At 39.0% G+C, this 576,716-nt stretch overlaps 1 protein-coding gene across 1 annotated transcript; it reads right to left on the bottom strand.

Annotated features, from left to right (window-relative positions):
• Positions 1 to 492,974: 492,974 nt before the first annotated feature.
• Positions 492,975 to 501,068, bottom strand: LOC144340965 (syncytin-1-like). Its single transcript, XM_078002596.1, has 2 exons — positions 500,619 to 501,068; positions 492,975 to 495,242 (listed from the first exon to the last, which is right to left on the bottom strand). The coding sequence occupies exons 1-2, from the start codon at positions 500,823 to 500,825 to the stop codon at positions 493,518 to 493,520; spliced, it is 1,932 nt and encodes a 643-aa protein (XP_077858722.1). The 5' UTR covers positions 500,826 to 501,068; the 3' UTR covers positions 492,975 to 493,517.
• Between the last annotated feature and the right edge of the window lie 75,648 nt (positions 501,069 to 576,716).

The raw sequence follows: 576,716 nt of genomic DNA, 5'->3' as shown, positions 1-576,716 counted from the left end.
GATATCAGTGAGAATAGCTACTATTTTGGAGGCTTATATCACATGATAGGCACACACTTGCCATTTTGTCTAGATTGCCTTACTTTTCATGAAGACCCTAAGGAGTATTTTTTTCCATTCTATAGATAATGAAACAGAACTATAGGAATTGATGTGGTAACAGGGGTAGGATGCACCTCTTGCTAAGTATAACCCAAAGCCTGTGCTTTCTGTGTATTATATAAAGTATAAAATTAAGCTTAGGATTCACTTTTGTGTTCCTTATACCTAACACAATATTTCAGTTTGTTGGTGCTTCATAAATATTTGTTGAATAAGTGCTCAGTGATTGAAAAGTGTACAATTAATTAATTCATTCCTTCTTTATTCAATAAATATTTATCTGGCACTGGTTGTGTGCTGGGTGCTAGGTGCTTTGGCTTAGAAACTAGGGGTACAAAATGAAACAGATGCCTTCACTGCCTGTAAGGAGCTCATGGTCTGAGGCAAAGGGCAAGGGGTTTTTGTTATTGAGAGCTTATCAGTTCTGATGATACCAATTCAGATACAACTCTTTAATGAAAATTATAATTTTCAGTAGGCTGGTGATGATTATTATTTTATTATGTATTCCCTTTTCATCCCTGATCTTAGAGTTAACATGACACTTCCCAGACTTAACGTGCACATGACCCACCTGGGGATCTTGGTAAAATCCAGTCCCTGATTCACCTGGTCTAGAGTAGGGACCAGAAGACTGCAATTCCCAGGTGATGCTCAGGAGCTTTGGGGCTCAAATAAATCTTTAAGAATTAAAATGATAAAATGTCACCTTCTCTATTGTGCAAATTCCACCATTCTCTCTTCTTTTGCTGCAGAAGATGGAAATACAATACTTGTGATAGAACCCCTAACTGAAATATTATGACTTCATTGTATTCTTAGGCTGAGCTAAGAAACAAACAACATTAGAAATTTAAGGGCCACTTCTCTGTTCAGTTTGGCTAGGCTATAAGTTTGGCATGTCACTGTTAGAGTCTTTCTCCAACGTGTGGCATATCAAAGCTTTGTTTTTCCTCACATCCCTGTTTGCCTTCTTCACACCTGCCTTTACCGTCTTCAGAAGAGGTCAGTGGCTCTGACAGATGTGGATTAGAATAACTCAATTAGGATCAATAGGCCTGCGTCATGTTCAACATCTGGCTGATACCCATTTTCAGAATAAATATATCATTTTATTTTTGGTAAAAATGCTTTTCAGATGAAAATGAAAATTACAATGGGAAATTGTGGCTGGCAAGGGAAAAGAACCATTTTGGGTAATATCTCTCATAATTGGAGTAATTTTGACAAACTCAGACATTGTAGAATTCCCACACATCCTCTCCCCCAACCAACTCCCTACTCCCAACGGGTCAGAGGGGGGTGCTTTCTAGCAGGCAAAAGTGTACGCTATTCTTCCTTCTCTGGTCCACAGAAATGATGTTAAGATTCATGGCAGTCAACCTTACTGTTCCAAACAAACATGTTTTATTCTAATGACCAATTAGAAGGTTTATGGTTTAAGCCAGGAACAGGGTAGAGCTGAGGCCAGGGAGTTGGGCATCGTATTCAATCATAACTTTGTTTTTGATTTCTACATTGACATAAAATGTGTACTATATTCTTTGGGAACAATTTGATCAATAACTTAGGCTAAAAATAGAGCAGATTTCTTTTAGTCACCTGTTCATATTAGGAGCAGTTACAAAAATGGTTTTTCCTTTTAAAATATTGGGTTACCCTGTGATCTCTGACATTATGGATGCTTGGTGCTCTTATAGCAGGGGAGGGCTTTTTGTGATGTGGGTGTGCATTTGTGTACATGTGTACATGTGTGAAGATGTGGACCTGCCAACCGCCCCCCCCCACCCATGCTAGTCTGATGGGTTCATATTACTAAAGCAGCCCCTTCAGTGGTCTTGGGTCTCAAGGGTGCTGGCATGGAGACTTATCTTATGGAGCCAAGTATCCCTGGTAGAGTTGTTTGTTCCTACAAGAGGAGGGGTGATGTGAGCAAGTGCTTTAGAACCAGACAGACCTTAGTTTGGATCCCAACTCTGCTGCTGCTGTGTTATGTGGACAGCACTAGGGTGAGGCAAGGGGGACTTGTAGGATGTACATTTTAAGGTGGTCACACTCAGGTGACAACCTTGCACTCGCACAACCCTGAGTGTGCATATCTCCTTTAATTTTGCACTCAGGTGCCTTGCTTTCCTACCCTAGTCTGGCCCTGGTGTGTGACCTTGGACGAGTCTCTGTTTCTATTTCCTCATAAGTAAAATGGGTACAATAAGAATCATCTCATGGGATTGCCATGAAGCTTGAATAAAAAAAAATCTATAAATTTATTGACAAATTGTCTGGTTCTATGACCAAAAAATGGTAGCTATGATTGAGTTTTTTTTGGAGACAGAGTCTCACTCTGTCACCCAGGCTGGAATGCAGTGGCGCGATCTAGGCTTACTGCAGCCTCCACCTCTGGGTTCAAGCAATTTTCGTGCCTCAGCTTCCCAAGTAGCTGGGACTACAGATGTGTGCCACCATGCCTGGCTAATTTTTGTATTTTTAGTAGAGATGGGATTTCATCATGTTGGCCAGGCTGGTCTTGAACTCCTGACCACAGGTGATCTGCCCACCTCGTCCTCCCAAAGTGCTGGGATTACAAGCCACCACTCCCAACCCAATTGATTTTAATTAATCTTTTGCTGGGCATCTTGACTAATCCCCTTTAGGATACCTAAAGTTAATTCCCTTTATCCTAAGGAGGAAAAACAGAATTGAGGAATATTTAGAAGTGCCTCGTTTAGGATATTTTTTTTTCTTTTGAGTTATTATTTTTTTATTTTAGGAAATAATTTATCTAAAAGCTAGTGGTACACATTTCAACTACTCACAGTTCAAGCATGAAGTGTTGCACCAGTAACACCAGGAATGAAATGTGTGTGTATATAGTTACAGGCAAGGCAGGTCTGGAGGCTCCCCTGAGAGCGAGCACTTCATTTTCAGGAGGTCAGGAGACCGAAAGTCTCACCCGGAGAGTGAAGCACCCCGTGACTTAGGCTGGATGCATAAAGTGCCTGCTCTCCCCTTGGTCCAGGATGGAGCCAGAATGCACTGCCAGCTCCGACTGATGGTGCCTCATCACTGTGATCACTCACTTAGCACACACTCACAGCAGCTTAAATTTCTGCTTGAACAGCCATGCACTTTTTTTCTTCCTGCCTAGTTTTTCTTTTGTTTTGCTTTTGGTGGGAAGCTGACCAAGGCATTCATGGTGGGGATGAAGAGGGAAATCTGTTAGAATACTGGTATGGTAAGATGAGAAGCTCTGAGGGGCTTAGGTCTCCCAATTGATATTCTTGCCATGTTGCTCTGAAGAAAATAAAGCCTCATGATTTTTTAAACTCCCATTTTTTTTTCCACAAAGTTAACTAGATAAAGACCAGTTAGTACTGATTCCACTAGATACCCTTTTCCCTCTTTTACGTTTTGCTTCAAACTTGGTTGCTAAGGGACAATGACAATGATTGAGTTATAGTCTTTACTTCTATTCCATCTGAATGTTCTGTGGCCATCATTGTAGGGGTTCTCTATTTCAGTTTCTTGATCTTTAAAATAGATAACCTAAATTCTGGATTATACTTTTGTAGGATGAACAAATTCTGAAGCCACTCTGTGTGTGTGTGTGTGTGTATGTGCACATGTGTTCATGTGTGTGTGTGTGGGTGTGTGTCTGTAGGGAATGTCTCCTAGAGTTGTAGGCTATCATAAGCCTATGTTTATTGATTGACTTACAAGCTATACATTCAATTCTAGGCTAATTATCATTTAATATGAGTCAAGACAATTTCGCTCCTCTCTAGTCCTGTTTCTATGACAGACATTGCTAATCAATGGCTGCATTTTTTGTTAAACCTGGATTCTTGCATTCTGGAGCTCTATACAGCACCTACCAATTGATCAGACTTGTTTTACAGAATGGAACTTCTTTGCTACTCTGAGCCTAGCAGGTATGAAAATGGGAAGGAGAAAACTTTCTTGGCCTGGAGAAACCTAGCAGCTAGTTTGATAGGTGAGACCTATGTAATACCATTTAAGTGGAAGTCAAAGAAATGCATAACAAACATACAAAGACATGGGAGATCATGGGGGCAGAAACTAAGATCCCAATAGAAATTCAGAGAAAGCCCATCTGACCTGGAGGATGTCACTTAGGTGGCTAGCTTCACTGGAATCATTCAGGTGGTGTTGGGGGGCAAGTGAAGGAGAGGCAGAGATGAACTCCCAGACAGGGAGAGCTGTGGCAGGAAAGAGCCCATAGTGGGGATCAGTGTGAGGTTGACAATGGTCATTAATTGTTGTTAAGGTAAAAATACATGTTACTTAATTAAAAAATATGTAAGTTAGATTAATCTATTCTGATTAAATGTGACTAAAAAGACTATGCTAGATCTATCTACTTTAAATGCTTATTTAATTGTAACCTACAAGTAAATTTATTCTCAACACTATTAAGAGCCTTTAGTCAATTATACAGATGACTATATATATCCATTATATAAAGTAACTTATAATTATCAGATACTGTCCTGGGCAATTTGCATATGCCATTTAATTGATTGATTTATTCATCAGCTATTTGACTACCTAATATATGCCCTGTGCCAGAGGCAGGGTCCAAGTAGGAAAGAAATAGACCTTCTCTAAGACTGTCTCAGACTAGAAGGCAGAAAGTCTCATAAGCAAACTATCTGTAACACCTATATTACACTTGTACGTAAGTAGAATGTCAGAAATACGAAGGGTGCACTAGGGAAAAAATCTTTCATGTCCCTACCAGTTTTATGGAGTAAATGTTGCTATCTCCATCTTACAGATGAGGACTAGGCTCGGAGAGTTGGGAACTAGTCAAGAACTCAAGTTAATCAGTCACGGCTGGGAACGAACCCTTCACCTAATGCTTTTTCCTAAAAGTGGATCGCTTGGATTCAGGCCTAGCTTTGTTACGAGCAAGAGCGGGAGCATATCGTTTCACCTCTCTGGGCCTCAGTTTCCCCTTTTGTTAAGGTAAGAAGCTGAGATGTGATACTATCTAAAGTTCCTTTCCTCTATAATATGGGATAACTCACCTGTAGTCCAGATTTGATCTCAGTTTAGCACCACTTTTGGAAACTTATGGGTTGCTCCTCATACTGTACAGACAATTTCTCTCTGCTCAAACACCTGATAGATATTTCTCAGAACAGGAGATAGTTGCCTTTGGTGAAGGCTCCAATCCAGGACCATTCATTTTTTAGCCTGGCTTTATTGATGTGTAAATTGGAATTAAAAAGGCCTGCTTGTAGGGCTGGGAAATAAAAGAGAAGTAGTTTAAACTGTTTATGAGCTATAGCTTTATGATGTCTTTTCCACATTCTCTCCTTTTTTGGCTGGAGATTTTCCCTAATTGGGGACATTTGTTTTAGAATTTGGCATCTCTGAGCCTTGAGAAATGGAGCTTCTTTATTAAAGAGCGGTGTATGCCACAGGCATCTCAGGCCAAATGGTTTAGACTTCTCTCTCAGGATTCAGGTTGTAATTAAGGGTGTAGATTAATTGTAACAAGGTGTCAGAAAATGGTTCGTAAATAAATATGACAAACTGAACTCAACACATTGAATTTATAAAAAGTTTAAGTCAGATCCCTGAACGAACATGGATCCTTCTATGTTCCAGCTGAAAGCTAAACTTGTGCAAAACTTTGCATGAAGGCAGTCCCAACTGGCAGGAACTTGAAACATAACCCAATATGCTGCCCTAATGGAGAAATAGAACAGACTGCTTATGGGGGTCATTTGTAAAAAGAATATATAATCATTTTCTAATCTCTCTGATACATATTTCTACAAATAACACTGGGGACAAGTGAAAACTTTTGTGGTTCATAAGAATCAACTCCATGAAACATGAGTTTCAGACTGGGCTGGCCTACGCATGTCTGAATCCCTGCAGAATCTTTGAAAATAAGCACAGGCTTCCCCAGAGATATCAGAGGTCTCTTATCTGTCCTGTGTTTTATGCGCCTTCTTTTCTCCATCCCTCACAGCAGACAAAGACAACCAAAGAAAATCGAGCCAATTCAACATTTGCTACATTTATTCTTTCTCTCTAATTCAAATATAGTATTCAAACAGAATGTTCCCTCTCTCTTTCTTTTTTGGCTTGGCCAGCATGAAAATGCTAACTCATTTTAAAGGGAAAGTAGGCAGTCATAAATGGCAGTGTGGTGTTGTGGAAAGAATAAGAATGGCTTTGGATTTGTGCCTGGCCTAAAACGTTGGCTGCTCTTTCTACCAGTTGAGGGAAGCTTTGGCATGCTACTGAACATCTCTATGCCTCCATTTCCATCTCTGCAAAATGGGAAGGATAAAAACTAGCTGGTAGGTTTGTTGTAAGAATTAAATGATATCATAAGTTTTATATTAATGAAAAATGTCTCCCCCAATCCTGAAGGTTTGGATGGTTACATACAGTAAAACCACGGTGGCAAGAGAAGCAAGAGACAGAAATGCAAGGAAATGGGAAGGGATTGTATCCCTTCTGGACTGAAATATTCAATTGCTAGGTGAGACTCTCCTGAGCTCCCTTCCTTGCAACTGGCTATGTTTGAGGTTGTGGCTGCCTCATTAACCTGGTCCCCAGGGTGAACTCTGATTAGCAGAGCCCCTTGCTGACCTTGATGGACATGTAGTGTGATAAAAAAATAGATCTCTGCTGCTTTTTTTTTTTTTTTTTTTTTTGAGATGGAGTCTCGCTCTATAGCTCAGGCTGGAGTACAGTGGCACAATCTTGGCTCACTGCAACCTCCGCCTTCCAGGTTTGAGTGATTCCCCTGCCTCAGCCTCCCCAGTAGCTGGGACTACAGGCACACACCATCATGCCCAGCTAACTTTTATGTTTTTAGTAGAGGCAGGATTTCACCATGTTGGCCAGGCTGGTCTTGAACTCCTGACCTTGTGATCCACCCGCCTTGGCCTCCCAAAGTGCTGGGATTATAGGTGTGAGCCACTGTGCCCGGCCAAATGTCTGCTGCTTTAAACCACTAATATTTGGATGTTGCTTGTTATCACAGAAGAACCTAGCCTATCCTCACTGATATAGTTAATCTTCAGATTGCTGAATTTCTCTTTTTTGAAATTCATAGTATCTTTATGGTAGGCCATGTTCATCATCTTTCAAGTTTCTGCTCATAAATTCTGCATGAACTATTTGGAATGATAGAGTGATTTGGCAGTGACATGTCCAAGAGAACTCTTCTCAACTGCAAAAACTTTTTAATTATTTGAAGTAAGCAACACTGAGTTTTTTGGCCAGTATGTGCTCCTGGAAGGCCAGTCAAGGTTCTCTGAAAAGACATTTTATTCTGACTTTGTGTGTTAAGGTCTCTTTGCTTTGTATATCTGGTCTTAATTCTCCTTTGAAATGTAGATTTGGTATTTACCCAATTAATGACTTTGTTTGAATTTTTATAGGCATCTCAAACTTACCTTGGCTAACGCGCTGCTGATTGTTTCTGAAGTTGTACACCACCTACTCTGCACTTGCTCTCTGCTAAAGTTCAAATGAAATTTCAATTCCTTACTTGGCCTACAAGACCATGACTGTCTCTGATTCCTCCATCCTCAATCTCCTCCTTGTACACTAGGATTTAGTCATATTGACTTTGCTTCTGATTCTTTTTTTTTTTTTGAAACCTGTGTTTTATTTTATTTTTATTATTTTTTTTTCAATTTTACTTTAAGTTCTGGGATACATGTACTGAATGTGCAGGTTTTTATATAGGTATACATGTGCCATGGTGGTTTGCTGCACCCATCAACCCATCATCTAAGATTTAAGACCTGCATGTATTAGGTATTTGTCCTAATGCTCTCCCTCCCTTTGCCCCCAACTCCATAACAGGTCCCAGTGTATGATGTTCCCCTCCCTGTGTCCATGTGTTCTCATTGTTCAACTCCCATTTATGAGTGAGAACATGCAGTGTTTGGTTTTCTGTTTCTGTGTTAGTTTACTGAGAAGGATGGGTTCCAGCTTATTCATGTCCCTGCAAAGGGCATGAACTCATTCTTTTTTATGGCTGCATAGTATTCCATAGTGTATATGATTCTTAAACACAGACATGTCATTGCAATCTCTGGTTGTCTGCACATTCTGGTTCCTCTGCTTGGCTCCCCAGATCTCCCCATGGAAATCTTCTTTTCATCACTAAGCTACCCCTTAGGGAGCCTCCTTGACTGCTTAAGCTGAGGCATTGCTTTCCCTATTCCTACAGATAAATTCTCTACCACATTATACCACATCTTCTTCACAGCACCAGCATTTTTCAGTACTGGAATATCCTACATATTTGTGTAAGTTTTTGCAGTCTGCCTCCTCATCTTTCCTTAGAATGTAAGTTCACTGAGGGCAGGGACCCTGTTGTTTTCACTTCCGTATCTAGAAGTGAAAGGTCTAGAAGAGCACTTTCCTAAAACATAGAAGATGTTAATAAATACTGGTGACATAGGCTTGGTTAGGCACAGGAGTGTAGTTATGCATGTCTCATGAATATTAATGCTTCTTTCCCCCATTACAGTTTTGAGGGCAAGGAATATCTATTGTCTGAAATATAGCAAGTGTTTAGTGAATTCAATTAACGACATTCATTAAAGGAATGCCTATTAGGAGGTATTGGGAGCTAAGGCATTGGACACAGAATTAGTCTTATCTCTGCTTGACCCCCAAAACTCTCAGGATCCAATAATATCTACTCATAGTTTTCAATTATTGTATACATTTTATGTATCAGGCACTGCAAAATGCAGTATACACTGCATTGTCCCATTTTACCCTCACGCCTACCCTATGATGCTCTATGGGATGTGTTTCCAAATATATCCTGGCCTTTTCTCCATTGAACATGGAATCATGGCACTTCCTGATCCCCTTATTGGTGGGTGGGGCTTTGTGACTAGTTCTGGCCATGAACTATGAGCCAAAGTGGCAGTGGGGCACTTGATTGCCACCTAGAGGCCTTCTAGAACTCATGTTCCCTTTGTCACAGCCACCAGAAATTTATGAGCCCTACCAGCCTGAGCTCCTGTTGATACGAGGAACAGAGCTCCCTAGCGGACCCATGGTGGACATCAGTATGATTAAGAAACACTTCCATTGATATTTCAGGACATGGAGAGTTGGGGATGATTTGTTATTGCAGCATAACATGGTACACCCTGACTGATTTTATACATGAGATACTTTATGCTTAGAGACGTGACTTGCCCAGAGTCACTCTACTAGCATGTGGGCCACCAGGACAAGAATATTTTTTATTGTTTACATGGTCACTGTATTTTTGACAAGTACATAATGTAGCTGGTACAAATTTTACTAATTGGTTTTGTAAGGAATATTATATTTTTAACTTCACTAAATCAATCTTAACCTGACTTCAACCTCCCATCTCACATACTCGAGGGAAATTCAGGTTCACTGAGGAAATTCAATGTTACTCTGATTATTGGGCCTCTGCTTTCCCTTCCCTGGAATTTCATCTCTGGAAGGCATAGTTTTGAGAGACCTACTTGATGTCATGATTATCCCCAATGGGCTGCATGGTCCCTGAACGCCTGGAGACATTACTGGTTCAGTGCCACACTTAGGCATAGGAATGAGCTCAGTCCTGAATACCCCTGGGTCCAGAGACTACATCTCTCAAAGGTCCCGAAACCTCCCTTAGGACTGCAAAGGAGGGGGCTTTACATTCCCATTACTCTTCAGATCTCAGTGTTCTTCCCTCCTCCTTCCCTCTCTTCCTTCCTCTGTTCCTTCCCCCAATCTTTGTTGAGTACCTACTGTAAGCCAGGCACCACCCTTCAGGTTGAGGATAGAGAAGGGGGAAAAATAGAAATTCCCACCCTGGTGATGCTCAGTGGCAAGAAGTCAGAGAGACAGATAATAAATAAAACAAATAAGTGAATTGTATCAAATTTTGAAAGAGTTTGATGATACAGAGAAGCAAAGTAGGGAAGAGGGATGAGGGTGTTAGGAGGCAGTCAGGGTGGGCCTCACATTTTGCCCAAATGCAGAGAGCAGGTGATAAAGCCCACTGGGGGCTGTCTGGAAGCAGAGACTTTTAGGCAGAGGGAAAGGGACCTGCAGAAGCCAAGGGACTGAAATAGCCGGCAGGTGTGCCTGGGAAGAGCGAGGGGCCTGGCTGGGAGCGAGATGAGGGCCCCAGGGCAGATCAAACCCCACCTTTTATATGGAGGGAAGTGGAAGCCACAAAAGGATTCTGCACTGAGGTGTGATGTGATTTGATTTCCATTTTAAAAGGTGGGTCGGGGTATACAGGGCAAGAGCAGAAATAGGGAGACCACTTAGGTGGCTTTTCCAATAATTTCTTTCTAGTACTGGCCCACTTCCTCCTCTGTCCCCTTCAAAGGCCCCCTGCTCTCCTCCCCACTCCCATCCTGGAAAGTTGGCTGCCCTGTCTAAAGTGAAGATTTTCGCAGAAACCAGAAGGGACCTCAGCACCTGCAAGCACCTTCTAAATTAAGTCTGGCCCCTGAGGTTAGTGGACACAAAGTTTAACTGACGTTGGAGAGAGAGGGAAAAGTGCAAAGACCAAAACACAAAGAGACCTCACTTTTTCTGAATATTTCAAGCAGAAGCAACAAAATGCTAATCGTCTCAATAAATATTCTGCCCCACAGATGTTGAGTGTTAACAGGAGCTCAAAGTTGGTACAGGTACCTGAAAAGGCAGAAAGAACTCAGGAAGAAAAAAAATCATGAAAGAGAGTATGCGTGTGTGTGTGTGTGTGTGTGTGTGTGTGTGTGTGTGTAGGTGTGTAGGGGGAGCCTCTTAAGGAAATTAAGGTAGAGTCCCAAAGGTAAGGCATTTCAGATAGTGCTTTCAGGTGAAATGCAGAAGGACCAGTAATAGTTGCACTTCAGATAAGCAGCAAATGATTTTTAAAATGAATTTGTTTCAAGTATTTCATGGAATGTATACTGAAAATTATTTATTGTTTTCTGAAATTCAAATTTGCATTTTTATCTGCTAAATCTTTCAACTCTAATCTCACATGATGTTGAGTGCCAGCCGTGGTTGAAGACTACAGCCTGATTCCCCAAAAATGTATGTCCTCTACATAAAGAAAAGGAGGCTGAGGAGAGTGGAATTCTTGGTAGAGGAATGACCTCTGAACAATGGCAGGGCTTGAAATAGCCTGGCCCATTTTGAGGTGAGAGAAGAAGAAAATCATGTTAATTGCATGAAGGCACTTCACCAAGTGCCTTTGTGTAAAATGTACTTCAGGTCCGTTGTTTTCTCCTTTCTTACTTTCCCTCCATCTAGGAGAAACATATATTCGTTAATGACCAGTGCTAATATGACCAGTGCTAACATCAACCATAACATGGTTTATTTGTCTGTACATTGCATTTTCAATTTAATTTGATAGTTGGGATATGGTTACTTCATGAAAAAAAAAATCCCACTGTTTTCTCTTGGGTCCTCAGATGGTGTGTATTAAATTAAACATTCACCTAAGCGTTGTTGACACAAGGGGGAAGTTTCTGACTCAAAGGACCCCAAACCGGGAAAAGGAGACCTCACATGAATGCGGTATCTCTCTCCTTGTTACACAGGCAGGGTCTCCTGTGGCCATTTATTGTTGATGGGTGAACACAGCCATACTTGAGGCTGGTAACTATCATCTACCTACTGGGAAGGCCATTCATAATGCACGTATTTCAGATGTTTCCTGCATAGAGCATTTATCCTTTTAATACTTGACCTATAGCACACATGTGTGATGACTCTCATCTATAATGTGTTCTGGCTTCATGGACTTCTCTTTGCTCCAGTGGAAGCTATTTTAAGGGACTTTTCTTGGACTCATGAAAATGCTCAGTTTAAAGGAGAGTCCCTGAAGTGTCTGTCTCCTTAAATTTTCCATACTACAAGGAAATTGGATGTTGCACATCATCCAGTTTCTTCAGCTTTGGCTGGGTAAGCATTTATTGAATGCCTTCCAGGTGTTAGCCCCTGGGCTTGGGAGACAGGATGGGGAAATGGGAAGGCCTCTAGTTATTTCACAGATCGTGATTAGAATTCAGGTTTCAAAGACATTTCTCTCTGATACTGGCTAGTTTCGATTATAAACTAAGATGTCAGTCCTAATCCTAATAATGCAAATACTAATACTAAGCCAATACTTATACCGACACCAGCACTAATACTTGTACTAATACTGATACAGATACTGATAGCAATAGAATTGCCAATAGCAATTCCAATAGCAACACCCATTCAAATACTGTGTATTAGTCAGGGTTCTCCAGAGAAGCAGAACCCATAGCATATATATAGAGAAAAATATATATAGAGAGAAAAATATTTAAGAAATTGGCTCACACAATTATGGAGACTGGAAAGTCCAAACTCTTCATGGAAGGCCAGCGGGCTTGAGAGTGAGGGAAGAGCTATATGCAGTTCATGTCTGAAGGCTATCTGCTGACCATAGTCCTCTTATTAGAGGCAGATCAGTCTTCTGTTCTATTTAGGACTCCAACTGATTGATTGAGGCCCACCTACATAATAGAGGCAGTCTGTTTTACTCAAAGTCTACTGATTTAAATGTTAATTTAACCCCAATTACCCTCTCAGAAACATCCAGAATAATGTTTGATCACATACCTGGACATTGCAACCCAGCCAAACTAACACATAAAATTAACCTTCACACACTGCTACTGACACTGACTTAAAAATAGTGTATTAATGCTGTATCAGTCAGGGTTCCACTAGAGGAACATAACCAGTAGGAGATATGTATATAGATGTATATATTATTTATTACATATAGACACTATATATATGTGTGTATATATATAAAAACACACACACATCTATATGTTGAGAGAAAAAGATTTCTTGCAAAACAAATGGCTTGCAGTCATTGCGTGGGCTGGCTAGCCAAGTCTGAAATCCAATGTGGCTCTCGGGGTGACACAGGAGATAGCACTCCAGTCCAAAAGTGGAATTGTTTTTCCAAGAAATCTCACCTCTGCTCTTAAGACCTTTCCACCAACTAATCAAGCCCACCCAGACTTATGTCTAAGATAATCGTTACTTAAAGCCAACTTTATAGATTATATAAAGATTATATAGATTATAGAGATTAATCATATGTACAAAATACATTAGCAGCAACACCTTGCTTAGTGTCTGATGACCAAGTGGGTGCTTTACCTTAGCCTAGTTGGCATGTAAAATTGACTGTCACAAACGTATACAGTCGGCCCTCTGTATCTGTGGGTTTTATATCTATGGATTCAACCCACCACAGATTAAAAATATTATTAAAAAATTGAGCCTGTACTGAACAATGGCAGAGTTTTTTTCTCGTCATTATTCTCTAAACCATATAGTATAACTATTTACATAGCATTTGCATTGTATTATGTTACAAATATTCAAGAAATGATTTAAAGTATATAGGAGGATGTGCTTAGGTTATGTGAAAATACTACATCATTTTATGTAGAGGACTTGAGCATCTGTAGATTTTGGTATCCATGGGAGGTACTAAAACCAATCCCCCATGGATATTGAGGGACAACTGTCTAAAGTAGTAAGCACAGTACTTGGCATATATATGTGCCAGTCATTTCTAGTGAGAATAGTGAGAGATACAAAGGCAGACTGTGTATGAACCTTGATTTTAAGAAGCTTATGATAGAGTAAAGAAGATATGATTAGACACAAGTATGTACATGACTAGTCTATAAATAAACCAACAGCTTACACTTACTGAACTTTAGGATGCACTAGTCACTGTGTGAAGAGCCTCACATAAATTTTTGTTTAATTTTTTTTTTTTTTTTTGAGACAGAGTTTTACTCTGTCGACAAGGCTGGAGTGCAGTGGCAGAATCTTGGCTCACTGCAGCCTCAACCTCCTGGGCCCAGGTGATCCTTCTGCCTCAGCCCCCTGAGTAGCAGGGACTACAGGTGTGTGCCACCATGCCTGGCTAATTTTTGGATTTTTGTAGGAACGGAGTGTCACTATGTTGCCCAGGCTGGTGTCACACTTCTGAGCTCAAACAATCTGCCCGTCTCAGCCTCCCAAAGTGTTGGGATTACAGATGCGAGCCACTGCACCCGGCAAATTTTGTTTATTTTTTATACCACGCTATGAGATACATGCTATTTGTATTTTTCAGTGGAGGGAACTGAGGCTTGGGAAATTTAAGATATTTGCTTAAGATCATGTAGCTAACAAGTCCCAGAGTGAGGACACTCCTGGAACAATCCAGCTGTCTTAGCCGAGATAGAAAGAGCCGCCTTTGGCGGCAAGGAAGCAGAAGAAATGCTCAGGGGAAAGTCAGAGATGGGGACAGTCTTGGGGGAGGTGGCAGTGAGCCAGGCCTTATGATTGGGGGAGGACTTGAGCAGCTAGAACTGAAATGAAGGGCTGAGGAAGGGCAAGGGGCTCTCTCAGGAGGAGGGCAAAGACCTGCAGAGAGGACATATATGTGAGAAGTGGGGGCCGTTGCCCAGTGGCATTGTCCTTCATCAAGGGGATGTAAGAGATGAGACAGGATGCATGGAGACAGCAAATTCGGTGAAATCTGTCAAATTCATGACATTTTTGTTTTTGAGTAGATTTCCCAGGGAAACCACTAAGGAACTGAAACTGGTACTTCAGTTATCAATGGGGCCACTGTGGAAGCACGTGTAGACCCAGGAACCCAGGAGGTTGAAGCCATTCGTGGTATGGTTAATTAATGTTAATGGTAACAGTGAGAAGAGAAGGAAGAGAAGATGAGGGTGAAGAAGGAGAGAGAACTCTGAGAAGGTCACTTTTGCAGAGCCTGTAATTTCTGTGGCTCATTTGTAGGAAAGTGAGCTTGCATGACATGCTCATGTAACGTGTAACATTTCAGGACACGTTCTCATTGTTTTCTTAAGTTCCTAAGCCCTAAGAAAAATCACAGAAAAATGGAGGATTTGAGTATCTGAAAGCTGTTAGTTCAATTTGGCCGAGGCAGCTTTTTGGGTGCAAAATTTATAAAATGCCTTGAAAGTATTTTCCACGGCACATTCGGTGACTTCACTCAAGTCCTGCTTAAATGGTCTATTTTGGTTTGAGTTCATAAAGCCCCTCTCTGCCCCCCTCCTTTCCCTGCTCAGGTTCACGTCCAGATAAAACAGCTAACTCAAATATGGTGTAAAAATACAAGTCCCTTTTAGCCTGGCCTTTCATGCTGCGCCCCAAAGTGTGCCTGGGTGTTGAAAGTGAAAAGGGGTGGGGCTGGGGGAAGGTGTTTTTCCAGCTCAAGTTATGAGAGCGGGCACTTTCTTGAGCTTGTAGCGAGAGCAATCGCACCATTGCTGCAGTGGAAGGCATTCAGGATGATGCCTGCGTGCAGTGGTCGGTTGAGAGCTGGAAAACCTGCCAAAGTCAGCAGCTGGAGTAAGTAGAGTAAATCAAGTTAAGAGGCAATGGGACAAGATTTTGGAAAAGGAAAGAATACATGGGTCAAACCATTAACCAGACCTGCAGGGTTAAGATGATGAGATATAAATTGACTGGTATTTCCTGGGTTTAGGAAAGGAAGTCTGGATGGGATTTATATCTGGTCCTCTGGCCCCTGAAGCTCTCTGGTGCCTCACTTCCCCACCCGCCTGCCTGCCTGCCCACTGGGCCTCAGGTGTGGGGCAATTAGAGCAGGACAGGGCGCAAGCCAGAAAGCTCTGGGTTTTGCAGCTATAAATACATTTATCCAACCCGTCATACTCAATTAGTCCTGGAGTGCCCATAATGCAATGCTCCTCATGCAGGCTGCACTGAGGACTCCATGGGGCTCTCAGACCTCTCCTTTCTGATACTTTTAAACCTTTGCTCTTCACATTCTGACAAAAATCTGTGGAACATGGCTCTGCCCCTGTTGGAACCCTGACAGCCAGAAATAATGGCAACGTGGGGCTTTGTGAAAAGGGATTGTGGCTTCAGGCAAGCATGGAGGTTGGTTTGGTCACAGAAGGACACTTCTTCTCTTACCTGGTTTTGCTGACTCAGATACTGACAGAAGAACTGTGCTATAGTCCATGTTGTCCTGAAGGGTGACAAAGCATTTTTTTACTCATGTGTTTTTTAATTTTTTTTTTTTAACTTTCCAACTGTCTTGTGACAGCAGTAGCAGTGCTTCATCTTGCAGATGAGGAAATTGAAGCTTAGAGTGCTTAAGTGGCTTGCCCATGGCCACACGAGCCAAATGCAGCAAAGCGTGGATTATGAGGTTGATATCATTATCCCCATTTTACAGATAAGTAAACTGAGGCTCAGAGATGCTATAAAAGTAATTCAAGGGAAAATGGAGAGTGAATGTCAGAGCTAAGTCTTAAACACAGGTCTGACTCCATGGCTCAGTGAACTCCACCAGCTCTCAAGTCCTGTCCTCCCCAGTGCTGTCCCCCTACAAAATGCCTGACAAAGAATCAGGAAGTGGGGAACATGATTGCTGCTTCCCTTACCCACCCCACACACATAGAACTGCTTTATGCTTTGCTTCTCATGATCATTCTATTATGTATCCATGCATTGATTAATTCACTCCCTCAGTCATCACCAAGTGCTCATTGTGTCAGGACCTGAACTGGGTGCTGGGGACCCACCTGTCAATAAACTCCAAACCTAGAAGTCAGCCTTGATCCTTGTTTTTCCTTATTCTCAATATCTCCACACCTGTTCCATTTCTGATCCTGTCAGTACAACCTCCAGCCTAGAAGCCATTCCTTTCTCTCCTCTCCAAAGCTACCGTCCTATCCCAAGACCTCATCATTTTAGCAATAGCCTCCTAACTGATCTTTTCCTATGTCCACTAATCCACTCCCCACACAGCAGCCAGAGGGGTTTTCCAAAAGCTAGATAGGGGCACTTTACTCCTGTGCTTCAAATTACCCAATGGCTCTTCATTGCACTTGGGAAAAAACAACAAACAAACTCCTTACCACAATGGGTAAGACCTTTCGTAATCTGCCCCATTCCCATATATCTCTGATCTCATCTCCTACCAGTCTGTTCATGGTCTCCCTCCTGAGCTCATCACACTAGCATTGCATCTGTTACCGCTTTGCCTTGGCCATCCCCCTGCCTGGAAGACTCTTTACTGCAATGTCTTATCATTTGTGTCTCAGGTCTAGTGTAGACTCTAGAAGTGTTTCTTGGCATCCTACCTAAATGAGCTGCTCCATCTTTTGCATTCCTCTATTTTTGATTCTCTGGTGTCATTTATCACTCTCTAGTACCATTTGCAATTTGTTTATTTACTTTTTCTGCCCATTAGAATGTAATTCCATGGGGACAAGGGCTGAGTCTTCACTGCTGTGTTCTCGACACTTAAAACAATATTCGTATGTAGTAGACAGTAAATATTTGTTGAACAAATAAGATGCATAGTTATGATCCCTGCCTTTGTAGAGTTTACAGTCTGGTTGGAAAGATGAAAACATTCAAGTACAGTATTTGTTCATATTACCAGATGCTTGCTAACTCATTTCAGAGTCTTTCTCTAATTCTGACTGCTGTTGTCAGCAGCTGTGCTTTATCTCCGTTTTTTCATGCTGGCTGCAAGTGCCCTTTGTTCACATTTCAGGAGAAGGGAATCAGAGCATAGCTACTCAACAGATTTTTTGATTGGCCAGTCACTGTGAAAAACTTCTGCAGATAATAAAAACTTGAACATCCCTGTTCTATGGAACTTAAAGACCCAAATCTTCATGACCTTTATGAGCTTGCACCTAAAAGTCCTAATTCTGCTGTTTGTAGTCTTCTAGAATATGTCTGAAGCCCTGTCTCCATGCAACCTTTGAACTAATGTATGTTCATTTTTGAAATTTTGTAAAAGAGTCAAGTATAAAGAAGAAAATAAAATTACCTTTACCCCCATCTGCCAGAGATAAAGGATATTAATGGTCTGTATCCTTCCTATATAAATCCATCTGTCTCTATCTGTCCATCTAGAATTTTTCACAAACTTGGGGTCATGAGGTGTTTACAAAGTGGTATGTTTGCAGAACAGGAGAATCAAAAGGAGAGACTGGAAAGAGATAAGGGCTGTGAGCAGGCAGGCCAGTCTCATGTAGGGCCCTGTAAGCCACAGGTGAGAAGGTAGGCTTTGATTCTAAGTGCAATGGGGAGCCATTGGAGAAGTTAAAGGAAGGGAATACCACAATGAAATTCATGTTTTGTGCAGCCCATTCCCAGTGTCTCCCCACAGTGGAGGCAGGAGGTTAGTTAGGGTCAGTCACAGTTGTCAGGGTGAGAGATGAGGGGATGATCAATTGGGAGGTGGATGGAAGTGGCAAAACGTAGGGGATTTGCTACTGAATTGGCTATTGGGATATAAAAGAAAAGAAGAAAATCTTTATTGGCTTTCATTTCATGATGCTCTAGGTATTCTAACTATTTTAAGAATTGCGTCTGATTAAAGACACATTCAAAGATATTAGAAAAGATTTGCAAACGTAACAGACAAGGCTAGAACCTGACCTGCAATAGTATGATATATTGCCATGATTAACTACTTTCATAAGAAAAGATGATGACGATTTGATCACTTCATTTTAAGAAGGGGGAGGTGCGTAGGTGTCAGTAAGGGTCCTTCTGTCCAAATAAGCATTATTAACTTCAATTATAGCAGGCTTTGGAGAACTGTGCAGGTCTTTTAGTGTGTTTCAAAGTATTTCATTTAGACATGTTAGAAAAACATACATCTCTATTCATAGTAATAGTTACTGTTCTGATTTATAAGTTCTGTTCCACTGTAAATCATTCAAAACTCAAAAATTAAATTTTATGGCATAACACTTCGATGGCTGTAGGCCTGAGCAAAGGGCAGGAGGAATGCAATTTTTCTTACTGCCAATTATGATTGGACTTCTTTTCGTTATGTCTTTAAGAAAAAATAGAGCAGATGGTTTAAGTGCCATGTATAAGAGAGGCACACTAATGCTCTGTTAAGAAAAACATTCAAAACTTGACTTTTAGAAAATGGTATGCTTTTCATCATTGGCTCAATCTTATTTAGTTTTAGAATTATGTATCCTAAGCATACTAAAAATTTAATATAAATTCCCATGTCTAAAGTATAGATGGATGTCTGTGGGGCTTGGCCATTTAATTGCTTTGGGTGCAAACATGAATTATTCAGTTATACCTACACGAGCGGGAGTGGGTCTTTATACAAACGTGCCCTCTCTTTCCTGACATTGCACAATTCTTTCTTCATACATATTTTTCCCTCCCTTACAGGAGGATGGGATTAGTTGGGCTTCCTCATTTGAGGGTCGGAAGGAAGCCACATTTATTGAATGACTACTGTGCTCTAGGCCTGTGCAGGCTCCTTTATATGCCCTCTCATTGAATCCTCTTTACAATCCTGGAGTTGAGCCTAAGAGTCCTAGTTTTACAGATGGTAAAACAGAGTTAAAAATGTTCAAAGACTTGTTTGCTTACTTACAAGGGGCCATGGTCTGAATATTCGTGTCCCTTCAAAATTCATGTGTTGAAATCCCAACCCACAAGGAAGGGGCACTTTTGGGAGGTGAATCATGTGGGTGGAGATTTCATGCATGGCATTAGTGCCCTCAGAGGAGAGACCATAGAGAGCTCCCCTGCCCTTCTGCCATGTGATGACACAGTGAGAAGGCACCTTCTATGAGGAACAGACCCTTAACAGACACTGAATCACTCCTGCTGGCACCTGGGTCTTGAACTTCCCAGCCTCCTCAGCTGTGAGAAATAATTTTCTGTTGTTTATGGTATTTTGTTATAGCAGCCTGAATGGGTGGAGACACGGATTCTGAATTAGAGACGCAGGATTTGAACTCAGACCCACTGGGTACCATCCTGTGCTATTTCCTCTTCACCATGGTAGAAATGAAACATGGTCCCTTATGGCCATTGTTCTCATTTTCAGCTGAAGCCACCACCATGTTCCTGCCTATTGGCCTGACACATAATACTTGGGGATTCTTTCCTTAGAGGAGATTTGGTGTTGTAATTTGCTATCCAAGTTGTTAGGGGTAAAATAAAGGAAAACTGGAAAGAAGTAATTTAATCAGCATTTACTGGGCAAGTTCTGGACACCATGCTCTTTGCTGGGGGAAGTGTTTCCAGGGGTTGCTAAAATGGGTTCTGTGAAGTCCCTGCTTGGAAGACACACTAGTCAGAGGGAGCACTAACTGCAAAGAAAATGCAGTGATTTTGGAATAGAGGCTGAGAGCAGGGAGAAGATAGCAGACTATTTTGCTTAGGCTTGGGGAAGGAGGGCTTCATGGAGGAGGTGGCGTTTGGACTGGACTTTGAAGATAAGTAACAGAGAAGGAGAGCAAGGAGGAAGGGAGTTTAGGTTCAGGGACCAGCCTGAGGTTTGCTTGCCCCTGAGTGATTGAGGGTGTGTGTGTTTACTTGTTCTCTTATCTCTTGCCTCTTGCTTAGGGAGAAGATTCTGTCAGGTTCTTGTCTAAGAACAGAGGCAGGTCAGAGCCTGGAGACTGGGTCTGGGATTCTGTCCTGAGGAGACACAGGTTTCCAGAGAAGCAGGTTCACCTTAGGAACATTGAGGTCAGTTACAAGGAGAGACTGATGCCCAGCTGCTGTGCTGAGCTGGATGGCCAATGAGCCCTGTCAGTTTACCAAACTCTGGCCATGTATAGATCATTTATTATAGCTTGGAACTACTGTTAGCTTGGAACTACTGTCTTATATGAGAATAGATTTATATAAGTTTACATTTCATGTTGAGATGAGTAAAAATATTTTGCATCCCAATAATCATCATCACAATCACAAAACTCTCTCTCTCTCTCTCTCTCTCTCTGTGTGTGTGTGTGTGTGTGTGTGTGTGCATGTGTGTGTGTGTGTGTGTGTATTTAGAGACAGGGTCTCACTCTGTCACCCAGGTTGGAGTACAGTGTTGCTATCATAGCTCATGATGGGCTCAAACTCCTGGTTTCAAGCAATCCTCCAGCCTTGTCTTCCCAAAGCACTAGGATTATAGATGCGTGAGCCTCTGAACCCAGCCAAACAATACATTCTTTAGATTATAAGGCAATGAACACTTTGCATATCCTATGGTATACATCAGTCAAGTGCATATTTATCACGACTTTTTCAAGACATCCACATATCCCTTTATTTACAACCTTCTTTCTTCAAGAAAGGATTTGCAAAGATTAGACAGTATTTCTAGAGATAACAAAACTTAAAATGAATTGGAAAATTTAGGCAAAAGGAAAATAAAAGTCGGAAAGGGAGATGGTACCAGAAATGGTGTTGGTACAGAAAAGATATGCCATAATATCCCGTGCTTTTGTGAGAGAGAGGGTTACAAATTTGATTCTAAAATTTTGGCAGCTGGTGATACCATTTCATTAGATTGGTTATTTAATATGACACCATTCTCAACAAGAATATTATTTTCCATGTACATATGTCACCTCCCATCCTTGATTGAGAACCCCCTGAGGGCAGGTCCCGGGGTACATTCATCTTTGTACCCAATGCCTTATATGTTAAAATGATTGAAAGAAATGAATGACTAGATGAATAAATAGGTGATTTGGACAACACAATTAATATTGTTCCCATTTTACAGATGAATAAGAAGGGGTGGATCCAGGTCAGAAGCAATGCCGTTTGACGCCCAGTTCAATGCTTTAGCTTCTGAATCCGTGATCCTTTTTGTCCTCATTCAGCCTTTGCAAATTCTGCAAATGTTGAGGAATGAGGTGTTACTCAGACAAGGCTGAGCTGTTTGTTGCACACGTCTACATTTGGCTGAAATGTGTATCATGGGACACAAGCTCTTTGATATTTTCATTTTCTTTTCTTTTCTTAAAGTGGGGAATTTAGTTTCTCCCAGCCTTTGTTCTTTTTCCATAATCATGCATTGCCGAATAGCTTTTCTTTAATGACCATCACACCAAATAGCAAATATTAAAGAGGGAATATCAATGATTTTGTGAATCATGTGGTGTTTATGTAGAAAGTCTTCCAGAACACAGTCTTCCAGAATGCACAGAGTTCTGCAAACTATTAAGGCTCTCTAGTGTAGTTATTATCTTTCAAGTCAGTCTTTGCAGCCTACTTTGACTTCAGTGACTATAAACACTCTTACACAATAGGTACCTTAAGGCAACAGCTTGTACCAGCCCAAGTATTGCAAATGCTCTCAGTCTCATGTTCGGTTCTTCCAAGAAAAATCTGGATTCTGGGCTGATGGATCAAAAGTTATTTTCCGTGAGCAGAAAACACAGTGGAACTTTTAACCTTTGCTTTATACATTCCAAGCAAGGAGAATATCCATCTTTTTGTATTCTTAATGCAAAGGAAGTATTTATTTTATGGGGACTATTAAAATGGGTTTCCTATGCAATGTGCTTTCTAGAACAGACCATGTATATTACATAAAACAGACATACTCCCATCCCAGGAGAATATCTGGTCTTCTCACCCCTCTGAGCTTTGATCTCGACAGAGTGATGCTTTTGCCTCTAGCTGGAAGATTCATAAATCTGAAGGGAGGAAGAGGCTGACTTCTTGGCTCTTCTCTCTCTTAGAGACTCACGCTCAATTTATCAAAGGCTCCTTCCACGAACACGCCTGTAACACCTCAACATCCTTGTAAGGATTCTGTGAGCTTTTCCCCTCTGCCCTTTCGGGTTTTAAAGACTGACACAGCTTCTGGTATGAAGGGGATTTGTGAGGTTAATGGGATACTACTAGGAGGTTTAAGTTTTTGTCTGAGTGTGTGTTGAATGGCGACTTAAGAGGAATGTGTACTTTTGTTGCAAGAAGATTCTTTAAGCTGAGATGGGCTATAATAAGGGCATAGGCTTGTGTTTTCTGCAATAAGAGGATCTCTTTCAGGCAGTTGTCCTAGGGCAATTAGCCCTATTCTAAGTTACTCATAAAATTCTTTTTTAAATTTATTACTCATAAAATTTTGACTCTGGAATTTTATCTTTCAATTTTAAATGTCTCTTACAAAGCCCACTGAAGTTCAGAACCCTGGGATTTATAACGAACAAACCTATTTTCTCTGAACTTCCATTTTTCCAAGGAGATCAATAACTCTCCCAAGTCAGACATTGTGCAGAAACATTCTGATTTCTCTCTTTTCCTCATTTTGCTGAACTTCCTCTTCTCCTAGGCCTTAAGGTTCATCTGCCCCAGTTTGCCTGACTTTAGCATCTCCCTGAGACTACACCAGGGTGTTTTGGGTTTTGTGAAAGGTTGGTGTGGCAGAAAGAGTTTTGAAGCCAGGTAATTTTGGTCATAGTTCTGGCTTAGTCATTTCCTAGCTCTGTAGTTTTGAACAAGTTACTTAATTCTCTAGTTTTAAAAAAATTCTGTTGAGAATTAATAACCCTGGCTTTGCTGGGTTGCTGTGTAGATGAAATGAGATAGCACGTGAAGAGGCCAACACACTGTAGGCACTCAGTGAAGGTCACTTTTTTCCTTCATTGAAGGAAGGGTTAGAAAAAGAGGAAGGGGGTGGTCAGATTTGTGTTTAGAGCCATCACTCTGACTGTGCCATCACGTGTGCATTGGAGGGGTGTATGAGTCATCTGATGCTGTGTAACAAATTACCCTTCAGTGGTTTAAAACATATACGCATTAGCTGACAGTTTCTGTGGGTCAGGAATCCGGGAATGACTTAGCTAAGTCCTCAGGGTTTCTCATGAGGCTGCAATCAAAGGGAAAGTTCAAGTGGGGAAGAACCGAACCCACTTCCTGGCTTGGGTAGTTGTTGGTGGGATTCGATTCTTTGAAGATTGCTGGATTTCAGACTTTAGTTCTTTTTTGGCTTTCAGCTGAAAGCCACTCTCAGTTTCTTGCCACGTGGGCCTCTCCATAGGGCAGCTCAAACACTGCAGTTTGTTTCGTCAAAACCAGCAAGGGGAAGAGTCTATCAGTAAGACAAAAGTCAGAATCTCATGTACCCTATTCGTGGAAGCAATACTCCATCACATTTGCTATGCTCTATTGGTTAGAAGCAAGTCACTGAAGGATATGAGTTTACACAAGGAGAGGTGATGTCACCAGGAGGTGGGGATCATTGGGGGCCATCTGAGAGCTTGTCTGTTACTGAGAGTGTAAATGAGAGACAGAGATGCCCAAGTTAGAAGACTGTGGAGCCTCCCAGGGAGGCAATGGCAGTCAGAACAAGGGTGGTGACAGTCCGAGTAGAGAGAGAGAGGCACATATGTGTCATGCATTTAGGAGACAGATGAGATGGGAATGATAAAGTGAGGATAAAGGTAGCTCCCGGGTTGCTGGCTTACTCATCTGTGGGTGAAAGGTGGTGAGAATCTCTAAAGGGGAACTAAGAAGGTTGAGAAGTACTTGGGAGGGGCAAAATGATGAGTTTAGTTTTAGTCCTATGTTTTAGAGACTACAGCTGTCATGTTTGTGGCAGGTCTGGAAAGCCTGGCACTCACTCCTGTTCTAATGAAATTTTATGCAGAATCCCAGAGTATAAAACAATAAAGAGTGGAGTTGTTCTGGTTGACCCTAGGATGGAGATCTGCGGGGTAAAGCCAGCTGAGGCCCCCTTCACCTCTGCAGCAGTTCCTTTGGAATCATATTGGTTTTGGATTTAAATATACTGACTTGGGGTTTTAGCTACTCCATATATCCTTTTAAAATCAATATGGTATAAACCGTTTAAAAACAGTACAAAAGCAAGTAAGGGTACTGAAAATTCATAAGCTTTTGTGCAAACTGCAAGTGTTGAGAATCTGTGTGTACACAACAGACTTTTCCCTTCTCTAGGCAGAGCCCAGTGGCAAATAAGGCTCCATGTATGTGACTTCAGATGTCTCTATCTCTCCTTTTCTCCTGTGATCCTAAGGAGACCATAGTTTTCTAGAAAGGAGATTTGGAATCATTGCTTCTACCCACTAGAATCTGTGATCTGCCTACCCAGATTTTTTTTTCTTTTTCTTTTTTTTTTTTTTTTTGAGATGGAGTCTTCCTCTGTTGCCCAGGCTGGAGTGTAGTGGCGCGATCTCGGCTGACTACAATCTCCGCCTCCCAGGTTCACCCGTTCTCCTGCCCCAGCCTCCCGAGTAGCGGGGACTACAGGTGCCTGCCACCATGCCTGGCTAATTTTTTGTATATTTTAGTAGACACAGGGTTTCACTGCATTAGCAGAACAGTCTCCATCTCTTGATCTCGTGGTCTGCCCACCTCGGCCTTCCAAAGTGCTGTGATTACAGGGGTGAGCGACCGCGCTCGGCCCTTCTTTTTCTTTTTACCAATTCCCTATCTAAGCTTTGTCTTTTTGCACACAGTTGATCCATATAAGCAAACAGCCATGGTTTTTAAGTGGTTGACACAAGTATGAGACTGTTATTAAACTGTGAAACACTCCCTGCATTGAGAGAAATGCCTCAAAGGGTACAAAGAATCACCTTAGGGAGTTAGAATGTGGTTTTTAGGGACCTGAGCATGAACTCTGGTTGCAATAAGTCATAGCTTGTTTTACTAGTCCCAGTTCAACTGAAGAAGTGGAACTGGTAGGATATTAAGAGAATTTATTGTAAGGAATTTACTTACCTGATTGTGGGAGATGCTAGGCAAGTCTGAAATCCATAGGGTAGGCCATAAGGAAGGGTGTAGGCACCTTGCAGGCAGGAGCTGAAACTGCAGTCCACAAGCAGAATTTCTTCTTTGCCTGGGCTCTGCTCTTGGGGCCTTTCAACCGATGGAATTAGCCTACCCTGACTATTTAGGACAATCTTTACTCAAAGGCAACTGAAACAGGAACTAGTCGCATCCACAAAATAATTTCACAGTAACACCTAGATAGGTGTTTTACAGAATAACCAAGAACCATAGCCTAGATACATTGACCCATCAAAGGACTGTCATGCTGGGTAAATTTGGGGAAGCCTCTAGTTCTTTATCTAGAAAGGTGGAAGTGAGAATACCTACCTTGCAGAGTTACCAAGGATTAATTGAGATAACTTGCTTCTCTTTCCACTCCTTCTGCCCTTCTTGCCTTACTTCAGGCTTTGCTATGAAGACAAACCTGCCCGTCTCTACCGAATTGTGATGTCTTAGTGATGCTGAACTTTTCGTGATAAAGAAAGTGGAATTCGCGTTTGTGCTGACAATGTCCATTTTGCTAGGTACTAACATCCAAATAATTCCAAATTCTCAGTCTGTGTGGGTACAAAGGTTGCTTAAAATCTCTTTAAGTAATGAATTTCACCAAAGTTCTGTAAGTTTACTGACATAGACTGTCACATGCATATACATATGTCGTTATCAGTGATTCATGTTATTTCAGGGAACATGGGACAGTGTTTCTGATGATCAGAATCCCACACAGACAGTGGACCTAGGAAGAAGCCCAGGCCGGGGATGAAAGTTGAGAGCAGAGGAAGCTATGGATTCCATAATTTTTTCAGGATTATAAAAATGATGAAGGGCGCCAGGTGTGGGGATCAGATGTGGCCTGTCACTTCTCCCCTATGGGCTGTAATTTCCCCTTCTGCAAAAATGAGCACGTTGGCTGAAGTGACCATATACTTTGCTGTCTTATCTAGTGTACTTATGATGGTGAAAGAGGGCATTGTTAATGATCATTCCAGGACATTCGCTCTAAACTGGCTCTATCCAGGTTGCACTGGGTCCTGTGGTCACCCTCACATTGAATAAGTTCCATGAGCCCATAAATCTCTAGGGAAGATGAACATTTAGTAAGCCCCTTCCATATTCCAGCCCCTTACTTACCATATAGTTTACATACCCACCAAACATTAAAATGATCTATTTGAGGTTTGCCTTTCCCACTGGCCTCGGCACCCCTCAACATCAGGGCCATATCATGCTCTGTACAGTGCTTGGCATAGGAGAGTTTTCCATCCATGCGTGCTAAGACCCCTTACTTCTCACATAACCCTGTGGTTTAGGTAGTCATATTTCCTCCCCACGGTTGGGGAAAGGGAGGCGTGCAGGGATTTCCATCCTAGGGAGGGCAAGCCTGTGGCATGTGCCAGGCTGCCAGTCAGAGCTGTGGTTCTCTGGGCTCCAGGCCTGGGCTTCTCCCACAGGCACATGTTAGCTCTGATTGATATTAAAGGTCGGGCAAGGTCCTTTATAGGCCACGGGAAGTGAAGCTTAGTTCTTGCCAGGGGAGTTATTATGGCTGGTATCACAGGATTTACAGGCCCCTGGAACCATGTCATGGGGCTTTTGCGTTTAAATGGAGGCAATTCATAGGATCCAGAAGACCTGTAATGTTTATAAGAATCGCACAGTTAATTCTCAGGTGCCTCAATTCAAGCCTTCGTTTCTCGGCTGTTGTAAGATCCAGGCTGTCAAAGTGAGTATCATGCTCTAATTTCTGCGAGAGACCAGAGAACTAAATACAATCTCAACACTGAGCTAACAACACAATTCTCCAGACTACTCTGAAAACATGAAAAATGACCTTTATTCCTATTGTTATCCTAGCTCTTACAGTAAACCAAAGCTTACTGCCAAGACATGGAACTTGAGAAATTACAGTAAATAATGTATTTTTGGAAGACAAATGAAATATCAAGTGTTTAGTAGGAAACAGCCTGGAATTGTGTAGCTGACTATTAACTTTATGTTTATAATGGCTTAAATCTCTGTGTGTGTGTCTCTGTGTGAGAGTGTATATATGTGTGTATGTGAGTGTGTGTATGGGTGATGTATGTATGTGCATATGTGTGTGAGTGTGCATGTGTGTATTTGTGGGGTATGTATGTGTTTACATATGTGTGTATGTGTGTGAGTGTGTTTGTGCATGTGTGAATGTGTATGTGCATATATGTGTATGTATGTGTGTGTGTCTACTTTCACTAGAGACATCAGGGAAGCCCTCTCTGAGAAGCTTACGCTTTGTATGAGGGGGACAGCCTTGCAAAGACAGAGGGTTTATTAGGTTCAAAGCCCTCAAGCTGGAAACAAGTGTGCCATGCACAGGAATATACTGAAGGGCAGTGGAGCTAGAACAGAGTGTTCCAGGTGCGGTGGAGGAAGATGAGATCAGAGGAGTTGCAGGCTTAGATCACACAGGATCCTGTAAGGAGTTTGAGTTTTGACTAAGGCTTATGAGACACCTTTGGAGGATTGGAGGATTTTGAGCAGGAAGATAACATATTCTGACTTATACTTAAAACATACCACTTTGGCTTCTATAGGAAGGCTAGAGAGAAAGCAAGAAGGCCAGTTAGGAGACTGCTGCTGGAGGCAAGGAGGGATTTGTGTAGGAGGGAGTGCTGAAGACAGTGGGAAGGGCCTACACTTGCTTTCTACTTTGGAGGTCAATAACTATGCTGATGAATCGAATGTGAGGGGTGAGAGAAAGAGAAGAATAAGAGATCATGCCTAGGTTTTGGTCAGTAGAGCAAGGTAGTCAATGCTACCCTTGGCAAATATGGAGAACACTAGAAGCAGAACTAGTTTCTGGCTGGAGGGTGATGGAAATCAAGAATTCTTTAGCCATGTTAACTTTGAGAAGCACCTTCCCTTCTATTCCCTGCCCTCCCTCCCTAACCTGATTTTCCTCTTTTTTCTTTTTCTTCTTCTATTTCTTCCCTGAAGGCCTACCCACTATTTTGGATGCCAGAGGAGAAAGTGACAGAATGGAATTGTTGCTTTCAAGTAACTGATAAACTAATGGGAGTGGCAGATGCATAAATAGTGTGGGGTATTGAGGTAAGTGTTCTAATGAAGGTTAACTCAATTACCATAAACAGAGAGGGAAGGAAGTAGCTAGCTCTGGTATCTTCAAGGAATCACATAAAAAACATAACATTTCTTGAGTTGTCTGAGCTCTCCTATCTTGTATTAAAATTCTTATTCCATTCTCTTAACGCTTAACTTTTAACCTGGCATCTGCTCATTGATTCTTTGGTTATATTCACTCTTATATTTCCTGGATTGAGATTCTGGCTCCCCTCCTGGCTAAGTTTCAATCTATTCACTTCAGAGTAACAGCCAGCTGAACCTGACCTCTGGTTCCCATCTTCAAGCATATGTTCCTGCAAGTGGACCCTCATGGTCCTGACCTCATGGGCAGGGTTTAGGGAAAGCTTTATGGAGAAGGTGAGTCTTGAAGAAAGCGTAGGAGTAAGCTAGGCAAACAAGGCAAAGTCCTCATGGCTGCCTGGCTCCACCTCTGGGTGTAAAAAAGCACAACACCTTTCTCCTTCAGTACACCGCTTCTCTCTGCCAGTTGCCACTCGGGAGAATAAATGATTAAAGTTGTTTAGTAAGAAGGCAACATGGTCTAATCAGCTAGGTTTTAGGCTGAGTATGACAAGGTGATAACAAAGGTGCTTAGGATATTTCCTGCTTTTGAGGAACTCAACATTCAGTGGAGGGAACAGCCAGGTAGATTGTTGATCCTGTGACCTGTGATACTTGTTGCAGTCAATCTCTTTCTATCTCTCTTTTCTCTCTCTCTCTCTCTCTCTCTCTCTCTCTCTCTCTCTCTCTCTGTGTGTGTGTGTGTGTGTGTGTATTTATTACGGGAATTGGCTGACATGATTATGAAGGCTAAGTAATTCCATGATCTGCTATTTGCAAGCTGGAGACCCAGGAAAGCCAGTGGTGTCACTGAGTCTAAGTCAGAAGGCCTGAGAACCAAGAGTGGGGCAGATGAGAGGATAGGGAGGTGCTGATGTAAGTTCTGGCATCTGAAGGTTCAAGAACCAGGAGCTGTGAAGTGTGAGGACAGGAGAAGGTGGACGTCCTAGCTCAAGAAGAGGAAGCGAATTTATCCATTTGCTGACTTTCTGTTCTATCCTGCTCTCAACAGATCAGACGATGCCCACACACATTGCTCAGCGCAGATTTTCTTTAGTAAGTCCACTGATTCTGTGCTGATCTTTTCCAGAAGCACCCTCACAGACACACCCCAAAAATAATCTTTTAGCAGCTACCTGGGTATCCCTTAACCCATTTGAGGTGACACATGAAACTAACCATCACACTTGGGGGCACTGGGGAGGAAGTACTAAATCTCCCGGGGAAATCTGAGGAAGGTGCCAAAGAGGAGAAAATAATTAGTTTGGACAATGAAGGATGGAGATGAGAGAAAAGGATGCATTCCAGTCAGAGGAAACAGCAGGTGCAAGGACATAGAGCTAGGAGAGGTGTGCATTCAAGGCCTGGTGAGGGCTGGGTATGGTGGCTCATGCCTGTAATTCCAACACTTTGGGAGGCTGAGGTGGTTGGATTGCTTGAGTCCAGGAGTTTGAGACCAGTTTGGGCAACATGGTGAAACCCCATCTCTACTAAAAATACAAAAAACTAGTGAGGCATGATGGAGTGCCCTTATAATCCCAGCTATCCAGGAGACTGTGGTCGGAGGATGGCTTGAGCCCAGGAGGAAGAGGATGCAGTGAGCCGAGACTGCACCACTGCACTGCAGACTCCAGCCTGGACAATAGAACCAGACCATGTCTATAAAAAGGACTGGTGAGAAGCTGAGTACTGAGGGACTGTTGGGGTTGGAAAGGGGAATGTAGATAGAAGGTAGATTGGAATCAAATTGTGTAGAAACCTTAGTGCCATACTTGAGAAAGAGGTCTGAGTCATCTGTACAAAATGATGAGCCTGATAAACCTCTAAGGCAGCTGTGGGTGTTAGTGTCCCTGACACCTCCTGTGTTGAACTCCTCAGATAGGGGGCAGGCAGAGGCTATTCTCCTACCACCTGGGGACTTGTGTTGAGATGTAGCACTGTTTGTTTAATGAATGAATGAATCTACCAATTGATCATTCAACTCTGTGAAAATAAAATTTTGTTTTCCTTGATTTAGAGCTTCATCGTGCCTTGTATTCTATGGATTTGTTCCAAGCATGTGTAGTTTTTCTGTTGTGGAAAGTTATCAACTCCTCCCTCCCGCGTTCTTCCCTTTCCTCCTTCTATTTTTTCCTTCTATCTTTTGTTTTTCCACACACTTTAATCAAGCACCCATTAAGCATAGTTTCAAGGCTATCGAAGGACACATGATACAATGAGGTCAGTGTATCAGGTTTATCATCTGGCTTCGTATTCCTGCTCCTTTACCTTGTAAGCTGTCACTTAATCCTTTATAATCTTTACTGCTCTGAATTCTATCCTGTGGGTGATAATATTTTATTTTAGGATTTGTTGGGGAAACTGAGCCTTAGAGATATTTAATGAGCACTGATTAAATTGGTTAAATAATAATGAAATGTTTTTAGGCCAGTAGTTTTAAATGGTGTAAATTGAACAGATTTTCTTAAGGATTAATTCTATGCAGGGTATTCTATATGTGGTAAAATGTCAAGTTGAGGTATTTGAATGATAACTCAATTAAATTATATAATAAATGAAAAGAACCTGGAATAATGCTTGGCACATAGTCCGTGCTGATCACATTTTAACTTTTATTACATGATTATCCACAGTAGTAAGTTCACTTGTTCTTGCTCTAATGAAAATTGTGAGTTAGGTGAATTACCTCTCAAAGAATTTTTCCCTCCAAAAATGTGCATTCCATAAATTGGTCTTATTTGATCTTTAAGTCAACTAAATGTGTGTGTGTGTGTGTGTGTGTGTGTACATATGTGTGTATATCTTTAAGTCAACTAAATTTGTGTGTGTTTGTGTTTGTGTGTATGTGGGTGTGTGTGAAACCATGTCAAAAAAGAATGGGAGACAATAGGAGGAGAGCTATATGCTGATTTTTCAGCAGTAGCCACTTTTGTTCCCCTCCCATCATGGATAGAATATATTTCTTAGACATTTTGATGCTGAACTTGGTCATGTGGCATATTTTGGCCAGCTGAATGTCAGAGGATGGAAAATGAGCAGAGACCTAAGCGTGCTTGTGTAAACCGGCTTGGCTTTCATTTCCAATGATCACCCTGAGAAGACCATGCTCCAGGAGAATGAGAGACATGTGGGGTAGGCCTGAATCTTACCCGTGGCCTGAAGGAGGGTTGCCCCAGCTGACCTGTGGACCCCTGAGCATGAGAATACATGTTTGTTAGTGGTAACCACTTACATTTCGGCTGTCTTGCTATGCTGCATTACTGAAGAAAATAATGCATTAGGTGACTAATGTGCTGCACCTGCATCTTTCTTATCTGGTGATTGGGACTCTGCATCTCCGTGTTCTCAGACAACCCTACATCACACCATGTCTGTAGCTTGAGCTTTGTGGACCAACTTTTATGTGACTTCATACTAACCTAAACAAAATCAGCTCTTCAGTTTTATAGGTAGAAGGTATCATAAAGTCATTTAGTCCAACTTTAATAGATGAAGAAGGCAAGAGAAAAGGCAATTCGGTAAAGTCTTGCTGTTCTTAGAGGCTCAGAGAGGATCCAGGCATTCTGAACGCCCTTCTGGGTGTCTTTTCATTTTGCCAAATGACTTTTGGTTTCATGAATGGGGTGTTTCCAGATGCTGCAAATCTACTTTTAGCATTGGAAGAAGAGTCGATAAGCAGACGAGGTGAGAAAGTGAAAGCCCCAGGGAATTGTGCTGATCAAAGTTGAAAGTGATGGGTTGGTCAGGCATTTGCTGAAGCTGGAAATAAAGACTCTTCTGAAGTGTACAATCATTGGACTTGTTCAAAGAGTTTCTCCGGGAAGAAAAAGATGAAATTAAGCCGTGGAAATTTTTGGCCAAGTCATGAAAACACATTTTCCAAAAGAGCTGTTAATTTGATGGTGGAATGAGTCACGGCCCATGGGCAGGTCTGAAAGTCCCATCAACTTAATTACTGAAAACTTAACTGGACAATAAAAAATGTATGGTTAAGGCAACCATCCCTGAAGGGCTAGGCCAAAGAGACACTGTGTCCCCATTTGAACTTTTCCTTTGTATTTTCAGGCCAAATTGACATGGAAAATTACCTGATACTTCAGATCATGAGAGTAGCAGGGCCAGATTATTTCAGGATGGGTGGTGTTTCCCATTTCACTTGTCTTCAGGGTCAAATTCAATGAATGGTGACCAGACTTTCAATGTTGCTATGATGGCAGGTCTGGCACTAACTAGTTGAGAGCTGGAAAATAAAGTTTCTCATGAAACTGAAACCTTGAATTTCCCAAGCTATCGAAAGTTATGGTACCATTTAATAACAATGGCAACCGAGTGGAACTTGCTAAATAGAAGTGGCCAAGAGTGGTATTTAAAATCTGGTTTTATAAGCATTTTTCTTTAAATGTATAGTGGTCCTTCTACTACCTCCTCCTTCATTATTTGGTTAAAAAGAAAAAATGAGGCGTGGTTCTCACATCTTGACACACTATAAAAGACCTGGTGGCTCAGCTCAATTCTAATTCCTTGGGGAAGCCCTTCCCACATCCTTGGTTCAGGGAAGGTAGGATGCTGGCAGCAATGAATTCCTCTCTCTCTCTCTCTCTTTTTTTTTTTTTGTTTCTTTTTTTCTTTTTCTTTTTTTTTTTTTTTTTGAGATGGAGTCTCACTCTGTCACCCAGGCTGGAGTACAGTGGTATGATCTCAGCTCACTGAAACCTCTGCCTCCGTGGTTCAAGTGATCCTTCTGCCTCAGCCTCCTGAGTAGCTGGGATTACAAGCACCCGCCACCATGCCTAGCTACTTTTTCTATTTTTAGTAGATATGGAGTTTCTCCATGTTGGCCAGGTTGTTCTTGAACTCCTGACCTTAGGTGATCTGCCCACCTCAAAGTGCTGGGATTACAGGTGTGAGCCACCGCACCTGGCCCAGTGAATTCCTTTCTTTCAGGGTATTCATTTCAGTCTATAATTGTGTATTCATTCACATGATTATTCCATTAATGTCTGTCATCCTCAGTCTATAAGCTTCTTACTTAGTAGAAGGCTCAATAGGCATCTTTAATTCCAAGGGAAAATGAACTCTCTCAGTTTTCATTTATAATTTCCTTTGCTTAGGCTGAGCGTGGTCTCTCATACCTGTAATCCCAGCACTTTGAGAGGCTGAAGTGGGAGGTTGGCTTGAGTCCAGGAATTCGAGATCAGCCTGGGCAACATCATGAGACCCTATCTCGACAATAAAGAAATAAATAAACAAACAAATAAATACATAAATGAAAAATTAGGCAAGTGTGGTGGCATATGCCTGCAGTCCCAGCTACTTGGGAAACTAAGGCAGGAGGATTGCTTGAGCCTAGGAGTCTGAGGCTGCACCACTGTACTCCAGCTGGGGTGACAGAGTGAGAACTTTTTTCAAAATAAATGATGCAATAAATTTAAAAATAAAAAATACTTTCTTTTTTTTTTATTATCGGGCATCTATCTATACCACTTCTTGTGTATCTTCTGACATAGACTCTTCAAAGGCTAGTAGTTGTCCTCAGGCTGAGTTCAAACTGCTACATGTGGCCCTGAAGACTTCCTATGCCATGAGCTCTTGCGACCATCTAGATTCTTCCCTTTCCCTCTACTTCCTACCAGGAACTCAACCTTCCAGCAGCCACTGAATATCTTCCATTTCTCCAAAGGAAGGCAGTGACTACATTCTATCTCTTCCTTCTACCTCTATCTTGCCCGTGTTTCTATCCATTTCTATTAGCTTCCTATGGCCACATTAACAAATTATCACAAACTTCATGCTCAAAACAACATAAGTTCATTCTTTCACTGTTCTGGAACCCAGAAGTCTGAAATCAAGGTCTCCACAGGACCGTATTTCCTCTGGAGGCTCTAGGAAATAATTGGTTGCTTGCTTTTCCTGCTTCTGGAGCTGTTGGCATTCCTTGGCTCCTGGCCACATCCCTCTGCTATATTTTCACATTGCCTTCTCCTCTGTGTGCCTTCTCCTTTGTCGATCTAGTTTACAAGGATACTTGTCGTCTGATAAGAGCCCACCTGGAAGTCCAAGATAATCTTCTCATCTCAAGATCTTTAATTACATCTGCAAATACCTCTTTTCTATATGTGGTAATCATTTGTAGGTTCCAGGGATTTGGGTGAGGGCATACCTTTTTTTTGGGGAAGGGGCACCATTGATCTCACTACAGGCTTTGATGTATTTTCTTATGAATCTAAATGACTTATTTTTTTCTCTGTAATGGTTAATTACCCTTTGTCATATTTGATTAAAAACATTTTTGGCAACTGGTGGTTTGTCTTTTAATTCCCTTATGTTATATTGACTTGTGGTCCTGTAGAGTTCATTCCTGACTAGGTTATTCTTGAGGTACACTACAATGCCCAACATTAATTAAGAAGAATCCCAAACCTTATGCACGTCTCTAGAAAAGTTAAAGGAGATCCTGTTCCTAATGTTCACAACATGTTTCCTATTTTCTTTTTACATCTTTCCAGTTTTCTCATGCCCTACAGTACTCAAAGGCTTCATTCTCCAAAAATTCTCCTCTCTCATCAAAGTGTCTTTCTTCCCAATTTAGAAATAATAGAAAACTTTGCATAGGAGCTGGAATTCACTTGATATAAAGACTTGTTAATTTTGTTAGGTATGATAACATGGAGATTATATTATATCCTTATCAGGAGAGATGCACACTCAAGTATTTGCAGATAGAATGACATGATTTCTGGAATTTGCTTTTACATGCTCCATCCACGAAAGAAGTGGTGGTAGGAATTACATAAAATAATATCCATACAATGTAGATAAATGTAGTTAGTGATGGATCCATGGGGGATCCATTATACTCTTCTCTCTACTCTTGAATATGTTTGAAGATATCCCTTTCTCCTGCCAACCAGTCCCCAGATTTTACTCTGCAGATTATCCTCATGTCTCCCTAACTCCTCACCCTCTGGTCTCATTCTTCTCTATCCACTTACTCATTTTGTACCCTAAAGCCTTGGAGCAAGCAAAGCTGAACCCATTACTTCTTAGGAGGAGGTAGAGAAGAGAGGACAAAATCAAAACACAATTGCCCACAGTCTCTTTGGCAGCCATGGGGAAGTCCATGAACATTCCCATATTAATAATTTTTTTATATTACAATAAAAATTTTTAAGCTTCATCTAGTCAAATCTGTAGATCATGCCTTTTGCATCTTCACTGATTACTTCAAAGCTTGAAAGGTTGCATTTAGTTCAGATGATATGGTCTTGCACTCATTGATATCTTTCTTTGATGTTTTAAAGACATTTATTCAAATCAACAGAAATTATTTGAGGACCTGCTGTATTGTGGGTGCCATAATGAGAACGAGGGATATATAAATAAAGCCACAGGCCCAGACATTAAGGATGTCAATGTAGAAGGGAAGATAGACAAGAAACAAATATGTGGCATATAACACAGTAAGTAGAAATGTGTAAGTATGTATATACCTCAAAACTAGCAAGAAGGAGGAAAGCATCTATACCTTTAAATGTTTAAAGCTGGCATTTGAGGCCCTGCAATTAGTTCTCTACATGATTTATGTTCATTGCTCGTAACAACCTTTCAAGACAGATGTTATTACTATGCAGAAGAGGAAACTGAGGCTCAGGAAAGTTAAGACCTTGTCCAAGATCACAGTTAGTAAGTGGTAGATCTGAGGTCCTTTTCGTAGTTTTCTTTTTTGAGTACTTGAGTTTTCAAACATTTGCCTTTGTTGATACTAACTTTTAAAAAGTATGCTGGGCATGGTAGCTCATACCTCTAATCCCAGCGCTTTGAGAAGCTGAGGCTGGTGCAACCCTTGAGTACAGGGATCCAAGACCAGGCTGGGCAAAATGGTGAACTGTCTCTACAAAAAAAAAAAAAAAAAAAAGAAAAGAAAAAATTAACATGGCATAGTCCCAGCTACTTGAGAGACTGAGGTGGGAGGATCCTTGTGCGTGGGAGGTTGAGGGTGCAGGCTCACTGCATCACCAAATGGGAGAAAATTTTTGCAATCTATCCATCTAATAAAGGGCTAATATCCAGAATCTACAAGGAGCTTAAACAAATTTACAAGAAAAAAACAACCCCATCAAAAAGTGGGCAAAGGATATGAACAGACACTTCTCAAAAGAAGACACTTATGTGGTCAACAAACATATGACAAAATGCTCATCAACACTGGTCATTAGAGAAATGCAAATCAAAACGACAATGAGATACCATCTCACGCCTGTTAGAATGGTGATCACTAAAAAGTCAGGAAACAACAGATGCTGGAGAGGATGTGGAGAAATTGGAACACTTACACTGTTGATGGGAGTGTAAATTAGTTCAACCATTGTGGAAGAATGTGGCAATTCCTCAAGGATCTAGAACCAGAAATAACATTTGACCCAGCAATCCCATTACTGGGTATATACCCAAAGGGTTATAAATTATTCTACACTAAGGACACATGCACACATATGTTTATGGCAGCACTGTTCACAATAGCAAAGACTTGTAGCCAACCCAAATGCCCATCAATGATAGACTGGATAAAGAAACTGTGGTGTATATACACTATGGAATGCTGTGCAGCAATAAAAAAGGATGAGGTGATGTCCTTTGCCGGGACATGGATGAAGCTGGAAACTATCATTCTCAACAAACACAGGAACAGAAAACCAAACAGTGCATGTCCTCACTCATTAGTGGGAGTTGAACAATGAGAACACATGGACAAAGGGAGGGGAACATCACATACTGGGGCCTGCTGAGGGGTGGGGGCTGGGGAGGTATGGCATTCGGAGAAATACATAATGTAGATGACGGGTTGATGGATGCAGCAAACCACCATGGCATCTGTATACCTATGTAACAAACCTGCACATTCTGCACATGTGTCCTGGAACTTAAAGTATAATAATAATAATAACAATAATAACAATAAAAGACCAAGGAGACAGTATTTCTGGGATGAAAATGGGGACTTCCAAAGAAGTCATCCATCACAGTAAATTCCACATGGACCAAATATTCATCAATTTATAATACCATGAAAATACTTGAAAGAAATACAGGTAATTCTCCAACTTCTAGATGCATACTACCTTTCTAAGCAAACGACACAAAACAAAACCCAACAAACAATGGGAGGAACTGCAAATGTAAAAGAATATGCTAATTTACCAACATAGTGAAAATTTCTACATGTCAAAAACATATGCCAAATTAAAATGCAAATGAGAGTGGGAAAAGATTTTCAATACAATTACGAAGTTTTGATACCCTTAATAAAGAGTTGGTATTGCTCTCCAGTATACCTAGCTCCTCACATTAACAGGGGCTAAACAAAGAATTAATTAGACAATACCCTTCTCCCACTACATTCAACAGGTTCACCAAGAGCAGTGGGAAGAAAAGGCAAATTATTAAAAGTTGGTGGCAAAATACCTGTCAGAGAAGAAAGCTGTCTTGTGTTTAGAAAAATCATTCATAGGTCCTTTAATTCTGACAAGCTCTATTTTGTTTTTTCTTTATATTTTTACATAATTGGTATAATCTCTATAACAAAATCTAATATTTTACAAACCAAAAGAAATTAAACAGTTGTTCTGAAAGATTCTCTGACGACCTGATGCTGCCCACCCACATGTGTCTGTGCTTGATGTCACCCTCCTAACTGTTTTCTCCATCTGTGCCTCCTTATCAAATCCTTCCAGGAGAAAATCCGGATTGGTCTGTGTGATAACACATTTATTATATATTATTAGATTGGTGCAAAAGTAATTGCAGGTTTTGCCATGACTTTCAATAGCAAAAACCACAATACCTATGCACCAGCCTAATATTTTTGAAGAGTCTGTGAATGAACTGGGCTCAGCTGGGCAGTTCTTCTGTTTCACGTGATATTGCCTAAAGTCGAAGACATCTGGAAGCTAATCCAAAGATGGAACCTGCAGGATGGCTCATTCTGTCCCTGACAGCTGGGCTGGCTGTTGGCTGTGAGTTCAGCTGATGTGCCTGGTCTTCACCATATGGGCCTCTCTATGAAATTGCTTAGGCCTTCTCACATAGTGGTGGTGGGATAAAAACAAGGAGCCTTCCAAATACATAAACAAAAATGTTGTAAGTCTCTTAGTGCTTAGACTTGCATGTTACTGTATTAGTCTGGGCTCTCCAGAGAAACAGAACCAATAGAGAGAGTGTGTGTGTGTGTGTGTGCATGTGCACACGTGTGTGTATGTGCGTGTGTTGTGTATGTGTGTGTGTATACATATAAAGAAATTTATTAGAAAGAATTTGCTCATGTGATTACAGAGGCTGGTAAGTCCCAAGACCTGTAGGCTGGAGAACCAAGAGAGCCACCAGTGTCTTTCCAGTCCAAAGGCCAACAGGCTGGACACCAGGGAAGGGCTAATGTTTCAGTTAAAGTTCCAACTCAGAATAAAACCAATGTCCCAGCTCAAGGAGTCAGGGATGAGAAATTCCCTCTTACAAGAAGATCAATCAGCCTTTTTGTTTAATTCAGGTCTTCAATGGATTGGATGAGACCAGCCCACATTAGGGATGGTAATCTGCTTTACTCAGTCTACTGATTCAAATGTCAGTCTCATCCAAAAACTCCTTCATGGCACACCCAGAGTAACATTTGACCAAATGTCTGGACATCCTGTGGGGCAATGGTTAACATAAAGTTAACCATTGTGGTTATGTAGGTCACTTCTGTCACAGGCTATCAGTCATAGCCTATGAGAAGCCCAAATTCGAAGGGAATGGAAACAGACTCTACTTCGTCAGAGTCTGTGTACTTTACCACAGAAAGGCAATGAAATATGCATAAAGTGTGGATGGCTGGATCTTACCTCATACCTACTAATTTAGAATCGAGAAGATGAGGCCAAGGAATCTGCATTTTTACAAAGCTTCCTTGAATATTATTGTGTCAATCATAGTTAAAGGGCTCATGTCCTGGGCAATGGGAAACAATCTGCCTAAGGATTTGAATTCTTCTTCAATCCACATTTTTCTTTAGGATTTAGACTTGTGTATCCGGCTGTACTGTCTCTGCCTTTATCTTTATCTCTGCTTTTCTTACCCCGTGTCAGTATTGTCATCTCAACAAGAATCCACTTCATTACACAAAAGCATGGCACTTTCTCTTATTTATTGTTTGGCCATTTTCTCTTCAACCTTGAGAGGTTTAAAATAAACTTAACTCTTAGAATATTTTATAGGAAAGTTGCAAAAATAGTATACAGTATGCCCATTTACTCCTCACCTGTTTTTCTCTATCTGTAGCATGTTAGCATGGTCCATCTCTCAAGACTGATATAGTAATATAATTACTATAGCATATAGTAATTATAAACTCCAAATAAAGTCTGTAGTTTAGCGAATATATTATAGTATAATATACGTGAATTATACTATTCTATTCACTAAAATATACACATATATTATATCATACGCATACAATACATTATATTATACTATTCACCAAACTATAGATTTTATTTGGAGTGAACTAGTTTTTCCATAGTGTCTCTTTTCATATTACAGGATCAAATCTAGGAAATAAATGTATTTAGTCATTAAGTCTCCTTAATCGCCTCTGATCTATGGCAGTCTCTCACTTTCCTTGCTTTTTCATGATCATGACAGTTTTGAAGATAACTGGTCAAGTGTTTTGCAGAATGCTCCTCAGTTGGGGTTTGTCTAATTTTTTTTGCATGATTAGATTGGGCTTTTGTGATTGGGAAGAAGAATTCTACAGAGGTGAAGTGCCCTTCTAATCTAATCATATCATATCATATATCATATCATATCATATCATGTATAATATCATATCATATCATGTTATATGATATCAAGAAGTACATGAGGTCAAAATAACTTATCACTAGTGATAGTAACATTCACTACTTGGTTAAGGAGGTGCCTGCTGGTTTCCTCCACTAACCGTGAAGTTACAACTTATCTCTTTCTATATTCCATTCCTTGGAACTGAGTCACTAAATCCAGCCACACTCAAGGGGAGGGTAACTAAACTTACCTCATGGAAAAAAAGAGTATTTACATGTATTATTGAGAATTACTCTCTAAGGAGAATTTGAAATAACATTTATTTTGTCATTTAGATCCAGGAATTTTCAAAGTAGGGATATTGAAATGGATAATTATAAGTGTTGCTAAGGACAAACTGAAGTCCACTTCCTCCAACCTGTGCAATAATTATGTGCCTTTTTTCTTTACCTAGGCCTATAGCATAGGAGCTATCTCTAGGATCTATCAAAATATCCCTTGCTGGCTTGATAAAGATTATTTCTTGAATTCTAAGGGTCCCCAAGCAAGCTGCCTAAACCAGACTTTTACCAAGTGAAAAAGACCATGCCACAAAAAGTACAATTGCCAGCGTTTCCATGGAAATTGGAATACAAAGGGGCGGTTTGCCTGGAGAGGTCTGTTTATTTTATTTTATTTTTTTTTAAACTATCAAGAATAACCCTTTGAGATGTGACATTCTGTTTTCACAAGCGCACTCAAGGTGTCAGACAGAGCCCAATTTTATATTCCTTGAAAACAGAGCGTACTGTAGTGTTTGTCGGACTTTTCAACATGTCACTTTCAACCAATTTCATGTACAAATGGGTTACAGTCCCATGAAAATATTCAGAAAAAGAGGAAACTGTTTCAAAAGGGAGTATTAAGTATTATTACATCGAAAGCCATTCAGAGTGGAAAACCTTCCTACCCAACTTCCAGCCTTTCTGAGGACGAGGGAACCAGAATATTTGCATAAAATGGCAGAGTCCCTCTTTACCATCCAATGGTCTGAGGGGAACCGCTCATGCAATTGGCCATTCTTCTCCCCTCCTTCAAGATCGTGCTTGCTTCGGTGATGTGATCTTGGAGACGCTGTCAAAGGCACACTTGTCTGCTTCCCTCTTGTAGTATGTGTTTCAGTTCTCTCTCCAATATGGCTCCGGGAGGCACCGGCTTGCCCCAGACCAGATCTTCGCACCTGGAGAGAATTTATTACCTGAGATTTATTGAGCACGTTGGATTACAGGGTATTCCAGGAGTCATTTCCATCTTTGAAATAACATATTCATTTAGAGTACCGGGGGCTTGCTTCTTAGATCTGTCATTTTAAAATATGTTTCCTCTCGCACCGATGCAGCTTTGATGCAACCACGTCTAAGCAGCAGGCTTTCAAGGCAGTATCAAGACAAGAAGGGGGATAATTTAAGGTGACAGGGCCAATTTTAAAACAGAGGCCCAGTGTTTCTTATTTTGAGGACTGGGCTCAAACTGAGGTACTTTGTGGCCTCTAGAGCTTCTTAGAGAGTTTCTCAGGTTTTACTCTCTACTCCCAGGAAAATGAGGCTTTCTACCAACAGCAAAGATGGAATCTTTGCCCCGATTAGATTTCACAGACTTCAAATTTAGGATACTGTGTGAATTAGGGGAGGTTTTTGTTGACTCCCCTGACTTTATTTTTCCCTCTTGGCAGACTCGTTGCATTGTAAATATTTTGCACACATGTATTCTGAAGTACACATATAATTTGTGCTTCAAAATGAATGTGTCCAGCATTTATCTTACTGACTTATTTACTGAAGTGAGAATCAGAAATGGAATCACCACGGCCAACTCTTGGAGGAATCATGACCCAGATGGAGGAGTCACTCTTTTCCTCCTTTGGACAATTCCTTTTTTCCTACCATCCAGGCACATCTGTTGTGGTACCTAAAGTAGTGGCCCCCCGAAAAGCTATGTTCAAATCTTAGCCCCTAGTACCTGCCAATATGACCTTGTTTGAAAAAAGCGTCTTTGCAGATGTAATTAAGGATCTCAAGATACGATTATTGTGGATTAACTGAGTAGAATATAAATCCAGAGACATGTGTCTTTATAAGACACAGAAGAGGAGAAGACATAGATACAGAGGAGAAGGCAAAGTGAAGAACCATGGGAAGATGGAAGCATGGACTGAATTTGTGCTTCCACAAGCTAAGGAACACCTGATAGCCCCAGAAGCAAGAAGAGACAAGGAAGAATCCCTCTCTCAGGATCTCCAGAAGGAACCAATCCTGCCAACGTCTCCATTTCAGACACCTGCTTTCAGAACAGGTGGGGGGAATGAGTTCCTGTTGTTTTCAGCCACTAAGTTATGGTAATTTGTTCTGGCTGCCGCGGGAACTTAGGACACCTGTGCTCTCAGAATCACTCTTATCACTATTGACTCTTGGGAAACCTGTTTTATTTGTTTACTTTGCACTTACCATAGACTAGGCTCTGGGAGCATACCTACCAATACAGGATGTCAGGGAATTTGAGGGGCTCATACTCTGGGAATGAAGGAAAAGAGAAATGGGCCTATAATAGCCTTAATTAGCTGCATCAGACACCTGCCGATGCCTAAGCTAACCTGTGCCTTCACACCTCTGTGCCTTTCCTATGGAAGGATTTCTCAGCCTTGGCACTACTGATGTTTGGGAAAGATAAATTTTTTGTCTTGGGACTGTTCTGTGCATTGTAGGACACTTAGCGGCATCCATGGCCTTTACCCACTAGGCACCAGTAGCAAGTCTATTCTTCTCTGTTGTGACCATCAAAAATGTATTCAGACCTTGTCAAATATGTATCACCTGGGGGACCAAGGCTGCCCGTGGTTGAGAACCACTGACCAATGACATTTCTCTAGCTGGAATTCCCTCTCACCATTGACCAGCTGGCAAGCTCTTGAAGCCTTTCTTGATTCTCAAAGCTTGGTGCCTCTTCTTCATTCCTGTGGCACTTTGTGAGTGTCAACTTGATTGGATTGAAGGATGCAAAGTATTGATCCTGGATGTCCCTGGAAGGGTGTTGCCAAAGGAGATTAACATTTGAGTCAGTGGACTGGGGAAGGCAGAGCCACCCTTAATCTGGTGGGTGCCGTTTAATCAGCTGCCAGCAAATATAAAGCAGGCAGAGAAAACGTGAAAAGGCCTAGCCTCCCAGCCTACGTTTTTCTCCCATGCTGGATGCTTCCTGCCTTCTAACATTGGACTCCAAGTTCTTCAGTGTTGAGACTCAGACTGGTTCTCCTTGCTCCTCAAGCTTGCAGGCAGCCTATTGTGGGACCCTGTGATCATGTAAGTTAATACTTAATAAACTTTCATATACATATATATATATATATATATATATATCCTATTAGTTCCGTCTCTCTAGAGAATCCTGACTAATACAGCAATGATGTTACTTTCTACATCTTTTTGTCTGCACCTCTGCCTTCCAGCAGAACTAGAACTTTTGCAAAAAGAGAAGTGCATCTTTGCATCTCTGTTTTCCCCTACACTTAATGTTTGTTGTGATAAGTATGAAAGACCTACCAGAATCACACTGTGAGGCCCAAAAGGAGACAGATGTTCAAGACCCAGCTACTGAGCACTTCATTACTAGAAAGGGCTTTGTCTCCACACCTCAGTGTAGCCTCCTGAGGCACTGGACTGGGTCTTATGTGGACCACAAAGGCTTCCTTTGTGCCCCTGGCCTGAGGCCAGCAATTTGAGCAGCTTGGGCAGTTTGTGAGATCCCTTTTCCCCAAGCCAGCATTCTCCAAGCTTGTTCTGTGGCTCAGTAGCCCCTTGAGATGGTCCTTGAAAAAAAGGATGTTCATGGTTGTAGACATTTAAAAGAACTTGCTTCCTAGATTTCCCCTCAGAAATTTACACTGCATATTAGTAAAGAGTAAAGATTAAGATATTTGTTTCACATTACTTAGATCAATTTTCTAAACTTATTGGACCATGAAACCTAAAGTACCTAAGAAATTTGTATGTCATAATATAAATCTTAGGAAATGTTAACTTATATCCACACCCTAATCTGATCTGTCAAAAACAGCAATCATGCACTGACCCACATTGTTCTTAGATTTAAACTAACATCTAGAAATCAAGAGATTTTACATAAAAAATGTGTTCTGAGGCTTTAAATTCTTTTCCTATTTGGTATGAATTGGCTGGAACTGAGTGGTATCTGCTAAGTTGAAATGAGAAAAGTGTTCTCCAGGTCTTCCACATCCCCACCATTCCCTTTTATTTATCTCCTGACAGGTGCCTCTTATTACATACTATACTCCCATTTTTTTTTGCTGTAAGTAGAGGAGTACTGCTGTCTTGGCAATGGAGATAGAGGCTTGGAGGCTGTGTTTCAAGAAACAATGAGAGCAGGCATTTGAGTTTCTGATACCTGGGCAACATCACTGTTTACACTGGGATTTGCATGCTTTCTGAAGAGAAAGATAAAATGGGAAAAAAGCTCCAGGCGAAGCTCATCAAGGGAAATAAAAGACCCCTTTACTCCACGGCCTGAAGCTGCACATCTCAGCTTTCAGAATTCCCACCAGAAGTGGGCTGCTCTTCCACTCTCTTGGAGGAGACTCTTTGTAGAGCCTCCCCTAAATAGGGAATCCCTATTCCCCAAAGTGAGGAATCTTTGGGGCTGATATAATTACATGGCTGGATATAAGGAGGGGGCCTTCCTTCTTGCTGGATTGGATGGTGCAGGCACAAATCAAGAGATTGGAAACTGTAGAGTGTGTTGAGCACATTTGTGGCACAACCCATGGAGAAGCTCTGATCAGTTTGTAAATTTGCTTAACTGTAGTAATCATTTTACTCCATATATGTGTATGAAAACATCATGTTGTACACCATAAATATATGCAATAATAAAATAAAGACAAATTGTTACATGGGTCTAGGGGAGTTGAGATAAGGATTTGGCAATAAACACACGAAAGAGCAATGGGAGACACAGTTCATAACGTTCCACGGGATTGGAAAGATGTTAGCAGATTCTCAGTCAGTTACCCCTTTCTGATACCTAAAACTTACAGATTCATTCACATTAAGGTGCAGTGACAATTAGAGAACTACAAAGACTTAAGCCTAAGAAAATGTCTCTAATGGAGGAGTAGCAGGCACCGGAAAGAGAGAAAGAGTGTTGGGGGGCGAGTTGGGTGGGGGGGAACCTTGAATGTAGACTCACCTTTTGTGTTCCTCTGGCCTGACTGAGGGAGTAGGTGACACAGATTCTGTGTTTTCAGGCCAGCTGGGCATCTGGCCTTGGGAATCAAGGACAATGATAATGCATTCTTCCTAATTTCACCTTCGGGAAATTGTTCACTTTCCCATGAAAGAGTTAATGTGGCTCCTCAATGCAACCATGCAATTAAAACGTCATTCAGACACTTGGCTCCAGGTTTTAAAGGGCCTCCAATAAGACCTTGTGGGCCCTTTAGGGAATGAGATAGCATTGTTATTGGTGTGAAAGGAGGGTGAGGGAGCACAGGGTCATGGTCTACCCAGGGAAGATAAATCTTTCCGTGCTGAGCAGAGGCCTGGCCATTTCCCTGTGATGTGGACTTTATATACAGGATCTGACTGGAGATTCATTAAACCGTTCCCATTTTAGCCACCCATGCCCATGAAGGCAGATCTGTGCAATCTCATATTCCAGGAAGTCAATGTAACATCGCAGGCCAGTGGAACTGACTGGTCTGACAGGAACACACAAACAACCAGGACAGGGCTGCACCCCGCATCCCTCTGCTGTGTTTATTTAGGAGTGGAGCTCCATTAAGTGCTCTGTGATGGCCTTCTGATAACACCCCCACCTTTGGAGGGCCAGCCAGAACTGGCTGTCTGCCCTCAAATGTGACAGCTGACATTTTTGGATACACTTAAAGATGGGTTTGTTCACCACAGTGCAGAGGACAGAAACCACACGTTCTGAAGTTATAGCCCCTCTAGCTCACTATTAGGGTGTTCGGTTTATGTGGCAGGTCTCTTTCTCCTGTGAGAATATTATAAAACTTGATGCTAAGGACTGGGGATTGAAGGGAGCAGGGTTTTGGCAAACATTTATTGAATGTGTAATAAAAAATCACATGATAAAATGCATGGACTTTATTAATAGTGTAAACTTCAAGGGATGTGGAGGTAAGGCAGAGACCCCAAATTCTTACCATCTTAAACTTTGATTCTTAGGAACCAAGTATCTGAAGCTTTGAAGAGTGAATTGTGGTTTTAAAGGCCTTCTTCCTAAGTTGTATTCCTGTTGGTTCCCTCCGAGCTTCCCAATACTTTCCCCACCCTAATGTCATCATCGTGCCTTTATTCATCTTCCCAGTCTCCTATCCTGCTATCTTTTTTTTTTTTCCATTAATTTACCTAATATTACCTGTGTACCTGCCCTGGTAAAAGGGATACTACAGTAAACAACCCAGAAAATTCCTTGCTTTTGTGGAGTTGAAATTCTGAGGCAGGGCAGGAAGAGAGACAGGTCATGTATAAATAGTCAATGAAGATGAGTTTTGAGAGTGATGAATGCTGTGGAGAAAATGAAACAGTGATATGAAAGGGAGTAGTGGTAGAGAGGATGCCTGATTTAAGTTGGGTGGTCAGGGAAGGCCTCTCTGAGGAGGTGACACTGAGCTGAGATGGGAATGGTAAGAGGGAGCCATGTGGCTTGGAGGTAGATGATCCATTTGGAGAGGAGCGAGTACCTCAGGCAGGAAAGGGCTTAGATTGGTTGAGAAACACTGGAGGCGTGGAAGTCAGGGAAGGTGTGAGCCTAGGGGGCATGGAGGAGGTAAAGTCAAGGAACTAGGCAGAGCCAAGGGTGCTCAGGGCTGGAAAAGTCTTGGTTAAGGGATTGAATTTTATTCAAAACACAAAGGGAAGCCATTTAACAGGTATGATCAGATGCACATCAAATCAATACTGTGTCTCCGATCTTTTTAGGGCCCAGTTCAAATGTAGCCTGAGCTGTGAAACATTTGTAGGCAAACTGAACAACTCTTGGAATGACTGTTGCCTGGTTGGAGGACCTGGTCTTCCCATCCCACTGCCTGTGAGCTCTGGCAGGGTGGGGATCATGCCCTGATTAGCTCTGGTGCTCAGCAGTGCTTTGCACATATTGCCCAGTCAATAAGTGTCTACTACATTGACCTTAATTACAAGCTCCTGGAGGTTAGTAGCGTTTGCCCAATTTATTTTGTAAAATTCCAAAGGGCCCTTAAGAAAAGTCCTTTGATGGTGAATTGGGCTCTTGAAGCAGCGTTATTAATGGATCTTCACACAGGTGGCTGCTACCAAATCGGGAGCTAATTAGGGTTAACTCAACCAAAAGAATTTATTCAAATTACTTCCCTTGGTCAATTAGTTTCCTGCGGATGATTTTAGCATGTTTCTTAAATGTGTCAGTGTTCAGGCAATGAATTCAAGATTAAAAGCCCAGACTCCGTGTTGTAGGTCCCAGAAATAACGTACATTTTAATGGCTGCTTCCCCAACTTCAAAATTAAACATATTGCATTCTTGGGAGTACGATTTCAGCTTCTTTACATTTATGACACAAATGGAGCCATTCGCCCTCACTTCAGTCTATAAAGGCAAGACTCATTAGAAGGAGGAAATTTCCTTTATCATGAGTAGGCCACGCTCACATGATAAAAAATGTCTCCACTTCTCCCACCTCCTCCTTCAAACTTCAATTCTCATTTTAAGCAGTTCCCACATAGACTATTTATCTTCCACATTTTCCCAACTCTCAATGGCACCATTATATCCTTTATTTGGAATCATAAAACTTTGAGAATAAAAAAGAAGCAAATTAATCCTCCCAGGAGGGAAAAGGAAGACGGGTCCTGCCAGCTTTTAAATTGTAGGACTGGACTGGCCTGGAAACACAGTTTTCTTTTTCAACAACTTAGCTGGTGGGGGGAAATGAATGGTTATGACAGTGAATCCTGAAATAAAATGCGGAATTATGCAAACGTGTTAAAAACTGACATCTTGAAATAAAAACTGTTGAAAGCCTGAGGAATAAACAATGCGGGCTGGAAAGGGAACCTTTCGAAGCTACAAATGGGATACTCTGCTTTTATTATTCACAGTGGAAAAATAACCTCCATCATGATGTGAAAACCACAATTTCCTTGATTTGTGGATCATGCCAGATTAAAAAGCATTCAGGGAAGAAGTGCGGCTGGGAGAGTTGAACGCTGTCCGAAGAGGCAGGGACTGAGTGTCCAGGATCCTGTCGTGGACGCTGGCTTGCTCCATCCAATTGCATAAGTCACTTAACCTCCTGATGACTTCTTTCCCATCATCAGGCTGGAATTAAGGAGTTGGCCTTTCCTCTGGGGCCCGGGATCTGGATTTCCTAACTGCCAATTGGATAACATGTTTTGCCTTGCAATTTGCTCTAAGGAGTCTCAAGGTTGTTGTGAAAACAAACGATAAAAGTCAGTTAACAAGCCGGCTGCCACCAGAACAGCCAATGAGAAAACGCAAGGCCACGGAGTGCCTCAAAGTGAATCTCCAGGTTCCGGGTTCTGGAAATAGATTCTACAACTAGTAAAGCCTTTATTTTATTTTATTTTTTAAAATTACTTTTTAAATTGGGTCATACAGTCCCTGGATAATTGGTGAATATTGTGTTCTCATAAAGTAAAATGAAAATCATTGAGGTGAGAAACAGTATACATGCACAATAGTAAAGTCTGATGGATCTTGGGGATAATCTGGTCGAGCACTTTCACTTTGCAGGGGAGGAAATTGTAGATGCAGAAAGTTGAAATGACCTACCCAAGCTTCTGGAGCTATAGGTCCAGTGGATGCTGTCAGCTTTGAAACATAATTGTGACTGTGATTTAATTGCTCCAGTAAGTTGACGGAGAATCTTCCAAGAAGACTGATAATCCTAGAATTTTTGAAGAACAGTCAATTTGATAGTGAGCCAGAGAGATCCCTATACAATATTGGATAATGTCTTTCATTATGAAAGAAGTGTTTAAATCTTAAAGGAAGCGTCTTTTAGAAAAGCGAAGAAGGCATAGATGTTGACTGCAATGTTTAAATTGCAATAATGTTTAAGTTTAATCTAAATTTTTCCATTCTTTCCTTCCTCCCTTCTTCCCTCCCTTTCCTCCCTCCCTCCTTCCTTCTTTCCTCTTTTTCTTTCTTTCTTCCCATGTTTGTTTTTTAATTTGAAGGAAAGTTCTGGAGAGAAATTAGAGTAAATCTAGGCCATGGTGACCTAGCATTGAGAGAAAACTGAGAAAGTGAAGAGAGTCACATGGTGGAGAGGAAAAAGCTCCCTGTGATTTACTTTGACTTGCTAATTTTCAGAAGGAAATTAATAAAATTGATTCCAGCAAAAACTCTAAGTGGACAAATAGAAGAAAAACAGATTGAGAATTGTGAATATTTAGGGCAGAGAGAAAGTTCTTAGGGAAATCTTTCCCTTAGGGAGAAATAAATATTTAGGAGAAATCACTAACTCTAAGGGTCGTTAAAGCAAAGATCACTCATAGGATGGGAGCAAACCCCCCACCAACTATTAATTCCAATTCCTAGACTTGGTGGCAGTGACATGATTAGTTATTGTGGGTTCTGGAAGAAAGCAGGACCTTTGGCAATAAAGCCTTGGAAATATGTATTTTTAAGTACTATAAAAGATGTGAAAAGCAACTTTTCTTTTCATCCTGGGGACTAGAAATAATACACCTGCAAGGACAGATGGATGGCATAATGTTGACATTCAATGGGGCATTAAACATTTTGCACCACGTTTATGGGGTTTTCCTGTCATTAATTCTAGGTAAAATAAACTTCTAAAAAACGTTTTGTTGTGTTTTTGGATCGCGTTTATTTTCCACCAACTTGCTTTTCTTTGCCTTTTCTCCTGCCAGCTTTTTGTGTCCATTATGTTTTCTTGTGTCCATCATGCTCTTGGCTAATTTCCTAGCTGGCCTCCCTCAAGCTATGAGGCCTTTCTTTTTCCTTCCCCTCTTCCCCTGGCGTCCTTTCTTTCAGTCCTGCGGCACGTGTTCAGGCCTATGGCAGGGTCAGATGTGGTTGGTTCCGCTGGCTGGAGTCACTGTGGTTTGCCTGTGGCGCCCTGGGATTGGCAGGGTCTTGGAAAGACTGTCCAGGGCCTGCAAAGATTGAGGCCACCTGAATCTCTGTTATGAGGGCATCCATTCTATAATTGATTGTGATGGCAAGGCCTTGCCTTTCTTCCTAGTTGAATGTGTGGACATCCGCCTTCATCTTTTCTGCCTCCTTTTAAAAAGTCTGTTTTCTCATAAGCAGCACACACATTTTTCTTTTTAAATCGGGTCAAATTTACAGCTAAGGGTTTTGGAAAGAGCGAAGGAATGGGAATCAGAATACCTGTGTCCTTGTTGTTCTGCCACTCACAGAGTGCCTATGGGACATCGGTGAAGCCACTGAACCCTCTGATGTTCAGTTTTTGGAATGCGATTTTCTCCTGAGACATATAACATAACCAAACTCTCCCTTGGCCTCCAAGCATGATAGAATAGGGAAGTAAGAGAGTGCAGCAAGAATGGAGCTGAGCAGAACACAGTCATGATTAAATGGAATTGAAACTCCAAGGGGAAAAATGTACCCTGATGGTCTAAGGCCAGTGGCTTATAAAGTATGGTTCAGGGACTAGCTCTATGGGGCTCCTTGGAGCTTTTGTGAAACATCTATCTATTCACTCAATGACTATGGGATACTTACTATGTGCCAGGCTCTGTCCTAGGTGCTTGGCACATAGCAGTAAACAGAAAAGACACATCCCTGGTGTCATGGAACATGAAGATTAATATTAATAAGTAAAGAGCCTTTCATATAATTAATATTTTAGGGAGTGGTAGTGCTAAGAAAAAAGTCAAGCATGATAAAGGGAGTAAGACGCGATTGCTTTATACAATGTGGTTGGAGAAGGTCTCCCTTAGGAGGTGGCAGTGGGACAGAGAACCAAATGAAGAGGAGAGAACTTTGTTACTGTCTAGGGAAGGAGCATTCCGGGTTGGGAGAACAGCTAGTGCAAAGGCCTTGAGGTCGCAGGTAACTCTGAGGAATAGCAAACAAGACCAGTGTGGCTGGTGCAGAGAGGGTGGGACTCTGGGGCTCTACTACCACATCTGTGACTGTGTCCCCAGGCTTAGAGTTGGGCTAGAGTCTGGAAGCTGAAGAGGTACCCCAGTTATTTCTCCTGCACATTTAATACTTGACCCTAAAGCCTGGTGACTGGGTGAGGGTTGGTGGATCTTCTAACTCTGGATCCTCTGAGTCCCTTAGGCCAGTCATTGGGCGTTCTATTGAAGATGGATCATCTATGATCTTAATAGTCTGTGTTAGCTTCACTGGTATCTTGTTTTGGTGTTTGGGGAACAATCTTCCCCTCAATTACAGAGAATTTACCATCATCACTGTTGGTTGTCACTATGGACACTGGGCCGTTTCCTCGGTTTCAGGTCTCTTCAAATCAGCATTGGGGCAATAAAGATGTGTTCCCTTTTCACACCCAGTGCAGATGCTTGCACTGAATTTAAGGAACACTCAAGTAGTCACTTGGACACTGAAATCCACTGAGAAATATGTGTCAAGGTTACTTAACTGAACTGATCCAACCAATCCTATATAATTGTGGATGTTTCTGGCTTGTGATGGTGGCTAACTGAATGGTGCCTATTGAACTGGGAAGTAGGTTGAGCAGCTCCATGACTTTCTCCACTTCACAAATGACTCTGTGGGTGTGGTATTTTATCCTCATATCTTTGTTAAGACCTTTTCCAGCCCCAGGAAAAGATCACTTTTAATTCCTGGACCCAAATAACCAGGCCTTAGGGAAAAAGTATTGTTTGTTGCATTAAGAACATTAAAGATTAGAATTCAATAGGCCCCTCACTGGCTGGTTAAAGATAGGGTCATCTTAGCCACCCTTCACAAAGACAAACTTCTGGAAAAGAGGTGTCCACTTTCATCTGAGTGGTCTTGTTCTCATGGACCCCCATGATAGAGGCCAGACTGCTTAGTGAACAAACAAATGTCTCGTGACTTCTCATGCAGAAAATGTTTCCCAGATGCACAGCCATCCCTCTGCTCCCTGAGGTTGCTTTTGCAGCTGTGATGTCAGCTGTGGGCTTTGATTCACAAGGCTTCTCGGCCAGGAGTCTCACCTCTCTGCTGTCAGCAAACCCCATGGTCCTTCAGGCCCAGCTCAGGCCCAGCTCAACCCTTCTACCTTCCATGAAGATGCCTCAGATATTTCCCTTCCCTGCCTCTTTGGAAGCCCTGGAGCAGTCCCTGGCTGCATCCACCACTTTGAACTCACAATATGGTCCTTTACATGTTCCCTCTCCCTCTCTTGGGTGGAAGTATCTTATAGTGGGAATTCCAAGTTTGTCTTGCATGACCAACCATCAGACCTTTTCCCTAGTCATCATTTCTTGAAGCTGTGTCATTTTCTTTTGGGTGTTCCCAATGCCAGCATGGTGACACATCATAGGTGATCCTCAAGTATATGCTGCCAACATGAGTATAATGAGCTAAATGAATTTAGGTCTAGCACAGACGGTATGTCCAGCACAGGGTTTATCACTGTTATGAAGAGCTAGTACAAAGAAACCAAAATGCTATCAGCATATCAAGAGGTGCATATTTAAAAAATAAGGTGACGTAATTCAAAGCCATTAGATTAGTAAGCAATCTGTAGCTTTACTAGCTAAAATAAAGTAAAATGAACATGCCCTTTGCTTGAAATTATACATGCAATGCTGGCAGCAGCATACACTGTTGCTCGTGATTGCATGTTGGTAGTGTGTATTATGTCATAAAACATTCACATGCTTTGACACAATCTTGCATCTGGGAATTTAAAACAATTAAAAAATAAGGATTAAAAACTACAGATTTTTTTAATGGCTCTGCTTTTTATAATCATAAAAACGAAGCTGCAAACTCCATATCCAATAACAAAGTGTCAGATAAAATCTGATGCATATATGTTCGGTGGAATACTATACAGCCCTTACGAAAAGCATTTATGGGGCCAGGCACAGTGGCTCACACTTGTAATTCCAGCACTTTGGGAGGCTGAGGCAGGAGAGTTGTTTAAGGCCAAGAGTTTGACACCAGCCTGGGCAACATAGCAAGATCCTATGCCTAAAAATTTTTTTTAAAAGATTAGCTGGCATGGTAGCACATGCCTGTAGTCCTAGCTACTCAGGATGTTGAGGCAGGAGGATTGCTTGAGCCTGGAGTTCCAGACTGCAGTGAGCTGTGATTGTGTCACTGCCGTCCAGCAGCCTGGGCAACAGAATGAGATCCTGTCTTAAAAAAAGCATTTATGGAGGTTTTGTATAAATTGAACTGTAGTTTTAAATATAATGTCTAAAGATAAATCAGCAGAATATTTTCATTATTCAGTATCTATACTGACTAGAGGAAGGAGGGCTGAGTTAGAATTAGAAGAGCCAAATTCAATGGTTGAGGCCATTTTTTTGGCTTGTATTTTTTACCCTTCCTTATCCTTGTATTTTTCATCTACAAAATGGGCAAGAAGATTTTTATGTCCTAGGATGAGATATGTGTGCAAAATCCAGGGTCTGAGCATGAAGGACATTCTCAATGAATGGAGATATTATTATTACCAAAGTTTACTACATGGATAATCAGTCCAGGAGCCAAAACTCTGACAAATAGCTCAGGATGAATGGAAGAAAATGGGCTTTGATGTCTCTCGCAACTGCTGTGGGAATTTTAGGAGGAACAATTTGCCAAGAAGATGGGGCAGGATATGGGAGGATTTGGGAGGATGGGGAGTGGTGTGCAGAGAAAGTTGTAGGAAGGAGGGTTGGCCCAGCTCGGGGAATGAGGCAGGAATCTGCATGGGTTGTGGGGAAAGGAATGGGCTGGCTTAGTTAGTGGAGAGGGATGTTTATGTTAGAGAGTGGTGCAATAGTTGAGGTGGGCAAGATTCTAAAGTTCTTTGTCTGCATCCATATTTTAAAGGAAACATCCTCAAGTGAAGATGAATATTTATGTGGTAAGGTAATTCTTGGAAGAAGGCAGAAGCCTCTGAAGCTTACTGATGGAATGGAGGGAGTCAACAAACTCAGACCTAATTCTTTGCATCCCTTTGTATCCCAACACCTTGTCGGGAAATAATCCAGTGTCAATCATTTGCATGTTAGTGTGAATTCAAATCTACTCATTCCTATTTTCAATAATCATCAAAAACTCATTAAAGATTTATTTGAAGTATTTGCATTTTGAATCTCATTGTTTACTATAGAATGAAATACATTATTTTATGTGACAGGAATTCCAAGCAATAGGGACTGTGGAAAGAGGCGCACATTTAGTGCTAACATTGGATATGTAAATTGTCAATAACTCTGTCTACATATAATCCCACCCCAACATAAATTTATCAGTTTTCTTAGTTGCTAATTAATTTATTCGATCATCTATTCATCCATCCATCCATCCATCCATCCATCCACTTATTCAGCAATATTTTACAAGCATGCACCTTGTGCAATGGTAGGCAGTGGGAATATAGAAATGACTGTGATGTAGTCTCTGTTCTTGAGGGTCTCAGTGGAAAATTATGCTTGAAAAAAGACCTCTTGGAATGCTTTGCAAGATATTTTCTGTGTGGAATTAACGAGATGAAAGAAAGTGAAACAATAAGAGTATTCATGGGCATCTCTTGTCTAGAGTTTTTGAGCGCAATGGATAGCCATGAGCCAGCTTGCAGAGTCCTCCAAGTCGGATATTGTGTGTAAGGCTCCTCCACATTTGGTCCCCAATCCATTCCTAGCCTCACCTCCTGCCCCTCCTCACCACTGTGTAATTCCCATTCAGGTTTTCCTGAACCAGCTTTTGCTCCTAAGCATGCTGGCATTTTCTCCTCTGTGCTTTTGTGAACATGCTACCTACGTATTCTCAGTCTGGAAAATTCCTCTTCAATCTCTCCTCATCTTACTTCTCCTTCCCAATTCCATTATCATCCCATTTTCTCTCAGAAGCCTTCCTGGTCCTTCCCAGGTAGAACAAGCCATTATCTCATATGCATTCAAGAGCACTTTAGAGGTTCCCGTGACCATGGCATAAAATAGCAGACTTGGGGTGAAATGGGAAGCATGTGTGATTCCAAGGGTGACAGAGTTGACCCTGCATCCTTGCTCCAACCTCACAGACTGCTTGACCTAGGTCTGGTTATCCTTTGTCTCTAAATTCTTGCCTTTCTGGTCTGTAGAGTAGGTAACCAGTAATCCCCCACTGAGTTACTGTGGGGATAACGGAGGTGTTGTGAAGAGAGAAGCAGACCTCTGCCTTGCCCATGTGAGTGCTCTTGCTCACCTGGCTCTCCCATTGTTAGTCTTGGTGTCTCTGTTTCCATTATGGTGCTGCAACTGCCTGGAGGACAGAGACCACTGATGACCACGTTTGCATTTCTGTTGGCATCCAGCACATACTTGCTTCTGAGAAGCAATACAGCATTGTGGCCAGGATCAGGGATGCTGACACTAGACCACCTGGGCGATGCCTGATGCTACCATTTCCTAACTTTCTGGACTTGGGAAATTATTTGCTCTCTCTGTGACTCAGTCTTCTTGTCTGTCAAATGGGGATAATAATAGTTCCTGCCTCATCAAGATGTTATGAGGTTTACATAAGAGCTTGGCCATGGTAAGCCCTCATTAAGGCTGGCTATTATTAGTAGGTGCTCAAGAACTGTTTATTGAAAGGCCAATGAATAGATTTTAGTGTGTGATAGTTTCAGGAAGTCTGGCTAACATGAAGGTGTTTATTTGGTTCGGAATGCCTGTTTCTTGACCTACGTATAATTAGTTTCTATTACTAGGTTATTATTAAGTTGAGAGGAATTACTTTCCTGTGATGGTCAATGTCCTAAAATACTGCATATTAAATGCTACTGATGCTTCTAACATCAAAGTCAAAATTATTTTGTGGGTTTTAGTAATATGGATGAGTTCTAAGGTGAATAGTTGGTTAAAAGTAGAGGTTTTCCTATAAAGCAGTGACCAGAAATATCTGGCCGTGGTCTCTGGGGAATGTTTGAAAACATTCTTTTCAAGTCTTAATTCTTCTATTCTAAAAGAATTTATGCTGCTGGTCTTTTGTGGGGGAAATTCAACTCTATGGTTAAACCCCTGAGAAAGAGGCCTGTCTTATTTTCTTGTATCCTGTTTAACTTCCAGAACAATTCTGGGCCTATTGCCTTGACCAATAAAGACCTGTACATTAACTGTTTAAAAAAGTGAAGTGTTTTCATCTTCCTAACCTAAAACTCACCCTCTGAAATTTTCATGTGATCATCTCTGGACCATAAAGAAAGCATTATCAATAATTTATTTATGCTTTTTATTTTTGATTATGAGATTTTAAAAAATGTGAAACTTTTTTTTTTTTTTTTTTTTTTTTTTAATAAGAGAATTGCTTAGGGAGACCTGTGGCTGGGTACCATCTCTGCTTTCAGTGAGCTCAGTGACCCTAGTCACACCCTTGATTGCTCTGAACTTCCACTTCCTCGGCTGAATGTGAAGCAGTTAGGGATTCATCGTGATAATAACGGGCACCGTTTTGAACTCTCGCCATGTGATGGCGCTGTGCTAAGTCAGAAGCACCCTTGCATTAGGAGCACTCTTGCATTTACTTTCCATAGCCATCCCCAACAGTAGCTTCGTTTACCCTCCTTGTGTTACAAGTGGGGAATACGAGTCTATGGGAGTGCAGACATTTGCCAAAGGTGTAAATAACAGGCTCAGGATTGGAGCCCAAGCTTGTTTATATTTCATGAACCTATGAATAATCATTGATTGGTGACAAAGAGCCTTAACATGAATGGGGTTTTTCAGGAAGGATTAAGAGGTGAGTTTCCTAGTATATTAAAAAAGTACCTCCGCCCCTCCCTCACTTCCCGCCCTTCCTCCTTTCCTCTTCTCCTTTCTTTTTCCCTCCCAGAACTTTTTCAAATCCTCTCTGGCTTCTCTATCTTACCGAGTGGTGAGGTTCTCTGGTTACTGTCCGACTATGGTACCCTGTGCTTCTCCTTCGATGTATTTATACTTGTACTTCAATAATTAATTCTTCACCTAGTTGTTTAATGTTTGTCACTGGCTAAACTGTAAGCCCTGCAATCACAGGGCTATCTCTATATATTCAGCCTGAATAGAGTTCTCGTAGTCCAGCAAACTAGCCCCACAAAAAGTGTTTGTTAAAAGAATGAAAGAATGAGTACCTACTTTGTATCCCATAGCAGGGGAGGTCAGAATAAGGGAAGAGGAGTAAATGATGAAAGATAGTAACATTTCCATGCAGCACCAGGGCTTCCTAATTATATACTTTCCGTGCAGTGGGTGGTAGTAAGACAGTAAGCATGCTTCATTGAACTCCAAAGACTATTCTGCAGGAGTGTTCTAAAAGACACACTCTGCATTGGACGGGAGGTCATGTTTGATGAATGTTAAGGTCCCTTACAATGTGAATATTTGTTCATTAGTTTATTTGCTTATTCATTCAGTGACTCTGTTAGGCAATCATTACTGCCACAAGCATTTACTGAACACTGTCCTAGTTGCTGGTGGCATAATTGTGAATAAGAGCTGATCATCTAGTAGAAAAAAATACTAACTGCCATGTACCAAGTACCTCTCATGACTCAGACAGTGTTGATGCATTATCACTGGTCTTCACAATGATCCTGTAGGTTTTTATAATGTTGCTGTGAATGAGAAAACAGACTCAGGGAGGTTAAATGACCTGGATAAGATCACGCAACTAGAAGGTAGCAGAGCTAGGGCTTAATGATTTTAGAATTCCATGCAAATAAAACAAAGTGCAACTACAGAGTGGGCAGCATGTTTCTGAAACTTTGAGAGTTAATAAAGAAACCCGTTCAGGTATCTGTGCAAAATCTGCCTTTTAAGGTGCTGCACTGATGCACAGAACCCAACTTCTACACTTAAGGAGGCATCTCTGTAGATGGGAAGAAATGTGGACATGCTATAGTTGGGATGCGTCCCTCAGATGGCTTCATGGAGAGGTCACACAGACATACCCTGTTAGGAAGCAGAAGAATCTCCACAGATGGGTGGGGATTAAGGAGAGAGAGCTTTCCAGGCAAAGAAAAATAAACATATAAACCTTTTATTTTGAAGAAGAAAGGGTTCTATGTTGCTTTCTGATGCTATACTGAACATTCTCCGTATCTTTCCTCATCCCCACTTTAGTGACAATATTGAATGATAATATTCCCTCTGGCTGCACACGAAGAACATTTTAGAAGAGAGTAAAGTGCATTTAGACAACTGTTACCTATCATGATTGAAAACTGTATAAAAAAAATAGCCAGCAATTAGAGAATTTTTTCACCATCAAAGCCCAAATAGGGTTGTGTGGCAGCCTACGCATGGGTTGAGTGTAAGGAGCTCTGGGTTCTGGTACCAATGTGTCCTACCTGTGGGATCTGGGTGTCTTAGTTTGTTTAAGCTGCTATAACAAAATACCATGAATTGAGTGGCTTATAAACATCAGACATGTATTTCTTGGTGTCTGGATGCTGGGAAGTCCAAGATTAAGATGCAAGGAGGCTCTGTGTCTGGTGAGGGCCAGTTTCCTGGTTTATGGATAGCACCCTGTCACTGCAGTGGCAGAAGGGGCAAGGCAGTGCTCTGGGACCTCATTTGTAAAGACATTAAGCCCATTCATGTAGGCCGAGCCCTCATGACTTAATCATTTCCTGAAGATCCCACCTTCTAATACCATCACCTTGGGGGGCAGGTTTTGAACATACCAATTTTGGGGGAGCACAAACATTCAGGCCATAGCACTTTTTCACGTTCCATAATTTTTCTGTGTCTTTGCTCCTTATTCCCAAAGTAAATGGGCTGGGGTGGACCAAATCAGAGGATTTCGACTATGCTCTGAGAAGCTATAGCAATTCTGGGAAAATGCTTTGTGGAGCAATGTGAAGTCTGAGGGGGATGCCGAGGTGGAGAAGATCTGTTTCCCCCGTGCCTGCTTTAATCCAAATAGTTCTGCTCTTGTGTGCCTTCTCCATTGGCATCCTGCTTAAGATTTTATTTGAACAAAGGTTCCTCTTCTTTAAAAGGGATGCACTGGACTCCAGGCACTATGGTACCTCCAAGACTCCTTGCACTAACTCCGTGTTTGGCTAAGGCTTTTGCACTGCCCTTTACTTTACAGTCACTTCAGTGATTTTAGAGACGTGAAGGCCTGCTCACAAAGTGCTGAGAACTGGGATTTTGCTTTGGGTCAGGAATCCTGGTGCTATCAGTGTGGGCTGGGGTTGGAGCCACAGGGCCTTCCAGAGAGTGTGACTTTCTGGAAAGATGTGGAGGAAATTTAGCAAGTCATTAAGGAAACGACTGGTGAGCAGTTCATGATCTGTGGCCAGCATTGGCTTATTTGCATGACGGATGGTTGAAACAGGATCCTACCTGTAGCTTCTCCTCCAAAGGCTCCAAGCCAGCCCCTCTGCAGTCTGTTGTGACTCAAAAGCTTCAAGTTCTCCATGCATCCCAAATTGCTGGGACAACTACACATCGGGTGGGCCAGAGACTGAGGGCATCAAAGAGAAAAGGATAGACCCAAAGAAAGATGTCCTTTGTGGTTTTTCTGTCTGACAGATGGGAAGTCTGGAAAGTGCTGTGCTAAACTCCATGTAAAGCAGAATCACTGAATATAGCTCAGTGGTTGGGCTGTGTGACTCTAGACAAACTACTAAACTCTTCTGAGATTCCAATTCCTCATTATAAAACAAGGATAATTGTTGTAGGCACTTCACAAGATGGTTTCAAATTTTACATGATAGAACACTGATATGGCACTTAGCACAGAGCCTGCTATAAAGAAAAGCAGTTTTTCTTTTCCTCCATTATTTGATTCTCTGGGACTTCACTCTTTATTCGATTAAAATGGTGATAAAATAAAGACAATAAGTGAAGGTGTCACTGGCTTTTGTGCCTGAGGGACAGTGGCTATATGTGAGTGTATGTGCATGCTGGTGCATGTCCTGTGTGCTCAGATATTATTACATAGGAATCATAGAAATAGATATGTTTGAATTTAGGCTATATAGGGTTGTGTGTTTTCCAACTAGGACAAAGAGATAAGAAAATCCTTTCAGTCAGGACACACCAAGCACTGCTCACTTATTTATTTAAGGAATCCTTGCATGTCTTCTCCACGTCAGCCCTCAGGCCAATGGCTGAGGATGCACACAAGTTTCATAACTTAGTGGAGATGACTGGAACAACTGGATGAATGCTCATCCACTCCTTCATTCAACAAACACGTATTCAATGTCTATTTTATGTCTGGGATTGTTCTAGATGTTGCTAGAGATTGAAAGAAAAAAAAAGATTGGGTCTTTGCCCTCGAGAAACTTATATTCTGCCAAGAGGAGGAGTAATTTGTAGCAGCAATAGTTATAGCACTACGAGCAGCTCATGGAGAGCTCTCCTGATTCAGGCTTTATGCTTGTTTGACCCATTTGGTCCTCACAAGTGGTCCTTCTGCATAAAAAGGCTGTTTCCAAGGCTGACTTGACAGCTGTAATGTCAGAAATACAAAAGACTAGTAAATTTCAAATGAGACTAACTCTCATTCAAATTTTGTTTTAAATACATGAAACAAAGTCGAATTCAGCAGGCCCACTAGTCACCCATGTTTCTTATCTGACTTCATTTCCAGTTCCATAAAATGGAGAAGACTGTCCTCAAATATATAGATGAAGAACCTGAAGTTCACAGGGATTTTATGTCACTTGCCCCAAAGTAGCACTGAGCTTTCTTGGCAGAGCTGAGGATCGAGGCAGGGGGCACAGGCCGCAGCAATTTAGGGGCTTCCAGGAGGAGCCTGGCCTCTTACAGCCTCACTTAGAGAAAATGATACTCCCTGACCGATCGTATTCTTGTTTTCCCACTTCTATTCTGCATCTCTTTAGAGTCATCTCTCTTTGGTGGCCAATAACCCTTTTTTCTGGTGACTGTTTCCGTTTCGATCTCCTCTATCCCAGCTGCCTTCTCGGCTATGGCTCAATAGATCATTTCTCTCCCAGCCTTATCCATTTAGATAGAGTCTTTCTATCCCACTGTGTCTATTTTTTATTTTCCAAAAGCTCTACGTGCTAGAATTTTAATACTGGAGCCTGTTTCCCGGTTGGGTCTTGTCTCGGCTAGCCAATGATATCATGTTTCTTTTAAACACATGGCTGGTGGTTTCATTCTCTTCCACATTTGGATGCTGTTTATGGCTTCTGTGAGGGAAAGGTTAATTTCCCTTCTTGGTGTCTGATTTTCTTCAAAGACATAAATAGTTGGCTTGGTTTAGTAGGAGTCAGATGTCTTTGTGTTGACCTAAGCTCTCAGAGCCTCTGAATAATGCTCAATAGTGCTTGACCAATAATTTGGTAAGCATGTTTTGCAGCGATGGCTCATATTTATTTTGGCATTCAGGTCCTATTGTGCCTACCTCTGTCAAAATCTTTTGTGTCTGCTCTCTTCTTCCCATCCCCACAATTCCTTTCCCCATTCAGGATTCTGTGCCTCTCTCAGGCAATCACTGTGGCCTTCTAAATGATCTAGCTGCAATTCTTTCCCTGTGTCCCTCCATCTCACCCATTTATGCAAGGTGAATCTTCTCAAAGCGCAACTCTGATCCTATTACATATCTGCTCAGAAACCACTCATGACTTCCCATTCCTTACAACATAAAGTCCAAATTTTTATATAGGTCCTCAGTTCAACCTTGAGCTTTCTGTGAGGCCTTGTTAGTCTCTAAGTCAAGCAGAATATCTGGGAACTTCATCAAGTCCTCTAAGAAGTAGTTTCCTTAACTGGTAGTTTCTTGCCAATATGGTTATGGTATTCTCTCTGCCTAGGATATTTTTCGTCTTTTCCTACATCTGTCCAGAGCCTTGGTGTCCTTCAAGACTCTACTCAATCCCATCCCCTCCCTCTGGTGCACACCCATCTTCCCCAGGCCGCCCCCACATATCTGTGTTGTTTTGTTTGTGGCTGCAGTGATGTTTACCAGCTAACTGGTTTCTGATCATTTCATCCATGAGCCACAAAATCTACCAAATATATTATCTCTTCAGTAGGTCTGACTGTCAAAGTTGACTTCAGATTATAAACTGGCTATTTTATACTTAAAGCTGACACAAACTTTTCCACCTAGACCCTTATAGGCTGGAGACCAGTAAAAGATTGTGGTAGGTGAGGTAGGTATCTCAGCAAAGCTTTACTTCCTCTGGCCTGAGCCTGATCAAGGGATGCCTGTGCAAGCACATAAGGCTCAGACCCTCACACACCTCCACCAGCTCATCCAAACTCTGGCTGCACTCACAGTCTGAGGCTGGACTACCCTACAGGCTGAACTGGGTATTTGGAAACACAGTTTCAGGCCGAGCGTGGTGGCTCATGCCTGTAATCCCAGCACTTTGGGAGGCTGAGGTGGGCAGATCACCAGAGCTCAGGAGTTCAAGACCAGCCTGACCAACATGGAGAAACTCCGTCTCTGCTAAACATACAAAATTAGCCAGGCATAGTGGTGCATGCCTGTAATCCCAGCTACTTGGGAGGCTGAGGCAGGAGAATCGCTTGAACCCAGGAGGCAGAGGTTGTGGTGAGCCGAGGTCATGCCATTGCACTCTAGCCTGGGCAACAAGAGCGAAACTCTGTCTCGAAAAAAAAGAAAAAGAAAAAGAAAACAATTTCTGTCCCATGGGGCTTTTCTGAATTCACTGGCAGCCTCTTTGGCTCTTTCACATTATTGCCATGAAGCTGTGTCCTGGGCATGCTCCTTCCCTCATTGCACCTGGTGTCCATCTCCACATCCCTCCGCTCCCCAAGTGCTGCCACCATGCTGGGGGCCTTCCGTGTTTACACGTGTGAGCTGTTGCACTCCTTGTTCTCTCGTTTCCTTGCTCTTCTCACCTCTAGTGGCTTCCCCTCCAAGCCACTTCATTCACCCACTTTGGTGGCTACACCCTGGACTTGGTCATATTCTGGAACTTGTCCACCTTGGAAGTCATAAAATTCACACCTCCCACTCTCTGACCACAACCTTCCTCTCCTTCCAACTCCTTTCCTTGCTTACTCCCAATTTTCTGGTTCTTCAGTTGGAACCTCAGGTTCCTGGACCTTCTTCCTTGTCCTACACTATCTGCTGCTCTTGTCTTTACTGTAGTCCCTGTTTACACAGATCCCATTGTTTGTCATTTCAGCAATTCTCTTCACTTTAATGCCATGGCTCTGCAGTCTTCCTGTCACACGTATATCACAAACTAACCACAGGCAATTCCAATCATCTGTTTTATCTGCATCCCTAGCTAGGATGTTGAATTCTATCAAGGGAAAATCTATTCCAGCGTACAGGTCTAGATCACTATAAATTAATGCATTTAAATTAAGGCACCTCAAGAGATTCCTCGATGCTGCCCAGAAACTAAATGCTGCTTCACTTTTCAGGTTTCTTGTCTGTTCCCCAGTAGATATTTCTAACATTCTTCTCTCTTTTAAAACCTCCACCTCTACCTGTAGTCATGCTTATCACATAAAAAAAATCATCTCCATTTTCTGTTATGAATCCTATAAACTGGCACGCATCTTTGCCTTTCTTTTCCTCTTTAAAATGTTCTCATCCAGCTTTTCTGACCCTCTCATGACCTTTCTGTTTCATGTATTTCTTCTATGATGCTTTTGTTGACAACCCATTTACTTGACTGGTGCTTCCTATCAGCATGTAAAAATATTCATTTATTTCCCATTATTTAAAAAGACAACAATTTTTTTTTATAATTTCTTAACTCGATGTGTCCCTCTACCTACCACCCTCATCCCATCTGTCAAGGATGTGGAATCAGACCCTGGAGGAACTGGAGGAAGTTCCATTTGAATTGAGCATGTGATGCTGGGGTGGAGGATGGAGAATGATGCTTAGTAATTATCAGTTAAACTGCATTAAATGAACAGAGGTTTATAAGGGGCCAATATTTTGTTGAGTAAATATACCAAATATTTGGTAGCTACTCAGAAATATGACAGCATCATTGCTTTCAAAGAACAGATCATCTAGTTGGAGAAAGGAGTTATCAGCCCTTGAAAAGGTGACAACACAGGGGAGATGCTAACTGTCCTGACTCAATCTTGAATATGTGTCCTGGATCTGATCCTTTCTTACTACCTCTCACTCACTATGATGGTTTAATTCAGTATCTTCCTTCCCTGCGTTATTTTATTAGTTCCGCTGGTTGATTTCCCTGCTGATATTCTTTCCTCACTTTGCGAATTTGGCTTTTAAAATACAATCATGTGTCACTTAACCACTGAGATACCTTCTGAGAAATGTGTCATTAGGTGATTTCATTATTATTCAAACATCACAGAGTGTACTTACACACACCTAGATGGTATAGTGATATGGTTTGGCTGTGTCCCCACCCAAATCTCATCTTGAACTGTAGTCCCCATAATCCCCATGTGTCATGAGAGGGACCCAGTGGGAAGTAATTGAATCATGGGGGCAGTTACCCCCATCCTGTTCTCATGATAGTGAGTGAATTCTCCTGAGATCTGATGATTTTATAATGGACTTTTCCCACTTTGGCTAGGCACTTATCTCTCCTGCCACCATGTAAAGAAGGACGTGTTTGTGTTCCCTTCCACCATGTCTGTAAGTTTCCCGAGGCCTCCCCAGCCATGTGGAACTGAGGTCAATTAAACCTCTTTTGTTTATAAATTACCCAGTCTTGGGTATTTCTTCATAGCAATGTGAGAACAGACTAATATATATAGCCTACCACACACCTAGGCTACAAATCTGCACAGCTTGTGATTTTTGTATCTTAATATATCTAAATATAGAAACAGTACAGTAAAAATATGGTATAAAGGATTTTGAATCCTAGTGGATGCTGGGCTTAATAACTGGGTGATGGGAGGACCTGTGTAGCAAACAACCATGGCACACATTTACCTACTTAACAAACTTGCATATCCTGCTCATGTACCCCAAACTTAAAAGTTGGAAAAAAATTGTTTGAGGGAATTTTCATTACCAAAATAGCAAAGTAGATATGAATACAGTCAAAGAAACATTTTGTTTTACAGTTGTTTACATTGTTTAGCAATGACTACTTTATATATGTTTGTATATATACACGTGTGTGTGTGTGTGTGTGTGTATATATATATATATAGAGAGAGAGAGAGAGAGAGAGAGAGAGACACGGAGTCTTGCTCTGTCGCCCAGGCTGGAGTGCAGTGGCATGATCTCAGTTCACTGCAAGCTCTGCCTCCTGGGTTCACGCCATTCTCCTGCCTCGTCCGTCTGAGTAGCTGGGACTACAGGCGCATGTCACCATGCCCGGCTAATTTTTTGTACTTTTTTCAGTAGAGACGAGGTGTCACCATGTTAGCCAGGATGGTCTCGATCTCCTGACCTTGTGATCCGCCCGCCTCAGCCTCCCAAAGTGCTGGTATTACAGGCATAAGCCACCGCGCCTGGCCTATTTTTATGTAATTCAAAGTGTTACAATATAAGAAAAAATAAGTTAGTTAAAATATCTGCCAAATTATCTATGTGATACTGTAATTTTTATTATTTTCTTTTATAAACGAGTCATTCATTACATTATTCTAAAATTGTTAATTTTGTTAACAAATTTAATTTTACTGTATAAATTATAAATGTCAATTAGACTAACACCCCCCCCCCCAAAAAAAAAAAAATAAAGAGAGCTATGTACATGATGAACAACTGTAAAACCAAAGGGTTAAACTTAAGGGTGATGTTAATTCTGTGTTAAATCAACTTTGAAAATTTTATGTCTTCAAATTATTGAGAGGAATGCCATTTAGTAAAATCTTACAAAAAAGAACAAATTTAAAATAAAAATTTAAAAGATATACCTATTCAGGACATTTACCATGAATTAAGCTTATAGGGCTAGAAGTTGCACTGAATGAGTCAGTGAGTGAGTGGTGAGTGAATGTGAAGGCCTAGGATTTTACTATACACTACTGTAGACTTTATAAATACTGACACTTAGCCTATGCTACATTTATTAAAAATATTTTCTGGCCAGACATGCTCATGCCTGTAATCCCAGCACTTTGGGAGCCCGAGGCAGGCAGATCACTTGAGGTGAAGAGGTTCAGACCAGCCTGGCCAATATGGTGAAATCCCATCTCTACTAAAAATAGAAAAATTAGCTGGGCATGGTGGTGCACGCCTGTAATGCTGGCTACTCAGGAGGCTGAGGCAGGATAATTGCTTCAACCTGGGAAGTGGAGGTTCAAGCTAGAGTGCAGTAAGCCAAGTTCACGCTGCTGCATTCAACCTGGGCAACAGAGTGAGACTCTGTCTCAAAATTTTTTTTGTTTTTTAATTTCTTCAATAACAAATTAATCTTAGCTTATTGTAACTTGTTGCTGTATAAACTTTTAATTTCTTAAAAAAACTTTTTGACACTTTTGTAATAACACTTAGCTTATAACAGAAAAACATTGCACAGCTGTACAAAAATTTTTACTTTTTATTTCCTTATTAAATAAACTTTTTTGTTTTTTTAACTTTTTAAAATTACTTTAAAAAAATTTTTTGGTTAAAAAGTAAGACACTAGTACTCACATTAGCTTAGGCCTACATAGGGTCAAGATCATTCATATCACTGTATTCCACTCCACATCTTGTCCCACTAGAAGGTCTTTGGGGTAGCAACATTCATGGAAGTGTCATCTCCTATGATAACAAGGCCTTCTTCTGGAGTACCTCCTCCAGGACCTGTCTAAGGCTGTTTTACAGATAACTTTTTTTTTTTTTTTGAAAGTAGAAGGAGTATATTTTAAAGTAACAAGAAAAACTGTAATATAGTAAATACAGAAACCAGAAACTTGATTGCTTATTATTCAAGAATTATGTACTGTACATATTTTTAAATTTTTTTTTAATTTTTCCAAGACAGAGTTTTACTCTTATCACCAAGGCTGGAGTGCAGTGGCGTGATCTCGGCTCACTGCAGCCTCTGCCTCCTGGGTTCAAGTGATTCTCCTGCCTCAGCCTCCAGAGTAGCTGGGATTATAAGCACCTGCCATCATACCCAGCTAATTTTTATTTGTATTTTTAGAAGAGACAGAGTTTTGCTATGTTGGTCAGGCTGGTCTTGAACTCCTGACCTCAGGCGATCCACCCACCTCAGCCTCCCAAAGGGCTAGGATTACAGGCATGAGCCACTGCACCCGGCCCATATTTGTATGTGCTATACTTTTATGTGACTGGCAGCACCGTAGGTTTTTTTTATACCAGCATCACCAAATACACCCAGGTGATGACATTACAAGAGCTATAATGTCACTAGTCAATAGGAATTTTTCAATTCCGTTATAAACTTTTCAGACCATGATATATGTGCTCCATCATTTTCCAAAACATTGTTACACAGTGCATGACTGTATATCAGGTCCTGACTTCAATCTGCTCTGATATGGTTTGGCTCTGTGTCCCTGCCCAAATCTCATCTTGTAGCTCCCATAATTCCCACATGTTATGGGAGGGACCCGCTGGGAGATAATTGAATCATGGGGGCGAGTCTTTCCGTTGCTGTTTTTGTGATAGAAACTGGGTCTCATGAGATATGATGGTTTTAAAAATGGGAGTTCCTCTGCACAAGCTCTCTCTTTGTCTGCTACCATCCACGTAAGATGTGACTTGCTCCTCCTTGCCTTTTGCCATGATTGTGAGGTCTCCCCAGCCACATGGAACTGTGAGTCCAATTAAATCTCTCTTTTGTAAATTTCTGAGTCTCAGGTATGTCTTTATCAATAGCATGAAATGGACTAATACAGTAAATTGGTACCAGTAAAAGATACCTGAAAATGTGGAAGCGACATTGGGACTGGGTAACAGACAGATGTTGGAACAGCTTGGAGGGCACAGAAGAAGACAGGAAAATGTGGGAAAGTTTGGAACTCCATAGAGACTTGTTGAATGGCTTTGACCAAAATGCTGATAATGATATGGACAATGAAATCCAGGCTGAGGTACTCTGATGGAGATGAGGAACTTGTTGGGAACTGGAGCAAAGGTGACTCTTGTCATGTGTTAGCAAAGAGACTGGAGGCATTTTGCCCCTGCCTTAGAGATTTGTGGAACTTTGAACTTGAAAGAGATGATTTAGGGAATCTGGTGGAAGAAATTTCTAAGCAGCAAAGCATTCAAGAGGTGACTTGGGTGCTGTTGAAGGCATTCGGTTTTAAAAAGGAAACAGAGCATAAAAGTTCAGGAAATTTGCAGCCTGCTGATGCAGAAGAGAAAAATGCATTTTTTTTTTTTGAGAAAATTCAAGCCAACTGCATAAATTTGCATAAGTAGCAAGGAGCCTAATGTGGATCCCCAAGACCATGAGAAAAATGTCTCTAGGCCACGTCAGAGACCTTGATGGCAGCCCCTCCCATCACAGATCCGGAGACCCAGGAGTAAAAAGTGGTTTTGTGGGCTGCGCCCGGGGTTCCTGTGCTGTGTGCAGCCTAAGGACTTGGTGACCTGTGTCCCAGCCACTCAGGCCATGGCTGAAAGGGGCCAACGTAGAGCTCAGGCTGTTACTTTAGAGGGTGGAAGCCCCAAGTCTTGGCAGATTCCACATGATGTTGAGCCTGCAAGTGTGCAGAACTCAAAAATTGAGGTTTTGGGAACCTCCTCCCAGATTTCAGAAGATGTATGGAAATGCCTGGATGGCCAGGCAGAATTTTGCTGTAGGGGGCGGGTACTCATGGAGAACCTCTGCTAGGGCAGTGCAGAAGGGAAATGTGGGGTTGGACCCCCCACACAGAGTCCCTACTGGGGCACTGCCAAGTAGAAATGTGAGAAGAGGGCCACCGTCCTCCAGACCCCAGAATAGTAGATCCACCAACAGTTTGCACCATGTAACTGGAAAAGTCCCAGACAATGCCAGCCCAGGAAAGCAGCCAGGAGGGCGAGTATACCCTGCAAAGCCACAGGGGCAGAGGTGCCCGAGAACATGGAAACCCACCTCCTGCATCAGCGTGACCCAGATGTGAGACATAGAGTCAAATGAGATCATCTCGGAGCTTTAAGATTTGACTGCCCTACTGGATTTCAGACTTGCATGGGGCCTGCAGCCCCTTTGTTTTGGCCAATTTCTCCCATTTGGAATGACTGCATTTACCCACTGTCTGTACCCTATTGTGTCTAGGAAGTAACTAACTTGCTTTTGATTTTATAGGCTCATAGGTGGAAAGGACTTGCCTTGTCTCGGATGAGCCTTTGAACGGTGGACTTTTGAGTTAATGCTGAAATGAATTGAGACTTTAGGGGACTGTTAGGAAGGCATGATTGGTTTTGGAATGTGAAGACATAAGATTTGGGAGGGGCCAGGGGCTGAAGGATATGGTTTGGCTCTGTGTGAGATGTGACTTGCTCCCCATTGCCTTCTGGCATGACTGTGAAGCCTCTCCAGCCACATGGAACTGTGAGTCCAACTGAAGCTCTTTGTTTTGTAAATTACCCAGTCTCAGGTCTGTCTTTATGAGCAGCGTGAAAATGGACTAATACATGCCCCAAACACCCCCCATGGATACCAGTCTTTGTCACAGTACAAGTCAAATCCTAGCTGTGATCTGCACCCAGCACTGACCTTCTGGCATCTGCTGGCCTCTATCTTACTCACTTTGCTCCAGCCCCACAGACCTCCCTGCTGCTTCTTCAATGCACCGAGCAGCCTCCTGCCTCAGGGACTTTGTACTCACTACCATTTCTACCTGGCAGGCTATTTCTCTAAATATCTCCTTGGCTGCCCTTTGATTTCTTTTAGGTCTCTGCTCAGATGTCACCACATCCAGGAGTCCTTCCCTGATAACACTACGTAGAAAATGATGCCCTACTCTCCCCTTATCCCTCATTGCCTAACCTTCTTTTATTTCTCCTCTAGCACTTATCACCATCCAGCAAGTGATTATTTTTTTCATTTATATGTTTTCTTGTCTTCCCATTATAACAGAAACTTCACGAGGGCAGGGTCTTGGTCTGGTTTGTTCCTTAATGCATCTCCAGACCCTCACACATAATAATCACCCAATAAATGGTGAGTAAATCAATAATGGATGACAAAAAAGAACCTAGCTCCAACCTGCTCTGTGTGTGTACTCATTAATTCGGCAGATATTTATCAAGCAACTACTGTGTTAGTTGATACTTGCTAAATAATGTCTTTGAGGAGCTATGCAATGAGTAAGCCACAGAAACAATCTGAGTGTTTCACTGACAACCAAAGCAGACTAAGATGATGCAGATGTCTTTGGTTCAAAATCCTTGGCTTGCTGTCCTCATTCCAGATCCCAAACCCCAGGGCTGGTTAAAGCTAAATCACTTACAAGCGGCAGATTGTGGAGTGAGCATTCACGTCCTCCTGATCTACTTGGTGCAAACAGAGGCTGGAAAGGACGTTAAAACAACCTAGACCGAGGCCCTCATTTTACAAATGGGGAAACTGAGGTTCAAGAGGGAGGAAGGTGCCTCAAATGAGCAAGAATCCCTGGGTTCTGGCTTGCAGGCTGGGTGGGGGTCTTTCCACTGCACCACACTGCCTCTCCTTGCCACTCCCTCCCTTGCTCCTCTCCTTACAATGTCCTCCTTTTCTTCTTGACAGTCAGTACCTTGTTAGGGATCCGGGCAACGTGAGCTATGAAAAGCAACTTTATAGCTCTGTGCTGTTATGATCATATTTTGGGGGGCGGGGTGGCGAGAGCAGGCAGGCAGGAGCCAAGGCGGCTTGCCTGCATGACTGCTCTGTATTTTAATGGGATCCCTGCTGGTCACACCCTCTCCCAGGCTCCCACACCCCAAGGGCCACATCGCGGTCACTGAGCAGTCAGGGAAATGAAAACAGTAATCTTAGAGTCTAGAGCGGAGCAGAAGGCAAGACCCTCCCCACTGCCCCCACCCAGAGGCTCAGACAAGGCAGCAAAGGAGAGGAAGAAAGAGAGCAAGAGCAGCAGGGACCGTCCGAAAGGAGAGAGAGAGAAATTTGTTTTTTCTCAGAAGCCCGCAATAAAAGCCTGTCACCCACACAAGGGTAGTGGTAGCTGCTGGTCTGTGGCTAAGTGGTAACACAAATAGGAGACGAATGAAAAGGAACCTACTCTGTGACAAGCTTCACTCAGATACTTATAAAATGTTTATCCTCAAAACTGCTAGAGGTAGGGCTTAAGAAAGCTGCGTTACAGGAAGAAATTGATGATCATTCAGGGAAAAAATACCATTATAGAGCCTGAATCAATACTATTGTAGCACTTATTGAACACCAAGTGTCAGCCACTGTGCTCATGCCTTACACACACATCGAATTTCACCCTTTCGTGCCATAAGGGAAAAGTACTGTTATTAGCCCCGTATTATGAATGAGGATATAAAAGCTCAGACAAGTTAATAGTTTGCCTCAAGTCACACAGATAGGAAAGGCTGGCACCAGAAGTTCAATCTGATGATGTGACTTTGGATGCCATTCTACGTTCTGTAGCAATATTGCTATATTCCAGGCACTGGGAATAAAGGATGGACAGTAAACAAGACTAACACAGCTCCTGTCCTTCAAGATGAAAAACTCTGCTAAAATAACGAGCTTCTAGGTGGCAAAACTGAGGCTTCATTTTAAAATGAAGACAGCTTGACTCCCATGTTTGTGTGTTCCCCATTTTGCTGGGATACTTCAACCCTGCGCAACACAGACCTGCTTGTGCACCACTGGACCGGAAGCCACCCATACGGTCCAGTCACACACTGAACCCCAGACACTCCCCATCATGTCTCTACGCTTGCATACTCTCTTCCCTCTGCCTGACAGAGCCTCCCATCCTTCCCATCCCACCTCCTGCTGGCAATGTTCCAGGATCACCAGAACCCTGGGTGATCGTCCCAAGACTAGCTTGACCCTAGCTAGGAACACGGCCAAGGCATTCTTTCAGAGAGTGGGAGAGGCAGAGTATTTGGGTACATCTGCTGGCAGATCCGTAGATGTGATGATGAGTGTGTGTGGAAGTGCTTTTTTGATTGTTTCTATTTTCTCAGTGAAATAAGGTGTAAGTATATCATTTGAGCATAATGAGAGAGATGGAAGGTTTGGGGTTTTCAGAAGGGAGAAGCAGGCATGGTAGGCTGTTTAGGACAGTAGAAGAATGGACACCAGAGAGAAATGTCATAGGTGTGCCAGGAGCATCACAGACATGCTTGGGAATGGCTGTCATACACTTCGAGTGGGACCCATCGCCATGGTTTGTGTTTTTCCCTGGTCACCTTCAACTTCCCAGGTGCAAGGCAGAATTCAGTCTAACTGGGGCTTGGGTTTTTCCAGGTGACTATAACAGAGGTCAGGAGAGCAAAGAGGCTGAAGACTTCTGACTTAGCCTATGGACCTTAAGTTAGGCTAGAAGGCTAGATGGGAACTGAGGAAACTGCAAAGAATCACTGGCGAATGGACACTTGAGACAGTGAGGTGAGCCATGGGGAGGCAGAAGGCAGGAGGAAATTGAGACTAGAAAGGGGCTACGGCAATTGGTCAGGATAGGGTCTCAAGTGCGACCCTGGAGGGATGTCTGAGGTAGATGGAAGATAAGATCTTGGAGGAGAAGAGACTAGGGAACAGAGAGACATTATTAGAAGGATTATTTGTGGGGATAACTGACAAGAATTATGACAGTAATGCTGGGAAAAGAAACAGCAAGCCAGAAGCCAATCTCATGAAGAAATGGTTGGGAAGGGGAAAGAGTAGTCCCAGGGGTCTCCAAATGGTGGGATGGGGGTGGTGTGTGCTGATGATGTACCTTTCCAGGCAATGGTGGGGTATGGGGGAAGACAAAGAGACAATGATTTGAAGTAGCAATAAGGAACAACTAGGACACCTACTCCTCTTTTAACCCTAGAGGGTTCAGTAGAGAAACAGCCACCCTTGAGCAGACTGCAGGGGAAGCAATGCAATGTCCTTAGGGAAGAGTCAGGCCTTAGTTAGAGCAAAAGATGTATGGAATGTTCAGAGAAGAAGCACAATTATAGGGGATCCTGCTGATGACAGACTGTGGCTTGTGTTGGGCTTTGTAGACCTAAATTCTAGTACAGTGTCTGACCTGGGCTGGCACTCAAATTATGGTGGAAGGAAGAATGGGGAGGATTATAGACTGCTTGAGCTTTTCTGAGCTTCATATCTTCAACCTCCGGGTCATCACTTACTGGATGGATGAGGGAATAAATGAATAAATGGAGGCCTATGAGCTGGCTCAGGTGGAGCTAAAGACATGTGATAGTCTGTCTGCTTCTACTTAAGGTGGGCTTGTCAAACACAATTTTTCGTACCTGACTTGTTCAAGGTTCTTTATATTCTAGCCCATTCCAACCTATCCTTTCTTGTTTCCTATCATTTCCAAATTCAGATTATCTACCAGACAGTTTGGGTTCCTTGCTGTCCCATTAAAACACCATACTCATTCCTGACTCTCAGCCTTAGCTTAGGAATTTCCTTCTGCTAGAGTAGCCTATTGTAGTCTCGTTTTCCCAGCCAGCTCTTTCCTGTCCTTCAAGGCCATGGCAAGTCAAACTCACCCATGAAACCTTCCTTGATGTGAAAACCTGCCCTTCTCAGATTTTCTGCAGCTCTTATAAGATGTACCACATACTACAGAGTGAGCTATGTCTTGTCTTTTGTTAATTGTTATTTTAGAAAGAAGATTAACCATGCTTTTCCAGGTAAACATTGTGTTTCTTAAGGGAGGGAGTATGTCTTCTACTTTGGACACTTCCTTTCTTGCAGTCTCTTTCCCTTTGCCAAGCTCAGCATTCTGCAGACTCTCTTAACTGTGGGTTGTTTGAGCAGCTTCTATTAGCTCCATCTTCATCCTCTGATTAACCTAAGGCTACTGATTTCCTCTTTGCCTTGGCTTCCTTACCACTACAGTGTGCCGGTTCTCCTTCTGCCTTTTGTTGGCTGGCTGGTCTGCCTTCTTGAATATAGGATTTACATAGTTTAGTTCAGGATCCTTTTCTTTTCTTGCTTTGTACCTTCCCCAGAATGTCATAGCCATTCAGAAATCTTGACCAGTTACCTTTATGCAGCAACTTCAGAAACTGTCTTTCGACAGACCAGAGTTACTTCTGTAATTATGAACTAAATGAACATTTCTCCATGGATGGCCTGGGTGATTCCTCCAATTCAACATACTTAAAATCAAACTCTCTATAATATTCATATATTTATATATAAATTTAAATTTACAGGTAACTTAAATTTATATAAATATATATCATTTTATTTTAAGCATGTATGTACATATATTAATATACACTATTTTATATATAATATAATATAAATTTATATTATATTATAGTTATATTAGAATATAAATTTAATATATGTATATATAAATGTATACAAATATAAATATGTCCATATACATATGTCTATATATACACATATATAGACATATATGCATATACTTTTGTATATATACATGTATATATTTTTGGTATTAGTTCTTTATCCCAAGGCTTTTATTTCTATTAAAGATGCTGGCCTGCTTAGAACACTGGAAACCTCTTAGCTTTCTTGTGGCCTATGGGGCAAAATTTACATTCTTTGTCAAGATGCATAAGAATCGTCATGATTTGGTCCCCATTTGTCTCACCAGCTTCACTTTCCTGACTTCACAACTTAGCATCCAACTACACTTGAACTTCTCCAAGTTTCCCAAATATGACATTCAAGTTCATGGCTTCATGTTCTTGTACATGCTGTTCCTTATGCCCAGATGATGTTCCTTCCATCTCCACCTAGGGAAACGTTTACTTTCAGCTCCAACGTTGCCTTACCTCTGGGGGACTAGGTCCTGGTTTCCAGAATTTCACACTGCCACATTCACAGTTGCTTTGTGTGCTGTTATTCGGCTACATGGAATATGAGCTCTTTGTTTATATCCTGTAGCATAGTGTCTGGCAATAATAAGTGCTCATTAAATGTACTTTGAATAAATGAGCAAATGAATACAGTTGACCCTTGAACAACACTGGGGTTAGTGGCACTAACCACCTCCCACGTGGTTAAAAATTCATGTGTAACTTTTTACTCCCTAAAAAATTAACTACTATAATAGTAGCCTACTGTTGACTGGAAGCCTTATGGATAACATAAACCACTGATTAACACATACTTTGTACGTTATATGTGTTATATACTGTATTATTACAATAAAGTAAGCTAGATAAAATGCTATTAAGGAAAGCATAAAGAAAATAACATACATTTATAATACTGTACTGTATTTATTGATATCATAAAGTTTATGTCTCTGTTTACAAGATGAATCATCTGTCTGGAATGGCAGGCAACCATAGCTACAGACCTCAATCTATGGTATATATCAAGCAATTCAAATTTTTCTTGTAATGTCATGACTTTTCTCTGATTTTTGGTAGCACTTCCAGCATCCCTAGTAGCACTTAGTATGTGTCCTGTGGTGTTTTTCAGGGTTTATGGTATTGCACTAAATACGATGAAAAATACGTGGGAACTGAGCTTCACATTTTACTGCCATATGCAACTTACTGGAGAGATGAACTGCTCACATGGAGGTGATTAGTGTCACACGGGGTTTCAAGTGGGTACTTAAACACCTGAGCTCATCACAATAGCAACAGGAGGTGGCTGCAAAATTATCACTGTAGTACAATATGGACTACAGTTAATTCTATGCAGTTATGTTTTAATACTGCATCTTTACATTTGCTTACATTTCTCTTGACTGCAAATAGTACCATATACTGTCTCTGCATGTGTAAATTTTAATAAATTTTGACTTTTGATAATAGATTTGTGTATATTTTCAGGTAGTAAATGATAAACTAGTGTCTACATATATTTTATACATTCATGATATACTTAATTTTTCTTATTTTTTCTACACTTCTAGGCTGTGGTTTATCTGTGACTTAAAAAATTGTGGCAAATCTCCAAAATAGTTTTCAACATACTTATTGAAAAAAATCCGCATATAAATGGAACATGCAGTTCAAACCCATGTTGTTCAATGTACATTGTACATTATTCCAGCCCCCAGTCTTCAAACTCCAGGTTCAGATTAGACTTTCTCCTATCCTTTTCCTCCTGTTGCCTCTGGCTCTTTGATTTTAAATCATACTGAAAATTCTCCCTCCAGTTTCTTGTCTTCATGTCTAGACAATTATAATGAAAACAAAATATCCATATCTCTGCTTCCGCTTCCCATTCTGCTTTCTTTTTCTGTGCACAGCAGATTCCTGAGATAGTCCAGCTTTGCTAAGGCCACTCACTGCTAAACACAGAATCCACCTGTAGCTCCCCTTGTCTCACAGAACAAATTCCCAAGTCCTGCCTTTAAGATGTTCTATGATTTGGAAGCTAACTGCTCCTCTAGCACCGTAGAACTCTTGAATAAGACTTGTGTCTCAAAAACACTTCCTTTACGCTACAGCAATTGTTTTGTAATCTACATATTTATTGGGCATATACCATTGGAGATTTTGCCATGGTTTTTTTCTTAATCTTAAAAACAACATTTTGAATTGGATACTATTCTCCCTGATGTTTTACATGAGGAATCTAATTCTCAGATAATTTAAGTAACTTGTCCAAGATTGTACCCACTTGAAGGATTTTACGGTTCCTGACTGGCACCCTTTTGGAGAGGTTAATTTTTCTTATGTATATGTCTTACTCATCCACCTCGAGTTCTTTGAGTATAAGCGTCATTATTAACTAACTCAGTCCCACTGATTTATGGAAGAAAGATTAGGCACTCATGGCTGATGTACTGTGAGGAGCTAGTAGGCCAGCCTCCGGGGGCATTAGCTAACCATGAGTTCAAAATGAACATCCTTAAGGCTGTCTTTACAATTTTATACAAAATTAAATGATATGCAAAATTAAATGATAAGAAGAGATCTCAGGCCTGGCGAGGTGGCTCACGCCTGTAATCCCAGCACTTTGGGAGGCCAAGGCGGGTGGATCATCTGCGGTTAGGAGTTCAAGACCAGCCTGACCAACATGACGAAAACCTGTCTCTACTAAAAATACAAAATTAGCTGGGTATGGTGACGCACGCCTGTAATCCCCGCTACTAGGGATGCTGAGGCAGGAGAATTGCTTGAACCCGGGAGGCGGAGGTTGCAGTGAGCCAAGATCGCGCCATTGCACTCCAGCCTGGGCGACATGAGCGAAACTCATTCTCAAAAAAGAGATTGAAATAATTGTGGCAGCTAAATGAAAATTGCTGGGCTGCCTTGTTCACCATCATTAATTACTCATCATTTCCCACGATCTGGGCTTTTGTATACTTTCTCAGGTGGTGCAACCTGATGACTTATCCACCTGATTATCCCTCTGAACATTTGAGATTTATTAGGTGCCGGCCAGTCTTTCAGCTACAGTTTAATTGTGTTAACTGCAAATGCAATTAATTGTGTCACCTTTGGGGAAGAATTTCACAGCTACCTTTGGGGGAGGGTGGTAAGCTCCTTATTAAAGTAGTATGTGTTGAAACTCTCATGAGAAAACCCAGATTCTATGATTTTTGTGAGGCTTGACTATGTCCATCTTTTTTTTTAAATTTATTTTTTATGGCTCTTTATCAAGGCAACTGGTAGCTGCTTGCTTGCTACAATTCAATTTTGGGAATATTAGCGAGTTGCAAGTCATGTTACTTTCTGTAATAATGGCTGTCAAAACTAATACCCATTGCCTCCCACAAAACACAGTGGTACCTGTTCTCCTGACGTGATTTGCTCATGCTTAGAACTCTTCATCTTCTCTTGCATCCAGGATCCTTGCCTGATCCTGGTCTCCTCAGGAAGGTTTCAAATGCCCTTTCCTGCTTCCAGCCTTAGCTTGACTCCCGCCTGTAGTCACTCCTGGTCAGCACATAATAAATCACTTTAACCTGTTTCTAAAACAAGGTCAGATTGTGCTGTAACTTTTAAAAAGGCATTTAAAAATCTCGATTTAGGTGCAATTCTCATGGTAGACTTTATGGCCAGAAAAAGGACAGTGAGAGGATTTCTGGGGGAAGATGTGTGTTTATTGCGAGAAACGAGTATGCAGGGAAGGGAGGGGAGGGAATATCCTCTTGCTTGGCTGAAGAATCTTTGCAATGTTTGAGTGGGCCTCCACGCCATAAACATTGAGGGCATTTAACATATCAAACGCAAATAAAAATGACACGCAGATGGCTCACTTCTGAGGCAGCCTTGTGCAGTTTTGGGAATCCTCCATCACTGCGGTTTTCCGAAATATTGTAAGTATATATTCCTGCTTAAGCTCGCTGTTTTCCTCTCCATGCATTGCCTTTCAGCCAGAAACTGTCCAGGCCGGCCTGAAGACTCAGGTCCTATCAGCGAAATCAAAGGCCAGCCCCCAGCTCAAGAGTCATTTAGGATTTTCTGTGGTGCAATTAAGCGTGTGCAGCGCCCCACAGCCACCGAGGCGCTGTTTATTCAGCGAAAGTGCTCTGTAATTTATTTAAAATAATCCATCTTTCACAAATAAAGGGGCCATTGATGGTCCCCCAACTGCAGACCTCTGCTGAAAGGCCCCCTCTTGATGGTCTGTTTTGCTGGTCACAGCTAAATACCTGACAAAAGTGATTCAGGCTTTTTAAAATTTTTGCCTTTCTCTTAAGTCTCACTTTTTTTTTTTAAATGAGATTTTACTAAACCTGCTTGTTTTCTTTTACACCAGTAATCAGATGAGGCTCTCTTTCCTCCCCCACACACCCACCTTTTTTTTTTTTTTTTCTTTTTAAAATTAAAAAAAAAAAAAACCAGATTGGCTATTAAAAATGATTAATGCCAGCCAATTTGATAATCGCTGAGCGGGAGGTGCCAGCCATTTTGGGATTTAATGCAGCCTCGGAACCAGCTTCTTTATAGCCCTTGGCTAATGAGGAATCACATTAGGCTTTTTACTGTATATGAATTGATTAGCTGAAAATGAGATTACATCCATGGTGCAACCCTGGTGACAAAGAGCTCTTTCTTTTCAAACACTTTCCAGTGCCAGGTCACTGCTTGAATTTTAAAATGTTCTCTTTCCCTGGTTTTCTAGAAAAATGTTGGATGAGCTCAGGTGTGGCTTCCACAGAACTGGGGTTATCTATGAAGATCTGCAAAACAAACAAACAAAAATACGATGTTGACAAGGACTCGCACTCGGAGCTGTGGATTTGACAGGTTGAGGAAGGAGGCAGAGGGGGAAAGAACGTGGGCTTTGGAGTGAAACTCGCCTCAGTGGGAAGCTGGTCTCTGCCACTCCCTGGCTCTGATGTGGGACCCACCATGTAACCTCTGGGAGCTGAACTCTCCTCATCAGTACAATGGGGATAACACATATTTTATGAGATTATTAGGATTAAATAAAATAATATGTGTAAAACATTTAGCACAAGGCCTGGTACACAGAAAGTCCTTAAAGGACTGACTTTCCTCTTTCCCCCTTCTCCCTCTTCCCTTATCCAACATCGTCCCTTCTCTCCTCCCTCCCTTCTCCCCTCCCTCCCTTCTCCCCTCCCTCCCTCCCTTCTCCCCTCCCTCCCTCCCTCTGTCCCTCCCTCCCTCCCTCCCTTCCTTCCTTCTTTCCCTCCCTCCCTCCCATCAAAATTGATATGAAGTATTCATCTGTGAATGCTTATTTGTGGTGATATTTTATATATTTCATCTTTGAAACTGTACTTTTCTTTTGATTTTTTTCAACCATTTAAAAATATGAAGAGCATTCTTTGCTGTCTTATTTTGAGCTACTACAACAGAATACCATAAGCTGAGTAGCTTAAGCACAGATATTTGTTTCACACAGCTCTGGAGGCTGAGAAACCCAATATCAGGGTACCAGCATGGTCAGGTTCTGGTAGAGTCCTACTTCCTGGCTTACAGATGGCCATCTTCTCTTATTCTCACATGGCAGGGAGAAGAGAGAGGGATAGCAAGCTCTCTGGTGTCTCTTCTCTTAATGGCACTCATCCCATTCACATGATGATATATGGTTTGGCTGTGTCCCCACTCAAATCTCACCTTGAATTGTAATAATCCCCATATGTCATGGGAGGGACCTGGTGGGAGGTAACTGAGTCATGAGGAAGGGATTTTTCCATGCTGTTCTCATGACAGTGAAAAAGTCTCGTGAGATCTGATGGTTTTATAAAGGGCAGTTCCCCTGCACATGCTCTCTTACCTGCCACCATGTAAGATGTGCCTTTCTCCTCCTTTGCCTTCCACCATGATTGTGAGGCCTCCCCACCCATGTGGAACGGGGAGTCCATTAAACTTCTTTTTCTTTATAAATTACCCAGTCTCAGGTATGTCTTTATTAGCAGTGTGAGAACTGACTAATACACAAGGTCTCCACCCTCATGACCTAATCAATTCTGAAAGGCCCACCTCCTAATCCTATCACACTGGGGGTTATGGTTCCCACATATGAATTTTGGGGGTACACAAATATTAAGTTCATAGCATTAGCTAATGGGCCATACTATTAAATTAACTTTAGCCTGAAGTTGCCTCCTTATATATTTGAAGTTTGGCCTTGTATTAGTCCATATTCACACTGCTATACAGATACTACCTGAGACTGGGTCATTTATAAAGGGAAGAGGTTTAACTGACTCAAAGTTCCACATGGCTGGGGAGGCCTCAGGAAACTTACAATCATGGCAGAAGGTGAAGGGGAAGCAAGCATGTCTTACCACGGCAGAACAGGAGAGAGAAGCACAAACAAGGAACTTTCAAACACATAAAACTATCAGATCTCACGAGCAGTCTCTCACTCTCATGAGAACAGCATGGGGGAAACTGCCCCCATGATCCAATCACCTCCCTTTCTAGATACATGAGGATTACACGTCCTCCCTCAACACGTGGGGATTACAGTTGGAGATGAGATTTGGTTGGGGACACAGAGCCAATCCATATCATTTTGCCCCTGGCCCCTCCCAAATATCACGTCTTTTCATATTTCAAAACACAATCAGGCATTCCCAATTGTCCCCCAAAGTCTTAACTCATTTCAGCGTTAACTGAAAAGTCCAAGTCCAAGGTCTCATCTGAGGCAAGGCAAGTCCCTTCCATTTATGTGCCTGTAAAATAAAAAACAAGTTAGTTCCATTTAAGATACAATGTGGGTACAGGCACTGGGGTCAATTTTAGTGCTTAATCCCAAATTGAGCAAAATGTTATCCCTCAAACAAGAATTACATTTTTTCTCATACAATGATACAAAAACATGTTCAATTATTATTGTTTTGAATTTCATCCACAGATGACTTGTGAAACACTTTTTCTCGCTTGTGATAAATGAACCTACATAATATCTTTGATTTTATCCCATAGCTGGCAAAGCCTAAATATTTACTCTTTGACCTTTTACAGAAAGAGTTGGTTGCCCCTACTACAGGGAAGTCTCCTGTCTGATTAGCAGATGACATTTCCTTTTGGGGGAATTAGTTATTAGTATGTGTGTTGAGGGCAGGGAACAGTGGATTGTGGGGTTTTAAACTCAAATACAAAGCTGAAAAGACATATTTGTATGCTGAGCATATTGCTGGTCTCTATCATTTCTTTATGCTACCCCTGTTCTGTAAATATAAATCAAAAGTGCTTCTAGCTGTACTTAGCAGGAGGCAGAAATAGTGACTGAAACAGGGGGAGGAAATACAATCTGAGGAAACAAATAATTGTGCCCTAGTTGATTCCATGGCTCTTCCTTCCCGGAGATAACATTTATGGAGAATTTATAAGGTGCTTACAGTATAGACAGGGTACATACATTTCCCACTGGAATGTAAAGTCTCCTGTTTTCTGCTATATTCTTGGACACTGGAGTAGTGCCTGACACTTTAGCAAATATGTGATAAAACATATGTTAAGTTTCCTCATTTATTTCCACCTGTTTCCCTTCCTTCTCCCGTTTTCCAGGTTGGAACACCAAAGCTGAGTCTTGCTTTCCCAGAGAAGGGGAGGAGTGAGTATTGGGGTCTCTTGTGCTCCTATGAAGGAGGCAGCATCATTTGTCTTTCAGCTCTGTTCAGCGATGGAGCTGGGCTAACAATCAAATCTCCTTAAGCACTTAAGCGAAAAAGAATTCACTTCAGCAGAGATAGGTGGGCCTGGCCGGAGCTGGTAACTTTAACATTTTTCCAGTGACATCTTTACCACCATCTTCTGTCTCCCCACTTCCAGTGCTGCCTTTTTGGAAGCGAAGCCTCACCACTTTCTCAGGTTCTGGCCTCAGAAAATATCTTGGAATGAGAAGCTAGAAGGAGTTTGCAGTTTTAGCTCTGACACTTCCTATCTGAGAGCCCTTGGACCACTCCCTCCACCTGAGGTCAGCCTTTGTTCTATTTCCAAAAATTGCAATAATAATCTCTATCTTGACTCCTCACATGCTTTCAAGCTGGGCCTTGTGAGGTAGTCAGATAACAGAGGGAGATGGTTATTTTAGTTCGTTCTGTGTTGCTATAACATAATACCACAGGCTGAGTAATTTATAATAAAAAGAACTATATTTCTCATGATCCTAGAGGCTGGAAAGTCCAAGGTCAAGGGGCCTGCATCTGGTGAGGGCCTTCTTGCAGCATCATCCCACATTGGGAGGCTTAGGGTGAGAAAGTGCACATGGCAGAGGAAAAGGAATCTTCTCATCAGGAACCCAGTGTTGATAACTAACCTACTTCTTTAATAAAAACATTAATTCAGCCATGAGGGCAGAGCTCCTGTGACCTAAGCACTGGGTGAAGGCCCTACCTGTCGACACTGTTGCATTGTGGATTAAGTTTCCAACACATGAAATCTGGGGGACATACCCAAACCATAACAATGTTCTTTATTAAGTAGCACTGTGCACACGTACATACAGTGATACATAGGCAAATACATACACAGACTCACACAGACATACAGATGTAGACACAAATACACACAGACAAACATACACACAGACACACACAGAGACATATCCAAACTCAGAGACACAGATACACAGAAACACACAGACACATACACAGACAAACACAGATGCATACACAGACACACACAAACTCATACACAAATACAAACATACAGACACAACAGAGACATACACAAACTCACATACAAGCATACATGTACACAAACACATAGAGACATACACAAACACACATAGGCACAGACACACACAGATAAACAGAGGCAAACACAAACACACACATACAAACACACACAGACACACAGACATACACAAACTCACATGCAGGCACAGACACACCCTCAAACACACACTCAGATATAAATAGGCAAACACACAAAAACAGACACACACACAAAAACACACAGACACAAGCATACAGATGATGTGCCGGCTTTCTTTTCAGGAATTCTGGCCCTTCCAATTTCCCCACAAAGGTGGTGAAGTGGACAACAATAAGACCTACGCTAAGATGGTGAGCAGCACTCTGAGCACCTTTTATGTGCCTGAGCCTTCACACATGGTACCGATGGTCCTCACCCTAATCCCACGAGGAAGGTGTCATGAGCCACGTCACAGTTGAGGATGCTGGGATGCTGAATGTTCAGCAACCTGCCTGGGCCACAGAGCCCAACAGGACTTGTTGATTTTTTGTAGGATTTCTCATATCTCTCTTTCAATTCTGCTCTAATCTTAGTTATTTCTTGCCTTCTGCTAGCTTCTGGATTAGTTTGCTTTTACCCCTCTAGCTCTTTTACTTGTGCTGTTATGGTGTCGATTTGAGATCTTCTAGCTTTCTGATGTGGACACTTAGTTCTACACATTTTCCGTTTAACACCGATTTAGCCACGTCCCTGAGATTCTGGTACATTGTCTCTTTGTTCTCACTGGTTTCAAAGAACTTCTTGATTTCTGCCTTAATTTCATTATTTACCCAGGAGTCAATCAGTAACAGATTGTTCAATTTCCATGTAGTTGTACAGTTTTGAGTGAGTTTCTTAATCCTGAGTTTTAATTTGATTGCTCTGTGGTCTGAGAAACTGTTTGTTATGATTTCAGTTCTTTTGCATTTTCTGAGGAGTGTTTTACCTCCAGTTCCTGGGGGAGTCAGGATCTGGACCCAGATCTCTCTGACCTTGAAGCTGACATTCTTCTCTGGCCATCATACCACACTGCCTTTCTGGTTTAATCCTAGTGCTGTTTTACTCCTTTTGGTTCCTGCTCTGACACCCAGGCTGTCAAGAGGACCCAGCCCCAGGAAACTGCAGCCGTTCAGCAGCCATGTCCAACAGGATCTGGCTCAAGACAGCTGATTAATCTGAGATATGAGTAGCTACGGATGGACTCTTCTCCCCACATTGTCAGATAAGAATTATCAGGTTTGGGTGTTGAAATACAAACGTTCAGATTACACTATTCAGGACAGCACCTTACCATATTTGATATCTTTCTTTTTTCTTGCAATTAATTTATGTTTCATCCAATCTTGTACACTTTTTAAACTTCTCTATGAACCTGTGTTTCTTCATTGCAAAATACACATATACAAGCACACACACACACACATACACAGGGACATAAACACAAACTCACACACAGGCACATAAACACCAGACAATAATACCTGCAAAGGCCACAGGTGGGTGTAAATGTCTCATGCAGCAACATGTGTGAGGGAGCTGAGCAGTTAGCAAATGCTCAAAAAGTCCTAATGCGAGGAAGCCACCCACAGAGGCTTAACTGTCAGCTGTTTCTACTCATCTGACCTCTAAAGAAAATACCATTCTTCCTCTCCTGGGGATCTCTTTGGATTCCTTCCTCCCTGACTCCATCTGCCTCAACATTTCTCTCTTTCTTACTAGAGGAGTAACTTCCTATCTTATCTTTCTATTTGCAGGTGGAATACACTCTATTTCTATGACTCTCCACTCTAGAACTTTTAGTTTTCTATTCGAAGACTCTCAGTCTGATAATAAAACCTTCTTTCCCCATACTTGCTTTCAGCCTTCCTAAACATGTAGACCCTTGACCAAGCGGAAACTAGCCCTACGGAGGCGTCATAACAGAGTGGTTAGCCCTCCTGGCTCTCAGGTTGACTCTTTTTAATTTTTTTATTATACTTTAAGTTCTAGGGTACATGTGCATAACGTGCAGGTTTGTTACATATGTATACTTGTGCCATGTTGGCATGCTGCACCCATCAACTCGTCAGCACCCATCAACTCGTCATTTACATCAGGTATAACTCCCAATGCAATCCCTCCCCCCACCCCCCTCCCCATGATAGGCCCCGGTGTGTGATGTTCCCCTTCCCGAGTCCAAGTGATCTCATTGTTCAGTTCCCACCTATGAGTGAGAACATGCGGTGTTTGGTTTTCTGTTCTTGTGATAGTTTGCTAAGAATGATGGTTTCCAGCTGTATCCATGTCCCTACGAAGGACACAAACTCATCCTTTTTTATGGCTGCATAGTATTCCATGGTGTATATGTGCCACATTTTCTTAATCCAGTCTGTCACTGATGGACATTTGGGTTGATTCCAAGTCTTTGCTATTGTGAATAGTGCTGCAATAAACATACGTGTGCATGTGTCTTTATAGCAGCATGATTTATAATCCTTTGGGTATATACCCAGTAATGGGATGGCTGGGCCATATGGTACTTCTAGTTCTAGATCCTTGAGGAATCGCCACACTGTCTTCCACAATGGTTGAATTAGTTTACAGTCCCACCAACAATGTAAAAGTGTTCCTATTTCTCCACATCCTCTCCAGCACCTGTTGTTTCCTGACTTTTTAATGATTGCCATTCTAACTGGTGTGAGATGGTATCTCATTGTGGTTTTGATTTGCATTTCTCTGATGGCCAGTGATGATGAGCATTTTTTTCATGTGTCTGTTGGCTGTATGAATGTCTTCTTTTGAGAAGTGTCTGTTCATATCCTTTGCCCACTTTTAGATGGGGTTGTTTGTTTTTTTTCTTGTAAATTTGATTGAGTTCTTTGTAGGTTCAGGATATTAGCCCTTTGTCAGATGAGTAGATTGCAAAAATTTTCTCCCATTCTGTAGGTAGCCTGTTCACTCTGATGGTAGTTTCATCAAGCTACCAATGAGTTTCTTCACAGAATTGGAAAAAAAACTGCTTTAAAGTTCATATGGAACCAAAAAAGAGCCCACATTTCCAAGACAATCCTAAGTCAAAAGAACAAAGCTGGAGGCATCACGCTACCTGACTTCAAACTATACTACAAGGCTACAGTAACCAAAACAGCATGGTACTGGTACCAAAACAGAGATATAGACCAATGGAACAGAACAGAGTCCTCAGAAATAATACCACACATCTACAGCCATATGATCTTTGATAAACCTGAGAAAAACAAGAAATGGGGAAAGGATTCCCTATTTAATAAATGGTGCTGGGAAAATTGGCTAGCCATAAGTAGAAAGCTGAAACTGGATCCTTTCCTTACTCCTTATATGAAAATTAATTCAAGATGGATTAGAGACTTAAATGTTAGACCTAATACCATAAAAACCCTAGAAGAAAACCTAGGTAATACCATTCAGGACATAGGCATGGGCAAGGACTTCATGTCTAAACCACCAAAAGCAACGGCAACAAAAGCCAAAATTGACAAATGGGATCTAATTAAACTAAAGAGCTTCTGCACAGCAGGTTGACTCTTGAGGTTCGAAGCTTTAGCTATCCTATTTCACATGTTTGAGATCAGCTTTCCTATATGGTCAGTGGGGCTGATAATTATACAGCCCTCATTGGGTTGTTGTGAGAATAAATGAGAAAATAATTTAGCAAACGTTTGAATACAGTGTTTGGCACAGAGACAGCCTTCACTAAATTGGTGGATATTATTATAATTGCCTTGTTATGATTCAGTTGCTGTACTTCAGGTTGAGGGCCCTGGTTTTCTAGAAGGAAACTTGAAACCATGAAGGTGGCCTTGGGAACCTGAGGGTCTGGTAAGTGAATATTGAATGTAAGAGCAAGGGATTGGGTATGGGATAGGACAGATGCTTTCCCCAAATTTATTTCTATGTTTTATTTCACTTTTTTGCCACTTTTCTGACTAGGAATTTTCCCCAAATTTATTTATTTCTTGACATTCTACTCTGTGTCAGGCGTGGTGCTAGGTGTTGAAAGTACACATCAAATACAGCTCCTGGCCTCAAGGAGAGGTGTTTATAGTACTCCCTGAAGGTAGTTTGTATTTCTATGGGGTCAGTGGTGATATCCCCTTTATCATTTCTTATGTGTGTATTTGATTATTCTCTCTCTTCTTTATTAGTCTAGCTAGGTGTCTATTTTTATTGTTTATTTCAAAAAACCAACTCCTGGATTTGTTGATTTTTTGGAGGGTTTTTCATATCTCTCTCTCTTTCAATTCTGCTCTAATCTTAGTTATTTCTTATCTTCTGCTAGCTTTTGGATTAGTTTGCTTTTACCCCTCTAGCTCTTTTACTTGTGCTGTTATGGTGATGATTTGAGATCTTCTAGCTTTCTGATGTGGACACTTAGTTCTAAACATTTTCCTTTTGACACTGATTTAGCCATGTCCCAGAGATTCTGGTACATTGTCTCTTTGTTCTCACTGGTTTCAAAGAACTTCTTGATTTCTGCCTTAATTTCATTATTTACCCAGAAGTCAACCAAGAACAGGTTGTTCAATTTCCATGTAGTTGTACAGTTTTGAGTGAGTTTCTTAATCCTGAGTTTTAATTTGATTGCTCTGTGGTCTGAGAAACTGTTTGTTATGATTTCAGTTCTTTTGCATTTTCTGAGGAGTGTTTTACCTCCAGTTATGTGGTCAATTTTAGAATAAGTACCATGCAGCACTGAGAAGAATGTATATTCTGTTGATTTGGGGTACAGAGTTCTGTAGATGTCTACTAGGTCCACTTGGTCCAGAGCTGAGTTCAAGTCCTCAATATCCTTGTTAATTTTCTGCCTCATTGATCTGTCTAATATTGACAGTGAGGTGATAAAGTCTCCCGCTATTATTGTGTGGGAGTCAAAGTTTCTTTGTAGGTCTCAAAGAACTTGTTTCATGAATCAGGGTGCTCCTGTATTGGGTGCATATATATTTAGAATAGTTATCTGTTCTTGTTGAATTATTCTCTTTACCATTATGTAATGCCATTCTGTGTCTTTTTTTATCTTTGTTGGTTTAAAGTCTGTTTTATCAGAGACTAGGATTGCAACGCCTGCTTTTTTTTTTTTTTTTTTCCTTCCATTTGTTTGGTAAATTTTCTTCCATCCCTTTATGTTGAGCCTGTGTGTGTCTTTGCACGTAACATGGGTCTCCTGAATACAATACACCAATGGGTCTTGATTCCTTATCCAATTTGGCAGTCTATGTTTTTTAACTGGGGCATTTAGCCCATTTACACTTAAAGTTAGTATTGTTATGCTTGAATTTGATCCTATCATCATGATGCTGTTTGTTTATTTTGTACATTAGTTGATGCAGTTTCTTTGTGGTATCATTGACCTTTATATTTTGTGTTTTTGCAGTGGCTGGTACCAGTTTTTCCTTTCCATATTTAGTTCTTGCAGGAGCTCTTGCAGTGTAGGCCTGGTGGTAACAAAATCTTTCAGCATTTGCTTGTCTGGAAAGGATTTTATTTCTCCTTTGTGTATGAAGCTTAGTTTGGCTGAATATGAAATTCTGGGTTGAAAATTCTTTTCTTTAAGAAGGTTGAATACTGGCCCCCAATCTTTTTGGCTTGTAGAGTTTCTGCTGAGAGGTCTGCTGTTAGTCTGATGGTCTTCCCTTTCCAGATGACCTGGCCTTTCTCTCTGGCTGCCCTTAATAGATTTTCCTTCATTTCGACCTTGGAGAATCTGATGATTACGTATCTTGGGGTTGATCTTCTCATGGAGTATCTTAATTGTCTTCTCCATATTTCTTGAATTTGCATGTTGACCTGCCTTGCTAGGTTGGGGACGTTCTCCTGGATAATATCCTGAAGTGTGTTTTGCAGCTCGTTTCCATTCTCCCCCCATCTCCTTCTGGTACTCCAATCCACTGTAGGTTCTTTCTTTTTATGAAGTCTCATATTTCTTGGAGGCCTTGTTCATTCCTTTTTAATCTTTTTTCTCTATTTTTATCTACATGTCTTATTTTAGTAAGGTGGTCTTCAAACTCTGATATCCTTTCTTCCACTTGGTTGATTTGGCTGTTGATACTTGTGTATGCCTCACAAAGTTCTCATGCTGTGTTTTTCAGCTCCATCAGGTCATTTATGTTCCTCTCTAAACTGGTTATTCTAGTTAGCAGTTCCTTAACCTTTTATCAAAGTTCTTAGCTTCTTTGCATTGGGCTAGAACATGCTTCTTTAGCTCAGCATAGTTTTTTATTACCCATCTTCTGAAGCCTACTTCTGTCGATTTGTCCATCTGATCCTCCATTCAGTTCTGTGCCCTTGATGGAGAGATGTTGCGATCATTTGGAGGAGAAGAGGCACTCTGGCCTTTTGGGTTTTCAGCATATTTTCATTTATTCTTTCTTATCTTCATGAGTTTGTCTAGTTTTGGTCTTTGAGGCTTCTGTGGGGGCCTTTTTGTTCTTGTTGTTGATGCTGGTTTTGCTGCTTTCTGCTTGTTTGTTTTTCTTTCAATAGTCAATCCCTCTTCTGTACGGCTGCTGCAGTTTGCTGGGGGTCAGTTCAGGCCCTATTCATCTGATTCACTCCCATGCCTGGAGATGTCACTCAAGGAGACTGGAAAGCACCAAAAATGCATGCCTCTTCTTTCTTCTGGGACCTCTGACCTCTAGGGGCACCATCCTGATGCCAGTAGGATTGCTCCTGTATAGGGTGTCTGACAACCTCTGTTGCAGGGTCTCACCCAGTTGGGTGGCATGGGGAGCAGGTCCTGTTTAACAAACCACTTTGTCTCTTGGTGGAGATTGTGTGTTTCACTGGGGGGAACCCACTTGCCTGGGCTGCCCGGATTCCTCAGAACTACCTGGAGAAGAGGCTAAGTTTGCTGGTTGGCAGAGATTGAGGCCCCCCTCCCACTAGGGGTTCAGGCCCAGGGAGGTCCGAATTCTGTCCCTGAGCTTCTGGAGTTATTGGAGATTTTGTGGGGAAGCCCTGCCCACTGAGGAAGGATGGGTCAGAGTTAGGCCTGAAAAGGCACTCTGGCCACAGACTGCCACAGCCGGTGTGTTGGGCTGTGGGGACAAGTCTTGGGACCAAGCCATCCCACCTCTCTGGCTCCAGCAGGGAAAAAGTGCAGCCTGAAGCTATAGAAATGGGTGCTATCTTTTCCCAGCCCAGACAGCTTAGCGTGTTAGGCAGTTGCCAATCCCAGTGCTGGCTGCTACCCCTCCCCCAAGGAGCTCAAATGGCTTAGACAGCAGGCAGTGGCAGCCTGTGCTGGTCGCACCCTGCCCCGCCACCTCCTCCCCAGGAGTTCCCTAGCCTTAAGCAGATTCCAGCTGAGAGGCTTTAAGAGTCTACACATTCTGGGGTTGGGAGGATAGGCCCTAGTGGCGTGGGTTCAGAAGTGGGATCTTCCCATCTGTGGGTTGCACAATTCCATGGAAAACGTACCTTAGCGTGCTCGCTCACCGCCTCCTTTGGCTGGGGGGAGAGGGTTCCTCTTCCTGTGTGGCTCTCAAGTAGACTGCTGCACCACACTGCTCCTCCTCCTCTCCCTGGGTCATGCAAGCCTTCTATTCAATTTTGATGAGATAACCTAGATACCTTGGTTGCCGGTGAAGTATTCACTTGCTTATTATGATTGTTTTTCGATGGGAGCCTCGGAAACCCTCTGCTTCTTCTAGTCGGCTCTCTTGGCCCTGCCCCTGTAGTAAACTTTTCATTTTTCATTTTTTAAATTTATTTTTTATTATACTTTAAGTTGTAGGGTACATGTGCACAACATGCAAGTTTGTTACTTATGTATACATGTGCCATGTTGGTGTGCTGCACCCATTATGAGATCACTTGTAGTAAACTTTTAAGAAGCATTGTTGATATTCATATTTTTACCATCAGGCTACCTCCATTTCAATTCTGGCTGGGGCCAGCTGTGTGGCTATAGGAAATAAGTTATCCTTCACTGTTCTCAGTTTCCTCTCTCTTAAGTTTTTTGTGAATGTGACAACTAGGTAAGCACCCGGTAAGTATTCCATGGCAATCTTCTGCTGTGGTCTTTCTGTCTTGTTCCATAAAAGCATTTAGTTCATGTCTCTATCTCGGGGTTACTAGAAAATTTGAATTTGCTGTGTAGAAATTGCTTTTAGAATCAGTTTTATTCTGCACTTCTATTCCAGAAAGGGAGATACCTTAGCTCATTTCATAAGGTTCTTTTCTTTTTTTTTTTTTTCCTATCCTTACTTGTTTCACTTACAAACAATTCATTATTGAAGGGCCATAAATTGTTGAGAAAAAGCTTGGACTCTCAGTCGGTCAATGTTGATCTTGATTTTCTTCTCTACCTCACATGGAATGGGGAGTTTTGGAAAGTTACTTGTCTCTCTGACTCTCAGTTTCCTCATCTATAACATAGGGATGATGAGACGAAGTAACGTATAGGGACCTTCCTCCCGAGAACTTGCCTCAGAGTTATATGAATGAATACTTACTTCCTTATTTGAATAGACATCTTCAGCTGTCTATTTCTATCACCTTCTTTTCCTCCACATATAGTACCATAATTCTTGTAAGCATTTGTGAATTCTGCTAGTTAATTAGTTTCATACAGTGTTGCTGGGTGGCTTAATACCCTTTCCTAGCACTCCTGAGAATATATGAAATACAAGACATGCATTCTTACCATAAAGTTATATTGAGGAATTTAATGAACAGAAAATGCCAGATACTTTCCGTATCAAAATTAAGTATGTAGCTTGAATACAGACACAATTCCTGGGCAACCGTGTTCTGTCAAACCTGTTTTCTCTGCCTGCCCAAGACTCTTGGAAGCGTGAGATGTTTCCTGACGTTGGCTTGGTGGTTTGCATGTTATCAGAGAATGCTGCTGAATGGAGGGACTTTGATCTGTCCAGAGCACATATTAATAGTAGATTAAGCTATGTCCCATTAGCCATTATCTAGGCATAGGGTCTTATTTTGAATGAAGGGAGGCTGGTGGTGAAAAAAGTCTTGCGTGTTGGGAAAAAAAAATGCAGGAGTGCCTTGAACTCATCACATGGTCTCGACCTCTGTGGGGATACAGTTCTACTTTCTGCAGAGGCTGTGATAATGAGTAAATCCACGTAAAGTACTCAGAGCACTCCTGTGCATAGCAAGCCCTTGGCATGAATCCATTACTCTTATGCTCACTCTCATCATTAGCATTACCATCAGAATGGTCTCATCTCTCTCCCCTGTGCATACTCATTGCAGGGAATCTCAGAGAAAGATGGAAAAACTCTTCCTGGAGTCACCGTCTAGGGGCTCCTACCAGATCATCTCCTGGGGATGTGGATAACATTTGCTAAGGGGTGCCATCTTCTGGGAATTTGTACCCTTTGCCATTGGCTTAGGCTGTTCAGTTGGCCTTAGCCAACTGGTAGTTCCAGGCTAACTTCTTGCTGATTTTATGGATGGGGAGAGCAAGAAGGAGACCTTAATTAGCTTTTGAGGAGAAGTCACCAATTTAAACCTTTCCCATTCCTTTCTTTGTTTAAGGGTTATTGTCAATCTCTGTTGGGTTCTCTGTTCTCCAGTTAGTTTGCCAAAATTTCTTAGGCTACTCAGGTTTCTTTCTTTCTTTCTTTCTTTCTTTCTTTCTTTCTCTCTCTCTCTCTTTCTCTCTTTCTCTCTTTCTTTCTTTCTTTCTTTCTTTCTTTCTTTCTTTCTTTCTTTCTTTCTTTCTTTCTTTCTGTCTGTCTGTCTGTCTTTCTCTCTCTCTCTCTCTCTCTCTCACAATAATCCAAAAAGCAATTATTGAGTGTCTGTTGTATACTAGACATTGATATGGAATATATCAGTGAACAAAAAATACACAAGTCTTCATCCTGATGAGTCTTGCATTCTAACGCTGTGGCGTGTCAGGAATGGGGTGGGGACTGACAAACATAAATACAAATATAATCATGCTACATCAGATAGCTATGAATGCCACAGTAAAAATAAAAACAAACTGGGTACAATCTGTTAGGTGTGCCAAAGATTGGGGGAGCTGTCATTTAGAAAAAATTGACTTTTCTGAGGGCAGTTTTAGTTTTATAGAAAACTGAGCAGAGTATGAGAGCTTCCATATATCTCTTCTTCCCCTAAACAGTTTTTCCTATTATTCACATCTTGCATTAGTGTGGTACACATGTTACAACTAATGAATCAATATTGATACATTATTATTAATTAAAGCCCATAATTTAAGTTAGGTTTCATTGTGTACAGTTCTATGGGTGATAAGTAGTGTTTTGTTTTGTTTTCAGACTGAGTCTCTCTCTGTCGCCCCAGGCTGGAGTGTAGTGGTGCGATCTTGGCTCACTGCAACCTCTGCCCCCATGGGTTCAAGCAGTTCTCCTGCCTCAGCCTCCTGAGTAGCTGGGACTACAGGCACGCAGCACCACTCCCAGCTAATTTTTGTATTTTTAGTAAAGATGGGGTTTCACCATGTTGGCCAGGATGGTCTCTATCTCTTCACCTCATGATCCGCCCTCCTTGGATTACAGGTGTGAGCCACCGTGCCTGACCAATCAGTAGTTTTTTAAAGGGTGATGTAACAGACATCTCCTGTGCCTTCTGGCATTATCTCAACTCCCCTTTCTATTCCACCTTAATTGAGCTGCAGCTTGTCTGCCTGCTGCCTGAGGTACCTGCCAAGCACCACTCAGACATTCTGATGAAGGCATGTGCAAACCTGGATGTGCAAGGGGGTTAACTTCTAGCATTTCACAGGGAAACTCTCCACCGATGGAGGGTAAAAGTTGGTGGATAACAGTCCCCTCTTCTGTCCCTTGGGTGGCAACTCTGAGGTGCATTCTACTCAGCTGCTCAGAGGGACCTAGCAGAGTCCATCCAGGTGCTTTTATCTCTGTTGCTCTCCTTACAGCCCCACTAGCCAGACACATTCCTTGTGATCACTTATCCAAATAAACTGCCTCCAAGGAAGCCCTTGTTTCAGGTTCTGCTTTCCGGAGGACCTGTGCCAAGTCAGTTCCATTTCTGATCTATGAAACGGGTGCGATGATTACACTTTGCTCGCAGGACAAAGCATTGTTCGTATAGGTAAATTTAGAACAGTGCCAGGCTCATAGTAAGCCTTCACTGAATATTAGTTATCACGATGGGAATCCATTATATCTGGATATGTTTGTTGTTTGTGGAGCCTGTCCATACACATTATTTTTAGCATCATATTAATCCTGTGAAATATATAATGATAATTATCCCTATTTACAGATGACGAAACTGAAAATCACCATAGGGAAATGACTTGGTCAAGGTTATGTGATTGAGAAGCAGAACAGCCAGGCTTGGTAGATGTCTCAAACCATAGGACACGTGAGCCGAAAGGGAGCAGATGTTTTCACTGGACACATGATGACACAGAGGCCAACTGATTTCTCAGGGTCACACAGCTCTTCAGCAAATATTCTGAGGCTGAGATCCTAGGCCTTCAGGCTTCTAGTACAGAGCTTTGTTAGGGTGGGAAATTAACAGAGATAGAGCATACCGTCTCTGGGTTTCAGTTGAATGCACAGATCAGAGATAACAATTCTGCTCTCCTGGCCTCCTGCCTCAGTTTACATTTTTTCCTTGTTATTCTTGCTAAGCAATGTATTCAAACTTTTATAAAAGGAAAAGAAATACCTGCTTTTAAAGAGCAGTTTCCAATGATTTATTTAGGAGGAAATCTGCTTATGAACCAGGATATTGGAAGATTGAATAATTCGAACGATGTTTGTTTTTCTATCCTGAATTTAGCTCTTGTGAAGATTTCTGCGTCAATAGCTCAGGAGATTGAAATATTATTTTCTTTTCTTTACATTCCCCAGCGAAGGTCGCAGGGACTGACCTTCCATCACCCTGAGATGCCACAGCATGACTTGAAGGTGACCCAGACTGACCACATCTCGGGGTTTTTTGAGCCATTCAGTTTCCATATTCGTTTAGTCACTGGGCTTTTTATGTGTGATTTTTGGTGACCATGAAATTGAGAGATGAAGAGGCTTGCCTGCTGCCAAAAGCTGTGTGGCAAAGGCTCCGTGTGAGTTCCTCTCGGTTTGCCAGCGCGCTTTCTTCCTGACTTTGGGCTTTCCTCCCGCTCTTGTCCTCGGCCTTCCCAAGAAGCACCAGCAATGCTCAACAAGGCCTATTGATGTGCAAGGTCCAAGAGTCATGGGTTTTAGCAATTAGGCAGAACAACTGTCCCCTCATGTGACCAGAAGTGTGTGTTCGAGTTGTTTTTTTAAAATCACCCTTTTATTTTAAAATACAGAAATAAGACAGAAAGAGTTAATAGTATGACCTCCACAAATCATTTCTTAATTTTTATAATGTAATGGCAAGTAACCTTTATGTGAGGCTTACATGGAGCAGGCCCTCTTCTAAGCACTTTGTATATAGCATATCATTTAGTCTTCACTACAGCCCTATGAGGCAGTATCTATCATCATCCTCAAAGTCTTCCTCATTATCGTTGTTGTTGTTTAACAAAGAAATAAACCAATACACTGAAGCACATAAAGGTGAACTGACAAACCTAAGGTCACACTCTAATAAGTAAATGGTTGGGATTTGAACAGTCTGACTCCACAGCCCATACTCTAAACCATTATCTAAAAAAATTAGAAGGGAAAGGAATCATCACAGCCAACCCTCTTGTTTACTCGTGGAAATTTACTCATGTAGCACAGACAGGGGAGTTAACGCTTCTAAAAATCACACAGCGTGTTAATGGCTGCTCGATTCCAGTCCAAAGTTATTTTGCCTTCTGCAGAGTGAATCTCTATCTGTGAAGATTAGGGAGGAAGCCTAATGCATTAGACACTGAGATTGAAGCAGCTATTAAATGACTTTTTATTTGCGGTAGGGTAAGCAGCCTGAATAGAAAGGCAAGAAGGAGGTGGTGGCGCAAGTAGGGAGTGTGTGTGTGGGGGAAGGAGGATACTGAATTTAGAAATTGTGTTGCATTAGGCTCTGGCCATGTTCCAAATATTTTTATTCGTTATTATTATTTTTATGGGAAAAGGAACCTGCAACGGTTTAGGCTCGGCTATGTGCCTTCAGGCGTTGGTTTGTCAAATTTGGATCCAATGCCAGGTCAGCACAGTGGGTGTTCATGGGTGGTGTGTTTATGTGTGTGTGTCCATGTGCTCAGGTGTTTGCATGTGCCTTTCTCCGTGTGTGTCCGTGGTGTTGGCATGAAAAGCAGCAGTCCATCCTAGGACTTACTCGCTATTTCTTACCTCCAGCCCACCTCCCTAATGTGTCAAGAATTATAAATTAATCACCTGGCTGGTTTGCACTGAACTTACTAGTGTTTATGAAAGGGAATTCATTGGATATGCCTGTTAATGGAACACGTGTAATAATACTAAAGCCTGTGATTAAAAAGAAATTTAAGACCCATGAGTTTTTAATAGAAAAACATGTCATTTGAGTGTTTATTTGCTGGTGTAAAATGGGTGATTTTTAAGGGGGGGGGAGATTGCCTATTTTAATTTTTGGAGGACCATGTTATTCACACAGAAAATTGGCAATGCTCATGTAGAAATCCTTTTAGATTGTGTTTAGTAGAGGACTCTTTCGGTAAAGTAGAACATGTTTATTGCTTCATGCTTCAGTGGAAAATAAATTGCAGAATAGTTCTGCTCATGGGTTTTATTCATTCATTCACCCACAATTTATTTCTTACCTATCACTTATCATCACTTATCAAGCACAGGGCTATGGTGTGATTGATTGAGAGATGAATATACTTGGTCCTTGAATACACGTGGTCCTCAGATGGCCCACAGTTTGATGAAGGGCAGACAGATGATAAAATGATTTCAATGCTTGCTCTGAGGGAGGTGTGAAAAGGGCAGTGTGAAAGTTAGAGGCTTCCTAGAGAAGGCAGAATTTAAACTGAGCCTTATCCAGTTAATCAAAACAGGGGAGACCATTCTGAAATGAAAAAATTGCATTGCAAATTTATGGGGTCTTGCGAGCAAAATGTGCTTGGAGGGAGCTATAACTTGTTTCTACACTCAGAGAATAAGTGCTGGTTACCTAAAAAGTAATTATTGCTCGAATTCACTCACTCATTCCCTTATTCATTCAGTTGCATGAAGATGCAGTTGTCATTCATGTGTGTGTGTTTGTAGACCCACATGCAAATATATAATATTCCTTGGTGAAATGTGGTACCTTGATTTTCTTACATTTTAATGAGATTTGATCATCCACATTATCTTATAGTGAGGTGTAGAAAGTTCTGCATGTAAAATGAAGCTAGTTGATTTTGGCTTTTCAGAAGTTTGCCTGTGGGTTTTTAAGAAATCATTTTATTTTCCAGAGAAAGTTAGCATAATTTCTCCACAAATCCTATTTATCTTTGAAATGGCAAAGAGAACAAACTGCTTTGGATTTCATGGTACTGGAAGATATTGCAAAATCTCTACATATTTTTGGGACATCTGAGTACAGGTTTAGAAGCTTGAGATGTCTTTAAGAGAAAAGTTCTTTTAGTTTCACTTTTTATTTTTAGCTTTGCTAGTAGATTTTGGAAAAGTGGAAATAAGGCCCTGCGTTTTTGGACCTTTTAAAATTCAAGCAAATAAGGCATCATTAATTGTTCATTCACTACATGTTGATTGAGACTTAAGAGAGGGCATGGGTTGAAGTCAACCCAATCTCTGCGCTCACAAAGCTCACGATCTGTTGAGGGAAAAGAACAAACAGCAGGACTGGCAGAGATAGTGGAAGTTGTCGTGAAAAAAAATCTTGTAAAAGAAGAGAGATGAACCAAGTCTTAAAGAACTGGAAGGGCAGAAGCTAGGAGTGACATTCCAGGCAGAGGAATAATCATGGCCCAAGACAGAGAGGAAAGACTGGGACACCATCTGATTTTTGAAGGGTGCGTGACCTGTTAGAAAGAGATGCTAAGTTTTTACTTTGAGACCGCTTGACTTTTCTGCTTCCCAGTTGTAGAAATGGTAGATAAAATATAATAAATGGGAAGAAACCCACAGTGATTCAAAAATAGAATAAATATTTCTGTGGTTCAGAAAATAGAAAGAAATATGAAGCTGAGAGGATCAGGGTGCCCTGGTGGTCTCTGAATTCCCAAAAAGGCAGGAGAGCTTGGAGTCAGACCCTGGTGGGTAACTGGGACTAAATCACCAGAATGGTCCAAGAGCACAGCTCCTCAACAGTGCTGGGTTGTGGTTCTTCCTGCTGATGGAACTGCTGCCTTTTAGTTTGCATGAAGCTATACACCTTTCAATTATGGGCCAAGCACATCTCCTGGCTCAGTGACTGTATCTGTGAGTGTTTCTGGAGGCACAGGTTCCTAGCTCCCATTTAAGAATAGTTCTGGGCGGAGGCTCCCAAGATCCCAAATGAAAGCAGACAAAGCTGGACATGGAGGGATAAATGAAAATGCAGCAGAAGCCTTCCCTCCCACAGAGAGAAACAACACCACCTCCCATCCAAAATACACCTATAAACAAAAGTTACAAAACACAGAAAAAAAAATAAAGGCAGTCAATAAAATTCATGGTTGGGTGTGTCATGGCAAATGAAATAAAAATAATAAAACTGTCTGAAAAAAATTCAAAAATTAAATGGGGGATAATCAAGAATCTGTAAAGAAATATATCATGAACCAAAACAGGCTACTAGTTAAACAAGAATGTGCATATATTTTAAAAATTGAAAAGTTAAATTGGAAATTAAAGATTTAATCATAGAAATAAAAACAAGTAATTGATGGAATACACTCTAAACTGAATAAGGCAGAAATAGTTAATAAATTGGAAGATAATACTAATTTACATAAATACAGAAAGAGCTATAAAAATAAAAATTATGAAAATGGTAGAAAAGAGGTTTTTGAAAGTACAATGGCTGTAAATTTCAGAGTTGAAGATAGGAGAACTGAGTCAAGTAAATAAAAAGAAAGCTAACCATCATAGCAAACCATCATAGTAAAATGGTAGAATATTAAGTCTAAAAATTAAAATAAAAGTCCCTAAAGCTGAAAGAGAGAAGAGGTAGATTAACAACAAAGTTATTACAAAAATACAATAATTTCTCCTTATCAGAACAGATGCTAGAAGGCAGTAGGGCAATGTCTTTAAAATAATACAAGAAAATAAAATAACTGTCAATTTATAATTTTATAGCCAGGTAAATTATCATTTGAGAGAGGGTGAACTAAAGAAAATTTTAGACACGCAAATATTAAGGGAATTTGCCTTCCACAGCTCTCACTAAAAAAGCTAATGAGGAATGTACTCAAAAAAGAAGAAAAGTAAACACGGTAAGAAGAAATAGTTAAAGTAAAAATAGTGAGCACAGAAGTGAACAGAATATCTTGGTCTTATTAAAGAGGAAAAACCATTGAGAAAAGAGAAATACAAAACTAAATCTCAAGGTAACAACAAAAACGAAGACACTGGGCTTTAAATGGGTAGTTGAAACCTGGTAAATTTCTTGACTTGTTTGGAGGGGGCTAAAAGTAATAATTTTAGATTTGTTAGAAAATTATAAAGTTTAATGTTAGGCACTAAAATTGAAACACAGTTTAAGATTGCGAGCAAATAATTAGGGTGAGGGAGGAGTATAAAGGGGACTTCAATTCTATATGTAATGCTTTACTTTTTTTACAATAGCCCATGAAATATGTTCAATCTGGGTGATGGGTACAAAGGTGTAATTATTTTCTGTATTTTTACATTTGTTTAAATATTTCATACAGAGTATTTCATTGGTGTGAGGACCATGTGGCAAATGTCTCTTTACACTGTTCCCTAGCTGGCTGTGATTTTTAAGCCATGGGGGAATGTCTGTAGAATCCTTCATCTATGCCAGTCTTTCTCATTCACTTGTCTGTTAGGTCTCAGTCACCTAAAAGTGAAAAAAAAAAATTAAAAAATGTTATTTTCATGCATCAAATTGACCAATTTCTAGATAAGACCTTACTTTCTATAAGCAATTAAAGAAGACCTTATATACTAAATATTGTCCTCAATGTCTATCATTTTTAATGGCCGATAAACTCCATGAAGGTTGAGACTCTGCCAGGTTTGCTCAAATTTGTATTATCAGAGCTGGTGACCTGGCACGAATACTGGTTTAATGAATATATGGACAAAAGGAAGAACTGCTGGATTTACCTAATAACCAGTTCTCCACAATGCCCAACTCTTCCATGACTTTGTGCCTTTTCACCAGCTATTCTTTCTACCATCTAGAAATGACTTTTACCTCCTAGTTCACTAGGAAAGTTTCCCTTCCTATTATTTCTGTTTCTAGTAGACTAGAAGCTCTATTAAGGCAGAAATCTTGTCTTTCTCCAGTGCTGAATGTTGATCACCTGTTGCATATGTAGAATAAACGTTTCCTTATTTATGAGCCCAGAGTAGACATCACCTCTTCTTAAAGCCTTTCTTGACACAGTTTCCTTTGCCTCCATGCCTTCTATGCCAGATGGAGTTAATGTGACAAATTTTAAAATGATATATACCTAGTATATATTCCCATGACTGCAATTAGTAGATTGTAGTTTAAGTAATTGTCTCCCTCATTGGATATTAATTCTTCAAGTACCAGTTTTATATATTTTTATGTCCATAGTCCTATATTGCTTGTCCAGTGTGCAGGATAGAGCAAGCCTTCTAAATTTACTAGCTGAATTGAATTATATCCATTTACAAGCAGTGGTCTACACATTCCCTGAAATACTCAAAATCCACCTGATGGCGCTTCCTCTCTCCAAGAGATGGCAAAGGGATCCTAGCACACAGTTAACTCATTTGCTGCATCTGAGGGAGCCTGGAATTAGTCGTTTAAGATAGATGCCTAGGAAAGGTTAAGATAATGTGAAAAGTGGGGAGGACAATTGGTAATTAACCTCATCTTATCTACTCAGGTCAGTGGCCAAGGAGTCACTAAGGATCCACACAAGCCCTCCTGCAGGGAGGACTCTTTTGCTCTCTCAGTCCCCTACTGCTGCCATCTGTTGATAATTACTGTCCAGTCTCTGCTGAGAATGTGTGATATTTAATATTTCCTCACCACTTGAATAAACATGTGGCAATAACAGCAAGGCACTTGGCCACAGGGGTAGAAAGATGTATTTGCCTGAAAGAGTCAGTGTACACCTTGGACCAGGCAAACAACTGCCTTCTCTTTGCGAAGTTACAAGAAGTCCCCATGTTTGAGAACCTGGAGAATAGGTACATTGAATTAAGTAGTATTTTTGGAAGAAAACTCTTAAAATCCAAAATATCAAGAAGATTGGAAAACAAAACAGAACAGCCTCCTTTTACAACTAATGTGATTTTTCTCTTAATGAGCAATCCTGAAGTTTTCCCAGGTAACTTTTCCGCATTTTAGAGAAAGTTGGGATTCTTGCCACACAGCTAAGAAAGAAGAAAAGCATTTTGCATACTTGAAAAAAAAAGTTATTCTAATAAAAAAGACTTTATCCCACCCAGTCCTTTTGGAGGTTTGGAGAGAAGAAGTTTCTAGTTTCATTTGCAGGCAGGAAAGTTCAACTTCCTGTTTCAAAATAACAAGAGGATTCAACAGGGATAAACTGTGTCCTGCTTTGCTCAAGCAATGACCTCTACATTACTGATGTCATTAGAAACAGACTGATTGGGTTCATTAAGCATTTGGATCTGAGACAGAGTAGGTGGGGCCACCAATGGCATGTAGATAGATACACGCAGTCCATTGGTCCATTGGCCATCTTCAGTGAGGTGGCAGCTGGATTTGTGGCGTGAGGCAGGAGTAGGCATTGTTGCTAGCTCTAAAAGAGAAAATAAATCATTCCCTGATCTTGTTTCTCCTTATCATTCATTTCCATTTGAGAGCAACCAATACTTGTCATGAATGTTTTTTTCCTCCTCAACATTTATTATGAAAATTTGCAGACATGCAGAAAAGTTGAATGAATTTTAGAGTGAACACAACACCAATATACCTACCACCTAGATTCTATCATGAAAATTTTACTCTACTTGGCTGTATCATGTCTATCAATCTATCCCCCTTATAGCCTTTAATCAATCCACATTATTTTTGATGCATTTTAAAATATATTGCAGACAGTCATGAATGCCTTTACCATCTACTATCATCCAAAATAAAACCTGTTATTTTACACTCTCTTTTCTTTATTGCAAAGGTCTGCCCTGGGGATTATAGCAGGAATTGTTATTCTTTACCTTACCATCTCCCAAATGACCACTCCATAAAAGTTACTGGCCGTTTGGGAGATAAGGTAAGAAATAATTAAGACAAATATATACACAATTACACATTATGATCAGAATCATGAAAGAAAAAGCAGAATAAAATGGGATTTTCAAGATGGTCTTTTTCCCTTCAATCCACCATCTTCTACAGTGCCACCAAAACGAAATCTTGGAGTACAGCTTGGATCATGCCACTGATTTACGTGTCTGGCAGGATAAACCCAAAGGCTATTTCCATTCCATAAGTATTTATTGGCTCCTTATAATATGCTGAGTGCATTATGGTAGATGTTGCACATGTTAGAATAAGCACATTATGGTCCCTACCCTTGAAAAATCAGGTTAAGGAAACAGATAATTTCAGTATGATGCTTAAAATGCTATCCTAGCATAAAGGAGGAGTGGCACAAGCTATAAATCATTCAGAATTTACTAAAGCATACATTGTAAAGTCAAGTGGATAGTGATGAGTCTTGAAGGCTGGCTCACAGAGGGATAGAATAATGGGTAAAGAGGGTAGATACTTTGCTATAGGGAAGGAGGAACCACTGAAGCAGTTGGAAATATAAGGCAAAGGATGGGTTGGAGGGTGGTAGGAGTGGGCAACATTTTAGTAAGGAAAAGAAGTTAGGGGCGCTGGAGTAATACAGATAAAATGAGCTGAAGTCACTGGTTGTAAAAATGAAGAAGGGACTAGTTTAGAGTAGGCTTAGAGGGTAAAGTCAGAAGCTTTTAAAAATGGAATGGCTGAGCTCAGAGCTGAGGCAAAGGGGAAGGCCAAGAACGAATCCCGATTTTCTGACTTGGGTGGTTGAGTGAATGGTGCATCCAATGATTGGGATTGAAAATATTAAGAAAGAGAAAAATATCAATTTAGTTTTGAAGGTTAAATTTAAAGTACCTGGAAGCCATCCAAGTGGAGATGCCTACAACATGGTGGCTATGTGAATTTGAAGCTCAAGAAAAAATTGAGGCATCTAAGTGAATTCTGAATAAAAGCATAAAAGCGGATGGAGCACCTCAGAGTCATCTCACATAAGAGGTGAGAAATTTCTAATAATTTTGTACAAACTTTCAATGATCATTGATGAGGGGTCCTGGAAGTGGAGTGTTACACACATCTGGCCTACCATTATAGTTAGTCAGAAGAAAATAACAATTTCAAATTCTTTTATTTTACTGAGTGGACTTGTTTAGAATCCAGCTCTACTGATTTTCATTTTAGTTATTTTCCCTTTGCATTCATCTCCACTCCATTCTCAATGGTACACTGCCCATCCATTTCTCCTTCCAGTCATTCATTCGTAACCTTAACAAGCATGTATTAGGTACCTCCCACATGCCAGGCAGGACTAGGTGTTGACTCTGGAAGTATTGGCAATGGAACCTTCCATATACACATTTTTTAAGAACCTCAACTTCACTCACTTCCAATTGTCTTCACTTCCTGAAAGAGGGATTGTGTTTCGACTTAGAGGAAGACCTGAAGGGTGGGAAAGCTGGAATGACACCTCTCAAGGGCCTTGGGGCTTGAATGACACGGTGTTGAGGTGATGTGGAAAATGATCCCTCTCTGAGACAGCATGCACTACTTCAGCTTACGCAAACTATAAAGAACTCCCTGTCTGTAATCGCGAAAGGAAAATTCATGTTTCCTATGGCCTTTAACTGCTAATCTTTACTGGTTACAAGAGGGTATTCCAGGCCGTGGAGTGCTTAATAAATATTATATTATTTGCTAATGGCAATGCTATTTGGGGGTGATATTTCCTTCTGAATGTGCTAGCCTGGTTTAACAAATCTGCTGTGTGTAGTTTTACCTTTCATTGTGTTGGTTGAGATGTCTCAGGGGCACCTTCAGCAGGGGCTGAGAAACAGCTCAGAAATGCAGAAGTAAATGAATCTGCTGGATGCGTTAATAGTTTTTGTCTGTGCTGACTTCCCCTCTGTTGAAGGAATGTAACAAATACCGAGGGGCTCTGCTATGTTAAGTAAATGTTTGTGTGCATTCTCACTGTGAAGATGTGTAATGCTTGGAGGGCCTGCAGAGTATTTCTCTGTGCACTTATTTTGTTTTTATACACTTTTGTATGCAACTATGGTCAGTCCTGACCTAACTCATCCATTATCTAAACTCAGCTTTTTAGAAATGCTTTATTTAACCTGGGTGCGGTGGCTCACGCCTGTAATCCCAGCACTTTGGGAGGTCGAGGCAGGTATATCACTTGAGGTCAGGATTTCAAGACCAGCCTGGCCAACATGGTGAAACCCCATCTTTACTAAAAATAAAACAATTAGCCTAGCATGGTGGCGCACTCCTGTAGTCGCAGCTACTTGGGAGGCTGAGGCAGGAGAATTGCTTGAACCTGGGAGGCAGAGGTTGCGGAGGTTTTGGTGAGTTGGGATGGCGCCACTGCACTCCAGCCTGGGCAACAGAGCTAAACTGTCTCAATAAAAAAAAGAAAGAAATAATTTATTTGAACAAACGACAAATGACACGGGTACCCATTTCTAATTTCCCTTTGCTCTCAAAAGAACTGAATGCCACTCCTGGGTAATTGTTACCGGTGATGTGCTAGAATTTAAGAGCATGGTATATGGTGAACCCAAACAGACTGGATTTCAAATTCAGTGTCTTCCAGTAGCGTTTCTCTCTCAACCTCGGTTTCCGTGCATGACACTTGGGGTTTGTTATATGAAGAAAAAATGAGATAACTGCCAGCACCTGGTGTAAATGCTTAGCACTTAATTAAATCCTTCCTCCTTTACTTTCTCCCTTCTTTCCTTCTCTCTTTTTTCCCTTTCAATGTATGTTGAATCTTTATTTTTCTTTTTGGTCATTTTTATGAGCTTTTAAATGCATGTACAAGGACATTCATCTTAAAACAAAAACAGAAAAACTGTTTTTGACACCCTGTCTTACTGCTGCTATTGCGTTTTGCTTTTGCTATGATAGTCACATTTCTTAAAAAGTTATCCATATTTGGTGTCTGTAATTCCTAATTTCCCATGCATTCTTTAGCCTTCCGCAGCTTGCCTTCAGTCCTTATTATTTCACTGAAAATGCTCTCATCAAGGTGGGAATATTCTCCTAGTGAAAATATTTCCTGTAAATCTATTAACTACCATGTTGCCCTTACTGAGGCACCTTTGACTTGATAGTATTTTTTACTTCTTTATGGTTTTGTATTGCTAGTTCAGTTGTTGGGAGGAAACTTATTTTTTTTTGCTGGATATTCTGCATGTAATGTGGGTAAACTCTCTTGTCTTCGATGGGCCACTAGTTATTGTTCTGGAATATGAACCTGTGGGAGTATCAGAATCATGGTGAATGGGAAATAAATAAGCCTGCTTCAACACTCACCTGCACTTTTTATGAAAAATAAGAATAGCATATTAAAGGATCTAAGCACTAATCATATAACATTAGTGCAAACAATAGATTTAAGTAGGACACCAAATTAAAATCAAAATATAAAGGGAAACACACTTTTGTAGAATAATGAGTTGTTTTCACTGATCCTTTAGCATTCTCTATCATTGTTTAGTCTAGCTCAGGTTTTCAGGTTGACTTAATTAATTATTTACTATGAATGTTTCCTTCAACTATCACAGACTATTTATACTTCTTAGTGAAAAGCTCTGCTTGGATATATAAACATGTGCCCCTTTATAGGCAAGACTCTTTTGAGTGTACAGCAGAAGGTCATGAGGAGAAATTGTCTGTGAACTCATCTGGTTGACTCTCCAGTTAATCTAGGCTGTTTATTTCAGCTCTCTTTGGATCTAGCAAACGTAAGAGCTCTAACTGCTTCCTTACAGCATTTGGAGGAAGGCTCTCAGTTTTCCTTCAAACTGAGGTTCTTACTTGTTTTTATTTTTAACTAGTTTTTGTCTTTATGACAGTTATGTGGCCAATACCATTTGAAGATGGAAGTAGCTCGATAGGACGAGAACAATATATTATCTCTCCCTCACCCCGCCCACTGCCCATGTTTACTGGACTCCTCCGAAAGCAGTAGCTGTCATTACTTTGGTTGTTCCTTTCGACATTTGCCTGCATATATTGAGTTAACATGTTTACCCTGCTGTTTCTGGACTTGTCAGTTTCAGGCATTACTGACTGATTTCCTTCTATGGAAAATGAAGAATTAGCTGTCTTTTATCACATCCTTGGCCAACATGTATAGGGCTCACCAACCCCTAACCCCAACTTATTGTTAGATTAGGTAGTACTCTATGAAATTCTCATTGCTCTTAGTCAAAATTGTTTGAATGTTAGCAATTTTATAATGTATAGTTATGCCATAATTTTTGTTAAAATAATTCAGTATTTATAGTTGCTGAGCTATGTAGCAGATTATCAATACTATCTCTCTATTGCAGAACTTTTAATTTTGTTTGGTTGGATGTTTGGTTTTTAATTTTTTAATCATTTTTAAAATGTAAACTTCTTTTTATAGATTAAGGGGGTACAGGGCAGTTTTGTTACATGGATATATTGCATAGTGATGAAGTCAAAGCTTTTAGTGTACCCATCGCTCAAATAGTGTACATTATACTCAATAGGTAATTTCTCATCCCTCACCCCCCTCTCACCCTGTCACCTTTCAGGGTCTCTGACATCTATTCCATTATATGTCCATGTGTGCAATTGTATAGCTCCCACTTATAAATGAGAACATGTAGTATTTGACTTTCTGTTTCAAGTTGTTTCACTTAGGATAGTGGCCTCCACTTTCATTTTTGTTTCACAAAAGACATGATTTCATTCTTTTATATGGCTGAGTAGTATTCCATGGTGTGTGTGTGTACATATATATATACACATACATAAAGAAAATACAGTGTGTATATATGTGTGTATATATATCCATATATGTGTATGTATATCCATATATGTGTGTGTGTATACAAACACAAACACGCACTGCATTTTCTTTATCCAGTCATTCATTGATGGACACTTAGGTTGATTGAATAACATTGCTATTGTGAATAGTGCTCCCATACAAGTACAGGTTTCTTTTTAGTGTAAAAATTTTATATAATAATTTCATATAATAATTTCTTGTCTTTGGGTAGATACTCAGTAGTGCGATTGCTGGGTTGAATAGTATTCTAATTTTTTAGGTCTCTGAGAAATCTCCACATTCTTTTCCACAGAGCTTCTACTAATTTACATTCCCACCGACAGTTTATAAGTGCTCCCTTTCTCCGCATTCTCACCAATATATGTGGTTTTGTTCCTTTCCCAAAATAGCCATTCTGACTGGTGCAAAATAGTATCTCACTGAGGTTTTAATTAGCGTTTCTCTGATGGTTAGTGATGTTAAGCACTTTTTCATATGTTTGTTGGCTGCTCATATGTCTTCTTTGGAAAAATGTCTGTTCAAGTTCTTTGCCCACTTTTTAATGGGGTTACTTGGTTTCTTGTTGAGTTGTGTGAGTTCCTTGGAGATTCTGAATGTGAATCCTTCATCAGATGCATAGTTTGAAAATATTTTTCGCATTCTGTAGGTTGTCTGTTTACTCTGTTGATTATTCTTTTGCTATGCAGAAACTTTTTAGTTTAATTATGTCTCATTAACCTATTTTTGTTTTCGTTGCATTTTCTTTTCTGGTCTTAGTCATAAATTCTTTTTCTAGGCCAATGTCCAAAAAAATTTTTCCTAGGTTTACATCTAGGATTTTTGTAGTTTCAGGTTGTATATTTAAGTTTTTAAGCCATCTCGAGTTAGTTTTTGTATACAGTGAGAGGTAGAGATCCAGTTTCATTCTTCCACATGTGGCTATCAAACTTTCCCAGCAGAATTTATTTATTTATTTATTTATTTATTTATTTATTCATTCATTCATTCATTCATTCATTCATTCATTCATTTATTTCAACGGACTCTCACTCTGTCGCCCAGGCCAGAGTGCAGTGGTGGGGTCTTGGCTCACTGCAAGCTCCACCTCTCGGGTTCACACCATTCTCCTGCCTCAGCCTCCTGAGTAGCTGGGACTACAGGCGCCCACCACCACGCCCAGCTAATTTTTTGTATTTTTAGTAGAGACGGGGTTTCACCATGTTCGCCAGGATGGTCTCGATTTCCTGACCTCGTGATCCACCCTCCTCGGCCTCCCAAAGTGCTGGGATTACAGGCATGAGCCACCGCACCTGGCACCCAGCAGCATTTATTAAATAGGATGGCCTGTCCCCCGTGTATGTCTTTGTTGAGTTTTTGGAAGATAAGTTAGTTGTACATATGGGGCTTTGTTTCTTGATTATCTATTCTGTACAACTGATCTAGATGTCTATTTTTATACCAAAACCATGGTGTTTAGGTTTGTAGTATAATTTGTAGCCAGGTAATGTGATGCCTCCTGCTTTGTTCCTTTTATTTAGAATTGCTTTAGCTATTCAGGCTCTTTTTTTGGTTCCGTGTGAATTTTAGGATTGAGTTTTGTAATCTGTGAAGAATGACATTAGTAATTTGATGGGAAGAACCCTGAACCTATAGATTACTTTGGGTAGTAAGGTCATTTTAACAATATTGATTCTTCCAATCCATGAGTGTGGGATGTTTTTTCCATTTGTTTGTGTTATCTATGATCATCAGTGTTTTGCAGTTCTCCTTGTAGAGATCTTTCACCTCCTTATTTAAATGAATTCCTAGCTATTTTATTTATTTTTTGTAGGTATTGTAAATGAGATTGAGTTCTAGATTTGATTCTTAGCTTGATTATTATTAGTACAAAGACAGGCTACTGATTTTCGTATGTCGATTTTGTGTCCTGAAACTTTGCTGAAGTCATTTATTAAATCCAGAAGTCTTTTGGAGTCTTTAGGGCTTCTAGGTATAAGATTATATTCTCAGCAAACAATAATTTGATTTTATCTTTTCTAATTTGAATGCCTTCTGTTTTTTTCTCTTGTGTATTTGCTCTAGCTGGAACTTCCAGTACTATGTTGAATAGGAGTAATGAAAGTCGGAGTCCCTGTCTTGTTCCAGTTCTTAGGAGGAACACTTTCAACTTTTTCCCATTTATTATGATGTTGGCTGTAGGTTTATTGCATTAGGTCGGTGCAAAAGTAATTGCAGTTTTTGCCATTGAAAGTAATGGCAAAAGTAGTATTCGTTTCATGCATCTGGATGCTCTAGTGTTAGTGCATATATATTTAGACTTGGTATATCTTGTTGTTGAATTGATCCCATTATTATTATGTATAACCGTTTTCACTTTGTTTTTACTGTTGTTGATTTAAAGTCTGTTTTTATCTGATATTAATATAGCTACTCCTGTTAACTTTTGGTTTTCATTTGCAAGGAATCTTTTTCCACCCCTTTACTTTGAGTCTGTGTCAGTCTGGGGGATTTCTTATAAGCAGCATATGGTTGGATCCTCTTTTTAAAATCCATTCTACCAATCTATGTATTTTAGGTTGAGTATTTAATCCATTTATGTTCAAATGGACTTACCCACATCTTTATGGATAAATATATAGATTCAGTTAACATTATGACAGGAACAAAACCTCACATAATATCGAAATGTTGTCATGTTAATTGTTATCTATGTGCTTTGTAGCCTCAATTATGTAAGTGCTATATAAAACCTGTTAGTTATATACTTTCATGCATTTGTATGGTTTTAAAATATACTTTGTTACTAAAATTTTTATGAGTTATCTCCCAATTTGCTGAAATATCCTCTCAATACAAACAAATCTAGAATTGTATTTTTATTGCCTTGGAGCCATCTTTCTTGGAGCCTTCTGATTTGATCTAGAAGACTAGTTATTCTTTAGAATGGAGGCTGGGATCCCCCTAAATCATCATTCTAGGGATACTCTTGTCTCTTGTGTGGGAATCTGTTTTCTAGATTCTATTGCTTTTGCATTATTGGTCCATTCTTCTTGGTGGAGCCCCCACTCTTCTAGTTTTCTAACAAAGGGAGAACATGAGGGTTTTTTTGTGACCTGACATGTCATTATTCCCTGTTCACACTGAGTTGATATTTCACTAGCTTAGTTGGTGTATTAGTCAGGGTTCTCCAGAGAAACTGAACTAATAGTATTTATTTATTTATTCATACATTCATTCATTCATTTATTTATAGGAATTGGCTCACACAGTTATATAGTTTGGCAAGTTCCAAGTTCTGCACGTTGAGTTGGCAAACTGGAGAGCCAGAAAAGCCAAAGGTTTGCCTCCTGTTTGAGTGTGAATGCCTAAAAACCAAGAGAGTCTATGGTGTAGTTCTCATTCAAAAGTCTGCAGGCTTAAGGCCCATGAAGAACCAATGGTCCTTTTCAGATCTGAGGCCAGAAAAACTCCAATGTCTCCAATGTTAACAACTCAAAAGCAGTTAGGCAGAGTATTTTGTCTTACTTAGATTAACAGTCAGCCTTTTTGTTCTATTCAGGCCTTCAAGTGAGTAGTCGAGGTGCACCCACATTTGCGAGGGCAATCCACTTTACTCAGTCTACTGATTCAAATGTTAATCTCATTCAGAAACACCTCCAAAACATACCCAGAATAATGTTTGATCAAACATCTGGGCACTCTGTGACCTAATCAAGTCAACACATAAAATTAATAGTCACTAATAAACTAAGACAGAAAATTTCTAAAGGAAAGTTAGAAATAACTTTCCCTGAGTAATTCGAAGGCATTTCTTCATTGTCTTTCAGCTTTGAGAGTCCCACTTGAGAAGTCTGATGCCTAGTTCATACTTGGGTGCAATTTTAGGCATATGACTGGAATGTTTGGCCCTGGGCCTCATTGTCAGGTGCTGTAGCTAGAATAAATTGTAAGAGGATCCCTGATATGAGTATCTTTAGGTTGTCTTTCTTCAAATGGCCAGATTTCCTGGGGAATGATTTCCTAGTGTATTGGTTTGTACAGACTTGGCAATCAAGGAGATATAAACATTTAGAACATGATATTTACTTCAACTTCTTGTATTTAGCACACCAGACATAGGCTTTATTCAGTGTCCTCCAGTCCATACATCCTCTTTTCTACCTTTCTTAGACAGTACATCTGCATTTGCAGCAAGAGTTGGAGTGATGGACAGAATATGGATATCTAATGACTTTGTAAAGAGATCATCTACCTGCGTACCCATTTTCATCTCCACATTTATGCCCATCTCCGTGAGGTCCTGAGGATGCTAATGCCTGAACCTTAGGGAGGTACCATAGTACAAGTTGGAAGGCTCTTATCTCTTTGGTGCCTTCCAGGTCAGTTAGACTTGTCTTTCTGCTTCCTAGCTTTAAATATTCTGTTGTTGTTACTGTCTCCTTTTCAGTTATTTTTGTACTTAGTGTTTGCTCTGGTTTAATATGTCCCCTAAAATTTATGTGTTAGAAACTTAATCTCCATTATAACAGTTTTAAGAGGTGAGGTGGGGCCTTTAAGAGGCAATTAGACCATGAGATTGCTGCCCTCATGAATGGGTTAATAATGTTATTGAGAAAGTTGGTTAGTTTTTGCAGGAGTGGGTTCCTAGTAAAAAAATGAACTTGGCCTGATCTTCTCTCTTGGTTTAAACTGCTCACTTGCACCTTCTGCTGTCTGCCATGGGATAATGCAGCAAGAAGGCCCTCATCGGATGCTGACATCATGCTTTTGAACTTCTCAGTCTCCAGAACTGTGAGAAATGTTTTTCTTCTTTATAAATTACCCAGTGTGTAGTATTATAGTAGCAAAAAATAGACTAAGATAGAAAATTGATATTGAGAGGGGGTTGTTGCTACAATAAATACCTGAAAATGTGGATGCAGTTTTGGAATTGGGTAAAGGGCAGAAGCTGAAAGAATTTGGAGGAGCAAACAAGTAGAAGCCTGTCCATGAACAGAGCATTAAGGGTGATTCTGCTGAGGGCTCAGAAGAAGAGTGCTGTGAAGAACATGTAAATCTTCTTAGAGATTACCCAAGTTGCTATGACCAAAATGTTGGTAGAAATATGGGTAGTAAAGGTCATCCTGATGAAACCTCAGATGGATGTGAAGAACAAGGTCTTGAAAATTAGATTGACAGTCATCCTTATTATAAAGTGGCAAATACCTTGGCTCAATTGTGTTCACATCCTAGGGTTTCATGAAATACAGAACTTGAAAGCATTGAAATATGATACATGGTGGCAAAAATATCTAAGTAGCAAGGCATTCAAACTGCTGCATGGCTACTTTTAACCATGTACAGTGAGATGCAAGAGAAAAGGAAAGACTTAAAGATATAATTTACAATTAAAAGAAAAGCAAAGTGGAAAAAAATGCAGCCTGGTCACATTAAAAAAAAAAAAAGTAAAAGTGTGTTTGAGAGAGAATATTATGAGTGTAACCAAGTGACCATTTGATAGAAATTATGATGAATGGGAGGGGTCCAGATGTTATTCATCAAAACAATGAGGAAAATTCCCAAAGGTATTTCAGAGAGCCTTGAGGTCACCATGGTCAGCACAGGCCTAGAGCTCTAGGAGGGCAGAATGGTTTCAGGGGATGGGCCCAGAGTGTCATCCATGGGCCCACTGCCCAGGTCTGCCTCAGGACTCTGCTCCCCGTATTCTAGTGCAGCATGCCTCAGCTGCCCCAGCTATGGCTCAAGCAATCCCAAGTGCCACTCAACCTACCATTTCGAAAGTACACTTGATAAACATTGGTAGCATCTATGTCGTGCTAATTCTGCAGGCATGCAGAATGCCAAGTTGTGGGGCATGGCTTCATCCACCTGGAAGCCCAGGGAGAAACCTGGCATAGAGGTAAAGTTGACTTAGAGCCCTCACTAGGGTAATGCCTAGCAGGGCTGTGGAAGAGGGGTCCACCCCCAAGAGTAGCTCGGATTATGGGTATACACTATCAGGCCCAGATAACTTTTTTTCTATTTTTAGTAGAGACAGGGTTTCGCCATGTTGGCCAGTTGGTCTCAAACTCCTGATTGCAGCTGCTCTGCCTGCCTTGGGTTCCCAAAGTGCTGGCATTACAGATGTGAGCCACCATACCCGGCCTCATGTGCTTACTTCTGTTTTCTGCCATAGGACGGCAAAGCAAAAGACCCTCACCAGATGCCAGCAACATGCTCTTGGACTTCCCAGCCTCTAGAACTGTGTTTCATGCCTTGAAACATTCCTTTACCAGTATTTCAGTGAGGTCTTCAGATGGAGAGATGCTAATTTATTTGCTCAGTCTGTATCTTCATTTGAAAGCTAGAGCTTGCTTCTTTCCTTACTTTGGCCAGTGAATGGGAAGTGGGATAAAATTACATGGTAGTGTGATGTTGCTAAAATTTAGAGTTACTGTCTTCTAATCAAAATGAATAATTTGTGCTTTTTATCACCTATTTAAATAACCCCATCATTTGAACTGGATATTTATTAGAAAAAACATGTAGGTTTCCTTATTAAATAATGAACTCTCAAAAAATTTCCTAAAAATTCATCATGAACAAAACCTGGTTATCTGGCTATATTCTCAAGCATTTTGTGATCTGCCATGACAAATTGGTCTGTAAAGTAAAAAGAAGTTAGGAATCAATATAATAATATAAGTGGTTTTATTAATTTCTGCATTACTACATTCAACATACCAAAATATAAACAAAATGTCCTTTGTGAAACCATGTGATAACCTTCTCAGATTCTGATTCACTCACCAGCCTGGAAGAAAGGATACTTCATAATGATTAAACACTTGTTTAGTGTATATTTGTGATTTTTACCTCTTTGGAACTCTTTAAGTTAAAACTGTGTCATCTCTCAGAAATGAGTAAAGTATGGCCCAATCTAGAAGTAATGGGATTTTTAGTGACGATTCTTATTATGATTACGTTCATCTGCATGTGACAAATAACCTCAAATTTCCTAAATGTGGTGATTGTATTGCGATAGACCAGACTTTCTTATTTAGGTAAACAAAATGTCTGGTCCAGGACTCATGATGCCATAATTATCTGGCACCAGGATCCTCCCGTCTTACCTCTTCATCATCCTTAGAATGCCACCTTACTGTCCAAGATGACAAGAACAGCTCCAGGCACTATTTCTTTATTCCAGACAACCAGTAAAGAGAAAGGGAAAAAGAAAGGGCTACCTCTTCATGTTGGGGACACTTCCAAGAAGCTGCGCATATTGGGGATACTTTTATTCATTGGTTAATACTTGTTCACATGGTCATACTTAAACTTGCAAGGATTGGTGGAAAATGCATCTATTTCAGCCATGCACTGAGTAACTCTCAGAGTTTGTATTTATAAGGAAGAAAAAAAGAAGAGATATTAGGAGATAAAGAGCAGTCTTTTTCACAGGGGCACTTATATATACCCAGCTTGTGAGTCCACATTTGTTGTAATCTACCAAACACAGGGATGACAAAGAGGTGGTGGCAAGTGACCTGAGTGATGGACATCATGTCAATGGCAGAATAATAATCAGATATTATTTGTTTCATGGCTACAAATCATATGCTGATATCCAGCCTGGAAGTGAATAAATACTATTAAAAATTAATCATTTTAGTTATAAGATATCTCAAACACAGAGAAGACTAAAATCTATCATCTGATACCACTCAGTTTTATTAGATGTTGCCACATTTGCCTCAGATATGTCTTTTGTCTTCATAGGAAATGGAAGTACCATCACCTTATCTGTCCCTTTTCCTTTTCAAGTGTTGAATCTTTACCAGTGGCGAGGGCTAGTCACACTGAAATAGAGTTTATCTCACTCTCAGTACCTTGTAGGTACCATATGGTGACTGGGAGTAGTTTGGCTAATAGGGGACCAAAAAACAACATTTTATCAAGTGTGATTACTGATCTTAAAAAGACATAATCCAGTTAATGAAGTTTAGTTCTATTAAAAATATCTTTTTCAGATTAAAAAACTAGAATACTGTATACACACATAGTTGAAGAATATGACCTATAAAGAAAAATAAACACTGGTTTTTAAATATATTTTATATATATACATTAAGTAATCTACTTGACTACATATTTTACTTTTCTAAATCACTGCATGTTGGATTTAATATTTTCTGTTTAAAAATAATAATAACAGATCTTACAGTTCTAAGTGGCACAGTTTCACCCACCTGACTTAGGTCAGATTCTGTAGGAAATAGACACTGAGACTCTGTGGTTTGCATGCAGGCACTTCCTTGGGAAGTGTGAGGGGGTGGGGGAGGAAGAATTGAGCAGAAAGGAAAATTAGGCTGAAATGCAGCTGCGAAAAAGTTCTCAGCTCATCTCACAGTGGCTCTGGAGTTGGGATGCTGAGATGAGTTGTTCCCTTGAGGCCACTGTACCCTGGAAGAGGCCAGTGATGAGACATTGGAAGAGAGCTGTCCCTGGGGAGGGGGTGTACCCTTGGTGGAGGGGGCTCTCTTCCACAAAGGCTGCGGGATCTCAGAGTCAATACTTCTCCAACCTGAGGGCAGCGTCTAGCAGCACATGGCCCTCTCCACTTCTGAGTGTGGAGCATTCCCAGTTCATATGCTTCAACCAACAAGGCTCTTCTTATATTCTGTTGTAATGGCCAATTGTAAGTCAGCCCACTAACTCCAAAAAGACTGATCATTTCATTTTCATTGAGTACATGTCAGTTTAATGTTGTTTAAACTTCTTTGAATAGAAGTTTATCTATTTTTTGAATAGAACTTTATCTATTTTTAATTCCAATTAAAATCCTGGGGCCCTGCAAAATATGTCACCAGCCCTGAGTGGAGATAGGCTTGGCCAGAAGGAAGAACGCTTTCTTTACTTCAGATGGAAAAGAACAAGGGATTGGTGGATATGAGTTCAGACGATGAGCAGTGCATACCTGCCAGCCTCTTTAAAATAAAAGATATTTTTAATTCCAATCAAAAATAGATAAAAGAGATGAACTATTTATGACTAATTTTAAAACATTTTTATTATTTGGTAGGAAACACTATTGTTTCTGGAATTCCTGAAACATCTTTAAAGGGGCAAGATTTTGAGACTCTGGTGTATTAGAAAGAACCCACTGTTGGAATCAGATGTACCTGAATTTGAGTCTAGACTTCCATAGTTACTAGCTGTGTGACTTAGGCAAGTCACACAACCTCTCTGCGCTTCAATTTTCGAAGCATAAAAACATCACTTCTTCCAAGTTTCCTTTGGACTCTGAGACCCCCTGATTTATGAGGAAATGTAGCCAGTGCCACCAGTAGAGTGAATCTAAAAACCATAGTAGGCCTGACCAATTTCCTGGCCGTCTGTCAATAGAATTAACTTATCATCGAAGTTTCCTTCATGAAGAAACTCTCACACTAGTGGTGCCCTTGGGAGGCTGTAGAACGTGACTTCATGTCCGGACTGCCTTATGGCCAAGTCTGCCTTAGTAGAGACTTAATTCTTTGGCTCAGCCTGAAGTAAAGAGCAAGAGGGAGACCTGAGAGGAGCACGAACAGGTGCCAGCAGCAGGAGGTGCAAGTTCAGAACCTGGGTCAGGACCACATTGCAAGCACAGGGATTTGTGTAATTGAGCTGCCATTTGCCCAGCACACACCCACCCTGGTTTCCTCTCTAGAGTGGCCCCCATGCTCCATTGATGTGGTAGCATAGGAGACTTTAATTAAGACAGAGGGGCTGCCCACAGGGTTGGAGTCTGTTCAGCTTCTGAGCTCAGTAAGCATGACTCATCCCCCCATGGAGTTGGGGATCGTCACTTTGAGACTTGAGTCCTTGCCATTAGGTTTCCTCACACATATACTCGCCTTTTTTTCTTTCCATTTCTAATTGAGAGAAGATATGCTTTATTTGAAGTGGGAATTCCCCTGTGTCCATGAATGTCCTCCACTCCTGAAAATTATTGCAAAGGGAATAATAATTCAAATAGTGCAGACAGAAGGCAGTTTAGTGATCTCATAGAGGAGTCCACCAGGCAAAGCAGGGGCAGGGGAATTAGGAGAACTTGGCTGCAGAACGCCAGTTGCTGAATGGTGCAAGCTTTCTTCTCCACGCTTAAAGCGAGGAGACTGTCCCACACACTCTCTCTCCTGGGGCTCTGGGGTAGGCACATGGCATGTTAGACATAAAAGGGATCTCAGCCCATGGAAATTCAAGATCAATCTGTCAACAAATCAAGGGGATATGTATTGAACATCTGATAAATGAATGAGGGAAAACCAATACACATTATGATTCATTATTTTAAAATATCCTTTCCAACATTCAGCAGGGAAAAGAAAAGAATTTGGCTATTTTAAAAACTAGCAAAGTTGAGAATGTAAAATTGGTTGGAAATGTGCTTTTGTGTAGTGTAGTCAAGCGAGATCTTACACCTTGGTTTTTTGTTTGTTGTTTGTTTTCCTGAAGTAGCATTTTAATTTATTTATTCAGGTATTTATAGAACACTTACTATGAGTAGCGAGTGGGTTGGTTGCAGTGGCTTCATCAGCACCATCCTGATCTCTTACCTCTAAACCCCACTGACCTGCAGGGCCCTGCTGGCATCAAACTCCCTTGCCTCAGTGTTTGTCCAAGCTTTGTACCACAAAGACAAGATAGAGGCTGGCAGCTATGCACTGCTCATCCTGTGAACTCATATCCACCAATCCCTTGATCTTTTCCATCTGAAGTAAAGTGTTCTTCCTTCAGGCCAAGCCTAACTCTACTCAGGACTGGTGACATATTTTGCAGGGCCCCAGGAGAAACTAAAGTGCCAATAGAAGAAGTCAATCTTTCTCCTATGGCCTGGTGCCAAAATCCACAATGGACAGGAGACTCTCTAGTGACTGCAACCTGCATGGTGGAATGCACTTGGTACCTAGGTTGAGGATGAGTGAGAAGCCTTCAGTGCATTACCCGCTGAGCCCCTGTGCTGCCATGCCCTGCCCCAAGATGCTGTAGGGCAGACACCCAACCCTGAACTTTTCCATGATCAGGTCCCCAGTGAGACAAGAGGGTGATAGCAAACAGGGCTTTCCTCTATCAACACAAGCTTGCCCCTGCCTTGTCAGAGGGTGAAAGTGGTTGTCGAATGGGTAGGGAACACCAGGAGAGCTCTAGGACCCTGGTAGGTAGCTAAGAACCAAGGAGTGAGGAGGTGGGACCACTTATTTGCCAATGCTCCTTGTCCCCAACCCATGTTCCATTGCCCCATTGGACTTTACTTGCAAGAGCAAAAATCAAAGATAGAATTATTAAATATTTTGAGACAGTAATCACAAATCTTTAAACCAAGTACATAGCTCTTCTGAGCAAAGGTCTCTATGAGACTGTGTGAGTCGCATGCCCATGAAGCCAGTTCTGACCGTACCTCTCCTCTGGAAACTATCCACTCGCATATTCCTCAAGGGGTCGCTGTGTCCACAATACCCTCCCTTTCTTGTACCTCACTTCATTGCTCTCCACTGATTCTTCATCCGCAGGATACATGGTAACATTCTCCCTTTTCTTTAGCCTCCCGTCCACTTTTCTCTCCATTTCCTTTTTGATGTTGCTCTGCCTCTCTTTGTAGACTTTTTGAAAGAGGAGTCAGCATTTAGTGAGTGCTCTGCTGCATGTCTCATTCACCCTTAGTTGCTTCCAATGAGACAGACCCATCCCTTACTCCACTAAGGAGCCCCTTGCAAAGATCATCGTCAAACTCCTTATCATGGTCATCTCTCTTCATCTCTCTTCTGTTTCCTTCTCCTCAGTTTACTCTTTAGATTTTCATCTCCTGAGAATTTTCTCACTTTCTGAACTCCATTCTGTTGATTCTATCTACACATTTGGCTGTAATAGCAATGCTAAATTTTCATTTCTCACTTGGCCATCAACATCAGGCTCAAATATTCAACTATCTAGGAATACCTTCATGTCAAAGAGTCACCTTAAATGCTAGATGTTCGAAGTAGAATTCATCAATTTCCCCCAAGTTTGTTTTCACTTTTTAAAAATCATTTGCTCTTTGTGATTCCTTTACAAATCAGGTTGCTTAATTTACTACTATTTTTGTTAATAATAGTGTTAGCAAACATTTACTGAATATTGATTGTACTCTGCACTGTTATAGAATATTTGCCTTATTTAACAAACTTCTTTGTAAGCATTTACCATGAAACAGATATTGTCCTAAGCACTTAATATTCATTAACATTAAATTCATAGAATTTCTACAATAATTCTATGTGATTATTTCAATATGTAATCAAAACAACCTTATGGGATAGATATTATATTATATGTCTTTTACAGATAAGGAAACTGAAGCACAGTAATGATAAGAAATGTATCCAAGGTCACATAGCAAAAAGTGCTGTTGGAGTTGAACCTATGTTCTTCTGTTTCCATATCTCTGAGTCTTTTCTTAAGTATATGAAGTGTATTAGATAGTTTGTTCTCTTATTACTTATATCCAATCAGTTACCAAATCCAGGAAATCCTACTTTATAAATATCTCTTAAAGCTGCCATTTTTCTCTCCCTCCCTTTGCTACAGTTGACATTGAAGACTTCACTGTTTACCTGGTATTCTTCACTTGTTTTCTACTGATTAGTTTACCTTTGAAAAACTAAGGTCAAAATGTCAATGCTTGGTGAATAGATGGCTGCTTGGGGCTTTGGAAATCAGTGTAGCATCCCTGGTGTTCATGATTCTGGTTTACTAGTTCAAAACCGCTGATTCTGAGATCGAGTCCAAATGTCTTGTTATTGTATATGATATGGTTTGACTCTGTGTCCCCACTCAGATGTCGTGTCAAATTGTAGCCCCCACTGTTGGAGGAGGGGCCTGGTTAGAGGTGAATCCTGGATTGAATTGAATTGAATCCTGGAAGTGGACTTCCCCCTTGCTGTTCTTGTGATAGTGAGTTCTCATAAGGTCTGGTTGTTTAAAAGTGTTTGGCACCTTCCCCCTCACTCCCTTCCTCCTGCTTCAGCTGTGTAGGACGTGCTGGCTTCCCCTCACCTTCTTCTACTTCTACCTTCTACCATGATTGTAAGTTTTCTGAAGCCTCCTCAGCCATGCTTCCTGTATAACCTGTAGAACTGTGTGGCAATTTCTTTATAAATTACCTAGTCTCAGGTAGTTCTTTAGAGCGATGTGAGATGGAACTAATATAGCATATATAAGGTTATTGATCATCTGGCTTCCATCTCTGGTTTACTTTTACCTCTTCTCATTCCTCCAGGGTGGGTGATTTGGGAGCTAAGAAATCAGAAGAAAATTTTATTATACTCAGCCCATATTCAAAGTCAAGTAGGGAAAATAAGGGTCAAAAATACAAATAACTAGCATACAAAGAAGAAAGTACTTAGTTTTGTAGAAGACATATTGGCAAAGAATACTAATAGAATCCAGAGGCAGAAGTCAATTTTTTATTGTTTGAATTGGGAAGGATCATAGAACTCTTCATCAAGAAGGTGGTATTTGGGCTTAAGATTGAAGCATGGGTATACCCTGTAACTATCAAAATTTTGGATATTTGGGGGAAGACATTTAGGCGAAAAAAAGATGCTGAAAAGTATGGAGATATGTGGAAAACACCAAACAGCTCACTTTGACTTTCCTTGGGCTACAGGATCAGCAGTGGGAATGTCAGCTTCAGTCAGTTCATGGAATACCTCGAATGTTGGTTTCAAGTGTGGGATTCATTTCATAAACAATGGGGAACAAAGTCTGGATTTTAAAACAGCAAGAAATTGGTGCAAATAGATGGAAATAAATCTTTTCACTGGAAAAATACTATTTTGATGAGCGTGCTGCGATGGCTACTTGGAGCCCCGCCTTCTCCCACACAGTCCTAATGATTCCTGAGGCCTGACTGCAACACGGGCTCTGAGACTGGACAGTACCCAGACTGGACAGTCAGCACATTGGTATTGTATCCCCTCTTGCTCCTGTTGGCTTCAGGGGAGAATCCTTGCCTAAATTAGGCCAATCACAGCTGAAGTCTACATTCTGGGATCTTTAGGCTCTCAGGGAAGCACTTTTAATTTATTTTTTCTGATGAACTTGGCATGATATTGTGGGCCTGGAGGCTCCATGTTGTGCTCAAAATGAAGCCAGCTGAGTAGAAGGCAGGGCTGCGATGGAGAGAAATGTGTCCTGTGTGTCACTGTTTCAGCCTACATCCAGCTGTGCCCAAGTCCCTGCACCTTTCTCTTAGGAAAGCAGTATGTACCCATATGTTTAGACAAATTTGAGTTGGCATTTCTGCCCCTTACATTCAAAAGAGGCTTATTCAATGCTGGGCACAGTGGTTCACACCTGTAATCCGAGCACTTTGGGAGGCAGAGGCAGGGGGATCACCTGAGTCTGGGAGTTCGATATCAGCCTGGACAACATGGTGAAACCCCATCTCTACCAAAAAATACAAAAATTAGCTGGTGTGGTGGTGGACGCTTGTATTTCCAGCTACTTGGGAGGCTGAGGTGGGAGGATTGCTTGAGTCCAGCAGGTCAAGTCTGCAGTGACTCCAGATCATGCCACTGCATTCCAGCCTGGGTGACAGAGCAAGACTCTGTCTCAATTTAAAGAAAAAACACACAAAAAGAGGCTTAATTGACATAAACTATCCAAGCCCTATTGGGGCACACATCTCTTGGGTCTAAAACAGAGGTGTGTGAAGGAAAGAAAGGCATTTTAGGCAAAAACCAAGGTTGTCTTTTAAGGAAGTATAGGAACCACTGATTTTTAAAGTTTTATTTATCTTTAAATAACTGAGAGAAAAAACTCTCAGTAGGACAGTCAGCATTCTCAGCAGGCACTTAACAAAGCTGAATAGGAAGAGACATCAACAATTCTCAGGCCAAGTTTGAGGCTTTGTGACTCCTGAGGTACCACACTGAGAAAGAGGTTAAGGTCTTATATGAAAGCTCTTTGTATAAATTAGATCAGCAGCAGTTTGTAAAAGTCGAAGGACACACAAGAAGCAATTCAAATACTACTCATCTCTTCAGCAAACATGTTTAGATGTGGTCCCTGTTTTTACTTTATTTTATCATTTTGTTTTATTTTAGTTTGTTTTGATTTAGGGAGTAACACGTACAAGGTTTGTTACATGAGTATGTTGCATAAGGGTCCGGGTTCTTAAGGACTTTCCATCTAATGGAGACAGAGTCAAGCAGGTAATTTCAGTGTTGGGGGAAGATGCAATGACAGAGCACCCCAAGTGGTAGAACTCCCAAAGAGGAGTGACATGGTTTAGCTGTGTCCCCACCCAAATCTCATCTTGAATTGTAGCTCCCATTATTCCCATGTGTTGTGAGAGGGACCCGGGGGGAGACAATTGAATCATGAAGGCGGTTTCCCCCACACTGTTCTCATGGTAGTGAATAACTCACAAGATGAGATCTGATGGTTTTATAAAGAGAAACCCCTTTCCTTTCACTTGGCTCACATTCTTTCTTTGCCTGATGCCATGTAAGACACGCCTTTTGCCTTCTGCCATGACTGTGAGGCCTCCCAGCTATGTGGAACTCTGAGTTAATTAAACCTCTTTTCTTTACAAATTACCCAGTCTTGGATACGTCTTTATCAGTCACATGAAAACGGACTAATACAGAGGACAAGTAGTTTTTGGTGATATGAGATATTCAAGGCAGGGGGAGAAAAGGCCCAACAGGGGCCAAGGACGCTGGCCTGGTCATGAAACTGCAGATAAGCTAGGGGCAGCAATGTTGAGGATAGAAAGAGGAGGGTTACGGGTCAGCAGGAGCTGGAAGGTGAAGGAGTTCGAATGTCAGGAAAAGCATCTGCAGCTTGGTTCTTGGGATATTGTGCAAATTTATCTATTGGCAGCTAGTAATTTTATAGTACTTCAATATCTTCTATTAGGTTGGTGAAAAAGTGATTGAAGTTTTTGGCATAAAAAGCAATGGCAAAAACTGCAATTAGTTTTGTACCAATCTAATAATAATGCTATATTACATTTATTCAGGGATTCATAACAGTGAATCTTTGAACCAATAAAAAGTTGGAAATAAAATCCAAGACTGGCGTTAAGTGGGCACCATGACTTTATCTTATTTAAAAGAAGAAGTAAAAAAAATTGAAAATAGCATCTCTGGGTCTTGTGGACCAGTACAAAGTTTCCTTTCGATGCATGTATTTTGAGCTTAAATATACTCCAAATGCTGAATATGGTCATGACCTGTAGCTCCCAAAGTGAGAAAAACTCCTTCAGAGGAAAATTCTCAAACACAGGCTGAAAACTTTTCATCTTTTTCATTCTAATCTTCAACATAATATAACCCCATCCCCACTGCTGGGGAGGAGCCTCCGTTACATGTGGCAGGGAGTTTGTAGGGCTGAGTGGAAGGTACTCTTAAGCTGTCCTACAGGCTGTCTCCACAAATGCCAGCAAAGGGCAGTGAACCCAGACTTCCAGAAAGATGATCTTTGGGAGCCTCCAGTGCTTCTCTATATGCCCACTGCACACAGTTAACCCACCATTGTAAGTATGAGGAACATGTGTCCTGAGGTTATTATTCTGCTTTTAAGGTTTGTAGGTGGAAGACATTCAAGGGAAGACAAGTCTATTTGCATAACTAAGTGGGGCTGTATCAAATGGTTTTTTAAATCCCAGAGCATAGAGGGAATTTGCCTCAAAAATGAAGTTGGGTTTGTAGTTCTAAGAGGGAAGGAAATTATTTACAATTTATTTGAGATGAGGTCTCCCTATGTTGCTCAGGCTGGATTTGAACTCCTAAGCTCAAACAATGTTTATGCCTCAGCCTCCCAAGTAGCTAGGATGTTTGCAACTTGCAAATGACAGATTTCCCAGAAAAAAGATTACTACAACATTTGAGAGTCCTTCTGGCATTGTTTGGATCTGTGTCCCATCCAAATCTCATGTTCAGTTGTAATCCCCAATGTTAGAAGTGGAGCCTGGTGGGAGGTCATTGGATCATATGGGTGGATTTCTTATGAATGGTTTAGCACCATCCCCTTGGTACAGTTCTTGCAATAGTGAGTTCTTGTAAGATCTGGTCATTTAAAGGTGTGTAACACCTTTCCCTTTGCTCTCTTGTTCCTGCTCTGGCCAAGTGATGTGCCTGCTCCCCCTTCACCTTCTGCTTTGATTATAAGTTTCCTGAGGCCTCCCCAGAAGCCAAGCAGATACCAGCATCATGCTTCCTGTACAGCCTGCAGAATTTTAAGCTAATTAAACCTATTTTCTTATAAATTCCCCAGTCTCATGTATTTCTTTGTAGCAATGCAAGTTCAGGCTAATATATTTTCTCACCTACAGCCCATTTATAACATACACACATATAAAAACATGGTTTACATGTGACATCTTATGTTTTTCCCTCTTTTAGAATTTTAGCTGTTTGCTGTAGAAGCTCCATTTGGGGGTCTTTGCTCTGCCATTTCTATGGTATGAATATTTATCTCCTCCAAAGTCATATGTTGAAACCTAATCCCCATTGCAATAGTATTGAGAGGTGGGGCCCTTAGAAGGTGATTAGATCAAAAGAGTGGAGTCCCCATCAATGGGATTAGTGCCCTTTTAAAGGAGGCCTGAGGGAGCACGTTTGCCCCTTCTACCCTGTGACGATTCAGCTAGAAATTGCCATCTGGGAGGAACAGGCCCTTACCAGACACCGAATCTGCTGGAACCTTGATATGGAACTTCCCAGCTTCCAGGGCTGTGAGCAATATATTTCTGTTGCTTATAAATTACATAATTTACAGGATTTCACTGTAGCAACCTGAATGGACTAAGACAGCCCATGCAACTGGCAAGTAACACAAAGTCTTTGAGACTCAATTTTTTCCATCTGGAAAATAGGCATATATGATACTTCCCTTGTGTCAAAATAGTTATGAAATCACATGTAGAGGTTGTTTGTAAAGTGGATAAACAGTGAAAGTAACATTATTAGTTCCTTAGGGCTGCTGTAGCAGAGTACCTTAAGCTGGTGGCTTAAAACAACAGACATTCATTCTCTCACAGGTCTGCAGGCCAGAAGTCTAAACCAAGGAGCCAGCATGACCTTGCTTCTTTCCTCAACTCTTCCGGTTTTTGGTGGCTGGGCATTCTTTAGCTTGTGGCAGCATAATGCTCATTTCTGCCTCCGTCTTCACTTGGTCACCCTCCCTGCATGTGCCCCTGTCTCTTCATATAGCATTCTTTTGACCAGGATACCTGTCATGTTGGATTAGGCACCCACCATACTCCAATATGATCTCATCTTACCTTAACTAATTACATCTGAAGTGACTCTATTTCTTAATAAAGTCACATTCTGAGGTCCTGGAGGTTAAGATATCAACATACTGTTTTTGGGAGGACACAGTTCAAGCCATAATGCATTGTAAAAATTAAAATAATCTTGATAAAAAATACACGTTATTTAATTTCTACAACTTCCATTTATTTATACAATGGATATAATAATGCTTGCTTTGCTAACAACATGTATTAAAGATCAAACTGAATAGGAGGTCATCAGGAACTCCAGTACACTTTGCAAATAATGCAAATATATTTATCGTGATTATGAACATGATGCCTTTCTTTTCTTCACAAGTGCTGGGCTGTGCACTCTCAGAGACACTGAGCTTTCCATTCGAGATGTGAAAGGTACTTGCCAGGGATCACAGTATACATCAAGGCTGTTTTCTCCAAAGTGCCTTGGCAGCTCCACGTTTCTCAACTCCATGTTTTCCAAGCCGGGAGGTACTAATGAGCTGTGAAACAACACGAGATTTCATGCAGAATGGAAGAGCATATTGGAGGAACAGCAGAGAGGGGAGCAGAGGGACCAGAGCTTTCCTTAGTGGGCCTGAGAGCCAGGGCCCATGACAAAGTGCAGCATTCGCTGGGCTCCCTTCCCACTCTAACTCCTGGTCTCATGGTTGGAGCACTTTGGTCAGCCAGTCTTTGTTCTGGTCCCTGGGAGAGTCAGGCCTTTGGACAGTCAAATTAGAGGTGCTTTAGGGTATCTGCTCAGGGATCCACAACAGAATAGCCTTCCTGACTGTACCTGCAGTAAGCTCTGCCTCATTGCTGTTGGTAGGCAGAGTGCTTTGCAGGCTCTCAGTAAACAGGCCTCCTGCACTTAGAGCCCTCTTGCTATACTTCTTTCCAAAACTTCCTCCTCTGTTAGCCTGGCTGTGGTGCCTGAGTTCCACCATTACTCACACTCGAGTTAAAGCTTCAAGCTCCCATGTCAAACAGCAAGACAGAATATGACATATCAGTGACTGAGTCCATCCCTTGCTCACTTCGGCTGCTGGATCAGGCAGCATTTGTATGATGCCACAAGCTTTGTCGAAATTTTTCCAAGAGCAGTAACTAAGATGCTCTCCAGGGGAAAAGATTATCTGACAGCACATGGAATTGGGTGGGAAAACAGCTTCAGATCTTGGCTGTTTCACTTACTGAATCATCTTGGCCCCTACCTTGGCTTCCTTGTCATAAAATAGAGATGTCCTGACTTCAGTGGTGCTCAGCAAGTAATGAAAGGAGAAAAGGAGATAAAACACAGGTACTACAAGGTGTTTGTATGATGTCTGGCACACGCACACACATGCGCGCACACACATGAATTTAATAATTTAGTAGCCGACGGAACTATGTTTGAAAAGCAATATGTTAGTAATTTTTAATAAGAACAAAACAGAAGTGTGTCTTGTTGTCCTGAATTATTTTCCCCATTTCTAACTCCCTTTATTCCTCACCTTTGCAGATCATCACTCTGCTATTAGCTGACCCTCTTCTCTTATGCAAATTTGCTGTCTGGTGAAACTGGGTTTTCAATTGGCTTAATACAAGGTAGACTGTTCTGTGGCCAGAGTTGCTCAGAGATGGAGTGGGCTGCCTCACAAGATACCCACTATTATAAGAGGGGTGTAAGCAAGAGCCGGGATAACCACTTGTCAGAAATGTCCATTTTATTTATTTTTTCTTATTTTTATTTCCATAGGTTATTGGGGAACAAGTTGTGTTTGGTTACATGAGTAAGCTCTTTAGTGGTGATTTGTGAGGTTTTGGTGCACCCATCACCCGAGCAGTATACACTGCACCCTATTTGTAAGCTTTTTATCCCTCACCCCCTTCCCACCCTTTCCCCCTGAGTCCCCAGAATCCGTTGTGTCATTCTTTTTTTTTTTTTTTTTTTTTTTTTTTTTTTTTTTTTGAGACGGAGTCTTGCTCTGTAGCCCGGGCTGGAGTGCAGTGGCCGGATCTCAGCTCACTGCAAGCTCCGCCTCCCGGGTTGACGCCATTCTCCTGCCTCAGCCTCCGGAGTAGCTGGGACTACAGGCGCCCGCCACCTCGCCTGGCTAGTTTTTTGTATTTTTTTAGTAGAGACGGGGTTTCACGGTGTTAGCCAGGATGGTCTCGATCTCCTGACCTCGTGATCCGCCCGTCTCGGCCTCCCAAAGTGCTGGGATTACAGGCTTGAGCCACCGCGCCCGGCCGTTGTGTCATTCTTATGCCTTTGCGTCCTCATAGCTTAGCTCCCACTTATGAGTAAGAACATACGATGTTTGGTTTTCCAATCCTGTGTTACTTCACTTAGAATCATAGTCTTCAGTCTCATCCAGGTCACCGTGAATGCCATTAATTAATCCTTTCTACGGCTGAGTAGTAGTCCATCATATATATATGAGATATAATGAGATATCTCATATATATATATTTCTTTATCCGCTCATTGATTGATGAGCATTTGGGTTGGTTCCACCTGTTTGCAACTTCAAATTGTGCTGCTATAAACATGCATGTGCAAGTATGTTTTTCATATAATGACTTCTTTCTCTCTGGGTAGATACCTACTAGTGGAATTGCTGGATCAAATGGTAGTTCTACTTTTAGTTCTTTAAGACATTTCCGCACTGTTTTCCATAGTTGTTGTACTAGTTTACGTTTCCACCAGCAGTGTAGAAGTGTTCCCTTTTCACCACATCCATGCCAACATCTACTATTTTTTGATTTTTTAATTATGACCATCCTTGCAGGAGTAAGGTGGTATCACACTGTGGTTTTGATTTGTGTTTTCCTGGTCATTAGTGATGTTGAGCATTTTTTTCATATGTTTCTTGGTCATTTATATATCTGCTTTTGAGAATTGTCTATTCATGTCATTAGTCCATTTTTTGATGGGCTTTTTTTTTTTCTTGTTGATTTGAGTAATGTCCATTTAAAGTTATTTATTTGACAAATATTTATTGTATACTAACTGTATACCAGGACTTGTATTTAGCACTGTGGGGAAAAATAAAGAAGACCTGTAGATCTAAAATTCTGGCTAAAGTTTTAGACTGGGATTTTAGCTAGTGCCCTGGACAGAGCATGCTTTTTTCTCAAAGCTGAGCCTCTTTTATGCTTTTATTTTTTCCCATTTTACTTTGCTAACAACTTAGTGCAGGCATCATTCCTTCTAGAAAGTCTTATCTAAATTGCAGTCTATAGTCCTTGATGTACTGTGGATATTTTGTGATCCAGTGGGATAGTCTTTTATTATGCTTAGTATCCCAGCAGCTAGCATGCAGGGTCAATGTACAACTAGTATGTTTAGATTGAATGTGAAATGAGATTACACCTGGTCAGACAATGGCCAGATTAGGGAGGTCATATTCTTTTATCCCTATGGCATCCCACTTTTCTTCTTTCTTTTTTCTCCTCTAAATAATTTTTGAAATAAAAATATCCATACATGTTTCTTAAAGATTTTAAATATCCCAATAAAGAACAGGTCAAGAAAATGAAAATCTATTTGCAATCCCACCACCCAAACAGACTGATTAACATATCCTTCTCTCTATATTTTTAAGCATGCCTTTTAAAAGCTATTATGTATTCATGTGTTGCTATGTGCTGTAATAGAGTAGCACCAAGATATAAACAGGTTAACCAATAGAATTTACACTTCCCTCAAATAAAGTTCAAATGGGTAACAGTGATTGTAGGACGTCTCTCCTCTCAGCAATAGTTCATAGACCCCGAATTTTGCCACCTTGTGACTCTGGCATCTTTAATCCAGGGCTTCCAAGATTGTTGGTGTAGGGAAAAGGGCTGGGGGATCTTCAAGGAACATTTTATGGGTAGAGCTGGAAGTAGCCACAGCGCTTTCTTTCATAGTCCACTGCCTAGAACTTAGTAGTAAGTTAGTTGCACATTAAGTAATAAGTTGGTAACATGATCACCACTAACTCCCAGAGAGACTGAGCCACACAGGGTGACTGAGAGCAAAGAAGAAAAAGGACATAGGTTTGATGAACTTCTTGCAGCCCTTCCACAATGTAAAATAATTCTCTGTGTATATTATTTATAGGTTATGTTTTTTATTAAAATTATCACAGGCTTTTGTCCATATTAATACATAATTATTGTAAACAGCAGATGAGATTTGGGTCCTAATGTTACAAAGGCGGACTGAGTGGTGTAATAACTTCCCTGAGACTCTTCAGCCAATGCCCGGCAGAGCTGTTCCTCAGCCCTTCATCCCCTGACTTCTTTTGCAGTGCTTTGTGACAACCGGCGTTCGGAACTGCAAAGAGAAGAAAAAAAAAACACACAAAAATGCTGTCATGACAGAAACCAGGGAAATAATCTAGAGAGCATCTTAAAACTTGATTAAGAGAGACCACTGCTCAGATATTTCAAAATGAAAAAAGATAAACAAAAAACTCTCAACGAAAACGCAGTATGGATGAGGCTTGGTGGGTTGCAAGTGTTTAGAGAGCTCATCACTTAAAGTAAGTGGTTGGTTTGGCCCATGGCCATTGTTCTTTGAGTTAGCTTTGACCTTTAACAACTTAGTTGACTGATTGGCTAGCATGCCAGGCCATTTAACCCAAGCCTGAGATTTACAAGAGAAGACAACTAACCTCTCCTGTTTGTGAATACCAACATTGACTCTTGGAACCAAGAAAATGTTTTGTCAGGCTATTTCTTTTTCTCACAATATCCCATTGAGGGTCCTGGGTTCCTGAGGTGTGAAAATAACTGGGAAAATTCAGAATTCAGCTAATACCTATGTGCCGAATTCTGAGCACACATTAGGCTTGTAGAAGCCAAGAACGTGTTTATCAACGCACCGAGCAAAGTTTCAAGCTTCTTGTGTAATGACCTCTCGATGTGATATATGTATGTTGAGTGCCCTACTGTGACTAAGAGCTATCTAAAAAAGAAAAAAAATATAGCCACCTCCTGAAGCATGTATAAATTGCTTTTTTAGACCCTATAAAATTTTAGCTAGCACCAAACATAGAACTTCATTCATCATCCTACAAGTGAGGACTGCCAAGGGAAGCCAGCTCTTCCTGAGCCGAAAGTGGCAACGCTCCAGGATTGGCAGAAATCAAATGAATCATTTCCTGCTTTTAGTTTTAGATAAATAACCAGAAAAGATTGTCTAGATTATGATCCAAAAGACATTTTTCATAACTCTGAAGACCCAGAATCCTTAAGAACTACGTGTGGAAACCCCCTATTTCTAATTATTTTATCGTACAGTACTGAAGCGATGGTAGGTAAATCCACAAAATTCAAACTAAAATTTTAATACAGTGAAGACTTACGAAACTGAGGGTGGTAAGTGTATTGAGCCTGTCTTTTTATTTTTTGTATTTTGATGCTGTGACATCTGAGGCTCACTGACACTGGAGGGACTGCTCCTCCCAGGGTTAGCTAATTCCTAGAGATGGTAAACAACATGCCTGGGAGCCTGTTCTTAAAACACAAACCAACCAATCTGGAGTTCACATCCCCAACCACCTCTTTTATCCAGCTGTCACACTCTGGGCCACTATTGACCTGCCCTCATCACCCCAGGGCTAGGTACCAGACAACTAGGGACATCCTCTATACCCCAGACCCTCTGAAATTATTCCAAATAGCCAATTCTAATCCTGCTTTCCCTCCCTAACTCATTTCTTCCTGCAGAAACCACAGTAAAGGTTCTTGTCCACATTTCCCTCTACTCGCTCAGTATCCTGACCCATACTGGTGCCTTCCCATGTGGCTCCCTCGTGCTACGACGTGCTCCTTCCTCTTGGGATCTATGAGCACAACACACTCTCTTTTCAATGGCAGCTGTCTCCTTAACTGTTGGCCTTGTCATCCCTGAATAATTAATAAGACCTACATTTTAAAAGGGTGAAATGAAAGAGCATGAAAATAAGAACTGAGGGCATGGCTTCTAGTTCTGATTATGTCATTGCTTTCCTGGAAGACCTTGAGCAAATTTCCTAATTTCTTTGGGTCTCAATTTCCTTGTCTCTGAAGTGAGGCAACTGAATTTCTCTAGATGAATCCTAAAATGTCTTTAAATGTTCAAATTCTATGAGTTTAGTCTTTTAGCAGGTAGATAGGCTGTTTATGATAGAGACTTCCAAACAATGTGGTATTTTCCTGAAGCATTTACTGAGTACCTGCTATTTGACAGGCATTGAGCTAGGCACTAGGCATCCAGCTAGGCACTAGGCATCCAAAGATGGCTAAGAACAATTTCCTGCTTTCAATTTTCCTGGTTTTCAAAAGTTCATGTTTTCAAATGCATAATGCTATTTTCACATCTATTGTGTTGCTTGGAGACATTAGCAAAACATGTCTGCTAGCTTTCCTGAGAAGGCCTGCCATGCAGGCAGTGAAGCACTCGTGTTAAAGACAGTGAAAAGCACTCGTGTTAAAAAATTAAATATAAGCTGAGGAAATATAAAATTGACATTAAATACACAGAGTAATGTATACAAATATCATGATGAAATGCCTCCCAAATTCCCTTTCCCATTGCATATGTGCAGACATTTATAAACTGCATAGTTAAGCAAGAAAAAAGGATGTCATCTGGCCCCAGAAGTGGCATGTTGCTTAGGCTATTCCCAAACTTCTATTTGATATTAGAACTTCCTTAATTATTGATTCTTTGTAATTGTACTTATTGCTCAAGCACTCTAGGTTCCTTGAGAAAATGCTTTTCATACCATAACACCTTCTATTTTATTGCATCTACAAAAGTGTCAAATGCTCTCTTAACACTTTAGTAGAAGAAATCTTCCAGAATTTCTAGCTTTAATTTTTATTTTTTTGGTGAGAAGAGGACAAATTCCATTCTGAATTCTACTTTTCAGAGTCTTTGTTCATGACTTTTCCTCCCCCAATTTTATATTTTCTTTACTTTTTTGCAGCCTCCCCACTGGCATTAGCCACAGTTAAAACTTTCTACTGTTGTCTCACTGGAATTTTGCTGTTCCCCCTTTTCAGGTATACTTTCCTATGTTTGCAGCAGGGATCATATTTTCAAAAAAATATTAAAACAAGCTATTTTTCCTTCCCCATAAACTATGTTGCCTAGCAGTTTCCTCTGCTCAATGAATCAATGCCATTCATTGCTTTCAAGAGATTGTGGCTACCAACCAGAACAAAGAGTTCATTGCTCAATTTTGAGTTTCATATTAGATTTTTAAAAGTGTATAGTGAGATAATAGTCTTGACAGTCTACTTTTCATAAAGAGAGATTATTTTTCTTAAATTTCCCAACTTTATGTATAAAAGAGGCTGAATTTTCAAGCTATATTTGCCTTTATACATTGTGTAGGGATGATAAGAAGGAATATGTATGTTTATTTCAAATAGGAAAGGAAGAACCATGCTAACATGGGGAAGAGAGCCAGGAGATGGGGATGAAGACGCTGCCTAGGACTTCCTAAAGAAACACTCACTCCTTGAATTTCTGATCAAGTTGGGTAACATGTTAGACATATTATGGATAGGCTGAGAGAGAAGCTGAAAGGAAAACAGCTTGCCTCAATTTCTTTTTGAAATTTTAGAAGGAGAATGACTGAGTGTCCAAAATGCATAAAAGGAGACAGTAGTCAAGTAAAAGTGGGGTTTGGTTGAGGCTAAAAAGGGGATCTACAAGATCACCTCCAATTTTCCTTAAAGGCGGTGGGTGACATGGAAGGAATCTCCTAGTTTGGAGGTAACCCTGTTTGGGACAAGGAAGGTAGTGAGAAGTGAGAGACTGGAGTCCGTGTTCAAGAAGCATGGGGCAAGAGCCCTCTGTAGAGGAGGCTACAGGATGGAAAAGTCCAAAGTATCCAGCCAGATGAACAATGCAGAGATGTCAGAGAATTCATAAAGGAAGCAAGAGCAGAGACGGAGGGCCCACCCATCAGGGGAAGATGGCTGAGCTTCTGGGAGAAGTCATTGCAAGGAATAGCAGGTACTTCCCATGCAGAAACTTTCAGAGAGCAGAGGACAAGGCTTAGAATTTATAGTAGCCTAGACCAGGAAGCATGAGCTACCCTTAGGCCAGAAGTTAGTGGGAACCAGCAAAGAAGCTAACACACATCCCAGACCCCCACTCCTGTTTCCATACTGCGATAAGTTTTCCCCTATTGTCCAGCTATGTAGAGAGATGGAAATGGGAGGGCTCTGGGGTGAAGTACTAAAAACTGAACATTTACCTTGAAAAGTCCAAATCTGCCTAAGTGATGATTGTCTTACATTCATTAATTGGTTATCACTTGTAGCACACTTTTTAAAAAATCTTGTGCAGTCATGCCTTGGAGATATTTCAGGTTTGGCTCTAGACCACTGCAATAAAGTGAGTATCTCAGTGAAACAAGTCACACACATTTTTGATTCCTCAGTGCACATAAAAGTTATGTTTACACTATACTGTAGTGTATTAAGTGTGCAATAACATAAAACCTTAAAAACAATTTACATGAGTAGATTGCAAAAATTTTCTCCCATTCTATAGGTTGCCTGTTCACTCTGATGGTAGTTTCTTTTACTGTGCAGAGGCTCTTTAGTTTAATTAGATCCCATTTGTCAATTTTGGTTTTTGTTGCCATTGCTTTTGGTGTTTTAGACATAAAGTCCATGCCCATGCCTATGTCCTGAATGGTATTGCCTAGATTTTCTTCTAGGGTTTTTATGGTTTTAGGTCTAACATTTCCAGAACCTACAAAGAACTCAAACAAATTTACAAGAAAAAAACAAACCACCCCATCAAAAAGTAGCCAAAAGATATGAACAGACTCTTCTCAAAAGAAGACATTTATGCAGCCGATAGACGCATGAAAAAATGCTCATCATTACTAGCCATCAGAGAAATGCAAATCAAAACCACAATGAGATTCCTTCTCACACCATTTAGAATGGCGATCATTAAAAAGTCAGGAAACAACAGGCGCTGGAGAAGATGTGGAGAAATAGGAACACTTTTACATTGTTGGTGGGACTGTAAACTAATTCAACCATTGTGGAAGACAGTGTGGCAATTCCTCAAGGATCTAGAGCTAGAAATGCTGTTTGACCCAGCCATCCCATTACTGGGTATATACACAAAGGATTATAAACCATCCTGCTATAAAGACACATGCACGCGTGTGTTTATTGCAGCACTATTCACAATAGCAAAGACTTGGAACCAACCCAAATGTCCATCAGTGACAGACTGGATTAAGAAAATGTGGCACATATATACCATGGAATACTATGCAGCCATAAAAAAGGATGAGTTCATGTCCTTTGTAGGGACATGGATGAAGCTGGAAACCATCATTCTCAGCAAACTATCACAAGAACAGAAAACCAAACACCGCATGTTCTCACTCATAGGTGGGAATTGAACAATGAGAACACTTGGACACAGGAAGGGAAACATCCCATACTGGGGCCTGTTGTGGGGTGTGGGGAGTGGGAAGGGATAGCATTAGGAGATATACCTAATGTAAATGATGAGTTAATGGGTGCAGCACACCAACATGGCACATGTGCACATTGTGCACATGTACCCTAGAACATAAAGTGTATAATTTAAAAAGATCAATAGATTTTAATGTAAAAAAATTTACATATGGTAATTTAAAAATACATCATTCCAAAAAAATTGCTGACACCGAGACAGGAAGTGAGCACATGCTGCTAGTAAAATGGTGTTGATAGGCTTGTTTGATGCAGCATTGCCATTAACCTTCCATTTTTAAACAATGCAGTATCTATGCAAAGTATAATAAAATGGGGTATGTATGTGTTTAGTGAAAGAGATAAGGGTCTTAACATACACATGAAAATCTGCATGTGTATTAAAATACACATCTATACAACACATAAATGTAATGAGACCTTATGATCCATGAGCATCATTGCACAGCCATGAAAGCTGTCTGCATGCCTAGTTCTAGGTTACAGAGCTAGTTCACAGTGACTCTAAGACTAGACTCAGATGACGAGGCAGGAAACAGGGGGCTGGGAATCTTGCTATGGCGTCAGTCTCATCTGAAATAGTGTACATGGTCATTTTGGTTGTGGCAGGTTTTCTATCATTCTCATAAGATTTTATGAATTCTTACAGTGTTTTGTAGTATTTTTTTTCCTAGTTTTACTCCTTAGATAATTCTAGACATACCTAAAATGAAAACACTTTATTATGATGGTAGTACTCAAAGTGTAGTCCCCAGACCAGCAGAATTGGCATCACCTGCATATATGTTAGAAATTAAAATGATCAGACTCCACCTCAGAACTACTGAACCAGAAACTGTGGGGGTGATGGGTCCCAGAAATTTATTTTAGCAAGGCCTCCAGGTGATTCTGATGTACAATGAAATGTGAAAATCTGCTGTGCTAGCATATTGCAATTAGCAATGTATCCAGAAATTTATCTATTTTTTCTTACTAAGGGCTCGTAAGTAAAACTTATATGAATACTTTTAAAACAGAGATATGGCTACCTGTTAAATTCCATAGCTAAAAGAGCATTTCTGTCTTTATCTCTTTCCTCAATACCCAGTGGAAACAATAAAAGAAGGTAAAACGGAGAGAAATAATAGAAATGTAGGTGGAAGCATATATACTAAGTGCTGGAAAATGTGAATTGGGTCAAGAGAGGTATTGAGCTAAGACATATTTGATCTCATACTTTGAGTAAGACACAGACTTCCCTAAAGGTTAGTGTCAAAGTCTTGGAAAATCTAGTCAATAACTTCTCCTGAGTGCTATAAGTCTTGGATAAAGAAGGTCCCTGTTTGACACTGATGTGATAATGGAATGAAACTGACAAAAGTCAATGAACTCATTAGTGAGAAGAGAGAGAGAGACAGGAAACAAATTGAATAAATAGATATTAGAAATAGAGAGATGTGGTGAAGAAAAACCAAGGAAGAGAGATAGAAAGTCTTAGGATTGAGAAGTTACCAAATTTTACATGGGTGATCAGTGATATCCTCACTAAAGAGGTTTTATTTGAATGAAGACTGAAAGAAGGTGAAGAAATGAGCCACACAGACACTGACTGCTGATATGCAATGAGCATATCAGCAAGAATGAACAGCTGATGCAAATGGCCTGTGGTCAGAGTACACCTGGTGCATTTCAGATGCTCAAGGAAGGGCAGTGGTACCAGCTGGGTAAGTGAGAAAGACAGAGTTTCAAAAAGTCATAGAAATAAAAGGCAAGGTGCTGTAGGTCCTGCAGCACACTGTAAGGACTTTGGCATGTATTGGATAACAGAAGAAGCCACAGAGCTTTGAGCAGAGGGGGACATGATGTAGCTACTGAGTTGAGAAGAATCTGTGTAGATGAATTTGGTGGCCTTTGCAACAATTCACGTGAGATATAATGTGTCAGTGGTGGAGGTGAATACTCAATTTTTCCTCACAGTAGGACTATTCAGTTTACACGTTTTCACCATAGAAGCTCTTCAAAAAGAATCTCATTTTTTCCATGGCTCATTTTCTTAGGTATATAACAACTCTTGCTTAAAAAAACAAGCTAAATAAACATGCTGTAAATAGTTATACTGCAATGTTACACTTTTATGCAAATATATGTTCCATAGTTTACTCAGTCTAACAGCTTCTAATCAGAGAATGTCATATGAGAAAATTAGAATTGCACTGCCTGTTTGCAGGGACCAAAAATATTTTGTGAGTGAAATGAAGAGGTTGGTATCTTTTAGGCTTCTTAGTCTCTTGTGTGCACACTTTATGTGCAAGTGTTTCTAAGAAACTTCAAATTTATCCTTAATTTGCTCTGAAAATGTTCCCTCATTCTAGGTTTATTATTTTTTTATTTAAAAAAAAATGGAGATGGGGTCTCACTGTGCTGCCCAGGCTGGTCTTAAACTCCTGGACTCAAGTGATCCTCCTGGGTTGGCCTCCCAAAGTGCTGAGATCACAGGCATGAGCTACCATGCCTAGCCTATAAGTTTATTTTCAAGAGCAGCTTAAGTTCAAGAGCACCGAAATGTTGAAACATTAAAGTACATGAAGAAAATATGCCAAAAGAGGAACAGACTTCCTAAAGAATGACACCCTCGCCTTCACATGCTGCCACCACACTGTCCAGATTTCTCTTCCTTTTTTGGGGGAATTCAATAAATTATGTCTGTGTCTTGGGTGTGTTAGCAGTTTGTATTAGCAGATAGTGACTGATAAGGTTTGGTTCTGTGTCCCCACCCAAATCTCATCTCAAATTGTAATCCCCACATATCAAGGGAGGGACCTGGTGGGAGATGATTGAATCACAGGTGTGGTTTCCCCCATGGTGTTCTTGTGATAGTGAGGAAGTTCCCATGAGATATGATAGTTTAAAAGTGGCAGTTTCCCCTGTGCTCTCTCTCTCTTTCCTGCCACCTTGTGAAGGACATGCCTTGCTTCCCTTTCACCTTCTGCTGTGATTGTAAGTTCCCTGAGGCCTCCCCAGCCATGCAGAACTGTGAATCAATTAAACCTCTATCCTTTATAAATTACCCAGTCTCAGCAAAGTTCTTTATAGCAGTGTGAAAACAGTCTAATATAGTAAATGGGTACTGCGAGTGGGGTGTTATAAAGATAACCTGAAAATGTAAAAGTGACTTTGGAACTGGGTACCCGGCAGAGGTTGGAACAGTTTGGAGGGCTCAGAAGACAGCAAGATGTGGGAAAGTTTGGAACTTCCTAAAGGCTTGTTAAATGATTTTGACCAAAATGTTGATCATGATATAGACAATGAAGTCCAGTCTGAGGTGGTCACAGACAGAGATGAGGAACTTCTTAGGAACTGGAGTAAAGGTCACTCATGCTATGCTCTGACATAGAGATTGGTGGCATTTTGCACCTGCCCTAGAGATCTGTGGAATTTTGAACTTGAAAAAAATGGTTTAGAGTATCTGGTGGAAGAAATTTCTAAGCAGCAAAGCATTGAAGAGCTGGCTTATTCTCAAAGTGTTCAGTCATATGCATTCACAAAGAGATTATCTGAAACTGGAACTTTTATTTAAAAGGGAAGTAGAGGATAAAAGTTTGGAAAATTTGCAGCCTGACCATGAAGTGGAAAAGAAAAACGAATTCGGCCGGGCACGATGGCTCATGCCTGTAATCCCATCACTTTGGGAGGCTGAGGTGGGTGGATCATGAGGTCAGGAGATCGAGACCATCCTGGCTAACACGGTGAACTCTGTCTTTATTAAAAATACAAAAAATTAGCTGGGCGAGGTGGCGGGTGCCTGTAGTCCCAGCTACTCGGGAGGCTGAGGCAGAAGAATAGCGTGAGCCCGGGAGGCGGAGCTTACAGTGAGCTGAGATCACGCCACTGTACTCCAACCCAGGTGACAGAGTGAGACTCTGTCTAAAAAAAGAAAAGAAAAGAAAAACCAATTTTCTGGGGAAAAATTCAAACCTGCTACAGAAATTTACATAAGTAATGAGGAGCTGAATGTGAATAGCCAAAATGATGGGGAAACTGAGTCCAGGTCATTTCAGAGATCTTTTGGCAGCTCCTTTCATCATAGGCCCAGAGGCCTAGGAGGAAAACATGGTTTCCTGAGCCAGGCCCAGGGCCCTGCTGCTCTGTGCAGCCAGCCTCAGGACTTGGTACCCTGTTTCCTAGCCACTCTAGCTCCAGTCATGGTAAAAGGGGCAAAGGTAGAGCTCAGGCTATGGCTTCAGAGGGTGCAAGCCACAAGTCTTGGCAGCTTCCATGGAGTGTTGGGTCTGCAGGTGTGCAGAAGACAAGAGTTGAGCTTTGGGAACCTCCACCTAGATTTCAGAGGATATATGGAAACACCTGGATGTCCAAGCAGAAGGCTGCTGCATGGGTAGAGTCCTCATGGAGAAACTCTAGCAGGGCAACACAGAGGGGAAATGTGGGGTTGGTGCTCCACACAGAGTCCTCACTGAGGCACTGCCTAGTGGAGCTCTGGGAAGAGGGCCACCATCCTCCAGACCCCAGAATGGTAGATCTACTGACAGCCTGCACTGTGCAAGGCATTGTGCCCCCACCCAAATTTCATCTCAATTTGCAATCCCTATATGTTGAGTGATGGACCCGGTGGGAGGTGATTGCCTCATGGGCCGATTTCCCCCACACTCTTCTAGTGATAGTGAGGGAGTTCTCATGAGATCTGATGGCCTGCCCCCTTGTGAAGAATTTGCCTTGCTTGCCCCTCACCTTCTGCCATGATTGTAAGTTTCCTAAAGCCTTCCCGGCCATGCAGAACTGTGAGTGGATTAAACTTCTCTTCTTTATAAATTACCCAGTCTCAGCTAGTTCTTTATAGCAGTGTAAAAATAGGCTAAAAAGTGACTATATGTCAAATGGGCTAAAAAGTGACTATATGTCAAAACTCACAACAAAGTACAGCAAAAAGCGTGAATTTTATTGTATATGAATTATTTAAAAGAGATTATGTGAATGGTAGGTATATATATATATATATATATATATATATATATATATATATATAGTTGGAAGAGAAGACCTGGAGACAGAGAAAATTGATAATCCTAAGGGGATTTGTTCTAAAGGTGAGCAGAGATACAGAGTCAAAGCTGGAAAATAAACTAGATTTTGTTTTTTTTAATTAGATAAAGGAAGGCTATGGAAGAATTCCAGGGTGATGGGAATTATCTAATATAGTGGAGAGAGTGATGATGTGGGGGAGAGAAGGAAGAATTGCTAGAGAAATGGAATGTCCTTCAGTATGCTGGAGGGGGTGTAGTCCAGGGCCCAGGAGGAGGCTGGCCTTAGAGAAGAGCACAGCTAGTTCAACCATAAAAATAAGTGCTGGTGGTTGGGTAGAGGTAGGGGGTTGGGGGAGCATGTATAGGTTCTCTTCTGACTGATTTTATTTTCTCAGTGAAACAAAGCCAGAAAGAGGAAGCCAGAAGGTGTTGAGCTGTAAGGAGAAAAGAGAAGGTAGAAAACAGTTGTCTTGAAGGGTGTGAGATGGATAGCAGCAAATGTAGTGTGATCCTAAGATACTGGAAATATGAAAGTGCATTCAGAGAACATGAATCTATGGTTTTCTTCAGCTTCAGAGAAAAAAGTACCTTGAATTGGTTTTGTCCTGAGAGTACAGCAGCTGGTGAGATTGGCAAGATGGGGAGGGTCACTTTGAGAAGGTGATTATAATAACTCGGCTGGCCTCATTAGTTCCAACTGGAAAAATCCCTTGCTGTGGACTGAACTGTGTTCCCTAAATTAATATTAAACCCCTAATCCTCAGTGTGATAATATTTGAAGATGAGGCCTTTGGAGGGAATTAGGATTACGTTAGGTCATGGAGGTGGGGTCGTCCTGAAGGAATTAGTGCATTTATAGGAAGAGACAGCAGAGAACTTGCTCTGGCACACTGAGTAAAGGCCATGTGAGGACATGGTGAGAAGCCATGTGGATAACCCTTACCAGAAACCAAGTCTGGCAGGATTTTGATCTTGGACTTCCCAGTCACCAGAACAGTGGAGAAAATAAATGTTTCTTGTTTAAGCTACTCAGGCTATAATAGTTTGTTATAGCTGCGCAAGATGATAGAGACATCCCCCTCTTATTTACCAAACATGTTGAATAAACTCCCTCTCATGACATCTGTATTTTCTCGCTCCTTTGCTTGAGAATACTTCTAATGGAGTATCTGCATCTTTAAGTGTGTGCTCAAATGTTACATTTTCAATTAGGTCTTTGCTAGTCACCTACTGAAAGTTTCAGTCCCTTCACTGTATAACACCCCTGTATTCTCCGCCTCCCTTACCTGCCTTGTTTTCATTATACCATGTAAACTTTTTAATGTTCTGTATACGTTACTTATTTAATTTGTGTCTCTTTCCCCATTCGATTGTAAACCTTACGAGGGCAGAGATTTTTGTCTTTAGCTCACTGCTATGTTTCTAATGCCTCTTAAAGACCTTGGAGCATAACAGGAACTCAGTAAATATTTGTTGAGTCAATGAATGAAGTCAGAACATTTTTACTATTTGACATTATGTCTGAATTAGAAATCAACATTCAAACATTTCGCACTGTTGTCAATGCCTCCGTTGAATTTCGGTTTCTCCACTTGGGTCCTGAAGTTTCCCTTGACTTTGCGGCTAAGTCTTCTAGGTATGATTTTAGATCCAGCCCACCTAATTTCTTAAGGCTGTATATTAGGACAGTATAATATGTGGTTCCTGTACAGAGCTCTCATTAGAGAGAGTATCCAGGGTTCAGTTGATTCCAGTTCCATTTTAATCTGTGGTTCTTTCTTGCAATTCCAAACATGAGGTTGACTTTGGAACATCGTCTTTCTTGAGTTCCCACAATATTTGCTCTAGACTAATGAAAAAATGAATGATCATAAATATAATTACTCTGAAGGCCTGAGGATATTTTTGGTACACTTGGAAGGAAGATGGATTTTAAAGAAAAGCAATTGGCTGCAGAAGACTTTAGGTATTTTTCTCTGTTGAAATTTAGGGGTACCAAAAATAAGTAGCACTTCTTATCCCCATTTGGGTTCTGAACAAATGGAGAATAAAAAAATAAGGAATATGACTCCTGTGGGCCAAAATATCATTTTAATTAAAGCTAAAGATGAGGAGATGGCTCAGGGTGAGGGCCAAAGGGTCCTGTGTCCAGGACAAGGTAGATGCTACTACTCTGCCACTGCTGTGGGCAGAGCTGGTTTTGACTCAGTCAGCAGGGGTAGTACTGTCTCCACAACAGACGACATTGGCTCCTCACAGTCAGCCTGCTCCAAAGAGGGAAAATTGGGAAGGCCAGAACTATAGTCAAGGAGCTCACAAGATGTTTTTTCTTGTGAAGAGAGTATTTCTCAAACTTATCTGTTCATGGAATCTTTATCATGTAGGGGTTTGTGGGACTAAGAGTCACTTTGAGAAATGCTGGCATCAATAATTGAGATGCCTTTCACTTCTAATATTTCACAAAATTACACAAGTATCAGTTCTCTTTGTGAAGTTCTATTGGTACCTTTCATTGGCATACATTTAATAAACCCCTACAATATGCCAGTCAATGTGCAAGACATTGAATGGCTAAGAACAGACAAGAGAGACAAAGATAAGTAAGATAAGTCCTTGTTTTCAAAGAACCTGTAGGTATGATGGCTACATGCATTTTTACGACCACTTGTGGTTGTAGTTAGAAAACGTGTTACAACAGCATATTGTGAAGGATGCATTGGAACACTAGGTCATTGGCTAGGTGACCTGAACAAGGGGTTTTGAGTTTGTTTCTTGATGTGGTTTTAATTCGAAGAATGGAAAGTGACAGAAAAAAAAAAAAATCCCAGTTATTTAGCTGTACCAGTGAGTTGAATTTTATTTACTTCAGATTTTTACCAGATTAAAATGTAAGTAAATGGAAACACCAAGTCACATCAGGCCAAACCTTTTGTAACCTGTGGGCCTCAGTCATGTAGAGTCAACAAAAGGTTGTGAGTTCAAAACTCATCGTCACAAATAAGTGGCTGCATGGACTTAGCAAACCATTCACCCTTTCCAAAAACTGTTTGTCCATTGGCAAGATGACACTATGACGAGACCTTTCTTACCTTCCAGCACCCTGAAGGGCAGATGGAAGAAGGGATGTGAAATTCATCTGCAACTGTGTTAGTTATACGCTAAACTAATATAATTACATCATTATATGCTTATGAAGTTTTCTGGAACTATCTGAAAAGTAGCCACAGTCTAATTTAATATCCTTGATTCTGAATTTTAATACAACATGGAAATATACAGATAATATTCACATCAACCAGTTTCATTTTCTGTCCTAAATCTCGGGGTAAGGTCTATGATTTTTAAGAAGATGCTTTTAATATGTGAATTATTTAAAAAGCATAGAGACGGTTGCACTAACATCCTATGAGAAAAATCTTTGTTTTATAATCAATTTCACAAAGTCAATCCTTTAAATGTATTAATACTAAAAAATAAACCAACAACAACTGAAAAAGGCATCTGGAAAGAGAGGTATTGTACCTGTAATATCAGTATGAAGGTATTTTTATGGTTAGGTTAAAAAAACCTCTTAAATTAGGGGTTGTAATGGAAAGTTTGACAGGCTCATAGAAGGCAGTTCAAAAATATATTCTTAACACTTAACACGTACTGTACATGAAGTGTATTTTTAACATGCTATAGGTTTATTACAGATTAAATACTTAAATATAAAAAAAACAGTCCAAATGTTTCTTCAATATTTGCTTAATACAGTCAGAACACATTGGGAATTGTGAGCGTGAAGAGTACACGTTAAGTGTTTAACTAACATCAAATGCAATAAAATGTTTCATTTGAAATGTTAAGCAGGCGATAAAAATGTCATGTGAGATGACACAGCACAGTTTCACACAAAATTCTCTCTAATTAAGGTGAAACTGTGGAAAGACTCTTGATTGGCTCAAAATTGTGATCTTGTGAATACTCTTGTCTGATTGGTACCTGGATCCATTTTCCCTCCAAGCTGCCTGTTTTTAAGTGCATCTAAAATGGAGCTTTTCTTTAAGATGTCACCTCCTCTTTGAAGCCCTTCCTGATTGCTTTCAGAAAAGTTTAGGAGCACCTCTTTTCTGCACCTTGTGCCAACCTCCATGCCATTATATGCCATTTATTTTATCATATTGTTAGACGTCATCAGTGTTTTGGCAACCCCTTTGTTACTACTGTGTGACCTTGGGCAAGTTACTTATTAACCCGGGTGGATCACCTGAGGTCAGGAGTTCAAGACCAGTCTGGCCAACATGGTGAAACCCCATCTCTACTAAAAATACAAAAATTAGCTGGGTGTGGTGGCACATGTCTGTAATCCCAGCTACTTGGGAGACTGGGGCAGGAGAACTGCTTGAGCTCAGAAGGCGGAGGTTGCAGTGAGCCAAGATCGCACCACTATACTCCAGCCTGGGTGACAGAGTCAGACTCTGTCTAAAAAAAAAATTATGATGTATTCTGGATGTGTGAGGTAAATATTTAAGAAGCATTTGAGGTTTTTTCCCTCGTTTTGAAGTACTTACAATACAATAAACATGTAACATATTAAAATACTTCTCATGTATATGTTAAGCATTTGTTTTTTAACTGTTTGGGATTTTCTGTTTAAAAGTTCAGTTTATATCCCCCACAGGACCATCATTTTCAGCATATATTCTGCCCATTACCACTGTTGGCCTGTGGTAGGGGCTTATAATTGTTTATCAAATAGTGAATGAATTAATGTAGACACCCTACCAGATGACCAGATAAATGTTTGACTTATCCATCTGATGAGGTTGTTTCTCTTTCTCTTTTGAATAGTTTCTAGAGCTTCAGAAATTCCTGATTAAATGTCATTAATTAAGAAAACCACTTCTAAATCACAAAAGTCTTGCCTTTTGAACTGGAAAAACACCTTGCAATTAATTTGTCCATAAACTATTATCTCAAACAAGGAAAAAGGAAATGAGCTTTGGCACCTTCTGCAAACATTAGAAAAGCACTTTCTAATTCTGTGAGTGTGGTTAGATATGTAAACGCTCCATGCTTAGTTTCTGTATCTGCACAATGGGAATAATAAAACATCTACTGCACAGGCTAAATGCATTAACATTTGGAAAGTTCTTGAAACAGTGCCGGGCACATAGTGCATTCTCAATAAATGTAAGTTATTCTTACCATATTATTATCATATTTTAACATGATAATCATCATTATATAAGGTATATTTATGATAAAATACATAAATATATCATTACATAGTGTTGCCACAATTATTTAGCATCCTGAAGATATTCCATGTCATTTTTGCCCCTGTCTATTTTCATTTTTGTTTTTTATTTCTATCTTTGTCAGTAAACCTGGAAGAAGAGGGATTATGTGCTTTAGTTCCATTGTCTCTTCTCAAAGTTCCTGCCCATGATTCTGACTGGCATAGGTTTTTGAAATATGATCTACTTTCCCATATCCCACTTGCCCCTCTGCACCCCACCCTCCGACAAATATTGCCACAGAGCAAGGATGGAACTCTGCTACAAATAAAAGCAGACATTACCAAGCAGTCAGAATGTCAGTGTCTTAGATGAAAAAAAGCTTATTAAGACAACTGATCAAAAATCTTCCTCCTCCTTTTTAAAAGAAAATATTGGTGGCTTTAAAACAAACGTGAAACTAGTAATTGAATCCAGCTGGCTCAGCTGCAAACAAAAGTCCGTCTCCTAGAGTCGGTGTGGCTCAGGGCACTTGGAAATTAATGGTGTGAAATTAATTTGAAGTTGCAGCAATTTTGTGCACAAGTGCTTTTAATTCTAAGCTCAAATTTGAAGATTGTTGGGTTGCCTCTGACCTCAGTTTTTAATCTGTGAGTCATTGATAGGCCCATTATTACATTTAGAAAATTTTCAGGATTTATCCTCGTTCTTGATAAGTTATCACAATTTATAATAGAATCCTTTCTTTTCTCAAAATCCTGTGTTACTATTTAACTTTAGAAAGATTTTCTATGCCTTTATTTCTTTACCCTAAACATGGGAGTGACTTCTAGAATTGTGGGCAAGAAGTCACAGTTTCTGAAATCCAGCTAATAATTCCTCAGAATGCCGTGCTTTTAAGGCAAGTGCAGAGAAGGAAGTATATTTCTTGAATTTTAGGTACTTTCCCTAATATACACTTGACAAAACTTAGGAACGAGCATTGGGAACTGTGGAACACTATACACATGTAACAGATTTTTAAAAATAACAGCTTTATTGAGATATAATCACATACCATAAAATTCACCCGTTTAAAGGTATACAATTTAGTGGTTTTTAGTACATTCATAGAGTACTGCAACCATCACCATTATCTAATTTCAGAACATTTTCATCACTCCCAAAAGAAACATGATACCCATTAGCAATCACTCCCTATTTCCTCCTTTCCCAACTTCTGGCAACCACTAATCTATTTTCCATTTCTATAGATTTCCTATGAATTTATATAGATTCTGGACATTTTGTATGAATAGAATCATATGATATGTGGGCTTTGTGCCTGGCTTCTTTTACTTAGCATGTTTCATTCATCCAAGTTGTAGTGTGTGTCAGTAACTCAATTATTCAATATTATTTCTCAACAATATTCTATTGTATGTCTATAACACATTTTCTTTATCCATTTATCAGTTGAGGGACATTTGGGTTGTTTCCATTTTATTTTTTAGCTATTGTGAATAGTGCTGCTATAAATATTTATATACAGGTTTTCGTGTGGATATATGTTTTTATTTCTCTTAGGTAATTACTAAGGAGTAGCATTGCTAGGTCATACGTTAATTCTATGTTTAATGTTTTAAGGAAATGCCAAACTTGTTTTCCAAAATGGGCTCACAAGTCACAGATTTTAATTCTTCTTTGTCTTCTTATTACTGCTGCAAGTTATGGGACAAACAGGAAGAATGGAGATATGACTCTGAGTTTGCTGGATAGATGGTTTCATTGTGGCATAGTTCATTAATGCAGTGAGTAACATAAGAGGAAGAACTGGTTTCAAAAAATGAGTGGGGTATTTGGTTTTGGAAGGCATGAAGTTATAGTTGGGTTCTTGAGGAGCCTCAGGTAGGATTTTTTCTTTTTCTTTCCTTTTTTTTTTTTTTTTTGTTTGAGATGGAGTCTTGCTCTGTCACCCAGGCTGGAGTGCAATGGCATGATCTTGGCTCACTGCAACCTCCACCTCCTGGGTTCAAGTGATTCTCCTGCCTCAGCCTTTAGAGTAGCTGGTACTACAGACACGTGCCACCATGCCTGGTCAATTTTTGTATTTTTAGTAGAGATGGGGTTTCACCATGTTGGCAGGTTGATACTGAACTTTTGACCTCAAGTGATCTGCCCGCCTCGGCCCCCCAAAGTGCTGGTATTATAGGAGTGAACCACCCTGTCTGGCCTAGGTAGAGGATTTTAGGAGTTAGTTGAACATTTGGGATTGGAATTTAGGAAAATAATGTAATCTGGAGATTGGATTATAAATATAATCCAATCATTATCTGATGTTTCTTTCTTAAATCACATTTGCTTTTCCAAATTCCTTCTTCTGTCTCCTCACACCTCTATTTATATTCTTCCTTTTTGAAGTTCATTCTTTCAATCAAGTTTCTCTAGCAATATACTTTCTTCTTGGCTCATTAATAAATCATATTCTTTTTTTAAAATAACTGAGTACTGGTATGTTGATTTGTAGCTTTTGGTAGGAAAAATCTGGATGATAGGATAATAAACCAGGAAGATTCTGTGGCATGTGGGAAGACAGGAGACATCAGTAGCACCTGACTTCTTCAGGTAGAATGAGCTCATTACCACTTTTAAAAAATTGATAGCTTTTTGTTTGTTTGTTGAAAATTATTAAGACTGACAACATGACAGATGCTTGAAAACTATCCCCCATTTCAGCCTCATGATAGCTATGACATGTAGGTATTTTTATGCATTTTATAGCAGTGTTTTGGGTCTTTTTTTGTCCACTCATATATCCCAAGTGATTATAACAATGCCTGGCACATAGCAAGTGCTAAAAAAAGTTTTGTTGGAAGAGATACAGCTCCAAGAGGTAAACTTACTTGTTTGCATCAAACTCCTACGTGGTAGAGAAGAAACCCAGCACTAGGTCATGCTAATTTTAAACTCCTGGCCGGGTGCAGTGGCTCATACCTGTAATCCCAGCACTTTGGGAGGCTGAGGCAGGAGGATCATGAGGTCAGGAGATGGAGACCATCCTGGCTAACATGGTGAAACCCCGTCTCTACTAAAAATACAAAAAATTAGCCGGGCTTGGTGGTGGGCACTTGTAATCCCAGCTATTCGGGAGGCTGAGGCAGGAGAATGGCATGAATCTGGGAGGCAGAGCTTGCAGTGAGTCGAGATTGTGTCACTGCACTCCAGACTGGGCAACAGAGTGAGACTCCATCTCAAAAAAAAAAAAAAATTCAAACTCTGTATGTGTTGCTCTATTCCACATTACCTCCAGCTTCCTTATCACTCTAATGAGGGGAATATACCAGATCAGAGCTTCTGATGTTCAATCTGCACAACTTGATTCATCTCTGGGTTCATCGAGGCTTTGCTCCAATAAGTTGAGAAATGCTGAGTGATTCAAAACTGATCAGTTTCTTTACTTTAGGGCTCCTTAAATTCTCTCATATGTTAAAGTCCATTGTGAATCATTGAGGGGAACAAGGAGTATATTTTTCTATAGGTTTCTCCCATATCCTCTATCCTTGTGCACGTGTGCGTGTGTTTGTGTGCGTGCATGTGTACCTGTAGTGTTTTTTAAACATCTCCAAGGAATGCAGTTTTAGAGTAGATGGTCTGAATTTCTTGAGTTCGTTTTTGATTGATTTTCTTCTAGTCCTATAGTTTGTTGACTTGAATTGTGGCAAGAGAACAAATTAAGGTGAAATCTTATTACAGCAAATATGGTTGTAAAAATATTACTATAACAATAATATTTTAAAGACCTGGCCATAAGCCTATAGTAATAGAGGCTTGCTGATTTCTTTAGAATGGAAATCACTGCTCCAAATAATTGAGTATAATAAATGATTTTCTTCTGCTTCATTTTTACAATAGAGATGGAAAAAAAGTCCCTAGAACCTTACTATGTGTTATTTACCCTCCCAACAAATATTCATTGACTGCCTCCCAAGCACTGCAGTTCTCCAAGGGGAATACCAAGGCATTCCTGGCCGGGGATTCCAGATCTTCAGGTATTCATAATGTGTTGAGGTAGTGAGACAAATGTAGAATCATTGAGTTAGTGGCAGAGCAAGGAATATATTCTCCTTTGTACCAGACACACTGTACAACGTTAAGAAATTATTGAAGACAACAAATGAAAAGATACAACAAGATTGTTTAGACTTCAAGGGGAAATAGACTAGGTTATAAGCTTTCTGAGGGCAGCACTGATATGTTGTGTCATGTCTGAGCTTGGCCTGGAGTCTGCAAAGAGTGGGTTGGAGGGAGACAGCACTGTATAGATGACCACCTGCTAGCTGTGTACTTCCTCTTTTCACTGTGCAGGGCTCTTCACAGCTGAGTCTGCTGATGGGCCTCACTGAAGATCCAGTCCTGCTTCAGCTTCTGATCAAACACCTCAATTTCTGCTCTTCTCCTGGGCTCTGAGACTTGAGGAAAGTGAAGTGTATGGGCTCAGCATTCCAATACAACAGGGCATCAATCCTGATGCCACAACTTTTTCTTTCAGCCTCCCTAAACTTCTCTTTCTTTTACTGTGAAATATATGTTAACACACTTTAAATTTTTATGGCAATGATTAAACAAGATGATGCATGGAAAGCCTGCAGTCCAGTGCCTGTCCATGAGTGACAGTAGATTTTGCTATGAGGTTATGTCTTTAGACTCAACCATGGGTGCTGGACTCCTCTCTGCCCAGTCTCCTTTCCTGTCTACCTGCTATGGCAGAGCAGGAGTCTGAGCACTGGCACCTCAGAATCACAGCCCTTCTTTTTCCCTGTTGGTTGAGTCATTTTGGCAAGCCAGACTTATGCCTGTCTTTCCTTGTTTAGTTTCTTTGCAGCTACCCTGCTAGGAACTTAGCCCATCCAAACTAGAGTTCTCTGCAAGTGTGTGTGTGGGGTATTATTTATATTAGGCAGGACTCTTCGTTGCAAGCAATGGACACCACTCAAATTAGCTTAAAAAGATAGTAGTTATAGGCCAGGCATGGTGACTCTTGCCTGTAATCCCAGCATTTTGAGAGGCTGAGGAGGGCAGATCACCTGAGGTTAGGAGTTCCTGGCCAACATGATGAAACCCTGTCTCTATGAAAAATACGAAAATTAGCCGGGCGTGGTGGCAGGCACATGTAATCCCAGCTACTCGGGGGGCTGAGGCAGGAGAATTGCTTGAACCCAGGAGGCAGAGATAGCAAGGTTGCAGTGAGCAAAGACTGTGCCATTGCACTCTAGCCCGGGCAACAAGAGCGAAACTCCATCACACACACACACAAACACAAAAAGGAAAAAAGAAAATAGTAGTCATAGTAACAATGCTGCTGTTGTTGATACTAACAGGAAAAAGTGTAGACTCATGAAAATGGGAAATCATGGCTACATTGAGGGTTGAAAATAGACTGGAAGACTGCTGTTATCCACTTCGTAGCTCTGCTTTGTTCTGTGTTGGCTTTCTGCTTTGAGCCGCTCTTTCCCTCATGACAGCAAAGATCATTTGTAATAGCTCCAAGCTTATAACATTTGTAATAGCTCCAAGCTTATAACATTTCAACTAGTAATAATCCTAGGGAAAAGAATATAGCTGTCTCTTCTCCATCACCTATATCAATCCCCGAAAACTAACTCTAATTGGCTCAACTTGGGTCCCTGTTTCATTAGATTATCAAGCCTGTCCAGGACCCACCATGCATAAGAAACACTGCCATGAAAGTGGGTCTCCATATGAATTCATCAGTACAATGTGCTAAGTCTGTTCTGAGGCACTGGGGTGCAACGTGGCACAGGGGACACTTGGGGGTTCTCAGCATGGGGGATCTTTTCCCTTCCAAGTGGATCCCTGCTGCCAGTGGGAAACTTGAAGGCAAAGCAGGCTTTACAGAGGACAAAGGGAATTTGCCCCGAGGTGGAAGGCCCAGTGGGACTTTGTGGCAAAAGGAGACAACAAATGAAACAAATAAGAGGTTGTATATGGGGAACTGAGGACATGATGCTGGAGGGAAGGGCAGGTTGATTTTTGTTTTATTGTGAAGACTTGAATGCCCCACAAAGGAGTCATGGGATCATAGAACGTCGGAGCTGTGAAGACTTTTAGATATCATACAGAGGAAGAAACTAAGGTGCAAAAAGGTGCAATGACTTACTCAGGACCCACTGGGCTAAGAAGGAAGAAACCAAATCAGAATTCTTATCTCTTCCAGCATGTGCAGCTCTCTTTGTGCCGTATGATGCTGCGTTGGGTCTCTTGGCAAAGGTTTATGCAAACCTTAGTGGGCCTGGTGAAATACCGTTGGTTTTTTGCTCCTTTTGCATTAATCCTCTCTCTATGTGGCCAGCTCCAGAAAGAATGGGTGGATTTGGTAGAAACAAATAACTCAGGAGTGAAGGGTGTAGATGTCACCAAGAAGCTGACCGGGACACCAAGGATGCAGTGAGGCTGGACCACCATCTCTTGGCTCCTTCTACAGGTCTCCCATCTGGCAAACCTCCTTATTGCCCCTCCCATTGAGGCACATTTTCTCCAAGCTCCTCTAAGGGAGTCAGAAAGAAACAGCATGCACTTTTGATAGTCCTGGTCTTGTTCCAAATGAGAATGCCTGCTGTAGAGAAATGCAGATGCCTTCTCTGTCTATTTGTGCCAAAAAGGTACTCTCCACCTACAAAATTACAGAATTACTAGTTCTTGAAAATGCACGACTTCTACCCCTTCCACTGAAATTTAATCCAACTCAATTAAAACATCGTGGCAGCTTCTACAAGGGTACAGATGCCCTGGAAAATCATTTTGGGGGTGTTTTCCCTGGCTGTGAATGGTTCCTCAATGTGGAGGCGACCACCCATGTGCTTAAAAATGAAAACAGTCCTGATGGTAATGGAGCAATTCAATAAAGTTAACTTGCATTTACAGAGCAAACTTCTTTTTAAAGTTAAATTTGGGTTGGGTTGATCATGAACAGAATATAGCCTGCGCTTTGTCTCTGCTATAAGCTCTCATTTTCTCTTTGCTCACTCTTCTTTCCGTGATGACTGTCTTCCTCTGTTTGTTTCTGTTTCTCTTTTGTTCCTTAAGGTCTATGTGCAGGTGACTCACAAAGAAGTCACAATGACTGATGCTGTAGAAATTATCCATCCAGCCAGTGTTTCAAAGGGGCAATAGGCAGTACTGGTGACCTCACATTGACATCTACCCCAAGACCCATTGAATTAAGGCTCTATCTTTTTATTTTTATTTTTTAATTAATTTATTATTATTATACTTTAAGTTGTAGGGTACATGTGCATAACGTGCAGGTTTGTTACATATGTATACTTGTGCCATGTTGCTGTGCTGCACCCATCAACTCGTCATTTACATCAGGTATAACTCCCAATGCAATCCCTCCCCCCTCCCCCCTCCCCATGATAGGCCCCGGTGTGTGATGTTCCCCTTCCTGAGTCCGAGTGATCTCATTGTTCAGTTCCCACCTATGAGTGAGAACATGCGGTGTTTGGTTTTCTGTTCTTGTGATAGTTTGCTAAGAATGATGGATTCCAGCTGCATCCAAGTCCCTACAAAGGACTCAAACTCATCCTTTTTGATGGCTGCATAGTATTCCATGGTGTATATGTGCCACATTTTCTTAATCCAATCTGTCACTGATGGACATTTGGGTTGATTCCAAGTCTTTGCTATTGTGAATAGTGCTGCAATAAACATACGTGTGCATGTGTCTTTATAGCAGCATAATTTATAATCCTTTGGGTATATACCCAGTAATGGGATGGCTGGGTCATATGGTACATCTAGTTCTAGATCCTTGAGGAATCGCCATACTGTTTTCCATAATGGTTGAACTAGTTTACAATCCCACCAACAGTGTAAAAGTGTTCCTATTTCTCCACATCCTCTCCAGCACCTGTTGTTTCCTGACTTTTTAATGATTGCCATTCTAACTGGTGTGAGATGGTATCTCATTGTGGTTTTGATTTGCATTTCTCTGATGGCCAGTGATGATGAGCATTTTTTCATGTGTCTGTTGGCTGTATGAATGTCTTCTTTTGAGAAATGTCTGTTCATATCCTTTGCCCACTTTTTGATGGGGTTGTTTGTTTTTTTCTTGTAAATTTGTTTGAGTTCTTTGTAGGTTCTGGATATTAGCCCTTTGTCCGATGAGTAGATTGCAAAAATTTTCTCCCATTCTGTAGGTTGCCTGTTCACTCTGATGGTAGTTTCTTTTGCTGTGCAGAAGCTCTTTAGTTTAATGAGATCCCATTTGTCAATTTTGGCTTTTGCTGCCGTTGCTTTTGGTGTTTTAGACATGAAGACTTTGCCCATGCCTATGTCCTGAATGGTACTACCTAGGTTTTCCTCTAGGATTTTTATGGTATTAGGTCTAACATTTAAGTCTCTAATCCATCTTGAATTAATTTTCGTACAAGGAGTAAGGAAAGGATCCAGTTTCAGCTTTCTACTTATGGCTATCCAATTTTCCCAGCACCATTTATTAAATAGGGAATCCTTTCCCCATTTCTTGTTTCTCTCAGGTTTGTCAAAGATCAGATGGCTGTAGATGTGTGGTATTATTTCTGAGGACTCTGTTCTGTTCCATTGGTCTATATCTCTGTTTTGGTACCAGTACCATGCTGTTTTGGTTACTGTAGCCTTGTAGTATAGTTTGAAGTCAGGTAGCGTGATGCCTCCAGCTTTGTTCTTTTGACTTAGGATTGTCTTGGCGATGCGGGCTCTTTTTTGGTTCCATATGAACTTTAAAGCAGTTTTTTCCAATTCTGTGAAGAAACTCATTGGTAGCTTGATGGGGATGGCATTGAATCTGTAAATTACCTTGGGCAGTATGGCCATTTTCACGATATTGATTCTTCCTATCCATGAGCATGGTATGTTCTTCCATTTGTTTGTGTCCTCTTTGATTTCACTGAGCAGTGGTTTGTAGTTCTCCTTGAAGAGGTCCTTTACATCCCTTGTAAGTTGGATTCCTAGGTATTTGATTCTCTTTGAAGCAATTGTGAATGGAAGTTCATTCCTGATTTGGCTCTCTGTTTGTCTGTTACTGGTGTATAAGAATGCTTGTGATTTTTGCACATTAATTTTGTATCCTGAGACTTTGCTGAAGTTGCTTATCAGCTTAAGGAGATTTTGGGCTGAGACAATGGGGTTTTCTAAATATACAATCATGTCATCTGCAAACAGGGACAATTTGACTTCTTCTTTTCCTAACTGAATACCCTTGATTTCTTTCTCTTGCCTAATTGCCCTAGCCAGAACTTCCAACACTATGTTGAATAGGAGTGGTGAGAGAGGGCATCCCTGTCTTGTGCCAGTTTTCAAAGGGAATTTTTCCAGTTTTTGCCCATTCAGTATGATATTGGCTGTGGGTTTGTCATAAATAGCTGTTATTATTTTGAGGTACGTTCCATCAATACCGAATTTATTGAGCGTTTTTAGCATGAAGGGCTGTTGAATTTTGTCAAAAGCCTTTTCTGCATCAATTGAGATAATCATGTGGTTCTTGTCTTTGGTTCTGTTTATATGCTGGATTATGTTTATTGATTTGCGAATGTTGAACCAGCCTTGCATCCCAGGGATGAAGCCCACTTGATCATGGTGGATAAGCTTTTTGATGTGTTGCTGAATCTGGTTTGCCAGTATTTTATTGAGGATATTTGCATCGATGTTCATCAGGGATATTGGTCTAAAATTCTCTTTTTTTGTTGTGTCTCTGCCAGGCTTTGGTATCAGGATGATGTTGGCCTCATAAAATGAGTTAGGGAGGATTCCCTCTTTTTCTATTGATTGGAATAGTTTCAGAAGGAATGGTACCAACTCCTCCTTGTACCTCTGGTAGAATTCAGCTGTGAATCCATCTGGTCCTGGACTTTTTTTGGTTGGTAGGCTATTAATTGTTGCCTCAATTTCAGAGCCTGCTATTGGTCTATTCAGGGATTCAACTTCTTCCTGGTTTAGTCTTGGAAGAGTGTAAGTGTCCAGGAAATTATCCATTTCTTCTAGATTTTCCAGTTTATTTGCGTAGAGGTGTTTATAGTATTCTCTGATGGTAGTTTGTATTTCTGTGGGGTCGGTGGTGATATCCCCTTTATCATTTTTAATTGCATCGATTTGATTCTTCTCTCTTTTCTTCTTTATTAGTCTGGCTAGTGGTCTGTCAATTTTGTTGATCTTTTCAAAAAACCAACTCCTGGATTCATTGATTTTTTGGAGAGTTTTTTGTGTCTCTATCTCCTTCAGTTCTGCTCTGATCTTATTTATTTCTTGCCTTCTGCTAGCTTTCGAATGTGTTTGCTCTTGCTTCTCTAGTTCTTTTAATTGCGATGTTAGAGTGTCAATTTTAGATCTTTCCTGCTTTCTCTTGTGGGCATTTAGTGCTATAAATTTCCCTCTACACACTGCTTTAAATGTGTCCCAGAGATTCTGGTATGTTGTATCTTTGTTCTCATTGGTTTCAAAGAACATCTTTATTTCTGCCTTCATTTCGTTATGTACTCAGTAGTCATTCAGGAGCAGGTTGTTCAGTTTCCATGTAGTTGAGCGGTTTTGATTGAGTTTCTTAGTCCTGAGTTCTAGTTTGATTGCACTGTGGTCTGAGAGACAGTTTGTTATAATTTCTGTTCTTGTACATTTGCTGAGGAGTGCTTTACTTCCAATTACGTGGTCGATTTTGGAGTAAGTATGATGTGGTGCTGAGAAGAATGTATATTCTGTTGATTTGGGGTGGAGAGTTCTATAGATGTTTATTAGGTCTGCTTGCTGCAGAGATGAGTTCAATTCCTGGATATCCTTGTTAACTTTCCGTCTCGTTGATCTGTCTAATGTTGACAGTGGAGTGTTGAAGTCTCCCATTATTATTGTATGGGAGTCTAAGTCTCCTTGTAAGTCTCTAAGGACTTGCTTTATGAATCTGGGTGCTCCTGTATTGGGTGCATATATATTTAGGATAGTTAGCTCTTCCTGTTGAATTGATCCCTTTACCATTATGTAATGGCCTTCTTTGTCTCTTTTAATCTTTGATGGTTTAAAGTCTGTTTTATCAGAGACTAGTATTGCAACCCCTGCTTTTTTTTGTTCTCCATTTGCTTGGTAAATCTTCCTCCATCCCTTTATTTTGAGCCTATGTATGTCTCTGCGTGTGAGATGCGTCTCCTGAATACAGCAGACTGATGGGTCTTGACTCTTTATCCAGTTTGCCAATCTGTGTCTTTTAATTGGAGCATTTAGTCCATTTACATTTAAGGTTAAGATTGTTATGTGTGAACTTGATCCTGCCATTATGATATTAACTGGTTATTTTGCTCGTTAGTTGATGCAGTTTCTTCCTAGCCTCAATGGTCTTTACATTTTGGCATGCTTTTGCAATGGCTGGTACCGGTTGTTCCTTTCCATGTTTAGTGCTTCCTTCAGGGTCTCTTGTAAGGCAGGCCTAGTGGTGACAAAATCTCTAAGCATTTGCTTATCTGTAAAGGATTTTATTTCTCCTTCACTTATGAAACTTAGTTTGGCTGGATATGAAATTCTGGGTTTAAAATTCTTTTCTTTAAGAATGTTGAATATTGGCCCCCACTCTCTTCTGGCTTGGAGAGATTCTGCCGAGAGATCTGCTGTTAGTCTGATGGGCTTCCCTTTGTGGGTAACCCGACCTTTCTCTCTGGCTGCCCTTAAGATTTTTTCCTTCATTTCAACTTTGGTGAATCTGGCAATTATGTGTCTTGGAGTTGCTCTTCTCGAGGAGTATCTTTGTGGCGTTCTCTGTATTTCCTGGATTTGAATGTTGGCCTGCCCTACTAGGTTGGGGAAGTTCTCCTGGATGATATCCTGAAGAGTGTTTTCCAACTTGGTTCCATTTTCCCCCTCACTTTCAGGCACCCCAATCAGACGTAGATTTGGTCTTTTTACATAATCCCATACTTCTTGCAGGCTTTGTTCATTTCTTTTTCTTCTTTTTTCTTTTGGTTTCTCTTCTCGCTTCATTTCATTCATTTGATCCTCAATCGCTGATACTCTTTCTTCCAGTTGATCAAGTCGGTTACTGAAGCTTGTGCATTTGTCACATATTTCTCGTGTCATGGCTTTCATCTCTTTCATTTCGTTTAGGACCTTCTCTGCATTAATTACTCTAGCCATCAATTCTTCCACTTTTTTTTCAAGATTTTTAGTTTCTTTGTGCTGGGTACGTAATTCCTCCTTTAGCTCTGAGAAATTTGATGGACTGAAGCCTTCTTCTCTCATCTCGTCAAAGTCATTCTCCGTCCAGCTTTGATCCATTGCTGGCGATGAGCTGCGCTCCTTTGCCAGGGGAGATGCACTCTTATTTTTTGAATTTCCAGCTTTTCTGCCCTGCTTTTTCCCCATCTTTGTGGTTTTATCTGCCTCTGGTCTTTGATGATGGTGATGTACTGATGGGGTTTTGGTGTAGGTGTCCTTCCTGTTTGATAGTTTTCCTTCTAACAGTCAGGACCCTCAGCTGTAGGTCTGTTGGAGATTGCTTGAGGTCCACTCCAGACCCTGTTTGCCTGGGTATCAGCAGCAGAGGCTGCAGAAGATAGAATATTTCTGAACAGCGAGTGTACCTGTCTGATTCTTGCTTTGGAAGCTTCCTCTCAGGGGTGTACTCCTCCCTGTGAGGTGTGGGGTGTCAGACTGCCCCTAGTGGGGGATGTCTCCCAGTTAGGCTACTCAGGGGTCAGGGACCCACTTGAGCAGGGAGTCTGTCCCTTCTCAGATCTCAACCTCCGTGTTGGGAGATCCACTGCTCTCTTCAAAGCTGTCAGACAGAGTCGTTTGCGTCTGCAGAGGTGTCTGCTGCGTTTGTTTAGTTTACTGTGCCCTGTCCCCAGAGGTGGAGTCTACAGAGACAGGCAGGTTTCCTTGATCTGCTGTGAGCTCCACCCAGTAGGAGCTTCCCAGCAGCTTTGTTTACCTACTTAAGCCTCAGCAATGGCGGGCGCCCCTCCCCCAGCCTCGCTGCTGCCTTGCCGGTAGATCACAGACTGCTGTGCTAGCAATGAGGGAGGCTCCCTGGGTGTGGGACCCTCCCGGCCAGGTGTGGGATATGATCTCCTGGTGTGCCTGTTTGCTTAAAGCGCAGTATTGGGGTGGGAGTTACCCGATTTTCCAGGTGTTGTGTGTCTCAGTTCCCCTGGCTAGGAAAAGGGACTCCCTTCCCCCTTGCGCTTCCCAGGTGAGGCAATGCCTCGCCCTGCTTCAGCTCTCGCTGGTCGGGCTGCAGCAGCTGACCAGCACCGATTGTCCGGCACTCCCCAGTGAGATGAACCCAGTACCTCAGTTGAAAATGCAGAAATCACCGGTCTTCTGTGTCGCTGGCGCTGGGAGTTGGAGACTGGAGCTGCTCCTATTCGGCCATCTTGCTCTGCCCTCCAAGGCTCTATCTTTTTAATAGGCTGAACTACTTATCACAGATCACAGTGCCAATCCTTAACTGGGAATTTTGGATCCCTACACTGACCCTCACCCATCTAATTTCTGGTGTGCCACCACTTTAATCAAACCTGGACTTTCCTGCTTTTGCCCTAGAATCAGAGCCTAAGTAACTCCGTAGTCTCCTCCCCACCTGTTAAAATCCTTCCCACTGGCCATGACTATGTATCTTCACCCTTTTCCCTTCCTGGAGCCCTTTGTGAAGTTTCTATAATTTCTCACCATCTATTACCTACTGCCCCATACTGCTGTACTTGTTTTACTGTTTGAGAGTGTATCTTGCTTTCAGCTGGGTACAAGATCTTTGAGTTAGGAATAGTTTATTATATGGCCTGATATTCTTCTCCCTTATGTTTTCTGCACAGTAAGTGATGAATAGCCATTTGTTGATTCCTTGATTTTTTATAAACTAAAACTATCTTCTCAGTAAGCAAAGCTTTTTGGAAGTAGATTTAGACACACACGAGGTTCTGAGATTTCATTAAAAACTCACAAGACCAAAACCCAGTGGGAGGGACACAGTAAGGGCATGGGGCCTGGAGTCTGCAGGTTGGGACTTGTAGCTGGGCTCTGACATAAATTAGCCATGAGATGCTGGTGAATGCACTGCTCTTTGAACCTATTTGCTCATCTATAAAATGAGATAAGAACCACAACAAAAAATGCCTACCCCCGATTGATGGTGAGTATATAATAAAAGCATAAAACAGTGCTCTCAAGAAAGCATGGGGTCTGGAGTTCACTTCCTAAGATCATCTCTGCCACTTTCTAGCTGTGTGATCTTGGGTAAATTACTTAACCTCTCTGTGTCACAGTGCCTTTATTTGCACAATACCTTCCCCTCAAGATTTTTATCAGTATTGAATGACAATAATTAATAAAGTAATTAGAATGTTGCTTGGCATATTGCTTATTAAATAAATAGATATCTAATAAAAATAAAACGTAGAGCTGAGCACACAGTTTACTACTCAGTTACTGTTGGACTCTGCTACTTCTATAAGGAAAGCTGCTGCTGCTGCTACCGCTACACACAAGTGTTTGGCAGACAGAATCCTTTGCCTGCTGACTTTGGTCTTGGTAGTGGAAACTAAAATTATACTGTAATTCAACTCCAGCCCAGTCAGCTATAGTCCCAACTTAGTACGACTTGCACAAGCATCCAGAGAAAGACTTGTCTGTTTGTCCCACCAGAACAGATATGCTGGCCTCTGTCCCATAGTAGATTCTGGAGGGGCTCTGTCTTGGTTCTAGCCTGGGAGTTATCCCACTCATGCAAAGAACTGTTGCGTGACTCCTCATCTGTGCCACCATGACAGCCTAGCCAGCTTCCATCTCATATTAGCTCCTAAAGGGGTTCTGAAGCTTAACTTCAGATCTGCTTTGGTGCAGCCTGTGAGCAATCCCAGTGGCAGGGGGAACTGCTGGGCAATATGTCCATCTCTACCAACTTGATAGGCTTGTAGCTTCCATACCACAATGGATGCTGAAGGGGCCCTGTTTCTCTGCTGCAGACCCAGAGTTACCAACACTGTGCAGAGAACTCCTGGGAAATGCACTCACACAGGCTTGCTGGCCTCCATCCCACAGAAGTTCCTGAAGGGCCCCTGAATCTCAGCTCTACTCCTATTTAGCTGTGGTCTATGAACAGTCCTGCTGACATAGGAAACTACTGGGAGTCTTGTCTGCTAGCACTACAGTTGGGATTGACAGTATTGGTCCCATAGCAGGTTCACAGTTAGTCCTCAAGCTCAGTTTCAGTCCCTTCCGTCTGTGATCTTGGAACCATTCTGCCCAGCTTAGGTCCCACTGGAAGATGCACCCATGAGTCTCTATGGCAGGCTTTCAAGATTCTTTACCTCAGTGTATCCTTAAATGGCTCTGGATCTTGGTCTCACCTGTTCTCAGTGATGGCCAGAGAGCTGTTCTGCCTGACTGCAGGTCTGGGAAGAGGCATATTCTGCAGGCTGATGCCCTGATCTCAGTTCCACTGTGGATCTTAAAAGAGCCCTATAAATTGGCTGTAGCCATTCTGAAACAGTCTGAGAGTGGTCCTTCTCAAACAGGAACTTACTGGGAGACATGAATGTTTGTGATCCAGGAGTCAAGCTTGAAGATCTTGGTCTCAGTTGTGGACCTGAAACAATCTAGTATCTCAGTTCCAGTCCATCTCAGCCACAGACCAGGCAGTACGGGCAGCCCAGGGATCCATTCTGTGATCCAATAGGAACACCCTCAGAGACCCTGAGGAAGCTACATCTATCATTGCACTTGGTAACAGGCCTACTGCCTGTGAACTCTGAAGCAGACACTCATCATAGCCCCACAGACCAAAATCCTGGAGACAGTCAAGTCCTCCTAGGTCCCAGAGAGGCTCCATACCCACTAGTGCCCCTGAAATAGGCCAAAAAAATGTGACCTCCACTTCAGACAAAGCATCAACTGTATGACGTGGATCCAACCCCATTCAACTGCAATTTCAGAGGCAATCCCATTATCCCAGAGACCTAACAGGAAAATACTTCACCTTGCTGAAACCAGTCTGTAATGACTAAAAGAGGGGTTTGCTTCTTCAAATTCATGAACACCAATGCAAGAGTATGTGGATAGCAAAGAATCAAGCAAACATGACATCATCAGATGGACCTTATAAAGCCCCAATTGTCAACTTGAAAGCAGACATGAAAAGATACTAATTGCCTACAAAAAATTCAAAATAATCATCTTAATGAAGTTCAATGAGGTGCAATAAAATACGGGTAGAAAACTAAATAAACTCAGAAACACAATGCATTAACAAAATGAGAAGTTTAATAAGGAAATAGGAGCAATAAAAACAAACCAAACAAATCTTAAAGCTGAAGATTATCATGACAGAACTGAAAAATTAAAAAATTTCAACAGCAGACTTGATCATGCAGAAAAAATAATTAGTGAACTTGAAGACAAGTCATTTGAAATTACCCAATTAGAGGGACAAAAAGAAAACAAGATTGAAAAAGAATGAAAAAAGCGTCAGAGACATCATAAAACATATGAATACCTGACTTACAGGAGTACCTGAAAGAGAAGAGGGGAAGAAAGCTTATTCAAAAAAGTATTGTCTGAAACTCAAATCTTGGGAGGGATGTGAAAATTCAGATTCAGGATTCCAAGCAACAAAATTCAAAAAAGAATACTCTGAGAGACCTTAAAATCACATTTTCAAAAGTCAAAGACAAAGAGATAATCTGAAAAGAAGCACAAGGAAAGAAACTTATCATATGTAAAGAACCTCTCATAGGGCTATCAGTGGACTCCTGAACAGAAACTTTGCAAGCCAGAAAGGAGTTGGATGAGACATGTAGAATGCTAAAAAAATTTGTTAACTAAATAAATTTTATTTTATTATTTATTTATTTATCAAATGTTATTTATTCAATAAAGCTGCCCTACAGAAATGAAGAATTAAAGACATTCCAAGATAAACAATAGCTAAGGGAGTTCATTACCATGGTACCAGTCTTACAAGAAATGCTAAAGGATGAAACAAAAGGATGGCACACAACAGTATAAAAACATATAAAACTATAAAACTCATTGCTTAAGGAAAATATATAGTCAAATTCTGAATAATACTGTAAAGATGGTGTGTAAATCTTTCTTAAGTCAAGCTGATGAGTTAAAAGACAAATATGTTAAGTATAGCTATAAACAATTGGTTAATGCATACACAGTAAAAACAGATGTAAAGCATAACATCAATAACATAAAATATAGGGGCAGAGAGAAGGAAAAGTTTAGAGTCTTTGTATGCAACTGAAGTTAAGGCACTATCAGCTTATGTATAGCCTTATGGTAACAACAAACAAAAAAACTTTTAGCAGATACACAAAAGGTAAAGAAAAAGAAATCAAAGCATATCACTACAAAATAATGCAGCAAGTCACAAAGAAAGACAATAAAATTAGAAGACAGGAACAAAATAACTACAAAACAGTCATTAAAAATTAACGAAATGCTGGCAGTATGTTCTTATGTATCAATCATTACTTTAAGTGTAAATGGATTTAGATCAAAAGAAACAGAATGACTGGATGAATTTTTTTTTTAAAGTTACAAACAAGATCCGACTCTATGCTGCCTACCAGAGCCTTACTTTAGCCTGAGAAACACAGACTGAGATTAAATTGTTGGAAAAAGATATTTCAAGCAAATGGTAACCAAAGAGAGCAGGACTGGCTAAACTTCCATCAGATAAAATAGTCTTAGCTCGAAATGTAAAAAATGACAAGGAAGATTATTATATTATGATAAAGGAAACAGTTCATTGAAAAGATATACATTATTAAATATATTGTCTCAATATTGGAGCATATAAATACACAAAGCAAAAGTTAATAGTTCTAAATGGTGAGATAGACTGTAATGCAATAAAAGTAGGGAAACTTTAATATTCCACATACGTTCAACAATGGGCAGATTATCCAGACAGAAAATCAGTAGGGAGACAGTGGATTTGAACAACATTTTTGGCATGTAACTCTAATAGACATATATTGAACATTCCATTCAACAGCTGCAGAATGTACGTTCTTCTCAAGCACACAAGGAACCTTTTCAGGATAGATAATATGTTAGGCCACAAAACAAGTTTTAAACCATTTAAGAAGAATGAAAGCATATTCAGTGTATTCTCTGATCAAAATGGAATGAAACTAGAAATTAATAAAAAGAAATTTCAGAAAATTCACAAATAAATGGATATTAAATAATATGCTTCTGAACAATGGATCAAATAACAAAAGAGAAATTTTAAAAATATAATACCTGAGACAAATGAAAATGCAAACACAACATTGAGATGAAGCAAAACCAGTTTTCAAAAGGTGCCTTTTAAGCAATTCTAAAAGGAAAGTTGATAGCAACATACACCTACATCAAAAAAGGAGATCTCAGATAACCAACTTAATGTTACACCTCAAGGAACTACAAAAAGAACAAACTAAACTCAAAATCAGCAGAAAGAAGGAAATAATAAAGATCAGAGCAGAAATAAATAAAATAGAAACTAGAAAGACAATAGAAATGATTGATGAAGCTAAGTATTTTTTTAAGAAAAAATTGACAAACTTTTAGCCAGACTAACGAAGAAAATGAGAGAAGCCTCAAATAAATAAAATGTAAAACAAAAGAGGATTACAACTGATACCATAGAAATACAAAGGATCATGAGAGACTAATATGAATAATTATATGCTAAAAATTGGATTACATAGCAAAGTAATTTATGGAAACATACAGCCAACCAAGACAGAATCAAGAAAAAATAGAAATTTCGAACAGACCAATAATGGGTGAGGAGATTAACCAGTAATAAAAAAATATCTTAAAGAAAAGCCCAGGACTAGATGGCTTCACAGTGGAATTGTACTATATATATATTTATATATATATACACACACATCATATATATAACTAATATATATAAATATATATATAACTAATAAGAATTATTGTCGAATCTGACAATTATGTGTCTTGGAGTTGCTCTTCTTGAGGAGTATAAATCATGCTGCTATAAAGACACATGCACACGTATGTTCATTGCGGCACTATTCACAATAGCAAAGACTTGGAATCAACTCAAATGTCCATCAGTGACAGACTGGATTAAGAAAATGTGGCACATATACACCATGGAATACTATGCAGCCATCAAAAAGGATGAGTTTGTGTCCTTTGTAGGGACATGGATGCAGCTGGAAACCATCATTCTCAGCAAACTATCACAAGAACAGAAAACCAAACACCGCATGTTCTCACTCATAGGTGGGAACTGAACAATGAGATCACTTGGACTCGGGAAGGGGAACATCACACACCGAGGCCTATTATGGGGAGGGGGGAGGGGGCAGGGATTGCATTGGGAGTTATACCTAATGTAAATGACGAATTGATGGGTGCTGACGAGTTGATGGGTGCAGCACACCAACATGGCACAAGTATACATATGTAACAAACCTGCATGTTATGCACATGTACCCTAGAACTTAAAGTATTAAAAAAAAAAAAGAATTATTGTCAAACTCTTCCAAAAAATTGAAGAAGAAAAAATACTTCCAAGTTAATTTTACAAGGCAGCATTACCCTGACAACTGATTACCCTGATAAGCCAGCCACAGACACTAGAATAAGAGAAAATTATCCCGAATAATATCCCTGAAGAATGTAGATGCAAAAGTACTAACTAGCAAATGGAATCCAACAGCACATCAAAAAGATAATACACCATAATCAAGTGAGATATATCCCAGTTATGCAAGGATGGTTCAACATACAAAAAGCAATGTGACACCATATTTACAGAAATAAGAACAAAAATCATGTGGTCATCTAAATAGATGCAGAAAAATCATTTGACAAAATTTAACATCCTTTCGTGATAAAAACTCCCAACAAATTAGCCATAGAAAGACTGTACATACCTTGACACAATAAAGGCCACCTATGAAAAGTTCACTAACATTACATTCAACAATGAAATACTGAAAGCTTTTTCTCTAAGATTAGACACCCGACAAGAATACTCACTGTCACCTCTTCTATTCATCATAGTAGTAGCAGTTCTAGAAGAGCAATTAAATAAGAAAGTAAACGCATCCAAGTAAATAAAGGAAGAGTAAAATTTTCTGTTTGTTATGACATGTTCTTATATATATAGAAAACCCTAAAAATTCCAACCAAAAACTGTTAGAACTGATAAACAAATTCAATTTGTAGGGTACAAAATAAACATGAAAAAATCAATAGCATTTCTTTACACTAATAATTAACTCTCTGAAAAAAGAAATTAAGAAATGAACCTCATTCACAATAGCATCAAAAATTAAAATAAAATTCTTAGGAGTAAATTTGACCAAGGAAATGAAAAATCCATTTACTGAAAACTGTAAAACATGGATAAAATAAATTTTAGATGACAGAAATAAATGGAAAAGTATCCCATTATTATAGATTGGAAGAATTAATTATGTTAAAATGTTCATACTACTCAACATGATCTACAATCCCTGTTAGAATGCCAATGTCATGTTTCATGAAACTAAACAAACAAACAAACAGAAAACCAAACCAAACAAAAAAACTTTAGTATTCATATGTAATCACAAAAGACCCCAAATAGCCAAAGGAATCTTGAGCAGAAAGAAGAAAGCTGAAAGCATCATGCTACCTTACTTCAAAATCAACTAAAAAACCATAGTAATCAAAACAGCACGCTGCTGGCATGAAAACAGACACATTGACCAGTGGAACAGAATACAGAGCCGAGAAATAAACCCACACATTGATGGTCAATTAATTTTTGACTAAAGTGCCAGGAACACATAATAGAAAAAGGATAGTCTCTTCAATAAAGGGTGGTGGGAAAACTGGATGTCCTGCAGAAAAATGAAATTAGACTCTTTATTTCACACCACATACAAGAATCAACTAAAAATGGATTAAAGACTTAAATGGAAGACTCAGAATTGTAAACTACAGGAAGAAAACATAGAGGAAATGCTCCACAACCTTGGTCTGGTCAAAGATTTTTGGATATGACCCCAAAAGCACAGGCAACAAAAGCAAAAATAAACAAGATTGCATCAAAGTAAAAAGCTTTTGCAAGGCATAGGAAAAATAGAGTGAAGAGACAGCCCATAGATTGGGAGAAAATAGTTTCAAACCACACATCTGGTAGGGGGCTAATATCCAAAATATATTAAAAAACTCAATAACCGTAAAACAACCCAATTAAAAAGCAGACAAAGGACCTGAAAGATGCTACTCAAGACATACAGATGGCCAATAGATACATTAAAAAGGGCTCATCATTACTAATCATCAAGGAAATGCACATTAAAGCTACTATGGAATATCTCTTCATCACACCAGTTGGAAATGCTGTTATCAAAAGGAAAAATGGTAACAAGTGTTGGCAAGGGTATGGAGAAAAGGGAACACTTGTGTACTATTGGTGAGAATGTAAATCAATGTAGCCAGTATGGAAAACAGTAGAGAAGTTCTTCAGAAAACTAAAAGTAAAATTATCATACGATCCAGTGATCCTACTGCTGGATATATGTCCAAAGGAATTAAAATCAGTGTTGCAAAGATAAACCTGCACTTCCATATTCATTGTAGCATTATTCACAATCGCTACAATATGGAAGCAACCTAAATGTCCATCAACCAATAATGGGATAAAGAAAATGCATATATACACAATAGAGTACTATTACCTACACAATGGAAACCTTAAAAAAGTGGAAAATCGTTTAATTTGTGACAACATGGATGAATCTGGAGGACATTATACTAAGTGAAATAAGCCAGACACAGAAAAAGAAACACTTATTGAATGACTACATTATGTCAGATGCTACAGGGCACTAGAGATGCACCAGTGAATACCACAGTTCAACATTCCACATTCTAGCCTAGCCAGTCAATAACCCTGAAAGATATGCATCTGATCATTTGTCAGCAGGAGAGAAAGAAAGCAAGGCACAGTAACAGGAGAGTCAGGAGAGCCCACAGTGAGCCGGTAACACTGAAATGACTTGAAGTGGTGAGGGAGTGAGCCATGGTCTTTCTGGTGGAAGAGCCATAAGTAAGTGCAAGTGCAAAGGCTCTGAGGCAAGAGCTTGCCTAGTGTGTCTGGGGATCAGCAGAGATTCCAGCTTGGCTGAACAGAAGGCTTGATGGTGGGGATGGAAAGAGGTTAGGTGAGAGAAGGGAGAGTGTTGAAAGGCGCACTTTGTCAACCACTGAAAGAGCTTTGACTTGTATTAAGACCATGATGGAAGGCATTGAGAGAGTTGTTAGAAGAAGCATGGATTTAACAGAATCTCTTTGGCTGCAGGGTTGAGCACTGACTATGATGGAAGCAAGGGTGGAGGCAGGCAGAAAGATTAAGCTTTGCTTTTGCATTTATCCTATTGCAGATGATGATAGCTTGGATGAGAATGGAAGAGATGCAGGTTACATAAAAGAGGCTGATTCTGGGAATTTTCTTGCAGTGTGCCCTAGAGCTTTGTCCTTGTCCTTGTCCTTGTCCTCACTAACACTGACATTAGCAGCAGAAAGTCTGTGAACGCATAGGTTCACATGACCTCTGGAGGACATGGTATAAGTTGGAAGTCTGGATGACAGAACAGGGATCTGCTATTTTTAAATCAAGCTGGAGCAGTGGACTCAGGATAGATTATTCTGTAGCAAATTCTTGGCGTCCCCAAATCAACCACATAGATAGATAGATTATGATATCAAATTGGCACTCTGACAAATTTATATTAGCAGTAAGCTCAGTAGCTATGATGTTCCTCTCAAGAAGTGAATGCTGGCAGGGTGCAGTGGCTCATGCTTATAATCCCAGCACTTTGGGAGGCGGAGGTAGGTGGATCACTTGAGGTCAGGAGTTTGAGACCAGCCTGGCCAACATGGTAAAACTCCATCTCTACTAAAAATACAAAAATTAGCCAGGTGTGCTGGCATGTGCCTGTGGTCCCAGCTACTCAGGAGGCTGAGGCAGGAGAATTGTTTGAACCTGGGAGACAGGTTGCGGTGAGCAGAGATTGTGCTACTGCACTCCAGCCTGGGACACAGAGAGAGATTCCATCTCAAAAAAAAAAAAAAAAAAAAAGAAGAAGTGAATGCTGTATTAATATAGTACTTAAGAAAAGGGAGGAGAAAGCTCATTTTTTTCTCTACTCTAATTAAACCATGTTTCATATATGGATATTGTAATGATTTTCATATTCTCAAAAGGATAGGCAAACTGAACAGAAATAAGACAAACAGAGTGATTATAATTGTCATATTATAATTTTAATAACTATGTAACATAAAATATGATTCAAAGAATTAGAAAAAGAGATCTGAAAAAGAGAAGAATTTTGCAGGGTTGGGGAGACTAATAAATAGTTTTAAATAATTAGCTGTTCTGCCTCTGGGGTAGCCATTCTTTTATTCGTTTACTTTCTTAATAAACTTGATTTCACTTAAAAAATTGATGGCTGCCATGGCTAGCAGAGAATACTTGGATTTTCCTGTGAGATTCCAGCATGGACATATTAGCAGAAGCCACAAATACATAGGTTTCAATTTTATGTAAAAAGAAGTCCACCATCCAGAGTACTTCAAAGATGAAATGATTTAATGTAAACAGTTGTGCGTTATCTATCACTGGAGGTGCTCAAGGTTAGGCTGTAACCTTAGATGATCCTGCAGAAATCTCCCATCCTAAAGATCCTATTTTTCTATGCTTCTACTTTGTTGGAACTACAGCACTTGTGTCTTATTTTCTGAGTTGGATTGTAAATTCCATAAAGGCAGAATACATTATTCTTCTTTGTTTTTTTTCCACAACACCCAGAACAATGTTTTACTTATTTTTGGTGCTAAAAGAATTCTTGGAGAAAGAACAAGCACGTGGTTTGTGAAACTGTTATAGATTTGATTTCAACACTGTTTTAGACACACACTGGATTTGTCAAGAGGTAGTATAGGGATATACTACTTCTAGTTTTGACTGACATATCCCAGGAAGAGGAAACAGGGTTCATTTTTAATTTTAATCTCATAGTTGAATTTTTAAGCCTCTATTTGCTTTCCTTTTGACCACAGCCCTGCTTTGGGAGGGTGTGCCCAAGCAGGGAGCCAGATAGCCAAGGAGCCAGTGTGAGGGTGTGGTAGTCTCACCAAGGCAGCCAGGAGCTGGGGGTAGCCAGGAACAGTGCTCAAGCTACAGTTCTCAGGGCCTGCAGAGGGTCAGAACTGCATGTATCAAGTCGAGGGCCCAATTTATGAAGCTAGAGTAGGGCCCTGGCTGGAAGATAGGTCTGAGTGTGACATGCCAGGTGGACCTTGCTCAGAAAAAGACCAAGCTAAAGTAAGGGATCTGCAATTGCTGCAAACAGCTGTCAGTGGTGTATGGGGAATCAGATTAATTTATGGCATGAGACATCCTTAATAGGAGCACTTTGCCTAGTCAGCCTATGACAATGGACCTGGAGTGAACTTGTGGTGCTCAGAATGGGGGCATAAGCTTTGTTCTGTTTTCTCTCCATCTTGCTGTGTCTTCCAGGAAGCAACAAAAGAGGACCAATTCTGCAACTGTCCTTAGAGAGAGGACAGATGTGATGCCATATCCAAGATCCAAAATAATGTCCTTTTGTGTTTCCTTCTTCTTTTGTTCATGAGCATGATGACAATCAGGGAAAATGGGAAGATGGTCTTCTCGGTTCTATCTTGCCAGGGCTTATATCCAAGCTTGCACACTCACCACACTCACCACAGTCCAGGCATCTGCTGTTCATTAGAATTATTTAAATTAGCATCTCCGAAGTTGTGAGGCCATGTCTTCTCAGCCCCCATGGGGTACCTGGAAAAGAACCATTTCTGGGTCAGTGTTATTGATGAGGCTGGGGCTTGAGGGTCGCAGCCAGGTGTCCAGAGCCTCGTTATCACCACAGACCGTGTCTGCCATTGGGGAATGCTCTGTTTATTTTTCACTGAGTGGGTTTGAATGATTCCCTTCCACTGTTGTGCCATTTCCCGTAAGTTAAATGATGGACTCTGAGAAGGCCTACTATTCATCCAACATCTGTTTCTCTGATTTTCTAGGCTCCTTGTTGTTTTGAAGTGCTCAAAATCAGTGCTTTAAGTGCATGTGGGCATAATATTTAGTGTATTAATACACACTAGAGACAGTCCTGCCTTCTAGAAAGCCAGGTACTACAGGGTCATAAAAGTCATTTGATACCTTGTAAAGCCCAAGAAACCTCGCCAATGCCCAGGCCCCGTTTCTTGATGTAGTCAGGTGATAACACGTGTACACTTGTACAGCCTTCTCCAGCAAGTGCCAAAAGTTCATGCTAAGTACTACATAAATTGTCACCTAATTAAGTACTGTTATGGTTTGGATAGGGGGAAGTGTAAACTTGATTCTCCTTGGAGAGCAATATGCAGAAATATGATGTGGAATTAATTGTATGGGTCCAGGTCAAAGAGCAAAGTACAAGTGGAATTGCCTTTGCAAAGGGAGAATTTGTAAAAGCTTTTTGTTGGCATCTCAATAATTTCATTTTTTATTATTTGATCCCTGCCAACCTGCAACCCTTCCCGGTCTTTAAATCTCTTCTGTGTCTTTCCAAACTACTTTGTATAGCATTTTGCATACTAAATAATGTCAATTGTCTGGCAGAGGCTAAGCCATTGTGTATGGTTCTCTCTCGCCATGAAATTTTCTTAGTTCCTCAAATGTAATTTAATGCCTTGAAATTCAAAGTCTTTGCTTTTGCACATTTTCTTCTCTCAAATGGAAACCTCATTTTCTTCTTCTCTGGCTGGCATTTGGGGACATTCTTAATGTTCAATTCAAAGGTCTTTTTACCTGCAGATTATTTCCTTCTTAGCTTGAGGTCTGAGGCAACATTTTTGCATTTCCAAAACACAATGTGTTCCTTCTGATCTATCATTTCTATAAGTTCAACGTAGTACATATTACAATTTATCATATATTATTATATGCTCCCTGATTTGCTTGTTAACCCCTTTATGTAATATACTGTTTGGGAGAAAAGATTTTGTGTTCCTGGCACTAAATATGCTAATTGTCACACAGTGATACTAGTAAATATTTGTGAAATGAATAAACTAATGCGTGAATAAATGAAGTTATATCCAGGGACCGTGCTGAGTAGAGATAAGATTCATTTTCCCAGTCTGAATCTTTCTATGAACAGAATTCATCTGGTTGTGTTGAGGTACTTTTCTCATTTTCAAATTCAGCTCCATTAGAAAAAGTTATATGTGGAGGAAGGAACGATGGGAAAAAAGAGAAACAATTATATGTATACATGTCAGTCTGACTCACCTTATTTGCTATGATGCCCTCAGGGACAGTGGTGGAAATATTTCACTTAACTTGGCAGGGCAAGAAGAATGAGTTTGGAGAACACATCAAACATCAACAGCTCAGCTAAGGGAGCTGGAGTCTTTATTTCTAGTCCAAGAACTGAATATGTTCTCATGGTGGGAAGAACAGAGTGTAATAATTTTTTGTGAAACTCAGCTGGCAACGCTCACAAGAAAACGCCTTGCTCAGGTTTGAATGGCGTGAGCTCAGGAAAGGCCCTATGAGGCTGAGTCTGTTTTAAATATCTCTCTACTTGAATCATCTTGGTACCAGATTTTTCAAACTCATGGTGCCTTGGATAGCTTCCTCTCTCTGGAATTAAGTGTGTATATTGGCCAGGGCAGGCGAGGCAATGGCAATCCTGGCTTAGCTGATTCCTGGAGGAATGTTATAGTTAATTGGGTAACAAAGTTGAAAGAAATGACTCAGAAGAACAAGACATTGCCTTCGAATAAGTTACCTTCCAATAACATTACCTTCATTTACCTGGAAGCCATCTTTCAAGTTCTCGAAATAAGCTTAGGTTGAGATGTACAGTCCAGAAGAAATCCTACAGCCTATTATAGAAAAACAAAATCCGGAGGGGAGTGTTAGGATTTAAGAGATGGGAAAGAGCCATAAATACTGCCTTGTTCCCCTGCTCTGACTTCCTTATCCGGGCTGAGAAATAAGACAAAAGAGTAAAGCAAATAGAGCCAGAACACTACCTTTTGATTGACAGTGACAAGAATGGAGGACATGGCTTAGTGAGACAGAAAGTCATAGACAATGCATAGGATTTCAAATATTGGGGTGAAGAGTGACCAAGGAAAACAAGTATACCCTAAGGGCAACTTGCTCCCAAGAGGGAGGGAGAAGTAAGAACTGATATAGGCACGCCTCCCTTTATTTTCCATAAAATTGATGCATTAGACATGTTACACATGTCTTTCCTCTTCTGCTGAGGTGTAGTGTGTAAGGGGACAGTGAGGCCAAGAAGATTCTGTTGATAAGTCTCCTTTCAAGTGGAAGGAAAGATCAGAAATGGGGCAAAGCCTCCTCTACCTACCCCATCACAGGGTCAACACCCACCATGTGTCCCATATATTGCTGACATGAGCCGATGTGGCCGTCACTAAAACCCTATGTGCTAGGTACTGTTCATATCCTCAGACTCGGTTACACATCTGGATCCAGATTGTCTAGGTTTGTAATCTGACTTCCTTATTTGCTAGCCTTGTGACTATTGCAAATGACACAACTCCCTGTGACTGAGATTCTTAAAGGACAAAATGGAGACAATAGAAGTGCTTCTCTCACAGTTGTCATGGAGATTAATTAATTAGGGCACATAATCTAGAACTATAGTGTATGTCATACTGAATTTAACAAGCAGTGTGTGTGATATTATTATTTTCATAGATTAAAAAGCAAAACTAAAACCACAGAGAGGTCGAGTAATTTATTCACAGTGCCATGGATAACACAGGACATTTGAGAGGTTATTTGAATTTGGGTCTGTCTGGTCCTGGTGCCTATGCTTTATGTTGCTTCATTATACGTCTCTCAAATGGTTGTGAGCATGTGAGGTAAGAGTGAAGTCCACATGAGATAGATATGCTAACACTTAAACTGATTAAATTGATCCTCCGCCCACACCCATAGGGATCAATGCCACCTTCTTTAACTGCAAGGCAGGTACTGGAGTCCCATAAATACACATATTATATTATTTTAATTACTCTTTCTATATGTCATCTGAGCAGAAAAAATTCCAGGAGCCAGAGTGCCTAACAGGCCTTTGTGGGGCTCTTCAATTAAGAGTTATCAAATGTACTCTTCCCTTTTTTGGACCCATCTATGTCTTCAAATAATTGCCCTTAATCTTTTTGTGTCCTGGATCCATAGGAAATATGTTAGTAGCTATGGCTCTTCTTCTACACACACATCAGAAGGTGCATACATATTGGGAAGAATTCAAGAACCCCCAGGGTTAATAACCATGTTCTTTTCTTCTTCTCTGCCCTTTGTTCTCTCCTCAATTAACCCAAATATCTAAACTCTCATGTCCCATCAGCTCAGGTTCTCCAAGGAATCCTCTCCCATCCTTCAGGCCACTGTGGTCTCCTCCATCTCTGTTTTCTGGAAGCTCATGAAGTGTGTGGTACAGGATCTGGCCATTGTCTTGTCTTGTTGTTCAAGCTGCCATGTTTTGTTTACCCATTTCTCTTTATAGGCAGTTTTAGAATTTCTTTCTCTGCTAAGCCAAATAATAAGTGCCACAAACATAATAGGCACTGAAAATGTGAACGTGGAATGAACAAGTGAAAGTATTAGAAACTGACCAGGTGCTGTGGCCCACACTTGTAATCCCAACACTTTGGGAGGCCAAGGCGGGAGGATCACCTGAGATCAGGAGTTCGAGACCAGCCTGGCCAGCATGGTGAAGCCTGTCTCTACTAAAAATACAAAATTAGCCAGGCATGGTGGCGACGCCTGTAATCCTAGCTACTTGTTTGGCTGAGGCAGACGAATCACTTGAACCTGGGAGGCAGAGGTTGCAGTGAGCTGAGATCATGCCATTGCCCTCTAGCATGGGCGACAAGAATGAAACCTGGGCTCAAAAAAAAAAAAAAAAAAAAAAAAAAGAAAGAAAGTATTATGAAGTGATTTAATGAGAAAGGTGGGATGTATAACATATTAGTGCATGGTGTTTTGTGTTCTTTCCTTTCTTGGGGACTATATTAATATTCGTATCTCTTGCCCCTGTATCTGTGAATCTATCAAACTTTATATCAACCTGCTTCTCTCCCTTGAATAGCTCTAGGATTTACCAGCTCATGCGGATAAGTGACGTCACATTAACATTGATAAACATATTTCATTGGCTTAAAGTTCCAACTTCATACCTTCATAACTGTAGATCCCTACTACGGAGCCTCTAAATTACTTGCAGCAGTCACAATAGGTAATGAAATGTGTGCTCAGAAACACAGCTCATAATGATCCTTGTCTCCATGCTCTTTTTTGGGGTCTGATGAGGGACACACCACACCACTGTTTTGCTGTGAGTGTGTTGATGAGACTGCACTAGGCTAGGTGCCCTACTTACTCCACTGCGTGGTACTTCTCTGCTGGTGGCCACTCTCCAAGGCGAGAATGAACTTGCCCCAACTCTGTGTCGTGCTTCAATACCCGAACCCTAGAATAGCATCTTAGGATCTCAGAGAATCTCTCTAAACCACCTCTTCTTCTTCTTCTCTCTCTCTCTTTCTCTCTCTCTCTCTCTCTCTTTTAATATAGAACATGCCACAAACTGGCACGTCATCGTGGAAATAGTGTATGGTGGGCCATGCTATTCCTCTTTGGATAGAATTTGCACAGAGGCCATGCTATTGTTCTCTAGATCACTCCAGTTTTAGCATATGTGCTACTGAAGTGTGCATCCCCAAAATCACTTCTTAGCCTTCTGGCTCTAGCTGAATTTTATATAGATGTTATGATTTGGTTTCCAGGGTTGATTGAAAAACAGATGACTTCCCATTCTCATCCTACTTCCCATCTCTCCTTCAGGTGCCCATGGTCAATGTTCTTTCCTTCTCCCTCAGAAAAACATAAGCAATGATAGCAGCTAATGTTTAGTGAATGTTGAGTATAGCCAGGTTTTTTTTTTCTGTATTTTCATGTATTAAAGTGTATTATCCTCACAACTTTGTGAAGTAATATTATTTTTCCTTGTTTTACAAGGAAGATAAGTGAGGCATAGAAATGTTAGGAAGCTTGCCTGAAGACTCATAGCTAGTAAGCTGTGGAGTTGAAATATCAACCTAGACAATTTGGCAGGTTGCAAGGTGTTAACTACTGGTTATATTATCTCTCATAGATAACTAACTTGAGACTTGCTAGCACATTCCTGGGTCCCAAGTGTACATCTCCAGTTCATGTTTTGTTCTCCATTCCATGTCCAATCTCCTACTGCTATTTCCAGATCCAGATTTCATTCTTGTCTCTAGACTTTCTGGCCTCTCTACCAGATTTGACTGCTTCCTTCTTGGTGCCACCGTCACTCCTGTCAATCATTTCAGTTATAACACTTTTTATTACTGGGTGTATTTTTTTTATTAATAAGATGCCATATTTCATTGATGTATACTTTACATTCAATGAAATATAAAGATCTTAGGTATACAGTTTAATCACCTTTGATAAATGCAATCATCCATATAATCCACATCCCTATAAGATACAGAATTCCATCACCCCAGGAAGTTTCCTCATGCCACTTCCAGCCAACTTCCACACATCCTTCTCTCTTAAACCAGCCGGTGCTCTGATTTCTTTCACCATATGTTTAGTTTTGCCTAGAACTTCATATAAATGAAATCATATAGTATATACCCTTCCATGATTATTTTTATTTCACTCAGCACACTATATTTGAGATTCATTCATATTGTTGCATGTATCAGTAGTGTATTTCTTTTTTACTACATGAAGTAGTATTCCATTATATGCATATATCAGAATTTATTTATTCAATGAATATCATGAATTTTATGTATCTGTTGGGACATTTGAGTTTTTTTTAAGTTTTTGGCTTTTATGAATAAAGAGTTCAGAATAGTTGTCGGAAAATATTTTCGTGGACATAGAACTTAAGTTTTTATTTCCCTTAGGAAAATGCAGAGAAGTGAAATTCATGGATTATAGGGTAGAGTATATATTTAATTTTCTAAGAACCTGTCAAATCATTTTCCAAAGTGGTTTTACTATTTTACATGCCCACCAACCATGTGTGATAGTTCCAGTTGCTTTTCATCTTCATCAACTCTTGTTATTTTCAGTTTAAAATATTTTAGCCATTTTAGTAGGTGTGCAGTGGATATCACCATGTGGTTTTAATTTGAATGTTCCTGATGACCAATGATGTTGAGCACTTTGTTACAGGCTTTTAACCATTCACATATTTTCCTCTGTGGGATGTCTGCTCCAGTATTTCACTTTTCCCCTTTCTCTGCACTGCCATTTTTACGTAGTTTGTTTGACTTTTTATTTTTGAGTTGTAGGTGTTCTTTACATATTCTGGATACAGTCCTTTGTCATATTTATCCTACAAATGTTTTTATTCCACTGGGTGCCTTGCCTAGTCATTTCTATTTTTTCTTGGTGGATAAAAGTTTAAATTTTGATCAAGTCCAATTTATCAGTTCTTTTCCTTTTTTGACTAATACTTTCAAGGTTCTGCCCAGAAAATCTTGCCTATACCAAGGTCATGAAGATATTCTCTTATACTTTATAATCTCTCTCCTACTTTTAGGTCTATAATCTATTTTGTGTGTGTAGTTTGAAGTAAGGGTTTATTTTATATATAGATAGATATATATTTTATAATATATACGATATATATTTTATAATACATATCAATCTTTACCTTATGAATATTCAGTTGTTTCAACACAATTTATTGAAAAAACTTTCTTTCCTCATTAAATCACTTTGAATATTTCATCAAAAATCAATTGACTGTAAGAGTGGAAGTATATCACTTACCTTATTCCCATTCTTAGGGGAAAAGCTTTATATTGATTGGATTTTGAATGTTAAATCTAAATGAACCTTGATTGCACTCTTGATCATGATGCATTGTCCTTCTAATATATGACTTTTGAATTGCTTATTTTATTTGTTTATGTGGGGTGAGAAGTAGGAGAAGTCTAAGCATGAATAAGGATTGAACTGTTGAACAGTGTCTTGGCCAGATACTTTCAGTAACTGAATGAAGGTTGTTTTATGGCTTAATATAACTGGAGGACTACAAGAAAAAAATAAAAAGTTATGTTCCTTGACAGCTTTTCATCTTCTTCTCCTGAATACATTTGAAAAGGGCAATAAAAGGTGAAAGTGTAATGTTTTTAAAAAATCATATCCAATGAGTTTGTGCTTATCTAATTGACTGGCTGCACTTTGAAAATACTCTTTAATCACTAACAGCAATTTCATAGATTTACTATCCAATTCTCAGACCAGATAAATTCTGTTCAAAATCATCTAAAGATCAACACAAATTTGAAGCCTGTTGCACTTAGGAAGTCAAACATTTTACAATCTATTTGCCAATGTTGTCCCATGACTCAAGCCTGGATATCAAGGAACCTGGGTGTCAAGGAATCACTTTCTCTGCTCCAAGATCTTTGGTCAGAGATCTTGAGAAGACTTATTATATTGGTTTGGTGGGGGGTTCACCTGTATGACTTGGAAGTTTCCTTTTGATGTTGAAATATTTTATTCCACAAAGGTAGGGATGGGAAATGGAAGCAGGAACTAAAGAGCCCACTAATGATGATGGACAGGTAGGCATGAAGGCTACACTAGAAGCTATTTTCGGTGACTTCTGTTGCACAAACTGCCTCTCTTAGCTATTTCTTGGGTAAATCTCTCCAGTTCCACCTGGAAAGGCAAACAGCATTAAAACTAAAGAAAGTTCCATAGCTGACTCTATGGGCATCAGAATTATCACCCAACAAAATTGCTATCTGTAGCCAAAGGACACCTTGTCATAATGTGGAGCAAGTGTGGCCAAAGCTGTTCTGGGGAAAAAGAGAAGTCTGTCTAGACAGATTGGAACAGCTGGTGTGCCTAATTAAACAGTCCCTCTTCACACAGCCAGTGCTGTGTGAACAGTTTGCTTGTTTATTAATTACTTGTGGAACACACCTTTAAAGAAGTGCCATGCACTTTATCCCCTTCCATGGATTCATGGAAACTGGGGGCTCAAAAGGGCTGTGGAAATCAAATAATCCAGTCCTGTAAGTCTCCAGAAGAAAAACTGAAGATAAAAGAGATAAATTAACAAGGCTGAGTGATGAATTCATGGCAATGACAGCACTGGAATCCAGGTTTCTGACATTCGGTCCAGAGCTCTTTCCACCATGCCAGTCTGCTTGCTATGTAGACAGACAATGTGACCACTCCTAGAGATGCTTTTGTGCAGGCTCTTTATTGCAATTTATTCCCCCCACTGTACTATCTTATTTATTAATATTCTCTCATTCTCCAATTCTCAGAGTAGAGATCAATATTAACTAGAGATCAACACAAATTTAAAGCCCATTGCACTTAAGAAGTAAGAGACTTTATATCTATTCGCTAGGGATGCTGATAAATCTGGTTTATGCCTTTGGGCTGTTTCTCTGCCTGTCTGCTTTAAACAGTTAAATGCACGTGAATGGCATAAAACGTAGGCTTAGATTCCACTAGAAGCAAACCCTGAGATGAGGATTTGGATGCAAATAGTTTATTTTAGAGGTGATCATGGGAAAAATGTGTCTTAATTCATTTGTGCTACTATAACAAAATACCTGAGGCTAGGTATTTTATGAATAATACAAATTTGTTTCTCAAATTTTTGGAGGCCAAGTTCGAGATCAAGGTGCTGACATATTTGGCATCTGGTGAGGGCCCTCTTGCTCTGTCCTTACATGGAGAAAGGCAGAAGGGCAAAGAGGGCCTATGCTAGTTCTCCCCAGCTCTTTTATAAGGCATTAATTCATTCATGAAGTTCCTCATAATTTAATCACTTCCTAAAGACCTCTTAATAGCACCTCTTAATATCCCCAAAATGGGGATTAAATTTCAACATGAATTTTGGAGGGAACTTATTTAAACCATAGCAACAGGCATGGGAGTGGGAAAGAGAAAGGAAAGACACGGAAACCAAGAAAAGGTATGCAGTTGAAAAGGTGACTGCTATGGGCAACCAAGGTTCAATCCCTTTGGGAAACTCTAGAAAGACACATTGACTACACTATAGGGCTGCCCATTAGAAGAGTGAGAAAATCAGGGTACTTATTCTCAACTCCCACTTTCCATTGGCTGAGAGCTACTCTCAGGGGACATTAACACTGTCTTCCTGTCTGCCGTGCTTGGGCCAAGTTCTCAGGCAGTCTCCAGAGTTTGTAGTAGTCTCTATGGATGTACCCTGGAACAGGATAGGGTTGAGGTACAGAGAGCATCTGCTATAGTGTTTCTATCAATCAGTCCTTCCCACCTTGCCATAAACTAGACTGAATGCTTTCACCAATGATATCTAATTGATGATAGAGTAGTAAGGAAAATAATATATTTTTTTGAAGGTGGCAGGAGTTGTGATGAAAGGTTTGGGTAAACAGAATGCTGCCTGGAGAATAGCAGGTGCACGTGGTTTGAGATGAGTTTGCAATGCTGTGCTCTGGATATTTCACCTGTTGATAGTTGCTTCCCACATCTTAATGAATTCCAGCCAGCAATGGGCAGTCAGCAGCCTCACTTCTAGCCTCCTCTCTACTTCTCCCACTCCCAGTTTCACACAAAAATGGGGGATTTAGGAAGTAAAAGACACCAGAAAACTTAGTTCAATTTAAATGATTTCAATCTAATGTAATTCCAGCCAACCATTTCCATTCTATTTCATGTGATTTCATTCGATAAAATTAAAAAATTATTGATTACCTTTTATGTGCTCAATAAATGTGCCTTCTATGACTTTTCTTGGAGTAAATCACCTTGGGGTAGCTTTGTTAAAAGACTGGGGCATCTTGGGTCTCTCAGCTGATTTCAGTCTTCAAATATGTTCCCAGCCTGTTCATCAATCAGGATTGCTTAGGAGAAAGCAAATTGAACTTGAAATCAACTTTAGTCTTGAGGCACTACTCAGTGCCTATTTAGTAAGTCAGTCATTGGGTAAGTCAGTCTGCATTGCTGAGCCCTTTTTTTTTTTTTTTCCGAAAAATGGGATAGTCCCTTCTACTACATATGCCTCTCTGTATCCTGTGAAGGATAAATAAAATAATAGATAAGAAAGCATTTTTTTTGTAGCATATAAAGCCCTCATACTTATTCTAAAAACATTTACTTAGTGTCTACCATACGCCAGTCACTTGTATATGGTATATTACATATGGTATATGTGACAGTTGCTGAATATATGGTGATACACTGATATTTACCATCATGGGAATTACAGTCTAGAGATATTAATTATTATTGCTATGTTTACAACACAGTGGGGAAGACACAAAATTCTGTAACTTATTATCTCTGTTTTTATGGAGTTTAAAATCTAGGAAAGTAGAGGGAAAATTAATGAAGAATAACAAGGCTGTATACATGGGTCTAGTATAGTGCTGAGGCACATAGAGAAAGAATTATGTGAATGTTGGTAGGATTTCAATAAAATAAACTGGTAAAAATCCTATGTAGAATAGCAGACACTGTTGGAGCTCCACTCAGGTCTCCTTGGTTTCCTGTTACTGGCTCTCTATTCCTTTCTCTCAGCTTCAATGCTGTTTTGCCTATAAAGCCAGCACCTGTGTCTCTTCTTTGGCGGCCTAGCCTTGGCTCTACCCACACTTGTGGACAGCTGCAAGTACCTGGGAGTTTACATCCCTGGGGCAGCCCTCAGTCAATGACTGATTAGTATGGGTGTAATTTGGAGGGATAATTTATACTTAAGAGCTCCCCAGTGGGATTAAGCTGAAGTTACCCTCTCTGATACTTTGCCTGAAATCACACTCTTGCTTGACTTCTCCTGTCGGTCATGCTCACCACTCTTCCCTGGTTTCTCTCGGGTGTAGTTTCTTTATAAATTGATTTCCCACAAATTCTTGTCTCAGATTCTGCATCTGAGAAATGCCATCTAAGACACACAGGATTTTAGGTGGAATTAACAGCTTGGGGCAGACTGTGAGTTTGGAAAAGTGGAAGCAGCGATTGGGGACAGCAAATTTCATGGTTTATGGCTTGTGGGTAGAAGTTATAAATTTGACATTGAAACATGTCAAATTCATTCATTCAAGAAACATTGATTGGGCAACTCCTGTGTGCCAAGCATTGGTTTCAGTCTTTGAGACATGTAAGTATGGAAAAAAATAAAATAAAATTCCTGCCCTGATGGAGCTTCTATTCTAATTGGAACAAAAGAAGACAGCGAATAAATATAGTGTGTTTTATATGCAATGTGTTAAAAGATAAGGACAGCATGGGTAATATGGAGAATCACTGGTTTTATAGAACTTTGGGGAAAATTTTGTCAATGAGTAAGTTGTGATCTTGACTTTTCAATTGTACTTTATCAATGATTTTATTTCAATAGCTAGACTTCTAAGGTATGACTTGTGATGTGCTTTGGCTGTGTCCCCACCCAAATCTCATCTTGAACTGTAGCTCCCATAATCCCCATGTGTCATGGGAGGAACCTGGTGAGAGGTAATTGAATCATGGAGGTGGGTTTCTGCTGTACTGTTCTTGTGATAGTGAATACATCTCACAAGATCTGACAGTTTTATAAGGCAGTTCCCCTGAACACACTCTGTTGCCCGCCACCATGTAAGATGTGCTTTTGCTCCTCTTTCACCTTCTGCCATGATTGTGAAGCCTTGGCCTCCTCAGCCATGGTGGAACTGTGAGTCCATTAAACCTCTTTTTCTTTACCAATTACCCAGTCTCAGGTATTTCTTCATAGCAGTATGAAAATGGATTAATACACCTTAGCAATTACTTATGGAGAAACTATCTTAAAGTTGGGAGGAAGACTATTGTCTTATTTATGTGTTGTTGTACAACAAATAATCCCTGAACTTAGCAGCTTCAAAGAACAGTTATCATTTCATGGTTTCTGTGGATGAGTAAATTTGGAGGAGTATTAGCTACATTCTGTGGCTCAAGGTCTCTCATGGGTTGTAGTCCCATGACTGGGGCTGGGGCTGGAGCTGGGGCTGGGGCTGGACCTGCAGTCTTCTGACTGAGTTGTTGGAGTTGGGGAGAATCTGTTTCCAAGTTCACTCACTTACTGCCTGTTGGTAGTCCTCACTGGCTGTTGGCCAGAGAGATCAGTTTTTTGTCCTGTGGCTCTAGCCATAGAAGCAACTCACAAAATGGCAGCTTGTATCTTCAAAGTGAGTGTTCCAGAAAGAGAGAAGGGAAATGAAGGGAAGAGGATAGGAGGGGAAGGGAGAGAGGAGGGGAGGGGAGGGGAGGTGAGGGAAACAGATGGAAGTTACAGTTTTTTGTACCTAATCTATGAATGACATCCTATCACATTTGCTTTATGCTATTCAGTACAGGCAAATAACTAGGCACAGCCACTCACAAAGGATTACCCAAAAAGGTGAATGCCAGGAGGCAGACATCCCTGGGGGCCATATTATAGCCCACCTACCACAACGATGCTTTGTTTATATTTGGAGCATTATAACACTCACTGGCTCCTTGCTTTCTGAGAAATGGGTACATCATGTCAGGGAATCTCCAACATATCACTTGGTGGAAACTTGACACAGAAGATGCATGGCAAATTATCACAATTCAAATTATCTGTCTTATAACATAATATGAAATTCCAGAAAATCTATTTTATTCTCTAAATATGTATTATACAGATAGACCTTTGCATGTGTTAAGAATGAAAAGTTGAATGGTTAATATAGAAGTTTAAAAATTATAGTAACGTTACCTTGGGGAATTCTTCAGTGTGGACTGAAATTGGTGCTACTTCTGAAAAATCAGAGAATAACAAAGTTTAGACTAAAAGTCGGCACATTATTTCTTTTTTTTTTTTATTTTTTTATTTTTTTTATTTTTTAATTTATTTATTATTATTATACTTTAAGTTGTAGGGTACATGTGCATAACGTGCAGGTTTGTTACATATGTATACTTGTGCCATGTTGCTGTGCTGCACCCATCAACTTGTCATTTACATCAGGTATAACTCCCAATGCAATCCCTCCCCCCTCCCCCCTCCCCCATATTGCTGTTCTTTGGGATCTTATGCCCCAATGTTTTGATGAGGTCAGTGTTTCAATGAGGCCATCTTCCGTGCCTCCTCTGGATTGTTCATTTTGATAACAAACTTGGTGTGAGCTTTAGCCTCACGATTGGCATTTGTTCCATATATTAGGTAGTTTTAAAAAGGTGGATTTGGGTAATTTCTATGAAATTCTTATTTATAATGAAAATTATTGTAAAAGCTAAGGATTTAAAAAGAAGGCATTGAGAATCAATGGTTTCTGAACCCCCACAATCTTGCTTTGAGACTTATAAAAGCTTAATAATAAACAACACATTTTCCTGAGCTTCACATCCTGGCTTGAGTTATGAGTTTTGGCTTGTCATTGGCAGGGGCCCTTGCAATGATCGTGTGTCACAGCTTGTTGCTCTAGAACACTTGGCTTATTGCTATTATCACAGTACACTGCAAGTACTAATTCAAACATGTCCTTCCCAGGGAAGCCCTCATAGGTTTCCCACAGATGAAATCAGTCCCCATTAATTTCTGTGTCACCTTAGTTCCTAGTAGAGTGGCTGCATTACAATAGCTCAACAAATACATTTAACGAAATACGAAACAGACACGTCAAAAAGAGACCCAGGAGATCACTAGGTAGGTGTGCTTGGTTACCACACAGAATTCATCTGGTAGGGAAAAAGGGAACAGGGAGAAATCCCAGAAAGAAAAAACAGAACGGGATTTATGTCTCAGCATCCCCCTGCCTTCTCTTTCCCATTGATCAAAGTTCATCCCAAAGGGTAGCTAACTCTTTCTCCCTCTTCCATGTTGAGTCATCTGGACTGCTGGTGGCTGATCAGATCTCATGTCCTCATTGTAGAATTTTATCAGACTCCAGAAGTGGAGGCATAACTGGCCCATCAGGATCTCTGCCTAAGAGAGAGGAAGAAGGGGGTGATGGAAGAAATCTGAGAAAGTGTAAGTAGTGTATATTTCATGCAACATTTCTTTTCCCTAAAATCTTATTTAGCCACAGTGTAAGTGGGATTTTCTCTCAACCTTTCCCCAGGACCTTTTCCAATGTGCCCACTGGTCTCTTTGGATCTCTCTCTGTTCCTGCCATTCAGCAGCCTAGTACCACTCCATTACCTGTCTCGTGAATAGCAATTACCCGCTTCTCTGAGGTTTAGGGATTTGGAAACTTCTTTGCTGTACAGGGTCTCCCCGTCCCAGATAGGTGATTAGGGTCTTTTTCCTAAATAAACCTTTTGTCTTTAAGAAAAATTAAGAAATGTTGACCATGAAGAAAATATACTTATCCCTACCTCGTCACCCAGATGACCTGTCCTGGGCTGGTTACTTTTACTTTGTAAATTTCCTTCCCTTCCCCACATATCCACAGATAGAAATAACTTTAAACTGTGGAGCAGCTTTGAGGCACAGATTTTGGAAGTAGGAATTAAGACTGGGAGTTATTTTTCAATCTAACCTTCCTCTTAATGAACACACATTTGGAACTAGTGGCCAGTTGAGAGGTTGTGTAAACGAATGTGGAACATCAGGGTAGGCAAGGAAAACATGGCAACATGAAGCAGAAAGGCAGGGAACATTTCTGAGGGGAGAATGTAAATCAAGGGCTTCTTTTTTTCCTGTGAGAAGAGGCCACCCGGATGGACAGAGTGCCTACACCGGTCGTGATGTTGTGAGAAATAACAATGGAGGCTGCAGGATGTTTTAAGACAAACACCATCTTAAACAGGGGGAAGTCTGCCTCCGAGCCCATCCTCACACCCTGCCGTCTCCTACTGCCTGCCCCTCACTGTCCTCTTCCTTTCTCCCTACACTTGCCCCTTGCTGGTTTCTTCACATGATCTGCATTGAGCCTGGATGGCCCCCAAACACCTGGCTGAACAATAAACACGAATGACTGTGGTGGTCCTGTCAGCCCCAGCTCTTTGTAAAATAACTGCTGATCTACAGCCCTGACTGGAATTGATTTCCCAGACTATTCTACGTCTTTTCATTGACAGGCATTGAAATCTGCCTAACACTCTCCTCCTCCTCATGATTGTAAGATCTTAAGTAGCCAAGAGTTGTGAGGAACACATCTCAACATTGCCCCTGGAGTCAGTTACAAATCAAACACTGTGCTTACAAACTCTTACATTTTGAAAAGAACACTTTGCAGTGATTAAATATTTATGCATGGCACACACTTGTAACCTTGATGATTTATTTAGACTTTATAACTTGTAGTAAAATATAAATTCTTTCCCAGCATGACACACACACACACACACACACACACACACACACACACACACAAACACACACACACATGTATACATATATATATAATATATTTATATATAATCTCTTTCCCCTGCATATGGGACATCCAGCATACTGGATGAAAAAAATACATCTGTTTTCTTGTGTGTGTGTGTGTTTTTTCTTTTAGTGGTCTCTATAAATCTAGGGGAGCTCCTTCTTGGACTACTAGCCTCTTTCAATAGAAGCATGTTTTCACTAGGATTTCCACATTCATAATTATTCCTCTCATTTCTCTGCCGTGAGAAGACAAGCTGGTATTTCATTGCTTTGGGGAAGTTAATAATATGGTAGGCAAAACATCAGGAAAAATTATAATGAATGAAGCTATACAAATCGGAGGGAAACACATGTCGCTGTTCTCAAATGTTCCTGTCGTAAATCCTGGAAATTTCACTATAGTCACAAGCAAATAACTCCTTAACACATAAACACTCAATTAATTAAATGTAATATGCCATATAAGTTTGAATGAGTTCTAAATAGAAAAATGGTCAAATAATAGTACTGGAGACCACTGACTAATAGGTGTTCATCTCAGCCATCCAAAATTTCTCAACTGGTCTCAGACTAAAATGAGCCCCATCCGTGGCCCTCTTTAAAATAACTACATGTTCTATATATAAAACTCATATTAACTCCTTATTTAGTACATAGTGATTGAGCCTCACACCCAGACTTTTTAAAAAAATCTTGTCTTAAATTTCTATCTCTTGGGATGTCTCTAGAGCAGTTGTTTGAAGAGCTCTGTTTTCTCCATTATTTTCAATTGATGGAAGCCTGGGTTTTACTATCCTCCTGCCCCTCTTAAGTTTCTTGAACCATTTTTATATGGTACTTAAGGGGACACATCTCACCTGACTGATATTTTGTAATCCCTAAATAGCTACTCCTCAAATATGACTCTGAAAATACTTCTAATAGATGTGCAAATATTTTGAGAAGTGAAAAGCCTTTTCCAACAGGAGGTTGGGTCGAAGAGCCAACTTGAGTTCTTACGTGTATAGGTTTTTATATCACCCCATGCCTTTCTCTGTTGCTATACTCACTGTATTTTATTGAAGGTAACTGAGATTGTATCTTTTCCATTTGGGGGATCTTAGTGGCTAACACTAAGATCTTTAGAATGGTGTTCAGTATTTGTTTCCTGCATATACTCACTCAATCAGTCAGTCAGTCACTCAGCAAACCTCTATGGAACACCTATTCCATGCCTGGTGCTGGGCCAGATATTGGAAAGCTACAATAAACCAGACACAAAAGGGTCCTTTGGAACTTAGGGTTCACTATGTTTTTATATGTTTAGGAAACTAAAGTGAAATAATTTTATAAAAGGAAAGGACTTTGGAGATTTGCTCTTCAACTCTTTCATTGCATAACAGAAATACTTAAACCTGAGTAAGAATACGTCTTATTTTTCATTTCAGAGATGACTAAACCTAGAATTCAGTTATATTTCAATGTTTTTTTCCCAAGCCATGTGGCCTCTACTTACTATCTTTTGATAGTGACAAAACAATGTAACTGTCTTGGAACAGATGGGAGAAAAAAGAAATGAAATCAGTCCTCATTAATTTCTGTGTGCCTTTACTTCCTAGTAGAGTGTCTGCTCTTTTAGGAAGAGTTGTTAAGCCACTTTTCTTTTTATAGAAACTGGAAAAATCAGACTCATTTTTTACAGAGGCATTGACTAAACCTTAAATTTTTTAACTTTTAAAATGAATTATAGAAGTGATAGCTCTTCATATTAAGCTTAATGCATAATATGGTATAGAATTTGGGAAAATATAAAATATTTTTTGTGAGATAAAGGAGGATTTGTATGATATACTTTTGCTGCATTTACCAACCCCCTGCCCAAATCTCAAATGTCATAAGATAATCATTTATTTCCAATGTGTCGACATCTGTGGGTCAGCTGCCATTCAGAACCCAGGATGAAGAATCAATTCTTATCAGGGACCTGCTTTTTCTGTGGGAAAAAAAAGTGTAAAAGAGAGCCTGTAGAAATATATGCGGTGGTTTTTAAATATTCTTAGACATAATAAGTATCAAGTCAATTTACAAGTAACATGGCTGAACCCAGCATCAGCGGGTTTGGGGAAATCTACCCTTCCACAGGAGACACTGTATTATGTTCTCAGGTGGCGATGCCTAATTCACCTACAAGAATGGACAGAAACTTTGATTTGTTAGGACAGTAGGAAGAACATTATATTGTTAGGAAGAGCAATAAAATCTACCCCACAAAGGCGATATTTGTGAGCTGGAGTGATGTGACTTTTCACTTGCCCTTTCCCTACCCTGAATAGCCTCAGCCCCTCTTCTAGCTGGTGAACTCCTACTGATCTTTAGGACAAATATGGTTGTCTGAGGAAACAGCATTAGTCTCTCATTCCTTGGGGTGCTTGGGTCCTGACGTTTCTTGTGAATATATTCACATTTTGTCCAGAGGACATAATGTATTGTCCAGAGGGGCTCTGTTTTATTGTTTCCCAAGAGCTTGGCACTGTCTCAAATATAGTATGTGGTCTCCTGTATTAGGCCATTCTTGCATTGCTGTAAGAAAATACCTGAGACTGGGTAATTTATAAAATAAAAGACTCACAGTTCTGCAGGCTGTACAGGAAACACAACACCAGCATCTGCTTTTGAGGAGGCCTCAGGAAGCTTACAGTCATGGCGGAAGGCAAAGCTGGGGCAGGCACATCACATGGCATACGCAGGATCAAAAGACAGAAAGCTGGCGGGTGAGGGGACACACACACACTTTTAAATGACCAGATCTCATGAGAACTCACTATCAGGAAGAGAGCACCAAGCCATGAGGGTCTTCTCCCATGATCCAAACAACCTCCTACCAGGACCTATCTCCAGCACTGGCAATCATAATTCAACATGAGATTTAGGTGGGGACAAATATCCAAACTATATCAGCTCCCTAGACATTCTCTCTCTCTCTCTCTCTCTCTCTCTCTCTCTCTTTTCTTCGTTTAACTTTTAAGTTTAGGTGTACAAGTGCAGGTTTGTTACATAGATAAACTTGTATCGTGGGCATTTGTCATACAGATTATTTCATCACCCAGGTAATAATCTTAGTATCTATTAGTTATTTTTCCTGATCTTCTCCTTCCTTTCATACTCCATCCTCTGAAAGGCCCGTGTGTGTGTTGTTCCCCTTTATGTGTCCATGTGTTCTCATCATTTAGCTTCTACTTATAAGTGAGAACATGCGATAATTTGGTTTTCTATTCTTGCATTAGTTTGTTGAGGATAATGGCCTCTAGCTCCATCCATGTCCCTCCAAAGAAATGACCTCATTCTTTCCTATGGCTGCATAGTACTCCATGGTGTTATGTTCCACATTTTCTTTATCCAGTCTGTCATTGATGAACATTTAGGATGACTCCATGTCTTTTCTGTTGTGAATCATGCTGCAATAAACATTGGTTTGCATGTGTCTTTATAAGAGAATGATTTATATTCCTTTGGGTATATGCCCAGTAATGGGATTACTGAGATAAATGTTATTACTGTCTTTAGGTCTTTGAGGAATTGCCAGACTGTCTTCCACAATGGCTGAACTAATTTACATTCCTTCCAACAGTGTGTAAGACTTGCTTTTTCTCCGCAACCTAATCAGCATCTGTTATTTTTTGATTTTTTAGTAATAGTAATGCTGACTGGTATTAGATGGTATTTTGTGGTTTCGATTTGCATTTCTCTAATGATCAGTGACGTTGAGCTTTTTTTCATATAGTTGTTGGCTGCATATATGTCTTCTTTTGAAAAGTGTCTCTTTATGTCCTTTGACCACTCTTGTATGGGGTTGTTTGCTTTTTACTTGTAAATTTGTTTAAGTAGAGTATAGCTGAATATTTGTAATTAGGAAATGGCTTTAAAGTAACCATATTGTGGTTTAGGGAATAGAAACAATGAGTACAGGTGATTTTAGAAACAAAGACTTGTATTTTATAGTTCTCTGTGCTAGAAAAGTTTTCTTTGCGACCGTCTTTTTGTAATTCCTCTAAGAACATAAGCACTACAGAAGGATAATTTTTTTCTTCAGATATATTTCTATGGTGTCAAGTTAATAACCAAATAACCTGAAGTACTCAAAGAAAAATCACCTCCAAAGTACTTATCATGCAATCGTGTACATAATAGGTCCTTCATAGATTTTTAAAACTAGTTTGCATCTGATAAAGAAAGAGAAGCCAGGATTTTAGTAATACATTTAGTGGTAGGGATTGAAACACTTTTTGGCAGGAGGAGGTAAGAAATTATAGGCATTTCTGAGGCCACTTCTTCCTGAAAAATGAGAAAGAAGAAAAAGGAGGAGGAGAAGGAGAAGGAGAAAGAAAGAATGTATTGCATGGGAAAGGTCTGAAAGTTTAGTAATTAACAGATCAGTAAGATGTATTGTAGATATCAAGCCTATTCTGAGCACCCGAGTGACTGAATTTGAAAACATGGGTTTTCAGGGATCCATCTTCCTGATTTTCTAACATCTAGGGAGTTATTCCAGGGTTCTTCAACAAGCACAATGCTGCAAGCTTGGTCTATTATTGCCCCCATGCTCTGTTTACTGAATTCTTCATCTCAACTCCTGCTGAAATTCCTTCTAGGCCAACCTCTATGGGCAAATATTTTTCCTCATGTCATAAGTGATTTGCAGTTTAAAGTGATACTGTCTTAGGAGGAAGAAAGCAAGCAAACAAGAAAAAGTAAAGAAGTGAAGAGATGGGAAGGAGAGAACTTACTAGGTGAGAGAAGAAGGGAAGAGGGATACATGATGAAGATGCCGATTTTGAATTCAGTGAATGAAGTTCTAAATCATGATATATGTGTGTATCTACTGTGTATGGAGGGGAGAGGAGAGGGAGAGAGAGAGACAAAGGTATGGGGGGAGACAGTGATGTGAGAGAATGTAACCAGCTCTCCTGGAAATTTACCCTTTCTCAGATGTTAGGACAATGAAAAACAAAACTTCCATTTATCAAAAGACTTCCTGCATTCAAGTAATTTTCTAAATGTTTTACATCAATTACCTTATTGAATTTATATTTCTGATGTAGGTATTACAATTCTCTCCTAGAAGTGAAGAAACTGTGGCTCAGGAAGTGTGAATGACCGGGTTGGGAGGGCAGTGAATGAGCCCATAGATATTTTTCCCATCACCTTGGGGCTTAACCTCAATTAAATAATGGCTTAATTAAATAGACATGATATACATTATTTAAATAAGTGTACAAACCGGAAAAGCAGGGAAGAGACCTGAAGAGTGTGATATTTTTCTGCTGTCTGGATTCACATCTACTCGACACTCTTCCCTTAATTGACTTTGCACCACACAGAGTGACCTTTGCAACTTGCACGGCCAGGCAACCTTTATCAATTGGCCAATGGGAGGACCTTTCAGGAAGCTGAACAACAGGGAAAGGGACAATGCCAGGGTCTTTCTGCCTGCCTCTTTTTGCTTCAAGAAGCCTCTTTGGCCATAGTCACAGTTTCATCTGTTGTTCCAACTCCTGCTGGGCAGTCCCTCACTTTAGAGTAGCTGTAGGTCCTGAGCTCTGATCACGCCTCCACCATTTGATGTTCTGTCCACAGCAGGGATACTGGCTTTCTGCTGTTGCTAACCTCTGGGTGGTCTCACCGTCTCCTGTTTGCCCTTTCAGCCCTCCCAGTGCTGTTGTAACTAGTTCCCATATTAAATTACCACTAGTGTACTCTCTGGTGTGGCTTCCATTTTCTGAGAATGATACACCATCTGAATGAAATGTCCTAATGGAAGACACCAGACAAGATAGGGGCAGGTCAGAAAGGCCTTTGTAATAAAGGTGACTAGAAACTATCCTTTGAGAGACCAGCATTGACCACACAAAGAAAAAAAGGGCATGCTAAAGAAAACTAATAGTAAGTGTATTTTGCCTTTCCTTTAGTGCTCATTGGTTAGAATTGCTTAGATAAGAATGCTGGATCCAGGCAGTGAATGTACATGCATATGATGTATGTCCAATTATAGTTTGTATGTATTCTAGGTATGGTGAGAGAGCCAAAATTTCAGGGAAACAGGGAAAGGTGGACTCAAGAGAGGATAAATAAATGTGTCTAATTGGAGCAAAGAGAACAGCCAGAAACAGAAAAGGCATATGAATTTTAAAAAGGCTTTTGAAGAGCAGAGCCAATACTATTCTGTTTGTATTGCTCTATTATTGCTTTTAGAGGGTTCATGCATCTACTGTCATATATAACATGTTTGTTCCTTTATTTATTCTTTTATTTAGCCAACATTTGCTGAGTCCCGGTGCTATGTCAGGATCTGTGCTAGGCCTGGGGTACCCAGAGACAAAGGAGACTCAGGCCCTGCTTTTCAGTTCTTGGAGCCTAGTGGGAGAGATAGAAAAATGAAGAGGAAAATGAGAAACAGCACATCATGATGCCGTAGCATGAACATGCTGTCAAAAGGGGTAGACCTGGCGCTTCCTGGGCAGTTTTAAGAAGCACGCAGATGGAATTGGCAAGACTTGGTGACCAGTTTGGAGTTAATGAATAAGGATGAATTAGAATTAACATTTCAGAGTTTCAGGGTTTGCCATGTGTCAGGAAGATAGTGGCATGTGACAATCCTATGATAGCTATTGGATCATTGAGCAACTGAGGCAAGGCTAGAATTCAAACCAAGAGACAAAGCATCAACCACTAGTCTTTTTAGAAAACATTTTTTGTCTTGTTTTCATCTTCTAGATTATTTGGAGTGGGAAAGGGACGGAGACCCAAGGCTATTGGCTCTTGAAAAAAAAAATACATATTCTATTTGTAAAGGGCAAGAGCTTTAGTGTCTTATCTAGTTGGGGTTAAAGTCCAGTTCACCCACTTAATTATTATGTGGCCTCAAGTAAATTGCTCCTTAGCTCCAACTACCTGGCCTGTGAAGGGCAGTATCACTGGGGCAGATGACAGCTCTCCAAATGCTGACGTTTGGATCGCTGAGATGTTGGAATGGAAAAGGCCTAGTCACCTATCTGGCACATAGAAGAAGCTCCCAAAATATTGATTTCCATTTCATACACTCTTTTTTCTTAAAATCTCTGATGTAAGGTTCAGTATCTTATAATGTCAAACACAAAATTATCTTCGTTTTCTTGAAGATGCACAACTATTCTTATAAATAGGCTGATTAGGGAGAATTGCAATGAAAAATTTTATATTATGAATGAAAAAAAAAAACAACAAAGGCCTTCGGGTATGTCCCAGATAACTAGGCATAACAAGAAATTTTAAAGACTAAAATTAATGTTAAAAAATGCTCAATAGGCCCCTTAAATATTTGGAGTTATTTTCAGGTATTTGAGGTTCTTCCGTGTATGGAATATACACTGTTTTTGTAATGCTGGTAATTTAGTGACAGATGCTGTTGAGGTTCAATGTAATGGAGTATGTAAAAATGAGGAAGCAATTAAGGAATTTTTAGTTCCCTCTGAGGCTTGCAAAAATTGCTAAAATATAGCTATCCAAAACAACATACTTTTTTTTTTTTTTTATCAAAGCCAAATTTGAATGTTATTTAATGCTCAACCTTTGGCCAGGAATAGATGTCAAATTTTTCTTTTTATTGTTATTTTTAATTTAAACAAATGTTGCCTTGGATTGCTTTCCCTTTAGCAGAATGTTTGTGAGTCTCAAAGGAAACTCCTAGAATGCTTTTTTTCTTGGTTTAACATTTACAAAGCATACTGGATCTCTGGCTGAACGGAATGGTGCAAATACCAAATGCATGGCCTAGCAAATGACTTGGTCATTTCCCACTTTCTTTCCCTTCATGTTTCTGCCATTTGGAATCCCACCCACCTTTTAAAGCCCAGCTCAGAAGCTTTGTAGTGGAAAGAGCCTAGACTTTGCTGCCAGGGGAAAAAAATTGTAAAGGTGATGTTCTTGGGCTCCAAACTCAGGCAAGTACTCCATTCAAATCCCTTGGACTGGTGGCTTAAACTTGCCAAGACTCACTCTTCCCTTCCATTGAATGGAAGTCCTAGTACTTCACAGCGTTGCTGAAAGGAGACCATAGGTTAACAGTCAGCTGTTACTACACTGCCCAACATTCATGGCACTTTCTTCTGGTAACAGCAGTCCAAATGCTCTATTCCCATAGTGAGATGTTGATCAGTGGTCATGTGATCAAGGAAAGGTCAATCAGAGGCCCTTTCCCTGGAATTTGAGCCTTGGGGGAGGAGCACCAAGGTGGGGAGCACGTGGAGCATATCACTATCAGTGCGTGTAGCCTTCAGTCACTAGTAATCACTGCTTGGGTTTTCAGAAACTGCCTTGGGTCTTGCTCTTTGAAAACTGGTTCTTCAGTTTTCTCTTCAATTTGGTGAGCTGCTCCTTGTAATCCCAGTAATTTTTTTCTTAAATTATGCATAATTGATTTATGTTGCTTATAATGAAAGAACTGCCAATAAATATCAGAAATATTAGACCCTTCATCAATTTCTTACCAACACAAACTCTATGTGTTCTTCTCCAAAGTCAGAGGTCTGTTTCCTTCCCCAAGGTCAGATAGCATTGTTTATACCACTGTGTGATGGTTAACATTAGGTGTCAACTTGATTGGATTGAAAGATGCCTAGACAGTTGACAAAGTATCGTTTCTGGGTGTGTCTGTGATGGTGTTGCCAGAGGAGATTGAAATTTGAGTCAGTGGACTGGGAGACAAAGACCTAGCCTCAGTGTGGGTGAGCTCCATTCAATTGGCTGCCAGCGTGGCTGAAACAAAGCGGGTGGAAGAAGGCAGAATAAGCTTGCTTGCTGAGTCTTCTGGCTTTCATCTTCCTCCTGTGTTGTATGCTTCCTGCCCTTGGACATCAGACTCCAGGTTCTTCAGCCTTTGGACTCTTGAACTTACACTGGTGGGTTGCCGGGGGGCTATCGGGCCTCTGGCAATTGACTGAAGGCTGCATTCACTGTCAGTTTCCCTGCTTTTGAGGCTTTTGGACTTAGACTGAACCACTACTGGCTTTCTACCTTCTCACTTTACAGATGGCCTATTGTGGGACTTCACCTTGTGATCGTGTGAGTTGATTCTCCTTAATAAACTACCTTTCATATATACATATATCCTATTAGTTCTGTCCCTCTGGAGAACACTGACTAATACAGACTGTTAATGATTTATAGCCCTTTGTGCCTTGTAGGGGCATTCACCTGAGACCCTGGTTCCTCCAAAGACCCTATTCCTTGTGGGGAGGGAGTCACGCACCTCCTCAAGGCTCTGTGCCTAGTGGAACCTTTGTCTTGCTGCCTTGCTCATCCACAGAGGTGTGTGGCCCTTCAGGAGACCACACTTCTTTAAGGACTATTTCTCAAACAGAATGGCATCCAAGCCCAATGTCTTTGGGAAATTTTGCTTTCTGCTGACACTCAGGCTGGGAAATCTTATGATTAAGGCAAATCAAATCAAAACAAAATGAAACATTTTGAAATCAGGGTTTTCTAAATAATTTTGACAGTAGACACTAACCTCTACATTTAGTATTTGTTGGCGCAGGGGTATGATTGAGAAGTAGGGAGAGTAGGTTGACTGAGAACACAGCTACAGCAATGGCATTTTGTGGCCTTTTGGAACCTAAGATTTTCTTAGCCAGTGTTTTGGATCACCCCATTTTTCTCAGTAGCATCCAATTTGATTCATTACCATTTCATTCAAGTATCTATTCAACAAATATTTATTGAGGATCACTTTATTCAACAACTATTTTGTACTAGGCCTGCACTTGGGTCCTGGGATGCAAGGAATTATAAAATGCAGCTTCTGCTCTCTAGCAGCTTACACAGGGGTAAGCCTGAGACACAGGTGTGATTGCCACCAAGTCAGGCAAAGCTGCAACACAGCAGACATGGGGCGACATGGGGGCACAGGAGAAGAGCTGTTCCACTTGAGTAGCCATGGTTGGGAGAAAGTGTTCTGAACAACACTGCCCCTGAGCTCATTCTTGAGGGATAAATAGGAGTTATTTGTCTTTAGAAATAATAGTGTCAGAGTTTGGCTAACATTACAAAGTGTTTACACTGGGAGAGGCCCTTTATGTGTGTTTTTAAATTTAATCCTAGATCAGGCACGGTGGCTCACACCTGTAATCCCAGCACTTTGGGAGGCCAAGGTAGGTGAATCATCTGAGGTTAGGAGTTGAAGACCAGCCTAACCAACATGGAGAAACCCCGTCTCTACTAAAAATACAAAAATTAGTCTGGCATGGTGGCACATGCCTGTGGTCCCAGCTACTTGGGAGACTGAGGCAGGAGACTCGCTTGAGCCTGGGAGACGGAGTATGTAGTGAGCTGAGATCGCCCCACTACACACCAGCCTGGGAGACAGGGTGAGGCTCCATCTCAAAAAATAAATAAATAAATAAATAAAAATAAAATAAAATAAATAAACTTATATAAAAAAATTAATCCTCACAGTGACCTCACAATAGGTACTGTTGGTATTCTCATGTCACTCCTGTGGAAACTGAGGTGCAAGGTGAAATTCATATCTGAGTTGCATTCCCCCAGGCCCAAGAAAAAGTTAAAGATGGCTCCCTTTGAAGTTATAGTGCATTCGACATCAAGAAGCTCAACTCTTAAGTTATGTGACTTAAAAAGAAATCCACATATTCTCTGTTCCTCTCCAATGTCTTAGGTTTCTAGCATTCATAATGTTAGTCTTGGATTGTAATTACCAAGATAAATGATGAACATATTTTTTAAAAATATATTCCCTGGCTGAGCAACCTGACAGGCTGCTTTGGTCTATTTCCATGTGTCCTCAATGAGGTACGCTGGCAAGAACCTCTGATGAAACTTTCATCTCTCTTGATCCTGATCATGATTTTCTGCAAAATGCCTCTACAAAATCCCACATTTTCCATATCTTCCTGGGGCCAAAGCGGTACAAGTCTAAAACCTGGATCAGCATTTTCTCAGATACATTACCTTCTCTTTACCCTTGATTTCTACCTTACCGTGATCACTTCTTCTGCACACACACACACACACACACATATATATATGCATCCCCAGGATGGTAGTGTACCTGGAAAGTCACAAGGGAAGTCAAGTTTAACGTCTAGTAGTAATACATTCTTAAACGTCAGGTAATGTTTATCCATTCTACCCACTGAGCGACCCGAAAAAACATGTTACCTATAAATATTTCATGTGACAAAGACTGGTGTTAAAACAGAATACTCCTGCCCTTTCTCAGGTTCCTTCATGAACCCTTTCCTAGGCCATAGGGAGCACAGTCGACAGGAAAGGATACAAGAATCCCCAACGCAGTCCTTACATGCCTGCCTAAAGTGCCCTGTGATCTGAGACACATCCCTTAATCCTTCTGTTTAATCAGTTCCTTCAACTTTAAAAGAGCCCTTGTTCGACCTTTTCATAAGTTGTAGCATTAAAATGCAAATTCCCGGCCTGGCGTGGTGGCTAATGCCTGTAATCCCAGCACTTTGGGTGGCTGAGGCAGGTGGATCACCTGAGGTCAGGAGTTTGAGACCAGCCTGGCCTACATGAAGAAACCCCCTCTCTACTAAAAATACAAAAATTAGCCATGTGTGGTGGCACATGCCGGTAATCCCAGCTACTTGGGAGGCTGAGGCAGGAGAATTGCTTGAACCAGGGAGGCGGAGGTTGCAGTGAGTCAGGATGTCACCATTGCACCCCAGCCTGGTCAACGAGAGCGAAAGTCTGTCTCAAACAAACAAACAAACAAAACTGCAAATTCTCTTGGGAAATGTTACATACTATACTTTAAAAATCACACTTTACTATGAGCAAGTAATCATCTAAGTTTAAGAGGTTTTGCTTATCAAAAAGTGAAATTCTCATCTTAACTGTGTTCTATCAATAGCTCAGGAAAAAAGAATTCATTTTAAATGGTGCAGCAAAAACAGTTGTTTTATACACATGTCAACCTTCATTTATGAAAAAGCAGATACGCCTAAAAATGCCAAGTAAATAATAAAATAGAGAAACATGTTGGTTTAACCTCCTCCTTAAGGTAACTGTATAACCCTTGCCTCCATCCTTTCTGATTTGTTTAGTGTTTACATAGTCAGTGTGCATAGATTTCAAATGTGTTCTTGACTTTACATAGTATGTGGGAAAGTGGCCTGGGTGGGTTATATGTTTTCTTCCTGAGTGCCTGGATTAATTGGCTAGCCTGACTGCCTAGGAAAATGCCTGCTTCATTAAGGATGGTGACGTGCCTCATTGCAAAGCATTGTAGGTCAGTCAAATGGCATATAAATGCAACATTTTGTCCAATGGGCTAGATTTCTAATGCAATTGTCTGCTTTTTACCCAGAGTCATCGAACTGGAGTCTACATTGGTGTTCCTCCAAGAACAATTTCCTTTTGGAACAACTTCTTTTTAATAGCAGATTGAATAATAATGTTTGCTGTTGGTTAAACTACATCTTCCCAAAACTCATTGGTTGAAGTGCATCTCCCCATTCCTCAGAATGTGCCATTATTTAGAATAGGATCTTTGCAGAAGTAATCAAATTAAAAAGAGGTCATTAGGGTGGGCCATAATCCAACATGACTATTGTCCTTATAAAAAGAGAAAATTTAGACACAGAGAAACACATGAAGGGAAGGCAACATAAAGACAAATAGGGAGAAGATGGCAATCTACAAGCCAAGAGGAGAGTCCAGAAACAGATCTTTCCCTCCCAGCCTTCAGAAGGAATCAACCCTGCTGACATGTTGACTTTGGACCTCTAGCCTCTAGAACTGTGAGATGATAAATTTCTGCTCTTTAATCACCCAGTTCGTGGTGCTTTGTTACAGCAGCCATAGCAAACTAATACAGTATAAATAGCATTATAACTAATATTGACGGTCAGTTCTAGCTAATGTGTATTGAGTGACCACAACATTTCAGGTCCACTACATACGTCATTGTCACTGTGTTACCTAGTCAATGAAAGTCTCCGTCAGAACGTGGCTATAGAGGTAAATTCTGGGTAATAAAAAGAGTCTACCTTTTTGGATGATGGGGAGGAAAAAACATTCATAGTAGAGGGAATGGTAAATTCAGAGGCTTGGAAGGGGTATTAACAGAAAGGCCAGTGTGGTTTGATTAATCTGACTGAGGAAGAGAAGGATATCAGTTGTCTAGGTAAGAGATAAACTCTTTCAAAATCATGTAGGGCCCACTCCAGGTATGCTAAAACATACATGGCTTAGCTCACTGGTATCAGCTGACATATGGAAGATGCCTTTCTAGAGTATGTTTTTCATATCAACACATTTCTACAAAGCATTGGGTTTAAATTGGGAGAAAGACATTCACTTAAAGGGAAACCCTTTACATCCAATACCTCAAGCTTTTTTTTTTTTTTTTCTCAAGCCCTGTGACAAATTAGGGGGAAGTCAAGAAAAGGGTCCAGAGGAATGGGATGATTCTTCTTTCAAATGAGAAAATCAAGGCCCAGATAATTTAGACACACTGTAGGGAGAGACTGAGTCAACCCTGGAGCCCGTAAGTCCTGAAATCCATATGACGGTCTTTCCTGCTTTTATAGCTAAGAACAACACTAAGGATTTAGCAGCAAGTGACCTGCATCAAAAATGTCCAGCTATTGAAATCCTATTTATTCTTCAAGGCCCCAGCACTATGCTACTTCATCCAGGAAAGCTTCCTGTTTTTCTACTAAATCCAGTATCTCCTTCCTCCAAAATCTACCTCCCTAGGAGGTATGTCTTATTTCTCTCATAAGACAGTAAACTTCACTCATGTAATATCCTTCCATAGGGCACGTCTGCCTTGCATAGAGTATATAGCCAATGAATTAATTAGTATGGAAGGATTGAATAAAAACATTAAACAGACCAGCAATTTCTCTTCTCCTTTTTGGGTCCATTTCCACACCCAAGAGGAAAGGAAACATATATCTGCACACAGACTTGAGTGTTCATAGCAATTTTAGCCCTTAAACTAGAAGCAATGCAATGCCCATTGGTAAGTGGACAGACAAATGTGTTATTGCCATGTAATGGAATAAAAAGGAATGAACTACTGATGCACATCATATTGTGGATGAAACTCAAAAGCATTATGTTAAATGAAAGAAGCCAGACATGAGAGACTACGTATTATAGGATTCCATTCATATAAAATGTCTGGAAAAGGAAAATTTATAGAGACATAAAGTAGACTAGTTTTTGCCTGGGGCTAGGGCTGGGTTGGGGATCATTGTAGATGGGTGTGAAAGATCTTATTGGGGATGAAGATGTCCTAAAGCTGATTTATGATAATGGCTGCACCACTTCATAAATTAACTAAAAATTATTAAATTGTACATATGAATTGTGGGATTTTATGATATGTGAAATATGCCTCAATACAGCTGTTAAAAAAACAATAAAAATAGCATTCAAGTAGATTAAGAGATAGGATGAAGGTGAAGATGGAAGAGAACATAACTATCCTCCCTCCCCAAATCATATAAAGATCCCAACACAGGCCAGGTGTGGTGGCTCACGCCTGTAAATCCAGCACTTTGGGAGGCTGAGGTGGGCGGATCACGAGGTCAGGAGATCAAGACCAGCCTGGCTAACACAGTGAAACCCTGTCTCTACTAAAAAAAACCCAAAAAATTAGCTGGGAGAGGTGGCAGTTGCTTATAGTCCCAGCTACTTGGGAGGCTGAGGAAGGAGAATGGCGTGAACCCAGGAGGCAGAGGTTGAAGTGAGTGGAGATCGTGCCACTGTGCTCCAGCCTGGGCGACAGAGCAAGACTCCGTCTCAAAAAAAAAAAAAAAAAAAAAAAAGATCCCAACACAATATCCCAATATCCTAGAGTTTAAAAATTATAGAATAGTCTTGTATTTCATATACTATCAGTTTCTAAAATCAGTTTTATAAAAGTGAGTCTATTTTCTATTTTGTCTGTAGTGCGATAATATTCATATTTCCTTCTCTTAATACAAAAAGTAAAGACTTGACACGCCACCTTCATGTGATCTATAGTCTTCTCCCAGGGTAATTTTTTTTTTTTAAACTTGAAGGTAAAATCAATGAGTCCTGATAGTACTTAAAAGAGATTAATTCTACCAATAAGAAGGCCCACTGGAGAAGATGGTATTGGAGCTGGCATCCTTGCTCTGAATTTATTCATTGAATGCTTTTATGATGAGGTCTGTACGTGGTATACCTTTTCTAGAAATAACTCATTAAGGCTTTCGCGTAATGGTTGGTGAGGTAGTTTTGCAAAAGAAAACATAATTAGTCATGCAATCTCATCTTTCAGCCTGAATGACAGGACAATTTCCTAAAAAACAAGGCCACTCAAATAGCATTCCGTGCACTCTTTTCTAGTGGAAAGAAAATTTGATCTTTCCACTCTAGTGCGTTTTGACAATCAAAGTCAGAATTCTCTTAGATTTCAAGAATTGCCCCCCAAATCTATAAACTTTCTATCATGTTAGATTTTGAGCTATTTAAAAAAGGAAATGCTTTCAGCTAACTGCAAAAAACAAACAAACAAACCCAAACTGTTCACTACTATCAGTTAGAAGAAGTTAACTATTCTTGAGAGTATCACAGTACTCTGTGCTGTGTTTACCCGCTGACTTCCCTGTGATATTGAAGTAATGCTTCAAGCAAGTTTCTGAGTCTCTGGCACACTTTGCCCCAGCCACGTTTACTTTTAATGTTGAGAAAGAGTCCAGTGATCAAAAGCATTTTCTGATTTTGTCTTTTTTCTGCAGTGTTTATGACATCATAGCACCAACTATTTAAAAAATAGTTTAAAAATCTTTCTTATAATTTGAAATTTAAATATTACATATATATTTCTACTTATTGAATGGGCTGGGAATTGTGGCATATGGATTATGAGACAACCAGAATGCAACCTCTTGTTAAAGTAAGCTAAATATGGCCTGAGCAGCACTCCATACTTCTGTATTTGAGTACTTGTGAACGAATTGTAACCTAACTTAATAGGAAGACAGGATTGAAAACCTAACTTAGGAGTGTGTGCCTGTAACAATAGCTGAGTCTTGGCCAATCCCAGAAGCCATACTTCAGGCATTCATACACTGCTAAATGTCCAAGCTGCGTTCAATAGGGCGAATGCCAACCTGTAAACAATCCAGCTGTTTCTGTACCTCACTTCTGATTTCTGTATGCCACTTCCCTTTTTCGTCTATAAATTTGTTATGACTATGAGGCATCCCTGGAGTCTCTCTGAATATGCTGTGATTCTGGGGGCTGCCCAATTCGTGACTCGCTCATTGCTCAATTAAACTTTTTAAAATTTAATTCGGCTGACGTTTTTCTTTTAACATTATAGTAATAACATGTGTAAGTTGTGGAAGGCAGGAGCCGTTTTTAAAGCTGGGTTTTGGATATCTAAACCTAACTCTTTCATTTCAGAAAGAAAACTTGAGGCCTGGAGAAGTTGACTGCTTCCCTAAGGTCATATACATTGTATTAGCAGCAAAGCCAGCACTGGTGTGAAATTCTCTAGACTTTCAGTTCAGTGTTCTTTCCACCACATCAAGCATCCTGCACCTCTACTCCTTCTTCTTAGCAGTCTTCCCTCAGTAGACACATCAATACCTTCTAATAACATCTGTATCCATTTGCCCATTGATTTGTCCATGTATTTATTCAATAAGGATGTCTTCAATGATGGCTATGAGACAGATGTGGTATTAGGGTCTACTGATAGACACTTTAAAGTAATAGTAAAGGCACACATTTGTCCCTTGCCAAATAGCTTTCCATAGAGTCATTTTAACTGTTTATTTTGTGTATGAATCTCAAGGATGGTTCATTGAACTCAGTACATTGCTCGATCATGATGAAAGAATGTCTAATGCTCTTTAAGGAAAACTTAGAGAAATTATATAGGTCATGCATTAATTTTTTTTGTGCCAAATATTGTCCCAGTGTTGGGTAAGTTCCTATTTGAAACACTCCTGTCAAAAAACACTTTTTAATTATAGCTTTTATGAGAGAGTAACATGGCTGGAATGGAGGCAAGTGCCTAAAGGAGGAGCCTGTAAGAGTGGTCACATGGAGCACTACTGATTCTGAACATATTGATGACTAGGGTCAGGACTTACTCGTCTTTCAGTCCTCTATACTTACCAAAGTGACAAGGATCTACAAAAGTTTGTTGAGTTGAATAGAATCCAGAATCCAGAGAAGAAAAGATGATTTCTACAAGAGATTCCTTGACATTGGTGCTCAGTAAAAAAACCTGTGATTTCAGAGTTAACAAGGCCAGAATTGGCACAAAGAAAATATTTGTGGGAGTGGACTTACACAGATGTTTTTTCAATTTAAGCTTTAATTTTAGATATAGAGGGAACACATGTAGGATTGTTACATAGTATATTGGACCCAGGTAATGAGCATAATATCCAATAGGTAATTTTTCAGCTCATGCCCCCTCTTCTGGTAGTCCCCAATATCTGTTGTTCCCACGTTTAAGTCTGTGTATGTTCAATGCTTAGCTCCCACTTATAAGTGAGAACGTGCAGTATTTGATTTTCTGTTCATGTGTTAATTCACGTAGTATTATGTCCTCTAGCTCCCTCCATGTTGCTGCAAAGGACACGATTTTATTCTTTTTAATGGCTTCATAGTATTCCATGGTATATCTGCACCACATTTTCTTTATTCAATCCACCATTGGTGGGCAACTAGGTTGATTCCATGTCTTTGCTATTGTGAATAGTGCAGTGATGAATATACAAATGAGTGTTTCTTTTTGATATAATCTATTTTCCTCTGGGATATACCTAGTAAAGGGATTGCTGGAAAAATAAACCAACGACAAAAACAGATGCTTCTAAAAAGAAGACACCCAAGCAGCCAACAAACATATGAAAAAATGCTTAATATCACTGATTATCAGACAAATGCAAATCAAACTGCAGTGAGATACCACCTGACACCAGGCAGAATGGCTATGATTAAAAAGTCAAAAAACAACAGATGCTGGCAAGACTGCGGAGAAAAGGGAAGGCTTATATGCTGTTGGTGAGAATGTGAATTAGTTCAACTACTATGGAAAGCAGTTTGGAGATTTCTCAAAAATTTGCGTGATTTTTTAATATTATTGTTATACTTTAAGTTCTAGGATACATGTGAGAATGTGTAGGTTCGTTACATATGTATACACGTGCCATGGTGGTTTGCTGCACCCATCAACCTGTCATCTACATTAGGTATTTCTCCTAATGTTATCCCTCCCCTAGCCCCCCACCCCACTCCCTGACAGACCTCAGTGTGTGATGTTCCCCTCCCTGTGTCCATGTGTTCTCATTGTTCAACTCTCACTTATGAGTGAGAACATGAGGTGTTTGGGTTTCTGTTCCTGTGTTAGTTTGCTGAGAATGATGGTTTCCAGCTTCATCCATGTCCCTGCAAATGACATGAACTCATCCTTTTTTACGGCTGCATAGTATTCCATGCTGTATACGTGCCACATTTTCTTAACCCAGTCTATCATTGATGGGCATTTGGGTTGGCTCCAAGTCTTTGCTATTGTGAATAGTGCCACAATAAACATACGTGTGCAGGGGTCTTTATAGCAGCAGGATTTATAATCCTTTGAGTATATACCCAGTAATGGGATGGCTGGGTCAAATGGTATTTCTAGTTCTATATTCTTGAGGAATCGCCACACTGTCCTCCACAATGGTTGAACTAGTTTACAGTCCCACTAACAGTGTAAAAGTGTTCCTATTTCTCCACATCCTCTTCAGCACCTGTTGTTTCCTGACTTTTTAATGATCACCATTCTAACTGGTATGAGATGGTATCTCATTGTGGTTTTGATTTGCATTTCTCTGATGGCCAGTGATGATGAGCATTTTTTCATGTGTCTGTTGGCTGCGTAAATGTCTTCCTTTAAGAAGTGTCTGTTCATATCCTTTGCCCACTTTTTGATGGGATTGTTTGATTTTTTCTTGTAAATTTGTTTAAGTTCTTTGTAGATTCTGGATATTAGCCCTTTGTCAGATGGGTAGATTGCAAAAGTTTTCTGCCATTCTGTAGGTTGCCTATCTGCTCTGATGGTAGTTTCTTTTGCCGTGCAGAAGCTCTTTAGTTTAATTAGATCCCATTTGTCATTTTTGGCTTTTGTTGCCATTGCTTTTGGTGTTTTAGACATGAAGTCCTTGCCCATGCATATGTCCTGAATGGTATTGCCTAGGTTTTCTTCTAGAGGTTTTATGGTTTTAGGTCTAACATTTAAGTCTTTAATCCATCTTGAATTAATTTTTGTATAAGGTGTAAGGAAGGGATCCAGTTTCAGCTTTCTACATGTGGCTAACCAGTTTTCCCGGCACCATTTATTAAATAGGAAATCCTTTCCCCATTTCTTGTTTTTGTCAGGTTTGTCAAAGATCAGATGGTTGTAGATGTGTGGTGTTATTTCTGAGGCCTCTGTTCTGTTTCATTGGCCTATATATCTGTTTTGGTACCAGTACCACACTGTTTTGGTTACTGTAATCTTATAGTATAGTTTGAAGTCAGGTAGCGTGATGCCTCCAGCTTTGTTCTTTTGGATTAGGATTGTCTTGACAATGAGGGCTCTTTTTTGGTTCCATATGAACTTTAAAGTAGTTTTTTCCAATTCTGTGAAGAAAATCATTGCTAGCTTGATGGGGATGACATTGAATCTACAAATTACTTTGGGCAGTATGGCCATTTTTTACGATATTGATTCTTCCTATCCACGAGCATGGAATGTTCTTCCATTTGTTTGTGTCCTCTTTTATTTCACTGAGCAGTGGTTTGTAGTTCTCCTTGAAGAGGTCCTTTACATCCCTTGTAAGTTGGATTCCTAGGTATTTCATTCTCTTTGAAGCAATTGTGAATGGAAGTTCATTCATGATTTGGCTTTCTGTTTGTCTGTTACTGGTGTATAAGAATGCTTGTGATTTTTGCACATTGATTTTGTATCCTGAGACTTTGCTGAAGTTGCTTATCAGCCTGAGGAGATTTTGGGCTGAGATAATGGGGTTTTCTAAATATACAATCATATCATCTGCAAACAGGGACAATTTGACTTCCTCTTTTCCTAATTGAATACCCTTTATTTCTTTCTCCTGTCTGATTTCCCTGGCCAAAACTTCCAACACTATGTTGAATAGGAGTGGTGAGAGAGGGTATCCCTGTCTTGTGCCAGTTTTCAAAGGGAACGCTTCCAGTTTTTGCCCATTCAGTATGATATTGGCTGTGGGTTTGTCATAAATAGCTCTTATTATTTTGAGATACGCCCAATCAATACCTAATTTATTGAGAGTTTTTAGCATGAAGGGCTGTTGAATTTTGTTGAAGGCTTTTTCTGCCTCTATTGAGGTAGTCATGTGGTTTTTGTCTTTGGTTCTGTTTATATGAGGGATTACGTTTATTGATTTGCGTATGTTGAACCAGCCTTGCATCCCAGGGATGAAGCCCACATGATCATGGTGGATAAGGTTTTTGATGTGCTGCTGGATTTGGTTTGCCAGTATTTTACTGAGGATTTTTGCATCGACGTTCATCAGGCATATTGGTCTAAAATTCTCTTTTTTTGTTGTGTCTCTGCCAGGCTTTGGTATCAGGGTGATGCTAGCTTCATAAAATGAGTTAGGGAGGATTCCCTCTTTTTCTATCAATTGGGATAGTTTCAGAAGGAATGGTACCAACTCCTCCTTGTACCTTGGTAGAATTCGACTGTGAATCCCCCTGTTCCTGGACTTTTTTTGGCTAGTAGGCTATTAATTAATTCCTCAATTTCAGAGCCTGTTATTGGTCTCTTCAGGGATTCAACTTCTTCGTGGCTTAGTATTGGGAGGATGTATGTGTCCAGGAATTTATCCATTTCTTCTAGATTTTCTAGTTTATTTGCATAGAGGTATTTATAGTATTCTCTGATGGCAGCTTGTATTTCTGTGAGATCAGTGGTGATAACCCCTTTATCATTTTTTACTGCACCTATTTGATTCTTCTCTCTTTTCTTCTTTATTACTCTTGTTATCAGTCTATCAATTTTGTTGATCTTTTCAAAAAACCAGCTCCTGGATTCATTGATTTTTTGAAGGGTTTTTTGTGTCTCTATCTCCTTCAGTTCGGCTCTGATCTTAGCTATTTCTTGCCTTCTGCTACCTTTTGAATGTGTTTGATCTTGCTTCTCTAGTTCTTTTAATGTAATGTTAGGGTGTCAATTTTAGATCTTTCCTGCTTTCTTTTGTGGGCATTTAGTGCTATAAATTTCCCTCTACACACTGCTTTAAATCCCAGAGATTCTTGTGTGTTGTGTCTTTGTTCTCATTGGTTTCAAAGAATATCTTTATTTCTGCTTTCATTTTGTTATGCATCCAGTAGTCATTCAGGAGCAGGTTGTTCAGTTTCCATGTAGTTGAACAGTTTTGAGTGAGTTTCTTAATCCTGAGTTCTAGTTTGATTGCACTGTGGTCTGAGAGACAGTTTGTTATAATTTCTGTTCTTGTACATTTGCTGAGGAGTGCTTTACTTCCAACTATGTGGTCAATTTTGGAACAAGTGCAATGTGGTGCTGAGAAGAATGTATATTCTGTTGATTTGGGGTGGAGAGTTTCATAAATGTCTATTAGGTCTGCTTGGTGCAGAGCCGAGTTCAATTCCTGGATATCCTTGTTAACTTTCTGTCTCATTAATCTGTGTAATGTTGACAGTGGGGTGTTAAAGTCTCCCATTATTACTCTGTGGGAGTCTAAGTCTCTTTGTAGGTCTCTAAGGACTTGCTTTATGAATCTGGGTGCTCCTGTATTGGGTGCATATATATTTAGGATAGTTAGCTCTTCTTGTTGAATTGATCCCTTTACCATTATGTAATGCCCTTCTTTGTCTTTTTGATCTTTGTTGGTTTAAAGTCTGTTTTATCAGAGACTAGGATTACAACCTCTGCTTTTTTTATTTTCCATTTGCTTGGTAGATCTTCCTCATTCCTTTATTTTGAGCCTATGTGTGTCTCTGCATGTGAGATGGGTCTCCTGAATACAGCACACTGATGGGTCTTGAGTCTTTATCCAATTTACTTGTCTGTGTCTTTTAATTGGAGCATTTAGCCCATTTACAATTGAAGTTAATATTGTTATGTGTGAATTTGATCCTGTCATTATGATGTTAGCTGGTTATTTTGCTCGTTAGTTGATGCAGTTTCTTCCTAGCATCGATGGTCTTTACAATTTGGCATGTTTTTGCAATGGCTGGTACCAGTTGTTCCTTTCCACGTTTAGTGCTTCCTTCAGGAGCTCTTGTAAGGCAGGCCTGGTGGTGACAAAATCTCTCAGCATTTGCTTGTCTGTAAAGGATTTTATTTTTAAAGCTTAGTTTGGCTGGATATGAAATTCTGGGTTGAAAATTCTTTTCTTTAAGAATGTTGAATATTGGCCCCCACTCTCTGGCTTGTAGTTTCTGCAGAGAGATCCGCTGTTAGTCTGATGCGCTTCACTTTGTGGGTAACCCGACCTTTCTCTGTGGCTGCCCTTAACATTTTTGCCTTCATTTCAACTTTGGTGAATCTGACAATTATGTATCTTGGAGTTGCTTTTCTCGAGGAGTATCTTTGTGGCGTTCTCTGTATTTCCTGAATTTGTATGTTGGCCTTCCTTGCTGGGTTGGGAAAGTTCTCCTGGATAATATCCTGCAGAGTGTTTTCCAACTTGTTTCCATTCTCCCTATCACATTCAGTATACCAATCAGATGTAGATTTGGTCTTTTCACATAGTCCCACATTTCTTGGAGGCTTTGTTCGTTTCTTTTTACTCTTTTTTCTCTAAACTTCTCTTCTTGCTTCATTTCATTCATTTGATCTTCAATCACTGATATCCTTTCTTCCACTTGATCGAATTGGCTAGTGAAGCTTGCGTAGTCTTTGCATAGATTTTTTTAAAAGCATGGTAGAGTTGTCTCTTTACAGAATGACTCATTTTAAGAAATTTAGTTTACATGTTCAATCTATTTAAAGTACCTGTAATTTTCTATAGTCACTGGAACAAATTTTATAAAACTAATTGATGTTCATAGCAGAAAATATTTGTATTCATTTGCATAACAGATATTTTTAAATGCATTTTATGGGCCACCATGCTACAATATATGTACAGAATTGAGTGAGAAAGCAAATGTGTTTCCTCTGCATCTTGTTCCTACCTTATGAAGTTTGGTGGAAGAGGCTAACTTTGAGATAACCACACAAATAAATGGAACATTGCAACTGTGGTACATTTCCTAAGGAGAGTTTCGGTTGCTCTGGATCTCTGAAAGGTACAAGGTGCTATAAGAGCTGATGATGAAGGATTTGACCTGGTGAGGGATGTCAGAAGTGTTGTCCCTGAAGCAGAGATAACTGAGATGAGAAGCAGGAGTTCACATCAATTGCAAAGGTTCTGTACTGAATAGGCAGGTGATCTTAAGCATGAAGAAGAGAATGACATGAAAGGAATCCTAAAGAGTTGCAGGACTTTTTATTAAAAAGAATTGTGGGAAGACATTAGAGGATTTTGATCATGAGCATGAAATAATTAAAATTAGCTGCTTCCAGGTCAAGCACAATGGTTTATGCCTGAACTTTGGGAGGCCAAGGCATGAGGATCTTTTGAGCCCAGGAGTTTGATACTAGCCTAGGCAACATAGGGAGACCTTGTCTCTATTAAAAATTAATAACAACAACAAACATAACTGGGAATGGTGTCATGCAACTGTTGTCCCAGCTACTCTGGAGGCTGAGGTGGGAGAACCACTTGAGCCCAGGAGGTCCAGGCTGCAGTGAGCCATGATCATGCCACTGCACTCCAGCCTGGGCAACAGAGTGAAATTCTGTCTCAAAAATAAACAAATACACAAAATTTACAAAACTTTTAAAATTACAAAAATAAAATTGGCTGCCTCTGAAAGAATAGATTGCAGAAGAGCAACAGTGGGTGTGAATAGGTCACTTAAGAACTTTTGTTGTATTTTAGGCAAGAGATCATGGTAGCTTGGTCTTAAAGGTGGTAGATATAGGGGAGAGTGAAGAGTGAAGAACTATTTAAGAGTGACTACAATAGGGACAATGATAGTGGGATTTGACAGGTGATAGAGAGGGAGGGGTCTAAGAGAAACACTAGGTATCTGGCTTACGTTCCTCGGTGAGTTATAGTATTATTTACTGCAACCATGAGCACTGGGAAATGATGACTTTGAGCCAAAGAGTTGGCTCAAAGGCAGTGGGACATAGGAGACTATAGATATAGATTGTCTCTCTTTCCAAGGTGGGCAATGTGCTGCTGATGGACTCTGAGATCTATATCTTACACTACTTGCCCAGCAGAGAGAGTATCCTTGATGTTTCTGGTCCCAAGACCAAAACCCCTGGTGAAAATTCTTGTTGAACTCATTTGCATCACGTGCCTGTACTTGATCAAAACAGTTTTAGTAGGAAGTAGGTGTAGATAGGGTGGTGGAATAACTTGTAACTTCCATGACAGCGACATAGCTTTTGGAAAGTGGCAATTATCAAAAGGAGAGGAAGGAGGAAGACAGATAATATTATAAAATTGCACTGTAGTGGTGCTATGCTGATTAAATGTATGAAATTAACTTTGTGGTAGTCTACATTTCCTGTATTTAGATACTTCCGAGAGCTCTGAGATATGGGAAATGGGAGAACACAATATTGAAAAGTGGTAAAGGCAGCCTAGGAAAATATACAAAGGAATGCTCTACCATGAGTATTATATTACATGATATTATCATTATATATTTATGTACCAGTCTATTTTAACAGGCTACAAAATTCCTAAAGGCTTGGATCATTCCTTATTTATTCCTGTGCTTCACTGAGTAGAAAATAGCAGCCATTTTGAGCCCTATCCATGCTCATTCTCCAATGACTTAGTTGTTGAATTATTACATTCATAAATGCACATTTTAAAAAACTGACAATAGTGTGACTTTGAACTAGCTCCTTAACCTTCCTAGACCTGAGTTTTACATCTGTATAATGAGCTTCTTGGTATCTATTCTATGTTATAGTTCTAAAATTCTGTTTGTTCTATTAAAACATGTTTTTGTGGAATTCTAAACTTTTAATTATCTGCACAGATAATTGTCCAAGTAGTTGATAATTTCAAATTCTGTTAGTTTTCTAGTCTCCTATGTATTGTAAACTGAAGTACTGGAGAAAGCACATGGGCTTTTCATCAGATGCCTGTAAGTTCAACTCACAGCTTCTCTGCTCACCAGCTCTGTGCCTCTGGGTAATTTATTTAACATTTATAAACCTTAGTGTATATTTTTCATTTCCAAAATAAGAATAATAATGTCTAAATTCCAAGTCTTTTGTGGTTATTGGAGGGAATGGATTTACAGGCACAGAAGCAGAGAAGGCTCCTAACACCTGTGGGTTATTGTTTTTCTTACCTTTACGCCTTGGTGCAAGTGCACATAGGGTTTGGGTTGTCGTAATAAGAACATATTTGCTTATCAGCTTTTCTTAAGTTAATTATGCTTCATGTTTTTACCTGCTCTGTGTGGTTTTGGATATTTCCAAAAAATTCTTAATCAGTGTTTCCACAGAATAGCAGTATTCTACAGATTTATTTGATAATGTCAAATAAAACTGATCTTTTCCCAATGATCAGGAAAATATTATGATTTCCTCCCACCCATTTTATTGACTTGTGATTGACAAAAAAAGTACGTACTTAAGATATTTTATGTCATGACATTTTTATACATTGTTAAATAACTACTATAATCAATCTAATTAACATATCCATCACCTCATGTAGTTACATTTCTTGTGTGTGTGGTGAAAACACTTGATATCTACTCCTTTGCAAATTTCAAGTATATAAAATATTTTTATTGACTGTAGTCACCATGTACATTAGGTCTCCAGGACTTATTCTTCTTATAACCAAAAGTTTGCACCCTTTGACTAACATCTCCCTTCCTTTGCTGCCCTTCGTCTCCCAGTAACTACCACTATACTCTTGGTTAAGATAAGTTCAACTATTTTTTAGGTTTTGTATAAATGTGATCATGCAGTATTTGGCCTTCTGTGTCTGGCTTATTTCATTTAGCATAATGGCCTCCAAGTTCATCCACACTTTTGCAAATGGCAAGATTTTCTTTCTTTTTTTTAAAGGTTGAATAGTATTTAATTGTGAATTTTTACCGCATTTTCTTTATTCATTCATCCCCTGATGGACACTGAGGTGATTTCCATATGTTGCCTATTGTGAATAATACTGCAGTAAACATGGGATTAGATATCTGTTTGACACATTGATTTTATTTCCTTTTCATATAGACTAGTTGTAGTTGAACTGCTGGATTATATGGTATTTTTAGTGTTTTTGTTTGTTTGTTTGTTTTTTGAACTCTCCATGCTGTTTTCTATAAAGGCTGTACCTATTTACATTTCCACCAGGAGTGGACAAGGGTTCCCTTTTCTCCACATTCTCACTGACAATTGTTATCCCTTGACTTTTCGATAATGTCCATTCTAACAGATTTGAGGTGATACCTCATTTTGATTTAATTTACATTTCCCTAATAGTGAGGTTGAAGATTTTTTCCTATGCCTATTATCCATTTGTATGTTGTCTTTGGAGAAATGTCTATTCAGGTCTCTTGCCCATTTTCTAATTGGGTTAATTTGTTGGTTGTGTTGCTTTTGCTGTTGAGTTGTAGGAATTTTTTATTTATTTTGGATATTAAACCTTTATCAGACATATGGTTTGCAAATATTTTTTTCCATTCTGTAAACTGTGTTATAATTTTGTTTATTGTTTCCTTTGCTATGCAGAAACCTTTTAGTTTGATGTACTCTTAGTTGTTTATTTTGCTTTTGTTGCCTGTGCTTTACTTATTTTCTTCTAGGCATTTTATGGTTCCAGGTCTTGTGATTAGCCTTTAATCTCTTTTGAGTTGATTTTTGTGTATGGGGTAAGATTAGGTCTAATTTTATTTTCCTGCATGGATCTCCAGTTTCCCTACATCATTTATTAATGGGACTATCTTTTCCTCAACAAATTCTTGGTACATTTGTTGAAAATTACTTGACCATATATGTACAGTTTTATTTCTGGGCTCTCTATTCTATTCATGTCCACTGCTCTGTATGTCTGACTTTATGCCAGGACTGTAGTGTTTTGATTTCTATAATTTTGTGATATAATTTGGTATCAGGAAGTGTGATGCTTAGAGATTTTTTTTTTTTTTTTTTTTGCTCAAGGTTGCTTTGGCTGTTTGGAGTCTTTTGTGGTTCTGTACAAAGTTTAGGATTATTTTTTCTATTTCTTTGACAAATATCATTGGGATTTTGATAGAGATTTATGGAATCTGTAGATGACTTTAGGTTGTATGAAAATTTTAACAACATTAATTCTTCCAATCAATGAATGTCAAATGTTTTTTGTGTCTTCTTTATTTCATTATTATCTTGTAATTTTTGGTTTACAGATCTTTCATATCTTTTGTTAAATTTATTCATATTTTATTATTTTTGATGCTATTTTAAATGAGATAGTTTTCTTAATTTCCTTTTTGGCCTGTTTATTGTTAGCCTATACAAATACAACAGATTTTTGTGTGTTGATTTTGTATACCAAAACTTTACTGAGTTTGCTTATTAGTTTAAACCGTATTTAAATACTTTGTTTAAATAAAGGATTTTGGTTTAAATTAAGGATTTTCTATACATAAAATTATGTCATCTGCAAAGAGAGACAATTTTCCTTCTCCCTTTCTGATTTGGATGACATTTAATTCTTTTTTTTTTTTTTTTTTTTTGCCTAACTTGTCTGGCTAGGACTTCCAGTACTATATTAAATAAAAGTGGTGAGAGTGGGCATCCTTATCTTGTTCCTGGTCTTAAAGAAAGAAGCCATCAGCTTTCCATCATTGAGATTAATGTTAGCCATGGGCTTGTCATACATGGCTTTTATTGTGTTGAGGTTCATTTCTTCTATATATATATATTTTTAGAATTTTTGTCATGAAAGGATGTTAAATTTTGTCAATTTTTTGTATCTATTGAGATGATCATATGATTTTTATCCTTTATTTTGTTAATATGTTGTATTATATTTATTGATTTGTAAACGTTGAGCCATCTTTGTATCCCAGCAAAAATTCCACTTATTATGGTGTATAATCCTTTTAATGTGCTATTGAATTTGATTTGCTAGTATTTTGTTGAGAATTTTTACATCTGTCTTCATCAGGGATATTGGCCTGTAATTCCATTTTCATGTATCATCCTTGTCTGGTGGTTTTGGATCAGTGTGTTGTACTGGCTTTGTCAAATGAGTTTGGAAGTGTTTCTTCCTCTTCATTTTTTTGGAGGAGTTAAAGAATGATTGATACAAATTATTCTTTACCTGTTTGGTAGAATTTTTCAGTGAAGTCATCTGGTACTGGAACTTTCTTTATTGGGATATTTTGGATTCCTGATTGAATCTCCTTATTCATTACTGATCTGTTCCAATTGTTTATTTGTTCATAATTTAGTCTTCAGAGGTTTTCTGTTGTATGTATCTATTTCTTCTAGGTTATCCAACTAATTCGTGTCTAACTGTTCATAGTAGTCTCTCATAATCCTTTGTACTTCTGTGACATCAGTTGCAATGCCTCCTCTTTCATTTCTGATTTTATTTGGGTCTCCTCTCTTTTTTTAGAGTAGCTAAAGACTTGTCAATTTTGTTTCTTTTCAGAAAACCAACTTGGTTTTAATGATCTTTTTTAATTTTTTTAGACACTTTTATTTATTTTTGCTACGATCTTTATAACTTTATTATTTCCTTCCTTCTATTAAGATTCAGCTTAATTTGGTCTTCTTTTCCTAGTTCTTTGAGGTATAAAGATAGCTTGCTTATTTGGGATATTTGTTTTTAAAAACTGTAGATATTTATTGTTAAAACTTCTTGTAACTGTTTTTGCTGCATCTTATGAGTTTTGGTATGTTGCATTATCATTTTTATTTGTCTAAAGCTTTTTTATTTCCCTTTGATTTTATTGTTTGACCCATTGATTGTTTGGAAAGGTGTTGTTTATTTTTCATGCATTTGTGAATTTTTGAGTTTTCCCCTTGTTACTGATTTCTACTTTCATACCACTGTGGTCAGAAAAGATGCTTGATATAGTAATAATCTTTTAAAATTTATTAATGCTTGTTTTGTGGCCAAACATATGCTCTATTCTGGAGAATGTTTTGTGTATGTTTGAGAAAAATGTGCAGTTTGCTGTTCTCAGATTGAATGTTCTATGTGTATTGCTTAGGTCCGTTTGGTCAGTAGGTTTTTCAATTCCACGGATTCTTTTTGATACTCTGTCTGAATGATCTATTCATTGCTGAAAATGTAGTATTGAAGTCCCTACTATCATTGTATTGTTGTATATTGCTCTCTTCTGATCTGTTGATGCTTCCTTTACATTTATATTAAGTGCTCTGATGTTGGGTGAATAGAAATACAATTGTTATAGCCTCTTGATTAATTGGCCCCTTTATCATTACATAATAAACTTCTTTTTTAGTCATTACAGCTTTTGACTTAAAGTCTATTTTATGTAATATGAGCACAGTTATTGCTGTTATCTTTTGGTTTTTATTTTAGTGATACATCTTTTTCCATTCCTCCACTTTGAGTTAATGTGTGTCCTCATGCAGGCAGAATGAAGTTGGGTCTTGTTTATTTCTTGTATTCATTCAGCCACTCTATGTCTTTTGTTTAATAATTTAGTCTGCTTGCATTTAAAGGAACTATTGATAGGCAAGGACTTATTATTGCCATTCTGTTAATGTATTCTGTCACTGTTTTGTAGATCCTTTGTTTCTTTCTTCCTTACTGTTGTCTTTTGTGATTTGATAATTTTCTGTAGTGACATGTTTTGATTTCTTTATCTTTTGTTTATCTATAATAAACTTTTGCTTTATGGTGATCATGAGGTTTACATAAAATATTTTACAGACATAACAGTCTATTTAAAGCTGATAACAACTTTAGCTCTGATTACATACAAAAACTGCACTTCAACTACTTGCTCCTCCTTTCCAGCATTTTACATTTTTGATGTCACTGATGTGAGGCAGTGGGAGCTGGCAGCACGGGCTGCAGTTAACTGCATGCATGCCCATGGCTGTGGGGTCAGCTATGGGTGTACATGCAGCAGTGGGTGTTGGAGCCAGTGGCAGGGGTTTGAGCCATCTGCAAGCATGTCCACAATGACTGAGCTCACTCCTGGGGTGGGGCCATCATTTTTGGTGACAACTAGGATGACTCTAGTAGGAGGAGGGAGAGTGGGTGGTGACTCAGGCAACTGGAGTCTGTGAAGATGAAAAACTGTGGGACTCTTAGCAGTGAGATTGTGGGGAGTCCATGGCAAGTGTGCTGGCTGCTGGTTTCCTCAGTGAGAATGCTGCTAGGGTCCTCTGTGGAGCAGGCTACTGGGGTCCATGGCTGAAAACACTGTGGGATCATCAACAGTGAAAGCCGTAGGGGGTCCACTGTGGTTGCACAGACTGTTGGGGACAGAAAAGGTTTCAGGGGTCCTCTGTAGAGCAGGTCATTGGAGACCACTATGGTTTCCACCACTGGTTAATAGTGACGGCTGCCTCCCTTCTTCTTTGTTCCAACCTTTCTCCAGACACCTCAGCTACACCATTAGTCTTGGTGTTCTGCGTGACATGAAACAGAAGGGGAACCTTGGGCAGTTCCTGAAAGGCTGGGGAAACTGATTGTTCACCCTGCTCTCCTTCTCCCTGCCAGGAGAAATCAAGGGCAGGGGAGTTCTCTCTTACTGCTGAGCAGCTCTGACCTGGGAGACTGAATGATGCAGGCAAAACTAAACTTTACTTTCTATCATTTTTTTGCGTGGTTACCCTGGGGTGTTTGGCTCTATTGTGTTACTACAGCTTCTTAACTGGGTTCCTGAGATCTTCCTTATGGCTGTCAAAGGCTGGGATCTCCTGCTCAACCACTGATATGGTTTGGCTGTGTCCCAAACCAAAATCTCATCTTGAATTATAATCCCCATAATCCCCACATGTCAAGGGAGAGACCAGGTGGAGGTAATTGAATCATGGAGGCGGTTTGCCCCATGCTGTTCTCGTGATAGTGAGTTCTCAGGAGATGTGAAAAGTGATAGCTCCTCCTGCGTTCATTATCCTTCCTGCCACTTTGTGAAGAAGGTGCCTTGCTTCCCCTTCACCTTCCACCATGATTGTAAGTTTCCTGAGGCCTCCCAGCTATGATGAACTGTGAGTCAATTAAACCTCTTTCCTTTATAAATTACACAGTCTCAGGCCGTTCTTTATAGTGGTGTGAAAATGGACTGATACACCTATCTTGCCCAAATAAAGATTTTTTAAAAAAATTTCAAGTTCTTATGTTATGTATTTTTCTTTAAAAAATTTGGGACCTCAGGCTGGGCACGGTGGCTCACAACTCTAATCCCAGCACCTTTGAGAGGCCAAGGTGGGTGGATCACGAGGTCAGAAGTTCAAGACCAGCCTGGCCAAGATGGCAAAACGCCATCTCTACTAAAAATACAAAAATTAGCTGGGCTTGGTGGTGGGCGCCTGTAATCCTTGCTACTCAGGAGGCTGAGGCAGAGAATTGCTTGAACCCAGGAGGCGGAAGTTGCAGTGAGCCAAGATTGCGCCACTGCACTCCAGCCTTTGTGACAGAGTGAGACTGTGTCTCAATAATAATAATAATAATAATAATAAGGACTTCTTAAAACAGCCAATCAAGGCTAACTGAAAGTCTTGTTTTTGTGGGTCTGTGTTTTATTCTATAAGACATTTCTGAGTGCCTGCAACATAGCAACACTGTGATATTTGACTGCAGATACAAGCATGCATAAGACTTGACTTCTTTCTTTAGGGATACCATAACTGAGTGTACGGTGGAGACATGACTAGAGAAGACTTTTCTGAAGTGACAGGGAACCCGTGTTGAGTTTTGAAGGTATGTCTAAGTTAGATGGATGAAGATGTGGGTGCAGAACATGCCAGGAAAGGGGCAAGCAAGAGAAAGGTGGGGAAGTATGAGTCGCCCTCTCCAGTCATAGTAGTAGCTTTAGGTTATAAACATATAGTACTTTGCTGCCAATAAAATGAAGATATTATTAGCATTCAGGGCAGATAAAATAGACAATGCTATTCCTAAAGGGGACCAAGTGAGAACCACAGGTTAAATCATATCACTCCTGGGTGGGTTTACGAAAATCTCATTTGTGATGTGCCTGATACTTTGGCATCTTCTTTCGAAGCTGAAGTTTTCTGCAGTATCAGAGCACTGCTTTGATGCAACATGATGTAATCTGATGTATTATCCTTGGCTTTTTGTGTGCCTTTGGTTACTGTGAGCATTCATAAGTTAATACGAAGACTTATATGATCTTCACTCTCTTCAATAATTTGAAAAGAGATAAAACATATGGAAACTCATGATAATGGCAGTGCCAGAATCAAATTGAAAACACAAAGGGAAGCTAGACAAGAACATATTTCAGAAAAAGTATAGACATTAAAGTTATAAAAAATATATTGATAATCTCTTTGTGTCAGACTATCATTTGATTGTCATCTTAACTCTGTGTGGTGAGTACCTGTATTCTTTCCCCTTTCGATAGGAAAAACTGAGACACCGACAGGTTAAGTAATTTGTCCTATGTGTCGTAGAACGTGAGTGTTGGAGCTAGGATTTGAACCCAGGAAGTCATGTTCCAGAGCCTATGTTCTTAATCGCTATTTCTATACATTCTCACTTTATTTGAGGTTAATAACACTTTGTGCTTTCATTAATTAATTGATTAATGTGATCATCAGCTCAGCATTCCCTGAACACCATTCATGTGTCAGTTACTGAGCTATAGGTTGGACCAGGGGCAAGTCATGCTGTCTGTTCTCAAGGAGCTCATTCTAGCTAGGCATGTAAGAAAATGTTTACAAGATATTTTTTACCCATACTATGTTACATGAGCTGCACAGGTGGTCAGACGGTGGTATCGATTTCCTGTTTGGTATTATTTCTTTTTTTTTTTTTTCCTTTTAACTGAATTTATTTATTTTTTATTTTTTTATTATACTTTAAGTTTTAGGGTACATGTGCACAACATGCAGATTTGTTACATATGTATACATGTGCCATGTTGGTGTGCTGCACCATTATGGTGCATTAACTTGTCATTTACATTAGGTTTTTGGTATTATTTCTAAGGGAGGAAGCTAAGGCTGAAAGAAGCCATATGACTTAGAAGATTTTCCAGCAGTTAGTGTCAGGGTTAAAATCTAGCTTTTCTAATCAGGAGTCAATGTTGTTGAACATTTCCAACAAATTAAATGTTACTTGTGAGTCATCATTGAATTACTGGGTGATCTTGAATAAGTAACATCTTTTGGGGGATCTCCATTTTCCCTTCTATAAAATAAGAGGCTTAATGACATGATTTGAGTTTTTCTCTGTTTTAATTTACTACAATTATAGTTATAGACCTACTCATAATTCAGGATGGTCTTATTGATGATGATTTAATGTGTGGTTTTGTTTTGATATGTTACATGACTAGCTTGGCAATTCAGTGTAAGAAAAGAATGAAAAATAGCTCTCTGTTTACAAGGATCTGAGTGTTATGGGACTGAGAGGTGCAGAATATCTAACTGTACCTTGAGTCCAGGTTTGAACCTATATTTGAATATTTTTATAAATCAAAGTCCTGGTGATGTGCTAGGGAACTTCTAGGTGAGATGGCCAGAAATTTTCATAAATGAGGGACTGAGGTATCTTCAAGGGAAGGAAATGTTCTTCCCATAGAAAATTTTGGCTCGATAACAAACCCACAGCAATCAGAGTCTAATGAAGTTCTGCAGATCAGTCTGTTTATGGCCTATTTCTGAATCTTAGGGAAATGGAAGCTGCTCATAAGAAATTAAAAGAACCTTTTCATCCCATCTGTAACTAAAACCCTGAGACACTGGAGAACAAGGCAACTCTGCTTTAGAACCTGCTATTAGAGGGTAACATAAATGTGAGGAGAATTCTGGTTGTTACATTAGCAGAGGACATTGTACCATGTCTAAAAATAATCTCCAAAAAGATATGTCTAAGTTCTAATTCCTGGAACCTGTGAATGTTGCCTTATTTGGACAAAGGTTCTTGCAAATGTAACTATGTTAAGGATCTTGAAATCAAGACATCATCCTGAATTATCAGGATTGTCCCCAAATCCAAAGACGAAGTTTTTTACAAAAACACATATAAAGGAGAAGGCAATGTGAGGATGAGGACAGAGACAGAAGGCAAGGAAGTGGAGGAATTCCAGTAGTTACTAGAGCTGAAAAGGCAAGGAAGGATTCTTCTCTAGAACCCCCAGAAGGAGCACAGCCCCAAGGGCACTTTGATTTTGGACTACCCTCGACTTCTACCCTCCAAAATTGTGAGAACTTAAATTCTGGTTGTTTTAAGCCACCAAATTTATGGTCATGTTTTTACAGCAGCCATAGGAAGTTAATATAGACATCAAGGCCGTGGGCAAACGTGGTGCCCAGTAGATATGGGAGAGACCCAGTAGAAGTGAAAGTGGTGCTCACTTGAGGAGGCTATGGTCACCAAAACGATGACTTTTCTAGTGAATATTTCATGGCAATTATAAATGGAAACTACTTATTTGTAGCCCAAGCACAACCTAATGGGGAGGTCGGAGGGACCTCTGTTCAAGTGAGGACTGTGAATGTTTCCCCAATTAGACCAAGGGATTGACGAAGGCTAGAAATCTGGGGAAAACCTTTTTAGAACACAAAGCAAAGCGAACTCTGAAGTGTGGTCTCATAGAAAGGTACAGGTCATGAACACAAAAGACTCTTTGTAGGAGACAACCCCCACATCCTTAATATTAATATTGTATTGCAATATTTAATCTCTTACTGGCACATAATTCTTTGAAGGTGAACTTGCTCTACTCCATCTGGTATTATATCACCTAGTACATGTTTTCCAGGTTCTCTGTAGTTGGAGAAGAGAGAGATGAAGGAAGCATGTAGACTCTCAACTTCCTTTAACTGAAAGTAATACACATCACCTCTGATTAGGGTCCATTGACCAGAGCCAGTCAAATGGCGCCAAGAGAACTGCAAGGGATGCTCGGAGATGCTGGAGAAACCATGTATATTTGGTAGGATTAATGGTCTTTGCCACATACAGGCATGAATTGTTGATCTTGATTGATTTAATTTTCCACAATAAGACCTGGGCTGCTGTTGGGCACACAATGATTACTTCTTGACCTAATTGGTTCAAGCGTAAAATTGCGCAACTTTATATTAAATTTAGGCCTGGCACAGTGGCTCACCCCTCTAACCCCAACATTCTGGGAGGCTGAGGTAGGAGGATTTCTTGAAGCCAGGAGGTCAAGAGCAGCCCGGGCAACCTTGTGAGAACTTGTCCCTACAAAGAAAAAGAGAAGTTGAACTCATGGTGTATCTAAAAGGCTGACATGAGGCTTTTAATTTTCTTAAATTCAACTTAAGAAAATAATCATTGAATAATTTTGATAAAAATAAATAAGATGAGAAAAATTCCACTGGTCTTAATGAAATTAGAGGAGTTACTGGAGTCTGTAAAGATGTCATTTTAGAAGTTTCAATCACCTTTCATAGATGAGGCCATTTAAAAAGATAGCATTATTAAGGGTTGTAAGAACAGTGACGCAAGAAAAAGTATGGCTTGCTCTTTAGTGAAGCACATGCCACACAGTAGGCTCAGCGCTGTGGAAACCAAAAAATGCAGATTTGCTGTCTATCACAAAGATAAAGGAGGGAGAAGTGACTATTTTCTGTGTTGTCTACTATTGGAAAGCACTGTTGCTGGGTGCTTTGTATTTAATTATCCTGTTTTGTGATCACACCAATCCTGTTTGGTAGGCATCATTCTCCCTAAGATACAACTGAAGAAACTGAGACACAGTGGTTATAAATAGCTAGTAAATAGAAGACCAAGTCCTCAGACCTCATCTCTCTACATTTGATTTTCTAATGTTTTCCTCCAATAGCTCGTTGCCTCTCTAGTTAGAAAACCAGTCTCTCGCACTTCATTGGAAGTGGGTGCTGTTGGGAGAGTGGGGTTGCTATTGTTTCGGCACTTTGTGATGGCAAAAATGAATCTCAGATCATAAACTGCAGAAAAACCTGAACCCCTCCCCCCTTGGAGGGTCTTTTACAAATAAGCTATTTGTTTTTGTCAAGGACAGGTTTTGGTTTCATGGGATACGACTTTGTTTTCAACGACTCATTAAAGAAAGATGACTTACTGCCCTGTTTTCTAAATCTAGTCACAGACCACAATCACTTGCAGGAAATGGAATGTTTACTTGAGTTTATTATACAAGGCTCTGGATATGAGCTGTGGGATTTTTACACCTCATAGCAACGGTATTACAATTTATTTACAACTTCATGTTGGCAGCTGCACAAACTCTTATGAAAAAGGACAATCACACCTTGGGGACCAGTAATTATAGGCAAAGGTATAAATTGGGCAAACCAGCATAAGCATTTGGCACTTAAGTTGAAGAGAATAGAAATGGCTCTGGAAATTGGACAGAAAGTCAGTCTCTTGTTCGTTATGAGGCCATGAACTAATTAAAGTGAACTTGTCAGAATAGACAGATGAATAGATTGAATTGGATTTTGGCACTGACTGGTCTCACACTCATGAAAACCAAGTTGTTTTAGTGATGTCATCATTTGGAACTTCTAACTATGATATCACTTTTGACAGAATTAATGTGGAATTAATACCATATGTACAAGCATTAATAGGAATTCACTTTGAACACTGAGTGGTTATTTGAGGTTGATTTCCAAAGGGAAACTTTGAGACAGGTCTTCCTTGCATCCCCGGTTATCAGATATCAAACCAAGCTTTGATGTAGATTTCAATATGTTTATTAGAATTCCTCTAAGACAAATCCATATATATATTTCTAAAAGATATTTTATAGAAACATGGGTTAAAACATGTTTTATTTGTAATAATATTAAGCCTAGGGACGAAGGGATTTAAAATGAAATTCACAGTTAACTTAAAAGGAATTGCCCAGAGGGTTTTTTTTTTTTTTCAATGAAACATTTGGATTTTAGGTAAACTTAAACCTCAGGCATGAGATGCTGTTCTTCATCAAGGTGGTGGTTGCGATTTCTAGTTTTCCAGAGCAAGTGGACTCACTCTCTCCCTTTTCTCACACTTGCAAACACTGTCTGGGTAACATCTTTTTGTATCCATTATGACTGGGTTCTTTTAAATTTGGGGAGTGGTGTAGGGTATAGCCATTCTTTTTCAGCAAGAAAATAGTCATTTAATGCCTTCTATGTTATGGTAACTATTTATATATCTTCACATTCCTTACAATTAATTCCTTGCATTTGTAGAACTGGAAATCTTGAAAGTGTTATTGCATTCATTGCTGTATAACAACCTTAATTAACAAGTAAGCAAAGGAAGGTTTAGTAAGCTCAAAATGGCACCCTAATAAATGGTGGAGGTAGAATTAGGCCAGGTGAGACGGGCGGATCACGAGGTCAGGAGATCGAGACCATCCTGGCTAACATGGTGAAACCCCGTCTCTACTAAAAAATACAAAAAACTAGCCGGGCGAGGTGGCGGGCGTCTGTAGTCCCAGCTACTTGGGAGGCTGAGGCAGGAGAATGGCTAAACCCGGGAGGCGGAGCTTGCAGTGAGCTGAGATCTGGCCACTGCACTCCAGCCTGGGCAACAGAGCGAGACTCCGTCTCCAAAAAAAAAAAAAAAAAAAAAAAAGAAAAAGATAATAATAATAATAATAATACAACTAATTTAGCAGAATTTTCTGTGGGTCACTCTTTATAGTTTATATCAGTAATACAACAACCTACAGTGAAATAAACTTAGGGTCTGATAAATTCTGAGAATTGAGGGCATATCAGCTCAACTCCTAAAGCCATGCTTTTTCTAATAGGATCCTGTGACTATCGAGGGCTTTTTCTGTGTTCCAGGTAAGGAACAGACGTATCAGATGCAGAAGAAGCAAGTAAGTCTTGTGTTTATGACAGGAGAACAACACAGTGGACTGGGAACTCTTGGTTCCAGTTCTGGTGTGCCCATATGCTAACTGTTTGAACTTGGCAAATCCCGCAGCCTCTTCTGTGGTGTTCCTCATCTGAGAAAGCAATGCCTGTTCACAGGGGCTCCTGTGAAAACCTGAACCAATGTCAGTAAGTGCTATGAAATACAATTTAAATATCTGTCATTATTATTGAAGTGTTATGTTGTTTCTTACTGGGCAAGCCAGTAGTCTTTCTTGGCATAAATGAGCATCCCATAAAGTAGACATGGTTTCTGAGGAAGTTCAGCTACGCAGTACAAAATCATTATGAGGGTCCCCCTTACTCCTCATAAAAATTAGAAAGAAAGTGGAAAATGGAAACTACATAGCCCAGCACCATGAACTTTGGAGTAAGTCTGTTCCACTAAATTCTCCAATCACTAGCTGTGGCTCCTTAGGCAAGAAAATCAGATTTTCTAATGATGAGTTTTTACAAGTGTGGAATACCTCACTCTTTGGGTTATTATATTAGTCTGCTAGATGTGTCATAAGAAAGTACCATCAACTCGGTGGCTTAAATAAAGACAATGTATTGTCTCACAGTTTTGGAAGTTGGAGATCTAAGGTCAGATTGTCAGCAGGGTTGCTTCCTTCATGGGCTATGAGGGAGAATTTGCTCCATGCCTTTCTCCTAGATTTGGTGGTTGCTGGCAATTTCTGGCATTCTTTGGCTTGTAGAAGCGTCACCTGGATCTCTGTCTTCACTGTCACATGACGTTCTTCCTGTAGGCATGTCTGTCCAAATTTCCCTTTTTTAAAGGACACCAGTCATATTGGATTAACGTCCACCCTAATGCCCTAATCTTAACCTAATTACATCTACAAGGATTCTGTATCCAAATAAGGTCACCTTCTGAGGTACTGAGCTTCAATATATGAATTTTTAGAAGAAACAATTCAACCCACAATAGTTGTTTGTGGATAAAAGATGAGGTAATGCACACAAATGTCTTCTGCTCTTGACTTATAGCTGGAGCTCTGTGCTGTTGGGGCTTTGCTCCTGTTGGTTTGGAATTAGGTGAAGAATTTAAAATGTGGAATTGATCTCTTTATGGCTCTCCACAGAAGACAAGGACTGGGAGCACAGAGTTTGTAGTCATTAATTACTGTTTTCTCGCAGTTCCCTTGGACTTTTCCCTCAGTTTGTGAGCTTTTGAGGGAAGTCCAGCCCTTCAGACAGACTAATATGTCCCGCCTAGCCACCTGCTTTGGATTCAAGTCTTTTTTTTTTTTTTTTTCCAGAAAATTCCCAGGGGTTTTGTAACATATGTATAAAATGTTCCAGGCTACCTTTTCATCATTTCTATTAAAATAAAAATATCTATACAAAAAGTTTTCCCTGATGCTTTTTATACAAAGGGCATATTAGTGCTTCATTAGAAAGAACACATTAAAATTTACAAAGGAATTAACAAATAAATACAAATAATAACCACAGAAATAACTATTTATTGGACATCTAATCTCATCTAGGCATACAAATATATTGTCATTCACACAACAGCCATAGAAGGAGATGCAATTGTTTTTATCTTAACAGATGAGGGAACTGAGACTTACAGTGAATATCCCTTCGAAGGTCAATGGCTGGCAGATACCTAAAGCAAATCTTGCCATGTATTATGCTTGCTTAGTCTATGCCCATTCCACAATTCAACAACAGAAAGGGTGGTGTGAGTGTTCACTGGGTGACAGAATATCCTGTTTCCTGGGACCATGTCTACTACCATTGTCATCTAGAGTCTCTGAATCTCAATTTTCTCATCAGGAAATGGAAACAATAGTGCCATTTGCATGGAAGGCTTTTATAGGGATCAGATGTTCAGTTGTAGGAATTTATGAGACAGAATTTATCTCATGCCTGAGGCTCAACACATTTTATTGAAGACATAAGACAATGAACAAATGAATGAATGAGTGAATAAGAAAATGCGTGGAAAGGCTGTGGAGGACCAAACATGAGTTTATGAGCCAACATCAGGGAACACGATTGCGTATAACAGCCAGAATTAATTTTCTGTTATTCTTGAAGATATTTAAAAGGCAGAACCTATTACCAAAGAAACCAATTCCAGTTTTGAAACTCTTCTTGCGCATTTGCTGGAGGTGAAGCAATGTGCTGAAATGTTGCGTAGGGTCTTATTGATCCCCACAATGACTCTATGAGGCAGACATTATCCCTCGGTTCCCACCTTCTGCATCACCAATCTAGAGATGAGGCACAGGGAAGTAAAGTGATTTGCCTAAGCTACCTGTGTTGTACACATCATAGAGCCAAACTCTGAACCAAAGCAGCCTGGCTCCAGGGACTGCTCTCAGCCAACATGTTTACAGCCTATCTAGTGGAAACATCAGTGTACTTGAGATCAGAAGATAAGGCTTAGACTCTCTGATTTGCTTCTTAATAGTTTGTGCAGCACTGGACAAGGTGCTTCAGCTTCCTGGGTCTTAGTTCCTTCTATATAAAAGGAAGATTACATATTCTCTGCTTCTTAGGGCTTAGGTGAAGATCAAATGATTTAATTCCTATGAAATGTTTAGAGCATTTTCTAGCACAGAGCATGTGCTCAATAAATGTCAACCATCAGAGTGATTATTATGTTGAGTTATGCGAGGGAGTTAAAGTGACAATATGGCATTAGATAAAGTCCTTTAGTCCCACTCTCTGTTATAAAACTAAGAATTTTTAGGAATACCCAAACATTTTAGAACCAGGACAGGCTGCTTGACTCAAAATCTTAGAGCTCAGTACCTGAAAACAATATTCTACAAAGAAACAAAGCTGCAGATTTTCCTGGTAAATCACTTAAGCTTTCCTATAGAAACATATTTTCAAATCTTTATATGGAATTAGGCTAACTTATTCTCTTTTAATAATTTTATTTGCTAATTTTGCAAAGATGCATATTCATTAACATTTACTACATTCCAGACACTTTTCAAAGGACCATGCATGTATTATCTATTTAAATCTTAAAGCAAGCCTATGAAGTAATATTATCATATTCTCTATTGTATGGATGAAGAAACTAAGGTACAGTTGGTCTGAATAACTTGCCAAAGTCACTCAGCTGATAAGTGGGAGAGCTAGGATTTGATTCCCCAAAGTCTGACCCCAAAACCCATTCATACACCTACTCTAACTGTTTCTGTAACACTGTGATTCATATTTATCCAAATGAAGATAACAGACATGCTTTTCTTTTATATAAAATCAAAATTAAGTCCATTTTTTATGGCTGGATAAATCAAGTTTTTAGTGGACTGGACACACTTTCCCCATAGTGTCTAGTCTAAAGAATCTCATAATTTGTGATATTCTCCATATAGTAGCCTGAATGATACCCCACTCCCCCTCACATACACGTAAAGATGTTTACATCTTGCTGTCATAATCCCCAGAATCTGTGGATGTTACTTTGTGTGTCAAAAGGGACTTGGCAGATATTAAGTTAAGGACATTGAGATGAGATGATAGTTCTAAATTATTCAGGCATTCACAATGTCATCACAAGGATTATAATAGGAAGGAGGCAGGAAAGCCAGAAAAAGAGCTGTGAGGACAGAAACTTTGGAGATGGAGGAATGAATGAAGGAGATACAAGTGAAGGGATTGCAGGAGCCCTCAAGAAGCTGGGAAAGTCAAGGAAGGAGGTTCCCCTTGAGTCCCCAGTAGGAAATCAATTTTGTTGACTTATTTTGGACTTTAGACCTCCGCAACAGTACATTTTTTAAAAAAATGCACTGTTTTAAACTTGCAAATTTGTAGTAATTTGTTGCAGCAGCGATGGGAAACGAATGTACTCCCATATGACACTGTCAGTGGTTTCAGCACAAACTGTATAGATTATCCTCTTCCTCAGCACCCCATAGGTTTTCCCTTTGCTCAAAAATAAAGGAGAGTGACCCCCCAATTCCACTCCTAGGTTTATGGGAAAAAGAGATAAAAACATATACTCTCACAAAAACTTGCACACAAGTGTTTATACCAGCATTATTAATAATTACTCAAATGTGAAACAACCCACATGTACCACAACTGATGAATGGATAAGCAAAATACGTTTTATACATATGATGAGACATTAGTTAGGAATAAAAAGGAATGGAGTACTGATAAATGCGAAAAGATGGAAGAATCTTGAAAACATTATACCGAGTGAAGGAAGCCAGTCACACAAGACCACAACTGTACAATTCCATTGACAAGAAACATCCAGGATGGGCAAATCTATAGAGACACAAAGTATATTAGTGGTTTCTAGGAGCTGGGGTCAGGGAGGGAATAACTGCTAGTAGGTGTGAAGTTTCTTTTGGGAGTTATAAAAATGTTCTAAACTTAGCTTTGATGATGGGTGTACAACTCTGAATATACTAAAAATCACTGAATTTTATACTTTAAAAGGATGATTTTTACAGAATGTGAATTAAATCTCAATAAAGATTCTAAGAAAAAAGATGAGAAGGGAGGCAGATATGTATACTGTAAGCAGTAGGTACTCCCATGTTTTATTTGATTGGTGTGTTACTCAGAGTACACTGGAGAAACAGAACCAGTAGGAAATGTGTGTGTATGTGTGTGTGTGTGTGTGTTTGTGTTTGTGCATATTTATATATATGTGTGTATATGCATGTGTGTGATATGTGTGTGTGCATGTGTGTGTATTATATAGATGTACAAAATGAGATTATTATAGGGTATTTGGTCATAGCATTATAGAAGCTGGGAAGTTCCATGATCTGCCAGATACATGCTGGAGATTTAGGAAAGTCGGTGGTATAGTTTGAAGATCTGAAAGCCAGAGAGTTGGTATAGTTGCCAATCTGTGTTTGACGTCCTGAGGACCAGGAGCAAGGTAGAAAGCAAATTCAACCTAGCTCTGCCTTTTTGTATAGTTGGGCCCCCAGCAAATTGGATGGTATCTGCTCAGATTGGTTAGAGAGGATCTTCTTTAGTACTTAGTCTTCAAATGTGAATATCTTCCAGAAACTCCCACATAGATAAAACCAGAAATAATGTTTACCTAGATATCTGGGCATCTTATGATCCAGTTAAGTTGAAACATAAAATTACCCATCACAGTTAGCCTCATATCATCTTCTTTGCACTTGTTTTTACTTACTTTGCTCTTTTAATAGAGAAACCACCCAGTTAGGGAATAATGAGTGGGATCCAGGAAAAGAAAATCATTAGCTGAATTAGACATGTTTCTAATTCAGCTTAGTTTCTTCATCCATACAATACTTTAAAAGGATCATAGCATTATGGAAGCTGGGAAGTTCCATGATCTGCCAAATACATGCTGGAGATGTACTTTGCTCTTTTAATAGAGAAACCACCCAGTTAGGGAATAATGAGTGGGATCCAGGAAAAGAAAATCATTAGCTGAATTAGACATGTTTCTGATTCAGTCTTAGTTTCTTCATCCATACAATAGAGAATATGATAATATTACTTCATAGGCTTGCTTTAAGATTTAAATAGATAATACATGCATGGTGCTTAAAAAAGTGTCTGGAATGTAGTAAATGTTAATGAATATGCATCTTTGCAAAATTAGCAAATAAAATTATTAAAAGAGAATAAGTTAGCCTAATAAACTGTGAGGCAGTTTATCTGTGAATCTCATTTAATCTTTAGAAGAACTTTTGAAAGACGTTAGTGTCATGCCCATTGTACAGATAAGAGACTGAAGACCTAAGTGCTACCCAAAGGAATGCAGGGAAAGTGATGAAGTCAAGATATGAACCCACGTTTTGCAACTTCCTAAGCCCTTGCTAATAGAATTAGCATTCATTTTCCTTTTCCTTCACTGAATTGCTCTTAAGAAACAATATTAGAAATAGCATGTATTAAAGGAATTATTTAGGAGAAGAAAAATGACCTAGGAAAAACCATGATATGTTGGGGTGGGCAGTGGGTAGAATCTATCTAAGGATCTCTGGTTGGGTTCTATGTCTATCTGAATGTCTTACACACGCCTCAGTCTTATGTATCTCAGCAACAGAAGAAGATAATATTACCTAGCACTTAGGGTTATTGTGAGAGTTAAATTATGATTCATAGAAAGCATTTATGCTAGTACTTGACACGTAATATACATTGCAGAGGTAGTAACTCATGTTACTATATTATCTCAATCTTACTCTATATGTCACCCAGGAGAGTTGATTTTTGCCTTAAAAAAGTATTGTATATTTTAAAATAGCTAGAAGAGATGCTGTTGAATGTTCTCATCACAAAGAAATGATAAATGCATGAAGTGATAGACATGCAAAACACACTCATTTGTTCCTTGTACACACATGTAAGTATCAAAACATCAAATTGTTCCCCATAAATATGTATGATTACAATGTTTCAGTTAAAAATTAATTAATTTTTAAAAGGATGAGATATAACAATAATACCAGTCGTGTCTTGCTTATAGACGATATGAAGAAGCCACCTCCAAAGGGAGATGGTCTTGCTTCGCTCTCCTAGTGTCCACGATGGGGAAACCCAGCCTTGCAGGTAGCACACATAACTCCCTCTCTCAGCCTCCAACTCCAACTCAACTCCCAGGGATTTTATTTTGTTTTGTTTTTTGTTTATTTTGTTTTGTTTTTGAGACAGAGTCTCACTCTGTTGCCCAGGCTGGAGTGCAGTGGCACTCACTGCAAGCTCCGCCTCCTGGGTTCACTCCATTCTCCTGCCTCAGCCTCCCGAGTAGCTGGGATTACAGGTGCCTGCCACCACACCTGGCTAATTTTTTTGTATTTTTTTTTAGTAGAGACGAAGTTTCACCATGTTAACCAGGATGGTCTCGATCTTCTGACCTCATGATCCACCCACCTTGGCTTCCCAAAGTTCTGGGATTACAGGCTTGAGCCACTGTGCCCAGCCTCAGCTCACAGGTTTTATCATTGCCATCTTGTGGCATTGTATCTATGTCAATGTAACTTTTTTTTTGTAATGTTTGTCTTTCTTATGTATTATAATCTTAATGAAATGATATCTCATATTCCTTTTCATATGCGGAATTGAAAACTATGTTGCCTTGAATTCATTCATTCATAAATCATTTAATTCATTCATAAAGCATTACACATCAGAAACTGTGCTCAACAGTAGGCAGGAAGAAAGAGATCCGATGTGTACATCTGTTGTCATAAATTTTACGGTATTGATACTCATTGAAAAATTGAAAGAATAAATGAAAGTAATGAAAATTGTCTAGAGAACCGAAAGAAGCCATATACCTAATTTTTATTATCTCATGACTGTGATAAACTGTGGATTGAGTTTGGACAATAGAAAGTATTAACAAATATTTGTTCCTTTCCCTAGCAAAGAGCAGAGCTGTTTAGGCAAGTGATTTCCTGAAGCACATGACCCTGGAGAGCTCAGTGATGTAGTTTAAAAAAAGACCATTTGTACTGTGATCTGACCACAAGGATGCAACCCTATCCCTTAGTTAACAACCTGTAACATGGGGTCTTAATTCTCTCTGCCATTACATAGCTGTATAAAGTCTTAATTAAAGTAGAATATTAAATGAACTAAATTTAGCTTCTAATACCAGCTGTTTCACTAACCATCTTTCCTGTCTTCAGTTTCCCCATCTGTAACATAAACAGATAGGAATTAATGATTTCTAAGGATTCATTTCAAGGTAACATTTTTTGCTTTGCTATACGTCTAGTGTCTAGAGGATTCTTCTGAGAATTTTCAGATATCAAGAATTAATATCATAGTAGTTGATATTAATTTGTAAAGTGTTGAAATTACTAAGACTGTCTGGAGACGAGAGAAAGGCTAGGTGAAAGTAAACAATCTTTTAGTAAAGTAGCATAACAGTCCAATTTTTCTTACCCCCAGATCCATGTTATGTAACTTTAGAGTGTGTCCTACTTTCTAACTCAGGTCTTGCTTTGGGACAATGTGATATTGTTGAGTGTGATATAAGCAGAGACTTAAAGACTCTTGCACAATTGAAATTGATGATCTTGCCCTCTACCAAGATCATCCAATACTGTTCTTGGCAGTTCTGACAAGAACTATACAAATAAATGCCAGTTTCAGAGTGAAAAGATGACGTCTTATTCACATTCAGATTGCCTCCAAGTAGGTCTAGGATACATGTAAACCATATAATCCAAGATTTTACACACCTGAGAGGAAAAATATTTTTGCTGGCCCCAGTTAACCTTCTTTCACACATTCTACAATATGTGGTATTTTAATCAATGTCAACCTGCTGCCCTTTCAGAGCAGAGGCTTTGAAAATGCTTAAGATCTTTTTCTTTCAGTTGTCCCATTAGCATTTCACTCTACCATAAAGATAAATGCTCCTTTCTTCACTGTATGCCACGTAATAAATTAAACAAAAATTAAAGAAGGTCTTGAAAATTTACACATGCACTTAATGCATGAGTCTCCAAAAAACAAGGAAGAAAATTTTGCCATTGAAAAAAAGTTATGTCAATACTATGCATGAATATAAACTTGGCTATGAAAAGAATAGGAAAGATGACAGTAAGAATAGAAAAAATACATTATGTGGTTGGCAGGGCTTGGGGAAAAGAAAGGGAGAGTAGAAAAGAGGGCGTCTGATTTGTAAAGAAAGACCCTGACCTTCCCTCCATGCAAAGCCCTGCTAAGGAGCTTTTTTTCCCTCCATGCAAAGCCCTGCTAAGGAGCTTTTTTTTTTTAAGGAGCCTTTGCCCCCAACTCTACCCTTTACCCTTTCCCACAAGATGTGGTAGTTATTACTCAGCCCTCCCACTCAGCCACTTCCCAGTGGGAGGAAACCTATCCCTCCTTATCACCCTGGTGAGTGCTAGAGGATGGGCACTTTTATTTTAAATCATCAAATCAAAATGAGACTTGTTATAGCCCTCTCTTCTAGACAATAAGCTATTTTGCTCTTAAATCTACCTTTCTGAGAGAAACCACCCTTAAAGATGTCAGGGTGCATTAACCTTTCTGAAGGAGGGAATGATAGATGGAGTGACATCACAGAGAAGGTTGGAAGGGTGAGAATTGGAGTAGAGAAGATAGGGTTAGTGTTGGTACAAAGGAGGGACATTTGTTTATCTAAGATAGGAGGGAAGATGGAGGAAAAATGGAGATATAGAACAATGAGGCAGAGAGACAAGCTAGGTATTACATTTTGTGTAATTATTTTGGTTGGACTAAACAAATGATAAAATACTGTACATAGGTTCAGATTTGTATCAGCTGCTAAAATAATGCTGTGTAACAAATCACCCCAAAACTCAGTGGTATAAAACAATAAATATGTATTTCTAGCACATCAGCAGGGATCAGATCATCTAGGCTGGGCTTGGCAGGTCTTGGCTGGGCTCACTCATGTGTCTGCAGTGTGGCTGAGTTTGCTCGTGTGTCTGTGGGTTGACTCTGCTCCACATGTCCCACATTCTCTTCTGAGGCTCCTGGGATAACTTGGACATGTCTTTTGTGTGGTTTTGGTAGAGGGCAAGACAACTCTAATCATGGAAGAGTTTTTGAATCTCTACTTGTATCACGTTCACCAACATCACGTTGTCCCCAAGCAAGACTTGAGTCAGAGTGGGACAGACTATAAAGTTACATGGCATAGGTCTGGGAGTGGGAAGAATTGGGACCATTATGCTACTCTTCCAAAAGAGTGTTTACTTTTATGTAGCCACTGCCTTTATCTCCAAAAAGTCTTAGTAATTTCGACACACAAAAAATTAGCAATGCAACTACTGTGATATTAATTTTTAGGACATGAAAATTCTCAGAATAATCCTCTAGCTACTAATCATATGGAAAAGTAAAAAATGTTATATTTAAAGGGGTGCTTTGAGATAATTTATTCCTATTTGTTTGTGTTACAGAAAGGGAAATGAGTACAGGAGAGATGTTTAGTGATAAAAACCGGTATTAGAAGTTGAATTCCAATCCATAGAATTTATGCAGCTATGTAACGGCAGAGCAAATTAAGACCCCATTTTACAGATTGTTAACTAAGAGATGAAGTTACATCCTTGTGGTCGGACAGCAATTCAGGGCCTCTCTGTTTTAGTTGGCCAATTGTACATTCCATTCTCCCACTCTCATCATAGAGTACCCAGCTAATTTTGAAAGAGGAAGAAGTGACTGTTCACTTGGAAGCCACAATGCTGTGAAACTGAGGTGTGATATAGAACTTACAAATTAGATATTAACTCGTAATGTGATCTGGCCGTGAGGAAAGCCGACCCGGCTGGGGTTGGCCTGTGCAAGGAGTGAAGCTGCAGGAAGGGGAATAATCCCCCTTTATACGACACTGGTGAGACCGCACCTGGAAAACAGGCCCCTGTTCCAAGCCTCGGTACCCAGGCCATGTGGACAGGGAGGAGGAAACTGTATGATTCATTCGTAGCTGGAGGAAATGACCTACGGGGGAGAGATTAAAGAGCTTAATGAGCTTGCTTTCCTCCCCTCTAAAGGGACCCCTGACAACTGAGAGGTGCCTTGGCTGGCCCACTATATTGAGTTCTCTGGGTCCTTGAAGTAGGAGGCCCTACAATATCTGACTCTGTTGTTCCAGGTCCATCTCATGTCCACTGCCCCCTCCACATTAGGTTACCTTCACCTCTGTGGGCTCTTTTCTTCTCAGATTTTTAAATAAGTCTCTTCCACCTTTGAGTTTCTGTACCTGTACCTCCTTTTGCTTGGCAGCTGCTTCCTGCTTGCACTTTTAGATGACAGCCTGAATGTCACTTCCGTGATGAGTATTCCCCTAATTCCCTGGTGGTGCTGGGGACTCCTGTTACCTGTTCTCTTAACACCTGCATATCTCTTGTCTAACCTTCAGTAGCTTGCCCAGTGTCTCGTTCTGTGGCATCAGAAGTTGTCTCTATTTTGTTCACTGCTGTATTATATCCTGGCACATTACAGGAGTCAACAAATTCAGCCAAGGGGAAGAAAAACAACCAACAGTTGTGCCTGGTAACAGTGTGGCAGGCCTCAGGTTTGTGCTATTCTTGTGCCACCTGCCAGGGATGCTCTGCTTCTTTTCTGGTCTTGTCTAGAGGCAGCAAGAAGGGTGCTGGACTAGAATGCATACAATGTGGATTTTAGTCCAACTTCCCTGCGTATTAGCCACATGATTAGAAAGAAATCACTGACCTTTGAGCCTCCATCTCTTAGTCTGTAAAATGGAGATATGCATGCTTTTCCTGTGGGGATGCTGTGAGGATTAAATGAAAGTCCCTTCTGAACCATTGCATGTTCACAAACCCAAGGCCGATCAGCTCTTCAGTCTGACCTTTGCTCTTTACGAATCATGTTATTCAATTTTTCTAAACGTTTTTCTTCTCTTTTGGGATATAAAATAATCATTTCTGTCCCGTTTCCAGAGCTGCAGGGATATAGGGGAGATGGAAGATGGTGGTAAAGGTATAGTTAGCATGGTCAGAGGTAGTCACACCCTCCCCACAAGCTCTGTGCCTAACTCTCTTATATGCTCTGGAAGGCTGTTACAAAGACCTGTGCACGACGACAAGCTCAGGTGACTTGAAATCCTCAAGGAAGTCTGGGCTGGAATCACAGACACTGCCCCTGTGGGCATTAGCCCAGTGCACCCCTGTTAGTATCCTCAGAAAGAGTTAGGCCTTTTTCCTCTTATTGGACTGATATGACTGCTGAGGTACAGAGATCCCCAGGTGCTTGTATATGTTGTTAATTAAACTTGATTCTCTTCAACGGAGTACATAGGGTGTAAGAGGGTCTTGGAGTCAGCCGCTTTCATCATTTGTGCAGCTGCTAATTACTCACATGCCTGGTAACTGTCTCCATCCCTGCCACCACCATGGCAGTGCCTTGCACATAGTAACTGTCATCTGTATTTGGCAAGAAGAAAGAAATAATTGCCATTTAAAAAACTGATTCTAGTCTCTTTCTGTCCCTTAGGGAGTGTTTGAATTAATTTATGCTCATGCATATGATTATTTTATTTAGGCAAACACATTGATGGGTGGGTCTGGCTCAGGAAAAGACCTGCAGACTGTCCTGTATCCAGGGAGGTGGCTGAGAGCAAAGACTTTGAATCACAACACTGGGGATTAATTGCTGGTGCCACCCTGAGCAGCAAGGCACTTTCTTCATCTGCAGTCACCTTATCTATAATATAGAAGTGGGAATTGTGCCTACCTCTGTGGGTTCTTGTGAGAATCATATAGAGTTAATATCTAAAGAGTGTAGAATAGGGCTTGGCATGCAGTGATTGAACCGTAGATGTTAACTATTATTATTGTCATTATAGCCAATCCTCGTTATTCATGGATTCCATATTTATGAATTCACCTGTGCTATACTTTTGTTTGTGTTACTCCTCCATATCTTGTGTTGAAATTTGATACCCAGTGTTGCAGGTGAGACCTAATTGGATGTGTTTGGGTCATGGGGTGGATCCCTCATGAATGGCTTGAGAGCTGTCTTTGCAGAAATGAGTGAGTTCTTAGACTATTTGTTCCTGTGAGGGCTGAATGATTAAAAGAGCCTAGCACCTCCCTCCTTTCTCTCTCTCTCTCTCTCTCTTTCTCTCTCTCTTGCTTCCTCTCTCACCACGTAATCTCTGCATATGCTGGCTCTCTTTTGCCTTCTGCCATGAATGGAAGCAGGCAGTCAAGCAGACGCTTGTGACATGCTTCTTGTACAGCCCAAAAAATCATGAGCCAATTAACCTATTTTCTTTATAAATTTCTCAGTCTCAGGTATTCCTTTATAGCAACACAAATGAACTAAGATAGGAAATTGGTACTGAGGAATGAAGTGTTGCTATAAGGATACCTGAAAATACAGAAGTAGCTTTGGAACTGGGTAATGGTCAGAGGTTGAAAGAATTTGGAGGGCAAAGAGAGGATAGGAAGATGAAGTAAAGTCTGGAACTTATTAGAGACTGCTTAAGTAGTTGTGACCAAAATGTTGATAGAAATATTGACAGTAAAGACCATGCTGACAAGGTCTCAGATGAAAATGACAAACTGATTGTAAACTGGAGCAAAGGTCATCCTTCTTTACTCCCTAGTAAAGAGCGTGGCTACATTCTGTCCATGCCTTAGGGCTTTATGGAAGGCTGAAGGGTGATGACCTAGGGTATCTGGTGGAAGAAATTAATAAGCAGCAAAATGCTCAAGAAGTGGCATGGCTGCTTCTGATAGCCTACAATCAGATATGGCAGCAAAGGAATGACCTAAAGATGAAATTAATAATTAAAAAGGAGCAGAGTATAGAAATATGAAAAATTTTCTATAGCCTGTCCATATGATAGAGAAGGAAAGGGTTTTGAGGAGAGGAAAAAAAGGTTGCTGCTGAGAAACCACTTGCTAAAGAGATTAGCATGACTAAAAGGGAGCCAAGTGCTAATAGTCAGGACAATGGGGAAAAGGCCCTGAAAGTGTTTCCAAAATCTTCAAGACTGCCCTTCCCTTCACAGGCCCAGAGGCCTAGGAGCACACAATGGTTTGGGGGACACATCTAGGGCACTTCTGCCCTGTGCCATCTGGGAATGATGCTCCCCACATCCTAGCCACTTCAGCTCCAACTGTGGCTGAAAGGGCCCCAGGTACTGCTCTGTCTCCAAATGGTGCAAGTGGTAAGCCTTGGCAGCTTCTATATGGTGTTAAGTCTGCAGGCGCACAGAATACAAAAGTCATGGAGGTTTTTCAGTTTCCACTTGGATTTCAGAGGATATACTGGAAAGCCTGAGAACCCAGGCAAAAGTCTGCAACAGATGTGGAGCTACCACAATCAGGGCAGTGTCTAGTGGAGTCATAGGAGCAAGACTGCTACCTCAAGACCTCAGTATTATAGAGCCACCAGTAGCATGAAACTACAGCCTGACAAAGCCTCTGTCATTTGACTCCAACCTGTGAGAGTAGCTATGTGGTCTGTGCCTAGGAAAACCAGGAGGCTGGGGCTGCTCAAGGCCTTGGGAACTCACCTTTCACATCAGTGTGCCCAGAATGTGGAGCCCAGAGTTAAGAAAGATGATTTTGGAGCTTTAAGATGTAACGTATGTCTTGCTGGATTTCAGACTTGTTGTGGGGACTGCTACCCCTTTCTTTTGGCCAGGAGTGAAGTATAACATTCCCACTTCAAATGTAATTATACCCTATGAAATGGGAATGTTTTCCCAATTTCAGAGGTTGGAAGCATTTGGAGGGCTCAGAAGAAGATAGTAAATCTCCATTTCAAATGGTAATGTTTACCTAATTCCTGTACAATCCTTATATCTTGGAATTATATAACTTCTTTTTAAAATTTTATAGTCTCATAGCTGGAAGAAACTTGCCTTGAGTCTCAGATGAGACTTTGGACTTTTAAGTTGGTACTGGAACAAGTTAAGACTTGGAGGACTGTTGCGAAGGGATGGTTGTATTTTGCATGTAAGAAGGACATGAGATTTAGGGGGCTAGGGGAAGAATGCCACAGTGGTTTTCATAAGAGCTGGTTGTTTAAAAGAGTCTCTCCCCTTACACACTCCTCTCTCACCTTGTGATCTCTGCTCATGCTTGGTCCCCTTTGCCTCTGCCATGAGTGGAAGCAGCCTGAGGGCCTCAACAGAAGCTGAAAGTCTCACCTACTTGTGAAAATTTATCATAATCTTCAAATTGATACTCATGGCACTTTCGTAGTCATTTGTGGACATGTGCAGAGGGGTGAAAAATAGGAGTTGCCTGACACACACATTTCCAGCTGAAATCAAACAGAGTAAGGATACTTGTGAACAAGTATCCTTTCATGGTCTATTGAATGCTATGTTTTTGCATTTTTGTGCCTTTTTGTTACTTTAGCTATTTAAATGGCTCTGAAGTGTTGTGCTGAAGTGCACCTAGCGTTTCCAAAGACAAGAGGACTGTAATGTGCCTCACAAAGAAAACACAGTCATGGTGTCATTTAACAATAGGGATATATTCTGAGGCACACATTGTGAAACAATTTTGTTGTTGTGTGAACATTACAGAGTATGCTTACATAAAACTAGATGGTATAGCCTACTGAACAACTAGGCTACATGGTCTAGCCTGTTTTCCCTAGGCTACAAACTTGGACCGTACTTTACTGTATTAAATACTGCAGGATACTCCAAAATAATGGTAAGTATCTGTGTATCCAAACACACAAATAATACAGTAAAAATATGGTATTATAATTTTACCAGACCATTGAAATATGGTATTATAATTTTACCAGACCATTGCTGTATATGCAGTCCATCATTGACTGAAATGTTGTTGTACAATGCATAACTGTACACGTTGTAGCTAAGCTTTTTTCTAGCATGAGTTACAGTGCTGTGAGCCATGAGTTCAATGTTAATCAATCAACAATAGAAAACAAATAACTTGTCCTTAAACGATATAAAACAAAGTTGAGTGTTGATCAGTTGATGAAAATGTTGTAACCAGAGGCTTGAAGAAAACAAATCCCATAGTTTCTCTAAAAGCATTGGTTCAATATTTGCTAATTCAGCCTTTGTAATGACTTTATAGAACCCAACAACCACAAACATTGGGAATCAACAGTACTTTGATGTCTGTCCTCTCACGAAAATGATTTTGTGGTTGAGGTTTAGAGAATGAGAAAGATGTAAGAGTGGTATCTTTCTCTCTCTCTCTCTCTCTCTCTCTCTCTCTCTCTCTCTCTCTCTCTCACTCACTCTTTTTGAGATGGAGTCATGTTCTGTCACTGAGGCTGGAGTGCATTGGCACAATGCAGGCTCACTGCAACCTCCACCTCCCAGGTTCAAGCAATTCTTGTGCCTCAGCCTCTCGAGTAGCTGGGACTATAGGCGCCTGCCACCACGCCCAACTAATTATTGTAGTTTTAGTAGAGATGTGGTTTTACCACGTTGGTCAGGCTGATCACGAACTCCTGACCTCAAGTGATCTGCCTGCCTCAGCCTCCCAAAGTGCTGGGATTACAGGCGTGAGCCACTGCACCCAGTCAAGAGTGATCTCTCAATCTCTCTCTCTCTCTCTCTTTCTCTGGTGTGTGTGTGTGTGTGTGTGTGTGTGTGTGTGTGTGTGTGTGTGTGTGTGTGTCTGTCTGCATTCTGAGAACCAATGGGAGGCAGAAACCCACAGAAGTCTTCAGAATATAAAAATTCTTCCTGCCTGTAAATGACACATATCTGAAGGGGAGAAGTATCATTATCTTGGTAAGATAGAGATCAGTGAGTTCTGACCAGCAGCTGTTCCTTCTGGCCCCTATCTGTGGTCAGAAATCAGCCCATTTCTCCTGAAAATAAGTGTATCACATAGGTTTGCAGTTCACCCAGTACTGATGTTATGCTGCTTTCCTAATGTTTATATAGTCTGATCCACACTCATGACTTGTGTTGGAGGTCTAGGGAAAATGAAAGCAAATTTTGCCTACACACTCTTAAATTGGCTTTTGCACCTAAGAGGTAAAATTATTGCATTCATGCCAATTCTTCATCACTTTCCAATTGGATGACATAACTCCCTTTACTTAAACTAAAGAACAGCTCTATGTCTTGTTTTTGTTCAACATCCCAGTGTGGGGTTGTTCTGAAGACAGTGGTGAGTCTCTAGAAATTTCTGTCTAGGGACTGTGATGTGGGATACAGATTCTAACATGAATGGCGGTACTTTAAAAGAAAGTGTGACATGAGAAACTGATATGGCCTGGGGTCATTCCTATCGGACCTGTTTTATTGGAGCCATCTTGGTTACTACATATGCCATTTTGTGTAATATGTATGATTATGGTTTTTGGATTTTAGTCCAGCCACAGAAATACAAACGCTGGGCTCCTAAATTAATCTTAGTTCCCAATTCCCCTCTACGATCTTTCCTTTGTCTTCCATTGTGTGCCCATCCCAGCTTATACTTCATTCATTCCCTCTCACCTCTGTTGAGCATTTACCACCTAAACTGCTAGGTTCTGAAGGGACAAAGTCTTGTCTTTTGGAGACAGTTTTATTCAGTATGATTATTTTCTCTTGACTCCATTAGAAATTTCTTTTATTTTTTCCTGCATTATGTATTCCTCCCCTTCTATCTCATGTAACAACCATTTTCCAAGTGTTGGAGAGAGGAAGGTTAGAGAATTAAATATAATGGGACTGGGGAGAGAAGGATTAGATTAAAAGTCAATGACAGTTTTGGTCAAGTAATTCATAATCTAGTGAGTTTGCATATTATTCCCCCAGACTATACTTTAGTGCTTTATTCTTCTTACATTTGCATCTTTGTGTATGAGCATCACCTGAATTTTTGTCATTCTTTCTCATCTCCTTTCCCTCTACTGTCTGCTTAGGCAATTTAATTCCACTTCCATGGTTTATATTATCAGCCTTTTAATCACTATCCAAAATACTCCTTTAATCCTGACCTCTCTGTCTTTGCCAAGGTCTGGACCTGTGTTTCCATCTCTCTGTTGTGCATTTTCCCTTGGATAAGACCACTGAATTCTCACATGCTGTACTGCTTATGAAGACAGGGATTGGGAATGAGCCTATTAATTGAATGACAAACCACGTTCTTGATACATTACTTCAAGGACTCAAGGAAACTTACCAATCCAAAAACTCCGCATTGTTTTTTTTTTAAATAAATATTTCAGTAACGTAAGCACTTGAGAAGACACTGGAAAACATTAAGTAAAATGAGATATTTATGATGACCAATGGAAAAATTGCTCATGCTTTGGTTTTTATTAAACATAATTGCTCTAAGTCAAAGAAGTGGATACAGTTGAGAACAAACAATAAAAAATTGGAACACAAAGTTCCTTTCAAAATAGAAATGCAAATTTTAATGTGAGTACACTGAAGTCTTCCATTGTGTATGAAGTATATTTCTATAATCCTACTATCAGCGAGCTTATAGTAAATGCTTCTGTTTGTTCTAAAGATTTCAAGTAGGCTTACACCTGTAATCCCAGTACTTTGGGAGGCCAAGGTGGGCGTATCATCTGAGGTCAGGAGTTTGAGACCAGCCTGGCCAACATGGTGAAACCCCATCTTTACTAAAAAATACAAAAATTAGCAGGGCGTGGTGTCAGGTGCCTGTAATTCCAGCTACTCAGGAAGTTGAAAGAGGAGAATCACTTGAACCTCGCAGGCAGAGGTTGCAGTGATCTAGGATCACACCATTGCACTCCAGCCTGGGTGACAAAAGCGAAACCCTGTCTCAAAAAAAAAAAAAAAAAAAAAAAAACAGATTTCGAGTAAATGATTCAACATTTGAAAAGTTTAAACTAAAATCTTTACCCCCCCGCTTATACACATCTGTTTTGCCTCCTCTTTTTAGAGTATTAATTGATGGCACTATAAAAATAATATATGCACATTCTTTGAATAATTGAAAGTCAGTAGTAAGTAAAAAATTAACATTTCTTCATTCCCTATTTATACTCTCCTTTGTGAGTCCCATTTCTTAGTAGGATTACATATGCTTTTATTTCTACTAATGGTTGCTAAGATAATATTAAACAGTATATTATTGCATATTTCTTGAAGTATCTGTTGACTCTTTGCTTTGACAAATAGGACTGGGTTCACATACAGTACTTCCCGGTTTTGTTAAATAGTATATTTAAAATTGTGTTTCTTGTTTCATCAAATGTATAGAGTATATCTTGATTCCTCATTACTTCTAATAGGGAATTTAGGGCCATAGCACTACTACTGACCTCTCTTCTCCTTTGTATTTCCCAAGTTGTTTCAGCTATACAATTATTTATCCTGTATCAGAGTCTTAATATTTAAATTCTGTTTTGTGATTATATTTGTTTTATTTTTTGCTTTTTAGAAAAATGATGCTAAAAGTTTGAAAGTAAACAGTCTTTATAATATTATGATGTTGTCAATGTAATAATTATAAAGATGCTTTAGGAGCAAGTGGTAGGTTTGTAATCACAGTGAAAGAAATATAATCCTATGTTCTTTAGGATTGACAGAGAATGTTTCCAATGTTAATAAATTTAAATGGATTCTCCTTTCTTCTAATTGCTCAATATCATATCACATTTTAGTTCGCTTTCTACTTGAACAATGATGTTCTTATACATCCTTTAATTTTTCTTGTTGATTCTGATTGCTATTTTTCACTTGCTGACAAAAGAAGTACACACTTTTTCTACCAAGTCCATAGGATTTCCTGACTTTTCAATTCTATTATTAAATATTTAATAGTCTTATTCCTTCTTAGAGATTAAACCTTTAGAGTGCCCCAAATTACATTCAAATTTGGATTTAGTGTTTTATGAGCCTGCTGCAGAGCTATTTTTCCAGAATTTCTTCCCATTTAATTCTTTATTAATCAGCCTAGTTTAAATGTTGTAGCATCTCCAAATTTCAGATGCTTAATTTTTTAAGAAGTCTGCTTTTTTTTTTCACTCCTATCCCAATCCACCTAGAACCAGAAGGGAGTTTCACTCCATTGAGACACTCCGAAGCGGAGATTTCCATCAGGTGAGTGAGCTATCTTCTAAGTCTGCCTTCTCCTCTGCAATCAGCCAGTGAAAAAGAGAGACAATGCAGAAAGCACATATGCTCTTAATTTTCTTGGGCCAGAAGTGGCACTCGTGACTTCTGATCATATTCCATTGTCAAGAGCAGTCACATGGTCTACCTTGTTGGAGAGATGACAGAAAACGGATCCACTGTTTGCCTCAAAAGAGATAAAGACCACAGGCTGTACTCATACTCCTGAGTTAGTCCCATGGGTTGCTCTTTTTGTATTTTCTTTGGTTGTGTTGGAGTACATTATTAAGAATTTTTTTTCCTCAGAAGGCTGCATGAAGACAAATGGCCTGAGTCCTTTCCTGTCTGGGAACTCTTACACTTAGTATTGTGTCTGGGTGTGGAAATATGGGTTAAAGAGAATATTTTCCTTAAAATGTTATAGTTATTGCCCTGCTGTCTTGCAGAATTTCCTTCATATTCTGTTCTCTTCTCTAAAACTCCTTTGGCTAGATGATGACTCTGAAACTGGCCCAATCATTCATAGAACTAATATTTACATTTTTTGAATACACATACAAATTGAAACTCCTGGTTTTAAAACTTGAAACCCATTTTTGTCTCATCTGAGTTCCTTCCTCAGGAAACTAACCCTCAAGAAAGCAACGGAAACTCTGCAGATCACCACATCCAGACATTGAGATGCTAGACCCTTCATCCATCATGATTGCTTCGTTACCCCTCTTCAATTCTTATTTTCCTGCCTTCTCTGCTATGCCCCCTTAGTTTTTTGTCAGTTGGGGACATGGATTTGAGACTTTTTCTCTCATTCTCTTCAGCTGCAGCACCCGATTTAAGCCTTCTTCCCTGGCAATACTCAATGTCTCGGTGATTGGCTTTCTGTGTAGTGAGCAGCAGGACCTAGACAAAATCCCTGACATTTTGGTAACAATCCTTCTGGAATGATCCTTTAAAACTTTACTTTTATATTTTCTTTTTCTCTGTCTTATGTTCTGTGGTATTTTTCTCAGGCCATGCTACCAATTTTTAAAGAAATTTCAGCTATCATATTTTTAATTTCCATTAATACGTTCTTGTGTCCTAGTCCTTTTATATCAACCCATTAATATTATTTTATTGATTTAATCTGTTCCAAAAGTCTCTGAGAAGTCTTATTAAAATAGTTTTGAGAGAACCAGGCACAATGGCTCACACTTGTATTCACAGCACTTTGGGAGGTCGAAGTGGGCAGATCACTTGTGTCAGGAGTTGGAGATCAGCCTGGCCAACATGGTGAAACTATCTCTACTAAAATCACAGAAATTTGCTGGGCCTGGTGGCATGCACCTATAATCCCAGCTACTCAGGAGGCTGAGAACAAGAATTGCTTGAACTCAGGAGGCAGAGATTGTGCCACTGCACTCTAGCCTAGGTGACGGAGTGAGACTCAGAAAAAAAAAAAAAAAAGTTTTGGGAGATCTCATATTCTGTAGATTATCTGTGTATTCCAGTATCAGGCGTTTTGTGTGTGCGTGTCTATATTGATTTTTCTATCCTGTCCTCTTTTTCTATCAAATGTTGGGAGACAGATGATTAAAAGAAGTAACTTAAATGAACTTTCTTTATGGTTTAAGTCTGCTCTTCTGATATCTTAAATGTTCCTTATACAATTCTTATACATATAAGGGAGACATTTTTCAGTACTAAGGCTTTTTGTACAGTATAGACCTAGTGATGTAAGAAAAAATATGTTTGGTGTTTGCCCCAGGTTCTTGCTGAAGAGCTCTTAAAACTGGGATAAGAACCTAAATCAGTGGCAAATACTGCTAAGCCATCATTATGCACTAAGTAGTTATTAGTCATCTCTTCGTTTTAAACAGAAAGCTCAAGGGTCTGAAGTCCAAAGCTTAGACTCCATTAAAATGTCTTGTGAGACCGAATCCGTAACTTGTGGGGTCTGTGTTAACTTTGGGTAGTTAGTGTCAGAATTGCATTTTTTGACACAATACCCAACTGGTGTGGGAGAATTGAATTGGTTGGAGCTGGAAAAAGAAAACACAGTTATATAAAGCAGAAAGTTAGCCTGAGCTCTTCTCTGAATATTCTGTGAAAATAACAAAGGATCCTTAACTTTTCCCTAAAACATCTATCCTTGTCCCCAAAAGCAAAGTTCATCTTATTTGGTGTCAGTGGTAGGCAGAATAATGGTCTTCCAAAGATGGTTGCTTTCTAATCTCTTGTGAATATGTCATGTTCCACGGGGCAAGGTGGAAATTAAGTGAGCAGATAGAAGTGAGATTGCTAATCTGCTGACCTTGAGATAGTGAGATTTTCCTGGGGTATCCTGGTGGGCCCATTATAATCATAAGCATCCCTACATGTGAAAGAGGAAGGTAGGAAAGTTAGTGTTAATGCCTGTGTTAGTCTGTAGATATACCTGAGACTGGGCTATTTACAAAAGAAAGAGGTTTAATGGACTTACAGTTTCATGTGACTGGGGAAGCCACACAATCATGGTGGAAGGAAAGGAGGAACAAGTCGTGTCTTACATGGATGGCAATAGGCGAAGAGAGAGCCTGTGCAGTGAAACTCCCATTTTTAAAACCATCAGATCTCATGAGACTTATTCACTATCATGAGAACATTGTGGGAAAGACCCACACCCATGATTTAATTATCTCCCACTGGTTCCTTCCCATAACACATGGGAATTATGGGACCTACAAGATGAGATTTGGGTGGGGGCACAGAGCCAAACCATATTTGAAATTGCTACACTGTTGGCTTTGAAGATTTAAGAAGGCACCATGAGGCAAGAAATGAGGGTGGTTTCTGCAAGCTGAGAAAAATTAGAAAACTGGCATTCCCTTAAAGCTTCCAGAAGAAATACATTCTTGTTGATACTTTAACTTTAGCTTATTGAGGCCTATTTCAGACTTACGATCTCCAAAACTGTAAAATACATTCTTGTAGTTTTAAAGTCCTTAAGTTCATGGTAATTTCTTATAGCAGCAGTAGAAAACTAATATAGTCTTCTATCAGTATTTCACCCAGTTGAGTATTCGCTACGTAGTTTTAAAAAAATCTCCTTTCTTGGATGCTATGCTCCCATGTCTTTCTGTTTTCTTGCCTCATTTCTAATTCATCCTTCTTTGTTTTTGAAATTTCCTTCTCATAACCTGTAAAAGTTGAAGAGTTTCATAATTGGGATAGAGGCACTTTTGTATCTTTCTTTCTATGTACTCTTCCTAGATGATTTCATTGGTACCCTTGGTTTTAAGTATAATGTATTATGAGTTGAGCCCTCATCTGTACATTTATGGAATTGTGTATCCAATTGCTTACCTGATATCCTCACTTGGGTGTTTCACAGTTCTCCTAAATTTGACATTTGGATATTGGACATACGTATTTATTTTGAATCTTTTGATTCCTGCCTCAGTTAGTGTCTCACTTCATTTAGTGTTGCTCTAAAGGAATACCTGAGGCTGAGTAATTTATAAGAAAAAAGAGGTTTATTTGGCTTATGGTGCTGCAGACTGTACAAGAACCATGGCACCCACATCTCTTTCTGGTGAGGCCTCTGCTTGCACTGATGGCAGAAGTTGAAGGGGAGACTTTGTGTGCAGATATAATGTTGTGGGGGAGGAAGCAAGAGAGCAAATGGGGAGATGCCAGGCTCTTTTTAACCACCAGCTATTGTAGGAACTAATAGAGCAATAATTCATTCATTAATGCAAGGATGGCATCACGCCATTCATTTGAAATTTGCCCCAGTGGCCCACACATCTCCCACTGGACCCACCTCCCAACACTGCTACATTGGGGATTAAATTTCAACATGATATTTGGAATGATCAAATATCCAAACCACAGAAGTCAGCTATGGCCATGATAAGGCTTCATGATAAACTGCCCCCAAATTTAGTAACAGTACACATTTATTCTGACATGCACAGGTCTGTAGAGGCTGAGTCATTGTGATTCCAGCTACAGACCAATAGTCGAACTCACCTGTCCTCCAAGAAGTTTTCTTTTCCCAGGAAATGCCTTTACCAATTACCTTGTTGCTCAAGCTGGAAATGAGGACATTGATCTTCATTTGTCCTTCTCTCTCTATCTTGGCATCCATTTGCTCTGTAAGTCCTTTATTTTTGCCTCCAAAATACATCTCAAATCTGCCTGCTTATCCTGCTCTCTCCACTTTACTATATCCAAGCTACTGTAATATTTTCTTCTGGAGTACAGTTATCTTCACTCATTCTGTTTTCATCAATAAATATTTATTGATAGAGTGTCTTTTCAGTGCCACATAGAGTACTTTTCTTGTTGATCCTAAGTAAGGCTTTGCCTTTATTCACTATCAGAATGTGCTAATTTCTTGGGACATCTTTGTTTTAAGAACCACAGAGATATTTTGAATAAAACTGATGCAACTCTTTGCCTTCATGGAGCTTATAATCTAGGCAAGGGAGCAAAATATTTTACCTATGTTTCTTGTTTCCTCTTGTGCCTTCCACCATTCTATCTACCTCACTGAAGCCAGAGTAATTTTCATAGTGAGAGAAGAGTGTTGCTTAGACTCTTTAATGGCTTCATAGTGCGAGTGAATCAAAGTCCAGATCCCTTTTCTGGACCTACCAAACCCCATGTGATCTCCGCTCAAGCAGCTCTCACCTGATCTCAGCCCCTTTCCATCTCACATACTGTGCCCCAGCTACAATGAGCTCCTTTTCAACTTCTAGAATCCATCAAGCTCCCATCTAGCCTAGAGGGTAGCACATGCTAGTTTCCAGCTTAGAATACTGTGTTCCTGGGTCTTTCCAGATCTCTGCTTAAAGATTATCTTTTTGGTGGCTTTTCTAATGACCTTAATTAAGACTCAGACTTCTCATTTCTTAGAGTGCTTTGTTCACTAACCTTACAGTGCATGTATGTGTGCATGCGTGTGTGTGTATATATATACACACACACATATATATACATATGTATATGTACACATACATATACTTACCTATTTAATTTAGTGTGCTTCTGCCAGTTATATTCTGCATAGGGTCTATGCTTGTTTTACCCACCCCTGTATACTTAATTCCTAGTACCGTGTCTGGCATAAAGCAGGCACACAAAGCATGCTTGTAGATTAAATATACTCGGGAATGGTGGTGTTTCAGCTGTTGGTGCAAAGTAGAATGGGAAGATGTAAATATCATGGAACTGGACCTAAAGTCCCAGTGGTGCCGTCTTAGCAACTCTCAGAACCACGGAATACAGGCTTACTAGTAAGCTTGGCCTCATTAAAAGAAATTATTTTGTAATTAGGCAAAAATAGGGTTGGGCAGGGTGAATGACTTGTTTAGGGTAATACAGGAAAATCGCTGTGGAGCTGGGTGAGAGCCAGCAGCCCAGGCCCATCCGCTGGAAGCCAGGTCCTCACATGTAGTTCACAATATAGGCCCCGTGGGATAGCTCAGCATCCCAACCCTGCTGTGACCCACTCACCCACGAGGGGGGTGGAAAGCGGAAGGCTCACACCGAGCTTGAGGGTTTCCAGGCCACTTTGCTTATGATTTGGCTTATGGTTCCTGCTTCTCTTCTTTAATGCTCCTTGGGCTCCTGACCTTAAATCAAGCTCTCAGGCTTTTCTTCTGCTCAGAATGAGCTGGTGACTTTTAATTGTATTTTTCCACTCGAGGTCTTTGAAATCTGCATTGCTTTGCATTTGTGGGTTTAGCGTGACCTTTAATGTTCTCTTGGCAGATTTCTGTTATTGGAAGGGATGGGATTTTTGATTTGTTAGAAAGAATGGAGTCTAAGCTTTGGACTTCAGACCCTTAAGCTTTCTGTTTAAAACGAGGAGATGACTAATAACTATTTAGTGTGTAATGATGGCTTAGCAGTATTTGCCACTGATTTAGGTTCTCTGGCTCCATTGCCTAGAATATTTTTCTGACTTAAACGTTTCTCAGTTCTTTAGCCAGCAGCTGTCCACATTTTTTAAATCCCCAAACCTCCAGAAATTATGATTTCACATTTCTAATAGGCCCCTTTCACTTTTCAATCAAAAAGGCCTCTTGTACCTTGTAGTGTGTGTCCCAAAGTGAATTCAATACAAATCACAAGTGGAGAACACAAACAAAAGATAAAGCCTAAATCTTCCCTAGTGGGGCTCACACCCAGCACCACTATCCTTTACTCTTGGCTATGCCTGAAGTAGGTGTGTGAAAGAAATAAGGGGTAAGCACAGAGGAAAAAAAAAAAAAAAAAACGCAAGAAGCCTCAGCTCTCAATGGAGTAGGAATGTGTGATTAAATCTTCCTCACCTTCATCAGCTGCAGGAGTCTCTTTCCCAGTGACAGAGGAGAGAAGCCCACATAAGAACTCAAAGGCAATTATTCCCTTAGGATAGTATTTCAAATTAATGCCTTAGAATAGCAATTATTAGTTGTTGAGACATCCAGGAAATATGAATTGATTTGTGGCTGTAAAGACAAGAGAGATAGTCCCTGGTCTCAGTGGCACATGGATGTGTGTGTGTGTGCGTGTGTATGTATTTTAAGTTTATAGTATGAAAAGGCAGGCAGGAGTGAAAAAAACACTGGAAGTTTAGAATCCTGAGGTTATAATAATAGTAATCACAACAATAAATAATTCCATAATATGTGCCATGCACACTGAGGTTTCCATGTGATAGAAACTATGCTAATTGCTTTACAACACTTAATTCTCTTTACAAGCAGAAGAGGTAGGCACTTCTAGGACCTCTATAACACAGATATGAAAATGAAAATCAGCAAGATTTTTCATTTGCTTGTGACCACAAAGCCCAAAATTGATAGATTTTAATCCAAATCTCTCTGAACTTCCATTCTATGCTTTTAACCACAATATTGGTAGAAATTCTGGAGGGGTAGAGGTTGGGATTTCCAGTGACTGTTCTAACTTCATAACTCTATGACTTGGTAATATACAGAACTCTATCAGTGGAGACCCTGAGAGATGACACAGGTTCTGGGCATCAGGTCTGCAAGGTGGGGAAAATAGAGCTCTGAGCTTGGGGTTAGAGGGCTGTGGTTTTGGTCCTCACTCTACTTTGTGGCTGTAAGACCTTGATTTATTCTTTAAAGTGATAGTTGTCACACCAACTTTGACTACTCTTGAGCAATGGGGAAATGGGAAAATGAGCTAATGGGTATGAAAATATTTTGAAAGTGTACTGAGTTTGCAGTTGTAAGGAAAGACCATTATTACACTCATCTAAGACAATGTTAGATGTGGCTTCTAGTTCCATGGACAAATAAAATTATAAAGTAATAACAGCTGCCATCCATCCACTGCATATTGTGTGTCAGGAAACTGACCTGGTACACAATGTTTTAATTTAATCTTGGAAGGCAATTCTTCAAGCTACATATCATTACACCCATTATAGAGAAACACACAAGCTCACTGAGGCCGAGTGACTAGGCTGTTAGAATGAGGCAGTAGATAAGTTGCGATTCAAATTCAGGTCAGCCTGATTAACGCAGTCACTGATCTACTATGTGGCTTTTCTTGGCCAGATTCGTTTTATCTTCTTTTTTAAGTTTCCTTTTTTGGTTGGTCAAATTAGTTTTAAAGATACACTGAATGATAAAACTGGAATCTATCTTAGAGATTGTTAAGTCTGTCAAAACACCCACTAAAATTTCTTGAAAAGCAAATTAAAGGGCCAATGCTTGCCTTTAGTGTATGACTCATGGATCTTCTGGTTTCAAGTAGTAGAATCCCAATAGAAGCTGGCTTTACTAGACATGAAGAAGTCACTTCAGGCCTGGCTGAATCAAAGGACTCAGTCCATATCATCAGGGTTCATGCCTTCCTTTGTGTTGGCTTGTTTTCATGTTCCATGTGATGGCTCCTAGCCGTTCTAGGTTTACATCATCCTTGCTATGGGTAGTACCAAGAGAAGTGTCTCTCCAACCTTGAGCTAATTCTTACCAGCCTCAGATGGGTCATGCCCCCATCACTGAGCCAGTCACTATATTCAGAGGAAAGACCATATGGTTGATTGAGGCTTGACTACCCTATCCACTCCAAAACTATGTGTACCACGTGTAAAGGAGAAATTCTTCCCCAAAGTAAAGTTGGACTGCTGTTTCTGGAGGAAGTGGGTGTGAATGGTGGATGAACAAAAACAACAGATGGTCCCCCATGCCTGTGAAGGTACAAATTTATGTGAGGATGTCATTCAAGTTACTTCCTTGCTTGGCCTCCATCTTGAAATTTCCTCTTGACATCTCAGAGGCGGAGTCCATGGCTCTTATTTTGGCATAGTGCTTGCTACTTGATGCCTCCTTACTCACACACAGTATAGTATCTGCAAATGTTGATATGCCAAGCATAAGAAAGATTCCTGTAGATGGACTAGTGGGAAGGCAAGGCCGACATGGTAGAGTAGGAGAAACATTAAGCATCATACATTCCTAGCTGGTATTGTTGAGCAATGACAGTTACTCATACAGGTGACATAGAAATTGAGGAAGAGTGAAGATAATCTTTCTGTTCACTCTACTGAATATCTCCAGGTAAAAAGCACTGATCCTATTTTCTCTGTTAGAAATCCTTATTCAAGTGAAGCTTTAGAGATATTAAGTTGGAAGAGCCCTATAGATAGACCTAGCTTAACTCACTGTTTGGATTTTTGACCAAACTGAGTGATATAGTTTGGCTGTGTCCCCACCCAAATCTCATCTTGAATTGTGACTCCCACAGTTTCCACATGTGACATGGGGAACCCATGGGAGGTAATTGAATCATAGGGTCGGGTCTTTTCTGTGCTGTTCTCCTCATAGTGAATAAGTCCTATGAGATCTGATGGTTTTAAAAATTGAAGTTTCCCTGCACAAGCTCTCTCTCTTTGCCTGCCGCTATCCGCATAAGATGTGACTTGCTCGTGGCTTTCTGCCATGATTGCTCCCCAACCATGTGGAACTGTAAATCCATTAAGCCTTTTTTCCTGTATATATTACCCAGTCTTGGGTATGTCTTTATTAGCAGCATGAAAACGGACTAATACACTGATACTGAGTGAACTCAAGTGGCTTCCCTAACATCACACAACTAGTGAAAAACACAGCTCAGCTAAGAACCAAAAGCTCTTGACTTGATACTCACTGAAGGATGACTGGCTAATGCTGGTCCTCTGTAGCACATCATATATGAATAAGTGAGAAACTGTACCCAGCAAGGATAGCAGTGTCCACTGAGGACTCACATGTTCTTTCTTTCTTGGCCTTGAATGTTCCCATAAACATTTCAGTGTTGGAGAAATGGTTACAGACTCAGACCTCAATGTTTGTGCTGCTGTTCTGCCTTAGATTAAGTTAAATATTGTTTGTAGATGATACAGATAAATTGGCTCAACTGTGAGCCTGTGTAGATGGTTAAAAGGATGCTGTTTATTTCTCTAAGGAGGTTGCCCAGTTGGGTAAGAGGGCTGTTGGATTATTGCCTTATTTTACACACAGTCTTCCTATTTATTTCAGGACTTCACTTCAGAGAATGCACTTAACTAGTCTGCCTGGTTGTCATCTGTCATGCTTCTATTGGATTCAGGTGCCCCAATTCCAATGACTTTGTCATCTTCCTCCCTCCTGACCACTGCCTGCCAGTGCCAAGGATGGTGCCAGCAATCTGTGGCTGTTCCATCAATGGAAACTAAATTTAGTATATATAAAAGTATGATTGATTAATTAGAAAATTAGAAGCAGTTCTCAGGCTTCAAGTGTCTGAAAGTGTAATAGATGAGTGACGGGGAACAGTTGGTCCCTGTGTTCATTCAGGCAAAGAAAACAATAAAAAGAGATTTATATAAAGCAGTTGGAATGTGGATCAGCCATTAGGAAGGATATACTGGCAATGATTATGAAACTCGTTGAAAAACTTTCGGTTGCTGTAAGGAGACCAGATTTAAGAATCTGCTCTGCCTATATTAACAGTATAGCATTTGGAAAAATCACTGACTACTTCATCTTCTCCTCTGTAGAGTGGTTTGAGATGGAGACTAAACTAATGAGGCTGTTACAGCAATCAAAATCAGATGATATATGAAGATTCCCATCCAGGGTTCATACCCAGTAGTTGCTTTATGTGTTAGCTCCTGCCTTTTTCTTTCCTTTTTAATTGTTAATATTTAACACTTTTTATCCAAATAAAATAGGCATTTAAATAAGAAAGTAAAAGATTATGAAGGCTTGGAAGAAGGCGGTATAAATGAAAAGGGAGATGATGACAAGGATTGAAAAACACTAAGAAAGTTGGGTTGACCAGATTTGGGGTGTGAAGGAATGTGGAAGTTAAGGGAGAAGAAATGTCAGTGTCATTCCTAAAGATGATGCACTGGCTGGAGGGATGGTGTGTGACACTATCCAGGTGGACTGACAAAGTAATAATCATACAGTCAAAGAAAGGATCTACCTTCTCATGCATGATATCAAATCATCTTAGAGTCACTTTTGCATACTGAGGAGCCTAAACCAGAAGTGAAAAGGTTTTATTCCCCACCCCCCAACCCCTCAACCCAAATTCAGTGATGCTCTACTGCAGTGTTTTCCATTCCTGGCTGTGATTCTTCAATGTACAGCTTCTGGGCTGTGCCCCCAGAGATTCTGATTCAGTGGTTTCGTGTGTGTTCTTGACATCTACATTTATACACAAGGTGATAGGAGTGCACAGCTATGACTGAAGAACAGAAACAGGAGATACAGAGTTCACTGTCAATGTTCTAACAACCCAAGCCATGTTTTCAAAGCCTATTCCCTATAAAACACTCTAGGGTATTCTAAAAAAGTATATTCCCCTAATTTGCATCTGTCTTTTTGATTACTGTGTGACTGACTTAAACGACTTTTCATTTTTTCTTTCCCCAGTCTCTGGGCCTGGATTCTCTTGGTCCTTCTGGGTTAGAGCATCACCGGTGGGGAGCAAAGGAGATTGCTCATTTATCGATTTCTTTAGGACTGGCACAGAAGCCAGGGGCATCTATTTTGGCCATCTCTGTACCCGAGAGCAGGTGAATACCCACAATTATACTTTTATTAAAGCACTTACAAATTTCTGTTCTGTTCACAAAATAGGTATTATTGTGCCTATTTTATGGATGTGAAAACTGAGCCTAAGAGAGTTCAGTAGTTGTCCCAAGGTAATCCAACAATGAAATCAGAGGCCATATTTACATCTGAGCTTCCTTCCTTCCTCCTCTCCTCTTCATTTCCCTTCACTTCCCTTCCCTTTCTTCTCTTCCTTTCCTCTTCTTGCCACATCGTCCGTCTGCTTCTTGCACCACATTAGAAGATTTTTGAGGAGAGGGCTCATATATTCAGTTATGTTTTCCTTTCATACCTACACCATATTTTGCACATAGTAGATATTTATCAAATGTATGGTAAATAAGGAAATAACTTATTTTCTTTTCTTAATGATCACATTGAATATTTACTAACTAAAGTGAAACTCCCAAGAGCACAAGGATGTTCTTGTATCCTTCTTGGTTTTACCAGGGTGTGTACTTGAAAAATTGTACAATTAATATCAAATGTTCAGAAATACTTGTGAGATGAATATAAAATGAATATCTGGCACAAAAAAAGAAATATCAGGTCCTATTCCCCATTAAAGCCTTACTCCAATAAGCTATTGGCTTAACCCAACTTAGACCCTACTAAGTACGGTCTGGGATCCATGCCTGCCTGAGTGCTGGCAATTGCCAAGACTCTCATGGTTTCCTTTTGTGCTCAGAAGCTAACAGAAATTGTAATTATAGAAGACATCCCCTGTTCAAAGGCTGTCTGCATCACAGCCAAGGATTGCTCTCTCCTGAATCTACTCTGTCTACACAAAGTCTTGATCTCTCCTCTGGCCCCAGGGTGCATGCTTTGTGCCTGCAAGGAAAAGGGTGGACCATGACAGGAGACTGAGTCTTGCTCTCTGCCCAGGGCACAGCATGGAGCTTATGATATGGACTTAGCTAAAGTCCATGCCAGCCTCAGTGGCATTATTCTGGGTACAGACCTTGAGTTACCACTTTCATAGCCACACCATCCCAGCTCATTGTGCAAAGGTTGCTTGTGAAAAATAATTCAATATTAAGCACACGGGTCTATCTCAACTGTAGTTCTACCAATCTTAGTAAGGCACTTCCATCAATAAAATGTGACCCAACTATGATCTTCAAAACACTTTAGGCATTAATACTCTTTTAGAATGGACCTAGCCCTTGAGACTTTCTTAGGTGGACTCCATCTTTCTCATTAGCTTTCATCATGTATAATATATATGCAAATACCTTTGCCATAGTCTACCAAGAGTTACTCAGGTCCCTTATCTTAGACCCTAAAAACAATGAGTTATAAATGGACAAAGGAGTACAACGATATTTTGCAAAATGATGGATTTCTATTATCATTAGTATTTTGATAAAATAGATAATATTTTATTTGTGTGTTTTGTGTGTATGTATGTATTTCTTTCTTTTTAGAGATGATGCCTTGCTACATTGTCCAGGCTGCACTTCAACTTCTGGGCTCAAGCAATTCTCCTGCCTTAGCCCCCTGTGCAGCTAGTACTACAGGCACGAGCAACCATGCCTGGGTAAAGTATATAATACTAAATATGCATTTCAAGAGCAAATATTGAATGTGCACTCCGGAATTATATTATTTGAGATTGAATCCTTAGTCTGCCATATGTTAGCTTAGTATTTCTCAACCTCAGCAGGATTGACATTTTGGGACACTTAGTTCTATGTTGTGGGGGAGAGGGGCCTGTCTTACATACTGTAGGATATATGGTAGGATCCTGGGTTTCTACCTTCTAAATGAGAATAGCACCTGCCCAGTTACAACAATTCACAATGTCTTCAGACATTACTAAATAGCTCCTGGCTTGGAGTGGTGGGAGGTGGGGGTTGGTGGGTGGAAAGGGTACGATTGCCCTGATTAGAGAGCTGCTGCATGAGGTGATGACTTTGGGAATGTTTAGATCTTTCTGGGATGCTATTCTTTTTACCTGTAAATTGTGTATAATAAAACCCAACTTACACTATTGGATGTAAGCACAGAAATTCATTAGCATACATAGAAATTCATTAGTATAGGAAAGAGCACAACAAATATTACTTATTTATCAGACATTTACTATTGTTTTATGAAAGATACATACTATAGCTAAGTAATAGAGGTCTATGTGTGTATGTAGCTGAAACTGAAATAAAGCCACCTTAAGTAGTTTTTCCTAAATTTATGTAGGAAGTTTGAATCACAGTCAGCTTTTGAACAATCAAATCTAGATTTTCAGCAGGAAACAAAGCCATAAAGTGGATGTGACTTTCACTGCAAAAAGTTTCTTTTGCCTCTGAAAGCACCTCTCAGAAAGGACCCAGTGGGAGTGAAAGGATGATGTTGACCATAACCCTGTTGCTTTGATTTGGGGAAAACTCATAAAACATGAATTTCCTGGTTTTGGTAGTCCCTCAGTACCCAATAATTTAGAAACTGTTCCTTTTTCCCCAAAGAGTAAGTGGTGCACTTGTATTTAAGAAAAAAAAAAAAAGAAGAAGAAGAAGAAGAAAGAAAAAAGAATTCAAATCTCAGAGGCAAATTTAGTTCAGTGGTGAAACCTTAGAAGACATAATATTGTTTTTCTTAAGAGCATGCAGTGAGAAAATAATTACTTTCTGTTTAAGAATCAATGACTATTAATTAATACATTAGCCTTACCCTTGATTGATTATAATAGTATTACATTTGTTTTTTATTGTTATTAATGCCATCATAAAGATCAGGCCGGGGAAACAGAAAAATAATTTCCAGAGGGTTATTCTTTAGTCTTATAGGGAGAATAATTTACTTCGGTGATCCAGATGATTGCTAGTGTGTCATCAGGGTCTATCTGTGAGACATAAAGTAGGGTAAAGCTGAAAATAAAGTCTTACCTCCGGCTTGTGGTAGCTAGACAAAACCAGAGAATCCAGAAATCTGCAAGAAACAAGTGCTGGTTGAATGACAGACACTGGTGAGGGCCGAACAGTAACCTTGAACAAAGTTGCAGCAAGGCATGCTTCATTTCAATTAAAAGGTTTCATTAATTTCCATTGTTCAACAATGGTAGAGTAGCCAACACTGCTTGTTTACCCAGGACTCGGGGCATCCCCAGGATGTGGGATTTTCAGCTTTAAAACCAGAAAAGTTCTGGGGATATCAGGCCGCATTGGCTACTGTAACAACAGATGGAGCAAGCTTTTAAAATAGTGAGTGCGCCCTCACTAGAGGTGTTCAAGCAGAGGCTGACTGATCAGTTCTCAGGGATGTGTCAGAGAAGTCTTTGTTTCAATGAAGGAGAGTGAGCTCAACAACTTCTGCAGGCACCATCCAAGTCTGAGACACTGAGAGCGCCTACAAAGAAAACCAATCCGTGCTAGATCCAGCCTCATTGCTAAATCCTCTGGATTAATAAATCCTTCATATTTAGAACTCAAGCGAATTGAGTTTTCCAAGAACTTAATACCTTCCAGTATTAATCCCTTGGAGAAATTTCTGCAAAAAATCATCAATCATGAAAATATTTTATACAGAGGCAGACATTCATAATATTACAATGAGAAAAGCAAAGGATTTGGAATCAAAAGACTCATGCTTTAATTCTAAGTCTAGCACTCACTATATTTGGACAATTTGTTTAATTTCCCTGATCATTGATCTTCTCACCTCTGAAATGAAGATATTAATGTTTACCCTGCCTGTCTCTTGGGGCTGTGGGAAGGACCATACAAACTAGTGTATGTCAAAGCATTGTGAACTGCAAAGCACACTCATGTTAATTGCAGATTTTTGTTGACACCATTCTGCCTATCATCCTAAGATGTTGACAAAGCTTGTATTGTGCTCATAAGCCAAACTGGTGGATACAAGTTGTATTACTTAAAATAGGCTAAATTATGACAACAAAATAATGACATAATATATAACAGATCAATCCCAATGCAGGTATTTCTGGTTGGCATTAATTATTTATTGCAGTAATTCATAGGCCCAAGGATTGTCTATGAAATACTGTGTCTTTGAAACTTTCTAGTTTTTGGCTCTGACATTCCCTACAGTTTCACTGCTCTCATCACTGCTGGTAGGACAGTGAAAAGACAATATCGAAATGGAATGCTTCTCAAAAGCTAGACATATAAATGATCCCCATAAGTTCACTGACATCTGTTGGCTAGAATTCAGCCATCTCGCTAAACCATACAAGGGAAGAATCTGTCCTAATATGTGTTCAGAACTTTTGGAAGGACCATAGGAAGGGGGACACATCAAACTATTTTGAGTTGTAATGGTCATGCACATAGGCTTTAGGTTCATTCATTGTGACTCTTCCTACTATCCTGGGAAGCTGAATATAGCTTTTAATTTTAATGAACAGTCATCAGTTTCTGCTTTAAAATTTCCATGGCTATACCACATTTGCAGCTATTGCTTAACAAGTTCTCACGTTTAGATTTAGTTCCTGGTAACAATGTAGGCCCATACACGAACATACTATAAGCAACTGGGAAACGCCTAGATGAATCTGAGAATAAATATTAATTTCTAGATCTCTGATGTCTTTCAATTAATTAGTTCTGCATTTACAGAGTACCTACCATGTGGCAGGCATGTTGCCAGTATTGGATACCCCAAAGTGGGGAAACCGTGGTACCTGGTCTCAAGAAGCTCACAGTCATTGTTTCATTTACTTTGCTTTCCCCAGGGAAAAATTTTTCTTTCTCCCATATTGCCCGCTATGCATAAATATTTAAACTTTTCACTTAAAATTGGGGAAGAAGGGTTTAACTTCGTCTTACAAAACCAGCCCATGTTTCTCTTCCATCATATTTCTTGGTCTTTCTCTACCCAATGAATATCCGTTGCTTGAAGAAAAAAAAGTTTCCGCCCGGCGTGGTGGCTCACGCCTGTAATCCCAGCACTTCGGGAGGCTGAGGTGGGTGGATCACGAGGTCAGCAGATCGAGACCGTCCTGGCTAACATGGTGAAACTCCGTCTCTACTAAAAATACAAAAAAATTAGCCGGGCGTGGTGACAGGCGCCTGTGTCCCAGCTACTCGGGAGGCTGAGGAAGGAGAATGGGGTGAACTCGGGAGGCGGAGCTTGCAGTGAGCCGAGATTGCGCCACTGCATTTCAGCCTGGGCGACCAAAAAAAAAAAAAAGTTTCAATTCAGTGACAGGTACAAAGCACTATGTGTAAGAAATGCTCAGGGGATAGCAATCGTGACTTAGGGTGTAAGGCTTCTTTCTACCTTCCAGTATCAATTAGGATGCTTAGTTTACCACTAAAGAAAACTTTTTCTTAACTTACCCAGGAAGTAAGCAAAAACTGATATTTTCTCTAAAGAGGAGCCCAAAGTAGGACTTGGGCAATTCAGTGATGCAACTTTGACATCAAGGATGGAAGATGTTTGTGTCAACATTGTCACCCCATATGTTCCTTGTGAGTCACAGATGACTTCTTTAACTCGAGGTGTCTAGACAGAATACCTAAGATAAGAAGAAAGGCCATCTCATCACAGCTGCGCCATTATCGGAGCAGGAAAATTCTCTACAGAAGCCCCCTTTCACATTTCTTCTTTGGCCACAATGGCATCATATTCCTAATCAATATTGCAAGGGCGATGGAATTCCTATGACTGGTCTGGTTAAATGCAAGGCTGGATGGAGGAGAGTGTATTTTCCAGACAAAACATTTCTCTTAACAAGAAAAAATGATGATATGCACCTTTGGTTTAGAAAATAGCACTGTTGGTTATACCATCAATACCCAGTTTCATCCTTGAGGGTCTCATTACCTACTCTGGCTTTATTTTCTACTCCTTTCCTGTATTGTGATTTGGCGATTCTCTCATATCTCTTTTTCACACTATTTACCTTCTATCTCCTTGCTGTACTTCCTGCCTTGAACTCTTTAGACTGGGCTGTCTCACTTTACTGGTACATAAAAGGAAGCCACAGAAAGTGTTCACAGACTGCACATCCCATACTCTGCTGAGACAGACATGATTGTGGGATTTGTGAAGAATACTGAGTCACGTGGATGTGAAAGGTGATAGAACGTTGCCTTCAATAAAACAAGCTCAGAGTTCTGCGGGTAGAATTCCTCATTCAGGAGCTTTAACATCTCCCTTTTGACATGCTCCACCACAGAATACTCATAAAATGGAATCTTAATTCTACAGTTGAGAGTTGGTGTTTTTCCTGGAAGTTCCACAGCATTGCAGCAAGGGCCTCCATAGAAATAGGTGGATTTGAGCAGGAGGCCTAGAGCATTCCCCACGCATTCAATCCTGTCTGATGTTTCACCCAGAATATCTCTGCTTTATCTGTCGTATATATATATGTCTAATTATATGTATATAATTAGACTACCACTTAGTACTTCTTTTGAACAAAAAATGACTCTTAAAGACAACCATTTAGGAGTTCCTCATTCCTTTTGGCCTAAACCTGTTTGTTCTATATCTTATTTTCTCACTCCCAAACTCTTGTCTCCATAGGCTACCTTTGATCTTACTTTCAGACAGACTCTTAACAATTTAATACATGTTCTGATTCTGCCCCTTGGCTCTTCACATAGGCTTTCTCTTAGTAGGCCATCATCCTCCTCTCCCTACCACCTCCCAAAGGCCAAATGTCTTCTGTTATCTATAATAACCTATAGAGGCTGGGCATGGTGGCTTATACCTATAATCCCAACAGTTTGGGAGGCCAGGATGGGTGGATCACTTGAGATCAGGAGTTCGAGACCAGCCTGACCAACATGGCAAAACCCTGTCTATGTTAAAAATACAAAAAAAAAAAAAAAAAAAAAGCCAGGCATGGTGGTGCACGCCTGTGGTCCCAGCTACTGGGGAGGCTGAGGCATGAGAATCGCTTGAACCTGGGAGGCAGAGGTTGCAGAGAGATCGCACCACTGCACGCCAGACTGGGCTACAGAGTAAGACCGTCAAAAAACAAACAAACAAACAAAGAAAACAAACAAAAAAACCCTACAGCTTTGATTTTCAGCTTACCTCTTTTTTTCCACACCTTAGCTAGTTCCTGGTGACAACTGTTCCACTGTCCTCTGTAGCATGGAGGAAGGATTTGAACCCTGACAGAGAATTTTTCTAGATTGATTCTTGAAGCTCCCTTGAAAACAATTCTGAGGCTCCCTTAAATTTTTTGTGAACAGCCCACAGCAATTCTTCTTTCCATCTCAGTTGTGATTCTCCCTCTGCCTTAAGCTGTCTTTTATTGAGAGAACTTTTACTTTAAAAAACCTATACTTACGTTTCAAAGGCCGAATACAGTTTTTTTACTGACTGAAATCTCTACTATGTCTACTTTTGGCTCTTTAAATATGGTAAATATCTTGCTTCCAGAATCTGTGGAATTTTTGTCTCTTGAGACATGTGAAATTGAACTGGACTTGGTCCTCAAAAAGATGATTGTTGTGTTGGTAAGAGGATGGAAGGGATGACCTGGAAGGTCTACTCCAGCTCTGATTCTGATGATGTGATTCTAACCAGATGGGGCCAATGGCATATTAGACATCTATTGATGCTACCTCTGTGCTTTTCATCCTGGGTTTATTCTTCTGGTTACTGTATATTTTTCTTGGCCAGCCTCTCCATTTGTGATGCACAGCATGTGCGTCACAAAAGCTCTTTATGTCCCACATGGAACAGGCTGCAAGGATCTTGTGAAGGAACTGAGCAAATCAGATGTCTGCATCTACATTTTCATTTTCTTATGGAAACCCTGCGATCCTTCACAGATTGTGGCTTTTAGTGTATATTATTTATTTGAATACGGCCAAAGACATGACTTCTTAATGTTATGGTGTCATGTCTGTGTCTGAATAAAAATAATAAACCATAACACAATATCATACCATGTATGGTTTTTCCTTAATAAGAGCACAGGGTAGTTATTAAACAGTAATTTAAAGACAGTTGGACAGTCATTAGATAAATATAACTTGTTTGGAGACCAGATCTTTTATGACTTTAGCAATTATATTTTAGGCATTACGTATTCTTGGAAAAGCGTATACTTCTATATGGTTTTTTAAAAATTCATCTGCTCATGTTACAAGGGGAAAAATGTGAAAAAGAAGATGAAATCTATTGGTGATAATAGCTGAGGGATTTTTTCGTAGCATATTGTGTAGGTCATAACTACATATCATTGTGTTTCATCATGGACCCAGCCATAAACAAAACATGAAGGCTGGCTCTAGAGGTGAAAGCATTTGTGCTTATAGAGAATGGTGCCAGTTAACATGGGACATGGCTTATGGTAAGAAAAATCTTATCTTTCCTATTTATTTTCCATGTTGAAAAGCAACCCATGGCACTCGTCTGGCCATCTTCTTGTGCTAGAACTTCCTGCCTCACCATTTCATATAGGATAAAATTAAAATTTCTTACACTAATGCATCATGTTTTCCTTCATTTTACCTCAATTTTTTTTCTAATCTCATTATATCTTGATATTTCTCCCTAAACGGTAAGCTAAGAAACCTAAAACTGTTTGCCATTCCAAAACATTTTCTAGCACTGGTCTACCTTTTTTTCTTCTTTGGTTTCTTACCCCAGTCATCTGCTTTTAGGGAACTCCTGTTCATTCTTTGAAACATAACTTAAATGCCCTTCTGTTTCATTCAAAACATTCATCAGACATCTTGTATGTGCCAGATGCTAGGGATGTGCCTGCCCTCATAGAGCTAGTTTAATCAGGTAGAAAATAGAGGAGACGTAATAAGCAACTGCAGCGCAGCATGCACTTTGTGATGAGTTATCTATACTGCTCTGAGATGGCATAAGAGTGTAACATGGTTTTATAAAATTCTCTCTTGATTTAGTTTTGAAGTCCCAGCTGGAGGCTGGTCAGTTTCTTTTTTTGAACAGTTAATTAACTCCATACCCCCAACCACTTCCTTATCAGTCTTTCACATGCCTGAACACTATCCACCAGCCTAATCACCCCAGGGTCAGGTACCAGACAATCAGGGATGATCCTGTGCCTCAGAGCCTGCTGAAGATATTCAGACTCACTAATTCTGAGCCCACGTACTCTGTATTGCCTGTTTCTTCCCATGGAAAGCACCATAAAGGTACTTGCCCGTGATTTTCCTTTCTCCCTCTGCTTTGACTCTGAGTGGCATGTAATACTCTTACCCAAATCCTGTAATGTACGCAGGAAAAGAGTACTTAAGAGATCGCAACCTTCTTTTTAAATTTATCATCACTGGCCTGAATCCTTGTTTCATTTGTCTTGTCTTGTCTGCCATATTACAAACTCCTTTGGGCAGAGACTTTATTATTTATCTTTATGCTCTGAGACCTCACAGAGCCTGGCATACAGTAGGTGTTCAATAAATATCAAATAGTAATAAGGTAATAGAGTAAGCAAATAAACAAACGAATACTACAAAGTGGCACAATTGTTTTGGTCTTGTCTTTTTGAGAGTTGTCGTATATCCAATTCTGCACCATGCTGATTTTGTCAATTACATGAAATTTAATTTAATACACTCTTTTTTCTTCAAGTTTAAATTATTTCCATACGACCAGTAATAATTTTGTAAGAATAATGCCCAAATATTCTGACTTTTCCTCTCTATTCTGAAAGCGAAAATTATCAGTGAATGAGTTAAGAATTCATTGCATGCTTTTCTCTTAAATGAATGAGATTTCTAGCAGATGTTTGGACTGTTAACAGTTTTTGCCATGACCCTATCAAACCTGACTGCAAGAAGCCTCCGAGAAATTTCTCACCCATTTCTTTTCTCTGGCTGGGGGCTGCAGTATGCTCTCACAGTTTTTCACTTCACTCTGGTTTGTATCTTTCCAACATAATTTTATGTCCAACAATGAAATGAACTTCCTTGGAAGTGCTGATGTCTATTGCTGGATGTCTGAAGTAGCAGTGGTTCACTTCTATCAGGATATCTTTCATTAGCAGGAAGATTAAAATAATACTTAAATTTTTTTTTTCTATATATAAAACGTAAGCAATTCTTCACACTTTGAGGGAGGATGAACTCTTCTCAAAATGTTGTTAGTCAGAAGCTGAGGAAGACCCCATACTGGCATTCAGGAAAATATTTAAATGGTTCCCTTCTAGTTATTTTAGCAATAATGGAATTCAGCTCAGGAAGTTTATGTTAAATGTAATCTCACTGGAGTTTTCAGCGAGCTTTTCACCTTGCCTGATGGATGATAAAGAGTCAAGGCCTCTTTGAGCTAAACTGTACTCTTTTTTTATTACCCTCTCCTCTATTCTGACTAAAGAGCACATTTGATGTAAATGGAGAGTTTCATTTAAGACAGATCACAATCTAATTTGAATTCTTCTTATCAGATTGGACTGCTCAAAAATGGTGCAGCAGAAGATTCAAACTTTGCTTGCTCACAAGGTTAATATTTACAAATATTGACTTCTGTTGAGCCCTTCGGAACTTAGAAAAAATAGTCTCTTGATTTCTCAGTGATAACACAGGAGGGTTTTTTTTTGTTTTTTGTTTTTTGTTTTTTTTAGTTGGGCAGTGCACAATTTTGTATTTTTACTTTGAAAGCTGGTTTGCAAGGAGGTACATAAATATTATTTATCAAATTACTGGCATTTTTTGCAAAGCAACTTATGTTTTTATAATGACACCAGATTAAGAAGAGTGAAAGAATTGAGCTGCAAAAATAAGCTTTGCACTCCCAATCTTATGTTAGAATAATAAATTCAGTTCAGCCATAACTTACTGAATATGTCTAATATTTCTGAAAATGTCTAAGATATTACTGGATATGTCATAGAAGAAATATGGAGAAATGGAAACTACAATGATCTGTGTGATTCTAGGTAAATCTTATAATCTTGCTGTTCCTTCTTTATTTTCTGTCAGATTCAGAGAACAATTTCTGCCTTGTTAGTTCTATAAAGTTAATGTAAAGATCACATATGACAGTGAATGTGGAAGTGACATGCTGTTTGATAAATAATTTGGGCTTATTCACTCTGAAGTTGAGAGAGAAAGAGAGAGACTTGGGAAGCAGGATCTGATTCGAAGTGATATTTCTACTCAAATTGGCTAGTCAACAATAAGGTATCTTTCATTTGATAATCAGCCTCAGGGAATGTGCAAATCCATACCATTGCTTGGGCCTTTTCTTTTCCATTTCCTATTTAAGAAATTTCCAGCTTGGGTCACATTATTTTGGGGAAGTTAACTAATCAAGTAAACTTATTTAAGCTGAAGTGTTAATGCATGGTGGCTACTGACTGCTATGCATTTTCATCTGTACACGGGGATGGCAAAGCTTCAGAAAAGCGATACACACACACACGCATACACATACATCCATAGATGTCCATACATATGCACATATTTAATTTAATTCATAGATATTGAAAAATAAAATTCTTATATTAAAATCATATGGACAAATTTTAAATTATGTCCATCATTTAAAAAACAAATTCACACGAAATTTTAAGATTTAAAAAAAAGTTTAAATGAATTCCATGCTTTTTGTAGGATGCTATGGTTATGTTTCCACAACTTCCAAGGGCACAAGTAACTTTTTTCTGTCATTAGAGTTGAACGAAAACGGTTTACAAATACTGGCTTAAGAATTAACTCCTTAAAAACAATCTATTTATAGAGGGGGAATCCTGGAAGCCTCGTCTTCATAAGTGAGGACTCATACAAAGTTTAGTGGCAAGATGCAGGTATTTTAGAGTATGCCTACAACTTACAGAGAAACAGAGATGCATTAACAGACACTGAGAACTCAAAAGAGAAATGGGGAGAGGGAGCTAGGAGAGAGAACTTTCAGGTTCATTCAAACCATGTTAATCTGGAAAATCATTTGACTAGTTTTGTTTTGTTTTGGTTTTGGTTTTGATTTTTTGCCTAGACTTTCTAGAATGAGATTAACCAACACTGAGCTCTTTCCAGAGCAGATTTCATAATTTTCATATAGGAGAGGCTTCGTGAGATAAATCTGTTGAAAGGGGTGCTTTAAGCTGAGGTTACATGCTGTGAATATATGTCTACTGTTCATAAAATGAAATGGAGAGATGAAAGGATGTAGGTGAAGGGAGATGATGGTGAGGATATTTAAAGTCTTTTAGCGCTTTGTCTCTCTTGGGGCTATTTTGAAGCTCTTGTATATTTTGACACTTTGGATATCTCTGGAAGGTAGAATAGTGAGGTGGAGGATTCAGACCTCGCTGGCTCACAAAAACCACCTGGTGTGATTGTTAAAATTTCACAAACTTAACCCAGACTTTTCCGGATGAGATCTCTTAGACAGAGGCCTGCAAATGTATATTTTTATCAAGTGCTTCAGGTGATTTTGTGAATCAGAAATACATAGGAAATACTGCTTTAGTAGAAAAAGACAGAGGTTTGGAGCCAGACAGACCAAATAAAAATCTCAGCCACTTAGTAGCTACGTGGCTTTAACTAAAGCAGTTTATATTTCTCTAGAATGAAAATCATAAATCCCTTTCTTATAGGATTGATTTAAGTCATAGAAAAGCATCCTGCGGACAACCCATGACATAAAGTAGACATTCAATACACATTTGTTTTCCTTTCACTCTACCAGGAACCTGGTGTTTGTTTTCTGTTTTCTTTTCTGTGCTAGCTGCTTAGCACCACTCCACAACTCATGGGAAGACCCTGCCCTTTCTCTTCAGTGAACATGGATGAAGTTCAGGCAGCATCAGCATGCACAGTAAGTGAAACAGAGATTACCTGAGTTCAGTAGAATTTTATCTTAGGCAAATGTCTACACTTACTTTGTGTTTTGTATACTATGTTTGCTGGGGTTGTTTTGACAATTAGAAAATATTTTAGTATTAAAATCTCAAATAGATCTCCCCAAATAAAACAAATTTTAAAACCTCAACCCAAAGGATAAACCTCTACCCATGCCAACCACACCTTATTTCCTCATTATTTTACAAAAGATTCAAACTTAAAGATGATAAATAATGGCCACTAGAAAGAAATGCAGCAAGAGGGATGAATATTTACATAGTAATAAAATAAAGTGGATATCATTGTTTGATTGACAAGGTGATTTTTTTCAATGGAAAGATCAGTTGTGCGTTCAACACACACTTCATGAACACCTATTGAATATCACTGTGTAGCAGGCACTGCTGAATGCTTGGAATAGACACGGTTTCTCACTTCAAGGATTTTACAAATGTAAAGGTAAATGTATGATAGGAATATATTATATTGGTGATGTGAGTAGTTTTAACAAGTCTTTATTTCCATAGGTTCATACTAACTCAAGAGTTTAGATTCCAGATAACTTTTGGAATCTAAAGCCTTTTGCATAGATATGCTGCCATTATAATCAACATCCTTTGCGTTCCTCTCAATTAAACCAAGTTATATCCACATTATTAGTGTTCTGCAAAAAAATGCATAAAAGTTCTCAACTCACTTTGCCAATACATTTTACATAGCAGCCGCTGTTATTAACTCACTACTTTCTGCCAGCCCTTATTAAATACTTGTTCATAAATAGATTGCAAAGGTCTTCTATACCCCAAGGTAAAAGAGGGAATTAACATTTATTGAACATCAACTAGGTGCCAAGTTTGTTACACTTATTTTCCATCCTCAAGGCTACAGCAAGTTGTCTTCTAAGGACTTCGGAACAAGGAACACAAGATTACCTTCTGAAGGGTCAACTACAAAGTCAGCACATGATGGAGGAAATTAGCCCTAAAAGAACCAGGCTAAAATAACAGAGTGGAAATGCCTCAGGAGGTTATTCAATCTTGAGGTAGCTCTGGACCTAACAAAGACTAGGCTACACCTGCCCAATAAGGTTGAATCACAGGCGATGATACTAATAAACTCCAAGAGAGAAAACATACCATCTGAGGTTGGTCTGAATATGTGTAGTTAGTACATTCAAGAGAATGTAGATAAGGACCTGGTCAATTTGTTCTAGCACTGCCTGGAAGACAGGGAATCTTGGTCAACAGAGGTTGGGTAGGTCATTCTTAAATTGCCAAAGTCACCCCCATTTTATAAACAGAAAATATCTTAGAGGATACCTTTTCCCAAGATTATTACATTTCTATAATTCTGACTTTCCACTCACCTAAGTAAAATTCTGATTAGGACTTAGCTTTGTAAGGAAAGTGATGGCTGAAAGTAGGCATTCATCATGAAGATTTCAAATAATTGAATGCCTGGAATACATTTTTTTTTCCTGATTAAAGTTTTACACTTACATCTACCCCTTAGAATCTAGATAAGATTGTTTCAGCCTCCCATATCATGCTTCATTTAAAGTTTAATGCTGTTTCTAATATTTCCATGAGTTCATGCTGAGGCAGAGAGGGCAGGTTTACATTCATAGGATTACCTGTGGTTCTAATTTGCTAAATTTCCCCACTTTGGATCTTCTAGTTGTTCCTTTACATCTTCTCAGCCATTGATCCAGGAAAATCAACCTCTTTTCTTCATAAACACACAAAAATTATCCAATATATATAAGGCAAGAGTAGCCATGTGATCTTCCCTGAAGTTTTGAGATAGTGGGACTTTAGGGCGGAGCAAATAACATTAAACTGAGCCTTAGGTATCCTTGTTTCCTTTCATTATCCTAGTGGTATCTTCTTTGAAATCCACTTCCCCCATTCTTTACTCCTTCAGTCTTAGACCTGCCCACATACCTACCTGGAGAAACACACACACCAGCACACACACACACAGGCACACACACTTTCCCATTTTCTTGAGAAGATATTTTAGCTTTCTCCAGCACCTACCTAGAACCCAACTGAAGTTTTGAAATATCTACCAATGAGGATATTTTCAAAATAGGTCCTCTTTTACAGCACAGTTTTGAGATATGGGTCAAGATCAGATTTCCAGTTACAGTAGCATTCTGTTGTCTGCCTCCATCTTCTGTATGTTTTGGTGTGTTTTTCATAAAGTGATCACCTCTGGGGCTGTCATAGACTAGATCACTTGGCTTTCAGAGCAGGGGCCTAGATCCAGGATTTGAGGTCCAACTCACCCTTGGCTAGACTGTCTGCCATTCACAGTATAGGCTCTCTTCTCTCTGTCATAGTTCCTTATACTTATATGTTCAATTATCTCTAAGGATCTGGTTTCCAAGGCAAGTAGCTTAGATAATGTCTTTGAATAATTATAGCTTCTCTAACATCTACAAATTCTAGAAATTATTACTATTCTCAGGTTACAGCTGATTGAACTGAGGCTTAATGGAGTTTAGGTACTTGTCCAAAGCGGCACAGCATGTCGCAAAGCTGGAATTTATCTTCAGGTCTAGCTCCATCCTTGTGATCTTTCTGCAGCACCTATGAAGCTTACATTTTACTGAGATCCTGTTTCTGTGTCTAGTGGTGCAAATATTCCTTAAAGTACAAATGATTTTTTTACAAAGTCCCTTCTATAACTCTGCTAAGATATTACTCTAATGTGGGATCTTAAAAATTGTTCTTCAAAAGTTCAGAGACATCCTTTGTCAAAAGGACTAGCAAAACTACCTCCACTTGTCTATTTCACTTCCAAGACACATAATGCAAATGTACCAAGCCCAGTTGTCCCATTTTCCTAGAGCAGGCATGAGGTCAGCTACATGTGGTTATTTGGAGTTAACGTGTGACAAAGTAGAACATCATATTTGTAGCAGAACAATTTGAGAAAAATGAACTGAAACTAGGAAGTAGGATGCATAGAAGATCTTTGGCAGCATTGATTTATAATGATTTGAACTGCTATATTCAATCATATCTATGGCTATGGTTCCAAATGCAAATTTCTTGATAAATACTCAAACTACATTTGGGGAGAGGAATAATAGCACATTTTTAGGGATGTGGTCTGTATTCACTGCCCCTCTAGAGAGTCAGCTCTTTCTAGTATAAGCTTGGAACAGAGTCCAGGGTCAATAAATATTTGAAGAATGAGACTTCAGTTGGAAATTTTGGCGGAAGGCTTCTACATTGTAGGAAAGGTAGGAATGGAAATCCTACCCTCATTCTATAGAGTATAGAGAGGCTATCAATAAACCATCTTTATTTTATTCCTTAATACTTAAGCTGGAATGGGTTTCTACAAAGTCATTGCTTACTGCACCTTGCCTCTGTAATTCATGACGTTCTGACGTAGGTCTTAAAGGAGCCTGAGTTATCATTTAGGATGAACAGAAGAAAAGCAGAACATTAATGGCAAAATAGATGGCAAGGTCAGAAAAAAATTTGGCTGTAGGAGGGGAAGAGTCTTTTGAAGAGCAGTGAAGAGCTCGATGAGGCAAAAGGAGTATATGGATGACAAAGTGGTGGGAGAGAGTGAGGAAAAGAGAAAAGATTGGAAGAATCTTGCCAATCTGATTGACAAGAATCAGACCACAGAGGTACTCAGTGTTATGTTTAAGAGCCTGGCCTTATCCTATAGATAACACCTACTGGTCAACTATTAATTCCTATTAATAGAACTTCCCTTCTAATCACTGAGGCAGAAAAACAAATAATCAGCAAAGATCAGGTGGGGAAATAAAAATAAAAAAGGTTGAGGTAGAAAGAACAAAATTATTACAGTCAGAGAGACCTGGTTCAGATCCCAGGTGTGAGCTTAGACAAAGCATCAGTTTCTTCTAATAACAACAACAACAACAATTCCAGTGTTATTTGTAAGAAATAAATGATAGATACCCAAGTCCTTGTTTATTGCCTGGCAAGTAACAGTTGCCCCCGAATTACATCCACTGAAGGATCTATATGGTGGTGGAGCCAAGGGTAAGAATGACATGCATGCAGGCTAGATAATTGCTTTTATTGTGACAACAACAATTACCTTAGTAATAATACTAGATAAATATGTATTGAACACCTGATGCATGCCAGGTACTGTTCTAAGCACGTTACATGCATTGACCCATTTCACTTTCATGACAGTTCTATGCAGTATACATTATAATCATCATTCTTTTGCAGATGGGAAAACTGCAGCAAGGTGAGGTTAGGGAACTTGGCCAGTATCAGACACCTAGCAAATGGCAGAGCCAGGATTTAGGGCACCCTGCCTTCATACGTACACTCCTAGTCACTACCTCATACCATTTTATGTTTGGATAGTGCCTTCTAGCAAAATACGTGACACAAAGAAATTACTCTGTTAATATTTATTTAACATGTGGATCCAGGATCTATGTTGAAGGTAATCTTTTGAGATAAGCACAAATTGCTTCATTTTATAACTGGGTACACTGAGGCTCAGTTTGCCTAAATAATTCAGAAAGGCCACAGATACAGTAATTTGTGGAGCTGTGCCAGGAAATCAGGTTTCCTCAACTCCAGTCCAGAGCTACCTCCCTTGCTTGGGATGGGAGAGCACCTGAAAAATATTTCTCATCATCAGAAACAATCATTTGGGACACTTGAGATTTTGTAAGGTACTGCCTTCACTTATAATTGGAAAAAAGGTAAGATAACATTAGTTATTAATACTACTACTTTTATTACATGTGAGTGGCACTTTACAGTTCACAAGATGTTTTGCAAACATTTTCATTTAATCTTTGTCATTGCCTGCACTGACCCTGGACTTTAACACTGGGTTGATTCTTTGAGAAACATACCTCTGTAAACAAACATCCATTACAAACAAATATTCAATGCTACTAAATGTCTGCAGTTCGAGGCAATAACTTTGTTCCTTTCTTCTCTTTCCCAACTCCTCACATCACCTGTGGTTTGATTTTTAACTTCTTAGTGCTTACTTTTATTCCATCTCCATCCCATCCAAAAATACCTCTTTTCCTGACTCAGTGCTTAGCATTTGGACCTCCACTCTCCTGCCCGGGTTCTAGTTGAATCTGTACTTTGTGCCTCAGAAGCTCACATATGAAAAGAATAAAGTCCCTGATTCAGGCACCATCTGTCCCAAGGCTGGTGATCAGTCAGGCCAGCCTCAGCCCCAGTCGAGGACCAGCTTGTGGGGTGAAAATTCATGCATTCACAGATGAAGAAACAGGCTCAGCAAGGTCATACAACTTGCTTGAGATTGTAGCTGTCCTTGTTGGTTCTCTCTCGAAATCCGGTTTTGTTGTTGTTGTTGTTTTTATTATTCTTTATTATATGACTTGTGATTTTTTAGCTGGGCACCTGCCTGAAATAAGACCCAGCCTCCCTTGAAGTTAGTTGTGGTCACATGGCTAAGTTCTAAGGCCTATTTTGTTAAGTGGCAGGTGGATGTGGTGACACAGAGAACAGCTGCCCTGCACACTCTTCTTCCTTTCTGAGGGTTAGAATGTGGACAGGGTGGCCTGGAGTCCAAGCAACTATCTTAAGACATGAGGTGGAGGCTGCATGTTGAGGATCAGTATAATAGTGGTGCAAATATTCTATGAATTAAAAATACAAATGCTCTTTCACAAAATCCCTTCCGCATCTCTGCTAAGATATTATCTAAGAAAATGTGAGAAGCTGGATCTCTTATGATCGTTCAGTCACCTTACATTGGACAGCTTACTTCTGGACTCTGTTATATGAGAAATAAAGAGACTTCTATTTCATCTGAGCCACTATTATTTTAGATTTATTTTTTGTCTCTCAGAGTTGACCTAAATCCTAACTGATTTGAGACCACACAACTAGTTAACAGTAGAGCTGCACGTAAGGTCAGTTCTTTTGATTCCAAATTCAGTTGTTTTTATTTTACCCTATGGAAACTGGAACCGTCATCCACCTCACTTTCAGGGGTTCCTGCAAAGATGAAATAAGGAAACAGGTAAGAGAGCTCTTTGTAAACGGTAAGGCCTCATTTATATGCGAGCAGAGGCAACATTTTGCATTTGTGGAGAACCGTGGAAAAATACTTAATGTCTCAGCTTGCTTGTTGGTTGAACAGGTAGGGAAAAAAAAAATTAAAAAGCAAAAAGCCATGTTGTGCTGGAGACCTGGATTCCAAATGAACCGGAAACTCTTTCGGCTGATTCTTGGGCAAAAGATGCCTTTCAAGTGGGGAAGGATGAGTTACTCCTGAGCATCCAGGACCTCTCTGACTAGCTGTGGTTTAATGCTGCCCAAACTTTTGTGTAAATACACCTACAGCTTAAGTAAAATAGGAAGGATTGGGAATCTGAATTGCCCTGGTTGGGATATTCTCTGTGTCCAACATCTGCTCACGAAGGAAATTGTATTAGTAATAAGTCAAATTCCTAGTGTTGGAATTTGAGTTGCTTCAGTAGTGAGTGGCCAGGTTTGCAGAGGCTTGTTTGCTTTATGAAGAGTATTGAGGCAGCCTTTGCTGGCCAGAAGTCTCTCACCAAAGACCGATTTTCACACAGGGCTTTTCATAGTTTTTGCCTTGAGCCAGGTTCAAATACCAAGTAGTCTCTTGGGGATGTTTTTGCAAGTTTGCTCTTTTTCCTTTTGCAATTGGCAAAGGGCAACAAAAGCCAATGCTTAGAAGGTATGCATATGCCCCGCACACTTTGTTGGGTTCCTTTGAAAGGTGTTGGGTTGCATCTCAAAGCAAACCACTGTTTTGGAATATGCTGAAGTTGTTTTCAGTCTTCATTGCATAATTCAGGACTGGTAGTATCCCAGTGTGAAAAGATAGGGCAAAATACAGTCATGACACAAGAGATAGGTCAAGGAAGACAGGGACATAAAAATGAGGTGAAGAAATCATGGTGATAATAATATGTAACATTCACTAAGTATATTTATGCACCAGGCACTGTGCTAGCACTTTACGTGTGCTGTAGTAATTAATCCTCCTAATGATGCCACATGCCAGAATGATATTTAAAATATTTAAGAGTAAGTAGAACATAGATAGCATCAATGGGTGAAAATAAATGTTGCCTTAGTGCTGGGTCTGGGTCCTGGAAGTTCCGTGCCACGGCAGATACTAGCCCTATTGTGTCTGGACTGTGGAGGAGAGAATTGGGGTGAGAAGGAGAGTATGCTTACTGGGCCAATCTTCTTTCTTTGCTCCCCTCCCTGCTCCTCTTATCCTGTCTGTTCTTTTTTCTCTACTTCCCGTTGCCTTCTAATCAAGCATTCTGGAGAGTGAGAGTATAGTTCTCCCACACATGGACTATACTAGCAGGGACTTCCAGCTATGATCTTGAAATAAACAATCTGAGCCTAACTTAAAGCAAGCTGGATTCAAAGAGCAGGGGAAGGGAGCATAAAAGGATTATCAATGATTTTCAGATCAACAGCTCTCAAACTGTTTGATATCAAGATTCCTTTTAATTTTAAAAAATATTGAGGACCTCAAAAAGATGTTTTTTTATCTTTATTTGCTATATAAAGTGAGAGTTTTTGAAAGCTTATTAATACATTCAAAACCAACAAGTATGATCATAGTTCTATTAAAAATCATCGTTTTATATTTTTGCAAGCCTTTTACTTTATTGTTTTTCATTGCAAACATTTGTAATGCTTGATTTCATAGAAGACAGCTCCTCTCCTATCTGCTGCTTCATTCAGTCAGTGTAATAAATTGTTTTGGTTGAAATATATGTAGAAAATTCAATCTCTGTCCCACAAACACACACACATAGTTGAACTTAAAATCAGCTTTTCAAAAAATTGTTGATGTTCTTTTGTACTATATCAAACTTGCCAAGGATCATTTGTAAAAGATGAGTGTGTAATCTTAAATGATATTGATAAACTTTTGATTTTCTATTATACTAAAAGCCATCATTTATCTTGACTTTTGAATGGGTCTTTTACCCATATTTGATTTTTTAATATTGTTCAATACTTGAAAATTTGGTTATTTGAATTATTTAGATTTTCTAAATTAACACTAAGATTTATATTTGTTAATATCATCACCAACCTCATCAGAAAAGTCTGTAAGTATTTAGAAGCTGTCAATCTCATGGTGGAGGATACAGGGTTTCCAAAATTCTAATTTTGACTGGAAAGCTTGAATTTTATTATTGACAACAAATAGTGTCATTTGTTTACCTTGACTTGATAGCTTCACTTCATTCACTTGCAGGAAAATGTTTGCCAAATACCCAAGTTTGATTAAATATAGTTTGTCAGTTTTCATTTGGAATAGAAATGGCATTCTGTGAAAAACAAAAACAAAACCAAAAAAGCAGTAGCTCAGCTTGCAACTCAAATAACTGCACCAGTGTTTGTCCTGGAGACAATCATCAGACTTTCTGTAGCCAAAGTGTTTTATGCATACTTCACATTTTACCACACAAAATATTAAAACATGGCTAATAATCAAAAATTGAGATTTAATAAAATTAATGTTTTAGTGTTTTTTCTAGGTTATTCTTAAGTGACACTGGCTTCTTTTCCTCTTTTAAAATTTCTTGCAAATATATAATGGTGAAAAATTGCTACTCAGCTATGTAATAAAGATATTCACTCAATTTTATTTTTTATTTTATTTTATTTTATTTTATGTTGTTTTATTTTATTTTGAGACAGAGTCTCACTCTGTCACCCAGGCTGGAGTGCAGTGGCTTGATCTCGGCTCACTGCAACCTCTGTCACCCGGCTCAAGTGATTCTCCTGCCTCAGCCTCCTGAATAACTGGAATTACAGGCGCACGCCACCATGCCTGACTAATTTTTGTATTTTTAGTACAGGCGGGGTTTCACCATGTTGGCCAGGCTAGTATGAAACCCCTGACCTCAGGTGATCCGCCTGCCTTGGCATTCCAAAGGTCTGGGATTACAGGTGTGAGCTACCACTCCCGGACTAAAGTAGTTTTCATATTTGCAGCTACATTTTTAATTTCACAAGTTACTGTAACTTGTGAAAGTGATAGTGCTATGATTTATTTTACTGACTTTTCATTCAGCAGGCATTTGTAAATGTCGACTCTACATAGTTTTATTAAGCTCTTAGTTATTGGGTGTCCTCCTTTAGCCAATGCAATATATAATTTATCCTGTAAGATGCTTCAATAGCTTTGTTTGTTTGTTTGTCTGTTTCTGAGATGAGGTCTTGCTGTGTGGCCAGACTGGTCTCGATCTCCTGGGCTTAAGTGAATCCTCCCAAGTAGAGTAGGTGGGACCACAGGCACACATTACTGCACCTGGCTCGGCTGTTTCATGTTAGTTTGAAAAACTGTAACAGACAGTTGTTGTCATAAGGAGCTCATCGTGCATTCATTGAAAATATTTGGTTTTCTTAAATTCTGAATGATTGATCTCTAAATGGCACCTCAATTTAACTGGCACCATAATACTATTTAAAAAGTATGTGTTGCATAAGACACAATAAAGTAAAATACTTTTTGTGATAATATCACTTTTTATTTTAGTTTTTTAAACTTTTTTTTATATTATAGTTTTCTCAGTTTCTTTGGTGTAGATTCCTCTCTTGCATTGGTCAGAGAACTCTGAAAAATCATTTTATTTTTTTTTCAGAATGTTTAGATGTGGATTGAAATAGTCTTCTAATCTCCCTTTTTAAGCAAAGGATCTATCTTCAAATACAAGTGTAAGTAAGTACACAACTGTGTACTATTTCTTGTGTTTTACATAATCATAAGAAAAATTTTGGAATTTTCAGCAAATGATTTTTTTTGACAATAGTGAGGTTACAATGATTTTAGCAGTTACAACCAAGTACAGCTAATAGGAGCACAGTAGAGGTTCTAGGAATAAATCTAGTTATCTCTGAAAGTATACAAATTCTGTAGCACTACATCAGAAAATTCTAGAAAATATAATACACAAATGCACATTCCATTAGTCCTCAGAGTGATGACATTATTACATATTATGAAGAATTTGAAAAGGATCACTGTATAGTTGCCCAGAAGTGAGAATAAAAAGGTCAAATAACTTAATAGTACTACAAAAATAGTTTTGGCCTTACAGGTCTCCTGAAAGGGTGTTACAGAACATGTGATTACATTTTGTTTGAAACTATTACTAGCATTTAAGGTTGAAGTATTTTTATAGATGGAAAGAAACATAATATATGAATTGATCAGTGCTATTAATTGCATTTTATCCCTCTCCAAAAGATATACTGAATTCCTACCCCTAGTACCCCAGAATGCAGCCTTATTTGGAAATAGAGTCATTGCTGATATAATTAGTTAAGAGGAAGTCATACTAGAATAGGGTGAGCCTACTCTGATATGTTTGGTATCCTTAGATGAAGAGGAGAAAATCATACTATAAAAAGATTGCCATGTGACAACGGAGACAGAGATTGCAGGGTTTTAGCTGCAAGCCAAAGAATGCCAAAGATGGCCAGCCATCACCAGATACTAGGAGAGTGGCATGTAACAGACTCCTCAGAACTCTCAGTAGGAACTAACCGACTCTGCCAACCTGGTATTCAGCCTCTGGTCTCCAGAACTTCAAGACAATGAACCTCTGTTGTTTTAAGCCAATGAGTTGCTGGTGCTTTGTTGTAACAACACTAGGAAACTAATACAATTAGAACACAATTAGCTTGCCCTAAAGAGCCATAGGTGAGATAGACATTCAGGGTCTGGAAGTCCATCCTCGTTACCCAGCAGCTCTTGGGCTTCCACCACCAGATGTTACCATTGCCAGGGCCCTGGGAATTGTTTCACTCTTTGGAGTCCTGAGGCTGTTTAAAAGGAAAAACAGCCCTCCCTTGCTCACAGAAACCTAAATTAGTTTACTGATGTTCTCTTGATGGCTGCCTGGATAGAATGGGACCAACACATAGGGTCTGAAGCATGTTTTCTCTGTAGCCTAGCTTCAAAGTGGATATTCTGAATAATGCTTAAGGCAGGAAGAAAAAAATAGCATTCACTTTCATCCTTGTGCTGAGACCTTCATCCTGAACTCATATGTTTGCCTCAGGATATCTCTTTTTATATTCTCCCTAGAAATCTTCCATATTTTGTCACATTCAGTTTGACATTTTGGGATTTGGTTTTCTCCCCTGTGTCTAACATTCATTGATGATATCAAAATCAATCTATCAATTTACCAATCACTAAAGGGACCGGCGAAGGCAAATGTCCCTTAGGAAAAGTGGGCTGCAGATTATCACCAGCTGGCTGTGTTTAATAGATAGGGAGACTCAAGTGACAGAGAAAGACGTTTACATTGATTAATACTGGAACACAAAGAGAAAATAAATACTATCCAGAAAAGCACCTATTGCTTTAACCGGCAGCCCCTCCTCCTTCCCATAAAACAACCTCCTTTCTATTGAAACTGTCTTCAACATGAGACCTCCCAATGACTTTAGTTTCAGAGGTTAGGAGCTCTCCCCTGCAACAAAACACAGCCTCATGCCTTTCTTTTTCCTCCTTTTTTTTTTTTTTTTTTTTTAACTAATTCATGGTCACTACATGTGGGTTACCCTGGTATTACTCTTTCAGTACAGACACAAACTATTTTGCCACAATTAATGTTTTGGTCAACAATGTGCAGACTTAAAGCCCTGAGTTATATGACTAGGCAAATAAAACCAGACCGCAGAATTTGGTCTACCCTGGTTGGCTATGATTCACCCATATGGGCAAGCCAGCAGCAGGCTTGCTGCTATCCAACAACCCTAGGAAAATCAGACTGTCATATTATACTTCTTTGTCCCTTTATACAGATGCAGAGTCAGTCTGTTGAAATTGTGGAGCTCAAATATTTAACTTGTGTAATGCAGTGGAACAATTTCAACAGGTAGAGATTAGTCAAGTATCCACACTGAAAAACATTCACACATCACTTAGAGAAGTGTGAGGTTCTGGCCATTATTGCAGGAAGGGAGCAGCTTGGGAATCCATGATATTTACGGATTCCAAAAAATTAGTTATAATAGGTCTCTCTTTTTTTGAGAGGCTCAAACTGAAAACTGAAAATTATTGATTTTGTGAATAAATATATTTTCTTAAATGATTTAGAAAGCTCTGTTTATTCATTTACCGACAGTGTTTAGAATATATAGTAGCCAGTATGTCTGCAGATATATTTATGTTGGACTGTTTGGCTTGGTTTCACCTCTGTAATAATTTATAACAGTTTCAATGTAAACCCACCACTGAACAGGTCAAGAAGGTCCTGGATTTTAACCATCGTCGTTGTAGATAAACCCCCAGCACTCTTCCCACCACAGAGTTCCAGCTCATCCCTCACTATCAGGCCTGTGAAAAGTCTTCACTTAGGAAAGTTTAAATGTTAAGGAATTTTAATTCATTTTCTTGTTTCACATCTTTGTGTTCCCTTTTAAAAGCAGGTTATATTTAGTTTTAAGAAATAGATCTTTGGAGACCCTACTGAATTAAAAATTTTATTTTCTCATAATTTTTAAATTGATGAAAAAGACTAATCTTTATGCATTTACTTGTGCTGCATTTGCGTAATTGACAGATACTGGCCTTAAAAAATAAGAAAATAACTGACTTTCAGACATTCTCTTAGTATGTATCATATTCAATCAGCTGACAAGACACACCAGTGTTTGGACTGTAGTTTTGCTATGATTATTTTTTCTGGATTTTCTACATATTAGATTTATATATACTTCTAGATATAATGTTGACAGACTCGTACTGTCAAAACATCCTTATTGTTAATGTCTTATATTTCAGTTATGAAATCAGTAAAACTCCTTTAATAAAATTTAAAAAATGTTTGTTTTAACTACCCATATAATATATGTATTATTTTGGCAAGTAGAAGAAATAGTATCTTTCCCAAGGAAGAAAATCGAACTTTTAAAATAGTTTACAATATGCATTTGAGACAGAATGAACATTTTTGAGGGAGATTAAACTGATAAGACAGGAACACTTAGCAGTGAGCAAAATGTATAGAGTCCTAGATCTTATGGTGAATAATCCTTATAAAAGATGTTTCATAATTAGGAACTAGTGTGTTGACAAACTGGTTGTCACACTCTGTTTAGTAACATTTATTGTTCCTACATTTGTTCATCTACTTATTCAAAAAATATTTATTAAGCACCTATTCTAAATTCTGGCAGTATTTTCTTCTTGCATGATTTTGGAAAGTAGGTGTTGTTACCTCAGGTTTGTTTGTTCATTTGTTTTTGATAGAGTCTTGCTCTGTTGCCCAGGCTGGAGTGCAATGGTGCAATCTCAGCTCACTGCAACCTCCGCCTCCCAGGTTCAAGTGATTCTCCTGCCTCAGCCTCCTGAGTAGCTAGGATTACAGGGGTGTACCACCACGCCTGGCTAACTTTTGTATTTTTAGTAGAGATGGGGTTTCACTATATGTTGGCCAGGCTGGTCTCGAACTGCTGACCTCAAATGATCCACCCGCCTCATCCTCCCAAAGTGCTGGGATTACAGGTATGAGCCACCGCACCCAGCCTCCTCGGTTTTACAGATGATGAAAGTGAACATCTGAGAGATTACTTAAGTTGCTCGATATTCACACAGCTAGGACACAGCAGAATCGAGACTTGAACAAGTACAGGCAATTACAGTCTGTCTGTTTCCAGAACAACGTTGAGTGGTTGTAAAGCTGGGTTCGAAATTAAACAGATCAGTACATGAATCCTGGTGAGTCTACTCACCAACAGTGTGACCTTGGTCCAAGCTGTTCAACCACTCAAGACTAGTTTTCTCCTGTTTACATTTGCATTCATTTGTTCCCCAATCAGCTGGTTAAGACTCAAAAAGCTAAGCTGAGTGTGGTTGCTGACGCCTGTAATTCCAGCACTTTGGAAGGTCAAGGTAGGCAGATCACTTGAGGTCAGGAGTTCAAGACTGGCCTGGACATGGTGAAACTCTGTCTCTACTAAAAATATAAAAATTAGCTAAGTATGGTAGTGGGCACCTGTAATCCCAGCTACTTGGGAGGCTGAGGCAGAAGAATCGTTTGAACTGGGGAGGTGGAGCTTGCAGTGAGCCGAGATTGCACCACTGCACTCCAGCCTGGGCGACAGAGCGAGACTCCATCTCAAAAAAAAACAAAAACAAAAAACAAAACTCCAAAAAGCTTTACTCTGAGTATGGGGCTGTATCTAGGCGCCTTTAACTCTGGGCATTAAACTTAAGAGGCAAAAGGAAGTTCATGATTACTGACTGATTCACCAGGATAAGATATTCCTTAAGAATCTAAAAATTAAAAAACAAACACAAACTATAACATTAAAATTAGATTATAATATTTCATAAAATTAACTAAAAAGAAAAACATAATAATAATAATCTAATTTTCCACTTTTTTCCACTATCAAACCCTAATATTTTCCCACTACCCTCTCTATATATGTAGATGCCTGTGTGTGTGTGTGCGTGTATTTACACAAGGAGAATCACATTACAATTTTATAAAAACTGTGATATAGATGTAATATTTCCAAATGCATAATTTTAATGGCTATACAATATTGGATATATGGATGGAGCATTCCTCATTTAATGACTATCAAATTGATAAACCTTTAACTGCAAGAAACATTCTTATATATTTTCTTACTTGCATGTTAAGCATCACAGGAATAAATCTTGGAAATGAGATGTCTGAATCAATGTGTATGCGTCATTGAACTATTAATGCAAAATGCACTCTAGAAAAATTATGTGAATGTATACTAAGTATCCATTTTCTATTAACACTAAGTTTCTGTACCTTTAAAAACCTTTTGCCAGTATAATATGGGAAAAATTATAACTTAAAAAAAAAACTATTTACTTAGCACAATGAGAATGAATATCTTTTAAAAACATGCTTTTTATCTTAGAACAATTTTAGATTTATAGAAAAACTTTGAAAATAGAGAATTCCCAGACACTTATTTCTCCTATTATTAACATCTGACATTAGTGTGGCACAGTTGCTAAAACTAATGAACCACCACTGAAACATTATTATTAACTAAAGCCCGTGCTTTTTTCAGATGTTCTTAGTTTTCACCTAGGGCCCATTTTCTGTCCAGGACACCATATTACTCTCTGTAGTCATGTCTCCTTAGGGTCCTCCTCATCTTAAGGGTTTCTCAGACTTTTGTTGTTTTTGATGACCCTGACACTTTTGAGGCATATTTGTCGGATGTTTGCAGAATATCTCTTCATTGAGATTTGCCTGGTATTTTTCTTATTACATTGGGATTATTTGCACAATAAGAGAGGTGAAGTGCTATTTTCATCGGAGTATATCCAGGGCACATGCTGTCAACATGACTTATAAATGCTGGTGTTAACCATGTTCGCCTGGGAGAGGTAATGTTAGTCAGTTTCTGCACTATAAAGTTACTCTGTTTTTCTCCATTTCCGTAGGGTACTCACTGGGACGAATTCACTACGATAGCCCCCCACTTAGGGAGAGAGAAGTTACCCTTCATCTACCTAAGAACTAGGTATCTACATAAATTATTTGGAGTTCTTCTGAAAGAGGGACTTGTCTATTATACATTTATTTATTCATTCATTCATTTATATATTTATATCAGTATGGCCTCATGTATATTTATTCTATACTTTGTGTTATCCTCTGATTCTATTTTATTTAATATTTTGCTCAAATTGTTTCCACTTGACTATTGGGAGCTCCTTCAGTTGACTCTTATGTCATGTTAATATGCCCTCACCTACCTACCTTCCTTCCTTCCTTCCTTCTTCCCTCCCTCCCTCCCTGCTTCCCTCCCTAACTCCCTCCCTTCCTCCCTTCCTTCCTTCCTTCCTTCCTTCCTTCCTTCCTTCCTTCCTTCCTTCCTTCCTTCCTTCCTCCCTCCCTCCCTCCCTCCCTCCCTCCCTGCTTCCCTCCCTAACTCCCTTCCTTCCTTCCTTCCTTCCTTCCTTCCTTCCTTCCTTCCTTCCTTCCTCCCTCCCTCCCTCCCTCCCTCCCTCCCTAACTCCCTTCTCTCTTTCCTTCCTTCCTTCCTTCTCAGCATTTGTTTTTATTTGCTGACACTACAAAGTGCTCCAGGCTCTTCTTTCATTATATCCTGCCCAGAATGAACATATTTTAATATGTAACTCTTGTATTACTGTTTTTCTGAGAGTTTTTTCATTTTTTATTTGCTTATTTTTTCATTAAGATATTTGTCTACTTATTGATTGGTTTTAAAGATTTTTAAAAACACCTTTAAGGCAATTAAATGGCCTTAAATGAAAAGCTGGAATATAGTTGTTAAACTCCCACACTGGGATAGTTATAATAGTGGTAGTTGTGAGTGGATGGGTAAGGGAGAGGGGAGAGAGAAAGAGAAATGTTCTTTCTTAAACTATTCATCTTTAGGTAATTTCCTGCTTTTATCATGCCCTTATCATCTAATACAATTAATTATTTGTTTCCTACATTTATGGAGTATTGCTCTTTCTGTTGCAATGTTAAAAATATACTTTTATTTATTTCCTCCTGGTATAATGGAAAGGGCCCTGCATTCACAGCCATCACTTATTGGAACATCTATTTTTTGCTAAATAGAATGCTGGGCCTTTTATATATATTATTAGTAAATGTCACAAGAACTCTGAAAGGTATGTGTACAATTAGTTTTGCCATACAAATAAGAAAATACAGTCTTCAAGAGGATGCATTGCACAAGGTCAAACTTTTACAATATTGCAGATTTGGGATATAAACCAATTCCCTGACTGCACTAACTATGCTCTTTGTTCTTTTCCATGCTGACTAATTATCAGAAGATATATATATTTATATATATTTTTTTTCTTTTTTACAAATTCCCGCTCTGTTGCCCAGGCTGGAGTGCAGTGGCATGATCTTGGCTCACTGCAACCTCCACCTGCTGGGTTCAAGTGATTCTCCTGCCTCAGCCTCCTGAGTAGCCGGGATTACAGGTGCGTGCCACGATACCCAGCTAATTTTTATATTTTTTAGTAAAGACGGGATTTCACCATGTTGGTCAGGCTGGTTTCGAACTCCTGACCTTGTGGTCTGCCTGCCTCAGCCTCCCAAAGTGTTGGGATTACAGGCATAAGCCACCATCCCAGCCTATATTTTTTTAATTTTAGTAAGAAACATTCAATCTGCTTCAACATCAGGAATTCATTTGTCATTGTTAGTTTCTTCATTATAAAATGAACTACTAGAAATAACACAGAATATAATGTTTGTCATTGAAATGTGATGTTAGGTAATTGGGTAAACTGGCCATACAGTTTACACATACTGTTGTTTCTGTATCTGGTGCTGGGACTGAATTCAGCAGGGCAGAAAGGAAAGAGGATCTGTGGACCCAGCTATTGCTCCATGGTAACAAGGGAAGCAAGCAAACTAGTGACAACTGACACAATGGCACCTGGTGGCCTGCCCTGACCAGCAATCCCATTACTGGGTATATCCCCAAAGGATTATAAACCATTCTACTATAATGACACATGCCCACGTATGTTTATTGCAGCACTATTTACAATAGCAAAGACTTGGAACCAACCCAAATGCTTATCTTTGATAGGCTGGATTAAGAAAACGTGGCACATATATACCAGGGAATACTATGCAGCCATAGAAAAGAATGAGTTCATGTCCTTTGCAGGGACATGGATGAAGCTGGAAACCATTATCCTCAGCAAACTAACACAGGAACAGAAAACCGAACACCACTTGTTCTCACTCGTAAGTAGGAGTTGAACAATGAGAATACATGGACAGAGGGAGGACATCACACACTAGTGCCTGCCGGCAGGTGGAGGGCAAGGAGAGGTGGAGCATTAGGACAAATACCTAATGCATGTGGGGCTTAAAAGCTAGATGACAGATTGATAGGTGCAGCAAACCACCATGGACATGTGTACCTATGTAACAAACCTGCACATTCAGCACATGTATCCCAGAACTTAAAATAAAATAAAAAATATGGCTGAAGCTTTACTTTTGCCTTCAAACTTGGCTGAAAATTCTGTCATGGCCCACCCTAATCCAGACCCTCAAAAGTGAGGCGATTCTGTGAAACAGAGCTCCTGCTTAGCTGAGTTGACACAATACAAATTCACGATTTTTTTGCATTATTTGAAGTAGAAACTGTGGGACAATTGCTCACTATCCATCTTCTCTTTTGTTGATAGGAATGGACCCCTGCTTTTCATTCAGAGTAATAATGTTTATATCTAAAATCAAATAAAAACAAAACAAAACAAATAAAACACCATACTCCTTTGCGGGAGGCCCCGATTGGCAACGGTAATTTGTGGTAATGGCAGTGAGTTCTGGTCAATGAAATGTAACCAGAAATCACTTTGTAAAACTTATACAGAGCTTAGGCTCATATGGTCCATGCCTTTTGTCCTTTGCCCCTCTTATTTCTTTTTGAAAGCCTGATGCGATGTTGGAGGCAAAGCAGTCATTTTCAGCCCTTTTGCAACCTCAGTGAGATAAGCATGAAAACAAAAGCCACACACAGAATGATGAAGCAGAATGGCCATGGACCATATGTCCTTGATGAAATAACAAAGCCACTGAATCAGCCATCAAGCACGGTATACCTACCTTCTTGATTTATGCAAAAATTAAAACTTCTATTTGGCTAAGTGAATGTAGTTTTTTTTTTTTTTCTGAAAAATGCCACTGATCATATACTTAATTGACACACCAGAACTATTAATAATATGGCATGAGTTAATAAATAATATTTGGACTTTGGTGGGCTATACAGCATTTGTTTTATTGAGAAATGCTGGAAGGGAGCATTCTACATGCAAAGCAATTTATCTAGTTCAAACTAAAAGAGAAAGTAGTGTGATGTAGTTGGAATACTATAGTAGGAGAAACGATTAGATAACTTTTTATTTATTAGAATGGGGAAATCAGGCATTTTAAGTCTGCATAGATTACCTTTGGCGATCAGGTGTTAATCACAAACATTCATAAGAATATGAGAGAAATAAGGGATATTATCTCTTTAGCTCTTCCGTTACTCTGGGCTCTGTGTTTGCAGACTGGAATATATGAAATATATGAAGAACTGAAATAGCACATCCATATTATTTGATTCATGCCCTGCATCCACGTCGCCTTACTTTTCTTTGTTTACTTAATGTTTATTCTTTGCAAAACGTTTGATTTCATCGGGCAGGTTTGTCACTGTCCTATACAATTGCTTTTGTTGGAATGAGATTAGCACCAAGTCATTTCAGATATGTCTGACCTCTGTTTTGTCCATCCCTACCTAGTTAAATTTAGTTCACTTATGGCTTCAATTACTTGTGGACAGGGAAGCAAAATTGTTTTCTTTCAGAAGTGTCATAAGCCTTAAAATTTGTTAAAGAGTTAATTAAGTCTATTTTCTTTGAAAAAAAAAAAGGCAGTCTTAATTGTGGTAATCTCCTGAGCCCCATAAGATTTGCCTATAGTGGGTCAAGTACAAGGATATTGTAAAGCAAAAGTGGAGAGTCAGTAGAGAGAGAGAGAGAGTGAGCACATGTTCAGAGCAGGTGGATGACTGAGAGAACAATAGCTAAGAGGACGCAAGAAGTGATGGGATCAACCTCTCTAATGAGCGAGGTGGCTGGAGCTCACATCTTGTTGAGAGTGCAGATGGTGTGGAAGCCAGTCTCTGAGATGGCCCAAATGATTTCCACATCTCAGTACTAATGCCCTAGTGTAGCCCCCATTGAAATTACATGAATGTCAATCTGTGTGACCAGTAGTATGTGGTAGAAGTTGTAGTATATTATTTCCATGATTAGTTTATAAAATACGGTAGCATCCCTCTTAGGTATACTCTCTCTGTCATCACTTTGTTAGGACAGGCATGCTAGTGCTTCTTCCTCTTCTTATAAGGACACTAGTCATACTGGTTTAGGCTTTACTTTTATAGCCCAGTTCAACCTCAGTTACATTTTTAAAGGCTGTATCTCAAAATATATTCATGTTGGAAGTTAGGGCTTCAGTATAAGTTTTTTGAGGGGACACAATTCAGTCCATAACACTTTGGGGACATCCAGCTACCATTTCATGAGAATACTCAGACAACCTAGGGAGAGGCCTACATTGTGAAAACCAGAGGTCAGCCACATGAGAGAGCTTGGAAGCTCCCTCTGCCCTGCCAACGCTTCACCTAACTGCAGTCCCAGTTGATAGTCTGACTGCAACGCCATGGTAGACCCTGTCTATCCATGTTCAATACGATCCAGCTAAGCCAGTCCTGGATTTCTGTCCTTGAAACCCTATGTGATGAATGCTTATTGTTTTAATCTTCTAAGTTTTGGGGTAATTTGTTGCATTGAAACAGATAACCAATACCAATGGGTATGGGGAAAAGTAGATACATAGATGAGATTAATATTGGTTAACTAATGCTAATTGGTCCCAGATTTTCCATAAATAAGAGGATAGTGATTTTAGCAGAAGGATTAGACCTGAATGATGAGTTTGGAGTTAGCATAATGAAAAAGAGCAGCAAAACAGAAGAGTAGAAAAAGATCCCCGTGGGTCCAGCTGATGTTGCCGACCATACTTCTGAGGTGTCCAGCCACCTACACGTAGAGTCGGGGTTTTGCACCTTAGATGTGGTAGAAGGCAGAGAATACAAGGGGATTGAGGATATTGATGAACAAGAACTACAATCCACCATGGATACTCAGCTAAACTTTTGCTGAAGATTCCTCCACAGTTGGCCATGTACACATCTTGTGCATGCCTGCTTCACTTTGACACACGGGTATGGGCTCACCTAGATACTTGCCTCCTCTTGAGGATAGAATCTTACTTTTTTGTTCTGGTCTCTGTCATCCTGGGCTTATCACTGCTTCCTGAACTTATCACTGCTTCCTGAACTCCCATTCTAACAGCACTCTCAACAATCCTGTGAGGTCTGAAGTCATGGACTGTTTTCGTAAGCTGAAGCTCAGGAAGACTAAGTGATTAATCCAGACTCCCACAGCTAGCCAGTGGCAGAGCCAGGCCCAAGACTTGGAACTTCTGGCTCCTTGTCTTATACCATGGTTTTAAAATTCCTTGTTTAGATTTTATTTATTCTCACTATAGAAGACCAGACCCAACAGGTACATTGGGAGCAGGCCACTGAAAGATGAGCAAATTGAGCTGCTTTTAGGATTTGTGCATCCTAATATCATAAAATATTTTTCTAACATTTTGGGTTTGGCATAGCACATTGTGCCAACATTCCTTTCCTTTCATTTTTAAACCCACATGTATTTTCAGGGAAATTAATCTCATATGTTTCTGATTCATTTACTGTATAACTCATCAAAATATTGTTTTATAACAGTTCTTGGCAGTTCATGAAACCATTTAAAATATAGACTTTTCCCCTCTTGCTACCATAGAAGCCATGTTTTACCAAGAGTACAGGACAAATTAACTCTGAAGGGTTTTCTGGATAACCTTTACATGAACACTTAAAGACTCCATCAGGTTTTCTGTGACCATCTAGAATGCAAGTCAACAAATATCCATTGAACATGCACTATGTATATGTCAAATGTGTTGGGATCTAGAGGTATAAAGATAAACAAAAGGTGGCCCTGGGTTTTCAACGCCTGCAGTGATGGAGTTAGAGAATGGTGACAGTCAAAATATTTGTTAAGCACTTTAAATGTTCTTGCTACTGGGGTAAACCCTTTAAAAACATCTCATGCAATCCTCTCAACCACTATATGTATTGCTGTCCCTATTTTACATATAAGGAAACTGACACTTGGGGAGTTTATCAAGTCAAATCCTACAGTTGGTTGACAGTGGAACCAGGATACAATCTCTGGCAGTTTGGTTGTAGAGTTCAGTCTTAAGCTGTAATATAGTTTAAGAAAGGAAGACCAGAGAGGCTGAGCTTCATGCCTAATTTGTTGGAGTTAGAGATGGAACTTCAGTGAGTTTCATTACCATTAATGACATATAATTTACTTCTCTTTAAACTTTAATTTTGACCACAAGCTTATTTCCTTCTGAGTTCTGTGTTTGTATTGGAGGGATTCTTAGGTAAAGATCAAGATCATGCAACAAGAAGTCCTGCTCATGCCTTGTGCATGGCTTAGCTGACATGTCAGCTCTATAATCATGTGAGTAAATCATCCTTCTCATGTAATGAGGCCCTCTAAGAAAAACTCTGTTATGTGCACACTTTACAGAACAATCACAATGTGTTCTCTCTAAATTAATTTCTGTATAAAAACATCATTATTTATATTGATATTATACTAAGAAGATTTTGAACGTTTTCATGTGTTTTGAATATTTCTATATGCCAGACATTGCTAAATGCTTTCTTTAAATTACTCAGTTTTATCCTCACAAGAGCCCCCATGAGGTACATAATGTTAGTCCCTCATTTTTCAGAGGAACTGAGGGACAGAGCAGTGAAGTAACCATTAAGAAGCAGTAGTCTGTCATATTCGGTGGCATGGGATTTGCAAGTGAACTAATGATAAAACATGATTAGGAATAATCTGGCTAGTTATGGTATGGAATTATGCATCTTTAATATATTGGAGCTTTATGAAATTATAAGATATTTGAGATTAAAAAGACCTACCTTAGGGAGCTGATCCTTCCCAATGGCCAATCTGAGAACTAGTAGTATAAAATAAAAAGAATTGTATATATATGTGTGTGTGTGTGTATGTATATATGTATGTATAACTTACTAAAATTTATAAGATTTATATATATGTGTGTATACATGTATGTGTGTGTATATATATAGTCTGATCATCAATAATAATTAAATAAACACTAATCCAAGATCTAGTACATTAACAAAGCCTTTCCATGCACCTGTGGGTCCCTGTCCTGACTCAACTCCATGGTAACCAAGACCAGGTAATCACTGTGTTTATCCTTGTTCTTCCTTTTTTATAAAATAATCTAATGCCATATATATATATTATAAACAATGTGTTGTCTAATGTCACTTATTTTTGAGTTTTTTTAAAATGGTAGATATTCTGTATATTCTTCAGTGACTTCTTTACTCAAGATTATATTTTCAAGAATAAACTATGTTTTGTGCAAAGAGTTATATTTCAGCCATTTCCACTGTCTTATAATATTTTAATTAGAGAATATATATTACATATATATATATAATTTGCCATCTTTATTATTAGTAATGGTCATTATGGTCATTAGGATTATCTCTTTTCTTTGTATTTTGTTATCAACTTTAAAAAATATGCTAATTATTGTAAAAGAGTTTGTTACTTGAGGGCAAGAGTTTCTCTTAGTAATACGATTTATATCTGCTGCTTATGCAAATGTCCACAAATGTAAAATAATGCTATTTTTCAAACTAAACTTGTTATTTTAATTTACACTCCCAGTAGAAGAGTATAAAGGTTTCTTAATTCTGTAGCTATGTGAACTATTATTTACTTTTTGTCAATTTGTTGCTGTATGGTCTTAATTTTTATTTCCTTCTGATACTATTGAAGTTGGACATCTTTTCAATCTTATTGGGCATTTCTGTTTTAGTCAAGATCTAATGAAAAATACACAACTGACTTCAAGTATTTAAGCAGAGGATATTATTGTAGAGCATTGGTTACATAGGCAATGGAGTTGCCAAGAGTTGAACAACAGATTCACAGCATCATAAAGCACTGTCACCCCTAGGCTGCCTGGCAAACAAAGGCAGGAAGTCTTGTCATCAGCACCAATGACCTGGGGCCTCTTCAGCTGGCTTGAGAATATCTGGCTTAATGTTGAGTCTTGGGTTCAGCTCTTTCATCTGTCCTAAGGACAGAAGAAACCTAAGGGACAGTGGAAAAAGTGTTGAGTTCAATAGTTTGGAGGTCTAGTGAGGGTAGAGAACTGATAGGAGAGTCACTAGAGCAAGGACACCCAAGAATGGAAATGGGGATCAGAAAATTCAATATTTAAATGAAAGATTTTGAATGAAGTGCAGGTCCTGGTGACAACACTGTGCTTATGACCCATGGAAGTGAATTTGTAAAGTCAAGTGGAAAGAAAAGTCATTGGAGATTAGGAAAGTGACTAACGGAGAGGTGAACAGGGCCACTGTGTTGTACAACTCTAGGGGGAGCCCTTCACATAGTCAGCCTGACCCTGTTTAGGCTAAGACACAAAGTACCTCTCCCACATACACACGAGTATGTGAAAGTAGAAATGTTTCCTTTTTTTGTCTTGTTCAACACTGTATCCCTAGCAACTAGAACATGGTCTATCAACAGGTACTCAATGAACTTTTGTAGGATGACTGAATTAAGGCTGATGTCAGTGGCAATGAGAGCAAGATAATTAAATTCACAGCTAAAAGCTTTAATAAATGAAGGAAGTTGACTTGGAGGTCAGTAGATGACAGCAACAAATTGGCAGTGATGGAGATAAAACAGAATGGCCTGACCTTTATAAGCAATGGGAGTTCCTTTGCTTTTGGTGTGTGTGAGGTGGATAATGATCTAGAAGGTGTAATGACAAGCCAGCCCTCTCCTAAGACACATGAGATGTGAGATAAAAGATGGTTCACTTGAAAACACTATAGGACAAATGAACTCAGAAGGAGTCAGGTAGATTTTTAGATAAGATGGTAGAGTAAATCTTCTGGGAGGAGACCAAGAATCAAGTAGAATTTGCTAATTATAGACAGGTAGTTCCAAGGCACCATGGACAGCAATAGGAGGGTGGATATGTTGGTCAGAGTCTGGAGAGAAAAACAAATTTGACTCAGGTGGTTCAATTTAGAGATTTTTTTTTTTTTAATGATGGAAGACCATTTAGCCACGTGTAGGCAGGGTTAAGGAAATCGGCAAGAAAAGTGAAGGCATCCTGAGACTAGCAATGATTGACAGCCATTACTATCCCTGAGTCTGAAGTGGCAAGGACAGGAAACTGTGAAAAGCCTACTGAGAGCTGGAATCATAGAGGAAGAAATGCCTAAGGGAACAGAGGTATAGAGCCACTGCCTGGACCACATCAGAGAGCCAGGGAGGAAACAGTGGAGAATAAGGCCCCCCTCCATTCTCTCTACCTAACCCATGATTTCCTGCTTGGATCTTTCAATAGCTGTACTCACCTGCAAATTAGAGGGCAGGGAGCCTGGAAACTGCCATTCATAGGAGTTTGCTTCTAGGGCAAAAGTAGGGCAGATAAGGTCAAAGCATGCATTTGGGGTGGTGGTGGTGGGAGAATATAGACTAGCCAGCAGAGGGAAAAGGAGGAGGACTGAGTAAGAGGAATGATAAATAAAGAACACTAGAGATCAGAGTCTGACTGGTAATAAGGGGCTGAGTTAAAGTTGAGTGGGGAATGAGATGGTTTGGAGTATGCACTAAATATCCCAGAGAGGGTGCAAGCACTTGCCCTCCTTGCTTTAATAAAATCTAGCTCACTCTGAGGAGTCTACCTTTTACTTTATGTCTTTGTGATGTGTTCACTAGGAGCTCTTGCTTTCTTAAGTAATCATTAGACACATGTGCTATAGTGGAGGCTTTGGAGCTGGGACATGATCATGTTCTACCATTCCTGGACGAGAACAGAAATGGATAAGGGCAGGGCCATGCTGATTAGAGACAGATGTTCCAAATTGCTCCAATTGCTTCCCAATTGTACCTCCAGGGTGCTACAGAAACCCTGCAATATACTTCCACCTGGAAATAACACAAGCCATTTGGCCCAGCTAAGCATGATCACTTCATAAGTCTTTTCCGTGTCAAAGACTTTCTTTTGTTCACCATCACAATGCCTTCTTCAATCTATCATCCCCTCCTAAGTAAAATGTGTCATTTAATATGCCCCAGATTACCACCTATTTCATGCAGATTTCCTGTTAAAATTGCCAGATAGAAATGGACCTGTGTTGGGTTGCTTTTAATTAGGATCTTGTCTTTAATTAATTAAATTGAAAATTAAGTAATTGATTATTGGAGATCCTATAATGAGAAGAACACACTATAGAATGTAGAAGACTCAAGTTCTGCTCTAGAAAGCTAGGGATCTGTGTATGTGTCTACACAATGACCTTTGTGTAAAAGAGATTATTACCTTGGCAAGAAGAGAAATGTCAAGGCACTTAAGATGATGGTGTCATTGGGGAAAGGGTGTAACATTTAATATTATTCACTGATAGATTCCATTCCAAAGGCTTACACTTGAACTTGGAGTTTCCTCATCTGTAAGAGGAAAATAATACTACCTGTAATGCTTAGGACTATAGTTCCACTTTCTCTAAGCAGCCCTACCTCATTAAGGGACATTTGGTAATACGTTAGGTGTTTTTGGTTTTTATCAATGATGAGGGATGATGCTGGCATTAAGTGTTTGGGGAAAGCATTAGGCCACATCCCTCAATGTGAGTATGGTCCTGTCCATTGAAGGATTGTTTCATCAAAAATGCTAATAATACTCCCATTGTGAGGCACTACATCAATTACATACAAGCAAGAGGTTTTTCTGTCTCCTGGTTCTGTGTTTTTCAGCCAGCAGTTGCTTCTCCCCATTCATGATCTATGCTCCCACCCTCACTTCTCCTATGGGTCCCTGGTCACTTTTCTGCTGGCTGTAGTTCCTATTGATGGTGTGAGGGATATAGTCTGACCTTTGGAGTTGGATCTATTTGAGTAAAATTTCCAATTCTGCTACTCCTTGGCTGTATGCTTTTGACAAAATCTATCTAACTGTTCTTAGTGTTAAAACACTTCTTCAAACAAGATATTTAAGTGCATCTTCTTAGTCTTGTATCCCTTTGGGGCTCTAGCAGAGTATGTGCAAATTTAAAATAATTTCTGACTCACAGAGGTCTTATGAAAATTAAAGAGATGATATCTGCAAAGAGCTTTATATAGAATATGATACATAGAAGGCACTGAATAAATGGTAACTGTTGTTTCCTGTCTGCAGAGTGAATGTATCTGGTATTTCATGCCACGGTGAGAAACTCAACAGTTAGGCTCCAGAATATCTACTAGATCCTAGCAACAATTTGAAAAATTTTGGTAGCCAAAGGAGGCAAATATAAGTTAAATTTTATAAATCTGAATAATGAAATCATTTTAGAGGCGGCTGAAGGTTAAGAGGCTGAATTGAGAGGAAATGTTATTCTATCTGAATGCATTCACCTAATCATGCACATTTTAGGATAATGCCAGGTTGTATTCTCCTGAATAGAGGATTTTATGTCTAATATCCACCACTTGCTTACAGAGAATGGTATCCTATGTAATAGTTCCACTATGCTATCTGACCCTCGCTGAAAGCTCTAAAGATGGAGCATTAAGGCTTTATTTTGAACTTGCTAGTTCGAGAAAACTTTGCCAAGCTCAAAATGTTGTTGTAGCATATTTGAGTGTGGATTTTAACAACGTACAACTCTTTGGAAATAATTGACGAGCACTAAAACATTCACTCTTCAAGTTAGACTTTTGTCATTCTTGAAGCAGGAAATGGTTCTCTGCAAATATTTAGAAATGCTGTGGAAACTCTGAAGTTCACAGCCATGGCAACCCTCAGGATTGCAGGCTGTAAAAGGCATCATGCCTTCCTTAACATAATTATTTAATTTCCAAATATTTGTCACAAGTGAAAATATGGGGGCTGTCTTAGAAGAGGCAAGCTCTTCCAGTCCATTTTCAGAAGGCCCTGGTTGGCCTCTGACCCCCGCAGTCCTATAAACAGCAGCAGAAATTCCCTTTCCACTTAAACTGCATCTGCTAGGCAAGGTTTCAATAAAGCAGCAATTCATGAAAAGGCTTCCCCCTTACTGCAAGTGTCAAAGTTCTCCTTGTTTAAGCTAACTGTTGGCAAAATGTGCCTGTCCTCAGCTGTGAACTTTGCCTCATTGCTTCATTGACAAAAATAGACTTCACATCCAATTGTAGTACGTACGAAAGCTCTACATGTATATGAAGATGATGTGAACTGGAATAGAATGAAAAATAGTATACATTTTATAGGTTCCTGAAATGAATCTGGTCACATATAATCAATTTTATCTGAAAGTCCTTGAAAAGTTGTATTTGCCTCTATTTACTTGAGTAAATACACAAAGATGAATATACCAAAAAAATGCCAAAAAAAAAAAAAGTGTACAAACAAAAGGCATTTGTCTTGGAATCAGGAATTTTGGTTTTAACATCCACCTTTGCTTCTTTGTTGGCTAGCATTTTATTGATAAACTGCATAGGTTAAGGATAACTTCTCTTTTTTTCTTTTTCACTGTGTCATTGAAGAGACAGACAGTAGAGCCATTTAAGTTGGAGAAGACAGAGGGGGCAGAAAACAATACAGGTGAGAAAGAACTCATTTTATGAGAAAGCTAATTATTTTAATTTATAATTATACTAAGCTTCAGGTCCCTATGGAGTGTTTTTGAGGAAGTTGGATATGGTCATGTGACTTTCAAACAGGAAATAAAGTTTGGGTATTATTAACATTTAGATGAGAGTTGAGGTCTGGGTATCGACGTAGTCACTGAGGTTGGGTTCTTTTTTACTGAGAAGAAAAAAGGGCTAAGGCTAGCACCTTAGCTTAAGAAGTGATGAAAGCAGAAAAGCCAGTCAGGAAGGCTTACCAAGACCAGGTTCCCTGATGGGTGGAGAACTGGGAAAGCCTTGTCAAGGGAGACATCCAAGGAGGAATGAATTATGCCTGTTGGATGCATCTGAGGAGTTCAGTGAGGTGGGCAGTTCAGTGAGCAGTTTTAGTGAGGGTGGAAACTAGGCTGCAGTAGGGTGAGGAATGTAGTCACTTAGCCCAGAGAGAAGAAGGATTATGGCTTCCTTCAAACAGTTGATAACTTCTTGTGGAAACTAGCTCTCATCTCTTTACCTTTACAAGACAAAATAACGAGCAATGCAAGGTCCGTTTGGGTTATATTTAAGTAGATATGCCTAGCAGTTAAAATTACTAAAGAAGTAAAGTAGCAGCCTTAGAAATTGGTAAGATCCCATCACGGGGGTCATTTTGGGAGAAAACCAACAGACAAACGGAACATAGAGATGGTTCATTGCATTCTACCTCTCTGATTCTGTGAGTCTATCCTTAAACCATCGAAGAGCAGGGGTGGTACCAGCCTGTTCACTGTCCTTGCACCCTTAGGTAGCCAGCGGCTTATACCCTTGTCCATCCTTCCCAGGCGACAGAGGCCTGTAAGATTGATTATTATCTTTTCCTGTAATGTCCAATATCAGTGGGACAGAGTTCACTGGGAAGGCCTTGTGGTGAGCTGTTGAGTGTTGAGCTCAGACATGAGAAAGCCCAGGACTGTCTCAAACTTTGCCAGGACTCACCAGGGGATCGTCCGAGCATCTCTAACCTCATTTTGCTGCTGCTTTGGGAGAAGACCCTTGGCATTTATGTATGTCTGTGCTGCTTCACTAGTTGATTAAAAGAAAAATAAACACCACTGGGTTGGAGGTCCGCCTTTTACTTGGGACAAGACTACATATAGCTTCTGGGTTTTTCAGTGGGTCTTTCAGAGGTGGCTAATCATTGTGCAGAGATTTTTCAGGTTGTGAGAGCTTCTCTTAGTAGGTATTGCAAACATACAAATTAGATATTCTGACAGCAAAAAAGAAAAAAAAAAGTCTAAAAACTCCAATTCAAAGGACGAAAGAAGCAGAAGCTCATGCAGAAAAAAAGTGGAGAGACAGCCAAAATAAGAACTTAAGGGACTATGAGCACCAAAAAATCATGAAGTTCCATTTCCCCTTCCTTTGTATGAAACTCATAAACAATCCAAAGACATACAATGATTTTAAGAACATCAGATAAAGTTTTTATTTTTATAATGATAATGATTCTTATATTTTTAAAAAAATATTCAAAATCTTTAAATAATGGTATTCATGCAAGGTTTGCTTGTACCTACTGTTGAAACTATCCATGTGTCTATGTACACATAGCACATGCTTGTAAGTTTGGAGACTAAAAATGTAACAGCAGCTTTAATAACAAGGAATTATATATCTTTCACAATTAATTAATTGATCTAAACTTAGGTACTTGAAGTTTAGATGGAGGGCTATAGATGTGAAAGACAGTTAACATCACTGCCTCCAAAGACTTCCCATCATTTTCTCTTTAAGTGACTTTATTTTTTGTAGTATACAACATATAAGCATATAAGAAAAGATTTCCACTTATTCCTTCCTTGAGTTGCTGTGAGTCTTATTCTTTTGAAATAATTTTAAAATATTAAATTTAGGAGACTGCAATTATATTTCTGATAGCTATTTCAAATAAAGTCAACTCATTAGTGTACAAAAAAATCTGGTAAGTAAAGAGTTTCAGAAAATAACTTATTTAATGTAGAAAAATTTTGATGTTTATGTGGGAAAAATACTCAATTTTCCATAAGTCTCCAAGTTTGCCAATACTATCAAAGCTCATAATGTCAACCAAGACATTCAGCAAAAATTGGCTGGGTGCAGTGGCTCATACCTGTAATCCCGGCACTTTAGGAGGCTGAAGCAGGCAGATCATTTGAGGTCAAGAGTTCGAGACCAGCCTGGCCAAAATAGCAAAACCCCATCTCTACTAAAAACATAAAAATTAGCCGGCCCTGGTAGCACATGCTTGTAATCCTAGCTACTAGAGAGGTTGAGGCAGGAGAATTGCTTGAACACAGGGGGCGGAGGTTGCAGTGAGCCAAGATCATGCCACTACACTCCAGCCTGGGTGACAGAGCAAGACTCCATCTCAGGGGAAAAAAAAAAAGAAAAGACATTTAGCAAAAATAAATAGATAAATGGAAAAATGTATATGTACATATTTATACTTATGTATATTTATGTACTTGTATGTGTACAGGAATAAACTTTTTGGAGAACAATGAACCTTACATAAACTGTGGACATCAGTTAATCATTCTAATACCTTTTGCTATGAACAGAATGTTGTTACCACCCCAAAATTTATATGTTGAAGTCCTAATCTCCAAAGTATTTGAAGATGAGGACATTGAAAATAATTAGATCATGAGAGTGAAGCCTTTATGAATGGGATCAGTAAACTTATGAGAAGAGACATGACATAGATAATCTCCTCAGCCATGTGAAGACACAGCATGAAGACAACTGTCTTCAAACCAGAAAGATAACCTTCACCAGGCATTTAATCTGCTGGCATCTTGGACTTGCACTTCTCAGTCTCCAGAACTGTGAAAAATGAATGTTGCTTAAGCCAGCTAGTTTATGCTATTTGTAATAGCAGCATGAGCAGACTAAGACAATAATTGGTACTGAGAGTAGAGGTGCTACTATAACAAACATTTAAAAATGTAGAAGTAGCTTAGGAACTAGGTAAAGGGTAGAGTCTTGAATTGCATGCTATAAAAAGCTGTACTCCCAGCTACTCGGGAGGCTGAGGCAGGAGAATGGTGTGAACCCGGGAGGCGGGGCTTGCAGTGAGCTGAGATCCGGCCACTGCATTCCAGCCTGGGCAACAGAGCTAGACTCCGTCTCAAAAAAAAAAAAAAAAAAAAAAAAGCTGATATTGCCAATTTGAGTGAGGGCTCAGTAAAGAAAGAGGAAAGCTGTAGAGAAAGTTTCACATAAATAACCATGTCTAGAATGTTGGCAGAAATATTGATAGTAAGGACCATTCTGGTGAGGTGTTAGGTGGAAATGCAGAATGAATTACTGGACAATAGAGAAAAGTGATCCTTGTTGTAAGGTGGTAAAGAAATTGGCTAAATTATGTTGATGTTCTAGTGTTTTGTGGAAGGTAGAAGTTGTAAGCGATGAAATTGGACATTTAGCTGAGGAGCTTTTCGAGTGTAGTGTTGAAGGAGCTGCTTGGGCCCTTGTGACTCCTCATAGTAAAATGAGAAGAGATAAATAAATTGAGGACAAAATTGTTATGCAAAAATATTCCAAAACTGAAAGATTTAGAAACTTCTTAGCTTGTCTATATTATACAAAAATGAGAAAGTATGTTTGGAAGAGAACACCAAGGACATGGTGGGTCAACCATTTGATAAGGAGATTGTGTGGGTGTGATCAAAGCACTAGTCAGTCACCCGAGCAGAACACTGCCATTTTAAATGAAAGAGAACTGAGATGAGACAGGATGGAGGAAGAGAATCAGACATCTTCAATTTTTACAGGAAGGGACTATAGAGTTATTTGACCCTGAATGTGCACTGTTCTTCAAAACAAAAGACAAACAGCCATCAAGGTGATTAATAAATCATCAGTGTTACCTCCTTGATTTCAAAAGAGAAAACCATCGTCTTGATTTCAGCAGGCCAGACAGCCTCCACAAAAAGCCTTGAAGTGAGGCCACCCGGAGTCATGAGTGTGGGACACCCCATCCCTCACTGGGCAAAGCCCTGGGGATCAGACTCCTACCTCCAGAGATGTAGAGCAGAACCTCTGCCACAGTGGGTCTGAAAGGCAGAAAACAGAGCCAAGAAAAATTTGTTCTTCAGCCTTAAAATACAATGTTTGCCATGCTAGGTTGTGAACTAGCTTGAGACCTCTTTCCTATTTATCTTTCTTTCCTATTTATCATTTTTGAAATGGGGATGTATATCCTACACTTGCCCTGCCATTGTATTCTGGAAACACATAACTGGTTTGGTTTTATAGGTTCACAAATGGAGAAGAATTTTATCTCAGGGTGAATCAAACCTGAAGTGTTACCCTTATCTGATTTAGATGATATTTACATGAGATTGTGGACTTCAGACCAGAATTGATGCTAAGATGAGTTAAGACTCTTGGGGCTGTTGAGATTGAATGAATGTATTTTGCATGTAAGAAAAAGACAAATGTTGGGTGGACCTGGGACAGAATGCTATGGATTAAATGTTTGTGTCCCTCTCCAATTCATATGTTAAAGTCCTGATCTCCATTGTGATGGTATTTGGAGGTGAGTCCTTTGGGAGCAAGCTAATCAGATCATGAGGGTAGAACTCTCATAAATGGGATTAATGCCCTTGTAAGAAGAGACATAAGAGAGATGCTGTCTCTCTCAGTCACGTGAGGATACAGCAAGAAGGCAACCATCTTCACAAAATGAGGAGGGCCTTCCCAACACATTGAATTTGCAGGCACATTGATTTTGTATTTCCCAGCCTTCAGAACTGGGATAAATCAATTCAACCAATATTAAAACAGAAGATATTCAAGAGAACTTTACTCAGTAAGATGTAGAAGACCATTGTGCTATAAGCTGTGAGACACCAGGGACTAATTCTGCTTTGTTGCTCTTTGCATCCCTGTCTTTGAGCAGAGCTGGCATGTAGCTATCACTCAATAAACATTTGTTGAATAACTATGTTGATTAATTGGTTACTTATGCCAGTTTTACAAGAATTGGGTGGAGTTGTGTGGTAAATCCTCATTAGTTACCGAGTATCTGAAAGTAAGGTGCTAAGAAGTAGGGCAAGGACTAGAATTACAGTGATCCTGGCAGCCAAAACCCAGAGGCTCAGAAACTAGCAAGGGTGAAGAGGCATTGTCACATGGAAACAAAAGGAAATACGTATTTTTGTGCGTCTAGTATTTGAGTCGTTTGGAAAGCTATGGTATGGACGACACAGCCTGGTAATCTGATCACCAACCACCCTTTTAGCGTCATATCCAAGTATCTTACAAACTACTGTTGTGAGCTGCTAGAAATGTTTGTAGGAATGTAGGTTTCAGACTGATCATTGTGGTGCTAGAAATAGTGGAGAAGTGAAGAAAGCATTGACAGAACATAAAGGAACTTGGCTTCTGAACACCTGTGTGTGCTATCATTCTTCCTAGGCTGGCAGGGGGCTTGGATTTATGCTGGCTATGCGGTTGAGACATCTCTTTCTATCATGACGGGTGCAAATATTAAAGCTAGAAGCATCATCTCTACCAAAAGCTCATGGGATCTTAAATAAACACAGGAAAGTGTCAAGTTTGTGAAGAGTGATATTGGTACTGAAAAACAAAGACAACATTAAGGGAGAGCTAACTATCCCTTCACCTTTCTAATCCCTTTGTTGGGAACACTATTCCTTCACTACTCTGCTTGGTGAGTTACTCTTGAAGATGCTGCTCACATGTCCTACATGGAGTTTACCCCGGTTCCTCAGTTCAAACTAATTTCTTTTTCCTCTCCATTTTGGAGAGAGGTTTATATTTTCTTTTAGCAAAACAATTAGGGAAGTTTCTGATATGGCATCTATCATACAAATATTTTATGTGCTGTCAAAGTCACATGTTACATAAAGAAGCCATCCAGTCAACCCTGGTGAATTTACAAGTAAGTGGATCACAATACTGTTGTCTTGGTCATCCAGACATTTATAATCATTTTTGATGTTTTCTTTCTCAACTGTATGACTCATATTTGATGAACTGAATCAAATTGGAACCAAAGTTGTGTGTATACTTAATAACAGTGATACATACAGTCCTTTATGATCTGCTGCTAGGAGGTGTGTCAGGTTGCATCTCAAGAATTTATCATTCAACATTGATTTAAACAGGTACTTAATGAGCACCTACTATGTGCTGGACATAAATCATGAAGAGAACACAGTATAATTACTGGCCTTGAGTGTTTAAAAAATTTAGGAATAAATGATTCTTTTTGGAATATATCAAAAAGAAATGCTAGCGGGGGTGTTTAACTTTGAGGAACAGTGGTATTTTTAATGGATATAATTTGAAAATGTAAATGTTAGACTGGTGGTAAAAAGAAATTCTATTATTTAGTAACTCTATGAGAAAAGTCTTGAATACCATAAAAATCAGGAAATAAGCAGAAGATAGAAATAAATTCGATTTGGTTCTACCATTAAAACAAAGCATGGATGCCCTTGAGTCTTCCACATCTCTCCACCTAACACCCTACTGAGTTTTAACTTATATTTCTTGAATTCTCTAGGGCATTGACAGGAAATAATATATATTTTCAGAAATGTTTCTCAAGTGCAGATGAATAAATTTTTTTAAAGTTTAATCATGCTTGCCATCATTTAGAAACTCATGCTTGGCTTTCAGAAGACAAGCAAAGAATAACACAAGACAACTCAAGATGACAGAGTAAAAAGTGATCCGACCTGATTGCTTGACCAGTGGTTAAATTCAGCCTAATAGCCACATATTAGGAAATACTTAAGCGCTTTCTTTTCACTTCCCTTTTCTCTATTTCATGTAGACTCAACAGCCCCAGTTGATAGCGTCATGGAGGTGCTGACAGGCGCCCAGCGGTGGTGTGGTGTGATTAATTCAATGTGCTGCTGCAATTAACCCATCAAAGTCATTGGGAGATCAGTGTTTCTCCCGCTGTCACAAGGCAAAAATGAGCTGGCTTGTCAGTCCTTCTCTGGCTAGGGCCCACTATAGGTGTGGGGATGTTACAAAGCAAACGGTCACTGTGTCTGTAAGCAATGAGGGTAAACAGGCCCCTCAAACAGGTCTCTGCTTGTGAAATTGAGTGCATGTTAAGCTAAGCTGCCCTGTACTTGACTTGGAGCAAAGCTCCCTTTCCTGTGTACATTCATTTTATTTTATGGTGATGTAAAAACAACTCTGTGGTGCTGGCTGCAGTGGGAAAATCAACAACAACGCTATAGAGCAGCCCACAACCAAAAACAGCTGAAGAAAAGAGAAAACACCAGGAGAAAACCATGGAAGCAGATCTTCCAATCACCTCCGCAAGCAATGGCCATGTCAACATTGAGAAAAATTGATTCTGACAGAGAGGAAAGTAGTAATTGGAAAGAAACTTGTTTGAATAACAGCTTAAATGTTTCTTTCCTTGCTCTCCAGATTACGTGCACTGTAAAGCCAGATTTCTTTCTCCTGGTTAGTTCACAGAGGACATTCTGTATCCAGGGGGCTTGTGAAAAGAAAGAAAGAAAAAAAAAAAACTTGTGAATTTGCCGCTTTCTGGATGACTGTTGGGTTTGGATTTCAGGCTGACATAGATAATTTATTGATGCTTAATCCCAAATCTTATCTGTTGCAAACATCCCTTTTAGGCTATTTTTAAGATATTGAGAGGCTGGATAGTATCCAGGTCATAGTGTTTCATTCACTCAACTGACTAACAAAACTAAAGTTAGAGCTTTTTCACAATCTGGCTCCTTTACGTCAGTATCCAGTTACAGTGAGGGGACTATCATTGCAGTTTTCCAGGTGGTATTAGTCAGGATTTTTTTAGAGAAATGTAAGCAATAGGAGATAGCTAGCTAGCTAGCTAGCTAGCTATCTATCTATCTTATCTATCTATTTAGATTTATTATAAGGTATTAGCTCACACAAATATGGAGGTTGAGAAGTCTTCTATTCTGCCATGTACAAACTGGAGATCCAGGGATACCAGTGGTACAATTCAAAGGCCTGAGAGCTGGAAAGACAATGGTGAAGATTCTAGTCCGAGTTAGGCCCATGAACCAGGGAATGTCAAAAGCAGGAAAAGATCGATGTCTTAGCTCAAGCTATCAGGCAGAGGCGGGACAAATACAACCTTTCTCTGCCTTTTCATTCTATTTGTGTCCTTAGTAAATCAGATTCTGCCCATTCTAGTTGGGAAGGGCCATCTGCTTTACTCTGTCCACGAAATAAAATGCTAATCTCTTCTGGAGAACATCCTCACTAACACCCAGAAATAATGTTTAACTAGATATATGGGCACCCTGTGGCCCAGTTCACATATAAACATCACTATCACACAGGTGAAAGTCCGAATTTCACAGTGAAGCATGTTGGCCCTTTATGATCTGCCTTGTTGGCTACTACTGTAGTTTCTCCACTCTGTGCCTCTACTTTGCCAAACATCTGTAGGACTTACATGATCTGGCCACTTCTCCTCTCTTTGATCATCTCTCTTTGATCATCTCTCTCTCCACCTTACCCCCACTTACGATCTCTAGCCATGTGGGCCTTTGACCTAGGTCTTGAGTCTTCCAGGTCAGTTCCAGTCTCTGAATCAGTTTTCTCTCACTGCTCCCTTTGGCCCAAGTGTTCAGCCCCCTTGTCTTCACATGGCCAAACCCTTCCTAACATTTGATTTGGCTATCATGGCCAAAAGACCCGTTCTATGATGATGCTCCCGTCTCCCAAATAAAATAGTTCTGCTGGAACTATACCATTTAGCTCATTTTATTTTTTATATTGCATACTTGATTTCTAAAAATACCTTTATCATTCATTTGTTTATTATCTATGCTGCCCCTCCTCCACAGCCACATGAAGTCTTCACGTCAGCGGAGACTTTCATCTATTATTGACTCTTGTATTGCATGCATGCTGGGAGCTCAGTAGACATGTAAATAACAGGTTCTCCAGACAAAATGGGCTTTTCCATGCTTCCTCTCCTTTGTCAAGTCGGTGTTTCTCCCTCCACGTAGTCAACTTGCTCAGTGAGCCCTTTATCCTGCTTCAAAGAGCCAGCTCACATGTTCTCTTTCACTGGAGCCTTTCTTCACGTGGTGGAGCAAGGTGTTTCTTCACATTTGCCTGATTCATCATAGCAATTAGTATGTTGCATTCCATGTGTTTATGGATATAGCTTGGCTTGGAAATGTATGTTTTTTGAAGTCAGGAATTGTGTCTGTTTCTATAAATTAACAAGGCTAGTGCGGTGAATATATATAGAAGATGTTTAAAAATGTTTGCTGAGTAAATTCATAGTCATTGCCTCAGCTGACAAGACTTCAAAACTATGGCATCTTTTTGAGGCTCTCTTTTTGTTCAGAGAGTCCATGATTTTGGTTTTTTTCTCATGTTCTCTCTATCAGATGTATTCCCGTCATTTAAAGCAAAAGCATAGTTTGGAAGCCCATAAACTGGCCAAGTATAATAGTTTCCGAACTCATTTTTTTGGTCTAATTTTCCCTTTCCTCTAGTATCCTAAGTAAGAAAAATTCTCAATTTCTTATCACTTGTGCTATCCTTTAATTCTCAAATAAGGGAGAAGAAATTCTTAATCTGATTGGTTAAATTAGCAAAAACTCGTTTAGCTTTCCTCTAATACATCTCAATGTTCTCTGCCACTCTGTCTTACTCTCTGTCTCTGCTTCTCTGAAATGGAGAAGTGGCAGAATGAATGGACTCTGGAACTTCCAATAATTCTTCTCCCCTTGCTGTAGGACAAAGTAAGATCCCAAGGGTTAGCTGTGATGGGGGCTAGGTGAGCAGAAGTTTGGCTTTAGACTTGAGCTTCAGCTTCAGGTGCCTAAAGAATTTTCAGCAGAGCTCTGTAATGGGTTATCAGTTGCTGATTTCCCTATTAATAAAGTAGTGTTTGAAATCTATATTTCTATTACCCTCGTATGTATAATAAGTGACTTTTGTATATTCTTCATATATTTTTGAAGGAAAGAACTCCTGCTATATTCATCTTTATTTCTAGCAGATTACACACTAGGCCATTAACATGTTTATTGAATTTGACCAAAGGAGAAGAGCTAAGTGACTTTTTCCCTATCTTAGGAGCACAATGATGGGCTCCTATCTTAGGAGCACAATGATAGATGCTTAGTATCTGTTGAGTGAATGGATGGATTGATCAATACCTTCTGATTCTTCCTGAATTGCTAAATTAACTCTATTTCCATCACTGCTTCCCTGATCAGTCTGTTCTGGAGAACTGTGGTCTCTGCAGATACACTCTTTAAAACTACCAGACAGGCCCAAGTGCTTGCCTGTGAGGATTGAGTATCCACTTGAATCTTATCATTTTACTGAAAATCTGTAACATCTTCTCTCTGGCTCATCAGAAACGGAAGACATCTGACTTCACATCTAGCAGCTGATAATTTGAGGATGGTTTTTAAATTTATATGAGAACCAGACAAAGCAACATTCAAAACTTCTTTTTAAGGGTGGATGATTAATGGTCAAAAATTAGGAAAAACTCGTTACTAACAAGTTGGACTAAGCAAAATCACTTCTGACATATCCAAGACATCCTAGCCAGCAGGAGTGATATTCGAGGAGATGAGTGATTTCAACACCAAACGACATCATTTTTGGCATGTTGTGGTAATGTCCAAAAGACATCATTCTTGCCTTTTAAAATATCTTGGTAAGAAATAAAAATGCAAGATGACTGAGGTGATTTTTCTACATGTACATATCTGAGCAAGTGGGAAGAACAAAAACACTCTTTGGGCAATCTTGCCTGCCTGTTAGAAATTAGTTCAAATTATGTTTTGATATACTCTCTGCTCCAATCAAAGTGCTTTTAGACATGGTACTTTGAAACTAAAATGAAAATACAACCAAGTTTGCTTTGGATTCTTCAATGTGCAAGGTATTTTTACATTTATTATCTCACCACGTTCTCATAGGCACACTGTGATTTCAGAGGAGCAAAGGGACATCCCTAATATCACATAGCTAAACAGTGAGTGACAAAATTAGGACTTGAATGCAGATTTCTTTTGTTTTTGCCCCAAATCCAGTGCTCTTGGAACAATAAGTCATTGCCTTAGAGATCATTCTTGCCAATTCTCCTTTTTATAGAAAAAAAATTAAGGTTCAAAGAGGACAAATGCCTTCCTGATGCTCTCACAAGTGGTATGCATATTGATTCCATAGAGATTCAGTTTGCAAACCTCAAAGAAGGGTTCAATTCCTGTTTACCAAATACTTGTATACGGGCTCCTCTTATAAAGTTTCAGCATTCCTATAAAAATGCAGAATTTGCAAAGAAACAAACAAACAAAAGCACCAGAAAGTGTGATTCATTTGTCTTGGAATATCAACAGAATACTTCCTGAGTCTATGGGACAAACAGTAATATGAAATGTTTTTGTTACCTGGTACATCAAAAATGACTTATTTGATTCTGCATACTGTTATCATAAACATTATACACTAATCTTAGTTTGCAGGGCTTTCATAACAAAATATCACAGACTGGATGTCGTAAACAATAGGAATTTATTTTCTCACACTTCTGGAAGCTAGAAGTTCCAGATCAAGATGAGTTTTTTTTTTTTTTTCTGAAGGCTGTGAAGGAAATTTCTGTTCTAAGCCTCTCTCCTTGGCTTGTTGAGAGCCATCTTCTCTGTCTTCACATAATTATTCCACTGTGTATGTCTGTGTTTACATTTCCTTTCCTTAAAAAGACAGCGCTCATATTGGATTAGGATCCACCCTTATGACCTCATTTTAGTTTAATTATCAGTTTAAAGACCCTCTCTCCAAATATGGTCATATTATGAAATGCTAGGGGATAGGACTACAATATATAAAGTCAGTGCAATAGCACAATTTTCTCCATAACATACACATAGATGCACACAGTTAAACCTCAGTAGAGAGCTGTTTTCAGAGCTAGTTATTTAGAAAGCATAACTTTGAGGGGTAGAGTTGGGGATGGTTAATGGGTAAAAAAGAATAGTTAGAAAGAATGAATAAGACCTAGTACTTGATAGCACAACAGGGTGACTATAGTCAGTAATAACTTAATTATTTATCTTAAAATAACTAAAATAATATAATTGGTTTGTTTGTAACACAAAAGATAAATGCTTAAGAGGATGGATACTCCATTTCCACGATGTGATTATTACGCATTGCATACCTGCATCAAAATGTCTCATGTGTCTCATAAATATATACACCTACTATTTACCCACAAAAATTGAAAGTTAAAAAATAGAAAGTATAACTTTGATTTTCCCAAGCACAATACGTACTATTGGAAATCTTTGAGCTCTTGGTCCTGATTCTTTTCATGAGTCAAGATTTTGCAAGGAAAAGAAGTAGAAGTAGAACAAAAAGGAAAACATATAAGAAATTGTAGATTTCATCTTATACATACCAGGTGGTCAAGAAGAGACCTGGGTGTGGAATTATGCAGCCTGGGCTGGTGTTGAGCTCTATTACTTGGCAGCTAGATCCTGAGCACCCTGCAAGCTTGCCATTTTTTCTTTCTTCTGGAAAATAATATCTTGACATAACATGGCCATTGTAAGAATTAAGTGAGTACACTTTGTATACACTATAGAGAAGTTAGAATTTTAAAGATGGGCAACTTTTCTTAGTGGCAAACTTAAAGCACAAACATAGTATTTTAAAGAAATGAAAGCAAACCTGCTCAGTTCAAAGAGGCAGCGAAGAGTGTACCTGGAAAACGGTGCTGAAATCACTCACCAAGCCCCCACCTCTACTAACTGAAGTGTTTTAGGATCTTTGGGGCTATACTGAGCATATTTTTAAAATAATTACTTTAGGGTCCTTGACAAGTGCTAGTTATATTTTATTGTGATTTTTTGTTTCTGTTTCATTTATATTTTTCACCACTCTTCTCCCTTATTATTACTTTTTATTGTTTCTTGGGCCACCTGAGGTAGAATCGCTTATTGTTTTCAGTTTTTAAATGTGAGGAAGCTAAAATCCTGAGTGGTTAAGTAACTGCCTGATATCCTGTTGCCTGGCATTTCTTAAAATGATCTATAGTGGGATAATTTTTTTTTAATTTTCAATTTTCATGAACTGATGCATTTGTAAAACACAGTAAACATGAATTACTACACAAAGAAGGCCTATAAAAAACAAGCCCAATTTTTTATTAGCTTCAACAGACAGAAAATAATTCTGTTGAATTTCTATAAAGGTTTCTATAAGTCTACTCTCATTGCATATGGTTAAACTGTATGTGACCCATGGTTTGAGTAGCACTGCTGCAAAAAAAATTAAAATTAAAATTAAAAAATAAATAAATACATAAATAAATAAACTTGATATGCCTGTGCTCAAATACATGTTTTGTATTTGGGTCAGTATTCTTCTACTTTACGCCATCGCCTTTTCAATCTAAATGTTCTGAGCCCCAATTTATATATTTATGAAATGCACATATTAACTCAACTCTTGTGTACCTCACAGGATTTTAAAGAAATTTGGAAGATATACAGTGGAACTTTGAAAGCTTTAAAGAACAAAAGCATATTAATAGTTTTGGACTGAAAATTTTGTCTTGAAACTGATATAAGCTGATATAAGCGATGTTACTAAAGAACACTTAGACTTTACACACTACACTGTCCTGGTGAAGTTATCTCAACTAAACTATTTGCAATATACACCCCTTGTGAGAGATATAATTGATTATCTATATGTTGAGTTTTTAGCTACATATAGGATGATCTATGTCCAGTTTGCCTGGGGAATTCCTGGTCTATGTCTGTTGTCTCAGCTAATTATTGTGCATCTTTTTCCTCTTAAAACTCTTAGTTTGGGCAAAGAAATTATATGGTCATCCAGTCAGATGACAGATGCTGCAAAATTTTATGTTATTAATAATAGAACGGGTGTTTTGATGGTTTTTAGCCATTGATTTTAGAAGTAATCAGATGCCTACAATAATTTCCTTACTGAAATAGTATCAGGTTGAAAACAAACAAACAAAAATTGAACTATGCTTTATGAAATTAAAGCCAGATTTTAAAAATAAATATTTAGACAAAGGAGATTAATAAAGAAAGAGGATAGAGAAAGAGACTAAGACTTCAAAAAAGTAAAGAGGTAAAATCTCAAAGAACTTGTGATGAGTGAATTGCCTTTGGTCAGTTCAAAAATCTGCGTTTGGTTGTTTTGATCTATTTTCTTCTATTTCATTTCCACTTAATATTCAGGTGAACCCAACTTGTCTCAGCTTAAAAAAAGGAAGAAAAATATATTTCAGGGCCCTCACATGCTTGAAAAGAAGGTGAAAAGGGAGGGCTGGTACCCACCAGGGGAACCAGGTGATGTCCCGTCGTGCAGAGGGAATTCAGGGAGAAGACTCCTAGGAGAAAGCTAACCTGAGTAGGGTGAGTCAATGCTTCCACTAACCTGGGGGCTCTGGCATTTACCGTCTCTTGCCAGATGATGTAATGACCTCTGAATTGTCTCCTGGCTTCTTCCATTCTTCTCCCTTTGAATCTATCTGCTACAAAATCATCACATGGATCTATCAGGTTATGTCAATCTTCTACTTAAAGCCTGTCAATGACTCCCACATTTTCCTAAGATTTATCCAAATATCTTAACACGCTAAATTAGTCCATCCCAAATTTGGTCAATTCCTTTGTTTCCAGCCTTAAGAGCTCTTCCTTTTCTGATTTCCTCTTCACATTTTATCAATAACTATGCAAAATCTCCATGTAAACAGATCAAAAGCAGTCAAATATTAGCATCTCATATGGTTCAACCTATTAGAAAAACAGATGGCTTTGAAATTTTTCGAAATGGCCATTGATGTGTCACCTGCCCCTGTCACTTGCATCTATTCATGTGGTTCTTTCAGAATTCATTCACCCCATAAATATTTATTAGGTGCCTCATGTGTGACAGGGTCTCTTCTAAGAGTTGGGAAGGCGGTGACAAATATGATACATGGAGTCCCTGAGATTTTACATTCCTGTGGGTGAGTAGTCAATAAACACATGAGTATATATGTACCATAATATCAGATAGGTGATAAGAGCTACTAAGAGAAATGGAGGAGGGTGAGGCGATGGAGGCTGATGGAAAGGGAAGAACAAGTTGTAGTTCTGTGCCTGGAATACCCTTTCTTCCACCTTAATTCCTCAGCTTTGTTAGATCTTCAACATTTCTGCTGAGGCCTCACCTTTTTCATGGGCAGAGCACCCCTGCCCCACCCTGACACACCCAGACATAGTAGATCCTTCCTTTGGAGGCTAATGTCATGATGCCCTCTAGTTTTTATGTATGGATTTGGATTTAGACATATGCTGTGTCTAAAAGTCTCAATTTATTCTTCTGTACAATTAAGATAATAGAACTCATTTTGCTTCATGAGGTTTCTGTGAGCTTCAAATGAATGAAAGCACTTTGAAAATTACAAATATCATTGCTAATTTTAAAGTATTATACAAATTTCATCAGCTATTAGTATCATCATCTTGCTACAATGATCAACTGATGATGGTTTCAAGAGCAGCAAGGTCATCTGAGCTATCAAGATGCTTTTAACTAAATGATCCAGTCATTCATTCCAAAAGTATTGTGCATGTGCTATGTGGCAGTTTGTGTTCTATGTATCGGACACAAAAGCACATTTCCTTCATGAAGTTCACTTACAGTTTATTTGGATAAAAAACAGTTTTAAAATATACAGACTATTATAGTAGACATTGCTAAATGCTATGCATGATATTTTCGAAACTCAATTTGGCTTTCTCTAAGCCTTCCTCTCACATTAGTAATAATATGTAAGTTTTTTCCTCCAATTAAATCTATATGGAACCATCAAGTATTAAATTATATGGCCTCAGGAGATATAAACATAAGTAGTTTAAGACCAAAAAAAAAAAAAAAAAACCAGAGTAAAAAATAACAAAGAATATTCCCAATGGTAGTGTCAACTTTTCTACAAAGCTAATTAATCACTGCATATGAATTTGGCTGGAACAGGGGACAGACTGATGCTGACTGAAAAGTCACAACCTTAAAAATCCCAAGCAGATAACATAATTTATTGGTGATAATCACAACACATTCATAATTAGTAAATCTTTCAAAGTACATAGCAATTGAAAGAAAGGAAAACAAAATAAACATCTAATTTGCATACTGAAAATCCTTGTTATCTGAACATATTATTACATGTTTAATAGGGTTTTCTGAATTAGATAATATACTACAAAATGTTTTCCACGTGGAGATTTTTATTTTCTATTTCAAAAAAAATTGGGGAAGAAATGTCTATCAAATTTTATTGCTCAAACTCTAGCTTCATTTTTATATCGTGCACAAAATTTCATCCAAGGGACTGACCCTTTTATTCCAAAATATTAAGAGGATAAAAATGATAAATAAAATGGAAATATGTATGGTTATCATCAATAGTATTCTTCAGTACTAATTTATTTTTCTTCAATACTCCAATCCAGTTAAGTATTAATAAAACTTACCCAATAACGTCTGTCAGTGACTGGTTTTGACAAGAGACCAGCATTCCATTGCTGTATTTGACACTTCTAAAAAATCTACTAAATAAATGAGATGTTTATTTCCAGGATCCATGGAAACATGTCAATATAGTCAATTCTATGTTTAGTATATATCTGATTTTTCATGACATAGGGTCAAAAACAAATGATTTAAAATTAGAAGATGAGCTGTGAGTCTGTGATATTTTACATTCAATACTTGTAAAACAAAGATTATGAAGATGATAATCATAGCCATTTACACTTTGCCTACTTGAAAAAGGTGTTCATTTCTTATTAAATAAGACATCGTTGCCACTGATAAATATGAGTGACACTCTTATCATATGTCAGCACTTGTGATGATAATTCAAAGATAAAATTCAATAGCTGAACTCAACAAATTTACAGACAGGTAAGAAAGATTGCTAAAGAGAATAATGGAAGAGTTTAATGAGAACTACAAGAGAGGTCCTAAAGCAGCCCAGTGAGGAGAAAACTTAAAAATCAGATTCAAGGATTGAGGGATCATGGACATTTTAATAAAGAAAGTAACAATGATTTACCATAAGCTTTAGATTTTCCGCTGATCACCAGGTTGTTTACTTGATTTATTAGTTCGTTTTTAAGTTGCTGATAAAGACATACTTGAGACTGAGTAATTTATGAAGAAAAAGAAGTTTAATGGACTCACAGTTCCATGTGGCTGGGGAGGCCTCATAATCATGGTGAAAGGTGAAAGGCACATCTTACATGGCAGCAGACAAGAGAGAGTGAGAATCAAGTGAAAGGAGTTTCCCCTTATAAAACCATCAGATCTCCTGAGACTTATTCACTATCATGAGAACAGTATGGGGGAACCGCCCCCATGAATCAATTAACTCCCACTGGGTCACTCCCACAACACATGGGAATTCTGGGAGCTACAATTCAAGATGAGATTTGGGTGTGGACACGGCCAAACCATATCACTTGACATCTCCACTTCATAAACTAATGAACAACTCAAACTTAACATAAGGAAAAGAGACACCTAATTACCAGCCAGACTTCCCTCTCCTATTAAATAAAACCTACATTTTTTCAATTACTCAGCCAAAAATATAGATGTTGTTTCAAAACTTTATTATATTTTATATGAGATTCAACATCATACAATAACTCTACTACATATTCTCATTTTGATCACTCCTTAGTGTCCCAAAGCTACAACCCTAGAGCAGGCCATTTTTCTCTCAATTACCTGAAAGATTTTGGGAAGCAGTCTCCTTATTACCACTCTCCAACCGTCCTTCCTCTACGTCAAACTACCTTTTATAAAGGGTAAGTTGGATCACCTTGCTCCCCAGCTTATAACTCTAATCATCCCATTTTATGTTAAGAAAAATAAACAACAACAACAAAAATCACCAATGCAACCTGTTCAGCTTAAGCCCCTGCTCATCTCCTCTGGGAATACTTGTCTGAACATCATCAAGAGAACTCAGTTAAGTCCCACCCCATTCCCCAGTCTGTGTTCCCATGATGTGCCATGCACATCACACCCATTGCACTTCCCACACTGTACTGCAATGATCTGTGCATGTTCCTAAAAGGCTGAGAGCTCCTTGTGTGTCTAACATGCTGGGAGATTTATGAGGGCAGATGTCAGGTTATTCCTTTATGTTCCTAGTACCAGCATAATTTATGAAACCTATGATGATGATTATTTCTGCACTTATATGTTTGTGAGAGTTTTAACTTATCTCTAGCTAGTCATGATTTCCTTGAATAAAACTCAACAGCTCCCTGAATCTCTGTAAAAACATGGGAGTAAAATTTTTCATCTGACAAGAAGTTATTGTGATGGCTAATTTTATGTGTCAACTTGACTGGGCCATGGGATGCCCAGACAGCTGATTAGACATTATTTCTGGGTGAGGACGTTTCCAGAAGATATTAGCATTTCAATTAGTAAACTGAGTAAAGCAAGTGGTTTTCCCCAGTGTGAGTGGACATCATTGAATCCATTGAGAGACTGACTAGAACAACAAGGTGTAGGAAGGCTGAATTAAATCTACCTGACTGATTCAGCTGATCAATTCGGGGCACTGATCTTTTGTCCTCGGTGCTTCTGATTCTCAGGCCCTCAGACATGGACTGGAATCTACCCCATTGACTATCCAGCTTTCAGGGTTTTGAACTACACCATCAGCTTTCTGAGTGTCTAGCTTACAACTGGCAGATATTCAGTCACCGTAATGCAATTTTCAGCCTCCATAATTATGATGTGAGCCAATGCCTCATAATAAGTCTCTTTATAACTGATCCATATTGTTATAAAAAGATCTTTTCCACTGGCTAAGTGCTCATACTTTACCCGTTTTGCTTGTTTGTCTCCACTCTAGAAGAAGAAAAATCCTAAACGTCCTGCTTTTCTTGCAGCTAAGAGCAGCCATAACACACAAGTCTAGTCAAAATGAAAGTGATAGTCTGCTGAGGGTGTGTATGATGTCAGTTTCTATTCCCTAGGAAGGTCCCAGAGATAATAAGGAACCTCTGGGACCTTCTTTATATGTATGAAGTAAACAGTAATTTGATGAGTACTGATTCTGAGTTCAAAGTGTTCTGTAAATTATTTGAAGGAAGATGCTATGGCAGATTAAACTAGAAAAATACTGATCAAAGTGCCAGGATACAAGCTGGGCTGTGAGGGATATGTCAGAAGATAGGAGGATGGCAGGCATTTTTAAGTCTTAAATTTTTGTTTTTACCTCTGTGATGAGATTGGAGCCATTTCAAATGGGAGTAATGCTTAATCAAAAACAAAACAAAACAAGAAAAACAAACAGATGGCAATAATTAAAAATTAACGATTGAGAACACATACAAAATATTAATTATGACATGGGCTACTACTACACAAAGCTTCTCTGTTGTAAGCTCTCTCTGGCTTCTGACTTTTTTTTTTTTTGAGATGGAGTCTCGCTCTGTCGCCCAGGCTGGAGTGCAGAAGTGTGATCTCGGCTCACTGCAAGCTCCGCCTCCCAGGTTTATGCCATTCTCTTGCCTCAGCCTCCCCAGTAGCTGGGACTACAGGCACCCGCCACCATGTCTGGCTTTTTTTTTTTTTTTTTTTTTTTGTATTTTTAGTAGAGATGGGGTTTCATCGTGTTAGCCAGGATGGTCTTGATCTCCTGACCTCATGATCCGCCTGCCTCGGCCTCTCAAAGTGCTGGGATTACAGGCATGAGCCACCGCGCCCGGCCGGTTTCTGACTTTTTGAATTTTTTTTTCAGACACTGCCTCAGTTTTTGTTTCCACAGAAGCAGAGCTTGATCCAGGGACTTAGGTATGGGTGGTTTATTTGGGAAATCATTACATGAAGCATGGGTGAGAGCCTGAGGACAATGAGACCGGAAGGAGGAAAAGCCAATAGGAGTGGCATTGCTGCTGTACACAGTGGGGGCTTGGTTCTACTGGGACCTCTGAAGAACCAATGCGTCCCAGAATTTCTGCCAGAATAATGGGAAATGGGAGGCATTTATCCACTGGCTCCTATACTGTGTTGATTGAGGTGTTCTCTGGGGTATGAATAAATCTTCCCTCTGGGCTACCCTTGTACATGGGGCTTATTGACTCTTTCAGCCTCAGAAAGGGCCCTTTTCTAAGGCAGATAGCGGCAAGACTGGCTTGAGAGGTGAGGCTTTGTTGTAATCTGAGTGTGAGCTCGCATAGAGCTGTCCATCACGGTGGTGAATGCAGAGGCTGGCCAAGAGGGGTGTGCTGAGGGGCACTGAGAGCATCTGCTACTGGCAGCAATCCCTACCCTTTGAAAGTCACCAAGTGCCTTTTCCTCAGTTCTGGCCTCTGCCACTCCCAAACTCATGGGTGGTTCAGAAAAACACATTGCCTTTTCCAGCCATGGCCTCATGAATTTCCAAAATTACTTCCTCCTGACCTTGAACCTCTCTGCAGGACAGACTCAGTCAGTAGTTGAATGTCACCAGTTCTGAACACTGAGACCCTACGGCCCTCAAAAGTAGAAGATGAGCTACTAAAGCAAGCTGGGGCTTGGAGCCTTCCCTCTGCCTCACTTCTTGTCCTGGAGAGCTCTGGCTTTTACCCTAAGTGTCATTTACCTAGAACTGCCTATGTCACCGATGCCAGGTGAAATGATTCATAGACGTGGCCTTATTTTTCCTCATATCAGACATTATGAGATGGTCATCGTGCTCCCCATTTTATAGCCAGAGAAACTGAATCCAAGAAGGAAACCATACTGAGTTAGTAGGTAGCAGATTGAAAGTTTGAACCCAGTTCATGAAAACTGCACAAATCGCCATCTCAGCAATACCACCATGACTGTTCGTTTGCACTCTTCAACTCCCAATCTTGCCCCACGCTGCCTTCACACCTTCAGACTGTGCTCTGCTGTTAAAGTTGAGGGCTTGTTATGCTTCGTTCATTGAGGTCCATTAGCGTCCTGCTCCTTATTTTCCCCCAGGAGGCCCCTACCCTGTGACGGATGTATATCTGCTCTCTGCCTCGAATGCCCCCAATTAGAGTGACTTCATGGCTTCTCCTAGCAGTCTGTTCCATTGCCTAACTGCTCCCAGTGGTCTAACATTTTCCCTGATATTTAGCTTTGATATTCCTCACTGCAGCTTACAGCTTGTTAATTCTCATTCTGTCCTTGTTGATTAATAAGAAGACTGATCCCTGCCCTTCTCACAATATCTTTTTATGAATGTGTCGGCAGAATGATGGCTCCCTTCAGCAGCCCCTCCTTAAGCTTGAGCTGCTCCAGCTCTATTAACCTCCCCACAGAGGTCTCACTCTCCAAGCCTGGGACTATTTGTGTCCCTCTCCTCTCAACTGTGTCAATTAGCCTATGTCCTTGGATAATTTATAGTGTCCAGAAGGGAGCCCAGTGTTGGAGAGACAGCCAACTCCAGGCAGAGACACGCATGATGCTGTTGAAATTCACTTACTCCTTTTGCAAAGTGATATCTTAATTATTTTTTCCCTGAGGCAGACAGCCAAGATTTCTCCTTCTCAATGATCTTTTTATGAACTTGGACTAACAGAGTGTGGAAGCTGATTGGGTCTCCCTGGATCATCTCCTTTATTTGGAAGTGAGTAAATGGAGGCATAGAGGGAGTGAGACAGTGTCCAAGGCTCCTCAGTGGCTCAGTGATCCAGAGAGAATGAGGACCAGCTCTGCAGTTTTCCAGGTCAGTATCCCTTTCATTGTATCCATGAGACTGGGCTCGTGAAAGCATGATACAACTCATTCTACCAAAAGAAATAGAGCCCAGGAGTGTGGTGTTATTGCAGGTAATGGAGCAAAGAGGTGTATGGAGAAGAGCAGTATACAAGATCTGATGTTAAATAAGGTGTAGGAACTGATAAGGAACCAGAGGATTTGGCAATGGAGGATCACATGATAATTTAGGGAACACATTTTGTGAAAAAATGCAGGGATGAATGAATGATTTGGCATACTAAGGAGTGGAATACTGAGGAAGAGGCAAGCAAGCTTTTGACAGGCTTCTCTGAGAAAACATTTTAAGATAATGGTGTAGTATAATCTAATAGTTAAGAAAACAAGGTTTGGATTAGACAGATTTGATTCCATAATCAAATCCTAATCCTTTGGATTAGATAGATTTGACTCCATAATCTACCATCTACTAGCTGCATATCTTTGGTCAATTTACCTAACCTCTCAGAGTCTATTTTCTCTTCTGTAAAACAATAATAGCATAATAAAAGTAAACATCCTATATTTACTTTAAAAAATATATTATTTACATATAATATATAACATACCATATGTCTGTATGTGACACATTTATTATGTTACATATAATATCTGATACTACATATAATATATTATTATTGTTTTGTTATACATAATATATTATAGTACATATATTTATAATATAAACTAATGACAATTGAAAATAATAATGAGATCTACTTACCGGGGCTGATGTGATAGTTATATGTGATAATAACTCCAAAAAATGCTTAATATTATATATGTGGTTCATAGTAAATGCATAACAAATATATTAGCTACAGCCATTAGCATTCATTGCCTTTACTGTCATCATCATCATCAACATCATCATCATCATTTTCATCACCATTATTCCAGTACAGTCTAACTAACACCTTGACCTCTTTTCTAAAGTCATCTTTCTGACCACCTGCCTTCTCACTCCTAGCAAGTAATTCTTCCTCCCTCCCTTATTTCACAGAAAGAACAGATCATTAGATATGAAATACTTCACTTTGCTCTTCTTACTACTGACAAATTTACCAAGTCTCCTGCATCCTTCTACCTTCATTTCTCTTCTTATAGGAATAGCTGTTTTCTTTTTAGTTTTTTCTAAGATTTAATGTTTGACACTGCCGCTGGCTCAATGCTTTTTCTATGACACTTCATTGCCCTATTATAATGTCCATCTTCAGGATATTATATTGCTGCAAGCTGGCCTTCCCTCCAGACTACATTCCTAAAAATGGACCGCTTTTTTTTTTTTTTCCAAATCATCTTTTACAATGCAGATAGGCTGAGGATTTCCTGAGTCAACGAATCCTGTTTCCTTTTTGCTAAACAGTTTTTTCTTCAATTTATGTCCTTTTTCTTGCATTTTCTCTTGCATTTCACTATAAGCAACAAGAAGAAATCAGTCTATGTCTTCAATACTTTGGTTGGAAACCTTCTCAGCTAAATATCCGAGTTGATCAGTTTATCACTTACAAGTTCTGCTTTCCACTCAATTGTAGAACACAATTCAGCTAAGGTTTTGGCCTGTATAAACAAAGATTGGTTGTTTTCCAGTTTCCAATAACATGTTGCTTATTTCCTTCTTGAGCGTTCAACCTTTATGTCTTCACTGTTCATATTTCTACCAACAGTGTGTTTAAGGCTATCTAGGGTTTCATTTTTCCTTAAACTGCATCTCAAAATTTATATAGCCTCTAGCCATTTCTAATTCTAAAGCTAATTCTGCATGTTTAGGTATTTATTATAGCAGCATCCGCTTTGCTATCACCAATATCTGCATTAGTTTTCTGTGGCCATTTTGACAAATTACCACCAACTTGGTGACTTAAAATGACAAAAATTAATTCTTTTACTATTCTGGAGATTAGAAATATAAAATCAGTATCACTGGGCCAAAATCAAAGTGTCAGCAGGGCTGCACTTCCTCTAAAGACAGTAGGAAAGAATCAGTTACGTCTCTCTTTTACCTTCTGGTGGCTGCCTACATACCTTGGCTTGTGGCCACATCAGTCTGTTTCCATGATCACATTTTCCTCTTCTGTGTGTGTCACATATTTCTGCCTTCCTCTTAAAAGGATGCTGGTGATTATACTCATAGTCCACCCAGATAATTCAGGATGATATTTCCATCTCAAGACTCTTAACTGTCATGTTTGTGAAGTTACTTTTTCCATATCAGGTAGCATTTAAAGTCTCCAGGGATTTGGACCTGATATCTTTGGGATCATTATTTCACCTACTATACAATCTGATCAATTTCTAAAAACAACAACAACAAAAAAAGTAACTATTTCTGAAGTTATCTTCATCTCACAGTATTTTTTTTTAAGTTTAGATAAAAATATCTACGGCATTAAGACAGTTATTAGCATGAGCACATAAAATTGCTCAACACTGTGGTAGACATTGGATATGCATAATCTTGTTTGATTTTTAAAATGAACTTCTTGGTCAGTATTTTTATACCCATTTTATAGTTAAAGGAAAAGATCGATGATCTGCGTAACTAATACATGGTCTACTAGAAGTTAAATTGGAGTTTGTCTGATTTTAAAACCTGAGTTCCCCCTAGGCCTAGACTACTCTGCTCTACGCACTTTGGTATTAGGGCCTTTTGGAGGCTTGAGGTATGTCATCCACAAAGCAAACAAAGAAGGCTTAGAAGCGTAAGTCTCAAGAATGATGTACATTTTTTATTCAGTTTCTTTCAACAATGGTGCTGCTGTCACTCATCCTTGGCAGTCCATCATACATGTGTGTGGCCATGGGTGTACTTTCAGCTGACCACATTGGTCACCAGGCTGTGACCACACAATTCACAAATGGAGTTAGAAGCTCAAAGAAGTCTTCATACATACAGGGCCTTCTCAGAAATAGTCTCAGTGACCACACCCCATCTATCTTCTTGGGTTTAATGGGCTGAGTTTAGGGAATATCTTGGTGTGGATATAGCCTTCCATTCCTGCGTAATTACCCAGTTTTTTTTTTTATTCCAGTTGTCCTGAAAAACATGTCATGGTCTTGCTGTGGGAAAAGGAAATATGTTCGTGTTTACATAAAATAGGAGTAGGAAATGCTATCTAAAGCTGCCAAGAAAGGTAGAGATGAAACTTTAGAGAATGCACATGAAGCAGATGATGGGTAGGTTTCAGGAGGAAATGGTAATTATGTGTGACCTCTAAATGTAAGTAATATTTGGCTGCATGAGGATTGTAAGATATGGGAAAAAGCCTTTTGGTTAGGCTCAAAGACAAGAATGCCTAGTGTCTTGAAGAAAATAATAGATTATTCATTTGACTAGAGCACAGTGAAAAGAATGGAAGAAGAGAGGGTTAAGGTTAGATGCATAGGCTCAGGATTGTCAGATTGTCTTTTGGATTTCAGATTTAATTCTGTTTGAAATACAAATTCGGGACAGAGTAGTCACATCATCAAGAATATTCATAGTGCACCAATAATCTGACAATTGGTGAAATGGATAAGACAGAAAGAGACTACAGGCAAGAGAAAAGGGTAGGAGGGCAATGTTCAGGCAGGAAGTAATGATAACTTAAACTAGGGCAGTAGCAGAGAGGGAAAGGAAAGAAAAGAAGATCAAGCATATTGTGTAAGTAAAACCCACAGACTGCATCAATTAATGGATAGTGTTGGCTAAGAAAAGGTACTCAAATTCAGAGTTTTAGCTTACTTGACTGAGGTACAGACTTACTAGCTAGGGTTATTTACAAATGATAGAAACATACACTGGTTCACTTTAACAAAATGTCTTTTTTAAGTGATTTTTAAGGAAAGATGTGGAAGTCACTCAAAGATTGAAAGGACATTAAAATGAGGCCTCCAAAAAGGACAGAAATAAGAAAACTCCAGGAATTAAAGCATAGTCTACCAAGACTTTACCCTTCAGGGTTAATCAGATTGAACCATTTAGTCTACTTAGTCTAAAGATTGAAATTCCACAGAATAAGGGAAGAGAAAAAGAGAGGGAGAGAGAGAGACAGAGAGAGAAAGAGATAAGAGAAGGGAAGGACCAGGAAGTCCCATTGGTTGGTTGCATGCCTACTCCCTGGCTGGGGGGCAGGATGGCTTGATTGTTAGGCCATTAAGATTGTATCTGATAGGTGAGAGATAATTTCCCCAAAGAAACTTGCTAGAAAGTGGGAAGGATTCCGACTAAGTGAAAACCAAGGATATCCACCTCTAAGGGCTAAGAAAAATATAGAGATTTCCAGCTTCAGAGTCAGAGCTTGCTCTGTGGAATATAAACTCTTTCACCTGCCTATTGAGTAACCCTGTGACAATCACTTAAGCTCTCCTAGTGAAGACCACCAAAGCAAATGCACATAATAATGAAGGTATTGTGATTTATCTCCTGTTTGATTTTAAGGGAAATATTTGGTTAGAGTTAATTATATAAAGGAAAAATTCTTCTATTCCTAGTTTACTAAAAGTTTGTTTTCTGGGTCATGAAATTTTGTTAAATATATACCTGATAATAGTGTATATATATATATATATATATATATATTTTTTTTACTATACTGTGTGCTAAATATGCTAGAATTTTATAGAGGATGTTGGAATCACAATTCTTAAGTGATAGATAGTGAACTTTTCTTTTATTATAGGCTCACTTTGTTAGGTTTCTACATCATGGTTATACTTATGTATCTTCTAGAATTTAGAGATGTTCCTCTTTGTATTCTCTGAACCAGTTTAAATGATGTATGAATAATCTATAACTTTAACTTGAAACAGTGTAGTCCTAAAATTATGTGAAATTAGAGTCTTTGGGGAAGTAATCTATTTTTTTGCCTTTTAACAAATTCCATAGTTATTGATCACTATAGGCTGTCTAAATTTTCATGTTTTGTTAATTTAGATTTTTTTCAGGGAAAGCATACATTTCTTCAAGGTGCACAAAACTTTTTGCATAGTTGTTTAGACAGAAAGGAGAAAGAACATTTGACAAGGTATTTGAGAATGTATAGAATTAAGGGAGGGAGTGTCAAATTTGTATATATTTAATGAGGTTGGGAAGATCACAAATAAAAAGGCAGGTAGAGGAGGGTGATAGGGTTGAGGAGGAGGCTCCAGAATTTGGAGTTGAAGCACTAAACCAGATAGCTTGCTTGGAATAAACAAAACTAAAGATAAAGTCAAAGTCATAGTCAGAAAGAAACACTAAGAATAGAGCCAAGAAATTGGAGACTGAATATCATCCTTAAATGCAGCTGAGTAGATCAGAAGCCAGGAAAGTAAAACTAAGTCTGGGTGTGATGAGTGGAATTACAGGTGGTCAAGAACCAAGATTATGGGAGAATTCTTGAGGAATATTTCAATGTCCTGTGGTTCTATGGCTTAGAGATATAAACGCAGAATGATGCATTTATTCATGACTCTTTGGGTTTTAAAAAACACAAGTCTGCCAACTTACTCAAAGAAAATGAACTAGTTCATGTGACTCAAAGCTACTTAAGGGTTAAAGCTATCTGTGGGAAAACTCTTTTCTCTTCATCTGTTGTGTCCACTTTCCATTGTGTTGTTTTCAATCTCAGGCAGGCCATCTTTTTGTCGTATTAAAAATGGCTCTGGCGGCCGGGAGTGGTGGCTCACGCCTGTAATCCCAGCACTTTGGGAGGCCAAGGCGGGTAGATCACGAGGTCAGGAGATCGAGACCATCCTGCCTACCACGGTGAAACCCCATTTGTACTAAAAATACAAAAAATTAGCCAGGTGTGGTGGCGGGCGCCTGTAGTCCCAGCTACTCGGGAGGCTGAGGCAGGAGAATGGTGTGAACCTGGGAGGCGGAGCTTGCAATGAGCTGAGATCGCACCACTGCACTCCAGCCTGGGTGACAGAGCGAGACTCTGTCTCAAAAAAAAAAAAAAAAAAAAAAAAAAATGGCTCTGGCAGTTCCAGGCTTTCTCATTCCATCATTTCTGTGTAATCTCAGAGGTTACAACCACGTCCTTTCCAGACCGTTGCACAAAATTCTCAGGGAAGATTTTGGCTCTGCTTTGGTCAGGTTATTATGCTGTGGCCAGGGAAATGGATATATACTCACTGGCCAGGCCTGGTGCACCTGGACAACACTGAAGTGGGGAGGACTAACTAGGAGAATTAATAGTAGGAGAAGTCCATCTCCCAAATAGATGAGTAGACTTCCCCCCAAATTATATGCGCGTGTGTGTGTGTGTGTGCGCGCGTGCATGCGCACACGTGTGTGTTTGTATATACAGAGCTTGCTGATTCCAAGCAACTATATATATACATGTAGGTTGCTGATTCCAACTGTATAGATACACACACACACATATATATACACACACACACATACACACACAAACACACATACACACACACAGATATAGTCGTTCCTTGGTATCCATGGAGGATTGGTTCCAGGGTCCCCTGGAGATATCAAAATCTGAATGGTCAATCTCTTATATTAAATGGAGTATGTGCATATAAACTACACACACCTTCTCATATACTTTAAATCTTCTCCATAGATTACTTATAACAACTAATGCAATGTCTACACATGACTTCATCAGCATGGACTAAACATAGTTCTTGGTGCATGGCAAATTCAACTTGTACTTTGTGGAACTTGGTATAATATTATTATCCAAATATTTTTGATCCTCAGTTGGTTTAATCTATTGATGTGGGACTAACAAATACGGAGGGCTTGCTGTATGTACGTGTGTGTGTGTGCGTGTGTGTGTGTGTGTATGATGAAGGAATGGATAGAATAGATAAAACACAAAGCACCAGGGAAGTTTTATAAATTAATAGCTAAGGGTTTGACTGGACGAAGGATCCATGAATATGTAGTAGAAGTAGATTAAAACTGATGTATGGTAACACGTATGGTAGCCAGATTTGTGTATCATTCATCTCATTTTCTAGCAAAAAACAAAACAAAACAAAACAAACAAAAATAATTTAACGAGTTATTTCTTGCTCCTGACAAACATGGGACACTAAAAGTGGCAGCTTTGGTCAAGGATTTAGAAGATTTTTATCCACAGATCTGTTCTCTCATGAATTAGCTGCGTGACTTAGGATAAGTCATTAACCTCTCTGTGCCTCAGAAGGATGATTATTCCATATTCTGTGGGATTGTTGAGAGAATTAAACAAGATACATGGGTAAATAAAACTGGAGATGCCTAGACATTGCTGGCACCCAAAATATATTAGTGAATTGAAAGGGGAATTTAAAGAGAGTATTTTGTTTATTATTATCATTATTATAAGTCCCAGTTTTAGTAATTACATTGCCAATATATTTTTAATTTACATTTTTATTTTTTAATCAGCTTTTTCCTTTATGGGGAAATATTGGAACCATTTTAAATTAATTCTTCTGACTGCATTTCCATGGCTCCCTTAAGTAGCTGAGTAGAATCTTAGACACATGAAATAATGACCCAATTTAAGTTGCTGTGTTTTTGTAAAGCACTGGAAAAGAGGAAAGCACTTCAAAGTAATTAACATGAACATGCTCAATTACGTTTCTGTATGACATGCCAACACCACTGACTGGAAATTCTGAAATTCGGAATCTTAGAATCCTCAATTGCTAACACAGTGAGGTCCTAAGGTATCCCCTTCTTTCCTCTCAGGATGGTCTTTTAGAGAATTATTAAGTATTAAAAGGTTAAAAACTAAGAAAACAGTAGCATTAAGGGGTAAAAAAGTTCTCCCATCAGGCCAATGGGTGGAAGGGTAGGGTCACTGAATGTAGCCTTATTTCTGCTGGCTGGCCATGTTTCTTTCCTACCCAAGCTCCAAAGTAAGCGGACTGTGTAAGCGGGAATGAAATACACAACCCCCTTGTGACTGTGAGCAGCAAAGCATTCTCCGTTTGTGGTTTTCTTCAAATGAGGCTGCTTGGAATATGTGTTTGAAAACACTGAGACTCTTTATTAATCAAGCACTTCACTCTCCCTGCCAGCATAACGTTTCATTGATGTCAAAACTCCCTTAAAAATGGTTTTGGAGCCACTTCTTGTACACAGACTTCAACAGAAGAAATATTTTTGGAATTGTAAATAGAATAATTGAGGCAAATATTTGCCCATTTGGAAAGCTTCTGTAATGGCTTTAATGTCCAGTTGCATGTTAAATATGCAGATCTGGTTATGGGTGGTAGGTACAGGGGCAAGGATGAAGCAGACCCCAAACTCTGGGTTTCCCTTAGAGAGTTTAATCACAAAACAGGCTGGATGAGAGAAGACATAGGAAAAATCATTTTGAAAAGATAAATCTGTTTCCAGGCAGGAGCAAGCAGTAACTAAATGGGTTAACCTATAAGAAAGGATATGCCAATCAGAAATGGGCTTGCTGAGCAGAAGCTAAGGAAAAGGAGAGTCATAGAGACACGCATTGGCAATGCCCATCCAAGAGCTGCACTGAATAGAGGATGTCTGGATCTTGAGATACCAAGTACCAAGATCTAGGAGTAGGTCCATTTTGATTGTACAGATGGTCACATCAGGCTACTACTGTTATGTAAGATGAAGCATTTGAGTTACATAGGAAATACCCCTATTCTAATTCCATGTACTTGGAACTCTCTTCCCAAGTCAGTCTTCTGGTAAGAAGGTAACATGCAATTTAGGCCACTTGGAGATTATGGTATAAATTGTGGTAGAGCATCTCTTTGTAGATGAGTAGATAGGCATCTTGTGTTTCATGGATCCCTGTGAAGTTGTATGTGTCTACCAAAAGACATGGATGTGCTCTCTGTGTTGGTGAATCAGGTTTCTGGGCCTGCAGGTTGAGGGCTAGAACTTGGGCAGTGGTAAATCCATTTAGGTAACTGATTCTCTGTGAGGACATCTGGCAGATAAAAAGATGGGTTTTGCTACTGATGACTTCTGCTGCAGAAAGTATAATCTTGAGTAAATTAACGTCTCCAAAGCTTACTCTTCTTACCATCTGGTGAAGAGACACTTACTTGGCAAGGACACTGCAAGTTTTGGGGACATTATCAGTGCTCCTGATAATGCTCCTGGAACCTCTTTCTGCTCTAAAGTTATATGATGCTCCAAATAGACATCTCGGGATGTCTACTAGTCTGTGACCCTGCTTTGACAACTTCTGCCTCTCATTCCCCAGAGTGATTCCTGCAATGATGTTTTAACTCTTTGACTCTCATGCCCTACAGATAAGGACACTTGGTTCAGGAGAAATAACACTGGATCAATCAGTTTATTTCTCCCATAAATATTAGTTGGGTTACAGTGGCTCTATCCAATCTCTGTTGAATACCTTAACTGGTGGGATGTTTAGGGTCACCTGCTTCATAGTTATATGAAAGCTACACACAAAGAAGGGTGAATGGATCAAGAAGCACAGATAAAACACAACCAAAAAAGCACTAACAAAAAACTATGAAGCTGAGGTAGATGGAAAGAACGTGGTCCTCAACCCTAAAAATTGTCCTTTTATTGACTTCAGTGACTTATGGTACCCACTCACATTCTCTGCTCTTATTTTCCATGAGATATTTTTAATATTTTTCCATTACTCTCATCACCCACCAATGAAGTGCCACTAATTAGAGCTGGCTTTGTTACATGACAACCAGTGAATCTCTGTTCTTCAATCTCTGATTTGAAACCATGAGAAGCAAGACAAATGTCACACCCTTGGTGTGGAAACTCTTTGAGGAAGGACAGCATAATCAGTTCATGAAAAAGAGCTGGCAAGTAATCTCTCCTTCATGGGAAGGCCTGCCCTCTCAGAACCATCTGTCTTCAAACACATTTCTGAGGAGCAACTGAAAACACAAGCTTTGGGCTGTGGGTACCTTAGAAAAAGGTCGGTGTTGTTCTAACAGGCCCAGCTGAAGTCTGCATCCTCATGATGGACACATTTGCTATTTTTCTTCCATCACATTCTACACTAGACTGGGGAGAGGTGTTCTCCTGATGCTTGTTCAGGAATGTTTCTGCACAGGCAGACACTCTGAGCCTGGCTGTGGCCTGATGATGCAATGACACCATGGCCCCCTCAGTTGTCGAGGCCCTCTGGGAAAGGCCCACTAGCCAGGATCTCTGTGCAGAAAGGGAAGAGCTTGTGGCATGGAAATCCTTGGAGTCCTGTACCCAGCACTAGAGAAAGTCTCCAGAGTGAGAGCAACTAGCTCCATCCTTCCAAGCTTTTATCAGCCTACTTGGTGAAGGTCCTGTTCATTCGTTTCAGATATTTCTGTAAAGAGACAACCTGGTGAGCGATGAGAGCTGGGCAGAAGACCTGGGTTGAGGTGTACAGCTTACTGGGGGTCTTGCCATAGGCAAGCTGATTAACACCTTCCAGGTTTAATACCCTCATATGTAAAAATGAGAACGTGGTGGTGAGGAGCAAGTAAGATAATGGAAATAAAGAGTAATAGAAATTAAGAGTATGCAATACTCTTCAAATCTCCCTTTGATTACTCTTTTTCCCTCCATTAGTGAGTAGTTTTCAACTGATTTTTCTGCTGGGGGATTTGATTATCTTTGCTGAATCATTGCTGTTTCATAAATATGTTCTCAAAAAGCCTCTGATGCTTTTGTTATTATGACCTGGAGTCTGATCCTATGTTTTTTATATGGATCTTGAGGGCACATCCATTTTCTTAATTCTAATGCAATGTAGACTCTGGGACAAGATACTAATAATTCCTATTATTCATTCAATTTCTACTAGATTCAAGGCATAATGCATTCATCAATTCTCCTAGCAATATTTTAAAGTAGGTGCTATTGTTATCTGCATTTATGTCTTAATTCAAAAATACACATAAAAAGCAAGCCACACAATAGGTTAATAACTTGTGTTGGAGCAGAGAGATACTAAATAGCAAAGATAAGGCTTGAACCAGGACTACTCAACTCCAAATATCCAACTCACCTCACTGTGGCATAGAATATCATGAAACTTTTGTCATTATAGGAATATTGAATACATAAAATAATAAGTCACCGATGCATGATGATGAAGGGGAATGAGGGTGAGAAAAGGTAGGAGAAAAAAGTTGCGTTGAGCAGACTCAGAAATTGGGTGCTACTGCAAAGCAGAAGTTATTTTGAAGCACAAGATCCAAAGGCTGTTCCATGCTCAGAGGTAGGGTGGTGAGTGTATGGATCTAACCCAATGCATAGATCACATAAGCAAAATATACATGGTTGTCAGTGGTTAATGTTGTGAGGCAGATCCATGTTGGGGCACTGAGATATGTGTCACAGCAGGACATCAGCCAGCAGCTAGGCACATGGAGACATGATTTAGTTCCTTGGGGGAGGTAGTAGGACAACAGCAAAGAGCTGATGGTAATGAAAGTCTCGTATAATAGACATTGGGTCCGTGGCAGAGTAATTGAACAGATTCTGAGGTAATTGAACCTACTGGTCTCATAATAATTCAACCCTTGGAGAATTTCTTACTATCATTGCTTTCCACCAATAGATGAACTACCACCATACCTTCTGACTCAGAGAAAACCATCGCGGTGTCTATAAAGAGGGAGTTGGTTGGAAAGTGTAGTTCAATTCAGTTCAACAAATATTTATGGAGCACCGCTATGTGCCAGGCACCATGCTAGGCACAGGGATACAGAGATGAATAAGACACAGTCCTTACCAGGAATGGCAAATACACAGCACAAATGCTGCCACTCCCTTGTCCTCCACTGCAGCAGACATCATTAATCAATCACCACACTGCTTCCTGCTGAGTCTGCATCTGGCCTCCACTCTCCTAAGCAGGCAGCCACTATCCATCAATAGGAGATGCCAGATGAGTCAAAATGAGTTGACACTTTTGCTTCAAATGTTGTTAATTTTGGTAAGGGAGAGAGACTGAAATGTGTCCCCATATATATTAATTTGCATGGTTTGGGTTCAAGGTAATAGAAGAGAAGTTTGGAGAATCCTGGGGTCTTAAAAAATGTTTGAGTTTCCTTCGTGACTTATTGTTATTATTTTAAAAGGATAGGGTGGCTGAGCGTGCTGCCTCACACCTGTAATCCTTGTACTTTGGGAGGCTGAAGCAGGCGGATCACCTGAGGTCAGGAGTTTGAGATCAGCCTGGCCAACATGGCAAAACCTCATCTTTATTAAAAATACAAAAATTAGCTGGGCATGATGGCACATGCCTGTAATCCTAGCTACTAGGGAGGTAGAGGGAGGAGAACTGCTTGAACCCAGGAGGTGGAGGTTGTAGTGAGCAAAGATTGTGCCACTGCATTCCAGCCTGGGAGACAGAGCAAGACTCTGTCTCAAAAAAAATAAAATTAAATTAAATTAAAATTAAAATAAATAAGTAAATAAATAAACAAACAAAGGGATAAGGTGAGGGGAGAATTTCTGTTAATAAAGACATGGTATCTTGCGGGAAGCATTTCACCCTAAGTACAGAGTTATTCTCATCAGAGAGAACTCTTAACATACAACTCGAGGCAAAATTAAAATCCAGAAACACAGTTTAAGAGAGTATGAACCCTTGCTAGAACTGCAATGTATCTACCCCAGGGGTCCTAAGAATTTGCTAACCCCTAACTGCCAGTTCTTCTGCAGCCAAGAAAATCAAGCAGCTAAGAACCCCTTGGGGAAGGCAGGGTGGTGAATGGAGACCTATTATAAAATATATACCTTCAAGAGAACAAGAATTACAGGTAACCTCCCTCTTCTCCAAAGCGAGTGGTGGTAATAGAACTCCTCTCTGTGGACCCTAAGAAGGCCTTGCTTGTTCTGTGGCTTTGACCATTTATGTTTAATTTACGGTTTTAATTTTCTGGAAAGAGCCCAAAGGAGCCCACTGCCCGATGGAGTGCATGATACAGGTTTGGTAAACACAGTTAAAATAAAATAAAAATGCTCCAGTGCCTTTGGATGTATCTAAAACAACAGAATTAAGAGACTCTAAAAACTAGGGTCAAAATTATCTTTCAGTTTATCTTCAATGGCAAAGTGTAAGGGAAGAAAGGTGAGTAAAGAAAGAAATGAGAGGGGGCTTTAAAATGACAGGATATAGCATTAAGCATGGTTGAACTAGACTTAAATGTTGGCCCTACCAGCCTTCCTGAAAATGGAACATTATAGCCTTGCAAAATCTGGATTTCACAGTGAGAAAGAAATCAAACATAACACTTCTCACTCTGAATCACTTTACCCAAAAGAGGGTTTTGAATTGAAACCTTCATTACTGCCAATAACTGAGTTTACCTAAATAATCTCTAGCACTTTGGAAAGAGGGTAAGGCCACTGCTGTTTGGCAGATTTAAAAAAGGCAGAAGTGGTGTCCCAGAGAAACCTTTTCTTCCCTTGAACTTTTTCAGAAAAGCTCTCCTGCTTTGGGCCCTCATCTCCAGAGGCATCCATTGTGCACAGCGTAGAATATGGACCCATAGAAATATTGACTTTATTAACATGTCTTTTTATTTGGCATTGCCCATGCATGTGCTAAACGCAGACTTTTCATTCTTGGGAAGGGTAAGGTAAGCGATTTAAACTTACTTGATTTCAGGAAATATCCACAGAGACAGCCCAGACCCTCAAGAACCTTGCATCTGTGTTCAGACAGTTGAATTTAAACAAACAGATGACATTTTGAATTATATTTTTAGGTTCCACATTTATCGAGCAGCAGCTAAGAGCAAAGCACTATGCTTAATGTACTGTGAAACTTAGTAAGATTTTGTTCCTGCAATTCTAAGTCTATGTGAGCCACTCTTAACCTGACTGGAATTGTGTATGGGTTCCCAGATTAAGACTTCCACTGTGCTTGTACAACAGCAGACGCAGTCAACAACAAATGATATTCAACAGCCCCTGGGTGCATTGGTGTTTATATAATTCTAACAATTACAATAACAACAGACACTTTAAAAATTCCTACTATGTACCAGCCTGTGTTGTAGGCTCTTTACTTGCATTAATTAATTTGATCCACATAACAATCTTACGTGGTTATGATATTAGTTTCCTAGGGGTGTCTTAATCAGTTGCCCCAAACTGGGTGGCTTACAACAACAGAAATTTATTTTTTCACAGTTGTGGAAGCCAGAAGTTCAAAATCAGGGTCAGCAGTGTGTGTCAGTTCCTTCTGGAGTCTCAGAGGAAGGATCTCTTGTATGAGCCTCTCCTTCCCTCTGGTGATTGCCTGGCAATCGTTGGCATTTCTTGGTCTGTGACTGCACCCCAGTCTTTGCCTGTCTTAACATGGCCTTTCCCTCCATGTGTCTCTGTGTCTTCTCCTTTTCTGTGACTTAAAGGATAGTCATGAGATTTACGGCCGCCCCAATACAGAATGATCTTATCTGGATATCTTTATCTTAATTACATCTAAAAAGATCCTTATTCAAAATAAGGTGACATTCTGAGGTTCCAGGTGGCACTTATTTTGGGGAGTCACTATTCAACTTACTATGGTCTTCACTGCATGGATGAGGAGGTAGAATTTCAGTTTAGGAGGTTGTACAAGGTCACAGAGCAGTGAGACGGAAAATCAAGGTTTGAGCCTAGGTGTCTGAATCCAGAGGCATTTTTCTTCACAATCACAATATCACACCATTCTGCTATGCTATATATTCTTTTTCTCCTCTACACTTTACTGGGGGGAAAGAGGTCATCCAATATGGTAACTAACTAAATTCCTCCAGTCACTGCAGCATAAAGAAATGAATTAACGTGAGACCACATAGATCTGAATGGTGCAAAGGGTGAACTGCAACAGTTGCTGCTGGTGCCCTACAGATACACCAAGATCTTCTTAACTAGTTTGGTTATGGTGCTCCAAGTTCTGCAGGTGCTTCTGCTAATGGCTCATATCTGCAGTTTTCTCTGGGAGATTGTCCAGTGATTGAAGCCACATTGCCCAGAGAATGTTAAGCTAAGGCTCCTTTTCCCCTGCCACACAATAGTTTTGACTGGTTGGGGTAGGGGCACAAAAGTCTCATTCCCTCATCTCAAGACAGTATTGAATCCCCTAGTGGGCTAGACTTAACCCGATCCAACATTCTTGCATCTCTCCATCCCCTTCCCTATCCTGCTGCTCTTCCTCTTTCCAAGGTTTTCCAAAGAGATCTCCATGAATAAATCACAATGTACCCACATCCTCAAATCCAGCTGTGCTGCTTGAATCAGATAACATTTTTCCTAAGTCACTTCATTTAGTGACAATAACTTGAAAGGTAACCCTAACTATCTTTACTTCAAAGATCAGGAAACTGAAATTCAGAGAAGTTCAGGGATGTGCCCAGGACTTCATAGGAAATACGTGATGGAGCCGAGTTTCAAAGTCTGGTTGTCTGCAAGCCCCACTTTCTATTAAACTTTCCTGTCTGCTTAGCAGAATACTCAGGCTCAAGAGAAGCATGCCCTTGGGAATGGGTCTGGTCTAATGAAAGTTTTTTTGGGCTTTTGAATCACTCACAATTGAGTACTTAATAAACAGAGGCTATTCCTTTAAAAAAAATAGACATTTGAAACTTTTTTTTTTTTTTTTTTTTTTTTTTTTTTGAGACAGAGTTTCACTCTTGTTGCCCAGGCCAGGTGGTACGATCTTGGCTCACTGCAACCTCGGCCTCTCGGGTTCAAGCAATTCTCCTGCCTCAGCTGCCTGAGTAGCTGGGATTACAGGCATGCGCCACCATGCCCAGCTAATTTTGTATTGCTATTATTATTATTATTTTTTAGTAGAGACAGAGTTTCTCTATGTTGGTCAGGCTGGTCTCGAACTCCTGACCTCAGGTGACCTGCCAGCCTCGGCCTCCCAAAGTGCTGGGATTACAGGTGTGAGACACCACACCCAGCCAACTTTTTCTTTTTAAAGAAATTATTTTCCTGACTATTTTCTAAGGCTGTCAGAATTGTCTGGGATGATGCACATTTACACATTAAATGCTTCGCACTGCACTTGGCACATACAGCACACTCAGAGAAGGCAAGAAAATTAAATATCATTCATTTCATTCGTGTCCAGTCTGCAACTCCTGAAACCCGGTCTGTGACTCACCGGTACTGAGCCCAGAATCCTGAGTGAGCACCTCAAGGAGACACTTCAGCCCCTACATCAGCTAGACCACCCCATGACACAGTCCTTTCGAGGCAGTCATTCATGGAGGTGCCAGTCTGAATTTAGAGTCAATGATAAGGGAGGCTTCCATGGCAGAGTGAAAAGCACACACCTGAGAAATGAAGAGAAATGGCAAAGGTCACATGTCTCAGGATGAATTGCAGTGTGTGTGACACCCTAGCTGAAATCCTATCCCACAGGGCCATCAGGTGAGCAATTAAAGAAAGTGGCTGAAATTGCTTCCATGTTCTTTTTTCTCTTCTAAAAATATCTGTGCTAAGAGTTTTACCCCAGGGGTGTGTGTGTGTGTGTGTGTGTGTGTGTGTGTTTGTGAGTGTATATACGTGTGTGTGTATACATGTGTGTAGCTGCCGATGCTTGTGCAGGCCTCTGTGCTAAAGTTGGTGTCTTCATTCAGACTGCACTTCCTTATGGTTTTCCTTGACGTCTGCCTCTCTCTTCCATTGCCTTTCCTCTAATTCATGCTCTACATTGCAGCAAGAACATCATTCCTCTGTTTAACATACTTTCATGGATTCTCATTTGTCTAGACACCTTCCCATGCGACACATTCTGCCCTCTACTTATAACTTATTTATCTACATTCTTTTACACAATGACCACTTCTTGCTTAACGATCCAGTGTTGACATCATCTTTCCATTCACGGAGGTTTCCCAACTCTTCCAGGCAGAGTGAGTCATCCTTTTCCCTGGGCTCCTCTGGCATCTAATAGAGACTTCTGTTGTGGATGCCCCTGCTCTGAGCCACAATGATGTGTTGACAAGTTTGTCTCTCCCACAACATGCACCATGGGATTCTTTAAAACAGAGATGGTGTCATGAATTTCTGGTTTGGCAGGTTTGAAAATATTATGCAGAACATTACAGTTTTTTTAATAAAAGAAAAATGAATAAACAGAAGGTAAAGCATTAAGCTTAACCTCTATATACAGAATTCTTTATCTGTAAAAAGATGATAATAGAGACCCAATTGGGTGGACTAAATGATTGACTGCAATTCTTTACTCTTTCCTTTTGTGCCACATGGGCAGAAGCTTGGGTGTGTTACTCACTTTGGCAAAGAACATGTGAGGGTGCCAGTTCTAAGCCTGTACCTTCAGAAGAATCACCGTGTCTCTTTACTTCTTTCCTTCTACCATTACCATGAGAAGCATTCTTTCTGGATACCTGTTTCTATTATCTCTACAGCCTGGATTACAGTATGAAGACATGTGCCAAAGAAATGCCCAAGCCAACCCCAGACCTACAGTGGGAAGCAGAACAGCCCAGAGAAGCTCAGCCTAGGGCAACAGAGGCAGCCTAGTCAACCTACAGATCTGGGACAATAAATGCCTGTTTTTAAGCCACTGAATTCTGGGGGGTGATTCGTTCCACGGCATTATAATGGTAATAGCTGATACTTCAACCTCATTTAGTTTTTGTGAGGGCTAAATCTGATAATTCATGTCAAAAGCCCTAGAACATGGTAAGCTCAGATATTAGGATTCACCATTATTAATGTTTGATCTTTATTAACTTATAAAACTAAGTATTTTATGGGAAAGACCAGTTAGAAGAAAAAGAAAGCAAGAATCTATTTATCAAATTCAATGGGGTTCTCATAGCTGAACTTGACAATTTCTTTGATATTTGCTAACGGTCTTTCATAGAATGTGAGGCAAGATGATGGGAGGCCTCAGAAAATTCGAATTTAAACAGAAAGAAAAACAGTCTTGGCACAATGGCTCTCCAGCACGGGGGTTGCATACCCACTTCTGTCATCATTGGGATGATCCACCAGCTTTCCTATGGCATTTTCATTTTGCAAAGCACTTCATTTAACAATCCCTCACTTAACCACTCCTTGGAGCCAATCTGTACAAAAAAATAGACAGTTAATTCCTAGAGACTGCCAAAAAGTGAGACTTCTAAAGCTTTAGGCAATAGCCTCTCTTTCTTCATTGATGTATCCCGTAGTCCCATCTTCATCCCAAATTGCCCTTCTAATCTCCAGACTAAGATGTCTAATAGAGGCCAGACATCCACGCCATGAGGTCCCAGACTCACATCACACTTAAGATGTCAAAAACAGAATCTATCATCTTCTCTCTGTATCTAGGCCCTCGGCCCCAAGCTGTGGCTCCAATAGGGTCCTTATCTCAGTATCCAAACCAGAACCTGGTGACATTCATGCCTCTTCTCTCTCACTCTCCCTTTCTCTATTCCTTTCCCCAGGCATCCAAGTTCTAATTATTTCTCAAATCACTCCACCTCACTCCATCATCACTTCTTTCATGTCACCTTTTGCCTAGTTAACAGTAAAAACTTCCCTATATGTCTCCCTGTCTCAACTTCTCTATCGTTTATCTGTCCTCCAAGTTGAGCTCTTTCTGCTTTTTCTTCATATTACTTATCATTGATCACCATTTTTTTTTTTTACTGTGCATATCTGTCTATGTGTGCCTGTATGGGTGTATGTGCATGTGTGCATGTTTTCCTAAGTATACTTCATTCTCCCTATTGGATTGTAAATTTCCTGTCTTTAGGAGTCATGCCTAGAATTTTGTTCATACTCAAGAAAAACTTGGTAGACCTAATCAAAAGTCAGGTTAGATGTTTAACTAAGCTCTCTGGATAAATATTTCTATCCCTCTATTTTCATTCATATTAGTCTATTCTCACACCGCTAATAAAGACATTCTTGAAACTGGGCAATTTATAAAGGAAAGAGGTTTAATTGACTCACAGTTCCACATGGCTGGGAAGGCCTCACAATCATGGATGAAAGTTAAGGAGGAAGAAAGTCATGTCTTACATGGTGGCAGGCAACAGAGAGCTTATGTAGGGGAACTCTCCTTTATAAAACCATCAGATCTCCTGAGACTTATTCACTGTCATGAAGACAGCATGGGAAAGACCCGCCCCAATGATTCAATTATCTCCCACTGGGTCCCTCCCATGACATGTGGGAATTATGGGAGCTACAGTTCAAGAGGAGATTTGGGTGGGGACACAGCCAAACCATATCACCATTTATCGAAGCAGAACTATTTTGAGGGGGAAAGGCAACAATGAGTTCAGAACAAATATCAGGCTACCAGGGATCAATTGAATCCCAGTTCAGAGTACAGCTGTTTGTAATAGTTTATGTAGGAAAGACTCTTGATAGGAGTAAGGGTTGAAAGGCACATCAAAAAATAAGGTGAAAAGTGGCCGGGCATGGTGGCTCACGCCTGTAATCCCAACACTTTGGGAGGCTGAGGCGGGTGGATCACTTAAGATCAGCAGTTTGAGACCAGCCTGGCTAACATGGTCAATCCCTGTCTCTACTAAAAATACAGAAATTAGCTGGGCATGGTGGCACACGCCTGGAGCCCCAGCTACTCGGGTAGCTGAGGCACAAGAATTGCTTGAACCTGGGAGATGGAAGTTGCAGTGAGCCAAGGTCATGCCACTGCACTCCAGTCTAGGCGACAGAGTGACACTCTGTCTCAAAATAACAATAATAATAATAAGGTGAAAGAGGAGGAGACACTAACATTACAAAACACATGGTGATTCCCAGGTGCTGCTAAGGCTGTTTCTGTCCCTTTATCTGATTCATCTTCAGAGGCTGGGAGGTAGGAAGAGGGACCAGCAGGAATTTGAAAGATGAGGTCCATCTGCAAAGGTTTGCATCCACAACCTGCTAGCTACATTGTTTGTCATGTTTATAATTCACTTATAAGATGTGTAATACAGGGATGATTATAAAAGTACTTACCTTTAAAGTCGTTTTGAGAAATAAATGAAATAAAACCTCATACAGTCTCATGCAGTCCTCAATGCCACCATTTAGAGATTGTGAATACCCATTTTACAGGCAAGGTAAACCCTGTCAGGACAGCTTGGTAATTGATACAAGTGAAGAGTAAAGTTGACAATCCAGTCCTTATGGAGCCTAAAGTCCAAGTACCTTCCAATATTCTCTCAGTCTGGGATTGGAGGGACAAGATGGGAGAGGACATGCAGGAACAATCTCTAGGAATTGCCCTGTTGTTACTCATCACCACCCACCTCCCTGAATACCTTTCTCCACACATTTATCTGTCTCATCTGGCCAAATGTTTTCGCTTCTTTGAGGACTACCAGAAATATTGCTTCCATGATTACGTCGGCTAAGCTCATGGTGCTACTATGTGGGCTCTAACTCAGACCCTGATCCTATCATCGTCTTTCCAAACCTTGAGATGACAGTAACACTTTCAGCTGTGAGATATATATATATATATTTTCTTTTTTGGGGGGGGGCTGTTGGAAGTCAAAACATTATTTACCATGAGGGGTTAATTTTCTGAGGAGAAAATAATCTTTTCAGCCTTTTTATTATGCATCGTTTTCCAAGGAGGATGTTGGAGATTATAGTGATAGTGCACACAAATTAAATGACCTTGGTGCTGTTGGCAAAGACTCGGATCTGCTCTGAGTTTAAAGGGAGAAGACAAGGATGCTCCCGAATACATGAGCAGGCTGACTGCACTAAGGGGGAGAATGGCTGAGTCCTAACTATCTTTTAGATGTCAAGTGCATTTTTTTCTCCTCTGAGAAAGAGAATATTTTGTTTATGATGTGGCTTTGGGTGGATTAAGTTGGGCAGGCAGCACACAAAAGGAATCCTCTTAAGCCTCATCTCCTCTGAGGCCCCCTGTTTTCCACTTTCTGACAGCACTGGCTGTGACTTCAGTCTTGCTACCTGCCTGATCTTTCACCCTAGGACAGAAACAAAGGGGATGAAATTGAAGGCTCAGCGAGGGAGCCTGGCTTTTCACCTTGCAGGTGTGAGGAAGAAAAGGCTGGTGTGGGGGAGGGAACTACAAGGAAAGCCCCTACACGCTGTGGTCTACTCTTCCAAACACCCGAAAAGCCTGTGTGGAGTCACACACGTACCCCACCCCGCCCTCCGGCAACAGCACAACGGGTTTATGGGTCGGAGTGGGGGAAGGGACACTTTGTAAATGCAGCTGGTCGTCATTTTAAATCTTAGTAAAAGAAGAAAACGTGCAGACAAAATAAGCTGTCTGGACAAACCACTAGGTGGATTAGTAATGCCTGAACTTGACGGAGAAGCCAGAGCCCAGGGTCAAAGGATAAACTGATTGGTGGGACCTTTTTGATGCCTGAATTTTAGTGAAGCGATTAGTCCCAATTAGAATGACACTGGAGAAGAGGCTGGAAAGCTGGGGCCTCCAGAGCGTGTCAAGAGAAGGGGTTTGTCGGCTGAGGCACAAGAGAAGATGGGTGATTAGGAAACATAATTTGCTCAATTACTTGTGATTTGGCTCAAGTTGGTTTTTAGGACTGTTTTTGTAACCTGAAAATAGGGGCCTTAGAAGCCTTTTAAATGTGGAGTGAAATAATTTCAACCCAAAGCAGACTTTAAGAACGTAAAATCTGCCAGACTAGTTTGGAATCACCGTGGGCCCAGGCTGCCATTTTGTCATTGACAGGGGCATCTGGGGCAGGAGGGAAGTGGATAGGGAAAGGGCTGAGCTGTCAAACACAAGAATTAAGGAATACCTTATATTTTTCTAGCAGTTGTCTTAGTCCATTTGCATTGCTATAAAGGCATTTCTGAGGCTGGGTAATTTATTTTTGAAAAAGAGGTTTATTTGGCTTGCAGCTCTGCCAGCTCTACAAGACGAATTATGTCAGCCTCTGCTTCTGTAGAGGGCTTCAGGAAGCTTCCATTCATAATGGAAGGCAAGGTGGAGCTGGTGAGCAGGTATCACATGGAGAGGGAAGAAGAGAGTAAGTGGGGAGGAGGTGCTAGGCTCTTTTTTAACAATCAAATCTCTCAGAGACTAATAGAGAGTAAATAAGAACTTAAGGACTGGCACCAAGCCATTCATGAGGAATCTGCCCCCGTGACCCAAACACCTCCCACTAGGCCCAACCTCCAATTCTGGGGATTATATTTCAACATGAGATTTGAAGGAGACAAATATCCAAACTATATCAGTAGTCTATCAGAGACTGTCACCTAAATCAGCCACTGAAACTATTCCCAAGCTATCATTGTGTTTGCCTTTCCTGCCTTTTGGAGTTAAATGGTGGTGTGTTGACCTGATCCCTTACTAGTTGTATGGACTCTGGCAAGCAACTGAAGCTCTTAGTATCAGCATCCACGTTTTAAATATAGGTCAAATAATAGCTATTCTCATATAACTGTTTTGATCAGTAAGTGGGAAAATAATAAAATATGGTTAATAATACTATAGCACTTACAACTTACCACATACTGAACTAAACAACATACACATATTTTAGCTCATTCCTCCTCACACTATGAATTTGGATTTCATAAACACCATTTCAGAGCATAGAAAATTATTCAGTCTACGATTGGGCTTACCTTCGGATCAGAGCTAAGAGCTTGGTGGCTGTGGGGCTGTCCTCCAACCTTTGTGTCTCAGGATCTGCTCAACTCACAGAGTAGAAGGTATGAGTGAATGGACTGGTTCTTACCTCAGTTTTAGTTGTTTCAGAAATATGCATTCAGTCAGTTGCCTGAAAGATTGGGCAATTCAATGCGATAGAAGCTGAGACAATTGCATGCATATTATCCCAAATAAGAAAGAGTCTTTTCTGAGAAATAGAAATAGCTGGCCTCAAACTGTATTTATAATCACTTTCTCCTGTGCTTTGCACACAGAGTCCAAGAACCACATGAACCAAACTATAGAATAAATTAAGATATCTGAGTTTAACAGAAAAAATACTGCTTTTTAAAAAATAACTTGAAATGATATTCCAGTGGTTGCTTCAGTCTCACTTTGTTCCTTCAAAAAAAACATATATCTTGTTATGAAGAAAGCTGAAATATATATATTAAAATATATAAGAATATATATTAAATGTATTTAAAATATATATTAAATGTACATGAAATATGTATTAATATATTAAATGTATTAGAAATATATATGAAATTCATGTATATGAAATATATAGAATGTATATACAAATATGTACTATATATGAAATGTATATGAAATACATACACAAAATATATATACAAAATCTATATGAAATATATATACAAAATATATACACAAAATACATATATTTCAACTTCCTTCAGAACAGGATGGGGCCTAAAATATAGGAATCTTTAAGCTTTTACATAATTCTTTCCTCTCTGTTTTCCACATGTATGGAAGAAAGCATATGTATTACAGTAGTAACATTTTACTTCTAGTGATTGCCTATTCCTAGACAATTTGATTTTGTCAAGCCAGATAGAACTCATTTTAAATAGTGACAATAGACATGAGTAAAATATCTGTTAACAAGGCACAGAGAGAACCAAGAACTAAGTTAAGCTGTCACCAACAAACATGCAAAGTTCACTGAATGTTAAAAGAGTTGGGCTGGCTAACTCCAGTAATCTGACTTGAATATGAGAAGGGTTTAACTATTAAGCCGCAGCAGAGTTTCTCAGACTCAGCACTATTAATATTTTGAACTGGGCGATGCTTTGTTGTAGAGAGTTGTCCTGTGCATTACAGCATGTTAGCAGCATCCCTGACCTCCGTCCATCAGATGTTAGTAGCACCATCACCCCCAGCTGTTACAACCCAAAATATTCTAGACATTGCCAAATGGCTACTATGAGAGCAAAATCATTCCTCTTAAGAATCAGATTTAATTTATATTTGACTTACATTTATACCAGAGATTAGCAATTTTTTTTGTTTGCTTTTTGTTTCATTGCGAAGAGTAATAGAGTAAATATTTTAGACTTGGGAACTACTACTATACTATGTCAATATTGTGTAAAAACGTTTATACATAATATATAAATAAAAGAGCATGCCTTTGTTCCAAAAAAAACCTTTATTTAGAAAAAAATAAAACCGGAAGTCTGGCTGGATTTGACCTCTGATTTATTTCACTGAGAAATAACAGGGCATAAGATTATATAATATGTTGCTTGTAATGAGTGAAAAAGAACATTTCTACTCAAGAATCAAATAAATGTCACTGACAGCTCCATTCAGAGATATCTGCCACCATCTTCTCAATATGAGTACACACACATATACACATGCACACGTGCTTTTTTTTTGTTAAGGACACAAATTTGAAATCTTACTATATATAATTTTATATCTGAATGTTTACTTCATCACATTATTTATAACATAAGTAATTTTTGGTGTTGTGTGTTCTTTTATTTTTGTTTTGTTTTTGAGACGGAGTCTTGCTCTGTTGCCCAGGCTAGAGTGCAGTGGTGCAATCTCAGCTCACGGCAAGCTCCACCTCCTGGGTTCATGCCATTCTCCTGACTCAGCCTTCTGAGTAGCCAGGACCACAAGCGCCAAGCCTAGCTAATTTTTTGTATTTTTAGTAGAGATGGGGTTTCACTGCATTAGCCAGGATGGTTTCGATCTCTTGACCTTGTGATCAGCCCGCCTCGGCCTCCCAAATTGCTGGGATTACAGGAGTGAGCCACCGCGCCCGGCCTGTATATTTTTAATAAACCCAATTGTTAATGACTGGGTAAGTCATTCATTTTATTGATATACCATAGTTTATTTCCTGTAATTGAATATTTTTCTTTTTCTCATTTTTTCCTATCATGCGAACAAAAGTGCAATGAATATCTATCCATTTATCTGATAATTTTTATAAGAAAAATTTCTAATAGTAGATCAAAGAATCAAAATAGTTTTAAATTTTCTTAATCATTTTTACAAATTGACATTCAGAAATTATCCAATGGCTTATATTCCCAATAGAGAATTAGATATTTTGAATTTAGTTGCATCCTTGGTTGTAAACTTGCCACAGGCAGGGTGCAGAGCTTTCCACTTTAACCATTCCCCATAGTACCCTGCACAATGTCTGCTATAACCCTCCACATGTAGAGCGGAACACAGAATTCCAAAACCGAGATACATGCTATTGTAGAAAATGTAAAATTTATTTTCATATCTTCAGAACAACTCTGGTTTGCAGTCCATGTGAGTGACTGGTTGTACATGGAATGTCCCAGCAAAAATGGGACAAGCAGTAAAGGCCACAGTCTCAGGATCCAAGTTGCATAAATGGACATGTCACAGGTTGAGTGGGTGTAAAAAAATGACATAGGACTCACATAGTAGAGTTACTGACATGAAAGGAAGACCAGGAGGGCTCCCATTTCCTTGCACAATTCTAGGGTTTGTGTGCTTTAAATATGCGGAATATTACCATTAGGAAAATATCATTTATGTGGATCATTGGATTTCCTGTTTTTAATCCCTGCAAGCATTCTGGCAATCTTCAGAGGTAGCAGAAACCACAATCATGCTTTACAGAATCTCGAGCTTGCATAGGCCACCCAATCCTATGGGAAAATTTCTTATAACTGGTTCTTTCTCACAATTCCTCCAGGCCTAGGTGAGACAGCTGACCAAACTGCAGACCTGGGCTCTGTTGAAGGAACGAGGAAAGCTAAAATCTAGTACGTCTTGTGTTTTATCCTCCAGAGTTGAGTCTAATATGGGGTGAGAGGTCTGAGCCACACAAATTTTTCCATAGAAAAACTGGAGAGAACTAGTGCTTTGCCTCTGAGTGCTTATGTCTGTGGCTCTTTGGCAGTGTTCCTTGAGCTCATTTCACCAGAACAGATTGTCGATATTAGACCAGTCCTCAGAAACCTCTGGCATTCAATCTCGGCAAATTATGTGTGTGTGTGTCTGTGTGTGTGTGTGTATGTGTATATCTGTATGTAGATATTTATGTATAGATATCTATATCTTGATAGATATCTAAATCTCAATATATATATCTATATATCATAGATGGCAGCAGATATCTAGATAGATATAGATAGAGATATCTGCAGGTATGTTTGAAAATCTTAAGATCATGATGATGTAAATGATGAACCCAGTGCCCTGTGTTTACAGCCTTATCACCCTGATCATGTTGTTTTAAATGTTTCAGTTACAGATTATTTGGCCAGGAAATCAATACTGTCTTCGAAGATCTTTATGCACTATTAGTTCTCAGTGATACTGGTTACTGGATGGGCACAGAGAACACATTCTGAAAGAACTGTGACCGCTTTTGGTGAAAATGAGTAAATGTGACCAAGCATTGTGAAAAGAACACACGTCACCTGCGTCAGGCTCTCTGCTTGGACTGACACTCTTGGCAGCGTCTTAAGGCACTTGCAGCCTGTCATAACCCTTCACTGAGAAAGTGACATATGATTAAAGGCCTCAGTTCTGTTACACACTTACATAAATGCCATATTCCTGGATGAGGCACTTTGTGCTGCTGCAGCTAAAATTGCAGCCCATAACCCACACTTAGCACTTTCTATTTTCTTTCTTGGCTTTATTTTTGCCTGTAGAATTGATAAGTATTTAACATGTGATAGATTGACTTATTTACCCTGAGTATTGACTGTCCTCCTCACTGAACTCTAAGCTCAGCAAGGGCAGGTTGTGTGTGCTTGTTTCTGTTTTTCTTTGCTGTGTGGAACCATTATCTAAAACAGTTGGCAATGTACTTTGATTGCAGGGCACACAGCAGTAGCTGGAGAAGCTTCCTTCTTGGATAGCTTAGGAGCTTCTGAGGGCAGCCATTATGTATGGGAATAGTACATGTTTAATTTATTATTGTGATTTTCCTAAATTTGGTCCTGAGATATCTCTCTGGACATAGCCTTAAGCTATGATAATCGCTTTCTAGGAGAGCCCTGGCCAGGGAAAGTTAAGTTAAGGTATATTGATTAGGTGTGATGCAGGGCAGGCAACACAACAAAACAGAAAATAAAAGAAACATTTGATCACTCACAGGTCCACGAGAGAGGAGGTGTGCTCAAGAGGACTGACTGGAAGTCCAAAGATAGCATGGCGTATCACCAATGGGTGGAGAGCAGGAGCCAGAGATGACATATGGGATGAGGCCTTCATTAAGGTCCATGAGAATTACCCATCAGGCTTTCCTGTAGGGATTGTGGATTGGTCAAGTTAAAGAAAACACTTGTGAACAGGAGTGCTTATCTACATGACTCTGGCATTGACCACTGAGTTTTATCATGGACAGTAGCTGTGGGATTTTAGGTTAGTGAGATAAGAATAAGCGGGTCATATTGCAAACAACATGGGAAAGAAAAGTTTTAGCTTGGCCAAAGGTGAAGGAATATAAACAGGTTTCCAACAATGGATACCAGGCCCAAAAATGGATCCCAAGGCAACAACTATATTAAACAACTTTATGACAGGTACATTTGTCATATAAATAGTCAGTCCTCTTGTATGTAGAGAAAAAGAATAATGGTTAATATGTGACATCTTTAGATTTTTGCTTAATAGATCTGCTTTTAACCGAAGAGAAGGTTACCTATTCCAGTCTGCTCTATAAGCCACCCCCTCTGTGATTGTCAACCATTATTTCATCTTTATAATGGCCCTATGAGGTCAGCTTTATCTTTTTTTTTTAACAATTAAGAAAATGGAAATTGAGGCTGCAAGATGTAAAGTGATTCCAAAATTAGCGAAATGCACAAAGTTTCCACTGTGTGAGGCTGGCCTCAAGAATTCCTCAAAAGATGTGGAGTAGGAGTAGCTTTGCATTTATTATGAAGTCCCACAGGCACTAAGTGCCCTCTAAAGGCATGATTTTTTTTTTTCCTGACAATTTTTATTGGGTCAAGACATAATAGCAAGACATTTTTATGGGACTTTCATCTCAGAATCCCAAAGCAATCCCAAAGCACTTAGAACACATTAATTAGCTCTCACAACTTACAAGGTAGGTAGCAAATTATTTTGATAGGAAATTAACTATAATAAGGCCAGCAACAACAACATAACAAGTGCTAGTGAATTGCCTTAAAGGAATGCAAAGGACTCATATACATTTCCTAGGTTAGAGGAGAGGCTACTTATTAAAGGAAAGTGGAGTGGGAACAAGATTTGAGAATATTTAGGATCTCTTTCCATGGGTGGATGACATAGAGGTAGCAATGGTTCTTGTGCTATGATTAGTGAGGTTGACTATTAACTCTCAACAAACACACGGTCATCTCTTCAAAAATAATTTTTTTGAAAATATAGCTACAGAGTTATGTATATCATTCAGTTCAACATTTATTTTACACCACTATATAAAGTTTGTAGGATGGATAAGATCTGGCTATTTTTAAAAATATTATTTCTTGTCTACTGTTGTGCATGGCATCTGAGTAGAAAATGCTGAAATGAGTTTTTCCTATGCCAAGATTCCAATATATCTCTTTTCTACTGTAATGACAGCAATATTTATTGAAAGGCACATTTGTCTTTTCACTTACCTGTTTACTGAAGCCTTGAGAATAATTCCCAAATGGAATAATAGAGTTCCATTAATCTGAGAAACTCTTATGATTTGTCTATTATAAAGTAGTAACTGGGTTATCCCCTGAATAATTAAGAATTATTAACTTAGTCCAGGTTGTTAAAGAGGATCCGAGGAGGAAGACAGGTGAATTTACTCGAGTAAAACAGAAACACATGGAGATAAATGGCTACCAAAGTTCCCAGAGCTAAATGCTGATGGAGATGAGATTCACGCTTTGATCTCTGACTCAAATCTGGTGCTCTTTCTCATTCATTCCACTAATAAAGAAAAATGGCTTTGAGTTTACTTTTTTTTCTTTTTGCCAAGGGCTTACACAATTAACTCATTTTGTACAATTAATAGGGACAGAGGGCAGAGAAACTCTAGGCAGAAAAAGGCAGGTCCCCAGCAAACCCCAGACTGAAGCTGGAAAGCCTGAAACCATGGCCCAAAGTGAGAACTTATATCTCTGTTTTCCTATTTGAATGTTACCTTTTCCTAATCCACCCATGGCTCTCCTCCACCTTATCCTGTGCGTATAAAAACCCCAGACTGAGCCGGTAGATGGGACTATGTCTGGACATCAGAGAGAAGCAGCTTGACTTCAGAGGGACAGCTAGACCATGTAACTTTGGAGAACAATCTGGCTGGGTATGGCTGGACCTCAGGGGAAGATTACCTACCCACCCCATCCCCTTTTCAGCTCCCCTTGCCACTAAGAGCCACATTCATTGGCAATAACATCCCCCTCATTTATCGTCTTTCAATTTGTTCATGTGACCTCATTTTTCCTGGATGCCAGACAAGAGCTCAGGAGCCACAAGTGCAGATACAAAAGGCTGTCACACTGGCCCTTTGCCCTTGCTGGCAGAGGGCAGCTGTCTCACGCAGAAACGCAGAGGACCCACTAAGCTGTTAATACGTAAGCCGTCCATGGATGGCAGAGCTAAAAGAGCACTGTGGGGCTTCAGGGGTCACAGGCACCCCTGCCTGGACATTGCCGTGGGGCCTACATGGAATTCACCCCCGCTGGCACTAAAGCATCCCGCTGGTTCCTGCACCTGCTTACCTGTGTGCTCCCTCTCATGAGGAGTAGAATGCAGTGGGTCTGCGTGAGTGGGCTTTGATCCCCCTGGTGCTGAAGCAGCCAACTGGTTCCGGCTCTCATTCACTCCAGTTTCCATACTCATTTGCTCACACTCTCCCTCTTGCTAGGAGTTGAGAGTGGAGGGCTGAGTAAAAGAGGCACTCCTGTCGTGAGTCCTGTAAAGGGGTCAGGGACATATTCTGCTTTACTATCACAGTTTGTCTTTCTTAAATGTCCTCCTGAACCTTGGGACATTATTTACTTGATCTTTCAAAGGGATCACCTGACCTGAGGTTTAGGGATTATGTCTGTGGAGTCAAGTCAGATATATTTGTTTACTAGGGTTGCCATAACAATGTTCCACAGACTGGGTGGCTTAAGCCATGGACACGTATCTTCTGGAGGTTAAAAGTTTGAGATCAATGTGTCAGCAGTGTTGGTTTCTTCCTAGACCTCTCCCCTTGGCTTGTAGATGGCCACCTTCCCCCTGTGTCTTCATATAGATTTCCTCTGCATCTGGGTCTTCTTTATCTCTCTTCTCATAAGAACATCACTCATACTAAAGTAGAGCCCACCCAGAGGACCTTATTTTAACTGAATTACCTCCTTAAACACAGTCATATTCTGTGGGGGTTAGGACTTCAATCGGACATAAATGAGCTCCGTAACTTGGAGGCAAGCTTATGCCTATGGTAATAATAATAGGTATTTTAAATTCAAGTTCCACCACATGACAGGGAATGGACGTGCTTTATCCCATGTTGTGTCATTAAAGCCTCACAAATCATGTCTTACTGGGCCTGTTTTCTAGGTTAGGTAGCTAAGAGAAGGTAAGTGGTTTCCCTGAGGTCACACAGCTATTAAGTGGCACAGGTTGAGATTCCCATTGACCTCCAAAGCTCCTGTAGGTTTCTCTCCCATTGGATTCAAATGCTGCAGCACCCTCAAGGGGATGCCCTCGCTGAAACACAATGCCAGGCCTGTCACTCAGAGCCTGAGTTCTTAAGCCACGAGGGTGGAAGCCTCAGTAGTGAGGGGAAACAGCCCAGACCAGAGGCACTGCAACTCTCAATGCAACACCAGGAGCCTTTCATGAAAGGCCACTCAGCCAGGCCCAGGAAGGCTGAAAGACATTTAAGTACTGCATGTTCTAACATGTGGAAAGCAACAGCTCTCCACCAGGCAGGCCTGAAATCAAAAGCCCAACGCCATTGCCTCTCTGAGGGGCAGCCTGTCTCCCAGGAATGTGGCCATGATAAACGAGAAATACGTATAAAGTGTGAGCCCTTGCCCCAAAGGGTGCTGAATAAATGCCGGGCATTATACTATTGTTTATTTGGGCTACCAAAGTGCATTGGACTGAACAAGAGTATTTCTTTCACTGACAACCGTGGTCATTGTGGTGAGAAGATTTATGTTAGGATGTATGAATGATGCTTCTGTGTACATGTGTGTGTTTATGTGCGCGCGTGTGTGTGTGTGTGTGTGTGTTGCTAATATTTGGTGTGCTGTGTAGGGTAATGGGGGCTGCATTTATCCTGGAAAATGAGCTGGAAATTTCAGGAAAGGTTTGGTTACCCACAATTCCCATTTGACGGCCTTTCTGAAAGTTTTAGATTTAATCACAGAATCTTTATTTGAAGAGGAGCTCAGGGATTGCCTAATCCTTGTGTCCACCTAGTTTCAAGGCTTTCCTATAACATTCTGGAGATGTGGTTAAACGACTTGTGATTGAACACTTCTGCTGATGGTGAGCTCACTACCTCTGGAGGGACATTTGTTCCTTTTGCTGACAGCTTAAGGGAACGGAGGAAAGGAACTTTTATAGGGCACTTTGAATGCTTCAGGCACTGTGCCCAAAGCTTTACATGTGTCGTTGCATCTACTTGTCTTCATAACACTTGAGGTAGTTTTTACTTCCATTATTATTATTACCAGGAGCAAGGCTTACTGGGAACCACATACACTTCTTTGCACTTTATATATAGTAAGTCATTTAATTTTTCTAACAACCCTCTGAAGTAGCTACTTTTATTTCTCTCATTTTATGGATGATGAAACTGAGGCTCAAAGAGGTTAAACAGCTTGCTCGAGTTCACATATCTAGAAAGTGAATTTGAACACTGGCAGTAGGTCCAGAACTCGCACTTACATAGTAATGTTCTGCTGCCTCTAATTATCCTCATTTAAATGACAATAAAACTGAGTCACAGTGCCTTTGTGACAGGTCACAGGTCACACAGTGAAAAAGTGACAAAATGGTGATCTGAATCTGGTTCTGCCTGACTCCAAATTCTTGTTTTCATAACTCCATATGGCCTTCAGGTATGACAATGTGCTACTTGTACCAACTGAGACAAAATTGACTTCCCTTAAATCCTGTGCATGGACCCTTCAGGGTCTGCTGTAGAATTAATCCACAATAGCATTTCAGATTTATAAGCAGCTCAGGTTGGCTTCAAGTCTAAATATATGCAGTTCTTTTGTTATTCCTTGCTCTTTAAAAGTTCTACATTCTGTATTCCTTGCTCTTTAAAAGTTCTACATTCTGTACTCTCATTGTCTCCTTCCAAAAGAGGAAAATTTGAAGTGGGGTAGTCATCCTTGAGCCCCAATCATATGGCGTGATCTGAATGGACCAGAACAAACAGAACTATAATATCCCCCTGCTCCTTTATTCAGTTGGTCAATTACTTGGTAAGCAAATAAAAGAGCATTCAATGATCTGTTAAATATCAATGACTGGCTGTCATATATATATATGTGTGTGTATATATGTGTGTGTATGTATATATATGTGAGTACTTTGGGCTATGAAATATTGGTCTATTTAGTCATGCACTTGCACGTAATATTTTTATAGCTATTGCATTTTAAAAATACTGATATGTAATGACCACATCCCCCTCCTTTTTTTTTTTTTTTTGGAAATTGTCCTGGTTAGTCTTAGTCGTATACATTTCCCTATTAATTTCAGAATAATATTTTAGGTTTTGTAAAAGGTTCTGTTGATATTTTCATTGTTACTACACTTAGATTATAGTTTCCTGACACTTTTCTCATATTCAATCTTTTAACCCATGAACATGGTATTTCTTATGGTTTGAGTTTTGTTTTTTCTCTTTGGGTAAATGTTAAAGGTTCCCCTATAAAGGTTTGACATATTTTGTTAGATTTATTTAAAGGAACTTTACACTTTTAGTTGACATTGTAAAGGTTATCTTATAATACTGTTTTTGAACATACTTTTTTTAACATTCTAATATTTTTTGTGTTTTATTTGCATTTTGATAATTACATCTTCACAGTATGTTTTGTGGAATCTTTGGCTTCTGGGAAGTCACCACAACTCCAGGGGTCTTGAGGTGGGAGTGAATTCTGATGCAGAGAGAGCAGGACTCAAGATCCCTCTCCTCTAAACCACTTGGGTTTGCTCCGTTCTAATTGAAATTATATATTAGAAATTCAGGTGTGAAAACCATGCTACTGGAAAGACTACTGTCATATATATATATTACATGTTACATATATATATATATAAAACCATGCTACCAGAAAACCATTGTCATATATAGAATTTAAAAGCATATATAAAACTATATATATATATATGTACACAATGTACACACAGAAAGAGAGAGAGACTGTAGATAACACTTCTGGGCTCTGGTTACACCATTTTATTTCTTTTATTTTCCAAGAACTTGAAGAAGTAGCCACCTTTAGTGATTACTAATCTCTGGTCTACATCATCTTCTTCCTCTTTTTATCTATCTCATAATTTCTAATCCAATTTAACAATATTACTGAATTAGACCCGCAAATTAAAATCCGTTGCTTGAAAAAAATAATAGACACTTTAAAAGTTGTACGTGAGACTACAGACCCAGAATGATCAAAACCAAAATACAATCTTACCAAATTATTGGACCTGAAATAATCTTTAGGCATCTATAATGAAAAAGCAAATTACTTTTAAGGGAATAAAATTGAATTATCATCAGACTTTTTGACAACAATGCTTTATTGCAGGAAAAAAATGGACTAATTTAAGACACTCAGGAAAAGAAAATATCTTTACAATAAATCCGACTTTCAGTATAAAGGACAAAAGCTGTACTCAACCTGTAAGCACTCAGGGAATATTGCTCCCATGAGCCTTCTGAGGAATTTAGTTGAGAACAACCATTAGGGAACCAAAATGACTAGAGATATAATGACATCATAACTGGTAGTGAGTTTAAAATATATCATTATTTGTATAAATAAGACTAAATGAAGGTTATCAGAGAGAGACAATGTAATAGCTATATATTCTGAAAATGCAGATGTAGCAGAACTTTCTACATATGAGGGGAGAATGGAGATCATATACAACAATCATTGTAAATGCTGTTAGTCATCATAGATGATATTGATTTTGTTATTTTGAGACTGTTGCTTGTGTAATATGAGATGAAATAAAACCATGCTATGAAGCATTCTAATTTTATTTCCCCTGTGTCCTGAGCACCAAAAGTTTCAATGTGAAAGACAGGTGTACAGATGTAATAGGGAAGAGGTTGTGTAAAAGCTTTGTAATTTTGATTTTGAATTCAAAGTGTCAATATGTACTTATGTATGTGCATGAACACGTGTGTGTTTTCTTTGCTCTGTTCACAAAGACAATTATCAACCCAGTAGCAATAAGCATTCCTAGTGCCCAGATATTGATTTTGACATAGAGTTTTATGCTAAAAAAATACAGCTAATTGTAGGTCTCAGATGAGAAATGTACAAGATGATCATGGAACTATGGAAAATTATTAGGGTCATGTTAGAAGACTCAAGATCCAACTTGAATAGGTTTTAACTGGCCAGATATGGCACCATTTGAGTTTCAGAAATAAAAATAATTGCAATGAATGGAAACCCATTAAATATGTTTATATCCATGTTTGAATAATGATTGTTTTTAAGAGGAAGAATGATTGATCACCTTATAAAGATTATAAGGTATCAATCCATCATTTTGAAAACTAGTAAAAGGACACTGTAAGCATTTATTTTACTTTTCCGGTATAAACAATAACACTAGGAAACCAAGTAGACAATGAAGGCAAGGGTCTCTTTATACAAGTATTCAACTAACTAAAAAGATAATGTGTTGAATTAGAATTTCAGCAGTTTGCAATGAATTAACAGATATAGCATTATATATCAACAGATGGTAACCATGAAAAGGACAAAACAAGAAAATACATGTCTCCTGTGGTCTTGCTAAACAACATCAGAGTCTTTTCAAGGGGATCAAACCTGAGTCTGATAAAGCCTTTGGGTCTACTTACCAATTGGCAGGAAACCCAGAGGACAGAGGAACATGCTGATCTGCACCATGTGTATGCAGTCAACAAGGTCAGTTCAAATATCTTGGATCTTTCAGCAAATAATGGATAAGGAACACAAAACGTGGAGAGAAAAATCTATGGATAAAAGGAGACTCAAAAGAAATGTCAAATTTAAAAATAATACAATCCTAATTATATTTGGCAAACATGGATGTTAGAACTGTTGTTAAGAGCTAGAAAGTCATTACTATAAAAGTCAGGAGTGGGACTTTTCCCTTCCCTCTGTGGGAAGGGAAGGAGTCATGATTGGACTGACGCCTTGGTGGTTTTGGATGGTTGGTAAAGTTTTATGTCTTAACCTGGTAGTGGATCTGAGGCTTTTTGACTTAGGATAACTCATTAAACTACACATTTATTTTGCATGATTTTATCTGTGTTTCATCTTTGAACAAAGAGATTATTTTTAGTACTACATTGTCATTGAAAGAAATTCAAATATTCTGTAATAAAATAAAATGTAAAAGGTTCCTACTGTAGCTAATTTTTAGTTTTACTTTCCAGAAAAAGTCATTGGGATCAGTTGCTCAGAACCCTTTTGGATATTTCCTGTGTATTTGTTTTACACAAGTGGGATGATATCATTCATATTGTTTCACTATTCTAAAAAATATTTACTAAATATATAATATTTCCTGGCTGGGCATGGTGGCTCACACCTGTAGTCGCAGTACTTTGGGAGGCTGAGACAGGCGGATCACAAGGTCAGGAGATCGAGACCAGCCTTACCAACATGGTGAAATTCCATCTCTACTAAAAATACAAAAATTAGCTGGGTGTGGTGGCACGCACCTATAATCTCAGCTACTCAGGAGGCTGAGGCAGGAGAATCGCTTGAACCCGGGAGACAGAGGTTGCAGTGGGCTGAGCTCATGCCACTGCACTCTGGCTTGGCGGACAGAGCCAGATTCTCTCTCTCTCTCAAAAAAAGAATATATATATACACACAGACACACACACACACACACACACTACTATTTCCTTATATTCACATATGCTTACTTCATTGTATATTGAATCCTTATTTACACACTTTCACACTCATTTGAAATATTTGTATTGGAGAATTGAATTATTAAGTTTCATGAAAGGATTGATAGCTATTAATTTTTTATTTCTTCTGTAGTAGTTCAGAATTCTGAGTCTGAACAGTGCAGATCTTTATACATTCCCAACTCTACCCACAGCTCCACCAAATGACAACAAACAGATCATTTATTTATTTATTTATTTATTTATTTATTTAATTTTTTTTTTTTTTTTTTGAGACAGGGTCTCACTCTGTTGCCCAGACTGGAGTGCAGTGGAGCAATCTTGGCTCACTGCAAGCTCTGCCTCCCAGATTCAAGCAATTCTCCTGTCTCAGCCTCCCAAGTACCTGGGACTTCAGGTGCCCACCATCATTCCCAACTAATTTTTATATTTTTAGTTGAGATGGGGTTTCACCATGTTGGCCAGGCTGGTCTTGAACTCCTGACCTCAGATGATCAACCCGCCTCGGCCTCCCAAAGTGCTGGCATTATAGGCATGAGACACTGTGTCTGGCCCTAACAAATCATTTAAAATTAACTGATGTGTATCTACAGTTAAAAAAATAAAATAAAATCATGATACCGTAACTATACCTTCATTCGTAGTAATCAGAGGTATTCAGATACCATATTGAATTTATTAATTGCTTTTAACACAGTTTTATTTTTATTTGCAAATCTACATTGAGCTTCTTCTTTGTGCCAGGGACAACACTAGGCACCAGGTTTCTGAAGATGAATAAAGCCTAAAGCTTGAGATGACTAAGAATACTGATACTTCTTTTCTAGATTTCTTACTTAACAGGTCTCATGTATTCTTCCTGGACTTTATTCTGTCTTCATTCTAAATGATTAATTACTTTTTGCTTAAGTAATTGCAATAGACTTCTAGCTAGCTTTCCTGTTGTGATTTTGAAGTCGTTCTCCTCACTTACAACAAGGGGATTTCTCTAGTTCATGAATGTCCCTATTCTTATGCCAAATATTCTTCAGTGACCCCTTACTGATCACGTTAAACACGTCATGTGGAAAACTGCATGCTCCTGTCTTTGCCCACACAAATAGCCTTAGAGTTTATGACTCTGTTACTTGCATTTTACACTCCAGGACTACCGTACAACTTTTAGATATTAGAACATGTACATTCTGCAAAGAATGCCGTTCCTTTTTCTCAACACACAAATCCCTATTCATCCTTAAGTAGCTATTTTCAGCACTGCCTCCTCTGGGAAAATGTCCCTGTGTTTTCGGGACACACTTGAGCACCACTTTCTCCATGATCTTGTGATACTTACGACATTTCTTCATCATCATGTTATATTTTAAACTTTCTTTGCAGGATTATCTTCTTTCTTAACTCAAAGTAACTTGAAGACAAACACAATGACTTTTCACCTTTTTACTTCCTGCTACTGGTGCAGACCTGAACATAATGTACCCAATAAATATTCCATTCATTAACTTGACAGATATTTATTAAGTTCCTAGTATCTGTCACTAACAATCTAAGTTCAGAGGATACAGCAGTACAATACAGATAAAGATCCTGCTCTCACAGGGCTTACAATCAGAAGGGATAGAAATGGGAGAGGCAAGATATAAACAACTGAACACACAAAAATATCCATTATAAGTGCCATGCAGAGAATTTATGTTGAATGTTGTGATAAAGAGTGATTGCAAGACATTTCTAGATTGGACTGTCAAGAAAGGCTTCCTAGAGGAGATGCCATTTAATCTAAACTGTAGCTGAACGGATGGATCCACCAAGGGAAGACCAGGATCAGGGCCAAGGGTGCAGTGCAGAGACCTTAACACTGGAACCAGTTTGTTTCAGGACAGGAAGGAAGGCCAGCGTGGCAGGATCATAATAAGCAAGGAGTGTGGAGTGGGTAACAGTTGAGGTCAACGGAAGGAAGCAGCCAGATCATGGAAGGCTGTGTAAGTGGTGTTATGAGTTTGTATTTTATCCTATGGAAAATGGGAAGGCTCGGAAAATGTTTTAAGTAGATGAGGGAAAGAGTCAACACAGGGAGCTCAATTTGGAGTGTTTTTCAGTAACCATTGCTGGTAACAATCTTTGTTTAGACCATGTGGAATACATATACTCTAGTGGAGGTGGGGAATGGAACTAGCATTGGATGTATTTTGTAAATACAATTGACAGGATTTGCTGATAGAGCAGATGTCGTCATTAGTGGAAAAGACAGATCAAAGATGTCTAAATTTTTATTTCTAATATCTTGGTGGATGGTGGTGACTTTAGCTAAGTAGAAAAAATTGGAAAGAGAAGCAGATGTGTGTGTGTGTGTATGTGTGTATATGTACATCTGTATGTGTGTGTGTGAGTGTACAAGATAGAGAGGAGAATGAGAGCAAAATAATAAAAAGTTAGATATAAAAGTCCAGTATTGGAAGATGTCAGAGGTGTAGAGAAAGCTTTGGGCAGCCAACAAATACATACTGATAAACACTTTGAAATCTTGTGTTAACAGATGGATGTGTTACTTGACTACTGGAGAGGTCATATTACTGAAGACAAAGCAGGAACCTGTTACCACTATTTTAATGGTTTGATGATCCAGAGGCACCATGTTAAACATTTGACACCTTAACACAATAGTTTATATTATACTTGTATATAGTAATATAATTTTATATTGTTTTGTTGTGTTTTAGAAAATTAGTTGTGAATTTGAGATTGACACAAAATGTATTATAATTTTTCCTATTTAAAATAATGGGTAATGACCTCCCAGTTAGCATTTTATGCTGACATTCTGTGGGAGGTACCCCTAGATACTCCATGATAGCCTACAGAGCAGGTGACTGGTTGAAGTTGCCCTGGAAGATTTTATGAGCATAGCAAAGAATAAAACTCCAGATCTCAGCCCTGAGGCACTCCCACTTTGAAAGGACAAGCTAAAATGGGGAGGCTCCAACAATGAATGAATGAAGAGGATATAGCCATCTAAATAGGAGAGAAAATAACCAGATCAGTGTGATAAGGAGAAAGGAAAAAGGAGAAATTATTTCTATAAAAAAGGAGAAATGAAATAACGATGAACTTCAATAGCAGAATACAGCATTCATTGTTGGTGTTTGTAAGAGATGTTCCTGGGAAGTACAATAAAGTTGGAGCAGTAGGAAGCTCAGGAAACTGAGGTGGGAAGATCACTTGAACCCGGGAGGTCCAGGCTGCAGTAAGCCAAGATTGCTCCACTGCACTCCAACCTGGGTGACAGAGTGAGACCTTGTATTAAAAAAAAAAACAAAAAACAAAAAACTTTTCACTTTTGAAGGATACTAATGAACCAAGTTATTATTCTAAATTGATAAATAATGGGAAATCAAGTATTTCTCTGCCTCTTCTTCATTGTCCATATCTTAGTATAACCAAATAGTTGATGAGAGAAAATTTACTTTTTAGAATATTTCAGCTTATTCCTAGAGAAGAAACAATAAAATTAGAATATGACCTTCTCAAACCTCTAAAGACATCTCCCATAAAACTCTGTTTTGCCTAAGTCCCCAGGTTAAGTCCCTCTCACATCTCATTGGCCGGAACTATACCACCTTTCTTTGCATAATCTAAGCACTGATAATGGTAGGGATCTACAACATTTGGCTTAAGCCAAATAAAATGTATCTCTTGGGTTGGGGATGCTACTAACCTTCTCAGGGAAATGTGACTACATGAAGGAGGCTGGAAAATCTAGATAAAATTTAGGGCTTTGAAATAAAAGAGCTAATGGTTATTGAGTTAGCAACCATCAATGTCTGCTTAAATAAGAAGCTAGTGAACAATAAACATTCACTCAAGAAAGTTCAAGAAGTTATTTTTGCAAAGTATACCATGGGTCTTAAGAAAAAATAAGATTAATAATTTGTATATGTATAGTCAGTTTGGGGGAGCTGTATATGGGAAGCTGTTGAGGCATCATCCCCACTCTCTCTCTTATCATGGTCTCTCTCCTAAGGTTCCATGTCCTCTTGTTTCTCTGTAAGTATGCACTGCCTCCTCCCTATAAACTACTTTTTCTTTTATTTGTATCAGATTGGACAAGGCCTTTGTTGTCACCCTGGTCTCAACTATATGCTGCTGTCTAGATCCAGCTGGCTAAATTCTCTTAGTTTCCTTATTTCAAAATTCCAAAAAGCTTGTGATGATTTACCTGGTTCATGTTTTCCTTGCTAGCCATAAAATTTTAGTCTGTTTTTGGGTAAGCTGAACTTGACAAAGTGCCCACCATGATCCAATTGACTGTGACAGCTGAGGCTGTGGGTTGGGGAAATTCATCTTTAGCAAGGACAGGTAACGTGAGACGGTCACTCGCAAAACATGTCTAATACAATTATGTTCTTTTAAGATTGTGCAGAGTAAATAACATTATTTATAAAGTGAGCACTCAATACATTTTTATTCCCTTCTCATTCATTCATTCATTCATTCATCCATCAAAATTTATGAAATATCCACTTTCTTTCAGACATTGGAGATATACAGACAAAAAGAACAGAGTGATTAAAGGAGACACACCTAGTCAGATAAACATTCATAAATAGTCCAGAACACCATGGGAGTATAAACAGATGATGAACACCTACCTCAAGCTCAAGCCAACACTTGATCTGAATCTTAAAGTCTCAGTGGGAGTAAACTATGCAAACATAGATGACAGAGGAAAGGCATCAAATTATGATGGAATAGTGTGGACACATGTAAATGCAAGAAACAGCCTTTGCGTTTCACAATTCTAAGAGTTCCATTAACATTTTATTCTGTGTGCACCTGGATTTTTGCAGGACAGCAATCATGTGGAAAACAGCATAATTTAATTTCATTAGATCTTGGAAAAGAAAGAGCTGAGAAGTAGGCAAAGCCTACCCATAGAAGAATGTTCTGGATTTTAGAATAATTAACGCAATGCAGGGTATTCAGATGTGGGTAGGAAGAAGTAAGAACACTCCATCCTGGATCTTCCATGGAAAGCAGCTATAAAACCTGGACCGAGTGGATGGAGAAGATACTTTGAGTACTCTAAAAAATAACTCGTAGCAGGAGGGGTGGCAAAGAAGGCCAAAATTCAATGTATCACTGAATCAGCAGTAAGTTTTTCATTCTTTTTTACTCTGGTATCCACATGGCCTGGTGCAACCCACCCCAGAGCCTGAAAGAACTCAAGAGAAGTACTCTAGTTATAGCTTGAGTAGTAAGAACAAATTTCCTAATGGCCAGAGAGAATACAGTAAATTCTTATTTGCAAAATATGTTGTATTTCAGCCTGTAGCTTCTCACAAACACCTAGAATTCTGAGTAGAACCTTCCTATTGGATAAAGAAGCTGTGCTTTGAAGAGGGAGGAGAAAACTCTTACTTCTATACCCCCACCCCTACCTTTTCTGTCCTCCACAGCTTAACCCCAGAACTGTGCACAGCAAAGGGAAGTATGGGAGACTCCGGTGAATAAATCAGCTTTGGGAATAGTAGGCTAAAAGGGGGAGTCCTAGGAAATGAGAAGATTTTGAGATTTCAGAGAGGGAGGACTTCCAAAAATTCACCTAAAAATTATTTGTGAATTTCTGGACACACCCCAAGCTGTGCATGCATGGATCTACTAAAACTAAAAGCTTAAGATTATCCATATGGTTTAAGCAAGACTTAGCATCTCACAAGGTAATATTCAAAATATGTACAACACAATCCAAGCATTACTCAATATATGAAAAATCAGGACAAACTTAACTCAAGAGAAACAGAAAATCAACAAATGCTAGTTGGAATTATCTGACAGACTCTAAACAGCTATTTTTAAAATGCTTCAACAAGTTAAGGTAAGCATTGTTGAAATGAATGGGAAGGTAGAAAGTCTTAACAAAAACAAATAGAAGATATAAAGAAGAAACGACTGGAAATTAAAAACAGAAAAACACATTAACTAAAGTAAAAGTATCACGGTAGGGGCTCACTAGCAGAATGAATATGCTACAAGGAAAAGTCAGTGGACTTGAAATATGTCATTAGAATTTATTTAATCTGAAAAACACAGAGAGAAAAGATGGAGAAAAAGGAACAGTCTCAGAGATTTATGGGAAAATATAAAAATCTAACATTTATGTCAAAGAAGTCCCAGAAGGAGAAGAAAAGTAGTGTACAGAGAAAATATTTGAAGAAATAATAGTAAGAAAGCCTCTCAAATTTGACAAAACCCATAAACTTACAGACTTAAGAAGTTAAATGAACTCCAAACAGAAAACAAACAAACAAATAAAGAAATTCACACTTGGAGACATTATAATCAAGCTGCTGGAAAGTAAAGACAAAATATTGAAGACAACAGAGAAAATGATGCATTACTTAGGAGAGCAACAATTTCAATGACTGTAGATTTCTCATCAGAAACCATGGTAGCCAGAAAGAAGTAAACAAACATTTTTAAAGGGCCTAAAGAAAAACACAGTCAACCTCCATTGAGTAAAAAATTCCTGCAGAAATGACAGTCAAAAAAAGCTGTCTTGGATAAAGAACTAAGAGAATTTGTTGCCAGCGGACTTCCTCTAAAATAACTGTTAAGGAATTTTGTTTGCAGAACAAATCTTTTCATTTAAAAAGAAAGCTATGGTTAACATCTAGCTATATTAATATCAGACAAAGTAGACGTCAGAGCAAAAAACATTAGGGATAAAGTGAGACATAACATAATGGTAAGGTCAATTTCTCAAGAAGATGTAAAAGTCCTCAATGTGTAAAATAAGTACTGACAATAGAATTTCAAAACATATGAAATGAAATTTGACAGAACTGAAAGAAGTATACAAATCCACCATTATATTTAGATGTATTACCTCTGCTCTCGGTAATTCAACCTCTGTTCTCAGTAATTGATAGAGTTAGTGGATATTGAGTCTGCAAGGATGTAGAAAAACTGAACAACATCATCAAAACTGGATGTTTTTACACTTATAGAACATATCAACCAACAACTGAAGAATGTACATTCTTGTCTTCAAGTGGACAGAGATCATTCACCGAGATAGAGTGTATTCCAGGTCACAAAACAAATTTAAAAATTAAAATCACTTGAAATCATACAATTGTTATTCTTTCATTCTAACAGATTAAACTAAAATCAATAACAAAGATTACAGGAGACTCTCAAACACTTGAAAATTAAACAGACCGGGTGCAGTGGCACATTCCTGTAATCCCAGCACTTTGGGAGGCCCAGGTGGTTGCATCACAAGGTCAAGAGATCGAGACGATCCCGGCCAACATGGCAAAACGCCATCTCTACTTAAATTACAAAAATTAGCTGGGCGTGGTGGTGTGTGCCTATAGTCCCAGCTATGCGGGAGGCTGAGGCAGGAGAATTGCTTGAACCTGGGAGGTGGAGGTTGCAGTGAGCCAAGGTCGCGCCACTGCACTGCAGCATGGGGACAGGGTGACACTCCGTTTCAAAGAAAGAAAAAGAAAAAAGAAAAGAAAATTAAACAGCATGCTTTTAAGTATTTTATGAGATTTAAAAATATTATATGCATCTCAGGTGTAAAATATTATGTTTTAATATAAATAGTGAAGTAGTTGCTATAGCTAAGCAAATTAAGATATCCATCATCTTGCATAGTGATGCATTTTTGGTCTTAAAATCATCTAAAGTCCACTCTCTTAGCAAATTTCCTGTATACAATACAATATTATAATTAGAGTTATGTGCTACAAAATGATGTTTTAGTCCATGACAGACCATGTATATAATTGTGGCTCATAAAATTGTAATACTATTTTTTACTGTACCTTTTCTATGTTTAGTTACATAAATGCCATTCTGTTAAAATTGACTGCAATATTCAGTATGGTAACATGCTGTCAGGATTGTAGCCTAGGAACAATAGGCTATATCATATAACCTAGGTGTGTAGTAGGCTATACCATCTATGTTTGAATAAGCATATTCTATTATGTTCACACAATGACAAAATTGTCTAACAGCATGTTTATCAGACTATATCCCAGTTATTAAGCAACACATGACTGCATATTCTTCATGTTGCACATTGTATCTCTCGATTTACTCATCCTACATATCTGCAAGTTTACATCCTTTAAGCTTCATCTTCTCATTTCCTTTCTCTACCTCTATCCTTTGTAACTGCCATTTTATTCTGTTTCTATGTATACAGTTTTCTTTTTTTAGATTCCAGATAAAATTGAAATCATGCAGTATTTTTCTCTCTGTGTCTGCCTTATCTCACTTAGCACGATGCCTTCCAGGTCCATACACATGGTAGCAAATGGCCAAATTGCCTTTTTTTTTTTTTTTTTCTGAGACGGAGTCTCACTCTGCCCCTCAGGGTGGAGAGCAGTGGCACAATCTCAGCTCACTGCAAGCTCCATCTCCCAGGTTCAGCCCATTCTTCAGCCTCAGTCTCCCAAGTAGCTGGGACTACAGGCGCCCACCACCACGCCCGGCTAATTTTGTTTTTGTATTTTTAGTAGAGATGGGGTTTCACTGTGTTAGCCAGGATGGTCTCAATCTCCTGACCTCATGATCCACCCACCTCGTCCTCCCAAAGTGTGAGCCACCACACCTAAATCGCCTTTTTTTTTTTTTTTTTTTTTTTTTTTTTTTTTTTGAGACGGAATCTTGCTCAGTCGCCCAGGCTGGAGTGCCGTGTCCCGATCTTGGCTCACTGCAAGCTCCGCCTCCCGGGCTCACACCTTTCTCCTGCCTCAGCCTCCCGAGTAGCTGGGACTACAGACACCCGCCACTACGCCCGGCTAATTTTTCTTTTTTGTATTTTTAGTAGAGATGGGGTTTCACCATGTTAGCCAGAATGGTCTGGATCTCTTGACCTCGTGATCCGCCCGTCTCGGCCTCCCAAAGTGCTGGGATTACAGGCGTGAGCCACCGGCCCGGCCTGCCTTCTTTTTTAAAGCTGAATAATATCCTCTGTGTGTGTGTGTGTGTGTGTGTACACACACATATATGCATATATATATTTTTATATATAATTTCTTAATCTGTTTATCCATCAATGGATATTTACATTGTTTCCATATCTTGGCTATTGTGAATAATGCTGCAGTAAACATGGGTTTGCAGATAGTTCTATGAGGGCTAATTTTATTTCCTTTGGGTAAACAGGAAGTCCCAAGAGAATTAGAACAATATTTTGAACTGAATCAAAATAAAAATAAGACATATCAAGATTTGTAAAATTCATTTAAGGCAGTTTTTAAAGAACAATTCATAGCATTAAGTATTTATATTAGAAAAGAAGAAACACTTCAAATCAATACATCTGTTCTTACCTTAAGAAACTAAAAAGGGCAAAATGGACCAAGCAAATAGAAGGAGGGAAATAACTTAAAAATAGACAGAAGTCAATAATTTTTTAAATAGAAGAAGAGTAGAAAAAAGTTGGCCAATAAGCTGGCTTTTCTAAAGATCAACAAAATTTACATACCAAACTAAAACTGGAAAAAGAAAGACAGAAAAAGTTTGGATAGAATTTATTAATGAATAATACACCTAGCATTTGGTAATGTAACATGGTTACTATAGTCAATAGTAATGTAATTTTATATTTTAAAATAACTAAAAGAACGTAATTGGATTGTAACATAAAAGATAAATCCTTGAGATGATGGAAACCCCTTTACTCTGATGTAATTATTATGCATTGCATGCCTGTAGCAAAACATCTCATGCACTGCATAAATATATATACCTACTAGGTAACCCCCAAATGAAAATAAAATAAAATAAAAAAATTTAAAAACTGGGATATTCCTTCAGAACTCATAAATATTAAGAGGGTAATAAAAAGTACTATAAATAATATTATGTACATGAATTTTATAACTTAGATATAATTACCAATTCCTCAGAAACCACTACTAAAACTGACTCAAAATATCATAACTCACATAGTGCCACAATTATTGAAGACATTGAATTCATAAATTAAAACCTTTCAATAAAGAAAACCCCTGATCAAGTAGATATACTGAATAACTCTGCCAAATACATAAAGGAGTAACACCAATTCCAGACAGTCTCTTCTAGAAATAGAGGAGGAGTGAGCACTATTTGACTTATTTTAGGAAGCTAGTATTACTCTAATACCAAAACCAGACAATGATAGTACCAAAACAAGATATAAAACAAAAGAAAAAACTACAAACTAAATCCCTTATATAAATAGACACAAAAATTGACAAAATATTAAAGAATCAAATCTAGTAATAAATATTAATAAAAATAATACAGAAGACCAAGGTGGAATTTTTTAGGGAGTGCAAGGCTGATTCAATATTTGTAAATCAATTAGTGTAATTCATTATGTTAACAACCTGCAGAAGAAAAAAGATCATATCAATACATGTAGAAAAATCATTTGGCAAAATACATCATTTATGACAGAAATTGTCAGACAACTAAAAGTAGAAGGAAACTTTCTTAAACCTATAACCATCCCCAAAAAACCAAGAGCTAGCATCATACTTAATGCTTCTAAAATTATTATAGAAAGGTTATAAATGGTTAAAACAGTAGAATAATGTAATGCCGGGCGCGGTGGCTCTCACCTGTAATCCTAGCACTTTGGGGGGCCGAGGTGGGCGGATCACGAGGTCAGGAGATCGAGACCATCCTGGCTAACCCGGTGAAACCCCGTCTCTACTAAAAATACAAAAAACTAGCCGGGCGAGGTGGCGGGCGCTGTAGTCCCAGCTACTACGGAGGCTGAGGCAGGAGAATGAGGTGAACCTGGGAGGCGGAGCTTGCGTTGAGTCGAGATCGCGCCCCTGCACTCCAGCCTGGGCGACAGAGCGAGACTCCGTCTCAAAAAAAAAAAAAAAAAAAAAGAGAGAGAATAAAGTTGTAATACTCATGCTACCTGATTTTAAGACTTACTATAAAGCTACACTAATTAAGACATAGTGGCATTGAAGGGATGGACACACAGATCCATGAAACAGAAGATAATCCATAAATATACCCACTCATATGTAGCCAATTGATTTTTGACAAAGATGCAAAGGCCGTTCGACGGACAATAGATAATCCTTTCAAGAAATTGTTTTGGGAGAATTGACCATTCACAAACAATGTAATGAACCTCAACCTCAGTCTCTTACTTAATATAAATATTAACTCAAAATCAATCACAGATTTAAATGTAAAACATTAAATGATAAACCTTTTTGAAAATCTCTGTGACCTAGTGTTAAGCAAGATATTCTTAGATATTATCACTAAAACACAAATCATAATTACTTTTAAAAAGTAAGAAATTGGATTTTATCAAAATTAAAAAAGCAAAACACAACAAAACTTTCGCTCTTTGAAAGGTACTGTTAAAAGAATGAAAAGCAGAGTCATAGACTGGGAGAAAATATTTACAAATCAAATGTCTGACAAACGATTTGCATACAGAATATAGTTTAAAATTATTGAAACCCAACAGTAAGAAAATAAAACCTATTTTTTTATTTTTGTTTTTTGTTTTTTGGAAAAAGGGTAAAATATTTCCATGGGTACGTCACCAAAGTGGGTGTATAAAATATAAGCACATTAAAAGATGCTCAGCATCATAATTCATTTGGGAAATTTGAGTTAACACTACAATGTGGCAACAGTTCATAAGTATTAGAGTGCCTAAAATTGCAAAAAAAAAAAAAAAAGAGAGAGAGAGAGAAAGAGAATTATGAATCACTGTGGGGAGCATGTGGAGCAACTGGAACTCTCATACAATGCTGGTGGGGATGCAAAATGATGTAGCTCCTCTAGAAAACATGTTGGCAGTTTATTGTAAAGTAAAACCTACACTTATCTGGTGACCCAGGAGTTGCACGCATAGGTATTTATCTTACAGTCATGAAAATTTATGTTCATACAGAAAGCCTGCATATGAATGTTTATTGCAGTCCTATTTGTAATTGCCCTAAACTGCAAACAACTGAAGTATCTCTCAGCAGGTGAATGGATAAACAAATTGTGGTACTTCCATACTGGGTGTGGTTTGGCTGTGTCCCATGCAGATCTCAACTTGAATTGTAGTTCCCATAATCCCCACATGTCCTGGGAGGGACTGAATGGGAGGTAGTTGAATCATGGGAGTGTTTATCTTCATGCTGTTCGCTTGATAGTGAGTGAGTTTTCATGAGATCTGATGGTTTTATAAGGGGCTTTCCCTGCTTCTGTTGGGCACTTCTCATTCCTGCCACGATGTGAAGGATGTGTTTGCTTTCCCTTCCGCCGTGGTTGTAAGTTTCCTGAGGCCTCTCCAGCCTTGCTGAACTGTGAGTCAATCAAACCTCTTTCCTTTATAAATTACCCAATCTCAGTATGTCTTTATTAGCAGCATAAGAACAGACTAATACACATACAATAAAATATTTTTCAGCAATAAAAACGAATAGATTATAGACACACCAAACAACTTTGAGGAATCCCCAAAGGATTATGCTGAGTGAGAGAAGACAGTCTCAAAGTTTATACACTCTGTGTTACATTTATATAACAGTCTCAGGTCAAAACTGTACTGATGAAGAACAAATCAATGTTCACCAGGTACAGAGGAGAGAGGTTTGGGTGTCAAGAAATATCAGTTTTTTGAGTGTGATGAAGCAGTCCTGTATCTTGATTGTGGTGGTGATTACAAGAATTTATACATATGTTAGCATTCACCAAAATAAAGTCAATGTGTGCCAGGTGCAGTGGCTTGTGCCTGTAATCCTACCTACTAGGGAGACTGAGGTGGAAGGATCAATTGAGTCCAGGAGTTTCAGGCTGCAGTGAGCTATGATAACTACACTGCACTCCTACCCGGGCAACAGAGTGAGACCCTGTCTCTAAATATATGTAAAGGATGAATTGGTTTGGGGACAAGACATGGACAATTTAACCTCTTACATTTCTAGAATTGCACTGAATGACTTCAAACCTTCCAGTAGGAAGATTGAAAATTTGTAGGTATTTTTCATGAAGTTTGCTTTCCTTCTGTGCAAAGGAAATTTCCCTACCTGTAAACTCCGTTATTAAATCCTCCTCTTTGAACGTGGTTATTATTTTTAAATAGGAGCCCTTCCCCTCCCTAAGCCCCAGTCTTGTGAGGAATGGTGAGTTAAACAAGCTCAAAGTTCCATCAACATAGAAGATGAAGACTTGGCTGGGCCCACAGCAAAAAGTGATTAAGACCCCAGGTGTTTTATAAGGCAGCGACACATCAGCTCCATCAGCTCATGAAATAACACAATGCAGTGGGCCTAGGAGCCTGCCTACGTACACAGTGACAGACTATGATTTATGGATTGAACAAAATACATTACAAATTTGGGGAGGGGGGAGGAAATCAGGTAGAATTAGGCATTTGATTGGATCAACTCCACAATGTTAAGTGAGACCAAGTGGACAAAGATAGCTTTTGTGGCATTTTCCTAAATTTTGTGAATGACAAGATGTGACACAGTATGTTTTCTCTACAACTGATTCGTTTGTGAAGTTGTTAGGATCATATTTATTCACTCATCTAACATTTCATGAGCCAGTCCTCTGAGCCAGGCATCATGAGAGACATTGAGAATAGAAAGAAATCAGTCCTTTAAAAAGCTCTGTCTACCACCCTGATAAATCCTGAAGGATCTCTGTGGTCAATGGTACACATCATCTCATCTGACCAAAGGGTGAGGTGAGGCCACTTCCCCGGGAAGGGGTGATAGCTTTTTCCACATTCACAGATACATTCCAGGTCTTCCCCTGACAGGCAGTAAGCAGAATGATTAGTCATGAACTCCAGAGCTACGTTGTTTAGTTTTGAATCCCTGGTCTGCAATCACTTCCTGTCTGATTCCGGGCAGGTGACTTAAACTCTCTGTGGCTTAGTTTTCTCATCTGTAGAAAGGGGATAGATAATCCTTTTTTTCTACCACACACAATTCTTATCAGGATAAGAATAAAGAATGGAGAAATCTAAAGTCCCAGCACATGGTAGCACATGGTAACACGTATACCCAGCACACAGCAAACATTCAACCAGTGCTAATTCTTCTGATCGAATCCCTGCTTAATGATCTTGAACTAAAATCCTACTCTTCTGACTTACTCTCCTATTTCATTCCAGATGTGCCCAGCTTAGGTAAATAAGGAAATTTTGTCTTTAGCACTTGGTTTTTCTGTTTCCTTTATCCTATGACGTAAAAAAGCTGTTCCTCTCTGGGTCTTGGTTTCTTCTGGTGCCAAAAGGGAGAGGTCAGAGGGGCTTGACCTAGATAGGTTGCAAGATCCCCTCAAGCTTCAGGATTCTACACTCCAGGAAGGGAAAAATGACGCAGGCCATGGCTTTATAATTCCTACTCCTTGCTTGAGGAAACTGTTCCCTAGTGGACTGTGACTACTTAGTAAAAAGAGCAACATTCCCCTCTAGTGGTTATTTAAAAGCAATAACTTACCTTTCAGGAGTGATTAAAAAAAATGCTTTCAGTGTGTGGCAACAGGTAGACGATTCTGAGTGGTACATTAACAAGTACTTCTTAATTGTACTATTGATAATTTACATTTAAGGTACACAAGAAGAAACAGAAGTAATGCATCAAACTTAGTTGACTGCATGGATATCATTGTTTGTTCATGGTTCCAGTAGAAAAAAAATGAGGCAATTCAAAAATGATAACTAGTATTACAGGTAATAGTTTGGAGATTGGATGGATATTTTAAGGAGGAAGCTTGGGAAACACTAGTTAATTTACTTTTTATTTTTTATCAAAAGTAAACATGTATGTGATTAAAAAGTATCCAATGCAAGACTTGTTAGGGACAGCAGAACTTTTTCAAGCTAATTCCATGATATTTTCTTTGTATTTTCAAATGACATGACTCCATTTCTAGATTCCGTTTTAGACGTTATATAATGACTACCCAAAATAGAAGATGGGATTTTGTTCTCTTTCATCCACCCCCACTACCACCATTTTCCCCTTTACTTCTCACTCTCTCCAATAAATTCTATTGCTTCATCTTCCCCATATATTTATCTAGCAATTTTGATTAGATAAATGCTGATATACCCTTATTATTAATATGTAAATGCTATTTTATGTGATCCATATAATGTGATTATATGTACTTTCCTGCATGGGAAATAACCCATGAAGTCAACAATTTGGCTTATTTCCTATGTGCTTAATGATTAATTCAACTTTGAATTCTCTTCCAATTGTGTAATTCTCCTTTAAATATACAAAAATACTTTAGACAAATACCTCAGACAATTAAAAACGTCATCTTCTTAAGGAAATTTCCTCTTGTCTGTGTCTGCCTGGCCTAGTTGCTCTCTGGGACCGCACAGGCAACCCCATTATTTCTCTTCATTGTGGCAATCAATTTTGTCTCTCTCTTTTGTTGGATCTCCTATTTGGATTTTGGATCATATTTCCTGGTTTATTTCCTTATTTAGAGAAAAAGAAAATCAAGTCTGCCAGGTGATTGCTGAGAAATAATTGGAAAATTTAAGAACTTTTCTCTCTGAAAATACCTTTATTGTGGCTTTTTTTTTTTTTTAATTGAGACAAGGTCTTGCTCTGTTGTCCAGGCTGTAGTGCGTTGGCACATGGCTCACTGCAGCCTTGTTCTCCTGGGCTCAAGAATCCTCCTGCCTCAACTTCCTGAGTAGCTGGGCCCACAGGTGCACACCACCATGCCTGGTTTATTTACCTTTTTTTTTTTTTTTTTTTTTTTTAGACATAGGGTCTCACTATGTTTCAAGGCTAGTCAAACTCCTTGGCCCAAGCAATCCTCCCACTTTGGTTTCCCAAAGTGCTGGGATCAGGCCCAGCCTTTATTGTATTTTTATATGAAATTGAGAGATCATCTGTGTTTAGGGGACACATCAGTTTCCCTAGAAATTTTTAATACATTTTCCCATTTCCTGCTAGCTTTATGTGTTGACGGTGAGAAGTGCAATATTATTTTAATTCTCATTTATGTAACTTTTATGTAAATATCTTATTTTCTCTTCAATATTCTGAAAATTCTTCATGGTATGTCTTGGTATTGGTTTGCTTCCATGCAGTGTGCTAAGCCCTTTGAAACAGAAATTCATGTACTTTAGATTTGGGGAAGCTGTGTTGAATTTTTTTTTTTTTTTTAAATGAAATCTTTATCTCCCAGTTTGCTACTCTGTGTGACTGGAATTCAAAATATTTGGATGTTGAGCCTCTTGGATGTGTCATAATGTTTTTTCCCCTCCGTCTTTAATTCATTTTTCATTTCTGTCATTCTGTTCTACTTTTTATATAGTGTTTACTGAATTTTATCTTCAAAAGCCTCTGTTGGAGTTTTCTTTATCTTTTTCTCCCATATTTCTAGATTTTTTTTTATTTCTCATAATTCTAGGATTTCTTTTTAATCCTCTTTGAGAGTTCCTATTTCATAGCTTCCTGTTCTTATTTGTAGATTAAATATATTCTCTTGTCATCTGAAAGATACCAATGACAGTACTTTGTAATTCTCTCCCTTCTGGGTTTGTGTGTTTTGTCTTTCTCCTCCCCCTCCTCCTTTTCCTACCCTCTCCTACTATTTAGTTTCTGACTTTTACATTAGATATTCTTTTTCAATATCAAACGACGTTGGGTGATTGCCAGCTCCTAAGGATGGGCTCTGATATTTGGTGAGAAGTTTCATGTGTGTCAAAGGGGGTCTGTCCTTTCGATTTTTCAGAATAGAGAGACTTAGTTAGGGGTTTACATTAGGGAATCCCTGAAGCCAGGTGTTTTCCCTTAGACTAACTTGATGCTCTAGAGAAGATTCTTTCAATCTTCAGGACATATCTGGCTGCCAGCACTCCGAAAGCTCCACATGGAGAAGAGGACAGCAGGTCTCAACATTTCAACAGTATGCAAACTTTCATTGGTTTTCTGTGATTTCACGATGACACTCCCATACTCATATCTAACTATGTCTGTCATCCATCTGTCAACTGACCCTTTGTTTTACCTTTCCTAAGGAATAAGCCCTCCTTCTACCTGGGTGAGAGGAATGCTATATGAACAAGAGGAGCTATCTAGGGATCTGATTGCCTTGGACAATGTTTCAACTGCATCTCTTGCGTGTTGCCCCACCTTCTCTCCCAAACTCAGACGTACATGATACAAAAAATGTCTGAGCCTTTAATGGGTTCGATGGTGTAAATCAACTTGTTTCTCAGCTTTCCTCACTGCCAGCAAAAGGATCTGTTTCTGTGTGCCTGCTAAGTTAGTTACTACAGATCAGGCATCTGCTTTCCAGCTTTCAAAATTGTTGCACCGTTCTCTCCACTTTGTCCTTATTGATTTATACCTTAAAAAAAACAATTTACCTGTTCTTTTAGTGGTTTTCTTTGGAGTGGATGTTGGGAGAGCAAGATTGAAGTAAATATGTACATATGATATGTATTTGTGGTTGTATGCCCGTGTTCTCTTACTATTATTTTTCAGGATTCCCTTTTCATTCCTTGGTAAAGCAGTTTTAGTGGCAATTTTTCTATAGTGTGACTAACATAAATATCTAAAAGGCAGAATTGTGTGAATTATCTCTGGGTGTTCTTTGAACAATGCATAGCTATTGAACTCTAAAGTGTGATTGTCACAGCCTCAAAGAGGTTGTAGGAGGAGACAAGGAGTTTTTAGAGTCCTCACTATGTGTCTAGCACTATGCTCCACTCCTTAGGATATGCTATCAAATTACATTTTAATGTAGTAAAAATTCCAGGAAGCAGATATTATTATCCTTGTTTTACAAAGAAGGAAGCAGAAGGTAGCCCATAGGCTAAAGAAATACACAGCTATTGAACAAAAAATAAGGACTCAACTAAGGTCTGCTTGAAACCTATGCCCATAATCTTGCCACTGCAGCAAACTAAATTCATTGTGTGGCTAAAACTCCACAAAGTAATTGAATTGTGCACTGTTACTCACAATTATCAGAATTCTTTCTTGTCACCAACACATGTTTGACTTAAAAGAGGGAAAGGGATGGCTGAGAATGTGGTCTCTGATTGGAAATTCTAACTCATGCTGTGACCTTGGGAACATTGCTTTACTTTCAGGGCCTCAATTTCTACATCAGTAAAACAAGGTCATCAGAATAAATGGTCTGTTACATTCTGATGATCTATCCTGCAGATGGTGAGCTGGAGGTGCTGAGAGCTTCAACAACGCACCCAAGTCAGATGGGAAGTCAGATGCTTGGCCACCCTCAAACTCTCTGTTTATACTCTGCAAGAAACTTCCCAACAGACAGTACGACAGCCTCCCAAATGCCAGTGGGCATGAAATATGGTTTTCTCCCAAGTCCCTCTTCAGAACTGAATCTTTCCATGTCTCCTTCAGGGACTGCAGGGCCTCATCTAAACTTAAGATAAATAAATACTCCAAGATGTGGGATAGAAATGGAAGTCAAAAGGAGAGACTGGGGAAAGGAGTTAGCGAACCTTGGACCTTTTACCATATGGCCTCAGCACTTTTGATTATTTTATAAATGCATGAGGTGACACATTGGTTCTTTAAAGCCATTTTTACACATACATCCCTTTTAGGGTTATAATTCATGTGAATTTAGATAATGAGGTAATTGGGTTTAATGACTGAAGCAGTGATTCAGGAAGGAGAAGATCTCAAATTATTTATACTAATAATTGATACTAATACTTGTATGGTATTACCAAGGCAACACTAAAATGGTGATAACTTCCATTTGAGAGATGGAAGAAACCATAGACATAATTTTGCCCAAGCCCCTGTTTCAAATATCTAAGAAATCTAAGACTCAGACAGGCAATGTGACTTAAGCAAAGAACTGACCAATTCAACGGCGATTCTTAATTCAGTGCTTTCCCACACAATGCACCATCGCTTCTTCACTTGTAGTGTCAGCACATCTCCCTCGATAAATGTCGTAGTGTGGATTTGGAACACCACAACTGATGTCTACTTGATTGGATATTTCTCAATTTCCTGATTGCTTTGGTGAGTGATGGTGTTCTAGGCAAAGTAACTCTTAGATCATTAATAGAGAAAACAGATTTTCAGAAAAGATATAGTGAAAGAATCCGAATTTTAACATCAGAAGACGTCTACCCACAATTGCGATTGTCTTAAAAATGAAATAAGACCACTTTATATTATGATGTAAAATAAACAATTTTAACAAAGTATGTTTTCATTTAGTCATGGCATGCTCTCTATTTAAATACATCATGCATTTTCTATATGATTTGAATATAGCATTAAATCCTCATAACACTAAATGAAATAGGTATAATTAGTATTCCCATTCTCTGGAGCCCAGTGATATGAGTGAGTTTCTTAAGGTCCACATCTAGTATTTGGTAGAGTTGAGATACAAACACATGCAGACCTACCCTGGAGCTGAGGACCTTTGCATCTGAGCTATTTGCCCACTTTGAGAACTTTTACATGAAGCACACTGAAGAAAGATTTTACAAACCTTTAACGTAGGCTATTTTCCTACAATTTTGTCAGCTTTATCGCACTATGTAATCTGAGTCCAGTGTTTCACTCATTTTGGTGGCTATTTGTTTGGCAATGTCTTTTTCAGCTCTTTGGTCTCTACTTTCTACCTATTTGTTAATGAACTGCCTGATAACATCAAAGTGGTCTATGACTTCTTAGGACAGTCATTTATAAATTTGTCAAGAAACATTTTGTTTGTTTGTTTGAGATTAATTTACCCCAAATGATGGTTCATTGTAATTTCTTATTGACATCCCATCATCATAATATTTTCTGAAATTTTCAATTGCCTTATGAGAGAGAAAAGGTCAAAATTCCAACACTTACAAGACTTGTAAAAGTAGCCAAATTCTTCAACATCTTTGTTTCTCAGCTTCATTAGTTTAAAAATAAATAAAATAAGATCAAATGAAATGACTCATTCATTCTTTTATTCAATAGTTATTATTTCCATTTTTAATTACAAATAAGTGTTTACTGAGTTGTTAAATAAATTACCCATTTAGAGAGACATAGGTTTAAATGCTGACTTTCCCCATTACTAAATGTTTCATGCATGTTTTCTCATTTATAATTTGTGAAAAGCAGTGCCATTTATTATCACTTCCCCTCAGGGTGGCTGTTTGGATGAAACGAGATCACATGTGGGAAGAGTAAACCACAATACTTGTGGCATAATTGGTGTTAAATAATTATTTCTCATTCATTTACCCAAACATATTCGTGCCCAAAACTGCCTCTTTCTAGTGTAAGACCTTGTTACTGAGTAAGCAGATTGCTTATACAAGGTAAGCAGTTCCAACATTTGCCTGAAATGTTTTCTTTCTCATTCAACATTGCTTGTTTACATGGTGTCGGATCAAATGGAAGAGAGAACAATGTGATTCATGATCTTCCTCCAAGGAGGCAGCTGCAGCATAAAGGATGTCTCAGGAAACAGGATAATCTGTTTATGTGGCCACAACTCTGTGATCCCTGACCTGTCTTAATCCTTGGCAGTGGATATGTGTGGCACATTTGCCTCCAGGTAGAATTGAATGTTGAGAGGAGCAAACACTCTCTGTGTGGGTACTTTTCTTACATTTTTGCTGATAGCTTGAAAACCTGTAGTCAGTGTTTTAAATCATATTTTTCTTCATCAGGCTCAAGAGTTCACATCTCTTGCTTTGCAAGAGAAACACAGATTTTCTTGAAATCCCATCTCTCTTGAGGATTTGGGATGCTCTTGGGTATCTGCCACAGTAAGAAAACAAGCTGAAGGAATGTGGAAATGTGAAGCCATCTGGCTGCTGGTCCACTTTCACACCGGCTCTAGGGGTCACTGAGAGCCCTCCAAGGGCTGTTGAGACCCAGCTCCGACAGGAAACATTTGATCTCATCCCAGCAGTGCCCGGACATGTGTGCTCAGATATGTGGATTGTCTCCAAACTGGGTGGTGAGAGAAGATTTGAACTGGGGAACTTGAAGGAGAACTATCAAAGTTCCAAGTCCCAAGAGCTTTGATTAATATCACGTTTCATTACAAGTCCATTTTTTTTCCTTGAGTGTGTTTCATTGGAAATTGCGAACAGTTAGCATAAGAGGGAATTTGCTTAATGTTAGATGCACGACAATGAATAAATGATATACAGTCCCTGCTTTCCAAGGTCCCTGGTAATAGGCAGACAAATGAGCAGGCATTGACAATATGGGGTGATGTGTTAAGACAGGTCCCAGCAGAGACAGGTTAACACATATTCATTCATAGAACAGAAGGTGGGTACCTGTTTCACTTTGCAGCATCCAAAATGCCTAGACTTGTCATTCATTCAATAAATAATGAACATCCGACTATATATTGTACTCTGTATACTAGTCTCTGGTGTGCTGTTTTAAGGGATATGTTAGACTGGTCCTGTGGCTATGAGAGAATATCACAGATAGAGTGACTTGCACAACAGAAATATATTTCTCCCAGTTCAGAGACTGGGAAGTTCAAGATCAAGGTGGCAGCAAGGTAGATTACTTCCTGAGGCCTCTTATCTTGGCTTGTAGGCAGTTGCGGCCTCACTGTGTGCTCATGTGATCTTTTCTTCGTGCATGTGTTCCGTGGTGGTGGGGAGGGAGACAGAACATGCCCTCTGGTGTCTCTTCTTATAAAGACAGTAATCTTACTGTATTAGGGTCCTCCTCTTGCGGACTCATTTGACCTTACTTACTTCCCTAAAGGAACCTGCCTCCAAACACAGCTGCACTGGGAGTTAACACTTCAACATATGAATTAAGAAGGATACAAACATTCAATGCCTAGGGGTGATGGGGATTTATCTCTATAAAGTGCAGAGAGGTGACAAGTGAGAATTTTAAACATAGCATGTGTATATCCCTGAGGGATTGGAGTAAGATTGACAGATAAAGCAGAGAGTACCCAGTTACATTTGAATTTCAGATTAACAACAAATAACATTTTAGTATAAGCATGCCTCAAATATTACAGCAGTCATACTTATCTTTATAAAAATGTTATTTATCTGAAATCCAAATGTAACTGGGTGTCTTGTATTTTGATTTGCTAAATCTGACAATTCTTGTCAGGGAGCTGTTACATTCAGGGAACTCATTATGGCATAGTAAAACTAGTACATTATGTAGGATAGGAGAACGCAGTCAGCGCCTTGTTACAGTTTAAGAAGTGTTGGACCATGAATCATCAGAGCATGCCAGCCCATGTGCCTCTCCTCTCAGATAATTTGGTAAAGTGAATCTATATTTTCCGATTCTGTGGTTTGTATAGTCTCAAAGACCATGTAACAGTTACCTCGTCATTTTTGTTTAGTTCTACTGTTATGGGCTGGACTGTGTCTTCCAAAGTTCATATGCTGAAGTTCTAACCCCTAGTATCTCAGAATAAGACTGTGTTTAAAGATAGGGTTTTTAAGGAAATAATTAAATTAAAATTAGTTAATTAGGGCTGGTCCTGATAGAGTCGGACTGGTGTCCTTCTAAGAAGTCAAACTTTGAACAAAGAGTCAAACATAGAGGGAAGGCCATGTGAAGAAGCAGGGAGAAGATGGCCACCCACAGGCCTCAGAGAAAGGCGTAGAAGCAGTCTTCCGTCATGACCCGCAGAAGGAACCAACCCTCTGTTGCCTTGATCTTAGACTTCTAGACTTCAGAACTGTGAAGCAATACATTTGTGTCACTGAAGCCACCCTGTCAGTGGTGCTTTGTAATGACAGCCCTAGAAAACGAATACACCTACTTTTACAAAATAAAAAAAGAAGACATATTGGAATTCATTTAATTTTAATTAAAAAGCACTTTTTGAACCTCCCGTGGTGAGTAAAGTATCAGCTGCAACAGCTGACAGGGCTTTTACAAACCACCAAGACCTGCTTTTACCACCTTTACCTGAGCTTCCGCTTTTATGATGAGAAAATCTCTAACTCTGAGGATCACAGGGCTTGAGATTACCTAAGAGCTTGTCCTAAGTATAGAAAAGAATCTGAAGAACAGGAACATTTGTAAATTAGCAATATTGGAATGAACGTGCAAATGGAGGTAAAACTTTTTTTCACAAGTGGGTGAGGGAAATTCATTAGACCTCTGGCTATGGTCTGAATGTTTGTATTCCCTCAAAATTTATGTATTGAAATCCTGATCCCCCAGGTAATGATATTCGGAGGTGTGGCCTTTAGCAGGTACTTAGGTCAGGAGGATGAAGCCCTCGTGAGTGGGATTAGTGCCTTTATAAAATAGGCACATCGGAGATCCTTTGCCCTTCCCACCATGTGAAGACACAGTCATTTATTAACCAGGAAATGATCCCTCACCAGACTCTAAACCTGACAGTGCCATGGTCTTGGAGTTTCTAGTCTCCAGAACTGTGAGAAACAAAGTTCTGCTGTTTATAAACTCCCTAGTTTATAGTATTTTGTTATAGCAGCAAGAATAGACAAAGACAACCTCTAAAGATAGGGTTGAATTTGCATGTTTATAGACAAGAATTAATTCACATTGCTATTAGTTACCTACAATTTACAGAGTTGTAAAAGAGCTTGAAGACAACGAAAGGCTAGAATCATGTAATTTGGAGGGTGAGCTATGTAGGCAAGGCATAGTTTTCCATTGACACATGCATTTTTCTATACACAAGAATTCCTAGGTATTATATAAAATTTGGAAACGAAATTCATTACTTTGTGTTGCAGGACAAAATAATATGCATGATCAGCTGTCCAGAGACCAGGACATGTGAGAATCTAAAGAGAAAGGGGAAAAGCCAGAAAGAAAGACATCTCTCTCTGGCCAGCTTCTATTGGAGAACTTATAGAACCACCAATATTAGAGCTAGAAGGGTCTGGAATATTGTTCTATGTGCTCGTGTTATAGATAAGGAAAGGGAGGTGCCGATTGTTGAGTTGACACGGTCCAGTTACATGGGGTGGAATATCTGGGCTGCCAAGGCCAGGCAAGAAGCCTCTCCATGATATTCCATGGTGTTGGTGTCTGTTACAGCTTCCTATGCCCTTTTTTTTTTTTTTTTTTTTTTTTCTGAGACAGCGTCACTCTGTCACCTAGGCTTGAGTGCAGAAGCGCAATCGTGGCTTATTGTAATTTCTACCTTCATGAGCTTAGGTGATCCTCCCACCTCAGCTTCCCAAGTAGTCAGGATTATAGCTGTGTGCCATTATACCCAGCTAATTTTTGTATTTTTTTTATAGAGGTGGGGTTTTTCCAAGTCACCCAGGCTGGCCTCAAACTCCTGGGCTCAAGTTATCCACCCTACTCTGCCTCCCAAAGTGCTGAGATTACAGGTGTGATCCACTATGCCCAGACCCTATGCCCTCTTTAAAGCAGTGTCCAAAATGGACTTTTATTTTATTTTTATTTTCATTTTTGAAATGGAGTCTTGTTCTGTTGCCCAGGCTAAAGTGCAGTGGTGTGATCTTGCTTCATTGCAACTTCCGCCTCCCAGATTCAAGTGATTCTTCTGCCTCAGCTTCTGGAGCAGCTGGGATTACAGGCCCCGCACCCCAATCACACCCATCTAATTTTTGTCTGTTTAGTAGAAACAGGGTTTCACCATGTTAGCCTGGTTGATCTCGAACTCCTGACCTCTGGTGATCTGCCCACCTTGGCCTCCCAAAGTGCTGGGATTACAGGCATGAACCATCATACCCAGCCCCAGATAGACTTTTTACATGGAAAAATCACAGGCAAACTGGAGCAAAAGTAGAAGTCAAGTGTCCTGGTGTCTGTTTTCTGAAGCTGGGAAGCTGTTTCAGGAAGCTCTACTCCATGTGTCTTTTGTATGTCCAGAACTTTCTGCTCTTCTATACCTTTACCCTGGTTGTTCTTCCTGCCTGAAATGTGGTGCTCTCCACTGCCACACCATCCCCTTCCCAAATCCACCATTTTCCTCCAAACTTCAGGCACTTTTAGCATTGGCTTTATTTGTGCCTAAGCTCTTTCTTCCTCTATCAGACTAAAAAAAATATTCCTCGAGGAAGGATCCATGTCTTAGGAATCTTTCCTTACTTTTTAAGTCCAAGGAAAATCTTGCTCGTTTATTCAATCACTGTGAGTGCCTTGAGGGGACTGGGTCTATGTCATGAGCAGCTAATATAGAGCAGCCAGGAATACAGCAGGTACTCATTAAATTTTCTTAAAATGAATGACATACATGAGGTCTTTTTTTTGGGGGGGTGTTGTTTATTTATTTAATTATTTTATTATACTTTAAGTTCTGGGATACATTTGCAGAACATTCAGGTTTGTTACATAGGTATAAAAGTGCCATGGTGGTTTGCTGCACCCATCAGCCCGTCATCTACATTAGGTATTTCTCCTAATGCTATCCCTCCCCTACCCACCACCCACCCCCTGACAGGCCCCAGTGTGTGATATCTGCCCCCCGCGTGTCCATGTGTTCTCATTGTTGAACTCCCACTTATGAGTGAGAAAATGCGGCATTTGTTTTTCTGTTCCTGTGTTAGTTTGCTGAGAATGATGGTTTCCGGTTTCATCCATGTCCCTGTAAAGGACATGAACTCATCCTTTTCTATGGCTGCATAGTGTTCCATGGTGTATATGTGCCACGTTTTCTTTATCCAGTCTATCATTGATGGGCATTTGGGTTGGTTCCAAGTCCTTGCTATTGTGAACAGTGCTGCAGTAAACATACGTGTGCATGTGTCTTTATAGTAGAATGATTTATACTCCTTTGGGTATATACCCAGTAATGGGATTGCTGGGTCAAATGGTATTTCTGGTTCTAGATTCTCCAGGAATCGCCACACTGTCTTCCAAAATGGTTGAACTAATTTACACTCCCACTGATAGTGTAAAAGTGTTCCTATTTGTCCACATCCTCTCCAGCATCTGTTGTTTTCTAACTTTTTAAGATCACCATTCTAACTGGTGTGAGATGGTATCTCATTGTGGTTTTGATTTGCATTTCTCTAATGACCAGTGCATTGGTGTGTTGTATTCAGGAGACCCATCTCACATGCAAAGACACACATAGGCTCAAAATAAAGGGATAGATAAATACTTACCAAGCAAATGGAAAGCAAAAGAAGCAGAGGTTGCAATCCTAGTCTCTAATAAACCAGACCTTTAACAAACAAAGATTAAAAAAACAAAAAACAAAAAACAAAAAAGGCATTACATAATGGTAAAGGGATCAATGCAACAAGAAGAGATAACTATTCTAAATAGATATGCATCCAATATAGTAGCACCCAGATTCATAAAGCAAGTTCTTAGAGACCTACAAAGAGACTTAGACTCCCACACAATAATAATGGGAGACGTTAACACTCCACTGTCAATATTAGACAGATCAACAAGACAGAAAATTAACAAGAACAATCAGGACTTGAACTCAGCTCCAGACCATGAGTTCTTTATTACATATTTTTCTTCAAAATTTTTGGAAGAGCTTGAGAGCCTGTTGATACCTAGTGATGGGTGTGAAGGTGGAGATGGAAGATAATGAAGAAGCAGTCAGGGAATAATTCAAAAATTAAGTGAACACTCTCTCTTCTCTGACCACCCACATCTTTAGCCATTCCTGTCTACCAGCAGAACTCATCAGTGCATTTTAGCTTGCATAGTACTCTACTTAAATTAGATCAGTTTACTGAAACTAAATCTGTACCAGTGTACTTAAACTTTATTTACACTGAATACTTAAATTTGTACTCTACCTAGTGAAATCAGTGTTTAACTTAAGTACAAAACTCAAATGAAATTAATAATAGATACAATTTAAATATACTTAATCACAAAATGAGTATTTTCTTCTCTTTGCTGAATGGAAAAGTTCAGCCCTGTGATCTTTAGCTACTCATGGAAAATACAGATTTGACCTTGGCCACGAGAGCTTGGTCAAGTGAGGAGGATGGAAATGACTCTCCTTTGTGCTTTACATATGTTATATTTAAGATGACACACAAGACCATGAGATTGGTGATTTTGATCTCATTTTACAGATACAGGGTATAGGTGACCTGCCCACGTTTAGCCCATTGATAAGTGTAGGACACAGGATTTAAAGTCAGGGCTGCCTGACCCATGCCTCTGCTATTTCTACCACTCTTCATGTCTTTCCAAATCTCATAAATTGTCCTTGTTTTTTGTCCTGTGTGAAGAGTCCATGGATTAGCTAAATTGTTAAATGACCCACAGAGAGAAAAGACAGAGGAGATTCAGCTACTGGGCCCTAGAACAATGAATGTCCACATCTAATTTCTCTCTGAAAGTTGCCTGTGAAAGTTGCTTCTGAGGTTCAGTACATTTTTACATGTATGCTTCTCCAAAGCATCTAGCAAAGCCAAAGAATAATAGTGTATGTTGTCTGAAGATTTTGATTGCATTTATTGATTTATTCCCACCACACTCTGGTGAAGATGATTAATTATCCCGGTTTAACAGATCAGGAAGCTGATTCTCAATTATAATGATTATAATGACAGGATTAGCTAATACTTGTTAACTGTTTCTTGTCGGCCAGGCACTGTAAAAAACACTTTACTTGCCTCAGGACATTTAATTGTCTATGGGAATAGATACTATTATTATCCTTGCTTCATAGATAAGGAAACCAAGGCACGGATGGTTACTGGATTGTCCAAGGCTTCATACCAGCTAAGTGGAAGTGGCGGAACAGAAATTCCAGCTCAGGTAGGTGGGCTGAGACCTCACATTCATAATCCATGTACAAAGGTGTTGAGGGACTTGCTTAGGGTAGAAAGGTTGGCACACAGGAAATGGCAGGGAATGAATCCGAATCAAGGCTCTGGCTTCCATGTCCATATACTTTGTAACATCCCCCCACTATAGGTTACGTAAGAATACAGGTTTGGAGATAGACTTTGGTGTATTACTTTCCTCTGTATGGTCCTGGACAAATGTCATAAGTTCTCTGTGTCTCAGTTGTCTCTCTTGTTAAATGAAAATAATTACACTCTGGTCTGGGTGTTTGTGTTATCCCAAAATTTATATGTTGAAAGAAATTCTGACCTACAAGGTGATGGAATTAGGAGATGGGGCTTTTGGGGAGGTGATTAGGTCAGGAAAGGAAAGCCCTCATGGATGAGAGTAGTACCCCTATAAAAGAGGCCCTAGAAGGCTTGTTGATTCCCTCCACCATCTATGAACCTGCAACTGCCTTGATCTGCAAATTCTTAGCCTCCATAACTATGAGAGATAAATTTCTTGTCCGTGCATGGTGGCTCCTGCCTGTAATCCCAGCACTTTGGGAGGCAGAGGCAAGCAGATCATGAGGTCAAGAGTTCGAGACCAGTCTGGCCAACAGAGTGAAACACTGTCTCTACTAAAAATACAAAAATTAGCCAAGTGTGGTGGTGTGCACCTGTAATCCCAACTCGGGAGGCTGAATCAGGAGAACTGCATGAACCCGGGAGGTAGAGGTTGCAGTGAGCTGAGATTGTGCTATTGCACTCTAGCCCGGGAGACAGTGCTAGAATTTGTCTCAAAAAAAAAAAAAAAAAAAAAATTACACATAGTTATATCTGTGAAGTCTTAGTATACCATCTACTATATAGAAAACTAATAACTGTCAGCTGCAATGATTTTGTAAAATAATTCAATTATTTTGCAACATTCATTCAATTAATTTGACAACATTTATGTTTATTAAATCATATTTATTTTCATTAAAATACAAGGTATCTGCAGTGAGCCGAGATTGCACCACTGCACTCCAGCCTGGGCAACAGAGCAAGACTCTGTCTCAAAAACAAAAACAAAAAAAAGAAAAAGAAAGAAAGAAAAGAAAGAGAGAAAGAGAGAGAGAGAGAGAAAGAAAGAAAAGAAAAGAAAAGAAAAGAAAAGAAAAGAAAAGAAAAGAAAAGAAAAGAAAGAAAAGGTATGTCCCTGTAATGAAAAGTGTCATGGGAACTGGAAGTCCCAGGCTTGCTCCTGGCTCTGAAAATAGTATGTGAAAGAGCCTTATTTTCTTATGGAAATAAATGGGAAATACCAAGAAACTATGTTTCTGGAGGAAGCTAAAACAAAACCCAGGCAGACCATCCAAGGCTCTTGTTGAATGCCAGGGGTTAATCTAGGTGCCAGGGGTATCTGTGAGGCAACCAGGTGAGAATGGCATCCTCAGAGCAAAGAGAAAAGTGAGGCTGGAGAAATTGCTTTATCTAACATGAGTAACTCCAGCTTTTTTGAGGCATTTGTGACTTCTGACAAGGGTAGTAAAGGTAGCATTAAAGAAACCTAGCTTCCACAGAAGAAGAGTTTCTTGAGATCTACCTTTCCAAGGTGAGAAGCCATAGAGAGATATGGGCAAAGATGTTGACAGAAATGAGAAATAGGCATTGACTATTAAGTTTCTTATGTATGCATGTATTGAGGAACCAAGAAAGGTGTTTCTATAAGCAGTCTCCTCTGACAGCGATATTAACACCAAAAACAGAAATATCCCTAAAGCCAGCTCCAATGGTCTAATTTGATTAAACCCAAGTTGCTTCATTTGTAAAGTGAAAATCGTAACGCTTACTTTGTGAATTGTTAACGGAGATAAATAGAATGCAAAGTTTCAGGGATGTCATTTGTGCTCAAAAACAATAGTATTACTGTTATTATCACAATTTCCAAGAAATAACCATCTTCAACGTCTATCATGTGGTTTGCTGTGATAAAACTTACTGCAGCTTAAATAGATGGATAACCCAATCAAACTCTTGTCAACAAGGGGCAAGATGATAAATTAAGATGAAGCCAATGGGTCCACTATGATGGCTTCTTGGGGCTCATCTTGAAGTGCTTCGGTGCGGTCTGTTTTGTTTTACTCTGTTTGGGATCATTTCTTTTGCCACTCCAGCTATGTAAAGATAATAATCGCACCAATAGAACTGGTGACCTTTCACCCTCTCTCCCTTTGATAAAGTCTCATTTTCTAGCAAAACTATGACAAATGTTTCTTCCTTCACGTTAGTAAACTAGTAGATAATCTATCTATTATACTTAATAGCCTTACCCCAGAAGTCATTGATATTTGGTTTGGATCCCTCTGAATGAGGTGAACATTATATCTCTAACCTATGAAAAAGCTTTGCTCCTTTTCAGTGTTGGTGGAGTTAAATTTGTTTTCACAGCTGGTTGTACTTGGAGAAGGGTTAGCCGCTGTCTTGAAGGTTCTACCACACCAGTTCATCACTAAGCCTGCTGTGTGGTGGGGGCTTTGTGCTGTTAACGGGAGGCATGGAGGGAAGTCTAAATTAATCATTTATGATTTATTTATTCTTTTTTTTCCATCATGCAGTGAAACGAGCAGATGCCAACATTTCTAAGGCCAGGGCAGTCTAGGTGATGTGATGTTTGATAACTAACACCTAATATTTATCTGCCAACAGGAACAATCTGTAGGATTAATAACCAAACCATATACTTAAAGGCCACTCCGTAACTTACAGCTTGATTTTCCTTTTCTTGGTTTCAATTGATTCCTATTAAAAATTCAGTGAATTAGGGGCTGCATTCTTTTATGTCATCATTTTCCAGGTGAAGAAACAGAATCCCAGAGGTGGCTCTGTGATTGCTTGAAGTCACACAACCAGTAAACAGTAGGTAGGTATCTTGAATCTCGGTCACCTAACCCTAAGATTTGTACTACTTCCATTTCTGCACTGAAGGGAAGGCACAATGTGGTGGCTGTCTCTGCCACAGAGTTCATAGTCTGAATGTTTGTGTCACCCTGAAAGTCGTATGTTGAAATGTAACTGCCAAGGTGATAGTATTAAGACGTGGGGCTTTTTGGAGATGCTTATAGATCAGGAAGACTGCGTCCCTGTAAGTTAGATGGATGACCTTATAAAAGAAGCCAGAAAGAATGTGTTCTTTCCTCCATGTGAGGATGCAGCAAAAATAAGCCATTTTTGGCGGATCATGAGGTTAAGAGATCGAGACCATCCTGGCCAACATGGTGAAACCCTGTCTCTACTAAAAATACAAAAATTAGCTGGGAGTGGTGGCACGCACCTGTAGTCCCAGCTACTCAGGAGACTGAAGCAGGAGAATTGCTTGAACCCGAAGGTGGAGGTTGCAGTGAACCGAGATCGTGCCACTGCACTCAAACTTGGTGACAGAGTGAGACTCCATCTCAAAAAAAAAAAAAAAAAGAAGAAGCCATTCTGAAATGGAATGTGAACCCTCACATGACACTGAATCTGCTGGCTGCTTGATCTTAGCCTTCCCACCCTCAGGATTGTCACCAACAAATTTCTGTTGTTTGTAAATCACTCAGTCCGAAGAATTTTGTTATAGCATTCTGAGCTGACCAAGACACAGACACAGTAATTCCATTGTCCTGTCATTCAGTGCTACCCTTAACTCAAGAATTACAATCATCCTTTATGAGTACCTGTGCTGCATCAGAAACTTGCTGAGTACTCAGAACGTTGGATGAACTGAGACATAGAGACTGCCTTAAAAGAACATTCACACTAGAGCTGCTTTATCTAATATGGTGATCACTAGCTACATGTGGTTACTTAATTTTAAATTCTAGTTGATTCTTGAACAAAGTGTGTGGGGGAGTATTAAGGGCACTTCCGCTTCACTTTGTACAGCTAAAAATTTAGGCATAACTTTTGTCTACCCCAAAGCTTAACTACGAATAGCCTACTGTTGATCAGAAGGTTTACCAACACATACTTTTTATGTTATATGTATCTCATACATATCATATGTATTATATTACAATAAAGTAAGCAAGGGAAGGGAAAATGTTAGGAAGAAAATTATGAGAAGGAGGCCAGGTGTGGTGGCTCATGCCTGTAATCTCAGCACTTTGGGATGCCAAGGAGGGCAGATCACTTGGGACCAGGAGTTTGAGACCAGCCTGGCCAACATGGTGAAACCCCATTTCTACTAAAAATACAAAAATTAACTGAGCATGGTGGCACATGCCTTAATCACAGCTACTTGGGTGGCTGAGTCACGAGAATCGCTTGAACCTGGGAGGTAGCGGTTACAGGGAGCTGAGATTACATTACTGCACTCTAGCCTGGGTGATAGAGCAAGATTCTGTCTTAAGAAATAAAAAAAAAAAGAAATAGAAAGAAAAAAGAAAATCATGAGAAAGAGAAAGCATATGTGCTATTTATTAAGTGAAAGTGGATCATCATAAAGGTCTTCATTCCCACCATCTTCACTTTGAGCAGGCTAAAGAGGAGGAAAAACAAAAAAAAAATAGAGGGGTGGGTCTTACTGTCTCAGGTGACAGATGGAAATCTACGTACAAGTAGACCTGCATTTTAAAAACCTGTGTTGTTCAAGGGTCAACTGTAATTAAAATGGTGTAAAATTAAATATTTACTTCCACAGCTGCACTAGCCACATTGGAAGTGCTCATTAGCCACATATGGCTAGTAGCTACTGTACTGGATGTCACAGAAAGTTCTTTGGAACAACATTGGTTTAGAATGAAAACAGGTAGTCAGGACCAAGGAGTGGCTGCTCAGGAAAATAGTCTTGAAAACATTATATTAAGTTTGTTTGAAATCTGATAACTTCTCCCACAAATTTTGAAGATTTTTAGCCCTGTGCTAGTCAATAAGATGATGTGATTAAGCATTCAATCAACAAATAGTTGAGTGTTTGTTTTGAGCCACTGGGAATATAATGATGAATAAGGCCAACAAGGTTCTGCTTTATATCAAAGAAAGTCCAACAATTAAAGGAAAAATGAGCAAGGAAAATACTCTATGGTAAAGATTAGGGATAAGTAGAAAATTAAAACATGGTGCTGTTTTAAAGAGTGCCTGTGTAGGACTTTAGATTAGGGTGGTTGGGAAGATGTCTCTGGTGAGATAATATTTAAGCTGAGATTTAAATGACAACAAGGAGCCAACTATGAAGAGAACAGGGAAGACCAATGTAAGTAGTGGGTACAGCCAGGAAGAGCATTCTTGATGTGTTTAAGGGATCTTAGAAAGGAAAATTGTCTGGAGAATAATTTAAAAGTTGGAAAATAGTTCTACATATTGAATAAGGAAGCAGGACTAACAAGAGTAAGGGGTTTGTATTTATCCTAATGAGATGGGAAACTTTTAAGGTAAAAACCTTAAAGCAGAGATATGGCATAATCTGACATAATTTAGTGTATGGCTGACATGGTTTGGCTGTATCTCCACCCAAATCTCATCCTGAATTCCCACCTGTTGTGGGAGGAACCTGGTGGGAGGTCATTGAATTATCGGGGCAGGTCTTTTCTGTGCTGTTCTCATGATAGTGAGTAAGTCTCACGAGATCTGATGGTTATTATCAGGGGAAGTTTTCCTGCACAAGCTCTCTCTTTGCCTGCCGCCATCCACCTAAGATGTGACTTGCTCCTCCTTGCCTTCCACCTTGATTGTGAGGCTGCCCTAGCCACTTGGAACTATAAGTTCAATTAAACCTCTTTCTTTTGTAAATTGCCCAGTCTCGGGTATGTCTTTATCAGCAGAGTGAAAATGGACTAATATAGGAAGTTGGTACCAGTGACTGAGGCATTGCTGAAAAGATACCCAAAAATGTGGAAGCGACTTTGGAACTAACAGGTAGAGGTTGAAACAGTCTGGAGACCTCAAAAGACAGGAAAACGGGGGAAGAAACTCGCTTGGCCCAAATCCTGATAGTGATATGGACAATAAAGTCCAGAGTGAGGTGTTCTCAGAGGGAGATGAGGAAATTGTTGGAAACTGGAGCAAAGGTGACTCTAGTTATGTTTTAGCAAAGAGACTGGTAGCATTTTGCTCCTGCCCTAGAGATTTGTGGAACTTTGAACTTGAGAGTGATGATGTAGGGTATCTGGCAGAAGAAACTTCTAAGCAGCAAAACATTCAAGATGTGATTTGGGTGCTGTTAAAGGCATTCAGTTTTATACAGGAAGCAGAGCATAAAAGTTTAGAAAATTTGCAGCCTGACAATGTGATACAAAAGAAAAATCAATTTTCTGAGGAGAAATAGAAGCCAGGTGCAGAAATTTGCATAAGTAAGGAGGAGCTGAATGTTAATCCCCAAGACACTGGGGAAAATGTCTCCAGGGCATGTCAGAGGTCTTCACGGTGGCCCCTCCCATCACAGGCCCCAAGGCCTGGGAAAATATGGTGTTGTGGGCTAGGCCCAGGGTCTCCGTGCTGTGTGCAGTCTAGGGACTTTGTGCCCTGTGTCCCAGCCACTCCAACATGACTAAAAGAGGCTAAGGTACAGCTCAGGCTGTTGCTTCAGAGGGTGGAAGCCCCAAGCATTGGCAGCTTCCACATGGTTTTGAGCCTGCTGGTGCACAGAAGTCAAGAATTGAGGTTTGAGAACCTCCGCCTAGATTTCAGAAGATGTATGGAAATACCTGGATGTCCAGGCAAAATTTTGCTGTGGGAGTGGGGCTTTCATGGAGAACCTCTGCTAGGGCAGTGCAGAAGAGAAATGTTGGGTTGGAGCCCCCACACAGAGTCCTTTCTGGGGCACTGCCTAGTAGAGCTGTGAGAAGAGGGCCATCGTCCTCCAGAATGGTAGATCCACTGACAGCTTGCACCTCGCACCTGGAAAAGCCACAGACATTCAGTGTAAGCATGTGAAAGCAGCCAGGAGGGAGGCTGTACCCAGCAAAGCCACAGGGACAGAGCTACTCAAGACCATGGGAACCTACCTCTTGCATCAGCATGACCTGGATGTGAGACATGGAGTAAAAGGAGATCATTTTAGAGCTTTAAGATTTTACTGCCTTGCTGGATTTCAGACTTGCATGGGGCCTATAGCCCCTTTGTTTTGTCCAGTATCTCCCATTTGGAATGGCTGTATTTACCAAATGCTTGTACCCCCACTAACATGTTTTTGATTTTACAGGCTCTTCGGCAGAAGGTGCTTGTGTGGTCTTGGATGAGACTTGAACTGCGGACTTTTGAGTTAATGCTGAAATGAGTTAAAACTTTGGGGGACTGTTGGGAAGGCATGATTGGTTTTGAAATGTGAAGACTTGAAATTTGGGAGGGGCCAGGGCGGACTGATAGGGTTCTGCTGTGTCCCCACTGTGCCCCCATCTTGAATTCTCATGTGTTGTGGGAGGCACCCGCTGGGAGGCAGTTGAATCATGGGGGTAGGTCTTTCCCATGCTGTTCTTGTAATAGTAAGCCTCACGAGATCTGATGGTTATTATAAGGGAGAATTTTCCTGCACAAGCTCTCTCTCTTTGCTTACTGCCATCCACGTAAGATGTGACTTGCTCTTGCTTACCTTCCACCATGATTGTGAGGCTTCCCTGGACACATGGAACCATAAGTCCAATTAAACCTCTTTCTTTTGTAAATCGCCTAGTCTCAGATATGTCTTTATGAAAACAAACTAATACAATGGCTCTGCTCGTAATATGGAGAATGGGTTATGTCATGGGGTATGAGTAAAAGCAGGAAAACAATTTTGTAGATTATTACAACAGTTTGTATGAGAGAAAATGGTGGTTTGAACCAGGAAGCAGGCAGGGAATATTGAGAGAAATCGTCAGGTTTGAAATATGCTTTAGAAAAAGAGTCAAACTGATACGCCGATGAATTGGATATTACAGAAGACAGGATAGATCCTAGATGTTGGGCCTAAGCAATGGGGCAGATGGTGCTGCCATCAACTAAGACTGAGAAGACTGGCAGGTGTACGGAAAGGGAGAATCAAGAGAGAATTGAGTTAATTTTGAGGTGCTTATCAGAAAACCAGATAAAGATACCAAACAGTAGTTGTATATATGAATTTTGGAAATACCTTAGGACTTAAGGAAACATTTTGGATTCCTCATATGCCTATGATGTTTAAGGTAACAGACTGGGTAAACAAGAGAGTAAATGTTGATGAAAGGTGAAATCCCAAGAATGAGTTTACGGTCACAGAGGGGGAAAGGAAACAGCAAAGAGTTGCTTCAGGGAGGTAAAGGGAAAAACCAGAAGCATGGAGTTTCAGTCAAGTCAAAAGAGGAGACAATTTCAGGAAGGACGGAGTCATGAACTGTGTCAAATAATGCTATGAGATCAAATTCATTAAAAGTAAAGTCATAACCATAGAAGTTTGCAATGTAGAGGTCATTCGAAACCTTGCTAATTGAGGTCTTGGTGCTGATGGGGGGTTATAGAGGAGAGAATGTAAGGTGAATAAGTGGAGACAGTGGCAGTTAGCAATGCTTTTAAGACCTTTTGTTATAAAAGAGAGCAGAGAAATAAAGCGACAATGGATAATATATTTCATTGAAACCTATACATTTATAATGTAATCATTTTAATGTGTGATCAGTTTTAAAAATTTACAAGAGAAATTGACATTTTTTTAATTAAACCAAATCTTCAAAATCTCATCTGCATTTTATACTCATAGATGTCTTAACTCAGATAAGCCACATTTCAAGTACACAACGGCCACAGTGGCTGTTACCATATTGGACAGCACAAGCATAGGGACCTAGAATTCCTGTTCCAGGTGCTGCTGAGGCCAAGGGTAAAGCAGAGACTACTTCACGAGTCTTCTTTTGCTGATAATAACTTTGCTTTATAGATGGTGGTGTTCTGTCTTATATAATTGCTTCAGAATTGTTTTATTATTTTAAATATCTTTTGTATAGTATTTTCTTTCTCAGGCACTCATAGCCTCTGGTTGATTATTACCTTTTAAAAACATTGGCATCTGTGAAATTTTAATTCTAAACTTATACGTTTAAGGGTAGTGTCTGAGAACTTGTTAGGTAAGAGAAACAAATAAGGTAAACAAGAGCTTCTCTTTTTGGTGTCCCAGTTAAATGAATGTGGACTATTGGGAGATGAGAATAAGTAGAATTTGGAAAACACTGGAAAATACAGTAATATCATGGCTTGTAAAATCTTTTTATAAGTTGGCCATTCTGAGTCCTTCTCAAATTAGGACATTGGAGATAGACAGAATCTCTCTTTCTAAGAGAAATGGTCTGGTCTCAGGAATTCAAAGAGCCTCACTAATGTGAAGAGGGTAGCAACCACAAACACAAGGGCAGATGCAGAAAAGGATGTGCAACAGTGGTTTACTGAAGCGTGTTAAAGATCCATAAGAAGGAAGAAAAGGCAAATACATTTTAGACTATTCACCTGATGATTGTATTTGTTCATTTGGACTATTGTGGCATTATTTAATCATTAAATAATTCAGTGATTTGGCAAGGGTTTATCAAACACCAGTGAGCTAGGTCCTGGGCTAACCTTTGTGGATATGGAAATGCATAACCACTTTTGTCTTCAAAGGGTTCTGTATTAGTTCATTTTCATACTGCTGTAAAGACATACTCAAGACTGGGTAATCTACAGAGAAAAGAGGTTTAATTGACTCACGGTTCCACATGGCTGAGGAGGCCTCAGGAAACTTACAATCATGGTGAAGGTGGCATATCTTACATGTGGCAGGCAAGAGAAAATGTGCGAGTTCAGACCTTCAGATCTCATGAGAACTCATGAGAACAGTATGGGGGAAACCACCCTCGTGAAACAATCACCTCCCATGAGGTCCCACCCTTGACACAAGAGGATTATGGGGATTAAAATTCAAGATGAGATTTTGGTAATGTATTAGTCGGGGTTCTCTTACATGGACAGAACTAATAGGATATATATATATATATATGTGTGTGTGTGTGTATACATATATATATATATATATATATATATATATATATATATATAAATTACACGATCACAAGGTCCCATAATAGGCTGTCTGCAAGCTGAGGAACAAGGACAGCCAGTCCAGTCCCAAAACTGAAGAACTTGGAGTCCGATGTTTGAGGGCAGGAACCATCCAGCACGGGAGAAAGATGTAGGCTGGAAGACTAGGCTTGTCTCTCTTTTTCATGTTTTCTTCCTCCTTTATATTTGCTGGAAGCTGATTAGATTGTGCCCACCAGATTAAGGGTGGATCTGCCTTCATCAGCCCACTGACTCAAATGTTAATCTCTTTTGGCAACACCCTCACAGACAGCCCCAGGATCAATACTTTGTATCCCTCAATCCAGTCAAGTTGAAACGCAGTTTTAAACATCACAATGGGAACACCCAAACCATATCAGGCTTCAAAGCTACTTGCGAAGACTGATAAACAGATGTTTAAGTAGAAGGTAATAAGTTCCTAGAAAAAAGAAGGCACGACATGTCACAACAGCAGATAAATTGGTGTAGGTTTTAAATATGGAAGGTTTGGAAAAATGTGGAATAATGTTTAACAATGTTTCATTGTTGAAAGAAATAGTGAGATTTGAATAAATAATTTGATAATTTGTGAGTGTTTTTATTTTCCTACTCCATTAATCTACGTACCCTTCAGTGTTCACATGGACTTGAGACCTTGTTCCAACTGAATAGCTCAATCATTTTATTTCTGTGGATTTGTGCCAAAGTAGTTCTAGGGAACTCATTACAGTACACTGTACCAAAATATTTATATGTCAAGTGATGAGAAAAAAATAATCAAGGACGTAAAAAAAGGCAGCTGGTGTGACCAGGATTGAAGCAAGGAAGAGGCCAAGAAGGGTGACCAATGCAACGGGGCCAAATCACTGCATTGTTTAATGACTAAATCATGCCACCATAGTCACAATGAACATATACAGTCCTTAAGTGACTAGTCCAACATTCATTTGCTTATTTTTCTGAGGTAAACAAGAAGGTCTTCATGCAGTCAAGTCCAAGCCAGAAGTGCTTATGGCCAGTGTCAAGAACTAGTCTTGCTGAGAGATTGGTTACATGAAGGAGACTTTAGAAAATAAATTAATATATCATGAAAAATGGGAGACAGGCTTATTACTGTTGGAGAAGAAAGTTAGAAATCTGGAATGGGGAAAGGCTAGACCATCCGTAAAGTTTAGATTACAACTGGAGGTATTGGAATAAACTCATGATTCTTAATAGAGAGATATATAAATAAATATAAAATCAAATGTACCTATAAAATATATATGCATATACTACATATTTCCTAGCTTTATCTATTAAGAGGGCCTAAAAGCAGTAAGACCCAAGTAGCAATGAGTATATAGAAAGTCTAGGTCTTAGTTTATGAATACCATTCTCTACTAAAAGAAATGGGTATTCCTTATAGAAATGGATGATTCTGAGTTTAAGACAACAAAAATACACACTGAATGTCTTAATTGGGACTGCTATAAGAATTCACTATAGACTGGTAGCTTAAACAATATTCATTTCTCATTTTTCTGGAGGCTAGGAAGCCCAGGGTCAATGTGCAGGCAGGTCAGTGTCTGGCGAGGACTGGCTGTCTGTTTGTAGATGGCCAACTTCCCACTGTATCCTCCTATAGAGAGAAAGAAGAGAGCTCTGATCTCTATCTCCTTATAAAAGTACTCATACCATTCAGGAGGGCTCCATCCTCATGACCTAATCAACTCTCAAAGGTCCCCACCTACCAATACTATTCAATTGGGGATTAGAATTTTAACAGATGAATTTTGGGGGGACGTGAACAGTCCATAGCACTGGGCATGAAACAACTTTGTTTTTTTTTTTTTTCAGAAAGAAGTGTTTAAAGAGAAATTATGACATGTCAAAGGTATATAGAAGTCAGCTTGAAGGGGCTTCCACTATGTCCCAAATCTGGGACAAATTGAGCATCAAAATAATATTATTGAATTTTAATCCACTAATAAAGTAGAAATCCAGGAGTCTATGCTAATACAAATGAATTAATAGAGAGAAGAGACACTCTTCCTAAGAGTAGAATCCCAAGTAACAAATTTATACGAAGGGATAGAATTATAAAATTACTGTTTATCAACCATCATAGGAATAAGTGATTAAAATATGAATCATCAATGATCCTAAAACTAATGGGTGGAAGCTTCATGAGAAATAGGATATCTTAATAGTCTTAAAGTATCTCCCAATGAAATATTAATTACAAAGGAAGACAATTACTTTACAGTGGAGAAACCTAGAAGATGCCAATTTAATCATGTGGTCATCTTTTACCTTGCCAATACTAGAACAATTCAATATTGTCTACCACCTATTAGGGTACTGAAAACATAGCATCATTTCTGTGATATTGCTGTCCAGAAATGCATGACCTAGATGTAATTATGAGAAAGTATTGAGTCAACGTTGATTTTCTGATTTGAGGGCTATAATGGTAGGGTTATATTGTAGTTTTTGTAGTTGTATGTCTGTGTGTGTGTATGTGTGTTTATACTTAAGTATTTAGGATAGTGGTAAATTGTGTGTACAAATTAATGCCAAATCTTTCATTTGAAAATAGTATGTGTTATTGTAACACGGAAGAGAGGCTAATAACATTAATGAGGTAAAATACTATTTTTTGAGAGATCTGGGTTTTTTTTTTTGTTTGTTTTTTTTTTTTTTTTTTTTTGTATTACAACCTTTCTGTTAGTTTGAATTACTTATTCAGTAAAGTAAATCTGAAAAACAAAGCAAAGCAGAAAAACAAAGATGGTCAACTCTGGTGTTTGCCTAAACCCAAACTAATGCCAATTTTGATTTTGTTCTGATACCAGAAAAGATGAAACTAACTACTTAACCTAGGAGCAGTAGACAATATCTCAGTTCTGGCCAAGGAGAGGAAGGAGCAATGAGCTTCAGAAGCCTTTGAGGAAAGATTCTCCTCCATTAAAAGAAGCCCTGGAGGGAGAAACTTTCTGCCACATGATCTACTTGCTTCTAGCCCCCATACCCAAACCTGCCTTTGAATGCAATTGTATAAGTATGTGATTCTTGGAGCAGTTGCAGCCAGAGATAATCATGCGGTCAAGTGAATCTTAGAAATGCTAACCCAGAGCCCACATATTTTGACACTAAACCAAAACAGACCTTTCACAGTTAGAGAAAAACTAAAATTTGATTTCATGCTATTTCTAGTAAGATAATGTTACTTGCAACTGAAGTCATTCCTAACCAGCACAGATAACTATAGGCACAACACTAGTGACTTCCAAAAAGGACTTGGTGGAAACATGTGAGCCATCACTCTGGAAAAGCGTAACCTGAGTTGGTATCGAATAAACTGTGTGCAGGATTTCCTGTGCAGAATGATCGACTTACTTAAAATGTGGCCTTCTAGACACCAAGATTGGTTAGAGTCTTTAAGAAAACAGCTAGGCATTCTGTCTACGTATATCTCATTGCTTTAAAATGTTGTGGGAATTCTGAGTACTTTATTGAAACAATGTGAAGAACACACTGAGCTTTGGGAAGCCAAGGTGGGCAAATCGCTTGAGGTCAGGAGTTGGGACCAGCCTGGCCAACATGATGAAACCCCATCTCCGCTAAAATTACAAAAAAATTAGCCGAGCATGGTGGTAGGCACCTGTAATCCCAGCTACTAGGGAGGCTAAGGCATGAGAATCGCTTGAATTTGAGAGGTGAAGTTGCAGTGAGCCGAGTTTGCGCCAGTGCACTCCAGCCTGAGTGATAGAGAGAGACTCAGTCTAGAAAAATAAGATAAAGTAAAATAAAATACACTCTGAGAACACTTGCATGAGGCCAGATTCAGTTTTTCACCTGCAGTCCATGTCTCCTGTGCAGGGACGTTCAAGAAACACCTCCAAAATTTTTGTAGTAGGATCACTATTGCCTGAATATTAGGAATGTACTTTCATGCCAGGAGGGGGTCATCTGTGAAGACCCAAGTGTTTTTACTGAATTTTTGTGAATTAATTTTTCCTCCTCTCATTTTTGAGTAAACTTCATATAAACTTAAACTGTCTCATGTTCTCACATAACCAGTTAAAACATTAGACCCGATGTTATTTATTTTAAGGATTCACATAACCAGTAGTGAAAGACAGGCAGCTACTGTGTGGCATCTTGGAATTCGCATAAGAAAACAGAGCAAATCTTTCTAATAATTGAACAAATCTATAATAAACTCTTCAGTTGAGAGGAAAATGTGGTGTGACTCCACACAGTAAATTCTCATGGGAAAGTAGAGATTCTTCTTTATTTTATGTATTTTTTTATCCAAAGCAATTTTATATCAATAAACCAACTTTTACCTGGATGATATGGCTGGCATGTGGCAGGGCTCACGCTCAGACCCAGGATGTTAAGGCACTGACTCTGTTACTCCTTTGACTTCATAACTAATGATGTTTATAATTTATTCATTAAACTTTGCTTAAAAGTATTAAGCAAAAATTGTTAAGTTGTTAACAATTGCTCTGTATCATGTGACATACCACTTAATGTTCTATATATTTGTATATATTGACTTATTGTCATAAAAATGTTTTGTAATAGCCACTATCATCTCTATTGAATGGATGAAGATGTTGTTAAATAAAAATCTTTAAACAAATTAAATTTAAGCAGCCCCCAAAGCAGAAAAGGTTCCCAGTAACTTTAGGGCTGCCACTGGTTGAACAATATTTACGGACAGAAAAAGGAAATGAGATAGAGAGATAGCTCGCTAGCTGTTCAGTTGCTCTAATTTGATGATTCCCAGTTATTACAAAAGCAAATTCCTAAGTTGGGGTTTCAGTTTGTTTATGTACCGAGTTAGGATGCAGCTTGTTACATAGGACTTATATGGAGGCTTCTAAAGCCTGAATTTAGATTTATTTAAAAATTATTTCCTTTTGGTCTACCTCTTAATTTTGAGGGATTGACCAAAAACTTCAAACGTTGATGTCACTCTCTGTTATTATTGTAAATGGACATATATGGTCTTAGCTCCCACTGGGCAATAACAGAACAGTGGGTTTTGCGTGGTGGCAACAAGAAAACAGAACGATAAAAAACAAAACAAAACAACAACAAAAAAACTGATTGGTCAAGATAAGGCCACCTCAGGCTATTTCTCTGCAAAGTAAAAATAGAGGAGCCTCTCTTATGCTCACTCAGGCAGACAGGAATCTCCTGTTTTCAGGAAGAAAAAAAAGATACGTTTTGAGATCTCTCTGCTTTCTTAAAGTTTCAGTTTGATTATCTGGTATTTAGCATGAGTCACTTCATTTTTGTTTAATCTAATTTGCTGGGGCCCCCTCAGAAGCCCAGTCTGAAACAATGGCTCCCCATTATTTTGTTTAACAATTTCTTCCTTTTGGTCAGGTTCTCAGCTAAGTGAGATTGTGAACAAACCTTAGGCTATTAATGCTACTCTGAGTTAACCATAATTTTAGGGTTTTGGTCTCCACATGTCATTCATAAGTTATGATGTTCTCATCATCACATATTTCTTTGGGATTTTGTCATTCCAGTACCAGAGAGATCATTTGACACTCTTCAGATGGCTACAAGCACACATTAAAACTTTTGAGAGAATACAGTGTGCCCAGCAGATTATTATGATTCTTAGGCGGATAATAACAAGAGTTTGAAATACGCTTCTTAGCCAGGATCTCTGTGAAGCAAACCAGGAAAAAACAAAAAGATAAAAAATGATCCAAAGAGTCTACCTGTTTTAACCAAGCAGGCTGTTTATTAATCCCCTTCAGTGGGGTCTCTGTAATACCAGATGTACTCATGCATGTGCAGCAAGAAGTATCAGTAACTGCATAGAATTTTTTCTGTTTAACCAGTAGGTAAGCCAGAGAAATTATATTATCCAGTACTACTCTAACAAGAGAATTTTAGAAGTCTGTTGTGCAACCATAACTTTTGCATTACAATCTACTGTGGAGCCAATTGTGAGGAATAAACTTCGAATCATTGCTTCATTTACATTTACTCCAAGCCATAGGGGGAAAAAAGTGACTTAACAAACCGATGTCCATTCAGAAAGATTTATGACCCCTGGCAATGTTATTTTTCACCTATGACATAAGTGGACCAATGTTCTGTTTCTGATTGATTATACAGTAATAAAGACAGCATTAAAATTCTTAGAACATTGGCCCTTCAGCTTCCATCCATGAAAGCATAAGGTTTTCAGTGCATAAGTTTCACTCTGAAATCCTCTATAAATAAAAGTATACCCCATGAGTGCACACAAGGCCTCTTTTTCAGTTCTATTATTCATGGATGCGTTACTTTAAATAGTAAAATTTGCAGTTTCTTTTCAAGAATCTAAGGCAGAGTTATTACAGATTACAAGAGAACTATTATCCTGGCACATAAGTCAGTTTTCGAAGACACTCCATTTGGGATGTTGGTGCAAATCTGTTCTGTAATATACTTATTGGTCTAGGTTCTTATATTGAATGACTAGGTTAAATTTTAAAAGATTATGAGAACAAATCGGTCTAGGTATCTTACCAGTAGTACAATTTGAACAACAGTTACGTTAGCGATCTTGCCAAAGTTACGGGCTGAACTAAATGATTCTTTAGATCATGCACAGATCCAGGTTTGGCGTGAAAGATTCAACTCTTCATCAATTTACCCACAGATGCTAGTGACTGCAAAATTCTAATGACAGCACTATCCTGCCAAGCCAAAGAGACGGGCATAAGCAAGGAAAAAAATCAGACGGGCAAGAGTTTCATGATGGCAGAGAAGTCTTGATCTGTGATCTTGGAAAAGCTGTCCATCTACAATGCTGTCTGCTTTGGGGGAGAAACTCCCCTGGTTAGCTTTACATTAAGGTCTCTCACTGATGTACAGTTCCAAGAATCTCAGTAACCCTTTTAAGTTGTGAGATGCAGACCTAAGGTTTGAGGCCCCTAAGGGTTTGTTTTTTCGGTCTGTGTGATAACAAAAACTTTGTATGGTCCCTTTCAATGGGGTACAAGGGCAGGCTTTCTTTAATGTAATTTATAGAAGACCTAATCACCAGATTTTAGATCATAAGAGGTTTGATTATCGTTGATCAGTAGATCACAGAATACTTCTCTTACCTAAAGAAAATATGCTTTGATATAATGCAATAAAACCTTGAAGCATTTAGTCATATTAGAGTTCAGGAGAGCAGGAGATACATGACATTCTATTATTAGGAACATAGGCCATAATGTGACTATATGTGGTCAACTTACATTTTATTGGAAATGAATGTGATTTCCATCCATTGGTAGTGCCTTTGACCAAGGAAATCCAGTTAATTCAGTTTGCTTTACCTAATACTGTTGCATTTGTAATTCCTTATTTAACTGTTTTACAACTTGTACAGTGAAACAAGTACTTCTATTGCTGGAGATTTCTCCAGGCATGCCCAATGAGCAAAACATATTTTCTAATAGCCTTTTAACTGTTTTTATAGCATCAGCCTTCATGCATGAAAAAGATCCTATACAACGAGAAAACATGCATTGAAATGGCAATTGAATGAAATCCCTCTATTAATGTTCAAATGACCCATCAGGTAGCAGAAATGAACCAAAAATTTTCATTGAATTTCAAGGATTATAGATTTGACAAGCCAAACATGGGTCATAAACATTGTAGCGATTTTAGAATAGTCACTACACAATTTTTTTTCATAATTTTGATAATTTTATATCTTCCATGGTGAGTCATGGATTGGAGAGCTTTTAGTAGTGAGAGCTTTAATGACTCAGTAAAACCAGAAAGCTGTCCAGGCTCTTCATGAATTAACATTTAACATTTGATTTACATAATTTTAAATATCAATTCTGAGTCTCTAAATTGGGTACACAGAACTGTTTATTAAATGGGCTATCATAGGTCATTTGACTTGGATCATGAAGTTTATTTAAATCACTTAACAACTTCAGGATTGCTGGACTTAGCATAAAAATCTGCCTATTTCCTTCATATTTAATTCATTCTTATTCTTCCTGATGTTGGGTTAGTTTTATAAACCATGTGGTCTCTTCATTAGAGTTCTGGGAAATCTTACACAGTCCAATTGCATAATCTTAAGATTATAAAAAAACCTGTATTTATCAGATTCCCTTCCATCCTTTCTTTCTATAAATCTCCTTGAACAAGAAGCAATTTTCAACTGTAGTTGACTGCAAATGCTTTTAGAGAAGAAGTAAAACCACTGTGGATGACAGTGACTTAGACTGTCCAAGGTTAAAATCTGAGACTTAATTATAACCAGCACTTGACAAGGAAATTTGGTTATTTCTGTGATAGAAAGCATTTTAACATGGTAACCAAAATTATGTTCATGTTAGATTTATAGAAATCCTATACTTTTTTAGAACACTCATATCAATAATATACCAGTAAATATAATCCTAAAAATTTAGCATCACTTATCATTTGGTGATGCTTTCCATGTAATCTAAAATGTTAAATTAGCCCTATTAGTTTAGTATCTCTATTTCACAAGGTGAGAAACACATCTTTTATTGCTGCTGGGGAGCCAACTGGAAAATACCAAAGTCAAATCAAGGTTAAGAAAATGACTTAATTTAGAATTTGATTTTGTGCAATCTGTCAAAAAATCCAATATTTCAAACACTTGGTCAAAATAGGATCACAGATCACTGTGAAATCATACCCATCCATTTAATGAGAGTGATAACAAAAGGAATTTAAAAGTAAATATAGTAAGTTATATAGTGGTAGAAAAACCTTAACTCTTTGACAGAAAGGACTTAGTTTCTTTGTCATCAAAACTTAATATAAACAACATAAAGCACAGGGATTCATGTTGATAAAACACAGAATCTTTTTTGCTTTGGCCAGTTACTTAAAAGGTTAAGAGAAAAGACTTTCACTATTTTCTATGAATAGCAGATCAATACTCCAGGAAAATCTTGTTGCTTTAATAGAGACCAAATTCCAGTTTTGTATTGTGCATTTTTTATATTAATGCTCAATTTTTAGAAAAAAAACTTTAAATAATTCCCTTTTAATTTTAGCCAGCATAATCACACATAAAATTCCTTTTACAATATTCATCTTCCACACATCTTTTCTCTTTCTCACTTTGCAACCATCATTCTATGTTAGAACAAAAATTAACTTTATTTTTTCCTAACCTAAAACACACCTACCATATAAGCTTCATTTACCAAAAACATATCTTACTTTCCTCATATAAGGAGTTATTTTTTTAATGCTAATAACATTACCTTTTAGTGAAAATTTAAGAAGTAAAAAGTTTTGAACTATTTTATATCACCGTTTTGTAGACAAGAACCATTTTATAACTTGCAGGAATATGTTTTCTCATAACCCATGTTTTCATGGTTATTAACAGACCCAAATATATTCATATTTTCTGTATTGTATAAAAGCAAGATGTTGATGCTGCAGTTGAACGTTTGTCCCCTAAAACCTCATATTGAAATCTGATTCCCACTGTTGGAGGTGTGGCCTAATGGGAGGTGTTTGTATCATGGGGGTGGATTCCTCATGAATGGCTTGGTGGTGTCGTTGTAGCAGTGAGTGAGTCTCACTCTATTAATTCCTATGAGAGCTGGTTGTCATAATATAAAGAGCCTGGCACCTCCCAACCCTTTCTCTTGCTTCCTCCCTCATCATGTTATCTCTGCACATGCCAGCTCCCCTTTGGCCTTCTTCTGTGGGTGGAAGCAGCCTGAGACTTTCATCAGATGTCCAATATGTCAGCAGAATTAGGAGCCAAATGAACTTTTACCGAAAATTACCCAGTCTCAGGTATTCCTTGATAGCTATATAAAATGGACTAAGACAGTCAAAATAGACATATTCTAAACCTGCATTCAGCTATTAATGTTTCAATACTTTAAACTACTTAGGAATGATTCAGACATTTAATGAGTATCTGTTACTTATTCTAACATGATGTTAAGACTTCAATTTACTGAAAAATAATTTTGAAACTATCACATGTTTATCTATAAAATTTTATCTCTTTCCAACAAGGAGTTAAGTCAAAGGACTATTGCCCTTTTCTTGATTAATCTGTGTGACTATAGTTCTAAGCAATTGTTAGCTAGTTTGCTCGTTGTCATTTCTATCTTATAATTTTAAACATTTTTCCAAACTGGGGTAAATAAAATGCACTGGTTTGGGGCCCTGTAATGTTGGAGGACCAGTAGAGATCTCTTTGATCCATACAATCTTTGATAGATTTAATGTTTGTTTTAATATCATCTCTGTTTGCTCTACTTATCCCATTTTTATAGCCATCTAAACATTTTTTAACTTAAATTTGAGTTTTCAAACTGATAGCTTAAGTAAAACAAGGTAGAAAGTTAACATCTTAATGGCACAAAGCTGAGACTTTAGGTCTAAATAACATCATTTGCCCAAGCCAAGGAATAAGAGTATAGGTAAAGTCCCCAATAATACAAGATGGCCGGTTAAAGGACCTTAATCAAAGGTAAGAATTGTTATCTAAATTTAAACTAATGCATTTTCTTTTGTATGTGTTTCTAATGACTTAGTCCTCTGACTTTTCCCTGTGGTGCAGAGAAGCAGACATCCTTACAAATGAAGATTTCCTTTATAGATGTATATTTTTGCCAAAGTGTTTCAAAATAGCCAGCTATATGTCAGCGAAGTTTATTTAGTTCACCAGGAAGACTTTTCACCTCATCTAAAATTATCGAGGAAAAGGCGGAGCTCATCAACAAATAGGGCAAATATAACCTCCACTATGCCTACATTCAGCATGGACATCTCTGATAAACAGAATCAGATCTACTTTACCTGAGAATGTGTCTTTGATAAACATTTTATACAATGGGTTACTTTACTTTTTTGTCTTCAGTGTAGCATAGTAAGCCAAAAGTCTAGCAGATTTTATATTACTTATTAATTAGTAATGTAAGGCTTTTAATTTGCCTTTTGTCGAGTTTTTCTTTTTTTATTATTTATTTTTTATTTTATTTATTTATTTATTTATTTTGAGACGGAGTCTCGCTCTGTCGCCCAGGCTGGAGTGCAGTGGCCGGATCTCAGCTCACTGCAAGCTCTGCCTCCCGGGTTCACGCCATTCTCCTGCCTCAGCCTCCAGAGTAGCTGGGACTACAGGCGCCCGCCACCGCGCCCGGCTAGATTTTTGTATTTTTTAGTAGAGACGGGGTTTCACCGTGTTAGCCAGGATGGTCTCGATCTCCTGACCTCGTGATCCGCCCGTCTCGGCCTCCCAAAGTGCTGGGATTACAGGCGTGAGCCACCGCGCCCGGCCTTTTGTCGAGTTTTTCAAAAGAGACAATAAACATTTTGAAATATTTTAGAAGCTTCTACACATCAATAGGTATCTCAGAATGAGACTAATTCAGGAGCTCTTATTTTTAAATGCACTTCTTAAAGTGTAGTGTTGTTCATTTGGAATGTTTTACATTCTGACCATGACAATTTTAAATTATCATTTTAGTAATATTTCATCACTCTTATAAGAATTTGCTGCTTCCAGGGCCAAGAACTTATTCATGTAAAGGTAGGCATAGTTAGGAGGTGAAATACTTTGTTCTTCAGAAATTAAGAATTCTATGTTTTTGTAGAATCTTGGCTTTGACTCTGAGATCCCCTTGATGAACTTACCCAGTGCTTTTTTCCTTATGTAACTGCACAAGAAAAACTAAGAAAAAAAAATAGAGCTCAAAGCATGTGTCAATATCTGAAAGCCAGAGTTTGCACCCCCTGCATTTATTGCCATTAACTTCCAGTTTCTGTCTGACCCAGTCAGACATTTGAGGACTGTGGATCCAAGTTCAGCTATTTATTGAATCTAGTTCAATTCTTGAGCCAGTCCAGTTTCTGCTGTGACTTACAAATCCAGTCAAGATAAAAAATTTGTTCAAATAAGCTCAGATAGATCAAAACACAAATCCATGGAACTTCAGAAATCAAGTGAGAGCCGACTCATAATTCCCCCTTGCTTCAAGACACCAATGGGCACAATGGACCTGGTGGATACTTTGTTTGCTCACTCAATGATTTGTCCTAAGGCTTGGTGGAAGATCTAGCTTAAAACCTACTTCTGACACCAATTTGATATTTAAAAAGCAAAAATTTAACTTTTTTTTTTTTTTTTTTTTTTGGTGACAGAGTCTTGCTCTGTCACCCAGGCTGGAGTTCAGTGGCGCAATCTTGGCTCACCGCAACCTCCACCTCCCGGATTCAAGCGATTCTCCTGCCTCAACCTCCTGAGTAGCTGGGACTACAGGTGCCAGCCACCATGCCCAGCTAATTTTTGTATTTTTAGCAGAGACGGGGTTTCACCATATTGGCCAGGCTGGTCTCGAATTCCTGACCTTGTGATCAGATCACCTGGGTTTCCCAAAGTGTCGGGATTACAGGCGTGAGCCACCATGTCCAGCCAATTTAGCATATTTTAATTGAGAAAAGAATGATTCAGGAATAAGGCAGCCTCCAGAAACCAGAGTAGGTTCAGAATGGCTCTGGGGCTGCCCATGGTCGTGTAACATTTATGTACAAAAAATGGCAATGAGGTACAGAAACAGCTAGTTGGCTGCTCAGCTGCTGTGATTGACTGAGACTCAGCTATTACAAAAGCAAATTCCTAAGTTAGGTTGTCAGTTTGTTTATGTACTGAGTTATGTTATAGTTTATTAGATGTGACTCACACAGAGGCTTCTGAAACCTCAATTTAGTTCAATTTAACAGAGTAAGGTGTTTATAAATAGTATGTACAAGTTAAAATAGTTATTTAATAGCAAAGCTGAAATTCAAACTTAGAATGTCTGGCTCTAGAATCCACACTTTTAGCTACAAAGCCTCCTTAACAACCAAATAGCAATTTTAGGCCTAAGATACCTGGCTCTATATAAAGTCTAGCATTCCCTTTGCTGTCTACACTCCTACTTTCTTTATGTTCTAGCATGCTAAAACTGCAAGGAATCCTTAGTGTTCAATAATACTCTGATTTTATATAGAAAGTTAATTAGTTCATAATAAAACCATGGTTTCTAGCTCCTGGTTGGTTAATTTTTAGGTTCTGAATCTCTTTAAGTCTTCTTTTTCTTTCTTTGTAGATCTTGAATGAACAGCAGAAAATATTGAGGACCTCATTATTTCTTCTCCCTAAATTCAAGTATCTAGTTAGAATCTTCACTACTGTGCAATTCTTTGTCATTTTTGCTGTTTTCCAGGTGGTACACTGGTTCTGACTACTCCCTTTAAACTGATAGTCTCACAAACAAGGTATTTCAGGCCATATTCTTTCACTAAACCTGGAGGAATTAGAGAACTATTCCAAGAGGAAACTTTGCCCACTGTGTTTCTCCCTGTGACCTTTATGGATGGGATGTACTTGGTTAACTTGTCTTCTCAGAGAAGTTGAGGAAAGGCAGTGATGGTGAGATACTATGGCCATTTCCTAGTCATTTGATTTCACTGTTCCATGAGGTCTGAAAATTCTACACAACTTTTACATAATTTCATAAATATGCCAGGATTAAGCCCAGATTACTCCTTATCTATTTAGAGATGCACTATCCCAAACCTTACAACTGCAGATTATTGACTCTTCCCAATCCCTGCATTCTTATAATAGTCAGTGATTCCTTTCTGTTCACACATCCCCTCATTTCTCCTCTCCAACATCTTGCCTTCTGTCTTCTGAAATCTTGAATGCGTATAATAGTGCATAATACTTAATATCTATTGAGTTTCTACTGTGTGCTCATAAATGAGTGTTAGCAAGTTTAATAACTTGCTCACATTTACACAGCTATTAAATGACAGAATCTGGGAATAGGGTGGTTTCAGAAGGAAGAATCCATTGAAAAGCACTCTTCTTACATTATCTTCAACAGCTCCTAAGGTTTGCAAGCCTAGTATATTCTCAATTCTCTTCTTAGAATGTTTTCTGTATTTCCTGCATTTCACCGAATTCAGTTATGAAGACACTATTTCATCTGCAGTCCCCTAAAGCTGTTCATTCGTCCTTATAATTTGGAGGTTGGGTTCATGTCCTCTCTGATTCCCAGACGTGTTCCCAGGAATTATTTCCTGGCCACCTTTTAAAAATGTGAGATTCTTAGGGGTCTTTTCTATTTAACTGCACTATGGTACTTATTTATCAACCCCCTGAGCACTTCGCATGATTGGTAGTTTTGGCATATGATCCTGTCATCTTCTCTTCAAAGTCTGCTTTTATATCCTTCAAAACACTCTGAGGAGTCTGCCAGCATTGTTACCATTCTCCAATACCCACAGGCAGAGGATTTCTGGTACTCAGTGAGGTGAAGTGCTCATAAGATATTCCTTCAGATGAGTAGTGTAAAGCCTAGACACAGTATAAAAAACAACCACTTAAAAGCACTTGAAAATATCTAATAACAGACAGAAGCCAGTAAAGAGTTTATTCTTTAAAAATTCCAACTGAAAATGGTAATAATTGCAAGTTTGTGCCTTTGTTACTGCAGGGCACACTTCATTACTGTGGCAGCAGAAAACCACTGCCTTACTAGCTTAAGATGTCAAAAAACCAAATCTAGTTTTGGAAGAGAATTGGACCTAAAATCTGACTATACACTATGTGGAAATTCTTGACTGATCTTGCATACTGGTGGGAGACTCAGGAGACTCAATGAAAATGCAATTAAATATGCAAAAGGATAGAACTGTACTGTGTGAAAGCTATGAGTCTGCTAATTTTGTAAAATAAATGCATTTTCCAAATATGTAGCTCTCATGGTGAAAATATGAAGGCTTACTTACAGGAGACAGAGACTGAAAAAAAAAATGAGAAAAGCTGAAAAAATAGTGGGGAAATTTTCAAAAATCAAGGGAATTGAGAAAGGGTAAACTGAAAAACCTGAGTAGAAGCACCACCCAAATCTTTGTTGATGATTTAGTAAATTATAAACATAAAGGGGGAACCTCAAGAGAACCAGGCTAAAATAGCAGCAGCTTGAAGCTAGAAGGAGTGTGTAGAGATTTCAGCTGCTATATGCCATGGAAGAGATAATGGTTGCAGTCTGGGTTCAAGTGAGTGAACTACCTACTAGAACAAAAACATAAAAATAATCATCATCAGAATAATACGAGAGGATACAAAATAGGTATACGATAGTATCTTTAACTAACTGGTTTAAAAACCAAACAAAAAACATAGAAACAGTGTGTGATTCATACACAGTGTGATCTATACCCAGAAAAAAAAGGCACAGTCAATACAAATCAACAGTAAGCATGTCCATATGTTATATTTAGCAGAGAAAAAAACGTCAAACTATATACTGGGAATACATTTTAAAAAAACGTTGCCTTGGCTATTCAGGCTTTCTTTTGATTCTCTATGAGTTTTAGAATAGTTTTTTTTTTTTTAATTATGTGAAAAATGGCATTGTTAGTTTGACAGGAATTGCATTGAATCTGTAGATTGCTTTGGGCCATGTGGACATTTAAATGGAATTGATTCTTCCAACCCAGGAGCATGAAATGCTTTTACATTTGTTTGTGTCATGTCTGATTTCTTTCAGCAATGTTTTGTCATTCTCTTTGTAGAGATCTTTTATCTCCCTGTTTAGCTGTAGCCCTAGGTATTTTATTTTTGTGTGTATAGCTATTGTCAATGAGATTGTATTCTTCATTTAGTTCTTAGATTCAACTTTATTGGTATATGGAAACGCTAATGATTTTTGTTTGTTGATTTTGTATCTTGATACTTTGCTGAAGCCGTTTATCAGATATAGGAATTTTTGGCAGAATCATTGTGGTCTTTTGGCATAGAATCCTATCACTAGTGAACAGAGATAATTGATTGCTTCTTTTCTTATTTAATTGCTTCTTTTCTTATTTGGAGGCTTTTTGTTTTCTTCTCTTGTCTAATTGCTCTGACTAGGGTTTTCAGTATTATGTTGAATAGGGCTGGTGAGAGTGGACATCGTTGTCTTGTTCTAGTTCTCAGCAGGAATGCTTCCAACTTTTCCCATTCATAGCTAAGGGAACTCTAAGCAAAAAAATAAATAAATAAAGTTGGAGGCATCACATTACCCAACTTCAAACTATACTACAAGGCTACAGTAACAAAAACGTCAAGGTACTGGTACAAACACACACACACAAGTCAGTGGAGCAGAATAGAGACCCCTAAAATAAAGCTGCACACCTAAAACTGACCGATCTTTGACAAGACTGACAAAAATAAACAATAAGGAAAAGATATTCTATCAATAAATGACCCTGGGAAACTGGCCAACCATATGCAAAAAAATGAAACTAGACCATCATCTCTCACTCTGTACAAAAATTAACTCAAGATGGATCAAAGACTTACATGTAAGACCTCAAGGATAGAAATCCTAGAAGAAAACCTAGGAAATGCTCTTCTAGCCTTTGGCCTAGACAAATAATTGATGACTACGTCATGAAAAGCAAATGCAACAAAACCAAAAATTGACAGTTGCGACCTAATTAAACTAAAGAACTTCTGCACAACAAAAGAAACTATCAACAGAGTAAAAGTAAAGAGACAACCTACAGAATTGGAGAAAATATTTATAAACTATGCATCTAACAAAGGACTAATATCCAGAATCAATAAATAACATAAACAAATACATAAGAAGAAAACAAATTACTCCATTAAAAAGTGGGCAGAGGTCTTGAATAGACACTTCTCAAAAGAAGACATCTAAGTGGCTGATAAATAATAATAATGACAGAATACAGAGCAAATGAGGGGCCTAAATAGATCATTAGGGACAGGAAAAATCCCCTGGTCTTCCATTGTCCCCGTTTCCCTTCTCTACCAAGAATGGAAACTTGGTTAGCAGGAGACCAGTTTGATTGACTGTTGTTGGAAATGGGGAACAAGGATTGAGCTGTGTGATAATATAACAGTGTATGAGGGATTTGCCAACAGTATATTTTACAATGAGATGTGTGGTCTCTATCAGATGGGGGTGGAAAAATGAAACAGGAAAGACAGAAGCATCCCCAAATTCTATAAACTAACCAGGGACAGAGCCCCGTTGTGCTCATTGCATGATCAGATTCCACAGGCTTCCAGATAATATGAAAACTGGACCCTATCTCTCACTCTGTATAAAAATTAACCCAAGATGCATCATACTTAAATGTAAGACCTCAAGGATCAAAATCCTAGAAGAAAACCTAGAAAATGCTCAGCATCACTAATCATCAGAAATGCAAATCAAACCCGCAATGACATACCATCTCACACCAGTCAGAATGGTTATAATTAAAAAGTTAAAATAATAACATGGTGGCAAATTTGTAGAGAAAAGGGAGTGGTTATACACTGTTGGTGAGAATGCAAATTAGTTTAGCCCCTATGGAAAGCATTTTGAAGGTTTCTCAAAGAACTAAAATTAGAACTACCATTTGTCTCAGCAATCCCATTACTACGCTCAAAAGAAAATAAATAAATCATTCCACCAAAAAGACACTTGCACTTGTATGTTTATTGCAGCATTGTTCATAATGACAAAGACATAGATTTCATGCAGGTGCTCATCAATGGTGGATTGGATAAAGAAAATGTGATAAGACGTACACCACAGAATACTCCACAGCCATGAAAAAGAAAGAAATCAAGTCCTTTGCAGCAACATGGATGCATTTGGAGGCCATTATCCTAATGAATTAAAGCAGGAACAGAAAATCAAATACCATGTGTTCTCATTCATAAGTGAGAGCTAAACATTGGGTATACAATGGACACAAAGATGGAATAATAAACTCTCAGAATTCCAAAAGGGAAGAGTGAAGAAGGGGAACAAGGATTGAAAATACCTATTGGGTACTATGTTTGCTAATTGGGCAACAGAATCATTAGAATCCCAAACCTCAGCATCATGCAGTATATCCATGTAAAAAACCTGCACGGCTATTCCCTTAATCTAAAATAAAAAAGAAAATAAATCATAGCATAATATTAAACTGGGATCTAAAGTAGTATCTCATAGAGTAGCAACACATTTTCCTATTAGTAAATTTGAGCATCTTTTTATGTATTTCTGGCCATTAGTATTTGCTATTGAATAGTATCTACTCACATATTTTTGTCAATTTTTATTTTGGGATTTTTGTTTTGTTATCTTTTCTTTATGATTTTGTCAAGCTTGCAAGATATCATTGTTTTTATTTTGTTTTTGTTTTAGAGTTTGTTCTGTTGCTCAAGGTAGAGAACAGTGTGGCATGATCATTGCTCACCGTATCCTCAAATTCATGGGCTCAAACAATTATTGCACATCAGTCTCCCATGTAGCTGGGACTACAGGTGTACACCACCATACCTGGCTAAGTTTTAAAAAAAAATTGTAGAGATGGAATCTCGATATGTTGCTCAGCATGGTCTCAAACTCTTGGCCTCAAGTGATCCTCCTGGTGGTGGGATTACTGTGCCTGGCCCCAAGATCATTATATATATAGATCATAACACATTGTCTGTCAAATGTATTTGTAATCTCTACTTTTTCTATATTATGTAGTCCACCATGTCATTTTCTTTTTATAGATTTTGGAGTTTCCATTTTAATGAAGAAAGTTTTTCTCAAATCCTGGATTATATTTTCAGTTTCATAAGTTATTTTTAATAATTTTTATTGTTCTTTTTAAATCTTAACTTTTTAATCCATTTAGAATTGAATTCTAGAGTATGATATAAATTGGAAACTAATTTGAATTTTCTTCAAGTGAAAAGCCAGTTGAGCTAATGTCTTGGATTAAATAAATCAACTTAGTTCTACTAAGTGGATAAAAGGAAGTAAAAATATGCTGAAAGAATTAAAGAAAAGAATAACTTTAATAAATGAAGAGAAGATCTCTGCAGAGAAGCAGAACCTATATAAAGCCATGAATGGTAATTCTGCAACTGAAAACTACAAAAAGAGAATACATGTTTACAAGATAGGATCAACAGATCCCAGGTGTTACATTTGAAAGGACAATAAAGTGAATGAAATACACCTGGAAATGAGATAATGGGCTGTGTCATTGTATTACTCATTTCTGACAGGTTCAGAATAGAGTAGCTGTCTAAGCTGCTGAGTGATGTCTGGAAATATACAAACTTTACTGCTTACCAAGACTCAGTCTACTTATATTAGAAACAGTTTGAACTAGTACTCTGTGTCATTCAATTGCTTGGGAAGACATAAGGTATTTTATGTACAAAGATTTAGGAAGTAAATGATAGAGTTAATATTACTTAGTATTGTACAATTGAGTGTTTGTTGTAGAATGTGTTATTGGCCCCAACCTATCACCTTTCCCTGTATCTGTGTTCTTTGCTCTTTGGTTTTGTAGTATATTTATACCAAGGAAAATGGATTGGAGGAGTACATTTCTACCCTTAGTCTTGGCATGAGATTTACTTTGGCCAAGTAAGATGTTTACAAAATTCAAGCAAGCAAAATTGTTTGAAATGTTTGCATATGAAGCTTGCTTGCTCTTGTGCTTCCACCATTTCCTTGAGAAGAACATGCCTGAGATGGCTCATGATTACCGGGAGGAGGATGAAGGCACGTGAGCAGAGCTGTCTTAGTTAAGTTGCCCTAGCCAATACCAATCTAGAGAAGTCCGCAATCCAACTTTCAGATGCATGCATGAATCCGGCCATGGGAAAAGGATTCCCTATTTAATAAATGGTGTTGGGAAAACTGGCTAGCCATATGCAGAAAACTGAAACTGGAGCCCTTCTTTATACCTTATACAAAAATTAACTCAAAGATGGATTAAAGACTTAAACATAAGACCTAAATCCATAACAATCCTAGAAGAAAACCTAGACAATACCATTCAGGACATAGGTATGGGCAAAGACTTCATGACTAAAACACCAAAAGCAGTGGCAATAAAAGCCAAAATTAACAAATAGGATCTAATTAAACTAAAGATCTTCTGCACAGCAAAAGAAACTATCATACAGAGTGAACACTGTACTCCAGCTTGAGCAACAGAACAATACTCTTAAACAAAAACAAAATAAAAACAATGATATCTTGCAAGCTTGACAAAATCATAAAGAAAAGATAACAAAACAAAAATCCCAAAATAAAAATTGACAAAAATATATGAGTAGGTACTATTAAATAGCAAATACTAATGGCCAGAAATATATAAAAAGATGCTCAAATTTACTAACAGGAAAATGTGTTGCTACTCTATGAGATACTACTTTAGATCCCAGTTTAATATTATGCTATGATTTATTTTCTTTTTTATTTTAGATTAAGGGAATAGCCGTGCAGGTTTTTTACATGGATATACTGCATGATGCTGAGGTTTGGGATTCTAATGATTCTGTTGCCCAATTAGCAAACATAGTACCCAATAGGTATTTTCAATCCTTGTTCCCCTTCTTCACTCTTCCCTTTTGGAATTCTGAGAGTTTATTATTCCATCTTTGTGTCCATTGTATACCCAATGTTTAGCTCTCACTTATGAATGAGAACACATGGTATTTGATTTTCTGTTCCTGCTTTAATTCATTAGGATAATGGCCTCCAAATGCATCCATGTTGCTGCAAAGGACTTGATTTCTTTCTTTTTCATGGCTGTGGAGTATTCTGTGGTGTATATCTTATCACATTTTCCTTTTTTTTCCACCATTTTTTAATTATTATACTTTAAGTTCTAGGGTACATGTGCACAATATGCAGGTTTGTTACATGTGTATACTTGTGCCATGTTGGTGTGCTGCACCCATCAACTCGTCAGCATCCATCAACTCGTCATTTACATCAGGTATAACTCCCAATGCCATCCCTCGCCCCTCCCCCCTCCCCATAATAGGCCCTGGTGTGTGATGTTCCCCTTCCTGAGTCCAAGTGATCTCATTGTTCAATTCCCACCTATGAGTGCAAACATGCGGTGTTTGGTTTTCTGTTCTTGTGTCTTATCACATTTTCTTTATCCAATCCACCATTGATGAGCACCTGAGTCAAATCTATGTCTTTGTCATTATGAACAGTGCTGCAATAAACATACAAGTGCAAATGTCTTTTTGGTGGAATGATTTATTTATTTTCCTTTGAGTGTAGTAATGGGATTGCTGAGACAAATGGTAGTTCTAATTTTAGTTCTTTGAGAAACCTTCAAACTGCTTTCCATGTAGGCAACCTACAGAATGGGAGAAAAATTTTTGCCATCTATCCATCTGACAAAGGGTTGATATCCAGAATCTACAAACAACTAACAAATTTACAAGAAAAAAAAAAACCTTTCTTGCTTTCTTTCTCTTCTTCTTTCCTTCCTTCCTTCCTTCCTTCCTTCCTTCCTTCCTTCCTTCCTTCCTTCCTTCCTTCCTTCCTTCCTTTTTTCTTTTTTCTTTTCTTTTCTTTTCCTTTTCTTTTCTTTTCTTTCTTTCTTTCCTTCTTTCATTGACAGGTAAAATTGCCGTGTACAAAATAATGTTTTAAAGTATGTAGACATTATGTAATAGCTAAATCTAGCTAATTAACATATGCATTACCTCACATAATTATTATTTTTGTGATGAGAACATTCTACATTCATTCTTCACATTCTTCAAGAATACAATATGTTGTTAACTATAGTTACCATGTTGTACAATAGATCTCTTGAACTTATTCCTTCTACCTAACTGTAATTTTGTATTCTTTTTTTTTTTTTTTTTGAGACGGAGTCTCGCTCTGTCGCCCAGGCTGGAGTGCAGTGGCGCGATCTCGGCTCACTGCAAGCTCCGCCTCCCGGGTTCACGCCATTCTCCTGCCTCAGCCTCCTGAGTAGCTGGGACTACAGGCGCCCACAACCGCGCCCGGCTAATTTTTTTTTTGTATTTTTAGTAGAGACGGGGTTTCACCGTCGTCTCGATCTCCTGACCTTGTGATCCGCCCGCCTCGGCCTCCCAAAGCGCTGGGATTACAGGCGTGAGCCACTGCGCCCGGCAATTTTGTATTCTTTAATCAGCATCTCCTGAACCCTCCTCTCCTCCAAACTACTCCAACCCTTGTTAACAATTATTTTACTCTGTACTTCTATGAGCTCAAAAATTTTTTGATTTCTATTGTTTTAACACACTGAGTCTTAAGGCAGTTTGTTCCAACAACAGCTAAATGACGAGTATTTAAAATGTGTCAGGCGATGTGCCAGACGATTTACATATATTATCTTGTGTAACATTTTTGAGTATTTTGACACGCTGATGAAGTAGATGTTAGAGATTTTTTTTAAAATTTAACAATACATTTTCAGATGAGGAAATATGGACCCCAAATGCTTTTTTACTTTCCAACGTTACAGAGCTATAAAGAAGTGAAGCTCTAGTATTCAAATTTAGGCAGCCTGTGTCAGATATTCTAAGTACATAAGAATTTGTCAAATTGGTCTTGTCTGTTAGAGATTTTTCTATCTCCAAATTGTCAAGATTGCACGCTGAGAAAAAGAACCAAAAATAAACTATGTTTTAGAAATATAGAACGTTTCAAAATATGTTGTAACAAGAAATTTCTTTTTAATCTTTCTCTCTTCCTACACCACTGACATATACAAAACACCTTAATAAAAATGCTTAAAGTAATGAAATACCAACTTATGTGTTTGCTTACATTCAGAATGAAAGTATGCCAGGAAAAACATATGCCTGCTGCTGTGGATGGATATTAGTTCCTGGACTTTCAGGATGCCTCCTACTAATTTATTTTCATCACAGGCAGTTTAAATTATACCCCCTCTCTTTTTTTAATCATTTAGCACTACTTAAAAAAAGTAGAAGAAAAAAGTAAAAGCTTTCACTTCTAGAATTTCAAACATATGGTAAGATTGAGCAGATTCTGTGGGGTTGGATGGCAGGGGACCTGAACTCTTGACTTGCTCCTATCACTAAGTAACTATAATGTGCTGGCAAGCCTCTCCACATCTCAGAGCTTTGATTTTCTTTTCAGTCAAGTGGAGTCACTACTAGCTCTGGGAGTCTATAAAACTCATTCGCTTTATTCATTCCTTCAAAACTCAATTGCTATACACTAGCTATATGTCAGGTACCACACCCCTCATGGATGACAGAAGAAACAAGACAAGTCCTTGCAAGAATTCTCAGTTTGAGAAATAGGGATGGAGCCAATGAGTACATAGTTCCTGAAAAATTTAGTAAGTGTTTATTATTCTTTCCTCAAAAGCAATTGCAGCAAAAACAAAAATGGACAAGTGGGACCTAATTAATTAAACTAAAGAACTTCTGTAGAGCAAAAGAAACTATCAACAGAGTAAACAAACAACCAATAGAATGGGAGAAAATATTTGCAAACTGTGCATCTAACAAAGGACTGATATCCAGCATCTATAAGAAACCTTCACAAATTAACAAGCAAACAAAACAAATAACCCCATTAAAAAGTGGGCAAAGGACATGAGCAGACACTCCCTAAAGAAGACATCAATATGGCAAACAAACATAGAAACCAATACTCAACATTAGAAATCATTAGACAAATGCAAATTAAAACCATAATGACATAGATAGTATCTCATACCAGTCAGAATGGCTATTACTATACAGCCGAAACACAACAAATGCTGGTGAGGCTGTAGAGAAAACAGGAGTGCTTATACACTGTTGGTGGAAATGTAAATTAGCTCAGCCACTGTGGAGAGCAGTTCGGAGATTTCTCAAAGAACTTAAAGGAGAACTATCATTCAACACACTAGTTCCATTGCTGAGTTTCTAACTGATATGGTTTTTGGATATCCGTCCCCTCCATATCTTATGTTGAAATGTAATCTCCATTGTCAGAAGTGGGCCCTGGTAGGAGGTATTTGGGTTATGAGGGCAGATCCCTCATGAATGGTTTGGTGTCTTCCTCATGGCAATGAGTGATTTATTCCTCTGAGTTAATGCAAGATATAGTTGTTTAAAAGGGTGTGGCACCTCCCACCTCTGTCGCTCCATTTCTTGCTCCCCCTCATCACCTTCCACCATGATTGCAAGCTTTCTGAAGCCCTCACCAGAAGCAGATGCTGACGCTATGCTTCCTGTAAAGCCTGCAGGACCATGAGCCAAACTAAACTTATTTTTCTTCATAAATTATTCAGCCTCGAGTATTCCTTTATAGTGATGCAAATGGACTCACGTAATACCCAAAGGAAAATAAATTGTCCTTGATGTGGGCAGAGCTTTCCATGGCAGATGCTCGGTGCCTAAAATCACAGGTGATAACAAGACAGTGTCAGTGAAGCAAGCTGCTGTGGGCTGCTGAAGCAGGTGAGGACTCACAGAGGAACAGCGTGCCTCTTTTATGTCCTCATCTGGTTGGATGCAGTCTTTATTATTACTTTTTTATTTGTTTAGTAAGCAACACATTTTGTCCTTGTTGGCAAAGTGCCCTGTGAAATGTAAAATGAAGTCTTTTTCTAAGCTGGAGTTACTTGTGTCAAGGGTGCTCTATACAATCCGGGTAGTATAGAACAGCAGAGTATAGATTGACATCGCAGAGAACAAATAAAAATCATCCTAATGAACATCACGGACTCACACTTTGCTGCCAGTGGGTATTAATTTCCAGAATGGATTAAAAATAAAATAAAATGATATTCGTTTAGAGAAATGCATGTGATCAAAATGATTCAGAGAAAAAAGAACCTAAAAAAGAATAAACAAGATTTTTTTTTTCACTCATGCTTAAATGTAGGAAAGTAAAGGTGCCAGTATTAGAGTCAGATAAATTAGAATTAAATTAAAAGTGTTAATAAAAAGCTTTAAATTATGATGAAAGATATTTAATTATAAAGTTGTGACACCAGTAAGTATAAGTTGAATAGTAGGAAATCTGAATATACGAGTAAATAATCTTAGAGACATTAGAAAAAACTGACAGAAACAGAATTGTAAAAGGAGATTTTTACTTTGGTATTGTTGAATAAAAATAGCCAGTTATACTGAGCTATCTCTATGTGCCAGTCTTCCCTACCCCCCAAGCTATATATGAGTTAGGCCCTTGAATCTTCCCAATAAACTTATGAGATAGACACTAAATATAAACAATAGGGAAATCTCATATAATGAATGACATTGAACTAATAATGTTCTAAGAAATTCTGTGACTAATTAAAAATGATTATATTCACTTTACAACTATACATAGATTGGATTATTTATAAAAATTGACCTCAAAGGCCAGGTGTGGTAGCTCACGCCTGTAATCCCAGCACTTTAGGGGGCCATGGCAGGTGGATCATAAGGTCAGGAGATCGAGACCAGTCTGGCCAATATGGTGAAACCCAATCTCTACTAAAATCCAAAAAAAAAAAAAAAAAAAAATTTAACTGGGCATGGTGGCACATTCCTGTAGTCCCAGCTGCTCAGGAGTCAGAGGCAGGGGAATCGCTTGAACCCAGGAGGCGGAGGTTGCAGTGAGCTGAGATTGCACCTGCACTCCAGCCTGGTAACAGAGCAAGACTCTGTCTCAAAAAAAAAAAAAAAAAAAAAAACCTCGAAATATTCAAAAGGTAGAACTTTTATAAGTCACTTTGGCTAATGACCAATATGTTTAAACACAAAACATTCAACATTTAAAACAGAAACATCATCTCAACAAAGAAATCTGGATTAGGTGAGTAAATGAACACATAATACAGAAAAATTGAAAATAACAAATACGATGTTTTATTTTAATACCAACAGGCATGTCTTATGGAGAAATTGAAATGCAATTAATAAATTTATTTTCACTATGAAATAAGAAAAATTAAACTGTATTATTTAACTTGTAACATTAGATTTAAACAAAAGTCATGCATTGTTTGTAAGAATGTAAAATGGTGCAACTTCTTCGGAAAACATTCAGCAGTTGCTTAAAAAGTTACCATATGATTCAACAAACTCACTCCTAAGTATAAAACCAAGAGAAATGAACACATATGTCCACACAAACCTTGTACTTAAATGTTCAGAGTTTCATGATTCACAGTAGCCAAAAAGTAGAAACAAATGAAATGCGTAAATATATAAACATAATGTGGTTTATCCTTGGAGTGGAATATTATTACTCGGTCATAAAAAGGAAAAAAGTATTGGTGCACACTACAACATGGATGAAGTTTGAGAACATTATTCTAACTGAAAGAAGCCAGTCACAAAAGATCACACGTTGTATACTTTTATTCATATAAATGTCCAGATTAGACAAATCCGTAAGATATAAAATAGATTGAGATTTGCCCTAAGCCAGACAGGGGAGAGTAGAATGTGTTTGGGGAATGGCTGCTGAAAGGTATAAGGGTTCTTTGGGGAACAATAAAAATGTTCTAAAATTAGATTTTGGTGAATATTGTAAAACTTTGTATATATATTTAAAGGCTCTGAATTGTACACTTTACATGGGTGAATTCTATGGTATGTAAATTATATCTCAGTAAAATTGTTAAAATAGAAGAGAGGAAAAAAACTAAGAAAACTAAAACATGAAGGTTTTGTATCTGTGATGTTCACTTTTGTTGTAGAAAGGGATTGTCAGAATAATCTTTAGGTGTGATTCAGTTTACTTTTCAGTGCACACACCCAGTAGGACTTCATCCCACGCCTCACACATGCTCTGAAAATAAGTCTGCTGGTTGTTTTGTCTTCTCAGATACACTTCTTCGAATATACTGATTACCATTTATGATTAACTGGCTCAGAGCTGATATTTATTTTCCCATTGATTAGACTAGCTGCACTTCTTCAACCCCCCAAGCTTGTGAGGACTTTTAAATCATTTTTTAAAGCATTGACATATATATATAGACACATATATGCACATATATGTGTGTGCGCATCTGTGAAAATAAGGGTATATGCTTAGGTATTCCTCCCAACAATTGTAAAATGGGATATGGCAGAGCAATGATTGTTTTACATGATAAAACTGAGACTCAGTAATGGAAGCTGACTGCTCATGCTGGACAAGAATCCTGGATTTCTTACTCTTTGTCTTGCCTCTTTGTTAAAATAAAAAGTCTATAGTACATTCCGGTTTCCTCATTACCCACCCCTGTGTCACCCCTCTATATACACCCCCTGACAAGAAAATCAATGAAAATGTTTAATACTTTGTTTTCTGCGTCAGCTTGTCCCTTCACCTCTATATTCAAACACATACAGAGAAACATTACTTTTAGAGAAAAAGTTTAATTATTATTATTATTTTTTTGAGACAGGATCTCACTCTGTTGCAGGAGTGCAGTGATGCGTTCTCACCTCACTGCAACCTCTGCCTCCCAGGCTCAAGTAGTCCTCCCACCTCAGCCTCCCCAGTAGCAGGGACTACAGGCACACATCACCATATGCAACTAACTTTTGTAATTTTTTGTAGAGACAGGGTTTTTCCATGTTGCTCAGGTTGAAAGTTTAATATTTTTATGCAGGAAGAGAAAAGAAACAAAGCCATGAATACAAAACAACTCTTGGATCCTTTCATGTTTTGCACATACTTCTATGATATCATATGTCTGTGTGTTTCAATGAGACTGTATCTGCCTGTCTCCTTGGGTAGGTGATCATTTATCTATGTTATGCTGTCTATCTACAAATGCACCCATGTGTCTGACAGTAGCATTTCAGTAACATTGGTCTAATGGACTCTATAGCTAGCTATGTTCTACATAAATAAATAGATGAAATCATTATGTAAAAATAGCACCAGTACATTCAATTGTCTGCTCAGTAGCTCCTAATAGGTAGTAAAGCATGATTTAATCGATTCAATGTGTTAGACTTATATAAGGTGTTTAAATGAAGAGCATGGTAAATATTGTAGTAGTGGCAGAAACTAAACTTAGACACAATCTTGGCTGAAATCTTGGCAGCCTTTCCCATTCTATGGTTTGATGTAAGAATGTTGTGAAAGGAAAATAAAATATATCTATTGGGATGCTTTAGGAGGCAATTAATGGAAATGTAAACTGTAATGAACCTGAACATTATAGAAACATATTTGTGCAAGTGAGACAGAATCCAGAGGTGGCATGAACTTTCAGTTTGGTGGATCCAACAGTTAATGTCATCAAGGTCAACATCATGTTCATCCTAAGGTAGGTTTCCTCATAAATGCAATATGCCTGTCAGTTGCCCACGGTGCTGAGTTTTTTTCATGACCTGTGGGAGGGAGTAAACCTGGCTTAAGTTCGCAAAAGCCAGAAAGCTTATCTCAGAAGCCCTCAGCTAGCCCCTCTTCTCATCATCCCCAAATGGCTTAGGCTTGCTTATCCCTGAATGAATGATGAGTAATGGGGCTTAGACTAATCAGCTTGTGTGGAACAGATATTGGGAAGGTAGTAGTACTTCATTACAGAAGACTTCTTGCTAAGACCTGAAGCCTATTTTGATGGACTCAGGTACACATGGCCTTTCTCCTTGTTGTCAGCAGTGTTCAACTCAGCAGCCCTAGCAATTTATGTAGCTGGGTTACCTATATTTATTCCTCCAAATTGCCAAATTTAATGTTCTAGAGGAGCAAATGACGGATTAAAATAGACATTTCTTTAGTATCTGAAAGAAAACATTATTTTTAGATACTGAAACAATTGAATGTATAGACAGTCACTTAAGGCTGTAAGTATATATAAAAGCTTCCTTTTTGTTTATAGCAAATTAAGTGTACATTTTCTAACAGAATGGGTTTATTTCATCTTTATCTATCTGTACGCTTTTTAAAAAGTCTTATTTTATATCCTTTTAAATCATCTTTGAACACTCTTCCATGCTTGATGTGTCAGTTAACAGAGATAATGATGCATTGTGCCAAGTTTATAATATGCTTGGAACACTTGCCCCTGGGGAAATTTAACAGATTGGGCTCCAAGTATGATTTTTTTTGTTTGTTTTGATCCCAAGAAAAAGGTATTTTTTTTCTAATGGGAGAAAACATTTTGGATATAAAACTATGCTAACAAAATATGTGTAAGAATGAAGTACAAATAATTCTGAAACACAGATATTGAATTTTCTTGGACATTCACATGAGTTCAAAATTAAGAGACAAATTGTGCACAGTGCACTTGGCCAGTCCTAATTTATTTCTTAGGGAAGGGAGTAAAAATATGTATTTTGTAAACAAGTGGTTTCAAAAATAATTTACCAAAACACATTATTTTTTCTTTTCTGTATTTATCAATGTATCACATGAAGTATATGGTTGACAGTCATTTTATTTGTAAATCATTCAGACTATAATGTCCGAAATATGGGCTAATTTTGAGTGGATTGATGCAAAAGTTGTTCTGGATGAACTTCTGAGGCAGCTCCTTCTAAAAATTATATTGTTTTGTAGAAGATCTAAAATGAAATAAAATGCATTCTTTACATCACTCCTGGGAAGACATTACAGAGCTCTCTAAAAAGTATAAAACAAGATTTAAGGACTTGGTGCATCCAACAAACTTACCATCCACAGTTCCTGTCCTGGTATTATGGGAGTTTTGGTTTAGAGTGGTTTGTCTCCTGTCATTTGTGCTGAGAGAGACTGAATTTGCTGGTCTAATCAGTGATGGATAGTGTTTTGTGCATGAACTGAAGATAATACCTATGAATAGGAGGGTATCAGAATGATCCGAGGTAGCTTATTGAGCATGCTGTGTACCTCAGGTCCTGGTTTGTAAATGGCAATGAATGACATCTTCCTTTTGGGTTGATCAAAGAGAGAGCACTTCCCGTGAGCTCAGGCAGTCGCTGTTTTCAGCAATGTTGAATTGTTCCTGTTCTCCGTGAAGGACTCCTGTATGTGCCAGTCTTACTAACACTGAAATCCAAGTTACTTTTACCAGTGGAATAATGTATTCGCTACCAGTGTTTTTATACATTCCTGCTACAAATTTCTAACACTAAAGGTAAGCAGTGCATTTAGAAGTTTAAAACATTTACTAAAGCTGTTTCCCATTTTGCTTATTAATTTTTATTTATGTAGAAACAGTTGTAGATTACGAATACATCATATAATGTATTAATAATGTTATTAAACAAAACACAAAAGAAAGCTAGTTGATCTCAGGAGTGCTGGGTAGGGCATAGGATAGGGGCTTAAAATGCTGGTTAATGTTACCAGATTTTATATTGTAATACTGTTTTCCTTACAAAAATCACGTGAAAATTATCTGAGCAGAACTTGGAAAGATAGTGTTGCTGAACTGGTATTGCTTATATTATCCCTTTGCCTATCTCCAGGTTGTGTAAAGGAAGGTAAATAGCTCATTAGGAGACAGCTTGGTAATGGGAACTTCTCGAGAGAACACTATTTTGGGAGTGTGATGTCTTCCAAAGAGCAGAGGAGAGATGTATTCCCCCAGTTGTAAGTCCAGGCTGCAATGTAAATGAAGTTGGGGAGTTTTCAGAGAACCATTTGAAACTCAATACATGTCTTTCTTTTCCAACTTTTACTTTAGATTCAACAAGTGTATGTGTAAGTTTGTTACATGAGTAAATTGCATGTTCTGGGGTTTGATGTACAGATAATTTTGTCATCCAAATATTCAGCATAATAATTGATAGGTAGTTTTTCGATGTTCACCCTCCAACCTCATAGGCCCCAGTGTCTACTGTTCCCTTCTTTGTGTCCATGTGTACTCAGTGTTTAGCTCCCATTTATAAGTGAAAACATGCAGTATTTGGTTTTCTATTCCTGTGTTAATTCACTTAGGGTAATGGCCTCCAGTTTTATGCATGCTGCTGCAAAGGCCATCAACATATGCTTCGAGTGACAAAGGGACTGGAATCTTAATCAGCCCTAAAGAAAAATAAAATAGCACTCTAAAGGAGAACCTGGAGGATATGCTTCGTAACAGCATAGCAAAGAGAGAGGGCTCCATTGAGAATGTCTGTACATCCAAAGTTTGGAAAATTTCCAAGTTGTGTCCTTCCCTTGGGCAGAATTGTTGTCAGAATTCATCTTCTTGCAATTGAAGGGCTGATGGCCCTAGCTTCTTGCTGACTGTCAGATGGAATTCATCCTCATCTCCTTGCAGCATGGGCCTCCCAAGTTGGCTGCTCGCTGCTTCTAAGTTGGTTGGGGAGAGAATCTCAAGAGTAAATCTACCAGCAAAATGAAGTTCTATATAATGTAGTGTAATCACCGAAGTGGCATCCCTCATCTTTGCCATATTCCCTTGGCTAAAACGAAGTCTTGGACCTTTTTTATTGGTCTATTGGTCTATTGTGAGTGTTTGCTCACACTCAAGGGGAGGGGATTATTCACACAAATGTGTAAATACCAGAAAGCAGGAATCACTGGAATTACCTGTGGGTCTGTCCCTACATAGTCCTTTGACTCTGTAACGTACTTGGGCCAATGGAATGTGAGCAGAAGTATCTGAGGGCTAGTTCCAAGCCTAGTTGGTAAGAGAGATCTTGTGTTTTCATTATCCTCACCTGTATGTCTGCCTTCAATCATCATGAGAAAATTTCCTGAGTAGTCACTTGTCCGAAGAAAATGAGAGTTACCTAAAGTAGACTTGGACACAAATTACATCTTGAAACCAAGAACAGCGTATATCGGTGAACTTTCATCTAATCCACAGGATCTTAAGTAGTAATAAATAATTATTACTTAAAGCTACTGGGTGTGAGGTGGTAAAATAATGTAGCATTATTTTAGCAATAGCTGATTGCTATAATACCTGAGTATAACTTAAATGGTTTGGAATCTGCCTATGATTTCATGCCAGAGGATGGAAGAAAGCTCAAAAGACAAATTGACAAGATAGTGGTGAAAAAAACATAACATTGATTTTTAATTGACCTTAGTAACTGTAGCTTATTCCATAATTAATTTCAATATTAAGTGGCCAAGTTAGGACTTGAAGCCATTTCTTGTGATACCCGTTATTGCCTCTTTTTGCATAATTTATCATGCAATCATTTATATCTGAATAGCCAATAGCGAGTGTTTGATCAAAATCATGGCTATTTCATGATGATGTACGCATCTCTTTCTCTTTCTATAATTTTTTTTGTAAAGTTGATGACAAAACAGCATGGTGGGGAGAGAGAAAAAAGCATGATGGACTTTGGAGCTAGAAAGACCTTGACTGAAATCTTAGGTTATCTTCTTTGGTTTTCTATTCTGTAGTGAGAAGAAAATGGCACTCACCTTGCATGTCATTGTGAGAATTAAGTGAAATAATACAAGTTTGCATCATAGCAAGTGATGTATAGGGGGAGCTCAGCAATTGCTGGTTTCTTTCTCCTGCCTCTCTTTTCCTTTGAATCTATTTTTGCTTCCTAATCACTCAATTCCAAATAATTTCTAAAAGATTCCACTTGTTACGAAGAGGTCTTAAGTCAATGTTAACAGGTTAACAAGAAAGCAAGAAAGGAAAAGTAAATCCATAATAAGTGGGAGAGAAAATCTCTTAATTCATTGGCTGTCATTGTATTTTGGAGAAGCAGGTTCCACTGGCTTTGGACAAGATAGTGTCCATCTTCCTCCCTTTAAACAAAGCTGCAGAGGAGTTCCAAAATATCAAACAGTGAAATGTTTACCTGAGAGCTTAGGCGAAGGCTGAGAAAATAAACACCGTAAATGTGTTTGGTGTTGGGGTAGAAGGCGCTGGGTCTTTCTCTTTCGACTTGTGGAGTCCCTGCCAACACCTTGCAGCTCTGGTATCTTAACAGGCCTGAGCTTAAACGCTGAGTGGAAGGGGAAAGTGTGGGGTGTTTGTACAGCTGAAAACAAGATGAAAAACCCCAGGCCCCCTCTCACACCCCATTAGACCCTGAAGTCCACGGAGTGTTGCACTCAACACATAAACACTCTGCTTGGGGAAGCCGTGGTCAGGGTGTGAGAGGGAGGGACACCGTCTCAGAGAGGAACAATGGCATCTCTGTGAGGAGCCAGGGATCCCTGCTCCTGCAGCTTCTTGGCCTGGGATACATTAATCATGACTTCCACCTTATGCATTTCAGTAAACCTTAAGGCCTTTGGGGATTGATAATGGGACAACAGGTAAGAAGATACCCTATCAAAAAATAAACACTCTGGGCCAAGGATTCAACATCATTTTTTCTTTCTCCAGGGTGTCAGAAGGAGAGAAAGATGGAATTTGGAGTAAACAGTACAGAGTCCTATCACAGCTGGTTGTGGCATGGTGGGCAGTTGATGAACTTCTCTGGCCTTTCTACAACCTATGCCTTTGCCCAATTGCTCTGTCTTCCTGGAATATTCTCCTGTCACACACACTTTTGGTGGGGCATAGAGTCTTAATCGCCTTTTTAGATTAAAGTTCTGTTTTTTATTCTTTTCTTTAAGGACAGCTGTCATTGAATTTAGAGAAGCCTTTTCATCTTCTGGTCTACGCTGAGTTATTCAGTCCTTCCCCTGTGTTCCCACAGCATGCCACGATCAGGCTCTTACTAAAGTATTAGGTTGGTGCAAAAGTAATTGCAGCTTTTGCCATTACTTTTATGGCAAAGACCACAATTACTTTTGCACCAACCTAAATACTTTTCATGGTGTATTGGAATTTGCATGTCTGCATCTTCCCTCAGTCTCTCATTAGACACCCATATATTTCAGTTTGCCGAGGTCATATAGGCTGTGAGTCATGGACCCTCTTATTTCCTGCCTTAATCCCTGCAATAGTAACTATACATATGTATCCATTGTGTGTGCTGCTGTTGTAGGTCTTTCCAAAAAAGATGTTGAAATCCTAACACCTAGCATCTAAGAATGCAATTTTGCTTGGAAATGAAGTCTTTGCAGAGGTAACCAACATAAGATGAGGTGAAATTGAATTAGAATAGGCCCTAAATTCAATGACTGCTCTCCGTAAAGAAGAGGGAGATTTGGAGACACAGAAGTGTACATAGCGGGAAGACAGTCCTGTGAAGATGGAGGCAGGCATTGTAGTGATGCAGCTGCAAGTGAAGGAAGGTCGTGGATTTCCAGCAACCACCAGAAGCCATAGGAGGCAAGGAAGGATTCTCTGAAGGCTTCAGAAGCAGAGTGGCCCTGCCTACTCCTTGATCCAGACACCCAGTCTCTAGAACTATGAGAGAATAATTTTCTGTTGTTTTAAGCAACCCAACTTATGGCAACCACGGAAAACAAATACAATCATGAAGCCCTCTCCATTCCTTTGTTTCAACTCACTTTTTGATTCTTCTAATATTTCCTGGGATGTAAAGCCAGAACCTGACTTAATATTTCCCTTGGAATTGGAAAAATGACTTCTTCTCTATAGCCAATATAAATGCTTGAGTCTCCCATAACACAGCAGCAGCAATGCCTTTCTGGGACTCTAAGTCTCTGGGTAGATTAAGAAACACCCCTCTCCTTTCCCTCACAGATAAATTTAAATTTTTGTTCCACCTAATTCTATGCATATCTTATCTTAAACTTTTCATGGGGTCTATTCCTTCTACCCACCCTTATTCATTCAGATGATAGAGTTCTGAGCTCAGTTCTCTTCACTTTTTACTCTGCAAACATTTCTTAAGCAATGTCATCTTATTCAATGTCTTCAGTGACCATGTATTTGGTGATGAACCACCAGTCCAGGCTTCTAACCACATTCCTTAGCTGTACTAAACTGTAGACTAACTAGTCAAATAGTAAGTGCCTATTTCTCCACATAATTCAAGGTCAATATGTCCATACTTTAGATTACTGTCTTTTGTTCCTTCCTGTTTTCTTCTTAACATCTCAATATAGAATGATGGCAACACCATCCACTCAGTAATCTATGAAATAAATGTGGGAGTTATCCTGAATGATTCCTTTTATCATCTTTCACATGCCATCAGTGATGGTGATCCAATAACTCCACCTCTTTAAAATATCTAACATCGCATTCTGCCTATCTCCTTGCTCTGCCTTAAGTTATGTCTTCATCATCTCTCTTGAATGCCAGCAACAGCTTCCTAACTGGCCCTATTGCCACTAACCTCTATTTCACAAGTCCACTTTTCCTGATACCACCAGAGTGAACTTGGTAAAACGAACATCAGGTTGTGGCATCTTCCTGTGTAATACACATTAGAATCTCCTGTTGACCAGTTACAGATTAACCATCATAATTTGTTCTTCACCTCTTTAACCTCTCTTCTCCTCCACCTCTTTCATATCCTACTTGCCTTGCACGCTATGATTCAGACATGCCCTAGTACTTTTGGTTCCTGAATAATAGGTTTTCCATCTCTCTGTGGCTTTGTGTGTTCTGTTCTCTTGGTCAAGAATGCCCTGCATCTGTTAGCTATCTATCGAAAAGCTCTCATTGCTAAAGCCGGAGCAACCATAATTCCTTTCCCTGTTTACCCTATCCCCATGTAGAATTAGCTCATTCTTTGTATCCTGAAGACAGTCCATAGCTGCTTTGATCATAGAACTAGTACTGCATTTTTTCTGTTTGCATGCTCATTTTTTTTCCACTAGACTGTGAAGATGTTCAGGATAGGGCTATAGCTTGCTCATCTATATATTCCCATTGCCCGTCACAGTGTGAGGCACATAATCAACAGAAAATGAGTTAAAAAACAAGTGAATGAATATATAAATTAGCATGTGAGTGAATTAATCTACTAAGTGGAGCTAGAAACTTTTATCCCATGTTCTTTTCAGAGTTTATTTGTTGATAAAATGAGATTATGGATATGAAAAAACGCCTTGTAAACTCTATTTAACTACAGACTGCTAAGAAATAATTAATTTTATATCTAATCTTGAAAGAAAGAGAGAAGATCGTCATATTGCCAATGTTACCCTAGAATTTTCACTTTAGAATGTTCTTTGGGAGAATCTTTAGGGGGGCGCAAATTGAACAAAAAAATCATCTCTTCTCTTTGATGTCTGTCAAGCTGGGGAGAAATTATGGACTAGATTGGGGGACAGGAGATCTGAGATCTTGTGGGACCTTGAGCAGTTTGCTTTCATTTTCTGGGCCTCAGTTAAAAGATGAGTTTTAAGATTCATTGAAATATTATATGTATACATACATAGATATGTGTGTGTATATATATGAAGAAACTGAAGCTTGGAGAAATAAGTTGTTCAAGGCCACAGCATTTAAGGAGCCAGGATTGGAAGAGGCTGCCTGGGTTTTTGTGTCCATGCCACCTTTCATGGAGTTGGTATTGATTGTAAAAGAAATGCTAGGAGAAACACTGAGATAATACTATAATTTTTGAAATAAAATTAAATTATGTAGTACAAATATCGTTTTAAGTCAGGTTATTTTCATGAAAATGGATTTTGTTTGTTCTTCTTGGTCTCCATCTTAGCCTAGGTTCCTCCAAAAAGAGCCCAAGGCAAGAAGCATGTGGTGTTAGGGGTTTATTTTGGGAAGAGACCCCAGAGAGGGGGTGTGTGACTGCATATGCGAAAGGGAAAGAAAAGTCAGTTTAAAGGTGTGTTTTCAGATTGATCACACAATCTGATGGGGGGGGATGGGTGCTGAGGCTCGGTCCCACTGGAGACCCCCTGATTAGCCTCATGCCCTGGTTATCAACCCCTTTGATTATGAATTTCCCTAAGGGTAGGAACTTTTTTTCTCCAGGACTTCCAGGGTAGGGCGTGCTTCAGAATGCTTGAGGGCATTTCTGGGGATTCTCAAGCTACAGAGGCTTAGAGGTCCTGGGGGCAAGACTTACACAGTGTGGCAGAAGCAAGGCATAATCAGGTCACACCTGTCTGCAACTGATTGCTGAAACAATGTCTAGAGTAAAAGGTACGTAGGAAAAGATGTGACACAGAGCACAAGAGATACACATTGCTTTCCCTCTCAACATATATTAACAGTGGAACCAGGGAGGACACTACAGAGGATGCCCCATCTGCCTGTGAGGTGATGGGTCAGTCCATGGAAGAGTGGGTAGAAGAAGCAAGAAGAAAGCTTGACCCCGAGGGATGCAATTAGACACGTGACTACTCACTTCTCATCCCCAAGTGTTGGCTCAGACAGTGTAAATTGTGGCAGATACATTGAGTATAGCAAGGAGGTCCACAGGCTCTTACTTCAGAATCTCCATATGGTCCAACACAAAGTGCATAATTTAAATTATAATTTATAAACATGTCTTTCCCTGAAATAGTGCCACATAGTGGCCCACCTACCTTGCTTTTCCATTTATTCTGGGGTTCAAGGATAAAACTTCCTCAAGGCTAAGAGCTCACAAGCTGGACACATTCCCACATAGGCTTTCAATACGGGCAGGCCAAAGAGAATCTAAGCTGGCTTCAGTTGCCAGAAGGACGTTTGGTATGTGGATAAATGCTAGGCCTGCTGCAGAGCTGCTCTGTCAGAAAGAATTGACTCCATGACAAAAAACATGGTTAGAAGCTCAGACTCTGGAGTCATATCCAGTGGCTCCTAGATGGAGCTTGGTCTTCCAGGGCTATCTTGGCTGGGTCTCCCAAAAAGCATTGCTAAAAAAAATACAATAGGTCCCTAAATTTACTAGTTACAGACTGCAGCATAAGAGGCTGCAGGATTAGGTGGCTGAGAAGGTTAGGGACAGTTTCACAGAAATCAGACCACCTTTGTGTACCAAAAAACCAACAGAGTCCAGGGGTATACCTCACCTCCCACCCCATATACACAGTTGATGATATCATGTAGGCTTTCTCTCTCATGGACCCTTCAGGGAAAAAACATGTGGAGAAGAGGAAAATACCCGAGAGATGGAGCACTTCTATTCTTTTTTAAAAAATAATTTTGTTTTAAGTTCTGGGGTACACGTACAGGATATGAAGGTTTGTTACATAGGTAAACGTGTGCCATGTTTGTTTGCTGCTCCCATCAACCCATCACCCAGGTATTAAGCCCAACCTCCATTAGATATTTTTCCTAATACTCTTCCTCCCCCGACTCCACCCACCAAGATGCCCCAGTGTGTGCTGTTCCCCACCATGTGTCCATGTGTACTCATTGTTCAGCTCCCACTTATAAGTGAGAACATGCAGTGTTTGGTTTTCTGTGCCTGTGTTAGTTTGCTGACGGTAACAGCTTCCACCCCCATCCATGTCTCTGCAAAGGACATGATCTCATTCTTTTTTATGGCTGCATAGTATTCCATGGTATATATGTGCCACATTTTCTTTATCCTGTCTGTCTAGCATTGGTGGGTATTTGGGTTGATTCCATGTCTTTGCTATTGTGAATAGGGAGCACTTTTATTCCAATCAAACTGGAATGATCCAGTTTGCTTAAATGATTGGATGATACTAAGCTATCACTGAAAAAGACTTAACAGTTCATTTAGTCCAAAAATTGCACATGGAGGCTTAGGAGAAGACTCAATTCATCATAGTATCAAACAGCCAAGTGAAAAATCTTGAGCTAGTCTAGAAGGCCTAGATGGTCCAGCTCCTGCCCCATCTGCAGCCTCTCACCATCATCCCCTCAGTCTCTGCCATCATCCCACCATGCTCTTCCCTCAGTGGTTTGAACAGATATCATCTCCCATGAGAAGTTCCTGTGAATATCTCATCTTCCTCCTGGGCCCCCTTTAAAGTATGACCTAGTAATCGTCAAGCTTCATCTTTAATCCTTCTCCCTCTCTCCCTTCTCTGAGTCTATAAATAGTTCTTGAGTTCTTGTGTTCTTGGCACAGTTCCCAGTTTGGGGGACACAATGGTAAGCAAAAATAGACAAAGTGATGTCCTCATGGATCTTAGAGCGTATTTGTGTAATTACACACATACAGTCTGCTTATTCTCCTAGACTGAAATTCTATGAGAACAGGAAACAGGGGCAGTATCTGTTTATTTTTTTCACCAAAGAATTAACATGCTAATTGCTCTAAGATCCTTTCGAGCCATATTTTTGCTACCTCCTGTGTCTCTTTCAACATGCTCTTCCTGTTGAGACTTTTTAAAAAAACTCTTTTTCTGGTAAGCTGCTGTACTGCTCGTGTCTCTCAGAAGTCCTCTCAGGTACCTCTGGCCATGCTGTTGCATCAGAAAGTGTGGGCCCAAATTCCTCTACCTTCCTCTGCAATTTCAATTTGGGGAAGTTTTGACTAACTTCTGCCTTGCCAAGTGAGCTCTGCAGGAGACTGGAATTGTGTGAGGAAGAAGAGTCAGTGTGGCTGGAGAAGCTGAAAACAGGATTCTCTGGAAAGAGCCTAGGACACTTAGAGAAAACGGTGAGGATGAAAAGAAAGAATTCAGAAAAAATTTTCCATATAAAATCTGGTTTGTTGGGTAAAATGGTAGCTCCTTTTTTAGCTCTTTGACGAATCACCATACCACTTTCCACAATGGTTCAACTAATTTACAATTCTACCAACAGTGTACAAGTGTTCTCTTTTCTTTGCAACGTGAGGAATATAAATCATTCGACCATAAAGACACATGCATGCAAATGTTCATTGCAGCACTGTTCACAAGAGCAAAGACATGTAATCAACCTAAATGTCCATCAATGACAGACTGAATAAAGAAAATGTGATGCATATACACCTTGGAATACTATGCAACCATAAAAAAGAATGAGGTTATGTACTTTGCAGGGACATGGGTGGAGCTGGAGGCCATCATCCTTAGCGAATTAACACAGGAACAGAAAATTAAATAACTCATGTTCTCAATCGTAAATGGGAGCTAAATGATGAGAAGTCATGAACACAAAGAAGAGAACAACAGATACTGGAGTCTACTTTAGGGTGGAGGGTGGGAGAAGGGAGAAGAGCAGGAAAAATAATTATTGGGTACCTGGTTTAATTTCTGGATGTTGAAATAAACTATAACAAACCCCTGTGACACAAGTTTACCTATATATTAATAACAAACCTTGACATTTACACCTGAACCTAAAATAAAAGTTTAAAAGTGTTGAAAAAAATCTGATTTGTATTAATGGGTAAAATGTTTGTGTCCTCCCAAAATTCATATGTTGAATTCCTAAGCCCCAATGTGATAGTATTTGAAGGCAAAATGTCATAGTTAATTTTATGCGTCAACTTGACTGGGCTAAGGAATACCCCAATAGCTACGAAAGGATTACTTCTGGGTGTATCTGGAAAAAATTAGCATTTGAATCTGGTGACTGAATAAAAAGGATCACCCTTACCAATGTGAGTGGGCATGATCCAACCTGTTGAAGTCTGAATAGAATAAAAAGATGAACAAAGGGCAAATTTGCTTCTGTTTGAACTGAGACATCATCTCCTCCCGTCAGATAGAAGCTCTCCTGACTCTCAGGCCTTTAGGCTCAGACTGAATAACACTATTGGCTTTTCTGGTTCTTCAGCTTGCAGAGGTCAGATGGTGGCACTCTTTGGCCTCCATAATAATTTGAGCCAATTCCTATAATATTATAATATGTATGTATATATGTGTGTATGTATATATGTATGTATGTATATATGTATGTGTATGTATGTATATATGTATGTATGTATCTATCTATCTATCTATCTACTATTGAGTCTGTTTTTCTGGAGAATGCTGACTGATACATGACACTCCCTCATAGTCACTCCCTCACATACATAGTCACTCCCTCACCATTGCATCCAACCCCATCCCATCAAGATTGAGTCTGTAATGGGAACGAGTCTATCTTATATATATATACTGTACTTGGCATTTTATCAGTTTATGTCTTTAAAAAGAGAACTCAAATCAGAAAAGCTTCCAAAGGAATAAAGATCTATTGGCTTCTCAATGTCTTGTTTTCCGTATTGCTTACAAATACTTCCATATGAAGCAGCAAAGCAGACAGCTGAATTATTTATGTATATCAACTCCCTACATTTTTTAGCCTTCCTTGCTTATAAGAATGGCCAACGAGACCTAAGGGGAAATTATCAAGTGGAGCCTCTGGTAAGTTTTAAATAAAGACACCTGATTTATTTAGCTGGGAGGTAAGCTCTGCTCAGTAGGAATGTTCTCCTTCCTGCTATCTGTAGTGCAGAGATAATAGGTGCAATTGCAAAGATCATTTTTGTGACCTGAAGCAACACTGAGGATGAAAGTCACTTGTTAAAATTAGTGGGGCAGATAGAAGTTGCTTGGGTCTCTGAGATATCTTTGACTTGCCATCATACTAGCCTGATCTGCCTGCTTCTGGACTAATTTTACCTAAGAGAAAAACTGAACTCTTTTTTTTTTTTTTTTTTTTTGAGAAGGAGTCTCACTCTTGTTGTCCAGGCTGGAGTGCAATGGCATGATCTCAGCTCACTGCAACCTCTGCCTCCCAGGTTCAAGCTCTTCCCCGGCCTCAGCCTCCCAAATAGCTGGGATTTCAGGTGTGTGCCACCACGCCTGGATGATTTTGTATTTTTAGCAGAGGTGGGGTTTCACCATGTTGGTCAAGCTGGTCTTGAACTCCTGGCCTCAAGTGATCCACATGCCTTGACCTCTCAAAGTGCTAGGATTACAGGTGTGAGTCACCATGCCCGGCCTGAATATTGAGTACACTGTTATATGCAGCCAAACTGAATCCTCACTGATACGTCTCTGCTCTTAGTAGTCAATCCATTCTTGCCTCTCCAAACAATGAGAGCTGACTTCTCTTTTTTAGAGTTTGTTTAAAACAAAAGAAGCAAGCCCAATCATCTTCACTGAAATTAGTAGCAATGTATTATCTAATACTAGATGAATACAAAGTCACAAAAGAGATATTACCCACACAAAGTGAAAAATATGTCGTCTACTATGAGCAAGACATGCCCATATTCTCTCCAGCATGACATCTTTTCTGTCACAGATGCCGAGTTTTCCCAAGTCTAGCATGTGGCTTGTGAAGGAAACTAGAGGGAAATTAGAATTAGTTCTCAGGTAGGGAAGTAACAGTGACCTATGGTCTCTAACCTGGGAGAAAACTTGTTTTCTTTCTCTCTCTTTCTCTTTTTTTCTTTCTTTTTTTCTTTCTTTCTTTCTTTCTTTCTTTCTTTCTTTCTTTCTTTCTTTCTTTCTTTCTTTCTTTCTTTCTTTCTTTCTTTCTTTCTTTTTCTCTTTCTTTCTTTTTCTTTCTTTTCTTTCTTTCTTTCTTTCTTTCTTTCTTTCTTTCTTTCTTTCTTTCTTTCTTTCTTTCTTTCTTTCCTTCCTTCCTTCCTTCCTTCCTTCCTTCCTTCCTTCCTTCCTTCCTTCTTTCTTTCTTTCTCCTTCCTTTCTTCCTTCCTTCCTTCCTTTCTTCTTTCTTTCTCCTTCCTTCCTTCCTTTCTTTCTTTTTTTCAGTTTCTGTAGGACTAAATAAGAAGCTAAAAATGACCTTTAGACATAGCTCTTTAATGGCAAGCATGCAATTATTATTTGTCAATTACAAATACAATTAAAGGCCGGGAGCAGTGGCTCACTCCTATAATCCCAGCACTTTGGGAGGCTGAGGCAGGCGGATCACAAGGTCAGGAGTTCGAGACCAGCCTGGCCAACATAGTGAAACCCTGTCTCTATTAAAAAGGCAAAAATTAGCCAGGCATGGTGGTGGGTACCTGTAATCCCAGCTACTCAGGAGGCTGAGGCGGGAAAATTGCTTGAACCCAGGAAGCAGAGGTTGCAGTGAGCTGAAATCCCACCATAGCAGTGAGCTGAGATCCCGCCATTGCACTCCAGGCAACAGTGCGAGACTCTGTCTCAATAATAATAATAATAATAATAATAATAATATAAAAATTAAATTAAATTAAAAAATCAAAAGTTCTCTCCTTTGATTTTTCACTCCTCTAAAAAATTAATACAATAATAATAAAAGGAGGGAACTGTTATTTCTTGGCTCAAATGAAGTGGCAGAAAATTCTAGAATCACTGCCCTGTTGCCAAATTATTTGACATCACAGAATGGCAAATATTCACTAAAATTGCATTTAACTTTCAAGGACAGAGCAATCAAGAGGGACACTACGCTGCCAAGATCTGTGTGGGCTGAAAATCAAACTATTTATAGTTGTGAAGCCTTCGGGGACCCAATTTTCAAAATGGCAAATAAGAAGCTGGATTAACATCAAGAGTGCTGACCATTAGAAAAAGCCTCATGGCACATGCAAACATAAAGTGGATTTGGATGCAGAATTAGGTTTTTAAATTGGGAAATGTACCTCAGCAAAAATGTTTGGCTACAATATAAAACCATTGATGTAAAAAAATCAACTGAGGTTGGGCAGGGTGATCCATTCCTATAATGCCAGCACTTTCAGAGGGTAAGGAGGGAGGATGGTTTAAGCCCAGGAGTTTGAGGCCAGCCTGGGTAACACAGCGAGATCCTGTCTCTATAAATTTCTTGATCCCAGGATACTGACATTGCAGTGAGCTCTGATTGTTCCACTGCACTCCAGCCTGGGTGACAGAATGAGATTCTGTCTCAAAAAAAAAAAAAAAAAAAAATAGTTGAAATAAAATAAAATAAAAAGTAGCTGACATTTATTACATGCTGAATTTATGTCATGCCCTAGATGTTTTATGTTTATTATTTTATTTAAACTTCCCTAAAATCACACAGCTCAAATCTGGAAAGCATAGCTTTGAACTTGGGTAGCAGGTGGTTTGCCTAATGACTTGTGTGGACTCTGCTATAAACACGAACTCGTGGAGAGTGCTACCACTGTCTCATCACGGTATGCCTTCCTAGATGCCGTTCCTGTGCAATACAGTCAGCCCTCAGTATCCTGGGGTCCACATTTGCAGATTTAACCAACAGCGGATCAAAGGTATTTGGAGAAGAAAGAAAACAATAGGAAAACAAAAAGTAATACAAATAAAAAACCAATACAGTATGGCAACTATTTACATAGCATATTTACATTGGATTAGGTTTTATAAGTAACCTAGAGATGATGTAAAGTATATAGAAGGATGTGTGTTGATTATATGCAAAGATTACATGATTTTATATAAGATACTTCAGCATCTGAGGGTTTTATTATCAGTGATTGCCCTGGAAACAATACTTGGAGGATACTGAAGGAAGACCATAATTATCAGGTAGGTGTAGGTCAGAGGTATTGTATATGACACTTTAAGTCTTCTCTCTTCTCACAGAATACTGTTCGTCTTGCCACTGGTAGACTCCCTTCTTTCCTTCCTCTTTTGTACTTACTAAGCACAGAGAGCCAGTTGTCAATATCAGCAGTAGTTACATTCACAAACACTGAATTCACGAATGCTGAACCATTGCTTTTAGGGGAAATACAGAGTTAGGTTTCTGCAAGCCTCTGGTCACAAGATTTTCACCAACCAATCAATATATAATCTTTGTTTTCTGAGCATTTTCTTTAAAGACACTTTACTAATTGTGTATTGTTGTTGCATTAACACTGAACTCACAGCCAACAGCACTGTAACTCATGCCTGATCAAACGTATCTAATGCATGATGTTTTCTCCATAAGGCACATTACAGCGTTCTTGCACGTAAGAACACTAGACAGCACCTTACTTTGGAGTTATTTATATACATAATCACCAACAAAATGCACATAATTGCATAACACAGGCACTAGGTAGATGATGAGAAAAACACTTGTCTGTAGTGCAAGAGCTGAAAGAAGAAGGCAGAGTGTCACCTTCTGTTGACCTTGGCTGAGAAACCAAGACTGCGTGTCAGGAGACTCAAATTTTACCCTCAGTGCATGTCTGAGACTGACTGTGAAAGCAAAGCATCATAAGTGTTGATTTTGGGATTACAAATTAATGTTAGTCAGTAGGTGAATCCTCAAATATGAAATGCACAAATAATGAACATGAACTGTTCTACGTTCTTTGTACCCTGTGAGGCACGGAGGATCCAATAGTAAGCACATTATAAAAACTGTTCCTTCTCATTAACTTAATATATAGATGGGGGCAGTTAATAAGGAACAGTCACATAAATATAAAGAGCTCTTGGAAGTATCATACTATATGACTTTTTTTATTGATTTGTCAGCTAATTCATCAGGTCATTGTCCATTTATTTAAGAGAGTGTTATTATCTCCCTACTACATGCCAATCACTGTTAGGCAGTCCATATATGTTAATGCTGCCAGTTTACTTGTTCGACCCCCTCCTTTGCCAATATGTAAGCTATCTGAGACAAGGAGAGCACCTTAATTATTGCTATATTTCTTGCATGTGTAGAGAATTATTTAATGGACTGGAGAGCAGAACTCCCCAGTTTTTCACCAGGACTCTGTTATCATCTCTGTAAACTAAGAAAGCTTGACTAGACAGTCTCTATAGACCCACTGAAGTCTGAGTCTATTTGAGGCACTCTATAAATATTTGCTGTATTGAAATACTCTCCCAGTGGTTGCAGGTAAGACATATAGTGGTAAAAGTCTCTGATAACTGAAGTAGAAATGGCATGTTTAAGTAGCAATAGAGTCAAATTTGCTCTGAAGAGCAAATCTCTAACTTGTCTTGACCTGGGGCTCCACAACTCTGAGTAAATAATAAAGATGCTATGTAAGCAGAGCAGGAGGTTCTCACGGTGAATGTGAAAGCCCAGGAGCCATATTCCAGCATATTATGGCTGGTTTATGGAGCACATCAGTTCATAATGTGAGACAAATTGGCACCAGAGGCTCATGGCTGCAGTCCAAGTGGACCACCAAAGGAAGAAAAATGAAGGGAATGCCGGAAGGAGAAGACTGCAGTCTCCCCTCTTTAGATCTTGAGTTTCGAATTCTTCAAAGTGTTTCTTTAGCAAAAGATTGACACTCCAATCACTTTACAGTTTATGACTCTTGAAATAAGACATGTAGGTGTTCATTTATTCATTCAGTCATTTATTCATTCATGCATGTAACAAACATGAGTTTGAGCTCCTACTAAACGTCAGGTAATGTGACAGATATGCAGGGTACAGTGGTGAAGAAAACTCCGTATGGTCTCTGCATGAACGGAGTTTAGAGTCTAGTGGGAAGGAAATGCAGTGGGAGAAAGCATGCTGCTATGGGAGCACAACCCGGAAAAACTAATCTTCCCGCAGGGGCCTCCCTCAGGGCCTTAGGCTGGAGACAAAACTGGCATGATGAGTAGGGAGTATTGGGATTTGGAGGGCGGATCGAGAAAAACACTCTAAGCACAGAAAATACCTCCATGAAGAGAGAATTTGGCCCTGCTGAGGTATTAATAGACAAGACTGGAGGCTAGAGAGATGGTAGAGGTGGTTAAGACACTTGGGAAATGGTGTGGGCGTAGTGGCTCACGCCTGTAATCCAAGCACTTTGGGAGGCTGAGACTGGCGGATCATGCGAGGTCAGGAATTCAAGACCAGCCTGACCAACACGGAGAAAGCCTGTCTCTACTAAAAATACAAAATTAGGCCAAAATTAGGCGTGGTGGCTCACGCCTGTAATCCCAGGTACGCGGGAGGCTGAGGCAGGAGACTCGCTTGACTCCGGGAAGGGGACGTCGTGGTGAGCCGAGATCTGGCCATTGCACTCCAGCCTGGGCAACAAGAGCAAAACTCCGTCTCAAGCAACAACAACAACAAAAACAACAAAAAAACGCTTGGGAAAGAGGTGGGACCAGAACTTCAAAAGTCTTGTAAGCTTTTATTCCCTATTCAAAAAGAAGGTGCTAGCAGATTTTAATCAAGGGAAAGGCAGGATTAGATTTGCATCCTTAAATAAGCCTTGCTGCTTATTAAGTGAAAGTAAATAGGTTGTGGCTAGATTAGAGTGTTACATGGTAAATACAGATGAGGCTGTTGTCATAAGCTGAGCAAGAGACACCACTAACTGGTGCTCAGACAGTTGTGGAGAAGCTGAGGAGATGTGTATGGATTCATTACAAGAAGTAAAATTGGCAGAACTTGATAACTGATTAGCAACGGAACAAAAAAGAGAAAAAGTATTACAATACGCAGCTATTGCCTTTTTGCTTTGTATGCTAGTAAGCTCTAAGATACAATTTCAGTCAGCATTTTATTTCTATGAATGAATAAAAACCTTTGGGCATGTATTTCTGTTCATAAGCTCTCTATTGCTTCTTTTTACTGTTTAATTACTGTTTTTTTCCCTCTTGCCATATAATTTATATTTTTGTAACTCATCAATGTCATTTTTGAAATGAGATGGCATGTATGTATATATTCACTGCATTAAAATATTCTCATTTATTAACAATGTTTTGACTCATAAAATCAGTTAATATATTCCATTAAAATTAAAAATACATTTAAAAAACTCACTGTAGAGTGGCAGGAAAGGTGGAAATGGTGAGGAGAGGGGACAGCAGCAGTGGCTCAAAAGCATTCCTTAATGCGGCTGTTCTTGTAAATCCCTCCTATCCCTGCCAAAGTCTCTTTGTACATTGGGCAACACCAGGCTCAATGATGGCAATAGTTCATAGCCTGAAAGCTGTAGTGAATAGATAATAGATCTGAATGACTTCTCGAATCATGCCATCATCCTACATGAAAATATATAGTAAACTGTTAGATATTTATTAACACAAAGCAGTAAGCCATGCGTATGGTAGCTCTGGATCAGAGCAAGCAGCAGCAAGCCAAACATGGAGAGGACATCTCAACAAACTCCTATTCAAATGTCAATGCCCAGGTATATAACCCTTTCTTTGTGAAGACTTTTCAAACCAGTCACACACAGTACTTTGTTCATCTTAAAACTGAACACAAAACGGGGTTGAAGGGTTGATTAAACCATCATTTGTCTATGGGCTGACCTCAATATTAGACTTGATAATAATCTGTAAATGAGTCTTTTATTGTCACAAAAAACACTGACAAGATTGAAGACATTAATCATACATTTACATTTTCCCTATATTCCAATTCTAGCACAAATTTCATGTCATTGGCTTTAACTATTATATTTTTAATTAACCTTGGATTTATCATGTAAATAGTACAATTATATGTAATTATACTTCATTTTTATAATTATGATTTAGTGCTGCTTTAATTTTTAGTGTACCTTCAAAACCCAAAGAGATAGACATCATAAGGGAAATAATAAGAGACATGAAAGACCTACAATGCAAATAAGGTTTCTACATAACATCAAATAAACATACAGAAAATAATCAAGCACATGACATGAAGAAATTTTTCTTTTGAGTAGGAGAAAGACTCGAATCTGTAGAATGAATAGTTTGATAAAAGATGATACATGCCTAGGCATATCCTGATAAAATTTATGTACTTTAGGGATAAAGATGAAAAGGTAGATGGACAGACAGAGAGATAGTTGAAAATGTAGACTCCAGAAACAAAGACACCCCCACTTCCAGAAACAAAGGGCAATTTAGCTACACAAAAAAATCAACAAACCAGTTTGGTCATTGGACAATGTAAAGCAAAGAGTAGAAAACAGAAGATAGTAGAATAATATCTATAAATATTTATGAGAAAAGTACTGAGTCTCACTAACCGTATTCCAACACCCTAATAGGGGAATGGAAATGATATTTGCAGCTACTAAAATATTCAGAGCCTACCACCTACTAATACCACCGAAGAAATTACTAAAGCAAGGACTATAATCAAACAACAAATTATTCAGAAGAGAGACCTCAAATTTGAAATGAATAAAGAGGAAAGAGAACAACGGTGATTATTATTTTCTCACTGCTTCTGTTTTTATCATTGTAACTAGTAGAAAGACTGCGGTTGAATTCCAGTTTTTCCTAAACATCTCTGATAATAAAAATCAGGGATGCATCCTTAGGTAATTTTATGAATTCAGCAACTTAATAGAAAAATCTGACTAATAAAGCTCAAAAAAAAAAAAAAAACCTCACAGGATTTAAACACAAGCAGTATAGCTCAGGGCTTGCATTGCATTTCTAAACACTGTGTTAATGAATTTTAACACCATGTTAAACATATATATATATATGTATCTCAAATTCAAATAACCAGCAGACATATGCAACTCCTTTGTGGATGGGTAAATGAAGATTAGAGCATACGAGACAGTATTTTCCATTTATTATTATGAAATTATATATATGTGCCAGATATTATTGATAATATTTATTTTTTTCAAGAATACAAATTACCTATATTCACATAAAATCAATGGATGTGAATTATAATGCTCTTTTGGAAAGGCAAACTGGAAACATTTACTAAAATATACATATAACTTTCTTTTTTTAAATTTATTTATTATTATTATACTTTAAGTTGTAGGGTACACGTGCATAACGTGCAGGTTTGTTACATATGTATACTTGTGCCATGTTGGTGTGCTGAACCCATCAACTCGTCATTTACATCAGGTATAACTCCCAGGGCAATCCCTCCCCCCTCCCCCCTCCCCATGATAGGCCCCGGTGTGTGATGTTCCCCTTCCCGAGTCCAGGTGATCTCATTGTTCAGTTCCCACCTATGAGTGAGAACATGCAGTGTTTGGTTTTCTGTTCTTGTGATAGTTTGCTAAGAATGATGGTTTCCAGCTGCATCCATGTCCCTACAAAGGACACAAACTCATCCTTTTTTATGGCTGCATAGTATTCCATGGTGTATATGTGCCACATTTTCTTAATCCAATCTGTCACTGATGGACATTTGGGTTGACTCCAAGTCTTTGCTATTGTGAATAGTGCCGCAATAAACATACGTGTGCATGTGTCTTTATAGCAGCATAATTTATAATCCTTTGGGTATATACCCAGTAATGGGACGGCTGGGTCATATGGTACATCTAGTTCTAGATCCTTGAGGAATCGCCATACTGTTTTCCATAATGGTTGAACTAGTTTACAATCCCACCAACAGTGTAAAAGTGTTCCTATTTCTCCACATCCTCTCCAGCACCTGTTGTTTCCTGACTTTTTAATGATTGCCATTCTAACTGGTGTGAGATGGTATCTCATTGTGGTTTTGATTTGCATTTCTCTGATGGTCAGTGATGATGAGCATTTTTTCATGTGTCTGTTGGCTGTATGAATGTCTTCTTTTGAGAAATGTCTATTCATATCCTTTGCCCACTTTTTGATGGGGTTGTTTGTTTTTTTCTGCTAAATTTGTGTGAGTTCTTTGTAGGTTCTGGATATTAGCCCTTTGTCAGACGAGTAGATTGCAAAAATTTTCTCCCATTCTGTAGGTTGCCTGTTCACTCTGATGGTAGTTTCTTTTGCTGTGCAGAAGCTCTTTAGTTTAATGAGATCCCATTTGTCAATTTTGGCTTTTGCTGCCGTTGCTTTTGGTGTTTTAGACATGAAGTCTTTGCCCATGCCTATGTCCTGAATGGTACTACCTAGGTTTTCCTCTAGGGTTTTTATGGTATTAGGTCTAACATTTAAGTCTCTAATCCATCTTGAATTAATTTTCGTATAAGGAGTAAGGAAAGGATCCAGTTTCAGCTTATGGCTAGCCAATTTTCCCAGCACCATTTATTAAATAGGGAATCCTTTCCCCATTTCTTGTTTCTCTCAGGTTTGTCAAAGATCAGATGGCTGTAGATGTGTGGTATTATTTCTGAGGACTCTGTTCTGTTCCATTGGTCTATATCTCTGTTTTGGTACCAGTACCATGCTGTTTTGGTTACTGTAGCCTTGTAGTATAGTTTGAAGTCAGGTAGCGTGATGCCTCCAGCTTTGTTCTTTTGACTTAGGATTGTCTTGGAGATGCGGGCTCTTTTTTGGTTCCATATGAACTTTAAAGCAGTTTTTTCCAATTCTGTGAAGAAACTCATTGGTAGCTTGATGGGGATGGCATTGAATCTATAAATTACCTTGGGCAGTATGGCCATTTTCACGATATTGATTCTTCCTATCCATGAGCATGGTATGTTCTTCCATTTGTTTGTGTCTTCTTTGATTTCACTGAGCAGTGGTTTGTAGTTCTCCTTGAAGAGGTCCTTTACATCCCTTGTAAGTTGGATTCCTAGGTATTTGATTCTCTTTGAAGCAATTGTGAATGGAAGTTCATTCCTGATTTGGCTCTCTGTTTGTCTGTTACTGGTGTATAAGAATGCTTGTGATTTTTGCACATTAATTTTGTATCCTGAGACTTTGCTGAAGTTGCTTATCAGCTTAAGGAGATTTTGGGCTGAGACAATGGGGTTTTCTAAATATACAATCATGTCATCTGCAAAGAGGGACAATTTGACTTCTTCTTTTCCTAACTGAATACCCTTGATTTCTTTCTCTTGCCTGATTGCCCTAGCCAGAACTTCCAACACTATGTTGAATAGGAGTGGTGAGAGAGGGCATCCCTGTCTTGTGCCAGTTTTCAAAGGGAATTTTTCCAGTTTTTGCCCATTCAGTATGATATTGGCTGTGGGTTTGTCATAAATAGCTCTTATTATTTTGAGGTACGTTCCATCAATACCGAATTTATTGAGCGTTTTTAGCATGAAGGGCTGTTGAATTTTGTCAAAAGCCTTTTCTGCATCTATTGAGATAATCATGTGGTTCTTGTCTTTGGTTCTGTTTATATGCTGGATTATGTTTATTGATTTGCGAATGTTGAACCAGCCTTGCATCCCAGGGATGAAGCCCACTTGATCATGGTGGATAAGCTTTTTGATGTGTTGCTGAATCCGGTTTGCCAGTATTTTATTGAGGATTTTTGCATCGATGTTCATCAGGGATATTGGTCTAAAATTCTCTTTTTTTGTTGTGTCTCTGCCAGGCTTTGGTATCAGGATGATGTTGGCCTCATAAAATGAGTTAGGGAGGATTCCCTCTTTTTCTATTGATTGGAATAGTTTCAGAAGGAATGGTACCAACTCCTCCTTGTACCTCTGGTAGAATTCAGCTGTGAATCCATCTGGTCCTGAACTTTTTTTGGTTGGTAGGCTATTAATTATTGCCTCAATTTCAGAGCCTGCTATTGGTCTATTCAGGGATTCAACTTCTTCCTGGTTTAGTCTTGGAAGAGTGTAAGTGTCCAGGAAATTATCCATTTCTTCTAGATTTTCTAGTTTATTTGCGTAGAGGTGCTTATAGTATTCTCTGATGGTAGTTTGTATTTCTGTGGGGTCGGTGGTGATATCCCCTTTATCATTTTTAATTGCGTCGATTTGATTCTTCTCTCTTTTCTTCTTTATTAGTCTTGCTAGTGGTCTGTCAATTTTGTTGATCTTTTCAAAAAACCAACTCCTGGATTCATTGATTTTTTGGAGGGTTTTTTGTGTCTCTATCTCCTTCAGTTCTGCTCTGATCTTAGTTATTTCTTGCCTTCTGCTAGCTTTCGAATGTGTTTGCTCTTGCTTCTCTAGTTCTTTTAATTGTGATGTTAGAGTGTCAATTTTAGATCTTTCCTGCTTTCTCTTGTGGGCATTTAGTGCTATAAATTTCCCTCTACACACTGCTTTAAATGTGTCCCAGAGATTCTGGTATGTTGTATCTTTGTTCTCATTGGTTTCAAAGAACATCTTTATTTCTGCCTTCATTTCATTATGTACCCAGTAGTCATTCAGGAGCAGGTTGTTCAGTTTCCATGTAGTTGAGCGGTTTTGATTGAGTTTCTTAGTCCTGAGTTCTAGTTTGATTGCACTGTGGTCTGAGAGACAGTTTGTTATAATTTCTGTTCTTGTACATTTGCTGAGGAGTGCTTTACTTCCAATTACGTGGTCAATTTTGGAGTAAGTACGATGTGGTGCTGAGGAGAATGTATATTCTGTTGATTTGGGGTGGAGAGTTCTATAGATGTCTATTAGGTCTGCTTGCTGCAGAGATGAGTTCAATTCCTGGATATCCTTGTTAACTTTCTGTCTCATTGATCTGTGTAATGTTGACAGTGGAGTGTTGAAGTCTCCCATTATTATTGTATGGGAGTCTAAGTCTCTTTGTAAGTCTCTAAGGACTTGCTTTATGAATCTGGGTGCTCCTGTATTGGGTGCATATATATTTAGGATAGTTAGCTCTTCCTGTTGAATTGATCCCTTTACCATTATGTAATGGCCTTCTTTGTCTCTTTTGATCTTTGATGGTTTAAAGTCTGTTTTATCAGAGACTAGTATTGCAACCCCCGCTTTTTTTGTTGTTCTCCATTTGCTTGGTAAATCTTCCTCCATCCCTTTATTTTGAGCCTATGTATGTCTCTGCGTGTGAGATGGGTTCCTGAATACAGCAGACTGATGGGTCTTGACTCTTTATCCAGTTTGCCAGTCTGTGTCTTTTAATTGGAGCATTTAGTCCATTTACATTTAAGGTTAAGATTGTTATGTGTGAACTTGATCCTGCCATTATGATATTAACTGGTTATTTTGCTCGTTAGTTGATGCAGTTTCTTCCTAGCCTCGATGGTCTTTACATTTTGGCATGTTTTTGCAATGGCTGGTACCGGTTGTTCCTTTCCATGTTTAGTGCTTCCTTCAGGGTCTCTTGTAAGGCAGGCCTAGCGGTGACAAAATCTCTAAGCATTTGCTTGTCTGTAAAGGATTTTATTTCTCCTTCACTTATGAAACTTAGTTTGGCTGGATATGAAATTCTGGGTTTAAAATTCTTTTCTTTAAGAATGTTGAATATTGGCCCCCACTCTCTTCTGGCTTGGAGAGTTTCTGCCGAGAGATCTGCTGTTAGTCTGATGGGCTTCCCATTGTGGGTAACCTGACCTTTCTCTCTGGCTGCCCTTAAGATTTTTTCCTTCATTTCAACTTTGGTGAGTCTGGCAATTATGTGTCTTGGAGTTGCTCTTCTCGAGGAGTATCTTTGTGGCGTTCTCTGTATTTCCTGGATTTGAATGTTGGCCTGCCCTACTAGGTTGGGGAAGTTCTCCTGGATGATATCCTGAAGAGTGTTTTCCAGCTTGGTTCCATTTTCCCCCTCACTTTCAGGCACCCCAATCAGGCGTAGATTTGGTCTTTTTACATAATCCCATACTTCTTGCAGGCTTTGTTCATTTCTTTTTCTTCTTTTTTCTTTTGGTTTCTCTTCTCGCTTCATTTCATTCATTTGATCCTCAATCGCTGATACTCTTTCTTCCAGTTGATCGAGTCGGTTACTGAAGCTTGTGCATTTGTCACATATTTCTCGTGTCATGGTTTTCATCTCTTTCATTTCGTTTATGACCTCTGCATTAATTACTCTAGCCATCAATTCTTCCACTTTTTTTTTCAAGATTTTTAGTTTCTTTGCGCTGGGTACGTAATTCCTCCTTTAGCTCTGAGAAATTTGATGGACTGAAGCCTTCTTCTCTCATCTCGTCAAAGTCATTCTCCGTCCAGCTTTGATCTGTTGCTGGCGATGAGCTGCGCTCCTTTGCCAGGGGAGATGCGCTCTTATTTTTTGAATTTCCAGCTTTTCTGCCCTGCTTTTTCCCCATCTTTGTGGTTTTATCTGCCTCTGGTCTTTGATGATGGTGATGTACTGATGGGGTTTTGGTGTAGGTGTCCTTCCTGTTTGATAGTTTTCCTTCTAACAGTCAGGACCCTCAGCTGTAGGTCTGTTGGAGATTGCTTGAGGTCCAGTCCAGACCCTGTTTGCCTGGGTATCAGCAGCAGAGGCTGCAGAAGATAGAATATTTCTGAACAGCGAGTGTACCTGTCTGATTCTTGCTTTGGAAGCTTCCTCTCAGGGGTGTACTCCACCCTGTGAGGTGTGGGGTGTCAGACTGCCCCTAGTGGGGGATGTCTCCCAGTTAGGCTACTCAGGGGTCAGGGACCCACTTGAGCAGGGAGTCTGTCCCTTCTCAGATCTCAACCTCCGTGTTGGGAGATCCACTGCTCTCTTCAAAGCTGTCAGACAGAGTCGTTTGCGTCTGCAGAGGTTTCGGCTGCGTTTGTTATTGTTTACTGTGCCCTGTCCCCAGAGGTGGAGTCTACAGAGACAGGCAGGTTTCCTTGAGCTGCTGTGAGCTCCACCCAGTTCGAGCTTCCCAGCAGCTTTGTTTACCTACTTAAGCCTCAGCAATGGCGGGCGCCCCTCCCCCAGCCTCGCTGCTGCCTTGCCGGTAGATCACAGACTGCTGTGCTAGCAATGAGGGAGGCTCCGTGGGTGTGGGACCCTCCCGGTCAGGTGTGGGATATGATCTCCTGGTGTGCCTGTTTGCTTAAAGCGCAGTATTGGGGTGGGAGTTACCCGATTTTCCAGGTGTTGTGTGTCTCAGTTCCCCTGGCTAGGAAAAGGGATTCCCTTCCCCCTTGCGCTTCCCAGGTGAGGCAATGCCTTGCCCTGCTTCAGCTCTCGCTGGTCGGGCTGCAGCAGCTGACCAGCACCGATCGTCCGGCACTCCCCAGTGAGATGAACCCAGTACCTCAGTTGAAAATGCAGAAATCACCGGTCTTCTGTGTCGCTCGCGCTGGGAGTTGGAGACTGGAGCTGTTCCTATTCGGCCATCTTGCTCCGCCCCCAAAATATACATATAACTTTCAATGAAACAATTCCATTTTGGTCTATTCTTTTCTTTTTTCTTTTTTTTTTTTTTTGAGACAGAGTCTCCCTCTGACACCCAGTGGCATGATATAGGTTCACTGCAACCTCCACCTCCCAGTTCAAGCTATTCTCCTGCCTCAGCTGCCTGAGTAGCTGGGACTATAGGCATGTGTCACCACACCTGGCTAATTTTGTATTTTAATACAGACAGGGTTTCACCATGTTTGCCAGGCTGGCCTTGAACTTCTGACCTCAAGTGATCCACTCACCTTGGCCTCCCAAAGTGCTGGGATTACAGGCATGAGCCACCATGCCCGGCTTGGACTATACTTTTTAACAATTAAATAACAATGTGTGAAAATAAGTCTATTGCAGACTCTTTATAATGGGAAAAATGGAAAAGTATTAACAGTTTATGAAAAGTTGAAAATTTGACTTAGCTGTTTATACCAATAAATATAGTACTCCAACAAAAGGAGTAAATTAGGGTTATATTAGTTTACTAGAAGACATTTCACAAGATTTTTTAAGTGAGAAGCAAGATGTAGTGTAATATGTGTATTATAGTTTGTATTAATCTGTTCTCACATTGCTGTAAAGACCTACTTGAGACTGGGTAACATAAAGAAAAGAGGTTTAATTGGCTCGTGGTTCTGCAGGCTGTACAGAAGGCATGGCTGGAGAGGCTCAGGAAACTTACAATCATTGTGGAAGGCAAAGGGGAAGGAACCACTTCCTACATGGCTGGAGGAGGAGAAAGAGAGAGAAGGAAGAGGTACTACACACCTTTAAACAATCAGATCTCATGAGAACTCAACCACTATCAGAAGGAATAGCAAGGGGAAAATCTGCCCTCATGATCCAATCACCTCCCATCCGGACCTCCCTCTGACACTGGGGATAACACTTAGACATGAGGTTTGGATGGGGACACAAATCCAAACCATATCATTTCTCCCTGTGCCCCTCCAAAATCGCATGTTCTTCTTACGTGGCAAAATACAATTCTCCTTTCTCTACGGTCCCCAAATTTTAACTCATTTCAGCATTAACTCAAAAGTCCACAGTCCAAATTCTCATCTGAGACAAGGCAAGGTCCTTCCATCTATGAGCCTATAGAACCAAAAGCAGTTTAGTTACTTCTAAGACAAAATGAGAGTGCAGGCATTGGGTAAATGCACTCATTCCAAGAGGAGAAATCAGCCAAAAAAAAGGGGGGGTGCGCGTTACATGACCAACACATGTCTGAAACCCAGCAGGGCAATCATTAAATCTTCAAGCTCCAAAATAATTTTCTTTAACTCCATGTCTCACATCCAGGCCTCACTGATGCAAGGGGTGGGCTCCCAAGGCCTTGGCTATAGTTCAATTTGTATAAAATAGTGACAACATTGCCCTACATATTTATAGGTTCATGCATATATCTGTGTTTAGATGTGCGAGAATATATTTGTCCCTTTATAATTACATGAACATGGAGACAATACAGAAGAATTTATAAATTATTTACATAAATTAAGATCTAAACGATAGAGATGAAGAAGGATTGAACAAAAAAATAGCTATGACTAATCTCAACTATCTGCAGTGCTGTCAGCAGTGTTTCAGTTTAGGCTCTGCAAATGAGAGGCATTTGTACCCAATCCATAAGACAAAAAGAAAGAAACCATTATTAACCTTGGAGAGCATCATGTGGACAGACTGCATTGTGAATTTTCCCTTGCTTCTTGGAAAGCTCCTGAAAACCATTTCCTTTGCTGGACAAGCAGCTGAGAACGTGAATAAGTGAGTGGTTTCTGTTATTCCTGCACTTGCTGATTTCCTGACCAGTCATGGTTCTACCCAAGCCCCTCCAGTAGTTTTGGAAACATCTAACTCCATGTGATAAATTTTCTCCTAATGAAATAACCAGAATGCTTTTCCTTTCTCTGATTGACCCAGTATTTTTTGTCACAATAATGCTGTATTATAAAAGACTGCAAAACCAAATAGCTTAAAACAATAAATATGTATTATTACATAGGTATACATATGCGATGGTGGTTTGCTGCACCCATCAACCCGTCATCTAGGTTTTAAGCCTGGCATGCAGTAGGTATTTGTCCTAATGCTCTCCCTCTCCTTGCCCCCACCCCCTGACAGGCCCCAGTGTGTGATATTCCCCTCCCTGTGTCCATGTGTTTTCATTGTTCAGCTCTCACTTATGAGTGAGAACATGCGGTGTTTGGTTTTCTGTTCCTGTGTTAGTTTGCTGAGAATGATGGTTTCTAGCTTCATGCATGTCCTATAAACCTGGACTTTCTGCACATGTACCCCAGAACTTTAAGTAAAATAAAAATAAATAAAAATGTATTATTGCTCATGAATCCACAGACCATTTTTAGGTCTGTCTTGGGCTAGGCTGATCTCAGCTGAGCTCATTAGGCAGCTGAGGTCAGTGGGTGGGTCAGCTTGGGCTAGATGGTGCAGGATGGCTGGTCTAGGGTGATTCTCTTCTACGTGGTCCCTCATCCTCTAATAGACTTACTCAGGCTTTTCATATAGTCAGTTGAGCCTAAGAGGTCAAACGGAAGTACGCAGACCTCTTGAGAGCTAAGTTTGGAATGTGTACACCATTCCTTTTGCCATGTTCTGCTAGTCAAAGTAAATCACAAGGCCAGCCAAGATTCAAAGCAAGGGGAATCATCTCCATGCGGTGATGAGCAAGGCTGCAAAGACACACTGCGAAAAGGGCGGATACAGAAAGAAGTGAAGAATTTGAGTCACCTTTTAAAAGCAGTTGACCACATTGCCCAAGCCTTCTGTTAGGGAGGTAGAGAAGGTCAACAGACAGAAAGAAGAAAGGGATAGAATGCAAGAAAGCAAAGTATGTAGAAAAAGCACAGCATATTATATAATCTTATTTATTTATTTTTAATTAAAAATGTTTTAGACATGGTGTCTTACTGTGTTGCCCAAGCTGGCCTCAAATTCCTGAGATAAATCAATTTTCCTTTCTTTGCCTCATGAATATCTGTGACTGTAGGCATGCTCCACTGCACCCTGCCTATTTATTTATTTATGTAAAACTATCCCTGTGTGTGTGTGTGTGTGTGTGTTTGTGTGTGTGTGTATGTATATATATGCATGCATGCATAAGGAAAAAACTCTAAACCCAAATCTTTTAAGAAGAAATATAAAGTAAACTATTTTAAACCAGGGTAGTTTCTATATGGAATAGGAATGTGAGTGGGACTGTAATGTAGATGGTCTAGAGAATGAATGAGTTTGGAATGCCAGATACATCAGAGAAGAATGACTTAGTTCTAACTGGGGGATTAGGAGAATAATGTTATGGACTAAGGTGAAGGAGGCAGGACTCAGCTAACTGGAAAGTTTCTGAGTCAGGGCAAAATGGGGATTCATGGGAAGACTTCAATAGGAGAATGTTAAATTTACATTTGAAGTTCTAAAATAGCACTTTGTGTACTGTTTGGGGAACAGAATGTAAGAGACATGAGAAAATATGAGACTTGGGTTAGGAGACTGTTTTAGGAATCACATGAGAGATAACAATGGTGAGAAAATGAGTGCTATTAGTAGAGGTTGTGAGGATTGCATGGGATTGGGATATGTTTTGAAGTAAATTTGACAAGACTTATTCATATATTGGATTTAAAAGGAGACAAATCAAATATAACTCCTAGGTTTTTGCCTTGAAAAACCTGGAACTGCTGAAGTCATTCAGTCAGATGATGAAGTGTGAAGAATAGGCAGATTCTGGGGAAAAAAGTAGATTTTCTACTTTGATCATGGTAAGTGTAAAATGATTATTAGAAATTTAAGTGGAAATAAAAAAGAAGTGTGAAGCTATAGGAAGTTACAAGTAGAGCTAAACGGTATCCTTGAGAGCAGCAATGGTGAAAGGAAGTGGATGGTAAAATCTGGGGTCACAAACATCCAGTGATCTTGGGGTTTTGAAGAAAAATGCAGAGGTAGAAGCAGGGGTAGAGATTTAGCCTACAGATACTATTTAAAAGCACAGGGATTGTTGAGATAACCTAAGGAGAGTACACAGAAAGAGAAGATGCCCAGGAGAGAGAACAGGGAAGCCAATACATAGAGTTCCATCAAATGAAGCCAAGAGAAGGCAAGTCAATTAGAAGTAAAACTGGAATAAAGAAATGCCACACAATCCAAGAGAAGAAAGTGCTTAAATGAAGATGGAGTTATCAAGTATATCAAAAATTGATAAGAGATCAAAATGAAAAATAAAGAAGAAACATTTATTTAACAAAGTTCTGACACCGGGGGATCACCTTGGCAAGGGTAGTTCATTTGACTAGTTAGACTAGAAAGGAGGACATAAAAGGAGACTAGAAAACAGTACATAGGAAAAAAAAAAACCACACAACACTTTTGATACAACCTTATTTATTTGTTTATTTATTTATATAAAATTATACATGTTAATCTGAGTATACATAAAAACATCTTTCAACCTAAATGTTTTAAGCGGAAATGTAAAGTAAAATCTTCTCAATTAGGGTAGTTTCTGTACTGATAAGGATTGTGAGTGGCATTATTGTGAGAAGTAGAAGTTGTGGGGATATTCTGAGTTGAAGTTATAGAAGCAGCTACGAAAGACAAGGCCTTTCAGAAATTCTGCTGTAAAATCTTGCAGAGATATAGAATAGTAATGGGTGGGAAATGTGTGTTCAGTACAGAAATATTTTAAAACATGTGACATACTAAATCATGTTTACATACTCATGGAAATGACTGAATATAAGTGAAAAAAGATAAAAAATAAAAAAGATACAAAGGTAAAGTGGAGAAAAAAGATGGGATTCAGAAAAATAAAACCATTGGCTTTTGCTAGAAGCAGGGTCTCTTCATCTATAACAATAGAAAAAAAATGACTATATTGAAGGCAAAATGTAAAAGGTCCTCTTCGATTACTCATATAAATAAGAAAGAGGTAAAGTCATCAGGAAAGAATGAAGACAGAAATGCCTATAGGAGATTTGAAAAGAAAAAGGAGCTATGAAATAATTCTTTGGAGATTGGAAAATCAAATGTATTTGGGAAATATGACATAATTTATTGAAATAATAGGATCTAGAATTTTAATTATTAATGAACTAGAAGACCATACATACAGCATAATTCTATGCCATTGTTGTTTTCCAGCAATAATCCACTACTAGGTGCAGGAAGAATAGACAATTATTTTCTTTACCAAGAATTTAAATTTTTACAGGAGGAAAGAAAAATCCAGGAGGGTGGAAATGTTTATAAAGAAGAATTTTAATGATGGACAATGGAATCTAAGCTGCAAGGAAGGAAATAAGGGCAAGGTGGGTGGTTAGTAATCAGAAAATGGCCAAAAGATTGAATTTTCAGTGAAAGAAAAAAGTAGCTAGAGATGGAAGATGGATCACGGGAGAGGCAAATCTGGAATGATGGTAGGTAGTGGTCATGAGTAGTGTGCTTACACTTGATATTTCAGAGACAGTGCCACTATTGAAATCATGGAATTAGGTTGCATAATGTAGGTTGCTCCTACAGCCAGGGAGACATTGGTGTGGGATCACCTACAGAAATGAGGAAGACCAGCTGCACAAGAATGGCAATAAGAGTGGGACAAAGAATACAATGGGTCAGGTGCTAAAATAATCAATTAATTTGGAGAAGTAAACGGTGACTCTTGGAGGGCAGCAATCATGAAAGGCAGTGGGCAGTAAAATCTGGTGTCACAAGCATCCAAGGATCTCGGGGTTTGAAGAAAAATGTGGGAAATATCATTTGGAAGAGCAAAGGGTAGTAGAGAGGTCACCTATGTTTCCTGCAGTGTTTCCTGGGATGTTAGAGAATAACCAGTCTTTACTAGAAATTGCTGCTCACCTAGTGGTAAGAGATGTCCCAAAAGCATCTGGTCAAGGAACTGCTTCTTGAACGGGTGGAATAAGAGAACTTACTATGACCAGAGTGGCAATATCAGGGGATGTCAGATTCAGTAAGTGTTTGAGAAATGGTTGAGGATATTAGAGAGTTTGCTGACCATCAATAACAAGTTTAAAGGATTGCAGAATAAGGGTGTGCACCTTTATTGAAGGCTCTACAGAGCATCACGTGGATGAAGTTAGTGATAATCTGGGAGGCACAGGTGTTTCCTGTGACTGGGATGTGAACCACGGGCACATTAGACTCACCTTGGAGGAGCTGTGTAACCAGTTTCACTCGCATGCTGGGGAGCCACGCAGTCTACTCTCTCCAGCAGCTCCTGATGAGGTGAGGTGGTTAGTAGGTGAGTAAATCTATCTGGAAGAAATTGCTTTCTTGGGCAGCTGAGAGTTTGAATAGGTATCCACTACCACAAAATTTTGTTAGTTTTAAATATACTAAATTCCTTAATTGCAAAGTTTGTTTCATTTTTCTTTCTTTGTGCCTTTAGCAGCCCATAGCCCAATGTTAGTTTCATTTTTTATACTTAGTGTATTTAATTAAAATATGCATTGTATTTTTATATTTAATAACAATCTTCTATGCACTTTAAAAATATTAGCTTATTTAATCCTAACAACAATTCTCAGATATAGACATTATCATCCTGAAATTACCAATGGAGTGACTGAAATACATAGAAATTATAAAACTTATCAAAGTCATGGCTCAGGTGACAGAGCCAATATTCAAATCCACACTGTCTGGTTCCAAAGTTTATGCTCTACCTACTCTTCTATGCAGAAAGAAAGAAAGAGTGAAGGAATGAATGAGTGGTAAGAAACATTGGAAACTTGCTAGAAGTCCTGTTGGCTAAAAGGGACTGGCTAGTTTATCACTTTAAGTATCTCCATATTATAGATGAGGAGGCTGAAGCGCAAAGACATTCAGCAACTTTCCAAAATGTGCTGAGTAAGAGGTGTTAGAATAGGGGCTCACACCAGGGTTATTTCACTCAAGATCAAAGCACATAACTGCATTTTTATGTTACTTTTACTATCAGAAGACCAGATTATGATGATTAAAAAACATATATACATTCTGAATCAGTTGAAATATAATGCAAAGGAGTAAGGTAGATATTGGCTAAAATATCATTTCTGTAACAAATAAAGATCATATAAGAAAAATGTAGTCCCTCCGTTTGGGCATATGACTCTGTATGGCTGCACTCCAGCTTCAGGCGGATTCATAGACCACCAGCACAAGGGCTGACAGGAAGTCATGAGCTCTGTGCTACGCAAAGCAGAAGAAAAAAGGAAGGGAGCTAGCCACACACACCCAGGTTCTTTTTTGTTGTTCTTTGTACTGCATCTTGTAGTTTTTATCTTTATTTATTTTTAAACCATTTTATTGAGGCTTAATTGACACTCAAAAAGTAAAGCTGTATATATTTAATGCATACAACTTGATGAGTTTGGAGGTAAGTACACATCCATGACTGTCAACCAATCTATGTAATCTATGTAATAAACCTACACATCCCCTCCAAAAGTTTTCTCCTACCATCTTCATTATAATTATTGATTTTGTGATAAGCTTACCATAAGATCTACTTTCTTACTACATTTTTAAGTGTGAATACAGTGTTGTTAACTATAGACACTGTGTTGTATAGATTCATGTAGGATTACTCATCTTGTATTAATATAACAGAAACTGTGTACCCTTTAAATGAAACCTCATTTCCCCCATCCCCAGCTCTTGACAATTACCATTCTACTCTCTAGTTCTGTAAGTTTCACTATTTCTGTTTCATCTTATACATTAGAATCATTTTGTACTTTTCTTTCTGTGTCTGGCTTATTTCACTTAGCATAATGTCCTCCAGGTTCATCCATGTTGTTGCAAATGACAGGATTTCTTTCCTTTTTAAGGCTGAATAATATTTCATAGTATGTATATGCCCCATTTTCTTTGTCCTTTCATCTGTTGGTGGGCTTTTAGGTTGTTTCTATGTCTTGGCTTTTGTGAATAATGCTGTAATTAGTATGAGTGCAGATAGATATGTCTTCCAGATCCTGATTTCTGTTCCTTTAGCTATATACCCAGAGGTGGGATTGCTAGGTCACATGGTAATTAAATCACCAATTAGACAGTCACTTCCTCTTCCTAGAGCTATAAAGAAGACAGAGGGGTTGTGCTAACATAGTTCTTTCCATGGAAAGGGATCGTTGGAAGAGGGATAGATCCCATTTCAACACAGGGAAACACAAGGCAGAACAGCACTCGGTGAAAACTGCCTTCATGGTATGTCTGACGTCATTGTCTGGCACACTGGATACTTGAGTCTTCTACATTCACACTGTGACTTTTATTGTACAGTCTAAATGGTTAATGGAAACGTAAGATGAAAATGTCAATTCTGGTCATTAGAGCTGTGTGACTTTTCTCCCTTGTCACTTGGCAAATGACTGTCTATATTTACAGCTCTTGTACAAATATTATTTCCTCCAAGAGAACTTCTCTGAGCACGATGCACTAGTCACCACCTCAACCCCCAACTTCCTTTGATCCAATACATTTCATCTCTCCCTGCTCTGTAACACCTATGAACCAGGTGTGTACTCTGTACCACACATATGCACATACAATTGCATCTTAAATTATTCACCTGATTCTTTGGCTCTGAGATCCCTGATGGCATCAGTAAGAGCTTGTATATGGCGGGCATCCGACAGAACCCCTGGCAATTATTAGGCCCCTACACTGGACTCTTGATTGAATGATTGAATTGTGAATATTAAGTTGAATTACATGAGATCGGTAGCTCAGTTCCTGTAGAAAGGCATAATTGTCTGACTGATTCAAATGAAAGTTGAGGAAATGGTGGTAAGTCAGAATGAAATAAATGAAACAATTAGCAATAACTTTGAAAAAGGAAGTTTTATTTTCTATTTTAAAGAAAAAGATAATACATACACAACAGAGTATTAGATACAACACTTTTCCACTTGAAAATTCAGTGGCACAGGGACTAGACCCAGTGGCTCACACCTGTAATCCCAGCACTTTGGGAGACCAAGGCAGGTACATCACTTGAGGCCAGGAGTTCGAGACCAGCCTGGCCAACATGCTGAAACCTTGTCTCTACTAAAAATGCACAAAGTAGCCTGGTGTGGTGGCAGGTGCCTATAGTTCCAGCTACTCAGGAGGCTGAGGCACAAGAATCGCTTGAACCCAGGTTGCAGTGAGCCGAGATTACGCCACTGCACTCTGGTCTGGGCGACAGAGCGAGATTCTGTCTCAAAACAAGACAAAACACAACAAAAAAATATCTGGGCACGGTGGTTCATGCCTGTAATCCCAGCACTTTGGGAGGCCAAGGTGAGCAGATCACGAGGTCAGGAGATTGAGACCATCCTGGCTAACATGGTGAAACCCCGTCTCTACTAAAAAGAAAAAAAAAAAAAGAAAAAGTAGCTGGGCATGGTAGCATGTGCCTGTAGTCCCAGCTACTCAGGAGGCTGAGGCAGGAGAATTGCTTGAACACGGGAGGCAGAGCTAGCAATGAGCTGAGATCGCGCCAGTACACTCCAACCTGGGTGAAAGAGTGAGACTCCATCAAAAATGAAAGAAAGAAAAGAAAGAAAGAAAAGAAAGAAAGAAAGAGAGAGAGAGAGAGAGAAAGAAAGAAAGAGAGAGAGAGAGAGAGAAAGAAAGAAAGAAAGAAAGAAAGAAAGAAAGAAAGAAAGAAAGAAAGAAAGAAAGAAAGAGAGAGAGAGAGAAAGAGAGAAAGAGAGGGAGGGAGGGAGGGAGGGAGGGATGGAGGGAAGGAAGGAAGGAAGGAAGGAAGGAGAAAGAAAGAAGGGAGGGAGGGAGGGAGGGAGGGAGGGGAGGAAAGGAAGGAAAGGAAGGAAAGGGAAGAAAGGAAAGAAAGAAAGAAATTTCAGTGCCACAGTGTAAGAAGTATAGTATAGTAGATGCACACCAAATGATTGATCTATTAGTTAGAATATCTAATGTGTCTAGTTACGTTTAAAATGTCAAAAACTAAGTGAATTATTCTATGACTCTTCCCTCATCATTTTTCTTCATCCATATTCACATTAGAGAAAAAAAATGTTCCTCTTCTACCAGATGGTAGCATAAATTTTCAGGTCAAGTGATATTAAAAATAGATAATAGCCAGGACCCCATGAGTCTCTACAGAAAGACTAAACAGTCACAATGGGGAATATCATTGTTTTGGTTTTCTTTATGAGCTTTTATGTACTCAGCTGCTTCTCAGGCAGACTTTTACTGCAGTGGGACCTGGATCATTCTGAATTCCGGTTCCACATCACTTCCCGTCCTTTACACTCTCTCAGCTCTGTGCCACACAAGTCAAGGGAAACAGCCTTGCAGCTGCACTCTGGTTCTGAATGTGCTCTCCCCCAAGGAACTGGCTGGGTTTGAGTCTTGGAATCAGAATTCTCTAAGTTTTGTCTCTAGGTACTGCTGTTTACAAACATTCTTCTATGTTAAGGAGCTTAGACTTATGTAAAAAATATAAAATGTGAAAATCAAGTTATTTCAAATCAACTTAAAGAGTTCATTTGGTTTTTCTTTAAAATATATAGTGATTATTACTAATTTTGATGAATAATTACTCTTGGCTAATTGTTCAAAACACATGTCAAATGCTACTCCTTTTAGGAAGCTTTTTCAAATCCTCCAAAGATTGTCTGCTCTTTCTAACATCCCATCCTTTCATCCACATTTACTCGTATGTCCAAGAAACACTTGCTCCATAGAGCAGTCTACGTCTTACTCTTCTTCGTGTCTCTTTCAGCGGCTGCGGAAAAGGAAGAAAGCACCAGCTTATGCTGGCTAATTTTTATTGAAGTAATCTATGATTTGTTCATAGTTTTGTTGCTGTATATTTAAAATCTTGAGTTACTAATGGTGAAGTTGGAACCACCATTTTATTATTTTAATGCAGATAATCTGTCCTTTTTATTATCATTATTTATTTCTAGTGTGCTTACTGGAATTACTACTAAAATTTTAAAAATGGAGACATGGATTAAAAATGGGATAAAACCAAATAATAAGTAAAATATTATCAAAGTTTCATAAAAGGTATAATGTAGATGGACCCTAGAGATATTTTATAGAATATTCTTACTTTATGGATAAAAAATACAAAGGTCGGAGTGTAAATGAGTTATACCAGATCACACAGTAAATCACTGCTTGACTCTAGGCTAAACCAAGGTTTTAAGAAAAACATTACCTAATGCAGTCAGACAAGCATGAGTTTTCTTCAAATTTTATTTCTATTGTGTGTCCTTGGACATATGATTCGAAATCCTAAAGATTAACATTTTTCATTTGTGAAATAAGGCAGCAATGCCAACTCCAAACCATTTGTATAAGGATGAAATGATATGACATACAGCAAAGCACCTGGTGCTCAGTAATAGATGTTAAATAATTGTTAGGCACCGTGAGAACATTAATAGCTCACGTAATTAAGTGGCTGCCATACATATGGGTTCTGATACTCAATAAACATGTCCCTCTTTAATTCTTCCTTAGTGTCTGATACCTACCTCATAATCAAACTTTTCCAGGCAGTCATGGCTTTTTCCCTAAGAAGTATATGCAGCAGATATGTCAACCACTAACTTTAGTAGAGAGACAATACTTCATACTTAGCCTTTAAGAGGTTCCACCCCTTATACCCATATAACTGATACCACCATTGATTGTACAATAGGTGACACTGATCCAACCTGGCGATGGAATCCTCTCTGAAAAATTAAGAATAATAGCACTGAGAGAAGGAATTGATGAGAATAGTGGACATGGAACCAAGAAGTCACATAGAGTTGGATCCATTGTTGGCAGTATGAGAAGCTAAAGCTTGAAGGAAGAGAAGAGAAGAGAAGAGAAGAGAAGAGAAGAGAAGACGGAAGGGAAGGGAAGGGAAGGGAAGGGAAGGGAAGGGAAGGGAAGGGAAGGGAAGGGAAGAGGGAAGGGAAGGGAAGGGAAGGGAAGGGAAGGGAAAGGAAGGGAAGGGAAGGGAAGGGAAGGGAAGGGAAAGGAAGGGAAGGGAAGGGAAGAGGGAAGGGAAGGGAAAGGAAGGGAAGAGGGAAAGGAAGGAAGAGGGAAGGGAAGAGGGAAGGAAGAGGGAAGGGAAGGGAAGAGGGAAGGAAAGGGAAGGGAAGAAGGAAGGGAAGGGAAGGGAAGGGAAGGGAAGGGAAGGGAAGGGAGGGCAAGGCAGGGCAAGGCAGGGCAAAGGAAGAGAAGCTGTTAGTGAAACAGAGAAAGCCAACTGCAGACAAAAGCAGAATGGAGAGGCTGGAATGAGAGACACAAGACAGATAACAATAACAGCAGCTCTTAGAAAACAGATTGGCTTTGACATGTGAGAGACACAGCAGTGTCTTTTTAATAAAGTACATTTCACTTAAGATAATCAGAGCAGATTCTCCTTCTGGTAACCAAAATATTATGGCTATAACTCTGTATTAATGGTACAGATAACTTTTCAATGGCAAATGAGAGAAAGAAAAGATTCATTCCAAGTCAGAAATGTACTGGCACCACTCACTCTAACTCAGAAATGTTTACTTTTTAATCCCTTTCAAATGTGACATCACTTAGCTTCTTCATAAACTTACAGGTTTTTGGCACAGGAAATAGCTCTTCCACCCTTCCCCCATCCCAAACCTGGCCCCTTCTTGTTCCTTCTCTGAATTCTTGAATGGTGACCATGTGAGCTATCACCAAATGTGTGGTCTGAGCCAGCCTTTGAAGATTGCCATAATGATCTTTGCTGACTTCTGCCCTGTGCTTTTATTTGGAACCCCTGGTTGGCTGTTTGCTTTCCTAAATGTTAGCAGACTCGAACTGATGAGTTTTAAGTGCCTGCGGTGATCAACACCAGGTCCTTTAGTTTTGTATTTACTGTATATATTAAAAAGTAAAACAGAATATGTCAGTATAGAAAGCATCCCATGTCCTCCCTCTTTCCCTTCCTTCTTTTCTTCCTCTCTCCGTCCTTTCCTTCCTTCCTTCATTCCTTTTTCTCTTCTCCTTCTCTTTCAGTCTCCCTCTCTTAATTTTGCCATTTCCCAGTTTTGAGTATAGCTATGTGATAATAATAAAAATGTGAACTTTTTTCCATAATTTCAATATGTATTTATTATATATATATTTTAAAAATTGGAAATATAAAGAAAAACATCAGAATTTCATCATGCAGAAAAATTATAGTTAACACTTTAATGTATTTGTTTTTCTTTCCAGGATTTTGTCAGATAGATAAATAGATAGACACAGAAGGAACAATGGAATAGTATATTTTTTTTTGTTTTTTGTGTTTATCACTTTTCAGATGATAAGCATATTTCTCAAAGTTAAATATTCTTCTTAGAAATTATTATCTTTAATAGCTGAATATTTTATCATATACATGCACTAAAATTTAATACATTTCTTACTTTAGCAAATAATTCTTACTTTTTTCGATATATGAAATGTAATGAGCAGTTTTCATAGTTTTTAAAATAAAAATTCAATGTATATTTGATGTTTCCCAGGATAAACTAATACAGTATAAGTAAGTTTACAGGTTTATATTTTATAAGCCTTTTAGGCAATATTGATATGCGTTTACAGAGTTTCACAAAGCTTACTACAGGTTAAATTTGAAAATATCATTAAAAAGTACATATCTCAAAGGTAAGATATTAAGTGTAATTAGTAATAATTAATTTGTTTCAAAAAATTGTCAATAAGAACAAATAAACAGGAGGAAAATGTCAGCTTCTGTATAACAAATTACATCCTCAAGGTATTTATAGAACAGTAATAGAGAGTCTTGCTAGAGATAATTTTATTCTTAAAAATAGTTTCAAGATATAAGAATATCTTTTATGTCAAATAAAAAATAAGTTTCAAAACAATTTCGTGAGTAGAAGCTATACAATAATAATAGATATGCATTTAGATGGTAGTAATGAATGAGCTCAGACTTTGGAATAAGATAGATAAGGAGAGATTAATACTTATTTTAAGGTAAGAAAAAGAATATTACCTTCAAATGAACAATGGCAGCATAAGCATATGAATCATCTTTATTTTTCTGTTCCAAAAATAGATTAATATTTAAAAACATATATTAAATGTACATGGCCATTCATACAAACCAGAGCAAAATTGTTTTGAGCTATCAGAAAATTCACAGTGATGAGTAATAAGTAAATAATGAAAAAATTGTTTAAACTTAAACCTCTACAGATGAAAATGTAACAATGAAACTAAAAGCTCAATGGATAGATTAAAGAACAGATTACATAAAGTTGAAGGGAGAAAGTTTAAAGTGGAATGCAAAGCTGAAGAAATAACTTGGAGTGTGGTTCAGAGAAGCAGAAAAACACCACGAAGAGAAGTTAAGAGGCATCGAGAATGAAATGAGAAGCTCTAACATGTTCTTGTCAGGGTTGCAGAGGCCATACCAAAGATAACAGAAAAGAGGCAACGGTCAGAATGGTAGAGGATAACTTCACAGAATCGTTGAAAAAAAAAATCTTTAGATTCTAAAAGCCCAGTGAACACAACGCAGGATGAATTGAAGGAATTCTTCACTTATAAAACATTTGAAGACCACGAAAAAGAGATACTAAGAGCAGCCAGGAGGGAGAAAAAGAGACTAAATACCTACAAAATGTCTATAAGACACATAATAGACTCATTTGTAGCAAAAATAAAGACAGAAGAAAGTGAAATAATTTTTAAATATGCCAAAGAAGTAGTATTTACCAACCTAGAATTGTATATACATGTAATAAATCTTTTAAGAATCAGAGTAAAATGAGACATAAAAATGAGAACTTACCAGTTACTAAAGACAGTTCTGAAGGATGTAGTATTTTAGGCAGAAAGACAATGGTTCTAGATTAAAAAATCTCAAATGCAAAAAAAAAAAAAAAAAAAAAAAAAGACAAGAAAATATACCAGTTAGTTTGTGGATAATTTCAAATAAACACTGGCATAAAATAATGATAATGTCTAATTTGTGAGAAAACACAGAAAGAGAACTAAAATACTAAGCAAAAATAATATATAATTTGGGAAATAGCGAATGGATTTAAAATAATCTAAGGTTTATTATTGTAGTTAATTGTTGTCATTTTATTATCTTGAAAGAGAGTGAAGATGCTGATTAATTTTAAATTTGTTAGGTCAAGTATAGCTAGTCATATAGTTCCTCTAATCACTATAATAACATGCACAGATTATATTATTTACACACAAGTAGAGGGGAAAAATGGAAGGAGAAAAAGAAAAAAATCGATCAACACAGAAAGATGGCTAGAAAGGAAGAGAAGTGAGAAAAGATGAGGCAGAAAGAAAATACACAATAAAATAGTTAAACTCAATTCAGATAAAATCATTACCATAAAAAATGTGTAGGGACTCAACTATCTAGTTAAGGGGAAAATTGTTACTGTGGATTTGAAACAAATTCCAACTTGATGTTATTTAGAAAAGACATATTATGTAAAATACACAGAAATAAAAAGGTTAAATTCAAAAGATGGAAAAATATTTACCATGCACATGGGAAACAAAAAAGTTGATTTAACCATTAATATCAGACATAATATAATGAAGACATGAAATATGAAATAAATAAGTTTTTAAAGTTTAATAACTCTAAATAGTATATGATTGTTTAGGATATTATATATTCTATAAATAGGCCATTTATGTTATATACTATATAATATATATTCTAATAATTTTCTTATTTTAATATATTCCATATATATGGAATATATATATCTTATTTATAGAATATATAACTGTATATATTCTGTTTATATATGGAACATATATAAATGAGGAAATTATCAGAATGAATGTAGGTTAGGTGTTAACTCCAGTGGCAGTGGCAGGGATAAAATTCAACTGGGAAGGGGCCTGAAATGGACTTCCAAGACACTGGGGATCTACATTTTAGTCCGTATAGTGTATATAAATGATAATTTATCTTTTAACTCAGAATTTAAGTTTACGTTTAATTTTTCTATGTGTTTTCAAACATAAAATAGTATGCCAAAGGATGAAATGTTTTCTTTAGAATGATTCAAGGAAACCATCAAACAAAAATTGGTACATTTGAGAAAGAAGCAATTGACAGCCTTGGAAATGGGAAATGTACCTCGTGAAATCTTTTTTAAAAATAAGCTGACTAAATACTGAGAAAAAAACAGCACTGAGAGTAGATTTAATGAGTTTTACACGAAAACTGAAGATCCAAATGCAACACAGATTCATAAAAATATAAAAAACGGGCCGGGCGCGGTGGCTCAAGCCTGTAATCCCAGCACTTTGGGAGGCCGAGGCGGGTGGATCACGAGGTCAGGAGATCGAGACTATCCTGGCTAACATGGTGAAACCCCGTCTCTACTAAAAATACAAAAAAACTAGCCGGGCGTAGTGGCGGGCGCCTGTAGTCTCAGCTACTTGGGAGGCTGAGGCGGGAGAATGGCGTGAACCCGGGAGGCGGAGCTTGCAGTGAGCCGAGATCACGCCACTGCACTCCAGCCTGGGAGACACAGCGAGACTCCGTCTCAAAAAAATAAATAAATAAAAAAAAATAAAAAACGTTAAAGAGAACTCAAGACATAGTTTGAGAAGTTCTATCATAGATCTATTAGATGGTTTGGAAAGAGAGAAATGTTTAAAATCTGTACATTGAAAAGTTTTCTCAAATGTGAATAAAATATTTTTAAAAATACATATTTGGGCACATTGTATAAAATTATAGATCCATACAAATTTAAAAAGAATCCTAAATGCAATGTAAGAAAATAGACTTATAAATGTCTATAGAATAGTAAATTCAGATTAAAACTAGATTTCCCATGAGAATTGATAGATGCTGAAGAGACAGATTAACATGGATAAAGTAATGAGGGTAAGCAACTACACCAAGTTGTGATTCTAAATCCCTTTAATAGTGAAGGCAAAATAAAATAATATTTAGACACACAAGTGATAACAGAAAATAATTACCCACGGAACTTTTTTGAAAAAAACTACTAAAGGATGGTTTTCAGCAAAAATAAAAATGGAATATTTTAAGTTTAAGGTATCAATCCATCAAAACGATACACTTCTAAATTTGTATCCTCTTGATAAGACAGCTTCATAATATATGAGTCAGAAATTAACAAAAAAAGAACAATATAATCACGTTTGATAATTGTGTTATATAAATCTTCAACATTCTGATTAAATTTTGACTGCTTTACATGTCATTTGCCAAAAGATATGGTTTAAAATCTCCCACTATAATGGGAATATGGGTTTCATTTATACATATCTTTTAAATCTGACCATGTGCATACCTTATTATAACCCTGCAATTTTAATCACCAACAAAAATGCTTACATACATAAACCAAAAATTATGTTCAAGTATGTTCATAATAGGTGGGCGCAGTGGCTTACGTCTGTAATCCCAGCACTTTGGGAAGCCAAGGTAGGAGGATTGTTTGAGGACAGGAGTTTGAGTCCAGCCTGGGAAATATGGTGAGACCCCATCTCAATACAACAAACAAACAAATAGCAATTATCCAGGTGCGGTGGAGTGCACCTGAGGTAGGAGAATCACTTGAGCCCAGGAAGCTGAGGCTACCGTGAGCCGGTTCACACCACTGCATTCCAGCCTGAGCAACAGAGCAAGAACCTATCTTAAGAAAAACTTGGCCGGGCACAGTGGCTCAAGCCTGTAATCCCAGCCCTTTGGGAGGCCGAGGCAGGCGGATCGCGGGGTCAGGAGATTGAGGCCATCCTGGCTAACACAGTGGAACCCCGTCTCCACTAAAAAAAAAAAAAAAAAAAAAAAAAAAAAAAAAAAAATTAGCCGGTCGTTGTGGGCGCCTGTGGTCCCAGCTATTGGGGAAACTGAGGCAGGAGAATGGCATGAACCCGGGAAGCGGAGCTTGCAGTGAGCCGAGATCGCGCCACTGCATTCCAGCCTGGACGACAGAGGCAGACTCTGCCTCAAAAAAAAAAAAAAAAAAGTTGGTAACAGCATTATTTGTAAGGTATCCAGATGGAGACAACCTATGTGTCTAACTACCTAAGAAGGGATAAATTAATTCTAGTATATTGATATAATGCAAAACTACACAACAGTGGAAATAAGCAAACCTCACATACATCATAATGCTGAACAAAAAAGCTAAGTATTATATGATTTAATTTACATTTAGTGCAAACACACGCTGAACTAATCTGTGGGACTCAAAGTCAGAAAAGGGCTTATATTTTGAAAGAAGGTGTTAATTCTAGGTGAGAAAAATGAAGGAGATATTTGGGCGTCTTAATTTGGCTGATGGTTACTCTGTTACAAACTCAAATTGTACCAGGACAGTAAGTAAAATATTTATTTATAAAATAGAGATATACAGTTTAAACAGTCAGCTAATTCTGTAAGTTTGTTTATTTTATTTTACAAAATGGCAGCCCATAGTCCTCCACTTCCAGTTTCATCATCCCAGCCACTTTACCTTTTTCAACTGATTATTTTTGTATTATGTATTGGTCTCTAAATAACATGTTTATCGCTACCTTTTTTTTAGTATTCTGTATTATCATTTGACAATCACCAAATATATAAGAAAATAACTTCCTTTCCAAATGACACCATTTCACTACATATACACATCCTTAACAAATCCCTATAATTTCAATATAGCTATAATGTAATTGGGCTAAATCAATATTCAGTATTTGTAAAATTGCAACTATGTGAGTTCTGCTCATAATTGAGCCAAACGGTTAACCACAGTAAAATTTTCCCTGCATAATTTTTTCATCAAAATTAATATTTGTCATTTAATTTAATTTCTTTGCAATAATCCAAAATGTTTTGGAGATATTCAGATGACTTAGGTATTCTGTCAATTTTGCATTCCTAATAAAATGACCACCACAATTAACCTGGGCTCTGTCTTCATCGTTTGGTGTTTCTCTTGCCTCACATTTCTCTTGTGACCAGACCTCTTATTTCTATAAGTCATACTTTTCTTTATCTGTGAGTTGTATGTTACTCTTTCATTATTATTATTATTTTGCTGAGCAAATTCTGAAGTAGCTACCTGAAATGAGATGAGTGTTGTAAAAGTTATTCTGAAGAACATGCATCTATAAAATGATCTTTCTTCCACCTTGACAATTAATTTGTGGCTGAGTATAGAATTCTATGATTGAAAATCACTTTCTTTCAGGAATTTGAAGGCTATATTTTTGCCATATAGATTCCAATGCTGTTATTCAAAGCTTAAGTTATTCTGATTATTGATTCAGTATATAGGACCTAAATTATCTATTGGTCTAAAATCCTACATAAATTCCTCTTTGTCCTGACTGTTTCAATATTTTCTGATGTGCTTTGCCCGAGGTAAGAGAATGGCAAAATTGTTCTGTAAAGGGTTTGATATAGCTTGGCCCTGTGTCCCGGCCCAAAATCTCACCTCTCATAATCCCCACAGATCAAAGGCAGGACCAGGTGGAGATGATTGAATCATGAGCGTGATTTCCCCATGCTGTTCTTGTGATAGTGATTGAGTTCTCACGAGATCTGATGGTTTCATAAGCGTCTGGCATTTCCCCTGCTTGCACTCGCTTCGTCCTGCCACCCTGTGAAGGTGGCTGTTTCTCCTTTGCCTTCCACCATGATTGTAAGTTTCCTGAGGCCTCCCCAGCCATGCGGAACTGTGAGTCAATTAAACCTCTCTCCTTTATAAATTGTCTTAGGTATTTCTTCATAGTAGTGTGAGAACTAATACAGGGTTCGGTAATAGATATTTCAGGCTTTGTGGGCCGTGCAACCTGTGTTACAACTACTCAACACTGTCATATTGTAAAAGCAGCCCATAGGCAATACATAACCACATGGGCATGAATGTGTCCCAGTGTAACACTTTTAAAAAAAAAATAGGTGGCAAGCTGGATTTGGCCCATGGGTCATATTGCCAACATTTTACCTAGGTCATTGTTTATCTATTGTTTTAGGCACTCTGTGGGTCTTTTTAATTGAGAAACTTATATCCTTTAGTTCTGAGAAAATGTTGTTATACTATTACATTTTTAATTTCCTGCTTTTAATTCTTATTTTTTCTCTCTCTGAAACTCTTATTATTTACATGTTCTTCTGAACTGAACTTTCCAATTTTATTTTACATATTTAATATCTGTGTTTTATTTTTGTTTTGGCAAAATTATTCATATTAATTTTTCCAAATTTCTATTGAGTTTTTTAAAATTTCAAAGAAAATAAAAATTTTCAAATAGCTCTTATTTTGTAATAATTATTGTTTTAATACACACTGTTTTTCTTTCATGACTGTAATATCTTAACTCTAAAAACATAAATGATATCCATGCATAATCTTATTTCCTCCAAGTTTCTTGTCTTCGGTTTTATAAAAATCTTTTATATAAGTTTTAATCAGATGATTTGTAAATCTTATTTGTCAAATATTATTTTAAAATTTGGGATTTGGAAGCCTTAAATTATATAGTGGATCCTGTGATATATTAACCTCATCCAGAATATATCTAATAGGGCCTGTTAGTTGTAGAACTTTGAATGTTAATACCTTTGTGTCTTTTTTCTTGGGTTGCTGAGATTGCCCAGAGATTTCACTGAAATCTTACTTGGAGAGTGAAGGTTCTGGCAATGGGAGTGGGAACATTGGTTTCTAAGTAAGAAAAGCACACCAGGATGCTCAACAGCCAGAACACAAATATTAACTAAGTCTTCCTGTTTTCCCTTTTCTACCTCCAACCTTATTAATACCTCCTGGCCCCAAGACCGTAGGTCCTTTTCTCCAAGGAAGTAATATACAATATTTTGCCAGACTAAAGCAAGAGTAATCATTTAACTTTATTAAGTGAGTGGGGATGTTTAGAAATATAAAATACTTTCCACCAATTTGCTTTATTACAGCCATATTATCTTTTTTTCCACTGACTCATTACCAGTAATCTAGGGTCACAGGTTAATGAGCCTTATATAATTTTAGTTGTGTAAAGCATTTTGATCTCATTTTTTTCCCTCTACTGATTTATGATTGAGTTTCCTTGGAGTTGTTGATTATTTTGTTATCAGTTCACCTGACTTGTAACTTCTCAGATTGTGCTAATGTTCTATCGTCTTTCATTTTCTACATCCTTGTGGGTTTACGGCTCATCTAAGTTCAGATATACCAACAATCACAGAAACATCAGTTTTAAATTCCCATTAAACAGTAGAATCTCAGAGTGGTTAAATACAACCAGGCTATATAATAATTATAAAATATATTCTTAAAGCCCCCCAAAAATAACTGAATACAAACATATACGAATATTAATTGAAATAAAGTTTATTGATCAATTTATTAAGACTTTACAGACAAACACTGTTAATAGATCCATTTATTTGTATAGGTAACTCTCAATGAAAATATAATCATAAACATATATGTTTCTAACAACATAGACAGAGACAGTTGTGTGTGAAGTAAACACTAACAGGATTCATGGGAAAAAAGAACAGATCTTATAGCAAGAGATTTTAACATACTTCCTTCAGAATCTAAAGATAAAATAGAGCAAAAGTAATACAAAAAGGAACTTTATATACGCTCATGTGCTGCATAACAGCATTTGAGTCAATAACAGACTGTGTAAATGATGATGTCTTATAAGATTATAATAGAGCTGAAAAATTCCTATCTCTTAGTAAGGTAATCGGCATTGTAACATTGTAGCACAATGCATTACCAACTTGTTTGTGATTATATTGGTGTAAACAAATTTATTAGTTCACTTTTATGCTGCTAATAAAAACACCTAAGACTGGGTAATTTATACAGGAAAGAGGTTGATTGGACTCACAGTTCCACATGGCAAGGGAGGCCTCACAATCATGGTGGAAGGCAAGGAGGAGCAAGTCACATCCTGACATGGATAGCAGCAGGCAAAGAGACAACTTGTGCGGGGAAACTTCTCGTTATAAAACAATCGGATCTCATGAGACTTATTTGCTATCTGGAGAATAGCAAAAGAAAGACCCACCTCCATGATTCAATTACCTCCCCCCAGGTCCCTCCCACAATACGTGGGAATTGTGGGAGCTACAGTTCAAAATGAGATTGTGGTGGGGTCACAACCAAACCATATTACCAAATGTATTGCATTGTCATTGTATAGAATTATATAGCACATACAAGTATGTAGAGTACATAATAGAGTACATAATACTTGATAATTATAATAAATAGCTATGTTATTGGTTTATGTATTTACTATAACATATGTTTACCATTATTTTATAATGTGCTCCTTTTACTTATTGAAAAAAAAAAGCTTAGAATAAAACAGCCTCAGGTAGGTCCTTCAGGAAGTATTTCAGAAGAAGGCATTGTTTTCATAGGACATGATAGCTGTATTTGTATTCTTCCTGAACTCAACCTTCTAGTGTGATAAGATGTAGAATAGAAGACAGTTATTGATGATCTCAGTCCTGTGTAGGTCTAGGCTAACACTTGTGTTAGTGTCTTCATTTTTTAATAAAAAAGCTTAAAAAGCAAAAAAAAAGAAAAAAAGAAAAGCTTATCAAATCAGGATATACAGAAATAAAATATTTTGGTACAGCTGTACAGCATGCTTGTATTTTAAGTTGTTATTACGTTAGAGTCAAAAAGGTTAAAAAAAATTGAAAAACATTATAAGGTAAATAAGTTATAGTAAGCTAAGCTTAACTTGTTTTTGAAGAAAGAAAATATATTTTAATACTTTTAGTGTAGCTTAGGTGTACAGTGTTTATAACATCTACAGTAGTATAAAGTAATGTCCTAGGCCTTCACATTCACTTACCATTCACTTACTGACTCACTCAGAGAAACTTGCAGTCTGCAAAGTTTTATTCATGATAAGTGACTGATACGGTTTGGCTCTGAGTCCCCACCCAAATCTCATGTCAAACTGTAATCCTCATGTATTGGGGAAGGGACCTGATGGGAGGTGATTGGATCATGGGAGAAGTTTCCCCCATGCTGTTCTTGTGATAGTGAGTTCTCACAAGATCTGATGGTTTAAAAGTGTGTGGCAGTTCCCCCTTTGCTGTCTCTTCTGCTACCATGTGAAGAAGGTGTGTACTTCCCCTCTGCCTTCTGCCATGATTGTTAAGTTTCCTGAGGCTTCCCAGTCATGCTTCCTGTTAAGCCTATGGAACTGTGAGCCAATTAAACCTCTTTTCTTCATAAATTACCCAGTTTCAGGTAGCTCTTTACAGCAGTGTGTAAATGGACTAATACAGTGCCCTATACAAGTGCAGTATTTTTTATCATTTATATGGTATTTTTATTATACTTTTTTATGTTTAGATATACAAACACTTACCATTGTTTTACAATCGCCTGTAGTATTCAGTGCAGTAACAAGTTGTCTAGATTTGTAGCCTAAGAGCAACATGCTATATCATATAGCTTAGGCATGTAGTAGGCTACACAGTCTAGGTTTTTGGAAGTACATTTTATGATGTTTACACACTGACAAAATTGCCTATATGATGTGTTTCCCAGAATGTAAATGTATTCCTGTTAAGTAATGCATGCCTAAATATATATTTATGTGTGTGTGTATATATATATCTGTGTATATGTGCATATATGTATACACACAGGGTTATATATACATATGTAAATAAATACACACGCACATGCTTATCTTTTCCCCATTTATTTTTAAGAGTAACTGTTTAGGCTATGTGGTTATCTTGCAGTGGGACTGGAGTATAAGAAAAACAAATTATGAAATTAGTGATATATCCTACTTCTATTTTTCCCTTCTGTGCTCAACTTCATTTGTCTTATTTTCTGTTTGCAGAATCTTTGTCAAGCACTTAATTTGGCTAGTTTGGCTTTAGTATAATTGTTTTTTAATTTCTCAAGGTAATTTAGAAGCCATTCTTCAAAATTAAAAAAAAAATCGAAATACCAACTCTCACTTTTTAGACCTATTGAAAATATAAAACATTTATTATATTCTCTATCCATTAATAAAAACAAATATATTAACAAAAAAATGAAATAAGACTCTATGTACATAACCACATGGGCATATATAACAACATGGGCATGAATGTGTTCCAATGAAACACTTCTTTTTTTTCAAAACTACATGGCAAGCTAGATTTGGCCCATGGGTCATATTGCCAATATTTTACCTAGGCCATTGTTTATCTATTGTTTTAAGCATTCTGTGGGTCTTTTCAATTGAGAAGTTAATATCCTTTAGTTCTGAGAAAATTTCCTTGTACTATTACATTTTTAATTTCTTGCTTTTAATTCTTCTCTTTTCTCTCTCCAAAACTCTTATTATTTACATATTGGTTCTTCTGAACTTGACTCTCCACTATTTTATTTTGTATATTTAATATCTTTGTGTTTTTTGTTCAGGCTTTTATATGTGCCTCTCAATAAATATTTGTTTATTGAGTGAAATCCAGGTTTGGTTATTGCGTTCTCTTTTCTCTTTGTATTCTTTGTAACTGAAACATATATGGATATGGAGAGATTTATAAACATATTACAAATGGCTCATTAAGAGACTTAGTTATATTATAAAAATTATTCTTTGTTACAGGATTACCCATCACATCTAATCACCGCTTTTTTTTTTTTTTTTTTTTGGTAAGGTCTCACTCTGTTGCCCAGGCTGGTACGTACAGTGGGATGATCACAGCTACTGCAGCCTTGACCTTTTGGGCTCAAGTGACCCTCCCAGTTTAACTTCCCAAGTAGCTGGGACTACAGGCAGCTATCACCATGCCCAGCTAATTTATTTGTATTTATTTGTATTTATTTATTTAGTTATTTAGGTAGAGGTGGGGTTTCGCTATATTGGGCTCAAGCTATCCACTGGGCTAAATCTATCTTCCGGCCTCAGCCTCCTAAAGTGCTGGCATTACAGGCATGAGCCACTGTACCCAGCCCAAACCATTTAATCCTAATAAGACTAACATGGTACATATTACCCTCTTTATTTTAAAGGAAATAACAATGCACAGAGTTTAACAAATCTAAGAAGTAAGTAGATTATAGATACAGGATTTGAACCAAAGCATTTGTGTTCTAAATCCATACTCAGCCAATGTTCTATTATACTTCGCAGAGGACAATATATGAATATGTCATGTCTATATTGTGTCTAGCAATAAACCTGAGTTTAAGCCAACAAATATTGTGACAACTTTAACTTCTTCGGTTGCTAAATCTAGAGAAATTTTATTTGTTCATTTGTGCTGCTCAAACAAAATACCTGAGACTGGGCAATTTACACAACAGAAATGTGTTGGCTCATAGTTTTGAAGAGTGGGGCATCCAAGAGCAAAGGGCTGATATCTGGGGTGGGCATTCCTGCTGTATCATCTCATAGTGGAAGGTGAGAATATTAGAAAAAAAGCAAGAGCTCAAACTCACACCCTTAAACCTTTTTTATAATCATCATGAATCCGTTCCTAAGGGTGGAGCCCTCTAGACTTACACACCTCATATTACACCCCATCTTCCAGAAGTGTTGCATTAAAGCTTAAGTATCCAATACATGCTTTTTGGGGGGACATATTCAAACCAAACCTGAAGAAATATTTGCTAACATAATATATGCAGATTCACTTTCTCTTCTGCTTTCCACTTCGACTCGCTCAGTATTTAAATATTACATTTGGATAAATCTGTATGTATGCCAGTAATTTGTAAAGAGATGAAAACAAAAGTCACCTTACGATATTGTTTTAATTATAAAATATTAGCACTATAAGTGATTAAAGTTTATCATAACCTTATTTAATAACCATATACTTATTTACCTTCCCTTGTCACTGAATTTGAAATACTGGTATTTCTTACAGAATAATTAAAATTATTGAAATGAAATGCAACTTCCTACACAATTCCAATGATCTAAATATAATCAGTGAGTTGTTAATTGAAAAGATTTAAATATTTCCTTTTAAATGTCGATATTTCAAAACAAAAATATTTGTTTTTGATAGCTATTATATTCTAATATTGTGCAATTCTAAATTTTAAAAACACTATAAAATATTAACTTGCAAAAAAAGAATAGCATATTAGATTGTAGAAAACAAAGCCTGGCGGTGGCTCATGCCTGTAATCCCAGCACCTTGGGAGGCTGAGGAGGGTGGATCATGAGGTCAGGAGTTGAGACCAGCCTGGCCAACACAGTGAAACCCTGTCTCTACTAAAAACACAAAAAATTAGCCAGGCATGGTGGTGGGTGCCTGTAATCCCAGTTACTCGGGAGGCTGAGGCAGGAGAATTGCTTGAACCCAGGAGGCGGAGATTGCAGTGAGCCAAGATCGCACCATTGCACTCCAGCGTGGGTGACAGAGCAAGACTCCATCCTCCATCTCAAAAAAAGAAAAAAATAAAATAAAAAAGCCTAGTACCACTTGCTATCAGCCAACCTAAGGACTGTATTTTTATTTCTTACATTTCAGTGAATTATTATGCTCATATGCTCGTATTTAATTTGTATAGTGCCGATTATGGTGTACATTCAAATGTAGGTCCTCTCTTTTTAAAACCAAAAATGTGTCATAAGGACTTTCTATTTGTCTGTTAGTTGTTAAGACCATGTTTTAAATTGTGTAGCATTCTACTGAGTGAATAAAAACATCACTTAATGTCAGTTAAGTTAGCCTTTGCCTTAATTTTAGTTAACTTCTAATATTTTTCATTAATGACCTCTTCATTAAATTTGTCAGTAATGGTATGGGACAATCACCACAAGGTATGGTTATATCATATATGCTAATAAGTATATATAATACCTCTTGGATTTATATAGTGCTATTGTTTTTAATAAACTTTTATAAGCATTTTATTTTATCCTCAGATAATTTTGAGGTAAACAATATAGATATTATTCTTCTCCTTTTAAGTTTATAGAAAATCAAGTTTAGTGGCTGGGTACAGTGGCTCACGCCTATAATCCCAGTGCTTTGGGAGGCTGAGGCAGGCAGATCATGAAGTCAGGAGTTCAAGACCAGTCTGGCCAACATGGTGAAACCCCGTCTCTACTAAAAAAATACAAAAATTAGCCGGGTGTGGTGGTATGTGCCTGTAGTCCCAGTTACTCAGGAGGCTGAGGCGGGAGAATCACTTGACCCAGGAGGCAGAGGTTGCGGTGAACCGAGATCATGCCACTGCACTCCAGTCTGGGCAACAGAGCAAGATTCTGTCTCTGAGAAAAAAAAAATCAACTTTAGTGAACTCAATGTAATTTCTTTAAGATCACGCGCTCAGTAACTGAATGAGGACTAAAAACCATCTTTTATTCAGACTCTTATATTGCTTCTCAATAAATACTTGTTTATTGAATGAAATCCATATTTGCTTATTGCTTTCTCTTTTATCTTTGTATTCCTTGTAACTGAAATATATATGGATATGGAGAGATTTATAAACGTATTACAAATGGTTCATTAAGAGACTTAGTTATATTACAAATTATTCATTGGTACACACACACATACACACACATACTACATGGGATCAACTACATGCTATGATTTTGTAGAATTCTCTGTATTACATATGTTTAAATACATTTTCCCAAACATTTCCCGATGAATGTATGTGTGCTACTGACTGGGAGAGGTGCTAGGGACACCACAGAAACAAAGACAAAGCCCCGCCCTTATGAAACAGCAAGAGAGAATGAGGTGAGGAGCAGGCAACTGAACAGTTAGAATTCAGTGTTTTACAAAGTGATAGAACCATGGAGATGATACAGAATGGGCTCCCGAAGGGTCAGAGGGAGGTGAAAGCTCTTCGTGGAGGATGTAGGGTTCTAACTGGTTCTGGAAAGATCAATAACTTTGCAAGGGAAAATAAAAGGAAGGAATTTCAGACAGATAAAGCTAAAGCAGAAAAGGCACAGTTACGTGATGCTTTGCAATCTGTCTGGGGAGCAAAGTGGACAGTGGGTGGGAGGCAGAGGGCTTGCTGGGAGGGACAGGCGCTGCACCCCAGGTACTTGCCGCCTCTTCACTGGGCTCCTGTAGCCAATCAGTCCTGCCTCTTCAGTGAGATCGAACTCTTCTTGTTGCTTTGGTCTCCTTCCAGGCTGTGTAGAATAGAAAACAAGGCATATAGTCATGTTGGCAGGTTCTGACTATCGTGCAGTGGTGGGAAATTAGTTTTGCTCTATTAGACTGAGGTTCTTACAGCCCAGATGTAAGGGTATGAAATACAAGACAGAAGCTGAAAGGGAAGAAAACTCTCCTGTACTGGATGTCTGCTGTGTGCCCGAAACCAGGACAAACTCTTTTGCATACAGTTTTGTATTTCCTCTTTGCAATAAACAATGCTGGTACACTTGGCTGTCACCATTTTACAGATGGGGACACTGAGGCTAACAAAAGTCAGTCAAGGTCACACAGCTAGTTAAATGGGGTGGCTAGGATGTTTTGGGGATTCCAAGCTGAGAAGACTTTGGCTTAATTGGTTCTGGTGTCAAAAATCAGTTGCTGCTTGTAGCGGGGCAAGATTTAGTACTTTCCTGACATGTGAAATGGAGTCTGTGCACTGGTGGATGACCAAACATTTATGTCGTCACCCGCTATTAACTCTCTGGGCAAGGAAACACGTGTCTCCATTTATACTGAAAGTCTTAGCGGTCGTGCCGAGGCAGCGCTGGGGCATGTGTTTCTCTGTGTCCATGGCAGGAGGCCACACGCCATGCCTAGGTGCACGTTAACATGACATAAATGTTAATGTCCTGTTCTAAAACCAAAGCCTGCGGGAGAGAGGAAATACCACCCCCGCCGTACCCAGGGCCCGGTGTTTGGATACTGCAGTCTATATTTTGACTCCAGAGTGTGATGACTATGTAACTTTTCACAAGGATTTCATTTTTTCCCTGTCAAGCCACATTATTTTAAGGGTGACAATAACTTGGCTGCAAATGAGCTGAAACCATCAAGGTGATAAATGAGTTTCTGGGGGAGGGAGGCATCGCCTGGCCTATACTTTGCAGGACCACACACCTCCGTCGTCCTTCTTCCACCTTCTCAGAACAATGTGTCATAGATCTCCACTCCCCGCATCCCCCAAGGCCCCTTCCTTGCCGGCCTCCTGCTTCTTAAGGCAATAGAGAACCGTGAGCACTTGACTTTGGAAAATATACCGTATTTCACAGAGTTTGGGAAGGGGGGAGAAAGAATTGCTATTTTCCTTTGGCTGTTAGCAAGAATCTGATTTATAAAACTGCCTTGGAGACAACTCCTCACCTAGTTTATTTTCTCTGTCAGCCAGGTCTGTCTCTGAAGTGAGGCTACCCCTGGTCAGCTCAGTGGTCAGCCTGCTTTTTTGAGTTGAAATCTAAGAGTTATGTCCAGAAGCTCCTGGTGAGTTGGGAAGCTGGATTTCTTGTCAAGAAAGATGACTTTCATACTATTTTACTGGATGGAGCAGGGGGTAGGGGGCAGGTATGCTGTGAGTTCTATATACAGAATCTCATTCGCTGTTCACTCATTTAACATAGCCAGATGAAGCAATTTGCTAAGGGATTTTCCCTGAGACCTAGCACCAGGATTTGAACCAAGGGCTGTTGTACTTGGAAGCTTCTTTTACGGCTTTCTCCTTTGTTTTTGTCCGGTTCCCCATTCAGGTCAAGATAACACCCATGCCATCAAGTACTGGGAGAAATAAGCTCACTGCACAGTGAGGGGTAAGGAAACAGGAAAAGGGCTTTGTGGTGGTCAAGAAGTGTAAAGCAGGTTAGCACTGTCTCATTTGAAGCTATGAACTTTCTATTTGCTATTATTATATTTGTTCCTACTTGCTATTCATATATTTCTATTAGGTATTTCTATTACGTCTCTAGTTGGGAAGGGAAGAAGGCCTTAGGGAGTGGATTGACTTCACATATTGCAGTTTGTTTGTGCCACCAAGCAAAGCACAAAGGCTCTGCACTGATTAAAAGCCTTTGTGTCTTGTAGGCAAACGACACAGGCAGTTAGAGCAAAGAGGAGCCAAAGTCAGCTGACAGGTGTGGCAAAGGGATGACCTCTCTCTCAGAACAGCCACTGCCAAGGTAGAGTTCCAATGGTATGAATGGCTGAAAAAGCCATGTAGTTTATTGTTGTCCTCTTTTACTTGTGTTATTTTTTAAAAAATCTTTCATGAAATTTGAATTTTAAACTTACAGGTTGAGGTTTAAGTCCATTAATTAGAATGTATACAGTACAATTATTTGTTTACACTGCTTAACACATTCACTAGACTTGGAGCAGCTTGAGGGCATAGAGTTTGTCTTATTCAGTTGTCTTTCACTAGGACAGAGGATAGTTCCGGGCACATGACCCACTGAAATCTGGGAAGTTAATTACAGGTGAGATAGACAAGTGTTTTAATTCTCTTGAGCCTCAATTTGTTTCATTATAAAATAGAGATTAAAATGCTGGCCTGATTGGGCTACTGTGAGTATCCAAAAAAGGATTTCTTTGTTAAAGTCATTGTGTGAATTATAATACAATTCCTGAGAATATATATAAAATATATGAAAGTAATTTATTAATAATAATTATAGTACATACACCAATAACTTCAAAATCAATCTCTAGCCCCACTCTGACTTCTAAACTCTAGATTTTAATAATTAACTTCTTCCTTGATATTTTCACATGATTGGTTTAAAGGCATCTAAAATTTACAGAAGTAATATTGCGTTCTATACTCTCCTCTCAAACTGGCTCCTTTGGAGATTTCAGTCTAAGAAAACATTATCTATATTTACATAGTTGCTCAGATCACAACTCTCTGAGTCTTCCTTAACCTGCCTCTTTCTTCACATCCATATCATTATAAGCAAGCTCAGATGGCTCCACTGTTAAAGTGCATCCCAAACCCTACCTCTTCTTAAAACCTTCACAGTGATCTCTGGTTCAGGCCATCATCACTTTTCTCTTAGACTCTGGCATGGCATGCTCCTCCTGCTTTAACTCACCAGAGGGTGCTTTTCACATGTACAGCAAGTCATAGAACTCCTGCTTGGACCTTCCCAAAGACTGGTCTCTTACCACAATGAGATACCATCTCACGTCTGTTAGAATGGCAATCATTAAAAAGTCAGGAAACAACAGATGCTGGAGAGAATGTGGAGAAATGGGAATACTTTTCTACTGTTGGTGGGAGCGTACATTAGTTCAACCATTGTGGGAGACAGTGAGGCAATTCCTCAAGGATCTAAAAACAGAAATACCATTTGACCCAGCAATCTCATTAGTGGGTATATACCCAAAGGATTATAAATCCTTCTACTATAAAGACACATGCACACGTATGTTTGTTGCAGCACTATTCACAATAGCAAAGACTTGGAACCAACCCAAATGCCCATCAGTGATAGACTGGATAAAGAAAATGTGGCATATATACACCATGGAATACTATGCAGCCATCAAAAAGGATGAGTTCATGTCCTTTGCAGGGACATGGATGGAGCTGGAAACCATCATCCTCAGCAAACTAACACAGGAGCAGAAAACTAGACACTACATATTCTCATTTATAAGTGGGAGTTGAAAAATGAGAATGCATGGACACAGGGAGGGAAATATCACACACTGGGGCCTGTCAGGGGGTGGGGAGTTGGGGGAGGGATAGCATTAGGAGAAATGTCTGGCCTCTTATCACAGCACGATTTACATGTCAGGCATGCCTTTGTCTTGCCTATGTCTTTCTTCATTCGCTTTATCAGATTCTTGCTCATTCTTTCTTTGCTACCATTACTCTATTCCTTGCCTACCTCACATGTTCTCTTAAATAAGGGACATTATATCTGTTATTTTCTGTTTGGAATCATCTTCTTTAAAATATTTATATGGCTTGCTCTGTCATTTCGTTCACATTTCTCTTTAAATATCACCCCATGGTGGAATTCATTGATGATTATAAGAATCCATGCTACACAGCTCATCATTTTCTTATCTTGATTTGCTTTATTTGTCTGCCTAAAATTAGCACTTTATTAATACATTAATAATTAATATTAATATAATATTATTTTATTATTATAACATTAAAAATTGATATTAATATAATATTGTTATATTATAATATATTAATTAGTATTAATATAATATTGTTATATTATTATAATATATTAATTACATTATTAATATGATATAATATATTAATAATGCAATGATATTAATAAAATAATATAATATAATATTATATAATAATATATATAATATAATATATAATAATATAATCTATAATAATATATTAATATAACATTATATTATTAATATAATATAATTATATAATTATAATATAATATATTAATATAATATAATATATTAATATAATATTAATATATTATAATAATATATAATAATATATGTTAATATATTATATAATATATTAATTATTAATATATTATATAATATATTATTGTATAATAATATAATATAATTATATAATATAATATATTAATGTTATATAATATAATATATTAATATATTTAATATATAATATATTTTTATATTTAATATTTATATTTAATATATAATATATTTTTAATATATAATAAATATTATATATTTATTTATTTTATTTTGCATGTCTGCTCTTAATAGATGTTCCATGACATCAGGTCCTTATTCTGTTTCATTTACTACTATAACCCAGCAGTTTTCACCTATTTCACATTTGTTTGTTGAGTGTCTACTAGATGCCTGGCAATGTTTTAAGGGATGTGGCAGTAAGCAGAACAGACACACATTTCTGCTCACATGGAGTTTATATTCTAAAGGGAAGAGATAAAGTATAACCAGGTAATACAGCAGGATATGCCAAATAGCATAGTAAGTGCAATATGAAACATAAAGCAAGCAAAGATAGAGTTGTGGTCAGCATAAAAATTTAAACTGTATGGTTCGAGAGGAACTCATTAATAAAGTAGTATTTGGTCAAGGACCTGAAGGATATGGGAAAGATATTTGGGAAAGATGTAGGAAAGAATAGTATGCCAGGAAAAGGGAGTAAGAAAAAAAATACCCAACATTTTTTTTTTCTTTTTCAGAAAAAACATAGAGTTCAGAGTGGCTAGAGAAGAATGTACAACATGAGGAATCAGAATATTATGTTGATGGGTGGGGAGGTTCACATTCTGTAGGACATTGTAGAATAGCCTATGAATATCAGCTTCTGTTGTGAGTTAAATGGAAAGTCATGGAAGGTTTTGAACAGAAGACTGATATTATATCTCTCACATTTCAAGAAGATCATCTATTAAAAATCCATAGTAGAGGGGTAAGCCCAGAAATAGGGAGAATAATTAAGGAGGCAGTTGTAATAATCCAAGTGAAAAAAGATGGTTGCTTGGATAGCACGGGGGCACAAGGGATCACAGTGTTAGTGAGAGGTGGTCAGATCGTGTGCATTTTGAAGTACAGCCAAGATTTACTGGTGGATTGTCTACGGGGTTTTTTATAACTAAAGATGACTCAGATGACACCATGTATAATTGGCCTGAGGAAGTAGGAGAATGAAGGTTACCATTCGCACAACAGAGGAAGATCATGAAAACAGCAGCTTTGGGGTTTGGTTTTGGTTACTTATAAAGATAACTATGAAGATGCCCAAGGGAGATGTCAAGAAAGGAGTTGGAGAAACTGGTATGCAATTTAGGAGAGAGGGATAAGCTGAAAATACAAACTTGGAGGTTTAGGGCATACACATAGTCATGAGACTAAATGAGTTCATCAATGGAGTGCATACCGATAAATAAAATAAATCCAAGCCAGGCGCAGTGGCTCATGCCTCATGCCAGGACTTTGGGAGACTGAGGTGGGCGAATCACCTTAGGTCAGGAGTTCAAGACCAGCCTGGCCAACATGGTGAAATCCCATCTCTACTAAGAATACAGAAATTAGCTGGGCATGGTGACGGGCACCTGTAATCCCAGCTACTCGGGAGGCTGAGGCAGGAGAACTGCTTGAACCTAGGAGCTGGAGGTTGCAGTGAGCTAGGATGGCACCATTGTACTACAGCCTGGGGGATAAGAGTGAGAATTCATCTCCTAAATAAATAAATAAATAAATAACCAAAGATTGATCCTTGGGGTAGTTGATAGCTGAAATACAATTGTAATCTATTTTTGTATAATCATGACATCCGAAGTAATACCCCCGCATCTCTTATGCAATATGTATTGAGGACATTATTTTTAATAAGATCATTACTATGATCATGTAAGTTATGTGTGTGTATACATTCATTACACAGAGATGCACACACATATACCTTTTTACTAATTAACTGATTTTACTAATTAACTTGATAGTTTCATCTTTAAAATGACTTGCCTTTTTCATTTAAGTAAATTTAGTTTAAAGCAAGTTTGTCCAATCTGTGGCCTATGAGCCACATGTGGCTCGGGATGACTTTGAATGCAGCCTGACAAAAAATCGTAAATTCCCTTAAAACATTATGAAATTTTTTTGTGATTATTTTTTTTTAGCTCATCAGTTATTATTATTAGTGTTATTGCATTTTATGTGAGGCCCAAGATAATTCTTCTTTCATTGTGGCCTGGGGAAGCAAAAAGATTGGACACCACTGTTTTATTTTGTTTTATTTTATTTTCAATTATACTTTAAGTTCCAGGGTACATGTGCACAATGTGCAGGTTTGGTACATAGGTATACATGTGCTGTGTTGGATTGCTGCACCCATCAACTCGTCATTTACATTAGGTATTTCTCGTGATTCTATCCCTCCCCCAGTACCCCACCCCCCCACCCTCCAACAGACCCCAGTGTGTGATGTTCCCTGCCCTGTGTCCATGTGTTCTCATTGTTCAACTCCCACCTATGAGTGAGAACATGCGGTGTTTGATTTTCTGTCCTTGTGATAGTTTGCTTAGAATGATGGTTTCCAACTTCATCCATGTCCCTGCAAAGGACATGAACTTATGCTTTTTATGGCTGCATAGTATTCCATGGTGTATATGTGCCACATTTTCTTAATCTAGTCTATCATTGATGGACATTTAAGGACACCCCTGTTTTAAAGGGAGATATATCACTACAATAAATTGTATCACTCATCATAAATTAAAATACTTGTAAAATAAAAATTGCTATTTATTAAAAATGTTTATCTGTGTACTCACTCTGAATATTACTAATGGTACATGTATCACAGTTTAATAAAAACTGATGTAATGAATGATTAAAAGGGAGGATGATATGAGCACTAACATGGCCTCACTCAGCTCCCCTGGATGCTGGACAAAGTGGTTGACTTTCAACATCTATTTTTTCCCCTTCCCCTACTGATAAACCACACATGTGGTTTGAAGAATTTTACCAGCTTAAGAGGGGGGCCGGAGTCTAAAGGGTGATTCAAGTCCCTTTACCAGAGATGTTCAGAGATGGAGATATGACAAAATTCTTATCAATGAGACATGAAGAAAGGGTTGCTAGAGTTTCCCTGGATTTTTTTTTCCTCACTCTTATACCACTCATTCCCACTAAACATGGGGAAAGAGGCATGTCTCCTCAGTTGCTGTTGGCAGTCCTCTTATAACTATGAACACTAGGCATGATATCTCCAAACTGGAAGGTATAAATGCTCATCAGTAGTAAAAGATACAAGTTGTAAGGAACACATAGTAGGCTTAGACATGATGGCAGAATGGGCTACTGCCACACCTAGCAATGTGGATGAACACCATGGGCACTAAATTGAGCACAGAAAGCAGATCCAAAAGGAAAAGTGCCCTGTGATTTCATTTACACATGGTTCTAGAACTGGCAACACCAATATGTATAGAAGTCAGCACAGTGCCTTCTTTTGGAATGCAGACATGCTTGGGGCCTCTGCGGTGATGGAGTGATCCTGATTTGCTTTGTGGATACATGGGTGAAAAGGCATTGAGCTGCATAATCATGATTCATGATTACACATAAACAAAATTAGCAAAAACTTAATATTGAACTATATCACAGGAATTTTTCTTTCATTTTTATTTTTATTTTTTGAGACAAGGTCTCACTGTGTCACCCAGACTAGTGTGCAGTGGAGTGATCTAAGCTCACTAACGTTTGCTTCCTGGGCTCAAGTGATCCTCCTGCCTCAGCCTCCGGAGTAGCTGGGATTACAGGCATGTGCCACCATGCCCAGCTAATTTTTGTATTTTTTGTAGAGATGGGGTTTTGCCATGTTGCACAGGGTTGTCTGAACCTTCTGAGCTCAAGCGATCCACCTACCTTGGTCTCCCGAAGTGCTGGGATTTCACATGTGACCCACCATGCCTGGCCTCTCAGGAAATTTTTGTTAAGAATATGGTAAACAGAAGAGGCTCAGATAACAAATTTTTAAAAACTCATATATATTCCTTTGATTGCTTTTAACAAACATACATTTTAAAACTCCTGTTATTAGTTGAGATGTGAATACAACCCATTTTTCCTTAGTAGGAAGTTGATATTTTCATAATTTTATTTTATTTTTTAGGTATATAATATTTATGCATAGCTCAAAGTCCAAATAATGCAAATTGCAAATAGATGCAAATTTTAATTAATGTTTTAGAGGTTATTTGTATTATTAGTAATGTTTCTGGGTTATGTGATTGGCCTAGCAGTGCTCATTATATTTTAAATACATTAATAAAAGCAAACAACAGAAATTACAAAATGGAAAAGATGGCAATGTGTGAAGCAATAATAATAATATGGCTTGAACTTAGATTTATGAGCAATTCAATTCTATCTTTAAGTGTAACATAAAATAAAACAACAGCAGTGAATTCTATTAAAAAGCAATTTTACTTCTTGCTTTTTATTCTCCCGTTATGTATTCTTCTAGAGAAATTCTGATATATTTTATTCTTTGTCTTTTAGTTGCCTTTTCCACTTAACACTGTGTCGTGATCTCCTTCCATATTTATTCATATGGAAGGGCCTCACCCTTTTGAATGGCTGCTTAGCCAATTATTGTACAAATGTGCCATAATTTATTTAACCGGGATTCTATTAATGCTCATTTACATCAGGCTCAATAGTGTGTTATAGACAATAATGCCTTTAATATCCATGTATATATATGTCTTTGTCCACAAATGTCAGGGCATGTAGAGGACACATTTCTGCAAGCCAAATAGCTGGATCAAATGGTATGTGCATCTAAATTTTGGTAGCTACTGCAAAATTCCATACAGTTTGAACCAATTTAAATTTCTAGTAACAATGTACAAGTGTATTTTTCCCCTTACCAACAGTGCGTGTTCTCAAACTTTTTGATCTTTGCCAAGCTACGTGAAAAATGGTATTGCCTTGTATTCGTTCCTTTTCACACTGCCATAAAGAGTTACCTGAGACTGGATAATTTATAAAGGAAAGACGTTTAATTGACTCACAGTTCTGCATGGCTGGGGAGGCCTCAGGAAACTTACAATCATGGCAAAAGGTGAAGGGGAAACAAGGCATGTCTTACATGGTGGCAAGAGAGAAAGGGAGTGAAGGGGAAACTGCCACACACTTTTAAACCATCAGATCTCATAAAAATTCATTCACTATCACGAGAACAGTATAGAAGAAACTGCCCCCATAATCCAATCACTTCGCCACCAAGTCCCTCCCTCAACACATGGGCACTACAATTTGAGATGAGGTTAGGGTGGGGACATGGAGCCAAACCATCTCATGCATTGTTGTTTTAATTTGCTTTTTGCATATAACAAGTAGTATTGAGCATATTTTCAGGTAAATAAGAGGCATTTTTAAATTTCTTTTTCTATTTACCATCTGCCTATATATGTGTGTGTATGTGAGTATGCACACACACACACACACACAGCTGAAATCATCAAATCATATAGACCTTATTGTGATGAAAGGAATAGGATGGGGACATAATTTGATATTTATTCCAGTTTATTCCACTATCATCTGTTCTCTTTATTTTACTGATGTACAATGTCACATTTTCATATTCTTTTTTTCTTTATTTTTTCAGAAAAAAGGGACACACTTTCATATTCTAAGCTCTCATATATGTTTGAGTTTCTCTCTGGATGCTCTCCCATTGATTTGTGTCTACATATACCTGTATCATTATTACTCTTAATAAGTTCTGTGATATTTAATATAATACAGGACCTGTCCACTGTATCACTCTCCCCTCCACCCAGAATATTTCTGGTTGTTGTTATTTGAGAAAGAATCTCATTCTGTCACCCAAGCTGGAGTGCAGTGGCATAATCACAGCTCAGTGCAGACTCAACCTTCTCGCGCTCAGGTGATTCTTTTACCTCAGCCTCCCAAGTAGCTAGAACTACAGGGGCATGCCACCACACCCAGCCAAATATTTCTGGTTCTTTTAGATGAGGTATGTTAGTTAAACTTCTGGACTCTGAAGACAGAATGTTTGGGTTCAAATACAGCCTTTGCCATGTACTAACTCTATAAACCTGTCCAAGTTATTTAACCTCTCTGTTTCTTGAAGTCATCATATATAAATATGGGAATAAAATAATGCTTTTAGAACTATTGATGAAAGTATACCATTTAATACAAGTGTAATGCTTAGAAAAGCACTTCAGGGAAATGCAACAGTACATTTATTATCATTCTTGTTTATTTGTTTTTCCACATGAAACTTGGATTTATTATTGCCTAGTTCTAAAAAATATACTTTTTATTGTTGTTGCATTAAATTTATAGATTAATTTAGAAATAATTGAAACTCTATGATATTGAGTCTTTCTATCCAAACGCAAGTATGCGTTTTCGTTTATTTTAGTCTTGTTATGGGTATCTTTTAGTAGTATTTTTAGTATTTTCTCATCTCAATCCTGCTAAATTTCTTTAAAATATTTATCTGTAGGTAATTATTCTTTTGCTGTTGCTGTTATTTTTTCTTGTATCAGATTTTTTCTAGAGAAGCAATTGTATATATTAATTTTATATGCAGCCACCTGTAATAGTTACTGTAAAAAGTGAATTTGACATGGTATTTATTTTAATACATCCCTTAAAATATTGCTTTTTATTTTTTTAAAGAAATGTAAACATTTAACCCAAAAATTAGATAGAAATAACAATTAGATACCACCAGACACCTATTAGAATGAGCAAAATTCAAAACACCAACAACACCAAATGTTGGCAAGGGCCACCAGCACTCTCATTCATTGATGGCAGGACTTTAAAATGCTACAGTCACTTTAGAAGAGAGTTTGGAAGTTTCTTACAAATATAGCAGGCTTTTACCATACCATCCGACAATTGCACTGGCGAATATTTACCAAAATGAGTTGAAAACATATGTCCACACAAACTTCTGCACACTGACATATATAGCAGCTTTATTAATAATTGCTAAAACTTGTAAGCAACCAAAATGTCCTTCAGTAGGTCACTGGATACTGTCTGAATGTACCACAGTCAGAATGGATAGACTGTGGTACATTCAGACAGCAGAACATTATTCATTCCTTTAAAAAATGAGCTATCAAGCCATGTAAAGATAAGGAGAAACCTTAAATGCATCTTACTAAGTGAAAGAATTCAATCTGAAAAGGGAACATACAATATCATACCATGGGCTTCCAACTCTATGACATTCTGGAAAAGGTAAATCTATGGAGACAGTAAAAAGGTCAGCGGTTGTCAAAGGTCAGGAAACAATAGATGAGTAGGTGAAACAGAGAGTATTTTTAAGGCAGTGAAATGGCTCTGTGTGATAGTATAATGGTAGATACATGCCATTTGTCAAACCCATAGAATGTACAATGCCAGGAATGAACACTAATGTAAACTCTGGACTCTCAGTGATAACAACTTGTTAATGTAGGTTCATCGATTGTAAAAAATGTACCACCCTGGTGTGGGATGTTGATAGCAGGGGAAGCCATGCCTGTGTGGGGGCAGGTGCATGTGGAAACTCTCAGTACTTTCTGCTCAATTTTGTTGTGAAACTGAAACAGCTCTTAAAAAATAAAATCTATTTAAATTGTAGGATGGGCATGGTGGCTCCTGGCTGTAATCCCAGTGCTTCGAGAAGCTGACGCAGGAGGATCACTTGAGCCAAGCCTGGGCAACAGAGAGAGACCCTATCTTTACAAAAATTTAAAAATAGCTGGGTGATGTGCGTGTCTGTAGTCTCACCTACTCTATAGACTGAGGTGGGAGGATCACCTGAGCAAGTGAGGTGGAGGCTGCAGTGAGCTATGACTGTACCACTGCACTCCAGCCTGCGCAAGAGAGGCAGATCCTATCTCAAAACCCAAGAAAATTAGATAGTATCTAAAAGAAGTATTTAACTTAACATTATTACACAGAGATAATATCCGTATACAAACACATGGGTAAATATTGTTAATTCATCAAGCATTTGCTTATCTTCTTCTATGTTTCATCTGCAGTTGCAGATACTAGGGCTACTCAGTCTAATAAATGGTTAAAATTTCAGTGAGAATAGCAGACAAGTAAATTAATAGTTATAACACAACCTGATAACTGTGTTGACAAAAAGTAATCTTTCTCTCCTCTTTAAACTTTTCTGTTCCTGGCTTCCTGTAAATTCACATAGTCAAGTCTACAAGACAAAAAAAGCTGGCCTTTCGGTTGTTTTGATTTTTCTTCTGTGCTGCACCTGTGACCTCAAAGCTTTAGATGACTAACTTTGGCCACTGGGGAAGTTAAACTGACTTGTCCTGACCTTTCATGACCTGCCTTGAGACTAAATCCAAGCCTAGAGAAACAGTCATTGGTGTGGGCAGAGCTCTAGTTCAGCTGTGTTTATCAAGAGAGGGTCTCGGGGCATCTTCCTGCAGGGCAACCTCTGTGTACTCCATTTTTAATGACACTTGGAGTCATTAATATGTTTATTGCTTTTACTCTAATCCACCGTTTAAAATATTATATGTCTTAATGACTAGTGGTAGGAAGTGATTCTGCTCTAACAATTTCCTTAGAGCAAGTGAAAGTAGGAAACAGAATAGAATCAATTAACAGTATTTATCAGCCTCACTTGATGGGGACAGCAGTCTCAATCAAAGTGGACAGGATGCCGGTTCTGATCACAGGTGTCTAGAAGGAAAAGGAGGAACAGATTATGCCAACTATTTTCTGATCCACCATTCTCTCATAACTACAGACTTCAATAATTGCTATTAATCTGTCCCTGGTATTTAGTATTACCTTGGATAAGTCACTTAATCTCTGTCTCTCATTTACTCAAATAAAAATATTAGCCTAGTTCAATAGTCTTCAAACCTGGTTATATGCTAGAAGCCTCTTTTGAAAAATGATGGTCTCCAGGGTCCATCCCAGATTGACTAAATTCAGACCTCTCAGATCTGGGCTTAAGTATGGGCATTGGTGTTTTTGTTTGTTTTTTACCTGCCCTGGGGATTCAAATATACAGACTGCACAGAGAAGCAGTTGGAAAGAGGATCTTAAAGACCCTCCTAGCCCCCAGGATCTCTGAATCTATGTAGTGTTCAAGGACTAAAACCACTCACAAGAATGATCATGTTTCCCTCAAGCACATTTAAACAAATCAATTTATTTTCAACTTCTTAATTCATTTAACCAGATACAGATTGAGAATGTGTTGTAGGTTAGACCCTGTGGGAGTCATTGCAGGAAAATGCTGATTCCCAGACCTGGCCAGAGTTTCTGAGGCAGAATTTGAAATATGAGGCACAGGAGTGGGACTGACTACATAATTTGTGGGCTCCAGGGAAAAATGAACATGGGTATCCCTTGTTAAAAAAAAAATTAAGAATTCCAAGATGGCGGCAGCAGTGCATGAACCCAAATGCAAGGCCCTTCTAAACATGGGGCCCCATGTGACTGCACACATTGTACACTCGTGAAGCTGGCACCGCACCAACATTTGTTACGGAAATTCCACAAGTCATTTTGATAGGTCACTCAGTTTGGTAACCACTGTTATAGGAAATTAACAGATAAACAATTAGTTGCATTTATCATAATATAGTGGGAGAACAGGTCAACACAAGTCAATGGGCTGGTCACTCACCTTTGAATCTGAAGAACATAGACTCACTTAGGATTTCTTAAATATAATGGAGATTTACAGAGGAAACTGGGAAGAGGAGACACTTTAAAAAAAAAAAAAAAAAAAAAAGAACTTCTAGTGCAGAAAATCTAGTACTCACTGGGACCAGCCATTGGTGTCCACTGGTGATCTAAGGAGTTCTGCAAACCAGCCACACCAGTTACACCTCTTCTGCTTGCAGGAGATATAAAAGTTAATCCACTTTCTTGTGAGAAAATGGCATTGACTCACATGACAGAAAAGCCTGTATGTAGGGCTGACTTCAGACGTGCTTGACAGGACCTGGTTCTCCTTTCTTTACTTGACTCTAGTCTCCTTATTTTATTGGCTTCTTCCTGAGACAGGTTCTCCCTATGGCATTGAAATGCTGTTGCAGCCACTCTAGACTTTACTCTCCCTAGGCATTAGAATGCTGTTGCAGCCAGTCTAGGCTGGTGGTAAGGTGGGCAGATCATTTCCCCAAGAGTCAAACTGTCTTTCCCTGGTTGGCAGGGACCCAAATTATTCCCTCTCCTTGAAGATGAGACATGCTGATTAGCATAGGCCCCCATCTGAGTTCTTTGAGGGAAAGCTATGTTTGTCTTCCTTTCACAGATTAAGAAATTGGAGTAGAGAGGGTTATAGCTTGCCAAGTTCATAAAGCCAGTGAAAGTGAAGCCTGGAATTTGGACGTAGGCACCTGACTTGAGGACCCACTTTATTAGCCACTTAATTGTTTTAAAATTTCTGACTAAAGAGATTTTTCATTTTTATTGATTTCTTCTTACTCTTAAATTCAGCTTTCCCGTAACTTCGGAACACCCAGTGGCCCTCACGACTTACACACTTCCATCTGATATACTGGGACACGCTGCCAACTCTGTAATTTTCTGTGTTTTTGGTCTACTCAGATTCTTTCTTTTTTTTTTTTTTTTTTTTTTTTTTGAGATGGAATCTCACTCTATCATCCAGGCTGGAGTGCAGTGGTGAGATCTCAGCTCACTGCAACCTCCGCCTCCTGGGTTCAAGCGATTCTCCTGCCTTGACCTCCTGAGTAGCTGGAATTACAGGGACATGCCAACACGCCCAGCTATTTTTTTGTATTTTTAGAAGAGACCAGGTTTCACCACATTGGCCAGGCTGGTCTCAAACTCCTGACCTCAAGTGATCTGCTTGCTTCAGCCTCCCAAAGTGCTGGGATTACAGGAACGAGCCACCATGCCTGGCCCTATTCAGATTCTTGATTGAGAGAATATGATCAGCCTAGTTTGACCTTGTTTGAGCACAACTTTGTATGCCAGGCTTCTTCACTGGCCACGAGACAATATGATGGGTCAGGGGCTGTCTCCTGGTCTAATAACCTTTATCAAGTGAAGGCTGGTCCTGATGATGTAATGTTCAGGTAGTCTCTCCTTCCCTCTTTCCTTGCCTACTATTCCTCTACACCTAGCCAGCTTGAAGCATGGCCAGTTCTCTTAGAAGTAGACTTTAGGATTTACCTGTGAAATACTACACACTACATGTGTGTAGTGGGGAGTGTACTATGAGGCAAGCAAAATGTGGGTAAGGCTGGCCCAAGCACAGTTCTGTGAAAATTAAAAACAGAGGACTCATTTTGCATGGTCTTTTGAGATGTGGCCATAGGGTGAGTCTTGGAGATGAGTAAGAATGATCAACCAGGTAAAGGGAACTTCAGAAACAGGACATGGGGATTAAAAGACTTACCTGTTCCAGACATTGCATGTTTGTTTTAGACATTGTGATCAGTCACTTCTTTTCTCAGGAGACATATTGAACAACGACTGTATTCTCAAAGATGTGTGTCTGTATGTGTGTATATCAAAGAAGTTACCATTTGTAGACTTCCAAATTTCTTACTCTATGGGCCATAGTGGGCTTTATGTTAGTTGTGAAGTCCTGCAATCTACACTCAAGCGCCCTCTGTGACAATTAATCTTTGACTTTTCCAAGAAGATTTGACCAGCTTACCTCTGTGATGGTTCAGGTCCTCTGAAAAGCAGATACCATGATGGAATTCAATGTGCAAGAGATTTATTGGAGAAAGTGTTGATGAGGGATAAAGGGTAGAGGGAGCAGGAGAAAGTTAAGGAGAGGCTTTAGGTTATGATGCAGGTCTGATATCTACAAATGGGGAGAGGGAGAATGGGTTGGGAAGAAAGAGCTTCTGACCACAGTGCAGCTCCTAGAAGGTGTTACGAGGGCAAATGGAGAGTCCGGAGTAGAGGCTGCCTATTAGAAGAGACCTGCATGGGGCAGGAGTGCCCTGGACTGGCACAGCTCCAGGAGAGTGTGACCTTGAGTGAACATCCTGGTGGATCTGGAAGTAACATCTGAAGGCTGTTGGCCAACCGCTCATCATAGCAGATACTGTGTTAAAAAGAGATTAGAGCAGCCCCCACCCTGGCTCATACCTTAAAAAAATAACACTTTTTATATTGTATGTCATATTATTCAAATTATAAACATACATATTTTTCACTCCTGAATGATAATTGCTGATATATATGGCCCCACTAAACTTAGCTCCTTGAGAAGAAAGAATTCGTATTATTTTTCCTTTCTGAAATCTCAACGTCTAGTAAAGCACACAGTATTCAGTAAATAGTTATTGAACAAATGAATGAATGATCCAAGCAATTAACCAATCGATAAAGAGTTTTCAGTGCAGAAGTTAAATGATGAAATCAATCTTTTGAGAGGTTATTCTGACATTGCAGCAAGCTTAGTGGTGCAATAGAAAAAAATGTGGACTCTCCAGTCAGAAGGTCCTAAGGCTAAATCACATTTTAAACTGCTTGTTAGGTTTATATTTTTGGTCAAATAACCTGGTTTTTCTGAGCCTCAGTTGCCTCATGTATAAACCTAGAATAATACCTACTTAATCGCTTTTTCTGAGAACTAAAAGAGATGATGTCTAATCTGGTTTGGCTGTGTCCCCACCCAAATCTCATCTTTAATTATAATTCCCATAATTCTCACACGTTATGGGAGGGACCCAGTGGGAGCTAATTGAATCATGGGAGTGGTTTCCCCATACTGTTCTCATGGTAGTGAATAAATCTCATGAGAGCTGATGGTTTTATAAGGGGACACTCCTTTCACTTGCTTCTCATTTCCTCTTTGCCTGCTGCCATGTAAGACGTGTCTTTTGCCTTCTACCATGATTGTGAGGCCTCCCCAGCCATGTGGAACTGTGAGTCCATTAAACCTCTCTTTCTTTATAAATTACTCAGTCTTGGGTATGTCTTTATCAGCAGCATGAAAATGGACAATGCCCATAAATGGCTGATACAGAGCCTAGCATACAGGAGAATTACTGTAAATGCTGCCTCATTTCCCTCCTCCCTAGAACTGAATCCCCAATTTCCTACTGAACAAAGTAACTTTATTTCCCTATTCTTCACAATGAGGCTGAAGGAGCAAGGGCTGATCCCAACAGTGACCTCAAAAGTCCAATATTTGACAAAATAATCTAATTGATGTACTTACTAGGTATATTGTCTTTTAGTTCTCTGAACAGTCTCTTTATAACTAACGCAACAAAATGAGCATTAATGAAATGAAATCTGCATTAGCACTATTGTCATTTTCAGACGGGGAGACTGAAGGTCACAATGTTAAATAATTCACCCTAGTTCACTATCCCGGCCCGCGGGACAGTCAGTGTAGGCCCTGGAGGAGGGGGTGGGAATTTGGGGAACAAGAGACACGAGAAATGGAGACAAGACAGTGCTCTGATCAAGTCTCGTTTAATGGCGGTAATGCAATGCCTTATATACATTTGGAGGGAAAGGGGTTGGGCTAAGGCGGAAATGACCTCATTGCAGAAGGCGTGGCCAGATAAGCCTCGGTTTCTCTGTTCGGACGTCATGTTGCGCCTGCACAGTCAGGTAGTCTTTTCGCGGGCGCGGGAAAAAAGAAGAAGAAGCAGGAAGAGCGCCATCTTTTAATGGCGGTATTAATACAGGGAAGAAGGTAAATCTAGGGAGAAGGTGTGGGGTGGAAATGAATATAGCTCAGGCGTTTAATCTTTAATTATTATTCGCTATGGCCGGGGCGTGCAGCTCCGGACAGGTCCCCCTTTTTATATTTTTATGATAAGAAAACCCCTCGGGAACTGCGCCTGTCTTAGGTTGGGTCAACTCACCCCCACCTTCTAGGCCTGTCATGGGATAAGGCAGCAGCAAGGGCGGCCCTCCTGTCTTAGGCTCCGATGGAGATAGTGTCCTCTTACCCATCATTGACTGTCCAGTTCAGCACACAGGGGAGGTGGTCTTATTAAGGTAAATAAGACTCACCATTTTCAGTCATCTCAAGGCGATGATAATGGACCTGTATAGGTTTGGCCTGGAAGGCCTCAATTTGTTGTCTGACAAATGCCATAAGCTTATTAAGGATTATAGGCCCGAGAGTGAGGAAAAGTAGAAGGGTGAGTAAAGGACCAAGAAATGGCAGGAGATAGGGGAGAAGTCCATCGAGTCCAGTCCATAGTGGATTGGCGGCCAGGCCTTTTCTGCGCTTTTCTAGTTCTTCTTGCAAAGTTTTTATCTTATCTCTGACGATTCCGGATTTGTTGGCGTAAAAACAGCACTTTTCCTGTAAAGCCAAACATATCCCTCCCTGTTCTGCCGTTAACAAATCTAGACCTCTTCTATTTTGGAGAACTACTTCAGCTAACGAGTCTACTTGGTCTTGTAAATCTTGTATAGTACTGGATAAGGTCCGTACATCTGAGATTAGTTGATTGGATAATTTAGTATATTGGGTTAGTGAGACTCCTAGGCCTGTGGCTCCTGTAGTAAAAGCAGTGGTGATTCCTAGTCCAGCCAACAAGGGAATAAATTGTATGGCTCGTTTCGGTCTATAAATAAAATGTTCAATAGCGGGGATGGGGATAGGTTCATCTCCAGGGATGATATCAATGTCGGGGAGAAGAGTGGCCAGAACACAAAGCCCTGTCCAATTTGTAGGTAGATACGTATATGCCATGTTGTTTCCACAAACGAAAACCGAGCCATTTATAGCACACAAAGGGTTGGTGGCATTGATTATGGAAGTACAGTTGCCAAACACAACATAGCCTAAATCAATTTCTTTAGTATTATTATATGATGGTGAAAAGAGGCAAGAGGAATTAGAAAACGTCATCGGTTGAACTAAGGGGGGGAGGGTAATAGGACAGGAATTATTTACTAAGGATTCATTTGAGTAATTGACATAGGGCAATGAAAGGTTAGGTATGGCTAGAGGAATAGGGGGGCCCATTTTAAGACAAAGCCAACAATCGTGGGCCAGGCTTGTATTGGACATTTGAAGTAAATTGTAAGTAGCATTAAGGATATCAAAGGTTTGGGCATCGAGCCTAAAATTACCTCTAAGCTCAGGCAGGGCTAAAGGGTGATATTGAAGTTCAGGATATGAAGCTTTATGAATTTCTTCTAATTTTTTCTGGACGGTTTTAATTCTTGCAATATCTAATGGGCCTCCTCCATCAGAAATGTGAATGGGGGCGGTAGTGCTCCAACAAACAGGCTTTCCTTTTTGGCCGTTACAAGAAGATTGTACAAGTTTATTAGTGGATCCTAATACTTGTACGTCATTGATGCCTCCAGTTTGTGTTTTTAGTAACGTGGCCGTATAATATGTTCTATTGCCTAATTTGCATTGTTGATAGGAGGTATAACAGGAACTATGTACAGAAGATTGGAAAGAGCTACAAGGGCATTCTAGGAGCGGCCCACTAGGTGAGGTATCTCTTGGGGTAGACTTACATTTCCATAACTGGTTTGGCATTAGGTAAGCTGTCTTGCCCGTGCAGGTCACCTGGGTGATTCTATCTGACGGAGGTTCAGATATTTGTCCCCCTCTGCAGTCACAAGGCTGGCCGTATTGTTTTCGTAATAATTCTTTTGCCTTACGAGGGTCACCAAAACCTGCATAGACTGTCACTATGTTATATAGAGCGATTATTCTCCAAAGGAATTTCATGTTAGGCTTCATTTTCTGAAAAACAAGAAGGAAAGAACTTCTCAGGGAGATTTATCTTCCCTGGACTGACAATGGTTATGATTTATTTGTCTTACCAATCTTTCAGGCAGCTATCTGGCTGCATCATTTTTTTGTGAGTAGATGCATACTGAGCCTCTTCCCCAAATTAAAACTGGATCGGGGCCATGCCATGAACTATCAAGTGGATCTTTCCATTTTACCATTGCAAACTGTTTTTGAGATTCAGGATGCCAGAAACGGTCGGCAGCCGATTTTCCATGACTGTCCAAATTTTAAAAATTAAGGATAAACAGGGCATGATTGAGTATGTTTCTGGGGGTACCCTTCACGGGGTACCAGCTCCCCCCTTTTAATTTTGTGATAATAGTTTTTAATGACAGATGAGCTCTTTCTACTATACCTTGTCCTTGGGGATTATAGGGAATGCCTGTGGTATGTTTAATTTGTAGGGTATTACAAAATTGTAAGAAGGTTTTGGATATATAACCGGGGCCATTATCTGTTTTGATTTGTTTGGGTATTCCTAAAATAGAAAAGCAGTGTAATAAATGAGCTATGACATGTTTGGTGGCCTCTCCTGTTTGGAGAGTTGCACTGATGAATCCACTATAGGTGTCTATGCATACATGGATATATTTTGGTTTACCAAATTCTAAGTGGTGAGTAACGTCCATTTGCCAAATTTCGTTGGGGATGAGTCCTCGGGGGTTAACTCCTAGATGGGGAACAGGTAAATATGTTATGCAGTTGGCGCATTGTTTAACTATTTGTCGAGCTTGTTCTCTGGTAAGTTTAAACATAAGTCTTAAGGTTTGGGCGTTTAAATGATGTAAGGCATGTGCTTTTTGCGCTTGTTGCAAATTGTCTGTAGTGACTGTGGCTATGGTTTTTGTTGCTGTGTCAGCTGTTGCGTTACCTTGTGTTAGAGGTCCCAGTAATCCTGAATGTGCTCTAATATGCCCAAGAAAAAAGGGAGTAGTCCTTTTTCGGATAAGTTGTTGACATTGTAAAAATAGGTTAGCTGTGTCTGAAATATGTTTAATTTGAGACACGGTCTCTAAGAGGGGTATTGAATGAGCCAGGTAGGCGCTGTCTGTATAAATGTTAAGTGGCTGACAAGGAAAAGCTGATAGTGCTGCAATTATAGCTTGCAATTCGACCAGCTGAGCTGATGTATAAGTGGTCTGGAATTTAACGACTACATTATTGTAAGTGTAAGCGGCAAGTCCTGTGGAAGATCCATCAGTGAAAATTAGTAATACGTCATTGAGAGGTTCTTTACTGGTAATATGGGGAAATACAAACGCATGAAGTTTACAAAATTGAATAAGTTTGTTAGGTGGGTAATGGTTGTCAATCGCGTCAGTATAAGAAGCGCAAGCAATTGGCCAGGCTTCTGTATTTTGTAACAGCCAATGGATGCGTGATTGAGTGTAGGGCTGTATAATGGTAGAGGGTTCTATTCCAAAGTATTTTCTACTGTTTTCTCTTCTCAAGATAATTAGATCAGCTATGGCATCATAATAGGACAACAAAACCTTTTTAGGGGAGGAGGGCAGGTGTACCCACATGATGGGATTGTTCTGCCAAAATAGGCCAGTAGGGGTTATTGTTGTGTTCAAAATAAGGAATATTAATGGCTGAGAATAATCAATACCGGTAACAAATTGTGTTGCAATGGCATGTTCTACCTGTTGGAGTGTTATTAATGCTTCTTTAGTAATGGACCTGGGGGATTTTGGATTAGAGTCTCCTTTTAATATATCGAAAAGAGGTTTTAACTCTCCTGTGGTGAGCTTTAAGTACGGTCGAAGCCAATTTATGTCTCCCAGTAATTTTTGGAAATCATTTAAAGTTTTTAAATGATCACGACGTATAACGGCCTTTTGATTAATGATTTTGGGTCCATTAATCTGGAAACCAAGATAAGTGTATGGATCTTGTAATTGTACTTTTTCTGGGGCTATCTGTAGTCCGGCTGCTGTTAACTCTTGTTTGAGTTGGGCGAAGCACTGTAAGACTTGTTCGCCAATTTCTCCTGCTATTAAAATATCATCCATATAATGTATAATATACATTTGTGCCCATGTTTTTCTGACTGGCTCTATAGCGGCAGCTACATATTTTTGACACAAGGTAGGACTATTGGCCATACCCTGAGGTAAGATTTTCCATTGATAGCGCTTCATTGGTTGTTTAAAATTTGTAGATGGAAGACTAAAGGCAAATCTTTTCTGGTCAGCAGGGTGAAGGGGAATTGTAAAAAAGCAATCTTTAAGGTCAATAATGATTTTAAAATATTTTTGAGGAATCGCAACCAGTGAAGGCAATCCTGGTTGTAAGGCACCCATAAGGATCATAGTGATATTTACTGCTCTTAAATCTTGTAAGAGTCTCCATTTACCAGACTTCTTTTTAATAACAAAAATAGGTGTATTCCAAGGGGAATTACTTTCCTCAATATGTCCTGCTGCTAGTTGTTCCTGCACTAACTGTTGGGCAGCACTTAGTTTATCATTGAGTAAAGGCCACTGATCAACCCAAACGGGCTCATCTGACTTCCAAGTAATGGGGTCAGTGCACCTTTGGGGTGCAGGTATGTCAGTGGCCTGAGCTAAAAATTTCCAAACCCCTTTTTATCAAGTTGTCCTGAAACCAGTATAGGCTGTGGGATACCGTTCTCTCCTTTTCCAAGACCTTTACCCGGGGTGTATCCTTGAGTTAACATTTGTGCAGTAACTATATCATTTGGACTACACATTATAATTTTCATTTGAGAGAGTAGATCTCGCCCCCAAAGGTTAACAGGTAGGTAAGGGATGACAAATGGCTTAATGAGGCCTGAATTGTTTTCTTTATCTGTCCATGTTAGGTATTTAGAACTTTGTTTAGGATTACTGCTTTGTCCAATTCCTCTCAAGTGAGTTAAAGTTTCTGTGGTAGACCAATGAGAGGGCCAATCTTCCTGTTTAATGATAGTTACATCAGCCCCTGTGTCTATTAGTCCAGTGAATGTCTTCCCGTCTAACCATAAGGTTAGAGAGGGTTTTTGATTTGTAATTGGTTGCACCCAATATATATCTGATGATCCGAAACCTTTTATATTTCTATTAGAGTATTGGATATTATTATCTGTTTTAACCAAAGGTAGCAGGAGTAACTGAGCTATTCTAACTCCTTGAGGGACACTAATAATACTATCAATAGCTCTGGCCATAATTTTAATTTCTCCTTCATAATCATTATCGATAACTCCAGGGAGGACTTGTAAGCCTCTCATGGTGACACTACTTCTTCCTAAAAGTAGCCCAAAAGTGTTGGGTGGTAAGGGTCCATATATTCCGGTATTTAAGGTTTGCGGTCCCATTTCAGGTGTTAGTATTGTGTGGGAGGTGGAACTGAGGTCCAATCCTGCACTTCCTGGGGTTGCTCTACTAAGTTTTGAAATGGATTGCTGTTGCTGGCTGGAACAAAGCTGACTGCCCCATATGCTTTTTTCGGGGCCTGAGGCTGGCCCCTCATCCCGTTTCCCTGCCTGGGGGGTAAAGGATTTCCTTGACTGTCAGTTTTAGATTTACATTCGTTTGCCTGGTGCCTTCCTCTTTTACACCTTGGGCAAAGGCCTGGGATTTTTGCTTCTGGACTCTTATTTTGGTTTTCACAGCAATCTTTTGCAAAGTGTCCCCTTTTACCGCATCTAAAACATCCCCCTTTATCTTTACCTTTGTTAATGAGGAAATCTCTTACTGTTTGGCCGCTAAAAGCGGCGGCCATTGCTAGGCCTTGTTGATATGAGGGCCCAATATCTGAACAAAGGCGAATGTATCCTGTTAAATCTGTTTTCTTTCAATAAGGTCTGATTGCCGCTTGGCAGGCGGGGTTAGCATTTTCATAAGCTAACTGTTTAACATAATCTACACCCGTTTCTGCATTTCCAAAGATTCTACCTGCCGTGGTCATAAGTCTATGCACAAAGTCTGAAAATGGCTCATCGGGTCCTTGTTTAACCGCTGTGAGCAAGGCCCCTGGATCTCCTTTAACGGGAAGTTTTCTCCAGGCCTTTGTAGCAGCAGCCTGGATTTGTGAAAACAGTCCAGGGTCATATTGCATTTGGGCCTGAGTGTCTGCATAATTACCTGAACCAGTTAACATATCAAAATCCCAACCGTTTCCTGCCTGTTGATTTCTTTTAGCTGTATCTCTACAATTTTCAAAGAACTCTGACTTCCAAATTAAGTGGTCTCCCCCAGAAAGAACTGCCCTGACTAAGGTATTCCAGTCTGTAGGAGTGAGCCAATTCTCAGCTACAGATTCCACTATAGCAAGAGTATATGGAGCAGTAGCCCCATACTGAGAGGCAGCAGTCTTTAACTCTTTTATAATAGTAAAATCAAATCCAGTATGATGCCTCCAAGCCTGTCCCTGTTCATCTATGGTTTCCGTGACCGGAAAAACGTCTTTGGGGGAGGAGTCTTCTCTATGTCGGCTAGCAACTAACCCCCCTCTTGGAACATGTTGTCCAGGCCGCTGAAGTGGGCGCAAGGAACCCTCCATAGCGTCTGCGTTAGGTATTTTTTCATTTCCTGTTTTTAGCTTTTGGAGCCTAATTATCAATGATTGATGTAACTCTTCAAGTTTAATTTGTTCTTCTAGTTGAGCAATTTTTTGCTTTAATTCTTCTTTGGGATCTATTGCTGCCATAACAATGGGCGCAGAAGCCTCATTATGTGTCTTATTATATGGGGGTGGGTATGAAGAACAGGGAGGCAAATCAGGGTTGTGATATTTAGCCGCCTCTTCCTCTAAATCATCCCAATTTATATCCGATTGATTAGGCTTATTAATTTCCTCCTCCTTTTGAAGCATCTGTAAAATTGGGTATTTTTTTTGTTTGTTTTCGTGTGGTATTTCTTTATCTGTTACAGAAGGAGACTTGATTTTCTCATGATCACTTTCGAGGGAAATGAGATCTTCCTCCGTATCTTGCAGAGGCTTTGTGAGGTTAGAGCGGGAGCTAACCTTTAAAATATGCTCTGTCTGAGCGACCGCAGCCATGACTTGCGGATTGGCCTCCTTCTTATCTATCAAATCTTTAATGAGGTTCCAATAAGAGAAGGCGGTTACAGGAATTTTTTCTGGCCCAAAAGTATTATAATAGTCCTGAAAACAATCCCCTACTCTACGCCATCTTTTAATATCAATAGTTCCTTCCTGTGGGAACCAAGGGCAAGTGTCTTTTACAAAATCAAAAAATTTAAACAAATCATTACCTTTAACCTTTACTCCTCGTATCTTTAAAGCCTCTTTTAATTGTCCTACATATATTTGATGTTGGCTTAATTCTTGTCCCATTTCGGACGCGTCACTTACCTTCGATTCTGACGCGGCAGGTTCCCGCGGTGATCGGAAGAGTTTGACTCCTTTTGTCTTCGTTAGCGGTCGACCGTCCTTTGGCGTCCTCTTCCTCACGGAGTCCCTCGTTTCCAGGCCCCACGTTGGGCGCCACGTATCCCGGCCCGCGGGATAGTCAGTGTAGGCCCTGGAGGAGGGGGTGGGAATTTGGGGAACAAGAGACATGAGAAATGGAGACAAGACAGTGCTCTGATCAAGTCTCGTTTAATGGCGGTAATGCAATGCCTTATATACATTTGGAGGGGACGGGGTTGGGCTAAGGCGGAAATGACCTCATTGCGGAAGGCGTGGCCAGATAAGCCTCGGTTTCTCCGGTCGGACGTCATGTTGCGCCTGCGCAGTCAGGTAGTCTTTTCGCGGGCGCGGGAAAAAAGAATGAAGAAGAAGCAGGAAGAGTGCCATCTTTTAATGGCGGACAGTTCACATTTCAGTAAAGGAAATTACAGGATTCAAACCCAAGTCTGTGTTGAGTTTGAGTTCCTAACCATTATACTGGCTATGTAGTGATGGACAAGCAGTTAGGAGTTCTTGGTAGCCCTTGAACCAAATCTCGGGTTCTGTAAGGATGTTCCCAAGACCCCAAGAAGTTAGCATCAATCAGGCATTAACACCATCTGAAGAGAGAGCATTAGGACTTGAGGCGCATGTCTCCCTTTTGTTAGGGTGTTCTGCCCTCTGCTGGTTGCTTTTAATACTTTTATACATTTGGGTCATGTAAAATGCCAAGTATTCAGGTCCTCTTGGTAGTAGTCAAATTAGTGAAAGTAAGAGTACTTCATATTTTATGTAATTAGCTTGTAAATATATGACTATTTGACTATTTTCAAGTATGTGTGTGTGTCTCTCACCCACAAAGCTATAAAGGCTGTTACAGTGCCTGTCACACAATGGATTATAAGCAAATGCTGCGTAAATGAATGGCCAGGAACTCACACACAGAAAGAACACAAAAAAGTAAAGTGTAGGACTGAATATAAATATATAAAATATATATTCTGACAGATTTGGTGCTCAGTGTTTCTTGAGTGAATGAATGAATCCATCAGTTGACTAATCTATCAACCAACACTGACATATCTGTGATTACAATAGAATCATGGTTGACAACCTGTGTCCTCTTTTGAGCCTAAAATTGATTTAGTCAACAAACGACTTCTTTTCCTTATTTCTCCTTCTAAATAGTCACACTGAAATCTTGTAACCTTCTTTTTCTTGTTGATAAAAGGCAGAATGGTGACAGAAAGCACTGCTTTCCCAGGTAGTGATAATTTGGAGAAAATACTTTTAAGTATGAAAACCTTGAAATGTGGCTGAAAAATTCTGATCGTTTGAGATTTCGGAATTTGCTCACTCATCTCCTTCTATTCCTTCCTTCCTCTTCACTTTCCTTCTGTTTAACAAAAAATAAATTTGAAAACCTTGTTTTTTAAAAAATTTATATTTTCTCTTGTTTTCTGTCTCTATTGGTGGAACTTTCAAGGACACGGTCACTCTTTGAAGGCAGCAACAATGGGAGATATGTTAGATTTCCTTCCCCCACCTCATCCCACCCAAAAGCAGAGGAATTATTATGGAAATGATTCCAGTCATTTCCCCCTGCAGTGTCAACTATTAATAATTTACTATTTCAGAACTGGATGTGCAAATTCATCATGTAGATTAGCAAAACTGGGAGGCTATCCACGGGCACACAGACTCAACGAGTATTTTATTACCTTCCAAACAGCGCTCCTCAGCCTGCCTGTTTAGCATTTGCTGAACACTTGCTTGGAACTAATGAGTTCATCCCAAACCTCAGGTGATCGTTACCAGGGGCTTGGCTCTTCAGTTCCTCTGGGAAAAAATGAAAAATGCTGGAGAAAGAGGAATGAGGGCACTGTCAGGAGTGATGACATCTGCTTTTCTGAATTTTCAAAATTTTTTCATATCTTTTGGATTCTAAGTAAAAGACATCTTAGAAGATAGGAAAATATCTCAGTGGCATATTGAGGGCATTTTTCCCCTAAATTCATATTTTAAAGTGGAATATAGGCATATATATATCTCTATATCTATCTATCTACCCACCTACCTACCTATCATGACTTAAGAAAACCTGTGTTCTGATTGAATACTTTGAAATCACGATTGCCTACTTTTGAGTCAACCACAGTGACAGCAAAACTGTAGTCCCTCAATTCGGTTCAGTGTAGCTGATTCTTCCAATCAGTCACAGTAAAGGTGCATTGGGTGTTTTCCACAATAATTTTAAAAATGTATATTAATATACAATATATAAAATTGTATTACATTTTAATATATAATTACTAATAGTAATAATAACATTATTATTCTAAAAGTTATGAAGGCATTGTATTTTAGAGATTCAGAGAAGAAAAGAAAAAAGCATTCCTAATCCCACCATAACACAACCACAATGAGTGTTGAGTTTTATTTTCTTCCTGTCTTTTCATTATACATAACCATATTTTATAGGTCTATATACAGCGATCTTGCAATTTTGTATCTTGAGTTTTTTCACTTACTATTTGCGCATACTATTACCATTTTAAGCATTTTTAGATACTATAATTCAATATTTATGATTATTTTAATAGCTCTGTAAATGTTTCATCAAGTGAGTATAGCTTACTTGCAAATCCACTGTAGTGTTTCCCGTTAATAAAGTTCAGATGTAGAGATTTATATGCTCTGAAAACTAATGCCTAGAATCCTACACCAAGTTTTAACAATCACTGTTCTTTTTTACATATTTTAAAACCACAGCGTGAAAGGGGTTGTTAGTTGACCCGGGTTCTGTAACTGTCTCACCCATTTGTACTACTTTCAACATCTTTCCGAATGCTAATCTTCCATGTCTATAAAGTCGGGCTTAGTATACCTATTTTAGCTTACCTAAAAACCCTGTGGTGAGTACTCCATGAAGGAAAGCACTTTTAGATCTTGAAAGCACGGATGCAACTTACTACGTCATTTGGTTGATTTTTTAAATGTTATGTTATGTAAGCCCTTTGCTATGCTTTTAATCTTGGAATGACAGGATGGGCTCAGCAGCTGCTAGAAAGCGTCACTATGAGCCCTAAAAATTGAAAGCCAGCAAATCATGCTTGTGGTTACTGGGGTCCTGAAAAATGTACGGCATAAGGCATGGTGGGCTTTGCTTGCAACTTCTGGGGCTGCGCAAGAAATACCTTTCCTTGGACCCTCAGAAACGCTCTGCCTTGGGGTTCATCTTTCCCTGACTCTCACATTGTTGTTTAGACCTGATCCTCTTCCAACTGGGGTCTTGCCATTTTCATCCTAGGCTTGATAGTTATTTAATTCCAACTGGCTTTCTTCTGTTTTGGGCTACAGAAGACTTCAGACTCATGTGGGTATTGGAGAAAGTGAAGGCAGGCCAAGCTACTTGGCTTTAGATGCAATCACTTATATAATTAAATGATCATATCAATGATAATTTTACACCGCTGATAAATTTGGGGGTGTGGTTTCATACACAGATCTTTCTTTCTCTCTGGTGCTCTGTCTCTCTCTTCCCTCAGCAAGTGTGATAGGGTGGGAAATAAAAACCATTTTACCATCTTCATATAACCACACACCAGCAAGCACAATTAAGTGTGACATACCAGTGAAGACAATTATAAGGAGAGCCACAAAACAACAAAGCCTAGTTAAGAAACCTTTGATGAAGACAATATGCAATACTATGATCTGAAAAGTAATAGCAAGGCAGTTCCTGGCTAATAACCCATTGTGTTCAAGTACAACTCTAGAAAAATAAAGGCGTCCTTTTTGTTGTTGTTTTTCTTTGTTTGTATGTTTTGCTTTTTTTTGAGATGGAGTCTCACTCTGTCACCCAGGCCAGAGTGGAATGGTGCGATCTCAGCTCACTGCAACCTCTGCCTTCTGGGTTCAAGCGATTCTCCCGCCTCAGCCTCCAGAGTAGCTGGGATTACAGGTACCCGCCATCATGACTGGCTAATTTTTTTTGTATTTTTGTAGAAATGGGGTTTCACCATGTTGGCCAGGCTGGTCTCAAACTCCTGACCTCCGGTGATCCTCCTGCCTTGGCCTCCCAAAGTGTTGGAATTACAGGCACGAGCCACCATGCCCGGCCAGGCATGCATTCTTATTTTGCTAGCGGACATAGTGCAATGTGCAATGTTAAATGCAGAATTAGTATTCCTTATGAAAATGGATATTTACCACTCACAACCAGTGTTTTCCTAGTAAGACATTATTCCATTCCTTTCCATTTGTTGATTTTCATAATTATTTTGCCCAGGTTTTCAGAGAATGCAAACTCATAGGCAACCTGTCACTTATGTTGCTTTTGTCACTGGTGCATAATTGGGCTCCCTGCATCTGATGCCACTCCCCTTGTTTCTCTGCCTCCCTTGACATTAGATGGGGCCACGTGACCAATTCTAGTCAATGGCCTGAAAACCAAAGTGACTGTTAAGCCTAGCATGCCTCCCCCATTCCTTTCTCTCCCTTTTGCAACAACCTTGGGGGTCATGCCTTCCAGATGGAGGTTCAAGATGGAACAAGGTACAAGATTTAAAAAAACAGCTGTTGACCCCACATCGAACTGTGGTACAAATGAAAAACAAACTTTTATTGCATGAAGCCACTGAGATTTCAGGGCTTCTCTGTGGCAGCAGTTAGCATTAATTAACCTGACTAATACAGCTCCACAACAAAGTAAGCTGAAATGCCCAAATGGTTTGGGCAAGGGACATATCTGCATATCTTGCCAGCATTTCACACATCAAATTAGAGAACTGAGGCTGCTGCACAGAGAATTTAAATTCAATGCTCAATTATTTTCAAGAGACCATTTTTTATCATGTGAAATTTGCACAGTGGCCATGATGATCTCTTTGCTGCTGCTTAGGATGTGTTAGTTCTGCATCTTTTCTAGGTTGAAAGTTCCCAAATAGCTGGTACTATGTGATTAGTTTCCATTTCCAGCATGACCTAATAAAATGCTCTAGCAGCATGTGGTTGCCAAATATACGTTTTATGAATGAATGAATGAATGAATGAATGAATGAATGGAGTTTTAAACATCTATCTGATATTTTAAATACCTGACTTCCAGAAATATAAATGGCAGTTTACTAGCTTGTTATCTCATAAGACAGACAGACAAGTTTTCCTAGGGGTATGCTGTACACTGAGAAGAGAGGAGGATGTGGAATTAGAAGTTCTGAGTCTAAAATCTCACCTCCACAGTGCCAGCTCCAAGACATTCTGCAAGACTTCTATCCTCTTTCAGCCTGTTCCCCATTCCCCACAAGACTAGAAAATAAGATGATGTTTCATTGCATTATGAAAATTAATGAAAATACCTGATATCTCATCAGAAAAACTAAAGGACTTTCTCAATAAATGTTAATTACCACTTCTGCTCTGGGAAATCACAACTTCACCTAAGAGATAATGAGAAAAAATATCCTCCAGTTCAGATGACTTATGACACATGACCACGAGGTGACAGCATTGAGTCAATACCGTCTATTTTTCTGGCATAAAAGAGGAAAGATCGTCAATTCTGAAAGTGTAAAAACGTGTGAACACACAACAGATAGTTACTAAAAACTATAAGATATGAGCGTTATAATCTCAGAGGCATTGCTCTGTGTCTCCACATTTTTATTGCTTTCTAAGACTTAGGAAATCATTCCGGTTGAAGCGTTATTGTTAATATTACCATCATTATTATGCAATGGAAATGGGGAAGTTTTTGTTCTCTTTGCTTAGAGAAGTTTATCAGAGGATTATCAGGCTTTTACAGAGAGGAAAGAAAAGTTTCCAATTCTTTTTCTGGGGGACATTTCAATTTTTCTAGCGCAGAAGAAAGACTCTTCCCATGAAGTTTTTTTCCTGAACAGTAGGACAGTTACCCCGCTGCCTCTGGGAGGCGGAGCAATCTCAAAAGTGCAGATACAGCTCCCAAAGCCTGGCCGTCCTTCGTTTTAAACTTCTGGGGCTTCCCAAGAGTAGACCCTCCGTCTGTCCCTCAGAAACTCTCCACCCTAAAATTCAACTCTCCTCGTAAGAATTTCAATCTCTTCTAAACCCTGCTGCCCTTCCTGCTGGGATCCTGCCGCCCCTCACTTTGTCCTTTGGTCTTGGTTGAAAGTCATTTTGTTCCTGCTGTTTTTCTGTTGTGTGAGCTTGTGAGGGCGTCAGATTCCTGTGTGCTGAGGAGACAATGGCGAGACACTGCATGTCTTAAAAAAAAAATACTGAAATAGTTCAAATATTTAGGAAAGTATGGAATAAAACACCTGTGTACTCACCATCTGAATTTAACAAATGCTATCATTTCATCGTATTTCAGCTCTTAGCAAAACAACAAATCATTACAGAGAGCTGAAGTCTCCACCTACAATCTTATTTTCCCCTTCCATCACCAAAGATAATGATTACCCTGGTATTTCGCAGTTCATGTTTTAACTACTTGGCTACTTATTTTATGGCTATGGATTACCCTGGTATTTTGCCGTTCATGTTTTAATTATTTAGCTACTTATTTTATGGCTATGGAAGTAATTCTGAACTGTGTGCATACTTTCCCTGCTTTGGAAATGCAGAGAATGAGATGAGCAGGGGCAGAATCATCCTGCACTCACTTACCCATCTCTCCTGGCTTCTAGAGACCCACATCACTTTCTGTCTGGCCCCGTCTTTGTTTCATGTTCTCACTTCTCAGAATGCTGGTATTAAAATAGCATGCTATTTAAACTCAAAGGGCATGGGGTTGGAATCCCAGCTCTGCTATAAATGAACTAGAAGACTGTAGGCAAATCACATCTTTTATCTGAGCTATATCAGGTTATCAATGTAAAATGTGTGAAATAATACCATTTCCATGGGGATCATTAGTTTACTCTAATTACATATTGTAGCTTTTCATCAAAATTGAAAATTGCACATTTCTAGTGCTTGGCACTAGAAGTGCAAACACAAATCAAACAGCATATCCGGGAAAACGAATCTTATTTTTGAGAGGAAAACAGGTGCATTAACAACAATTATTATCCAATGTGGTTAGTATGACAAGACAGGTGTTTGCAAACTGTTATGGGAGTCCAGAAAAGGAAAATATCAGTTCTTCACTTAGACATCAAAGGGAGTTTGTTCTTGTTGTTTGTTCATTAGTTTTTCAACTTTTTATTTCTTTTTTCCCCAAGGTGATAATTTGAGGTGTGCTATGTACATATGATGGGGGAAGAAAAAGGAAATTCACATTTGTTTGGCATTTTTGAAGTTACAAGTACCAACCATATCTGATTTTACTTTCTTTTGCATCTGTCCATGTACATTTTCTAATTTATCTAGCATTTATACAGTATCTGGCATTTTTTTTCTTTCTTTTTATTATTATTATTATACTTTAAGTTCTAGGGTACATGTGCATAACGTGCAGGTTTGTTACATATGTATACTTGTGCCATGTTGGCGTGCTGCACCCATCAACTCGTCAGCACCCATCAACTCATCATTTACATCAGGTATAACTCCCAATGCAATCCCTCCCCCCTCCCCCCTCTCCATGATAGGCCCCCGTGTATGATGTTCCCCTTCCCGAGTCCAAGTGATCTCATTGTTCAGTTCCCACCTATGAGTGAGAACATGTGGTGTTTGGTTTTCTGTTCTTGTGATAGTTTGCTGAGAATGATGGTTTCCAGCTGCATCCATGTCCCTACAAAGGACACAAACTCATCCTTTTTTATGGCTGCATAGTATTCCATGGTGTATATGTGCCACATTTTCTTAATCCAGTCTGTCACTGATGGACATTTGGGTTGATTCCAAGTCTTTGCTACTGTGAATAGTGCCGCAATAAACATACGTGTGCATGTGTCTTTATAGCAGCATGATTTATAATCCTACCTAATACCACAAAAACCCTAGAAGAAAACCTAGGGAATACCATTCAGGACATAGGCATGGGCAAGGACTTCATGTCTAAAACACCAAAAGTAACGGCAACAAAAGCCAAAATTGACAAATGGGATCTAATTAAACTAAAGAGCTTCTGCACAGCAAAAGAAACTACCATCAGAGTGAACAGGCAACCTACAGAATGGGAGAAAATTTTTGCAATCTACTCATCTGACAAAGGGCTAATATCCAGAACCTACAAAGAACTCACACAAATTTACAAGAAAAAAACAAACAACCCCATCAAAAAGTGGGCAAAGGATATGAACAGACACTTCTCAAAAGAAGACATTCATACAGCCAACAGATATATGAAAAAATGCTCATCATCACTGGCCATCAGAGAAATGCAAATCAAAACCACAATGAGATACCATCTCACACCAGTTAGAATGGCAATCATTAAAAAGTCAGGAAACAACAGGTGCTGGAGAGGATGTGGAGAAATAGGAACACTTTTACACTGTTGGTGGGATTGTAAACTAGTTCAACCATTATGGAAAACAGTATGGCGATTCCTCAAGGATCTACAACTAGAAGTACCATATGACCCAGCCGTCCCATTACTGGGTATATACCCAAAGGATTATAAAGTATCTGGCAGTTTTTTAAAATGATATTTTGACCTTGTTTTTCAGATTACAAATCTGAGATGCAGAGAAAAATCACAAGGCATCCAAGGTCACATGACAATTAGCAACTACCAGCAGGTCCTCACATCCTCTCCTGATCCCCATGGAGTGGGGCTGGAGGTGTGGGAACAACCTCCATTCATTCTGCTCTGAATCAACATGATTTGGGGAAATCTCTTCCAAGTCAAAATTGGCCTTTTTTTTTTTTTTTGGAGACAGGGTCTCACTCCATCACCCAGGTTAGAGTGCAGTGGTGTCATCTCAGCTCACTGCAATCTCTGCCTCCCCAGCTCAAGTGATTCTTGTGCCTCAGCCTCCCAAATATCCAGGACTACAGTTGTGTGCCACCATGCCCAGCTAATTCTTGCATTTTTAGTAAAGACAGGGTTCCACCATGTTGGCCAGGCTGGTCTTGGACTCCTGGCCTCAAGTGAACTGTCTTCCTTGACCTCCCAAAGTGCTGGGATTACAGGTGTGAGCCACTGTGCTCGGCCCTGTTTTATTGGCCAGTTTTGCCAGCATTTGACAAGGTATCTTTTTCCCTCCTCCTCAGAGCTCTCAGTTACTCTAGGAGCATTCCCTCTCCTGTGCCTCTTTGAGACCCATGCCTTGTAGGATCCTCTCAGCTTCCTCAAAGATCAGTAATTTTCAGAACTGACTTTTAATTTATTGCTACTTTTATTTTACTTATTTTCATCACAGGTCCTCATGGCTATTCTCACAGTTTCAAACCCAGCCTACATGCCAAACACTCCTTACCCAACTCTCTGGTTTTCACCATTGGATTTTACTTGAGAGTTTCTTCATCAAAGAAGCCTTCCCTAGACCTTACAGAGTCTCAATCTTATATCCTCCCACCACTTTCCTTCATAGCACTAGTTATGTTAAATTACACAATTTCATGTGGTTATATGTTTAGAATTTTTTTTCCTCTTCAAAACTTCTAGGAAGACAGAATATATCTGTGTAACTTAAAATTGTATATCCATTGTCTAGCATGACAAAGTACATAGTAAATGCTAAATAAACATTTAAAACACGCATGCACACACACAAAAGACTGGGCAATGGTGGCTGACACCTGTAATCGCAGCACTTTGGGAGGCCGAGGCGAGTGCATCTCATGAGGTCAGGAGTTCAAGAACAGTCTGGTCAACATGGTGAAACCCTGCCTCTACTGAAAATACAAAAATTATCTGGGCATGGTGGCAGGTGCCTGTAATCCCAGCTACTTGGGAGGCTGAGGCAGGAGAATCATATGAACCCGAAAGGTGGAGGTTGCAGTGAGCTAAGATTGTGCAATTGCATGCACTCCAGCCTGGATGACAAGAGCGAAACTCTGTCTCAAACAAACAAACAAACAAACAAAAGCAAACAAAATCCACAGAAACAAATTCTCAGATATTCATCTTTTGTTTGTAGCATATCACATTTGTGAACTCTAAGCCTATAAATCAGACTCGTTACATTAATATCCAATAGTCAGGACAGACACAGGAGGAATGCTTGCATCTAAACACAATTTCCCCTGTATTCTCTAAGTGACTAAATGGCTTTGGGTCCCCACTGTCCAAATGGACAATCATCAGACTTGGTTTCTCATTCATCAGATGCTTTCTCTCTTTCCTTCTCCTCCATTAAAATACTCACCACTCATGCTGACTGCCCTACTAAGTATTTTGCAAATTGATCACTCTACTATTATTCGTGTAGTTAAAAATGGACAAATCTTTTCAAACTTAGCTAAAATTTTGCTAAACAATATGAATGAAGACATCAGTTTCCTATGAAATTATAATTTTTTCCAGTATACAATGAGTATACAGTTATTAAATGTATTAATATAAATGCCACCTCAGATTTCATCATGTCACACATCCCATGTCACACAACCCTCCCCCACTGACTTGTTCCTTACCCTGTACTGTTCGTACTGGAAAGGCTTCCTTTACCTTATTTAATTGAACATACTATATCTTTTCTAATTGAGTCATTGTAGCAAATACTGTGATAAGTATTATTATGTCTATTTTGCAGAAGAGAAAACTGGAGGTTAGAGAGGTTAAGTGATAAGTCAGCTCTGGGCAACAGAGCCCACCTTTACCCAGGGCTCTGACACCCCTAACCAGGCTCTGTGGTCAGTCTTGTTCCCCTCAATCTTGATCACTTGAATTCCTTGCTTCACACCCTTCAGTATCACCCCACTGCTGATAGGAAAAGTCCACACGTCTTAGCAGGGTACATCAGACCCCATTGGAGTGGTGCCTTTCTCCCTATTCTGTCTTGTCTTTCAGCATACACTGCCTAGTGCTCTGTGCTCCACGATCTCTGACCAGTTGGCTGGAGTACATGCCTCTGGCTTCTCAGTGTCTGCTGATGCTGTCTCCTAAGGTAGAAAGGCTTCTGCCTCTGGTGCTCTACCTTGTGCTATTTGTCTTACATTTTCTACTTTATAATTTTTTGCAACCTCCCCTACTTTCAAGGCCCTTCTTGATATCTCCTATCCCCCATCTGCAGGGTGGCTTGCTTGATTCTCCTCTGCAATCCTAACATCGTGTGTATATTTCTATTGCAGACCTCACCACATCATATTACAACTGCTGTGCTCCCATCTCCTGCTTATAGTGATATCCTTTGCAGAGAAGACCTGGGTGTCCCTTGTCTCTGTATCCAGAAAACCTAGTGAGCACCAGGTTCAAAGAATCATCATTAAATATATGAGCCGATTCTATTTAATGAGAAACTTTGTGAGAATAGCAATTCATCGCCATCTTCATATTAGTTTCTCACAAAAGACATAAGTAGTTGTTGAAACAAACTATTTAAACATTTTCTGCATTTGGAACATTGTCTTGCTATTCTAACCTAATTTAAAACTAGATTATTTTTAGAAGGAATCTAGTTGGGTTTCAAGGACAATATTAAATCACTTTATTTTTTACATTTAGGTGCTTTTTTATGTAGAAAGTGGAATTCTGTCAGCCTCTGCTATTTGTTCCTTAAAAGAGTCTAACTCTTCAGCTTTCCGAGAGGCACACTGCCTGTTTCTATTGAGGAAGACATTGCAAAGGCAAAGCACCTTCTCAAATTCTGACTGTTCAGCTCTTGGATTTGCACCCTGTCTTCAGTAACTCTTTTTAATTAGCCCCTTGATAGTTTTCCTTCACTCCAAAAATACCATTTTGCTGTAGGGAGACAAGGACAATCTCTTTTCTCCGAGAGATAATCCTAGATTTCCACTGCTGAGTCAGATAAAAGGAGTAACATATTTCAGAGGGTGCTTTTTATCTAAACGTGTGTGCTGAACCATCTTTGCAGATCTCTGCACAGTGAATACAGTTCATTAGAAGCCTATGCAAGTGGCATGTTTCTACATCACAGTCGATCTTGAATTAGGGTATTTTTGCAATCATTTTGATCATCATTTAATTCCCTCCCTTCCTTTCAGTAGATTTATTTTTTATCTACTGGATGAAACATTACCAGACCTGAAGACTTAGCAAATATCTGTTCTGCTCTGGTCTTCTCTTACCCCATTCACTCTACCTTGGTCGGAACCATTTCCTTCCGAATGGGGGAATGAAGGCCTTATTTTTTTCTATTTCTATGAAAACTTCCTGGAACTGAGCTTGATATATGCATTCCTCCTCTGCTGGGAAGCAAGATCCTTAAGGACACAGAGTATGATTGTGTCATAATTGTCTTGTCAGTGCCTGGGTGTGTATTCATCCATTATTGCATTGCTACCAAGAAATACCTGAGACTGGGTGATTTATAAAAAAAGAGGTTTAATTGTTTCATGATTCCACAGGCTGTACAGGAAGCATGCTGCTGGTTTCCACTCAGCTTCTGGGGAAGCTTCAGGAAATTTAAAATCATGCTGGAAGGTGAAGAAGGGGCAGGCGGGTCACATAGAGCAGGAGCAAGAGAGAGAGAGACACAGGGGAGGTGCCACATGCTTTTATAGCACCAGATCTTAGGAGAACTCACTCACTATTGGGAGAACAGTACTAAGAGGATGGTGCTAAACCATTCTTGAGAAGCCTGCCCCCATGATTCAATAACCTCCCACCAGGCCCCACTTCCAAAATTAGGGATTGCAATTGAACAAGGGATTTTGGTGGGGACACAGATCCAAACCACATCAAGGTGCTATTTAAGTATTTGTTGAGATGAATGGAAACAAAGTGGTTGGTTTCTTTGTCTCCTGGTTTTCCTGACCTGACAAAGGAGAGCTTCTGGGATCTGAGGTGAGTACTGCTGTCTTCCTCTCTTCTCACTCCTCATCTGGCATCTAAGCCACTGGGAGCCCACACAGGGCTGCTTGAGCTGCATCCCCAAGCCCACCCTGCCCACATCCAATCCTGCTAAGTGTTCTGAACATGACTTGTGTTACTCATACCCTAACACTTGACTACTAGGCAATAGGATGTTTGATGGCTGAGAAGAAGATAGATCCTCCTATTCAAAGTCATCTTTTTGATACCTTGTATAGCATATGGCACAGAGTAGGTTCCAAGCCAATATTGATTAAATGAACGAGGGTACATTAAGGGATCTATATCCTCTCATCTGCTCCCAAACCCAGATTTATGCTCTGCGGTTTAGTTCTAATACAGTTTCTTGTGGAAGGCTTCCAAGATCGTTTCCGTACCTCTTGGAGATGGTCCCACTCTTTTGTAATCCCATAATGTCTTCACAGACAGATAAAGATATTTCTTTATCACACCATGTTGCAATTCTCTCTTTACTGACCTCTGTTGCTCTTCTAAATAATTATGGGCTCTGTGAAGGTGATGGTTTTAACTGAGTATTCCCAGTTTTCCTGACTCTTGGGGCTTTACCAGCAGTAGACACTGAAGATATATTTGTTGTATAAATAAGGAAGAAAGAAATATGTAATGTTTTGCAGCATTATTATATCCTTTGAAAGTGGGAAGTTATTCCCAATCACAAGCATTAGTTGAAATGCCACTAGCTACCCAGAGAAGTGCAAGTGGGAAGAATAGCATAAACAAAGAAGCAAATTATAAGATGCACCAGTCCTTGAGGTCTAGAAAATGCCTTTGCAAACGTCTATTGATTTCCATAAACCTGTTAACACTCAGATGACAATAAAAAACGTGTAGACAAAGATAGCAAGGAAAATGAAGCTTCTTAAATATATCCAAAGCCACATGTTTTGGGTAGGGATATTACTCCCAAGTAATTCCTTGGGAGAGATGGCCACTACTGATAAATGGCGTTTGTATGAGAAAGTGAATAAACAAGTTGTGTTTCAGTGCAAGAATGCTTAACAATGTCTGACTCTTAATTATCGTTCTTGAAAAAATGGACATTTTAAAAACTCAGCTATTTGTTACATATGATATATACACACACACACACAAATAAAAAGATAGATCACATATATACATTGATCAAGGTTACCTGGCTAATAAATGTCAGACTATGATTTACCCAGAAATGTCATTCTGTGTCTCAGGTTGTCAAATCAATTTGTTCATTCAGAAACACTAGTGGCTCAGAGACACCTACCATAGACCAAGTACTTTACAAGGCACTTAAGGATAAAACTTCGCCCTTGCCCTTAAGTAGTTACAATTCAATAGGAACAGTAAGTCATAACAAAAGAGCTATTATGAAATATATAATGCAGCAGGATCTCAAAATGGGGGCACTTCCAAGTGTGGGATCAAAGTGTCTTCCCATTCTCACAAATCAATAAATACATAAGTGTAGAACTGAATTGAAGCAGTATTCCTATTTGTGTGGTATTGGATTACTTTATTTTGAGTCTTATCCCATAGCCATGAGTTAGGTAGATGAATCAAATGAAACTCAAATAGTCAAAGTTACAAGTTTACCTCTATTTAAAATATGTTAAGTAAAATATGTTAGGTTATAGGAAACTTAACGTTTAAAGTCTTAGAAAGAAAGCTCTTAGCTCACAAATTTTAAAAATTGCCTTTTCTTTCTTTCTTGTTTTAACTTTTAAGTTCAGGGGTATAAGTGCAGGTTTGTTACATTGGTAAACTTGTGTCATGAGGGTTTGTTGTACAGATTATTTCATCACCCAGGTATTAAGCCTAGTACCCATTAGTTGGTCATCCTGATTCTCTCCCTCCTCCCATCCTCCACTCTCTGAAAGGTCCCAGTGTGTGCTGTTGCCCTCTATGTGTCCATGTGTTCTCATCATTTAGCTCCCACTTACAAATAAGAACATGCGGTATTTGCTTTCATGATCCTGCACTAGTTTGCTAAAGATAATGGCCTCCAGCTCCATCCATGTTCCTGCAAAGTATATGATCTTGTTATTTTTTATGGCTGCAATAGTATTCCATGGTGTATATGTGCCACATTTTCCTTGTCCAATCTATCATTAATGGGCATTTAGATTGATTCCATGTCTTTGCTGTTGTAAATAGTGCTGTAATGAACATATGCATGCATGTGTCTTTATAATAGAATGATTTATATTCCTTTGTATTTGTATACCCAGTAATGGATTACCAGTTTGCACAGAGATATTTAGCAAGTAATCACATGACAGTCCTAGTAATGGAATTGCTGAGTTGAATGGTATTTCTGTCTTTAGGTCTTTGAGGAATTGCCACACTGTCTTTCACAATGGTTGAACTAATTTACACTTCCACCAATGGTGTATAAGGGTTCCTTTTTCTCCATAACCTTGCAAGCATCTGTTACTTTTTAAGTGGGTAGAGGACATAAACAGACACTTTTCAAAAGAAGACATACATATGGCCAACAACCATGTGAATAAAAAGCCCAACATCACTGATCATTAGAGAAAGGCAAATCAAAACCACAATGAGATACCACCTCACACCAGTCAAAATGGCTACTATTAAAAAATGGCCTTTTTATAGGAGTTGGCTAAAGTCACATGTTGGTGAAGTGTTGCTGGCAAATGTGAACTGTGCTATGATATATTAGACTTACGAACGTCCATAAGTTGAATAGGCATAAGTGGCAGAATTCTAACCAGCCAATTTTTAAAAAGATGAGCTTTTACGTTTCATTACTCTTTGTGTTAGTGAGGGTTCCCTAGAGGGACAGAACTAAATATAAATATATATATATATCATATATATTTATATATATATAAATTTATATATAATATATATAATAAATATAATATATAAAATATAAATATACATTTATTATATAAAAATATATATATATATCTCCTAACCATTCTAACCAAATCAATGGCCAGAACATATGTGTTTTGATTGTATGTTTCTATTGTTATCATTGTTTGGATTTCAGCCATTTATCTAACACATTTTCCGTGCAATTCTCAGTCAAGACGCTTTCTCATTTACCATTTTTTAACTTAGTAAAATCTATCCCACAGCACATTTTTATTCCTCAAGTCTCAGTTTAAATGTCTATCAGTCATGACAGCTATTGCACTATAGTTAAAAATAATTTAAGTGGCTTAAAAAGCAAAGGCTTGCTTTTTGCTTCTATTCTTTCCCCATTGGAGGGCATCTCAGGGCTGTGTTCTAAGTGCCCTTGCTCCAATGCCTGGGTTTATAAAATACCTGTGATCCAGAAGGTGCTTTGTCCCTATGCAGAGGGAAGGAGAGTACTAAAGGTCTCCAATCCCATCATTCAGTTCTGTGACTTTAAGTCGCCCACATCATGTCCACTCACACCCTGTAGCTGGAAATAATGGCATGGCCCCACGTAACAATGAAGGGGCCAGGAAGATGGACTCCACTATTTGCCTGGAAGATGGAAAGCCAGAAATGCTCCTGAATATCCTTGAGGACCTTCACAGTGACTTCCCCAAAAGAGACTCAGAGCACCCTCTTCCTCATCCTCACCAGTAACTGCATGCCTTCCACTTGAGGCCACAGCCCATGGGATCACGCTTTCTGTCAGGTCCTGGTAAAGGCTCCTCTCCTTCCTGCTGCTGCCAGTCCTTGCCTGCTTTCCCATCTGGAGCTGGTTTCCCTAACCATGCCAACCACCTTGTAGATAGTCTTTTGTTTTTTGAGGCAGAGTCTTGCTCTGTCATCCAGGCTGGAGTGCAGTGACATGATCTCCATTCATTGCAACCTCCACCTCCAGGGTTCAAGAGATTCTCCTGCCTCAGCCTCCCAAGTAGCTGGGACTACAGGCTTGTGCCACCACACCCGATAAATTTTTGTATTTTTAGTAGAGATGGGGTTTCATGGTGTTGACCAGGATGGTGTAGAACTCCTGTCCTCAAGTGATCTGCCTGCCTTGGCCTCCCAAAGTGCTGGGATTACAGGCATGAGCCACTGTGCCCAGCTGATAGTCTCTTCATTAGGCTTTCTTTAGTTACCACCTTGAGTGCTATCCCTTTCTTCTTTGACCCCTAGTGTCCCCAAATCAGCAAGCTCAGATCTCAGCTTAGATCCCTTTCCTCAAAAGGGAATTGGTTAGTCTCTCCATATCAAAACCGCCACTCTCTCCCTGATATGCTACACCATGTTTTCTGCCTATTCTCTCCCATGAAGGTTCTGTCTAAAGTTACATGTAATCTCCATACACAAAGTAAATGGATGAAATTATGTTTTTGTCTCATTCCAATTCTCTGTCCACCTGCACAGATAAGAGCAGAGCAGATCGACCCATCTGCTGCCTAGAAGCAGATGCCCAAGAAAGCACATGGATAGTAGGCTTTCTTTAGTCTAAGGACCATTTGGATTATGGTAGGGTCGGACCTGTGGTTGCAAAGGAGAGCAGGTGGCATCACAGTACCAAAACCACCACTCACCCTTTTCCTTGCCTTGGCCATCTTCAATATTGATAGATATTTGAGGATGATAATTGAGATGCTAGATTTTTATTGCCTTGAAGAGGTTCTTACTGCAAATGTTTGCAGCTATTCTTAGAATGTGTAAGTCCTGGATGTATCTTTGTCCTCCAATTTCATTTTTAATACCTGATTTGGAGACAATAGAACAGTCTTACTAAATATATGCTTATATCTTTTCTTCTGATTGTCTATTGCTATATAAAAAAATTACTCAAAACTTAGGGTCTTGGAGCAAGAGACATTTAATATTATACCTTATGATTGTGTGATTCAGAAATTTGAGCAAGACATGCTGGAGCTGGCTTGCATAAGCTCAGAAGAGCCAATTGTTAAATATTCAAGTAATTTGTGAGCTTTATAGCTAAACCTTCAATAGCATAAAGCCAGCCATGGTGGGGGTATTTATATCACAGAAGGCAGCAAACACTATACTCATTTTTTTTTTCCTCCAAGGGCATGTTTACTGGCATACCACTTCTTTTGTTCAACATTTTATTGACAGTAGTAACTCAAGAATATTCAGTTGGCAGGAAGACAGGTCTGGAGGTTCCAGAAAGGCTTTGCTCACATGTCTGGCATGTCTGGCACCTTGGAGGAGACGGCTAGAAAACTCAGCTCGGACTGTCTATTAGAACACCTATACATGGCCTCTCCAGCAAGGTAGTTTCAGGGTAGTCAAACTTTTTTTTTTTTTTTTTTTTTTTTTTTTCTTTTGAGGCAGAGCTTCACTCCTTTTAACCCAGGCTGAAGTGCAATGGCGTAATCTCGTCTCACTGCAACCTCCGCCTCCCAGGTTCAAGCAATTCTTCTGCCTCAGACTCCTGAGTAGCTGGGATTACAGGCACATGCCACCACCTCCAGCTCATTTTGTATTTTAGTAGAGACGGGGGTTTCACCATGTTGGCCAGGCTGGTCTCGAACTCCTGACCTCACGTGATCCACCCACCTTGGCCTCCCAAAGTGCTGGGATTACAGGCATGAGCCACTGCGCCTGGTCGTCAGACTTTTTATATTGTCTCTCAAAGCTTTTGGAGCAAGTGATACAAGAACCCAGACAGAAGCTACCAGGCTTTTTATGACTTAGCTTCACTGGCTACAGGAAGTTGTCAAGCAAGTCCCTGTACACAGTCTAGATTCAAGGGAATTAGACTCTGTTTTTCAATGGAGGGAGTAGTGAAGAAGTAGTGACTATCTTAAGTCTCTTACACACACACACACACACACACACACACACACACACACACACCGAATATAATTGTTTTATCTATATCTCAGCCTCAGTGTTTCATGGGCATCTGTAATTCATCATGTTCAAAACTGAATTCATAGTCTTTCCCCCTGTATTAGAATAATTCCTGCTAGTTTCTATAACATGCAAAGTTAAGTACCCTGAAAAGTTAAGTACTCGTGCTGTCTTAGTTCAAGGTGATATGGGAGGGCCAGCCTCCATGGAGGCATTCAGGGACCCAGGTTATTTCAGTGCTATACCTCTTCCATATTTCACAGGAGGCTTTAAGCTTCAAGTTCCTTTTTGTGGGATGGCAGAAAGAGGAAAGGGGGCATCACTTGGGATTTTTTTTAGAGACAAGGCCCTTTAACCCCACATGTATAGCCAACTTTACCTTCTCCCCGGGGACAGTGACTGAAAGTTCCACTTAAGCAATGCATCCATTCCAAAGCCCAGGTCTATGAGTAATACACGGTCTTTTCCATCAGAGTAGATACTGTTCCTTGCAGTTCAGTGACTCCTGAATGAAAATGTGGATTATTTTTCTCTACAAGTCTCCACTGCCAGCCATTATAGAATGATTCAGGGAAACTGCAGTAAAACTTGCATTTGGTCAAAGGAGATGGAAGGAGCATACATCAGCTCCTGGGCCATAGTAATTCTAGTTCTTGCTGAATTAAAACTTTGAAAATTTTCTACCTTACAAGGAATGAGAAGTTCCTCCTCGTGTTTTTACTCTGGTATCATATAGAAAGTCTTCTGCTCATTAAAGTCTAAGGACACCAGTTCCACCTTCTAGAGGTTTCCTTTGTACTGTAATCTCCCTTGACTACATCTGAAGAGGAATGAGGAATATTTTATTCCTGAGATCCTCACAGTTTTTTTAGCCTGATTCTGCTCATGAAAAATAGGTGATTGCAGAATTATTTTGAGTGTTGAAGGTACTTTTTTCCTTTTTATTATTATTTTTATGCTACCCTCATTTTATTTTTGGCAAAACAATTTCCTCACAATTTTGCAGATGTCTGATTATTTTTTCAGTCAGTGTAATGTGGCAGTTACCATACCCAAAGTTCTCTCCAAAGTCATGATTCTCTAGTCTGATTTATGTTTTTGCTTCTTTGCTGTGAGGTTTCTTTCTTTCTCTAGAAAAGGGTAGCTAGTATCTTGATGCATTCTGAAACAATACATAAGAAGGTCACATCCTTATTCTGATCTTTGCCATTGGAATGAGTATTTTTGTTAAATTAAGAAGTTGTTTTTGGTCTTTCATATAAAGCCTTTTAAAATTTCATCTTTTACACTTGGGACCTATTAATAGTTGGCTTTTTCAATCCCGTACCACTCTGAATGTTTGCACTGTGGCATTTTCTTTCTTTTCTGCTTGCCAACAAGCTAATTCTTCAGACTTTTTTTTTCTTGTATTTAATCCTTGCCAAATATAACCAATAACAATTTGCACACAGTAGTAAAATCTGTTTATAACCACTTTTTAAGGTCATGGACTACCATGCCCTCCAAATATCATGACAGTTTTGCCAGATTATTTGCTACTGTAAAGCATGGCTCTCTAGGCATTCAGCCAGCCATATCTTTCTTGTCACCTGTGATCAGCTGCAAAGGAAAGAACATTAATTACATTGACTTTGTTATGATGAGTTTCTACTGTTGATTGTTTTGTTTTGTTTTCACAACAACCCCCTATTTCTAATTTAGCTGGGGCAGGCTATCTTCTATTGAAAACATTACCACACCATACAGGCTTAATACAGCAGAGAAATTTTCCTCACTCACCTTATGATCTAGCGCATGCTGGGTGATTCCCTTTACAGTAGTGATCCCAAGCTTCTTCCATTTTGCGGCTCCATTGTCACCTGGAGTTCGCCTACTTGGAAGCCAGGGGGGAAAAAAGCATGGAAGTACCTGTGAGAGATCTTACAGGCTGGTCCTGGACGTGGCACTCCCCATGTATGCCCACATTTCATTAGCTGGAAGTTGGGCACACGGATCTGCAATTCAGTCTTCCTGGGGGCCTCGGAGGGACAGTAAACAAGTTTGGTGGCTATGCAGCAGTGTCTCAATTACAGTTCCAAAACAGCTCCCTTTTTACAGTTCATATGTAATTGAATATTATTATATACTTGATCCTGGATACAAAGGTAAAAAAATAAGACTTCTAGCTGGCCTCAGTGGCTCACACCTGTAATCCCAGCACTTTGGGAGGACGAGGCGAGTGGATCACCTGAGGTCAGGAGTTGAAGACCAGCCTGGCCAACATGGTGAAAATGCATCTCTACTGAAAATACGAAAATTAGCCAGGGGTGGTGGCACACACCTGTAATCCCAGCTACTAGGGAGGCTGAGGCAAGAGAATTGCTTGAACCTGGGAGGCAGAGTTTGCAGTGAGCTGAGATCATCTCACCACACTCCAGCCTGGGTGACAGAGTGAGAGACTCTGTCTCAAAAAATAATAAAATAAAATAAAATAAAAAATAAAATAAAAAGACTTCTATATTCAATCATTCAGGAAGTCCTAATCCTCTTGATGCCTTTTTCCATTATGTCTTTGTACTCTACTGTGACAACTACTGTCTTAGTTTAGAAACTCATTTTCACTCAGTGGAAACTTCTGCAGTCACCACCTACCTAGTCTGCCTACCTTCCATCAAGACTTTGCCAGTCTAAGGTACACTCTGCTGCTAGACTTGTTTTAATGAAGTGAAAATAGTGCCATCTTACTCCTGGGCTTCAAATCTTTCTGCCTATCACTCCCTGTAATAGATACATCATTCTTAGGAGCACAAAGCCCCTTAATGATCTGCTTGTATTGGCCCATCTAGGATTAACTTTTGCCTCTCTTCTCTCTCTACTCCCCATTCCAGCTAATGTCAACCACTATTGTTAATTAAACTTTGTTTTAAATTTTTGAGATATTATAGATTCACATAGAGTTATAAGCAACACACCCTAACTACTTTTAACTCATGAGATTTACTGTGCCGCTGCCTCCCCCACAACCCTCCAGAGACATCTTTCTACCTGACTATTACTCTCAATTTAATCCTTATTTCAATTACTACCTTCAATGGGAAGCCTTCTCTCTCCCTTCAGTGTTGCCGGGTGCTGCCCTTGCCCTGCTTCTTCACTGTGCATGTGTCTTTACCTTCATGTGCAACTTGCAATATTGGTTTGCTGTTCAACGATGACATGCTAGTCAACAGTGACTTGCTGGTCAGCCCACCTTATCATAGCAAGGAATATTTCTTTTTCAACGTCGTAACCCATAATATAAGGCACCCTCTTGGCCCACAGAAGGTACTCAGCAAAGGACTGTGGATTCCTGATTGGCAGAATCCATAATGACTAAACATTCAGGCTCTGGATTTTGTCTGATTGGTTTTTGTACAGTAAAGGATTGACCCAGCATGTTAGGGGTGTTCAAATTCTGCACATTCCAAAGAAAAGACTGTCTCATGACCAGTTCCTGGGAGATAACTTCTAAACTCTTGGAAAACCCTGCCTGATAAAAAGGTCTTTGTTTACCTGGGGACTTTGGCCACTCCAGTTTATGCTAATGGTGCTATTTCACGTGGGGACCTTGAACTACGTTCTGTCACTTAGACATCTGGTGGGGCAGGAGACTGAGTGACTAAGGTCAGCCAAATGGGTATCCATGCCTATATGACTGGTCTCTGATGGAAACCCCGAACACCAAGGCATAGGTGAGCTCCCCTGGTTGGCAATACTCACATGTTGGGACACAATTCAGCTGGAAGGATTAGGCACTGTCTGTACTGCTCCAGGGAGAGAGGACAATTGGAAGCTTGTGCCTGGTCTTTCTTGAACTTTATCACATTTGCTATTGCTGATTTTTATCACTATACTTTTGCTATAATAAGCTGTAACTGTGAGTATAATAGCCTTTTTGAGTTCTGTGACTCCTTATAGTCAATTGATGACTTCAGGGTGGTCTTGGGGACTCAGCACAATGCAGAATCTGGTTTCAAAACTAATCTGATCATGGACAGATCTCTCACATTTTATAGGCTTTAGCTTTGTCATCAGATGTGTGCTGATAATAACACCTTACTGAGATTATGTAAAGCTTCAATATTGCATGTAAAACACTGGACAAATCATTAATGATCAATAACTACTACCTGTTCTCATGGTCATTATTACTATGCCATGAGGATTTCCATATTATAACAAATTTGTATAGTCTTTACAAATATCATTTAAAAATATCTGCTTACTATGTCATTAAAAGATCACTCTTATTTTTGAAAGTCTCAGTCTTATCTAATTATTTCCTTCATCATAAATGACATGATAGTTGAAATACACATTGCAATTTCTATATTTAGGATTATTTCCTTAAGACACATACCAGAGATGAAACTTTTGGGTCTAAAAGATTAAGCATTTTTAAATTTCTTGATGCATATCGACAGATTGCTTTGCAAATGTCAGTGCTATTTTTCATTTTTAAAAGCAAAGTGAAAATTTATTCATTTTCTTAGGCTCATGAGGGCATAGAAAAAATGATTTTTTTAATCAAATATCTGAGTAACATATCATCTTAATGTGACCATAAATTTCCTAAGAACAAACTCAGAAAAATAATTTTTGCCTCTTCTGGTTCTGAAGATGGAAGGACCACATTTTCACATACTGAGATTAAGTATATTCTCTATTCACTCATCTATGCACAAGGTAAGAATCCACTGAATAAATACATCATAATGCGAAAAAAATAACTTCTATTAGCAAATCTGCCTCTATTACAGAGGATTAAGAGGGAAGAAAAACACTTTTGCCTTGGTTCTACAGAAGGAATTAATTCATTAGGCAGAGTTATGCTAATCAAATTCATTTGTAATATGATAGTCTGTCATTAATGTTTGCACGAATCTGAGGCAGAAAATGAACATTTTTCCAGCGTTGAATTTTAATTTTGGCTTCTCCAAATGTATCACTGCCAGTATGGCATTTTCACCTTTCCTACATACCTCTTAGAATAAAATGCAGGTGACAGGCCAAATAAAATGTACAACAGCACACTTAACTTTTATCCTTTCATCTTTCTATTGGAACTTTCTTAATGTTTCAGCTATAGCTAATTACTGCCATGGAGGAATGCCACACAGATTTCTTCTGAACTCCAACTGGTAGAGGAAACTGGAATGTCCTGAGGCCATAAAATGACATTCTGGTCATCTATAGATGTGTTCAAAGAATGAAGACTTTGCAGCCTCAATTTGCTCTTCCCTTTAGCAGTTTGCAGCAAAGAAACTGAAGAAAGCATACTGAGGATGAGAGCATCTAGGGGTGCTGGAGAGACACTCCAGCTACCAAATAGATACAGGAGCTGGCAGGTGCATCCTACCCTCCTCACCAAACTTACCACCCACTTTTCCTTTAAACTAACCTTGTCTCTTGGACTTGTATTAAATGCTGCCCCAGAGCCCATGTTCAGATTGTTCCTGGTGCCTGTGTTGTCTTCCTCCCATCTCTGTACGGCCAAGCCCTAAATATACCTCCAGATTCTGCTGCAATGCATCTCTGGGAATTTTCATTTGCCCAATATATTTGGGCTTACGTTATAGTAATTCCTGCACAACTTCTTTCTTATGCACTATCAAACTCTCAAGGAAATAAATTTTGTCTCATTTACCTTCATATTTTCAATAGAGACCTACACATCATAGTTAGTAAAGGAGAGCATGTGGAATGAGTAGATGAGCACAAACGGATACTCAGTCTCATAAAGGCTGTGGTGTAAATGTGCATCACAATAGGAAAAAAATTTCTGGCTTTAGGAACAGTCATTCCTTTTTTAATTAAAAAAAAATTGTTGAACATTTACTTAGTCTCAAGTATAGCTCAAATCCTGGCTTTTCCAATATGCTGTGTAGCTCCAGACAAATTACTTAACTTCTCTGAGTGTCAGTATCCCCATTCACAAAGTGGAGATTGTAGTCTGTAAGTCACAGGAGTTTCATTAGTACTCAATGAGAAAAATTACATAAAGCTCCCTCAATACAGTATTTGCTTAAAGTTTGACATATTCCTTCTTTCTTGTTCTTCTATTTGACATTTCGTTTTCAAATAAAAAAATAAGAAAATTATTTCTCAAAAATAGTCTCTAGTTTCATCTTGTCTTCTATGATATATAAGGATTATTTCTAATACTAGAATATGTAATGATATACAGGGTAGGTATAAGAAATATATCATGATTATTTATAATACTAGAATCTGTAATGATATACAGGGTTTATATAAGAAATATATAGGGTTATTTCTAATACTAGAATATGTAATGATATACAGAGTATACATAAGGAATATATAATGATTATTTCTAATACTAGAATATGTAATGATATACAGAGTGTATGTAAGGAATATATCATGATTATTTCTAATACTAGAATATGTAATGATATAAAGGGTTTATACAAGGAATATAAAGGATTATTTCTAATACTAGAATATGTAATGATATGCAGGGTGAGTGTAAGGAATAAATCACAATTATTTCTTATACTAGAATCTGTAATGATATATAGGGTTTCTATAAGGAATATAAAGGATTATTTCTAATGCTAGAATCTGTAATGTTATACAGACTATGTATAAGGAATATATAATGATTATGTCTAATACTAGAATATGTAATCATATACAGAGTATGTGTAAGGAATATACAATGATTATTTCTAATACTAGAATCTGTAATGATATACAGACTATATGTAAGGAATATGCAATGATTATATCTAATACTAGAATATGTAAGGATATAAAGAACATATGTAAGGAATATATAATGATTATTTCTAATACTAGAATAAGTAATGATATACAGAGTATATGTAAGGAATATATAATGATTATTTCTAATATGAGAATATGGAACAATATACAGCGAGCTTACATTCCTATGGCATACCATGTCTCAATCTTGTGAGTAGGAAGGGGCTTAATATTATTTTTCACAATGTGGAAACTGAGGCTTAGAGAAGACAGGCGACTTCCTCGCAGCTATGTAGGTAGGAAGCCCAAAGCCAGAAAGTACACCCCCTTCTCCTGATACCCATCAGAACACCTTCCAATCTCTGAAAGCTCTGTCTATAAGAAGTGCTGCTGCCTACACATGCATTTCAGCAGAGACTTCTCTCATCAGAAGCCTTCTCCCTATTAGTTTCCCAGGGGGCTCAATTTCCAGCAGGCCTCTTCTTTTTTGAGCTTCAGGCCCTCCCGCTCCTGGAATTCTGCAAGCAAGGCTTGGTAAATATGTCATCGAGGCAGTGTGTCATAAATCCGTCAGCCTTCTCCATGTCTGTCATGATGCTGCGGGAACCCTGCGAGCACAGCCCAGGTAGATGCTGGTCAGCTGTAATGGGAAAACAAATGAGCCTGCTTTCAATGAGCTGGAACCTTCTGCCTGAGTTAATGTTTCAGTGGATTTGTTTGCTTCCTGCAGCTGGCTAAGCAGTTTTGGTAACTGTGACAACACTTTTCATGGATTTGTTTTTACCCCTCATCAGATTTTTTCATGCAGCCTTTCAGTTCTACAATAACCAAGCTGGAAGTGCTTTGAGATGAGCTTTAAACAGTAAGCTTTGGACCACAGCTCTGAAAATAAGCACAGGACACCTGAATCTCCTGCATGAAAAAAGGAGACTCAACACACCCTTCACACTTTTCTGAATTGGGGCTGTGTAATAACCTGTGCAGACTCCATAAATATTTCTTTTTTTCTTTTTATATTCTTTTTTATTTCAATAGGTTTTGGGGGAATAGGTAGTGTTTGGTTACATGAATACATTCTTTAGTGGTGATTTCCGAGATTTTGGTGCACCCATCACCCAAGCTGTACCCAACGTGTAGTCTTTTATCCCTCATCCCACTCTCATGCTTTCCCCCAGGTCTCCAAAGTCCATTGTATCATTCCTATGCCTTTGCATCCTCATAGCTTAGCTCCCACTTATGAGGGAGAACAAACGATGTTTGGTTTTTCATTCCTGAGTTACTTCACTTAGAATAATGGTCTCCAGTTCCATCCAGGTTGCTGCAAATGCCATTATTTCTTTCCTTTTAATGGCTGAGTAGTCATGCGTATTTCTTTAAAGGATGCAATGTACTTAAAGAACTCTGGCCTGGGAACCTGGGGAACTGCGTTTTAGTTCTTCTCATAGGATATTACCAAGTAAACATAGACAATTCACTTAAACTACAAATTTGCGTGGCCATAAAACTCAGTTGGGACGATGATAGCTTTTAAAAAGTAATACGGATTCTTTGGCTTATCTTCAGATTATTAAATTGGAATCTCCAAGGGATAAGCCTAGGACCCTGTATGTTTAACAAGTGATTCAGGTGATGCTTGCAATCAGATATATTTGGAAAATGCTGGCCTCCCGGATCTCTATGTCCCCCAGCATCCCACACTTAGCAATATATGGAAGCACGTCCGCATAAGTGGTCTGTATTCCACCTGTTTCAGGTTACTTGAGGAGTTTGCTAAAAATGCAAATTCCCAAGCTATCTTGAAGACAAGCTGAATCAGAATCCTTGGGAATATAACTCATGTGCTTTTATAAAAGGTTCTTAAAGTGAATTTATCTGCACCAAATTTGGGAACCACTAATAGGATTGTTTTCTACAGTTTATCATGTTTGGAAGTATTATCAACATTGTAAGGCAATCGTGAGGATTGCAAGAAATAGTATTTGGCACAGTTTCTGCCATGGATAAGTTCTTGATAAATGCTAGGAACACAATTAAGTGTTTTGCGCATTTCTTGGGCAGGAATTACATCTTATACTTCCGATTTCCACATCAAGGTAGAAGGGAACATGGTATCTGTTCAATACGTTCTTATTGATCAAAGCTGCTTTTCTATTTCAGAGTTTATGCTGTCTTTTCTTTTTTGGTTCTTTCTTCTCATGTCTATTTTTGGAATGGAAACATCTCAGGGAAATGAGAACTGTACCTTGACCAAAGCTTCTCTAGTCACTGTGAAATGTTTCATTTGGAGCGTCTTAAACAGTGTTTTCTGAGATAAGTAGTGTGGCTATTATTCGTCTGGTTTCATGTATGAAAATACAGATCAGAAAACGGAAGGTGACCTTGTACATATACTTTGTTGGTTAAAATTAAAAAACAAACAAACGAACAAAAAACAAAGGACTACAACTCAAATACTCCATATTTCATTAGAAAAGTCCACTTCACTATACTGCTTTTCACCGATATCAGTACAGGATCATAAATAAATTCAGTCTTTTCCCACAGGTCTTTATCTCTCCTCTTTTTGTCTTTATTCTCTGTATTCACCCTTCAGAGATTCCATTTTCCACATTGTTCTTATCTTCAGCTAATATGGGATAAATTAATCACATCAAAGTGCTAGACACAAAGGAAGTTCATCCCTTTGTCCCTTGTGATTGCTCTTGAAAACAGAGCAATATAAACGGAAGCTCCTTGATCCATGCCATAATCATGGAAATTCAGACACCATGGAACCTGAAGAGATCAAAGGGAGTCATGTGGAAGTTCTTCCCTTTAAATCACAATTTCAAATGCACCTTCCTTCTCTGTAAATGTCTAAGGCTGCTACTGACAACACAATTATAAAGCTATCTTTTTTGTAATAAGGGATCCCCAATCTTATAAACTTTAAGTTTATTTAGATAAAAGCACAGATTCCACAGATCATTGAATATCTTGAAAGCCATTTAAGACCCATGCTCCTTTCTAAGTACCAGTGTGAGGATAATGTTGGGAGCAGGCATTGGAGTCTACTAGAATAGAGACCCCATTAGGAGATCAGGTCCAACTCAGAAACCAGTACCCTGATATCAGCCCTGACATCTTGCCTTGGGCCTCTAGACAGAGAGGTCCACCCAATGGCTGAATTTGTGCAACCTCCTTCTCGTGTTTCATAGGGTGGAATGTGATATGTTCACACATCCTTTTCTGGGACAGTGTTTCTATTTGGAATTTTGCAATATTATTTAACTTATACTTTAGATTTAACTACATAAATTTATAGCCATTCACTTGTTCTTTTCTTTCTGATTAATTAAAATGCATTTCTTCATTACTTTGTATGAACTACTCTTAGTTATTTTCTCACTACTAATAATAGTTATCACTTCTTGAGGGACTACTCTCTCATCTGTTCTTCCTACTCTTCTTATTTGTGGTTCATTTCTTTTCTGGAAGTTGTCATCTCTGTTGTATAGAGCGATACACTAAAACCAAGTGTTAAACATACAAATGTGAAATTTTTAATATTAACATATAGGAATATGGAGTCTTCCAGTGGTCAGTGGTGTCTGATTCAACCTCCTCCACTTCCATCATTGTATATTTATGTGTTCTCGAGGCTGTGTTGAGACAATCAATATTATTTTATCTCGCATACTACCCTCTTCTGGCACCTCTCATTTCACACACAGATTCAGGCTACAACTAGCAGAAAAGTTGCACCGTTTCGTTAAAAACCAAAGTCAGCGATGGTTACATGAGCCCTCACTGCTGTTCCCAAGATGCAATTCGAATCTTTGAATGTTCTAAAGGATGTCCTAGTGCTATGTCTTCATTCCCCAATGAAGGACTGCTCCAAATTCAGATAGACTAGGCTGGGGGTGTGGGCAGTGGAGCTTCCCTGAGCCGCCTCCTGGGAAGGTAGCCTTTTAGGAGATGAACTATCCCAGGTGCAGAAGCTGAGTCTTGAAATAATGCCTCAATGTCACAGAGGGCATTATTTTGCATATTACAAAGGCTATGGCCATCTGGTAACTGGCACATGCTGTTTCTGGTTGTAACTGTAATCAAAATGTGTGTAAATCTTTTAAAATTTTCTAGCCATGGTGATAAAACTAAGTGGTGATAAAACAGACTAAGGCCATGGTAATGCCTTAGTCTGCTCTGGTTGCCATAACAAAATATAGACTGGGTGGCCTAAGCAACAGACGTTTCTCACAGAGTAGTAGGCTGGGGACTCTGAAATCAACGTGTTAACAGGTTTGGCCTCTGTTAAGGGCCTTCTTCCTGGCTTGCAGATGACTGCCTTTTCAATATGACCTTATTTGGCCTTTCCTGGATGTGTTTGTGTGAGAAAACACTGAGATTTCTCTCTTTTTCTCATTGTATATGAGTACTAACCTCATCATGACAGCCTCATTCTCATGACTTAATCTAAACCTAATTACCTTCCAAAGGCCTAACCTCTAAATACTCTCATATTGGGGATTATTAGGGCTTTGACATATGAATTTCAGGAAGACAAAAGCATTTGATCCATAAAGTTGAATGAGAAAAAGGAAATGATACTATACTCTTGTTACAGGAGAAATATTATACAATTTTAAAGACTGTGTACCAGAAACAAAAAATATTTCAAAGACATTTCCTTTGTTTTCTCAAAGAAGAACAAGAAAATGTTAACTCTGAAACAAAATTTTTAAAAAGGAGAAATACAAAAACACACTGAATTGAAGAAAATGGTGCCTGATAATCAGACTGACTTGGAAAAGGAGCTGAAGAAGTAAAAGGGAGCTTGAAATTAAACACTGAATAGTAAAATTTGAATTGGTATTGGAAACAGCAAGTGTAATAACTGATAATGCAGAAATCAATCATCATTTTTTGATAACAAAGTTGACTAGAGAAAAATGGTTAAAGATATGAAAATCATAACTGAGAAGATGACAGATGTAGAAGACTAGCAATCAAGATCTACAGGCCAGGTGTCAGGGCTCACACCTCTAATCCTAGCACTTTGAGAAGCCAATGTGGGCAGATAGTTTGAGCCTAAAAGTTCAACACCAACACGGTGAAACCCTATCTTTACAATAAATTGAAAAATTAGCTGGGCATGATGGTGCACAACTGTAGTCCCCGCTACTTGGAAGACTGATGTGGAAGGATCTCATGAGCCTGGGGAGGTAGAGGCTGCAGTGAGCCAAGATTGAGCCACTGCACTATAGCCTGGGTGGTGACAAAGTGAGACCTGTCTCAAAAAAATAAAAATAAAAATAAAAAAGAAAGAGGGTAAGAATAACAATTAAGATATAAGTAAAGAGAACTTTCCTGATCTCAGAATACCTATATTTATTGGTCAAGAATATTTGTTGAATATCAAGAAAAAATTTAAAAAGCAAACACCTAAACATGGTTGGATATTTCCAATTTTGTATTATTAAACATTTCCAACATATAAGACAATTGAAGGAAAGTTACAGTGAACACCAAATACACATCACCTTGATTAAATTATTAGCAAGAAAATTAATTGGAAGGCTCCAAGCTTTAGGTTGCTAGTAAGCAAACTGAAACCCAATGTAAGCAGTAAAACAAAATTAGAGTCTTTACCAGTTAGAAATCACCAACCAACCTCTCAATAGGGACTTTCCACTTTAACCAGTCAGATCCGTTTTCTTGTTCTTGCTTTCTCAAATATCTTCTAAAAGTTTCCTCTTCCAGTAGTGCACTAAACTGCTTGCTGTCTGGTCCCTCAAAATTCATGATTCATTGAATGCTCAAATAAACTTTTTAAAAATTTAACATGCCTAAGTTTTTTTCTAGTACTACGAATTCGTATTTTATTTGTTTACTGCATATCTATCCATCTATTCTTCTCCTTGTCCATACGTCAATCTCTCTTATTTTTGTTGCATTTCAAAGTAAATTGCAGACATTTGTGCACTCCCCACTAATACTTCAGAATGTATTCTATTAAGTGGATTGAAAATTTAGTAAGTATGTTTTTATCTTTAGATATACAGTTTAGGTTTGATATAATGAGCAAATCTTACTATACATTCACTGGGTTTTGACAAATGCACACACCTGTTTTTGCCATACGTCATACTTTCCTTAATCACTACCTTCATCCCTCGTCCAAGGTAATTACCATTCTGATTTTTGCAGATTACATTAGTTTCACCTGTTCTATAATTTTATAAATGGAATCATAACATATGGACTCTATTGTGGGAGGCTTCTTTCATTCCCCAAATGTTTTGAGATCCCTCCTTGTGAGTGCTTGGATCAGTGTATGTTTCTTCTTGTTGCTGAGTGGCATTCTGTTGTTCTAATGTAGCAGTTTTTATCCAATCCCTTAATTCCAGTTTTTGTCTATGATGAATAAAACTTCTATGAGCATTTGTGTAAAACTCTTGTTTGCGTGATTGTGAAAGTATGTTTATATTCCTCTTGGGCAAATGCCTAGGAAAGGAATTAGTAAGTTGTAGTGCAGTTGTATGTTTGATTTTATGAAAACTATAGAACTTTTCCCAAAGTGGTTATACAATTTCACATTCCCTCTAATAATGGATGATAGTTGGAGTTGCTAATTGCAAAACTGCCAAATTGCAAAATTATAGTGTTGTGTCTTTTTAAATTTAAACATTTTGATACATACATAATGGCATCATATAGTGATTTTTATTTGAAGTTCACTTATGACTAATAACGATAAGCAGATTTTCTTGTGTTCATTGGCCATTTATATATCTTCCTTTGTGGAGAGCTCATTAAAATATTTTGCCAATTTTCAAACTGGGTAATTAGACTTCTTAATATTGAGTTTTGGAGTTTGTTATTAATCTTGTAAACCAGTCTTTAGTATGATGCATGTTTTGCAAATATTTTTTCCAAGTATACATCTTTCTATGTATTTTTCTTAGTATATTGTATATTGCAGATATTTTAAATTTTGATGAAATATGATTTATATTTTTTTCTTTAATGAATATTATTTTCTATGTCCTCATACATAAACTTTCTTATACTAAGTTGTGAAAATTGTTTCACTGTTCTCTGAATGGCAAGGCTGTGTATCCAAGGACAAAAGGCAGATAAATGTCTGTCAGGGAAGATGCATGTTATGATGATATGGAGAACAGACAAAGCGCACACCAGGATCAAGTGATACGGAATTCATTTACAACAAGAGGGTAGACAGTGTATGCACAAGATCCAGCCCCTGGCAATGCATTGGTCTCCCACGGCCAGGGGATTCACTCTGAAGCAGATGCGGTGGTACGGCTGCACACCCCTTGTTTCATGCTGCAGCAGAAGGGCTTCTCCCTCTCTGCCACCAGGATCTGAAATACGGAAACTGGCATTTGTGTTATTGCCAACAAGAAAGTGTTATTTCATTTTTTCACTAGCTGACAACTCAGGGCATGCTTAAGGGCCATCAAAACATGCACTAAAGCAGGATAAAGGATTATATATCAAGCATGGACCAGGGGAAGATGTTCCCTCATGAGAGACCAGCCTAGCACTGGTGATAAGGACTCTTTATCTGCCAATAAAGGAATGTTACACACCCAAGACCACTTTCATGGGACAGTGCAGATTGCAAGCACTGCACAGAACTGCTTTTCCCAACAGTCAATCCTCTAACTCATGCCTGGCCCCTGAAATAGCAGACAAAGCACATCCAATCTGGTAGAACAACTGTTTACACTGAATCTGGAGGCAGAGCTGGGTCAGATGGGGACCATGAACAAACCTTATGGATGCTGTGGATGAGATTTTCTTTTTTTGCAGAGTACCTCTGTCATTTTGAGATAGCAACTTACTAGGGTCACCAGAAGAACCAGTCCCAGATATTCAGTTCTTGCTGGAGGATAGTCTTCAACTGGAAGCCTCAAACTCAACAAAAGAGTCTAAAACAAGAGTCTAAGGGAAACTGCAGACATATAGCTGACAACCATTCTGTCTGAGCTTAGATCTTCTCCAGTTGGATTTCTGCCTTCCTCCAATTGTTAATGCACACACATCTATGTCACCAATAATATAAACGCCCTCTTCTTTTACCAGCAGACAACTGAGGGCTATCTAGTTGCCCATCACCACCTTGGCTAGTGAGTTTAGTGAGTTCTGTTGGTCTTGGAGCTTTGAGGAAAGTTAGTCATTGTGTGTAGGCCAAGTCATTATAATGGGAGTGTGGGACTAGAGGGACTTCATGCTGGGATGACAAATCTAGCTTTGTTTGAGTTATCTCCTGTGCATGACTGTGCTAATTCTTATCAGGGTATGGTCCTGCTTGGCAAGGCAAAAGCTTCTGTAGGAACACAAAGAGGAAAGATTAATGTTTCCACTCTCCTCCCACTCCAGGAACCTCCCAAGGCCAGATATGCTTTCAGCTATCACTTTTCCCGTTGTTCCCGTTACTTGATCCAAACTTTTCAGTCTTCATCATCCAACCAGGGTAAAGAATTTCCACCCTAAACAAACTCCCCATACCTATAACATTACCCACTTGTAACATCATCCCTTTCTACAGGATTGGGAATCTTTAGTAGGACCAGGGGAACCCTAGTGCCCCAATGTCTGTCAACCCTTCCCCATCAAATTGGGGTCCCACTGCTGGGACACTCCCAAAGGTAGCATTGTCTCTTAGTTTGAATTGGGAGGTTCTACTGCTGGTACCATTGAGGCCTGGGCCACAAACCACACCCCAGGGAGTATATCTCAGCAAAAAATAAAATTAAAGGAAAGAATTGTTGGCTATATTGAGACTGGGGGTTCTGCAGGAACAGCCTAATCAGGTGAATGTCTGGCCCTCCACCTCTTCCAAGCATAGTAGTGCCCAACTTATGTGAGCATGCTGTTTCTCTTCCGCTGGGGCATAATGATTGATGTCTAAATGACTTTTGGTAGGTAGGCCTAACGCCAGGTAAGTTGTTATTCTCTTGGCCATTGCAAAGTTTTTGTTTGAGTTGTCCATTCCTGCATTCTATCACCCCATTTTCTTGGGGGCGATGGGGAGCAAGAAGGATCCATATTATGCCATGGGGATGTGCCCTTTGCTGAATTGTCTGGGTTGTAAATGTGGTGACTTGATCACATTAAGACCTTAAAACTATGTGTTCGTGGCAGAGAGGCGCCACTAGAATCTGTGGCTAGGCACTGGCCGTCAAATGTGGTCAATCTGCCACTTTTGCACGTAGCCTATGCATAGGTTGATGAGGCCTAACTCACCATGCTGCATGCCCCAGGTTTGGTGGCAGAAGTCAGAAGACTGTGCCCCATTTTTGGCTTCTTTTTCTTGTAGAGTTAGTCCTTGTGATTTAGTCCATTTTTGCACCTGAGATACATTTCTATGTCCCATTCTGTCATGGACCCAGCAGGCAATCATGGTGATTTACTGAACACATACTAGGTCAACATGCAAGTTCAATCCATATTCCCTTTTGAATGGTCATCTGCCACAGGTGTCAATATGAGTGACAAATAGGTCTCCTTACCAGTTTTCAAACCACTACCATAGTTCCTGTTCTTACACAGGAAGGGTCTTAATTGTCCAGTAATGAATCTGCAAGTCACTGGGTCTTGCGGTTAGCCAATGGCTCATGAGTCTATAACATGCAGCTGAGAAATGCTGTTGGAGTGGACTGAAAATTTGTCATAACTGCATATAAGTGTCAGTCAAAAGGTAGGAACTCTTAGGGTTAATGGCCACAGTAGTCTTGGGGACTCCATCAGTTTTGATTTTTGCAGACCCATCCATGAACCATGTCAAACCACCTGTTTTAACCTTGGGCCCCATCAGCTAATGGAAGGACAAGTTTTCCTTATATTTTTTTCTCTGATATCTTCATAATTTTAGCTTTTATGTTCTGATATTTTATCCATTGCAAATTAAATTTTGAGTATTGTGGGAGGTAAGGGTCTAGGTTGATTTTTTTTTCCTGTATAAATATCCAGTTGTCCAGGTACTATTTGCTAAATAGTTTTCTTTTCCTCTTTTGATTGCTTTAGCACCTTGTCAAATATTGAAATTATTTTGGGTATGTGAGTCTATTTCTGGGTTCTTTGCAATGTTTCATTGATGCATTTGTCAATTTATATGCCAATATTACACAGTCTTGATTACTACAGCTTTATCATAAGTCTCAAAATCAGGTAATTTAAGCTCTAATTTTTTTCCTATTTTACAAGATTGTTTTGAATATAGTAGATCCTTTGCATTTCATAGAACATTTAGAATTGCCTTGTTTACTTCATTAAGAAAATGAACCTTACTGTATGATAGGACTTGCATTGAATTTATAAATAAATCTGGAGATAACTGACAAATTCAGTCTTCCAATCCGTGATCATAATATGTTTCTCTCCATTTATATGAGAAGTATTTAGTTTCTGTAAGAAATGTTACATTGCTTTTAGCGAAGGGAACTTGTAATTTCACTGTACATAATTATACTAGGTACTTTACATGAATTGCGTGTGAATTCTAACATCTGAAGCAGTTTTTAAATTGTTTTTCTTTGTTTCTTTTGATCATGTGTTCTTATTTTTGCATGCATTGAAATATTTTGGATTGCATATATAGCATTTCAAATATTATGGTCTAAAGACTGTATTCTGTTATATATCTCCAAAGAGTTTTGATTTTTTGTTGTTGTTGCTTTAGTAGTCAATTAACTTAGAGTTAAATTTAAAACTTTGTCTTTTTAGTAGCATCTCATATCTCAGTTCAATTCTTTCATTTTTAATTCGAAAGCTTTGAGTTTGTCTTACACATGCATATTTCAGGTGTTGAGTCAGAAATTTCAATAGAGTTTAGATACACAGTATGAGTCATTCCTCTCTTGCTTTCTCATTTCTCATGCTTCTTTCTTTTTAACAGCTGCGTTAACTCTAAATTCTTTCTATTTATTAATTCTTCAAGACAAAAATACTGCAATCTTCTGTTCTAGATTTAGCTGTCCCCATATGACCACTGCAGTCTACCCTCACACCAAAAGTCATAAACATGGGCAGCTAATCTCATGCTATTGCATTTTTCGAATTGTTGACCCTTGTCCAGGATTTTCTACCTTTTTATTTTTAGTTTTTACTCTCCAGTATTTTCAGTAGTAATTTGTGCTGTGTCTGTTGTTTGCAGTTTTATCTATGGAAGGGTCAATTTATCAGGGATGTATTTTTCCATATCAGAAGGGCACAAAACACAACTGAATTGTATTTCATGTAACAATTAAATAAATACAAACCCACCTGAATTCTGGAAGGAAAAGAACAAGACACTGTTATAAAAAGTTTCATGTAAAGTAATAATTAATCTTATTTTATATTTCTTGTCTGCAGTATGAAACTGGAATACATTGAATAGGTAGATGCAATTTTGAGTAAAAGAATTCTTTAAACATAATCAAAATTACAAAATCAAGAAATAATTTTAGAGGCTTCGTAGTTTGTATTGAAATGTTTATTCATAGGTTGTAAATTTAAATGCAAATAATAGTAATGTAATATGAAAATGAAGTAAATGTACATATATTAAAATATTAAATGTATTTGATACTGTCTAAATATTTTTTAATTTAAAATGGAGTTAGCAAAATTGATATAATTTGTTTTTAACTTCCTAACTGCACATTATATCAATGATTAAGTTGGATTCAGAGAGATAATTTTTTCCTGAACTTTGATAACAGACAAATAAAGACTGAAAAGCATTTTCAAAGCAAAGAGCATCCACTAGTAGAAGTAAAAACTGGTTGTGTAGTTTTAAAATCACTACTGTAAGAAGGACAGATAAACAAAAGGCAAGATAAAATGCAGAGTCTATAAGATCAAGAAAAATGTTATAATCATTATACAATGTTGCTGCAGTTATTTCCTTGTGGTAGTAGAGGGGAGATGTTACGGGGAATTTTGTGTCCCTTGTATCTTTTTATTTAATTCTTAGCACTCAGCACTGAGCATATATTGCATTAATAATTGTAATAAAACTGAAACATTCTGTTTAAAAACTTGAAAAAAACGGGGAAAAAGTAATTCATGTTTTGAACAAACTCTATGCCATAACTTAATTCACTTACAAGATTATCCTCATAGAAAGTATTACTTAATGCTGTGGAAAATCGTTCTCTGTACTTCACCATTGCCCATGGAAAATTCATTGTAAGCCCCATAGCATTTCTTAGATTTACTTACAGTACTGTTTTACAGAATGAGCATCATACCTAATGAACACCAAATAATACATATTCTAGATTTGTTAGAAAAATGTAAAACTTTAAAGCATTTAAAAATTTCTTCAATATATTCACATGCCACAACAACTTGGGGAAGATACGTATTTACATATAAATTCAAATTCAAAGGAATGTATAGAGAATCATCTCTTTAGAATCGTGTGCCCAGCTTTAGACTAAGTTAAGATGGCAACTTTGGAAAGCAGAACCCACTACCAGGGAAGCAAAATGTATCGTTAAAAGGGCAAAGTCAGCAATAGTTACATGGGCCTTGATTGTTGTTCTAAGATGCATTTAGAATTTTTGAATGTTTTAATGAATGTCCTAGTGCTATGTCCTCATTCTGTGAATGATGACTGCTGCAGCTTCAGGTAGACCAGGTTTGGAGGGCTAGTGAAATTTTCTTGAGAGGCCTCCTAAGAAGGCAGCCTTTTAGGAGATGAGCTATCCCAGGTGCAGAAGGTGAGTTTGGAGACAATGCCTCAATGTCAGAGAGGACATAATTTTGCATGTTGCAAAGGCTGTGCTGGTTATCATACTAGTTTTCCCACAAAGGACTAGAAAAGGGTAAGGTAAAGATACATATGTGGCCAACCAACCTTCTAAGCCTTTAGGAGCCAAAGACGATGCTGCTTCTATGACAATGTAGAAAGTGGAATAAGGAAAAATGAGGAGCAAGAACATGTTCTTTATGTGATCATCTTTGGGGCTCACTGGACTATGCTGTAGGAAGACTTGACATTGGCCTGCAGTGAGAGATGAATCAGATGATTTTGGAAGAAGGGATCAGGAAAGCCATGTTTCTAAATTTGGTTGATTATGCAAGGGTTCCTCGGAGCCGTACTGGTGGACTGCATGAAGGGAGCAAGAGAGATATTCCCGGTAACATCCTCATCTGGTTGGAAATAATTGATGGGAAAGTGAAGTTGGGAGTTCTTCAATCTTTTGTGCTAAATGTGAATGAAAAAGGGTAGACCTCTTTAGAAGGAAATTGCTCCTGCTGTTTTTTTTTTTTTTTTCTCTACATTACAGTATAGAGAAAATAAGTTCCTGTAATTTCTTTACCTTACAGGGAAAGGCATAGAAGACACATTATTTCTCTCTGTTCCCCAAAGCAGGATGAGTAAATAATCTGACCTGCGTTGGGATGCATTTCAATAGAGAATAGAAACACGGTGGAAAGGTCATGCTCTTGGTCCTCTGACCACTCGTACTGGCCTGAACCCAGACTGAATGGGTGTTCACATGGTTTTGCCTTCTTGCTTGCTCTTAAATTTTCTTTTTCTTCATGTTGTACTCATCTGACCTGTCAGGGCTTCCAGGATCTCTGCAACTTTGCAACATTTTACTGGTGTAGACATTTTGTAAAACGTGCCTCGTGCACCTAGGGGCATTGAAGCTGGAGGTGAAAATAGCTTTTTGTTTTCTTGTTCAAGGATTGTCCTGTGATAAAGTGTATCAGAAACTGTGCATTTGGGAGTGATTATGCTTTTGTTGAAACATGGATAAACCTGAGACCTTCAACTCTACTTGATACTGATTCCTATCTTGGTTTGTTGGTTAGAATTTCAGTGGGAAACAGGGTTGAGCTTGTTCCCATCCCAAATCTCCAGCAATATTTTAAAGATAGAGTATTAATATCTCTTTAATAAAGATATATTTTGATATGTGATCAATTGAAGTATAGTAAATGTATTAACATTAGAGCATAGATAACTAAGGAGAATGAAAGTTTTAATTATTTAATAAGAACACTTAGCGTCTCTCGAAACATTGCATTTAATATGACATCAATTGTTAGCCACTAACTATATATCCCAGATGTGGTAAGAACCTACTGATGTGCTTATCCTGAATGGCATCTACTTCTGTGAATTGCTTCTTTGAAATTTTTTTTTTTAAAAATGCCCTTTTCTATCTCCTTGTCCAGCATGACTATATCTGATGTAAGACAAATCAGTAAGAATTATTTCTCAGAGTTTTTCATACTGGAGATATAGGAGAAGAGACATTTCCATTGATATATTGATATCATGTTAGTGCGAGCTGGTAAGCTGTCTATGACCACATATGCCTTGCTATATGGAAAAGCCAGTTTGTGGTAGGGGAATATGGAATCAACATACACCCCAAAAGAAGAGTGGAGGTCGTAAAAGGGAAGGTACTATTTTCAGTCCTGTGATCTCCATCCTGCTCTCGATCCTGCTTTGTGGAGATTTGGTTGTTCAACCCATCTGTGTGATATTCCTGTATCCTTCTAATAAATCCTCTTGTCAATTTATTTGAATTGTGTTGCTTTCTATTGCAACCAGAAGTACTCATTAAATATACCAGGTACTTTAAGTTAATTTCTGCTATATTTGTGAAATTTCTACAAGATAGGTATTTATTCCATTTATGTATGAGGGAAATTAGTTTAAATCACCTGTATTATTTCAAAGCCTATGCTATTTTCACTCCAGCTTTCTGCATTTCTAATGAGTTTTGGAAGTCCTTTTACTGAAGGTAACATAATAAAGGAAGCAGTTGATCACAGGCTAAGATGACTGATTAGCCTGAAGCCTTATGGTAGAAAGACAGTGTTTATCAAAATCCATGTATTCTGTCTATTAACTACTATCTTGAATTCTATCTCTGCGATGCATTCTTACTATCACAGTTCTAATTATTATTATCATTATTTTTAGATAAGAGTCGGCTCTATCACCTAGGCTTGAGTGCAGTGGCATGACCTCAAGTAGCTAGGATGACAGGCATGCACCACCACACCTGGCTAATTTTTGTATTTTTAGTAGAAACGGTTTCACTATGTTGAAACCCTGCTGGTTTGACTATGTTCAAGCCCATGCTGGTCTTGAACTCCTGGTCTCAAGTGATCCACCTGCCTTAGCCTCCCAAAGTACTGGGATTACAGGCATGAGCCACCACACCCAGTCTAATGTTCTGATTTTGTTTCTCAAAAGATGTTGCCCATAATTTCTTGCAAAAATCTCCTAACTTGTGTTCATCCTCATTGTTTTACTGCTGTTCAGACAATCTTCTATCACAGTCAATCACACTATAATGGAGACTATTTCAGAATAACATAGAATTTTTAGAATGTAAATGTGATGAGATCTATTTCCTATGTTGAGAGCATCCAATGGCTTCCAATGGTTGCAAGATGAAATTGTATTTGTGTTATCTTAGTCCATTTTCTGTTACTGTAACAGAATGCTTTAGGCTAGGTAATTTATAAAGACAGTAACTTTAGTTAGCTCATGGTTCTGGAGGCTGGAACATCCATGGACATGGTGGCAGCTTCTGGCTAGGACATTTGTACTGTGTCATAACATGGCAGAAAAGTGGAAGGGCAACTATACACATGTGAAAGACACTGTAAGACCAAACCAAGCTTGCTTTTATAACAATCCACTCTTAAGAGAATGAATTTACTCTCAAGAGAACTAAATTACTCCTTATAGAATTAACTTACTCCTGCAATAACGACATTAATTCATTTCCCTGATATATGTCCCACCTCTCAATCCTGTTACCTATCTGATGCAGGAGAGGTCAGCGAGAACTCTTTCCTAGACTTTTTCATACTGGAGCTACAAGAGAAGAGACATTTCCATTGATATAATTACATCATGTTAGTGTGAGCCTGGAAGTTGTCTATGACCACATACGCCTTGCTATGTAGAAAAGCCAGCCTGTGGTAGGGGAATATGAAATCGTCATACCCCATAAAAGAAGAAAAAAAAGTTTACATGTTTCCAACACATTACATTTTGGGGGACGCATTCAAACCACACCATATGTGTACTTAGGTGTCCACTGGATTCTCTCTGCCCCTTGAGATTGAGATAAGAATACCTGTACTCTCAAGGTAAAGGAAGCTTGAGAATCACTAGAAAAATCAGAGCATTTGGGTCTGTGTAGATAACTATAGAAATAACTATGTGACATGATTATTTCTATGTCATCCTCTTCTTTCTCTCTTCTGTCTCTTTTTTAATGCAGTCTCTGGTACTGAATATAAGAAGAGTGTCAGCTCAGCCTCTACCTTGGTTTTTGCCAACACAAACAAAAAATACCTACTATCATAAAAATTCATGAGAGGAGTAGAATTTGTTGAAAAATTGGTTCACATACACACACCCCTCTACCCCAAGACAAGTCATATAAAAATCAAATGGGTATATCAGTTTTCTAATGTCCTCTTCAAGAAGCAGCATAGTGGAGTGGCTAAGTGTGTGCTCTGTCTGGTTTTGAATCCAGGCTCCTACACATGCCCTTTGGATAACCTTGAGGAAGTTCTCTAACCTTTCAGTGCATTCCTCAGCTGGAAAATAGGCATAAGGAGAAAGCTGTCTTTTAGGGTTATTGTATAAAAGCATTAATACATATAAAGTGCTAGTCAATAATGGTGCCTGGCACATGGTAAATGTTCAAGAAGTGTTTGCTTCTGATAAGATTATGATAATCACAAGTGGTATGAGTATCGTCAAGAGGGTCTCTCTTTGTTCTTTTAAACCATCTCATTCTTGCATTTCTTTCTTTGCCTTTTCCTTATCAATGTTCAATCCCTCATTGTTCCCCACTCTTTTCATTGCCCCCACCTCCCACAGAACCACAAATACGTGGTTCATGTTGCTGGGAGAGGAGATCAGCTTTGCTGTATTCTAGCGCCTTTCAATCAGCCACATGCTGGCTTAGTATGCTTTCCATGCTATAATTTTTCTTCACCAACAGAGGTCTCATCCTACAAGTAACTCTGGTCTTAGATGTTAGTACAATTAAAAAAAAATTCTTCCTCTTGGTTGACATGGCATATGATCTTTTCTATGAGCAAAATTAAACATTGTCTTTGCAGTCTCATATCTTACTGTTATTCTGTATGCATGCTGGATTCCAGGCCCACTGAGTTGCCTTACTGGAGTCTTTCATGCTTGTGGGTCTTTGCACATACTCTTCTCCATTCCTCGAATGCGCCCTCCTCCCTTCTTGTATTCCAGTCAGTCTCATATATTTCTCAAGCTGCACATCCAATGTGATATTCTATCTGACCTTTGAAACAGTGAACTGCTCCTGTTGGGGATTTATTTATTGAGTAATAAATAAATAACATCCATTTTTCTCTTTTGAGTTCAAAATATGAATTCTAGAGTCCTCATTTCAAAGTTCAAAATATCAGACAATGATGTGCCAGAGCTGGCTTCCGCCAAGTAGCTGGAACCACAGGCGCATGGCACCATACCCAGCTACTTTTTGTATTTTTAGTAGAGTCGGGATTTCACCATATTGGTCATGCTGGTCTTGAACTCCTGACCTCCACCCACCTCAGCCTCCCAAAGTGCTGGTATTACAAGCATGAGCCACCGCACCCAGCCCTATGGCCAATAACTTTTTGCTAGTAAGTTGAAATCAACCGTGGTGGAGAAATTTATACCAAATAAATCTTCAAATTCTGTAAATCATCCTTTTTTTTCTCTCCCATAGAGCTAAACATTTACTGGCTCACCAGGGATATAAGGGAAATAGTGATGAAAATGTCATCTATTATATTATTATTATTATTTAGAGGTAGGGCTCTTGCTTTGTCACCCAGGCTGGAATCGTAGCTCACTGCTGCTTTGAATTCCTGGGCTCAGTGATCCTCCAGCCTTAGCCCTCCAAGGAGCTGGGATTACAGGTGTGCACTACCATGCCCAGCTAAATTTTTATTTGTTTCTGGAGATGGGGATCTTGTTATCTTTCCCAGGCTGGTCTCAAACTCCTGAACTCAAAGCAATCCTCCCACCTCGACCATCCAAAAATGCTGGGATTGTAGTATAAGCTACCACACTTGGCCAAGAACTTTTCAATAATGGATCTTGTGTCCTAATGTCATCCTCAAAATTAGATAGATTAACCCACCCATTTGTGAGCAATGTTGAGGAACCACAGACCTTTCTGTAGGGGCCCAGGATTTTACCAACAGATTGTCACAAGCAGAACAGAAAATATGATATCATTCTGTGAGGAAAAAACTTACTCAGTGTCTCTTCTCAAGCTCTGCAACCAGTCAGACCTCTTGGAGAGGATTGAGGATTGGGAGATGAGACACCGGGAATCTTAACAAATGGGTATTTCCTCTTCATCTTCACAGAGGCTCTCAAGAGAAAGAAAGGAAAAGGAAGTTTCCCTTCTTTTTCTCCAAACCAGCCTGCACATTCTATAAGTATACAATTTATTGCACTCCTTGCAACTTGGTTTACCTACCTGTCTCTCCTACTGGAGTTGTCTTGATGACAGATCCATTTGCATCTCAGGAATCAAAAGCAGTTTCAGGAACACAGTACGTGCTCAGTAATTGTTGAATAGAGGATGAGGTCAAACCATGATGGGCTCATGAAAAAGTGGAACTTTACCTGAGCCCTACAATCCCGGAGGGCTTAAATGGATAAATCAATCCCTCTACCTTTTGTGTTCCTTTTCTGCCCTCTTGCATGAATCTTTTACAAATAAAGTCTCTCTTTACATAAGTCTGGATTTGTTTTTATTTGACACTCATCACATAGGTGATTTTTATATTTAATAACAGGAGTCACAAATATAATACTCTCTTAATTCCTATGATGAAGGGCAGGATCTGTTACAAGATACTGAGCAGGGAATATCTAAGGCCCAAAGAAGGTGGCAGCCTGAGGGGAGGGGAGGGAACAAGGCAGGTAAGTAACAGAAATTGAATTTATAGCTGTGATTTTCAGAAATATTGTGGAGCATTAATCAATATCCTTACCCCAGACTTAACCACATCAGAATCCTCAGGCTGGGGACCAGGAATCCATATTTTAAAGGTGCTTCCCAAGTGATTTACATTCACAATCAGTTGAAGGAAACTTTAAAACTTTTATTCCTTCAATTGAATCCTCTTTATTGGAGCTGCCAGTGTTTCAAAGTATGCTCTTCAATATTAACAGAATTGAGCCATGCAATTTAAATTTCTAATCCCCAAACATTTAAAACCAGGCATTAATTTCCAACTTGTGCCCCCCTCCTTTGAATGTGACCTTTATTTTAATAGTGATGAAATTTATGAAGCATGCTTCATTTGCCTGATTTACTATAACATAGCTAAATTCATTATGGAAATGATTGGGCTGTGGCTCCATATTAAATCCTTAATATATACGTACAAGTGAATTATTGGTTCTCGTTGTCCACCCAGTTAAAAACACAGATAATGGAAGTCAAATCTCCAGTCAAATTTCCCCTTTGTACAACTCAACAGAGCTTGTCATCACCATTCAAAATCCATGAACAGATAAAGGAAAGATGACAATAATTGTCAGAATCTTGATGGCAAATGAGCAGTGTGAGAGATTCTCTTTCAGTGTGGATGGGTTGTTTTGGCACACTACAGATGCAGCCTCAGGCTACCTAAAGTGAGTGACCAATTCCAGTAGATGATTTGGCCCCTAATTTATGTTTTCCTTGTTCCATATCGTTTGCCAGCATGGTAGGCAGTGAAATACAGTGGGAAAATTATGAAGTCAAATAATAAAACAAAATACTGGAACACCTCTTGGGGTCAATTTTGAATCCATAAAGTGCTGTTAAAATTTCCAATATTTATTCCAAAGAATGTTAGTGGTCATGAGGACATTCCCGAGTCCCCTCTAGAGTGGATAGAGAAGGACAAAAGTGAAAAATGGTGAGGCGACATATATTTTCTTATGGAAAATCAATTCCAAACATACAGTCTCAAACAATTATACACAGGGAAAAGGGAATTGGAATGACTGAGCTTTGACTAAATACATACATTTTTCATCAAGTCTTTCATTTAATCCTCACAAAATCTTGCAAGGAAGGTGTTACAACTCATAATACAGATGAGGAAACTGAGATTGAGAGACCTACAGAGACTTGCCCATAATTCCAGATTTAGAAGGTTATAGGGATCAGATTCACAGCAGGATCATAAGATTCCAAAGTCTACTACTTATCTGCTCAACTGCAATACCTGCTGGAATGTGCAGGGGAATTCTACATACACATCCTCATTTGGCTTTGCAAAATGGTAGATAATGGCCCTGCAAAAATGGGAAGAGCCATAAGGTCATTAAAGAAAATGGAACAAATAAATGTCTTCCCCTACTCTACGTTACCTCCCTAGAGAAATACATCTATACTTAGTACATTTTTATTTCTCTCAAGTTTATACAGTCCAGATACACATTTTATATATCTCATCATCCACATAGCACTGTAGCAACCTGCCTCAAAAGAGAGCAGACTTTGGAAGGAGAAGATCTGGATGTGAATCTCAGTTCTGTCTCCTACTGTTTATTAAGTGTGGTTGTTTCTCTATGAGATTCAGAAGTGCATTTCATAGTTCCTGGCATAATTTGGGTGCCTGCAAAGTACATATTTTAAGCAACATGACAGGGACAGGCTCCTTGGTCAGGCTCAAACTGGTTGGGAGCCAGAGTGATGAGAAACAGGGCTGTTGTGTTGGCTGCATCCTAAGACTGGATAGGAAACCAGGAATGAAGAACGTGGGTTTAGCCAAGGGTGTGGTAGAAGCTGTGTCCTAGCAAGGACTGTCTCTTCTGAATTGTTTTTTCTAAGGCAATATTTTTCTTTTGACACACTTTTGGAGCTACTCATTATAACGTCTTCACTCTGGGCATGGACCTTGGCCACTCTGTCCATCACTTTTGTTGACAGAACAGCACCAGCTTCTTCTAACAAGACGAGCATGGTATTGCTTTCTCCTTTCTACCTGGCTTGGGCTTTTGGACCTTTCCAAGCTTAAAAAAGAAAAAAAAATAAGAAAGAAAACTTCAATAAAATATATTTCATCACCCTGGTAATATTTTGAACCAAACATTCACTGAAAATAACTGGCTTACTCATTTAAGTAGAATTTGAGAAGTCATATTTAGTTATTTATTGTACAATAATATCTTAAAATGCATTTTTATTTATGCTATATTACAAATATTATTATGTAAATAAAAGTAACACGTACCGGAAAGCCACTACTATGGATAAGGTACTCTGCTTAAGACATTGTATTAGTTTGCTCAGACTACCATAATGAAGTACCATAGACTGGATGGCTTAAGCAACAGAAATTTATTTTGTCATAATTTTGGGATCAAGCTAGCATCAGGGTTGGTTTCTTCTGAGGCCTCTCTCCTTGTCTTATAGACTGTCATCTTCTACCTCTGTCTTCACAGAGGTGGTCCTGCCTCTGACTATGCCTGCATCTTAATCTCTTCTTATGAAGACACCAGGCATATTGGAATGGGGCTACCCCTGTGACCTCATTTTAACTTACTTAGCTATTTAAAGACTTTGTCCCAAATACAGTCCCATTCTGAGGTTCTGGGGTTTGGGACTTTGATGTGTGAGGTTTGAAGAAACATAATTCACTCTATAATGTTGATGTGGATTATTTTATATTATTATTTATAGACTGCATATAATTGGTTACATTTTAGGATAAGACCTGAGCATCAAATACGTTAAATGTCTTTCCCAAAGAGCTGAAAAATGACATAACTAGAATTTAAAGCTCTGTCTGGGAAACTTCAAAGCTCATAGTAACTATTCCAGTGTTTTGTTCACCCTCTGTCATATCTTATTTCAAGGTGCTCCCTCTGAATATACATTAATATTCATCTCTCTCTCCATGCTCCTGCACTAGCTGACTCATCGTAATTGTTGCTACAGCCTGATAACATCTTGCTCAAGTGATGCTAAATTTTGCCAGATCAATGGACAGTTCCCTTCAGGCATTATGCAGCAGCTGTCTTTGCTAATTTGACAGTATGTGATGAAAGTGGAACTTAGAAGTGTGTTTAGTTCAATTTCACAAAGTTTGAAGTAGTTTTGGGTTCAATACAAGTTGCCTGGTTAAATGATGCTGAATTGTTGTTGGTTCATTTCTTAGCCAGGGATGCTATAACAAAATTACCATAGTCTGAGTGGCTTAAACAATGCAACAGAAATTTATTTCTCATAGTTCCGGAGGCTGGAACATCCAAGACCAAGATGTTGGCTGATTTGGTTCCTGGTAAGGCCTCTCTTCCTGATTTGTGGATGGATGACTTTTTGTCTTATCCTCTCATGGAGAAAAGAGAGAGAAGAAGTGAGGTCTTTCATATCTTCTCTCATGAAAGCACTAATCTCATCATGAGGGCCCCATCTTCATGACCTACTTACCTCTCGGAGGTCTCATCTCCAAATATCATTACATTGGGATAAGGGTTTCAACACATGAACTTTAAGGGGACACAGACAGTCCACAGCAACTCATGAAAAAGGGCACTTTGGACAAATGCGTGGCATCACATTTTCACAGGGGCTGCCTTATCTGATCTCATCACAAAAATGTTCTAAGATAGAAAACACTAGTATTGTTACTACTTACTTAATTTTTTTCTTTTTCCATAACTAGTTCATTTGGTGTTATATCCCCTTCCAAGAATCTCAATGCAGTGATCATACCAGACTTACAGGTGGTTAGAGGACAGATAAGGAGATGACCATGCCAGGACATAAAAGCCTAGCAGTGGCAAGCCAAGGGGTTGGGGGGATGGTAGTGAGGAAAGATGAAGAGAACAACAAGAAAGGGAGATGAACTGATGACAGCAGTTTTGGAAAAGGGGCTTTCAAAAGTGTATTTTTGACCATGTTTATAGGCACACCTCACTTGTGTAGGATCCTGTTGGCTTCCATCGAGGCTTTTTATAAAGACATAGGCCCCAACCTAAGAAAGAACTCTATTAGAGAAGATTAGACCATTGTGCACAGACCTACAATAGAGGTAGGCATGCAATCAAATTAGAGTGAATGTTTAAATAATTTCCTGTAGACGTGTTTTAATTGTGTTCTACTTCTGTAGCTGGAGCTGGAGTCAATTTTATCTAAAGTCATCAGTTGTGGCAAAGAGAAATTTGACTGAAACCTGAAGGGTATTAAGGGAAGGTTATGAATTCAAGAGATGAGAATGAGAGAGAAGGATTCTGTGATGAGAACATAATAGAAAAACTGGTGGCACAACATGAGTTAGAAAATGGCAAATGATAGAGAAAGATATGTCAGGAACTAGAAAGTGACAGAACTGGCCACAGATGTTGTTTAATGATAGTTTATTTTGGGACAAAGGAGAGAGCTTCCTTTGCAGATTAAGGAATTATGGCTTTATTCGGAAGGAAGTAGGGATTCTGTTTACCTTTCACAACACAATAATGTCTCTTTTCTGGAAAATCATGTATGATTCTGGAATAAAATTACTGTCATTCATCTTCACCTTCCAAATTTTCACATCAAACTTTTATCCCACAGCACTTGAACCACAATTTCATTTTAAAAGAAAGCCTAAGATTATTCATAAAGAATTAAAATTTGTCTTTGCTTAAATATTTAATAGACACTTTTATGGAATTGAGCAGAAACAAGAAAACTAAAATACAGATAAAGATGGTCATCATAGCAGTATTATCTATAACAGTGAAAAATTAGAAATGCTTTATTAGGGGAATAGTTAAGCAAATTATGATAGCCCTGTACAGTGGGATATGATGCATCCATTTGTAAGATTTTGATAATATGTATAAAACTGGAAAAAAGTGCAACAAAATATTAATAATTATCTTCAAGTACAGGATTCTGGGATGTTTTTAAAATAAATTCCTCTATGAATTTATTTTTCAATTTTGACAAACTGATCATATATTTATTTGATAATCAGAATAAAAATTAAAGTATGGCAATATCTTTGGAATAGTCTATGGCAACTTTCAGAACTTTGAAGAGGACATTGGTCACCAGCACAGGTGTATTCTAGTCACCTAATCATCTAATCCCTAGACTTGTGTTTGGCTAATGTTATCTCTAAATCTTTATGAAAAAGAAAAGTTATATCCTATGGCCCCATTTTGGTCTTCTGGTTGGAGGCTAATGTGAGGATCTGATTTATCCTTACACCTTGGAATCTAGAACTGTGCTTGACGTATTGTAGATATCAAGACATCACTATTTATTGCACACAAGATCTGGTCAAAACATTTGTTCCTGTCACAAATAATGTATGGTTAATCTCAGAATTTTGGCCATATTTTTCTTGGGGTTTTTCCCTATCACATATTAAGTGTATCTCTTTTTGTTCTATCATATGCATTTGGCTGAAATTTCCCTGTATGTGTGTGACGGGGTTGGGGGTGGGTCCCAGCTATACTCTTTACTGACTTCATGGCCGTGGACAGTAAATTATGTTCTTTTATCTTTATTTTTTTTCAAAGGATTGGCTTTAGGGTTAAGCTAAAAATTATATGTAGAAATACCTAAGAGTGGAACAACAGAAGTAGTAAGTAAAGATTACTTGAGCTTGAGTCGACTGCTGCTTGGTAAACATGATTGACTGCAAGTTGTTTTGAAGAATCTCTGAGCTGGGGAAAAGACAGACTGAGCATTTATTATTGCAGTCAACAATAATAAGAGGTGGGGATGTAGTCCTGACTACCCTTAGTATCAGGAAAAAAGTCATAATTTCTTACAGGATCTACCATCTGCCTCCCAAGCATGTCAGCACAGTAAGAAGCAATATATCACTTTTGAGAGGCAGGTGCAATCTCGAATTTAAAGGGACATTTCTAGTGTTGGTTAATTCCTGACAGTTCAGGAAGTGCCAGGAATGGACACTAAAACCTGGATACATTTACAAAGTAATTTTCTCAGCATATTCTGCAAATGTTTCATTGTCCATATTAAAATGCTATGAAGGCAGAAAAAAAGGGAGATTAATATACATGTATCTCAAGGCCACAGATTGTGGGTAATATCAATTCTAACAATGCCTCTTGGGAAATGAGCCCCAGAAACCCAGGCGCATAGGAGAGTGAGTCCTCTGCTTTAGATTTTCTGTGGTTTATAGAGACATCACCATCTAGTGGACAGAGCAAGAATTTAGGAATAGGAAGATGAGCTTTAACATTTCATTTTCTTCATCTGTAAAATGTGATTAGTCACATTTCTTAAACGAAGGTAAACTTTATATCAAGTAAATTACATACACCATGTATGTATTATATCATGATATTATATATGTTTAAATAACCCTCACATTGCATTAGAAAGCTGAAGTTTAGGGAAATGAAGCAACTTGCCCAGTATTACACACTTCTAAGTGATAACGTTGGACTTGCAGTCACGTCTCATGGACATTCAAATCACAAGAGAACACTCTTTATTCCACGTTGCCACACACGTGGTGAATACCAGATGCAAAGAATGCAGTGGCCTGGCTGCTTAGAGCTGGGATTGAGTTTTGGCTCTGATGCTTACCAGCTGGGTGGTCTTGCACAATTCATTTAATTTCTGTAACCTTTGAGGTTATTCCTAGATAAAAAGTAAATATCAAACAAGATAATCTGTTTAAGTACTTTATAGATTCTAAATGTTTTAATTTATCATGACAACTGTAGTCATCTCTATTTTGGATTCTTTGACTCTTTGGTTGAGAAGCTCCGCCACCTAAAACTACCTCTACCAGAACAATCACCAGAACATTAGAATGAGAACTGAACCATGAACTTATTGAATCCCTTGCCCGCAAAAGATTAGCACCCTTTTTCTGGCCATTAATGAGAACATAAAATTATTTTGCAATATTTTAAGTGTGTGACTGGGGGCTTGGCTTTTATTTTTTAAGATCTATAGAATGTTTAAACTCTTAACCAATCCCTTTCTTTCTTCTATTCTCCAGACTACATCATTTTAGATAATCGTTAATGACTAAACAAAGATGTGCTATAGATTTATACATTCAAGGCCTCAGAAAGCACCCTGTAGACATTCTCTGGGATGAAAGAAAAAATAAAAGGAATACTTCACTGGGACCAGTGACTTCAGTAGTGAAAAAGACAGTTTTTTGTGACACAGAGATAAAGAACAAGGTAGTTTAGAATCCAACAGTAGCGAGAAGAAAGACAACGTTAAATACAAATCCCCTAAGTTCAAATACAAGATCTTCCTTTCCTTGGCTGTGTGACTTTTGATAAGTTATATAGTCTCTCTGTGCCTCAGTGTCTTCATCTATAAAATAGAGTTACCTACTTCATAGGTTTGCTATAAGGTTTAAGTGTAGTCATATGTGTAAGGTACTTAGAACAGAGACTGATGACTGGTAGGTGTTATGGAAGTGTTGGCTATTTTCTTCTTGGTGCTGCCAAAACTTCATATGTGGTGTGTGTCATCCTGTATTTTGATTTCTCATCATTGTTGTCATTTGCTCTTCTGTTTTTCTCACAAAACTATGATTTTCCGAAATGGAATGGAACACCATGGCCCAAGATTGAAATCTGTCCTACAGACTACTCTTATAATCCATGATCTGAGCATGATTTTTTTTACCTTTTAAAAATATTGTTATACATAAGTAAGAATATGCAAAAGAGACCATATGTGGTTCACAAAGCCTGAAATATTTAACATGTGGCTCTTAATAGCAAAATATGTCAAAACTTGTTCTAGAGAAAGAGACCATATTTCATTGACTTTTACACTCAATATGTGTTTGATAAAGCAAAAAAAAAATGGATAAAGAATAGAAAGGCTGGAAGATGTCCAAGAAAAATGCATGTAAACACTGTGGAAGGAGCAATTAATTCTGTTCTTGCACATCAAGGGAGGATTCTAGTAGATCTTAAAAGATGGTGGTAATCTCAATGAATGAGGATGTTTTGATACATTGTGGTTTGGAACTCAGAAGTATTTCACAGAGGTTATTGAAATATATAATGACAATTTTATAAATTTAGTAAATCCAAATATTCTCTAGGTTCAGCAGGGTCAAATCTTAGGTAAGAAAAATATCTCTTGGGTCTCGTTATTATCCTGTAGGGTAGAAACTATTGCTCTATTTTTTATAGAAGAAGAAACTGAGGCTCAGGAGTTTGAGTCACTCATGGTTTCATAACTCACAAATGGCAGGATCGAGACTCACAATCAGATGTGACCAACCAAACTATCTCCATCCTCATTTATCCACTACATAGCTCACCTTTGAAGGTGAGATCTCATAACCCTGTCTGGCTCGGTACCCTCCCTCTGATTAGGAGGACTGTTAAACAGACATGACTCTGGCTTAAAGGGTCAACATCAATCATGCTCTGGACCTAGAACTAGTAAGTAGAACTTAGCCCTGAACTAGTTAGACAATTTGTGTTTTTGCTCCAGTCACAACTTCCTTGTCCTCTTTCTATAATGCTCCACATAGCATCCATTCCCTAGTACCTGCCTTGAATGACTTTCCGGGACCCCAGGTCCTCAGCAGCTGGTGTGGTAAGTTTCCAGGCACAATTCTGGGTCTGTAGTGCCATCTGTGAGGCCACTGCTCATGATTTGATCTCATCTTACTGCCAAGAGTCTTCTCTTTTAGATCTGGATCTCTGCCTCAAGTCTATTGCCAGTGTTCATTTAATTCTGACTCCCTACATCTGCCAGAAACAGTGCTTTTAACAGTTTTCTTATTGAAGCATTGCCTTTTATTTTTCTATTGCCTACTCTGTCCCTAAGAATATATCTGTTATCTCATTCTTCTTTGTCTTGACCATTTTACTGCATATAGTCCTCATTGGTGACAATGCAATGGAGGATTAAGCAAAAGCAACAAAGGATGATGTTTCTGATTGTGTAAGTAAATCACTGTTAATATTTCATGTTGTGTGGTGTTTCTTTGCGGGGAGTAAATGTGTGTGTGTGTGCATGTGTGTGTGTATATATATGTGTGTGTATGAGCATGTGTGTATGTGATCTTGCTCTATGATGGGGAGCCCCATCTATCTTGGTTCAAAGAATGCTTCATTTCACAGTAATGTTTTTTATGGCACTTCTAGGACAAAGTAAATGTCTAAAATTTTCATTTATAAAATAGTTACATAATTATTAAATATATTAACTTCTAAAGAGTCAATAATGTATGCAAAGTATATAGCAATTTGAAAAATAATGCACATAAATAAAAACAAAAAATAATATTTTAATTTGGTTTATAAATAATCACAATTATTCATTCACTAATAGGATCTATCTGCTAACACTGCATAGTTTCATAATACTGGAAATAAAATTGGATACCACCACCCTAATTTCCTGTTTCATGTTGGTTACGAACAGCTTGCTTTTAATCATAACAGCTATTAAAAACCCAAATTTATAAACGTATGTCATTATCAAGAGGAATGTAACAAGGACTATTGTGGAAAATGTGAACTACCTTGAGCTAGTAGTTTATGTAGTATTTAACAGATTTTGACTATGACTGTATTTCTCTAAAAAACGCACAATATCCTGCAGTACTGAGAGTCTGCTGTGGTAGTTCAGGTAACTTTTTCCCTTAGTCAGGGCCTCACTCTATCGCCCATGCTAGAGTGCGATCAGAGCTCACTGCAACCTCTACCTCCAACCTCCAGGGCTTAAGTGATAATAGCTGGGACTACAGGTGTGTGTCACCACTCCTGGCTTTTTTTTTTTTTTTTAATTATCATTTTAGTAGAGAGGAGGTCTCACTAAAGTTGCCTAGGCTGGTCTCGAACTCCTGAGCTCAAGTGATTCCCTCACCTTGGCCTCCAACAGTTCTGGGATTACAGGCAGGAACCACCATGCTCAGCCTCAGGTAACTTTTAAAAACAGTTAAAATGGTTATATGGGATTTTGAAATTTGCTATTGTTACTATGGCACATAATATTAAAAACATTCAAAAAACCATTTTATTGTCTCATTTTAAAAATGAATCTTGTTCAGTGATGTAAATTTTTAAAGAATACTGAGTTTTAACAGATGCCCTATGCCCTCTTGGCTGTATAACCTACCAACATTTGTATGCCCTGATTGAGATAATATGGTTTCACAATGTTTGAACCCTGCTTTTGTTCACTTAGTGAGATAATATGGTTTCACAATGTTTGAACCCTGCTTTTGTTCATCCTAGCTCGCTTTTGCTTCTAACCAGCAAGAAGTAACAGGGACAGGATTTTCCCTCTAGCCCAAAGGTACAGAAAAAATAAACAAAACTAATATGGAGCAGTTTGTTTTCAAAACACTGAACATAAAGCAAGACAAAAGAATAGTGATCAATGAGAAATAGAAAACATGAGTTGAACCCTATGATTTTTCCATATTCCTGGCCTTTAAGAAATCTCTAGTACATGACCTCGGGAGAGGAAACTGTTATAGAGCTGAGAGTCTACGAAAGCAAAGGTGGCTACAGTTTATAGGACAGAATATCAGAAAAGTGCTGACGAGTTGATGGGTGCAGCACACCAACATGGCACAAGTATACATATGTAACAAACCTGCACGTTATGCATATGTACCCTAGAACTTAAAGTATAAAAAAAAAAAAATTTTCCATTAACTTTTAGGAATGGATAACTAATTATTTAAAAAGTAAATAAAAAAATCAAATTCAAAAAAAAAAAAAAAAAAAAGAGATAATGGCAGCCCTTCTGAAGAGGGTCCCATTCTGCAGAAAATTGATCAGAGCATGTGTATGACAAAACTATCTGAGGCTGGAGAAAGGCTGTTCAAAGGGTAATTGAGAAGAGTGCCTGACACTCACACTAGACTAGGAATACTGCCTATTCTCACCAGTCACATTGGAAAAATTTATAGTTCATATAGAATTGGATAAAGTACTCAGGAAGTTTCATCTCAGTAGTAGGAAACATTAGCCTTAGTTTGAGCACTAAGGCCCTCCTAACATGTGATGTAAACAAATCCAAAAGTACCAAAAGTTTCAAAGTAACTTACCCACATTATAGTACAAAACTCAAGATTATGTATAAGGCTACATACAATATAGAACCAATATAGTTGGATCTTGCTTTTCTGAAGTTCCAATCTGACAATCTCTGCCTTTTACTTGAGGTATTCAGAACATTTATATTTAATGTGATAATTTATATAGTTAGATTAGGTCTATCAATAATTTTGCTGTTTGTTTTCTATTTTCTCCATTTTTCTCTTTGTTATATTTTTCTTTTTTACCTTGTTTTAGATTATTCTTATTTCACTTTGTCATATTTGTTGGCATATTAGTTATATAACGATTAAACTACCCACCTAAACATATGTTCCTCATTGGCAGCCAGGTGGTGAGTGATTCAGCTCAAAACTCATCTTAGCTGCCACTTTCATGAATCACTACTGAAACCAAATAGCTCCTGTTAGATTTCTCAGAAGGCAAATTCTGAGGTAGGCCAACGTTCCTGGAAGCTGTGTCAGCAAATTTTTTTTTATTGAAGGCAGATGTGGGCCACATATGACAGTGCCTACAACAATATTTTAAATGAGAACTTCTCAATCTATTTATTTATATGACTTACCTTTCCTTTCTCATGATTTTTACCTATTTATTTATCTATGTTATTTTCTTGGTGAATTTCTCTTTAATGCCTCATAATTTACTTCTTCTCTCAGACTAGAGAAGTGTCCCAGAAGTATCTAATTACTTTCTTTTTTTTACTTAAAAAATTGTGGATACATTTTTGACTTACCAAATTTTTTTATATTCACCTTAATTTGCTTCCGATTATTTCTATTACTTTTTGTTTAAATGTTTTATTCATCTTGTTCACGTTTTGGAATATAACTGTTTTTAAGTCCTTTGAAGATTGTGCTATTTTTTCATTTCCTCAGAAGTATTTATTTGTCTTGGGTTTGTTGAAATTTATGGGCCTCATAAATTTTGAAATTTTATTTCAACTTGAGGGAAGAGGGTAGTATTAACTTTTAATTTTAACTTTGTACTTACTTCTGCATGTAGTGGTTTTATGCTTTTCACCTTTTCATTGATTTCCTCAGTTGAGTACTAGATGTCTTATTGGTAGCTTTAGCTTTGTTTCACAGCATTGCAGGTAACTACTGCTCTTTAACAAACCACTTTAATATTTGGTAGCCTAAACAACAATCATTTATTTGCTCCTGATTCTCCAGTTCTAACCTGGCTGTTGCTTATTTTTGCTCTTGTGATATAAGCTAAAGATATGTATTTGCATCCAGCAAGGAGCATAGTGGAGCCTTCCCAGCTGGAACAACCAAGGAGGTTGTTCACTACGTGTCTGACAGTGGGACCGGCTATCAGTGGGAGCACTCTGGTTCTCCTCTAGGTAGCCTCGTGGAGACTACTGTGTGAACTTTAGCAATCCACCCAAGTTTGCTTACATTATAGAAGAAGGAAGAGAAAGAGTTGTTGGTAATTATCTTTAAAGATAATTTACCACACAGAGGAATGCAATATAATTAACCGAGTCAATACACCTTCAGCAATTTTGTGATCATAGGAGTGTTGTTTAACTTCCCTACAACCCCAGACAACCAACCCATTATTGTCTACTCTTGGACAGAGGTTTCAGCAATTATCAGTATCTTTTTCTAGCTACTTTAGGCCCCTATGTCACACAGCAATCCTATCTCTGGTCTTTTATCATGTAGAACTGTTTTGAATCCTTGTTACTCTCTGTATTGCAGGGTGAGGGTTCATCACATTCTCTTATATTGCCCAGAAGTCCAAGAAGGGTTCTAATAATTAGAAAGAAACATAAAGGGATCTATGTAAGATACTGAGTCATCAACTATTGATAGCATTCAGGCAGAATTATACAACTATGTTTTGGGCCTTCATGTCTAGGAATAAGAGCTAAGGCTAGGTAACATTTTAGTTTTCTGTTATTTTATTTTGTCTAACATTCAGATATATTTTTATTTTTCTAAAAACATAACATTGATTTGAAGAAAATTATATTAAAAACAGGGCTTAGAGGAAGAAAGTCTGGAAACTTTCCCATTTTACCCTTCATGGCTGAGAAAATTCGATATAGACATCTGCAGTGGTCTGTGGTTGTCACAGGCTGTGCCAGTCCCACTTTGAATGTGCTCTGTGTCATGTCTGGCTTGATTTGTGAATGAATGTTCTTATTAGCAATGTAAAACGCTCAATTTTGACTATAAGTGGGACAGACAAAAGAACACAAATCATGAAGCTCTTTAGTGTTCATTGACATAAAGGCTCACTGCAGATAATTACTTTCACCTTCACTCTTGTCTGAGAAATATGTCAGATGCCCTTTGACATGTCTATGTCCTATGTAGAAACAAGTCTACACTTCTGGCATTTTAATAGCATCATTTTCCTCAAATGAACATTTTATGTAGACTCATAATACATTAGCGGTAGAAAGGATTTTGAATATCACTTACTATAAAGCGTTCATCTCACAAATGGGGTTATGTTGCTTAGTTGAGAGGTTATCCAGGTCCTTTATGGCAATGGTAGAGAATTATAATAATGACGATGATGGCAATTCTCATTACTGAGCATTTGGTACGTCCCAGACAGTGTACTCTCAATGGTTAAGAAAAATTAACTCTGAATACTTACCATAAACCTCTTAGGCTAACCGCATTTCACATGAAGAAACTGAGGCTTGAATAGAATAATATACCAAAGGTTATAGTTGTCAAGCAGCTCTGGGGTTCAGTGAGACCTCATATGTAGAGAGAGTGTGGTTCTGCTAGCTAAAAAAAAACATGGAGATGCAGATATATTAAAGGCCCAGTGTAGAACAAGGAGACCACTGGCTTTGGATCCAGCCTGGGAGACAGAGAGAGGTTCTGTCTCAAAATAAACAAATAAATAAATAAATAGTCCAGTCGCAGTGACTTATGCCTGTAATCCCAGCACTTTGGGAGGTGGGTGGATCACCTGAGGTCAGGGGTTCTAGACCAGCCTGGCCAACATGGTGAAATCCTGTCTCTACTAAAAATACAAAATTTAGCTAGGCATGGTAGCAGGTGCCTGAAGTCCCGGCTACTCAGGAGGCTGGAGGAGGAGAATTGCTTGAACTCGGGAGGCGGAGGTTGCAGTGAGCCAAGATTGCGCCACTGCACTCCAGCCTGGGTGACGGAGTGAGACTCCATCTCAAAAAATGTATATAAATAATTAAATAAATACATACATAAATAAATATCAATCCTCAACAACATGTCCCCTTTATATGAAGTCCAAAAATCTCCAAGTTTACCTACACTCATCCAATATGAGGAAAATGTGACCGAAGCAACATCAAAGAAGGTGACTTGTTTTCACGCAATTAAAAGTATTTATTTGGAAAAAAAAAAAAAAATCCCAGAAGCATAATCAATGTGAACTCACGTGCAAGGTTCTTCCCAGAGTATTTTAAGAAACCCACATAAGACGCCAAGTGCAGTGGCTCACGCCTGTAATCCCAGCACTTTGGGAGGCCGAGGCAGGCAGATCATGAGGTCAGGAGATCGAGACCATATTGGCTAACACAGTGAAACCCCGTCTCTACTGAAAAAAAAAAAAGAAAAGAATTAGCCAGGCGTGGTGGCGGGCACCTGTAGTCCCAGCTACTTGGGAGGCTGAGGCAGGAGAATGGCGTGAACCCAGGAGGCGGAGCTTGCAGTGAACTGAGATTGCACCACTGCACTCACTCCAGCCTGGGCGACAGAGCGAGACTCCATCTAAAAAAAAAAAAAAAAGAAAAAAGAAACCACACAAGAAGCCCTGAAGTGAACCTTCACCATCTTGCGATACATCATCTACTCCTGTCCACATGAAACTTACCTTGCTTGATTGGGCCAGATTTGCATAAGGACAACATAAATAGTAAACCCATTTGGCAGCTTTGACCTTTGAGGAAACGTAGTAACACAAAGAGGGAAGCTTTATGCTCTGTTTCGCAGACATAAGAAATTATACTGATGTCATCTCTGCCATCTCATATAAGCTAGACAGTGTGCATATTCAAGCTAGTTCCAGTACATTCATTTAAACAACATTCATATAAGATCAAAACAAAGTAAGACATCCCATCTTCCCCTGCAAGGTTGTCTAATCTTTCCATAATTTGGGTCACTTTTGACCCCATCATCACTGATGGGGTATTGGGAAAGGGATCAGCCCATTATGTCAGCTTTTGTCCCCAGTCCAGACAAGGTTTGTTCTCAGAGGTATCATTCTTGTAACATCTTGGCATCTTTTACTTTTATGTACCCGCTTATGAACACAAGAGTTTCTGGGCTCTTCTCAACAGCTTGGCACCAGAAATAATGCTTAACCTTTCTCTCATTTCTAGAATGAATAGATGAGAAAAGATCCAAAATTACATGCCTCCTAAATATCAATTAGGGGAAAAGTGAATGCATGACTTTCCAAGACAAGTGAAGGTCGAGTTATAACAGCATTATCCTATTTAATAAAAAGAAAATGAAGGGTGACAGAGGGCTCTGACACTGTATCAAACTGAAGACCATAGGGAGGGCTAAAAAGCTAAAGAAGCTGTGATTTTACATATCGATGCTTAAGAGAGGAGGGCAATACATTTTCCTTCATTTTGAAAGAAATGGTGATTAGCAAAGGGAGGTATACTGAAAAGAGGTTTGAATAGAAGGTAAGAAATTATGGCTTCTAATCTCAATCTTGTAACAAGCTGGGTAATGGTATGGCTTGGATGTTTGTAATCCTCAGTGTTACAGGTGGGGCCTGGTAGGAGGTGTCTAGATCATGGGGGTTGATCCCTCATTAATGGCTTAGCACCAGCCCCTTGGTGATGAGTTCTTGCTCAGAGTTTATGTTAGATATGGCTAAATTTAAAAGCATGTGGCACCTCCCCTCTCTCTTGCTTCCTCTCTCTCTATGTGATATGCCTGCTCCCACTTTGCTTTCCGTCATAATTGTAAGCTTTCTGCAGCCTCACCAAAAGCACATGCTAGAGCTATGCTTGTACAACCTGCAGAAACATGAGCCAATTAAACCTCTTTTCTTTATAAATTATGCAGCCTCAGGTATTCCTCTATATCAATGCAAGAACAGATTAACTCAGGTAATAATGGGAAAATCACCATCCTCTATTTGTGTTAGAATAGTTGTATATGAAATGGGGTTTTTACTAAGCAATATTTAAGGAGATAAAAGATAGGGACATCAAAACTAAAAACAAGAACACTAGTATTGCATGAGTAGAGGGTGTAGGAATAGACGAAGGAACTATCTTAAAGCAAGTCCCAAAGGTTCCAAGAAAGTAATATTATCTTGCCACATAAATACATTTTCTCTAAAATGTATCAAACGCTCCAGACAGGCCACTTTTGCTAAGTTCTCACAGGGACCTGAGGGAATCTGAAGTCAGTCTCAACTCGCCACTATGCTCTGAATAACCATAAACAAGTTATAACAACTATTGTGTCTTCAATTTCCCCAAAATGAACATCTCAGACTTGCTGACCCTCAAATTCATCTTTAAGAACTAGCCAGAAAATGACAATAGAGCTGATAAAATCTGTGTTTCTGCAGTTTTCATTCAGACTTCAAATATATTATTGTGGGATAATACAGAATTTCCTGATGCCAGGAAATTAATGTGTCTATGAGTTTATGGGGAGAGAAAAATGGATGGTTTGAGTTTGGTACTTTTCCTGGACTCTGTCATATAAGTCTCATCTCTTGGCTGATTTTGATCTGCATTCTTTCTCTGTAATAAACTATACCTGTGACTATAATAACTTTCAGCAAAATCTGTGAATCTTTCTAGGAAATTATAGAACCTAGGATAGTTTGAGGAACCATCAGAACTTGCAATTGGTGTCAGAAGTGAGAGCGGTCTCATGTAGACTCTGCTGCTTAACTTTGCGGTTGGCTACAATTCCTGCAGGGTCAAAACTCTGCTTCAAGGAACTAACTATATTATAACACAGCTTGGAGAATTCTATGCCTAAGGGCATCATAAGAAAAAAATATATACACACACAATCGAGAGCTTGGTAGAGAACACCATCAAGTGGTGGAAGCTACTAGCTCCATGATCCAGGCAAAACAGCAGACCAGCCAGAAGTCTAACAGAGAGAAGCAAGGAAAGAGAAAGCTAAGAAAAGCTCTTCTGGGTTGAGAGTCTACACTGGAGGTCAGAAAGTTTGTGCACACATGTTAGGCTGCACAGATTCAGGAGGAATCCTTGTAAAATACGGGGCAGACTTAAGTGCTTCCCCAAGCCACACATATAGACTCCAATCAATGCAGGTCAGAAGCCTCAATGGCACAATCCCTGACCGAACACTAAGTGAACAATTGGCTACTCTGGCCCAGGGAGGCCTCCTAAGGACACAAGTATAAAAATAAAATCACACTTATCCTTGGATGTCTGGAAGGACAATGGGCATAATAACTTTATTCTGTCACAAGTGATTGGCAAAGGAAATGGCAAGTTACTCATAAGTTTCTGGCTTAATGTGAGATAAAAACTGTTAACCCCTGAACTGTGATAATAGTCTTGAGCTACACACACATCCAATAACTTAGATGTCAAATGAAAGACAAGTGTTGATGAAGATGTGTAGAAATTGGAACACTTACGCACTGCTGGTGGGAATGTAAAATTGTGCAGCTGCTTTGAAACCAGTTCAGTAGTTTCTCAAAATGTCAAACATAGAGTTACCATCAGGTCCAGCAATTCCATTCCTAGGTATATACCTACCCAGTAGAAATGAAAACATACCTTCCTACAAAAAAATTACATATGAATGTTCAAAGCAACACTATTCACAATAGCCAGCAAGTAGAAATAACTCACATGGCCATCAGTGATGTATGGTTAAATACAATGTGACATATTCGTACAATGGAATATCATGTGACAATAAAAAAGCCAGTCACAAAACACTATATGTTATAGAATTCTAGTCCTATGAAGGGTCTGGGATTGTCACATCTGGAGATACTGGAAATAGAACACTGGTTTCCAGGGGCAAAGTTAAGAGTTTGGGAATGAAGGGTAATAGTAAGTTAATACTAATTAATATAAGGGTTTCTTTTCTTATTTTTTTCTTCCTTCCTTCCTTTATCCCTCTCTCCCTCCCTCCCTCTCTCTCTTCTTCCCTCCCTCTCTCCTTTCCTTCCTTCCTTCTTTTCTTTCTTTCCTTTTTTTCTATTTTTCTTTATCCGTCTCTTTCTCTCCTTCTCCCTCCCTTCCTTCTTTCCTTTCTTAATGATATCCAAGACACAAGGAAACAAATGCAGTTAAATGAGGATAAGAGAGACAAAGAGCAGGTTTGTGCTGAAGGGTAAAATGTACCCATATATCCAAAGGGAGACTTTAAAAATAATAGAAATATTTAGGAACTTAAGGGGCAATTGTTCATGGATTTTTTTTTCTGCCATGAGTGATGAAAATTGTTTCCTCATCTTTCTTATGGAATGTACAGAGAACTATTTTTTGCTCATTGATATAGCTATTTTTCTTCTTTTTTTGTGTTGCCTGTAAAATTATTCAGTCTAATTTTAAAGTTTTGTGGCAAAAAATATTATCTATCCACCATGGAGAGCCACAGTATGGTTTATATCACATCAAATAATAACAGAGTGCCTAACACTCAGAACTGTGTGGCAATACATCTAAGTGCTGCAAGGTAGTCAAGAAGACACTAAAGAACTGTCTCTTAAAAAGCTGCAACAAATATATATTAGATCCATTAGGTGATTTTAATTTCAAAATGATTCTAATTGCTGTAAATCCTAACCCTCAAGGTGACAGTATTAGGAGGTAGGGTTTTGGGAAGGTATTAGGTTATGAGGGTGAAGTCTTCCCAATTGAGATTAGTGCCTGTATTAGTCTGTTTTCACACAGCTGATAAAAACATACTTGAGACTGAGCAATTTACAAAATAAAGAGGTTTAATGGACTTACAATCATGGTGGAAGGCAAGGAAGAGTAAGTCACATCTTATAAGGATGGCAGCAGGCAGAGAGAGCTTGTGCATGGAAACTCCTGTTTTTACAACCCTCAGATCTTGTGAGACTCATTCACTATCAAGAGAACAGTGCAGGAAAAACCCTCCCCCATAATTCAATCACCTCCCACTGGGTTCCTCCCATGATACACAGGAATGGTGGGAGTTAAAATTCAAGATGAGATTAGGGTAGGGACACAGCCAAACCATATCAGTGCCCTTATCAAAGAGATCCCAGAGAGCTCCCCAACCCTTTCCATCATGTTACTACCACAGTAAGAAGGTGCTAGGAAACAGGACCTCAACAGACATTGAATCTGCTGGTGACTTCATCTTTAAACTTCTCAGCCTCTAGAACTGCAAAAAAACAAAAAGGTTATTGTCTATAAATTAACCAGTTTGTAGTACTTGCTACAGAATTGTTATTTCTTAAACTCCAAGACAGTCCTTGTAAAACTAAAGCTTTGGCCTTTGACTATCATTACCTTGAGGAGAAAGACAGCACTTCATACATTTTAGTTCTATCTGGCCTCTCTTACTCATAGTGCTTTAGAGTATTTAAATATAATTTTGAATGACTGTTTGCAGGGGATTAGAAGTTGAATTGATGACCTACAACTATAGGATACTAGGCTTTTTCTAGAGTCTCCATGGTCTAGGAGATGTTATTTCAATTTGGAGAAATGTTGCCTTCCCTATTTTTCCAAGACCTGTACCTTATTTGATTCTAATCATTGCTCATCTGATTGAAATCCTATTATTTAACAATCTCACTATTCTCTCAATACAATGAAGAGCAAGGGAGAAAAATGGCCCTGGGGCTGACAGATAGTTGTTACAAAGTGGAAGTCTTCTGAAATTCACCTCACACAGCAGCCTAGGGGGTAGGGCACTGCCACAATTACTACTTGGTTTTGAGACTTTGGGGTAGTTTAGGATTATTCTAGAATATACTCTTACTGTTCAGATTGTGTAACCACAGCACATCCTGCTGTTTTAATCAGACCAAGGCCACAGTGTGAGTCGGACCCCTGAGTTGGGGTTAGCTGGTTTTATTTTTAGTGCACTATGTCTAGCTCACTGAAGGATTTAGCAAACATCATGTGCTAAAATTTTTGAGCTTTTAGTTTACGAAAGAAAATGGGCAGCTCAGACATAGGATTATGTATGTACAATGAAGCCCAGGTGTCAGAAACACTTATGCAACCTATAAAACTCCCTGATCAGAGTTTCTTCCTCTAGCATCACTGAGAGTTCAGTTTGTGTTTACGCAAACGAGAAAACAAATCAGTAGTTAACAGGAACACTGCTGTGCTGACACATTAACATTCACTTTATAAGCAGAGGATGTCAATGAGTGCAGGTTAGCCCAGTGGGGACCCTGCCAGGCAGAGGAATGTGCAGAGGGTTCCTCTCCTGCTGGGATGGCAAAAATAGATCCATCTTTGTCAGCCCAAATCAACACAAAAGTGGAGTGGCTTTGTGCATGTGGATTGATGTAATGTATTACATGCATATGGATGATTGGATATAAAGTTATACATAAGTAGTAAAGATCCTAGCATTAGTCTAACTGTATGTATTAGTTTCGTGAGGTTGCTGTAACAAATTATCACAAACAGGGTGGCCTAAAACAATAGATGCTCATTCTCTCCTGTTAAAGGAAGCCAGAAGTGTGAATCGAGCAGGGTTGGTCCTTTCCAGAGACTCCGAGGGAAAAATTATTCCAGGTCCCTCTCCTCCTAGCTTCTGGTGGCCACTGGCCATACCTAGCATCCTTTGGCTCAAAGCAGTGTAATTTAAAACTTGGCCTCTGCTTACACATGGCTGTATTCCTTTTGTTTGTGTCTGTGTCCACATTTTTCTCTTCTAATAAGGACATCAGGTATTGGATTACGTTCCACCCAAATCCAATATGACCTCATCTTGAATTAATTACATCTGTAAAAATTGTATTTCCAAAAAGCTTACCTTCACAGGCCCCTGGGTCTAAGACTTCACAACGACATTTATCCTAGAATCTGATCACATAGAACACCTAATGAGGGCTGGTGAAAAAAGGGCTCACATTCTATGCCTGTGAAAGAGTAGCATGGATGGGTAGTGTGTGAGGCATAAAGAAAGCACTGGGGCAGAGCTAGGAGGAGCCCAAAGAAGGGCTATATCTGCATGAGGCTAGCCCAAGGTTTGGCTGTCAGTTAATAAATCTGCATTAAATTTCACCCAAATCAGACACTGTGGTGTGTATCAGTAATACAATAGTGCACAAGATATACAGATCTCTGGTACCAAGTGGGATAGGAGAAGAGAGGCTGATTTCACGTATAGCATGGAGTCTGGTATGCACATTGTCTCTGGTCCATTTTCCCCTTTGATTTATGCTAAGACTCAAAGACAGTGAGCTAGGAGTGAAATCAGAAACAGTGAAATGTGAACATGCACAATGTGTAAAACATCAGAAGCAAAGGACAACAGTTTCCTAGGTTACAAAAGGCCAGGAAAGTTCTGATGCATTTTGCTTCAAACCAACATATAGGGAAAGCATGTTAATACAACCCCTGTGAGAATGAAACTCGCCAAGAGGCATTTGTGCAGGCTGGAAACAGCGCTGTATTACTTCCCTGTTGCTGCAGTAACACATTGCCACAAACAGTGGCTTAAAACATGCATTTAGTATCTTACAATTTTGGAGGTCAGAAGTCTGAAATAGTTCATGCAGGATAAAAAGAAGATGCTATCAGAGCTGTGGTCTGGATGCCCTAGAGGATAATCTATTCCTTGACTTTTCTAACTTCTGGGAGTGGCCCACATTCCTTGACTTGACGCCACATCCCTTGGACTTCTGCCACTGTCATCACTTCTTATCTGGCTCTGCTTCTTCTGTCTCCCTCTTTCACTTATAAGGACCCTAGTAATCACAGTGGATATATCTAAATAATTTAGGATCATCCCGTCAGGATCATCTCAGAATTCTTACCTTTATCACATCTTGAAAATCCCCTTTTCCATGTAAACTAACATATGTATAGGTTTAGGGATTAGGATATGGACATCTTTGGGTGCCCCTTATTCTACCTACCAAAAGCACTCTCAGTCAACATTATCTGAAACCTGGAAAGCAGAGGCCTCAGCTGGACTGGTTGCCAAAATTAGCAATCATTTGATCAGGAAAGGCTCTGGACATTGGTCCCCTTTATCCTTGGAAGCCTCTTTGTGTTCAGATAAATATAATTTACAATCGATACTCATGGCTGGTATTGTTTATTGCGTGTGTAAGCTCCTGAGAGCGGAGTTAGGGGATGCTTCCATGCCCTCTCTTTAGCAACGTTCAACTCTAATCTTAGTGCAGGTGTCATGTTTAGTGTTCTGCATATACAGTCTATGCCCAGTTCAAATTTAATTCTGCCAAAATTCCCTGACACACTTACAAAATATAGGAATATATTGTGCATATCATGTGATTAATAATATATAAAAATGTTTATATTCAACATGAATGATACATTTATCATTGAAATTGTTATATATAATCTGTATAATAGATATATTTTATAAACATTGCAATTTATAATGTGAATATTGTTCTGATACTAATTTGAATACTATTATTTATATTAATATCTTTATAGAACTATATTAAATATATATAACATATATGTATATATTTTCTTAATATAGCTTTTTACATTCATTTCCTAGGATGATCAAACTGGATTGAACAGACAATAGTATAAAAAGAATAACAGACTTTACAGTAGGCTCTGAAGCACAATGTAAAATTTCAGACAAGAAGCATCATGCATTGAGAAATTGCTTTATATCTTATACTGCATTGCTTAATCCTCTTCTAATTGTATGGGATGGTTAAATCATAATGATGTCCATTTTACATATGAGAAAACTGTAACTGAGAAGCCAGTGGCTTTTCTATGACCAGACAGTCAAGCATGTGTCAGAATATGAGCTGAATTCCAGATTTTCCGATTAATCCAACACTGTCATTTAACAGCACTCTAAACTTGGCGCATTTGTGCAACTGTGAATAGAGGTGCTGGTGATAATAGCTCATTCATAGAGACTGGTAAGGGTTAAAGTCATAAAATGAGATAATACATGTAAGATTTGATCAACTGTAAAATATCATGCAATTTTTTGTTAGAGAGCTTGCTACTGAGTGGATATAATGCTGTGGTAAACTGGGTGGAACAAGCTATTCCATTTATAGAAGTTCAGAAAGGGATAATGTCAAAGTATTATGGAAGAGATTGTTACCAATGCAAAATAATCTGCTTTGATTAATTTAATTTCATACTCACAAATTTCTCATTTTGTTATTGATTCCATTGTAGAGTTGAAAAGCAAGAGTTCAGCAAGGATAAATAATCTTTTTTGATAGAGACTGGGTTCAAAATTAGAATGTCTCTAGAAGCTATATTATTTTGGCTATTCTCCACTCACTTTCAACAATGTGCATGTCCTCAGTGGGGAAAAGATGTACTTGCATTTATTAGCACTCCGGAGTACTCACCCATTATTTGAAGGGAGGCATGGTCCTGCAGGTAAAAAGGAGATGACCCCGTATTCAGATGATTGTAACATAAAATACTAATTATTTAAATAAATAAAGCCTTATCAAACTGACTTCCTAAGGCTCTCAACCATCTGTATTTCCGTTTTTTCCTGCAAGTGCAGTCTGGCTTTTCAAAATTCTGACAGTGGTTGCAGGGAAAGCTGGGAGTATTGAAAAGAGAAGAAAGTTCTTTTAAGGCCTCAGGGCAAGCTCTGAGTTCTCTAGATGGATTTGCTTCACATTCTTTGGTGAAACCTCTGTGCATATCAAAATCTCTTGCAAGACACCATTCACTGTCCTTTCAGATACGTAGTTTAGTGATGAATGTTGACCATTTCTCGACTTCTGTGTGCATATTTGCAACAAATTCAGATCTCCAACCTCTAAAATAACAAATACAGGTTTGCAAATTTTAATTTTTTTTCTTGAGATAAAAGTATTATTTTTTAATCACTTGAGTTTACATTAAATTTTAATTTATTTAATTCCCAATAATCTGCCTGCCACAAGCACCTAGAATGCATTCTTTTCTGGTCTGGAACATAGACGCTTCCGCCACTTCTCCACCCAGGTGCTTTTTGTAACACCTACTCATTGTAAACGGTTACTCTGTTACCCCACTCAGAAAGTCTGCCCAGATGACCTTTTCTCCCAGAATGAGTTGGTTATGTTTTATTTTTACAGAGAACCCTGAGCTTATCTAAAACAGCGAGCAAATTGAGGGTGGAAAGTTTGTGTTTAAATCTCTAATGCCTCCCAATAGAATTTGAATCAAAGAGATAATTACTTTAAAAAATAAATCAATTAATTATCTGTAAACAAATGGAGAGCCAACAGAACAATCTACAACCCAAATGGAACATTGTCATGAACCACATGAGTTTTACACTGAAAAAAGTTGTCGTACTGACCTTAAACACTTAGGTAACCCCCTTTTGGTGTGTTGGACTCTAGTTCTGTTCTCCAGTATTTCGAGTTTTCTTCCTCTGGGCATAGGGCCAGATTTTAGTTTGCCCATGCAGTCCAGTTTAGACATGACCAGGATACTTATTTAGGTCAAGGAAGTGCATGTGTCTCCTCTGGTCAAAATAATTTAAGAGCTAGTAAGTGATTCTCCATATTGCCTTTTCCTGTGATATGGAGCCATGTGATCTTCCAAATTGGTGAGACCATATCCAAGCCTGAACTCTGATTAAGTCAGATACAGAGTAAACTCCCATCCCTGCCAACCTGCAATGGCTTGTGAACAATAAACACATTTTTTATTACTTTAAGCCACTGAGATTTGGGGGTTATAGCAGCAAAAACTACTATTTTTCTGAATAACACGATTAATATTCTTTATGAAATTGACATTTTAATGTAGTCATCTTGGTGTAAATTGATAATCTTTCATTGTTCTTATTCATAGTGAAAGCCAGAAGATATTTGGATAATTCTGCTTCTTGGGCTGTTACACATTTTCCCACCCACCGCAGTAGCTCAATCCCGTAATCCCATCCCAGGACACTGGGAGGCAGAGGTGGTGTTGCAGGGCTTTTCCTCAGTTAGGATATAGACGGATCCTTATCACACAGCTGTGAAAATTTAGGCTTGCAGACAATTTGAAGTTTGAATAAGGCAAGGTTTCATTGGGTAAAAAAGAAGAGAAAGGGAAGCAGAGACCTTCCACAAAGCCAGAGTCCCTGCTGGTGCCCCGCCCACCTCGCAGTTTGAATCTCAGATTCCACATAGGAAGAAGAGGGGCCAGACTCCTCTCAGCTGCAAACAGTCGAAGTTCTGTGGCTCCACACCAATGTGTATTCTTCCCAGTGCACAGGCCAGCTAGAGTTTTGCCAGGAAGCCCTTCCCAGCTGTGTGTCTCAGTGTGAGGATCACACGAGTCTGGGAGTTTGAGACCAGACGGAGAGGCATCGTCAGGCCCTGTATCTACAAAAAATTCTGAAAAAAATTAGATGGGCCGGGCGCCATGGCTCATGCCTGTAATCCCAGCACATTAGGAGGCCAAAGTGGGTAGATCACCTGAGGTCAGGAATTCGAGAGCAGCCTGGCCAACATGGTGAAACCCCGTCTCTACTAAAAATACAAAAATTTCCTGGGTACGGTGGCGGGCGCCTGTAATCCCAGTTACTCGGGAGGCTGAGACAGGAGAATCGCTTGAACCTGGGAGGCAGAGGTTGCAGTGAGCTGAGATCACACCACTGCACTCCAGCCTGGGCAACAAAGAGTGAAACTCCATCTCAGAAACAAAAAACAAACAACAACAACAACAACAAAAAACGATGGGCATGGCGTACATCTGTAGTCCCAGCTACACGGGAGGCTGAGAATGGATGATGGCTTGACTGCAGGAGTTTGAGCCTGCAGTGAGGCAGAATGGTGCCACCACACTCCAGCCTGTGTAACAGAGGAAGCCTTTGCCTCTAAAAAATAAAAATACATATCCTCCCTCATCTGTGACCAAATGCACATGGGAGCTCATCTTCAGGTGTGCATTCTATAACAAAAGGAAGGTCCATTTCATTCACTTGAGATTTTTAAAAAATAATAGAAGGCTATGTTTATGTAGTGTACTGTACCTTGAAAAGTTTTGCTTGCTTTGGTTTATAATATCTCTGTTAGAGACCATCAGAAGCTCAAATATCTGTGTTCTAAATGAGAAAGGAATAACCGTAACTGAATTTCATCACTTTGGTCATCTCAGCAATCAAGTAGCAAGAAGAAAAGTGGCCATTTCAATAATTAGAAGTGATGACTGGGTGTTGTACATTGTGCTTCACTGTGGATAATGAACTCCCCAGAACCCCCACCCCCAAATTCTCAATATATGTGGAATAGAAATTCTGCTAAAATCGTTAACATTGTTTAAGAAGAAAAATCTCATGAGCTGAGGGCCAAGGAATAGGTCAAATCTGTGATCTAGTTGTTGTTTAATGTTATTGTATTAGTCCGTTTTTACACTGCTACAAAGAGTTCTCGGAGACTGGGTAATTTATGAAGGAAAGAGGTTTAATTGACTCACAGTTCTGCATGGCCAGGGAAGCCTCAGAAAACAGAATCATGGAGGAGGGGAAGCAAGCATCTTCTTCACAAGGTTGCAGGAGAGAGAGAGAAGCAAGGAGGAACATCCAAACACTTATAAAACCATCAGATCTCACGAGAACTCACTCACTATCATGAGAATTGCCTGGAGAAACCGCCTCCATGATCCAATCCCTTCCCTCCCTTGACAAGTAGGGATTTGCAGGTCCCTCCCTTGACACATGGGGGTTACAATTTGAGATGAGATTTGGATGAGGACACAGAACCAAACCATATCAGCTATTTTGGTGAAAAAAGATATTTTGTTTAATACGCTTCTGAATTGCCTTTAAGACTTCTGAGCTTTCTCTCACTGACCCAGTAAAAACAAAGTAATACATATTTGGATCTACTTATTTTCCCCTTCCCACCAAAAATGGCTTCTTTTCTAATTTTCACTAAAAATTCCTCTAAAACAAGGAAGTAGCATACAAACATGAAAAAACCTTCAAGTTTTGACATTGAAGAGGAAGTCCTAGAAGTAGTTACACTGACTGTGACAAAGTGTTTGACAGGAAAGAATCTGGCTGTAAAAACAAAAACACTAGGATGGCATAGTACAGAGGTAATTGTCTTCTGTGAAAGAACGCTGCCTCATGGTAATTATTGTGGTAATAATAGCTAGCATTTTTTATGTGTCAGTAACTAAGAACTAGATATGTTGATTAATTTAATACTCAACAGCATAAAATATTAGCCCATTTTACAGATTCACAAATCCAGACACTGAGGTAAGGTAAGTTGTTCAAGGTCATATGCATATGGCCAGTAAGTGCTGGAGCTTGGATTCAAATACAGACATAGAACCCATGCTCTTATTAGAGTAAAATTCATCAATAGATATTCATGATGATATTAAGAAATTATGACAACTTTAAAAAGTGTTCAGGGTAATATTTTTGAAGTTAGAAGGTATGCAACATTTTAGCTATGTTTCTATCTAGTATTTTTTGTTTGTTTGTTATTTAAACTGTAAGTACTTAGCTTTTTATACAACTCAATCTTTCACAGACATACATACACATATATGTACACACACATAAGTATATGTGTGTATATATACATGCATCTACACATATATGTGCTTTATAACTTTATTCTATATGTATATATGTGTGTATGTGTATATGTGTGTATACATACATATATTTATCTGTGTATATATATACACACACACGTATAAATTATATATACATATATGTATATATTTTATATATAAAGCATCAAATACATGTATTCAAGTATATGTATTTGAAATACATATGTGTATATCTATAGCCTCTGTGAAATATATATATATATATATAAATATATATATATATTTCCCGCTCAGAGGCTATGTATAGACTAAGTTCAGAGACATTGAGAAATTTAAGGTCACAAAATCTCAGGGATTAGAAACAACAAAGTTTGTTCCTTGTTCAAAATATTTATTGGTTAATTGTGGCTGTGGTCAACATTCCTTCTTCATTCTTCAGTCCAGACTGAAGAAAGAACTTCTAGTTATGAGCCCCCTTTTTTTTTTTTTTTGCAACAAAGAAAAAAGAAAAAGTGTGGAAACAAATAGTGATTTTAAAAGATTGTGTTCATTTGGATGTCATGTTCCATTGACCAAGTGAGTCACATGGCCAACTAGGCATTAATATGGTGGAATTTTTGTTTTTCTATAGGAGGGGCACCAAGGACGTCTTGAAAGAGTGGATGAGGTAGAGACCAGTAAATATTTTGAACAAATAATACAATCTCCTATGCATAGAAAATTGGCAGCAAAACTGTCTCTTAACCTCAGAACCTTTAATGTCAAGTGTAGTTTTAATTTGACTGCACAAGAGCTGACAAGCAACCAATTTGATAATGTCAGTCTCAGAAAACAAAACAACTGCTGTTGGAGAGCTGAGAGTATTGCTTTGCCTTTTATGCACTGAGATCTCTTATGTATTTCCCAGTTCACTGTGAAAAAATTCAATCTCAACAAAAAGATAATTATTATCCTTGAATAAATAATATGATGTCAAATATTAGGTAGACCCTTAAGTCTGTGTTGATCTATTTGCTAGAGGTTTTTCATTCCTTTTTTCCCAGATACTCTCATGAGAAACATTTGTCTTAAAATTTCCCTGATTCCCATAGTAATGAATTCATATTGGTTTACTCAAACTAGGTATTACACTCAATCTCACTTTCTGTCACTTAAGGCTGCTCCCTCAGTGGAAATAGAATAACTTTAAGGATGTCTTAGCCATTGTCCTTTTCTGAACCATGCCAACAATGTACTATATACATAAGCCTGCTATTGACTTGGGACTCAGTCTTCTTTATCCAGTTTGAACATGACAAAATCCTTAAGAGGAAACTGAGGGATATTTTCCCAGACTTTTAGTCATTATTCTTTTTCTCCGTGGGAGTCTTGCCAGATCTTAGCTCTGGGTCTGACCCTACATATCTGAAGGCATTTTCAAATTTATGTCCCTCTGTGGTCTCTTTCCTGGATTTATCCCAGATTCCAAAATGGAGCTTAAAAATTAAAAAAAGTAAAGAGCGAAAAAGGAATTAGTGTTATGCATTCCACTCATTCTTCTTTTTTAGACTTTTAAATATGCACAGATTACAGTCTTTTCTTGTTCTTGTCACTTGGCAAGATTTGCAATACATACGAAACTCATTGCTGTTATACTTTTTCATTATGAATCAGTCTTTCTACTCACCTGAGCTGTTATTCTTGGAGTTTCTTGTTGGGTTTGTTCAATGTACAAAGTTCAACATATTATTCCAAGTGTGTAGCTTTGTTAGTGTCAAAGGGGAAACAGAACATTCATGTAGGAACACAGTCAGCCTTGGGACAGAAGGTGAAGATGACAAGGGTTTCTTACTGCCTGTATGAGTCAGATGTATCCAGATAAACAGAACCTATAGGATATACATAGATATATAAGCGGGATTTATTATGGGAAATGACTCACATAATTATGTAGGCTAAGACATCCCATAGTATGTCATTTGTTAGTTAAAGAATCAGAAAAACCAGTGGTAAAATTTAGCCTCAGCGCCAAGGCCTGAGAACCAGGAGTTGTGTTGTCAGAAGGCGAGAAAAAATAGATTTCTAGCTCTAGAAGAGAAAGTGAATTTACCTTTCTTTCAACTTTCTATCTGGGCCCTCAATAGATTGGCTGATGTCCACTCTCGCTAGTGAGGATGACCTCCTTTACGCAGACTCCTGATTCAAATGCTAATCTTTTCCAAAGACACACCACAAGATAATGTTTACCAGGTATCTGGGCACCTCTTAACTCAGTAAAGTTGACACACCAAATTAACTATTACTGTGTCTGAGCTAAAATTGATGACTGATTTCTACTTGAAGATTCTCCTCCCCATCCATTCACAGAACTTATCTTTGCTCATTGAGTATAAGAGGCAATATGCTCCAGTAGTTAAGGGTCCAATTGGAGAACCCAGCCCACCTGGGTTTCGAATTATTGCTGAGTTGCTTGACTGGTCTTGGTTAAGTTATGTAACTGTTTTAATGCTCAGCTTTCATTTCTTTTATAAAGAGGTGCATAACAGATCTTACATCTTAAGGTTATTATCTGTATTAAATAAAAAATTTACATTTTGTATCATGCTTAGCACATAATGAGTTCTTATTAATGTTAAGTATCATGGGTAGCAACTTGGATTAGGACACTGACCTTCCTTTCTTTCCCAACTCTGTTATAGCTGTTTCAATACTATAATTTTATTATTTTCATATTGCAATGATTTCATTTAAATGCTGTATTAATCCATTTTCATGCTGCTCTGAGGAAATACCCAAGACTGGGTCATTTATAAAGAAAAACAGGGTACATGGACTCACAATTCCGCATGTCTGGGAAGGCCTCGCAATCATGAGAGAAGGTGGAAGAGAAAAGGCATGTCAAACATAGTAGCAGGCAAGAGAGCTTGTGTAGGGGAACTGCCCTTTATAAAACCATCAGATCTCATGAGACTCACCGTCATGAGGACAGCACAGGAAAAATCTACTCCCATGATTTAATTACCTCCCACCAGGTGCCTCCCAAGATGTGGGGATTATAAGAGCTACCAATTCAAGATAAGATTTGGGTGGGAACACAGCCAAATCATATCAAATGCCATTCAAGAAATCATGTTTGGCACATTATATTCATGTTATAGTCTCAAAATCCCTGTAAGGGAGTAGACAGAATTGCTCCTACAGATACAAAAGTTGTATTCAGACAGGTTAGGTAACTTATAAGAGATTTAAGTGGCAAGGTTATTATTTTATTCTAAATCTGTTCTATTTTAGAACATTCATACCCGTTGCTATGATTTGAATGTTTCCCCAAGGTTTATTTGTTGGGAAACTTAAATTCCAAATTCGCATGTTGATTGGAGGTGGGGCCTTTGGACTAGATAAGGTCATCAGGATTGGGGCCCTGTGTTTGGACTGGTGGCTTTATAAGAAGTAGAAGAGAGACTCTGAGCTGGCACATATGCTCTTGATCTCTCATTATGCGATGCCTTCCACCATGTTTTGACACAGCAAGAAGGCCCTTGCTGGATGCTGACCCCTCTTGGACTTTGCAGCCACAAGAACATAAAAGATAATTATTTTTCTATCAATTAGTCTTTGGTATTTTATTATAGGAAGAGAAAATGGACTAAGACCCTCTCTTTCCACCATACCTCTTTACTTTTCAAAAACTGGCAACACAGGAATAACAGTTTTTTGATGAGGAACTTCCTTTCCTATGCTTCTTGCTTCCATATGAAAGGAAACCCATTAGTGTGACTTTCCTTTCCTGTCCCCAGTTTCCACATCCTGATCCCATTGTTGATGACTTATGGAAAAAAATGGGAGCAGTTTTGGCTCAGTTCTTCATTTTTCTCTCCTTTCAGGAACCTGCCTATTAACAAAGAGGATGTGGCTTGGTGTGCTGCCTATTAACAAAGAGGGCCT

Source organism: Macaca mulatta, chromosome 5 (assembly GCF_049350105.2).
Source record: "Macaca mulatta isolate MMU2019108-1 chromosome 5, T2T-MMU8v2.0, whole genome shotgun sequence".
NCBI lineage: Eukaryota > Metazoa > Chordata > Mammalia > Primates > Cercopithecidae > Macaca > Macaca mulatta.
The sequence above is the reverse complement of the archived record's forward strand: the minus strand, read 5'-3'. Positions and strand labels throughout refer to the sequence as shown.

What these genes read in the sequence shown, in the direction of transcription:
- LOC144340965 (XM_078002596.1), bottom strand. Translation starts at nt 500,825, where the DNA reads ATGTCTCTTGTTCCCCAAATTCCCACCCCCTCCTCCAGGGCCTACACT. An exon ending in CTGCCGCGTCAGAATCGAAG is followed by an intron (nt 495,243 to 500,618) that starts GTAAGTGACGCG and finishes CTTGTTTTTCAG; the next exon opens with AAAATGAAGCCTAACATGAA.